A 540,439-nucleotide genomic window follows, 5' to 3' on the forward strand; every position below is an offset into this window, starting at 1 on the left:
CAAAAATTCCATACCACAGATTTTGCTAACTGTAGATGCCCAACTTACTCAGCAACTTAAAGTGGTGTATGTGCTCCTCTGTACATATCAAGTCTAATCTATTTGTATTGGCCTTAGGCTCACATGCTGTTTTTTGTTAAGATTAATAATTGTTGTTTTCTTAAGATAAATATTACTAAAGTGCCTTCTAAGGCAAACAGTTGAGCTGGGGAGCACTGAATTCCCTTGGTTTGCATTTTGCACTTCATTTCCAAGTTCTGGTCATAGAAATTAGTTCATTACAAAAATATTGTTTTGTGTGTGCTCTCCTAATGGCACTGTCTACAAAGATTATCTTCAAGATATTTTTGAAATCTAGTAAGTTACCATCCTGCACCTAAGGCTGGACAAAACTTTTCATAAGGATTTGCACAACTGGCAACATTTTGATTTACCACAGTAACTGAACCAAAGCATGATCTCTTTTCAAGTGGATCTTTCTTCACATCACCCTACTACAGAGCAGAAAGGAGCTGCTGAAAGCAACTGCTACATGTGTGTACAGCAAACAAGAAAAACACGCTTACACTTGGCAGCTTCAAGAGAAGGCTGCGTTTTTTTCTGCCAAACATACAAACTAATTTCTTAAATTAATGAATCTCCTTCTCGATTAGCAGGAAGAGGTCTGGGAACCACTCAGTTTATTCTCATTTTGTCAAACAGAGCACAGTGACACACACAAACACTAACTAATGGACTTGCTACAAGGTAGGAAGTCTTTAGGGCCTATTCCAATGAATGCCAAAGTACAGGTTTGCTTTGTTCACAGCCTTATTGTGGACTTTAGTACTCTGTTAGTCAATAAATAACATAACTTCAATAACCTCCTCTCGTTCATAATCTGTCTGAATTCAGAGGAGGGAAAGGAAGATGTGGGATAGGCCACTTTATACTGTAGGAGTTATTTAACAAAGGATGATCCAAAACCAGAATCACAGACTGCAGATGTCACTATCCAACAGCACCAAGTGCACTCAGTGGTTTCTACTGGGGGGTTAAAAACCCCCCCACACCCCCAAATCCACACATCAGAGGCCAGCTCTAAGTGGGCATTACAACAGACAAACCCCACTTTCATCAAAGACTCACACCAAAGACAATGGAGTTGATGCAAATCTTTCTGGCAGCTTCAGACCTCTGACCACCTCTCTTCAGCCCCACTCACAGCCAGCTAGCTCTGTACAACCCAGTGTGGTCACATCCTTCACACACCAAATCAAGCAGAGTATATTTCACTTTGCCCTTGCAGCAATCCCACTGAACACCAGCAGCATGTAACACTTTGCACAGATGTCTGGTCTTCACTTTCTTCTCTGCAGGCTGTATAGCTGCTTCTCCTATGCACCTCAAGTGCAGGCTTCCGTTGTTCCCTCAGGCTCCACTCCTTGCTCATTTTTAAAAAAATAAATAGAACACGAATTACATGTTCTCAGTTAAAGGCAGAGAAAACTTGCAGAAAATATGTTCCAGCACCTAAAAGCAGTAGGAAATCTGGAACAACAAGCTGGGGGGGTCGGGTAGGTGGGCATGTTGAAGGGGAAAAGAGGCAGGGAGGAACTTCTTTTAAGTTGTTTAATAGTAACTGGTCCTGCAAGGGTTGCTGTGAAAAGACACCCTAACATGGGATTCAACACAAAAAGTGGTACTGCAAGTTTCTGCCTAATGGCCTTTGGCAAACACCACCTGGAGGGGACGGCAGCCACGGCTTTTGCAGCACTTTCAATCTCTCCCAGGAACATTAACATGTAAAGCTCCTTCACCTTCCCACCTGATTTCCCTCTTAATTTCTGAGGCAACCCAGAGCTCTCTGGCAACCAGTGAGATGTCAGAAGATTGTTCAGGAGCCATTCCTTACTTAAATAGAAACAAGTGAGGTTGTGACAAACAACAAAGAAGTGCAGGGCCAGATCAGAACCAGGTATATATATTTAAAAAAACCCAATCAAACCAAACAATAATCTCAAGCTCCATGCTGTATTTCTGTCTCAAATGGATATGAAAACCTCACTCAGCTAATGCTTTCAGGTCCTTAGATATAGGGAAACATTTATCTCATGCTAGTTTGATATCCAGCTTCAGGTGGATCAAACAGTGAGCTCTTTATCAAATGAAATCCAAAGGTCTGCAGGCTGACTTCAAGCAGCTAGAGGCTTAGCAACACAATTCTTTAATAGCTCTTGTCATCAACAGAGCCCTATGCACTCGACTCAAAGAGTAAAATTTATTGTGGTCATGTTGCACCTGAGGAAGTTGTTCATGGAATGTAGCCTGAAATATCACCTCCCCATCCAGAACTCTATCCTTTTCATTTTCTCATCTCTTAAGTGAACACTTCAGGATTTTACTTTAATTCCTATTTTAAAATAAAATAATTTTTCTAGTGGGGATTTCAGCTACCACTGTTCTTTTGTTAGTCAATATGCCTGTACAGAAACCAAGATTCTCAAAATGCTGAAGCATCAGACCTGCTTGCTTTGATGTCTCCACTCAAAATTTCTACCAATGATGCACAGAGTCCCATGCAGTCTGCCAGACAGTAATGTACAGAAAAACAGGAAGGGAAGTCAGACCTTTGCCTAAGCATGTGTACAGATTTGTCACAGCCTGCAGTTTTACAGGTACATATCCAATGACTTTGCTGTGTATTTACGTGTGTTGAAGGCAAGTGGGCTCCACCCCCATAAAATGGGGGCAGATTAAACAATGAATAAAAGGTTTGGAAATTCCCTACAGATTTTGGAGTCTCTGTCCCAAGCAATAAAGTAGAAATCCAAATCTTCCTAGTGACTTGCAGCAAATACTGGGCTGAGATGTCTGACAAAGTGTCCATGTAATACTTAGCTCAGGGGTCATGGAGGGAGGACATCCCTTTGGAACAGGACTTGGCCTAAATGTCATATCCTAGAGACTGCTGCAGAGTTTTCAGTCATTCCTTGGTTTTGGTTGTTAAAAAAAATACTCTGACTGAAATTCTCTGGGCTTTAGACAGGAAGCCACACCTTAGGCAAGTGGTCAGAACAATAGATCCTTTGGACTGAGAAGGATCAAAATAGGATGCATTATAGGCACTTACCTTCCCAACAGGGGCATTTTATACAAGGCTACAACCCCACAGTGTTTCAAGTTGCAGGTACAAAGGCTTATCTTACACAAGCAGATATGACAGAAGTAGATCTGGCAAGGTATTTTGCTTATTCAATTAAAAAGTCCTCTCTTAATTGGTCTGCCATGTCAAATGTATCTCTATCCTGTTGTGGTCTCTATAAAACCAACCCTCAGTGCTCAGAAGCAGATGACCTAAACCAACCAACCCACCTACTGAAGAGTTCAGAGACAAGTTAGCACTTATTAATCTGTTCTTCACACACTGGTGTTGAGGTCATTACACTGCAGTAACTATGACACCATGCAATCTTGCCCATATTTAGGTAACTAGTACTTTTCACCAGTAGTCACTGACCTTCCCTCACAACCCTCTGTCCTTCCATTTGGACTAAACAGTTCTCCATATCTAATCTTACTAAGCCAAAAATTATTCTCCCCATCTCAAGTATTTTCCCCTGGATAAGGACAGAAAAAGCTCTTCTCGGCCACAAAACTTTGTCTACTTTCTTTTGAACAAAAAAGAAACAACTTAACTTTGAGCTAGATCCTAAAGATGGCATCAATTTCCTACCTCAAATTCAGAGCAGTCAGCAGTGAATCTTGCTCCGTTTCCACTTTTTAAGAAGTTGACCTCACACCTACTGTGAAACAAAACGTGATTCCAGAAATGTTCATCCTTAGGACTGGGAATAAGTTTAAGATCTACACACGAATTGTGGAGCCCAAGGCATTTGAAGCATACACAGCACCAGCAATTTGACCATCCTCATTATTTGCAATCATAACCAATGTTTTTGTGCCAGGAAATAACAGAAAATTCCTTTCTCCACAGCCCAAAACCACGACTGAAAAAAAAAGCAAAACAATGCATACTTTTTGGAGGGGTCATGTGTGTCTTTCCTTCCAAGTTAAGACTTACCAACTGTTCAGTCACAGAATCAGCCAGGTTGTATTTCTCAACTAGTTTTTTTTTTTTTATTTTCTAAAGTTGAGTTCAAGCTCTAGTTCTCTTATCCAAGTCAGGTTTTGCTTTGGCTTAGTATACCTGTGAAAGCTCAAGGCTCAGGTTATCATTTCAGAAGGAATGCCTGGGTCTCCTGTGGTGTCCAGTTAGCAAAGTCTAAACTCAAATCACAGGTGCCACTTGCTTCATCCCTAGAGGCTCAGGGCTGACCAAGGTTCCTGAACATTTCCATGAACATGAAGAGAAAGCATGAGGAAAGCAAGCATCAGATCTCATGCTCTTCCCAGTCTCTTATTTAAAAAAAACAAAAGTAAAAGTAATGGCAAACTCTGTTGCAATCATACAGCATATTACAAAATTTCTTACTAACTTCTAAGAGTAAAAGTGTTAAACGTAAACCAGAATTACTGCTGAAAGAGCAAGCAGCAAATTAAAAAGCAGCAAAAACTCCCACACACCTTTATCTGTCCTCTCTGGACGCAGCAGACAAGTTGTCCCCGCTTCTTTGCACGGTGCGTCGGAACCTTCATAACCGTGATCAAAAAAAAAAAAGAGGGGGAGTGAGGGAGAGAACTGCAAAGTCTGAAAGAGAAGGCTCCGCCCCTGCACTTTACATGTTAAGGGCTCTCAGCTCACTGATCACAAAGCAGCTCTTACAGTCCTTATTCAAACAGTTCAGCTCCAGGGTAACAAGTTCAAAGTGGGAGGAGGCAAAAGGAATCGGAGGGCGGTAACAATCCTGAACAGACATTTCGCTCCTTTTTCATCTGCAGAACCTGTTCTTCAGGTTGGGAACTGCAACATCTCCCTATTGCCGTGTTTGAAAGCTGCACTCCAAACTTCTTCTGTATTAACCGGTCTGCAGAGGTAAAACCATATTTAATAATGCGCAGACAAGCAACATGTGGGTGGAAAAGTTAATAATTATTGTGCACCGAATTTGTTTCACATTTTGGACTACTTTGTGCTCATGTCAGTAAAGCAGTTCATTCCCTTATCAGTTCTGTATTTAAAAAAAAAAGAAAAAAAAAGAAAAAAAAGAAAAAAAAAAAGAAAAAAAAAAGAAAAAAAAAAAAGAAAAAAAAAGAAAAAAGAAGGAAAAAAAGAAAAAAAAAAAGAAAAAAATAAAAAAAATAAAAAATAAAAAAAAAAAGAGAAGCATGCTAAGCAAATGAAGTCTGCACAGAAATGTCTTGTGAAGGCTTCAGTAAAAGACAGATAAATTTTAAGAGACAGAGAATTCTGCAGCTGCCAATCTGAATCAGAATACAAAGCAGAATAAACAGATTTTCCTTTCTGCTCACTGTATGACCACTAACATCAGTCTGGTCTTGCTGCATGTGATGAAGGAAACAATTAGCCATGTCAATCCTAGGGTGTGTAAAGGATCATATCTATCAAAAAAATAAATATTTTAGATACTTCATTTTTCTTTTTTTTAAGATATTGATACATACACTTAAAAACATAACCCAATGTTCCACGTGCAACGAGACCTGCTGCAGGAGGCAGAACTCTGAATTCAGAGTATTTTAAACTCATTTGCAGATACCATATCACCTCTTTGTTTCCCAATTTATCCAGTCTTTTAAGAAGAGATAATGGCATCAGTCTGTTATGTATTTTAGTGACAAAGAAAAAGCAGTATAGAAATACCATTACTGTTACACACACAAATCAGTGCAGCTTCTCATGTGAAACACAGCAGCTGCCTAAACATTCAAAATGCTGGAAACAAAGAAATGAAGAGTGTGTTCCATTACTAGAAGAATTATTGTAGTATAATTTGGGTTGTCTACGCAAAACAGGGAGATTATTTGACATGATGTCATCTCTCAGTTCCAACCAAAAAAAGATATTTTTAATTATTTGCTAGACTTTGACACCTTTTATTCCTTTTGAGAGAACATTTGTTTATTGCCATACTCAATAGAATTCCCAACATTCAACACACCACAAACCAACTTAGCTTCTAGAAGATAGCAAAAGCAATTTAATTTGTCAAGAATGGTCACATAGAGAGAGGTTAAACATGTTTTAATATTTGTGGGACCAAAGTGTTGGCAGCCTGGGACCTCAGGTGATGATAAGGAACAGCTGATGGGTGAATTCACAATACCAGTAAATAATTAATGAGCTGATCCCATAAAACACTGATGCAAAGAACAGACAAGACACATGAAAGGGAAGCAGTTACCATATAACATTGAAAACTGCTTACCATTAGGATTTCCAGCTCTTATTTAAGGTCTGCTTGGGTTTTCTACCACAAAAAGCATTAATTGACCTCATAACAAGTTACAAAAACTGGTGGACCATGAGAGTTTTGACTCATTCTTCTTACACCTTTTGTGTACACTTGCATATACTTGTTAAAAATAACTAATTAAAAAAACCCAAAAAACTCATATTTACTGCACAATAATTTACTCCACCAAAGAAACAAATTTTTAAGGAAAAAAAATATGACCTTCAGAAGCCTAAACTTATCTTCAGCTTTATTAATGCTTTCCAATCTCATAATTACGTGCTTACTAGCCCGTATGTCAGCTCTGCAGAAAAAAAAGTCTCTTGAGCTCTTTGGCTTCTTGGCCTATAAAGCAAGAAAACCATATTTATCCACAGCATTTCTGAACAACTGACCCAAAGATTGGTCAGTTTAGTTTTGTAATTTAAACAAACAAACAAATCTATAAATAAGAGTAGCACCGCCACGTTCCTTAACTCGGGATCCATCAGATCACCACGATACTTCAGGATTTAAGTGGGAAGTACGCATTAGGTGTGAAAACTTCACCTTCCATATCCCATCTCACACTGGGATATTTCCTTATCCGGGTGCTCCCCCTACTGTTACCCTCCATAAAACGTTTTAAGGGACAAAGCAGCCTTCCGAAGGGCTGGATGCCCTCAGCCCCTTGTGAGGGGAGGACACAGCACAAACTAAAGAAGCTCTTCCCACCCCGCAGCGCGGAGTCCCCGCCACAGGGCTGAGGGAGCCCAGACTGCCGCCTCCGCCGGGCCCACATCATTTACCTCAGCCAGACACGGCCCGGGGTTCTGACCCACCACTTCCTCCCGCCTCTCGGGGAGGAGGAGACGAGCCCGGGCTGGCGGCATGGCAGCTATAGGCTAGCAGAGCAGGGAGCGGTGGCCGCGCTGAGGCGATGTGAGGTGAGGGAACCGTTCCTGCCCTTCCCGCCCTGCCCCGCGACGCCAAATCCCTGCGCCTGAAGCGCGGTGCTCCGCCTGTCCCGCACCCGTCTGCCTCCGCCCGCCATGGCGCCGGTGGGAACGGCGCATCTGGTGCGCTGCGGACAGAAGGACGAATTGTACCGGAGCGGGCTGCGGAGCGGGGCCGGCACCGCGCTGCATGGGCTGGCGGGTAATCCCCCCTCCTTTCCTTCCTCCCTCTCTCGGCCTGCCGAGGGGCTGGGCCGCTGGGCTTGGCGTTGTGGGGGGCGGGATGGGGTTTGCGGAGTTCGCCGCGGGTCTCCCGCCGCTCCCCCGGCTCTGCTCTACCTCATGGCGCTCGGGTGGGCCGATCCATGGCTGGGGGGGGTGAATCCAGCGGTGGAAGGTCTGGGAGGGATGGCTGAATGTCATGTGAAGTCCCTGCAACCATCGTTGTCCCTCAGGTGCCAAGAGGTGGCTGGAATGGAGGAGAGAGGTTGAGCTGCTTTCAGATGTGGCCTACTTCACCCTGACCACTTTGTCAGGTAAAGTGCCTTAAAACTTCACTTCTAGCGTTTCTCCTAAGAGTGGAGAAATGAGGGGCCGGGCCTGGGGGCTGTTGTGTGTTGATGACCACCAGGAGCTGTGAGGCTGCATGAACACTTCAGTGTGGGGCTGCCTTCACCTAGTTCGTTCTATAAATGCCTTTATTAAACATGAAACCACTAACTTGTCAGAAATCTGAGTTCAAATGCAGCTGATGAACCCAGATACATGTTCCTTTAAAAGCAAAAGTTCTTTTAAAAAAAGGATGTGTGGCACTATGAAAAATTATCTCTGCTTTAGGCCTAAAACCACTGCAGACACCCATACAGCAGATGCTGATGTAATGTTAACCTCAATCAAGACAAAAAAACCCCAACTATTTCTGAATCCCTGACATCACCATCTCACCCTGTGTGTTTCTGTCACGTGTGTTATTTAGGTTACCAGACTCTGGGTGAAGAATATGTTAACATTGTTCAAGTTGACTCAACCAAGAAAAGGGTACCTTCATTTCTCCAACGAGCCATCTTCGTTTCTCTTCACACTGTCTTACCCTATTGCTTGGAAAAGGGATTGCTGCACCTGGAACACGAGCTGCAGACAGAACCTGATGAGTCCAGAACCTCACAGAGCAATCCAGCCCTGGGATTATCCAGTAGGACCTTAATACGGAACTGGATACGGAAACAAGTTGGAGACCTGACAGAACAGCAGAAGAAAACAGTCTTACAAATTGTCTATGTGCTTAAACAGTCCATACCTCTGCTTCACCGACTGCATTTGGCAGCATTCTACATCAGTGGCACTTTCTATCACCTGTCTAAAAGAATTGCAGGAATCACATATGTAAGTAGATGCATTTCTTGTTGGAAGATGGGTGTCTACAGCAGTAGTTTGGCCTCTTGAGATGCCACGTGTGTAAAAGTGATATAGAATTCAGCTGTAGTTGATAATAATATAGGCAATGCAGACTGGGTGGGAGGGAAATTTTAATATATATGGAAGAGCCACAAGCCCTTGTAGTCAAAAGGTTATGGCTGTTAAATGTAAAAGGTGTCTGAAGAGGTGTGGAAAAGAGGTATCTGACTATCTGCTCAGAGCTGCAAAACAAAACCTAACCAAACCCAGCAATTTGGAGGGACAGATAACTTAAAAACAACTGCTCTTGCACAAAGAGCAGCTAAGTGTAGCCTGAGATGTGTCGAGAACACATTAGTCCTCCAGAGAGACGGCAGGTTGATAAAGTCTTAGAAACATACCAATTTTTGGACAGAAAAGAGAATCTCAAGAGTTGATTGATATGGGGAGGGGAGGTGCATATATGAAAATAAAAGTGCAGTAACAAAACTTCTCTGTTTCTGTGAACTATGTAGCTGCATTTTGGAGGACTGCAAGGAGAAGATGAGAGTATTCGATCAAGTTACAAGTTTCTTGGAATAATTTCACTCTTCCATCTCCTTCTAACAATTGGTGTTCAGATGTACAGCTTCAAACAGAGGCAGAGAGCAAGGCAGGAATGGAAACTACACCGCAGCCTCACTCATCAGAAGTATGATGCTTTTTGCTTGTTAGGAAAGAGGTGGAAGCAATGGTGGGAAATGTCCTAGGTTTCATGGGCAGGGAGAACACTGGAGTGACACTTCAGTTAAAACTTGTAATTTTTGATGCATTTCTCGCTATTTTAAATGTCTTTGCTTTCATGTTTTTGAGACCTTCACAAAAAGATTTAATACTCTAAGATGGGGTTGGCTTTAGGGTTGTGTTATCAAGTATTTCTTACAGAAAGGTTTCATCAAAGGAAGTAATACCTAATAATTCTGTTAATTAGAAATTCAACCAAGGAAAAAATCACGGGTCGCCACTCCCGCTGCACTCTGTGTCTGGAAGATCGGAGACACGCGACAGCTACACCCTGTGGCCACCTCTTCTGCTGGGAATGCATCACAGCCTGGTGTAACACCAGAGTAAGTACAGGACAAACAGAGCTGGAAGGGGTAAACGTGATGAAATGTCTACTTGCCAACAGTTGTCATTCTGGCTGCTGAAATAATGCCCTTTTTCTCTCACTAAGGCACCCGAAATCCCCACACCAGAGTTTTCCAGGACCTCTGTATTTTATTAGAACAGAATGACTATGCATTACATAGATGAGGTAAATGAAGTAAGCAGTTTTCCCAACCACTGAAATGCAATTGGATTGGTCTGGAAGTCAGGCATGAAGATAATTCCTTCATCTACAGACCTAGGCTGTAATTCTGACAGCAAAGAAACAACAAAAGGGATAATGTTCTGAAGCCTTCTTCACCTGATTTCCAGTAAAAAAATAAGTTAAAAGCAAACTGAGCCAGCTCTTATGCATGGTACTCTAAACTTGAATTTTGCTCTGTAGTAATGAAATTGAAAAGAATTTTTCATTAAGGAACTTTATAGAGATAATGGAATAATTTGGTCCCTTCATTTTCTTAGAATGAAAACTGCTTGCCAGAAAGCCAGCAAGTGTTACTTACAAATAAAATCTTTGCCAGAGGCTAAGTCTTTGTTCTCAGATGCACTACTGCTGAGCTGTTTTAGAAATGAGTGGGGTTGTCTGCTTAGATTTTCCTGCATTAACAGCTGTGGTGGAAGAGAATCAAGCAAATATAATTTCAAATATAACTAAGATCCCAATCAGTTTAGCCCAAGTATCAATATCTGTATTCAAATACACTGAGGTTATACTATGCAACTTCTACAATAGAACTAAAATAGCATTTTAAGACACAAAGTAGAATGCAGCTTGCAATGAGCTACTGCCTTCCTACAGCATCAGGCAACATCAAGAGTCACTTCAGATTTGCAGGTAAAGACCCAGCCAGTGGTCAGCAGCTTGCCTGGCTGCTGTGGTAAGAACTGTCACCTAGCTTCAGGAATGGTAGGGTAATCCACTGGAATTACTCAGATGTGTTTCCCAAGGTTGAAAAAATAGATGTTTTTCTTATTGAAGATAGGAAGCTTACTTAATACTTTAAAAAACAAAAAAAAATTTGCCTAACACAAACCTTACTGCCCACCCTTCCAGTTTGTGTCATCAGCTTATCAGTAAAATGATAATTGCCCTAAAGGCTTGGTGACTGATTTACTACTGGCAGAAAAGTTCAAGGTCCACAGTACAGGATTTTTGTTTCAGATAGAGACTTCTGCCTGGTTTTCTTTAACACTGAGAACAGTTATTACCATTTTAGTTACAAGCACCTAGTCACCTCAAGTTGCTTTTTAAATTGGGTTAACTTAGAATGCTATAAATGGTTAAGCTTGCATCACAAAGTGGGCTGAAAAAAATTTTAATTATGGGTGCTGATTATTTTTTAGAAGTAGCTTAACAGTTACATTTGGATTTTTTTAACTTTTAAATACAGCAGCTCAGCATGTCTTTTCTTTTTGTAGACAGAATGTCCACTGTGCAGAGAGAAGTTCCATCCTCAGAAACTGATCTACCTACGTCACTATCAGCTGTAAAGGAAAAAGCTCCTGTTCCATGACCAGGGACTCAGCTCTCATACATGTTAAAAAGTTGTCATACAGTTTGAGTTGGTCCAAGAAAAAGACTTTATTATAAAACTGGTAACTGTCTGTGCAAGGTGGCACTTCATTTTTTACAGAATAAATCTATTTCTGCCTCTACCCTTCTGTTTCTTCTAACATGGTTCTTGACCATATGACATAAACATTTTTGTACTGTTCTCCCTGATTTGCCCATAGTCTCAGAAACTCCAGCAGACCTGAAGACAGCTTCTGAAGACAGGGCTTTCAGATACTTGGCAATAGTCTGCAAGCATCCATGAGGGCTACCTTTACAAGGCCCTTTCTGGATACTTTTGTTTCCACATTTTTTAATTTTGACATTACTGGCTTCCACACAGCCAGTAAAACAAACACATGCAAACAAACAAACAAAAAAACCCCAACAGTCAATGTGAACTAAAACTACTTGTCATTTTCCCAGCTTTACTGAAGGCTGAATTCCAGAGCTCCATAATGGCTTCATTTGACAAAATCATATGAAAGCTTCTACATATATTTTCCAGTCAGGTGTCTGTTGAAGTTGCCACTATTCTCAGAATCTTCAAAGAGCTAATACTTTCTTACTTCCTGCAAGTAAATGCTCCCTGAAGAGTTGAAAAAGGCATTGCATGAAAATAAAATGAGTAACCATTATTGAGAAGGAGCCATAAATACTGTTAGTTCAATGTATGTGTATAAAGAGAGAACAAGTAAGGGGAACACTGTCTTTTAATAAATTTTGGAATTAAAAAGTTACTTAATAAAACTTCAGTTGTATCACATGAAAAAGTTTACATGCAGGTCATTCATCTCTGATTTTTTTTTCCCCATAGAAAATGAAAAGCTGCATTAAAACCCACTCTGTTTTGTCTGCTATGGCCAGTTTGGGTATATTCAGAAGGGGCTGCACGAAGTCAGCTTAAATAATCAAGAAACCCTTAAGTATGAAAGAAACTCCAACTAATAACCATTAAAATATATATATATTTATCATTCCAGGTCCTCAAAGGAAATTGTGATAGAGTTTGAACAAAGTTTTGAGTCATCATGAAAGAGCCCAATTTTAGCAGCTGCTAGATGTAGTGGTGAAACTGGCATTAAAACCCAACACAAATGAGTTACTTCAGAAGCTAGCATAGTACTTGTTCCCTACTGCAAAACCCATAACTTATTAAATTTCTTATGACTATATTTGTTTGGCATAAGTCAGTAATACCATGCATTTAGGAAACTGGCTTAAGTTCTGCATCTCTTTAAGTCTACTGAATTTTTCTATGAAAAGAGCACATGGCCACAAAGCAGACAACAGCATCACGTGTGCCATCTTGCATTTTTCCTCCACGTATGTGCACAGCACTTCAGGGTGATTGTGAGCGGGAGAACTACGTAAAAATATCCAGCTCTTCAGCAATTAATCTCTCCAGTGCAATGGATCTTGAAAGAAATCCATGATCCCAAACCCACGGGATTAACCAAAGTTTCTGCAACATCTTACAAAAGGTAATAAACTCAATGCAATTTGGTTAGAATGCCAGTTTCTTCAAGAAACTGATATTTCAGATAAAAATAGCAAGATCCTCTCAAAATGAAAATTCAACTGCTTTGCCATCACTCTGTTAATCATATTTTTTATGAAGAAAAAAGGCATTGTTACAATGGCTCAAAATCGTTCCTTTAGTTCGAAGCAGAATTGGTCACCAGGTTGATTGCAGCTTCTAGCTAGCAAAGGTCTTCCCAGCATCTTCTTTCCCTTTGTATTTCCTCTTGCCATGTGTGAAGGGTATATATCTGTACTTTATCATGTGCTGGAAAGAGAAAAGATGCTTTTTTGAGGCAAGAAACTTGCATAAAATTTAGAAAAATGCTTCATAAGACATGCTCTAAATTACAAAGTCTCCTAGAAAAGACAGTTAGTTCTTCAGTATTGTAAAGGCAATGAACCAGCTAATCACAGACAAATTTACATCTAAATAGGGGTATGATTATAAATCTCAAACTTGGGTATACCCAACTTACACAGGACAGTGAAGATTACTGACTGGGGGAATCAAAGAAAACTGGAGAGAGCACAGAGGCATTAGTTCTTCACTCCCCTTTAATTTCAGTATACAACATTGAAAAATACTACCTACCCCAAATTCTCAATGTCTGGGGAAAAAATTGGCTTTCCTTTTAAAATGTCAAGAACCAACTTTGGGAAAATATTTAACTGATGGTCAAGTGTTTGCTGTCCCTCCAGTAAATGAAGTGTGTGCAATATATCTTACACCTCTGAAATGTTCAACTGGATGGGCAGTTTGGAACAAACCTGTCAATTCTGACATCACAAATGCTACTGTCTGTTCTTGGCAAGTTACCTTGATTTGCCTCTTCATAGTGATACAAAATAGCATAATGAAGTACATCACAAGGATTGGCCAAAAAACAGGAACGTTGAAAGCCTCGAAGAATGTACAGGCCATAGCAACCAGGATTCCTTTAGTGGCAGAGTGCCTTAAAAATAAGATTAACAATCCTTCAACTCCAGCTACCACTAGTTTGATGCAGATAACTATATTTCAGAAACAAAGCATGGGCAGATGGAGCTACTCACCAGAATTTAAACTCTGGGAGCCTTCTAATAAAAGGCCGAAATTCTTCATTTTGCCTTGTAGGTAAGGAAGGGCCATCATCTGAAAAAAAAATCCCAAGAAAACAGAAAAACCCCAAACTTGTAAACTCCTTTACAATAATTTTCCACGCTGTCCAGACTTCAGATTTTTTAAATTTTTTGCCTTCTAAAAATTATCGTAATTCCTGACATGAAGTTGCACAGATTTCTTTGCAAGTGTAAAAATACAATGTCATGCTAAAATTGCACATCTTTACACTGTTGTATGAGGCAAGAAGAGCTGGAAGTTGGTCTGAAAACAGTCATTACAAAATGAAGTGTTCATCATACCTGAATCTTCCATTAAAGAGGGGTCTACCTTTGGTGACAAGAAAGCTATGAAGAGATTTAGATGGTAGATTCCCAAGGCATATGTCACAATGTACCAACCCTGAAGGAGGGAGGGAAAAAAAAAAGCCAAGATGAATCTTCCTGAAAACCATATTCAGATACTGATTTTTCAGTGAGATCAAACAACCTGTGTTATAGTTTCCTTGAGAAGAACTTTCCTACATCCTCACATTAACACAAACCAAACCTATGCAATTCCAAAGTAACCTTCAGAAAAAACTCTTAACACAAATAAATAGAACAGTAATGATACCTCAATTATTTCAGCAGTAAACCCATTTTTTTTTACCTGCAGTAAATAAACTCTAATCATGTAGATAAAACTCAGACCCAAAGTTACAATCCATCGCACTGCAGTGTACGGAGTAGATTTGTCTAACCAGGACTGGTAGATCTAGGAAAAAATACAAAGTATACATGGGTTAAACACATTGCACAATGAGTAATAGATAGTAAACATTTGTGAAAGAATATTTTGGGAAGGAGAGTAACTTGAAACATTTGTATTCTTTCTAACAAACTAAATTAATCAAGCTTTGAAAAACTCTATAACTTTTACAAAGGCAAAGAAAAATTCCTAATGCTTGTAACATTAAATATGCACATTAAATATTTCTTCAAGCTATTATAATATTTGTTATCTATTTTTAAAAGAGTTTAAAAAAATATTTTGTGCAGATTTCAGTATTTGAAAAACTCATTCAAGAAGTCATGAGTTTAAGAAGCTGCATTGAGAGCTGCCTCTACTGGAGCCAGAAAAACCCAACAGAAAACCAACCTGTCCAAGTCTTGAGAAAAATCTATAGACCACAGAGGGCTTTCCATGAACAGACTCGCCAATACTGTCCCCTTCTGACATGGTTGCTGGGGAAATAAAATAGGATACAGAGGGAACATTTAAGACAAAAATCTAAGCTCAGTGAAGGTTCACAGTACATTAGCTGAACCAGCATTTACACATGACACTCTTTTGGTTTGCCCTGTTTGAAATAATTTATTTTTAATGAAGAACTCTTAAAGAGAGGATATTTATTCCAAAATAAATTCATTTTCAAGAGAAATTGTCAAGAAAGCAAAGAACAGGGCATTTTACAGAGGTAAGGCAGGATCCAAACAATTTTAGGGAGGGAAGAAAAAAGAAAAAAAGGCTATACAGAAATGCAGGAGTGAGCCTTGAGAGACATCTTCACCTTTTTAAGACAGGAGCTGAGTTATAACATCTAAGCATTGAAATATGAACTGCAGCACCACCCTCCTGACACCTCAGTTTCTAAAGGCAAAGAACAAAACCAAGTTAAATACAATTTTTTTTAAAAAAGATGCTTAGGATTTTAAAATGCTGACTAAGTGGGTAACACAGAGGTTTAGGCTCAGGACTCTGTACACCAGTGGCTACAGAGCCAACAAACCACCCACTGCCAGAACTACTCAGTGAGTTCATCTGGCTCTTGAACTCCAGCTTAACAGAGATAGAAAAGTTTTATGCATAAGCAAAACCTTGCAGAGGAAAGGCCAGAATTCTGTGCTCAGGTAAAAAAAAAATAACCACCAAGGGAATTATTTTTTAGCATCTGCTTCTGCTGCCAATTTAAGATCTTCATTTCTCTTTTCAGTTAAGCCCAATTAAGTTTTGCAGTTCACTCCCAGACACAAAACAAACAAAATAGAACAGATTCTAACCAGAAACACTTTTGCCACATCACCAAAAGCAATCCCTGACATTACTTCCTGGAGTCCTCATCTGTGGGTGGGACTACACAGCTCTGGGACACTGGGAGTACTTCCAGCCCTGTGTTAATATCTCCAGAGCCTCAGATGAAAATGAAGATACCTGAGACACTACTAAATAAGTACAATGTAAATTCCCTCAGATGCTGCAATACTGTGACCACTGCAAACAATAATTTGAGACCAAAGACAATCTGCAGAGGCACAGGACTTAAAGCTGTGTTTTTTGGAAAAATACATCCTATGGAATAATCACTAAGTAGAAATGAGTCCTAGATAGAAACTCTTCCAATATCTAGACTTTTTCATTACAGGCAGTAGGAAGAAATTATTTTTCTCCCCATTCACTGCATTCCTCCCCAGCTTTATCAGCTAAACACAATTTTGGGCTTTATTTTGTTTTGTTTTAATGTCCTGAAGTATAAAGCCATAACAAAAAGCTATTCAAATTACTGATCAGATAGCAATTCTTTGAAAATCACAAACATAAAAACTCTCTTATTCTCAAAATTAATACTAGAGAGAGCAAATATGGGCTATAAGTAGACCTAATGTTACAAGCTTGTAAGTGTAAACCTCTGCAGATCAAGTGAAGAATCATGTATGTAAGGAAAGTGATGGCTTTATGATGGAGGAGGCATTCTGCTTGGTAAAAAAAATTACATTATATGAGATTATGTATGTTTGTTCTTTATGCATACAGCTCTTCCACAACAGACCAAGAAATTCAACCTGCTAACACTGTCAGTGTTACTGGAAAGAAACCTCTCATGGGCTCAGTTTAAGCACACACTCAAGTCCACCACATGAATTTAATTCAGTATTTCTCATCACTTTAAAACATTTACTGTAACTTACACTACTAAGTAGCTACGCTACAGCAGCCTTTAAGACCACAAGTCAGATCTCCTTGGTTTAAGGGAGTAATTAAATCTGAACAGTAGCAATCCCTCTTTCATAATGTAACACAAGACTTCACTGTTCTGCATAAGTTATGATTATCCCTCAGCCATTTCAGCAAAGCCAATAATCAGGAAGATATAGGAAGATTAACACAACAAACAATTGAATAGCTTGCTACTAGCAGAACAAGGACTAAAGCTACTATTAAAACTAAACCTACATTAAAACATTTTTCTCTGCTGAAAAATACCAACCCAGGGGATGTGTGACTTTCAGCAATTATGCTTTTCACCACAACTGTTATAACACAGTTATAAATACCAGTGTGTCTTTGAGCTCTTCACAGTGACAGGACCTGGGACTGTAAATGTGTTTAACTTCGGGCACAGCATCACATACAGAGGTACAGAATTTTCAGACAACTCTCCCATCATAACAGATTCTTCTTAAATTTGAAATGCAAACTAAGCAAAACTAACTAGAAAAACCATATTACTGCTCACACACATTTCCTCATCTCATAAGGAAAGTCTTTTTGAAGAAAAATGCACTCGAAGTTTATTAATAACAGGGGGAACAGACATGCACAGCAGGAAAAAAAAAAAAGCATTTGTTGTGCAAATTGGGATTTCTTTTAAGCCTAAAAATGACAGTTGTAAAATTCTATCTGTGCCAACAGCATCCTGCCCTGTCAGACACCCCGGGCACCTCCATCCACCCAGACCCCCCTTCCCTCAGCACCGCCTAAGGCCGAAGGTTGCTGGAGAAAGCCACCCCCGGACACTTCTGCAGAATCCAAAGCTCAGGAAATCCGACACAGTTCTGACACAAAGAGCAGACGGAGAGGCCCTGGATGCGGGGCCCGCGGAGCGCCAGGGAACAGCACCGGGCCAGGGACCGCCTCGGACAGAACCACCCCGAGCCCCCGGCAGATCCCGGGGCGGGCCCAGCAGCGGGCAGGGGAAGGTGGGGCAGTGCCTGCCCGGCAGCTCGGCCCGCAGAGCTCCAAGGCCGCGCCGGTGGTCGCGGAGGCCGCGGAAGCCCCCGCGCTGGCGGAGCGGCCCCGGGGCTGAGGGCGCTCTCCCGGCCGGTGGCTGCCACCGCCCGCTCCCGCCCCGCCACCCCCGCTCCGGTCGGGCCCTGGGCACAGCCGCGGGGCTCCAGCTACTCACAGACGGCCAAGCCGGGTCCTTCCTTCCGCTCCCCCGCCCCCCTGCCTCCACAGAACCCAATATGGCGTCACCGGCGGGGGAGAAACCCGCTTCCGCTACCGGGGCAGCAGGGGCGGGAAAAAGGCTCGGGACTGGGGGAATGGACTTGGGAAGAAGGGAGGGAAGGCGGGAGAAGCCGTTGTGGCAGTGGCTGCGGGCAGGGAATCGCACCCTCAGCCCGGACCTGCGGCGGGGACGGAACCGGCGGGACCGGGCACTGGGGGCAGCGAACGGTACCTCCCAAGGCTGAGGATACGCGGGGCCGCCCCGCCACCCCCAGGGTGTGCTGGCCCCGCCCCTCGCTCCCGCTCAGCCAATCAGCGCCGCCACCAACCGGCGGAGGAAAAGGCGGGAGGGCGCTGAGGGGCAGTGCGAGCGCATGAGGTGCTGAAGGGCGGGGGTGGGTGTGGAGAGGGGGTCCTGGCTCCGGCATTGGGATTTTTTTCTCCTCCCACCTCCGGTCCTTGTGAGGGGTTGGCACCTTTCCTCACAGCAGAACCCGCCACGGTGCCCCCTCAGCCTTGGACTTTACTCTCAGGGCCGAGGCTGAAGTGACCGCCAAGTCCGGCCTTTTCGGTGAGGCGAAGCGATGCAGAGCCCGCGCACCTGTGTGGAGGCTGAAGTAAATACAAACGTTTCTCCTATCTTCTCGTTTCCTGTGCTAGCGGGCTGGTTTTACACACGGTGTAGTTGGTAACGGTTTGATTTCTGGTGGCTTCTGTGCGGTCTGGAATGCTTAAAATGACTTTCAGGTACCAAAGGGCCTGGGTCCAGTGTGAAGTGAATGTAAATAATAAGCAATATGTGCATCTGTGCATAAGTGTTAAATTCTAAAATAGGTATCCCTGACTGAAGTTGGTGCTTTTATATTGCTAGTTATTCAGTATTCACCCTCATCTTTCTTTAAATACTTCTAGTTGTTTTCTCTGGTAACACGGAGGCCTCAGGTGTGTCTTGTGGGAGGAAAGGGGACCAGCTGGGTGCACCTCTTTTCGGAATGTGTTGAAGAAAATAGCTACAAGTGCATTTTTTTCGTTATAACCTAAACACCGTTAAACAAAAATGGTGTTAATAAAGTAACTTCTGACATCTGCAGACACTGAAGCAAGGTATTTTATGTGCATATATGTATACATGTGTGTGTGCACCCACAGGTATGTACCACTAGGTGTCTCTCTAGCATCTGGTTTGAGACTGAATTAGTGAATTCTTAGGTTTACACTTGTTCGTTAGCTGGTCAGTCTCTGTAGGGTTGTGAGCATTTAGTACTATATTGAATTTTACACTGTATATGTGCTCAAACGTGATAAGATACTTTTGAGGTTTGTTTTTTATGGTCAGATATCTTGGTGAATATCAAAATTTGGTGTGAATGTTGAATTCATCTGTCTTTCCTCTTCAATTTTAACTGTAATAATGTCAGGGCTAGAATTTCAGATAAATTTTTTGCAAGTGATAGATTGTCAGTAAGTGGATGGTGCTAGTTAATAGCATATTGTATTCTGTGAACCTTCTGTGAACCATGTTGATTAAATGTCCAATAAACAAGCAGCAATTAGAACTATGTTAACAGAGGAGTACAATAGTGACAAACCACTCTAATTTATCTACTGCTTAACCATAAAACTGATTTGTTAAAAACATTGTCAAAAGTTGCTAAATAGAAACTACAACTGAATGCTAGGGAACATGTAACAAAACTGAACCTCTGCAAGCTGCTGATTTAGAAAAAAAATATAACCATGTCTGTGGTGGCTTGTCTGATTTTAGTCAATTTGTGTGTGAAAGCGTTTAAGAGTGAAAGAAAACAATGACAAGCAAAGTTTGCAGAGGTTAATGAAGAAAACCACTCATTTTCTTCATGAAAGTGTTTCCTTTCCATGATTTCTCATTTCTGGCGGCTGCTTAAGTCTCAGTAAGCAGATGCTGTGTTCCATTCTGTCCCTGTTGCTACTTCTTTGTGTGTTTTGGCTTTGTTTAGTTTGTCTTCTTTCCCAGAGGAAGGCCTGCTGTTTGATACACCTGTTAACCACACAAAACAGGTGGCAAGCCTTATGGGCTTCTTCACCTGCAGGCTCTGGTTCCCTACTCCCTCAGAATCCATTTGATTTACCTGTTTGGAAGAATCTGTTTCAGTTGTGATGCAAATGATTTAAAATAGGGGAATTTCATGTGCTCAGAATTGTACTGCATATTAATGGATAGTGTGAAATTTGAAGAGGTGGGCACGTTTGCATTCTGAATAAACAAAATTAATTGCAATAAGAGGTGTAATAGCTACTCTTGAAAAATGGAAGCTTCATTAATCAACTGGAAATTGCTTTCTGAAATAAAATGGTGGTAAGTACTCACAGCCAATTTATTACACCTTTTTCTGTGTTCTTAAACAGATGACTTTGAACATCTTGCCCTGTCACACAGTGTTGGGAGTAACTGGCAATAGAAGTGTTAATTCCTGAATAAAAATTGATGAATTTTATATCCATTAATTTTATTTTAAAATGTTGCATGGTAAGAGACTACCCCAAGTAAAGCTACATGGAAATTTCTGTAGTTTACATGTGAATTTCTGCAGGTAACTTATTGAAGTAGGCTGTGACAGAAATCAGTCAATATATTGTGAAATTATTACTGTTAATGCACTAAATATCCTTATTTATTACTCATAACATTTAATTGTGGTTTAAATAAATTCCATATAAACACCTTTAGATGTGAGAGAGAATCTACAATTACATTGTGGAATTACCAGAATAAGTTCCTTTTTATTAATCCTTAGGAGGATTTCTGGGGTTGATACTTAAGTAACTTTCCCTTCATCTCTGTTATTCTTTATTTCTGTTTTGGTCTCTATTAGTTGATTGCAATGTCTTTGTATCCACTGCACAATAAATACAGGAACTTACCAAAACTCCGGGTTTGTTTGTATAAAGCAGAATTTCCTGTTCGGGTCTAAAAATCAAGCCAAGCAGATGAAAACTGGCAGCAAAATGCAACCCATTGCTGGAAGCTTGTACCTTTCTTGTCTCCCTTCCCTGCTCCCCTTTGCTCGTGCATAGCTGGTAGCTCTTTTTCTGGAGGCCCCTGTGTCACTCTGGTTGTTCACGCCTTTGTTTCTCTGCATGAATGTGTGATGTATAGATAGTGCTTATGTGGACGTCAGCATTTTCAAAACTTACATGTGTTGCATTGCTAAGCAACTTTTAGCAACACTTATCTCTCGTCCTTATGCCATCTGGAGAAGAGGATTAGACAAGGAAATGTGCCAGAGAGAGACACAAAGGCAAATCTAAGAAAGTGGTGGCTTAATTACTTAGGAGAATGAGTGACATTAATAGTAGGCAATTGTAAGATTTGATTGAAAGCAAGAACAATGCCTTTACAGGTAGGGATAAAGAACTACTGAGCAAGGTTGCATATTTCATACCCCCTGTCCTTTTTCCTCCTCTGGAGGAAGCAGCACACGACTGAATCCTATTGCATGTTTATATTCAAGGATGCAAAATGAAGGCCATTATAGTTTCACTACATGATTTTGATACCATTCCAGTTACAGGGAGCTTTTTCTAAACCTTCCTGGTGATGTGTACATTCAGGGGTATAACTACCTGACTGCTCTTTTAAAGGTCACCTTCACTGGGCAGAGAACACTGGGGAAATGCCAGTGAATCTTGAAGCTTGCGTAGGTTAGAATTCCCAAGAGTGCTGCTGTCACTGGGGTAGCTGCTGAAGATGGCATCATTTACTTTAAAGTGATGGAGGGAATAGACCAAGTCATTTCAGGAGCATATTTCTGAAGAACTGCTTTGTCTTTGCTTTTATCTGCTAGCTTACATCTGTAATTGGTACAGATGTAGACAAAGTACTAAAACCTTAGCCCCTGTGTCCACCTGGAGTTTTAACTGGGCTCGTATTTTAGGTTTGCAGTAGTGCTTCATTTGGTACTTCTGCTGCTTTGGCATGGAAGCCAGATATCCAGCTTAACAGAACAGTGATTGATTTGGATTTTGAATAGTCTTATTCTCTAGTCTAGTCTTATTTATGTACTCTAACATTGGACTCTAATGTTGTCTGATAGCTGAACAGGGTTGAGTACCATATGACATCTGTTACTGAGTTGTTTGACTTCCCGTAAAGCCTTCTGACTGTACTTTCACCATTGCCTGATTATTTCCTTATATGTTTCAGCTTTAAGCTCTTCCAGTAATGCGGAGACAATTCAGACTAATTTTCAGTGCCAGCTCTGTGCTTCAAGATGGTGTTTTTACACATCTTGGAATAAGATGCACAGTATGATACACAATACTCTATTCTCTTCTCACCTCTGAAGCTGAAATCAGTGACCTTCCCTGCCCTGTCCGCAAATACTTGTGAAATGTCTGGCAAATTCTGCCCTCCCCTAGGACTGACCACAAAGATGAACTGGTTCACTTTGCTGTTGGTTTATGTTAGTGAAATTGGGGCTGGATAATACTGTATTGGGTAGGAAAGGGCACACTGAACTCTGGGTGCTCACTGTGATGTAATGAGTTGCACGGTTACGACTGCAGGCTTAACCTTGCTAGAAACTTTAATTGGCCCATACTTAAGCTTCTGTGGTATTTGGCTTTGCAGCCTTAGGAATCTTTAAACTTCTATGTAAAGGGTGTATCTACGTTCCAGATTTAAATAATAAAAGCTTTTTGGAATTGAGTTTGGTACACTATTTTACTTTTCACAATCTTTAAAAAGTAAAATAATGTGTGATTCTGTGTGCTACAAAGCAGTTATTCATGCTTGCCATGTAATTTAATGCCATGCAATATATGAACTGAAGGACCTCACATAATAGTATCCCACAGTAACAAACCTTAGGCAAGAAATGTTTGATTCTCCCCCTTTCCCCTTGAGAGGAGTGCCACATAATCCATGGTTGTTGTGTGGTCTCCTATTCAACTTTTCACACAAATGTTGGAAGGGCATTTATAAAAAGCCTTGAGGACCACCCACTTTGCTATTGAAAATTGGCTGAAATAATCCCTTCTTTATAATTTGGCTGTGGTGTTGTCGAAATTTAAAATCCGTGTGTATTTCTGTTTAAAGGGGCAGTGGAGAAATGACGTCTGCAACGAGAGGGGTGCTGGAGCTGATTGTTCTGGTGACATCTGTGATGGACTCTGCATCAATGGCTACCTTGCTGGTACGTACCCTCATTGTGCTCTCCAGTTATTAACAAGTCTTTGACATAATGCTTTGGTTGTGCCTCTTGTGATGAATATGATCTGACTGGAGTGTTCAGCATCCTCCCAGTACTCACTTCTCCTGGAGTGCCTCGGTCTCTGGAGCAAGGGGGTAGCTCTTTGACTGAGACCTTCCTGAAGGGAGGGAAATGTTCATTCAGTTGAAGTGCAGAAGTACAGTGAGGGATCATGTGTTCTTCAAATGGATTTTTATTCTTGTGACAATGGGGAGATTTTCTTGGTTTAACAGTGTGGATTTTTAACTTTAAAGTGTTTTGGAATTAAAAAGTTGGAAAGACAGCAAAAGAAACAAACTCTGTGCGTACTTGGTATGCATGTGTATAAGACAGTAATTCCAGTTAGTGTAAATTGTCTTTGGAAATATTAATGAATTGCTCAGCAGGTTATAATTTGTTAAGTTTAGAGTAGAAATTAATCCCATCATAATGCAAAGATATGGATTTAGTAGCTTAATAGAAAGGTTTTCTAATCCAGTTGACTTCTGTATGAGGGGACTGTGTACACAGAATACAGCCATTCCAGCTTGAGCACAGCTGGTCAAGAGATGCTTGTAATTAGATTTTTGTATTGTAGATTTTGCATATTATATATGCATGTACTCTTGGTGTGAAGCAGCAAAGCTTATGGAACTGAACTTGGAATAAAAGACTTGGCCTATCTTGAGAATATTTGCATGTCGATGTCTACTGTAGCATGTTAACACTGAAAATGAAATAATTAAAAAAAAAAAAAAGGAATGATACACTTAATTGGTTTATTGGTTCATTTCTCTGTTTAGTTTTAGACATACTTTAATACTAGGTCATATTTTCAGAACCTAGAAAAAAATGTTTATTTTTAGAAGCATTTCCTATAAAGGAATCAGTTTTTGTAGGTATTGTAAATCTCAAAGTGAAGTGCTGCTTTAATCCAGTCAGAGTTGGTAGCAATCAAAATTCATAGCTATGTTCAAACCCTATAAAATGTTGTGATGGTTTGTTTCATGATTAGTTAGCAGATGTTAACTTTAACAGGCCCTTTTTTCTGGCACTGTAAGCTGAACAATAAGGAATTGAATGGGTCTTGAAGAAATCTCTACACAATCATGGAAGTATTCTCTTCAGATTACTATAAGGATATATTTGAAGAGAGAAAATTTGTTCTGCTCCTGTTCATTGGGTACTTAGCAGACTTAATTTTCCCTTTTCTGAGCAATGTAATAATTTACATTCTGTATTGAGAGAGCTTGATATTCCTGTTTAGCACTAAAGCTTAATTGTTTTTCTAATCTTTTTAAAATGCATTTTTGTGGATGTCAAGGTTATTCACATGGCTTCAGTTGAAATGTCTAGGTAAGGATTTCAGGCAGAATGATAACTTGGCTTTTCTGAAGAAAATGCCCTCGGTAAAAGGAATGAACACAGATCTTCATTCCATCCTTCTGGAAAGACAAGTTCCCTCCAGTGTCATGAGTGCCCAAGCCAAGTACAGATGATGTCATTTGCTCTGTGTGACACCCTCCTCCACGAGGGTTGGAGACTCTGGGTGTCTTAGGCAGTGTTTTACCTGTTCTTCCTTTCTCTTAGAACTTTGCAACAAATACATCTGCCAAAGCTTTAAGGGATTTTTACCTATTGAAGTGAAACGTTTAGTTGTTGAGCTGCATTTGTATTTACCTCGAATGTATAATTGCTTCAATTTTACAGTAGTTATGTCAGGAGAGAGTCAAGATCATAATTATTTCCTTTTCTCCAGTTGCTTAAAAGAACAATAACGAGAGAATAAATTTTACATGTGTTTAATGCAAGATCCTGCTGTTCTGACACCATTCTTAAATAAGCAACAAAGATAAAGTAATGAGCAAAAATGCTACTCTTTGTGGACTTTTCCCTCTGAATAATATTTTAACTGAATTAACTTCCAGTGCTGTAGTAGGTTTATGTGGCTTTGATAAGGGTGGGGCTGCATGGGTGGCCTGTGTCAGAAGGGGCTGAGGCTGCCCTGTGCTGGCTGTAGCTGGCTCTGCAGTGGAGCTGCTGCTGGCCAAAGTTGTGCCCATCAGCAAAGCTGGTGGCACCTCTGTGAACACAGCTCAGAACTGGTAGAGAACACTGCACAGAAGTGAGGGGGGAAAAAGGCATGAGAAACAATCCTGTGGAGGTGGAAGTGGGAGAAAAATGAGAGGGGGGAGGAGGGTCACCATGAGTCAAAGCAGATATTTCTCCTGCAGCCTCTGGAAGCTTTGTAAGAAACCATGGTGGAGTAGGTGTTTCTGAGCAGCTGATGAAGAAGACCACAGCAGAACAGATGATCACACTGTAGCCTGTGGGGGACACCATGCCAGAGCAGGATATTTGTGAAGAAACAGCAGCCTTCAACAGAAAGTGAGCAGCACTTCAACAGACATTGGAAAGCACAAGGAGAAACCTGGATGAGTTGTACGTTCCCATTTGTCAACTCTATCTCCAGTTTGACAAAATCTAATTGGCTCGTTGGAAAGGTATTTTTCAATGTTCTACTTAATGTATATTTTCTCCTGTTTGCCCAGCTGTAAATTTAATATACTGAGTAACTAATGGCTGTCATGTTCAATTTATTCTTATATTTTGACTTAATTAGGTATTTAAAACCTATCAGCACAAACAAACAAAAATGTCAAAACTGTTTTCTTTTGCTGGATTTTAGTGTAAAAGCTCTCTTTTGACATAAGTTGCATCTGGAAATAGAACTGAAATCTCCTGTTTCTGCCATTAGCAGCTCTGGATTTGCTCTGGTTGGTTTACCAGTCCCTAAGGGAGAAAGAGACAGAATCTGGATCTGACACCCTATGTGGAGCAGGAGATGCTTTGAGCAGCCAGCATGGTGAGTAAAGATAAGGGATTAGTTGACTGCTCAGCTTTTCAGTTAACAGAAAAATTAAAGTAGTATTTTTGCAAAGCAGTAATACAAACAGGCATTTTGTGATTACAAATCACAAACAGGCAAAAGTGATTTTTTTTTTTAGCATAGAGTGCTGAATTTCTCATAATGAATAGAAACAAAACAATTTTGTGACACTGATTCTGTTTATATAAGAGAAATTTCTCCCTCCTAGGGTTTCTTTTCAGTGTCTTAATTCATTTACTAAAAATGAAATGGGGCCTAAAATTTGAATCTGGAGTCTAGGTTTTATATCCATCTCTAGTGTTGAGAAATATTGCTGGTACTTCACACATTTCTAGTAACAACTTTGACTGGCATATGAAACTGGGCCCATAAATGCAGCAGTTAGAGTATCTTAAATTTCCTAGTTTCAGGAAAAATCAGAAATACTCAGCCATAGAGGCTTTCACATTCATTCTAAAGCCATTTTGCATTGAAATAAAGAATTCAAGCACGCAATGCAAGCAGGAATTTTTAGCTTTTTCCTGGCATAATATTTTTCTGATTCTTGTCATGTCTGATTTGTGATTCTTGGTGAATGAACAGCCAGCAAGCCTTAACCTGTGAATTATTTTGATGCTGGAGTAGCCTAAACTGCCAATCCAAGCTGTGAGAAGTTCAGTCAAACCACTTTTTCTTCAGAAGAACTAAGATTTGGAAAGGTCATGAATTTGGTTCCATATATTTTATAGTGAGATTTGAAGTACTGGAACTGACAAATTCCTATTCTGTATCCATAACAGTTGATCCCCTAATTGCAATGAGGAGGTTGGAGAAAAAAACACAATAAAATCCCATGAGTCTGTCACTTTGAATTGAAGTTTCAAGTTCAAGGCTTCTGAGGAGGCATTTTGGTGACCACTTGGTAGCTGAGGCTGCAGCAGTAGCTGTCCTAGCTGTGGGTAACTTCATGAAATGCATGAAAAACAAGCTGATGCTTTTGCACTCCCTGTGCAAATCCAGTCTGTGACTCATGCAATTTAATCAATTAGAAACAAAATCTCTTATGACTCTGGATGGGGTGCCATATGTTGCAACAGAAAAAGAGCACTTTCAGAGGAGGCATTTCAGTGTTTTTAGGAAGATGTCATAGCAGAGAAAACATTAAAAAATGTGTTTTGCTTTAAATATTAGGGCTTCAAAACAAAAACCAGTGGTTCTTTCACACAGTTCACTGGGCTAAAGATACTTTTGGGGTTTCCAGGCATCCTTTTGTTTCAGGCAGTCAACCATAATTTCCTAGCCTTAGTGTCTCTACTTGGGTATCCATGTTTGTGTGCCATGTGCACAAGTACTTGTGCCCTGTAGGAGGATGGAACAATATATGTAGAAATGATTGCTTTTTCCCCATCTATTTGGAATATTCTTCCACCCTGTGAAAAAAGGGAACAACAAAGTGACTGTGCAACAGCCTCACAAATGCCATCCCTCTGTCTCCTGCTGTCCTGCCCTTATTTTGTTTGTCACACTGGTATGCTTAATTTGCAAGAAAATACTGGTTCATGGAGTTTGTCCTTTTCCAGTTGTTTTTTAACTCACCAAAATAAATGGTGAGCTTCTCTGGCCACTGCTTGACTGATTTCTGATTATTCTCATCTCTCATTTTGGAGAGAGAAATGTTGGCTAACTTTCAAAATACCTTGGGAATGACTTCTGATGGGTAAATTATGAGATTCTTGAGGCTTTCAAGCATCACTGCCTATAGCCTGTATATAATAATGCAGTGATGGAGAATCATCCTGGTTTTATCCAGTATTGATGAACTGCCAGTGAAAAAATTTCAAGAGATTTTGTTGTTCAGCAATAACATATATGTAGCTATATTGTTTAAATATGCTTGGTTTTCCATGTATCATATATCTAATGAGATCTGTGACCATGAAAGATATATTAGATGTAATTTGACTGGAAAGTCTCTTCAGTCAGTATTAAGTACCTTCAGTCAGTATTAAGTACAGCTTTTTGGGTTGTGGGTTTGTTTTTGTTTTTTTTTTTGTTCTTCCAACCATTGATGTGTTTTTACAGGATTTTTGTTTCAGTATTCTTTTCCAAGTCTCTCTTTAGAGACGATATTAATGACTGCTTCAAGTAGGATTAGATCAGGAAATGGACTTGGAGTAGCAGTGTTATCTTGCTTATTTCAGTTTGCTCTGCTAATGGAAGCAGTGCATGCATGTTGAAGAGTGTTCTCCTCTGTATTATTGATGTCGTTACAAGACATCACACTGTAATAAAGAAATTTCTAGGCACTGATATCACTGACCTAATGCTGCTAGTTGTCCAGATTGTTTTAATCCTTCTGTTTTACATTTGCTTCATATCATCACATTTCTGCTGCATCAGCTAAAATATTTTTCATATTTCTGGATTGAAGAACATTATTGTGCTGCATGTGTGGAACTGAGGGGTATTTACAGGATGAGGAACAAGCTCTCAATTGAAACCAGGGCTAGGAATGTATGGAGCTTTTGGATTAACTCAGACCTATTGCTGGTTCATTGGTTAGAAGATGGGAGGTGTAAAAAGTTCAAGTTTTGGCTCTTACTGGTTTTAGGTCACAAGTGCTCAGCCTTAACTGATTTACCATCTAACTCAAGCTTATAATTATTGATACTTTTTCTTCCTTCACCCAGTAACTCCACTGAGTTCCACTAAAAGTGGATTGTGATCCTTTTTTGAGGGCTCATTATGGATGAATGGTTTCCCTTATTCTTCCTTTGTGAAATTAGATTATTTAAATTTGACATTTCATGGGTTCTCCTGGGTGGGGCAAAGGGAAACAGCTGTAATTAGGTTTTTTCTCTATTTTTTAAATTTTGTTTTAGTTTTTGTTGCTGTCTGGCCTGTGTTTCAGCTAGGGGTTTCTGCTTCTTTTAGCCAACATATATTTATTGTAATTTTGATAATTTTATCTGGAAACTTGTGTTCTCATCACTGTTGTAATAGTCATATTTCAAAAGTAAGAAGCCAAGAAGCCTGACCTGTCCATACATGATCCAGAAAAAAAATACTAGGTGTAAAGAAATACAGTTGTGGAGCTTGTGTAAATCAGGGTCATAGAGGAAGAAATAATTTTTCATTAGCAACCATACATAAATCTAGTATCTAAAACTGTGTACCATGACTTTATTTTATTAACAGTTTCTCTTTTACTTTTCTCTGTGCCATTCTTAAGATTAATTAAAGTATGCATTAATATTAATTTTTTGAGATATGCTATAATATTGGGAAATCTTAGAGGGGAGTAGGAAGGGGACTGCTGTATGTACCAGAATGTGTTTAAACCTTGGTACCCTGGGTCCCCTTTCAGACCAGTGTTAGTACACTGATAGCCTTACAGAAATATATCTTCAAGAATTAATTATGAAAAGCATAAAATGGGGCAACAAAGCAGTGATTAACTTGTTTGCTGATTTTGCAATTAGAAATGTTGGACTAGTCCTAAACAGGCTGATTGATTTAGACTTGCACAGAGTGCTGGAGATGGTGCACTAATTGTGATAGGAGTCCAGGATGTGTCAGGAACATCCACAATAATTTAATGAGACAATCTGGATCTAGCAGTAGCACAAAGGTAAGGAATCTGTCTATAGCCAATGCTGTGCTCCCCAGGTAGTTATGTTATTCTGAGACCTGGTAATTACTTTTTTTTTTAAAGTAAATTTTGGGGTGATAAAAGGAATTAGGCTTTCATGTAAAAATTACTTTGGATTTATCTAGGTACTGAGTTCCTGTATGACCATTTATCTTAACGAAAACCACAAAGGACAACTTGGATAAAACTTTAGACTTAGTTTCTATTTCTACCTAGGATGCTTCTTGCTGATACCTATTATCAATCTATTATTTATTCTCATCAAATTCAGTGTTAGCATCTAGTACTTTTAATGAGCAGAATTTCTGTTTATCTGTTCTGCTGGTATTTTCAGTCTATATAAAACAAAGCTGTGGTCGCAAACACTATGCAACAGATTTATTTTATTCTTACTATTTACTTCCTCTGATAGTCACACAGAAGTAGAAGCCACTTCTGAAACTGTAGATGTTCTGATGTAATGATGACCTTTTGAGAAAACTGTTTGTTACTAGAGATCAAGCAAGTCCAAAAACTTTTAGTACATTTTATTTTGACCACTAAAATAATTCCCTCTTCAATTCATGCAATAAAATAATTTTGGATTTTGAATCTGACCATACAAAAGGATCATTGAGTGGTGTTCATTTTGGTGCTAAGCTTAAGAAAAGTAAATTTAAAAAAAATAACATACAACAGTTTCCTTTTTTTTTTTTTTTTTTTTTTTTTGCTTTTTTCTGAGGTTTGTTTTGTTTTAAACTTTCAGATTGGCTGTTTGGAATTTTGCTTAAAAGAAAAGCCAAGCTCACACATGGAAAATTGCCAGATACTCTAGACCCTATTTTGGTTAAATTACAGTAGCCACATTTTGGTAACAAAGCGCTTTGATTTTATATTCAAAAAGATTTTTATATTTAGTCTGTTAACCTTTTGTAATTCCCACCCACAGCTTTAAACTGTGGAACATTTTTATGCTAATTGTTGTCAGTAGGGTATCTGCCATGGCCCCTTCGTAATTTAAATCCATTGAATTGTAATGCAGGTGCTGATAATTGCAGAACTTTGATTGTCTGACTGGCTGCAGCATATATGTCTCAAACAATTCTTTTCAAATGGGATTTGAGAGCACTTAAAAAAAAATCCCTCGTTGGAAGATAACCTGACATCATATTTAAAATTTAAAAATGGGGTGAATTTTCCCACTTGTTTCTAAGACAGTTTTTCTAAGTTTCAACAGCCATTGGGGTGTTGTTTCTAAAGTGCCTGTTAGTCCCTTTGGGTGTTTATAGGAACTTTCTGAATAGTTTCCAATAGTTTTTGAAAACATGAGTGGTGTGACATCACAACCCAGTGACTGTGACATGGGAGTGGGAGGAAAACAGGGTGTGTGTTCAGCTCATCTGGGTGGTTTTGGACAGATTACTGCCTTCTAGTCTTGCTTTGCTCAGTATAAAACAATGACATTGCTTTTCATTTACACATCTTAAAACACTGCGTCTAATCTGAACTGCATTGTAGCCAACAAAAATCTGTCCTATAATATTAATGGGCATATATGTATGTGTTTTCTGTCCATAGGAAAATGATTTTATTTCACCAGTGTCTTCCTTAGATTCCTCTTAAGACCTACCTAGTGCAGAGTGAATGATTATCCAGTAGCACTTTGTTTGGAATACACAATATGCTAAAGTGCTGCCTGGGAAAATATTTTAAATACAGAGTAGTCATTACTTTTATTAAATGATTATAATTTTAGTGGATTTGATGAACCCTCCCTCTGAGTGAAGCCTTTGTTTCCACAGAATGCTTTAATATGGATGAGAGTCATTTTCATGAAAAAAATCTTTGGTTAATTGGTACTATCCAGAGAAAGAAGGTAAACGTAGGGTCAAAAATAGAAGCTTTTTGTACTCTTCATTGTAAGAGGTAGCTTTGTTTTGGTTTTCAGTTAAAACCACTTGAATTCAGCATTAATTTCCAAAGATCAAACTGAAATGGTATTTAAGGGTTTAAAGGCAGGGACCCATGGTAGTGAAAACCATGCTGGAAGCCAGAGGTGCAGGTTCCTGGCCAGGAGTGTGGCTTTCTCAGCAGAGATGCTTTCAGGTTCAGGATGTGCTGAGTTTGGCTCTCTTGTCACTTGCTGTAGAAGTTCTGCTGGGGAGCTGTAGCTCTGCAACTGGTGCAGTGTCAAATCATGGTAACAGTGATGAACTCCAGTGGGTTTGGGTTAAGGTACAGAAGGGAAGATTTACTGCTGTTTCTTGATGCCCTTTTGTCTGGGCCTACTTACAGAAGTTCTAGGGATCCAGATACTTTTTTTTGGTCTTTCAGCTTCACTCTGAAATATTGTATTTGGCTTATTTTGAACAGAAAATAATTGATACTGCAAATAAAATTAAATATCATGTGGAGATTGACCCAGAGTGTAATGTTTCTCTTGGTGAATATTCAGATTTAATTGGTTAAAAACTTCAGTGGTTAATAGCTGAGTAGAGCATCCTCTCTGCCTAGGAGTTACTGCTCCTACTGGAAGTCTGTCCATGTAATTCTCCTTCTAGAGAACTGTTGAGAATTTATTATATAAATATGCTTTAAAATTATTTAACTAGTCTTGTTTGAGCGTCTTTTGAACCAGAGCTGGGTTTTTGTTGTTCTAGTGGATAGGTTTATGATCTTCTCCATCTTGTATAACTAAGATAGTATGAACCTCTTGAGGTGAAATGTGCATTCTGACTCATGGTACTTTCTGATGCACATTATCTGTGTATGAAAACTTAAATGCAGTCATTAAGAAGATAATTTTGGGAGTAAACTCTTAGTGGAGCTACACACTTGGAATTCTTGATTACTCAGCCTCCTCGGTTCAGGATTTTGGGGGTTTGTTTATCTATACTGCAATTACACTGGTGCTAGTAACAGTTATCTTTTTCTTCTAGTTTTATGATGATTGAGTGTGCTGAATAAGGTCTTTATCCTGTGGCAAGGCCACTCGGGCTCACCAGCATAAACTAAGAATAGTATAGTACCCTTAGCTCTTAAATGCTTTGGGTTTTGTCAAATTAACCTAAAACCTTGCTCTGACACACTATTGGGGTTTTTTGCTAATTGAAGTTAGCTTTGTGAGATGCTAACAGAATGGAATTTTTTCACTTACCAGTTGATTTCAGTCTCTGTGCCTTCCTAGTTTCATGTTTTTAACTCAGCAGTGAAAGCCAACTGTTGGTTAAATCCCTTACCTGTGTTTTGCATTAGGGAAGTTTGGGGGTTGCTGTTGCAAACGTGCAATGTGTTTTCCTTATGGGAACTCTGGCAGCCTAGCTGTGTGTGGTTTATTTTTATTATAGGTAATTTGAACACCATTTTCTACAACTGGATGTATTTGTAAAGCAGCACTGAGATAAATTCACCTAGTAATTGTTTTACTTTGTGTGTGTTTCAAAATAAGGGTTTGACGTAATAGAATACCTGGTTTGGAATGTTAGCTTCCTCGATGGGATTTATGAGGAGAAAGAACAAAAGTATTTAAGCAGAGGTAACAAGGAAGGCCCAGAGTCCCACCAACTGTTACAAAACTACCTTTGCAGTTCACACCTGATGGAGCCCTTTGATGTCAGAAATGAGTGCTGGCACAGCCACTAGATAGATGTGCCAGGTATATGTTGTGTTCTGCTTGCATCATATTAGATTCATTAGGGGTTTTTTCAAAAAAATTCAGATAAACGAGGGTGATCTTACAATATTTATTATGCTACAAAGAGCTAGTAAGTATCTGCATGATGTTAATAAATGTTGCAACTGCAGGATTACTGCCTTGTCATCCCTACTGAGGATTGTTGCTGCTAATATTTTTATCTTCTTTCCCCAGCTGCACCCCCACCCCCAGCTCCTGGCTTGATGTCCTACACAAGTGATTAGTAGGCTGTAATTGGATCGGCTGTAAAAAGATAATTAATTGATATTTCACTCCCAGAGAGGTCAAGCTGCCCTGTCTCAAATGGTTATTATGAAAGTAGTCAGCCTGCTGGCACTTACCCTCCAAGGTGGCACATGATCCTTGTCTTGTTGATAGGAATAATTGTTGTGATAGAATTTAACATGAGGAGGATATGTAAGGAGTGATTCTCTGATCTGGGTGCTTTAGTTCTACTTTGAAAGAAAGCGTGAAACTGGAATTCATAATAAACCTTCTCTGCACTGGTAAGGAAGAAAAGTTGAATGGGGTCCCTTTCTTTTTCTAACTTATCTTGTGACTATAGTGCCCTGCTGAAACCATCTTTGCAGTGTTAAACATTTCCTTTGAAACTCTGTGGCACAAGAGCTGTCAATTAATGATGATAATTTTTTAAAAAAGTTAAATTTAGTGGCATGGGACCTTTTTAAATCTGTAAGGGCATTAAGATCCTGGAGGTATTCTGCAAGCAGTGTGGTTCTTGTTCATGGCCCAGAGAATAAATACTGCTACTACAGCAAATGCTAATGGAGAGAGAGATGTTATTTAATGCCCTTGCAGAGGCAAAGACTTAACTTTTATCTTGCCATATAATGATAAAGTTATGGCACTGTGGAGATAACTGCAGCATTTCCAACTAGAAATTTCTTACTGTAAGGTATTCTGGGTAGCATAAAATAATAGTCAGAGTATTATCTTTCTGTCACACTTCACAGAATTTGGGACAAGCACTTTTCTTTTCACAGCTGAGTTGTACATTCTGGCTTTAATCTTTTTTATGATTTGGCTCTTGTATCTGTAGGGGATGGTAATAGTTTAGTGACCAAGACCTATTTTTGTGTACAGAAATAAATGGTAGGAAATCACAAGAGAGGCTTAGTCCATGTAAATGAAAACCCACTACGTTCGAGTGCTGATGATTGTGCATTTGTTTTTAACTTATGAATGCAAAGGAAAACACTAGCACATCATAAATTACACCATTTTTGGCACCTTCCTTAAGCATTACAGAATTTTTTTCCCTGTAGAAAGGAGGCAAAAAGCCAAGTGGCAGGATATCTGCTGAGAAAGCTGAGTAGATGACAGTCTCGCAGGAGAAAATGGAAGTCAGCAGGTATGTGTGAGTCTGTATTCCTGCTGCTCAGCTGGAGAGTGCTGGCTGCCACAGCCACTTATCTCTGCAACACCCCACTGCTAATTGGGGTCAGGCTCCTGGACAACTGGCACTGCCTCTTTCTTAGATGACCACTAGAACACAGTTCTGGTTTTCCCATTTTATGCCAATGTGTCTTCTCCTTCCATATAACTCAGGCTCCTGCTTGCAGGAGCAATGTTTCTCAGTCCTTCAGTTTGGGAAGTGTTTGGTGGTTTTGGGTGTTTGGAGGGTTTTTTTTAAGTGCTTTTCTTGTTTTATAAGAGCTTTTTTCCTCTCTTTCAAATGAAGCAGTTGTGGGAGGTTTCATTATTGTCTAGTTTTTCAGGTTAGTTTTGTAGTCTACTCTGATTTCTGTGTCAGATTATTCTGATTATTCTGAGTAGTTACACATAACCTTGCTAGTTTAAAGCTTGTGTGTTTAAATGAACCTCTATAATTGCATTGCATATGATGCAGATAGTTAAAAATAATATAAATGCAATGGGAAGGGAAACTTCTCTACTTAATATATTAGTCAAGGTTTGTAAGGGTGATTTGACCAACTTGGACAGCATAAAAATTATAGTTTATTTCAGCACAGAAAATCTCTGCTCTCTGAAAAAAAACCCCAACAAAACCCCTAGTTTGAGTTTACTGAACACAATGGTATTAGGTGAAGAAAGTGGTGTATTATGACCATTTGTGCTGTTCATTTAGCAGAAACAAACTCCAGCTGCAGATTTCCAGTGCATGATTGGCATGCTTTCTGTGCTTTTACTGTTTTAAAATATCAATAGAGAACTTTTCTGGACAGCATTATTTCCAAAAAACAAGAAGTAATTGGCTTCTTTTGTGATTCTGCTTAGATGTGAATTAAAATATTTTTAGCTTTTAGAAGACTTTGTTCAGTTGTTTTCTGAGAGCATGCGTGTGCATATAGACCTCCTGGTCCTACTTTTTATATTTAGTTTTCTCTGATATTTTTGCTAGGTCACTAACTGGAAAAATAAATTGTCCTTCCAAGCACAGTGAATAACCCTTCCTTTTTGGAAGTGCCCTCTGAGAACATGGTAAATAAAAGGTCTGGTTTCTCATAACCATTTAATCAATACCCAACTCTGGAAGCAAAACTGAATCTTTTCCATGATCCAGCCACAGATGTGCTTGCACTAAAGCTGCAGTATGAGATGACAGTAAATGAAATTGCAGCTACAGCAGCAAGTATTAGGGGGAAATGAAAATTCCTGACTCAGAGGAGCAGGGCAATGGCAGAAAGACTCCTCATTATAGATCTTTTCATATGGAGAAGAATGAGTGGTAAATGAGGTTTCTGTGACACAAAGAGAATGGAAATACAGTTGGACGTTCATGCAGAAATTGTGCTCACTGTACAAAACAAACAGGAGAATGGGGATGTCTCATCTGCATTTCTTGACTGACAAAATGAGTGTAGAGAGATCCTCTGAGGATGGGAGGCAGTTGCAATATTAAGAGAAAGGTGGTGTTTAACTGGCCAATTCTTTGCGTTGTGATGAAAGTGAGTTACTAGCCAGCTTATTGGTAACTGCTCCAGTGTTTGCTGCAGCATATTTCCTGTACAATAGGTGGCAGGCTGTATAAAATACCAATTTCCCATCTTTTTCACTAGTTCAGCCAATAGCGAAGCTTAAAATAATTCCAATGGGAGTTGCTGACATCAGCAGACAGTTATTCCTGTGTCTAGTCAGGGCTGGTCCCAGTGATCTGCAGTAGCTTCTCTGCAGCAGACCAGCTATTTTGTCATCTTCAAGCAGTATGAGAAACCACACGTATGTCAAAATAGACAGGACACTGTGCACTGGCTGCTGGCAGAAATCAGAGGTACCCAACTACTGAAAGCACTCTTGGCAATGCTTCATTTACCACATGCAGCCACTGTCTCCCTCAGTTTTGCACTGTGACCAGGGAGTTTATGGTGAGTTTTTTGTTTTGTTGTGCCTAAATGGCACAGCTTAGCAGCACTCCAGCCTCTTGGTGTGAAGCTCTTTTGCTTTGTCCTGTTAAGTGGCCTGAAGGGTTGCAAATTCCCAGGTTTCTGAATCTACAACAGCCAGAGGTGCCTGTGCATAAGAGGCCATCTCTCTTGTTTGTTGGTCTTTGGACATAAGATATTTTAATATGTTTCTTAAAATACTTGAAGAAATAAAGAAAGAGGCAGAAGACTGTCTTTCTGTCAAGCTTAGCTGGACTTTTGCATTATAATATAAAGGTTATGTACCTGTGTGCAGTGAAGGGGATCTGCTTTTTCATGTAATTGAGAGGTACTTGAAATGCTTGGCTTTCTCATATTTTGTACAATCAAAGATCAGGAATAGCCTGTTAAAGTCCATAGAAAAAAAACAATTCTGAAGTTTCAGACTGACCACTTGCAGCTGTCTCATCCACTGATCTGCACCAATGTCTAGTGAGTGATTCCTCCAAACCTCCAGCAAGTTTTACATTGAGTCATTAATTAGCTTCACCTAGAAGTCACTCTCTGCCTACAGCGGCAGCCACTGCATTATCTGATGTGTTTCAAACAATAGAAATGATTGAAACAGGAACTCCTACATTTCTGTGAAGATTAAGAATGGCACACCACCCTGTAATTTAGATAGTTGTGCAAGTTTTCATTTGCATTAGCAGAATCGTGCAGATTGTGTTGAATTATTCCATAAAAGTACCTCCAGGTTTTGAAAAAATTACTATGCTGTAGATATGTTATTTGTTTTGGAGTGTTCTGGTCTGGTAGTGAAGGATTTTTTTAGTTGTTTAAACTATGTGTCTTCAAATAAAGATAAAACTGAGATGTATTAATTCTCCAAAAACCCATAGAGTGGCACATTTGAGTCTTTATGTTGGTTTTAAGCCTTGGGAGCCACCTTAAAACTCTGAATTACATCTATAGAAAAGCTGAATTTGGTTTTAAATCTATCAGTCAATTCCACTTCCTCTGAATTTCTTTCACATGTGGCACTGACAGTTACTGCAAGCAGAGATTTGTTGTCACAGATTTTTGTTTTCTTCAGTTATGTGGTAAGCAGGGCCACGTTTCACTACATTTTGTGTTATAATTAATTCAAACTAATTGAAGTTTGTATTCACTTAAAATCTGGATGAAGCTGGCTTATACAGCCTTACATATATTTTTCTGTGATTTGTGACTTTGTGACTTTGGTTTAGACAGGCATGACTAAAGATTCTTTCAACTGTTTTGTCTTTTTAGCTTCTTCACCCATATCCTAAGCACTGGTTTTGATCAGTTGGGTACACTTTAAAGCAACAGGTTGTATGTTCACAGAAGGATTTCCGTTTTCAGTGTCACCACAGAGAACTTTTCTGTGGGGCTTGTTGGTCAGAATGCTTCTGTTTACAAGTTAATATCATTATTTTAGAAGAACTGGAATTTATTTGGCAATTTTGCAGCTGTGAGTCATGGCACTGCTGCATGTCTGATTTCAGGATTTTGAAGAAAAGTGCTGTTTATAGAATTGAACATTACTTGATAATAGTGTCAGGGCTGTGCCAACTTTTTTCCTCTGTTAAGATGTAATTAATTTTATAAAAGCTTTTCTGTCAACCAGGGGGGTGCAAATTGTTGCAGCTCTTGAGGTAGCAGACTTACTATGGCTGCAAATAAGATTTCCTTGAAATTTCAGGACAGCAATTAGCAAACAAAATATTTTCTGTGTTAGAGTTTATACTTTTGGACTTCAACCTTCTATAATGTTCTATCAAAAAGTGGAGGTTTGTCTGTGTGACTTACATGCAAGTGGAAAGTTTGTTCATCTAATCTGAAGACACACTTTTTTAATTCCATTACTCATTTGAATACATTGTTTTAAATAGATTGGTCTCAGCTGTTGGGGCATAAGCAGCTTGTTATTTTTCCATAGCAAAGGTCACCATGCATCAGGGTAGTCAGGTGGCTAACAAGTAAAACTTAAAATAATCTTTCAGTTCTATGCTGCCATCTTCCTTTACTTGAAAAGGATTCCTTTAATTGCCTGCTCGTTTTGTTCATGCAGGAAAAATTCCTTGCATATCACAGAATTTTGGAGTCTGACAGAGATCCCTGTCAGTTCCTGCAGAATATTGAGTAGCTGAGGGAGCTGGGGTTGATTTAATGCATGAGGAATGGGACTTCACCCAGCAACATGTGAAAGTTGTATGTGAGTTTTGGGTTTGGCTGGTGTGAAGATGGAAGGGGAAATGTCAGATTCCTTTGTTATGTATTTTGAGCACTACAAATTACCTGGTTTCTGATTGGAAAAAAGCAGCCACACAGAGAAGCCAGCCAAGCACCAAGCCCTAATCCAATCAGCCTGATGTATGCAGCAAGTTTACAGAATGACCTTGTGCATAATTACTCATTTGATGGCTGTTAGTAAATGGCACAAATGGAATCTGACATACATTATAACACATTAATGATTGCCTTCCTCCCTCCATCCTCTTCTGCACAGAAAAATGATTTTAATTAAGACTTCCGTGATTAGTCATTTAATCAGTCATTAGGCCAATACAGATGGAGTCAATTAATTTTTTTTACACTTGAATAGAGCCTTGATGCTACTGCAAACCATTCAATCTATTTTTTAATGTTGTATTATGGGCAACTGCCTGGATGTCTGTCTGGTAAGTGAACATCACTCCTCCAAAAACTGGGCAGCACTTACAGCACATCAGCATTACAGCAGCTATAGGTATGCCCTGTCAGATGCTATCCAAATTTTATTGAATCTGTTTGGTTTTAAATGCAAACTGATAATGTTCTTGCTATGGAGTATTCTTTATTTTTTAGACACTAGTGTTCAGCATCTCCTGATGTATTTTGTTATTACAAATAATACAGTGTTTCAGTGCTAGGTTTCATGCAAACATTTCCAATATATATTTATGAATATAAGAGTCTGTTTCATTTGGTGTGGAAAGACTGTCCACTTGTTGGATGTTTCCATTGGTCTGCATTTGTTGATTATATTGCCCTGTTCAAAACAAACAAACAAAACAAAAGCCACAAAACAACCCAAAACCAAACTCACAAAGCTACAGGTTTTCTTCTTGAGATAATGCATTCCTTTACATCATGTTACATCCATATTTTCACTTATCCAGAAAGCAAGATGTATTCGTGGTCAAAATTTTCAAAACCAGCTGTTTCCTTATGTCCAGTGTCACTGTATGCCAGGTTGCAAGGAAGGGAAGGAGCAGAATATTTCCCCTGGAACAGCTGAACAAAGTACAAACAAGATACAAGGCTGCTCCATCAGATAATAACCTGGTATGGTTGATGCAGGAGACACCTGCAAATGGGAAAGTGTTTGTGGAGTAAGTACAAAGAGATCTGGTGCATTTTGTTTGCATGTTGTATGTGACTGAATTATTGCTGTTGAGCAGATAATTAGATCCTAAAGTTGAGACTAGCCTGTGACATGAGAGGAGATTGTAAAAAGGATGATTTATGAGTTCCTATTGGGAGAAATGGCTTGATAAAAAAGGGCAATCAAATACTGAGGCTCTGTGACCTGCTGGAGGAGAAGGAAGCAATGGCACTGGGCTGCCAGCAGAAGGAGTGAGACAGGTAAAGAGGAGATCTGCCTGCATGGAGTGGTACACGAATTAGTTTGTTAATTCACTGCCACCCAAACCTCTTGAGTCCATTTCCGATATAAAATCAAAACAAGGCAATTGAAGTCTGTGGGAGTTAATGGGGTTAAGAGTGGGTGCCAGCAGCCAGCCTTGGCAGCTGGTGGTGTTTCCCTTCCCTTTTGCTGTGGTGTCTCCATGCTGGGAGAGGAGAGGAAAGGGCTCTGTCCAGCCCTGGCATGAGGGGCAGATCCTCACCCTGTCAGTCCTTCATTTTAATGTTTTCTTTGTGGGCTGTTGCAGAGGCAAAAGGGAAAGGAATAGATTGATCTGTGTCTTTCTTAAAGCTTCTAAAGGTTGAAAAATGAGTCCTGTCTTGTCTAGCCCAGGAATAATAAATAAAAGCAGGTGTGAGGTGTTGGAATTGAAAACAGCTGGATATGACTGATATGATCTGACTTCTCTAGAGCTTCAGTCTTTAATCCCTGTGGCTCAGTGTGAATATTTCCCTCCTGATGCAATGCAGAAATAATAAATAGAACACAGCATATGGAAGGGTTCCTAGACTGAGAAGCAAGGAGGGAACAACCCACAGTAAACTTTCATTATTCTCACTTCTCCTTCACTTGAACTGTATGCCTCTCAGCAGCCCGCAATGCATTCTGCTGATCCTCATTGTCCATTTCTTGGTGTTTGCAGCAAGGTGTGCCATGCTAAGATGGACAAATCAGAAGCCTTTGGAACTTTGCATCTGGAATTTACTTTAGTTCAGAGCTACTGTTTTGAATACATATGATGATCCTCTCCCCATTTTTGATGCAGCTTGTGCACATAAATGCTCCTTCCCATTTCAAGTAAACACTGAATCATCACTACATGGCAATGAAATTCTTTTCTATACTGTTAGAGTTGTCTGATACTCAGTTAAAGTCTTATTCTGTGTCTCGAATCTTGTCAAATCTTGTAGTCTGCCAGAGGATGGGTTTGTCCACTGGAAAAGCTCTGCCATGTCACTGTGAGAGTTCCATACAAGGAATTGGTAGACAGAGCTAACATGGTAATTGAGATGACATCAAATAATCTGTCTGAGACAGCAGGGTACAAAAATAGGCACAGTGCAATCCTATCCTACCCTACCCAATAATGTTGTTTTTTTTTAATTTAACCTGGGTTTAAATTGCTTTATATGTTGGAATGAACACTTTGTGTGGATTTGAAGCAGTATGCAAAAGAAACAAAGGAATCCCCATGTAAGTAAATGATACGTGGGTTCTTTCATGTTTATTCTATTCCAAGAGTAATGATAAGATTCATCAGGGTCACACTTGGAAGCTGTCTTGCAAAGTAGATAATTTAGAAAAACATTTTGGCACCCTGCTGCTTTGTCATATATTTCAAGCATGTTGTGCCAAAAGAAAATTGTAGAAACTGCTGTTATAGAGTACAAAATCACTGGATTTATAATAGGGAGCCAGTGGTGAGAATTCATTATACATTCACACCTGCAGATAAAGAGCATCTAAAATTGGAAGTTTTATTCCACTCATCTTTGATCCTGATATTATTAGGTGATATTAGCATCATCCTACACTAGGCTTGGGATTGGAGCAGATATGAAATCCATCCATTACTTTTTTTATTCTTTGTGTGGAGAGGGACATGAAGCAGAAGTCACCCTCTCCCCTGAGCTTCAGTCCCATGGCAGAGTCCACCAAGAAGCAAAGCACTCCCTTTGGAGAGCTGTCCCAGGCACCAGTCAGAAGGAGTGCCCAGTCCAGGTGGGATTTACCTGCATCCTTTCCCATCTCTAGTGCTCATTTCTACAACTTTGATTAACTATGGAGACTTTTAAATCAAACCAGATGGCAGGTTCCCATGATATATTTGATCCCTGGCTGCTGCAGTTCTAACAAAGAGAGAAAATGATACTCAGTTTCTAATTAAAGAAGTAATTTTCCTTTGCAAATAGACTTTTAATCTCAGCTCCAGTGTTAAGGATCAATGGGTTGTCACATGGATGTCTTTTTAGTAAGTGCCAGTTGAGATGACATTAAAGTGATAGACTGTTCACTGTAATCAATGCAATTCAGAATTGCTTTATGTCTTAAATGAACTTGGTTCCTTTCTGTGATTCTCCTACAGTTAACATTGTCTGAGCAATGAAGTACAAGGTTACATCTTACTTTAAAGTAAGAAGTGATGATATGGAATCAATTTTTTTTTTACACAGGTGCAGGTTTTGCAGCTTGACTGCTGTTCCTATGCATTGCAAAGGATCTCGCCATAGAATTCCTGCTGCAAAAAAGCAATAAGAGCAAAACCATAAGTTCAAATTAGAATAAAGTCATGCAAAGCTACCCTTTTCTTCTTCCCCTGCACTACCCCTTTTCCATACAAAGAATAGGCTCACTAATATTTTTATTTGCTTGGTTGTTTTAGGTTATGCCATGAATATTGACACTCCTGAACCCCACCACTACTCCACTCAAAGGCAGGTAGCACTGATGTGTAAGCATGTCTGTGTGGTCCAGCTTAAACAGCTCCTTGTGTCTGTGTTGTGCAGTGTCTGCATGCTCAGTGCCCAAAAGGCTTATCCCTGGTGGTTTGAAAGGTTTTGGTCTCCCATAAGCACATCTTCCCTGGCTTCTGACAAGGTAAAAGCAGCCCTGCTGGTGGTGCAGTTGGTGGTGGTAGAGGGAGACAAACATTCCACCAGAGCAGAGGCTAATTTTGAGCTAAAGGAATCTTTCCACAGCATTATTCTTCCAGGCTAATCAGTGTCTTTAAAATCTATTTATGCAGAACACTTCACAACTCTTTTCTTGTTCTGGATTTATTTTTTCAAAACCCTAGAGTTTCTGTAAAAACTCTCAGGATCCTTGTAAACCCTTTTATTTCTCTTAAAGTTGGCAGACTGACAGTCTTTAGTTATGCTTAGTGCTAAATTATTTATCTTCCCTTTCCTTCCTAGTCCTGACTTCTGAATCTTTAACTTGACTCTTGGGATGTATCATCTTTTTCTCTTTAAAGTGAAGCCATTTTTATCTTTTGTCTTTAGTGTTTTACCATTAAAAAAGTGCATGTAAAGCTTGAAAGTATATGTAACAGGCACTGCCTGAGTTTTTGTAATTGTAGTTCTAAGTATTATAGGGTAACTAGGTCATATAAGATAGTTTATCTTTAGTCATATATGATTATTCACCACCTGCATTCAGTAGTGGGTCTCAAATTGATTTCTGTTTTTTTAAATACCATTCCTATTCCATCCCTTGTTAGAGAACAGTCTTGAGGATTCTCCTCTAGGATCAAAATCTTTTAAATTGCCAAGAGGTTTTCAACAATGGCCTTGAAATGATGGTAAAAGAAAAAAAGCACATAATTTGCTTTAACTCCAGCTTCCCATGAAGTCCAATGTCATTATGTCAGTCTGTTTTTCATGGGACATAAGCACACAATTAAATATCTTCCTAATAATAATGTTATGTGCTTTAAATTAGGTATGTCTTAATAACTTAAGTAGGAAAGAAGTGAATAAGCTGTAGAAGAGACTCTTTTTAGTTGCTCATCATTAATGACAAGTTTATTTTTGCAAAATACAAGTGTAACCATTTAAATGCTAGATTTTTTCAGTGTGCTGTAAGCTTTCTGATATACAAGGAGTTTCATGTGCTAAAGTATCAATATTTATGCTATAAAATGTGAATAATATGTATACCTTTAAAATAAGGAACTTTGTAGTCTGCAGTGTTGTGACCCTGACTAGGTTACTACATACTTCCTTATTTATCATTTTCTAGCTACAGTGTTTTTACCTCACAAATATGTTTACCCCTTGATGTCACAACTTTAAAAGATGTAATATTTAGCTTAAAGAAGGCAGCATGTTTTCAGGATACTGAATGCTTTTGGAAATCCAGCCTGTAGGATGTGAATCTGTATTGTTTTGAAAGGGGCTGAGTATTTCTCAGCAAAGCCAACAGTGCAGGGGGAAGTGTCTTCAACTGTCTTATGAGTTAATAATAAAAAGCTCTCATCAACCTGTAAGCAAGCATCATTATTGGGAGTAAAAATGTATTTATTCTCATCTCTAGATGATGCCTGACATCCAAAGAATGCAAGCTACAAAAGGAGCACAGCACCTCATAAAGAATTCTGAAACATTAAAAGGTAAAGATCTCTTTTTCCCTGTCTGTATTATCATGTACATCAACTGCAGAAGCTGGGTTATAGTATAATTTCAGGACTCAATATATTTATCATAAAGTTGTATCAATTCTTAAATCACTTCTAGGATTTGTAAAGAAAGCCCATCAGATTTTCCTAGAACTTTTTCTTTCAAAACATTTATCTTTGGTGTCTTGATTGAGTGTCTACTCTGTCATCTACCTGACAATTTTGGGTGCTACTTTTAATTAGGAGTCAGTTGTTTCTGGTACTCTCTAAAACCATGATTATAAACAAGACTGTGAGAGCCTTTGCCCTCTGATTGTACAACACCAAAAAGCAAAGTCACATCTGGAAAGGAAGCTTTCACTGAAGTTTACTTGGCAATTAAATACATGGCCACTAAATACTGGCAATTAAGTACTGTTCAAATGGCCATTCATGACACTGACTATAATACTTCTGTTTCATTTTTACTCACATTAGTATTAAACAGTAACTTTCTGTTCTATTTTTGAAGTTGGTGACCTCTGAAGGATTTGGAACTCTGAAAGTTTCATTGGTGGAAAAATATCTGATATCATATTCTGGAAAGCCTATGGCTCATTAACTTATGTCTATTAATGGCTGCAAAATTCATAAACCTTTACATAATGATTTTCTTTAACTGTAGTACTATTAATTTTTATGGTAATTTTACTGTTATTTATGATCTTCAAAGAGTCTGTTGGAAAAAGATAATCACAGAGGGCTTCCAGTCTGTGGTTCTCTGTGCTGTACAGTAATTGTTGTAGGCTCTATTAAAGATGAAGGAGGTTACAAGCTTTGACTTTATAAGGTGAAAGTAATTCTTTGAAGGGAAAGTTATATTATTAATAGTGATTGGAATTGATTACTCAGAGAGCTATAGTAATTCATTTATGGATTCCATTCAGTTATACTTCTTTAAAGGGTTTTAAACTTTTCTCTCTCATCAGAGAGATCCTAATTTCTTTTTTTTCTGTCTGCTTACCAGTTACAGGAGCTTTTCTTAAAAAACCCACCACAAACACAAATAAGCAAACAGAAAAAAACCCAAACCCACTTTAATTAGAAACAGTTCCAACAAAAAGGTAAATTACTGTGTTATCTTTAAAAAGGACTGCAGAAAAAAACAATCTCCATTTCTGTTACTCTCTCTGGGTACAGAAGATATGGTAGATCATCATCTCTACTGTACATGGTGAACAGATATTTAAAGACCATTGTCTGGATAATGTAATACACCAGAAACAGAGCAGCTAGCACATATTTTCTGCTAGGTGCATAGTGAATGCCCTATGTTTTGATCCTTTTTATATGTACAGGGTAAAGCAAAGACATGCATCATACAGGCAGGAGAGGTTGAGTTTTGGATGTTAGATTGATTTACTTTATCCTACAGATTCATGGGTTCCTGTGAGAAATACCTGCAGATCACAGAGCCATTTTCCTTAGAGTCCTCAGCTGAACTTTCTCTCTTTGCTGCTTTGCTCATTATTACAAGTCTTGTAGTGGTTTGCTGGCCTGTTTGTCTTAGTCCTCTGAAGTCACAGCAGATTTTCCTGGGAGCTGAATATATTTTGGTACTCATCCAAGTCCACATATATGAATGGTCCCATAGGGTTAGGGTTAGGTTGCCTCTATGAAGAAAATAAGAAGTCAAATGTTTAACAGAAAAAAGCAATAAATAATGTTCCATATTGATCAAAGATTGGGAATCAAATTGTTCCAGAAGCATGGTGTGACGCTGGTTGGTGCTTTTCTGTAAGGCAATGCTTTTTGTCCCAGTGGTAGTGCAGGGGTGCCCTGGTTGCCATGGTACATGTGTTGTTATGAATGCTGTAAATAGTCCCATCCTTGGCCAAAAGCATAAGTGAAGATCCCACTCTGGTCATGTTTATTGTGGGGTTTGATCATGATCACAGAGGCTTGTATGATGATTTACATGGTAAGTGAGATGGGCATAAAGACAACCATCCTTGTGTTTCTGCAGTGGAAGTATCTGCCTCGTGTAGTCATTTGCTCATAAATCATAAGTACTTCTCAACTTCTAATTTTAAATGACTGTGAATTAGGTTTTGGTATTGTCTTTTCAAAGACCGAGTCTCTCAGACTGTATCCCTGGCCTGAGAGGAACAGACTGCTGGGCAGAGATGATGTTTGTCCCTAGATCTGCTGCAGATGTGCTTCTCTTGACTCATGCTCTGTCTCTGAGAAGCAAAAGCTGTAGAAAAAGGTAAAATACCTCCTGCACCAAGATGGAAAAGCTCATGTTTTCAGTGTTTTGAACATTTTGAGGTCTGTGGGTGAAGAATGCAAAGCATTGCTATGGCACTTGTTGACACTGTGTGTTTGGACTGTCATGTTTTAACTACGTGGACTTAGCTCAGAAATCCTGGAAGCACAGGAACCGACTGCAGTATGAATGCACACATCTGGTCACAGAAAGTGCCTTAATTGTTTATGGATTTTTGATTGCAGGGGTGCTCAGCAGTGTTCCATGCTGCGTGCTCTGGGGTCATGCTGGAGTGACAGCTCTGGACACTGTTTCACCTGATGTTTCAAGAGCAGAAGCAGAATAAACTTGTTTCCACCTTGGAAGGTTCCCTTTGGTTTTGCTGCTGAGGTGGCTGCCCAGAGCGCTCCCCAGTGCCAGGATGGGATAAACACCTCCCAACTAGCAGCTGGGCTGAGTTTTCCAGCTCATTGTAAGCAATGCACTGAACATCCAGCAGAAGGCAATGAGTTCCATTTGCTGCTGAATCTTCTTGCTTAACTACCAGCAATACTTTCTCACAGTTCCAGTTCTTCAGCTGGTAGGATCCAACCCATCCTGCTGCCTCTTTTAACTCAGTGCCTGTTGGTGGCAGTCCCCTGCCTAACACAGGTGGAAGGACTGCACAGGAATTACAGTTTTAGCAGCCTGATCATCTCAAGCCAACACCCTTCTGCCACAATTATTCCTCTGGCCCCTGTTCCCCTTTTTCTGTCACACAGAGGGGGTGTCCCATAGAACAGACTGTGGCCAAAAGCTTTCTGCTTTGGAATGAGATTTATTTCCCTCTTTTAATATTAAGCTAGGGAATGAGGAGAAGAATTGGGAAATGTTACAACTGTGATCCTGGTATTCTGAGAAGTGTAATGAAAGCTTCATCCATAACACTTCCAATATTGCCATTCTTAATATATTCTGAGGGAGTGCTGAATGCAGATAGAGAAGGTTTCCTGGGCACACAGCAGTAGAAATGCTGTGTCTGGTTTTCATTCTTTGCAGACAGGACGAGCAGTTGCTAAAGCAGTTGCTCTAAAAAAATGAGTTAACAGTCAACCTATCTGGAATATATTTTTCAAAAGTTTGGAGTGTTTCCACTAGTATGTAAGTACCAAGAAATATATCATAAAAGCCAGTTGGCCTCACAAACATTGAATCTAATACCAGTTAATTGTATCAAGTTGCAGTTGTTCTAATGTTTTCTATGTAAAGGGTCAGAGTTCCAGCAAACATGTTTCTGGAGTTGTTGGCAGCTAAAAGAGAGAGGCTGCTTTATTGCTCTTTCATAACTGTTCTGATTTCCAAGGCCAAGAAAGCACCATTGGAGTTTTTATTATTTTTAATTTTAAAAATACTGTAGAAAATATATTACATCAGACACCTGCAGGAGCAGAAAAGTTCTGAAATTTTGGAATCTAATTTTGCTTTGAGAAGAGATGTTTTACATGCTAAAGAAAGCACATAATTTCAAACCCTTTATTTATGGCTTTGTGGCAGTGATGAACATTACTTAATAAGCTGTCCTTCTGCTCAGTATCATCTGGTCACATTGTCACTGAACTTTAAAACCAAGACCAATCTTCACTTTCATTGCGTCTTTGTTCTCATTTATGGCTTTTAAGAAGTATTATTAACCCAAATTTGATGTGTGCCCTCAATTCCTGATGCACATGTGATGTTTCCCCCTGCAGTTTTTGATCTGTTCCATGGGCAGAGTCAATAACTTTTAAGAGAAACTGCAGATGTCAACTCCTCTGGTCTCGGATCAAGATGGAACTGTGTAATAACAGAAATCAGAGATGGAAAAAACCTATTAGGTCATCTTGTCCATCTCCTCTGCCAGTTCAGAATGACTCCTGCAGGATGTTCTCCAGTGAGCTGCTCAGCCTGGTTCTGGGCAGTGATTCTGAAAGGACTGCAAAGCCTTTCCTGTGATTCTCAAGAATTATCTTTCAGTAATTATCTTTTCAGTCTTGTATGACAGGGCCAGACTGTAGCCATGTTACTTCTGTAATGCAACTATTAGTAATAAAATAGCATTTTTCTTCAATAAATTTTTTTTTCCTAGAACCAACCCTACATCTTCTGGTTTTGATGACTGTCTGAGGAAGTAAATGACAGCTAAGAATTTCTGCATCTTCTACAAACAGCTCCTGTTTACTGGCAATTTGATTGTTTCTAGGAATAGTTCTTGGCCTGTGGTTCTTTCACAAGCAGCCTTGAGTGACCCAGAACTGCCTTTGAATTATTTGCCAGCTCTGCACTGAAATCCACAAGGCCCTGTGCTCAGCTGGGAGCTGGTAACATCTAGCAGAGCTTGGTTCCAGTGTAGCAATTGCGTATTAGTACCAAGCAGACTGTGTGTGAAGCCTCCAGTGCAGCAGATTTCAGTAAGGCACAGAGGAGCTGTGTTCTGTGACTTGGAGGAAACAGGCCTATGAATTCTCCTGTTTCAATCTGCAGCCATATGTTAATTTTCACATGTTCTGTGAGCAGGGCAGAAATGTCTTCTGCAGAGAGTATGCTAATTTCCTTCCTAGGGATCTTTCTGCATCACTTCTGTGAATGTAGGGCTCATCTGTTAGAATTTTTTCAGACAGAAAAAAAAAATATAGCTTATGCTTTTGAATGCAATGGACATAAACGGAAATATTTTTCCTTGCTAAGTAGAATTTCCTGTACTTTTACCATGAGTGTCATTGAGCAGCGCAAGTTTGCCCAGAGAGAGAGCATGCTTATGAATTCTCTTTCCTTTGAGATACTGAAAATAGAACTGGACAAGGCCCTGAGCAGCCTCCCCTGTTTGCTCTTGCTTTGAGTGGGGAGGTCTTTTCCACCCAGAATGTTCCTGTGATTTTGGGAGTATCAGAAATGCCTCAAACTTGGAAAAATAGGGATTTTCCTCTTGGAAAGGGATTGAATAATCTAGATTTAAGACAGCTATCTTCAGTGTTCATCAGTCATCCTGAAAACAATTCTGGCTAAGTCCTAGATTAAAATTAGAGGTGTAGAATAGGATGATACCCTCATTTCAGTGTTTTTACCCATCATGACACCTAGACCCTGCCACTCCTGATCTTGATTTCCTGGTGTCCTCCACCCCCACCCAGGGGGGACAAGGCAGTCACTGTGGTTCCTGCTTAGGATGGGGTCACCTCACATGCCTTCTCTTTCCCACTTTTCCCCTTGTCTTTTAGTTAACCTCTGGGACTTTTTTTTCTCTGATCAACATAATTCCCTTACCTGGAGCAGAGTGGTTTTGTGTCTGGGGAATTCCTACAGTTTGCCATCAGCCAGAAAAAAGTTGGAGAGGTCTTGACTTCACTTCTCCCTCCTTTTGTCTAATAACATGAAGACCTGTGTCTGAAATCTGTGTAATGCTTAGTCTTACTCCACTGAAAAATCTAAAATTTCTTAAAAGAGAATATTGTAAGTTTAAGGTTTTATTGGAAACCTCTGTTTATCTTGGGACTCTAAAAGCTGTTACACCTCCAGTGCCTGGGACACAGTAATAGTGTTCAGAGTCTGTAGCAACTCGGATCTGGAAACATGAAGCATGTTGTAAACTCCACTTACAAGTCACAACTCCTCTAGGAAAGTGTGGAAGAGGTACACAGGGATCATCCCCCTCTGAAGGGGAAGGTAAATACCTTTTAACTTCAAACAAGTGTTTAAAATGAAGTGAAGGTCTGTGGGCTTTGGAATTTCCATGGGAATGTAGCAAAGGGAATATGTTTGTTACTTTTGGAATTGAATACTGAGCTGGAAGCCCAGCCTTTTCATGCTGTCATTTCTTTATTAACACCAGGTGGTAATGAGTTTTTTTCTTCTTTCTTGCACCCAGAAGGAAGCCTTTCCTAGCCTAGGATCCTCTGGGTGTGACATTCCACAACAAGAACCAGCAGCCTGGACTGAGTAATAGCGAGACCTCTGCAGACTAAACACACTTTTGCTGCCTTCTCTGCTTGAGAGAAAGCAGAGTTCCATCAGTTGTGGTTACTCTGTTGTTATTTACAGAGTACAACATACTTGCCCTAATTATTTTAAAATGTGGTGTTCACAGCTTTGGCAATCTGCAAAAAGCAAGGTGCATGCAGTCAGCTTGGAAACACTTAAATACCAGGAGGGAATTGTCCCACCTAGGATTCTGCTCCAAACAAAACAAGGCTGGGCCCTCAAGCTGCACTCCTTATCACCAGTGTGCTATTGACACAGTGAGCACTGGAGTCCAAGTGAAGGAGGATGATGTAGCTTTTGTAAACATGAGCTGCACCATGGTACGGCCAAGGCTGCAGAGGGAGGCAGCAGCAGAGTGGTGCTGGAGTTCAGAGATTATTTCCACTGTTAGGAACTCCAGCGTGGGGGTGCCAAATCATACAAGGAGGTTGGGAACATCAGTAAGACATTCCATTTTGGTGACTTTATGTAAACCATCTCTTGTCTTTGTGCTGTCTGTGGATAACACTGGCCGTGGTAGCAGTGGGAGTACTGGTACACTTGTTATTGTTTCTGAGAGGCCCTGTTATCTTCAGCAGAGTCTTGATTCTGTTAGGACTTTGACACTCTCTCTAAATCTTACAAGTGACTTAATAAATACCTGCACACTTGCAAAAGGAATTCAAATTCCTCTTGCTTCAGTGATCTATTTCCTAAGCGTGAAATGATCTTCACATTTCTTTCCAAGTGCTTTTTAGACTGTTCCTCCTTGGCTTTCCTTCATTGTGAAAAGCTGGTTTTGGTTTCTTGGCCTGATTTTTCACTCACATAGTTAATCTTCCTCTGGCTTCTGATAAGCTGCCAAGTGTTTAAAATCTGCTATGGTATTCCCTTGTAAAAGAGGCTGAATTTACCAGAGTTCATTGTAAGCTATTTTTCAATTTTTGGTGTTCATTTTACTGTAAGATCATTTTAGCAACCAAATGAACAAACGGAGCCCCCATTTTCCAGGTTACTTGTTGTCAGGAATTGGAATTGTTGTTGCACCTCTAATGAATTCCATCTTTTCCTCTTGCACAAGCATTGCTCTCCTCTTTCCTCATGACTTTGTCCATACTCAGAAGGACTCCTGTCTCTGGGCTGTTGCAGAGCTCTCCAGGTGCTGTGAGGCAGGCTGCTTGCTTGGTGCAGCTCATTCTTAGATGTGTGATCATTATGTGGATCATACTGCTGCACTGCAGACGGCCACACTTTACCCACTGTACATGAATTAGTACCTTGCCTTTGCTGTAGTAAACGTGGCTCCAAAACTCAAATTTATAGATCTATAGTGACAGGACCCATTTATCATCATCTGGCCTGACTTTCCACAAAGCACAGGCCAGAGATTTATACTTAGGTTCAGAACCAATTAAGAAGATATTTCATGAATAGGAATCTGGGCAAGAGGGGTAGATCCTTTCAGCAGATTTCATTGCAAAGCTGCTCATTTGTCACTGGTCCTTTTTCAATAGGAGGTGGAAAATACTGATGTTGGGATAATGGATTTTTGTGTCTTTGTGAATGATGGAACTTTCCTGCTGCATATTCCTTAGTCTGCTAGGGAAATGCAGAGTTCTGTGAGAGGACTGATGCCTATGATGTTTTCTGCCATGGTCTAAAAGGTTTGGAACTGGTCTTTCTTATCCTATACCTGAATATTCCTATGATCCTCCCATTTCATGTTCCAGTTCTTTGTGAAAAGCTTTCTTACTGTGGTCACACACATGGTCCTACACTTACAGGAGAAGATTCTGTTGCTGATGATTTTTATTGCATTCTACCTGGGTTTCTGCACAGGGGAATTTGCTTGGGCTGTGCCAGCTTATGCAGCCTCCTGTGGTGGTGAGCAGTCCAGCCAGCAGCAGCACCCAGCCATGGGTAATTTGCCTGGACAGCCACTTGGCAGTGTCCTGGTGTACCCTGCTCTGTACCCACAGAGCCTCTCAGGGCTGGCAGCACAAAGTTACAATCACACTTGTGAAACACCTTTTTCACAATGATTTGCTTTGCTAGTTCCTACCGAGCAGCTGCTTATTCTGTAGGCAGCTTCATTAGAATAATTATACCATTTGGGGAATATTCAGTGTTTTGTCAAACCTCTGGAGTACTTTTTTTTTTTTTTTTTTTTGAAGTGGCAAGCATTTGCATACATTTTTAGTGTGTTATTTTTAACTTAAATTGCTTCATGTGTGAAATATGATACTTTTTAGGAAGAAATATTTTTGAAGTCTTTTAGCAACACAGAAGGTTTTACATCCTTCCTTCCATGTTTTTGTAATGCAACATATTTGACTTTTTACCTCCCAACAGGCCAGTGCTGCTCTGCTAATCCCAACTCCTTGAAGTATTTTCTGAGCACAAAAACTGAGAAAGTATCTTCCCTGTCCTCAGCACTGTCCTTGTGCTGTACATGCTCAGATATGGAGAGTGGGCAGCTTACTTGCTCAGTGCTTGCTGATATCTTTATCTTTCTGTCCTGTCTCTATCATCTTTAAAATATCCCCACACGTAACTGTGGTGACATCCTCTGCTTCCCAGCAGCATCATCCTCACCAACTATTGTTTCTGAAGTTTGAAAATATCCCAGATTGATGTTTGTTATTGAGCCCTGCAAATATTGTTCAGCTCAATTTATTGCAAAAGAAAAGCAGGAATTTCATTTGGGAGTTTGGGTTTCACACACATACAAAAGCCTGGGGTTTAAGGTTTGGGTTTGGAGGTTTTTTGCCTTTCGTGGCACGTTTCCTTTCCTCTTTACTTAGAATATTAGCTTTGTTGGAAAGTTAAAGTTTTAAAGTCTCTTTTTTAACTGCATGAGACCCAGGCACCAGTAAACAGTTACAGTTCTGGTTTAAAATGTCTTTTTCTTCTGGGCTGAGAGAATGAAAGAAAAATTAGTGGTATTCTCAGAATTCACACTGCCAAAGGCAGCTGCTAGGGAATTTTGAACTTTTCCTCTTTGGTTCTGAAATGTATGGTCATCTAGTGCCTAAGGTTTCTGTTTACCTATTGTCAGGTAGCTTTTTGAAAAGGCTTAGAGCAAAAGTTGTGTGTAGGTAGAAAAAGCATGTTGTTGATTTCTTTACATAAATGTACTCAATCCCTGACCTTTTTTATTGCCAATAATCTGCATTGCTAAAGGGAAAAATAGAACCCATGGAACGTTTCCTCCTTTTTTTATGATTTAAGAACAGCTTTATCAAATAGCCATTCCTCAAAATAAAAAACATCTGGTCTGCAGAAGTGCCCTGTCAGCAGACAGCAGCAATTACACCAAGGCCAAACAATATCTTAATTAGTTACAAGGCAGCCCTACTGACAAAGAGGGAGCCATTCAAAACTAAATAAATGCAGCTACATCCATCCTTTTATTTAATAGCCCCCCTCCTTTTTTTTTCCCGTGGAACCAACAGGAAATAATAACCTGTATTATCATTTTTGCTTTTAATTTATGCTGCCATAACACATGCAGTGAGCCCCAGCTATTTGAATGAATTCAAAGGGGTGGGATGACAAACAAAAGTATTTGCTTTGTGCAAAAAATCCTCATGGTTTTTAATACTGAACTTAGCAAATCCCTGTTGTCTTTGGTTAAACAGAACCCTTGAGATGGTTTCACAGAACGTGCTGGTGGGAGAGCCCAACAAAGAAATGGCTGGAACCCAGGGGCTCTGTCATTGCCTTCAGTCTCTGTACTGCAAAAATTAATCAGAAGTGATCTGTAGAAACCAGAGCTGCTTTCTAATTCTGCTGATCCCAGCATATATGGGATGTAATATAGTGACAGAAAGTTGTGTAGTCATGAGTTTATTATGATAATATTGCATGCTAGAGGCAGCCCAGTTCTCTAATAACAATGTGAAGCATCACTCCCTGCAATCCATACGTGTGCCTGCTTATGTTCCAAGTGTCACTGGGTGGGGCCATAAGGAAAACCAAGAGCAGCTGTGGTGGTGAAAGAGGGTGAGTAGAAGTCTGAGTTATTGTTAACATCTGTACCCTGCAATCAGCCCCCAGTTTGATCACTTACGTGAGCACAGCATACTGCTGAATAAACCCTCTCTGGGTAGCTTTGTGTTCCAAAACATGTCAGAAGGAAAGATTAGCAGGTTTGGAAAGGGATCTTTTCCTTGGGATGAAGATTTCATTTCCTTGCCTGGTACTCTTGGAAGTCTTTCAAAAAGCTGAGAGCAAAATAAATAAAAAAAAAGGTAAGATGGTGTGTTAAAAGCTGGCCTTTCCCTTCTTTAACTGGCACCACTCACACCCTGCAAGTCATGGAAACAACTCTGCCTCTAGTAGCAACAGCCTGAATAATTTCAGGAGATGAACAAATGAGAACAACTTGCATCAATGGCACTACAAGATAATTTATTTTTTTTTTACCAACTGAAAATCATGTTTTATTGGTTTGTCAGAAGGGATTTGAGCTCCCTGTGTGGCCTCTCTTTTGAACCTTGTTGCTTTCCAGTTCTTACAGATGAGGAAAACACCTTCAAGCTTCCTCACTCTCACTACTGCTTAAGAGCAGCAAGTACGTAACTGTTGTGGCCCAGTTCTATAGAATGAACTGTAGCCAAAGGAATAAAATGCCAAGTTAATTACTGTCTTACAGTCAAGTTGGGTTTCAAGGGCACTTGTAATGCTCCTCTCAGCCACAATACAGCCAGGCACAATGCAGGGAGATGTTTCCTTGTGAGTGCCCTCACTCCAGCCTGCTGCATTCCAGATGAGTGCCATGGTATGAAAAGGAGTGCTCTGCTTTGCTGCCACTGGAACTGGGGTGCTGCATGAACCCTGAGCCATGGGACAGGGAAGCTGAGCAGATTTTAGTGGAGCCTTTGGAGAGAGGCTGAAGGCTGCACTGAAGGGACTCCCAGGGCTGTGTACACAGCTCCTCTCATTCTGCTCTAGTGATGCAGCTGCACTTCTGCTAGCAGCAGCACAGGCAGGCTGGCTACCTAGTAATTAATAGATATAGGAATTTCAAGACCAGAAAAGAATGTTGTCATCATCTCAGATGCTCTGTTGTGTAATTTCTCTCTATTCATTCCTGCCTCAGATTCAGTGGAAGTGGGGGAAATGGAATACAGCATTGCATTAGCTCAGCTTCTGCTGTTTCTCCTTGTTTCCAGATATCTAATCCTCTACTTGAACACAATGAAAACTATTTATTTTTGTATAAGTCTTATAGAGCAACTGATAGTTGTTGGTTTTTTTCTTGTTATAGGTGATCAGTACTGTTCATTATTCTCCTGGTTTCCCTTTGTTGCTGTTCTAAATTCTCTACACGTTCTAACTCTAATTTATGGTTGTTGCTATCAGTTTCTCTTATTTAATCTACCTTTTTTTGTAGAATTAGCTGTCTGATCACTTTTGCATCCCTAGTGTTTTATAAATGGTTTTACTTGGCTTTAACTAAGTTAGCAATCTTTACTCTTGGTGGGACTGCATTTTTTCCCAATAACTAAGTGCTTGTGTGTGGTTTGCAAATGCTGTTCACAATTTTATTATCTCTAAGCTTTTCTGTCTCGTTTCTGTTGTATGGAAACAGCTTTAAAGCAGAGGTGTGTGTGTTATTGGTGTGGGGAGCTGTGAGGTCTGTGGCATGGGGAAGTAGGGGTAAGAATTCAGGTAGAGGCTGGTGAGGGATGAGCTGGTGTGATGGGCAGCAGTGGTGGGATCTGTGTGACACCTCTTCCTTGGGATCAGAGATGGGATTGAGCTTTGGAGCCTCAGAGCTGAGCTGGGGGCTTCAACTGGGGCTTGGCTGGTGTGGGTGGGTGGATGGGATGGATGCCCTGAGGACAGCATGGGAGAGGCAAAGAGGAGGAAAAGAACAGCAAGAGTTGAATAGCAATGAGGTGAAGAAGTAGCAGTGAGGCCTGAGCTGTCCCTGTGCTTGGAAACAGCTTGGTGTTTTTGAAAGAGAGAAAACAAGACTATAGGCTGGCCTATGGATGTGTATGTGTTCTTTCCATATGGTCTGCAGAGCAGTCTGAATATTCTGTTGACCAAGTTACTCTGGGCACCAGCCTGTCCCAGACTCAGTGCTGCTAAAAGCTTCTGCCTTTTACCCCAGATAATGTCAGTAACGGGACAAATGATGCCTGGAGTCTTTATAAAGCATGGGGTCTTCTTTTGGGATCAAAAAGGCACTGAAATTCAGTGCTCCTTCCTGTTCTAGTTTTTCTCTTTTTACATTCTCCTTCCACATACACTCATCCCTCCTCCACCCATCTGGATCACTAGTGAGCTGTCTGTCTGTCTGTGCATCCTGCTCATGGTCAGAGTCTCCTTTGCAGCACTGACCCCTCTGAAGGGGCTGTGGGTGTCTCACAAGGATTCCTTGAATCTGAACCTTGTGAGACAAGGAAGAGACAGTGAGCAGAAGCTTTCATGTGTCTCACAGCTGCCTTCCTATCAGAGTCAAGATCTGATTTCATTCCTGAAAGGTCCTATTGTTTCCAGTAAGGACTGTGAAATAATTCCTTGTTGAGTGATGGTGAATGGAAGGGCAGCTGGGAAAGCAGGGATGGTTCTCCCTGAACAACTCACAGCTGTGCAGTAGGATGGCAGATGTGAGGATTTGACACCCCCTCTCCCCCCAGGACAGAGTATGGGAAGCTGCTGGTGTCAGCCTGGAGGAGACCTGGCATGGCACATACCTTTCCAGATTGGATAACCTCCACTTTCTCAGAGGTGGTCAGGTGTGCTTTTATACAAGTTATTCCCAAAAGGAATGGATGTCAGACTGATCCAGGTTATTGACCAAAAAGAGAAGGTTTATGGGGACAGAATAATGCAAATGGTTGTGGCTGAGAATGTGTGCAGAATCCAGGGGGCTGATAAGCAGAAGGCTGTGAGCACCTGGGACTTGTTCTTCTTGACACTAAGAACCACATCAGCATCTTCAGCTCATCAAACGTTTCTTTCCTGGAATGGTGTGCTCAGGATATTTGAGAAATGGTCTAAAGTTAAAAACTCCAGCTGCTCTCCTAGGCAGAGGAATGCTCCAGAAATACAGCCAGTGGGTGGCCCAGATTCTGTCACTTGTGATACTGATGTTTTGAAGCAAGCAGGCTGTGGCTAGCACCTACTGCAGTGACTCATGGATCCTAGGTACAGAAAGACACCACAAATAGCAAGCAGCAGTCTCTAGACCTTGGGGGTTCAGGGAGAACTGGTAGGAGCAGCACAAGCTGTCATTTGGCTGGGAGTGGGAACAATGGCATTTTCTGAAAGCTGGTCTTAGTTTTATAGGGAGGGAGTTCCTGTTGGGGATTAATGCCATTTGCATGCTGCTTTACCCAGGCCATCAACACTCTGTGGTTATTTGAAGTCTATAAATAAACCAGGACAAAAGCAGCTACCTGCATGGAGTCTGTGAATGCTTTTAGGAAGGAGAGTGATTTTTCTTCTAGGTAGACAGGCCTAACAGCATTATTCTTTTCCCCATCCCTATCCCCAAAGCCCTTGAGTCAAATCACTCTCAGATTCCCTTCCATAGTTCCAAGAGGGTTCTTGAAATTGGGGATTTTAGATTTAGAGAGCCTGAGGTTACATCAGGGCCAGACTCAGCTGTTCCCTGGGACCCAACCTGGGACTGCTCCCAGCAGTTTGTCACCTCCCTTCCTGGGCCTGCACCAAGGGACATCGGGGCCCAGGATGCTGAGCAGCTCAGTGGTAGAACCTGGCAGGGGGAGGAGAGGTGTCCAGTTTCCACATGCACACACCAGGATACTTTTGTCTCCACATACAACCATCATTGGACTGATTGTGCCCAAATAAAACCAAGCAGATATCTGTAAAGGAACAGACACCAACCCAGACTGTGCAAACATGTGTCTGGTCCCAGGCTCACAGGCCTCATCCTCATCATCCTCATCTGCTTTCTGCTGAGCCACCAAGTAACCAGGTCTTAAGGTGACACTTAAACATGTGTGCTCATGTCAACAAATGTACTTCCACAGATAACTTAATGGGTGCCTTCCCATATTGCAGTAAAAATGCTCTTCAGCATGTTTGCGCATTCAAAATCTCACTGCTTGCAGGAGCACAAAAGCACAAGCAGAGCACACAGAGACAAAAGACAGGAATCCCTCAGCAGCTGTAGTGTTTCTGCTGGCAGGAGAAGGTCAGTCACTGAGCAGCCTGCCTCCAAACAGATGTGGGATTGTTTCTGGATTGTGGTTTAATTGTTGGATAGTGTTCCAGCACTGAGGGGATCGAAAATACTCCAGGTCTGCAGCTGCAGCAAATGCCAGCCTTAAAACAAGGCAGATTCTGAACTCCTTGCTCAGGGAGCCTTAGCCAAGCTGCATTAATAGGACTTTGAAGTCAGAAAATTAAGCTCTGCCATTTACAAAGTTCTGTTTTTTCAGGGCCTTCTGTAAGTTTATCTAAGACAAGCCAATTCCTCCTGGGCAACTGGGACAGTTTATTGACTTGCCCAGGCTTAGGGACTTTATTGCGTCTCTCTTCATTTTCCAGAAAAATCTTTCCTGAATTCTGTCCTGAACTCCAAGGCTCCTGGTGGGCAGTCAGAAGCAATTTATTAGTCAGTCTCTTAGTTACTAATCAGTTCTGATTTCAGGAGAGGACTTACTCAGGTTAATTGATCTTTGTCACCAAGAATGAATATTGCAAGGCTGCATCTCTGCCTCTCCACCCCCAGCAAGGAGCAGGTTCCATGATCTGGATGTGCCAAGGAAAACAGAGGTTGGGATTTCAGGGAGATGAAGGAGGTTACAGCATGCATGCTCTGCATTTAGCTGCATGGGAAGAAATAACCAGAAGAGAGCATGGACTTGTTCTCCTGAGGACTAGAAATTAGAGACATTGGGAAACTCAATTATAGGTACAGAAACATTCAGAGGATCCTCTAAAGAAAACTTTACTGAGGGTAATCAAAATAAAAATCAAAAGTGTGCATTTGACCAACCATTTTGGATCCATTTAAAAGGACAGTTGCATCACTGACTCTCTTGACTCATAATATTTCTTGGGAACAGTTTCTTTGAAGTAGACAGGAGAGTTTTGGACCTGTCATTATGGGGATTCTGGCATCCTTAGGAAGATCCTATGATTGCCTGCTGCAAGAAAAACAGATGGGATCTGTATCCAGTACGTCTTGCAAGCAGCTTGGGATTTGTTGGAATGTTGTATAAGATCTCTGTTACCCACAGTGCAAATGTAGAGCAGGTACCTGTGAGTTCCTTTGGGATGAGAGACACGAAATCCTTGCAGGTTTTTGTGACTATTGTAGGTATGAATGAGTCCTCTTTGTGGCCTTTTAATACAAATATTGTAGAAGTAAATATTTTTTTCTCCGTTCTTTCAAAATTAAGAGGGATGTTTCCTGCAAGACGGCCCAGGGAAAGTACAGGCACAAGCCCAGAACCCAGCTTCCCAGTTCCATCTGGCATTAAGCAGTATGTACAGAGGACAGATAGTAATTTATTCCCTTGGTTCTCTAAGCTAATCCTAGAATATACCTATAAAAAAAAAAAAAAACAACCTAAAAAGACAGCCAGGAAAAGAGCAAAGAGCTTCTGTGCAGGGTCTGTCTCATTCCCCAGAATCGACATGGACTGTGTTGGTGTCTGATGCAGTGCTGCCTTGACAACTCCAAACTGCAGATTTAATAGGTGTCAGGAGCAAGGAGTGGAGCAACAAACTCATTTAATGGCCCATTAGAGCTAAGGATGACATCATGGAAGTTGCTTGGTCAGCCCTAGGTTAGGTAAGCCTCAGCACAGCTGTCTCAACTACATTCTCCATTGCAGACTTCCTCAGGTCTGAATTTTGGGCCCTATGTGGTTTTTTTTCTCTGACATATTTCCATCTCCATTTCCCTCCTTCCCTTGGAAAAAAAAGAACAGCTATAATTCCAATATTTGTTCCAGTTTCTGTAAACCATCACTCCTGTTGAACTGACCCGTCCACATGGTGTTCCTTTCAGCTCACACGTCCAGCTCAGGAAAGTAAAGAGTCTGAAGTTTAAGCCCATTAAAATCTCTTGTGTTGAGTTTGGGGGCAGCTGGAGGCAGGGGTGGGGCTGCTGCCGAGCCCGGGGCTTTTCCTGCTGCCTTTCTGCCATCTTTTGTTGTGTCTTCTTCTCATCTGCCCTGATACTGTGGCTTTGCTGAAGCAGAACCCCGTTTCCTTGTCATACCTACGCAAACTATAAGCCATCTATACTATATATTGACATCAGACCACATCAGAGTCCCAGTGAGGATCTTTTGAGCCCCTCACCCCGGTGCTGTGACTGCAATCACAGCCACCCCGCTCCCCTCAGCACCCAAGGGGAAGCTGCTCCCTGAACCCAAAACCGCCTCCTTCCTATCGCCCATTCTCCTGCAGAACCCTGGAGCCTTCCTGCACCGCTCTGAGCGGGGTACCCGCCTGAAATGTCCTTTTTAAAATGTTATTTTATTTTATTCTAAAGCTGAGGTTTCATCCCCGCTGCCCTGGGCGCAGTTCGGGCTCCAGCAGCCGGCACCTCCCGGGCCGCAGGGGGCGCTGCGGGGAGGGAAAGGGCGGCTCCCGGGTGGGGCAGTGAGCTGCCCCGGTGCATGCTGGGACTTGTAGTCCCCGGGCGGGATGCGGTACCCGCAGCCATGGCTGCCGGAGGGGCCGCTCCCGGGAGGCAGGGCCGGGCTGTGTTTCTCTCTTCAGCGTCACCGCGGGACCTGTTGGGTATTTATCCCCTCCACCCAGTGCCTCCGGGCCGCCCTGGGATGGCTGTGGGGACCCTCAGGGCCTGGTCGGTGTCACCCTGGGGATTAGGCCTCGAGTGTCGCGGATTGATGACGCAGTCTCCCGCGCGGCATGCTGGGAAGTGTAGTCCATGGCGGGGCAGCCCCGGTGAGGGGAGCGGGGCCGGGGCCCTGCGGATACCCCCAGAGCTCCGGAGAGAGGCCCCGGCAGCAGCCCCGGGAGCGTTTCCCCAGGGCAGTTGTGGCTGGGATTGTTGGGGTTGGTCCTGTCGGGTCTGGGAGCTCCCAGCAGCACCAGGCTGGACAGAGCAGCTCTGAGGGGACCCCAGCTCCCTGCACACCATCCCCAGCTCTGCCCAGAGACACAGCTCAGCCTGAGACACCGCTGGGGCTGCTCAGAGCTGGACCTTGGATCTTGGGCACAGAGGGGGCTGGGAGCTGGGGAGGTGACCCTCGAAAGGGCTGTAGAAGTATCTCTGGAAAAGGCTCTCAAGCCAGTCTAGAAAATCGTGTAGAAGCATCTCTAGAAAAGACACCAGAAGTAGCTCTGGAAACTTCCCAGGAAAAGCCTTTAGAAAAGGTCATAGAAAATACTCTAGAAGCCTCTCTAGAGCTTGCTCTAGTATTAGCTCTAGAAAGGGCTCTAGAAAGGCCCCAGAAACAACTGTAGAGGCTTTCAGATCTCCAGACTCTCCCAGATCTTGACCACTGTTAAATTCCTGCTCTCTTCTTTTCCCACAGGTTTTAAATCAGGTTACTAGGTGTCTTTACCAGCATCCACTTGCCTCCTAACATCAGTTTCAGGATTTTCAGCAGAATGATGAAGGCTCCTTGCTTGTCTCTTTCCTCTCAAACTGGTTTCCAGGTTGTGCTAATTCTCTGCCTTTCTGAAACCCTACTGGAAGAACCCTACACTACCACTTAAAGCAGTCTCCTACACCTTACCAGTCCAGCAGGCACAATCTGTGTAATCTTCTACTTTAACAAAACCAACTATTTTAAGAAAACCTGAAAGAATTTGCAGTACAGTTTCCCTAATCCAGTTCTGTTCCCCTCTTGTACTGCAGAGCCTGTGATCCTAATGTTGGTTAAGTGTTGGCTTTTGTGTAGTTAAGCAAGTTCAACTGAGCAATAATTCTTGAAAAACCCACATCTTTCCTTGTCCAGAGCAAACCCAAGGGCTCTAAAAACCAAGCACAAAAAAGACCAAAGTGAGACAGGCCCAAGCTAAGGCAGGACAGCTATAATCCAGGTGTAACCTCTGTTCTTCCAACTGCCTCCCTTGGAGCATGCATGAAGAACAACAATGAAAAAAATGCAAACAGCAGGTGAGAATCCTGCTCTTTGCCTTTTTATGTGGCTGGCTGTTTTGTTAAGCCAGTCCTTGAAAGGAAAAATAGGAACCACATTCTTTCCCTACTACCCTACAGGTAGTTTTCCAGGAGCAAATAAATTTTTTTAACAATTCCTTCTAATCCTAGGCTTGCTTTATGCTCTCAGCTGTGATTCCCCACATATCCAAGGGGCTTCCCCCCCTTCCCACTCTCTCCTCCCCTCCAGTACCTATCTCAGCCATGCAGCAATGGGAGTGTCCCCCACCTCCTGACAAGCAGTGCTCTGCTCACACGAGGAGCACTGATGTGATCTGCTGCTGATGCCAAGGTCTCCTCCAGAAGGGAGGTGATGTGCCTGTGCTGGCTGCAAGAGAGTCCAGGGAGGGGCAGAGCTGAATAATTTATTCTTTTGCTTCACAGCCCTAGCCCAGGCCCTTTTCATTCTTTCCTGTCTGTTTTTCTCCCTCCTGTGGCAGCATTCAGCCATCTCCTCCCAGTGTGTGGAAGGGAGGACAACTGGGCTGGTTTCTAGGAGGACACAGCATTCTTCCCAAAGTGGGTTAAACAAACTGCAGCTTAAGCAGATCAACTTCATGTTCCTGGGCTGATGGGAATGCTGCTTACAACAAATGCTGCCTTAAGGGAAGGGATAAAATCAGAGCTGATCTCCTGGGTGTTTTTTGGAAAACAGTGTCAGCACACACAGTTCTTTGCTCCTTTACATATTTCCTTCACTTAATTTGAGATGGGCTTGAGGAAAGCTAGGAATGCACGGGAGTTTGGATAACTGGGAAGGGAACAGGTAGGAACTGAACTTGGAACAGAGCAGCAATTAATCCAGGGATTTCTTCTCTCTCTGTACTGATCACAGCCACCAGGAATGGGTGCTGTGTGCAGTTCCTACTGGTTGTGTCTCCTGCCAATATCTCTATTCCTCCTGTAATGTAGGGGCTGACCCTGCTTCTACTGATGTGAAGATCTTCCTTGGTATTTTAGTGTCCATGAGCTGAGGATTTCATCTCAGCCTCATGAAGAAATAGGTACAGATTGTGCTGGGATTCACTTTTTCTCCAACTCTTTCTGCCGTTCCTGCCAGAACACCCAGTACCCCTCTCACCCATGATGGTTCAGACTTGTTTTAAAGCCACTGAAGTAAAACACAGTCTTTAGGAGAGACTGGTAAGGCATTTTTTAAAAATAAACATGAAACATTCTCACTGATCTAAGATATAATTAACGGTGTTTGCATTGATACAAACATTCTGTCAGATTGAAATGAATATAAATGGTTGTTCAAAAATAAAGGATACTTTTTTTTAAGGAGCATAGTCTGCTCTAATGGGATCTAATAACTCTTAATAGTCCTCCATAAAAGTAATAGTGTACTTAAATCTCCACTTGGCAACCATCTGGGGCAGAAAAAAGTGGATTTTAGAAATGGGAACAGCTCAGGGCTGTGTGTTCCCAGCCAGGCAGGACAAGCTGAAACAATACCAGGAATGCAGATAATGAAGCACACATGTCCTCCCAGCCCAGCAGCCAACTGCTCCCTCCTTTACGCAGCTGAGAGGGGAAAGCAGTGCCCTGGCCCAGCACCTGAGGGGAAGGGGGAGCCCAGCAGAGCTGAGGGAGCCCTCCTGTCCCTGATGTTCCCAGAGCTCAGCCTCCCTTCTGCTCTCTTTTCTCCTTCCCCTCTCTCTTCCTTCCTGATCCCCACGTTTTCAAACCCAGGGACTCTGGGAAAGCAGATTAAAGGCAGCCCTGGAGGTTTATATAAATGAAATGAGGCACATGGCAAGGTGCCTGGCATGGAACATAGGGCCTGATTCATAAAACAGTCCAAAAACATCTATGTAAAGTTACAAAAGAGGGGGGGAGTGTCTCTTGGCCGGGGCTTGTGGCAGTTTGTCAGCCTTGAGGGCAAATGTCCCATGTCACACAGCTGGGAACAGGCTAAGTGCCAGTGCACTGAGGGGCAGTGGGTGTGAGGTGTCCAGAGAGAAGGAACCTGCACCAGTGGGATCTTCAGCACCTCAAGGAACTCCCCAGGGTCATCTGTGTGGGCAGTGCCACTGCAGGGCTCAGAGCATCCCACTGGGTACACTGGGCACACTGGGGTGTGTTGCACCAGTGTGAAAGTTGGAGCTTGGCCCTAAGAGTGACTCTGTTTCTGTTTGCTGCCACACTGCACAATGCCTTTGTTAACCCTGGATATAGAGGGGAGAGAGAAAAGCATAAAAACTGAGGAAAAAAAAGGCATTTCTTTTCAGGATGTACTCAGCTGAAAAGCAGCACATTTTTCAGTTTGAGTTTTAAAGTTGTCTTTCATTTGTCTAAAGCGGAAGAGTGGCAACTTGTAGTCATGTACTTGGGAAAATGAATTCCATTTGAATTCATCACCAGTAGTGATTTTTTAAAATTTTTTTCTCATAATGGGAGTAAGAAATCCCCCTGGACTGACTAATAGCAGATCCCATTAACTGCAAAGGCCAAAGGGGAAATTGGGAAGTGACTGATTTGGCCATGAAATGAGGTGAACTAATTTGCAGAGGAATGAGTATTCCTGAGCATCTGGTGGCTGGGCTGTGCAGGATACCATGGATAAGCTGCACACAGCAAGGACTCTTTGGCTTCCTTGATGGTAGAGAGCGGTGGCCCCACAACTCTCTTGATTTGGGGCTTGCAGAAATTCTAATGGTTTTTATTTTTTTAAACTAAGCTCTTTTTTTCCCCACCTCATTGTGTTCATAGCTCTCTTCAAAGCAGCAGTGAAGAAAGCCTCTTCAGACACACAGATGTTTCCCCTGCCTGTGTGATCCACACGGAGCAGATATTATTCCATCCATGTTATCTCAGAGATTAGTGGTGGACAAGTTTCAAAAGGTTTGATATTTGTAAATAATTGATTTGGAAGAACTCCCACAACAGTGAAATTTCTTTGGATCTTACCAAAACTCTCTGTACATGGTGGCTTCAGCCAAAGATGACTGAAACAGCCCAGGGAGCCCTCACCCCCTGCCAGAGCAGAGGGTTTCAAGTAAATCAAGCACATAAAGAAAAGGAAATCACTTACATGAGTTCTATGGAGGAAAAATGTTTCAGAGAATTATGTTCTTTAGGAACATGTACTTATTTTCCAGAATCAATTTGGTTCTGATTTAGTGACTAAAAAATTGCAATTTAGTCGTCTTTTAAACGTTGACATTTTATTACTACTGGATTTTTCAGGTGAGTTACTATACTAAAAAGTCAGAAAAAATCTCTCTTCTGCTGAGAAGTTACAAGGAGACTCAGTAGAAATGTTGGTGCTTTTCTTGTTAAACAGCCTTGTTTGGAAAATTAAGATTGTGTTTTTTAACCAGTCATTTTAAATTCAGTATGTGCAACACAGCTGCTGAAGACCCTTTCCTGCCAACAGGGAATGAGATGTATTTTAAAGTAAGAAAACCATATAGAAAGTGAAGTCCAATAATAATTCACCCTCATGGGGATCATTCCTTGCAGAACTTCAAAGCAGAGGTCTGGACTTGACCAAGGGAACCAAATTATAACAGCAGAAGCTCTCCCAGAGGAGTCTTGTAGAGATGTCCCCTGATTAACCAAAGCTGGGGACACAGAGCCTGCTAATGGGTTACACTGAAATGCTCTTCCTACGTGGTTTTGTTTTTGGAAAAGCAATGGAGTGGAATTATGAGATGTGTAGTCTTGTTTGCTGGAATCAGCTGCCTGCTTTTTATGAGAGAAGGGCTGAAGCACATGAGAAATAACAGGCTTCATTCTGGGAGTGGTAATTGCAATTTCTCATTTGTTGCTATTCTCCTGCTAAATCAGCTTGCATACATAAAATCATAACATCCACAATTTTAAAGTTGTTACTGTTAACTTTTTGTTTTGTGGAGGTAGCTATATGGCAAAAGATAGAATTCTGAGCTAGCTGTTCAAAGAGAGAGACAAGGTCTTTAAGGAGAGCTGTCTTTTGTGGGTATCAAGGATTACAGTCAGATGCAGCAGCCAAGTGATTTGGTACAAGAGGTCAGAGAACTGATTTGGAGCATGTCTAAAATGTGAGAAAAGAGAGGCAGGACATGTCCCTGAAGTGATGGAATGCTGGAATAAACCCTTTGAGGCCAAGGAAGGTGCAGAAAGTGGAGAAGGGGTAAGTGAAGACACAGGATGTTTCATGCCAACCAATCATTCATGAATACATCCATTTGCCTCTTCTTTCCACTAAAATGGACTTGGTCTTCCATGGTCAGAGAGGACTGTAATGCTCTTGCTTGCTTCCTTGCTCAAATCCTTTTTTGCCTCCAGTCTCCATTGCTCTCCTGCTGTGTCATCTCTACAGTCCTGGACTGTGCTGCTGAAGAGCACTTCTGGTCTTGGAGTGCTCCAAGGTATTTTTTCCTGGTCCCATTCCCAGTTGTATTTGTAAGCTGCACTCTGGAGCCCTGACACAGAGGGCTGCTGATGTGTGGTGCTTTCTCCTTTTCCCCCATGCAAATCCTCTCTTTTCCTACAGCTATGAATCAGATTCTCCAGTTCACTGACCCAGCTTCATCCATCTCTTTCTAGGCAGCGAGTTGGATGAAAAAGTGGATCTTTCACTGTCAGGAAACTTGATTACCAGTGGACCAAGAGCAAGAATGAGGTACATAATTGAAAATGCATTTCCAAAGACTGAATGTATTAGGAAGATGAGTCTGGTTTTTTCAGCTGCTGTCAGGAAGGAAAGCACTGTGTAGGAGGACAGACAACGTCTCTGAAAACTGTTCAGCCTATTTACGGACCCTGTCAAAGTCAGATTCATGATTTTATATCAAAATGATACACAGTTAATATTTTTCATTATCCCTGCAGTTTGGTTAGAAATAATAATGATATCAAGCTCTGGGTTTGCATGTCCTGGGGCCTTCAAAGGGAATAGTTGTATCTCAGTGCCATGAGAGCTTCTTGGATTTAATAAAACCTTGTTATAATTTTGCAGTGCATTTAAACTACTAAATTTCACGAAAAATCAAGCCTCTGACCCCACTAATCAAGAAAGAGCTTTTCAATGGCTTGAGTCCTGCAAGGTTAGTGATCCAGGACTCCCACTGAGTGCTCAGATGCTAGGGCAGGAGCTGCTCCTCCTGATGGCCTCACTCCTGCTCTTGGCAGCAGCACTGCTCAGGAAATTGAACAAACCAGAGACATAACATAGACATTGCAAAGGGAACTGTTTACATTCCTGTACAGAAAGCTGCAGCAGAAACTGTCAGGACCACTGCAGGAAACACTGCAGAGCTCCTGCCCTGCCCTCTGTGCCTGCCCATCCCAGCAGGCATCATGTGCTGCTCTGTGATGCTTGGGTGCTCTCAGTTCAAGCACCCTAAGTGCTGCCTTTGCACTGGTAAAGCCTGGGTATGTTCTGGGCTTCTGAAGTCAGATTTTGGCGTTTAGTTTGGTATCTCCTAGAGGTGGATCCATCTACACCGGAAAGAATGTTCCTAAGAGAAAAGCTAATTGAGGCTGATTGTCACCATGTGATTTAACATGCTGGGCTTTTCATCTGTAGGAGAAGATAGATGTTATCAGCAGTGTGCATCTCAGAAGTCTGGTGGGGCTGTGTCTTGGAAAAAAGTGTAGGTTGTTATGTTTGTTATTTTATATTCTATCTGAAATGGGGAGGAGCAGATACTGCATCTGGTTGTTAGAGGACAGTCCATCAGCTGCTGCTACAGGTAGCTGTTATAGAAAGGATCATTTACAACTGCTTTGTTATTTCTGTGTTTGCACTGTTAGCTTCTACCTGGCTATTGAAGATAGGGAAGAAAGAGCAAAGAGGTTACACTGAAATTGAGAAGTAATTCTGTCCTGGCTGCAGATGCCTGAACATCATCCATGAGAGGAGTAAAAATTTTAAAGCACTGAAAATTAGTAGCATGTAACTTACAGACTGCACCAAGTCTGTAACCTTGTTGTACTTGCATAAAGTAATTTCAATTTGATTGCCTATTGAATAAGTCTGATTATTCTTTAAGAGTCACTTTGGAATGGAGCCTGAAGGTACAATATAAAATAATTGAATTGAGTATAAAGTTCCAGCTGGTAACCTTGTCAGTAATTTGAACAAAGATCTTCTCTCTGTAATTTAGAGAGCTGTAGATGTGAATGTGAAGTGGATTCCTCTAAATACTTAGGAAATTTACCCCCTCCTTTTTCCTCCTACCAGTGTAACTTCTGTTCCTACCAACAGGCTCATTTAATCGAATTAACATACCAGTTGACAGCAGCACACTGGAATTAGAACTGGATGGTAGGCACAGATTTATTTCATGCTATATCACAGTATGAACTTGAGGAATGATTTCCAGGAGTCTAATTATCACATTATACTGCACTGTAACTACAGTAAGTAGAGCAACATAATTCTTTTTTATCTTTTCTAAGCTATTTGTTCCAATATTTGAGCCACTTAGTGACACTAACTTTTAAAAAGAGGAATCCTAGAGCTGTAGCCAAATGTTCTTTAAGAAGTGACAAAAAATACTGCCATTTTTGTCCTGGAGTATAAAACCTAGACCCTCAGCACTTCCAGAGTGACTTGAATGTGTTCATAATTTGAGTTTTAATATGACTGACCCTGGGCCAGATTCTGTGCTTGCATTCATGAAGCATACATGGCAGTGGGCTGACTGTGAGACAGTTCAAGCCTGCCTGGCCTGGAAATTTAATTCAGCAGCTCTCCACCAGTTGATAATTCCAGCCTGTCAGAGTTGTCCTCACAATACCCTCACACTTTACAGGTGGTGTATTAAACCTGGACAAATTGGCCTGCAATGATTTAGGCAGGAGTTCAAAAGCTCTTCTGCTTATTAGGGCAGTTTGTTTATTTCAAAGTGAAACTAAAGATGAAATCACCTGGATGCTAACTGTTATCCTGTCTTTTCTCAAAATTTTACTTGGTGTATAAATGAGTGAGAAATTTCTCTTGCAATTTCGAGCAGCTGCCTTTAAAAATTCTAAATTTTTAATAACTGCAATAGTTATCTCATGGAGAAAACAAAATACTGAGGAATTGAAATGTAATGTTATTTGGAGTATGAAAATAATTTACAATTTGTTTTGTGTTGCTTAAAATCTGAGTTCATCTAGAAATAAGCTTCCCAGTCTTTTTTCAAAATCTAGGATGTACTTTTTTTTCATTGCAGAGGCAGCTTCCTTAGACAAATCCAAACATGGAAATCAACTTGCTGGGAGCATCAGGATAACTGGTATGTTACTATGGCATTTTGGATGCCTTCTTATTTACCAAGCTTTTTAGGCCTGTGTTGCTAAGATGCAAGGCTGGTGCACAAAACAACAGAGTGTCCAAATCTTCAGATAACAAGGTCAAAGCACAAAGTTAGTAGGATGTAATTTTCCAAAATGGAATGTGTTCTAACTAGAAAGGTTTGACTTTTTAAAAACTATTTGAATTTAATGCTTTCTGATCAAAATAGGAGACTGGTTGTTACCAGAACTGAATTCATGACTACGCTGTAGCTGGTAAATTTGCCAACTTGAACCATGGTACAAAGGCACACATGTGTGTGTCTGTGTGTGTGTGTGTGTGTGTGTGTGTATGTGTGTGTATATGTGTATAGTGTGTCTCTCTGCACACACCTTGGCCACCTGCCCTCAGCATAGCTGGTGAAACCAACACCTTGAGCTCCCATCTCTGCACAGCAATGTCTCATTTCATGAAATGCTTCGTGGAAATGGTGCCAACCATTCCATGATGCTGTTATACCTCCCTCCTCTTTTGATAGCTCCCTTCATATGGCCCAGCTGGTATTCCTTGGAGCTTTGCCTTTGGGAAGCTGCCATATATTCTTTGCAAATATGCCACAGCTATTCACTTTTCCTTCTACAAATGACTCGCATTAGCTTCTATTGTTGCTGCATGTCAGTGAGAGTACAGTTCCTTCAGCTCACTAGCTGCTATGATTTTGCTCCAGCTATTTTCCATTAAGATGCATTTTCTTGCAAATGTTATGAAAATATCTATATTTTTTGTTTACTTAGAGTTTGTAAAGCTTTCCTCATAGATAAATATCTCCCACAGGATTGACTAGAGAATGTGAGAGGTTGTTGTTGTTTTCCATCTGCAGTGCATTTTCCCCACTTAAATGCCTGTCCTCTCTTTATGAATACATGTAGGAAGTAACTGCTAGAGGAAAAAAAGGGGTGTCTAGTGATAGATCCATGTGTCTGCAGAGCAAAGGGTGGTTTGGAGAATATCTGTGGATAGTGCATTGTGGAGAAGCTCTCTGTATATGAGCAATTAGAGTGGGTAAAGATATGTGTGTATCCATCCATCAATTCTGATCTCCACTGGTCTGGTTCTTATCCCAGTTAACATCCATGCCCTGTATACAGTCAAATGGGTCTCAGGTTGCCTACTTTGTGCTTTTTTTTTTAATGCTGCTGTCCAACTTCAGGTATCAGTGGAGAGGGACTTGGAAATCTCCAGAAAGTCAGAGGTGTCATTTCAGCAGTATGAGAGGACAGGCAGTCTCAGAGGAGCTTGTTCAGTCTGACACAGTGTCTATACATTGGATTGTAACATGAATTATTTAACTCCTTTAGGTGTGCAAAACTGGCAGTCTTGAAAAACAAAATTGCCTTAGAAGAGTGATAAGTTTCCTTTTAATCAAAGTCCACAGATACATTTATAAACTCTTATTTCTCAGAGGATTTAGAGTTCTGTCTGTTAGCAAACAGACAGAAGAAAGTGCAGCCCAGCCATTTCACAGTGTGAAAAAGAGGGTAGCTTGGATCTGGGTTTACAGAAGGATAACAGGTCCTTTTTGCCAAGCTTGTTGTCCTTTCCTTGTGACTGATGATCACTTTATGAGTGTTAACAACTTGAAGAGGTTGGGCAGTAAATAATGAAGACTAGAACTGATAGCTCAACAGCTGGGATGCAATTCAGTGGAAGATCTGTTCAGATTGCCTCCATCAAGCACTACTGAGAATTAGGGATATTTAAAGAAAAAAGAAATAGTTAAAAGTAGTTTTTAAAGGTAAGAATATTTTCCCAAATAGGACTTTCTTTTTCCTTTAACACTTTCCATAAATTACATTTTAATTATGCAGAATTTTGCTGCTTTCTTTTTGCTAGTAAACACAATTAAATAAAAATACCATATTTTTTGGCATGCTCTTTTTCTTTCCATTTTGCCCTAGACTTCTCTGAAGGAATTTTACTTGTGTATGGATTGCAGCACTTGTCCTGCAGCATTCATGCTGTATTTTTAAAACTCTATTCCAGGTTCTACAAGGTTTAGAATATGGACCATGGTACCAAAAGCAGGAGACAGCTACCAACCAGCAGTGTAATGGAGTTACACAGCTTCAGCACCATAATCAGGTAATGACCTGAACTTCCTTTCCTGCACAGCAAAGTCCAAGAAGACTTAGCATTAATCTCATCCCTAGTAAGAACACACACACTAGGAATTTTTTCCTTGAAAATTTGATTAGGAGTAAACCAGCCAGTTCTACTGAAGGTAAAAATTCCTTCTGAGACAGTTGTAGAGATGAGTTACACTCAGTGAGGACTCTCAGGATTTCTTTCTAGCTGCAGGAAAGAGATGACAACTACATTTAAGCTCCAGTTTGGTTTCTGCTCTGCTGGTTGACCACTGCCCTCAGAAGATGTTATAGCCCACACTGGTCACTGGCAAAGCCCTGAGCAGAGAGCCCAAGCAGTGTGCTTTGGGCATGGAAATTTCACTGCAGTTTTGGCTGCAGGGATTACTTGGGTTGAGTCATCTAACTTGGTGTTACCACAGCAGAATGTGTATTTGAAAGATGTGTGCAAAAATTATAAGAGCAAATATTTTATACAAATAGCATGGTTTCAATTCCTGTCTTGAATATTTGCTCATGACACTGGTCAGGTGAGAGGCCCTATTCTTCCAACTAAACCATGGAGATAAAGCAGACCTACTGGTAATGTAGCAAAAAAAGATACATTCTCTGCTTAGATTAAGCAGGCACAAATTGGAAGGGAGGGAGATGGAACGATTTTTCACATAACCATAATTGTGTGCTAATTATATCATGAAATGAAAGCAATTGCCCAATTATAAGACAATGTATCACTCTATCACAGGCAGTGCTTTGAAGGTTTATGTACTTTAAATTACTGTGACATTCCCAAGGCTCTTCTGTTTACACATTTGTCTCAGCATCTTCTAGTAACAGCAGTGCTATGACTGGAGCCATTAATGAATATATTCTCTGGGTCTTTGTGGAAGATGCAGAGTGCTGTTCAGAATGAATTTATGCTTGTTTGTGAAGTAGCTTGAGTTTCTTACTGCACTGCTAATGAGCACTCTGGGCTTGATAACTGAGGGTAGATGAGGTAGATTTTCTCCTCTACTCTTATTGCCAATTCTTTTCTCTTGGTGCACCCTCTGTATTACTGAACCTTTCTTCCTCTCTGAAGTTCCTCTCCTTCCCCATGACAGTAGATTCTCCAGTCATGACTTTGTTGTTTTCTTGATACCCAGAATGAGTGAGGTAAATCTTGACCAGTAAATCTATTTTCTTTTGTTTTACCATCAGTGGAAGAATACCTTGTACATTGACCAGTACTGCTATTTTATTTCTGGTTACCAATGGGTATTCATCATTGCAGGCAAGTAAAATTGCATTATAGGCAAGTCCATAGTGGCATTAATCCAGTTAAGCTGAGTACCAACCACAGAGAACACTGCAGGACAGATCCTTCAGTGTGGTCTGTAGAAACCTGACAAGAACCCTGAGTGTGTGCTCAGATATCTTTCCTGTGCACAAACTTAAATCATTGCATCTTCTCAACTTTTGCTGCTTATCCTTGCAAGATTAAACCTGATATAAAAATATCTGTAAAACTACATGAGTCAAGCTTAAATTTGCCATTAACCATTTGTTCATGGAACAGTCCCCAGAGCTCTGGGATTTAGAGACTTTTATCCTTATGCACTCCTGTCTGTAGCAGCAGCATAGGAAGAATCTCTGAAGCAGATAGATAAGAGGTTTCTCTGCATACTATTGGTCAAAACCAAATTGTCACCCCCTCATATAAATCAATAGGATGTGGATCTTGGCATACTGGGAAGCACTTAATAAACAGGCTGCCTCATTCTGTACCAGCTTCAGATCACAAATAGATTGGAGGTGCAGCCCCAAGCACAGCACACTGCAATATGCCTTGCTGTCAAAGTCAAAACTAGGGAGTGTTGACTTATTCAGTAGTTTCACACAAGGACAGGCTTGACAGGTGGCACCAGAATGTGAGGTCTGTTTCAGATTCTTCCATTAATTTTTTGCAAACTTTGGTGGCTTTTGAAAGGAACCATATTGACAACACTCTTCTATTTATCTTTAAAAGATAAATGGGAAGGGGTAGTTCAAGCTTACCTGTTTGCTGATTTTCTTGACTGCAAATCATGAGTTTTTCTTCACAACGTTTTGTGGGAGAGAGATTGCAGTTGTACAGTTCAGGAGAAAATGAGTACAGAGCCTTTTTTCTTTCTTTTGTGAAATAAGTTTTATAGATCTTGGTGCAGTATTAAATTAATGACTGCTTGGATCACAGAAATCACCATTCAAAGTGCTGGCAATTGGCACCTCAACGTATATTACCAGCAGAGGCCAAGGACCAGATAGTTTCAGAGATGGAATGACCATCTGCTTCTTCTTGGTGGTTCCTCATGGTTGACTGAGCAATGTCAGGAACGCTTGTCTGCTTTACCTTTTTTGGGGACAAGTCAAGGAGTTCTCTACTACCCATCTGGTACCTGATCCTGGCATTATATTCTTTATTATTTTAAAGATAATTTGTCTTCCTTCCCATGGCAGAGCACTTTGAGCCTTTTCCCACTGACCTGTTTTTAAGTGGCACCTTAAGAAGGTGCAGGTCACCTGCCTGCCTTGCAGCCCCTGTGTTTGGCTCCCCCAGGTGATGCTGGTGGCTGGGAGGCTGGGCAGCCTCTGTGTCTGGCATCTCTAAGTACCCAAGAACTCAGTATCTTCCTTTCCTGCACTGCTCTGATATTAATGCTTTGGCACATTAAAAATGCCAACAGATGCCATCAAGTGTAAAGAGACAGGTGGTGTCAGTGCGTCAGAGGAGGGACTTCCTCCAGAAAGATGGCACTTGCTGAGTTATGTGGGCTGTCCCTGCAAATCCCTGCCCATGTGACATCCATCTCCTTGTGAGACAGTCCTAATGTCCTTATGAGCTGGCACCGTGCCTCTCACAGCCCAGGAATAGAAACTCATTGTAGGTGCTCCATAAAAACCTGAATTTACAGGGTGGGTTTGTAAGGGATGTTTCATGCTACATCTGTGTATGCCAGAATGGTAGAAGTGTCTGAGCTTGGTGACAGTTTGGTCTTTGTCACTGCTGGATGTGTTTGGTGAGGTGGCTGCATCTTCAGCTGACCATCTGTAAAGTGTTGTGGCCAGATTTCATAAAGCCCTTGGGTTTGGTATTGTGCAGCTGGAGGGACACTGATTCCTGTCAGAGAGATCAAATAAGAACTAAACAGAAGACTTTATGCATACAAATTTACTGGTCTCCCATAATCTTTTTGACTCTTGCCTTCATGCCAGAGGTTTTCTGTATTTTCTATTTCCTCTTCTATATTTTGTGTTGTATTTCCAGTCATTTAATGACTAGAAGAGCTATAAGCCCAGTCCATTTTTTTTTTTTTTGGCATTAAAATCCTTCAACAGATAATAGGCTTAGTTCTCTAATATGAGCAGACAGCTTAATGAAATCTCTAATCCCCAGACAATGAAAAAAATGTTTTGTCTGTTTTATTGTTTTATGTCACTTCTGCCCTTTTATATAACTCACCATCATATCATCATTCTCATATGGTAGCTCAGAGTTGTGGAATCCAGGGTGGAACAGATTTGTAGTGCAAATGTAGTTGACTAGAATTCCAGTCTATACCTGGAAGTTATTCCTATATGTCTGTATCCTGTCATCTAGAGACCTCTTCCAGGGTCCAGACTGTATTATTGCAACACAGAAACATCATCCTTGCTTCTGAAGAGCACAGCCTAAAATGTATGAACTACTGAAACTGAGAGGGAGAAGGCCAAAATCAAATAGCTTTGCTTTTACACAGATATTCACCTTGCTAAAAATACTTTAATGTGCCACCAAGCTCACCAGTCTATCAAGTTGTGATTAATTAGTTGGCAAGTTGTATCAAGGGTGTCAGTTCCCTGACCTGCAGTCAGCCAGCTCTGCCAGGTGAGTGTTTGCATGGCCCATGGTGCTGCTGACTGAAATGCATCTTGTAGGGGGCTCCTGACTGGGATTGCAGATAAATGAGCTCCTAGGACAGCAAAGGGCTGTAGGCTGCACTTCTCCCTTTGGTACTTCTATGAGAGAGCTGACCTGCCAGACATTTACACACCAGTGAGCTGGTGTCTAAACACAAGGAATTATTTACTCCCCACCATAACTGAGGGCTCCCATGTGGGTCTGCATGTTCTGTCTGGAAGCCAATCTGCTCACCAGCTTTTGCTAACCCCACTTTGTCCTTTCTGCGTGCGAGGGGCAGACTCTCTGCTCAGTTTTTACATTCTTTACAACTACTGAATGCTTGAAGCTAAAGGAGGGGGTTAGGGAAATATAATTAAAGGCAGAACTTGGCTGCTCTAGCTTTTCAGGGAGATAAAGGGCACTCCTCCTCTCCAGAAGGTCTCTGTTCCTTTCCCAGTGATGCTGTAATCTGTTGCTAAGGCAGTGGCTGTGGCACAGCACACAGTGTTCTCTTTCTCATTGTGTTTATGAGCAGGTGGAGCAGAAATTGCTTGGTTTCTACACAAATAGCTATAGAAAAACTGTACCAAAGGAAATGGGGGGGTGGGTGGAGAAGATCCACAACACGATTAGCATGAAAATAAAAGATTGTGAGAGCATGCCATATTTGAATAGTAAATATATAAAATAAAGTTGATTGCTGAGCACCTTCTCAGTGCGAGGCAGTCCAGTTCCTAGAGGATCAGACTAAAAACATCAGGAAGTCGTAATTTTATTCTTAGCTCTTCTAGTACCCTGCTGAGTGGTTTTAGCCAAGGTATTTTCTGATTCTGTGCTTCAGTTTTTCCATCCTTGTGGAGGGTCTCTGATCCTTTGCAAAGGTGTATGAAAGCTGGTGCAGAAAAATGCTGCTTGGCATCTGGATTTTACTATCAGAAGAAGCAGGACCTCAGTGAGGTGCTAGGGAGGGCTGCTGCTAAAGAGCAGCTCAGAAGAATGCTAGGTAAAGCCAAAGAATGAAAGTGTGCACCAAAAAACAGTGACTAGGTGGGGAGGCTGTTTGTATTCCTGTTCTGTATAATTTTACAAGGCCAAAGAAGTGGAACCCAAAGACTCTCCAGCCCATTGCCATCCCCGTCCTGTGCCTGCAGCCTCCTCACCTCCCATGAGTGCAGAGCCCCTCAGAGGGCTGGCCCTAGCACAGCACACTTTGCCGTGTACCAGACACATTGCGCTGCAGAGGAAAACAAAGGCAGATGAAGTGAGAAGTGGGAGGCATGAATCATTTAAAAAGAAACAGCACACACAGAGCCCACTGTGCAGAGAATGACAGTGTCACCGTCGGGAGCGCTGCCAGCCGGGGCGGGGGCAGAGGGCTGGCACGTGCCTCTGAGCTTGGGGCTCCTTTCATTAGCTGGAAATTAGGACTCCTGTAACAGATGCAATTAGTTCCTATCCCACCCTTCCCAGATGCTGATGGTGCAGAGGTGCACCTGCACACACACACACTCACACACACTCACACACACACGCTCATAGCACCCTGGGCCAGGCACCCCACACTGGAGCACCCAGAGAATGCTCCAGGAGCGGAGAGAACCCTCCCTTGTTAATCTTCTACAGCCACTTTGCTAGTTGCCTGGAGGCCTGATGCTTACTTCACTCTCATGAGTTTTACCCTGCTGTGGCTTTCATGATTTGCACCATTGCAGCTGTCATTGTGAAACGGGGATAAAATAAACTGTTCAACACTGAGCAGGGACAGGAGGAATCCAGCACTGGGTTAGTTAGGAACAGTCTGGGCCATCACAGGGAGGAAGTGCAGTGTTTTGTATAGGGTTTTAGAAACCACAGGCATAAAGCATAAAGTGAATATTCTCCATACATGCATCATATAAGTAGACTGGAAAGCTTTCGTTGTTTCATGAATGGAAAGAGTGAAAAGGCAAATTGGTAAAAGATCATTTAAAAGAACCTGAGAGGAGTCATCCCAGAGGGCCTTTATCTCTCAAAGTCTAGGGGAAATCTGAGGCTCAAATCTTTCATTCCCAGTAAATAAAACATGCCTCTAGACTTGATTTTAATCCCACTTTAAAACAATGTTCTGTATTTCACCAGCAATGACAATGAGTTTCAGAAAAAAACATGCTGATTTTTGCATCGTTTCTATAGTTAAAATAAAATTACTCTCCAAATTCATAGGTTAAATGTTGGGGTTTATTTGAAGTGAAAGAAAGGAAGATGGTTTGATTACTAAAGTGATCCAATTTCCTTGACATACTGTAGAAGCAAATAGAAAAAAAAATGAAGTCACTTAACGCAAAAAAAAAACCAAACCCAAAACCCACAAAAAAACCCTAACTGCCAAGACAACATTTTTAACACTTACACCAGACAAACTGTTGGATTTCAAATTGGCAAACAGTCTGTTATGACAGTCCTTTGATGGAGCAATTCATAGAAAGAAAACTATCAGGAAAACTCCACTCTAAGCAAGCAGAGCTTCTAATCGAGAAGATGATGCCACTCAAATCTAGATCAAAAAAGAGTCACAGCAATAAAAGACTTGATTCCACAATGGAGTTTATGTGGGCAGAGCCAATTGCAGGGTAGAATCCTAAAGGCAACTGTGATGATGCAGAACAGCTCTGAACTCTGCTGGGGGTGCAACCACTTCCACATCTCCCCCAGCTCCTAGCTGATGTCTCAGAGCACTGGGCAGCCTCCAGTTCTCATAACCATGGTGGGGACACAGCCATTTTAAGGAATTTTTGTTATCTACCACAATGATCCATTCTGCATTCTAAAATCCAGAGGACTTCCTTGGGTAGCCTTGACTAGATGTTTAGTTTAAAGCAGAAATAAGCATCCAACAGAACTGCTGAAGGCTTCTGTGGCTTCTTGGTGCTGCTTCTGTGTTTTCTGCTTTCCCTTTGCTTAAAATACCTACAGGTATTTCAGGACTTGGACTTTTTTTTTTTTTTAAGTTCAGTATTGCCAATCTTATACTAATAAAGGCATAAGCCTGCACTTCAGAATCATGAGTGGCATAATTATGACTTTAAAAATAGAACACTTTTTCATAAAGGCTGAGGTATTCAGATGACATTCAAGCAGCTGCGTCTTCAAGAGAAATAGCACATATTATGGTATTGCTAATAAAATTGCAAGTACTGGCAACACAGTACTTCATGTAATCACAATCTTCATAATTTGTATTCACCACTTGAATCACTTTGAACTGACACATCACATCACATCCAAGTGCATCCAACATGCCAAGTCAGCTTTGTGACCTGGTGGCCACTTGGTGCCTGGGACACCAGGCTTCAGCTGAGATCTGGCTTTTCTTTTTGTCACAGACTTCTGGTGTTACCTTGAGAAAAATCAAAATTCAGCTTCAGCTGTAGAACACAAGGGAACTGGGAGACATGCCTTGATTGTTCAGCCTCGTCACCCACTGGGCCACCTGCCCAAATTGCCCCAAATGATGCAGGTTAAGGTCCTGTACTTCACAGCCCCAGCTTTAAAACAGGAATAACAGAACACAGAAATGTTCAGCAAACCAAAGGCTGAAGCACTTTGAGATCTAATCAGAAGTGCTACAGAGTGGTGTTAATTACAGTTAATTTGTTCTTGGGCTGTACATAATTTTTAGTGTGAGGTTCTCTGATACAATGGTAGTGAGGAATAACCAGGCATCTTCATACAGTTTCTGTGACTGTCAATATGAAATTATTTTTGCCCTGGATTCCCAGCAAAGTATGCATAAAATTAACTATCACAGCACAGAATACCCAACTGGACATACTGGAACAAAAGCTTTAACTAATACTTAGAAATGTGGTATTTTTGTAATGAGTGACAGGAGCTCTTGTTTGTGTTCCATTCTCACAAACTCTCCTTTTTCATTCAAGTGGCTTGATTCACAGGAACGTGCACTGTTTGGGTAATCAAACAAGTTGTTTAAGAAAAAAGAACTTCCCATATTCCTCTCAGGCTCTGCTTTTCTCTTTAAAGTTTTTTGTTGATGAACTGCAGCAAGACTGCTTAAACTTTAAATCACTTAAATGGCTATGTTACACCTACAGCTGAATGAATAATTCAGTTCCTAGTCACTGTCTGAATTTGATAGGAAGAAAAGGGGAGGGTCCCCAAGGGTCTGAATGTGTGAGCAGGGGGGGAAGGGGAAGGCTAATTAATTACACATTTACTGTGGGGAATACTTAAAAAAAAATCTATTTAAGTACTGGTTTTTTGTTACATATTGCTGATCACAGTTGAGAGCACAATACCAAGGCAACCATATTCTTGAAAACTTAACTCTTTGAGGGCTGCTAACAAGAGATTGAAATGAAGAAAAAAGCCCTATCCCAAACACCAAGGCCATGTTTCATTAGATAAATGCTTCACAAAAGAATGATTCATCACCTGCTGATGTCAGATTCATTATTGGTGCAATTGCAATGTGGATTTCTTTTCTTCTCCATGTTATTTTCAGAGATTTTCTTTCTGAAAGCAGTGCTGAGCTGGCTGCATCTCCTGGAGTGCTAAGGCAACATGGTAGTATTACCATTGACACCAGGGATGCAAATTATTTTTCTCTTGGCACAAGAAAGATTTTTGCTGCCAAGAGAACTATCTCTAGATTAAGCTTTTTTAAAATACTGTAAACTATTTTGGTATCAGCAAATTGCTGTTGGTGGTATGTGATCTCTGACTATTTTTAATGCCCCTGTGAACGAACTGGAACATGCTTTCCAGTGGACATGTATGGTCATTTTCTGAAGGAATCAAAGCCCCTTTTATAGCAAGACCATTTCCATTCCCTGCACAACAAAGAAGAACTGCAGTTGGAATAGATTTTTTCAAATAGCTCTGGAATTATCTCTCTCTAACAAAAACTACCAACTCAGAGGCAAGTTTTAATGACTGCTTTTGTTTTATATTCCCATGTGAGTTTATTATTTTTTGTCACTTTCTTCTCTAAAAAATGAACACATTTTGATCCTCCATTGCTCTGCATCTTCTGTAAAGCCACGTGCTTTCTGAAAGCCTGCTTCATTTCATTCAGAGTTGGTCATGCCATGGTTTGTGTTTGAGAAGATGGTGGTTGTTGAACGTTTGTGCATTTTGAGGCATTCCTATATCCAGCAGGCAAAACCAGTTGGAAATTTCCTACCCCAGATCTGCTTCTTTCCCACCACCAGCTGCCACCAGTGTCTCCACAGAGACCTCAGTGCAAGCACCTGCTGTACATCATCCAGAGTGGAGAACCACATCTGTCAACTGAGCTACAGGGCAGGGGTCTTTCTTATTTCTCACATATAATCTTTGCTCATTTCAATAACCATCTAAAAACTTGGAGAAGTTGGCTGTTTGCTTCAGGCTGAGGTCGACGAAATTTGGACTCTTGCTGATACTGTCACAAACTCTGGTCTTGGTGGATAATCACCCTTCTGGCTGTGTGAACTTAAACAAGAGCAGCATTTTCAGTGGTGTCAGCTGAGGTTTTAGGAGATGCTGTGACTTAAAAGTCTGGAAGAATGTTCAGAGTCATGTAGATCTGGATGAAAATACCACTGGCAGGAGAGACGTGCAATCACCTCCTCTTTCATATAACTAGTACTTGAATATGTTCTTTCTCCCAGCTCCTACTGTCCACACCTATTATTCCAGAAGTTCTGGAAACGACTGTGCTGTGCTATGGTGCAGCTTCCACAATGAGGTCACCTGCAGCCTGGAAGTACAGCTGGTTCCCTTCCCTTCATTTTCAATTCATGGGCTTGTTGTGGGTGTTGTTGTTTTTTTTTATCTGCTGTTTATTCTGCAAGCCCCTTTCGGGCACATCGATGCCTCCAACAAGCTTTGTATGCCAGGGAATTATGGGTCCAGAGATTCTGCAAATCTGAATCCCAGCCAAAGCTTTTGAAAGCTGCTTCTTTTGAATGCCATTCACTTGGCTCACATCCCTCCTTTCCTCTCTGTCTCTCTCTTGCTCTCTTCCTCTCTTTTCCTTCTCTTCCCTCCTCTTTCTCTCCTTCTCTTACTCCTGTTTTTCACCCTTCTCCTTTCCCTCTTAGTCCTGCCCTCCTTCCCCATTTTCCTCCAGCTCCCTCTTCTCTCTTCCTCCCCTTTCTCCTTCCCTTTTCCCTTTTTTTGCCCCCTCTTTCTCACCCTGAAGTCCCCTCAGTAATGATGGGTAACTGTAGTGCATGGTGACCAGTCTGGCTGGGAGAAGTGAAACGGCACTTTTCAGGTCACAGAAGAGGATCTGGAAGCCTTTCTGCTTACTGGTGGAGACCATTCCTTGCAGGGTGTCAGTACTGGTGTTAGTATGATTCCATGTGCTCTGTGAGTTCCCTCCTGAGCACCCCCAGTGTATCAGACAGCTTGAGAAGGTGTTCTGCCATCCAGCTCCTCCATCACAGCCCCAGGAAGGCAATCCCCTTGCTCCATCAAGAGGGGTAACATCCTCTCCCTTCCATTTCTCTTTGCCTCACTGTCTATTTTATTTTTAAATATTAAAGCGCTCTGGGTTTCCCCAGTAAATCAGTGTGTGTGTGTGTGTGTGTGTGTGTGAAGTGCTGGTTACTTGTAGCTGGAGGCTGTTTTCCCCTCTGATGGACTGCAAGCATTTTTTCTAAAACTGTCTCTTCCTTCCATGGCTCCTCCTGTCCCCTCCTCCCCCGCCCAAGCCTCAGCAAGCTCAGCTGCACATAATGACATCCAATCTGTTCAGGAAAAGAAAAAAAAAAACAGGAGGGGGAGAATATTTCCCTTTGATTTATACAGAAGCTGAGTTGGCAGAGAACTCAGCTCAGGGGTGGGTGGAAGGGGAACCAAAAAGCAAATTTGTGATGCATGGGCATACTCTCCCCTGGGGTGGTGCCAGTCGGCACAGCAGCCAAAGCCAACAGAGAAGCTTTGCAGGTTTTCTGTGTGTGCCCAAGGCATCCTCCTTCCCAGCGTATTACTATCGCCATGCAAACACACACCCACAGTCTGGGGTTAATTTAATTTTAAAATGACATTAGAGATAACACAGGCCAGCTCATTAGCAGGAGGCAAAACACAGATATCCCTGTGTCAGGCCAGGCTCAGGAAGAGGGAGAGGTCAGCACCCGAGTGCTTTCCTCATTCCAGCAGGCAGCCTTTGAGCCAGGCTCAGCTCTCAAATGAGAAGGACATGGCTAGGTTTGGAGTGAAAGGATAAGGAAAAAAAGGGAAAGAGAATCTTGTGCTGCAGTTCAGGCACTGGAGTGGGATCTTCTGGGAAAAAGCATCGTGTCAGGTCAAGGAAATCATGTTGATGTCTATCATATCATAGAGGATGTTCCCTAGCATTTTATATCCACATTTGTCATTCATATAAGACAACGTACAAAAGGAAATCAAAACAAGCCTTAGTTTTATGTTTGATTGCTTTGGGAGTGATGATGCATGGAAAGGACAGCAAGAGGTAGAGGCAGGATATGTGGGCTGGTTCCATCAAGTCCTAATCAAGTATGCAGCAGCTCCTATCTCCATTTTGAGCTACCACACAGTTCTTCTGAATCACTTCAGCTCTGGTTTGTTACAGCCTCATTACCCCATTTTAAATCTGCTTTAAACTCACCCATACAGTACTTTATAAATGCACACAGATATCTGTGCACCTTTTCATTACAATACTGGATGCATCTCCTGGCTAGAACAGAAAAAACTTAATGAATGCAGAAATAATTTGCCATGCATAACTCTGTAGTGAAACTGATACTGGCTTGTCGTGCAGTTAAGTTTTGCAGCAAGGCAGAATGTGTGGTACAGAGAACAGAGAGTGCTGCATTCCATCTGTGGCTAAGAATGGGTGTCTGTTCTGTGGGGCAATGTCCATCAGTTCTGACTGACCGAGTACATTCCAGCAAAAATGGCATTTCAGCCTAGTCCAGGGGCTGTGGGGAGTGATAAACACTAGGAAGTGAACTTATGTTGACAGCAGAATCCAGATTGCCATAGAAATTAACACTGCGTGTCTGTTGTTATTAGAAATTTAACCAAATGACCTGACAGTAATTAATGGGTAGCTAAACTGAGCTCTGTCCCCCTTAGGAGAACCATCCCTGGAACCTAGCTATTCCCACTCAGCCTGTCCTGCATCCTGTGCCCAGGAGAGAGCATTTCCACTCCTTGCACTGCATCCCTCAAGTGATGTGAGAACATGGTGGGACATGACTTTGTGTCTGCCCAGAGAGAGTCTCCAGGGAGGGAGCAGGAATACATACGTTCCAGGGAACAATATGTGTTGCAAGGTCATTTGTGACCAACTGCAGAGAGGTAATGCCAGCACAGTCCCACTGGCTGGGCTTTTCCTTGGCTCAGACCCACCTGCAGACACAAAGCCAAGCAAAAGGCAGGGCTGTCAGCTTGCAGCAGGCTCAGCTGTCCACAGACACTGTTGAGTTTCCAGGTTAAAAGGCTTTGTGCTGAACTGATCAGCAGTGGCTGCTCTGGCACAGGATCAGAGTTCCTCTTGCATACATAATCCTAACGTTTGTGTTCTCAGGGCCTCTGCTCCAAAGCACTCAGAAGATTCCCCTGCATTTCAACAATTTAATTGATAACCTCTAGAAAGACAGGGGAGCATTTGTGTTCTCTGCATAGGCCACCAAGACATCCAAAGGTGACACGGGTTACCTAGGACATAAAAGAGAACTGAGTATGAATAGAAAGCTGACTTCTGGTCATAGAAAACCCTGGTCCTATCCCTTCTACTCTCACAATTCTTCCCCTGAATAATATTTCAGTCTCCAGCTACTCCCTTCGGTTGCAGGGTGAGAACAAATGAAGTTTCCAGTTTTCTGCATAGGTTTGTGTTTGTGTGTGTGCATCTAGAAATAAACAGACCAATATTCTGGTAACTGAATTGCTATCCTCCTCTTCCCTGCCTCAGGAGCATCTTGTTCCCATCTCCCTCCAGCAGAACAGTGAGCCAGAATGAAATGCCTGATTCCTAGTAAGTCCTGTCAGCACAGCAGCTGGGGAGAAGCATATCTGAGGGAAATGCACAAGTGCACTGGCATTTATTTATTTCCTGGAGATATTTATATAGGACAGACCTCAGAGCACAAGTGCACTTGATGCTTCTGTCACCCAAGGAGGGGGAATGAGACTGTAACACAGGCTGTACTGTGCGTTTTTTTGCTCCCAGAGCCCCCATTAACTGCCCTGGATGGACCCCAGGGTTCTGAAGGCTCCTGTGATTGAATCATCATCTGAGTGCTGCCTGGGGGAGGCAAACAGCCAGGCAAGGTTGACACTGCAGAACCAGATTAACTGCAGTCACTGATTTGATTATTCTGCTAGTTCTCAGGTCCATAACTCTTGAGGACCACTTAGCCCATTAAACCCTAATTCTATAACTGAGAAAAGATTATTAAGCAGCTTACCACAAACCACTGCCCTTCCTCCTCTTCCTGCAGACTGCTCAGCCCTTGGAAGATGGCAAGCATGGGGGAAGCAGTCTGGTATTCTGCTAAAACAAAGCGGCCTTGGCTCTGTTCAAAACTGCCACTGGTTCATTTCATAGCTTTTAGGATGTCACTTAAGGGGCTTCAGCCTACCCCAGATGTGCTTTATGTGAGATAACTGGTGCTGGAGAGCCTCTGAGGTTTAGAAAAGTCTTATCAAGAAGTCCTTGTTTCCTCATGCCTTTAACAGTTTCCAATACAAAACCCAGTGCTGATAGATGCTCAGAATCTCATAATCACTCCGAATGCCTCTTGGAAATTGGTTTTATTGCAGAGAGCTCCTTACACCTTTTGTGGGGCTTTGGGGAAGTCTTAGCACCTTGGTGGATCTATTGCTCTCCCTGCAGAATGCACAGTAACCTCTCAGGAAACATTATTACTTATATTGTGCTTTTCTCCTCTAGGAAAACCCCCTGCAAACAGGTAGTGTTGCCATTTGTCAAAGGTGAAGTTCCTTCTTTCCTAAGGCAGATTCACCTGAACTTCTCTGGGAAGTTTACCTGAGCAAACAGTGAGAAAAGTCTAAGCCAGGTTTGAATTCTCCATGACTTGTAGTTTCTGGATTTTCCCAGCTCATTCCTCCCTAAGCCTTCCCCATGCTCCCATTTCCTGTAAACTTTTCTGAGTTTCTCTTTCCACTTAAACTTTCCATGTCCTAAAGAGTAAAGGTCCAGTGCTGAGCACTGGGTACAGGGCAGCAGCCTGGATCCCACTGTCTAATTGCAGCTCCTTTTCCTGGGCAGCCGCCTGACCCCTGCTCTCTTGGGGCTGAGGACAACTTCTACTGCCTGACATTTCTGCAGGAAACGAGCACCTATGTCTCTCATCTCATCTTATCTCATCTCATCTCATCTCATCTCATCTCATCTCATCTCATCTCATCTCATCTCATCTCATCTCATCTCATTCTTGTTTCACACAGAAACCAAGCCCAACCCTCCCCACGGCTGCTGTCAGACACTGGCTGCAGCTTTTTCCTGTGCACCTGGACCATGAACTCAGCATCTGTCTGCTGGGGGGGAAGAGGAAGAGGAAGGGTTGGGTTGGTGGTCATGCAAGAGGCTGGTTTGCTTCCCACCATGCTGCTTTCATCAAAGGGATGTGCTGAGTAATTAACAGCCCCTTTCCACACCCAGCAACACCAGACAGGGAAGATCTTTGTTCCTGTTTGGAGGGCGAGGGCTTCAGGAGAAATTAGGAAGCAGAGAGAGGAGAGCAATTTGGGCTGGTTCCAGCAGTGCACACTGCTTTATTAATAGGAGCTGCACATGTTGCTGAGCCATGGACCCAGGCTGTCTGCTCCCTGCTGCCAGGCAGTAACAGCACCACAGCACCAGGCAAGCTGATGCCTTTCCATGAGGATGCCATGGAAGGGAAAAAGGAGCAACAGTCACAAAGTTGTTCCAATCTGGAATTTCTTTACTACTAAGAACTGGTCCTGCAGGGCAGCTCTTTCCTAAAAGCTGTGCTGATTTCAGTGGCATTCTGGGCAGATGATTTGTCCCTGAGGTCCTTTGCACAGTTGTAGTTGAATCAGGTATTGTCTCTACCAGTGAAATACAGATGGTCTCTACTGACTTTGAAGCTCCAGAACCAAAAATATTAAGCAACTGTGAAAAATTCTCGTATGTGAAACTGGACCTCTCAGACTTTTTGCAGCAAGCACATTCTCTTTGGTGCTGATAGAGTCCAGTGCTGCTCACCAAAAACCTTATTTGATCATTTCTCAAGCAAGGAACACTCCCAGCCCATGTCAGATGCATGTCTCATCCTCACCACTGTAGTGCCTGACTGTCTCACAATCTATAATGTATGTACCTACTCCCTATCCTTGCTTAATAGGAGAAAATTGTTCCTTCAGCATTTTAGATAGGAATCTGACACTCTGGAAAGCTAAATCAGTTGGCAGAGCTCCTATGGAAGCTCTGTGTTGACAAAGGAGAGTGAACAGAGCTCTCCCAGCTGCTGCTGCAGTGTTGGAATCACTGCACTGGCCCTCACTGTGCCCTGCTGAGCAGCTCCCACACTTCAAAGCTGAGAACCAAATTTTACAAATATATTATGCTTTTTTAATTCTTCAGTTTGTCCACATAACATTCTCCATAAGTGACAATTTACAGCAAATATGGTACCTATCCATGTTGTTTATTATGTATGTTTCAGTTATATCTGCTTCTTTTTCACAAATAAGTTTCATTATAGCAGAGTTTTTTTCCCAATGGGCTTTATTCTGCTACCTTTAGGTAGGAATTCAGATAGCCAGTCAATTGTCTATACAAAACAAGCTCATGTTTCTTCATTTCTCTTTTTTCCCATTTGCTTTTTAAACAAAGTTATGATAGATGAGACTGCTACCAGTATCCCTGTGTAATTTAGGTTAATTCTGCACAATTTATGCATGCAGTCAAGTTCAAAGGAGGAAAAGCCTTCAGTAGCTCCCTTTATTTGGTAATGTTTCTATCTTACTGATTAGTAGAAAAATCAGGAGCATCCCAATGTTATTAAATTGCTCAGTATTCCTTCTGTTTAGGAGCTGCTGTTGTGGAAACAGCACTCCATATCCTACTTGTTTTTTCTTCACAGCTGATGTGCACCTAATTGTTTCTGTAATTGACTTAATCTGTATTCTGTTCCCATTAGATTATTCCCACCTACAAATATTCTTCATAGGTCTTCATCCATGAATGCTAAATGCCCTGCTGTAATACAAGCTGTCCCAGAGAGCCCACTGGAACTGGTACTTACATGAGTAAGGCTCAGAGCACTTACTCCCAAGCTGTTGAGTCTTTAGTCACTCAGTTACTGTCTGGTCCTACAGGGAGGCAGGATGACTTGAACAACAAAGCTCACTAGGAACATTTGATTCACCATTACAGATCCTTTTGCCCATGTCTGCCTATTTGATTTAAAAATATATACATGCCAAGGGGCTTGATGTGTCTCCTGTGCCCCATTTAGCATCTGCTGAGCATCCCAGAGCAGCCTGCAGTGTAACACAAGTCACTGGAGGATAGATTTGATAGAGGGAAAAAACAAAGCCATCGATACCCTCAGGCTCCGGAAGCCTTCAAACTGATTCTTGCTGACTACAGGCAACAAAGCAATTTGTGGCAACATGGTTGAAAGTTCCTTTTATTTCGAAGCTGCTAAACCCTCCCTGGCACTTCAAGTCACTTTTCATAAGGGAAAGCTAGTGAGCTTGCTGGATTCCCAAGATCTCAGCCCCAGGAAGCTCTTAATGGGAGTCAGAAGAGACATTAGGCACTGGGGAGGAATCAGGGAGACACAAACCAGAAATTAGGGTTTAACATGGGGCCACAAGGAGCTCAGGAAAGAAGAGGCATTTTTTTTCTTGTGTTATTCCTATTTCTGTGGCATTTCTGTTTTGGTCAGGCCTTAGTGCAGTGTTTGCTGGGGAAGTGGCCTGCTCTGTCCAATGAATGAGTGCTCTCTGCAGATGAAGCTGGGGTGTTTGGAAGAGGCTGTTTGCAAAGTGGTAGCCAGATTATTTTATTTTAAGGCTCTATTACAGCAAAAGGCAGGAAAACAGACAGGGGGAGAGTAGTGAGTGGTTCACTGGCACTGATTGTCTACCACAGCAGGTTCAGCACTTAAATTTGAGTGACTTCTCTCTCCAGATGGTTGGTGGGAGCTGACTACCCAGATCCTTGCATAGCATGCTCCATAATGAAAGCGTATGGCATCACTTGCTATCTTTTAAAAGCTTTTTTCTCCAGCCCAAGTATAGCTCACTGTATTATGGATCCTTCTTTGCCTGATGCAGGAAAAAGGGGTTTCTGTCCTACGCCTGACACGGACTCTGGGTTTGGAGTTCCTTTCTTCCAAGCCAGACTACCTCATGCTTTTACAACTCCATAATCCTACAATAATGTAATCGTAGTCTTCCTGTCCTTTTGGTGCTGCCACTTTCTTAATTTCCACTTTAATTGAGGCTTTTTTCTCTCTCGTGTCATAAAATTGTTCTGAAAAATGCAGAGGATTGACACAGAATGAAAAGACCTGTTTTCTTAACAACCAACTACACTGATTCTCAAAAAAATACCCAATAAGCAAAGTAGATATATTAATTAGAAGTACTCCCAAGAAAAACATGCCATAGACAAACTGATAGAATGCCCTTAATGTCACAGACTCTGCTGTCAGTTTGCATGCTTTTCTCTGACCTAAATATTCCATATAATGGGTGATTCACATAGAATCACTGATTCAAACCTTGTTTGTTTGGGTTTTTTTCTCAATGGTGTTAGGATTTTGCATGTAAATCATTAGAGGAACCTGGGGTAGATTGGCTTCTACTGACTCCTTTCCAGCCTAAAATAAGTCCAGGTTCCTAGACAGCCATCCTCATGCTCTGGGTAATTTCAGCTTGTGTGTCACACATGATGTATGTGACACTCTGGATTCCCCTTGTTTCCCCCCCTCTTTATTCTCCATCTGAGATGTGGCGTGAACTGGGAAATGCAGTCACTGAGAAGAATATACAGGAAACAGAAGCCATAAACAAAAGTGACTGGTTGGATCTCAGTGAGGTCTGGAGTACAGTTGTTGAAACAAACCCCTGGTGACCCAGAAAGATCTGAAGCTCCCCAGAATGCTTTCAAGATGGAAATGTGGGACAAAGATGGCATAGATAAGTTGGTGATGGTCTCATCTTTTCTTTTGTGGGCTCTATTCCAGATGCAGCTCTAAAATAACAGCAGCACATTGGATCCACAAAAGGGCAAGCCTGAGAGTCAGGAAACCTTTATCTGTTGTGAGACTCACATAGTGACTTTGGTGTTTTAACCCTGAAGAACTGACTTTTAAAACACCCCAATAGTTAGAGCTGGAGGCACATGTTCAGAACAATTCAGGTTCTATTTCAGGAACTGTAAACACACATGTTTACAATCTATTTGTGGGACATATAAAGAGAAGAAAATACCTGATGCTAATGTCTGGGATGTGGTACACAGGAGAGGTTGTTCTTCAGTGTTCAGTCTAGACACAAGAAGAGGCTTTTTACTGTGAAGGTGGCTGCACTCAGGAACAGGTTGCTCAGACAGGTTTTGGAGTTCCCATCCTTGGATATATTAAAAATCCAGCTGGATGTGGTGCAGAGTAAAATCCTCCAGCTGACCCTGCCTGAGCAGGGTGGCTGAATTAGATGTCCTCAACCTCAATGATTCTGTACTAAACTACATTCTTGTTTCTGTCATTATAAGGACTCATATGTGACTCAGAAGCCTTTCAGTTCTAAGAATTTGAGTCTTACCATTAATTTAAATGGGAGTGAGATCAGGTTCCAAGATGTAAGACTGGCAGAAAGCTCTTTATGTCACAAGGCTCCTGGGCACCTTTTATTGGAATAAACTCTGGGCTTTTTTTTCCCTTCAGATATTCTCCAGCCTTTGTAAAGGAAACTGCAGTAGCAAAAATCAGATTCTGCAGTAACACATTTTAAGTCCTGAAGCAAAATTCAGCAGTTTTAGAGGGACAGCATAAAAGAGATTGGGGTGGGAGAAGTGGAGTGGGAAGTATTTATAATCCCTTTAATATTTTAAAATTTAATTATTTCCAAATTGGGTTAGCAAGACTGACAAGAACACTGCATCTAAAGCATGGAGCCCAGAGGCAGCATTGGAAAATGAGAGGAGAAATTAATAATAAAAAAACCCCTATTGCTTCAAGGCAGCAGACTGGAACACTGACATTCCATTACTCCGTCTGTCTGCTGAATTCATTTAGCATCTGTGGCCTAAATAGGCTCCTTTTAAAGAGCCATGCTCCAGTTTTTATGTTGGAAGAAGGCAGGGGCTGTCAGAGGATTTTTCCTCACTGAAAGCTGTCTCAGAAAGCACATCAGATCCCACAGAACAGGGGAGAGTCACAGTAACCTCTGAGCACTTGCAGTTAAAATAACAGCTCAGGGTGTTTTGTTGTGATGCCTCACAGATCAGGTTTGTGCCCAGCACTGGGGCTGCTGCAGTTGGATTTCTGTGGGCAAAGCTGGAGCAATAACCCAGATCCTGCTGTTGTGTGTGGCAGTGAAGCACTGTAAAGGCATGACTCCATCCATCAGTGCAGTACAGCCAGTTCCACCATCTCTCTACTCGAGGTTTGAAAACTGCAGGTTATCCAAATGCTCTTCTTCTAAACACAGGGCAGGATTCCTTCCCACAAACTGCTCTCCCAGGCTGCCACCCCAGGCATCACCACGGCAATTGCTGCAACAGTTTCCTCCTGAGGAGGCTCCTTCTCACACAAGTCCATCCACCTCTGGTTGCCTTTTATAAGCCCCAAGATGAAAAGCCTGAGGCAGGCTGTCTGCAGGGCTACAGAGAACTTCCCTGCACATACTGCAGCCCAGAGAGATGCCTGGTGGCAGGCTGGAAGGGAGAGAACAGAATGATTCTCCACTTTATTTCCTAGAAACCTGCAAGTGTTTCACTTCGGGGTATTTTCTGAAACATCTGGATACCAGGAGGATAAAAGGTACCCATGTAACCTCCCAGTAAGATCAATTGCTTAAAGCTTTATGTGTGTTTCCAGTCTTCTTTGGCTTCCTTCCCAAGATTATAGAAACAAGTCTGTGAATTTCCTTAGAGTAGAATATAAAATATCCTGTATAGATCTATTTTTTCTGGTTCCATTTTATGCAAATAATATTTGATTACCTTTCCCCTAAGTTATCATTTTCACAGTCTTTGTGTAAAGTATGCAGAAAGGAAAACCATGGAGTTTATGGAAAGTCATATATAAGCTGTTAAAATTCTCCTTCTCCTTTCCCTGGTGTTTTTTTCCACCCCTGAATACCATGACTGTTACCTCCTTTGGTCATCTTCCACTTGGTTCTGCAGACACTGAAGTCAGAGCTGAGCTACCTTAAGAATGCAGTTGCTAAGTGTAAAGATTGCATTAATGCTTCTTGCTATCATCCACGGACAGCCTCTGCCTTGGCTGCTGCTAAAACCCTGTTCCCTGTAAACATTTTTGCTTTGTCCTGAACTAGTTGTCTACACTTCCAGGAGAGCTATTTCTTTTTTTAACAGAACTGAAAATAAATATCTGGCTTGCATCTTCCCAAACATGTGTGCTGCAGAGAAGTCTAACTAAGGAGAGACAGACACCAGGGAGTTGCTTTAAAAAAAAATTTATTAGTCCTTCTTTCTCCCATTAGCCAGCAGTCCAGCCAAATTTACCTTTGCTTTTACTTAAACATATTTATTTCTGTTCTTTCTGTACAGCAACAATCTGGCCAAAAAACAACAAAACTCCTGGGAGACTTGGTAAAAATGCACCTGTGCTACACAGACAAACATACTACAAAGTTGATGTTGCTCTCTCTTGGCTAAAAAAGTACCATTTCACTGTGGTTTATGTTCCTCACAGTTCTTAAGGGATTCATCTCCATCACAAAGGAAATGTCCTATAGTGTTGAAAGAGGACTTAATTTCAGTCATCATTATTTCATAGAATGAGAACTGCACAATAATAAATCACCAGAGAGTTTTCTGCAGTTTTCATGGAATTCTTTCTGCTTTGGGCTCGCAACTATTTCTTCCAACTCACAGCTTTTTTTTTTTTGTAAGCTTCCTTCTTTCTTTAACCTCGCATCTCCACCTTTCCTTTTTTCTCCATGTATAAGAATAACTCACAATTATTACCCAAGGTTGCTTGCACTTTTCTTACTTAGTTTGCTCATGTATCTCAATGGCAGTGCCTGCCTTGCCTATGGTAGCAACAAATAATCCTGTAATGATATCAAAACTAGCACAAGGCTTAATTTGGTGAGCATATGTTACTGTTAGAGATGTCATTATAAATGGTAATATTAGATTGGTGGTTGTGGTGATTTCACTGGCTTGTATTTAACTTGTATTTGAGAGGTTCCATCTCTTTTAAAACTTTCCTTTAGGGAGTAGCTCAGTTCATTTTCTGAAGAGAAACAATGCCCTCCCCCAGGTTTTTTCTTGACTGAAGTAATTGCTGTGACTCCTCAGGTCCCAGACAACCAACAGCTAATTAGTTCCAATTAAGTTCTCACAGGTGCTTATGAAATTACCATTTGGAAGCAGTAGTTTCTCCTCAAAGGTGAGCGGAGCAGTAGGGAAGGGAACACCAAAGATGAGAGCAAGAGAAGGAACAGCAAAAGATCAGTCCTGGTATGATGATTTTTTTTGTTTAAGTAGGGATGTTAATGGAATATCTGGTTTTACTTGTAGAGATGTGATTTCTTAGTGTTATATGGCTTCTCTTCCTGTTTAAAACCAAAAAAAAAAAGTGTGGTGTGGGGTATGTAAGCAAGAAGTAGAATAACCAATGTGTGTGAGCTGTGCTGCAGTGAACTCCCAGCACTTTAACTTTACCAAGAAGTAAGGCAGGTAGGATCAGTCCTAGCAGGTTACTAACCTCACCTAGCTCACATCCTAGTGACCCTGAAGTGCTGTATTTTCCTTGCAGAAACTTCATGTGTGCTGGGTACGGGGAGCCTGAGAACTCAGTAAAGCCCAGGACCTGACTTTTCTGATGTTATCAATAACTGGTGTAACTTTGGGGTGTTCAAAGCTGCTTCTCTTCCTTATCCCGTGGAGAGAACCATGTCTTCAACCAGCTTTAGCCTGTGGCTTTATGTGGGAGGCAGGAGAGAGTTACAGAGCCTGTATTAAGGAGAAAAGGATCTATAAACCTGATGTGTGACTGAAAGCACAGAAAACCCCTGCATGTTTAAATCCTTTTTCCTCTTGTTGTTACTTCTATTTGTCTTTAGTTATGGTGTTTCTTATGCTATCTTTCTCATTATGGTCTGGCATGTTGTTTATTTTTATTTGGTTGGGGTTTTTACACCAAAAATGCCCTGTTTCATATTTGCAGGTTGCACTGCATGCTGTTCTCTGTGCTTGCATCTAATTTTTGTAGGGCCTATTGCACTGAATTCAAAACACAGGCAGTAGTTTGAGTCAAAATAGTGCTTTTTATTGCAGACTGCAGCAAGTAAGTATGTAAAACACTAGGGATGTCAATCTCACCCCAAAATAGTGCCAGCATTGCCTCACCTGTTATAGCTGAGCAATCTGTGGGTCCTCTCCTCACAGGGGTTACACGAAGGCTGGCTGGTTTTCACTTACACAGCTGGGGAGAATAATTGCTTTAGTGGCAGTAATTACCAGGTGGGAACAGAACTTGTTTGGGCTACACAAATATATTTTATGCTGTATTGTGGGATTGGACACCTCTGGAAAGATCAGAAAGTTTTGTGGCTGTATATTTCCTGGATTCGAGCATTCTTCTCTCTTCCTGTCACCCATAAGCTCCATCAAACCTTCCATGGTAGCAGACACAAAAAGAAGGAAAATCAAGTATGTTTTCTGGATGTTGAAGTCAGGGCAAGCTCTGACAGCAGTTTGTCTCCCATTGTAATGGAAACCATGAGCCCAACCAATATTCAACAAGTAACTGATGAAATATCATCCAGCCATCATCATAAAAGCATGAAAAAACTTGTTTAAATGTATTTCCACTTGGTAAATATGTAGGACTGGATTAACCAAAAGGTATGAACATCTTTTAGAAAAGCTGAAAATTCTTTTTTAGAAAATCCTGCCTCTCTGGCAGGATTTTTGAGACAACTTGGGATGTCTTTCTGTGCACTGACTTTGGCTGCAGGGAGGTACCTGTGTGTGCTTTGAAAATCTATTATCTACAGGTTTTGAACCCAGGAATATAGATTTCTAGTGATATAACTTGGCCACTTCTCATCCTGACTGTGTGTAGATCTTTGGGCCTCAAATTTAACACATTTGTCAGACTGCAGAATTCTTCACTCTATTCATAAAATGGCACTGCCTGAATACAGAGTGCCACACTTTATGTGGGAGGAAGAAGACAGGAAAAATGTTGTGGCAGGTGGCTTAAAATAAATAAGAATAAAACCAGCTCTGTTTGAAACTGCTTGGAGCTTTGAAATGTTCAAAGCAGTCTCTGCAAACCTGGTTTACTTTGGAGAGCACTTGAGAAGGTCAGTTGCAATTATCATATGGTTTTGCAATTTTTTTGCATGAATATTATTACAAAGAACACTGTGTGTGCACATTTGCATCCTAGGAGATACATAAACTAACCTCTAAATACCACACCAAGACCCTAATTATAAATCCAGATACAGGGTACATAGCATGGACCTGCATATGTTAAATATAGTGCACCTGAGACTAGGATTTGGCCTTAAGATATGGTTTTACTTCACTTTTTCTCTGCCTGGATTATAATTTTAGCAATGTGAATAAGAAACTGTGCAGATGCTAACCAGATGCTAATAGCAAACTGTAGTTCAACATGTTTCCATGTAATAACTACAGTGTTACTATGGTGATAACAGATTCACTAGAGGTTTGATTTAATAAAGCAGGATTGCATGTTAGTATCTGTACAGTTGCCATAGTTTTAGCCAAACAATTGTGCTTCTGACTGAACTGATGGTGTTGCCACTGAGCTTGGTGTCCCTAGTAAATCTATTTTTCAGGAATAAATTTGCTATGTGAGCAGATTCTAGTATATTGTTCTAATTAGCTTCTCTCTAATGTAAAAAAAATTAGATTTGAATATGAACACAAAAGCTATTTTGCTTAGAGTTTTTTTCCTTGTCTCTCGTTTTTTTCCAAGATGTTGCATTGGCTTCAGCTCTGAAATTATTTGAGTAAACTGCCCAAGGCTTCCCAAGAAAGCTCATCAATTTAGAATAAGCAAAGACTCAGCTGGCTTTCAGATGAGATCACCTGTATCTGTAAGTGTCAGAAAAGGGTGTTCAGTTTTATTGCCACCAAGAGACCAAGTGACGGGGATTTGCATGCTGTTATTTTAAGCTAATAAACTGCAGTTGGATAGATACTGGGGCCAAGTTCTGCTGGAAGTTCTACGAGTTACCAGCTCAATAGATTGTTGTTGGTCTGAGCACACCCCAGGAGGCCTGCATACACTTTTGTTCTTGCACTTTGCTTCCAATCTTCCTTGCCTTGCATCCTGTCTGATCATCTCCAGATCTTCAGGGCAGCTGCCCACACCTTAAGGAGAGAAAGCAATTGAGTTTCCACTCGCAGAACAAGGCACTGGAAAGTTGGGTGCAAATGACTGAGTTTCTTCCCTGACCTGAGGTCAAGTTCTATTCCTTTTCTAACCAGGGGGAAGCTTGGTTGCTCCTCATGGTGCAGCTCCACTTCCATCAGTGTGGCTGCACGGGATGGAGGGCAACGTGTGGGTCAGAACTGGGAACTCGTCTCTTTTCTGTGAGACCAGAAGGGGCTTTTGGCTTCTTTTATGTCTTAATAATAGAAGTAATAAAAACAATAATTAATAACTATAACGACAGTGATAACCTAGCTGAACATGTGCAATTTGTATGGCCTCAGCATTATTCCCAGGCAGAGCCTCATTGATATTCAGCGCATTGCCGTGTCTGTCACTGCTCTGTGCACTTTGGGTCTGGAATCCTTGGGGAGCCACGCAGCTGTCAAATTGACTTCCATCATTTCTCTGGGAGCTGAGAGACAAATTATCCAGCCAGCCAGCAGACTAGATTTTGCAATCCAACCTGCAATCTCCAAGTGATAAAATGCTGCCTCCCAGTTTGGCCTGCGAGGAGGGGGGAGGCAGGTTGGGAGCATCCAAGCGGTGTGTTTTTCAGTGTCCTTTCTTTACTCTTTAAAAGCTGCCATCGGGTGGTTTTATTAATTTTTTTTTCAAGAGGTATTCATGGTCTAATGCTTTGGCAGGTGTCTGGGTGAGTCAGTGACATATGTCGGCTCAGAGCCCCGCTGGGACAGACTGCTACTCCTGGGCACTGGCAGCTCTGCTCCTGTGCCTGGGGAGCAGCTTCACCCTGGGCTTCAGGAGACAAAATTTATCCAATTTACCAAAATTTGCCCTCGCCGGGGCAGAGAGTTGGCAAGGCTCTCCCAGTTCCTCGCTTGAGAGGAAGTTTGGGGTTAGTTCTTGCAGTTCTTAACAACAGCCTCGGTCCCTCCGCACAGCCAGGGCTGTGAGCAGAGCTCCTTCCCGGTCGCACTGGGAATCCCGAGGCTCTCCCAGCGGGTTTTCCCGCATCCCGGCTTTTCCCACACCTGTTTGTCCTGGAAACGGGCGGGTGCTTAAGATGGAGGAGCGGCCTCCGCTGGTTTCGCCGTGGCCCGGGGGGATTTACTGAAGTAAAAACCGCGTGTTGCGCTCAGCCGCTGTGAAAAACTCCCCGGCTCCCTCCTGCCGGCAGCGGGGAGGTCCCACAGGATGCTCCGCGCTTCCCCTGCTAGGCTGCGGCGGCGGCGGCGGCATCGCCCGCGCTCCGGGGCCCGCTGCTCCTCACCCCCACCCCGGTACCGGGACTGCGGGCCGGGCACCGCCCGCCAGGAGGAACCGCCAAAGCTCTGAAAGGGACCGCGCTGCTGGCCGGGCACAAACCCGATGGCGGGGCCCGGGGTTCCCCCGCACCTCGCCCTTGGCGGGGCCGCTCCCGCCCCCCGCGTTCTGCCGCTCCCTGAGCGCGTGAGGGCCCAGAGGCTGAGGCAGCGCGAGCGCTGGCGGCCGCCATGGCAATGAGGGGAGAAGGGAGAAGGGAAGGGGGGAGCGGGAGGAGACCGGGCCGGAGGCTCGCTCCTCACCGGTCGCTGCTCCTCCGGGGCCGAGGTTGGGCACGGGGCCCGGTGTTCGCTGTGCTGGAGCGAGGCCTCTGCCCCCCTCCCCGGGACCAGGGAGGTGTTGGAGGAGCTGCCGCCTCCTGTCGGGAGCTGCGCCGCTGCCTCTTCTGCTGAGGCGTTGGTGTTGGTGCTGCTGAGGGGCGTGAAGGTGGAGGAGAGGCGGCAGTTTGGGAATTCTGCGTGGGGAGCTGTGCAGGAAGGCAGTGCGGTTCATAAGGCCTTTTCCCAGTCGCCCCCGGCGTTTGGTTGGGAGCAGAGAGACTGCAGGATCCCGAGGAAAGTCCGTGGTCCCTCACGCTGTCCCCACAGAAGTGCTGTACAGAGGAACGTGGCTCAGGATCCTGCTCTGACCCTTTTTGCAGTGTCACTTCTGTATGGAAGTTTTCGTCATGAGGAAATGAATTGCAGAGGTGAGGCTGTCTAGCAGTACACTACTAGAATCTACTCTTGCATAGTTCTAGAGGCAGGCAGTGGGTTTTAACATCAAGAGCAGGAGATAGATCAGCAGTTGACCAGCAACTTGGATTTTCCCCTAAAACAAAGGTTGCCCATGTACTTGAAGACCAGACCTATCCCTTACAGCATGATATACCTCTTCATTTATCCCCTTAACTAGGGATGAGGATGCTCAGCCCCTCAAATAAGCTGTCCAACATAACTCCCCTATGCCTTTCCCATTCTCTGAGATATTTCCTAGATGTTATAGTTCTAGAAAAACCCATCCCTCAATCTATAGGAACACGTTGCTGGGAGAAATAAGACATCTGGGTCTCTTAAGGTAGCAGACCTCCTGGGGACAAAATTAGATGCCATTGCACAAGCTGCCTTTATCAGTGGATTGTGCTTTTCTTAAGATCATGGCTGAGATAAAGATTTGACCTGGAATTAAAAAGTCTATGAGAAAAATGCCCTTCACAGAGCTGATTGGTTTGATTGGTCATTTCTGTAATGACTTCATCCTCTGCCTGTTTTCTTATGATCTAGGTTAAAAACAAAACTCAGCAATTTCTCTTCAGATGCTTTCAAGGTCTGTTTTCTGTTCCATTAAAGAGTTCCTAAAATGAGGTCTGTTTTTTTTAATTTTTTAATTTTTTTTAAAAGAATAAATAAATAAAATAAAAGAAGCACATCCACTGGCTGCATGCAAGCTCCCAGATTGAGGTCAGTTTGACATGTGAAGCCGTAAAGGATGAAGATCTGCCTTTATTTTTTTTTTTTCTGATCTCACTACTGTTACAATCAACAGTGTTGGGTTTTGTCATTGCATGGCTGTCTCTTGAAGATGCCCAGAGTTGGTGATAAAATACTTTGCATTTAAATCTGCCATAAATATGCTGGAAATCAATTTAACAATCCACAACATTTCTTTTTCTTTGGAACATTCTGAAGTCAGCACTGGTCTCATGTCTAAAATGCATTAACTTTGGGGTTTTTCACTTTCGTCTTTCCACCACCTCAGCTTTTAATTATGGCTGTCAAATAGAGTACAGCCCAGACAAGGCATTTAGCAACCTAATTCTACTGTCCTTTTCTTTTTCCATTTCCTATAGACATCCACAAATGCCTATACCAGTGGGCACCACTGACATTTCCAAATTGCAATCTGACAGTGTCAGGAAGGTTCATGAATTATTAAAATGTCTCAGCATCAGAGAGATTGGAAAATTGCATGTAATTTGACAAAACACACACAGAAAAAGAAAACCCCACCCAGGTATTCCCAAATCAAGAGGGCACCTTTAAAACTTTGCATTTGCTTAAAAGGTTTGAATAGTAGGAGAGATGCATGAGTCACCCTCTCTCTGTCTCTCTCTAGAACAGGAAAGCTAGCAGAGGGTGGAGGCATGTCAGCACTTAGTGTGGTACACTCTAAAATATCAGCTGAAATGACTAGGCTGAAGAAGTGGGAGGACTCATATTAGTCACACACTATTACACAGTTTAGAAGATGAAGGCAGAAGGAATTACTGGACAGGCATGTGCCACTTGGCCCAACCTTTTAAAACACATATCTTGAGTTCAGATCTCCTCCTCCTTTCTCCAGACTGCCTCTGCCTTGTGCTGTGAGCACGACGCATTATCTTGGCCACACAGAGAACAGCTGGCTGTCCTGAAGCTGAGATGTTAGGAAAATGGTTGAGTTTGCCATACAGGCAGTATCAGCTGTGTACAGCTATGATAATTTCTCCCAAGCCTTTTGTTCCTTGTCCCACTGGGCAAGCACAGGAGCTGTTGCAATCTTCCAGTCTGTGAACATCAGAAGGGAGGATGAAGGTCTGTGTGGGAGGCACCAAGATCATGGGGAGATCTTTGGTTTGAATTCCTGCCCTGCTGCACGCAGTTTTGTGTTAGCTGTCTGCACTGTGAAGTAATATACTCTCCATTTCTCCAGCCCTGTACCTTCCCCATTCTTGATATTTACATTATGCCCACCTTACAGACAAGCAGACTGCGTTTCTGCTGGTGACCACAATATGTAGGCCAGGAACTTAGATTAAGCACTGCATCAGGCTTTGTGATTGTAATGGATTTGGTTGAAGAAAAGGAGCAGTGTGTCCTTTGGATGTGTGAATTTCCCAGTTATAATGGAAAAAAGCTTTTTGAACACCAGAATATTTGTAGTGTTGATTATTTACTTCATTGTCTCTAGCAGAAGGATTCTGCAGCATTTCACAGACGTGAGCTTCCCTTTGTGTGCTCATCACGTTCTCCCAATGCATCTGAAACTATTATTTAAATCCACATGCAGAAATTAGGGTGATCTGTCACATTTTGCAAGAAACAGTTGGTACCTCAGCCACAAATTGAGCTCAGGGGCTATCTTTTCCAGTCTGCATAAGCTCCTTGTCCACATTATGTTTCTGCAAAAAACAAATAAGTACTAGAAGCCAAATAAGCCAAATAAGTACTAGAAGTGCAGATCACATGGCATAAGGTCTTGTCCTGGGTTGAGAGGGGGTACTTCTAAATTTAACTAGAAGGCTGTCTGTGTCCCGTATTCCCAAGCTTTCTGGTTTTGATAGTTTTTAAGTCTAGAACAAGTGCTTGGTGCAAGACAACTAATTGTGCTGAGTAGATCTGGAGGCTGCTGAGCCATAAACTGCCTTTGGTAGTCAGACAGAAAGGTGGCCCCTGTTTTGCTTGGGTGTTAGTGTAGTGTGGCCCTCTGATTACCAGTTCTATCCAAAGGTGGGAAGGAGTTTGGACTTGGATAAACTCATCAATAAATATGAACAGCAGCTTGCTGCTCAGACCCTCTGCTTATGTCTGTAGAGGTTTGCAGGGTGCAGCCTTTTTATGTAGCTGAATTTTTAACACAAGGTGTCTCATTAAATAGCCCAAGGTCTTGTTTCTGTTCTCTACTGCTTTATCTCTCTGTAGTACATCTGATAATCTTATATATCATGTTTAAGCAAGCCAAAAATAAAACCTGCAACAGACCTTCCTAGTTGTCTGTGACTGTCTTGAGAAGTATTTCCATCAGCCCTGTGAACCACTGTGCATTTGTTCTTACCCAGATTTCAGCCTGTTTGCCACGTGCAACTATTTCCTCAGTACTGTTTCTCCAGAAATATTTTAGATGTCAGATATTTGTCTTTAAAAGAAAACAAAAATGAAGTAATGATCAATTTTTCCAACTTTCTAACAAATTCTGAAATGAATTATTGGGATTGCACCATTTCTCTGCCCTGTTTGGATAGCTGAAAAGTGTCTTAGCATCTGTCAAGAATTCTCAAGAGAATAAAATACACTCTAAAGCTTATGAAACTTTGTATAAGTGATCTATACTAGCTGATGTTATTAAATCATGTCATTAGTTAGAACATCCCCTGTACTCTACCCTTTCCTCTGGCTAATGTGCTCTGTAGGATGGCCACAGGTTTTTGTAGGGTTTCTGTTGAAATCTTCTTCCCAGAATTGCTATTTTAAGGATAATGGGGGCAATAGAAAGCAAAGAAAAAAGACCCTCTTGCCTTTCATGGTGAAACTTGGCTTACTGAGTGCATTTGTTTGCTTTTCTGATTCATTTTCTTTTGATCAGAACCATCTGACCCTCATGTTTAAAGGAATGTTCTTTGCAGTTTTGAAGTCTGCCTATTATAACATCAGTTGTGCAACCTGCAGGGAAAGGAGCAGACAGATGCACACTCAGCTGATCCTTAACAAATCTGTCTCTCTTGGCATGCAGAATCCACACCTGGAGCATATCAGCACTGTCCTTTGTCCCTGGCTGGGGGGTAAAAATCTAGGTTGCAAAGTTACAGATTCTCTCATTTTGTCAGAATTTTCTTACATGAGCAGAATACAGTTCACAGTTTTCTTGTTCAAACCTTTCCTCTCTGTGTTTTGAATGGCAGTTTTCTTGCTCAGTTTGAAATACGTTTCCTCTACACAAAAAGCATTCCCAGCCTTTCTGCTACACATGCTGTTTTTAAAGGCAAAAGCAAAAATATTGGATGCTAAGGGAAGTGAAATGCAGAAGAAAAATGCATTACCAAGTCAGCCAGTCTACACCCATTTCATACACAGACCAAGAGCAGTGCTTCAGGAGTGAGATCATGCAGGCCTTGGGAGGAAACTGGGAGAGCTGAGATGGGAATTGCTGTGATATCTGGGTTCAGTATTTTACCTTTCCCAGTTCTCCACTGCCAGAGCAGAGCAGCAGAGAGTCTGTGTTGAGTGTATTAGAGAATGCCAGAGCAGAGCCTCGAGTAGTTGCTTTCATGGGGCCACGTTTCCTGTTCTTTGAGGCTGCAGTTTCATTTGTCAGTCAAGCTGGTCTGAGTTGGCTTTGCATCCAAATTATATCATTTTGCCCCTTTCCTTTTTCATGATTGTGCAGTTGGTAATCGAGACAAGGAGGCTGAAAACTAAAGCTTTTTGTTTCCCCTGCCATATCAGCTCCACAATCTGGCTAGCTGCTGTGTTCAAGCTAATTTGGTTCAAGAAAGGGAGCAAGAGCAGGAGATGACAGGTCCACAGCTTTTGACAGCAGAGCAGGTTACTGGCTTAATAGGCCATGGAACAATACCTCCACTGCTGACTCCTGGCTGCTACTGAAAGACTCTGTTGATGCCTGAAGTTCTATCAGCTTTCCAAGTAGTAAGTTCTTATGAAAGACAAGTGATGGGAGCTGCAGACAGAGGCAGAAGCACTGAATTCCTGCTTTGTGGCAAATGAGCTCTCCTCTTCTGTTGTTGTGAGAGCTCTTGATTTTGCCAAAGTGCCATTTTTCCTGTGGACCAGAAGAAATCCAAATACAGGTTCAGAGTAGATTTTGTCCCATGTGTTTTTGATAATTCAGCCATCACTTAGGTACCTAATTTGGGAGATGAGCTTATTTGGAAAATTTGTCCTAATGTTTGGTAGTGAACCATGAAAAAGTAACTTCTTATTTGTGAAGGGGCTACTGGACAGAATAATAGAATTGTCACAGATATTGCTTCTTCAGGTTTGAAATTCCTGGCTCTTAATTTAAAATTTAACCTCCTCCAAAAATTGCAGCAACCCTTCAGACATTTAATATTTAAATACACACCTGGTTTAATTTGTGTTTAATAATGTTCTCATTTAAGGAGTTACTTTTGACTTCGAGGAATCTGAGATTAGAAACTGCCTGTGATGCTGTTCATCCCTTTGGGTGGTTTGTCTCTGATTATGTGTGATTTTTAAGTCTCTCAAGTAAACAAATGATGTGTTGGAAGTGAGCCTGGTGGTGTGTTAACTTCTGCAGGCAATACCAGGGAGGGCTGTGCTAACTACACTGAGATTTTACTGCAGTCAGTGACCAGGTACTTCTCTGGAAATGCTTCCTAGCATCTTATTTCATTATCAGACATAAAATAGGTCACTTTGTGGCTTTGAATTCTGTAGTGAATCTGTTCAGGTGACCTCACAGCAGCATCCTACGAATTGGCATGGTGGGTTGGAGCAGCAACAATTTCTTCACAGCATGAACCTGCTGCTGCCCTTCCTGGTTTTCTTTGAAGTAGGTCAAGTCTTTGAAGTGCTCAGACTGTGGACCTCTCACTTATTTCACCATTCTGGCTTCCAGAATAGATAGATCACCTCCATGAGTCTGCCTGAGCACCAGCAGCTTAGGTGCAGAAAACACAGATAGTGTGTGCTTGGCCTGAGGGAGGGAGGCTCTTGATAGTGTTGTACTTCAGCTTGAAGAGGGTAATCTGCAAAGGGAAGCTCTTGACTGGTTTCCATTCACTGCTTTACCAATGATTCTCTGCATCCTGATTCTCTGACTTCTCTCTGGTTTTCTGGAAGTGTTGCTGCTGTATCACCTCTTTGAATAGATGGTGTACGTTGTGTAATCACATTTAAGGTTTCACTTAGGGCTGTCTCAACCTGTACAGCTTCAGGTGAAACCCTTGTTTCCAGGGGACTTGTCTCAGTGTTCAGAGAAGGCCTATGTGGAGCACAAAGGTGCCAGTGGAATTGTGTTGAGAGAGAAAACTTCCAAAAATGTTGCTACTGCATACTGTGTTAGAACTGCTTTATAGTCACTGTACTTGGTCCACCCTCTGCAACTGCAAATGCCTCTCTATGCTGCAGGGAACCTGGCAGCAACTGCTGTTGCCTTCTCTAAAACTGCTTTTGGACATTTCCTGAAAAGAGAAACACTTGTTAGCAGTATCTGCTTTGTTAGTTTGTAGTTACAAACCATGTGGGAATATGATCTGAAGAAAACTTTAGCCTTATTGTCATAAGCATGTTGCTTACTTTCACTCTCTGTGTATACTATAAGCAACCAAATCCTTTATTCTGTCTCTCACTCATGCTGTCAAAAGTAATTTTTATTTTAAGTTAATAAATGTTGGGTCCTTTGTTTTGTCTTGTGTATGCATGTGTGTGTGCACAAGGGTTGACCTCGAGTGTATGGTTTGGGAAAATACAAGACTTTTCAGCAAAAGCTCCTCAGATCCACTTCAGAATCTGAACCAGGACCTGTGTTAGTGGTGATGCTCTGTCTCTTGCTTGTGGCAGGCAGGTTCAGTCCTGAACCCTGACCACACCACCTATTTGTGCTTTTTGTCTGTATTCTCATGTAGCAATCATCATCTTCTATAACTATTTTCTACTGTTCTGGCATGTCTGAGTTCACACATAACAGTATTTGAAATCATTGAAATCACTGAAATCGTTTGGACCATGTGTCCAGAAGAAAACTAGCAGGAATAAAAAATCAATTTTTTAATTTTTTTTTTAAGTTGTGGTTGTTTTATTTTTTATTTGGGTTTTTTTCTTTTTCCTTGATGTTTCATGGGCTAAGACCTTTCTTTTTTTTTCCCTTGAGTTGCTACCATACAGCTTTTCTTATAGACCTCTTTGGAACTGTACTTTGATGTCTGGGCTATTTAAGCCAAAATTCTGTTCGTTTTTTCCTGGTGGCAGCTACTTCTCAGCAAGTACATTAATTAAAATTTGTGCCTGTCAAAGACTGTGCCTTCAGTTTTTTTGCCTTAGCAGAATGAATCTTTTCTTTAGCACAACCGGACTGCCACAGCACATCCACAGAGACAGACAGGATGGGTTTTGAGGTGTAAAGAACAAGTTGTCACCCTGGGAGCATCAATTTAAGCCTTGTCGTGTTTCTATGGGATTACATGGGCACCTGGTTTGTAATACTGCTTCTCACTGTTACACCATGTTAAATTGCACAGTGATACTTAACAGAATATCCATGTGTAATTAAGTCACAGGGCCCTACTGGAGTGTCTGCCACTGAGTTCTGGGCTTTTATTTCCTTCTCAAATAAGATTTTTTTTGTCACATCTTTGAGCTGGATAGCCAAGCTGATAAAAACCTGTACAAAATGTTACCACTGGTTTGTTTCATTTTTTTATTCATAGCAAGTAAAAGCAAAGTTTCCTGTTGAAACAGGTATAGTCAAGTTTCACCAGAGAACTGGATGAGAAACCTAAAGCAAACATGTGCCACTTCCTCACTGATATGGATGGGAATATGTCCCAAGATACTTGGCAGCTGGTCTCCTCCTTTATTAATGATATTGCACAATTAGCTCTCACATTAAGATTTGTCATTAAATGCATTTCTAAGGACAGTATATATAATTTTTCAAGTTTTACTAAGTGAAGAAATTAGGGTCTAGAGGAAGGAAGTGATTATTCACAGAGCCTGGAGAGGAAATTCAGTCCAGAATTCTGTATAATAGACCATGTAGACAATGTAACATGCCCTAAAATAACCATCACATTGCAGATATGCCTGGCTTGTTCTGCATGCCAAAGAAAAAAATAGCTGTTGCTCTTCTTTTTAACCAACTATCCCTCCTTTCTTTTATTTTTCCAGCTTATGTCTTCGAGCCAGGATGTGAGAACAGAGGTGACTACTGCCCAGCAAAATTTTGGTAAGTCAATTCATTTTCAGACTTGAATAAAAGGAGTATGATCAGTGATCCTGCTGTACTCAGATGCAGTAGAGCAGGAAGCTTACAGTTGTCCAGTCCAACATTACTGCCAAGGTGCTTGTGAGAACAGGTGAAATTGTGACTTGCAGCAGGAAGGCTTAGCCTGCTGCTGGGAAGGTGCAGAGGAGGAGGCAGTGCCAGGAGAATGGTGGTGTTGGAGCCCAGAGTGCAGAAACCCCTTTATTTGTTCAGCTTGTTGAAACTGCAGCTCCTTGGTAGTCAGTAGAACAGTAATAATGCTGCCACAACAGCATTATTTGTCTCTGTTGATGTCTCTGTGCAAAACATAAATCTTGAAACAGCTTGGCTCTGTGTAGCTGAATGAATTCAGCTTCCTCTGTCAGGCCCTTACACAACGTGAGGACCCTGAGCCAGATGCTGACAGGTCTTGTGCAGTTTCTGTCCTTTTTGTTTATCTACCATGAGTAAACTCAGTGCTTCTGGTCTTGTTCTTGTCAGGCTAATCCTGCCTGTGATGGGTGTTCTCTGAGGTCAAGGGGAGCTGCCTGTGCCTAGTGGCCTTCAAACCTTGGTCTGCTGAATTCAGGGAGGTCTTTGCTGTTCACTATTTTCAAATCAGGAGCTACAGCCTGATTTTTCTTTACTAACTACTGCTGTAGTTAAATTTGAGTAGGAAATCCCCATATTCATTCATTTGCTTAATCCATGGGTACTCAAGCAGGTAGCATCAGCCAGTAAGCATTAGCTGAAAAGACAACTTGGCTGCAAATCAAGATTGCCATGGTCAGTTAAAGTCAGAAAATGGCATGGCTGAAAGAGGGGGGAGAGGAGGAAGGCTTGTGGGGGTCTTGCAGCTGTTTTCACATCCTCTCTCAAATAGAATTTTTTTTTTCAATGAGTTGCAAGGATTTTATGCAGGAAAACTTGGAAGAAATCAGGTTGCTTAAATGCTGGGTTTTTTTTCCCAGGAGCTTCCATCAGTTACATTACTGCATGCTGCTTCATTCCTTTTTTTCCCTCTCTTTATGGAACTGCAAAGTGACAGTGGTTTAAATGGAAAGATTTGCAGCAAGCCATCAGTGACTGTGCATGGAGGACATAGCTCTTGGTTTAGTCTTGCTTGTGCTTCCATAAATCAGCATAGCTAAAATATCTGTGGTTGTCTGTAGGAGATTTATGCAGGTGGGAGATTAGAGTCAGTCTGTCATTTCTGTGGGGGAAATGAGAGATGGAAGGGGCTGGGGAATGCTGGCTTGCAGGAAGGAAGGATTTATAATAATGTCAGGGGATATTTAGGGGTTCCATAGAGACAATTAGCAAAAATTCTTTGTGTGTCTGCGTGTGTACACATCCTGCTGGTTTGGAACCAGGCTGCTGTTGCCCTGCATCATGTTTTAGTTAGTTTAATCAGAAAGAGACATTATATGGCAGCACTGTGTTGCTTAGCTGTGCCTTCAAACTTGGTTTTCTGCGGATTTTACCTCAGGCCCAATGTGTTCTGTGTCTGGGCTGTGCTGTACATCAGTTGACATCCCAACACTGTTGCTGTGGGACAGAAGTGTCCTGGGTAGTCCTGCAGACTGCATTCTGCTGCACATTCCAGCAGGCAGGTCTGCAGAGTCCTGTCCTGAACACTCCTTGAAATTTGAAGAAGGGGCAAGGACTCCAGAATCAACACACCAGTTGTACCAGGGCTTCACCAGGTGAAAAATTGTCCCCTAGGTCATTAAGCCACAGTGAAAATCTCTAGTGCTTGACTGAGGAGAAAATGCTTTGCCAGTGCTATTTAAAGGGGAAAAAAAAAAATCCATGAAATAAAGTATTAACAGCTTTGTTGAGGTAGCATTGCTGTGCTATGTCACTACCATGTATAATGTTAAACTTAAGTAAAAATAATTTCCAGGGCTGTGTGTAACATGAAGGACAGAGATTCGAGTCTTAAACCTTTTTTTTTCCTGTTTTCCATCTTTGCCAAGTCCTTATAAATCTTTGCAGTTGTAGAGACAGCCTAAAAAACTGCTAACATTTTCAACTACAGAGCATAACACTGAATAAGGATGGTTGAAAAATTTCTGTCAAAACTGTGTTTAATGGAAAATAGAGTTTTGATAAAATAGCATTTTCACCAAGAATAGCTGCTTTCCATGGGGAATGTTAGTTTTTCACTGCAATATTTTGACAGAAATTTTTAAATCTTGGGTTGAAATATGTACAGCTGTTCAAGTCCGTCTAGTGCCACTCATATTTCTTCACCTCTTCAAATCTGAGGTATTGTGCCAACTCTCTGGTTTTTAACATTGTGATACTCGGGAGATTTTGTCATGCCCACATCTAGATTCATGTCATAGGATTATTAGTTTCCTGTTAAAAAAGCTGAGTTTCCATGGTGTCTGAAGTTGGAGAAAAAAAACCTCTTGAAAACATGATCCGAGCACATTAGGAATCAGCAATCTAAGGATACAAATGAAAATTTTGTTTTCTCTCATTTTTAAGCCATTTAAAAATATTTCTATATAGAAAGTGTTTCAAGATATGATTAATTACTCCGAATATACTGATAGTGCTTTTTGCATAAGTTTCAAATGTATTATTTGTTAACCAAATTATGTAAGAAATGTTAAAAAAAAACCCCAAACCAAACAAATAACAAAAAGAACCACAGAACCAAAACCACCTTAATTTTCTACTGCCGAGTGAGTGATGATGATGTCTCCCGTACCAGGCTGTGGTAAAATGTATTGGAAGTGTGTGAAAACCTGTGTGGTGTTAATACCTCTGTGTAGTAAGTGTGTTTAGTAGCACAGATGTGCACACATCAGTCAGCAGCTGTAGGGTAACTGCAGGGTGCTGTGGCAGAACTGGCACACAGCCCCACTGCCAGGGAGCTGCTCACTGGGTACTCACTGTTTGGTGGAGTGTGAGTAGTGTGAGGAGCTGTAGTACCAGCTCCTCAGTGCTCTGTCTCTCTGTGTCAGCTAAATGAGATCAACACGAGGGCAGACAGCATCAGGCAAGAGATTCAGCCTGGTGTCCTGCCTCAGAGACCTGCTGGTGGTGTGCCCTGGGAACCACGTCTGGGCACACTCAGAAATTTGCCTCATGACGTCAGAGCACTCTCTGGTTTGTTTTACTTTTACAGTGATTCTCATGTTCTGTTTGCCTGGCTGAATGTCACCGGGTGTTACACTGCTTTCACAGAACTGTTTGTTACAACTCACAGCACCAGGAACTGGTTTCCCTCTGTCTTAAAATGACACCTGAGGGACTAAGAGGGTGAGAGAGGTGAACAGGAGGAAAATTCCAGCTTGGGAGACTTGTGTGCAGGAAGCATTTTTTTGTTTGTGCTTTCACTAGCAGAGACACTGTAACATTTCTCCTGAGGACTGGAATTGATTCCTGCTTTGAGATCCCCCCCCTTTTTTTTTTTTAATGCCAGAGTTAAGATCTCCTGTCAATAGTGTTTGAGGTGAATCTGCAGACTGTCTCAAGTCTCCTTATCATTGTTTATTCCAGGACAATAGTAGAGTAAGGGTGTAGAATAAAGGTCTAATGATCTTACAGCTTTCTGGCAAGTGGTAAGTGGTGCTTGTTCCAAACTGGACCCAGAATGCCTTTTAGGAAGTATTGTTAACTGTAATACTAATTCCTGCCATAATAAAGGCTTCAGGTTTTCTTTGTTCTGCATGGGTTTTCTGTTCAGAAGATAGTGTCCAAGTAGCAAAACTTTACTCAGCATCTGGAAGTCTTAGACTCTGTCCATCCTAGTAAAATCAGGGATGCCTGGGAATGTTCCCAGGAATGTTCCTCAAATGTGGAACATGATACTATACTACTGAAGTGCTGGAATGTTTCTTGGCAGAATTTTGGCCCATGCCAGCTCGTGTTTTTCTAAAGTGTTCCCAGGTATGGTTGGAAGTTGGAGCCCATTGCCCATCAGGAATGGGCAGTCACCCTGCTGCAGGGGCTTCATCTCAGGGAGAGATTTCTAACATAGGCATGAACTGTTCTGTCAGCTGCCCTTGGTGTCTGGGCACACATTTCATTTCATCATGGAAGTATCTGTTACATGAAGTTAAAATCTAGCTAACACTTCCCCCCCTCCCCCCCCCTTTTTTTTTTCATGTAATCTTTACTTGTTAAAGACTGTGATAGTGCTACTGAACATGTTTCAGGACGTTGTTAACAAGATGTTTATTATTCTGTGTTCAGTCATTGCCTTTGATCAAGCAGAAATACTTATGATGATTTAAACTTGTGTTCACAGGCAGAAACTTTATTACATATTCACACATACTGCTGCATAAACTTCTGAACAATATTAATTATTTTGTGATGTGCTGGATATAAAGAAAGATCAAAGATGAGCTTTTCCAGAGCTGTGCTCATATGTAGTAGGAAGTTTCCACCCCCAAAGTACTAGTTTCAAGAGAAATCTGCAAAAGAAGTGTCTTAGTTTCACTCTTCTGTTTATTTGAGTAACACAGGGTAGTGGCTAATGTAAAAATGCACACGTGAAAGAGATGTGGGCTCAACAGACTGCAGAGTTTTTCTGTATGTGTTCGTCAGAAACTGACACTTGCTGTGGCTCTTTATTTTGCAGTTGTTTAAATGTGTTGCCTTAATTATGAATAGCTAGATTTGTGGGGAGACATAATAATGCTTGCTCTTTGTGTTCTGAGGGGTTGGGGGCTAACTCCATGTTACTTTCTGGCAGAATCTTTAACCGCTAATGAAGAAGTGGCAGCAAATGAGCCTGAGTGGTTCTGTGCATTTAGAGTAACTGATGTGCCAGCAGTGAAAAGTGGAATGTGAAATTGAGCCATGGAAGAGCTAACCACTGCAATGATGGGAGCTGCATGCTTGCACGCTTCCCTACCCCAGCACCAGCAGCTTGGCAGCTCTGTTAAGACATCAAGCAGATGCCAGTTTATTGGTTTCCATGGTGACTGTTACTCTGATGTGCAAATTCTGTGACCTCAGTGATCACTCGAGGGCTAATATAAGTAAAATTGGTGAAGACTTATGTCCAACACTGTTGCTCAGAGATCTGCACACCCTGTTCTTGTGAGGTGGAAGGGAAGAAGCTTCAGCCCCTGCAGGGGGGCTCATCTGCTGTCTCACATTCAGTACCCCAGCCACAAACACCCTCTGGCCAGAGGGCAGTTGTCCTCAGTCTGAACTCACAGGGTACTTTGCTACTGAGTTGGTGACAAAATGACAGGCATTAGCAGTTTGAATATTTGGAGCCCATGATCACCACTGTGAGTCCTTCCAGTTGCTTCAGTGGGCTCTGCATCCAGCTACAGAACAATTTTAAAAGTCCAAACCTCCATAACAAAATCTCAGAGCTTGTAAAAGAATATTTCCCAGACTTATTTGAAACTAAGTTTTTGCATTGTTTGAGATGAAATGCTTATCAAGGTTTACAAGCCTTCCTGGTAAATTTTACCCATGTGTCAGGGGAATTCCCTGCAGGGGATGGTGGTAAATGTTGAGGAAAGAGCTATAATGTAATTGTGAAAGCATGAGAAACCATAGAGGGTTTTTCAAATGAATTTTCAGGTTTGTTCACAGCTTGGCTGAAGAGCAGCTGTGGGAAACTAACCTCCTGAGAACTGAAACCACCGAGTCTAGCTCAGAGTTGCAATTCTTCTGTAAAGCAGGGAAATTAAACATTTCGGTGCTGGGGAAATGAAACTGGACAGTGCTCTATTTCACTAGGTGAGAAAGCAGGACTTTTTGTATGGCTTGGACTTCATTACAGAGGAGTTTTCAAGATGCAGGAAGAAGAAAGAGTTATTTTAAGTTTCCTTCAGCGCTGACATTTGTGAGAAGGGACATACTTTAGTTTAAAATTTCAGAAACGGTATTCAGTAGCTTAATTTAGAGAGACACTGAGAATTATTTTTGATAGCATTAAGTCCCTGTAGCTGCCATTGAGTCAGATGGAGAGAGACTGGAGCTGTTTGTTATAAAATCTAAATAAGATGTTTCAGTGGAGCATTCCTTGGGAAAGTAGCATTGTAGAGCTGAGCCAGCCACTCCTGAACTGCACTTCAGTTTCCCCAGTCTCTCCTAAAATATCATTGGCACTATCATGTTAAGGATTACAATATGCTTTCTAGCTGTTTTCTTTGTGTGGGGGGCAATATGAAATACTGAGTGTGCTTCCCCTGTGATCCTTCCCTTTATAACCTAAATTTACACATTCATTCCAATGACTCAAAGAATTAATGTGGAACGGACATTTTTTTTTAAAAAAGGATATTACAAATTTGATTGCGCTTTCAAATCAGTCCCATTAGGATCCAGATTTTCAGACTCCAAAGTGCTTTACTGTCCAATATGATTTAAATTGGAATGTGACACCTCCACATCTCCTGAAGGTCTCTGACTGTATCTTTTAGTTGCCACACTGAAAAAAGAGGTTAGGTGGTTGGTTTTTTTTAAGCCTGACTGTCGTTGGCTGTAACCTCATCTTCTAGTGTCCACCCTGCAAGACCTCTCCAGCTTTTATCTCTAAAGCACCAAGTTCTTTGAATGAAATTTCATTTGTTCTCAGCTAGATAAGCAGTCTCCTTGCAATACCCACTTGCTGCCTTGCCTTCATTGAGGCATCCAGCCTGTGTGGGTAAGTCTTTATCAGATTACTGCTTATCAGACTGCACAAATGCAGCCTGGACACTCTTGTATCTCCAGGGTTACATTAAGGAGCAGTCTGCCCTGTGGCTTAACACTCTCCATGCAGGGAAGTCTTTAAGCAGATGCTTAAGCAAGTGAGTAGTTCCATTTAGTGGTAATACAGTTACTCTTCTGTTTAAGAATATGCTTAAACATTTCCTCGGGTTAGATCTTGAGGATGGCTGATTTATCATAAGGGCAGAAATGATGTCATTGTCACGATGGAAAGAGGTTGTGATGTTGCAGAGATAAATGTGACAAGTGTGCACCTACAGCAGGTGGCGATATGGAGAGGGGAAGTGTCAGTTTCCCTGTTTGTGCACAGGGAGTTCTGAAGCACAAAAAATGTTGGCAGAGGAAAACGTGCTGAAGAAAGTGCTGTTGTGAAGATGCACTGTAGTGTAAACTCTAACTAAATCAGATTTAATGCAAGATGACCACTTTATAATGGGTAATCAAAATATGGCACAGGTGGACATGTTTTAAATGCACATTGAGGGGAAAAAAATGCACAGAAAAAAACAGTCAGTGGGCAGGCTGTTTCCACAACAAGTAGTGCTGATGCATTTGCTGTTTTTTCTAGTTCTGTATTCTAAAGGTGTAATCCCTTATATCCATACAAATGAGTGTTTAACAGCTTATTGCTTTGATCACCCCAAAAGTAGGTAATGAAAAATCAGGACTGAGAAATTTGGTATTTTCTTGAAGAAGGAACACCCTGGTTCCTTCAGTAAGGAGTTCTATTGGTTGTAGTTTTGTGAATCCAGCCTGTGGGAGGTGTGAGCCTGTCACAGCTTCTTGTTGGAATCTTGTCTGTTTCTGACCTCAGGTGTGTGGTTAATCTTTGACCTGCAGAGATCCTTGGACCACTCTGCAGTGTGACAGCCAAGATAACAGCCATTACACAGGGAAAGGAATTATGCTGAGCTTCAATTCATATGCATTTTGTAAATTATTAATAGCTGTCTTAGCAAATAATTGGTAACCCCTGGCATGTGTAGTGCCCTGACCTGTAAAATGTTTATAACATCTGTGAAGAGTTTATTGCCTCCATATAAGCTGCTTATGAGTGGAAGCTGAGTACAGCGTGTTACTGGGCACAGGAGTGGGGGGTTTGGTCTCTGGGATGAAGATCCAGGGATTGTCATGCCATGGCAGGGATGTCAGACACTTCATGGTGCTGTCAGCAAGGCAGAAAACCATCTCCCTTTTTAGTTGTGCTTTTTAGTGTACATGGGCTGGGGTTTGTCAGAGCCCCTTGGTTTCTAAGGTCTCTAAGGGGTTTATCTGAGAACCCAGATGAGAAGGTGTGATGGCTGCCAGCTGGGAGGAGAGGGGAGTTGCTGCCTGGAAGGCACTGCCTGCTTCTTGGATGTGTTGAATTCCCATTGCTGGGTCCTGAGGTGTTGGAAGAGTTTGTTCCTTCTTTTCTCAAGGCATGTCTTTCTCCAGCCATTTCATCTGACATAACTCTGTATGACACAAACCTTTTGGGGCTGGGGTGAACCTCATACTCAATTTGATTCTCCAAATTCTACCCAAAGGTAAGTAATTGACAATATACAAAAATGTAAGTATTAAAATCACAAATATCTTTCAATACAATTGTGATAAACATGTTTTCCTCTATTTTCTCTTTCAACTGCCATTTAATGATGCTTTGGTGTCTGGCTTGTATAACCCATGTTTCCTGGCTTTGGAGTGGCTTCTGGTGTGAAGTTCAGCAGCTGTACCTTTTTTCCTGTGTTCTCTCTCACTGCTGCAGCATGTGAAATTGCAGCTTTCTGTATGACAGACAGTTTCTAACATGACTACGTTAGCCAGCGAACACTGCAATATTAAATAGAAATCTGTACCATGATTATCTGGGACTAGAAGAGCCTCTGTCACCCCCTGCTCCACCTCCCAAAACCCAAAGCTCTAAAGGAGCTCTGAGGGTACTGTAGTAAAATCTGAATTAACCCAAGTGTCCTGGCACTTGTGGTTTTTTTTTTCCTGGGCTCAACTGAATTGTAGGAGAGAGTGTACAAATCCTTAGGTTCTCAAGTATTTCCAGAGTTCCTTGGTACAAAGCATTGCTGGGTTTAGCTGGGTTTGTTCTGTGTGTTGTCCCCTTTGGGCCGCTTTCTCTGTCTTTCAGCTTCTGGGAGCTCACATGGATGTTTTGTGCTGCATCATGTGCGTAGTAGAATCTATGAGAAGCAGAGAGCTGCCAAAATGCTTTAGTTTCTCTTTTTCCTGGTTGTTCTACATCCAATAAATACCTGGATTGTTGTGCTGCTGAGTCTTTGGAGAATGGAGACAAGAAAGGAGGAGGGAAGGGTTATGAGCAGTTCTGTGCCTTTTTGGGTTTTTTGGGTGCAGTTTCTACTTGAAGAGGCAGAATGTCAAAAGGTGTCTGGTAAGTGGGTGTCTCAGTCTGTGTAAGCTGCTGGGAAAGTGTGCATCATTCTCAGGAAGTATGGAAACAGATGCAGCTTTGGAAGCTTCTGTTTCCTGAATAAATGCTTTGGACATCTACTCCACTTGGGCAGCTGTGGCTGCACTGATCTGAAAATAGAAGTAAAGCATGGTTTGCTGTAATAGACAATATCTTTTATTCAATGAATTGGTAACAGTACAAAAATAGATTCTGTTTCAGGCAGGTAAGATTTGGATTTGAATACTTCTTCAGCTATTGCTCCAAGATGATGAATGTGCAGAGGGAATCTTCTATTGTAGGCTTCTGAGAGTTGGGTACATTTTGTGGCATTCTCTTTGTTAAGCTTCTTTAAAGCCACTATGGTAAAGAAGAGAACTTGTCTTGGTAGGGTTTCATAAAAGTGTTGAAGATATAAAACCCAGAAACTTACCATAAAACATTGTCAATGCTGTTTGAAATGAGATTAGTGGAAATGAATGTGTATAAAATCTCAATCTGATTTTTCTTTTGGGGAAGAAACCATTAGTACCTAGCAGTAATAGATCAGGAGAGTTTGCTGTCAGAATTGTATTTTTACTGGTAGTGAAGAGGTGTTACATGCTTTAATGGTGATCTACATCTCGCTGCCCCAAGATCACCAGAAGACACCCAGAAGTGTGAGCTGCAAGGCTTAACAACAGAGCAATTCTGCAAGATTTTGAGAGAAGGATTCACTTTCTGGCTTTTAACTTCTGAGACACTTCAGACAGCTGGTTTTCAGAAAATCTGAATGACTGAAGCTCTTATGATTAAGTTGTATAGCCAAAATTAGCACCTGTCTTTAAATAATTATTTTTTGAAATAAAACTTGAGCTGGCATTCTGCCCAAAATCCTGCTAGAAGTCTGCAGAATCCAAAACAGAACTCAAGACTCTTGCTTGAGCTCCCCAAACTGTTTCAAGGTTTAGATGAAAAACAGAGAGGAAAGCAATGCCTGTGTGGATGAGGTGTAACACACAGCGGGCTGAGCTAAGTGGGGATTTCCACCATCAGTAAAACTCCTGCTTCTTGGAGGTGTAATTCAGAGTTTTTCATTATCTGATCTCTGGGCCAGCTCATTCTTCTTCCATGTAGCTGCCCATCTATCATGTCTGACAGAGAAATTGCTATGACAAAATGCTAAAAGCTCTTGCTCTGGGCTATTTTTAATCTACTGTAGGTGAAAGATCAGAACACGTTTTTTGAAGATTTATGTGTCATAGCCTTGTGCTGTGCTGGAGAGGATAAATGGGAGTTGACAAACTACAGGACACAAGATTTAAACCATTGACCTCTGCCATTAAGAGTCATCACAACTGTATGTTACCACATTTATGTTCAGGAGTTAAAGGCTTTGCTCTGAGGGAATCTCATTAATGCTTAGCAGAGGTACAGACACAGCTCTTACTCAATCTTGAGGCTTTATTGTGGTGATCAGTAGTTAAATCTCTTCTCGGGCCATTGTGGATTTTAGTGCAGAATATTTGTAAGCAATCATTAAGCCTGCATGTTGTTTGTGCAGAATAAAAGGGTGTAGCTGCTTAATGCCAGTTCAGCTTCAGCAGAGTCATCATTCTCTACTGATCCCTTAATAGTCCAATCTTTCAAACTACTTCCCGGCTCTAGGATCTCTGTAACTGTGTCCATTGCTGAAACAAAAGCCCTGATAAAGCAGAAACTTTGGGATGTATGAAACTCTGTTTCCAAGTGAAGTGTGTTCTGCTCAACTAAGCCCCGAATTTCTACAGTGCATCAGAATTCAGGAGAATAACAGGGGGAGGATGGATGGATGCAGCTGCTCCTCTGCCTTTAGGACAGATGCCACCACAAACATTATTCAGCCTTTTTGGAAAACAGGGAGGAGAGGAATGAAGAAGAGAGGATGAAGCTGATGGAGTGGAAAGTGAGCTGAAAAGTCATGGCTAAAGGGAAGGACTGAGCTTACTGCAAGTTGAGGCTCTGCTCTTGGCAGTCCCCAGGCTGGCCCCTGTCCCATGTAGATCAGTGTTTCACTGGTTTTATTGAGGTCTGGAGTTTTTTCAGGCATGTGCAGCTGATGAGCTGACCCTCCAGGTTCAGCTGGAGGCTCTGTGCAATACTGAGTACTCTTCATCATGCACTGCATGCTTCCTGAATTATACATCATTATGAGGGGCACATAACCAATTAGTACATGGATTTGTTCTGCATGTGCAAATCTTTTCTTGGGCTAAGGAAATGTCATACAGAGACTTGGCTGAAGAAAAGATGAAAACAGTTTAATCTTAAATTGTAATTGTCATCCTCTGGCTAATGATAAGCAATATTATGGCCTGCATATCAGCTGTAATTAAGCAGTAAGACAACAAGGTGTATGTTACAGGGAGATAACACAGTGCTTAAGAGGCAGTGACCTGCAAAGAACATTATCTCCCAGCTGCACAGGCCTTACAGTCAGTTTGTACATGTCTGGTAGCAAATCCAGTGCTTCCTCTCCCCCTGCCTTCATCCTGCTTCTCAAGGTGCAAAAATGGGAAAGGATTTCATATTGTCTGATAGGATCTTTACAAAAGACTTCCACTTGATATTAGTCAACTTCTGCAGGTGTAACAAGAGGCTGTGACCCTTCCTTGTGCCATTGGTCTCCATGAAGAGGGAGGAGACAGATGAGCTCCCAGGTCCCTTCCAACCCTGAGGATTCCATGATTCTGTGATAAGAAGCTCCCAGAAGAGGGCCAAGGACAAGGACAAGTCTCTCTGTCACCTGACCTGGTGGTGGAGCAGGGTGGAGGTGTGGTTCTGATCGGAGGCAGACTCTGTCAATGTTCAGTTGTGGAACAGTCAGATGGGAGTATTGAGGCTTATTCCTTGTGTTACCCCTGAGCAAATGGTGCAGGGCACAAAACTTTGTTGCTGATGATCAACAAAATTTGCAGCTTGAGCTTCATAAACGTGGATCCACGTTGGTATTGGACAGCCACGTGTAACTGTACAAAATTAATATAAAATACAGTAGATCAAATAGCTTAATTTTGTTCCTATGTAAGCATCTGTCTTATTTATGGATGTTCCAACCCTGAGCCATACCAGTTGTATTCCAGGTATCAAGTTAGAATGTCACTGTGAGCTTTGTAAACAAACTACTGATGATTTAGTCTGGCAGAGTGAGAAAATCAGCAGTAAGCTGAGGTGAGAAGTATCTTATCCAGTGTCTTGTAGCTCATAATTGCCAGAATATCAATTTTTTTTCTTTCCCACTTTTTTGCTACTGATTTAAATGGGTGGATACTTAATTTAGCCAAATGCAAGATTTCAGCAGCATGGAAGGAGAATCCTTTTGTAGCCTGAGCTGTGTTATTTGTTGTCAGAAGCAGAGGTAAGGTTTGAATGGCACTTAGCCCACCTGGAGCCTGACTTCAGTGGGATGTCCTAGATATTACTGTAATAAAAATATAAATAAATACAGTTAGTATAGCAAGAGAGAAAGCAGAGGTAACAGAAACAGCTGTCTCTTCCTCAGAGTCTTTCTTCTGGGTGAGGCTGTTTCTGATTACAGCTGCAGCACTGGAAATGGCTGCTGGATGTCTGGTGATAATCCATTCAAAGCAATTACAAGGCATCCCTCACCAGCAGGGCCTGAGCCACAGGCTTCTTATCTGGGAAAATTGATGGAAGAGCAGGGGGGAGTGAGGGAAGAAATCAATGCTTTTCACCAGTGTTATCAGCCAAATTGAATTAAGCAGCATGGGATCCCTGCTTTACACACAGAGAGCTTCAAGAGTCTGTTTGGGGTGAGGTGGGTTCATGGGCAGGGCAGGGGTGGGAGCAGCTGTGGTGTCCTGGGCATCCCCCACCCCCAGGGGGACTCAGGGGTCCACAGGGGGCTCAGGATTTCCCAACGTGCAGACCCTCATAGCACCAGTCCCAGTTGTGAGCCTGGTGGTCTTCATGTGTCATTCCAGGTTCTTTTTCCTTAGTTTTGGTGTAGTGGAAAGGCTCATTGCTCACCACATCCCTGTTGGTACATGCCAGGAGACAGGGAAAGAGAAAAGTGGTTGTTTTTTACATGTAGAGAAAACTGTGGTGACATGAGCAGAGATGATCAACACTGAGGTTATAATGAGGATGGCTTCAGCTTATTGTCTTCAGGCTGTTCACAGAAATGAGCAGAAAATTTCCAGAGTTCCAGAAAAAAAAAGTTCCAGAAAATTCTGGAACAAATCTCATTTGAAGCAGTAAAACCTCATTTTCCTTTGTTCTGGTTAGGTTTCTTCTCCTCTTGAAGGATTTTTTCTCTTACAGTTACAGGAGATAGAAGAGTTGGCACTTGGGTATCTGGTAGAGGGGTCAGAGGAGTGGGACAGCTGGGCCAGAATAGCTCTGGGCAAGTCCTTAACAGCATGAAATTCTCAGGGTCTAAGGAGCTCTCTCAGCTTGAAACAAAGAGAAAAGTGAACCCAAAAGGGTGAGCCAGGAAACCAACCAGTGCTATGCAGAACAATGCAGCTGAATCAGTTCAGCACAGAGATCTCTGGGAGCTTTTTTCCCTCCCAAATAAAAGTGTGTGGGAATTTGCATTGCAGTCAGGTAGACTTGAAGTGCACACAAGCCAGCTAATAAAAATTCCACTGGAGTGTACGTCACACAGCTGTGTTTTATTATATTTGTGCTCTCTTCCTACTGACAGTGCCTTTAAAACTGGATTACTCACATATCATCATTAACTCTGAAACTCCTGGGTTTTTACTGCTTCCCTGGTTCCTATCACCTTCTGCAAGTTCTATCCCTTCCTTGCAGATGTGTGTTTAGTTTATTTCCAGCAAATAAACATGGTAGCACAGTAGAAGTGTGGTGTGGATACCATGGGCAGTATCAAGGGCTCTCATCTTTTCCACCAGCAATGCCTCAGCTTTCCCTTTGTTCCCTCTGGGTGAGGATGGGGAATGGAAACGACTGAGGTGCAGCTGAGCTCTTGATTAACCCAACTTTTGGTATTTTGTAGCTGTTTCAGGTGTGCTCCACACAAGCATTGTAATTTACTGGGTATTTCCCTAGTTCAGAAGCAGCTCTCTGTGTTTCTTTATTTGTTTGGCTTTTATTTGGTTTTTTTTTCCCCTGGTTGCTGAGGAACACAAACTGTTGAATAAGACACATAGACTTTTTACTTCAGGCCTCAGGAAATTTGACTTCTTACCTCTGATCTCCAGCAGCTACTTTGATCTTAGGTCAGTTCACCTCACTTTGCTATTGATTCCCCCCCATTCTTCGTTGTCCCTGTTTAAATTAAAACTCTTTGGGGTGGGGTCTGTCATTCCCTCAGATTTATGAACTCAGATTTGTGGAGAACTGAGCACAGGGAGGGCTGGAGCCTGGTTCCCATGTGGACAGGAACAGTTTCCCCATCCTTCTGATTGAAGGAATTCACTCATGGAAGCTGAACTTGCACAGAAGGCAGCAAGAATGGTTTAAGTAACTTTTGAGGCTCCAAAACTTACAAAATCACAGCCTGTGGATTTTTATCTCTGTGCTCATTTGTGGGGAGAGAATAAGGAGCCAACAGACACGTGATTTTTCGGGGGTGTGCTGGAAGGAAACAGCAATGGGTTTGTGTCAGGGGGCCTGAGCAGGGAGCAGAACAAATTGACTTTCTGCAGAGCAGCTCAGCCTGGTTCTGCCCAGATCATCCAGGTGGCAGAAACAGGAAATAACCCAACCCCTGAGAAAGCAAGGGGCTGTAGTGACTCAGAAATATGAAGGTAGAGATTTTTTTTTTTGAAGCTGTTCGATCATTCTCTGGCTTTTCCACTCTTTTACAAGGGCATGGTAAGAAATGTACCAGAGCTGTGGAAATTCTGCAGCCTTTTCTCAGAAAACCATGAGAGAATTACTTTAACATGTTTCCACCTTCTGCTCTTTACATTTTCCCTCTCTTGTTTCTTTTTTTTTTTTTTTTTTTTTTTTTTTTTTTTTTTTTAGGTTTTTTCTTTGACCTATTACAAACTTTTGTATGTTCACCATTCTCACTGTTCAAAAGAAACTTTACTTTGTTGTTAGACCTTCCCCACAAAGCAGAATGCATCATTTCCACCTGAATTCCTTTCTCCTTACAATATTGTTGTGTGTAGACCCAAAAACATTCAAGTGATGCCTTGGAGAAGCTGCTGCCCAGGAACAACACGAAGAGGGGAAAGGGTTTGGGGTTGGTTTGGGTTTTCTTTTGCTGGGCCAGAACAGAGAGAACCCAGCAGGAAATCTGAGCTTCCCCCCCAGAGGATTTCATGCAGCTTCCACCTGCAGACCACAGGGCTTGTGCCCAGCCCCACTCTCTGGGCAGGTTTGAGTTGTTCAGCTGAAGGTGCAGAAACCTTTTCTGCCCTCTCAGACATTTTTTCAGACACTTGAGCAGCCTCTGAGGTTTGCCTGCCCAGCTGCCAGCACAGAGCATCCAAAACCACACCAGGACCGTGGGGGTTTTCTGGACAAACAATTTTATTTTAGGTAATGCGTCTATACACTGTACATTCAGTCACTGTGGTATATAAGCATAGCTATTTTCATACATAATCTCATAAAGTCCTTTATTTTACAATATTATCTGCTTCGAGGGGGAGGGGATGTGGAAAAGGGGGTGGAAAAGGACTATCAAGGTACACAGCGAAATAGATAAATATGCCAAGCTTTTTTCTTATTTTTTTTTTAAATCGGGCATTTATAAACAAGAAAGCATACATTACTTACATAAAAATAGTTCTAGAATAGTAGAGTAAGTCATAATATTGTCATTAGCAGCAGCATAGGAGAGACCAGGATAACAAAAATGTGCTGAAATGCTATTGGCTATTATAAATGTAAAGATTTGTTTTTCTTCAATTGAAAAAATGTCATTTCTGTGAGTTCTTTTGATTTAAAAACAAAAACAAAACAACCAAACCAACAAAAAATTTCTCTCTAAAACACATGGACTGATGAAAGGGCAGAATGGGAAGAAAATCAACCTTTTGGTAATAAAATACTTTACAGTGAAAATAAGGACAAATAAAATGCAAATGATGGAGAAAAGATTAACCCACATTGAAAACTTGCAAAAAGATTTTGTTTTGTTTTTTCCTAACAGACAGCAAAGGTTCTTCTTAGTTAAAAACACAACTCATAAAACAAGACAACTACCAGGTAAGAAAGAGTCTTGAAAAAGTAAACACCATATACACTTATAATACAACAGTGTAAAATGAAAAAAAGTATTTACAGGTTGGATTTACTTTTTTTTTTTTTTTTTTTTTTTTTTTTTTTTTTTTTTTTTACATTGGCTAGTTCTGTTTGAAAAGCAGAATATTCTGTATACTAGTTAGCTGCTCCATAGATATGAATGTTATTGCTGTTGGTTTTTTTTTTTTCCCTTTGTTAAGTCTTCGTTCAGTAATAGAAAAAATGAGTAATTAAACTGAATATACAAGTAATATATTTTAAGTAGAGGGAGAGTCAACAGCCTGTATGAAACACCTCTTCTCCCTTTTAACTTCTCCAAGGAAACTAAAGAGCAGATGAAATGGGCAGAGGGGACTTGCCAGTTCCTACACCCCTGGGTTGGAGTGCAATGGAAGGAGCAGGGACTCAGCAGGAAGCAGTTTCTCCCCCAGGGGGGTCCCAGGTGTTTCGTGGACGTTGCAGACACAGAAGTTACACACACAACTCCCCCACCTCAAGCACCTTCACTAAATAGCTGGGATTTTTCTTAAAAAGTCCCACTGTTTGACAGACTTTTCCTAGAATTAGTGTCTCTGCGGCCATCTCCTGACAATTTCAAAATAAGTTACGTGCACGAGAATTCTGAATTAGGAATAAATTCTGTATTTTGCAGAAATAATTAAGATTTTTGTTGTTAAAATGTATTTAGGGAGGGCAGAATCATTAACAATGCACTCCTGCTGATTAACTGCTGGGGTGGAACATTTGTTCCCAGTCTTCTTGCACCTTAATTGTATTGATTTTAAACCTTAATCTACTGAAATGTTTTTACTAGGACATTCTTATTACTAAAGATCAAACACTCCTGAGTCACCCTCAAAATTGGTGCAGTTCATTTGTCACACAGGACAGGATGAAATTCCCACCTGCCTGGCAGGAGCAGCAGTGGCTGCACAATAATTGTAACTTCATTTTGGACACTTTCTGGCAAATCTTACCCATTTCCATGGAGCCCTGGGGCTTGATAAAGACTTTTTGCTATTTTTAAGACTGATCACTGTTTTTTGGTTTGTTTTTTTTTCCTTTGAGGAAAAGGAAAAATCAGATTTCAGTAATTCTGGGGAATAAAAGCATCACTTGAGCTTCACGGGCACACAGGGAGGGAAAACTGAGGGAAAAGCAGAGCTGGAGATGCTGCCGTTGTTGGCTGAGCCATCAGGGGAGAGACACAACCAAAATGAGGGGAAAAAAAACCCCAAACAAACTTGTCAAAGTTAAGGCTGCACAAAGCTGCCAGTGGGGTGGGGATCAGTTGCTCTCTGTGTAATTCCTGAGCGTGAAGCACAGCACAGAAATGCACAATGATCAACTACAGCTAAAATCCTTTAGTTTCCCTTGAAGAAATAAGTGAGTAATACAGATCTGGAAATCATAAGGCTGAGAACATTTTTCTGCATAACAAAACAAACCCTTTACATAAGACAGTAATAATGCCCATTAATGAATATACGTATGGCAGAGATTTTAATTCCATGCATATGATTTAATAATTGCAGAAAAAAAAAAAACATACAAAGAAGCAGAAAAAACAAAACCACATTAAAAAAAAAAACAGGGAGAAAAAAAACAAAACTAAAAAAAACAAAACCTGCTTAAGCATAATCAAAATTCCTTTTGCATTGCACTTTAGAAGAGGAGATCTGCACCTAGAGTGGGTCTCCAGCATCCCAACCCCCTGGGGTGACCCTGCCTGAAGGGACAGTTTCATCTCATCCACTCAGCAGAGCTGCTCTTGCTCCCAACTGGTTTACACCCCTGTCCCACTAATTCTACTCCTTTCATATTTCTTCTTTTTTTTTTTTTTTTTTTTTTTTTTTTTTTTTTTTTTTGTACCTAAAACTTACACATGAACTTCTTTGTTAATGCTCACAGTTATTATAATGGTTATTATAATAGTTTCAAGCAAACAGCTCTTGTTTAAAAAAAAAAAAAAATCTCAAATGAAGTGGAAGTAAATAGAATAATTTTAGGGTTGGAAGCCGCTTTCTGTCTACTGGGAAATAATTTTGAAGGTTACATAGTTTGCATTAATATCCAAAAGCAAACAAAGATTACTGGAAATACATTTCTTTGTTTAGAATAACTCGTGTGTATGATGATGCATAGGGTTTTCTCTTTTTTAAAATTTTTAAAACTTTTATTCCTTAAGGTAAAAAAAATGTCAGCATTGCCTATAGAAGATGCTGAGAGGAAAGATGAGCTGGAAGGCACATCTGCAGCCCCAGGTCAGGTTTTCACTTCATGCTGCTAAGCTCAAGGAAGAGGTGAATGTTTATGGGTGAAAAGAACTTTTCTCTTGTTCACTAAAGCACCAACTTTATTTCTGAAGCACTTCGGGAGCTTCTCTACTGCTCCCCAGCTCTGGGTAGATACAAAACAGGTTTAAAACTCATTGCTCTGGTGAATTCCTGTTTGGTGGCATTCTGTGACTGCTGAATCCTCACTCTGCATGAAGGTAAAAATGGTGATGCAAGGAGCCAACACGGTGGAGAAGCAGATGGGTGACTGTCACATCTGTTGGGCAGGACTCTAGAATGCTCCAACTGTTAACTTTAGAAATATGGCCTGAAATGCAGAGCATGGTTCTGACAAAGCACAGGGTGGTTTGGTTTGTTTTTTTTAAACTCAACAACAATAACAACACCAACAATAAGACCAAGTGATGGCATGCTGCATTTTTATTCCGGGGCTGCGGCTTGGATCCCAAAATTAATTTCTTAAAAAAACAAAAAAGTTTTGTTTTGTTTTATAAAGATGTAGGCTTATTCACAGCAGCAAAAATACTCATCTTGTCTGCAGTATCCATTACCGTGACGTTGCACTCTCCTTGGGCAGGGGAATCCTGGCTGAGAGGTGACAAGCAGGGAAATACTGGACTCATGGTACGATGGCACAAGGAGGATGAGGCTGCCAGAGAGCTGGAGGAAAGGTTTCAGACTGACTTCAGCAGACCAATGTCTTCTGCTTCATTTCTGGGCAAACTTAACAGATCATCCATTTCCTTCCTTTATTTCCTTCTTTCTTTTCCTAAAGCTGAAGTGCTCTTGGATGAAGTGAGTCTTTTGAACACATCAATTAATGAAGATGTCCTTAGAAAAAGATGGGATGATTTGCAAACCCTGGCAGCTGTAAGGCTGGTTTGTCACCCTAAAGCATCCACCTTCTCCTCCCCACACACTCCCACCCCACCCCTTTCTGATCCTGCATCTTCCTTTCTTCTTGTGTTCAGGACAGGAAATGAAGATAATTCTTTCTAAGGAGAAATCAACTGTGAAAAGCACTCTGAAATTCTCATACAACCACGTGATGGGATTAGAACTGTGATGGCTTCCTAGTTGGCTGGAAAACTGCTAATGAAATGGCATCATCACCAGAGGGCTTCTGCATGAAGAATCCCAAAGCCTGTAACAAGTCATTAAAAATTGTGCATCGAAGGATTTTTTTGTTTTGCTTTTAAAGGTTCATTATAAAAATCTTGTTAATTTTTTAATACCAAGTCTGTGTAATGAATTATCTTAAATAGCTTATAAGAAAAGTTTGTTTTTTTAATTCCAAAATGTTCCATCAGGCAGGAGGGCAACATAAAAACACTGCCATGCTTGCCTTTTGCTCGGATTTTAGTTGGACGATGCTGCTTGCTTGGAGTTTGCCAGTAGAAAATTTGCTGCGGACTTAAAAGTATTTTGTTTATAAACACTTTGTGTTTCAGAGGCACAGTGAGATGTTGTGCTATACGGGTTGGAAAAAAATAAAAGAGGCGTAAATCAGTGCTTCTGTTCTACATTTGCCTCCCAGCTGATGAGAATCCATCCTGATAGCTCTGTGTGCCCAGATCCCACTGTCACACATGCACTTACACACCTACCCCACACGTCCTCCCTTACTGTGCAGCTCTCACTCCCTGTGCCAGGTGAGGGCTGGGTTAGTTCTCCATGCTGCTCGTTGTGTTCTCACTGCTGCCTTGACTGCTGGATTTAGGCCACAGCTGTTCCTGAAGTTCCTTGACTACTTTTTCCAAGTGTTCCCGAGCCTCCCTTTCATGCATCAGGTCAGCTCGGAGCTGCTCCCTGTCAGCCTCTGCGTGCTGAAGCTTCACCTGCAGGTCCTCAATCTAGAGAAAAGCAGATTGAGAAACATAATAAATTATTTCAGCATTTCTGTTGGACCTTTGTAGACTTGGACACAACGAGCACTTGAGCCCGAAGGAAGAGGAGAGATGACATCAGGTACTTCCAGACCTAAGAGGACCAAAGGTGGGGAAGGAATTCCATTTTTCCACACACGAGTTCATGGCACAAACTCTTTAGAGTCCTTAAACTTTTCTGGTGGCTCAAGTTCCAGCCAGGAGGATGGAAACCAGAGGGGCTCAGAGTGGAACTGGAACTGGAACACAGCTCTGGTGACTGAACTTCACTGTGTTAATGCTTCAGGCAGACAAAGTGAGCACACTACAAGCTACCTGTGCACAGGTCACACTGATTGTCACTGATTGTCACAATCCTTATTTCTGGGAGTGACCAGAAACATACCCAGGTGTCCATGGCCACACCTCAGCCACAGATCAGTGCCCAGCAAAAGCCTTTTTGACACAACAGAGAAGATGAGCACCTCATAAATAAGAAGCCAGATTTCAGAGAGCAGGAATGGGACTGGCCAGGTCCAAATGTGCAGTAACTTTGCACAGAAATGGACCCAAATCAGTACCTGTCCTAAAGAGCCTCAGCAGAGCTGCCCTGCTGAGCACCAGCAGCCTTGTTCCAGCTTAGAGCCAGAGGCACAGATGGCCACAGCCTCCCCAATGGCCTCCCCACTCAATCTGCCTTTTTCTGACTTACTGACAACAAAGGCAGCAAAAAACCCCCAATATTCAAGGGGTGGAAACATCAGGAAAAATAAACCAAAACTGCATCAGGTTAAAAATTATAGACCACAATCAGATGAGATCAGGAGTTATCAAGAATTCCTGTGTTTTGGGTTCAATGAAGGGTTCCAATCCATCCCATCTGTATATGGATCATAGAAAAATGGAATGAAAAGGAAAGGGAAAGGGAAAGGGAAAGGGAAAGGGAAAGGGAAAGGGAAAGGGAAAAGGAAGGAGGAACGGGAAAGGCAAAGGCAAAGGGAAAAGGAAAAGGAAAAGGAAAAGGAAAAGGAAAAGGAAAAGGAAAAGGAAAAGGAAAAGGAAAAGGAAAAGGAAAAGGAAAAGGAAAAGGAAAAGGAAAAGGAAAAGGAAAAGGAAAAGGAAAAGGAAAAGGAAAAGGAAAAGGAAAAGGAAAGCATTGCTTTCTGGTAGGTTTAAAGCAGCTCAGATTTTAAGCTTACACAGACATTCATTGTCTTATTTCCTCCCATGCCTCAAAAAGAGTGACAAACACAACCCAAGTGAGAAGCTCCTTGTGTGCACTCCAAATTAACCATAAGAGGATGTATAAAGCTTTAAGATTTCATACAGGACTTAGGTCATATTGATGTCTTTCTTGTAAAATTCAGATTTTGAAGTTACTTAAGTATTTTTCAATGAAGTGCCAAGCAGCTCCTGCAGATCTGAGCCATCAGCTGCCTGGGGTATTTTGCCCAAGCACAGCACTAAATGCTGCACATGTGCCATTTGTGACCTTAGAATGTACAAACCTGCAGAACATTCAGGGACCTGAATACTTTTTGAGGTGACTTTACCCCCTCCTATTAGGAAACCCCTTTTACTCCCTGACAAGGAGGGGATGTGTCAGGAGATGCTGTCAAAGCCATTCACAGCTCTTCCAGAGCACTGGAGGACACCCCTGCAGCTGGCCCAGCTCTGCCTGGAGCCTGTGGGGTCCTTTCAGCTGCACTTGCTGCTGCATTGCTTTATTTTTTCTTTTTCTTTTGCTTCAGGGGCAGGCAGCCCCCGGGGCCCCAGGCAGCAGCTGTTTAGTCTGGACACCTCTTATCAAGGAGCCCTCCCCTCCTGGGGTGCTGGGGAGGAAGCCCACACCCCTGCACCACTGCCCCTGAGCATGGGGCCTCAGCAGCAGGGACTGATGAGTGCTGCTGCTTTTGCTTTTCCTTCTTCCCTGGATTTAGGCAACAGTGCCCCATTTTTTTCCAGAGATCTGTCAACTCATGCTTGCTGACCCTCAGCTTCTCTCTGCCTGTCTCAGCCAAGCCTTTAGCTTGGGGCTGGACAGGGCTGAGCTGGGAGGGGAATTTTGGGAAGAGGAGGTGAGAGCAGGACCCCAGGGGAGGCAGCCAGGGGTGGGAAGGAGCTGAGCCATGAGGAGGGGGCTGTTTGGGAGCCCCTGGCTCTAGAGAGGGGATGAGGGGTTAAGAGTGGGTGTGGGACTGTGCCCTTTGATAGGAAATGCATTACTGGGCAGCTGGGATTGCTTCACTGGGGGAAGGGGAAGGCAATGGACTCCTCTCTGGGGCTGTTCCCCACAGGATTCCAGGAGGTGGTGGCTCTGCTCCCAGCTCAGCCTCTGCAGGGTCACTGAGCATGGGATGGGCTGGCACTCCACAACACAGACACAACAAGGTGATTTCAGGAGGTGCAGCCCCAGCTCTTGGTTCACTTGGCTTTGGGTGGTTTAAATAAACTTCAGAATCTTCTGTTAGCAGAGAATCTGATGCTGAGAGGGCGGGGAGGGATTTTTAGGTCAAAAGCTTAAAGCATACATGTTGCTTGTAACAACATGTTCCTGCATTCCTAGAACTCTCACTGAGATCAAACTGGGAGCCTTTTCTTAGACCTGACAGTTTGCTCTTCTTATGCTTTACAGCTGTAAACATCACTCCCTCCCAGCACTGCAGTTTGCTTTGTGATGGGCCTTGGTTTCTTCCCGAGTTAAAAATAAGTCCCTGTAGGTCTAGGCTGATCTGCAGGGGAAGATACTGGTAGAGAAAGTGGCTCTGCCTAATATCTGCAGTACTGAAATGGATCCCTACCCACTGGCACTACCAACAGAGCATGAGCAGAACTGAAATAGAATCACAGAATCATAGAATGGGTTGGGTTGGGTTGGGTTGGGTTGGGTTGGGTTGGGTTGGGTTGGGTTGGAAGGGACTTTACAGCTCATTCAGTTCCAACCCCCTTGGATGGGCTGGGACACCTCCCACCAGCCCAGGGTGTTCAAGGTCCCATCCAACCTGGACTGAGACACTTCCAGGCAGGGGGGAGCCACAACTTCCTTGGGCAACCTGTTTCAGTGTCTCACCACCCTCACAGTAAAGAATTTCTTCCTGATGCCCAACCTAAAAGTTTGGAACAATTTCCCCTCATCCTCTCACTACACACCCATGCAGTGCCCCATGCTTGTCTTAGTTTTCAGTTAACAGTGTTTTTAACTGAGCAATGTGCACATCTCAGGGGCTGACACTGCCTGTAAGTGGGGCAAAGGGAGGACAGGCAGGAGCTGTGTGGTGTCCTGGCATGAGAGACACCCTGAGCACCCCCATCCCAGCAGAGCTGCAGCCCCTCAGGTGTGTGTCTCACCTGTGCTGAGTACTTGGCCCGGAGCCTTCCTGCCTCACAGCCCTTGTCACACACCCTGCCCTGCCGGGCCTGCTCCAGCTCCCGCTTCAGCCGCACCCGCGACTCGTTTGCTTCCTTCATCTTCTTCTCGTTCTCCGCCCGCAGCCGCTCGATCTCTTTCCTCAGGTTGCGCTTTGCCTCCGTTGCTTCTCTCAGTTTCTCTTTCTTTGCCACTCTCAGGAACTCCAGCTCCTGGAACACAAAAGCAGTCACCCTGTGAGGGCTGAGGGGATCCAGAGGGAATCCCCAACCTTCTCTCGCTGCTGACCCCCATGTCCAAACCTCCCTCTGAACTCTGTATGAGATTTTTCCCCTTTAAATCTCCACGAGATGCTGTGCTCAAGATCCCCTGAATTCTTGGATAATAAGGACCTGTATTCTGCAGCCACATTTTGCTTTGTCAGGCAAAATAGCTGTGACCATCTGTGACTGAATAAAGATGAACTGCAGTTGGAGAGAGCTCCTCACAATGTGCTCTGCATCTAAGTTTCAAATCTAAGTTTTAAAAAAAAAAATCTAAGTTTCAAACCACCCAACTGTACCTCCTGCCTTGAACCACCCCACGGTTGGGAAATGCCATTTGTGAATGCACTCTGCAGACAGCAAAGCTGAATAGGAAGTTGACTTCTTGCAGAAGAAATCAGGAAGCAATTCCATTTTTTTATTAAGACCCCCCCCCAACCCACCTGAGGAAAGTCTAAGAGAAACCAAATTGTGCAGCTTGGAACTTGGGGCAGTTTTGTTCTGCTGCAGGTAACTGAAGTGTGGCCCCAAGTCTCTTGGCAAGCAGCCAGTGGATTGATCCCTCACAACATCTGGAAAAGTCCAGGCTAAAACCTGAGGCTAAATGGAAACCATGCCTTGCTCTGGGAACTGCCACGCCCACTGCCCAGGTTCCCAACAGGAGCTGCTGCTTTGAGATCCCAGATCAGCAGAGAGCTGTTAATTGAGGTGATAATGAAAAGGAGCCTAAAGGTACAAAGGAAAAAACCTCACATGTTTTTTAAAAGCTTTTGTTAACAGACATGTTCATCATAAGCACAAAGCCCTGGCTCCCTAAAGGTCTGTCTCCTAAATGGTTAAATTAGAAACTAAAGTTATTTTTTTTCCCCCCAGAAGCAGCATTTCCTCTGTCAGAGTCAGCCCCTCAGAGCACTGTGTCTCTGTTCAGTGACACTGCACTGGGGTCATGGGAAGTCCTCTCTCTGACAACCTCACCTCCCAGCCAGGACACTGCAGCTCAGCCTGGCCCTGGCCCTGCAGAGAGGACCTAGCCCGGGCTGAGGGCTTGGAAACCACAACTGCCCCAAGGAGGTGATGCCCAAGTCCCCACCTTCCCTCTCACCCTGACACACCCAACACTCCATTCTACTTCACAACCACGCCATGGGATTCCCACCTCTAGTACACACTGTGTGTTTAGTTGAGGTATTAAAAAAAATAGCCCTAAATATGTATTTACTTTTATATACACAAAATAAAACATGTATTTACTGAGGCACAAGGGGGTGAAGTGACTTGCTCCAGGAGACACTGAACAAGCAGCTCAGCTGAACAGATCTCTCAGCCTCCCTGGTTATGCTCATGTCTACACACTTGATACAATCTCTCACCTCCTGCCTGCTCATACAACTCTTAAATCTTCTCCTGGTAGTTTGGGTTTTTTTCCTAGATGGAACAACCTAGAAATGTTCCAGCTGGTTCCCCAGCTGTACCTCATGGATGACATCTCTAGCTTGTTACAGCTCCACACACAGAGGACACAGACTCCTCTGCCTTGGCTCCTGCCTCCAGTTTTATCTCTTACTTTTGCCCCAGCTCAAAGAAAAACATCTCCACCACTCTGCTCAGATTTGCTAATGGCCAGTACCATCTCTGCTCTTTTTTTTGGCTGATCACCCTTGCTCTGCTATGACCAATGCACCCAGGATTTCAGAAATAAGAAGCTGCTTCACTGAATGAAGTACGAAACCCTCAGCAGAAGATGGCCCATGGAAAGCTTGGCCAGGATCAGTGTTTCAGCTCTTCACCAGAGCTCTCAGTGTCCCAGGAACACCCTCCCCTCAGCAGGATTGTTACCAATCTTTTAAAATTACAAATAAAGCCTCTGTAAGGACAGAAATTATTCTGGATCAGTACAATGAAAACACAATAAACTGTGCTGGACTACAAGATTTTCTCAGGAATGAAAAGCTGTTGATTTTGGTAACCATGGATTTACACCCTAAGGCAAAGACAGGTGGCAAGCTTAAAATGTAGGAATGGTTCTTGGAGACTTGGGTTTCCTGGCTGAATTTACAAACAGTACCCCAGGAAAGGCTGTTGCTATTTGGCAAAACCCAAGACAGATCTTCCTGAGGTGAGACCACCAGGTGGTTCCAGCTGGGAGAGGAGATGCAGGGGGCAGATGCAGGAGGTGACTTTGCAGCCTTACCTGATGCAGACTGCGCTTGGCTTGCAAGGCAGCGTTCAGCTTCTCCTCCTGCTTCACTCTCATTTTCACAACTTCGTGGAGGAATTTCTCTTTGGCTTCTTTTGTATCCAGGCCACTGTCCAGGGCCTGCCTGAGGTGCTCCAGCTCAGCTTCCAAGCCACTGCTGTGAGAGTCAGAGTGTGCTGCAACCTCATATGAACTGCTGACTGTGACTGGGGCCTGCATCCCGGGAGAGCTCATGTCCTTGGCAGAGCTGGATGAAGTAAAGGATGGGGAGGAGAGGGAGGACAAGGAGGAGGTGACTGAAAAAGAAAAATGTTGAAAATTAATTTAAAAAAAAGTCTCAAATGAATAGAACTCAAAATACACTGAGGAGATAATAGTCAGTAAAACAGTCCTGTTTTGTTAGTATTCGATGACAAAAATGGAAGAAAAAAAATACTCAGTGTATACTTTGATACTGGAAATGTGATGAAAATGCAAAACTGACTGAGTGAAGAGACCACCTTCCACTGCCTCTGAGTTGTGAGCCTCCAATTTTTGTAGGAGCAGTGTTTTCTCCATGGGAGTAAGGCAGGTGTGGATTTCTGAGGGAAAACTAACACAAATAAACCAAAATAAGGGCAGACATAACTGTCACTTACATTCTTCCCTGGTTTCTACTTCAATTTCAGCTTCTGATTCCTTATCCTCCTCAGGGGCAGTGGCTGTGGTTGCAACAGTGGCTGCTGGCTCTGGGACAGCTGTGTTCTCTGCAGCAATTTTCCTTTTCCGTGGCTGCACAGTAGTGCTGAGGGGCTCACTGCTTCGGGACACCACGGTGGCACAGGGGGGGTTGCTGACAATTTTCTGTTGGGCTGGAGGTGCAAGTGCCACGTTGGGGGCCACAGCATTCTCAAAGCTCTTGTAGGAGTAAAAACTGCAGAGAGGGAGGTAAAAGGAAGGAGAAAATACTCATCATCTTGTCTTGAAAATGTGTTTCCATGTGTTACATGGAAAGTGCAGGACACACACTGGGAAGCTCCACTGGTTTTCACCAGCTAAGAATCTGCCTATATATTTGCTCAGTGCTTTGCACTTCTTTGAGCACAGAGATTTGTACAGCTCAACTCCACCTGGCTCAGGAGGGATCCTACTCAAAGAGCCACTCCAGAAGCACCAAAGAGATGGGATCTGCCCAAGTCTAAAAACCACAATGATGTTTCCCCATGATGCATTATTGTTTTACCTACTGTAATACCATAACACAAAACACTTAGAATTCTGCAAAAAACACAGCAAAGATTGTCTTTGCAGCTTCAATTCAGCCTCTGCAATCTGATACATCTTCAGTCATAAACATCAACTTCTCCTCAACCTGTTGAAGGATTTTTTCCGAGATTTAAATTTCTCACAGGGATGCCAAGGCCACACTCTTACAGCAAGATCTGTTTAAAAAGAGGGATATGCTGGTAGGCTTCCTTTTCCCTTTTCTTTTCCTTTTCTTATTCCTTTCCCTTTCCCTTTCCCTTTTTATTTCTCTCTTCCATTTTCCTTTTTTTCCTATTTAATCAATCCCCACAGCTTCTAAGAAAGCTGTTCATAAGGGCAGCAAAATTTCTTCTCCACAACACTCCCTAAAAACACCTGACCACTTTAGTCAAACTTTCCACAAAGCTGTTACACTGAGGCAGAAATCTGGCACAAGGGTTCTTCAGACCAACGAGTTCAGGTCTGGTGAAGGAATCCATCATTTCCCTGACATTCTGCAACACCAGTGTTCCCACCACGTGTGCTCTGCCATCACCCCCAGGCCCATGGAAAGGGAAGGGGGGGCCCCATGCTGTCCCCCCAGGGTGCTGTGACCCAGGAGGCAGCTGTGCTGGCGACAGGCTGCCCGGCCACTGTCCCCAAGCTGCTGCAGTCCCCAAGTGGCAGTTGCCTGGAAACTGCCAGCTGGTCCCTGACCACCTGCCCCAGGACAGTAACTCAATCACCAGGGCAGCCTGAGAACTCCTGGTGTCTGCAGCCCACACTGATCCCCAGTTCTCAGAAGCAGTGTTCATGTCAGCCTGTGATGGGACATCTCACCCAAGAAAACCTCGGGGAAGGCACAGTCCTGCAGGGCTCAGCTTCCTTGCTGCAGATGCTGAATCAAGACCGAAGGACAGAACACCAAGCAACCCCGTGCCCCCAGCCCTGCCCCCGGGGTGTCCCGTCCCGTCCCTACCTGTCTCGGATGAGGGCAGGGAGATGGGAGGAGAGCTCCTTCTCGTTGGCAGACACCGCCGGGGACCATGGCCGGAAGGCGGAGAGACGCTGCCGGGGGTGGACGCAGCCGATGCTCTGGGAGGAGGGCAAGGAAAGAGAAATCAACACAACCTTCCCGGCTGTAAATCACCAGGCTGTGTTGGAGAGGCCTTCCGGGACTCAGCCCTGAAGCTATTCTCCCCCTGGCCAGCTCCTACCTAACGAGTAGGCTCCCCTGGCAGAGGGAAGGGCTCTCCTCTAGGACCTCACTCGGTTTTCAGTCCAGAAAGACTGCAAAAAGCTCCTGAGTCCTTCAGGACTCTTGTACCTCAAAGGCACGGGGGAATTCATTGTCATGATCAAGGTCAGTGAGCACTGCGGGATGGCAAAGAAACTGGGAGGACTGAATAGCTCAGTGTTTACTAGGAAAAGGGTAGAAATGTTATTAAGTTAGAAAGCCTGGGCAAGTTCTTTCTCTCATGGTTTCAGCAGAGGGATACTACATGCTAATTTGATCTCTTCTGATAACAAAATTCAGCAGTCACCTTGTTAGATGAACTGGATAAGGACCGTAACCAGCTGGACTGTTTTTCCTTCTCAGAAGAAGCTGGAGCTTGGGAAGCAGAGTCATCTATTTTCGGCTTCTTGGAAGCAGGAGGATCTGAAGGGACCTGAAACAACAACAAGCAGGAAAAATCAAAGATAGTATCAATCATTTTGCAATCAGCTTAGAAGCACGTTATAAGGCAAAAGCAATTTTTTTATTTAGAAGAAAGGAACACTGAGATTTTCCCTGACTTTTTAAACCTAAGAAGAAACAAAGGAGTGAGAACAAGGGACAGACACAAACTATGACATAATGCAGCTTCATTCCTTCACTCAAAACACTGATAAAGTGTATATGGTGCAGGAGTGATAGGCAGTAACATAAGTGAGACATTCACCCCACACTGCAGAGAACTATCTGCCTTTTATTATTTTTGTATGCAGAAAGGTAAGGTTTAATGTGGGTGCTGAACTGGAAAGATTATTTTAAAGGAGAACAGAACAGACTTTGTTATTCTGTTTGCAGTGGTTGTTATGAGGATGACTTCACTACCCCACAGCTGCAGTGGATTCTGGGGGTGCTGCCAAGAGCTGCTTTGCCTTTTCCACAAGTGGCTCAGCTTGGCCCATAAATCATCCTCAAGCATAAGAAAGCCCTTTGGCAAGCAAAACCCCTTTCCTTCAACACTGTGAAGGAATAAAATTCCTATAGTCCCAGTGTGGCTTGCAAAAATCTTGGTAACTACTGGTTTAACTGGTGCAGGGGAGATCCCAGCTGGAAGCCCTGCCAGCACAAACACCTCTGTGAGCAGGGAGGGAGAAGGTTCTGGACCTTAGGCTGCATCACCACCAGAAATAATTAGAGAAACAGACCACCTCACCTTCTAGTCCTTTTTCTTTTTGCAATTCCAAACCTTCCCATTGCCCCATTAAGGCTGGTTCATATCTGCATTCATTTTTTGTCACCCTTACACCTTGCTGTGATTTTTGTGGCCAAATAAGTATTTCTCCAGGTGTGTCTGTCAAACACAGGCATGGCAACATTTGGAGAGCCTGAAATGCTTCAAAACCAGGTCTATGTGCAATGGCAGAAAGCACCTTCCTAGCCAGTGTCTTGTGTCCTGAAAATCTGCCCCTTTTGAGGCATCTGAAGTTGGGAACTCAGAGACTGTTTCTCCAAATGATTGTTCACTCCTGAAAACTGGGATCTAAGTGACTTTACTTGAAGAGGACCTGAAAGCAGCTTGGCTAAAATGCACTTCTCCAGGCTCCCAGCTGACCTCCAGGCAAACCTATCAGCTCTGGAACCAGAGCAGTGACATCCCTTCTGCACACCTTCATCAGGAGGAAATTCCCAGCTGGTGTCCATGCCCATCCCAGTGCTGGGATGGAAGCAGGGCAGAAGGATGGAACTACTGCCTGGGGAGGTCCTGCAGTTCCTCTGGCAGCACTCACCACCACTGCCTCTGCAGCCCAGGGTGCTCAGCAACAGCACCAAACCAAGTCTGGAGGTTTTAGTGAAACATTCCCTGGCACTCTGGAGCTCGGGGCAGCTTTCCATCTGTAGCAGATGAAGAAGAATGACAAGGGTGTGTATATGTGTAACCCCAAGTACAAAATTAGCCCCTGCCAGTGCCAAATGCCAGCTCCAGTGGATTTGCAGAAGATTCTTTGGGCACAGCTTGAAGTTTCTCTGGGGCTGGCCCTGGCAGCAGCTATGGCACAGTCCCTCCCACCTAACCCACCTAAGCAAAGGCATTTCTAACTGCTTTCTGTAGCAAGCACAGGACAATGCACTGGAAAAGATTTGGTTTTGCTTTCAGAGATGCTGCCTGTGCAGAATTAGTGACAGCATTAGAAAGGTATTTGGCAAGTGACTCCTGATCCCAACCCTCTCCACTGGGGATGGTGAGCTGTGTGGAGAGGGGAACTCAGGGTGGAGGGTGGGGAGGAAGGGGGGCTTGGAATGGAAAAGGCAACAGGTGGCAAGAGTCAGCATGGAAACCCCTTCCCTCCCTGAGCATCCGTGCTCTGCTCTCTGCAGAACATTCTGTGCAGGCAGGGCTGGGGACCTAGCACCCTCTGCCACCCACCCAGAGTGGGGTCAGCACCACGGGGCACACCAAAAACCAGTGGGTTTGGGTAAAGAAGAGCAAGTGCCAGCTTTTAGAAAGGTTCCCAGGGAGACAGCTCAATAAAAGAAAAGAATGTAAAGAAATGTCTCCACCTTTCTCCACTGTCCCCCTTCTTTCCCCTTTAAACCAAAGCTGACACCACTGCTCAGGAGGGCTCTGAGCACAACCAGCTCTGGGGGACCTGGGAAGGGATGCAGGAAATGCTGCCAGGACCCAGGAGCTGCTGCTAGGAAAACAAACCAGCAAACAAGGGGTGTGCATGGGGGAACCACAGCTCTGCCCTCCCTACTGATGGGAATGGGGTGATAAAAGGAGGAGAGAAAAGCAGGTGCTAAATGGGGGGTGTGGATTCTTCTGACTGCAGGTCAGCACTGGGCTCCTCAGGGTTATTCCCCAGAAGCAGTGCTGGCTGCAGGGCTAAAGCCCCCGGGGGGGGGAGGCTCTGGGCAGCCTCCTGGCACTCAGAGAGACAGAAGTAAATCTGCTCCCCACTCCAGGAAGGTTCTTAGGGAACAAGACAAGATACTGAAGAGAAAATCTTCTCATGACTCACCCATTACATCCCACTCTAGGACAGATTCCAGGCAACAACATACCCCACTATGACACTTCCAACCCAGCCCCAGCAGCCAGCAGCCCTTGGGATTGGCTCAAACCTGAATGATTGGATTTCATTTTATCTCTTTGCCAACTAACAAAACATACAAACTTGCAAAAGAAATGCTGAAAACCTGATAAAACTCCTTTGCCATGTTCGTAAATGACTTACACAAAACTTGAACCCAAACCCTAGAGGACCAAAATAAATATTTCCTTATTTCCTATTCAGTTTGTTTGTTTGTTTTCATTGCAGGCAACTTAATAATTTGTTGTCAAATGGGCTTTGGGCTGGGCAAAGGGATTTGTTAATCCACATCTCCAACCCACAGATGTAAGAAACCTCTTGATACCAAGCAGGTCCTGGAAAGGTACATGAAACAGTCACTTAAGCTTTTGGACCATTTTTTTCTGAAGCAATTGATTTTTTGAAGGAAAACAGATACAGAAAAATTGATAATGTTACTGAAAAAAAAAAGAAAAAATCAAAAAGCACATTCCAAAGAGAACTTTGGGCAAGTGAACTTTCACGTCAGCCATTTTAAGGCAAACTGAAATTCAGCAGCCCAATCAGCCAGGGCCACATTTGACATGTCTGATCAAATTTCCTACTTCAATTAAATTTTACAGTAATAAGCCATGAGATGAGGAAAAAGAATTTATGCCCCTCTACTCCTCAAAGACAAACCCTCCCGAGAGCTCAGCAAGATAAGCAGAACCAGCAGTACCAGCCCAGCATCACACCTGAATGTTACTTTTCCTTGCAACATAATATGGAAAAATCAGCTCAGAAAAATCTCTGAAATTGTAAGATTTGGGAGTGCTCACTGATGGGATTAAAACTCCTGCTCTTCTGCTCTCCAGTGTGCAGTGCCAGCCTGGGGCTGCAGTGGCTTCACTGTGTTGGGGGCTATGAGCCCTGGAAGCCTGGAAGCCCAAGGGGTGCAGGGACAGAGGTTAGGCAGACACTGGGATGGGTTTGGGGAATCTGTGCCTTGGCTCAGGCTGCTCCTTTTAACAAGAGACTGGAAAAGCAGCAGGGCTCATGGCACTGTGGTATCTTCAGAAATGAAAGATTTAATGTCCCCCACAACTATCCCAGCACACAGGAATCTTTATGTCAGTCTCTTCAAATGAACTGGGGAAATACTGGGAGGCTTAAGAATTCACTTTCATATTCCTGTGTCAGGTGTCAATCAGACAGGTCTAGCAGCCAGCAAAGCATCTACAGGCAAGAGCAGGCAAAATAACAAAACCTGCTATAAATCTCTGGAGAGCAAGGCAGCACCCTGCTGAAGCTGGGAGCTCCTGCACAGAGCTGAGTTCAGTTACCCATGAGCCAGGGTGGAGCTTCCTGTCCCAGCTGATTCTCTGGCTGGGTGTGAAAATTCAGCAGCTTTCTCATTAGGGGCAGAAACCACAAGCCCAGACGCCGGTCTGATACCACCAGGGAGCAACCCCAGAGAGAGAGGGCTTAGGTTCAAGATGTGTCAGACACCAGAAGATAAAAATACACTGAGAGAGCTGAAAGCTGATAGCCACTGTGCTTCACCACCCATCAAATGCCTGTGTTGGTGTGCAGAGCTAAAGCTGCACCATGAGCTCCACTGGTCTGTACTGGGGAGCAGGCTCTGCCCCCCACCTCCCTCAGCCTTGGATTAGAAATGAGCTGGTGGTTATTTTGCTACAGTGCTCCTGTTAAAAGTTACCATCTGAACACCTCAGCTCTACTCCAAGGGAATCTGGAGTTCAGGCAAACAGCTAAACCAGAACTGTCCTCAGGGGGTGGTGAAGGCACAGGAGGTTGTTGGCCATGAGCACATCTGCAGAGATGGCCATGGAGAGTCAGAGATCAGCCCAACCCCTGTTGAGGGTCACCAGCTAGGAAGGGTGATTTTGTAGAGGACACAGGTAAGAGTTCAGTCAACAATCCTTGTCACCCTCCTGAGGTGCTCCTCAGTGTCAGAATCCAGGCAGGACAAGTGGCATTTTCAAAAGCTCACAAACTCTATCAGAGCAAAACCACACTGAAAGCTAGGCGGACTCGTGCTACTGAGGTGCTCTTTTTAAACTCCAGGTTTTGCCAAGTTTATTTCACCAACACAAGCTTGCTCTCAAGAATAAACTTATCCAATAGCCAAAAAACTCCTATACACAGTAAGATGGATTAAAACTACCTCTCCAGGAAAGTGCACTGCATTCAGTTCTGGCATCTGCAAGTGAAGCGTGTGAGAATGCTGCTGGGGCTTCTTATTTGTCTTGGCAACTGAGCTGTTAACCATTCCTGGGCAAAAGCTTCTAATGCTTTATCAAAACTTCCTTGAAGAGAAGACACTACAAAAAGTGAAATGTTGGAAGCAAAAGAGTGTAGAGCTGCTTACTCATTACCTGTACAACTCTCCAATAAAGCATGAGAAGCTCTGAAATCATCTTCCTACAGGACTGATAGAAAGCAGACCCAAGCAGCTACTCCACAGGCAATGCCTGGCAGCTCGTGTGACCATGGATCAGTTACCTAAACTCAGCTGACCTGGGGCTATAAAATGGGTGCTATTACTTACCCATTTGTAAAGGGCTCTATGAGGTTTATCTTCTGCTTTTACCTGGAAGAAAAGGATGCAAAGTCTTATTTCAAGCAGAATGAAGTCCTGGCACAGTGTGGTAACTCCTCCTTCTTGTACCTCTCAGAGCCCTAGGGGTGGTTCAGGATCCTGCTGGTGCTGCCCAGCAGCATTTCATAAGTGGCATTTCAGAGGAAATGTCCCTGGCCCAGCAATGAGTATTCAGAGCTACTGCTGGAGGTTACTGAGATCACAAATCCTGAACTTGGGAACTGAACTCAGAATTCTCCACATGGAGCTTTTCTGAGCCAGAGGCCTGAGTCTGCCCCAGAACAGGCTGAACCACATGAGAGTGGATGTGCTCTGTCCTTCTCTGGTTGCCTTCTATCAGATTCTAGTTAAAAATCAAACTGAAAAAATAAGTACAAAATGAGAAGTATCTTCAATATGGGAAAAAGGGCCCTTTGTCTGAAGCCTTTAAGCCCTCAGAAGCTCACCAGCCCATGGATAGGAGACTTGCTTCCTAAAGCCTCTTTGTGACATGGTCCAGAAATGATTAATAAGGAATTAGAGGTCTTTATAGGGACTGCACTTTCATGTGGATTAAAAAAAATAAATATATTCAGCTAGAGATTGAAAGCTATGAAGGGTTGTCTCAATAATAAAAAAAGCTAAAAATAATGCTGTTCTGTGGAGCTGTAAGAAGATTTACTGCTTGTCTACTGTATATACTTAAAAGAGAAAAAAAAAAAACCTACCACACTGCAGTGGCAGTTCTAGGGAGTGTATGTAGCATTTGTTTTCTTTTTCTTTTTTTTTACAATTTTGGTTTCATTGGGCAGGAGTCCAGACTTTCCATCTTCCCATTTTTCACTGCTCTGGTGGGAGCATAAGTACTTGTTTTACCCTGTCATTTTGGGATGTGTGATTATGGGAAGTATTTGCTTTCTATTCTTGCCTTCACAGCACACATGCTGGCTGCCAGTGTGTCCCCCAGGTCTGACCTGTGGGGAATCTTCACAAACCAGAGCTGAGAGTGCTTGGGAGAGTGGCTGCTGTGCACAAGCATAAAAAGGAGCTGTGAAAAAAAAACCAACAAATGCCTCAGTGGAACTAACCTGCTCTCCTTCCCTACTGATCAGCCCACAAGGGCCTGGTCTCCTCCCCACAGCGGATCTTCTGCTGTGCAGAGGTCTGGTTGGACTAAGACCAATGTCCACACAGCTTTCCAGACAGATTCAAGTGATGCTCCATGAAGACGTGATGTCTCAGGCACATGGCAGTACAGAAAGCTCAGCTTAAAAAAGTGGGAACTGAAGTTTTTCTCACAGCCATTCAAAAATCTTTAATTTCTACTGAATCACATTGAAAACTTATGAAGAGAAGAAGTGAAGAGGGACTGGACTATTTTACTTCAGACACTATCTCTGTTTAAGCAAATTGCTACAGAGCACCCTTTGATGAATTCATTTTGTAAGGCAAATTTAAATTATTTTCTAGAACACTCTACACAGCCCCTGGCATGAAGTCATCATCCCTTTTCAAAGCTTCGTGGCTGGCATAAAAGAAAGGAAAAAAAGTTTTATTTCCTGTCTCAACATTTCTTTCCTTTTATTCAGGGCAGATGACATCTGATGACTGCACTTGTCCTAAGGAGTGAGCCTCAACCAACTCAACTTGGTGTGTAATTTCTGATCTCACCAATTCTTTTATATTAGTGCCTGTAAATCTATCATATAAAATTATTCTTTGATACAGATCTGATCCTATAGATCCTTAAAACTCTCCAAATCTTTTACAAACATTGACTTTTTAGTAGTCATCCTTCTAGACTCAAGATTCTATAAATCTTTAGTAGTCACTCAACAAAATCAGCATTTCCTCTTCACTGTGATTCTGCTTCTCTGGTTCTTCTAGCTGAAATCCTCTGCTATGGGCAAGCAGACAAAGCCCAAATCATCACAGTGCTACACAGATGGGAAAACTGAAATAAGGCACCCAGAGCCAGAAGCAAAGCAAGAGCCATGTATGAATGTGGCTGTCAGCTACTTCAGTGTCACTGTTAAAGCCTTGAAGTAAGGTACCCTCTGACTTCTTACATTTATTAAAAAAAAAACAAAAAAACCACACCTAAAAAGATAGCTGAGTATTTGTTACCCTGTGTACTTGGGTTCTGGCTCTTGGCTGATGCAATTGGAAGCCTCTTTTCCACTGGCAAAGAAGCTGTTTTGCCCTGCCAGTGGAAACTAATAGCTACAGAGCTACAGCTTGAAAAGAATCCCCTGCCCTGTGGTTTAAAACAAACCAAAAAAAGTTCAGCTCACTCTTCCCACTGGCTGAGCAGAGCCAGGGATGGAGAGTGGTCTAAAGGAGGCCAGGGGGGCTGAGGAGCAGGAACTGCTCCTTTTCCTGGGGGGGGTTTGCTGGCAGCAGCTGCTTGGGAAGGGGACAGGGAGGGTGAGGGGAGCAAAGGGAGCAGACACAGGAGCTGGCACAGGAGCTGGCACACACACACCTGGATGTCCCTGGGGAACAGGGAACAGCTCTGGCACTTGGAAGGAGCTGAGGGCTCAGCTTCTGTGGTAGCTGGAGCTGAGGACAGTGATGCCATCAGGTTCACCAAGGAGAATCAGAGTTTCCTCTCTGAACAGAGCTGCCTTGCCCAGTCTCTGCTGACCTGGTTCTGGGGTCATGGTTCTGCTGATTAAAAAGCTGCTTGCAGACAAAGTTTTCTCCTCTTATTTTCTTCAAAATGAAACCAGACTCTTTTGCTGCAGTTGCACTTAAGTTCCAGCTTCAAACTCTCTCCAAGGCATCAGTTCCTGTTCTGTGTGGAGCCATGGATCTCATTAGAGTTCCAGATGACACACAAAGGACAGGTATTTCCCTGTGCTACCCACCAGTATCAGCTCTCACCAGCCATGCTGTTCTTCCCCAGGTACCCACAGCTGCAGCAGGAACCTCAGCAAGCAGACAGCTCATGAAGCCCAGAAAGGGGAGAGGAGGCTCTAAACTGGTGGAACTTTAGGTGTCCTTTTGTCAGTGTCCTGCAGTACCTGAGCAGGCTCCAAACTCTCCTAACTGGGGTTCTCCTCTTGTGCCTGCAGAGCTCCCCAGGGCACAGAATCTGCCCCTGATCCAACATGGTGATGCAACTAAAAAGCCACCAGCACCCTGTCTTTTCTTTAATTACAAGGACAGGGATCTGTTACCAGAGATCTTTTTACTCTTGAGAACTTCTTCCCCTGGGCTTCACCTGATTTGCACCTCTCACTGTGCCAACTTTCCCAAGCCCAAGCCTCACTCCCAGGCTCCAGGACAGCTGAGCTGAGACATTGATTTAGCATTGCAGTTACTAAGTCCCATCCTGCTTGAGTCTTCCCAGCACAGCTATGACAACACACTTGGTATCTCCAAGACATTTAATTAAGCAGTGAAAGTATCCTGGCCATACACTGATGGGGGATTAATAGCTGCAGATCCTATTAAGGGTAAAAGCCAGTGCAGCAGAAAACCCCTGGTGCTAGGGAATACACTGGTGCAAGGCCTCATTTCTCTCTCCCATTCCTGGGGAATCTACCACCCTTTAGTCTTCTTATCAGAAGATGACCACATGTTTGACTGAAGAAGAAGAGCAGTAACCATAGAGTTAAGGATATTTTGGGTGCCAACAGCTTTAAGTAAGATACTGAGCAAATTTAATATCATTAGAACTGGTATTTTCTTCCTAACTTTTTCAGTCAAGGCAGGCCATTTCTGTAAGAACACAGTTTTTGAGGAGTGACTTCTCACCATCCATATATAGAAGACATGAAAAACCTAAATTCTTTGCTTACAAAATGTTTTGAAAGCTACAGACAGGCAGATGCTTCCTTAAGCACCCGACAACTAACGTGCTCTACAATTCTAAGAAAGCCACAAGAAGCTCATCTACTTTAAGTAACAGTTATTACTTCTGAAACCTCCCCAGAGCTCCCAGGATAAAGGCAGACAACCAATTACAGTCTCAGACTTCCAAAGCTTCTTTTGCTCCCTTTAGAAATAAGCATCACATGCTCTCTCCAGCAGATGCTGAGTTAAGGGGGGTGGGAGGAGGGAGGAGGGGGAATGCAGGAGAGCAGAAGGCCCATTAGTTTACTTTTTCCTGCAATCCCACGCAGCAAACCAGTCCTCCTCTACCAGAAAGGGTTGGCCTTGGAAGAACCTTGCGTGTTCAGGCAAGTGACTGGTCCAAATAGAACTTATTTTAGCCATTTGCCATTTGCAGGAGTGATACACTTAGGAAAGGACTTTGGTTCCTCAGAAGGGTGAGGAACTGAGAAATGAGAAACATTTGCAACAGTTACAAAAAAGTTAAAATAATTGAGCCACATATTACCCCTAGGCTGGGACCATCAACATGGAGCTCTTACAAATTGTCTTCTTCACTGTACAGAATGCTGATAAAAAGCCCACCTAATTTGTCTTTTTTTCAACAGAAACTCACCTTTTGACTACAGGTAAGAGATCTAAGAGGGCATGCCCAGAAAAACACACGTGAATGTGAGAGGTACACAACAGACATCAAATACCATCAACTAACTAAGGCAGCAACAGGTGAAGTTGGAGGGGAAAATGGAAGGGGAGTGGGATGGACAGGAGGGGCAAGTCTGGGGGACACAAAGACTTGCCCCTCCTGTATAACCTGTATATAAAATCCTGTATACAGATTTTAAGCCTTTAGGGACCTGGCTGAGCAGTGTCCAACACTATTAATAGGAGAGGAGCTTAGGGAGGTTTGGCTATATACAGCCCATACCTCCCAACATCACCCCTGCTGCCACACAGACTCCCAGGGGTGTCAGAATGGGAACAGCACCCAGAAGGGCCAAGCCAAGCCCCACAACCTGACTGGACTCAGCTGAGGAAGCCCCTGGAGGTATTTGCTGGCCCAAATTCATCCTTCAGACATGACAAAGCACTCAAACTTCTGTTTACATCTATTCCAAGTTAATAGGCTTAAAACACAGCTTTAACTGTTGGTACTTCCATGAAGGGCAGAACTGAGGCCTGTTCAGTGTTTGGATAATGAGCTGTGTTTGCCATGCCCAAATAATAACCATGAACACCCACTGGGCATGCCAGGCACTGCTTTTTTGCTCTTACTTCTCACTCTCCTGTTACAATGCCAGTCCTATTCCACACCCCCATTCTGTGTGCAACGTGCCTGACCCCTATAAAGACGGTCAAATAAATATCTGGTGATCTCACAAGTATGAAAATAGGCTTGTTTGAAAGAAAAAGTATATCTTCAGGGGGTTTGGCAGTAACTTTCAATTATTTTTAATTGCCTGGAAAATTAAAGTAAGAAAATAGTGTGGTATAAATGTTAGGGCACATTATTAAGCTGTTTTCATAATATCTGAGCCATAAGCTTAATGGACAAAAAGTATTTTTTAAGCCATGGTCATCTGTTCAATATGAATGGACTGTCTGTTCCCATACTTCCTCTAGGGGTAACTGAACTGCAATATTCCATGATAGAAACCAGATTCAGTTTGACCTGGTAGGCAATGAGAACTCCACAGAACCTGCAAAATTTGGGCTTAATTACAACCCACCACGGAGCCTGGACTGCAGCCTGAGACCAGAAAAACAACGAAAGGAGTTGAGAGAAAGTTTGGAACTATAAGCACCAACTTCCCTTCCCCCACTCCTCTTCTTTTAGACTATGGGGTTGATTTTTTTCTTCTTATTGTCAACACAACTGACTCACAAAAGGCAAAGTAAGCCAGAATTCCAAGGTAACAGTCTAAGATTACCTTTCTTCTGGTGGCACTGTGCTGTCACACCACTGACACTGCATCAAACCCATCACAGGATCAACACGGAACTGAAATCCAGCCCTGCTATTGCCATGACTTCAAAGTCTCTTATTTTTTTTATTTTCTCTGAACCAGTTGTGAGTTGAACTTTTCTAATGAAGCCTCTGATGGAAACACACAAGTACTGTATGATAAAAACCATCATGAGCAGCTTGGCCAAAAGGAAGTAAAGCCTCCCCCAAGCAGAGGTTTGTGGCCTTCCAGATGCTGGCCAGAGGAGAATTGTGCTGTATTTTTGCCAAAGTTGTGGTGCAAATTAGCAATAAATGCCTGACCCAAAAGTCTTGGGTCAAGGAAAAGACTGAATCAGGCTCTCACTGCATGAGAGCAAACCCTATGACATCAGTGGGGCAGCAGGAGGATCAGAGCTGTGTGCAGGTAACTGCTCATCACAGACAGCTCCACAGGGTCTGTACTTCAGGGCTGGGTTCAGACATCTTGTATGCAGCAAACTGAACAAAAAATCAGGGAAAGAGGTGGTGTGTAACCACCCAGAACAGGAAATGTTAGAAATTCTGCAGGCAACCCCCTCTGCAGCCACCTAAGCCTTTATTAAAGTGTATAGAATAATTCTGTGGGAGAGAAGTTTAGAATTTCAACTTCTGCTGCTGGAGTGGAAGGAGGGAACTGCAAGAAATCAGGGAAATAATGCCAGGCTCAGCTGCTCAGGGCAGCAGCTGTCCTAAAATCCTCATTGGAGGGAACAAGCCAGGAGGTCATGGAAGTCATGATTACTTGGTATGAAGAGGGGAAACAATAGGATGGGGCCCTCAGTCTTCTTGCCTTTCTTATGTCTTTTGTTAGCTGGTGCCTTCCCAGAATAGCTGCCTGGCTGTAAACTGGGAAGATCTGGGTTCCTAGCATAAAGGTACAGCCTAACTGGTCTGGAGTAGCAGAGCTGATGTGAGAGTGTAACCAAGGACTTCACTGCAACACGAAGCTGCCTCAGAATCCAGGGGAAGCCCCAGGCACTGACCTGTCGTGTAGAGTGGTTGGAGCCAGACTCACACATCCTGACTCCTATTTCATGTGAGTTTGGAGAGAACTAAGTCTTAATTTTCACTCTAAATGAAACTGTTGGAGTTCTGCTGACAAAAAAAAAAAAAAAAAAAAAAAAAAGCAACTTTAATTTAGGATTAGCAGTCTCTGGTAGACATCCCTTGTCTGGAGCAGTCAGAACAAACACAGACCCTGCTGAAAGCAACACTGCAAGTAGCATTAGGGTGAATCTGAGATCAGAGAAAAAATATTTCTTCTTACAAATAGGTGTATTTTTCACACCCCTTCCATGCAGCTTTAACACTGATCCCCAGATGAAGGATTTTTATTGGGTGCCATCAGAACTGTTTAGTGGGATACTTCTTGTACTGTAATATTGGTAACAAAAGGAAGATGTATGGATTTGAATAATGCCTTGACAGGAGACTGAGTGTAATAAGAAGGCAGAAAGATTAAAAGATTAGGAATTCATTTGATCCCCAACTTCCAGGAAAAGCTGGGTAACTCCTCCCCTTTCTCCATCCTACACACCTGATTCCTGACACTGTAGTGAGGCTGAAAGCACAAGAATCAAACCCAACAAAAGCCAACAAAATCCAGAAGCTTTCATTTTATGTTTGGGACAGGTTTAATCTGTTTGTGCAGGAGATGAACCCACAGCCCAGTCGGGTGATTTTCATTTTGGATATCCCCCATCAGCAGACCTGAAATACCCTGTTGTGAAGCAGTGCTGTGTGATTTACATCACCATCACACACACCGTTTGTGAAAGCTAAGGCTTTTATTTTTTTTCTTCTAATGGTATTTGGCTTGGCTTGGTTTTCTGAACTGCTGTTGCTCTCAGGTTCAACAGGAGACATGTTTCTCTAAGCTGATTTCTCTGTGGCTGAGGATTTAATCAGATCAAAGTAGCGATTAAAACGTGGACTATAACCACAATCCTTAAAGGGATAGCTGCAACATTAAGCCCTCCCCCCTCCCCTTTAAAATCAGAAGTGAAGCAGTATCTATCTCTGGCAAAGATACACTTTTAAAATATCTTGAGAATTTGCTACCTTCTGGGTCACCTTTCCTCTAGCTCGGGTGCAAAGCTATTGGTAAGTACCAAGAAAGCAGGATATGCAAACCAACTAAGGGCTGCACTTAATGTGAATACATTAACACCATCAAGACATCCCTGAAGGTGGATTTTCTGACACTCACTTTACTCCAACACATGCACTGTAAATTTCCAGCACAGTTACCTCAGACCCTGTCAGTGCTCTTGACATTCTTTCCTACAGCTTTCTGCTTGCTACTTTGGAGGTCTGTGGTTCTTTTCATCCACCCCAAGACAGCACGATAGCATGTTCAGAGTGGTGAGAAAAAGGAGTATAAAAAATGTAAATGGAGCAGCATTTCCACAGCTCTACACAGAGAGAACCAACCAGGAAGGCCAGAACCACTTTTTTAGTGACAAATAATTTCAGACATTAAGCCTGATTTTACAGCAGCTTCACAGATGACCTGTATGGAGAGCCAACATATCCTGTGCCACCAAACCCATCAGCCCTGCTCCCACCTTCACAGCACACACCAGAAATGGGCCAGGTGTCTGCAGCAGGCAGTGGCAGAGCTGAGGATGAAGGCTGCTGGATGCTGGCTCCTCAGCACCTTCCCTACCCATGGGAAATCACTGGCAGGTTGGACAGGGCTTATTTTCAAAGATGTGGAACACGAACAGCTTCTCCTGGACTTCCTGGAAGCTCTGCAGCAGGAGTACCAAGGGGAATTTTCAGTTAGTGAAGAAGTGCCTGTTCCACTGGAAGTCAATGTTTACTTGGTTTATTTTTTATTTACTTGGCACTTTAGTCCTCTGCTCACTTCCATCACTGTAACACCTTTGAGATACCAATTCCTTGGTATGTGGGATAGCATCTTCTTCCAAGTTATTCTTGACACTCCACTCCTACTCCACTTCTAGTCATTTAACCATTTTAAAGCTGATTTGGGTCATGACTAACAGGATTAGATACCCAAATCATGTGCTGTTTGCAGCAGTCATTGTAGAGCCAAGAGGACTGGTGTGGAATGCAAGTTGGGGCAGCTTTCAGGTGGGTGGGAAAGCATTCATGTTCATGTGTTCTTTCTTCCTCTTTTTAATTATACTGAATAGTAAAGCTGGACAAATACCCCACAAAAAAACCAACTCAAACCAACTCTCAACTTCACTCTTTTCTGGTCAATTTCTTTACTTCGCATGTTATCCTAAAAGCAAAATCCCTAGGCAAGGGGTGATGAAATGGTCTTCAAGCACTGCTAGGAGTGAGTAGGGGCACTGAATGAATAAATGCCAATAGCCTCATTGGAAAGTTCACTGAATAAAAGCAGGTAAACCTTTTTTAACTCTGGGGTCACAGAGCTTGGGGTCACAGACCTAGGTTTTGTGCAAAATTCACTGGTTCCAGCCACTTTCATCTCATCCTAGCTAATGGGAAGAGCACGTGCCCTTCTCGTGGGTAGTTCCAATAACCATTTCTTGTTTTCACAGAAAAAAATACTCTCACTAAACTACATCAGTGTAAACAGTATCAGGATTTCTAAAGGGGTCTGAGATTTTCAAATAAAGGCACTACAGAAACGAGACTAATGTTTTCATAGAAAACAAAACCCAAGGAATCTAATTTTCCTAATTCTTTAATAGGGTTAAGCACCACTAATTCCAACTGGGAAACAATTCAAGATGGAACTCTGAGTTTTGTCTTCTACATGTTGAGCATTCAGTTTTTAAACTCCTTCCTACAACTTCCCAAGAGTTGCAGAAAACTACTGCAGGAAATAGTTGTGGAAATTCCCAGCAACTCCAAACGTCTCAGTTTATCATTCTGAATAAGAGCATGCAATTTAATTAAAGAGATCTCAGTTCAGAACATGGACAGCACTTCCCTCTGGAAGACTGATCCCTGTTTAAAGGACAATGTTGAAGTATTTTTAGTCCCAGCCGTTCATTCCAGCTGACCAAGATTTGTTCACATTTTAGACAACACTTCCATGTCTCTTGCATAAGTCCAAGTTATTTTTGTGGTATCTTCTCCTCCATTTGAAACAATGAGGCTAAGGAATTATTTTAATGAATGGCTGCCTTTTCATGACTACATTTTTCAGTAGGACAAAATCAATTTTCTGGTTCAGAACCACAGACAGCCTGAAGTACAGAGAGAGCCTTGGGGGGAGGAAGCAGACAGTGAAAGGCTGTTCCTCCATCCTACCTGTAAATGTCTGCAACTGCACCCAAAATGCAGAATGGGAATAAACTCAGTTCCCCTCATGCAAAGGTGGTTTAGGCATCATATAAAAGTCACAGAGCTGGGAAGGTTTTTACCACCCAGCTGCATGCCTGAAGCCTTTTATCTGCTGGAGCTGAGATGTCAGCCAGGCTGATGGGTTTCTCTGCAGCATCCAGAGGAGGTGACAATCCTGCAGGAATCCCCAGCAGCCCCAGTCAGAGCACCTTTGCTCACACAGACCTGGAAGGACCCTGTGCAACTGAAGGATGCATCCTCATTCCCTTGTTTTCTTTTTCCCCAGGAAGGATTCTGACTAATTTGTCTCCAGGAGAGAAAGAGGACACCAATACATTCTGTAAAGTCAAAGTGCTCCTCATGTAGTGCTGAGCTTGCAGTTTTTCTCTGTCCTCTGCTTCCACTTTCTCTTATGTCAGATCACATTAAAGTAACAATCAATTTTTCTGTCTGGCTCTTTCCTGCTCAGAGCAAGCACCCCCCTCTTCTATCCCCTCCACCCCCCCGGATCTTTCAGCTGCTGGGGAAACCTGGCTCCCAGCCTGGGCTTCATCAATAAGCCAGCTACGTGGCTGCTGGAATAACCTGGCAGCAGTTTGTCTTCTTTCTTCTTATTATTGGCTTATATTCAAGCCTCATGCCTAGTAAGTATGATTACTACAAAGATTAAAATTTGCAGAGGTGCAAAATAAAAATAGCAGGCACACAGGCTGGGCAAGAACATTGGCTGTCTTACCAAGCACACGTTTCACCTGAGTGACTGAACAAAATTAACCCCTTCTTAGGATTCCAGCACCAGGCTGGATTTGGAAAAAAAAAAAGTATTTCCCGTGGTCAAATGGGCCCCATTCAGAAATGTCAGCTGAGTATTCCAGCCCAAGTGCACCTTCAGCTGCAGAGTTTTCTCTCTCTCAGTTTTCACACACACCTCTCTGGTTAAGGAATGCCCAGGCAGGATGCTCCCACTGCACTTTGTACTTCACCACAGGTATGCCAGGTTCTTAGGCATAAATATTCTAGCAGTGTTTAAACATCCACCTCTCTGAGCCTCTGTCTTGACTTGAATCTTGTGGGAACTGGTAAATTCCACTCTAAATTGATGAGAAATTCCAACAAGAAAGTTCTAAAGCTACAGTGAGTTTGAATTCTGAGTAATAATAAGAACAATACAAAGGATCACCTGGAATTATGCACGTATTCCTGTTGGGGCTGTGTGAAACCCAGAAGCACAGTAGGTACAGTCAAGGTGACCATGACAGTCAGAACAAACTTGAAAAAAAATCCCAATTGAATAAACTAAAGGAGCACAGGTAAAATTGTTGCACACAGAATACAGAATAATCCCTGGAATCCAGAGATAACCACAACTCTGTAAGGAAATCACCATGCCCAATGCACCTCAGTTCCCCCTGGAAAGGACTCTGGTGCTGCTTTGTGCTCTTTGCCTGTGCAGATCAACACAAATTCACAGAACCAAGCCACCTTCCCAAAGATTTTGTGAACTGAGGAGCCCAGTGCTGACAGCCCTGAGCCTTCACACAGCTCCAACTCAGCCTGCTGGGCTGCCCACTACCAGAATAGATTTTAGACCAGAGGGAAGGCACGAAACCCCCTGCTCTACCACCTAAAAGCCACTCCATCCATCAAACAAAGCTCCAGCAGTGCAAGTGCCACACAAAATTCCCTGGGCTGCTCTTCCCAGATCAGAGGAGGAAATCCAGATCCAGAACCCATTTGGCCCAGGGCTCTCTCCTGAGCCTGCTCAGAGCATTCAGCAGAGAAGGAAAGCCAGCATCCCCAAGCTTTGCTGATGGACCAAAGCTGATTATTTTAGCTGCTGCCAGAAGCTCACAGGATTTTAGGGGACGAGTGTAGCAGTTCAGGTGTCTGTGGAAATCAAGATAAACCACCAAGTCTCCTGGGAGGATGGACTGAGAGGAGGAGGGAATTATTGTGGTTTAGAAAAGGGAAGGGGTTGGTGAAGAGCAATGCTATAAAAGCACCATGACGACAGAGCAGGGTGATGGAAAGGTCAGTCCCTTTCAATAATGCTCTTTTTTTCTTGTCCAAATGAAACACTTGGCCACGTCCATCGCCAGAGTTCAGTTGGAGGTAAAGGACCAGACAGGGGAGCCATAAACTGTCTAGAGATGCCATGGGGTCCTGCCAGGGCTGGGACCTGCCTGCCCAGACCTTTCCTCCATTCTTCTACCCATGCAATTTCCACAGCAAAAGACTCCAAAATTGCAGCAAACAGAAACAAATTTGGATTGTAACTCCTATTTACCTCAAGCAAACACCTTCTGATGCCTACAGCACATCAAGAAGGATTTCAGGAGTGAAAAAGAGGTATTTTCAGTAATGAAATAGTGATTAATCCTGATAGGCATGCAGCCCTTAGAATTACTTTTCAGCTGCTAGTGGTAGGTGGTCAAATTATACCTTTCCATCACATTTCCCACTATGCTGCACATCTTGGTACATTTTCTCATGAAACACTGTGAGGATTCAGAACAATTAAACCTAACCACTGAGTAATTCCCACTCCTTTTTTCCCCCCCTAAAATGAAATAATTCTTTCCAGTGCTTTAGAAAAGTGAAGGTAAGCTCTAGAGCAGCTCAGTATTAATGTACAAAAATGGTGTGCTGGAACAAGAGATGTAATACAGAGATTTCTTGTTCACAGCAGCAGGTGCTGTGCCCAGCTGAATGGTCATTTAAAGTTTTCATCTAGGCATGACAGGGTGGGAAACCTTCAGGGAAGAATAAGTATTATTGTACAGTGAATATTTTTTATATTGTACAAAAAAGGACATTTCCTGCCTCTCACAACCTTTCTTAAGACTGGGAGTTTTTTCTGTTTGTTATTTATTCACAGACAACTGATGACCCTGGTGGCATTAAGGATCAACAACACAAAAATACTTAACTTCTCCATCAGGAATTGGAGTAAGCATTAAATTGAAACTTGGAGATATTGTGCTTTTTCTGCTTGGGAAATTTATTTACTAGGATAGAAAAAAGAAGGAATGTTTTAGAAGAACACTAAGTTTCTATGGCTATGTTTAAAGTTTCTTAGTTTACAACCTGTTCTTGGGCTATTCTGAGTTTTGCCATGAAAAAGGATGTGAAATGGCTGACACTTCTGTCTTCATTTTCCCTACACTACCAGAGTGCATCTTCATGTGCATTTCTCACAACAGGATTTTATAATCCAGTCTACAACCTCTGCAGAAGGAGAACAAGGCCCTAAAAGTATTTAAAGAACAGCAGTAAAATGGAATGTTTGGATGTGCTGAGCAGAAAAAAAAAGATAAGCAGGAAAAGATAAAAGTCAGGCAAGAGCAGAAGAGTGCAGGCAGGAACTGTAACAATATTTTGCTGCCTTCCCCAGGGTCTCACAGCCTGACTCAGGAGGTCGTAACCACGCCTGGGAGATAGGAAGAGTCATTATCACCAGAGGGGGAAACTGAGGCAGAGGAATGGGAATGTACTTGTCCAAGGCCACATACCAAACCAGTACCAGAAGAAACAGAACTGTATCTTCCAAGCCACAGCCTTGGACTTCCATCTGCAGTTACCCTCTGGCTGCCAAACTGCTAGTGGTGAGTATGCTGAAGATATCCTTCCAGTAGCATCCACTCTGTTATGGCTTCATGAAGAGATCACCAGAATGGAAAAGAATTTTAGCTGTTAAATTACATAAGTGTGTAGTCACCACCTAGCAATGGAGAAAAAAGGGCTGGATATTTTCAGTTACAACTCGATTTTCTAAGCAGATGGCCAGAGAACTGACGTCACTCACATTCCAAATTACAGAGCTGCTTCAAAGCTGCTCCAGCATTAAGGATGCAACCAGGCCTGCATTCCAAGTCATTTTCCAAACCCCATCCTACAGAGATACCAAGGGGGGGTTGCTGTCATTTCTGATACACTTTGGAATATTTGCTTCTCATGGGACATACCTGTCCCAAACTCCCTCTGAGATTCCACATCTCTTGTTCCTGCAGTGAGCTCCCAGGTCAAGCTTGAGCATTTAGCAGAAGCTTCAGCACAGAGTTTAACAGGGTCCTCAGAAATCTTCCACTTGGGAACTTTTCTAACTTTCACTGAAAACTTCATAGAATGAACTAACACTGCTCATATTGAAACCACCTGGCCACCCACTTCACTGCAGAAAAAACCCCAGGACACGCAGAGGAATCCAGGCAGTCAACAAGACAATGGGAGAAAGGAAATCTACCTGGTCTGAAGTTTTCAATTTCAGCTTTAACACAGCATCAATTGAAATATTTCAGGCTGCTGTACTTTTTGCTGCTTTTTCCTCTCTCTCTCTCCTTTTTTTCTTTTTGAATTTAAGAGCAAAAAAGTCAGTAAGGAGCCAGCAGGAGCTTTGCAGCACAGGGAATGTTGGATCAGAGTCAAATGTAAGAACCCTCTCCATCCCAGCTAAGTAAAATGTCTGAACAAGTTCCAAAAAACCATCAATCATTGGCTGGACATTTTCCCACCTTCACTGAAATGAAATACATAAGGGGCCTGCAAAAGATTTTTAAACCAAGCCATTTCAGAATTCTGGGAGACCAGCAGAGAAAAACAGAAGGTCTGAAATCACAATACATTATATTTTATCCTACAGCACCTTAAGAATCAGAAAAGTACCACTGTGTATTTGGAAGCCCTGACACCTGGTATTCTGTGCCTGAGGACAGCTGGCCACATTTTGATGGAATGCTGATAACTGAGAGGCTGCAGAGCCCATACAGCCGTGCCCCATCCAACTGGGACAGGACTCATGGTTCTGTCTCAAGAAGCCATTCAGCAGAGCATGAGGACAACCACTTGGTAGGACACAACACAAGTTTAAATCTCTGCTATGAACAGGGCTTAAAACCAGAGCAGAGTCAGGCTCTGGATGGGATTACCATTATCTTTCTGTTCACTGCAGTATCATTTTAAGACCACTCCTCAGGATTTCTGTAATTAACAGATATTTGCAAAGTGTTTCTGAGATCCACAGACAGAACTGCAAAGCACTATCACTATTTGCACACACAGAAAGAAAGAGCAACAGGAAAGAGCTCTTTCCACTGGCTGTTCTCCTTAAAGACTGAGAGGAGAGTCAGTAATCAGCTGCAAAATTCACAGTTTTGAAGGTGGTAGAGGAGAAGAAGTAACAAGAAGAAAGTCAGTTCTAGTACTTCTAGCTAGAGGTGTATTTCTTTAAATCACCCTCCTGTGCAGAATGAGCCCAGCATTAGTTGTGTCTGGAAGCTGGCACATGAAAGCTTGCCAAGTTTCCATACAAAATAAAACCTTTTATTTGTTCAAATTTCTTCCTCTCTCTCCCTCCTCCCCATGCAAAAGATTGATGGTTTGGCACAGAATGATGAATTATACATTAGTTTAATTATGATGAAATACACTAAGGAGGGATCAAAATTTGGGGGGGGTGGGAAGAAGGAAAGAAGGAAGAGAACATTGGGTAAAGTAAGGGAAGGGAACTAGAGGAACTTTTGGAAAGCTGAGAGGGGGTAGGACGTGCTACTGCTCACAGCTTTAGAAGAAAAGCCAAATAAAACAGAATAGGGTATGAAAGATTTCAAGGATGTACAATACTAGCCCTAAGTTAGACATCCAAAGCTTCCAAAGCCTTGCTCACCCTGCAGGTTACTGAACACTTAGCAGGGAGAAATCCCATCCAGTCGATTGGGAGCATGTGCATGTCCTAGGAAAAGAGCTGTGGCAACTTCATCACCCAACCACAATCTGCAAATTTAAGTTCTATGCAGAGGGAGACAAAAATCCCAATTACAGCTTTCCATTCTTTCCTTTTCCACAGTAACTGCTTGCTGAAAAAGGTCACTGAAACAAAAGACATGTGCCTCAACTAGAAAAGTTTTGACCTATCCATGCAAGAAGAGATTCAGAACTCCTCAGTAATGCCACTGAGTGCTCTTCTCACCAGGGCTACCTTGGGACAGAACTGCCACTACACTGATTACCCAGGGCAGGGGAGGGTGCAAGGGGGACACTGCCTTCTTCCTCCCACAAGTGCCTCATACAAACATTCCCCTTCACAGATCTGCACAGCTGCCAGGTTTTAACCATTTCATTTTCCAAAATGTCACAGGTCAGAGAGATCACATACAATTAGAAAAACTTCTCCAGAAGGCAATATGAATCTGTGATACTCCAATACAGTGCTGGCTTGTCTACTTCACCTTCAAAAAAAACCAAAAGAATAAAAAAATACAGTAGTAAAGAGGCAATCTCATTTTTACAAGTCTTCTTCAAAATGCTTTAATGCTTTTCTTCAAATGGAGTTTTACCTAAAAACCAGATCAATTGATGTAATAGCTCAGGTAGTGAGGACTGCTAATAGCAGCTGTCAGCTCACCAGATCTGCACCTGACAATGATGGAGGGGGGGCTGTCTCACTGAAGCATTAGTAAAGCATTGCTAACACCACCCTTCTTGCACAGAAACACATCCACACTTCCAGTATCCATTACTCCCCTCCTCTGGTGCATGGCTTGGAATATTCAGCTGTAATAAAGCTTCCTGACTGCCCTGGTCAGGAACAGGTCAGGTCTCATTATGGGTTGCTCTTTCTGCTCACCCCAAGTCCCAGCAGTAAATCCACAGTGCTCCCATCATCAGATCTCACTGCAACCACCAGAACCATCAATCACTGCCATGGCTTGGTGCCATGTCACCAAGAAATTTCATCTAAGTACTTGTCAGAAATAAAACACAAACCAAGGTAATGCATTGACACTGAAAATAACTTGGAAAACATGTCAGCAACTGCCTGGCTTGGTGGTGGAAAGCACACGGAGCATCCACACACTCCTGCCATCTGACCAAGCCCCACAGCTGACCCTGGAAACACTCAGGAAGTAACAAACCAGCCCACTAACTTTATAAATTTCAAATTTAACTTAAGAAACAGCCTGGATCAGGTGGTATGCAGTCTTTCTAAGTATTCTTCTTGCTAATAAGGAAAACTATCACTTTTAGAGAGTGAAGTCACAGTGTCCAGGGAAGAATTCCAGGACTTGTACAGTACAGACACCAGCAACTCCACAGCAAAAGCACAACCCTTAATTATAAACACCAGATGCCCCACCTCTGAATTTACTAGTTGTGGTTTTGACTTTTAATCAGTAAAAACCAGCTACTAGCTGCAAACCTTGTGTATTGTAGATTAAGACACTTCTATAAACTCAAGAACTCCCCAAGGAGCATCCTGGGATTAAATAATAGTCTTATAGTCATTAAAGGCTCTTTGCTTCTACATGCATTGGGCTTTCTTGCACTAACTGGTATTTTATTACACATCAGTTGTCCTGGACAATTGATTACCTATCCTGATCAAGGGAGGTGAAGAGGGGTTGTTTGAGTAGAGCTATCCACAGGCTTTGTTAAAAAGGGAATAATTACCCTATTGCTTTTTTAGTTTTTCTTCACTCTCCCTTCCTCAGTTACAAGAAAAGTCTGTTTTCATCAGGGACCCCAGGCACAAGCCCAACTTCACCAAGGGGTACCAGACTGAATTCTCCATGAATCCCTCCCCACACCAAGTTGGTTTCTTTGTCAGCCGTGGGAGAGATCATAAATGTTTACTTACCAGTAGGTTAGTTATGAAATAAAAACCCTAAAACTAGTAATGCAAGTTTCATTTTTTGTGAAAAACAAACCACAGTAAACCCCACCTCTCTTCTTGTCAGCCCATACAAACTCACCTTGAGAAACAACAGCAAATGCACATGAAAAGCGCTCCCTGAAACCAAAGAGGCATGAAGTCAAGGCTAACAAAAAATCCAGGGGTTACTTGTACTGGATGGTTGGCTATGCAGCTTTTGCAAGTGCTGCTCCAGTGAAGATATACAGAGATTCTCAAGGCTAAAATGATTTCCCACATGTACTACGGGTAAAGCATTCAAGAACACAAAAGTCAAATATTTACCTCTGTTGTCCGTAAACACAACTTCTCTGTATTTGTGTTGTATGCAGAATGTATGCATTAGCCTGAAAACAAACTACTGGGGAAAGTAAATTCAGAGCCAGCAAGACACTCTGTGAATCTTGTTTGTGGAGAGTTAATATGGTATAAACTCAACAAACAACAAGAAAAGTCATCCTGTGACTTCCAGAAACAACTTCACTGTGTTCCCAGGCATGCTGTGCCCCCATCCACTCTGAATGCTGAGGCCCACGTTTTACTGCTCAGCAAAATGCCCAAATTCCTCCATTATTTGCACCACATTTTATTTGTTCAATTGCAAAGATGATCACAGCTTGGCAAAGCATGCTCGGCTCATTATTTTGCCAAATTTGGCTGTTACTTAAGAAAATTGGACCCAGAAGACACAGCAATGTAGGAGCTGCCTACTTGCAGCTCACTCTCCAGAAAAGGGCAATTATTCTGAGCAGAATCCCAGCTCCCAAGGCTGCTGCTCTGCACGGGTGGCAGCAGATGAGTGAAGCCAAGTGCCACGTGGCACAGCCAGGAGCAGGACACAAGTGCCTGAAACCCAAGCTTGGTATCTTCAAGGTTTTCACAAACACCCAACCCATTCCTCTCTAAGTCATGTGCGGTCTGTGGAGCTGAGTCAAGTCCTTGAAAGAGTGAATATTCCAGACACAGAGACAAAATAAACAGCCTTACAACCCAAACAGCCAGCACAATTAGACTAAATTGTTGATCATTCCAACAGCCTGAAAAGAATAGATGATGAAGAAACATCTGTATAAATTAAAAGGATACTTAAAGCCAGAGGAGCCTTACTTGAGATGGCAGGAACACTGTAAACACTGGGAGCAGTGTTCCTATAGTTTGTGCTAACATCCAGGCAGCTGTAAGCATTTAGATTTTGTCAATATAGTTTACCCTTGCTATTCAGACTTACAGTAGGGTAGCAAGTGCTTTCAGTGTTAATCTTTTTGAGAAGCAAATGTTTTTGCCCAAATTCAGTGTGAACAGCTGGAATGATGGCATGCACAGATAACATGGGAAGTAAAAGAGGACAAAGTGGGTTTAATTTTTTTAGCTGCAGTGCTTTGGAGCTCAGCTTTAAAACAAACAACAGCGAAAAATCCAAACTCCTGAGAACTCTGGTTCTCCCATCCCTTCTTTCCCAAACATGGACCAAAAGTGGTCCAAAGGAGGCAATTCGGCTAGTGAAGGGACTCGAGCACAGATCCTATGAGGAGAGGCTGAGGGAGCTGGGGGTGTTCAGGCTGGAGGAGGCCCAGTGGAGACCTCATCACTCTCTACAACTGCCTGAAAGGAGGTTGGAGCCAGGGGGGGGTTGGGCTCTTTTCCCAGGCAACGCTCAGCAAGACAAGAGGGCAGGGTCTCAAGTTGTGCCAGGGGAGGTTTAGGTTGGAGATTAGAAAGAATTTCTTTCTGGAGAGGGTGATCAGCCATTGGAATGGGCTGCCCAGGGAAGTAGTGGATTCTCCGTGTCTGGAGATATTTCAAAAGAGCCTGGATGTGGCACTTGGTGCCATGGTCTGGGAACCACAGGGTTCAAGGGTTGGACTTGATAATCTCTGAGGTCCCTTCCAACCCAGTTGATTCTATGATTCTATGGACAACTTCATTTCACAAAGTATCTATTACAGAAAATGTTTGGGACATCATCTTCCAGCCTGTGGAAGAATCTTTGCAGGGCTGGAGGTGCATGCTGGCAGGGACATCCCACCTCTGCCTTCAATGTGTTCACTGCACGGGCTCCTCCTGCTTCACTTTACCCAGGAAATCTCTCATGTTCCTCCATTTAAAGCACTTCTTTGCTCCCATTGCTAAAATGATTTCAGGTGAAGTGGAAGGCTCTGCGGGGTGAAGGGAGTTGGTGAGGTGTGTATGTATATATGTATACATGGATATTTAGTTCAGTAAGGAAAAAATCAGGTGGCACAAGAGCAGTCTTGACTGTGCTGCACCTGCTCATCACCTCTGTCCTCCTCTCAACAGCCTCATTCATTTGCTTCATTTTCTGCCAATTTAGATTTCAAGCAGTAAGGAAGTAAATGGCTCTCCATGCATTCAGAGAGCACAAGGCACAGGAGGTCAGGATCCTGGTTTCCAGCCTCTGCTACAGAATGAATAATAATGAATCTGGTCTTGGTGTGACTGTGAAATGAAGCTTAGAATGACAACCTAAGATCAGAACAGGACATACTACTGTGCACAGAAACAAATGCCAACAAGTGAATGCCAAGACCACGTCAGTGGAGCCATTCCAGACTTACAGAACTGTCACAGAGAATAAAATCTGAAACTTGGGGGGAAAAATTCCGACCATTCACTTGCACAGATTATCCCCCCTTAGCCACAAATACTCTTATGTGGGAGAGGATTCAACATAAATTCAATTCTTTTAATTGTCTATCCAACGTCACAGTTTGACATAAACCTGGAGTAATTCCAAATTGTAGTCAGGAAAAAAGAGGAAAAAAATAATTAAAAAGACTAGCTGAAACTCTTAAAAGTAACAAAGCAACACAATAGGAAGACATTTCTTCTCAGGTCTTCACAGAATGAAGTTTGATTGGGTTGAGAAACTGCTTAAACTTAAAGCTAAGATTCTGGATGGGTTTTTTCATTTCTGAGATCAAAACTGTCTATTTAACAAGGTCTCTTTGTTAATTATATATGCATATGTAGTTTACAGACTGAGTCAAGAGAGACATTTTGTGCCATTTTTTATAACAGTTCAGAAAAGACTTAAACACCTATTTAGCACTCAATCTATGAGTCAACACTTCAGCAACTGACTCTCTAAACTGCTGCTTTTTTCCTATAGCAACCACCATAATCATTTAAATAAAAACACTCTTCAAAAAAAGGGGGAATGTGATTAAATCTTTGCCAGCTCAGTTTCTTCTAGGATCAAATTAAAAGTAAAAAATCATAGTTATTAGAGGGTCATGCAGACATGCAAGGAGGGAAAGGAGAAGACAGAAGGCTGGGAAAGGACAAAACCTCTCTCCATTTCTGTGCTCTATAATCTCTCCTCCTCTCATCCCAGTGGTGGCTCAGAATGCTGATGCATGTGTCTTTTGAAAGTTAACATTTAACAGAGATTTCAGGTCTCCCAAATTCCAAGAAATAAAAATAAACTCTTGCCCTGCTTTAGCTGCCAGCTGAGGCCGTGTTTACTGCAGGGAGTGCTAGGAACCAGGGAGATGTGAGTGTCAAAGTATTCCAGCAGACTTGTGGCCTCTGCCCCCCTACCACATACACCAGTTCCAAGCAAGCAGCTTTTCCCACTTTTCCTGCTCATGCATGCCTCCTTATCAAACTATTTCAGCTCCATATTATTAGTGGAGTTACTACAAATAATCATATTTACTGTGGTGATATCCAAAGGTGAACTGACCAGGCTCCCTGCTGTGCCTGGAGCTCAGTCCCAGCACAGCCCCCCTGGATCATGACCTGCAGGGAGGGATGGCCCAGGATACTCCACCTTCACCTGGGCTGCTGAAATTCAGGGGATTACAGAGTGAAATGTTTCACCCTCCAGCCCATGCTGCAAGGAAGATATTTGAAACTGACTTTCCTGTAGTCAGTATCTGAACTGTCAAAATAAGAGGGTAAATGTGGTCAGGTTTCCTAAGTGTTCTAGGCTTTGTTCTAAAAACAATAACTGTTTGGAGAAAATCCTCATTTCCTAGGTTCTTTTCAATGCTGAACTTTGGTCTGCAGCTAAAACGTTCTTGAAGTTGACACCGCTCAAAAATGGCAGGACATCCAACAGAAACAGCCAGATTCCAAATAAATATGTGTGAACACTTTAAAACAACAAATCCCATGTGAGCTGATCTTTTTCTTACCACAAAAGAACTTTCCATTGTTGGCCAGACAGCTGATGATCCACTGTGTATGTCTGTACATTGTCCTGTACTTTCACCTGCCCTATACCAACCTACAGAAGGAAATCTTCGTTTGAAAAGAAAATTATCTCTATTTAGTAAAAAATAAAAGATACATTGGACTGCCTGAAGCAAGCATACATTTACCTTGAGACTGTCTTTAAAGTGCAACATTCTAATGGTTTTCTTGCTTTTTTAAAGCAACCTTTTCTCCATAAATACAATATAAAAAAGAAAGCAGCTTTTGTGAATATTTCTGAGGATCTTATCTACCCATAAAGGCAATCTTATTGAGCCCCAAGGTGCAAATAATTATACTCACAGAATACAGAATTTGTTCCTCGATTTGTCTTCATTTCTAACATAAAATGTGGAAGAATGTGACACACTTTTATCAGCACATGGAAGTTTACACAAGCCAGAACTAATGATTGCTTTCAAAGGCAAAAGATACTCAAGTTCTTTGACACAGCATTTCTGACAGAGATACCTCTAGGTCTTTAAAAAAGAGAGAAATTCCTTACGTTGAGGAACAACTGTACTGATGGGGATTTTTACTTCAGCTATATAAGCTTGTATACTTCCTTTGACTATTTCTGAAGTCAATAAAACCAAAACTCAGGGGAAAAAAGCCACAGAAATTCTGCCTGGTTTCTACACGAAACCATAAATTGCTCCCAGCTTCCCTGAAACCCAGCTCTAGGTCTGGTCAGAAAACAAGTTACCAAATCTCAGCAGCCTCAGTCCAAGTTTTTATCATTATAATGACATCTGAAGCCCCTAGATTTTGCTTCTTGTTTGAGGGCTGGAACACTGCAGACACCACCAGCTCTTGCTTAGGACTGCCTGGGAACCAAGTTTGGGGTCTCACCTCTGGTTACACAGCAGCCCAAAGCTACAAAAGGGAGGATCACACCCTGGGACACTGCGGGGTTCCCACTGAGAGCAGAAAACATGCAAAGGCTTCACAGGGACAGATTGGTACCAGGAATGGAGCTGTTCTGTGTTAGGAGGATTAGAGATGCACACAGTTTCAGAAACCACCCAAACACACAACTGGGAACTGACATATTTAAAAGCTGACATGTCTCCAGGGGATGGAGGCCAGAGTACTAATCTGAGGGCAGATAATTTCTCTTTGATTTGTTTTGATTCCTTCTGCATCCTGATCAGGCCTTGCCACTTCCAGGAAGCTACAAGAACTCCCTGGAGTCAAGATCTGAGAGACATCTTCTGTACCAGGCAGATGGAGAGCAAGATGATAAAACCCATTCACTTCCATTAACAGAAAAGATGCAGGAGCTTTTATCTGATGCCAGAGGTTGCTACTGAAATGCCTGAAACATACCTACTGAAATGGAAGTGCAGATGGAAAGAGAGGGGCAGCAGACTGAAACTGCTCCTAAAAAGGTGGAGCACAGAGCTTGCTGAGAGTGACTTCAAAATCTAAGCAAAGCAAAGGGAGAGCTTGGAGCCACTCACATGGAACACTCACTCCATTAATCTCTAACTCTGCAGATCATCCAGAGGCTTTGACAGAAATACAACCTAAGGCACCTCTGTGATCCACCACGGGTGAACCCTAATCTGTTTCCGACACCACTGGACATACCAGCTGGGTTCAGCTATCAGCTACACTGGCTCCAGGGTCAGAAAGCAGCCCTGCCCAAAGCCTCTGCTAAAGCTCCATCTATTTTCAGTTTGACTTTGCAAGCCTGGGAAGACCAAACTCACCACGTACAATTCAATAATGGGGGGAGAGGGGTGAAATCAAGATTTCCCCTTTAGAGCACACAAGGATCACATTTCTTCTCCACCCCATACTCCCCCCCCTTCCATCTTCTCCTTTTTTAATACCCTTCCAGGTCTGGCAACTCCTATGTTTTTCTTTCCTCCATAGAAACCGACATAACAGCAACTTTGAGCCAGCCTCCAGCTCCACAAACACAGCCTGGCCCAAGGCAGCCTCAAGAGAAACACGAAGACATGGAAAGAAATGTCCAGGATCCCCCCAGGCTGCCAAGCACATCTGATCCTGCAAGGTATTGTTCTGAGGCACTGGGGACAAAGGCAACAGTCCCACATCCCCAGCACTGGGAGGCCCCGACAGGAGAGCAACAGAACCTCCTGCCCTCCACCCCACAGATCCAATTGTACAGCACCAAATAGTGGTTGCTAAGGTCTTGCTTTTTCTCTGCCTCCTTTTCTTGCTGGAGCGGGTAGCAGAAGCTGGGACAATTCCAAAGGGAGAGGGATTGGATCCCATGTGGACTGTACCAGGCTCAGAGGGTAAACCAGGCTCTCCCATGTAAAAAACCTTATTGTTCATTCAGTTACACTCACACACAGCTCCTGACGTGCTTGCTCTTGCAAAGGAACACGAGTTTCAAACATTTCTTTGGGGTGTTTTAGTCCCAGGAAGCAATGCAGGAGGTCTGGCTGCTGCCTGGCACTGCCCTTGTTCTGGGAGATGCTTACACAGCTCCCAAAGTTCTATCTGGACTCCAACCCCACTGTGGGCCAACCCAAACATGGTAAATACTTATTGCTTATAGTAAATATTATCTTTTCCTTTCTCGCTTTCCCTTAGAGTATGGAGGCAAACTTAATGAGAGGTTTTATGTGCATTGTACTCCCTGACACAAGCACAGTGCCTTCTGTTGGAACTTTGACTGTCTCATCCATCTGAAGAACAATTCTGCAATTAAAATTAAAGGGATCCTTTCATCACCTTTCACAAACTCATACAGTTTTGCTATAATCTTCTTCTAGCTTCACCAGTGTTCACGTGCCAATAAAAATAACAGCTCACTCCAAAATCAAGACAATATGGAAGAAAACTGAAAACAAAGTAAAATGAAGTCTTTTGGGCTCTCTGCTGCTCCATTTTGGCTCTCCAGAGCTCCCTTGGCCCATGGGGGATTTCACAGCCTGGGTCACATCCTTCTAATGTAGCTCTTAGTGAGTCAGTGGTTGCAGCTAACAAATAATAATAGGAGGGGACAGAGAAGATTTCACATCTTAAAAACAAGATGGTGTGAGCAGAAACCAAGGCTGCCCAGAAGGACAGATGGAGTGGTCCCCTGTCTTGGGACTGGAGGACAACACTGTGAGCATCAAGGCTCTGTAGTTCTTTTTCCACCCTAGAGCACAGCTCCTTGAACCCATCCAGCATGTTCTCATGCACATACAAAACAGGAATAATAATATTATGGAACAGTACCTATCACAGATAATTACGGGCAAATTCAAACATGACAGAAAAAATAATGTGCCCAGAATTGCACTAAAGCAGCAGCAGTTTGTCAGGATAATTAACAATATTGCAGCATACATCACTCACCTGCAACTTTGCAGAGATCAAAATGCATACAAATAAACCAGACATTTCTAACTGACTTCCTGCAGCTGGAAAAATGGGCATAAGAGGACACAATGAATTGCTGCAAAAAAGCCAGTGCAACTCATAACAAAACTCAATTCTAAAATTCTGTTCTGCACCCTAACCTACCATTCAGAATCAAACCAGCTAAGTGTCAAAAGCCACATGTAACTATCAGGCAGTTCTTTACCTAAGCAAAAAGGATCCATATTTGCAGGAGCAGGAGACTGTTTCCAGTGTTAAAATGAAGTTCTGAGCAGGGAGACTGTGGGAAAATACCTTGCTAGATACTGATCTGCTCCATTACTGTACAGCATTTTATTCAAAAAAGCCTTCATACAACAGATTGAGGCAAGAGAGTAGAACAACAAAGAAGAAATAAAAGGAAGAAATTATTTACAACAGTTTAGGGCTTTCTAGGTTTTTTTTTGCTTGCCTTTCAACACAAGAAATCTCAAACCTTTGAAGAAAAAGATTTCCAAACACTTAAACTCCCAGCCTTGCAGTATTACATTTATTCTTCTGCTCCCACTCTGCAGGAAACACTACCCCCCCCTTGTGCTCTCACTAGCCCCTTGTGCTCTCACTAGCCCCTCTTGTGCTCTCACTAGCCTCTCTGGTGCACTTAGAGCAGGAAGGGCCACCAGAACATGCTCCAGAAGGCGTGTGAGTGGAAAGCTAAAGGAATTCAGTTTTTGGAAAGGAGAAGAAAAAGGGCAGAGACCACTGACAGCCAAAGCCATGACCCTGAGGGCTGTGGAAACAGCATGTGCAGGACAAGTTTGGTGACTCCTCCTTTTGTGGGGTCCCTCAGGGCAAAATGGTGATTCCACTCTGGAAAGAAGTTCCAACACTCCCTCCTCACTCCTCTCTTCAAGGATAGAGAGCCAGAAGGCTGTAGAGCACCACCAGAGAAGCTGGCATTACACTAGGCCCCATCTGCTCTCCCATGCTGTCAGAGAAAGAATAGGGGGATATGGTAAGTGCAGCAACAGCAGATTTGGGGAAAAAAAGCCCAGGGACAAGCAGCTGGGTTCTGTGGGATGCTCCACCCCACACCTGTACCTCAGCCAGCCCAGCAACACACAAGGAAAACACCTCCAGTGTTTCTGATGGAGAAGATGCTTCTGCAGGTGAGTGATTCAACTTGGCCCTTGTGTCAGGGCCAATGGTGTAAAGGAGAGAGATGCAGACTCACAGCAATGCAGAGAATTTAAAAACTGGACTTCCCATTCCCCCCAAGCACTTGCTCAGGACATTCTGCTACCTTTGAGTGCTCCATTGAACTTGAGGAAATGCAGAGAGAAGAAGAATCAAACAACTCTTGTGTTTCAGTTAAGTCATATTGGAGATTCCCAACAGTGAACTGCCATGTGACTTCCAGAAAGTCATCTTTGATTTGCCCAAGTTCAAGAGAGGTTGGGATCAATCCAGCTGAGCTGAACTCCAGCTCTCACTCTGCAGCTTCAGTGGGTTTTCTCAGCATCACCAGACACATCTCCTGCATCTCTATCCTCCTGCTCCCCCACCTTTCCTCCTGCCTGCTGCAGTTCCTCTGTGACCCTCACATGGTCATGCACTTGGTTTGAGTCCAGAATGCAACTAACTGCACTAGCAATAAACAGCTTTTCTCAGAATTTTATTCCCAATCCTCCTTCCCCATCCTATGTATTTTTTCTGAGGCTTTGGTTCCAAACACCCAGACAGAATTATTGCAACCCATCTTTTTACACACTGTGCAGACTGTCTCCTCAGCATGATGCATTTTTAATGGGTTTTCTAAATGCAGACAACCAGGCTGCTAATAACAGGCTGCTCCCCCTCCCCTTGCTTCCCTCCTGCTTTCTAAATTTTTTTTTTCACAAGGTAAAGCTTCTGTAGAGCTTTGACATTTCACTGCACCTTACTCAAAGTAACATAATTTAGGTGGCAAACAGTTCCACAATACACAGCAGTTGAACTCTTAGGACTGTAACATTCACCAATGGAAAGATTCTAGATCTTGCTTGCCACTTCTCTAAGGTGCACCACAAGTTATGCTCTGACAAGCCACAAAAAAGAATAAGATTTGAACACGAAGTGAACAAAACATCTCAAGATGCTGGGCACTGAACCAGAGAGGGAGAGAAATTCCAAATTTAGCATGCCACAGGCAAAGCCTACCTCCTGCAATAGCTGGACAATCTGGGGAGAACTCCTTCTTGGACTGAGATGAAAAAAGAAATCATGCTATCTGGCTAGAGCACCTTTTATGTCCTGTCCTATCTACATCTCTCCCTTCTCTTTACTTTGCAGCTCACCCCTCTGCTTCCTTGGCACCTCTTAACTCACCAGGCTGCCCCTGTGCCCATCAGTCCCCAGCTACTTGGAACAGGGCTGATCCTGCACTGACGTGTTGCCTCAGTGTCTGCCCCAGGTGTGGCAGGCAAGTTACCAAACAACAGCCAGGAGGAGGATGGAGGGCAGTGAGCAGGAGGTCCTGGCACTGCACCTGGGTGGGTGGATGGAGAGATAAAGAGATGGAGATGCAGGCAGACACTCCTTGCTGTGAAAGATAAAGGCATCACCCTTCAGAAGCCTTCCTAAACCCATTGCATTTGCAACCTTTTAAAAGTAAAGCTACAATTTAGCTTTGCTTTTGCTGAAAAAAATATGCATATAAATAAAACCCAGGAGCACTGATGTCACTAACTTCTTTTCCCCCTGCTTTTCCAAAAACGGAACTTTAAAAATGGGCCAAAATTCAGGAGAAAAGGCTCTACTGTCTCCAGAGCTAAAATGTACCAGTTTGACTTGGCAGCTGAACAACTTTCCACTGATTTGATGCTTTCCCCCTCCTCGAATTCTCTCATCCAAATGCAGCTGGAAATGTCGTTAGAGAATAGAAGAGGCATTTCCTGTGCGGTTCCCCCTTCCCCCACCACATTCTTGGCACAAAAGGCAAGGGAAAAGCTAGAGAGACAGAGTGTGCATGAGAGGGAGAGAAGAGAGGCAGTGTGCAGGGATTGCTGGCAACTCACCAGAAAACGTACAACAGGAATTGCATGCCTCAAAAGAGGCAATTTACCCCCTTTCTCTGAGGCTCTGAAACCAAGTTGATGAAGCACTTGGTTCAGTGTGGAGTAGTGGTCAGAGGCTGGAGCAAGGTACTGCCTCCTGGAAAGGACACTTCCCAGATACTGTAGAGTCCCTAGAAGAGAGATCAAGGGTACTTCCCACAGACAGCCACACACAGCTTAGTTATTTACACCTTAAATCCAGCTGCATTTTACATCCTTCAGTGCTCCAAAAGTATTAACAAATAATACAGGGGGGGGGAGGAGGGGAGAAAAAAGCTTGGTTTGGTGCTATGGTTTTGGAACCACATTTGATTGACTTCTTAAATATAATTGGTTTGGCATTTGAAAACCTGACCAAAGATCACAGACTTTGAGAGAGGCAACAAGCAAGGCTTTTTATATGATAAGTTTCCAGCATCCTGTTTTTCAGAACACGTGCATTCAGCACTTTGTGAAAATTAAATCCCTCTAAGGTATCCCAAGCTGAGCACTGAAAGGGGCTGGCACTCCTAAAACCAGTCTGGAGAACCCCAAACGTTTTGTGACATTGGCTGCTGCCCAGTCCCTCTGCACTGCTGTGTGCTGCAGAAAGCAGGCATTGTCCCAGCTCCAGAATCCATGATGCCACTCCCAAGCTGCTTGTAACATGCAGTGTTCTTTGTGAAAATGATCCTACAGCAAGAGCTGTAAGCTGGGCTATTGCAAGCTGACTTCCTCTGGTTTCACTTAGTCACTCCTCCAGAATGGATCAAAGCTCCACAAAGGTTGAGTCAATTTAAACATTCAGCTTGCTTCTTGAGCTGTGAATTAAATGCATTCTTTGGTGGCTGTGTAGGGATGGGTGACTCAGTCTGTATAAACATTAACTGACTCTAAAGCTAATGGAAAAAAGAAATATGTAAAGGAGAAAGCACAGAATCATATGTAACTTCTCATTTCAGCTGGCAGCAAAACCAGATGAGGTTGTGCATGGACTCTACCATTTAGTATGTTTCTTTTCTAGGTAACAACCTACACCCCTACCTTGAAGATTCTTTAGGTCTCAGTCCAAAATTCACATCAGTGCAGGGGAAGGGAACATATAAAGGGTGTGGCTTAATTACTTCCTTCTTTGTTCTGCAATCAAGTAACAGTACCAGGCTATCTATACCCTTGCTTCCTCCTTGGCAGAGGGGAAGAATTCTCAGTTCACTGACAAGATCTTGCTCTCCCTAAAAGCTCTCAATTAATCCCATTCTTATGCTATGAACGTTGCAAAACTTTTTACATATCTCAAACAAGAGCACAGTGCTAGAAGCATGTGCATATCCCAAAGAGTTTACCTTCCAAAGCAGAGGAAAAGAAAGACCCCTTTATATAGATCTGGATAAACACCATTTAGATCACGCTTAGAGAGGATTTGAGGCAAAGGAATTAAATTTACAAATCCTTAGTCCCAGCTTCCACTGGAGTGACTGCAAGACTCTTCACTGTGCTCTGGGGATCAGCAGCAAGAGACAGAGCATCCAAGCACTGTGCCTGGGCCACCTGCACCACTCCTTCCACTGCCTGCCTCTGCCTCTTCAGAATCAGAGATGGAGCTGGGCTGGCCCTTAAATATGAAAGAAGGCAAAGAAACAGACACTATATGGACTTGCTAAATTGGTCCCCACGCCTCTGTGAACACCTCAGCACTCCTGGGAGGGCACCAGCTTTTTCTGACCTGTCAAAGCTGCACCACTCTGAGCCCAATGAGAATGCGGGTGGCAGGGGGCATCAGGAGCTGATGAGTGCTCTTTGACTTCAAGATGATCTAGAGGGTCAGCTCCTGCACTTCTATTCTGCTGCTGCATTTTCCTGTCATCTCTCTGCTCCATTAGAGTGGGGGAGAGGTGGTCCTCAGGAAATCAGCTATGCTTGGAAACAGCTGCTGATGTTCCCATTTGTGTGCTTGGAAGCTGGTGACGGATGCTGCAGCGCCTTCTAAGTGGCATTAAAACCTCTTCAGAGCAGCACAAAGGAGCCTCCAAATAAACAAAAAGGCCTGGTAAGGATAGATTTTATCCAAACGGTTCCTGTAATGGTGCAAGTTGTGCTTCAGCCCAACCCGGGGTGTAACAATGTGCTGAGTTTGTGTCTGCACACTTCAAGGACAGTCTATAGCCAGAAACAGCAAGAGGCAGCAGCCCCGAGGATGGTCCCAAGCCCTAAGGGACCAAACAAGGCAGCTTACCTGGGCATGGCTTGGGGATCCCACTTGGGGATCTCCACTTCTCCACAAACATCACAGCTGAGCCCCCACATCCCATCATCTTCTGAGTACTTACACTGTTTTAAACTAAACTGAAAGCTGAGAGGTGAGAGGCAAAAGCTACGAGCTACACAAGAGAGAGATCAACAAGGGGCATCTTGGCCTCCTCCTTTCTCCACTAATTCCAGTGTCCCAAACACTGGCAGCTGGGCACTGGCCCTGAAGAACTGCACATATTCCTGCCTGTCAGTAGTCCAAACTATGGGAAAGCTGAGTAGGATCTGAGCTTTGAGGCCTGAGCCTCAGAAACGCTTCCTGCATTTGTCTGACACCTCACATAGGCACACATTAAAGAAAATTCAAAACCTCCCAGAGTATAAGGTAAAAGACAATTTCATATCTCACTCTATAAATCAAAGTAGCCACAAGAGCCTTATACACAGGAAAGGAATGTTCTGGAACCAAAGTAAAACCAATTCATTCTCATTAAACTGAGGTGGTTTTTTCATCTCCCCCTTCCACAGACTCTCCCAACTGCTCCAGCACAGCTTAATTTCTAAAAGCACGAGGGGCAGGCCAGCAACAGGAACAGTACTTGCTATTTTTCTACAAAAGGAAGTGAAAATGTAGCAACATAGGAATAAGTTGAAAGTAATGCTGCAAATCAGCAAGAGCCACTCCACACTCTCTGGGTGTCTCTGGTGGCCCCAGCATGCAATATTGCCAGGCAAACACTTTGCAGTCTCACTCAAGCCAAGAGCAGGTAAGCAACTTTTTATTTTCCTCTGGTTGTCCTTCTCCTCCCTTTTCCTGCATGTTGAGAGGGAAAAAGTGTCCACCCATGAGCCACCAACCAGGTGCTGAAATGAAATCCAAGCTCCATTGCACAGCAGAAGGAAAATATTATGATAGGAAAAGGCTTCTCTGAGCTAACTGAGGAGCATCTCCTAACGTGTGTCAGTGAAACTCTGGACTTCAGGAACTCACAGCAGCTTAGAGCTGCATATTTGCAGTGGCAGAACGGATGGAGAACGCCTCAGAGAGCTGGTACGGGACACCCAGGCATTGCAGGCCTCACTCACATCTGCTTGTTCACTTTACAGCAAGATACTGATGTGGACCTTGACTTCACCAAGAATTAATCTGAGCCACAGCAGCCATGCCTGTAACTCAGAGCCCTCCTGCTCAGAGAAAGTCCTTGCTCCAAGTGTCCCAAGCTTTCAGCTCCAGGTTGCTGTCCAGTGTACATGAGTAAGAGAGAGAGAAATGATCTGGAAGGACAGAACAGCTGCAACAGGCTGCTCCACACACACTGCATCATCAGTAAGGGGCTTTTCCCTGTACATCCATTTAGTGAATTACCTTGAGCTGTTCCCCTCTCTGCCTCAGTTTTCTCAGAGGGATGGGGATAATAGTGTCCTGACTTTATAGAACACTGATCTGTGTGATCTATAAGGCTTTAGACTTAATTTTTGAACTAGCTTCCTGAGTCTGACATTCCACAATCTATAAAGTCACTTTTGAGTAATGAAGCCCATGGGTACTGTTCATAACTTAGCCCAAAGTGAGTGTGGTGTTACACACAAGTGCTCAGCTCACAGACAGATCCACACAGGTTCACTGCATTACCACCGCCTTTTTTGTTCCAGTCTTACTAGAGTTCACCACGGCTACCAGTATGGTCAGATTAAGTGAAGAAACCATGGTTAAACATTTGTGGTCTTACTAAGTTAGTGAAAAAAGGTGGCTAAACTCAGTAGAGAGGTGGGTGAACATGGACGAAGAAGAAACAAGTTAGGTATCAGCTTCTCAAAACTTCTTTACACAAGAACCCATGCTCGCTTTGTTCTGGGAAAAATGAGGCAAAACACCCTCCCTTTTACTGGCAAATCTCAGTACTGATAACCAGATGTGTGGGAAATCACCAGGCCATGACATCCACATGCAAACAAACACTTCAGTTCAGTTGGAATGTTTATCCCTGGTGCCTGAATGTTACTGCCAACTGTACTTGGATACTCCCTGCTGTTATCACCATCATTTTGTGCTTCAAAACCAGGATGGAAATTTCTGAACCACCAGTCCAGCATCAAATGGCAATGGCTCCATCTTCCCATATGAACTGCCAGGCATTTTACACCCAGTTACTGAGATTACTGCGCCCAGGTGGACAAAAAAGCTGCAGTGTGTCTGCACACCAAGCGACAGGCTGGGGTACTTGGGGCAGCCCCAGCCCCTGGTGACTGACAGGAGGACTGACATGAACCAGGCTGGCTGCTCTCCCAGCTGCTCTTTCGAAGTCCCTTTTGTTTCCCCACAACACTTTGCATACTCCCTGTCTGTCTCTGCTTCCTCCTGCTCACCCTGCGGTCGGTGTGGGGAGCCAAGGGACCAGGGCCAATTAAATGTGGGAGCAGGTGGCAGCCAGGTGGGATTATGGGAAGGAGATGTGAAATTTCCTCTGTTCTCAAGGATCTGCTCTCTCTGCACTGAGATCATACTTACAAAACAGGTGCTGCTGCACCATATGTCTCAGAGAAAGACACACTGAACACATTCTACTTGCAGCAGAATAATCTCTTTTTCTTTATTTTTGATCCCTCAGGTACTAAAGCCCTCTGGGAAGACTCTGGGATGCTTATGAAAAAGGTGCCAGGAGCATAATCTGTATTGATGAATCTTACTGTTGAATTTACATGTCCTGACTTTCAGTCCATTGCTCCCTTGCTGTATAAAAGATAAAAAGAACTTGGACACTGTTGAAGCATCGAATCAACACATTGCAGAGACACATGCAGATCTCTGGAGTTTGACTGCTTCTGTCCTACCCTTTAGTGAATCAGTGGAGAAGTGGTCCAAAAAACCTTTCAGACATAATGATGTTACACTTTGTTAGGAAGCCATTAACCAATTATTGGGGTTGTCAGAAAGGCCTAATAGAAACACTTAAGTCATCTGCCTACTGTCCTCTCTTTCACCCTTATTCTTGGCCCTTCCTTTGGAGATGAGTATCTTGCACAAACAAAATTACCTTTGATTGCAACAGCTGAACTTCTGAGAGCAGTAAAAAGAAGCTTGCTGACTACAGGGAATGGACTGCCACAGACATAAACACAGGAAAGCAGGCCAGAAAAACAAGGTTTAATTAAAGCCACTTCTAAATAATCAATTTTCACTTTTTTATCACCAAGTTCCAATATACGTTTGAAGGGTGGGAAAGCACTGACAAGCTACATGAACTGATTCAGTGACTGAGTGCAAGGTGGCAACATGAGAAAAGCCTGATCCTGCAAAGTGCTGAACACCTCCAAATCCAAGAGACTGCACAGTGCAGCTAGAGCAAGAGGCTCTGTCCAGCCGCCCAGACAGAGCAGCAAGAATACTTCCTGATTACTTGCAGAACTGAAGGTGAAAACACAGGAGTGGTGAGACTGCTAGAGCACCACTTCCAGAGGCCCCAGAAAGGGTTCAGAAGATGGCTATGGTGACACCATACCCATCCCTCTGAGAAAAGCTTGTAATTTTATTTAATATTGCTAAAAGAAGGTGGAGGAGTCAAAGCAGCTTGTTTAATGTCACACTGCTGGTCAGAGCTAAATTCTGTGTGGCTCCTGTGTCTCTAGCCCAGCCTGCACCAGGCTGTCCTAGAAGAATCTGTAATTCTTAAAGAGAATTTAACATCCCAACCTTTTACATCAAATGTTCTAACCTTAATTGATGTAATCTGAGAGAAGAATTCGGGGTTATTTTTAGCCAGAGGTTGCTGCTGCTTTTTATGTATATATACTCAGTAGACAGCCATTACCAGTATCATTTTACATTGTGCTCCTGCACAACTGGATGTGTGAACATTTTTAATGCCTTCAAATACACACACACTAACCCTCCCTGTATTTTATGTACCATTTTTTACATAAATGGCAAAGATTATTTGTGCTTACAGTGCATCATCCTTCAACGACGCTAAACAACTTCCCTTAAATCAATCTTAAATCAATCTCACAATTTTTCATACCATCAGGAGAGAGAAATGAATCTACAGCACTGTAAACAAGAGCAAGGAAACAGAATTTGCAATTCACAGGCTCAGGGGTTTTTTTTTGTTTTTTTTTTGTTTTGTTTTGTGTGGGGGGGGAGGTGGCAAAGGACAAGGGATGCGACGTGGTTTCTAAGCCTCAGGGACCAGCATGCCCCCTTCCCAGCTCCTTGCTGCCACCCCCAGTTCTCTTTATTTTTTTTTTTCCAAGTGCACAGCGCCTGTAAAAATTCCTGCGCGCTATTTGCAGGCAAGGTCACTGCGAAAGGGCATGGCTGGGAGCCAGGGTGTTTTTCAGCGGAGCTGCAGGGAGGGGAGGCTCAGGAACTCAATTATAAGTTTCTCCAGTCTAGCCAGGAGGCTGGGAGCCCAGACTGCGGCTGTTCCGTCCTGCGCCCGCCCGCCCTGCCCTGTCTGCCCGCCCCGCCAGCACTGACGCATCCCGCAGGCACGCTGGAAGCCGCAGCAGGGAGGCCCGGCAAAGAAGAGGCTCTTTTCCCTCGACGGCCTGATAAATCCATCTCTGTGCTTTGCCAGCATGACACACCGGCAGCATTTAATAGGTATGGGTGCTGCGGGCACCCCGGCGCCCCTCTCTCTACCTGTCCGGGCGCTGGAAGCCGGGCAGCCCTTGGAAATTTGGAACGCTGGCAGCCGAGAGCAGCCCTGGGCAGGTCCTCAGGCAGAAGCCGCTGCTGTGTCGCTCAGAGACAAGCGGGGTCATCCCTAGCCAACACATCGGTCATTCCCTGAAGCTGCGTTTGTCCGGAGGCAGAGGAGCGGGCACACGGGCTCAGCCTTTGAAACGCTGCCGAATGTCACCCAAGGGGAACCTTTGCCCTGAAATTGTCACACAGTTTCCCTGGCTGGGACTATGTCCAAGGCAAATCCATTCAGCAGCACCGCATGACTTCCTCTGATGCCTCCGGGACAGGCAACCCCCCCACCAGTGGTGTGGAGAAGATTTGGCAGGGCAGCAGCTTTCTGCTCGCTGTGCTCTGTGTGTGCCAGCACAGGGGTGGGTGTGCTGCACCCCAAACCTTTCCTTCAGCTTCTTCCAGATGTCTGACCTGAATTCTCAGCCTGCAAACAAGCAGCAAAGGCTGCTGGAGCTGGCACTGAACACTGTCCCCATAGTGGGTGGGAACACAACCTTAGAAGTGTTTGGATCCCATCAGTGCCATGCCTGCTACTTTTCAAAACACTGTGGGCATTTACTTGCCATGCAAAGGTTACCCACACTCAATATCCTACAGATCCCTGTTGGTTTTCCAGTTACACATAAATTGCAATTGGGAAATGAAACAGCATCTTTCACCATCACACACAGACCCTACACAGCCATTCACATTCTCCTCTGCTTGCTAAATTATGATGAGTTAAAAACTTCAAAACAACAAGGTTAGTGGACCAGCAGGACCTCCTCTCTTGCCTGAAAAGAGGGTAGCAATGCCATAATTGCCCAACAAATCCCCTGCTAACAGACACACACACCAGTCCAGAAAAGCCAGAAGCCAGGATTTGCTCTGCCATTCAAGGTTGTGGTTTTTTTTCTGTGAACAGATTCCAGTCTCTCTGAGGCTCATGTTGCTCCCCTGAAGCCAAAGCATAGCAGTGTATCTGAAATTAGAATCCATTTTCTGAAGTTTTTAAGGTCATGTCACCTTAGATTTTTTGATAAGGGCTGAGTAGTGCTTGCCTGAGAATAACTCCAGCCCGTCCTCAGAGGTGTTGTTGCATGCCAACTGGAGGAAGTGATTAAAAATTAATGCAAGTGAGGAGATAGAGAAACCTGAAAGGGTGTGCCTGTAAAATACACTTTCAATCTGTCTCGTCAGCAAAAGAGAAAAGAAATCAGATTCTTACAATACCAGACTCTTGGGAAGTGGTTGGGGCATGAACTCGGTGTTCTTTTTTCAGATTCATCTCCAGCAGTTCAGAACAAGACTCTCCACATTACCACAAAGATGGTTTATTTCTTACTTTCCGGGTGGAGATGCTGGAAGGAGGGGGAAGAGAGCGTGGGGGTGTGGAGGTACAGCTGTGGGTGGCAATTACACTGCTCAGATGTCTAATCTCACTAAATCTAAAAAATATGGAAGTGAGCTGTCCTTGTACTAGTCACTTCTGGCTTTTTATTATTACTGTTGTTGTTGTTAAGATACACTATTAAAAACCCCTTGAAATCATGCAGAATCTGATTCTCAAGGCTTCTCTGTGTTTGAGCTGCTAGGCCACAGAAAGCAGAATACATGCAGAGCAAGAAAAGGAAAGACAAACTTAAGAGCTTTTCAGGAAGCTGAAGTCAAGCGTGATTTTGTTGTTTTACACCGCTTTCATGCAAAAAGCTACGTTTCAGATCCTTAGTTTGGTGCTACTGAGGATGTGATGTGCCAGCAAAAGAGCAGAACCCTCAGTTGTCCCTAACAGAAATGTCCATCCTCAGTTTTCCCCTGAGCAAGCAATGCTGTTTGGATGTTTCATGTTGGGGTTTCAGTAGCTTCATTAACAGATATAGGTTCTTCTTTTGTCTCTAGGAAACAGCAGAATTCAATCTTACTCTCCTAAACAGACTGAACAATTTTTCTGGGAAAAAAGTTAATTTCTGGTCTGGAAAGAAAGGAAGCAGGAGAAGGTATGCAGTTCATCGGATTAGCAGCAACATTCACAATTAGGCTTCAGGAGGCTTCACAGAAAGCTCAGGCTGCTATTCTTTCCCAGTCTCCTCACTTTTTCCACCCAACACTAAAAATCCCAGTCATTTCATTAACAAGTTCAAACTGCTTCTGTTCCTCTTGACCTGTGACCTTTGCCATTTTCAAGCCCTCCTGACTCCTCCATGCACCATCATCAACCCCTGGGACTTCCATTTTTTACTGCTCCCTCTGCATTACTGGCAGTATAATGAAAGATGGCAATGAAGCATAAAATAAGGATGATACTAAATGTATGCCCTTTATCTTAAAATATTTATATTATGACAGAGCTTGTACATTGTCAAGCATGCTTGCTATGGCTGCCATCACTGACTGAAAGGCCTGGGAAGAAGGGGAGCACTGGGCTCCTGGGTCAAGACCTTATTTCTGAGCAGAGCTGCATCCCAGTGCTGCTGTTATTGGAATAAATAAATAACCGGAGTCTGCAGTATCACCAGACCACCTTCTACAGCCACGCAGGGACAAAATCTTAAAGTCTTTCCCACATCTGCCATTGACCACTGTGAGAGTATGACCACTACCAGAACAACCCAACCCAACCCAACCCAAGCCAGCAGCAAACGTCATTTGGAGGGGGGGAAACAATCAACTGAGAAATGGTGCCCCTCATTGTTTGTTCTCCCGAGCACAGAGCACACTCTACTTTCCTTAATTATTCCTGATGTTCATTGTAGGTTGCATCATTTTGGAACACCGACGGTATCATTTTTAAAACTCTGGTTGCCATGGCAGCACAGAATGTGGCTCTTAAATGTACTCTGCTTGAACATTCCTCTGACGAGAGGCTGCTTTTCTTTTTTTCTTTTAAGAAAAGAAAAAAAAAAAAGTATCTCCACTGAGAAACATGATATAATGACAAAAAAACCCTAGAGAACCAGCATAGGAAGAAAATGGTGGCTTAAAAAATATAAGGGGGGGGGGGCAGAAACTGGGATGAAAAATACAGCTAAGAGAACACTTTTCTTTTCAAGGCAGAATCTAAGCAGTGGATTTTGGATTGCCTCAGGAAGGCTGTAAATTCAGGCAAACCAAGCCACTTCCTTAGTGACAGCATTTATAGCACTGTATTCAGCCATTGTTATCCAGAACTTTAAACCTCGAGCAGCCTTTCAAAGAAGAGGTGGCAGGTGGTAAGGGACAGGTTTCTATGCCACCAAACAGACACTCAGCTGCTGCCCCTTCCTTACCCTCCCTGTCTGCAGGAGGTCCAAAGGGCAAGGATGGAAGAGGGCAGAGCCAGGCAGCCCCTGGGACCCCCAGCCCCAAACACTGCCTCATTTGTAAAGAGCAGGAGCAGTGGACTCCTGACATCCCCACCAAGTCTGGCACCAGAAAGAAGCAGTCCTACTAAGAATGATCTCTTACCAGTAAATTTTCCATCTGCCTATAAGAAGTTCTGCCATCACTGCCCCATACACTTTAAATGGACTGTATAATTTAGAGTATTTTTTCTGGTCTTGTCTCCACTTGGAAGTCTACTAGTTCATTAGGAATTTTTAAAGCAAGAGCCTTAGCTCAAAGCAGCAGAGTGCTGAGCAGTCCCTATTGGAGGAGCAATGGAAGAACAGCTAGGTTTTCACCTGGCAGGACTGTGTCCTTCAACATCAGTGGCAGGGCCTGAGCCTTAGTTTAAAGAACACAATCCTGTCAGGGATGCTCTGAGCTTTCTCATTAAAAACATGGGTTGTGCCTCTTTTTATGGGAGCTGCTGCACTGCCTGCTTTCCATGAGCCCTAACAAGAAAAAAAAAAAAAAAAGCTAGTGAGACTTGCTTTTTGAAGTACTTCTTCCTTCTGGCTTTCACCAGCAGCAAGAGTGAAAATTTACATTAAAATCAATTTCTCCAAATGTTCAGTGCAGTCTGGTTTTGGCACAAGCACTCAAGCCATTTTATCCTTCCCTAACAAGCAGCCTATCAAAAAAGATAACCCTCTAAGTGCTTCATATAAGTCTATAAGCAGCATTATCTCCATTTTTGCAGATAGGTTAACACAGGCAGGGATTTTGAGTCCATCACTCAGCAGCAAACAGAAATAGAACCCAACTATTCTGACCTTCACACCCATGGCCAGTTTAAGATCACAATATACTCTGACCATAAGAAAATAAATTGTGTCCTAGGTCAGAAAATCAGCTGGAAGGATGTAAAAAGCAAAGATACTTAGTAAATGTGAATTAGGATGACATAATAAATCCTGAGATGTTGCTCCAGGTGGAATGAGGAAAGAGCAGTTTGTTCTGCCCACAGAACCAGGCTAATATGTAGAGACCAACTGATGATTTGACATGTCCTCATTTCTCAGGGCAGAAGTGAAGTTCAACTAAGTCAGGTTCTAAACTCAAGATAAAGAAATCTAACTTTTCAACAGCTGCCCAGTCATTGCTGTCTTAAAAATCAATTTATGCTCAGTCAGTTGCTTTCTTAGGTTACCCATCCAAATTCATAAGTAACTTTTGGAAAAGTTGCTGTCTTTGACAAGCTGTTGCTGGGTACAGTAAAATGCATTCCCCAGTCACAGGAAGTACAAACATTAAGGTGTGGGGGGGTTGTTTGTTTGTTTGTTTTTTAAAGGTACCTGATTCTCCTCATACAAACTTTAAGCAGCATCCATCTGCAACACTGCAAGTGCTGAGATTTACAGGAATATAAATGGGCAGAGGGGAGTGGAGATGGTGCCAAACAACCAAAACCCAACTGCCCTGCAAAAGGACTCAGTGTCATGAAACCCAATTGACTGCGCAACCTCAGAAGAACACTTCCTCTATTAATTTTTGGTTTTTTACACTGCTGCTTTATATGCTTCAAAACTCAAGAATAACACAGTACACCTTCTTGGCCCTTTCCTCAGGTGAAATATCCCTACTTTCTTTATTTGAACAAGTGGAAAGGGAGGAGCAGTGTCCTGACTCAGACAGCTGATGCTGCTTTTATTGGGGGAGATTAAGGTATAAAGTGGATTGTGCCCCGAGTTCAGAGTTCAGCCTTATCTACTGAATCCTTCCCCTCTTTACACATTCCAAGGGTTCTTACAACTTCAAGTCACTCAGGCCTGTAATATTAACCCCTAAACAAGCTTTCACAGAACTGTCAGAAGGAAAAGCAGGTTTGGAAATTTTTTTGACAAGGTATTTTTAAATGCACCAGTTTGCAGAAAGGGAACAATTTTCACTTCCTTCAAAACAATCCATATGTCCCTTTTTGTGTCTCTGCTATCTGATGCAAACCATTCTGCTTTCAAGTTGTATACAAATAAGGCCCAGGCAGTTGTCACTGGATACACCAAAAAAAGCAAATAATCTTGTGAGTAGCTGCACAGCCAACAGGGACACCTCCCCGTGACCCTTCCTTTTTCAGATTTCCTCTGGAAGTGCAGCTGGGAATCATCCATTCCACATTCAAACAGTGACAGGCAGATTTGGTGTGATCTGAATGTTGCAGTATCATTATTTCCCAGAACACAATGCCTGGGTGCTCACAATGGCATTGATGCAGTTGGGAAATTGCTCTAGCCTGATAACCAAGCAAATGGAAACTGGGGAGTATATCTGGTTGGTTTTATGACACATACACCACTGTGCATGGGGGAGTTAAGGGTTCCTTCCTTCACGCAACTTCTGCATCCAATTACTTTTCTTTGGGCTTACATACTTGAACCTCTCAGGAGTGGGAACATCTATTCTGTCTTCAGCACCTCCAATTTCTACGGTAATACAGATAAATTATGACTAAAATGTATCCAGTGACTGAATAACGTTTTGTGGAACACTGTGACACCTCTACAAACCTGCACAAGTGCTCATTGCTTCCCAGAAATGGAAGCATACAGAAAACAAAGCTTTACCTGGCAGTGGTAAACCCCAGAAAAGCCCACAGTACAAGCCCTGTGGCCTGAAGTCAACCAACTGGAAGCCATGATCCTTCAGAAAAAGGGTTACCATGAAAACCCAAAATACCACAACACTAATGTTGTATGGCCTGTGACAGCACCTGTCTCCCTCAGATGCTGCTCTGCAAAAAGCATCTCAGCAAAGCCTCTTATTTCAATGCACCTGCAAAGCACAACTTCACTGCAAAAGAAAGACAACATTTCTGATCCTGATCAAGGCAAGTGGAGCTGCCCTACAAGTATGAGAACAAAAATTCAAAGGGGAACTGCAGTATAATTCCTCTGCTTTTCCTATCAAGATCCTTATCTTAAACATTACTTTGTTCTTCTGCCTATTCATAGCCTTATTTTTTTCACAGCTTGGTGAGCAAATGTTTCTTTTGGGGCCTCTTTTTTTTTGAATTTTTAATGATAAAACACTATTCCAAAACATCAGCCTGTTCTTCAAGTAGCATATCAGGTTTAAAAACCTATTTCAACATCCAGGCTATTTTCCACCACGTATGGAGTTAGGCAAAAAGACCACATCTCCTTTCCTCATTTTTCAGGGGGTTTCTTAGAAGGTGATGTCTTCTAACAAGAAGGAATACTACACAGCTCTGGTGTTCCAGTGCTTTCATTCTGGTTGTTTGCTTATTTTAAATAAACTGGGAGGAGCAGAACTACACTACTCCTGTTACAAACCCTAAGTCCCAAAACCACAAGGAATCCCCTGTGAAACAACAGCAGACATGCTCCACCTTTCGAAGGTCACAGTAAGGACAAAACATGTCTTCTAGTCAGAAAGGAAGCCACTTATCTGGGAAAAATCTTCCAAAGCTAACAACAGGATTTAAATACAAGGCACAAATTGCGCATTATTTACCCATCCCAGCACCCAGCACAGACAGAGCAACAAAAGGATGGGGGTGGAGGGTGATCCTTGCTCCCTTCTCCCCCAGCTTGTTGAGTTTACATCAGAATTTAGGTGTAATTCACATTTCTCAGAGTTAAGTTGTACATTTTCATGCAGGGGAAAAACAAAATGCTAAGGGCCCTTGAAAGGGTTTATGAATGTCCTGGGCATCAGTAAGCACTGGTACAGCATGGAGTCCTTCACTGGGTAAAGGCAGGATTCTTGTTAGAAAAGAGGCAAAAAATGGTGCATAGCTCTTTTTCTCCTATTTTCAAGCCCACTATTTCTCCTACACTGAGGTTGTTACTCCAGGCAGCTCTGAAGGCTTGCAATTGCTTTGTGCTTTGAAGTTTCTGTCTTAAAAACAAGATAAACACTCAGTTTCTCCCAAAGTATGAGAAAGGTTTTAAACATTGATAGCCAATGTTATTTCTAAAACTTTCAAATGAGCTTGTAAGAAGCAAAAAGAATGACTGCTTCTCCTAAAAAAACCATCCATGAGTCATAAAAAAAAAAAAAAAGAGATAACACCCCTGACCTGCCTGATGCCCTGGCCAGGACTGATGATGGTCATGAAATGGGACTCCTGAGAACTAAACGGAAGGTAATAAACACAGAGACACACAAAAGAGCTCTGACCTTTTGAGCTTTTTGGATCTATACCACAGTGCTAGCCATGACTGTTCTGTGGGGAAAAGATGCTTGGCAGATGCAGTGGCTCCAGCTCCTTATTCCTTGCACTTGCAAGCCTTTTAAGAGATTCCTGGGCCTGAACACCCCCCCCCAGCTCTGGACAGCTTGGCTACAAACTACAGTTATCTTAATCAATTACAAGAGATTGAAATGCCAAGCTGGATGCCAAGGTAATCAAAGAGGCAGACTGACACTAAAATGAACAGCCTGCAAACCAGTGAATTAACAAGAGGGGAAAATTCAGGCTCAAACTGAGCATCCCCTAAACTACCTAAATAGGATGCTAGTGGATTATTTTAGCTGTATTCTGTGATGGATCACCTGCATCCCTCTGCTGCCCTGTGCTCTCATCCTGTCAGTAACAACCAGGCCAGCAGAGTTTGTAAGCAAGCAGATGGTCCCTAATGGTCCCTGCAGCAATCAAGGAGGAAGGTTTCTTCCTGACCACTTTCACACTCACTCCCAAGTGACAGGCACTAAATCCTGACATAAATCACTCAACGCCTGCCTCATCTACCCACCTGCATGGCAGCTTCTAAATGCAAAATGTGGATGTGTCAGTCTGTTTCCTACAGAACCACCCTCCTAGCCTCCCATTTTACAAGAACTTGTGTGTCCTGTGCTTTCTGCTGTGCTTTAATAAACATTCAGACCAGCCTTTCATGCTCAGCAGTTGATTGATAGCAATTAGTTGGCACTGACAAGGATATTGCTTGATGTGACAGACCAACAAAACGCACCAATTTGTGCCAAGAAAATGTGTTCAAAAAAAGGTAGTACATCCAGAGCTCCAACAGGGCTCCTACAATAATAAAAAATTAGAATTTGAATATAATAAATTCAGCATAAATGAAGAGAAAGTGGCATCTCCCTGAATGAGGATTTAGTAAGCTGTACAAACTACTGCTACAGGATAAGAGTAATTGAAAAATCATCACTGCAATAACAGCATCAGGGCAAAATTCAGTTTGATGCTAACAAGACAACTTCATGATAATTTGATTTTATCTCTGCACCTAGCATCACTTTCAGCTAGGCCAAGAATTTAAGTGATTTTTATATGCCAATAGTGTTGTTAAATAGCCAGCAGAAAAAGACACAGTTCAATTGTCATGCATGTCAGGAGTCTGGCACACATTCAGTTGGAGATTTAAACTTCCTCTTTAAAGCAGAGCAATTAAACTGGGCATGAGGAGAGGAACACCAACATTTCCACACTGAAAAGCTACACTAGTTTCAAACTAAACTGGTATCCACTGCAATGGACTCATTTTGTGTTGGATATACTTAATTTTAAGATGTTTCTAACTGGCAAATCTAAACAAAAAGACCATTCTTACAGGTCTGCTTGCACACATACCAAGTACAGCTGCACTGACTTAGCCACAGCAGTTTCAATTCACCCCTTAGGTGAAGTGTTACACGGAGTTTCCATGTGGACACAACCTTGTGGATCCCAGATGTGTAAAATCCTAGGATCTGATTCTGCAAACTGCTCACCACTTATGTACAACCAGAGCTACAGTGTCAGCTGGGAAGCTGAACAACACTACTTTCTCCTCCTAGGTTAAAAAAATTAAAAAAAAAACAAACAACCCTTTCTTTCAGGTAGGCTTCACAGTACTTTTTGTTATCACAAGCTGTTATGCTAAGCAGCACATAATTTATTTTCTTTTCCTTGCTTGCACTTCTTATACCCCATATAAGCATTAAAATTAATAAGCTGAAATATTTCAACCACCACGTTAAAACATATTGCAGAACAGCTTTTGTAAGTACAATAAGCAAGGGCCAGTAAATGCTGCTTTTTGAAGAAAGTACAGGTTAAAAGATAATTTTTCTTTTATAAAGTGATGGTGCCAGAAATTCTGTTACCAACAGGTTTCTCTGACACATCCAGGAAAATGGGGAAGAAACAAAAGGAAATGTTCTCCATATTTCAAATGCAACTTGGAATTGATTGCCACAATCAATGATATAGTGGATGCCAGAAGCTTGTAAAAGCTCCAAAAGCAGAGGAATTTGTGGAAGGAAAATAACTGTACCCAGTGCTAGGTCTAGCTTAGCACTCTTAGGAACAGACTACACTAAACCATCCTTCCATCTGCTCTACCAAGCCAGTCCTGAGGTCAGCACTGAAAGGAGAATACAGCAGTTTTGCCATGGCTTCTGTCTTGTGTTTCCAGATTTAGAGCAGGACTGGGACTTGCTGAGCTGCAGCATCTTCCCCTCAGGCACAACCCAGCAGCAGGAGGGGAAGGACAGAGTACTCAGAGTGCTGCCTTCCAGACCCTGTAAATGCCATTCTCCAGTGTTGTTCAACCACAGATAAGTTTTGCCAAGCAACCAGCATGCAAGTCATGAGCCTCTAGATGTGCAGGGCCATCCTGCATGCCCTGGGCTTCTCCCCTCTGCACCCCTGCTGAGTGAACAGGCAGCACCTCAAGATCAACCTGATTTCCAGGCTAGCACTGTGAGCTGAAACTGAAGGAAAACCATCAAGGATTGTCACATCTACTAAAAAAACCAAAAAAACCATACCAAAACCAAACAACCAAAAATTCAATTTCTCCTAAACAGTCTGGACAGGAACAGTCTGAGCTTTCTTTCATCTCTATGCAAATGAAGGGGACTGCACTGGAAGATGAACTACCTGTAGCCCCTCTGCACATCAGCCTTTGTTCGTCTACATAATAGCATTTTAACTCACACCAAAACAAGATAATTTATGCCAGAGCAGGATATAAAATCGCACACATTCTGTAACAGCTCCCAGAGCTCCCAGTGGCCACGCTGAGTAAGAGAAGAAAGGACTCTGTCTGAAGGCACGCAGCCTTGCAGCACAGGAAAAAACCACTTGGCCAACAAAGTGTGTTGTGACTGGGCGTCTGGTAGGGTTGTGTGGTTTTCCTGGAGACAGTTGTGACTGACACAACACTCAGAAATCAGCCTCCTTCTTCCCCTTCCTGTCTTATGACCTTTAGTGCCACTTGTTAAGGTTTACTGTATGTAAGAGCTTATGAAGCATGCCTTTAGCTGGAAATGCAAATAATCCTTCAGAGAGTTAAGGATTCTTGAAAAATGCTGTGGAAGTTTTTCTAATCTAGTGAGAGCACCAACTCTGCTAACTCTTGCAGAATGGCAATACAAGAAGTAGTATTTATGTCTAACTTTCTACTACTCAGCACCTCCCCAGTATGTCTGGATGAACATGTGCAGTGTGCAAGAAGTTTCACAGGTATTAACCCAAACTGCACTGAGGCAAACTTCTGGATTTATAGTCACACTTGCAGCCTCAGGTTCTGGGAAGCACTGCAAGTCAGGTCAGATCACTATTCTAATGTGAAGCATCTTTAAAGCACATGGTAAATCTTAATCATTTTAAGTCCCTAAGAGAATTATCCTAAGCAACTTCTAAAATTATGTCCTGAGAGTTGGGATTTCAAAGTAAGCATTTCTAATCTTCCATGCATCATTAGAAACCCTCCAGCCCTCAAAACTAACTCCTGCCATGCTCCCCTTGGCTACTATACATTTTGGTTTAATTCCCCACTTTTAGACTAGAAGTCCACCAGGAGTACTAGGTTAGTCCAAGCAGTGATATTTTAATTTCCATGTCATTCAGATCTGCTGCAGTATTCAGGCAAAATGGGGGCTCTAAATCCAGCTTCTTTAGCCATCCTCTGTGACTCCTATAGGCAAGGCTGCCACGATGGCAGCAACAGCTGGATATTCCAAAAAGAAAAATGCTTGCGGAGACAAAAACTGGACTAGCATTCCCCCATCACCTAGCACGCTGGGTACTTGCAGCCCCTAGAACTTTTAACAATGGGAGTGAAGCTTGTGCAGATGTTCATGGTATTCTGAGCTCCTCAGCAGGACACTGCACTGAGCATAAACTGAGCATTTTAATAAAAATTGCTTGGCAACAGGGGTTTTGTATAATACAAACATTTCTACATAAAAACCCAAGGTAGCTTTCTCCATGTGATTACAGGCGGGGCAGCAGTAATGCAGACCAGATGTGCATTCTGCATTCCAGCAGATTTGTTAATCTGGAGGTTCTGTGTTGTGCAGGGGGGGAAGAGGTTTACAGAATGATTCACATTAACTATGTATGGCTTTCAAAATGGAAATTAATCGAGTTCTCCTATTTAGAAGCTGCTCATAAACCACCTTAAAAGTATTCCACATTCACAATTTTACCTCCCTCGTGTTTCAGACTTTTTCCTGGTTTTCCAGCACTCCTCTTGGAATTTTTCTGCTGTGCTTATAATCCCTCCAGCCTCCTGCCTGCCCACTGGTCCTGCCCTGGGTGTAGCTGCATGCAGCCATGCAGTTACTCATGCTCCTCATTTTCATTATGAGGAGAGTCAGGCCAAACTGTTATGGCATCTGTGTAATGCACAGAGCCTGTTAGATGTTCTCCTGTCACATCTGGTCAACTGGAATTTTCCCCCTTGAAGTGAGGGTGGCTACATCTCTGGCTGAGTGGGCAAGTGAGAGGAGAAAGAGCCACGTACCACATGCAAGTCAGCAGAAGAGAAAACCTTATACAGTTACTCCAACTTTTGCTTTCCTGTGGTATAATTCAAAGCATCAGATCTGCTGAATCATTGATCTGTTTTCCCCTTTAATTACATCTGCTTCTGTGATGGCCTTGCACAGAACTGCTCTACTGACAACGTATCAGCTCTTGGAAGCAATGTGCTACTATGAAGAGCAGTCCCTGAAATCCTCATCTTGTTCTCCTGCAAGGCCTGGTGTACAGCAGCATAACAATCTTCTATAAGCTACTAATTGTGCTCAAGGCAAAAAAAAAAAAAAAAAAAAAAAAAAAAAGAAGAGAAGAAACCGAAAGAAGCCTGAAGTTGCCAGTGGATTGTTTGGGAGACTGCCTGGCCGCTTCATCTATCTAACTGCAGCATTTTACAAAGTTCAAGCTGTGTTTAATTTCTCCGTTCCCCAAGTGCTCCAGCAACAGAGCCTGCGTGTCCCAGCCTCCTCCCACAGCCCAGGCAGCGACATGCGGGAGAAAGAAAGCGAGGGGAAGGAGGGGCTAGCGAGGACAAGCCATTTTACAGTCTCTCGGCATTCCAGTCCCCTGCCTAATTCCCATCTTTGGAAGAAAAAAAGAAGGGGGAGAGGACAGCCTGAACTTTTGACCTGTAGTGCAGACACCCAACCAGAACAGAGAGGAGTCATAAAGGTGTCTGTGCAGGGCCATGATCCCAGGACAATCGTCTGCAGCTTGTTTCCTCACCATCCTCCTCAAAAAAATGTTGATTACTTGTTTTATGATTGCCAGATGGTGGACTCTACTGAGAACCTTCTTCCATCCAGTGACTGCCTGACCTCACATAAAACTGGAAGGGGCTGAGCCTTTTTCAACTCATCCAACAACGGCAGGATTCAGAGCCCTTCAAAAGCCTTAAAGAAGCTGATCCCATTTGTACCAATGTGTTTTCAATTCCCTGCAAGGAATTCTCACCCAGATTCCCAATCAGCAGCAGATCAGCTATTCACAGAACATTTACGTTACACCAGAAGTATATACTGTGTTTAAGAGGCAAACACAAGATGAGCTTTTTGCCCTGAGAAGCAGATTTAAACTTTGATACTGCCATGTGAACAAGGGCTAGAGACACTCTGTCTCAAGGAGCATTTTGCAACAATTTTTCTTGATGCACTCCTAAGATCATTTTCATCTCTCCCAAGTAGACACCACAGAAACTGGAACACTTCCCACCAAAACCCAAAAGCTCTCCTGGACCCAGGAGACAGCAGATCCACCTAGGACTCCACTTTTAACAAATCTGGTTATTGATACATCCCAACCACATTCCTCTGGACATTTCCTTGCCTGAACAGTGTCATATGTTGCTTCTACTTCAAGGGCTGTTGTAAATCAGCACAGCTTCTTTCAATTAATGCAGCTGCATAAAGCTTTTTTCCTAACAAAGCAGGGACACCAAAGGTTCCTCCTGGGGGGAGAGACAGGGTTACAGAACTAAAGAAACTACTGTCACCAGCTGAACTGCACTGAAGTGGGTGGGTACACGACAACCTTATTAGAAACACCATGGGGGTGACACCAGCAAATATGTTTTGTTTAAGATCCACTTATACCAGGCTAGGACTTAGATATACCCACTTCTTGTCATAGCTCAGCTGATGATGAGGTATGGCAATTCAAATGCCAGTGACTGTTTGTTTATAACTTGACTTTTCCAGTACTCAAGCAGAATTAGCTTTTCACTGGAGACAACAACATTGATAAAACCAAGTACAGATTAACTCAGTGAAAGAAAGTTCCTTAAGACTACTAAATACAAAGCCATAACTTCCAGTCCAGGAAGCCCTTAAGCCACACGTGACCAGAGTACAAATGGGGGAAGGTGTTCCTGCCCAGCCCAGTCTCTTTCCTTCAGCATTTACTGGTGTCCACTAGCTGAGACAGGACACCGGGTTACAGGGATGCACAGAATGGTCATTCTAAAGAGACCACAGTTACTAAGATGGGTTTTTTCCCTTCTAACACCAGCCCACAAGCAGTTCACACTCACAGCTAAGTCACTTGGCCTTTTCTATTATTTCATTCCCCTCTTCTTCCATTCCTTCCTCTGCCATTTTAACTGATAAAACCCCAAAGTTCACCTCACTGTCCTAGGATTCCCCTCAGATGTGGTATCCTCCCCACCACCAGTGATAAATAAAATTTACAGGGATGCTGACTGCATCATCCTCTAATCTCCCCCCTCAACATACCAACAAGCCATAAAGTTTAGTGTGACCCCCTTTCTGTTGTTGTTTACAATACAGCCCTGCTTCAGCTTCTGTCTTGAATAGCTATCGAGAAGGTCAGTTGGACCTAATTGCTCTAGGTGCCTCCTAATGACCACAAATAGCACCTTTTTAATGAGCAGAGAAGGGGAAGAAAGAAAATGAAAAAGAAAAGAATTCAGCCTTTCAAAACCAGAGAAAGCCTGGACTCCAGGCTTCCCTAAATTACGCGCATCTTTAACTTCTCATGAACTTTACTGGGAAATGCACAGACAGGAGCTCAGAAGGGATCTGAATTTTTACCACACAGATTTCATTAGGGGATTGATTCTCCTCTTACACACTTCACTTGGATTTTCTTGCTCCCTCTTCTCCCTTCAGTGTCCTCTTTCCTCAGTGTGACACAGCAGATGTTTCTAACACAGAAGCAGATTCACTGATGCTGGCAAGAAGCCACCCATGCAGAATGAGCACCTATGGGTGGCTTAGGGAGAAGTGGAACAGATTTGTTCAGATTCAATCATCACTTCAGTTTTATTTTTCTTCTATGGATTCATCCTGGTCCAATACAATTTTCTATGTGAGAACTATAGGAAAGGAACACGAATTCAAGGCTAACTATAAAGCAAGATTTGTAAAGTTTCAGTTTATTCACAGTCAATTCTTGCTACAATTAAACATTTTGGGATAGTCTCCTTGTGATACTTTAATAGGCCTCGATTTTCACAGTGCAGGGCAGGCATCTTCTAAAAATCAACCTCCAAGGAAGTATCCCGAGGCTGAAAACCCCAAAACTGAAAGGGGCAGGGGACAGAACACACAACAGGGGACAGAGGATAGCTTCATTATCTAGAGTAGCACTGACCAGAACAATCCCAAAAGTTCTGGTAGTGTCTAGGGGAGGGAACTGAATCCCAGGGCAGCTACCAAGTCTTCACTGGGTTAATGTGAGGCTGCAAAGGCTCAGTGGAAGCTGGCAGGTCAACCTCCCCTCTGACGACACTGTTTCCTCTGGGCACTGCCTGCAGTTTGCTGCTCAGAACAAGGGCAGGGTAGTCATGACTCCCAGCTTTTATTCTCAGGTCTGGAGGTACAATGGGGAGGTCAGAACACCACACTGGGGGTGAAGGCTCGCTGGGCCTAGGCTGCATGCCAGGAGGAAGGGCTTATCAAAAGTCATCAGAACACAGCAGAGCTCGGACTCTAGGGTTCTAATTGCAGGTCCACCAGAAAACTCCTTGTGTGGCCACAGACAGGCCATCATCAGGCTGTTCTCTATCTCAGTTTACTCCTTGAAGGAGCAGATAAAATAAAACTCTTTGTCACAGAGTGGCACAATGGCTGTTTAACATATGTAAATGATTCTAATAGTCTCAGGCAAACTAAGCAGGAAAGGCAAAGCACTGCTGGTGGTAATGCTGTAACTGCAGTCCTGACAGCCTGTGATGTCACTGGGGCAGCAGAGCTGAATGCTGAGCACACAGAAGTTTCTTTAAATGCAAAAGCAGAGCACTGTGAAAGGATTGTATTCCTAATCATGCCTCCTGTCACAGCCCTGGCTTCCATTTGCCTCTAAATCCCAGGGCAGCAGCACCGTGTGTGAAAGTGCATGCCCACCTGGCCTCTCCTTTTGAAAAAAAAGAATCCAACAAACCCTTCCAGACAGCATTAGAGATGAGAGGAGACGTGAGCAGAGCGTAACAGCCACCTGAAGTGACCCTCTTCTGCTTCAGAGACAGCTGCATGAGCTCCAGGCAGGAGTGGGGACAGACAGGAACGTGGCACGACAGGCTGAGAGGCTCCCCTGCCAACAGGTTCCTCTGAGCTGATGGCAGGCAGGTCCTTCTGCAGTGCACCCTGATGTCCTGGGCATGCCCTGGGAAAGCAGCACTAATTACCCACTGCCACCACTCATGTAGGAAGGGACACACTTCATAGAGAAGTCAAATACAGCCTCTTCTGAATATTAGACTTGCAAAGTTGTACCGTGACAATATCAAGACCACTGAGTGTTCAGACCCATCCCTCACTCATCCCCAGACAGAAAAAAAACCCTAATAAAATACCTACAAAATAATATGATGTATACCGTACAAAATAAAATACCTAAAAAAATACCTACATCATGTTTATTCCTGCTTCTCTGGCTCAGCTCCTTTGCCCAAGTCCAGTGTTTAAGAAATGTTATCTGAGGGATGGAGATGCAGGCTGAAGTTCTGTGGCTGAGCAAGCACATGCTCCTGACACAGGGAGTAAAAGAGCTACCTGGAAAAATCGTATGCCAGGATCAAAATAAACTCGGGGGGGGGGGGGGGGGGGAAGTAACCCCTTTTGAATCCATCTGTGTGAGCAGAAGTGAACAGGCTGGACTAAGACTTACCACGAGTTTTGGTTTATTCATTTTGTTTTCCGAGTACCTCCACAGTCTTAATGGGAAGTGGCAAAGGGCATTCTGAAGATCTTAAACACTCTTTATCCTGTAGTGACCCAAAATAGCATCTTGTGATGTACTTGTGAAATTCTAAAGAAGCCGCACAAAAGCCCAGAAGCCACAGGCAGTGGAAAATGGAGCACAGCAATGCAAGTGATGATCACACAGACCACAGGAACACACAGGAGAGGAGAAAAGAGAGACATTAATTCTCTAAATGAGTAGTGAATGGGAGCCTGGGAGCTGTACATTTGGGAGAACTTTAAAAGGGACTTCTAAAGAAGGGGCAGAGGCTTTCCCAGCACTGACCCACCACCAGTAAATCACTGAGTTTGCTGGCTTTTTTCTACTGCTAATGTCACCCTGAGAGCCTCAACAGTTTCCATCAGTATCTGACTTTAATTGCAAGCTGCTCCCAGAAGATAGCAGGGCACAGACGAAAGAGTGCTAGACACTTTTAAAGGCTATAGCCAGAGACCTGTGCTGTTGGCAATTTAATTAAGAGTTCTGCAGCCAACACATGACTGCAGCCAACTCTGATACTGCAAGTCTTCAGTCCCTTGGAGAATGACCTATGAGTACTCCAAAAGACAGAACACATCTCTTGCTTATTGACTGCTCCCAGACAGGGTCACTGAGTGGAACACTACTGAGCTTCCTCTCCTCATCTGCCTTACATTAAAAATTTTTCCCTTTTTTACACAAAAGAAGTGTTCTCGCCAGAGATGTTCCTCAAAGGACTGAAAGCAACACTGTACTGCTGCCCATCCAGGCATTAACATCTATGATGTTAACTTAATATTCAGTGTTATTCAGCCAGGCCCTGAAACGTGGTTTAGAGCACCACGGCACTTCCAGAGATGATTCTAGAGGTTTTTGCTATGACTGTTCACAGGAATGGACCACAAAATTATTTCTCAATCTTTTCAAGGACATTTCACTAGAACCTGCTGTCCTCTCCTCTTAGAGAGGAAAGAGCAAAATATGCCAATGAAAGAGGCAGAGGACAGATTCTTTCTTGCTAAATCTTTTTTTTTTTTTTTTTTTTTTTTTTTTGTGAAAGCAGAACTGGCTCTAAGTCTGCATTCAGGATGTTCTGCTTTTGCTGCGATTAAATGGGAAACCAATAGAAGAAGAGAGACAATATGACCAGCCTCTGTGCATCCACAGATGAGCCATCTACCAAGGTCCTTTGAATATCCTTAGATGAAACTGCATTTCACTACCATCTTCTTCAAACAGATGATGCCCTACCCCATCAAAGCCATCTAAAAGAACAAACAATCCTGTAAAAAGAGGCTGAGAACCCTGATGGACCTCTCTGTGTGCTCAGCTATCCATATGTGCATCCATTCTCATCAGCAGGAATCAAAGGTGTCAGAAAGGACAAGTTTGGGCTATCACTGCTGACCAGCTGCACGTTGCAGCTAGAAACTATTCCAAAGTTTTGAAAAAACTTAACTGTATCTTTCAATATTGGCAATTTTGGAAGGTATGCATTTGGTACCTTCTGAAAAGCAGGCCAGTAGCAGACATGTCCAGATGTACACCCAGACTCACTACAGTCTCCTGACAATCAGAGGCAATGAGCAAATTATGCTCTAGTTATGTCAGTGTGCATCCAAAATCAGTGGAGTTATGCAGGCTTTTCACTGAGAGCAGTCTCTGCCCTATTTACTGTATCAACCACACACAAAGCACAACTGACATCCTGCTGGCAGCCAGCTGAATGAGAACATGCCTATCATAGCTAGCATTTAACACTATAGATACATGCAAATATGGATTTCAGAGTTACTATTGTTTTTTTTTCCCCTCTGAAGAGCAGAGATCCCCCCCCCCCCCCCCCCCTCAACAGCCCTCTCCACCTCATTTCCATCTGGCTGACACTGCATTAATGCTAAACCTCCAGCTGGATCCCACAGTATTGTCTTGAACATTTTGTTCCAGAAGGGCTGAACTCTAGGAGACTCTGGGCTGGCAACACAAATCACAAGGTTTTATGTACATACAAGAGCAGCCTCTCAATAACAGACTGTGCCCCTGGTACCACGGCGGCCAGGCTGGAAATAGGGCTGGTTGATGGAAGGAGGCCAGTTGTTGTGCTACAGGGTTTTTTGTTTTGGTTTTCAGACACTGCCTCTTTTCACAGAAAGCAGACAAACAGGGGAGACTCTCTCTCTCTTTCCCTAATGAGAGGGGATTTACTCCGGAACTCTCCCAGCCTTCCCAGACTGCGGTTTGAGGGTGGGAACCACCCTCACACAGTGTTACACTAACACAGTATTTTTAAACAGGATTCATTGAAATAGGTAGTGAACTGAAAGATCCCACAGCACTCAAGTCACAGTTCCATATATTTGCATTTTTTCCTCTCCTCCAGTGAGATATTTGACAGCCAGAAGCCAAACCACTGGCCAGCTTGGGAAGGCTTAACCTCCCCATCTCCATCCTGGGGCAGACACGTTCCAGTAAAGCTCAGCTGGATCAGGCTCCCAGGGGAGCTACCAGAAAACACTTGGAACAGGCAGCACCTTGCATTGCTAAGGGCAGGCAGGTTCCTCAGGACTACTTGGGGCAGAAAGCAGGATGCCTTGCAGTAAGAGTTAAACAGGACTGGGCTGTTCTAATACCTTACCCTCATCGAACATGGTAAGAGGCCTCCCATGCTGGAAACTCCTATGACCCAGTTAAAAAAGACAGTGACCCAATTCTGTTACGACAGGAATGAAACCCTTCTAATTTTCTAGAACAAGAGCCATTTCAACAAAACCATTCCATTAGAATAGAGAGAGTAATTGCCCATCTTCAAATTCCTCTCTTGATTTCAAAGGTAAGAATTACAACCTCAAACAGAACGAGACCATTCCAGCAGCCAGCTGCACTGCTACAAGAGGTGCTTTCAAGGCACCATTACTGCTAGTAAGAAACGTGTAAGCCACTTCTCATTTACACCAAACTGCCTTTGTCATTTGAGTAGAGAGGTAATGCAAAAGTGCCACTAAGTGCCTGTAAGTGTATTGGAAAGTATCTTTTGTACTTCTCAAAAAGATACTTTTGATGAAAGCTGTCTGACAAGACCTTTGCATAGGAGAATCAGGTGCCAAGTGACATACATACCTCACTGCCAGTACCAGTATGACAATGTGAAAAGTCAGCCACAAACATCAAGAGGAAGTGCTAATCAGTGCACTTGTGTTTAGAAGAAGGAAACAAAGTATTTGCTTTCCGTGGAACTTTTTTTTTTTTTTTTTTTTGCTATTGTGGAAAGTTCTGATTTACACAAATCCCCAGCCTGAAGCCTACTGATGCTGCAATTTTAAAATTAGATGCATTAAGACTGTTCAAAGCTTCCTTTACAATACAAAGCAGAGAAGGAGCTGGGGAGGGGTAGGCAGGAGGACAAAGGAGGCTGGGAATGTTACAGGGCATTCATCTGAAGACTGGACCCTAGCTGATCATATGAAGCATTTCTAAGTCTACAGCTTCTCTGATTAAGTTAAAAACCAAAAGTGTGACTGTAACCAAACTGAACAACCCCCCCCAGCAGCCTTTATCAGAAGTCTGGACTAAAAAACCTTGAGCACACAGAACTCCAGAAAGTCCCAGCCTTAAAAACAGTTGCAAGAATGAGTGCCAGAAAAGGGACAAGGAGACAGGTAGCCCTCAGTGTTTTCAGCCAGCATCCAAATCCACTCAGGTGTTTTTTCTGGGAAAAGTGAGCACCAAATGGTTTACTAGTACAATTAAACCAAATTATTTTATCACAGAACTCCCCTAAAATATGTGAAAATCCACTGTATCTCTTGAACCACTTAGCTTATTAGGACTTGTAGAAGAGACAGGGCTATTACACTCTAGAAATTTGTTAACTACCTAATAAGAACAAGAGTGTGATGCTTAAGCCATTCCTCACATCACAAGTTGAGTTTTTAATTCATTACACTCACAGTGCATATGATGAGGTTTTGGAAATGAGTGTTAGCACTCTGGCCAAAAAGCACAAAGCAGAAGACGTCAGAATGGGCGGAAGCAGAGTTGTTTATTCAGATCAGATCTTTTGACAGGTTTTTTATCTGACCTAAACTTGCCTTGCCAACACAGGAGACTTAAATCTAAGATTGCTGGCTCTGAGCAGGGACAGATGTTATCTGATAGCTGTCATTATACAATTGACTCATATAACCTGAGAAGACCTACAACCTACAGGGCTGGAACATTCATTATAAAGCACCTGGTACTCACATACGTCTTTCAACAGCTCCAACCCAAACATCAACTCCTATGACAACTCAACTGAAAAAGACTTTTTCTTTTTAAATAGAACAGGAGAAACAGAATGAAATACTGGCAGAGAGCAAGAGTAACACCCATAAAACATTTTAAAAATTTCACTAATTCTTCACGAGGCATCTGGGAACACATCCATCCATTAAACAGCCAGGGTCTGCCTGTGTGGGCACCAGCACCACTACAGGTCAGTGCAGTTGTTCAAGTTGTGTCTGCATGGAGTCACTCTGAGCCCCATTTCCACCCTCACCACACTCTAGGTTGCAAGAAGAGCACATGAGGAGAGTTTATGGCCATGTTTTTCAGTTTCTGCCAAAGAAAATTCTCCCTCAACAACACAGGTCTGCTACAGGCTCCTTTACAACCTTCCTGCCCTTTTCCAGTCTGAAAAATGAAACGAGATGAGGATCACACCCTTCTTTTCTTTACAAACTGGAAAGCCTCCCAGCTCTGGCCATGCTTTCAGAGCAGCACAGCTGCACTGCAGCGTTGATTCACAGAGGAAGTTTTCCTTGACATCACCAGAGTGCCACCCTGGAGACTCTGCTTGTGCAACATGCTCATGGCTCTCTGTGCTGTTGATTCCCCTGTCAAAGCTCAGTTGTCAGGATTCAAAAACAAAACCACAGCACCATGTTTCATCATTATTTCTACCCTGCTCCCTCAGCAGGATCTCACTAAAATGTCTACAGAAAAATAATACATACTTAGTTTGACAAGAGCCTTCCTAGGCCCCATCCTCAAAATGTAGACAAAAGGACTGCATACTCAGAATATTTTTTTTCTTTTAACACTTTTAACTAGAAAATGAGAAATTGGACTTGCCCCTTTCTCTTCTGAAGATATCAACAGCTTCTGAGGACAACAGTCCTTGTCTCTTCCACTAACTAAATTCAGAGCAACCACAAACCTGCATGAGTTGTGTGTGAAGGCCAAGGTGAGGTAATGTCTTAGCACTTTTCATACATATTCATAAAGAAACAACAATTTTCAGCAATAACACAACCCTGTATATATGTAAAACGCTTCCAAAAAATCCTCTTAATATCCCTGTTGGGCAGGGAGGGAAATAATGTTAGTCCTGTTTCACAGAGAAGTGAAGAAACTTGCTCAAGGTCACCCAGTTAAATGGTGTCAAGAGCTGGGACCATAAAGAAAGTTCTCTGGCCTCAATCTCCTGCCCTTCCCACTGGAGCAGCATTACCTCCCTGCACCTCTGGTAATAACAAGGGGAGGACAGGTCCTTCCCTGCCACCCAGGAACAAGTTATACCTAGCAAAAACCAAGTAATTTCAGAGGAAGAATGAATGAACTCCTATGTAGTTAATTCCAAGAGCTGATCCAGTCCAGGCATGTCCAAGAACAGAAAGAAATTCTTTCCCAGACACAGAAAGATGAAGGAAAAAAAGAAGAGGAAGAAAGACAGAAGTCAAGTGCTACGCAGGGAGTAAAGCTTCATAATCTCTGAACAGGAGATAAAACAGATTGATTGCCCCAAGAACCAAGCTGCCTGAACAGGGACAAAGTTTTTAAAGTACATAAATTTCTTGCTAACCTGACTTACCCTGCAAGGCTTCCAAGGTGTGCTTGTGGCTTTAAAAATTTTCTTGTTGCTGCTTTGAAGGCAAGAACAGACATGATCTCCAAAGCATCCACTGATATGCAGTTTGGGGTAGGGGGAAGGAGGAGGAGGTGAATGCTGTAGCTAGCTGAGAACTGTCAGATTGTGTTTGCCATCAAGGAATGCCATTTCCCAATGCCCGAGTTTAACTCTGGAATGAGCTGCACGCTGCTGCTGACCCCTCTGCTGACATTCTAGAGACTCCCTTATCTCATCAGTCCCTGAGCAGCCCATCCTCACTCCTCCACATTCATGTTCCCAAACTGTCAATCTCTCTGCAATGACTCACAAGGTTCTGAACCCACCACTCGCCTCTAGGAGCCTGACTATTTTTTCATACGTGTCCTTCTGGTTTAGATTGAGAGGCATCTTGTTCTTCTGAAACATTAAAAACAAAATGGGGAAGAGTCCCTGAAAGCAGTATGTTGGTATGTCCTCAGCACAACAGTGTATTGCAAAGAAAAACACAAGAACCTAATTCTGTCCTCCAGTTAAGAGTGCTGTAAATCAGAAATAGTTCTACCAAAAGTCCATCAAACCACAATCATTGTAACCATCACCATGAGCAAAAGCAAAGTGGGGCCTGTTTGGGGCCAGATTTCTGGAGTGACCATGGACTGGAAATAGATTGCAAGGATGTATTCAAGTTTAGGTCAGCTTTAGAGATTCTCTCTGTACTTCCCTTACAACCCACTAGAATTTTCTTTACCTACATTATAATCCCCATCATTAGAGATGACAGTTGAGTTGTTCATGCATTTACTAGATTAGATATTCAGAAGTGGTGCAACCACCACCTGTGCATTACTAACACAGTTCTGAGAAAGGTGGAGTGGCTTGAGATGGATGCCAACCAAAATTCCAACACTGGCTTCATTTGTCATGATGCATCATCCATCATGGATGGCTTCTGTTCTTTACCTTCTGTCACCTCACAGTATGGATTATCCCACAGTAAACCCAAGGCTCACTTAGGATGGCAGTTTTAGAAGTGGCAGAGTTCAGCATTTGGCTACAGAACTGTTTCAATGCCTTCTCATCCAATCCCACTGCACAGAGCAAAGCAAACGAATGGAATAAAGTATGGTATACCTCAAGCTGCTGAGTAACTGGACCAAAATGGAAAGGGTTAAAAAAAAAAATCCCAAACCCTAAATGCTTATTTTTCAGAGTGCATAAAACCAAACCCAAACATGCACATCCATACATTATTGGATTTGCTGGTTTAATCAGCAAGTACCAGTGACTCAATTAGCCTCTTAGCAGTGCCTAAATGCCACTAATTCAGCCCGCTGGCTGCTGCAGCATACATACACAAGCTTGTCCCTTCAGATTTAGTGGTAACAGCACTGCTATTCTTCTCCTGACAGCACCAGGGGCCCAGACAGTCTCCTTCTCTCTCTCTTTCTTCCTCTATTCTGCCAACCACACAGAAAGAAAAGACCCCAGGGCTGACTGCGTGTCAGCGTTGAGTAGGAGGAAAAAGGAAGAGGGAGACACTATTTCTATTCATTTTACAGCTTCATCCATCAAAAGCTTTTCTAAAAAAAAAAATGAAAAATGCATTCCCATAAGCTCATGGTTTAGAGCAGCAGCCTAATAAGGTGTTAAAGGAAAAATACTGACCTAATCTTTAGCAGTCACATCTACTATGCACAAGTTTACCAGATTACAGAAGGCTGGGCTGAAGAAGTACTACATTTCCTTCCCCCCACTGCCAGTCTGTTTGTTCTTAGGATAAAGGATGAAGCACCAGCATGTAAATGATACTTTTAACTGAGACTTTCATACCTTTGGCACTCTCAGATAACTACATCACCCCAGTGAACAAACCAACCAACCCTGACCTGCTTTTCTGTACACTCAACAGCACATGTGTTCAGGTAATTTTTGTGACTCTACCTTATATAATGACTAATTTTCAGTCAGATTGATTCCCTGGTGAGCTGTTGCAGACTGTGCAGCCATAAAAGCACTAGTGACAGTCAAAGAAGGTGACAGGAACAGTAGGCTGGTGTTAGGGCAGAAGCCAAAAGGAGTTTTGGCAGCAACAAGGTATATGTCAAATTAAAGTGACCAGGCAACTACAGCTTCAAAAGTATTGACTCAGTATGAACAAAATGTGCTGTCAAAACACAACATGTCAGAACTGAGCACATCAGATCTGTTTTACTTCATGACTATACATAGAATTACAGGTCAGGAGAAACACAGGAGATCCCAGAGGAGGAAAAAACCTTTGCTAATTAACTTACAATGTGGAAAGTAGAGTATTCTTACCCAGAAAACAGAGCAAAAGACATGTGAGTTTTTCTCTTTCTTCCTTACAATCCTTGGCAGTCATTAAAAAATGGTCAAAGGTGCATTCATTCTAGGTTTGGGAGTCATGACATTTGCAAAGAGGCAATATTGCTTTAAATCCCTTCCAGCAGCTTCCCAGCTGACAATCACTTGGCATCCTAAGGCTAGGTAGGAATTTGGCAACCACACAGGATTTCTACAACAATATTTGCAATATAAAATGAAACAAACAAGCTAAGAAGAATACCCCTTTCAAGCACCAGACAGTAAACAGGCCTTGCACTCCCACTCCCCTTTCTCCATTAATATTCAACAGTTTAAAATAAAGATGTACCAAAAAGCCACCAGGGAATCCAGGGAATTCATTAAGTCTTCAGTATTTCAGATCACCAGCCTCTGATTTTCAGTCAGCTGAAACTGGAAAGTCATTACTTCAGCTGCAGCCCAGGTCAGAGGAAAAAGTAATCTCACACTCACAAACCTGCCAGATTCCAGGTTCAGAATGAATGCAGGGTGGGTTTTGAATTATAAGGGGCTGAGGAAAATGCAGGATCTCAATTAAGAAAAAGCCAAACAACCCGTCCCCAGCAAACAAGCGAATGGCACTCAGTAGCATACATCAGAAGCCACCAGACCCACACAATATGGAAACTGTAAAGAGCATGGCAAACAATAAGTGACCAAGTTTCCCGTTGTATGCATACTTGGATTTCCTACCTCGTTTTGAGAGGATAAATGCATATATTTTACATATCCTTCACACTTACCACCCAAACCCAATCCCAAATACCCAGCTAGCACCTCAATACAAACAGCTAGTGCTGAGCCTTTTCCTGAAGCACAGCCCAAACTGCAGCACTCCCCCTGCACAACAACCCTCATGGTCTTTCCTGAACAAAGCCAGAGGAAACTGTTGCCACTTCGGGAAACTCCATGGGAAGACCGTGCAAAGGCAATATCCTGCTTGGTGAATCCTAGGAGCCAAGCACAGCTTCTAAAAACGGTCACAGATTTGCCCAGAAACCCTCTCCGTGTTGGTGTATCCACTGACTAGATCCCTGCTCCTTTCACTGCCTCTCTGATAAATCCCTTTATGCACTCCTAAAGCCAGCTGGTCCCAGAGCACCCATCCAGCAGAAACTCCTCTTGCTACTCTTGCAACCTCAGCTGTACAAAAACAGTGGAACAAGACAAGCAGATCTTTGTAGTGTTCTGTTTTGTTGTTTCTTTTTGGTTTGGGGGCTGGGGCTCTGTTTGCTTTGCTTTGTTTTGTAATAACCAGAGTCCAACCACCCAGGGTGTAGGTGAATTTCCATGTGAGGATACTTCCTTTTTTGAAAGTGCCACAGAAATTAAAAATTGCAACCCAATAGTCAGTAAAAGCTGCATTTCCATAAATACTGGAGTGAGCAGGCCAGGCAGAAGTTCCACCCAAAGGAAGAGAGAGCAGAGTCAGATAAAATGAAACCAAAGACTGTTCAAAAACGTTGAGTAGGTGATGTTCCTGCAGCTTATGGACATTTTGTCTTCCCTTGTCAGAAAAGCTGGCTTGCTAATTTATGGGCAGAGTGGGAAAAGCAGAGGGATACAGACAGACACAGAATACTTAAACCAGGACTCAGAATGGAGACAAAGCTCCCCTTTCACCTCCCGCTGCTATTTACCATCTGGGATCCTGAAAAGGGGGTGATGGGGAGTTTTGTGATGGCTTTGGCAAGGGGCAGGACATTTAGGATTTTCTATGTGTAAAGAGGTCATGTGTCAGCGCCTTCACAGCACATGGGAACACCATCGAAAAGGAGGTTCAACAAAAGGGTTGCCCTGGCTGAACTGGAGAGAAATTCTATTTAAAAATATCCCAGGCACCCATGAAGGATCTTAATAAGATTAATAATAATAAAATGGAAGAAAGTGCCTCCACAACCTAGTTTGGAAGGACACCGAAAAAATGAAGCAATGAACACATTCATTTGTTGCTATTATTGTAATAGCTTTTTTAGAACTGGTATGAGATTTAAAAGTAAAATGAAAATTGAATCACAGCATTTACACTTCTGTTTGGAAACCAAACAGAATAGTTTACCCCATGCGCTTTTAACTTTTGCTTTCTTGATCCCTTTACATCACGATTAGGAATCAAAACCTCACCAGGATTATGTTATATAAAATGTTCTGCAGCTCTGTGGAAAGGGAGAGATACTTTATATTACAGTATTCTTTGACATTTCCACTAATAGTTGGGGTTGAAGTCACGGAGATACAGCAAGGACTGAAGATCCAAAGTATAAGTACAGTATCTTTTTTATTCCTTTCTAACATAGCTTTGTTTCACAGAATCAACTTAAAAAAAGCAGTTGCATTAAATGAGGATTTCTGGGTTCAAAATGTTTCTTTTATTTTCACAAAAATTAATTATTAATATGGTAAAATTCCCATCATATGGTGCTACAGTAAATCTCCAACAGGATCCTTTAATCAAAGGACCTGAGGGAAACATGAGCATCCTAACCTTTTGCCCAGACTGGATGTCTGCTGACTAAAGTAATTCCAACAGCACTGCTACTGCAGACTAATCTGTGCATTAAATTATTTACAATCTAATCTCTACAAGAAGCACAGATGCAAGAATTAGTCACCAGAACTAATTCAGTAGTTTCTTATCCACGTGTTTGAAACTCCTGGTTGGTAGAAATCCTGTTTTCAAGTAAAAAAGCTTTAAACTAAAGATGTGACTCCTCTACCATCAACCACAGTGTAGTTAGAGGCAGTTTGTGTGTTGTGGAAGGAATATGAGCAACATTTCTAACTGTACTGATGGAATATCAAAAAATTAAGTCAGATCCTAAGGAATCTTTTAACACAGTCACTGGATAGTACCTGTAAAGCTGTGGGCCAGCAGGCTGCCAGTGAAAATGTTGTTCTTGTTACTCCCCAGCCTTGGAGCCCGATCCAAAACTGGAACCAAAAGGCAGCAGAAGGAATCACAATCAGCATCCTGCTGGGAGGCACACACAGATGGACACTTCCAGCCCACCAAAGGCTCTTCCACCTACCAGGGCTCATGATGGCTCAGTCCTACAGCCTGGAGTCAGGCTGCAAGAAAAACCCTTCTACCTTTCCTCCTCTAAAACCACGGGTGAGGCCATCAGCACCACTTGGACTCCTGAGTGTTCATTTAGGCAAAGCCTGCTCAGCATCCTGCCACCCAACAGGCTCCTTCCCTGACTTTTCGAGTACTCCTATTGTGTCATCTTCAAACTGCAGGAATTAGCAGTGGTTGACCATAATGAGAACGGGGTCCTTTAACAAACCACAGGCTCACTGACTGCACACTATAGGTGCTACCAGGAGCAATCTTTTTTTCTGCTTAATAATGGCAGATTTGCATATGTAATGTCAGCATACAGCCTATGCTTGAATGACAACAGATGATAAACTTTGCTTTGCAATTCACATCTGGCTCTGATTTATCTGCTGTCCTAGGGATAAATGCTATTTGTTGATGAAAATGGGTATGGAAACAGGAGAACTGCACCCAGTGATAATAAAAATTGCAATGTGCCAGGAATCAGTGCCTGGACCATCTGCTGAGCAAGAGGAAGGGAGGGTCACATACTCCTATCTGTCCTGGGATACATTCAAATATGATTTGGGGTTATTAAGGGAGGAATCTATAGAAATTAATCTCATTTCCTCTGTCTCCTAGGTTTTTGCCTACCATTCCCAGATATTCTCACATGGGGGACAGGGAGCAGAGGGAATTAAAGAGAGAAAGGGAGGAAGAGAAGAACCATCTGTCTAGAGTCCAAATGTTTTAAATCAGATGATCCTGCGCCAGGGTATGAAGAGATCCATTTGAACTCCAAGTATTTTTCTTACAATTTCCTAATCTAAAAACACATTGGGCCTTTTGAACAAACTATTTTCTCAAAAAGAGTCCTTTTGCTTTGGATATCAGTTCAAGAACACAAAGCAATTGTCACTTCAGAACTAAGAAGTAACAAAACATGAAGCCCCAGCCATCAATTACCTGTCCCACAGTCTGGCTGCATGTATGTCACAAGTGGTGATACAGTAATGGTGACACCACAACACACCGGGGTACATTTTCCCACTCTTACTGTTTTAAGAACCCAAACACAAGGCCACAAGACAGCACCATCCTGATACATAATTCAAAATGGCAGGGGCAGCCTGCTGAACATCACAGAATTGATGTTCACTTTTACCTCCTTACCCAAAAGATGTGAAATAAAAACCAAAGCAGAACAAGCAAACCACACCACGTTTTGCACCATCACAGAAGTATTCTTGCTTGTATTAATACTGAGTTACTTTCACCACTGCAGCCCCACTGACACAGCAACATCCTGACGTTCTGCAGTGGTGTCAAAAAGCAACCTGTCCAGACAGAAGGTGAAACAAAAGCAACTATTTAATAAAATGTATGACAACCATGTTAGGCAGTTACACAGATACTGCTGTATTGGTGTCATCTAGCTACAAGAAAACCAAATAAAAGCCTTGGCATTTTTCACTCCAAAGTCTAAATCTAACTGTTTCTACATTTATTTATTTTTTATGTATTGTTCTACTTTGAGACAATGAACATAGTTTTGCTTCATTTCTACAGCTATGAGAAGAGGTTTATAAACAGAGGGGGACACAGAGAAGCAGTCCAAAGGTCAAATGCACTGGGCAATACTTGGTGTTTGAAAATGTTAAAAAAAAAAAAAAAAAATCAAATCACAGTTTTGATAGTTCTTGGGAAAAAAAACTTAGCAAATTTGCAACAAAACTGTTAAGTAATTAAGGCAAGATACTTCACACATGAACTTAAACTGCTAATTAAATCCCCCCTGCTTAATTGACTAGATTTGCATATCATTCAGTGAGGAATGGGAAGGGCTTGGGCATTACACAAGTGCTTCCTTGTGCAGGAGGCAGCTCAGTAAAACAAGTCCTGGGTAATAAGAAAACGCAGGAACAGTTTCTGAATGAAATAAAAAGTTTAACTGAGATTTTCAGCATCTTTTTGTTAAAAACATTAGACAATAACTGATTCCAGTCTGTTACTATTCCAATAGAAATATTCAAAACAGCAGTGGTTTATACTGGTTTATACTCTTTAACCTATGACCATGACTGTCTGCTCACATGTAGAGTTCTCAGTGACCCTCAAAATGTGTTTAAATCCAAGGGAATGCATTTCTGCTTGAAAAACCCTGAAGTCTGCTAGAAAACGAGTCTGTCAAAAGCCCTGCTCCAAGGATGTCAGATTGGGATTTTTGTTGTTGAAGTGATAAGAAGTATTGTTACTCTCCAGACTTCAAGTGCTACAGAAACTTTCCCATCTGATTGCTGATGAACCAATCACTGAAGCAAAAAAGGAAAAATTTTTAACACTGGACTCCTATTTGTTGCACAGATTTTACTGGTCCCAGCTGAAGCAACATTATGTAAAGATGGGAAAAGCTGCTTTTTTCTTTTGTTCAGTCACATGCTAGGCCAAGCAGGAGAAACTTACACACAGCTAATACTGACATGAGCAACTGAAAGATCAGGGCCATTTTTACATTAAAATCTCAGGAAGAAGACGGAAGATTGTAACAACACCTCACGCTCAGCTCAAGACTGTTGTGGAAGTTGGTATCACATCAGCTGATAGCACATTCCATTCACAGATATTGGTAAAGAGATTTTTTTTTTTAATCTCAGTTTGTATCTTAAAAAAAAAATAAAATCCATCCTTATCCAATTTTTCAAGGTTCTTTAAGTCTTTGAAACATTAATATTCTTCCTAACAAAGCCAGCAGCTGCTCTGCCAGTCTGTGATATGGATGGTTTTGTTAAAAGGTTTTCGTGTGTTGGGGTTTTTGGTTTTTTTTTCAGTTCAGTGTGCTTTGCATATGAAACAGGACATTTCCCCACCCTCCACCCCCATTCCCTCCTAATCCAGAAGGGACCTTACTTCCTCCCTCTCAAACAAGCAGCTCATTCAGCAAAAGGGAAATCCCAAGATGCACTCGGGCAAGAAGCCTACAGAGGAGCTTGGAAAAAAAACCCAAAACAAAACAAACCAATAAACAAGAACATCCCCCACCCCCCCAAAAAAGTTACCATGTGTCCAAACCAGCAGGAAGATGAGCAACTGAGCTGGTAATTCTGAGCTTACTTCTGCTAACTGCTGCTGCAGGACACGGATCTGCCATGCCAGTCGTTTAAGTTTTTCCAAGGCTCTAAAGTAATACAGACTGCAGCCCTCCCCTGCCAAAACTGAGATTACAGAAATCCCATTTGGAAAATCTTTTACCTGATTACTGAGGCAGATTTAGTGGGGTGAATTTGGAGCATCTTAATTGTTACTTTGCAATTATAATCTAAAGAAAAATTCTGTTTTTAAAATGAAAATAAAAATCAAGCAACCTTGCCTTAGTTAAATTTTTTTGAGACAGGAGACCCAGTGCCCACTTTGTGACATCCAAACTGTCTACAGCAATTAATTTGGATGACACAGGGGATTATGATTTTTTTAATGAGGGAGTAAAAAAGTTCAAAAGGGAGGGGGGGTCTCTAATTAATACAAGAGATCTTTTATTCAAGAAAAAAAGTCACACTAAAAAAAAAATACAGCAACTTCAACGTAAGGGTTTTCACATCTGCCAAGATAAGACCTTGCTGCTCATTAAGGATGTTCATGAGTGAACATCCCTCTTAGAAACAAATATAGGAAGCTTCATTAGTGTGAGTCTCCTGAAATAATATCAAGTTATGCTAAGAGACAACTGCATCAATGAATTATTCCAGCTAACAATGGCAAATTTTTAGAAACTTCAATTATAAATTGGAATGTAAACTTTTAAGAGTGAAATTTAAATGTAGAAATAGACTTCTGAAAAGATAACCTCCAGTGCAACATCATTGATTACTCTAAAATTTTCATTTGAAAAATCTCATCAGAACCTGGCCCTTGAATTATAACTCCCAAGGAAAAACTCAGGAATTACAACTCAGGAGGCTGCATTCAGAAGCTATGACTATGACAAGTCATTTCATTTCCACTCTAAGATGCATTTTGGGAAACTTGGACCAAATCCATCGACTTCACTGGAGTCAAACCACAGAGCAAAACGTTGCCTCAACAACCTCCTCTGAGTTAAAGCAAGTTATGACTCCACTTCAGGGTCTTTTTCAAAGAAACTCCAACTTCTTTCATTTACTTGAATCAGTTCCTGGCATGGCTTGCATGACAGCACAGCTACACTGATGTCAAGTGGATTATTCTGACTGCAAACCAAGAGAAATAAACTGAATAAAGACCCTCAAGGTCTGGACCAGAGAGTGATTTAAATTCTCTCTTTTATATAATGGTAAAAGTTAAAACTTTGTGTATGCACCTGTAGGTACATAAATCCAACTCTGCCCACTAAGGCAATGGAACACACACCACAGGTGCTCAGATAATTCTCAGGAATGACACCAGGGAAAGATTTTCTTGCTGTGAACTTCCCCACCACTTCTGTCAGCACAGCTTCTCCTGATAAACCTTTACAAACGGCATCAGAACCAAGCCAAACAAAGAGACCACTGCCATTCTCTCCTGGTAATTTCTGTTTCATTGGCTCTCGGTGCTTTTTATTTAAGACTGAACTGTCCTGAAGCTGCTGTCAGAAAAAAAAACAACAAACCGAGCCCTGAGTTTTGCAGCACAGAACGGAAACTACAGGTGGGGCAAGAATCTCTGGGCTGCTGCAGTGAGCTGGCAGGAAGGTGCAGCCCCAGCTCAGGCTCCAGCTCTCCCGGGGCAGTGCTGCTCGGGGCTCCTCACCGAGGGAAGATGTGCAACATTTTTCATCCTGAGCACTGAACTGCTACCCGCAAAATAAAATAAAGCAAAGCGTGACGAGCTGTACAAATGCAAATGGCCCAAATGCCAAGACTAACACTTCTAAAACTTAATTCAACTCTTTCATTTCTTAGCTGCAGGCCGTTGACTGCCACTCCTTTTTTCCACCCAAACAAAAGACGAAAGGGATGACTCAAAGCAACTTGAATTTCAAGCTAGAGCCACAAAGCACTGAATGCCTGATCTTTAATATTAAATAGATGTGCATCTGATATTCTGTCAAACCCATCGCAGATAGGTTGTTAAAAAAATTACAAAAAATATAAAATTTACTTGAAAGACAAGAAGCTAAGTTAAACATTGCTGTAAATAATGATGCAAATAATATGATGAAGACAAGCAAACAGTGGTTATAGCATTGCCAACTCCCTCTACCCCTTCTTCCTTACAAATCACTGATTTGTCCTTTATTCTTTGTATTCACACAATTTTCTGTAATGAAATTAAAATTGTATAACTATTTTTTACCTTCCTAATTTAGTATTATTACACACAGTTCTTCCTCTGGTGCCACCAGCACTAAGAATGATCAATGAATCCATTACAAAAGAAGATTTTCACATAGATATGTTTCTAGAAATGAACTTTTAAGAAAAGGAACTCCTAATCTGCTGTGGTGCCAAGGCCTTGGGGCAGTGGTTCTGCATACCCATGAGCAGCATCATGGAGCCTTCACACCATTTCACCACTCTCCTGCTGAGTATGGCCCAAAGATTATTTGGCTTTAGGAGTTCTGCAAACACCTACACTGCTGGGGCAAGAAAGTAAAAAGGGCAAAACCCAAACAAAAGTAAATCTTTGGCTCTAGGAGTGCAAGGACTCCTTGTCTGGCATGGCTCCTGGTGAATGGATGGGAACAAAGAACATCAATAAGAGACCCAGTTCTGCAGTCTGTGTTCTTCTGCATCCCATCCACCTCCCAGCAGCTCTACACGCTGCTAAATACATTGATTTCAGAGGAACATTTCTAAATCATAGCAGCATGGGTGAGGTAATTCACACCCACTGAATAAACTGAAACTGCTAGTGGGGAGTTAAGAATGGCAAATTCTTCTTTTTTTTTTTTTTTTTTTTTTTTTTTCCCCTGAATGACACTCCATTATCTTTCAAGTCAAGTAAATTTTTCAACTGTGGAATGACAGCACTTCAGAAACACATGCTCAACATGTAATTTCATGTGAAATTCTCAGTAACAAAAGTGTTAATCATAAATCCACTATATCAACAAAGGTTAATGAAATCAGACCACACTCTGGCCTTAATTTTGTCTCTTTTCCACCTTTCTAGCCCATTACTCTGTACAAAAGCTGTAAAACTTACTTAACTGCAATAAATGTTTGAGTTTTTAAAAAAATACTTGTCAAAAAGAACAGTACGTAGAGAAATTTAATACTTTTAAAAATTATTTCAAGTAATTCACTGATTCTAACAGGTACTACTACTCTCTGTTTTAGTAAGCAACAGAAGAATCCCATTTTTAATACTCAGTGGAACCAATTTTGTTGGCCAGCTCCTGAAAAGAGTACCTACAAGCATTCCAGATGCTGCCCAAGATGCACAGCACCCCAGTATTACATAATAGTAGCAAGAAAATCACTGTCATGATCCCACTTTTACCATCAGAACTGCATGGACAGAACCCTGCAATGTGTGCAGCCTCCCCACTGACACTGGTAAGGGCTGTGTGTGCAGGGCAGCTCCAGGTTTTGGGCTCCAAGATACTCTCATACAAACAGCCTCATGCAGAAGTTCACATTCAAGCAAGACGTTGCTTTATCCTCTTCAAGTTCAATGAACACACTTGACTGCAGCAGCTTCTTGTGTGTCAAGTGACACAACACAGCTTAATTTTGCCCAAAAAGCAGTTTTAATTAAAAGGTCAAAATTACTAAGAGCAACATTACAGAAATTAAAATTGTAGACTCTCTTTCTTCCCTGAGAGAACTGGGAGCCTTGCCATCATGACCTTCTCTTAATGGTAGGAAAGGCAACAACTTTGTATAAAAAGAGAAAATCTAAACAGGTGGTATTCAATTTTGACAGTACCACTGGCACACAACACTAATGCAAATAGGAATTAAAATTTCTGCAGACCTCTCCCCAGAGGAGTGTCCTGGCTGGTTCTACCTGGGCCTGACCAATTGGAGCCTTTAACACAGGTAGAATCAGAAGTGGAGAGGTAGGGTTCCACATAAAAATGCAGGATGTGACAGTGAAAAGATATGAAATGGTTTTTCTTCTGACCCTAACAGATGTTGTCCAATTAAGGATGCAAATAAATCACCCTCTGCATTACAAGTCAGAAACCACATACATAAAAGCATTCTAAATACATTCCAGTTTAAACTTGCATAATTCTCCCACTGGAGAAATCATCTTAAACTTATGTAAGCCTTAGAAAGAGATGCTCTTACATACAATTCTGTGCCACTGAGAAGCAAGGAAAAAACATCTCTAGAAAAGGAGTGCACCCACACACAATTATCTGGGTGTGGAGGGAACAGAGGGGAAAAGCTGTGACAGGGACACACAGCCCAGGGTCTGCTGTTTCCACAGAGACCAAGCTGCAGCCGAGCTCAAGGGGCTGCTCCCCTTTCAGCAGCCAGAACTGTCTGTTATACTTAACCCAGACTTCCTAACACTTGATATCCTGTCTGCTATTTCAATGCCCTTACTCAATGTTTCAGACAGACATTACACAAACTGGCTGGTGAAAAGGGTTGAGAAACCAAGAAGCAATCCAAGTCAATGACCTTATTCTATAAAATGATACCATTGACTGCACAGAGGAAGAAGAACAAAGCACAGGGGTACATGGCTTCTGAATGTATCACTGAAATCTTCTGTAGGAAAAGACAAGCTAAGTTGCATCTTATTTTGTTAATGTAGCTACTATCTTTTCATTAAGCAATTACTTTGTTTCCAGTGCAACCGATTCTCATTCCAAAAGAGAAACAGTTTAACTTAAAGAAACACAAACCAACAGAAAACCAAACATAAAAGTTACCTTTGCACAAGCTTTGTAGAAAATGTAACTGTACATAAATCAATAAACAGCAAAGCCAGAGACCCAGTTATTGATTAGCTCCTTTACTGTTTATCTCTGGCATACAGAATGATGCTGCAGTTTTTACATACACACAGAACCTCTGTCCTCAGATATGTTCCCCCCAACTTAAATTAGACTGTAAAAATAAGCAGAAGCTGCTTAACATGGGTAGGGGTGGCAGGACCTGTCTCATTTACGAGAACACATGATTATGCAGCTTATCAGGTTGTTTTAATATGCATACACTGCTTGGAGAAGCCCAATTTTATGTGATAGCAACCAAACCACAGATGGAGCCAATGATAAGAGCTCTGCACATGGGAATTCCCAATTGGCTTCCAGAAGAGCTCTGTCCATGCAGCACTGACAGGCTCAGAGCTTGGCTGTGTGCATCAGTGTTTTGTTCCCTCATCCAACCAAAAGTCAAAGCAGAATGATTACCACAGTGCAGAGGGGAGTGCCCAATCTTTCTCAGCCCAGTAACAACAAAACACTCAAAGAACTGTACCTGCACCTGATCCAGTTTTGAGACCAAGCTTATGGTACTTGAATTTGCATCAGGAAAAAAGGCAGCCCCTTACCCCAGCTTTAGACATATTTCCTCAACAGGAAAACAAAACCAAACAAAACATAGTAATTAACAAATCCCAAATACAGCAACAAAAAATCCCACCCTGTTAGATACCTACTGCAGCCTGAAAACCTGATTTTACATTTGGCAACCAGCAGACAAAATCCTTTCAGTCTGAAGCCAGCTCCCAGTTGCAGAAACTATTGCCCCATTCAGTGAGATCCCTGAGGACTGGAACACCAAACATCAATGAAACCAAAAACCTCATTAATGAGCAAAATGAAAATCCTGCAGTAGCAGAACTGCAGGTTCTGGTCTCAGCTTCAGCACAGTCCTCCAAATGCCAGGGAAGGCCACAGACTTTGTGAAGCTCCTTTGTCTCCCCAGCAGCATATTCTGGTTCAGGATCTGTCCCTCTATTCTGCAAGAACTGCCAGTCAACACACCGGAAGGAGTCCGAGACATATACAAGTCTTCTGTGGTTTGTGGGTGAACTGGTTCCAATTACTACACCAGCTGATTGCTTGAGTGAGAACTGCAGAACCAGCCCCAGAGCCTCAGACCTTCAAATTAACCTCCTATGTTCCAGAAGATATGGGAACAGGTGACTTTAGTAATAATCTGACTTCAAGTCTCTACACTAACAGTGAAATGTAAGACAAACACAACTAAGAAGGTATAAATAAGGAACGTAAGGGATCACATCTTTTCAGAGCCAGCTTCCTTCTCTGTAATTATTTTCCACCAACATATCCTGACTACTAGAGCCTGAGAGAGTGGAATAGCATTTTAAAAAGCAGTGCAGGTTTATTAATTTCTATTACCCTGATCACAAAACGTGCAACAAAATTAGGTATTATCTAATAAAGTGTATGATTAACAAACATACTATAATTGACAAGTTTAAAGCAAAACACTCTTTATTACTACATTTAAAAGTAATGTTTCCTGTACCTGAAGATCAATTTGATTTAAGTACTCTATGGCCACTCAGCTAAAATGGATTAGCCTAGTAATTGACAGTGTTGTATCGACAGACTCTCTACAGTTCAGTCTAAGTTCCTTTTGTCTAAGCTCTAATTTCTTTCCAAGAACCCCTTGTTTGATTTAGCGTAACTGTTCCATGACACCTCCCTCTACGTAAGAGTCACCGTGTCAAGTTCAAAGTTCACTTTTAAAAAACAAAACAAACAAACGTGAGAATTAAAAAAAAAAATGAAAATCTGGGTCTAAGTACTGTGCACATTGAGACACAACTCTTGAGTGTGATGGCAAAGCAGTCTGGCCAGCTAAGCCAGCAATATGAGTTCCAATCATCAGTTATCACCAGGAACAGCCAGCCCACTCCTTACTGCAGCCAGTGCCACTCAAACCCCTTAACCCTGGCAAAATAACTTTGCTAACAGATGAAAACAACACGAGTTTTCACTAAGAATGGACAGCCCAATCTCTCTGCAGACCCAAATCTCGCTTGGGCTCAACAGCCTCAATGTAGCCCCAAAGCTCTCCCTGTTCCAGCAGTGCTGAGACTCAAGGAAGTTGCAGATAAGGCTGGAGTGGCTGCCAGAATCTGAGCCACTGCTTTGTCAAGACATGTTCTGAGCAGCCTCACACTGACGCCTCCAGATGCTTTTACAACACTGATCTAAAGGCACCTCTCAGCAAGTGAAAACACACCCTCAGTGGTCAGTCAGCTCAGGCTGGTGATAACCACCTTCAGATCCTGGTGGAGACCCAGGTGTGAGGCTCTCAACACATCCAAAAATCCAACTGTGTTTACAGGCAGCTTCAAAGACTGCTACTGTTTGGGCAGAACATACACCCAAGCCCGAAACCACAGAAATGGAGAGGCAAGTGAGGCAGCCCAGACAATGATGGGAGAGGCAGATGTTTAAATACTTTAAGCAGTAATTTTCAAAAGAAGAGATTGCATGTAATTCCCTCCCTAATTCAAGAGGACTGAATTCAGGAACTTGGGTACTATTCTGGGGCAACAGACACCCAGAGTTGACTCAACACCATTAGATCATTTTTTGAAGCATGCTCTTTGTCTAGCACACATGCACGTACCTGCTTCTTTGTTCTTGATCTACAACATCTGTAAAACTGTTTGCACGCTTGGGAAAAAAATGCTGATGTCTGCTGAAGCAGTGACATCTCCTCAGGTACACAGGACTTTGTTTCAGCTTGGTAGCGTTTTTGATGTTCAACTTTTAAGCTGCAAAAGGATTCTGAACTAAAGTCCTGTCCCAAGATTTCGACATTTTTCTTTTAGGGACTTCAAAAGTTTTGCTGGAGAATCTCTAGTAGCATTCTTGAATATCAGGTAAGAGAACAAATTACTTCATTGCTCCATAGAAAAAAAAAATAATTGAACCCTCAGCTCTTGAGCAAAATTTTCCAGGAGTATTTATTAAGTCAGTTTGTACCAAAAAAGAAAAAATCCTGAGCACCACTGCCTGGGAATTATATCAGAATCTCTCTGCTATACCTACCATAGGATATATACTATTAACAAATAAAGAAGATTACCACTGCAAGGAGGCAGGGCTTTAGGATACAGAAAGAGGAAGATTCACGCTCTAGCTTTATCACTGCAGCATTTCAGGTGGCATAAAGCTCAGCACAGCACCTAAAAGCCCACGGCAACCCTACAGCTCAGTCAGTACTGCACAATTTCACTTTCAGCAATTTTTGTTCTTTGATTTGGCTGAACACTTGACCTGGCTACACCTTTCTCCAGCTGAGAGTGCTGCATGTTGTGGCAGCACTGAAATGGTAGGCATTGTGAAATAAAAGTGGGAGGCCTCCTGTGCTCATTTGTGTGTCAGTACCCAGAATGCTGCTTCTACCTTCCAGCTACTTCATAGAAGTGCTGCTGGGACTTGAACCGTGGGAACACTGCAGTGCTGGTGTGTGTGGGTGTGTTCACACGTGTGCATGGAAAGCTCTCCTATTCTCTTAGTGTCTGATCACATTCAGGTTTGCTACAGATGTCTAGCACACAGGTAGGAAATATGAAAGCACTGTCAAATGTTGCTTGGTTCGATACTGAAAAAAGAAAAAATGGATTGAAAAGATCCGGAGTGAAACCCACCCTCCTTTACTGGAAATAGCAACCAACAAAGCCTTCAGGGCTGTTTTTGAACTAATTCAATCACAGTGGAAGCATATTGATGTTCAGAAAGCAGAGAGCTGCCTGTCACACAGAAGTGAAAAGCTAGGATAAGAGACACACCATATCTATACCAGTGAGTGAACACTCAGCTGCACCAGCTTTGGCAAAAAGGCTTTGGCACTGCCAATGGATTTCTAGGACCCTGTTTTGCAACCTGTAAGGTTATTCACATTATTAATTTCTAGAAATATGCCAGAATGGAATGGTTGTGCTCCATGACAGTAATGGTGGATGAACAAAACAGGACACCTACTCAAGCAAAAGCCATGTTGGTGCATGGAGTCTCTGAAAGATCAGAGAGAAAATGAAGCAGAAAAAAAGCCTGGACGAGCATGTGAGAAGGGAAAAACCCAGAGAAGGATACAAAGGTCAATGCAGAGGTTATCATATGGCTCAAGAAATGAAAGCTCTTTGGGAAGTGTCAGGAAGGTGAAGAAGTGTATAGGAAGTCCCTCAATCATCCAAGGATGAACACAGAGGATATAAAAATAAATTTTAGAAGAGGGCAAAGAAAGTGGCTGAGACCTCTGTGATTCCTGCTCCAGCAGGGGCTCCATCTGTCACAACTGCCTCACATTTTTGGTCAGAATTCTTTGCTGCCTTCATCCAGATCCTTCTCCTGCAAGTGGCAAGACCAGGCAACACACATCTTGTTCAACCAACGAGGCTGACAATGCATCTGCATGCATGTATCCACCTCTCCGTACAGATGGAGAGATAGGCACAAGGGATAGTGGATGCATACAGAAGTGTATGTTGGGAATGAAGTATCCAGGGAAGGCTGTGCCTTGTAGCAATGCTTTAAAACCACATGAAGGGGAAAAGAAAAACAAAAAACAAAAAAACACTAGCTGGGGAAAGAGGGCAGTTTTGTCAGTGTGCTGATTCTGCAGTGGGGGCTTGTGCCAACCCAGCTCCTCCATTTAAATCAGATCCTTAAAAGGCAGAGCTGTGCTGCCAGAAATCTACATACCTCATCACATAAACCTCATGATGACACACAAAAAGGTCAGAGAACTCACTGCTTCTAAAACAGCCAGCAAAATGGTCATATGCACCCTTTGCTATCAACATGCTAACAGAGCCCCAGGGAAAACAACAGGCAAAGCAGGGTGTACATACACATGCATAAATAAATAAATTGGGAAACTGACAAAAAGCCCACTCTTGAAAGCAGAAGACCAAGTATCTGACACAGCAAACTAGGGCACACAACACACACAAATACCTCTGTATAAAACAGAACAAAGACATGCAGAGATCTACATCAAAAAGGAAGACCACCACAAAGACACATATGCTTCATCCTTTCATCCAGACAGACAGACAGACAGAGAACCCAACAGACACACAAAACCCACAAAGACTGACAGTAATTAACACAAACATGCAGACATGGGACCATCCTTTTCTTTCCTTACTAGGCACCTAAACTTTACTCCAATGTTACTTGCCCCTGGCCACAGCGTACCAATCTCAGAACCTGATTAAATCTCTCCGTAATTATCCGCACACACTGCTACAACACAAATGACCTTAGCATATGATATCCGTTGGCTAAGCCCAATGGAAAAAGACCTCAGAAAAAGGAAGCACACAGAACTCTGCCAGCAGTGTCAGGGTCTTCTCAGGACTGCACCACATCAATAGGAGAGCCCTGAAGAAAGCTCAGAAACTTAAGTCCAGCTCTGCACAGGATGCATGATAACGTGTCCTTTTTTTTTCACTGCCCCATCATCTGAGCACACACCACTCTGATCTGTCCTATCAAACTCCTTGCCACCTCCCAAATGAACTTTTCCAGGAGACTTAATGTTTTATGATGACAGAACTTTGTCAATTTTTTCTACAAATAGATGGCCACAATTTCCTTATATAGCTGTTATTGTCCACTATTTATGTATCTTGAATTCACTCTGCCAAGGAGTGCTGCACTGCATGCAGATTTGGAGGGTGAGGGGAGAGTGCTTGCCATGTTCTGAACTAGGTCCTAATTAAGAGTCAATAAAAAGTCAGGCAAAGCCAAAAATCAGTGGTCTGATCTTGTTCTCCACCTGCAGCCTCACCTGGGGTCAATCACACAATTGAACAGAATGCCCTAAAAAGCCTTGGAAGCAAAGCAAAGCAAAGCAAAGCTCCACTAACATTCATTTTCATTAAACCCTAGAAACAACCAAGCTAGGGACACGATGCCTTTCCTGGAGATTTCTTAATTTTGCTTTCCAAGTAAAGTATGCCCTAGGAAATTCATTTCCCAACGCGAAAAATGCCCCGGCTTTCAGAGCCCTGCTCTCCTCTTGCAGACATTAATATACATCTACCCCACGGTTCCACCTTAGCACATGACTGACAGAGAATAGACAAGCCATTAAAAACACATCCACCTCCAACCACGGAGATAATGTGGCTCATTACAGCCCAGCTTTGTCACAGCGGTCCTGACACTCCAGCGGGAGGAAAAGGAGGGGTGAGGAGAAGGGCTGAAACCGGGGCTAAGCACAAGACCTGGAGAGAAACTGGAACTTGAACAAGGGAGACTATTCCTAACTCAAAAAACATGGGAGGCCAATCAAATGGCTGAACGAGGCCTCTCAGGGCAGCTGTAGCAATTACTGCATTGTTTGCACAGGGTATTTTAAAAAACCTGGGTTTTTTCAGGCTTTTTTGTTGCATTTTTTTAAAAATCAAATCTCTAAGTCAGAGTGTGCCTGCCCCTTTCAAGAGGTATTTGGAAAGTTAATACAGAATTTTAGTGAGTACTGCTTGAAGCGTTGCTGCTCTTTCTGAGGCGTCTGTATTTGCCCTTCTACTCCAGGCACATAAAACCAGAGAAAAGTTGGGAAATCTCTGACAAACCAGGCAAACCTGCAGCGTAAAACTCAGCAGGCGAGAGTTTGTCTTCACCTCCCAGAGGGGAGGGGAAGGAGCAGAAGGAGAATTGCTCTTCCCACAGCCAGTGGCACCGCTGCCAGCGAGCCAGACATCCCGGGGGCTGGGAGCAAGTCCTCAAGGCCCTGTGGCACGATTGCCCATTGCTCAGAACTGGTGCCAGATGCCAAGGCAGCCTCCCACCCACACACCAGGGGCTCTGGGATCTAGAGGCAGCTCAGACCGAAAAAAAACAAAACAAAAAAAACCCCAAACAAAAGATACCTAAAAAACAAACAAAAAAGTGCCTCAGCTCTGTGCAGCATATCGAAAGAAGCTGCTGCAGCTGGCCCTGGACAGAGGCATTCACTGGATGTCTACCGACCCCAGTCCACACACGCCTGTCTAGAGGGGAGATTCAGACTCCACAGGGATACTCTAAAAGCAGGGACTTCTTCATTCACGTTCCACGCACTAAATCTGAACACCAGTAACCTGCAGCACTAGCAGCATTTTTCCTTTGCAGCCACATTTAATTCCAACACAAGCCTTTAGACAGCCCCCCCACCTCCACCCCATTATGCAGTCAATCAAAACCTGTAGATTTGCATCTGCAGCCACCAGTAACAGTTTTTTTCTGACTTATTCCTTGTCTTGACCCCTAACAGAAGCTCTTCAGACCTGAAATCACATACTTCCTGCAGAAGCCTAGGGTAGTAATGTGAAAGATTTCGAAGATCAGGTTCTATGTACAAACAGACACATATACAATTGCAACAAACTCCAACTGCTGTGTTCATAACCCAGCCGGGGAAGGAAAGGTGCCATCTCAAACACTGCCCGTCTACATTCACACACACGTGGTAAGAATTAAGAACACGGTTAGACTGCTAAATGACTCAAAGGAAAAGCAGCTGGTAACAAATTAGGTGTATCAATGGCTGCTACTGGAATTATAGAAAATTCTTTTTCTCCCACCTCCCCCCACCCCCTTTAAAATTGAAGGCATCACTTACCCTGGGGGCTTTCCTCTTGTATTTGTTGTTATAGTCAAATTTTTCTTTCATTTCATCTAAAAGCTGGCCCAGCCTAGCCTTCTCCTCTTTCCCAGTGTAATCCTGGCTAAGGAGGATATAGGATCTCCAGTTTGCAGAGTCAAAGCCCCAGTGGCAAGTCCTGTTTTCCAGAGATTTGTGAGAGTGGACCACAAATTTGTGAGGTGGGTACATAAGTCTGCAGTCCAAGCACTGAATGCAGGCTGCGCTGGGGTTGCTGTAAAGCTCTGGCACCAAGAGTCCCTTACACTTCCCAAAGCACTCATGATACACCTTGAAGCTCTTCTCTGTAAGCTCCAGCTCAATTGTGCTAGAGAATTCCTTCTTGCAGTGGGGAGGGTAGGTGCCACCATAAAGCAAGGCGTTACAAAGCCTCTCAGCATCAGTTTTAGTGATGAGCCCGCAGGAAGGAGCAGAGAAGGGCAGGATGCCCATGACTTTGAGGATTTCCAGCTGGTCAGCAGTGCATCTGGAGCAGTAAATATGCAGCTCATCACACACCGAATTAATCTGCTGCAGGGAGAAGTCCCTGAGCACCGAGTTCAGGATCTGGGGCAAGCAAAGCCGCTTTTCTCCACCCACCACGAAGCAGGAGATGGTTTCTCCTTCCAGGATGGTCTCGCACCTCTCTGTGGATCTGTCCGAGGGCATGAAGAAGGGACCAGGCATTACCGGAGGAGGCTGGATAGGGGGAAGATGCAGTACAGGTTCTGTTGGGTCTTTGCCATTGTCTTTCTTGTACATCTCCTGTGCCCATCGTGCTGAGAAAGCAGCAGGGCCACCCAGGGAGCTCATAGAGCTCAGATGAAACTGTTCCAAGGTCTTCTGCAGTCCTGGATGAGGCTGGAAGCTGCTTCTACTTACAGTCTCCATTTTTTAGTTTCTATTCCCAAAACAAACAACAACAAAAAAATCCCCAGTTATCTTCCACTCTGGTATAAATCCACTTAATGGATTTTTTTTAAAAGAAAAAACTAGGAGCAAAATAGAACAACCCACCCTTGTTTCTTTCGCCTTCCCACTCAGGTTCAACAATCCACTAACGAATAGGAAATAAATCCTTTTGTATGCGTGTCTCTCTCTCTCTTCTTTCTTTTCTCTTTCTTCGTTACAATTTCAAACCCTCCAAGTCTCCAAGCTGCCCCGATGGAGCAGAGAGTCACGGCAAAAAGAGGTCTTCATCCGAACACTTACCCCCTCAGCCAACCCCGCAGGCAAACCAATCCCGCCTCCCACACCTCCACCGTACACACTCACTCGCACACTCACGCACACGCCACCCACAGAAACACAAAAAGTCTGTGCCACGCTCCCAGCACCAGCGGCTCAAATATGTGCTGGCGGCTGCGGCTTCTCTGCAGCGATCACCCTTCTGTCCATATCCACCGAAAAGGAGGCGCGGGGGAGGGAAGTAAAAAGCAGGAGGAGGCAGAAAGCTTGGTCTGTGGAAGGGAACCACGCAGAAGAAAAGGAAAAGGCCCAAATCTCTGGCACTTCCAGCACGGCGCGGGGGCTTCGGACGGGCAATAGACGGGCTCCCTTCCCCCGGGCGGCCCCTAAGCTTGATCTGGGAGGACTCCTCGTCTCTCGGTTGGCTTTGCTTCCCTTATTTCTCTCGGTCTTCTCGGCGTGCCGTGGGGAGCCGCAGTACCAGAGCGCACATCCTCCCAGCTCCTCTTTCCAGCAGAGACTAAGAGTGCCTGAGAGCTGAGCTAATGCAGGCTGGCTCAGCCTCCCTCACTCCTCCTCCTCCTCCTCCCCCCCTCTGTTTGTTGGTGTCTGCCTCAGTCATTGAATCCCGGCCAAGAATGTGACCAACTCCCCAGGCCGGGCTCTTCCAGGAACCGCGGCCGCCTCCCCCCTCCGCTCCTGCACGGGCGGGTAAACTGCTGGGTTCACAGACCGCCGCGCCGCCGAGGAGGGGCGGTAGGGCGAGGGCTTTTTCCTCCGGCCGCTTTCTCTCTCGGCAGCGCGGAAAAAGGCAGCGAGCGGCACCGCTTCTCTGCCTCCGCACCCGAGGCAACTGCGGGCGCCCCGCAAAAAACCCTCTGCCCGTAGCCAAACCTGCTCGCAACGCCTAAGTTTAACTTCGAGCACACGCCCCTCTCTCTGAGCCCAAATCGCAGGCGTACAAAGACAATTTCTGGCGGAAAACAGCGCGGCCCGATCACACATCCTCCGATGCGCGGCGCGGCATCCGCACACCGGATTTACCCAGCGCCCCTCTCGCGACACACATGTCACACCCCCCGGCTCACACGCGACGCCTGTGCGCGCTTCAGACGAGGAAGAGGCGTCGGGCACGGCTGCAACACAGGCGTGCGGGAGGTAGGTGAGCCCTCACTGAAGGAGTCAAGCAAGAAAAGGAAAAAAAAAACAAACGCAAAGCCCAACCACCCACACTTGTCGCAATCGCGGGCAAGTCGGTGCCTCTATCGCAACAGGAGGCGCCGGGGATGCCCGCGGGCGGCAGCGCAGAGGCGGAGAGGAGCGCCCCCTGGCGGGCGAGGAGCGGCACCGGCGGCTGGGACGGAGCCGGGACGGATTCGGGGAAGGGACAGAACCGAGGCTGGGCCGGGATCATAGCCAAAAATGTGGCTTCTCCCTTGGCTACAGAAAGTGAGCACGGGGTGTCTGCTCTGCCGGAGTTTGCCCTTACGGTATAAAAGCAGAAAAGCCAAGCTGATCGGGAGAGAAGTGGGACAGAGACCGATACTGAACAGGAAACCAAGGGATGGGGACTTGGCGCTGGGAGCACGACCCGCTCACCTCCTCTGCATTTCTGTATTCCAGAATCCATGCAGACCAAAGGGTGAGGCCTCACAGAGTTCCAAAAGAGCTCTGATCTTGCAACTAAATCATCATTTCTCCAGAGAGGAGCCCACTCGCACATGTCCAACTTGGACATTGGGCCGGAAAGTATTAAAAGGGAGGGCAAAAAAGGCAAGAACCAAAAATTGTTGGTCCCAGCCATCATTTGTATCAGCCTGTGCTGAGGAAAAATGCTTGGAGCATCTCCACCAAACAGCTTTACTCTAGAAAGCCACCCGTGGCAAGAAGTGACCTGTATGCTTCTGGTTAAGACAATGCGCAACACATGGATTTACTGATCCACACCTGGAATTTTTAGATATTACCAGACTATTGAGATCTGAGGAGATCTGAGACCTAAAAACCTAGGCCATACAGGCCATGTTCAGTCCTGATGCTGAAGAGGTTACCAGAGAAAGCAGGGCTAGGAATATTCCTCACTGAGTAACACATGTATCTGAAAGGTTTAAAAGAATAATTTTCACTAATGTACAGACACTTGATAATGTGAAGGACATCTGTGACGTTCCATCATTACTGTTAGAAAAAAGAAAAAAAGTCCTGCCCACCATTCAGCCTTGCCTCCAAAAAGCTGTGACTGCAGCCAGGTCTATCCGGGACGTGGCCGTGGATCCAACTGACATCAAAGGGGCAAAGAGCAGCAGAATAACTCCCTGGGTGGATTTAGTCCAGTTTTGGTCAGTTTTAAAAACTCATTACAATATAAATGGCCAGATATGCTCAAACTTCATGTATGGAGCTCCTGATTCCTTCAAAGAATGAAATGAATGCTTGTATGAAGTCTGACGAGCAACTGGGAAGCTGTTTAGCTCTGGAAGCTGTTGGTTTGGGGTTGGTTTTTTGCACTCTCTCTCCTTTATGTCTTAGAAAGAAAGGAGAAGAGCAACTGCAGTTCATTTTCAGAGGTGCCATTTTCCCCTCCAAATGGTTCTTTAATGCAAGTAAATCACTGGATCATACAACAGATTGTTTATGGGTGGAATTCATAAACTGAATTCCTGCAGCAGAGGGGACTACCAAAAAGACAGGAAGGATGGTCTTGTGGTTAAAACAGAAAACTCAGGACATCTGGGGTCTATTCCCAGATCTCCCACAGAGTTCCTGTTGCCTCAGGCAAGTTGTTTAGTCTCTCTGTGCCTCAGTTTCTGTATCTGTGAAATCCAGATGGTGACCAATTAGAGTGGCAGCTTCTTAACCTAAATTCATGACGGGACAGAAACTAATTTTCAGTTTCTGCAGTAACAATGCAGTAAAACTTCCATTTCTTTCTACCCCACAGACTTTTCAGAATGAAACAGCAGTAGGGCTTGAGAAGGGGGAGAGGGGAGAGCTGTCATTTGGGATTAAGGTGGCACCAGTTCTGAAGTGAATGCTGTGCATCCTAAAATCATATTAATCTCTTCCCCAGTAACTCTTTGTCGTGCTCCAGTTCCAAAGCCCTCTAGCTGGAGAAAAGAGAGGGGAAAAATACCTCAGAGGAAGGGCCCTAACACCACAGTGTTTTTCTCACTCTCTCCCTCTTCTCCTCCCCCTCTCCATTGGCTTCAAGGCCAACAGCTCCTGGAACACAAACACTCTTGTAAACTTCTGAACCACACAGCCCTATGGTGGGTGGGTGTTTGCTCCCTGCCTGCCAATTCCAAATCCACCCACAGATTCCAAAGGCCCAGAACAAAAAGCAGACTCCATTTTCCATATTTAACAGGCAATTCGTTTCCCTCCCTCTCCCCTTCATTTGCAGAACTCGGTGCCTCTCCCAAGTTCTGTGTCCCACCTTCTCCATGTTCCCCAAGTGGAGGGTATCATGTTTGTGCAGATGTGTTTCTGGGCATGTGAAAACTCTATTCTAAACTAATCCATCCCAGTGTCCCTCTGGTTCTGGACGCCTGCTTAGTCAGGAAGAACTGGGGATTATCAAGGATGGTGCTGCACATTGCAGCTATTTGACAAAATGTTTGGGAAGAGCCTGTTGTGAAGATTGTGAAGAAGGAAGTGAAAAATAATAGTGTGGGTGCCAATGTGACACATCAAAATTCCTACTGTAGCTCACGTTAGACAGTGGGTCTCTTTTATAGCAGCAAACATCTAATTTCTCTGTGTTTGTATCCCACATTTTCCCTTCTAATTGTGATATTCCAGTTCTGAAGTAAAACAATTTCTGCACAAGCAGGATTTATCCTTCCCTCCTTTCCTTCAGAGACCACCTGCTAAACATGATCATTTTCACCTTTACAGTGAAACTGGGGAATACCAGACTATCCAGATTCTGCAAAATAAGGTTGCAGGCTCTGTTGAAAGAGACATAGCTGACAAATCAGGTGGTTTTTTCAATCAAATATTTCAATTTTTCATCAACACACAGATTCCACGTGCAGAAAATAATGTAAATTCCACAACTGTGTACTAAGTTCTTATCTCTTTGTCTGAAACAAAGTTTGAAATGTTTCTTATTAGAGATCACATTTTTTAGATATTTTTCTTAGATATGTACTGGGAAAAAAAGAGCATTTTAAAACATGTAGGAGTCACTAGGAAAACAAGTTTCATGAATCAGTCATATTTAAGATGAATCAAACACAAATTTTCACTGTCCAAGAAGGTCAGCAATGAACTCATCTCAACAAGAATGTTCTCTTTTTTTAATTATAGGAAAAATCAACTATTTACACACCACCTTTCAGGCCAAAGAGCTCAGTGAGGTGGCTGGGACTTCTATGGTATTTACCACCTATCAAATCCTATCTACCATTTTCAGGGTGAGCTTTGGGATGCTTCACAGCCTTGAAAATCTACCCCCTGTACTATGCTTCATACAGACTGGTTTCAGGTTTGATACACATTCTAATAGCTCATTTATAAGTTCATTTTAGGGTTTTACTGTGCTCCAAGTAGTGGCAAGATTTATTCTGGGAGTAGTAAAAACAAAATTGGTAATCATGAGAATGTAAGTGGGGAGGTGATATATGGGCAGATGTAAAACTTTCTGAAATTGCTGAGTTACACGAGTTGGCAGTTGGTGAAAATTTCTTCAGATAACCTTGGATAGCAGGGTAAGTGGGAGTTCATTCCAGCAGGGAATTCCACCCGCAAAAAAGCAGATGGGAAGCAGAGCTGGAACTGACTCTGGGTTCTTCTGGCATTCCCAGGGCATTCTCTGTGAATCTCACTGCCATGGCAGCTAGATCTGCAGGTTTGGTTCAGCTAACTGGTCTGATTTCACCACCTTCATAGCAGTTTCTGCCACCACTATAGAAGAGGATGCCATGGATTCATCATGATTTTCTTAACACCATTCACAATCCCTGGCTCCTGTCCAGCTCTGCTCCATAGCCTATCTCCTTCTGTATCTTTTACTTCTTTTCAAAGCAGAGAACCTCTTGATCAATACACATCTCATATTCCTCTCTGTTCCTGATCCTCAGAGGATAATCATCTGGGATAAGCTTGCCTTTAAGCTCAGGTTACAGCAACCGATGCTCTTTTCTCCACAAGTCCCTAGAGCTGGCCAGGATAGCAGCTCTCCTGCTAACACAGTTCTGCAGGCTGTCTAGAACAAAAGCTATTTGACTCAAGGTGAACTTAAGAACTGGCTTGAATTGTCACAGAGCTTGACTGTAGGACGTACATCCATGATTTATATATGGAATGAACATATGACCTGCTTAAAATACGACTTGCTCTTACACCTTAAATTCACATTTAAACTGCAAGAAATCATCAGGTATCCTAAGAACGACAGGAGGTGAGGAGCTGTTAAAAGCACATGAAAGAGCTCTCCATCTTTTAGAATTTTTTCATCCCAAGTTGCCTGGTATGTTGCTCAGGGCTGCCCCTCCCACCCACACACTCTGTACCTACATGCCCCAGTGGACGTTGCCAAATACCTCATTTAAAAAAAAAAAAAAAAAAAAAGAAAAGAAAAAAGAACAAAAAGACATGCTTGCTACCTCCAATAAAAAAAATTAATCTACTGGAGAAGTCAGAGTAGGGAATACAAGCTGGAATGCTTAGGATGCCCGGAGAAGCTTACAGAATAGTCCTGTTAGGTGACTCTGGGCTGCACAGACTTTTTGTCATTTATATTAACACAGAATCTTTCCTTCATTGCTCAGCATACCCAGCAATAAGCAACCAAGGAGCAGAACACACATCCAACAGAGAAGGGGATAAGAATACCAAGCCAAAGCCTTGTCCCTGTAGAATGAGCAACTGAACTGTTGCTATCCCCCCTCAGCATTTCCTCCTAGCATGGTTCTTACACAGGCTGCCACCAAACAGTTGCCATCACCCTTCCAGGGAAGAAAACTCAACCCATTTAAGTTAAACCTAAGACTTAAGCAGAGTATCTCCCCTGGCTCCCAGCCACCTCGTGTATCCCAAAGCAATCCCTATCAAAGGAAACAAGTGTGCCAACCTTGCACTACAGGAATTACTGATTAGCAAAACCTGAGCTTTGAGCTTCACCAAAACAAAGTGGGTTAACTCCCCTCCCTTGCCCTCCCACACACACTCTATCATGCAGAGAAGCTGTGGGAATACTGATTTGATCTGCTGCAGCTGCTGTGGTGAGTAAAAGGGCAACAGAGCTGGGCTCTTCAACTAGCACAGCATGTATCAACTTGCATGAGGGTAAGATTAACACTGCCTCATTTCCATTCCACCTGAAACCCATGTGCAACTTTAAGGCCAAACATTCCCTTCCTCAATAGCCTCTCAGGCTCCAGGAAATTCACATACCTTTTCTCTAATCTTTTCCATCTCTGAGATAATTTCTCATCATCATGGTATCCATATTTTGCAAAGAATATTGATATGCTGAAGTGCACCTTTGCTAGAAAGACTTTGTAAGACCTTGCTATCTGCTACCTGGGTTATCACTAAGGCTTCTGATTCTTGTCTCTTTTCTCATGTTCCTTGGTACATCCTTTACAACAGTTTAGGATCCAAAATCATGGTGGGGAATGAGCCCCATGGTCTGTTTGAAATCTATCATATCTAACCCTTGTTGTAAAGTGATCCTCTGCTGGTCTGACATATGAACCTGCAATTTATTTTAAAGGCCCGTGTCTCCTATAAATAACACACAGAGCACTAGGCACTCTATGGAGATAAGTGCTTGCATCATTATTTCAGTAATTCAGAACATGCTGTCCTAAAAATCTGGAATTTCTACTCCTCTCACACATTCTTATGGGTTGATCTCATATTTATTTTATTTATGGGCTTTCTGAATGAACCTGTGATTAAAACATATGCATGCCTCATTAGCATAATGAGATTTTTCTTACAAGCACGTAATGACACAGAAACAAATTCACAGTCATTTTACAGATGTGGAACTGAGAAACAGGGAAGAAATACAACTGGCTTAAGACCCCTCTGCAGATCTTGAACAGAACCCAAATCTTTTACTAAGTTAAAATCAACTGCTTTAACCTAATAACTTGTTTTTACAACAAAACTCCTCTGATTGTTTTTTCAGCTATTCCCAAATTATTATTTTTTGTGTGTGTGTGAGAAGAGGCTCTAAAAGAAAGGTCTGGGGGGGTTGGGGTTTGTTTGGTTTTTTGTCTATAAGGCCTCTTTCATGCTCCTATGGGCAAGACAGGCTGTTATTTGAATCAAAGACTTCAAACATCTTCAGTTTGGTAGAATCAGGTAATGAAATTCCTCCTCAAGATTGGTATTCACTGAAGTGTCTATGACTTAACACTGCCCCCTTCTCTTTTTTCAGGAAGACACTTAACATTTTCATTTCTAGACCACTTAAACTGTCAGGCTAGTTTTTATGTAAAGCATTTTCCTTTCAAGTTCTTCAAACTTTAATCAGCTATGGCAGAAAAGGAGTGGAAAAGCTAGCAACAAGAGGCAGCAGGTTCTCAGTCTCACAACCCCCATGTCACAGCTGAAGGACATTTCAGCAGCCCACCCTCTCCATGTTTCTGCAGGATTTGCACGGGTACTGCTCAAAGGATCTTACACCACAGACCTCTAGTGAGCTTCTCTTTTGTTTCCAGCAGCCCTACACTTTCAGTACTCCCTGTGCACCACACTTACACAGATCAGACCCACTGCACTTGTCTGATGTAGCCATCTGACAAAAAAATGGGCTCCAGAATAATTACAGTTTAAGATTATTTTAAGCAAGCAATGAACTCATCTTCACAGCCTCTACACCACTCTTAGGTATAGCATTTGTATTGAAAGCCAACCAAGCAGTGACTGTGAGAAGAAGGATTGCAGGAAAGGCTGGCTTTGCTTACATTCCCCTTTTTCTACTAGATCCTTTCCTGCCAGCGGCAGGCCTGAGAATGGTACCCTCTCCCCCTTCTTCCCAGCATCCATCACATAATCCAATGCCCATCTTGAAGCAATGATGATGTTGGTGCTGTGCATAGTGCAGCACTACCACTAGGACCCAAGATCCAGCAGCTAACATGCCAGCTGGCACCTTTCCCTCCCCCCTCTGCTTTCTTTCCCTGTGCAGGAGAAACCATTCATTGCCTTCTGGGGCTAGCACTGGACCCACACTGTTCTTAGTAATGAATGCAACCTGTTCTAACGAATGTGAAGCTTGTTTGTGAGTGTGGAGCTGCACTCAATTGCCTGACATTTCACATTTCTCACCATAAATCTGGTTAACACTTTATTTTAATTATGGGGACATTTTCTAACTTTTATTGTTTCTGGCAAACACAAGCAAAATGAGCTCATTCATTATATAAGCTATGTGAGCTATTTCTTCAGGGGAAATTGTGTTCTATATTATCCTTGCCATCCAACAAGATGCCATTCACCTCTCTTCTTGATGTCATTAAGTATCACACAGACTGAGAACAGCTAACTAATATTTTCCTGAATGAGAGAGACCTTGGAATATGATATATCCGTCCACCTACCACCCACCCATCCATCTTTCTGCATTTCTAACACACTCATTAAAGTAAGTAACTACAGGGCTGTACATCTCAGGCCCTTTCACATCTCCACTCCAAAAGAGCCGTAGATACCACCTTGAGATGACAGCAAGGACATTCCAGACTGCAAATTCCAGACTCTGATTTGTTTTCTCCAATGTAATTTTGATCTAGGTGTATTACAAAGACCAATACAACAAACATCAGGCTGAAAAAAACGAAGAGCACTGCACTCCTCAGGAAGATGCTGTACATGGAGGACTAGGCATCAGAGACTGCAGTCAGGACACTGGAGAAAACCAAATGATTTTTACAAATGCCATGAAGCCTCAGTGTTAAAATCCCTTTCTATTCCTCCCACATCGAAGTTCTATAACTTCACTATGAGGAACGGGAGAGCTTGAACTCCTCTAGCTCTCCAAGGTCAAATTAGTAGACCTGCAGAAAATCACACTCGGCATGTTCAGGCCTTATTTGTCCCACAGCAATAAGGGCCAGATTTCAAATGGAAACCAAACAAAGATTAAGTTTAGTCTTTCTATCTCCATAATGATAATTTAGGGACAAGATGCAGTAGCTGCCTCTGCAGGCAGTATAACCTCTCACTTGTAAAACCAGGCCACAACTTTTCAATTAGTGAATTCAGACAGGACTGGAGAAATCATAACTCAGGCCACCCCTTCTGACCATTGCTTAAGCTTTAGAAATTGACTCCTGCTCCAGGGCTGTGGGGCAATGTTTCTCCCCTGGCCTGGGCAATACATCCCCTCCTCAGACTGTACCTTCGTTGTTCATACCACTGAGCCTGAGATGATGGAATTGGCCCCTTGCCCAGGTGGAAGAAAAAAAACCAAAAAAGCAGTTACTGTAATGGAACAGCTTTCTGACTTTTCTGAATACAGTAAGTGAAAATCCCATGCAGACAGTGAAGAGCATGTTTAATGACTCACGCTCCACATTTTCACCGGGGAAAAATTTCAGACCTTCACTCAGTGAAAAGATGGAAATTTTTATAAAACTTCCATTGTCATATGTTACCATCTGTTCAGAAAATAACAAAACCAAAATCTAGGTAAATGGATTCTTTCTTCCTTCCTTTCTTTCTTTTCTCTCTGTCTCTTTCTTTCCTTCTTTTTCTCATAGCAAGAGCTTTCTGTTTTACAGAGAAGATGTGAATCTCTGTGGGGAGGATGTGAGCATACACAGTTCAATACCAAAAAGAAAGACTTCAACCTCACTGCATGCTGGGTTTGGGCAACTTGAAGTACTGAATTTAAACTCTTCTATACATTTTGGCCATTTTCTCATACAGTGACCAGTAGCTTTTTATCCATTAGGCAGTGTCTATAAACATTAACATGTGCACAGCACCCCAAACCCCCTCTAATTTGAGTGGTCTGCAAAGTCTTCTCATGAGACAACTTTACTGAAAATTTGTTCTCTCTCTTGGGAACCAAGCCACTGAGGATGTGGATGAAACATGCACTAAAAATGAATTTCAAGTTTTGGTTGAAAAAAAAAAAAAAAGAAATTGGATTTGATCAGTTTTGTGCCTTTCTCCTTCATTCTTTCTAATGCTTCATAAGAACACATAACTTATTCTGCCTGTTTTTAAGCACATATATTTCTCTCTTTTAAGAGAGTTGAATTCTTGGAACTCATACCATTTTCATTTAGCTATTTTTACCCGCCCTGCTCCTTCCTGTATCCATGGAGTTTCATCAAAACATTGAATTCCAGTCTCTAATGACATAACCTTCCCCTTTCCTTCCTGTTCTCATGTCACCTCTCATTTTCTCACCAGCTCCATAGTCTTCTCTGATTTTTAGACTTTTCCTACTCTAAGCTTCTTATTTTCTTTCTGTACTTTGCAACAGCACTGGCCTCTACAGGGAAGGGAATACTAAGAAGTCACAAACTTCTACATAAACAAGCAAACAAAAAAAAGCACATCAACTGCATCAATTAAGAAGAACACCTTCTCTTCTTCCCTACTGTAGGGAAAGATCTGATTTCAAAGACAATTTCTTACAGTGGAATGATTTTAGTATAAATACTCTGTGAGAGTCTTATCTGGTATTTTGGTATAATCAGCTTCAGGAGTAGAAGGATTTGTTTAGAGAAAATGAGACAAAGGGAATGTGCCAAACATCTAACAGCTTCACTGACTGTATTTAACAATTAAATGGCAAATAAAGGTGCTTTTCAATGTATGTCTTAAGTTACTTCACGGATTAGCACTACCAAAATATGCATCATAGTCTGTTCCTATGAGATCCTTCCACATGAATTCCACACATGTACAGATGTACATGTCTGCAAAATAAGAGAAGTTCTGTGGTGTGAGTTTAAAGGTAGGAACAGCAATTTGGCATAAACATTCCTCTACTTAGGGAAAAAAAAAACTGAACTGCAAGTGGAATTCATTTGCTGATTTGCAGGAACAATGAAGTCAAGCAAAAAGCTTAGCAAGCCATATTAAAAAGTATACTCACAAGTACTTTTGCAGGAGACAGAGGTGTTTATGAACCAAAAAAAGAGGTGTAGAAGTTACAATTGCTCCAGGGCAAATTTTAACTGGTTTCCCTTCCTTATTAGATTTCTTATTCATACAAAAATTGCTAGCTGACTTCACAGTCGTTGCCACCACATGGGATTTTAGGTGCTTCTAACCATCTGTATATATTTTTTCCATTTGCCTAACAAATTCTGCATTTTCAATCAATTTGTCTTAATTTTATCTCTTTGTCTATATAATTAAAGTTACCTGGAACATCAAGACAAGGCTTTATCTCATCAGGAGTATGGGTAGCATGTTTACTCAGAAGCAAAGAATACAAGCTGTAAGCTATCACAAACTCCATTGCCATTCTCAGATGGCAACACTAAATGGAGTTCTTGATGCTATAAATCATGTTTGATCCTGACACTTTTTCCTAATCTGGGTCCAGAAAGTTCAGAGCCTTAAAAGGTGTCACTGAAGTTTCCAGTCAGGTTTGCTCCCAAAACACAACATACTCTGGTTCACTCTGGCAGTGAGTTAATCAGTTTGAGCTCTTCACTGACAATCTGCCAGGACTTGAAAGCCTATTTAAAAAACCTGAATCCTGCACTGTGTCAGGTGCCCAAATTTTTCATCAAATGCAATGGCTGAGCCATTGAATAGGATTCAAGGATTAGAACATTAACTTGTACAGAGTTACACCTACCCATAACTTCCCTATGGGAATGCATTGCAGGAAGATTACAAGACTAAGTCAGCAATTTCTCAGCCCTCCAGACTTATATTGTGGTGCCCAGTTAAGTCTTTTATCAACAGAAAACAGTTGGAAAGCTTTATACAAAAATTTATGATCATGCAAGATTCAGAATATTTGCACGATAAGCTGAGAAATTAGGTTTGAAGTCTTTCCTGTGTTTAAGCCTAAAAAGAAAAGCTTAGTAAGATACAGAAGTGCCAAGTTTAGTCTTCTTACACACAGAAAATTAACAGCCTGTTTGGATCAAGGCAAATTATTCTGTGCTGGCCTACAAAGGCTCCATGGGGAACACATCTAGCTTCAAGTCAGCATGCAGACCAGAGATATATGATACAGATTTATACTGCCTTTCACTTTTTGTTCATACTTAAAAGAGGTCAGTACCCACACTGGAGTTGTGTATGTTCAGGCTTCACTCACAATTTATCCATATGTAATCTGTTTCAAGGTGGGCAATGAGCTGGCTTTGTTTGCATTGGTCTCAGCCACCTGAACAGCTGTACAGATTTTTTTATATATATATAGATTTTGCTACTACACAGTTTAAAAAAATAGGAATACGCACTGTTTGTGCCATTTCAAAATCCTATTTGAAAGCACTTCATGTGCATTACAAACATTTCCCTATGCCTCCATGTTTCCCATCCTTCCCAGTGCTGTGTACTGCAGTACACTGGAATTGCTTCCAAAGGCATCTGAAGTGCCTGTGAATCTGTCTAAACAAATACATGGGCAGATAATCTAAACCAGAGCATTCCCATCTGCTGAATCTCTCCAAAGCTGACATCTGGTAATGACCATCACCTCCTAAAGTGCAGGCTGCACCTCCAACTGAAGACAGTGCCAAGCATATCCTAATTTTCATTTACAATATGTAGGTTAGAAAGACTCAGTGACAACTGCAGAGCAGAAGTTAGCAGCCAGTTAGAGTCACTATCAGCATTCCAGGAGGGGGCAGGGAAGGGAATAAACCCAAATTAGCTGTGGTTTACGAGCAAGGGGGGTTGTATCTGAAAAAACTGACATGATCCCAAAGGGATAAACAGTGCAAGAGACAAATCAGTAACTGAGCCAATCATGAAATGCAGGTCCTGAAAATATTTCACAGCTTAATGGAAGGGGAACTAAGGAGCAACTGTACTGACTGGTCAGAGGTCAGGTAACTCCAAGGGATTGCTAAACAGAACACAAATAAGCCAATGAAAGATAGTTCACAAAAAGTTATGATTAGTATTTGTGTTGTCAGTGGCTGAGAAGTGGAGGTTGTGAGGTTGATGCTCTACAGCAAGTCAAGTGTCACGTGCTTCATCTGGTAAAGTTAAACTTTGTGCTCAGTAAACACATGCTAATTGTCTTCACAAACATTTGGATTTTGAAGATGATGCTTTACAGACATTTGATTTGGTTTAACAAGTCATGCTATCTGAAATGCATAATGACTTGCCTCAGATATTCTCCATGATGGACTCTGTTACTGCTCCCAGGAATCACTCACTAGAAAACTCAAGTACAGAGAGAAATCCAGAAGGTCAATAGAATCACTAAGACTCTGAAATCTTTCTTCACAAAGCAAAAGAACCTTGAAAGCAGCATACACTCAAGCACATTGGGAAAAAAATTTCAATATACTTTTCTCAACAAAATCCACTTTTCTCAAAGTGGATTTTACATTTGGAATCCACTATGCATATTGGCCGTTTCCTGTTGACACAAGAATTCAGAGGGGGAAACATCTGTAGATGTTGCTGTAACTTAAAGCCCATCACTACACAGCCTGGAAAGACAGAACCCTTTCTCATCTGCTTTAACCCAAGCACCTCTGGTGCCAACCTGCTTGACATGGTTTAGCTAAAAGTGGAGGACTAGGTCTGAGCTGCCACAGGCATCTACAGCATTCCACAAAATCTGTAAAGAAGTACTGAAAACAGGGAAAGTAGCAATTTACTGAAAAAACAATGAAGTGAGTTTGAAGAATGAAAGGCAAAGTAGAATATTTCCACTTCCAAGTGCTGAGGTTATTCAGCAGCTCAGTAAAGAAGCACCTGGTAGAATATAATGTAGAACCTCCAAGGACATCACCAAGCCCTCCATCAGGGTTCCAGAGCACTTACAAAGGTGACATTGTAATGACAAACTGAGGCAAAAGAAAGAAATGAAGCGATTCTCTGAGGAAACAGAGCAGGTCTGGATAGAAGCAGAGAGTTCCTGTGCCTGATCAAGCCCACGCATGTGATGGAAACTCATCAGAATCAAGGATTATTATGCAAGAAAGAGGATACACGAGTGGTGAGACACTTTCATCCAGCAGCTCGCTTAAGCTGCAACTCAGAACAGGAAGTTTCACAGTCAGGCTTTCAATTCCCACACCAAGTTAAATCAATCTAAATCAAATACATTTTAAAGAAAAATACCTTGAATGGAAAAACCAGTCTCTTTATGCCACCCACTACCAGAGAAGTTATTGTTCTTGCCTCAAAAGTATTTCTGATTTTAAAGCTACGTGAATTTAGAAATCCAGAGATTGGATTATTTTCTCTCTGTTTGAATTTCTACACAGGAAAACTGAGTAATTTGTACAGTCAGACAGGAAAAAAAAAAGAAAAAAAAAAAAAAAGAGGGAGAAAAGAAAAAGAAAAATGGCAGGGAGGAGGGTGACCACCACTGGAATAAAATAAATAAATCCGGGTAAAATAACACAGTAAGAAATCCCACAGAAACAAGCATTTTATAAGTCTTAAATGAAGTCTTACATTCCATTTCTTTCCTATATTCCATTTCTTTCCCTCTCTCAAAAGCTTTTTTTTTTTTTTTTTGATCTACAATAATTTTGGGACCAAACTTTTGTGTCTTGACATCAAATGTTGTTGGTGATATTCTCAGCACAGGAATTACTGGAATGTATCACATATCATGTCCACTGTCCTTTTCCTGACATTGCCCATGACAAGCTGCTTCACAGAAAAGTTAGAAACACTTCAAGAGGCACCAGTCCAAAAAAGTAAGTCCCTCCTTCACTCTCAAGATTTAAAAGCATTCTCTTGTTTCCCCCTGATGTTGCTATATTTTTTTTAAAGATCTTTACTGTCACACATTTGGGTGTTCTTGCTATCCATACAAACGTCCCATCATTTCTGAATCCTTCCACACTCTCATCTGTGTATCTAGCAGTACAGTTAAAAAAAAAAAAAAAAAAAAAATATATATATATATAAATATATGCATATATATAATGTATTTGTGCTTCATGGCACAGGTTATAAGCTCAAGTCTGTGCTTCCACACAGAAAGAGAGCTGAATCAGCCAGGGTCTGCTTCTCCATTCTCTTTCTCTTTTTTTCTGTGCATTTAGTAGCACTGAAGGATATCAGACATGACAGCCCTGGAGAATGAAGTCCTTTGTCTACACAAAAGGTCTAGTTCTGTCAGCAAGAGGGTGGGACTTCACTTTTACACTATTTCAGCAGTGTGTTTCAATCAACAATGCTTTGAGAAACTTCCAAGAACCACCAGCTAAAGTCAAAGGAATAAAGGATATTAAGACTAGTCGAGGGGCTCTCTGAGAACTACCAAGGAAACCAATTAGGACCAATTGCATTTGTCATTTAGGCTGGAAGACATCTGAGACCATGTAACTTGTTTATTTATGGGTCACTTAAAAAATAACCCCACAGAAAACAACTATTAAGTTGCTACTAGCACATACTGGATTTGAAACAGCCACAAAAACTTCTCATTTCATTAGCAAGGCAGTCCATTAGCACAGTACATCAGCCCTCAGCAAACACAAGCTTACAAAAGCTGGGGTAGGAAAAGGGTTACTGACATACATGTTAAAACGTCAACAAAATATGCTGTGCGCTCTGTTCCCTAGAGTGATTTTCTTATTATTTTTCCACTAGCAGCAACTCCACAAGTACACAGGAGTCAGAAAAAGAAATGTAATGGAAGCAGTTGTGAAACTGTCCCATCTACTTTTACCATCCACATGGAAAAACACACAAAAATAATAACAGGCATACACTGGGGGGGCAAAAAGCCCTAGATTAAGTCCTTAAACTTCTTTGTTTCATAGCTTTTAAGGAGAGAGAATGCATTCTGAATGGGTAAGTTCTCCAGATGCACTGTCTCTTTAAAGCCGGAATGTGACTTTTTTTCATCCACAAGAAAAAGTGCAGTTTCCCAGGTTCTTACTGGAAAGTTTTCTTGGGAAAATATTCATTTCCAAAGCGTTGTTTTTACACTTTTAGTTCACTGACTGTATGACTTTTCTAATGCTTTAATACTGTTTTCTCTCCATGAATGTTTGTAATAACTTAATCCATCCTATTTCCTACAGTATCTCCTTTTAAGGATAATTATATCAATATGCTCCTGACATTTTGTAATCCAAGTAATTTCTTTTTTCTAGATTCTGTTCTCAGTCGGGTGATTCAAAACAAGACTTAGTTGTACATTCCTGGCCCTCACAATTTTCTGAAAATCTGCTCCACAATAAAACCCAATAAATAAACCCAACCCCACTGGAAACCTGAATAATTCTGCATAGCATTTTGTTATGGTCTCACAGCTTTCTTTTCCAATAAAAAAGTCCAAATTAGCTATAAGCTGCTGCACTTTCCAAGACAAAAACCTCATTTATATATTTTGTGTACACCTGCCCTGAAAAAGCTTTCTTTGGTTTTGTGTTCTTTTTTCTTAAAAAATGCTGCAATGGGATGCATTCTGTGACAGGCTAAAAATATATACTGAAAATTAAATACTATTATTTAAGGCATTCAATGAAGAGCCTAACCATACCCATTTACACCAGCACACTATCCAAGAACCCAAGCAGAGTGAGCAGGCTTAGAGAAGTCTTTTTCAAAAGCTACATGCAGTCTTCTGCAGAGGAGCTCAGTTCTTCCCCAAACCTCTGTGCTATTTTGCCACAGTCAAGCCTCAAAACTTTTCACAGGTTATTGGAGCTTGGGAATTAACATGCTTTGTGGTTCCACAGACTGGGTTCAGAATTACTAGTTTATCACTTGAGAATTTTGCTCTTCCTGTCTACAGTAAGGCAAAGATCAGGGCTCCTCTGCTGCCTTTTATGATGTTCCATTTATAACTTAAGCTAACAAACTAGCTTTACTATGTCTGTTGCACCTGATCCTTATTTAGAACATTCTGACTGTACATTTCTGTAAATTATTAAATTTAATGACCTTGATATCTAATAGTATCAAACAAGACCTGGTCTTCATTGTGCAAAGTACAACACTGCCAGTAAGCACTGCTTCCTCTGATGAGCTTGCTAAGCACAGGAGTGACGCAAAGATGAACAGACTGACGTGGAGCTGGTCAGAAGGCCAGCTTCAAGGCTAGTGACAAAAGCAGGCTTCTCAAAGCAAAGATGAGACTCCATTCATTGTACTTTTCTGCCTCCACACCAGTGTAAAACACAGCTTTGCAGGCTAACCAGAAACATCTGGCTTTAATGCAATGTTAGCTTTTATTGCTCCTTAGACCACAGACACGTTCTACGACAGCTGAAGAGCATTTCAGTAGGCCCAACATCCACTGTCCTCTCAAAGGTCCTTCACTTAATCCTGAGGGAGGGAAATGGTAAAGTGGCTTCTTAGCTGTTTTTAAAGGAAACCAGAAGATCTTTGATAAGATGCTATCTTCTTTCCTTCCTCTTACTATATTCACTGTACAAAACAGGGGAATTTTAGCTTTGTGTTCCCTGTCCTATACAGCAACCAAAGGCTCTAAAGTGGACTTCTCCAGCACGCAAGATCAGGCTATTACCCATTAAGTCTCTTGTTCTTTGTAACATTAAAGATACTTCTATAACACATCCAATATGTATCTGGTGAAAATTGTTACCAGAATGTTTCAACCTCAAGTTCTCTCGCTCTGTAAATAAGTTACAGAAAGAAGCCAACTGACAGCACTTGACAACATGAAGCACAGTGCCAGAATACAAACCAATAAAGTTCTTTCTTCTTGAATGTGACAAAATACTTATTTCAAGCATACTGAGATAATAAAGTGGTGATTAACAAGCAGAATGTTCTTCAATGAAACGTATGTGTGTAGTCTTGTGCTAAAAGAGAAGATGCTGAAGGTATGCAGTCACAAGGATGAGAACAGCTCCACATAAATGTATTCAGCATTAGCTTTACAAAAACTCACATTAACACCAGCAACAGAGTATCTTTGGCTCCTTGGAGGCTTCACACAGTGTCACAGACAAATTACTTTGAACTCTTTAAATGTAAATATGTGTGTACGCTTTATTTCTCAGCCAGATAGCTTGTAGCTGTCTCAGACATATCTAGGCTGCCTGTATTCCTGTCTGAGTGTTTTCTTATCCTGGTACAAGTGGGTATACTGAGTCTTGAGGGACTGCTAGTGAGTGGATTACTTTAGCAGTAGATAGAAATGTGAAGCTCTGTTCGTAGATAGCCTAATCGCACATTAACACCGTGTTCTGCAGAAATTAATACAGACAAAGCTGAAAATAATACCCACAGAGTCTAAAAATAAGCACCAAAATTTCCCCTCCTCTTTTCTTTCTGATTTTTGTTTCCTCTCAGGTGATGACACCATTCTCCTTTCCGGCTCTTCTGAAATCACATTATGAGCTCTGGGTCACAGACTGTTCTAGGGAACCTTTTTATTTTTTTTAAATGTTTTTATGAAATCCCTGACATAATGTGTCTGCATCCTGGTCAAAGACCTACCTCAGTGAGCACAGTAGAACTCCTCATGCCTAGAGGACTGCAGAAGAAACCCATGATGGTGATTCTCTGTGTGGAGGGCACACTGCACACCATAGGAATAATGTCATGCTGCCAGATGCATGCTCCATTACATTCTTCTAGTCCTGAAGGAAAAACACTTTAAATTCAGTCATATATAATACTCCTGTTAATATGAGACAGGAGACTGGCAGCGTGCCACTAATGGAGCCAAGCAATGGAAAAACATAGTACAGTCAGTCTCACAATCTGAAGCAGACAGACCTATTGTAAGCTGTCTCCATCCTTGGGGCTGGATGCTCCGGGCTGATTTATGAGCACAATATTTACAACTAACACACATGAAATACATTATGAGCAGAAATAAATCTCCTAACATGCACAGAGAACAGCTAAGATAAAAGAATGCATATGGTAAACTAGGTGAATGTTTGTCATTAAAAGTGTGGTACTAAAGCCAGAGCACGTCTTTGGGGCAGAGGAGACTGTATCCTTGCACTTGTGTTTATCAGTGCTCTGGAAGACACAAGATATTAGGCAAACACTTCCAGAAAAATGTCCCCTCTTTTTATTTTTTCTAGTGAATTCAAAGCCGATGAAAGACACTGTGTTGAAAGCCCTTGGGAGTAAAACACTGCTTGAAAGAAGGATTAGTCTTGGGCTGATGCACAGAGCCAGAGTTCGGTTCCCAGGTCCTGCACTATCTCAGACAATGTCCTCCATTTCTGTGCACCTTGTGTTTCTCCTCATAAAGAGGTATAAGTATGAAAGATGATAAGAAAGAGCTACTTTAGGGCCAAAAGGGACCATTGTAATTAAGTATTCTGACTTACTGCATCACTCTACAGGCAGTAGAATTTCCCTGAATTAATTCCTAAATTAATCATCACTGAACACAAACTCTTCAGAAGAACAACCATCCCTTACTAAATAATGTGACTAGCAAATGGGGATGTAAATAAACCAAACTTAGCCTGTGTCTGATACAACTAAAGATTGCAACTAAAATGCACCCTTCTCAGTGAAAAGATTTATAATTGCTTCCACATATTTGATTATACCTTCAGATTTACTAGATTTACTTCCTAAAACACTAGCTAGCCCTTACAAAATACAGCAAAATCAACCAACCCTACTATCTACATTTGATGAAGTAATAAATACTCATCTATTAAACTCTATTTTAAGTTGATTTTATACACCATTCTAATTATGGGTAACATCAGACTACCTTACCTAGTATTGGTAACCACTGTTTCAGGGTTTCATGCCCATAAAAAAGACAGGTGAACTTCTGAAATTACTACAGCTATTATTTAGGGGTGGGTGCATTTTGAATTGTTGTTCTGGGTTGTTGTCTCATGGGTTTTTCTAGGGGTTTTCTTTAAGCTTGTTGATTTCAACTGAAGGAAGGATACAAAGCAAGCAGGAGGAACTTGAGCTGCTATAGGCTATAATACTGTGAAGCACACTAAATAAAAAAAAATCACCAGGAAAGTAAGGAAGAAATATGAAAACCTCAATCCATATTTGATACTAAATAAAGAGCTGAAATTCTTTCAAAGTACAGGGAGATTACCCAATTCCCTCAGCAGAATTCTAGGCTGGGCCACAGAACCCACAGCTTCATGCCATCCAACTTAATCTTTGTTTGAGATCTGAAACATTCTCTTCAACAATTTTCAGTCACATTGCAAAATTGTGAGAGGAGGATGAAAGGCAGATTCTCCCCACCTCTCGTACACTAACCCCAGGGCCTAGAAACATCAGGACTTGATTTATCCAAACACACACCGGGCCAGACAAATGATGAGTGATACCAGGACCTGACAAGAAGACAATCTGATACACAGTTTCCCAACACAGTCATTGGATAACTTCAGACCCTTGAGCACATTGTGCTCAAATTAGACAGCTAACCAAAAAGCATCCCCTCCCTGGCCAAACTCACAGCAAAGCCAGCAGAGTCAGTCAAAATGCTTCCTCACTGGGGAAAAGCACACACATTACCAAGTGAACAGCAGCTTCACAGCTTCTAACAGGCAACATCTTCAAGAAGCAAAGGCAACTAACCCTTGCAGATTTACTACCAACATAAAGGCCTATAAGACCTTCATTCTTTGTCAGCTGAACTCCTCTCCACTGCATCCCTCTTCCAACAAATCTACTACCTCAGCCTGTACTAGGCTAAGCCTGCTGGCTTCCAAATGGCTTCTTAAACCCATAGCAAATCAAGAGTAGAGTATTTGTTTCTAAAGCTCCACAGGACTAGGCAGAGCAATTATATTCCCAACCAGTCTCACACCTGTCACTCATTCTTACTGAAGGAAAAATGTATTTTAATATCTGGAAATTCCTAGCAGATAAACCTCTTTGTCCAAGGTAGGATATCATGGATTACAGCTGCTAGCTCCCTTGTTTCTTGGCTGCAAGGGAAAAAAGTTTTCTTTCCTTGAAACAAGAGTGGATGTAACTGTTTGGGTTAGTCCCTTCTTTTGTCATTCTTTTTTTATTGGTACCATCTCTCAATAATTGAGCCTGATTTGAGGAAGAACTAGAGCAGAATCTTATGAAAATTTCTCCCTTTATCTCCCCATTTCAGTGCCCCAAACAAAGCACTGTCAGAACGAGACTATTTCATATGTGCTGCCCAGCCTGCTTCATTCATAAACTCTTTGAAATTTATATGATGCTTATAAAAGTCCTATTTTGATGATGTCAGAGTTTCCAAATAAAATCTTAGCACAAATGACAGTCGTAACATTAAGCAAAACGTTTGTCTTTAGGTGGTAGGAGTTTCAGCACTGGTGTTGTTACTTTTGAGGGGGAATTGTGCAGGCTTCTTGCTAACTGGTTTAAGATGCCTAAAGGAAGCCAAATTGCTCTCATCTCCAGCCACTGCTGCTGACTGTATGTACCCTTTCTCTGCATCTCCTGTGATCCACTGACCAAGAGGAAAAGAGTCTTCCTTTTGGTGCCCAAATAGGGTATGGGAAGGGAAAAAAAAAACCCAGCCAAATCCACAAAAGAATAAAAAGCCCCAAATCCCTTGCAGCATCTTCACATGTAATAGTAACAGCCTCCTGGTGCCATCATCAGCCATGGCATTTCATTCACACAGAACACTTGTGGGCACATCACATATGCTTTTCCATTCAATGTATTTTTAAATGTTTCCCAGGCAACTGCATCAATACAATACGCCTCCTTGGCAACCCAGTACCCACAAATGCCTTGCCAGTCTCCCTAATCCTCTTTTTAGGTCTTTCCATCTTGGCATATAAATGTCACCAGGCTTGGGTTTTTTTGTACACAGCCACAGGTACTGACCTGTCCTTATGCTTGAAATGGGCAGGCTGAGTAGGAAAAGATGAGTTATGCACTGGACTCTGCACACTAACAAACCCAGGCTCTGGTAAGCTACCAGAGAAATGACTTCTCATTGAAAAGACGTCAGCTACAACTGAAAATAGGGAGAGCCTACAAACTGTCTCCACTCAGCCCACCTTCTCTGGAAACAGCAATGAGCCTGCACTTCCCAAACTGAAACTGCATGTCACCTTTATTCTCCTAACTGTTTAGAAGTCTTACACAGCTTTCATAATTCTGTGGCTTGAATTGTAACACACCATGTTGATGGCAATAGTCATACTTTCCCCTTTCACTACAGACAGTGATCAGCACTATCCTGAGTGAGCCAATATGACTGAGCTGCTCTTTCCAGTGCTACATTTGCTGCCACTAGGCTGTAAAGAAGATAACACTGTAAAATTCATTTACTGCAGAAGCTTCCACTGATGCTCTGCTATCCATACTTCAGTCTCCTGTGGTATCTTTGGGAACATTTTCCTTTATGACATTTAGCAGACCCTTAAGTGAAGTCACAGATTATTTGACAAGGACAAAAAATTACCAACATATACTCCTAAAACAAACACTGATAAAATAATTAAAACATAAAAATCTTTCCATTATCTATCAAGGCACAATTTATTCCAAACATTTTTATCTGATACAGGAGCTTTCTCTACGCACTACAGAGCCAAAGGTATTTCCTAAGGACTTCAAACTATCTGCAAGCGTCAGTCACTATAAAAAAAAAAAAGTTTTATTGAAACCTGCATATGCTTTAGCCTCAAAATGGTACATTAAAGAAAAATAATAGCTTATGCCTACCATTACATCAGGCTCTGAGAGAAACCTAGCAGAAACTATGGCATCTCTTTTTCATTGATTACTCCATAACAACAGCTGAAAATTATAATTTTTCCAGGCTATAAAATGCCTAGCACTCCAAATTCTACACCGGCAGCAAAAATCTCCTCCCTGTCTGTGAGTTGTTCTATCTGTAATAGAGACCCTGCATTGCCAGGCTTTCTAATTCTTCCCAAATGCAGCAGCTCTCATTCAGCACTGCAGCTGTTGGGTAGGAAATCAGAAATAGCAAAAGGCGGATTAGCTGATAATGTACCAGTTCTTCCCCAGCAAATGCTGGCACCTGCGTTTTACACTCTCCTCTTTCCCTCAGCCCAGGAAAAGATCACTTGGTTTGTTTGGCAGGCAATTTATAGGCTTTAGAGATTGTGGAACTGCAAAAGGATTAGAATTTGTTATAATAGCCCCTTCTTCCTGAGAGCAAAAGTTAAAACTGAGGCCCACTTAACAGCAAGAATTGGGGACCATGTGAGTAAAGATTAAGCATGTGCAGCTTGATGAGTCTCTACAGGGAATGGATAACTGCACGTGCTGGCACTCCATTTACAAGGAAATCCCTGAAGATAATCTGTAGAAGCATTCTAGCTTCCAAAAGCTCAAATCTGTTGACCGCTGGCTCAAATCCAGTCAAGGCTGATGATGATAAAGACCACTCTTTGCATTTCAATGAGAACTTTTTCCTAAGATCACAAAATATTCTAATTGTTAAGTTATGCAAGTCCCAAAGTCAAGTAAGAAGTAATAGGATTTCCACGTCAGTGAAGGCAACAGTAGACAAGCCAGAGCAGGCCCTATTCTACACTGCAAGTGATCTATTCTATGCTGCAGGTACTTTACTAATTCTGGAAAGATGCAGATGAAAAATACCAAGTACACAGAATGGACTGAGATTATTTGAATGCTCATTTCAAATCTCCAGGTAGTGACAGAAGCAGATAGAGCAAGAAGAAAATCAGTCGCTGTCATGCCTGCCCTCACAGGTTATAACAGGCATGCACTGAACACCTAACAGTGAAAAAACAAAATAATCCTACAGCATCTAGTTTTCAGGTATATCCATAAGATACAGACACTTACCAGTTATAACTGCTACAGAGCAAAGTTTTTTCCTCTTTTTACAATCAGCAGCCGAAGTAATAATTTCCACCGTTCTTTTTATTATATTCTTTTATTTGTGGCTACTACTGCACAGAAACCATGTTTTAATGGTTGCCCATAACAAAGCTTTTGCAAAGGCTTTAATGCATGGCTCACAGTGCTAATGGTACCACACAGCAACACCTTCAGCAGGAGAACCAGACCAGGCTTCTGATTGCTCTATAAGGAGAAGTCACATCTAACAAAATAGCTGTTGGCACAATGCATGATTTTTGAGCAGAGGACTGTTGTGTCCAAGAAGTCATAAGACACATAAAACACTAACCCAAACATCACAGAAACAGAAGAAGAAACTCTGTTACATAAGCAATCATTAACATAGATGCACCTGTAAATACCTACAGAGGCCTACAGACATGAGCTCAATCTGAGAGCTTCCCCTGCCTTTCAGATTTTTTTAAGTAAGATTTTTATATTGTTTGCTGCCGCCAAGTGGTGATAACTCTCAGCAGTTATTAAGGCTGGCAAACAACCCACACAATGAAATACTTTTTAGGTTGTCTTCTTCAATTAGCATCAGCAGTTATGAAATCAAATTTCTGCCCTTCCTCTATGATCTCATTTTCAACCACCTATATGACAAATCCCCTCTCTTTCAATCTGCATGTCTGCTTTATTTATATACACTTCCTTTTGCCATTCTTTCTTCTGTGTCTGCTGCCACCACCATCTTTCTTTCCACAGCAGGCCTAAAATCTAGGTTATTCAGGCCTAAAATCTAGATTATTCACCCCTTGCCTCTGTTCAGCTTACCTTGCTCTGTCTGGAACTTTTCAGAGAATGCCTTTCCTGCCAAAGCCAGAAAGGAGGACCTGTTTCTTGGAACCTCATTTTATCTCACTGGGAAGCAGCTTCTACATGGCAACAAAAATGAAGGGTAGAACACTAACTGTCCTGGTGTTTCTTGGGTACTGCAGTAGCTGTAACAAATAATATGGGAGTATGTCAGTCTAAATGACAGTGATTGGCTTTTACATACTTATTTCTTTCTTCCTGAATTTCAGTCTCATTGAAGACTGCCTATCACCAGCAGAAATGCAAGCACTCTTATATGACTACTGTTTTCTGCTATTTTTAAAAAATTATTATTTTTCACCTTGGCTATCTATAGGAGAAACTTAGTGTTCACATTAGCAATCAAAGTCTTTATACTTCTAAGCTTTTTATCCTACCCAAAAATGGATTAATCTTTATCCAATTAGTAAACTGGTTTTATGAAAAAGCATGTGCTTTACCAGTTCTCCCTCATAAACATTACCAAACAGAATTTTTATTTCCTTGTACAATTACTCTTGCTTTAATTCTGAAAAATTTAATTGGCAAACTTACTTTCTGATCCTTTTATCTAGTGAAGATTTACAAAGACTGGGTTTCTCTGTTATGCCTCTTTTCTGAAAAGGCTGCAGCCTGACTACACTAGCTATTCATTTAAAAAAATCACAAGTTCCTGGAAGACAAATTAGATCAAATGCGCTCCCAAGCTACTTCGCTACTTCGATTAACAAACTTTGGTTTCAGCCTCACACCACAGTGATCAGATCCTGGGTATCAAAAATCCAGCTGCAGGACGGCCGAGCAGGGCCGCCCGCCCGCCATTATCCTGCAGCCCAGAACATTCCTCAGCAACTCAACACAAACGGGACACAGCGCTTTGCCACCGCTCCAGAGCCAAGCCCCAAACACACCAAAATGCTATAAAGTCACCAAGTGTAAGGTGTAAAAAGGATGGGTTTAGAGGCAGACGAGGACTTCGTGGTTTGCGGTTACCACCGACCTCGGCGCAGCGCTGACTGAAGCGGAGGAGCTAAAAAAGGGCGGGCTTCTCCTCAGGAAAAGGGCGGGCTTCTCCTCAGGAAAAGGGCGGGCTTCTCCTCAGAGAAAGAGAGCTTCTCCTCAGGAAAAGGGCGGGCTTCTCCTCAGAGAAAGAGAGCTTCTCCTCAGAAAAAGGGCGGGCTTCTCCTCAGAAAAAGGGCGGGCTTCTCCTCAGAGAAAGAGAGCTTCTCCTCAGAAAAAGGGCGGGCTTCTCCTCAGAGAAAGAGAGCTTCTCCTCAGAAAAAGGGCAGGCTTCTCCTCAGAGAAAGAGATAGCTTCTCCTCAGCCGAAGGGCTAGTTTCCTCCCCCCCCCAAAAAAAGGGAGGGTTTCTCCTCAGAGAAAGAGATAGCTTCCCCTCAGCAAAAAGGGAGAGCTTCTCCTCACAGAAAGGGCAGGCTTCTCCTCAGAGGGGCTCTGAGGGCGGAGAGAGGGCTGCCGTCGCCGCGCCCGGCCCGCCCAGACGCCGTGCCCTGAGAGCGGGGCTGTCCGGAGGAGAAGAGGAAGAAGAGGAGAAAGGCCCGCCCGTCAGCTCCTCCCGCCGGCGGGGCGAGAGGGAGCTCTGAGGCGGTGCTAGCGCGGGGCTGCTGCCGGAGGTTGTGCTGGGCAGGTCCGGAGCCTCGGCCATGTCTGAGGAAGGAGCCGCCAAGCTGCGCCTCAAGGCCAAGAAAGCGCCGGCAGCCTGGAGCCGGGAGCACAGCCCGGGCCGGGAGTCCCCCAGGCCGCCCCAGTGAGTCCGGGCCGGGTGGGGAAATGGCTCCCTCGGAGGGAATGGGGGCAGCCCCGCCTCAGGCTCCCCGGGGGCCTCAGGGAAGGGCCCCGAGCCGGGAGGGTGCAGCTGCGCCTCAGGTGTGGGGTGGTCGCTGCTCTATATCGATGGTGAAGTTTTGTGCCCATAAAACACTGCCTGTCCTGCCTTTAATGAGTAAAATAATTGAAATGTTAATGTATGAAAAAATTAAGTTTTTTTCAGAATAAGGCTCACATGAGACCAGAAATAATTCCTTTTTTTCCAGCCCTTGGGTGAGGGAGGGTGGAAGAAAGAGACAGTGAGTGGTTCGGTTCTGGTCCAGGCTGTGGGGATGAGCAACCACACTGCTCTGTCCCTTCCAAAAACAGGCTCCAAAGGCTGGTGGCTCCGATATTTGAGGGCTTCTAAGACTTGTCTCGTTTCTTCTCAGTGCAGCATCATTCCTGGACAGTGGACCCAAGAAAACACATCAGTGAGAAGTGGGAATGCTGGAAATGGCATTCTGACATCAACATCCTGCCCTAGAATTTGCTGTTACACATCATTACTAATATAAAAACATTCCAATTCTTATAGTTAAGGCTTCCTAATGTTTCTTACAATCGATTTGATCAGCTTGTTAAGAAAGGTAATCAGTAACTTCAAAAGGCAGCATGGGAATGGCCAAGTATGCGTGGAAACCATGCAATTGCCATCCTCAGTGCAAACACTTCAGTGATTTTTGTGTTCAGCAGGTGTCAAGTTCAGTATTTGAGAAGAAAAAAAACTGCCTGTACTTGAGTGCTTCACTTGGCACAGTAGTAATACCTACACAGTAATAAATACCTACATCTCATTTCTTGCAAGCAGCAAAAACAGCTTTTAGACATTTTAAAAAAAAAAACAGTGAATTTTTTTGATAGCTGTACAAGTTCTGTAAGCCATGGTAAACTAAAAATTAATTTATGGGCTGAATAATGTCCAGGCTAGATGGAGGTCCCCTTGATGAACAAATACCATTATAAACAGCTACATCTTCTTACCTCCACAGGCTGTCTTGCCTCTCTTTTAAACTAAAAAGATCTGCATTTATATACTTGTCTCTATTGACTAATACTTTTTATGTACCTGTGGTTTGATGTGGTTGTCAGATGTTATTCTTGGTTTGGCACATACAGTGCTACTTGATCAAAAGAAAATAGGTAAGAGTTTTCTGTTGTACAAATGGAAAATTTAGATGCAGTTTCAAATCATAAAATCCCTACCTTGTGCTTAACTATTCACAAAAGGAAACAACCCTTGAATTGGGCTGGAAGGCTGAGCCACTCTCAGCTACTAGAATTTTGAAACCTTTGCTTTGATAAATCACAGTTAAGGATAGCTACATTTTTTGAAAGTGTCTCAGGAGGGGTAAATCAAAAAGTGGCAAACAGAGCAATGCTGAATATTTTTTCCCTCTTTTCCACCCTCAAACTATTGGACTGTCTCTGTCTTTACAGGCCACTGACTGGCAGATGTTCCTGGTTTGAAAAAGAAGACTTAAATGAGTGTGAAAAACCGTGGACTTTGTTACTGAAAAACATCAGTCAAGATTTACAGTGCACAAGCTGGCAAACAGTGCTCAGTTTCCCAGAGTTCCCTAGAAAGGTAGCGTGCTGCATCCTGCACTCTGGGGACTCCTTACAAGAAGACAGCCTCAATTCTGGTAACGGGGGAATCCAGCTGAAATGGCTTTTAAACAGATGTTGGTTTTCAGGTCTTTATTCTCTACCTGTAGTGGTGTGGGGTAGCACTGTGTGCCACAGGGTAGGAGAACAGCTACTGGGGGCTCTTTTGGCAGTATGGCAAATTCTTTACAACATTTTGACCTCTGGAAGTACACTGACTGCTCATAAGCACAGCCTCTCCCTAAAAGGGTGAAAACTGTAACAGGTTAATGGCACAGAAACAGCCAGTGCATTGCTCTGGTAGGGTTAGGCAACATCATAACAGAAAAAAAAAAAAAAGCCAAAAAACCAAAAAAGTCCTGAAGTATAATTCAGTTTCCTGAGCAGCAGCAGCTTGTTGTTTTCATCCTTAGTCTCAATGGAACATATTAAGAGTACCTATGGTATCAGTTTGGGATTTATAAGGAAGACAAGTATTGCACAGACTCCAGGAAGTTCTTGACTGCTGTCCAAGTGCTGGAGGTGATGTAAATAAAAAGTTCCTCAGTGTAGTTCACCCTTCTCAGTCTTTATAATATGTTCAGCCTTAGTTTTACATATTGATTGATTTGCATTGTTTGAAGACATTGTGTCTGTGTGTGTGCGTCACAGAGTTCTGAGGAAGAGAGCCCACAGAAACAAGAAGTCTTTACAGTTGGAATAGAAGACTTTCCATGGGTACCATTCCCATCTTTTTGCAAAGAAAAAAGTCTGAAGCCAAAGGATCACCTGACACAGAGCCCCAACAACTGTCTGCACAGAGAACAGAGCCAAGCAGATGAACTGCAGAGTTTGCCTTCTTCAGCTGAGCAAACAAACTGTGTAGATGTTAGAGATCAGATAAGAACTATAGTTGGGGAAGACAGAAAATGCATCTCAAAACTAGATGCAAGTCCTAAATCATGTAAACTCCCTCCACAGAGAAGTTCTACACACCCCTTGGCATTGTCACAAAGCTCTGCTATATCCTTTAGCTTTCAACAGCACTGCAGAGGGAGCATACAGAACAGCAAGGAAAACAGAGAAGAAAATTATAGGAAAGAGCCTCAAACAGAAACACATGAAGGGAACATTTTGTGTGGTGAAGCCAGATGCATACCTGGGGAAGAGGCACCTCCTCTGGTGAGTGCATCTGGAACTGAGAGCTGCAAAGAGAAGATGGAAAATCAGAGTGAAGGATCTTCAACTCTTGACAGTTGTCCCATGTGTCTGATGCAGTTTAGTGGCACGTAAGTCTTTTTAATAACTTCACAGTATACAAACCCCTTAGTGGTTCTGGTTGTTTATATACCAAATAATGAAACAAAACGAGTGTAAAGTAACTGTCAGAATTACTTCTAATTCAGCTTAGGAGTTTATGATTAGTAGATTATACTGCTTCAAGAAGAAAAGCTCTGATAAACCTTGCTAACATATGCAGAATTAGAATTTTTAAATACAAATTTCACCAAAAAAAATCTGGTATAATCTAAAACTTACTGCAGTGCAGCATTCTGGATAGTTAAAAGCTAAATTTGAACATTTTCTTCTAGTAAATGTCATTAACAAACACTCTAGCAGCAGGTCAAGGCAGCTGCAAGAGTGTGGCAGATTCTGCAGCACATCTGAGCCCAGGAATAACTTACCCACCCATTGAGCTACTGGAGCATTTCTGTGATTGCTTAGAAAATGAGAGTGAAGAATAGTGTAAATAAAAGGGTTTGACTTTGTTTCTCACTGAACAAATTCTGTGTTTGCAGAGCGTCACAAATGGATATTGATGGCCACCTTGCCAAGTGTTTGTCTGAGAGTGCTGATGATGTCATGTGGTAAATCCAGGAGAATGAAGAGCAAAGGAACAAGACCCAGGATGAGCTTTTCTCACAGGAAAAGGTGTGTCAAGGAAGCACATTCTTGTCTCAGACTTACTTGAGGATCACAAATAGAAGAAGGCTGAGTGCCCTCTGCCAGTGTGGGGTCTCCATTTTCAGTCCTTTTACATACATGTAAAATCATTCCAATGTTGAAAATGGTGCTAGAGCAGGTCCCAGAGATGCCCAGGAAATGGGTCTTGGTCCTTCCAAAATAAAAATACTGCTGTAAATCCCTGTAGAACCTGTTTTGTCTGCACCACAGTTCTGAATCTTCAGATGCAGATGAAAGCAGCTGCACAAGAAGATTCGTTTAATCTGATCCAGTTTACTAATATCTTTCTCTGAACAGGTAATCTATGAAAATAAGCTTTATTATGAAGTCAGTCAAGCTTAGCATTTTTAACTATTATAGTGTCTAATAACTTACATGATTGTACAGCTGATTCTGTGATTATAATAAAACCCAGAGCAAATAAAGGTGGTGGTGGGGAGGTGTTGTTATTTTCATCTCTAAGAAGGAACACAACTAAATCCATAACCTGTACTTAGAAACCCACAAAGTCAGCATTCACTGATTAACATGACTAATCCCAACTCACTTCTTCCTGCCAGTTTCACAACACTGAAATACAAAACAAGATTTAGTCTGGCAAAAAGCTGTTTTCTATCAGTTCCCTACCTCTCCCCCGCTTAGGAATCATCAATGTCTGAGAATAAAGAACACCTGAGAGTTTGTTTTGGCCAGAAGCTTCTGGGAACACCTCTGAGAACTCCTCTCTTATTTGGTAACTTCTTAGCAGCAGCAGGTAAACATCTGGTAAGCTTGAGCAAAGCAACCTTTTCCATGAACCAAGCAAATGACTCTCAGTGCTGGCTGAGTAGGAACAAATTAGCTAAAGTAGAGCAGGTTGTTCATTTCCCTCAGGTACAGCTAATTGTTTACTGACCAGGGTCTCCTGTTCTGCAGGACAACCCTCTGCAGCCACAGCCTCACAAACCCCAGTCCTTGTCCAAGGGCTGCAGCCAGGATTGTGCTGCTGGGACACAGTGATCACCACGCTGGGCACAATGGGAAGAGGAGAGAAACTCCACCTGCAGTTCCTGAAGGGTTTCCAGCCCTAAGAAACCTCTGCCCTGGACCCTAAAAACACACAGTTCACATGCAGCTCAGTAACCATAGAATGTAGGATCAAAATACAGGAGGAATCCTATAGATTTAATTTAAAATGGGGTCTCCAAAAAGTGCAGTTGGACGTGGCTAAGTTGACTGATAAATAATAACAGTCTATTAACTTTTTCATTAAAGTCTTTAATAGATGTGCAAGAATATAAATGATCTTAGCTGTTATGGATTAGTATACCATCTTCTGCACAATTAAAACTGGTCAGCAAAGATCCCAACTAATTAATTATACAAAACTACAAGAACATATTTACTGTTTTACAATCATTAAATTAGCTAGAATTTTCATTTACTATTTCAAATAAGACAACTATATATCATTACCAGATCCATTTGTAATATATTAGGATTTTTTTTCCAAACCACACATTTAATTACATCCTTCATTATCTTTTATTTATAAAACAAGTACTTTATATAAAAAAATTTCCCCTTCATCATGAACAGAACATTATTCAAACACTTGCACATGAGCAACCAAACTTGTATCCAGCAAACTATTTGGCAACACAGCAACATTGTAAATTCCTGTAAATTCTTAAATAAAATCAAGTACTCTTTACAATGTTTGTTTAGCAAATGTGTCTCTGTTCTTCCTTCCCTCCCTCCCAAAATGTTCTGAAACCTAGAAAAAAGGTTTAAGAAAACCCAACCCACGTGTCTAATATTTCCATTTAAGGTCCTTTGCCCTGGCATGTCCAAGGACAGCTGAGTCCGTTGAGTTCCCATTCATGAGCTGCCTGCACTCACTCAGATAACTACTGATCAGTTTTATTACCAGGGGAGTTGAAAACACTGAAAGAAAAACTATTCAGGATAAATTGTTGTCAGGAAAAAGGGAGTAATTAAAAAAAAGCCGGATTACATTTAAAATGTAAATGCTTCCTTTAGTAGGTAATAAAGTATCTAAACTCCAGGCATTTGAGGCAAGTACTTACTGGTTAAATTACTTAGTGCTGATTAAAACACATTTTGCTTAACATGAAAAGCTACAGCCCAACAGAGAGAAACCCACAACTTAGATCTGAATGGGGTTCATACAACTCAACAACCACAGGTCTGCCTAAAGGCAGCTAATGAGGGGATACGAAATGTAGATTGGTAACAATTAATTCAAAGTTTTAAACAATGTTTTGGCAGTCTCGTCCTAGCACCTCATGACTTGGATGTGAATCCCAAAGATGTCATGTTCAGCACCTAATGCAATGCTGTACCCTGAGAAAACCATATGGTAATGTGGAGAGAGTGAAAGGGGTGCAATTTATCCTGCATTTTACACCAAATTAGGCGAGATGGCATGGCACAGGGTTTCTCATGGTTTTTTTTTCCCCCAGTCTGTACAACCCACACAACCCCAACTCCAGCAGGAGCAGAGCTGCCCCTGCTGCTGCTGCTCGGGAGGCAGCTGAAGGCTGACTGATCCTCAAAGGCAGCACCCACCTTTCTGATGGAGCACAACCCTTCCCTACCTCCCCCCCAGCTCCTTCCACTAGAAGGGATTTGATAGTTCCCTTGTGTTAGTCAGTCTCTTAGGTATTTTTTTCCATTAAAAAAATGTACTACTTTGATGCAAATCATTTTACCAAAACATCCCATCCTCTTACATAGAATGATTAGTTATTAATACACATTGAGTAATTGTAAGCAGACTGTTTACCACAGGTAGGAGGTGTGCTTTATCAGGAAAATGTATTTTATATTATGGTTATTCTAGATTTACTATTTAAACTTTAAGGCTATGCTTTAATACACTTTTGCTCTATTTCTGAATAATTGTATTGTTGATAAAAATACTTTTCAAAAATCTAATATACAACACATCTTTGTAGCTGTAGGCACTGGTTAAGTATCTTCAGAAATTCTTTGTGTGCAAATTTAGTTCTCTTCAATCTACACATTTTGGTGAATTTGGAGTTTAAAACAACAGATTTTGAAATTGATAATGTAAATTCTAATTTGGAATTTATATTGCTGAATCACTCTGCATTTTAATTTCTAGAAAGATAAAAAGGTTTATCAGGCTGCAGCTGTGAACTGTATATTCCATATGTAAATGGTTACTTAGTATTAACAAGCAGAACTTACCAGGTTTAAGAACGTTCCAAATATGCAATAATTCTTCAATGAAGTTTGTCCATTTAGGCACTTAAATCTTGTACCCAAATTTATGATTTGATTGCTAATAAAACACAACTCCTTTTAAATATATCTGAGACGTTTAGACAGGTACCACTTGTGAAAAAAGGCATCAAAAATAAGCTTCAACACCACCGTAATATATTTTATTCTTCAGGATGTTACACTGTAATATTCTTCAGTTGGTAGCTCATTGCATCAAATGTTTGTAGAAAGTCTGTAGATGGAGGTTTTTGGAATCTCCTTGTCCAGGGATGCAATGAACATTTCAATCCTTCATCAAACAGGCACAAAATGCAAATTCCTTCATTAATGAAGCCAGTTCTGTCAGTGCCCAGACCTTAAGAATCACTAAGTGGCAGAAGACACCCACCAAAATCATCATTTCTTGTCTTTGATTTTTCAGCAGCAATTTTTAAAAAAAATCATTGGTCTCCATCCAAACTCTTACAGTCCCCAGCCTCGCATGCATATACTGTGGTTAAGGATAAATTCAAAGGTCATTCACATTGTCCATGATGAAGAAGTGACTCCTTCATACTGTCTCCTCTGTTGACAGCAGCAAGGGATTGATGTACTCAAACCCTTCAAACTCTGACTGATCTATTCGCTTTATTATATCTCTGAAAAACAAAGAAAAAGCATGGATTTAGGTTTATCAGGTGCAAGTGCTGATTTTGTTGCTCTGCTTTTTCTTCTAACAAAACACCTCGTGGAAATGTATGTATGTGAAGCTGCCCAGCAGCAACAAATGGGAAAAAATAAGTCAAATTTCTTTGTCAAGCAGAATGTGAAATACACACAGAGCTGAGACCCAAGGAGCTGAGCTTCTCCTGGGTACAGAAGTGCAAGCTGCTTGGTCAGGAATCGGGTTGCCATCTCTTCTTTCAGAGCCAAGCACACACTCAACAGCAAATCAATACCCTTTATGACCTGTTAGAAAACCAGACACTCTGCTGATAAAAAAGTACAATAATTTATGCAAGAAATGTAGGATACAAGAATTCGAAATTTACTTTAACTTGACTACATTCCTATGCTAAGCACAAAGTCTCTGCCTAGCAATTTTCAAGTAAATTAAAAATTAATTTCTTAATATGCAGCTGTGTTCAGAGCACAACATACTCATCATCTGGGGTTAGCTGCACGGGCTCGCTGGTGAACTGCGTGTCGAAGTTATCCAAACCGTAATCGTCCGTGATCTGAGGCTGAAATGGAGGGGTTGTCTGCTTCTTTTCCAGCTAAGGAAAGATATCAAGGCAGAGGGAAGATTTAAAAAATATTTACAAAGTCCCCCAAGAAAATAAAGATACATTGGTTCTGGAGGACACACACAGAAAAGTCACTGCAGTTGAGTTTAATGTTGGAAGATATAAACCAGAAATACAACATGGCATTGCTTTTTAGGTGAATGGATTTTGACACTAAGTGGTATATGCTCAACTTGTTTATCCTACTGCTAAATACAAAAAGTTTAAAAGTTATCAGAAATTAATAAAATTTTAAAACCACAAAGCTCTTGACTTATTTATTAGGGAAAAGCATTGTTGCTTGACACATCTGGCAAAACAGTATTTAAACTGAGAACATCCTCCAGAAGCTTCCCACTCCAGCCAAGATGCTTTCCCAGATTGCAACTAATTTTTCTTTTATAAGCTCCTCTAAAGCTGCCTCTTAGATTACATCAAATGAACATAACCAGATGTATTCATTAGAGCCAACTCCAGCAACAGAAGAGCAGACAACATTTATGTTCTGATCAATCACTGGCCACATGGATGAGGAGTTGTTTAAATCAAGTCATGGTAACCAACAGCAGCTAAAGCAGCCCAGAGGTTTATTCTGCAATTACAACTGCACCAGGAATACATTTCCATGCAGGGTTTCCTGCTACAGGAACTGGAAACCTGTATGTATCTTCCTGACCAGAGATCGTCAATAAAACATGGGAATTTTAATTTATTTTACTCAAATAATGAGTAAATGATCATTATTCTGATCTGCTATGGCCTAGGCAGTATCTCCAGGTTGGGTTAGCCTGGCTGGCCACTGGAGGTCACCATTCCTCTAGAGAAATATCAGACAGAAAATGAATTTGCAGCTTTTAACTTGAGAAAATGACTGAATTCATTGGCATCTCTCTAGAAAAAAAGCCTTACTGCCTCTGTACACAGCTAACAGCAGCCATGGTTTTATAGGTCTTTTTGCAGCATATAATGGATAAATACCATGAAAACAGGGACTAGGATAAAAATAGACTGCAAGTACTGAAACAAAAAGGGTTGTCTTGGCACCTCCCTGCATGCTGTTGAGCCATCCTGTGTGCAGAGTCAATCTGAAATGTTCTTAGCTGTGCCACACACCACTGAAATCACTAACACTAGGAAAACAAAGTGTTTATGGTCTGTGCTCACTTTACCATTATTTACTTTTCCATTTAAGTCAAGCTTCACACAGAGAAAAAAATTTAGTCAGCATTAGACTATTGTTCCCTTGTGCTTCAACTTGAAAAGATTTGAGAAAGCTTTTAAAGTCAAAATCATTTCCACTCATCACCTGTATTTCAAAGAAAATTCTAGTAATTAAAAAGCTTTCCAGTATTTTTTTTTTCATTTTCTCCTGAATATATTTCCCACTTTCATTAGACACTTAGCTTAAAATCTAACATTGCAGATCCTACTGGATCTACACTATCTTAATCAGATCAGAAAACTGCACAACCATCTAAATATTTCTATTTTAAAACAGATAAAGCTTCCAGGAAAAAAAAAAGGCTTTGAAAAAAAAAAATCAAAATTAAAATCTGCATAAATGTTGACTAAGAAAAAGCAATTGCAATTGGGAGTTTCTTCCACAAATAAAACAAATCCAACAGTCTCCTCTCTCTCTTTCCCTCCCCCCCCCTCAAAAAACTGCAAAACCAAACAGAAACCCTGCAGGCCATGACATTTATTTTCTACCACAAGCTCCAGGAAGCTACATTACAGCACCACTAGGCAGCCAAGGTAATGAAAAATGACACTTGGACTTTAGGGGAGGATAACACAGGGGATGTCTGACAAAATTAAAGACAGCCTTCATTATAGGAATAATTTTGTAAACACCAGGTAGTTTCCAACATGAGCTCCTTCTGTAGTGAAGATCTTCTCTGAAGAGTGCTGACAAGGAAGGTCTGAGCAGCAGGCTTCAAAGGGAAGATGGAATCATGGAGTTTGCTCTCCTCCCTTCCACCTCTTTCATGTTATTACAGGCACTGCTGCCCGCCTCTTTCCACACTTCCTGCAGACTTCCTAGGACTATGAAAATATTACATGCATATTTTCTCACTGTTCAACTGGGTATTAAAAAAGTACTGCTGATAAGGCAGTGTTCCTGACTGGTTTATTGCTCAAGTGTCAATAAACAGAACATGGTTTCTGTGATGGTTTTTGTGATGAAGACAGCAGGCACAATTACCAAGTAACAGAAGCTTTCAGAAAAGCTACAATTTCAATAAAATTCTATGTCTGCAAAAATCAATGAAATGCATGTCATCTACTCCATGAAAACACAACCTTCCCTGTTTTCAAGCCACATGCTTAGAAAATGACCTGATCTTCCCCACACCTACACATCACTAAACCCTGTTACCTACCTGAATGATCCTGCTCAACTTCAAATTCTATAATTTGTAAATTCAGTAATTTTTTTTTTAATTTACCACAAGCAGACTACAAGTAACTTCACCCATCTGAAGCACCTCCTCTGCTGTGGTTGTATCTGCACTGGTCTGATGACACTTTACTCAGCCTGTTGGCTGTGTTAACCAACTGCAAGCCCTCCTGTCAAGGCAGAAAGGTTCCCAAAGAACAGGAGACAGAACCGGAGCAGAAATCCAACAGGCTGCCTTTCCTAGCCCACACTTCCTTTCTCTCAATGGAGCTTGAAATGCTTACAAAGAACACTCAATGGAATGACCACCCACAGCAGTAAGGCACCACATTTCTGTTTTTAATGGGGTTGTTACATGTACAAACACAAACTCCAAGAATCTATTCCTCTGGAACACATATAAACAGAAATAAGGATTTTTACCAGATCCCAGTCTATGCTGCGGAAAAACGTGTGAGACTTGATATCAGAAAATCCTGTCTGTGGCTGACAGCCAAGCCTCTCTTTGGGATCCTGTGGAAAACACAGAAATTCCTATTACATCCTCCAAACCAGTCACAGTCCATGTTTGTCAAAAGCTCCCATACCTGACTGAAGCTTTCCCTGTTACTACACAAACTGCTGCTAAGGCAGACACACTACAGCTACCAAGTTCCTTTTTTCCTGTTTTCTTTGGATGAAGTTTGAAATTTCACTCTTAAATGTTACAACTTCTTAAAAAATATCTAGACTTATTTACTATCCTTCCTTTCTCCACGAAACAATTATAACAGTTCTACTGATTTCAATCAGCCCAATTAAATGGGTAGCAAGTATTACAGAAAAGAGTTGATTAACAAGCTTATAGTTGTTTTTTTTCTACTAGGAAAAGGGGTTTTAATCTGTGCTGTGGAACTGCCTCAGTAAATTAGCAACTCAGATGTGGGGTTTTTAAACTTACAGGATACCAAGGTTTTATAGATTTTAGTAGTAAGCAGATTAACTTCTTAACTGTATTGCTTTCAACAGGAAGCTCTGACTTCCCCATCTTAGATGCTAAAAATAAGAGAATGTCATTTACCTTGTTTAAAAATCCTTTTAACACATGGGAAGCCTTGACAGAAAGAAACCTTGGAATCCGGATTGGCTTCTCAAGAATAACTGTTACAGATTTAAAAACAGCAATATTGGGTTTTGGTTGATGACACTGACCATGATTTCAGTACAAACACTGTATTATATAAATAAGTTACCATTTGGAATTATTTAAAACAGTTCAAACAAAAGAATTCAAGGCACTGTTACACAGACATTTCAGAATTTCCTATAAGAAATGTTAGCTTCATTATCTTGTCTATTGCTTGTGGTATAAGGAGGGAATAAAACTTTTTTGTCTCCTCAGTATTTGGAAAAGTATGATTTTTAAACAGCAGCTGACTGACCACTAGGCTTGGCACCACAACCACAGCAGACTGGGACACAACTGCAGTAACTATTTCAGAGAATGGTTCTGCACATTAAAGAGTTGGCAACTTTGCAATTCCCAAAACTAATTATTAGAGTTTCCATGGAAATAAATACAGGAAGTATTACTGCTTTTGTTTACAGAAGTTCATACATCACTATTACTGAAAGGTAAGACTGTTAAAAAACATTTATATAAAATCCATCAGAAGTTAAAAAAAATAACTGAAATTTAACAGGAGCAAAAAACCACAGGATTTGTTTCTGTCAGGAAAGACCCTCCTATCTTCTCATGCAGCCCTAAACAATTTATTCTTGGCTTTCTAACAAAGATACCATTCCCTACAATTTCTGTCACTGATGAGATGTGAACACTAAAAAAACATTTTCTTGTCTGTAGAAGGTTCTCATTGCATTTTAACAAAATAAATTCTCAGGATAAAGAACTGGAAATATTATGTCCCTGGATCTACTAGGGGGAAACAATGGAAAAGGAAAATTTAACTTTCCTACTGAAACTGCTGGTTTTCATTATTTCTTCTCAAATAAATTAAAAATAAAATTACTATACCTTGGAAGAGGTAATCTTCAGTGTTCATGTCTGGATTGTCAGTAATAATATCAAATGGAGACCTTCCTGCCATCATTTCAAACATCAACACCCCGAGAGCCCACCAGTCCACACTGAACCCTGTCAATGTTTGCAAAGCAGATTTTCAGCCACCTGGAATTTCAGTGTTAAATCTCACAGAAGTGAAGATTAATGGCCTGGGCCTACAAAGTACAGAAATCACTTGCTTTTATGAAGCCACAGACATCTGGACTCACACTATCAGAGGGTGAATTTCTGAATCAAAGGCAATCTGTACAGGAATTGGTAGGTGTCTGCCAGACAAATGCTTCAATAAAAATTCGGTATATTTAAGCTGAAATTTTTCAGATATTTTTAAAAAGTTAAATATTTAGCATCTTAGAGCTGACTTACTTAACTATTGATCAGATTAGTTCAAGAATAACAACATGATAACAACATGGGTTAAAAAGCCTGTGGTACTGTTGACTCCTGCACAAGCAATAGCTTTTTGTTAGGGCATTCTATAACCTTGCCTGGAGGCCAACAGCAGCTGGGAAGTTCTTCCTGGTTTTGCTGAAGTATCATTCAATAGTTATTTCTCAGGGGAAGCATGATTTAAAGTTGAAATGAGTGATAGCAAGGGAAAAATAAATCTACAATTTCAGAAAAATATGAAACTGTTCAATATGCAATTTTCTCAATATATAATGGTACAAAAATGGGGAAATTGAAAAAAAGCTTGTATCTGAAAGTACCTATAAGCAGAATTTGGTTTTGTGACTTATTAGAGCTACAAATTGTTTATACACAGCTTACCATATTCTTCTCCTCTGAGGATCTCTGGTGCAATATAATTTGGTGTCCCACAGAAAGTGCTTGTAGTGTCACCAGGGCCCAAACCTTCCTACATGCATAAATCATGTCATAAATTAAAAGCTGACCTCCTTTTCTGGGAATTTCCTTTAATTAGACTTAAAAAGCCAAGATACTTAGGCAGTCTAAAGACCTTCTTTTCAAAAAAGGCAACGCTAGAGGAAAATAAATAGTGCTCAAAGCTGGCTTATGGCTTTACAACTTATCTTCAGCACATTAATTGGTTAAAACACATTTGTAACAACATCTTGCTTGTTGTTCATAGATTGATTTTTTTAAATTTCAGATCAAAACCAGTTTGGAAGTAATTTTTTAAATAGATGTTGGGAAAAAACCTTCCATTTTTAGGAATGAAGGACTCAAGCTTGTACATAACTGCTGAATTCCAAGGGAAGCCCCACAACCTGTGCACTTGGATTGTGCAGACACCCCCTAGTCCAACATCCCTGGGGACTGGAGCAGTGTCTGTTCTGGGGAGGAACAGAGACAGATTTCCCTGATTATGGTTCTGTTCTTCAGTCATGTTTCAGAGTAGAATTCCTATTCCACTAGAATTCTAGAATTCCTAATCTACTCAAGTCCTATTCTACTTCTGGTGTTAAGATAAGAATAACTTGGCTCAGTTTTCTCTCAGTGTCACTGGATGCAGTACTTGACTTAAAAGCATAACAAAAAAAGAGATTACTACTGAGAGACAGTGACATAAGAGGTAAGAAAACTCCTACCTTGCACATGCCATAATCTGTTAATTTAATGTGACCCTCTGCATCTAAAAGAACATTGTCTAGTTTTAGATCTCTGTAGATGATGCCTCTTTCATGTAGAAAGTTCAGAGCAATACAAATTTCAGCAGCATAAAACCTGAAATTAGAAAGGAAAAAAAATATTAGCATTAATATTAGACTGTGCCAAAGCTAGTGCAATTAAAACTTGTTCGGAGAGCATCACTTCAGTCAGCTTTTCTCCATCATACCAAAAGTTACTTATTCATAAATACACTAGTATCATATACTGTAAAATAATTCTTTAAATACGGGAAATTATTTATTTCCTTCTACAATTTATTTATTCTTTATCCAACAGATTTTTTTCTGAAAATTCCCAGCCTGACAGATGATCTAAGAGTTACTATGTAAAGCCATGAAAAGGAGGTTTTTCATCTTCTACCAACGTGACATTAATTCAAAGTAAAGCCAAAATAAGTACAATAATTACATCTTCTATCAACAGAGCACAGAAGCATTACCTAAAGATGAAGCAAAAAAGTAAAGTCAATAGGAATATCTGTTACTACAGATGCTTTCTCCTTAAAAAAAGAATACATACCCTTCAGAAATAAAATTGATATTTCTGTCTAGGGCAGTACAGTCTAAACTTAAAAATCAGCCTTTCATTCTTTGCTTTTTTATTGGTTTATGCAATTGGAAGGTATTTCATACAGCATTAAACAGGCCCCCCTCACTCTAACTGCATCAGCAGAATACCTTGCATGTTCTTCAGGAAGTTTCCTTTGCCGTTGCATATGGAACATGAGATCTCCCCCATTTACATATTCTATGACAAGAAACAATCTGAAAGTATATAACACAATTAATAGATTCCAAGGAAACTCTTGAAAAGCAAAAATATTCTTACCCTACCAATTTTACCCATTTTCACTTCCAGTCTTGAACTGCACTTTTAGATTTCTTATAGTTAACAAACTATTTAAGTCTTCTGCATGGACAAAGCCTGAAACTTATTTTTATTTCAGATACAGTTTTGCCACTAAAAGGTCACTATCTTTTAAAAATTTTTTGATCATTACCAACAACTAGTAAGTCTGTTTTGTGGGATTATGTAAACATAAAACTATGAAGCTTGCTGGTTGTGCTGAGTCAATCCTTGAAAAGCTCAAACAGATTATTGCAAGCAAAATGACACAAGAATCAAGAGGGATGCAACTCAAGTTTCCTTTCAAAACGTTTTATATGGATAGCATATGATGCAATAACCAGTTCCCAGTTTAAGTTATATGATCTAGCATATTACTAAGATTCAGATATCAGAATATTTCTATTAAACCCTATGATCATCACTGAACTCTTCCTGAACACTGTTACAAAACAACCTGTCATTCCTAGAAGAAAAGACTTTCCATTTTATTTGAATAGACAGACCAAGACTGGAATAGTTGAGGCTGGAAGGACACAAATGTCCATTATTTTTCCAAGATGAAAACTAAATTTGGTGAGCTAGCAGGACAGCAAATGAAATTCCACCTTCCCCTGACTTTGCCAGGACCTTCATGTGAAGAACAAGGGAGCCCCAGACCCACTGCTCCTCTCTACAGAGGATGTTCCCTACATGGAAAATCAGGGCACAGAAAGCTGCAGCATCAAGGCTTCTTAGTTCTCCTGTAGTGTCAGTTTGTTTAAAGAAATCTTCTCAAAACAACAAAAAGTCAGTAAGTGACAGAAATACAGGTGGAATCAGCCATATAAAAAGATTTCTGTTAAGAGTCCACAGGAAAGGTTTCATCCTTGGGAAAATATGATCCAGGCAATTCTGCCAAGGTCAGGGAGAGCTACAGGACAGAAACCTGCTGAGAGAGCTTCTGATGAAGGCTGCAGCTGCCCCAGGAGGCAGCAGCTCTTTATACACCTATTTTTCCCACATATTGAAAACTTCTTCCCATGTATTTGCACACTGGAAAACATTCCATTAGGAAAACACATGCTCCAGTTGCTCAGACCATTTAATTGCTAAGATGATTTTGTTTTCTTTCCTTTGAGAAGGATTCTTAATTTGTAACACTTAAGTGTGAAAAACTTGAAAGGTAAGGTAGAAAAAATTCATTAACACAACCCATCTTGCAAGTTTTTCAGTGTCCCAGAAGAATATAGGCACCAAATTAAAATTAAATAAACAAAATAGATAACAATGTCATGAGTATTTTATTACACAATTCCTGCTTTTTTTTTTTTGCTACTAACTTCCCTCTCCTATTTAGAAGCTTCCAATGCCTTATCAGGATTCAGAACCTGTGATGGAAAGCTGCCCATGTCAACTCATGTTCAAGCACTGATGTCTGTGAATCCTGGCAGTCCTTGCTGGTTTTAGAAGGATTTACTCAAACACCAACAGCTCTGCAGGATGGAGGTTTCAGACTGCTGCCATCCTTGGCAGACACTTATCTGGCAATTCTGGGCAAGCCCACAGCACATATTTTAATAAGATTATAAAGCAACCATCATGAGTATCTGAAACATTCTAAACAGCTGCATTTAGCATCAATTAGCATCTTTTTAAAGTACATTCTTATTTTAACTTAAAGTTATATTTAAAAGAAAGAATATGCTCCTTTGGAACTTCTCCTACAAGTACATTTTTACACACTGTTCATAGTACATTTTTACATGAACTGTTACAACATGTTTTCCACACTGTAACAACCAAGTGATTATTATTATTAAGGATAGATGAGTAGGTATCACAGGAACACTTAAAACTGCACTCCATGCTTCATGCCAATCAAGCTGGAAAGGACTTTTACATCTCCTGATTGTGATACATCTGGCACTACTCATTACAAAACTAAATAACAGTAAATAGGTGTCTGTGAAAAGAAAAAAACTGACAAACCACACAACTCCCACACAACCAAATTCCCCAGTGTCCTCTCTAAGCATGGGCATAAAAGTTTTCCTTGATTTTCTTCATATTCCAATTGCAAAATAAGCAGCAAATAATCCAGTTTGGATTTTGCACACAAGGACAAAAAGCCTAATATGTCAAGGTAGCCAAGAGTCTATTTAGCACTTGTTCAAAGGAACTCATATTCCATCAAATGTAGTAAAGGGTTCGTAAATCTCATATAGTGAAAAATACTTAATACATGTGCAAGTTATTATTAAAATCTTATTACTGACCAGCTCAACACTATTTTGAACAACAAAGCACTTTAGTTCTGCCCTCTGAGAACTGCTTCAGCCCCCAGCAGAATCAAGCAGTATGAAGCACCTTTTACAAAGCTCTGTTTTACTCTGCCACCATCCTCCTGGAGACACAGAGCCCATGCTCGGGAGGACAGAACAGTTCCTCCTCCTCCTCCTTGTTCCTCTTCTCCCTTCCTGGGAGCTGGAAAACCTGGCTGTGATCTCCACAACACACTGGCTAAGCTGCCCTGCCAGAACTGGTTGTGTTGCAGTGGTGAATCCCTGGCAGCACTCATGCTTCTTCCAAAAATTGCTATGTGCTGTTCCATTGCTTCAGGAGAGGCAGTTAGTACAAAGATCAAGACTTAAAACCAAATAATTTCAGAACTTTCTTACCGACTCGTTGTTTGAAAGCATGAGTGTAAACCAACCAGGAATGGGTTACTGGATGCCTGCTCAAACACATGTTTCTCTGTCTGCACCCAGTCAATATCCTGAAATAGAGTAATTGAACAATCAGAACTGCTCCTGGATGACCACTCTGGCTATTCCCAGAAAATAAACTGTCAATATCTATGCTCCCTTACATCATTGTCACACATGTTCTTCAGAAAACCCCCTAAAATCTGGAGGAAGTTATAGAACATATTAATTATATATTCAGTAGCTTAACCATTTAGAAAGGACCACACAAAATTTAAGCCAGTTGTAAGTGTCACACATCTGTGACATTTGATACACTGCACGTGCTGCTTCACAGAAATAAATTCTGTTATCTTAGATCAGTGGTCCTAAGGCTGCTGAAGCAACTCATGCCACTAACACAGGCAATGCATACCTCCAGCTTTTAAAAACTTCCAAACTGAACTTAATTTTTTCATTTAGAACTCAAAATTAATTCAATGAAAATACCAAAACCTGGTTAGTCTGTCTAAGCTTTAAAAGTATCCCAGCCTAATTCTAATACTTCAGTAAAGAAGTATTTCACCAGAAGTATTCCAGAAGACTGTGTCACCTGCACATAAGCTCTGCAATCATGAATTTAAGAACAGTTTCAGCTCCTATTCTGAAATCAGAGAAGACTTTGCATCTACATTCATTGTTATGGAAAATATATTTGTATTCTTTCAGAATAAAGTGCCCAAAATTCCACCCTATTTATGTCATCACTTACAGCCTAGTACATCCAGGCAGGAATATTTATGTGCACTCTACTAAAATTATTAATAATTATTATTTTAATAAGGGACATTTCTCTCAGATTTCACCTTAGTGCTTCATGCAGACAGAAATGTTCTGTAAATGTTCTGCTTGCTTAGTTGAATGGGTTTTGTCAAAGCATACTCAGTCCTTACAACGTGTAATGGAATGCAATTAACATGGACTTTTACCTCATCATCATGGACCAATTCTTTTTTCACTACTTTCATGGCATAAATTTGATCATTCTTTTTTAACCGAACTAGAAGAACTTTGGCATAACTTCCACGTCCAATAACTCTGATTAAATCAAAGTCCTGTAGTCCAAGCCCCTGAGAAATCTTAATTCCATCCATTCCATCAATGACTGGCTTGATATCCTGTATAAAAAGAAACAGATGCTAGAAACAGAAGACATTTTCTTAACAAGTCAAGAAGTCTTTAACCACTGGCCAGAATTTGCTTGCCATTGTCACTGCACAATGACCTGAATGGCTGATTAGCACCCATCTGTTTAGAAATGGCTGGGTGCTGTTGGGTTGGTTTCACTGAAAGTTACATCCAATGAACCATCTAAATATTCCCTATTGACAAACAGAAGGTAATGCCTTGAGAAATGTTCCACTATGAAGAGTGCTATTTTTAAATTCCTTACATCAGAAAGATAAATTTCATCTTGATTGATTGGTAGAATTAGATGGGAACACACACAACTGAAAATCAAGCAGGTGAACCAGACAAATGCAGGATGTACTTTGACATTTCATGTTTTACCAACAGGTAACAATGCTCTGCCATACCTTCTGTGGGCTATTTTTATCTGACCTCCTACTACTGTACTTGTAGCCAGATCAGCATTCTGCTGAACTAGGGAATTTATATAAAGAATCTTGATCTAGGATTGCCTGCTATTAGAAGAGATTCCTCTGAGCTTAAAGATTCTAGTCAACAAAGCTCCCAGAATGCCACTTCCACTCTGTAGGATACCTTAAATTATTCCAGTAAAGCTCAAAAGCAAGGTGGGAAAGTCACAGCAGCATTTCATTAAGAGCAGTTGATCAAACAGCACCCATCAGAACTTAAACACTATCTACCTGAGCACTAGTGACAGCAAAAGTCAGAAAACTCTAGATAGCAATTAAATCCTCTGGTGTGTTTTATAAGTTTATAACCTTTCATTCCTGAATCTGAGATGAAATCTAAAGACATGTGACTGAAAAAAAGAGGCAGTCACTTACCCAGGAGCAGGAACTGCTCAAGTGTAAAATAACAGTAGTGACAAGTATTGTGGTGGAGGTAGAGGGGAAAAAAGGTGCAGGCTTGTTAAAAGTGGGATATTAAACCAACTGCCTGTGTTCTGCAGAGTGCATCCTATTTATTAAGAATGCCAGAAGCATTTCCAAAAGAAATCCTTTAGAATTAAAGCACATTGGGATTTTTCAAACTGCTTTAAGGGAAGAACATTCTTGGTATGCAGAGATTGAGTCAGACTGTCTACAAAAGAGCTGGAAAACAGAGTTTAAGTGTATGCTATTCTGCTTGCATTTCCACAGGAGCTGTCTATAAATTACTAGGTAGTATTCATATGGAACATCTCAAAGAGCTGGACAGTTAATGTATTACCAGACTGAACCAACTTGCAGAATGACAGCCTGTAGAGGCAGCCTGAGGGTGCTAAAGGGTACACATCCATTAGGGAGAGCAGACAATGTCAAAGCTCCCCTTTGTTGCAAGGACCAATGAAGTCAAACCCTCTGCTAGAACACTTTTGTTCCAATATAAATAGAGGGGGGGAGAAAAAAAAAAAAAACAAATCACATCATGATTGGGATAAGAGCTGAACACAGAAGACATGTGAAAAATCCAACAAAAATGCTTTCAAAAAAGACCAACTTTCAGAAAGAAACCCTAGAGATTTTTTTGAAAGGTGTCAGGAAAAATAGGACAAATAACTAGCTTTGTATACAAAGTTGTATGATTGCAAGTATGTAAATGTTTTCCAAATATTTTTGCAACTCACATACCTCAGAGTCATCTTTAAGGTTGTCATGTTTCCGGGTGGAAGGAATGTAGGAAACTGGAAAAGAAATCAAATAAGGAGTGTGGTTATTAATGAAAGCCTTCATTGGAAATATTTTTAAAAATTGACAAATGGAAAGATGATTTAGTAGCCTAGGTTCAACAGTCTGCTTTAAATACTATGGGACATTTGATCTCGTTTTTCTACTTTATTTTTGTAATCCTGACTGCAGACCCTAAGGGTGCTGCAGAAACAACCAACTCTGAAACAGTAAGAATTTCATCAATGTGAGCTCATAATATCTGAAAAAAGCCAGAGTTACCTTGGAGAATGGGTGTGATAAATGGGCCCTTAAAACAAAGAAGGTTAAACCACCAAAAATATTAACTTAGGGACTCCACTCCAAATTGCACAAAATTAAGAGAAACTCAGAGCTGAAGGGAACAGGTCTATTAGCAGCACAGGTTGGATCTGAAGCACAGGTTCTGTTTGAAAAGCAAATCTTTTGTTGCCAATTGTTCCATGCTTAACATCCTGGAGTGGCTTCAGAGCACATGAATTTAGGATGAAACCAAACCAGATGACATACTTCAGAAGCACATTTACTGTAATTGAGTCCCTGAGGAGCATTTAGTTCATGGGACCAAACTACAGCTAATCCAAAATAAACTTTTAAAAAGCCCAAACAGGTGGTGTGGAAACTGGACCTCTAAAAGGGGGAAACATGTGAATTCCAACTTTAGAAAGTACTCACTTCCATCAGTTTCTTCTGAAGGGAGGTCAACTTCATCATTTTTATCATCTAACTGAGGTTCCTGGGAAGGCATGACCGAATCCTTGCAAAACACAAAAGTTAAATAGAAAGAAGTGTTGGTTTATGAAGCCCCTTTTAAGTGAGTCAGTCTTGCCATATAACTACAATGAGATATATTTGTACCTTCCAGACAGAAATCTGGATTTTGCAGAAGTATTTCCAAATGCTTACAGTTTGCAATGCATTCTAGAACCAGCCTACCAAAATCCTGTGTCCTATGTCAACAGCATTCTGCAACTACAAGAGATGTTTAGCTGTCTGCAATAAAAGAAATTCTTCTTTTACTTTTTAGTTCGAACTTTAATTCTATTTCAGACTTCTGAGTCTGTTTCCAGAGGAACTGAAACAAAGTTAACAGTTCAGCATGATGTTATACCCTCAATTTAGAGCACTGCTATATTCCTTTCCTCTTTTAAAAACAGGAATTGTTACTCATTATGCAAGCATGCTGCATAAATTGGTAGAGATCACAATACCAAGTAGTTTTATAGTACATTCACAACTCATAATGAGGCATGTAGGACTATGCCAGTAGGTACAGCAATCTGCACCAATAAACTGGCAAAAAATCCAGTAATGTCAAGGGTAAGTCATGTGCAACACCAACAGTGAAAAATACTGGTGGGTGTTTTGAGTTAGAGACAGCATGCTGCAAGACCCGGTGAGAAACTGGGTTTCTGTGCTGAGTATGGGGAAGGACTAAAAATTCAGATAAATTCAGATACACAGATTAACACAAAGTCTTGGAAAGACCCTAGAGTTGCCACTGGGATATGAGGGAAATGGAGAGGATGAGAACAGTAATGGAAAAGCTGAGATGGCAGCAAGCCCTTCTGCAAGCAGCAGTGCAAACCCCACACAGGTAAAATACAGTATTTCTACTGGAGAAGTCAAACTCAAGCCTCCTCACACTTAAATCATACTACACGTTTTCTTCTCACTTTGTCTCTACTGCTCACAATCCAGAAATTTGTTCTCAACACACAGCTCAAAAACTGAAAACCAAGCACCACCAAGTATTGTAAATCTGCAGCCACACACAGCACTTCAGCACTCAGGACACACAGCTACAGACAGCAAGATGGGGCACAACACAACAGCTTTATCCAGAACACAAACAACTTACCATATGCCTTTTGCAGGTCAGTGGAACAAGAATATGACAACGTTTATGGACCAACAATTTGCAGTTGATACACTTGTAGCCTTGCCTTCCGAGACCCCATATCCTTTCACTGCACTGGCCACAGTATGCTCTCTAAAAAACAAAGTAAAATTATCAATTCATTTATCAGCTCCTTTTTGTAGGTGAGAGGAGTTATCTAGGAGCAAGAACCCACTCTAGTCCCCTCCTAATAGATACTAAATAAAAATTCTTTTGGAATATCCAGGGTTTCATGAAAAACTAAAGGTCACATTTCAAACTTAGAATTCAGCTAAATGCAGTTCTTTTAAGTGAGTGTTAAGAAAACAAGTATCCCAAGCATATGGAACACATTACAGCCTAGTGTGGGCAAGTCATTCTGAAACAGTAACTGTATTTTGAATTTCAAGTCCTGACAAAGATTATCCCAACAGAAGTGACAGGGATTTGTACACAATTATGGAATAAAAAGCATCCAAACAGAGTGCTTTGGGGAACACTGGGCACAAATGTTACAGAAGACGAGGTATGAAGAGTGTTCTATGTCTGCACCCACTTATTTTAAAAGTGGTAGATCATCAGTAGAAACTTTGCATAGTTAAAACTCTCCAGGCTGATATCAAGCCTTTACTGGTTGCACTATTTCATATTGAAAATACATGGTATGTTCTATACATTAAAAAAAAAAAAAGGCATCTGAAGAAATTAAATCAAAACGAGGACAAATTAAGAAGCCAGACATCCTACTGCTGACTTTCACAGGCCAGAGCTTTAAATAGTTTTTCCAGTGTATGAGTGTTGTGGTCACTTTATCCACTTTACCCAAAGTGCCAAATAGCAACTTGAGATTTTTAGAGGCCAACAAGTCACCCCCTTGCAGCTACCCCTGCACAGCACCCAGGGTGCCAGCACCAAAAGTGAATCATGATTCCCCATCTGCAAATTTTCTCCACCCAGCTGAGCCCCTGTCTCTCCTGCTGCACTCAGGTCCTGCACTCATCCCCCAGCTGAGGCTGCAACTGTCCCAAAGCCACAGAACAGAGCAAGTCTGTTCCACCCAGCAAACCAAGGCAGAGTGCAGTTATTCAGATCCTCAGACTGATGAATCACACACCGTGTCCTGCCCAAAAACATTACACAACCATAAATCCTTGCTAACAGTATTAGAAAAAATAAAAAAAAAATTGGTATTTTCTATTTATATTTCTGTACTGCCCTGCTCATATTCTAACAGTTGCAGAAAACTCTAGAAAATAAAACTTAACTGCATCCTTTTCATCTGTACAGTAAGTCCTCCTTGCTCAGGAGAAACCCAAGCTGCATCACCCCAGGGAAAAAAACCCAAACCCCAAAACTCTGCCTAACAACAGAGGAGCCTGGGACATCTATAGCAACTTTTCAGAACTCCCAGTCCAGCCTTCAGTGATCTTATATAGGTTTAGCATCAATAAAACATTTTAGGCCCTGGAAATGACATAGAAGAAAATGATCTCATTTATTTCAGTCAGATGCATGGAAGCAAGGAAAGAAAAAAAGGACATCAGGACAGCTCCCAAATTACCAAGTTTTAAAAGGTTATTTTTGGAAAGGAATGCATTAATAAGGTAAAATTTGCCTTGAAAATTCAGTCAACATTAAAATTCTCATTCAGTAATACATATATATTTCCATAATTCATTATCTATAAGTTTTCATGTCGTATTTTACAGCTCCTGTCAACTTTATTATTACTAACTTCAGCTGAATATGGTGTTCCTGTGTCATATGATTTCATCTGTCAGACACTTATAACAGTCTTGTTTAGGATTGTTGACAAATGGGCATTATTTTTATATTCATTATTTTGATGTTCACTATTTGCCTAACTTCAGTTAAACCATCATCACCTATAACATCATGGATGATTAATGTGGCAAGTAAGCATTCCAAATGGTTCTAAGAAAGTTTTACTTAGGTAGCAAATAAACACAAGTAAGTTTATATTTCATGTTACAAATCAAAAAAAAGGCTGGTACACCACATTACACAAGCACATGTTATAATTCAGATATACAACTCATTTTTCACATGTCCAGTGATACAATTCTGAGTTTTAAGGGGCTCTTTCTTCTTTCAATCCAGTTTTGGGGTGAGGAATACTAAAATATTGGTAATTTCATTTAAATAACGCTCCTGATGAATCAAAAAGTTAAGTTACCTCCCTGTACTCAGTTTTGTATGGAATTTCTCAAAGTGGACATTTGTTTATATGCTGCAATACCTTGGCATAATGAGATAAGTGAAGGAGGAGTCTCAGCCTTAAAGCTACATTCACTTCCGTGGATTAAGTCAGATACTTAACCCAGCTGTATGGTAGCTCAAACCAGATATTTTTTTTCCTTCATTAGATTATGCAATATGTCAGATTCAAAACAGGTAAAGCTAACATCAAGGGCTCTAATCAGTGCAAGTGACAAAAAGTACTAAGGTAAAAGTTTATGCTAACAAATAATCAAAATCACATCAGGACTGGAGAGGAGAAAAGCTGCTCCAAGCAAGCACCACTTGAAATAGTCTCAAACCCAGATTTTAGATATTTTAAAAATAGATCATTTCCATTAATCATATATTAGTAACTCCACCCCAGATTCAAAGATTTCCAAGTTTTTCTGATTGCTGTGACCTGAATAACACTGCACAGACCGAGAAGTCACATGAATAAGCATCTTGCTTTTCATTTCTTTTCAACATTCAAATACAGAAAAAGCACAGACTGAGAAAACAATTACCACAGAACATTACCAAAACCCAACATTTTATGCAACAGTACTCACTCTGTTAAAACGTTTGGCTTGAAACAAATGCCCATTCACTCGGTACAGCTTCCTCCATCTTCTGGCTCCACGTCGGTAGATTGATTCTAAGAAAGAAATTAAGAAGGTGTAAAGCAGCAGCATGGCAGCACAGAAACACCAAACACACTATGCTAAGCAAGTTGTGACTTCAAACAACCTTGCTTTGCTAAATATCAACGCACAGCTAAAATCCCTGCTGATTTTTTTTTTTTAAGGCAGCCGTAACTGACAGCTCCCGCAGGATGTGCTTTCACCACTGCCTCTCCCTTTCCTCTGTCCCTGTCTCTTTTTCCTCACATGATCATAATCCTGTTACAGTTCCTTGGCACTTGCTGTTGGAGCTCAGGTGAGAGGGATGGATCCTTTAAAGCAACAGCTTCCCCTGGTAAAGTGACCACACTGATCTCACCACAGCCCTTCAGACCTGAACATACAAAGGAAGTTCAGTGCTCATCATGCTTTACAAGAGCAATACTAAAGATGTAACAAGTCTGGAGAGTTGCATTATTTTGATCTCATTTTTAGCTTGCTAGTAAACATTGCATTAGGAACTTGATATTACCTGAAGTATTTTTCTGCTGAAGTTCACAAGTATATTTTAAACACTAAGTCTCACACATCTCCTGTAAGCACTTTAAGGAAAAGTATTTCAGTGTTTTTATGGGTGTTATATTAGCCTCCCTTACTTGAAAAATGAAAGTCTAGAAGAATTCTTTGATATTATTTTAAAGTTATCTTTAGTAACATGGTAAGTTTTAACTTCTGCCTTTTTTAAAAAAATCTTTATGCTGCTTATAATGCAACTTAAAACAGCTGGCAGCTTCTATAAAATACATTGCATCTCCTCTGAACAGAAAGTTAAGCACAGCAGTTTCATAGGGAATGGAGAACTAAGCAGCACAGGAAGTAAAAATAAAAATCTGAGAAGACTTTCATCCTGTCTTGGGGAGGGCTGCATTTGGAATTTAGGTATGCTGGTTCTGCCAGCCAAACCCCCTGGTTCCATAAAAAGCATTTGTATTTGGTCAGTATGAAGGAAGCCTTGGTTCCTCCCTCTCACCTCAGCAGGCTCTATCATACCGCTTTATTTTTATTTTGCTCCTTTAGAAAAGCTGCAACTTCTCCATAAGAACCTCAGTCAGGAAGTTGAACAGGGGAAGGGGCCTGGGTTGGGGTTTTTTGTTTATAAACTGAGTCTCCAATGCTGTTAGCTGTTTGAGCTGTGTGAAACACTCTGTAACAACCAATGTTCTATTAATCTATGGAATGTTAACCAAAAACTCAGACAATGCAGCTCAGAACATTCAGTACAAAAACTTCTCAAAGAAGCTGAAAGACTGCATGCCAGAGCAGTGCCAGAGATAGACTTATTAGAATCAAGGTGCATCACTTTGTATGCTTATATGACCCAAAGAGATCCCCAAAATCTGTCAAATCTAAACTTGAAACCTTGCCTTTCCCATCTGCAAAGAAAATATGCATGAGAACCTAGCATAGCTATAGCAATGGCTTTGCCTAAAAATATGGTCAAACACAAACATCAATGAAAAACTGTTCCACCATTTGTAGGATTAATTTTTACCATGAGGAAAAAAACTTCAAGAATTTTTTCCCAAAATTGCTAATTGATTCATTAGACAAAGCACCATATGGAGGCAACCTAATACATCTGTGCTCTGAGCAGCAGCTTATCACTGACATGAGGAATATTCAGTGACTGGTAAGTTAACAAGCAGCTTGTGCTGATGAAGTCTGTAAATAAAGGAGCAAGTCCCTTTCCTTATTAATGATAAATATTAAATCAAAATCAGGTTTTTATATCATACACTCGTGAGGCAATAAAAGCAGAATATAGCATAGCTTTAAATAAGCAAACTTCCCCAAAAATTCACTTAAGCATAATGGCAAATCATAAAAAGGAGTTTGGGCTTTTAATATAATTAATATTTTGCAGAATTATTAGCTTCAAAAATCCTAACTGAAGCTATAGTAGATCAAAGAAACCCTCATGAACAATAAACAAATCTTGACAAGCAAGCATATACCTTGAAACCAGAAACAAACATTGTCAGTGGGGTGTGATGTGTGAACAAAGCTTTGCTCTTGGGATACAACTCACCCCTACACTTGTATGGAAAAAGGATACTTCTGAACCTGAAACTATTTCCATACGTGTTTCCAGAACACTTCACAATAAAACAAGTAAGAGTTTGCTTGATAACCAAGAACTAAAACAAGTTTAAAGAGTCCCGATTGATCCCATCCACCTAGAAGAAGGAATACCAGCACAGAAGCATGAGGATTTCATGACTGTGTTGAACAAAAAGGATACTTTTTCATTTATTTTACAGTGTACCTCAGCTAATTCACTAAGGACCTCAAGTTAGCTGCTTGGAGGCCAAAGGAGAGATCATACCCCAAATTAAATGAAATCTTTCCTTTCTGATGGATATTAAAGACAAACCTTTGCTTAAAAACTAAACAGAAAAAGGAATTGTTTTGAATATTCATTTTGTATGTGAACAAGTTTAGAGGAAAATTCAAAATGGTGTGTTAGGCTGCTAACAAGGTTAATAATTTTTTATTGAGGAACACAAATATATTCTCTAATCACAATGAATATAGTGAAGTTTATCTACTCCACGATTGGAAAATTGGAGGGAAAAGGGGCTATTTTTCAAGTTAAGATTGTAAAGGAAATAAAAATATTCAAACTGAATGCCTGAAACAAAATTAACCAGCTGTCTCAATGTAAAAAGCAGTGTGGAACAACAAACTGTTGCTGACGTGCAATTCTTCCCTCTGTTGTCAAGCTGTGCAACTACATCACTAACAGTAATGCATAATGAACTTTGTAAATATAATTAGTGTTTTTCTTAAAAGGACATACCCCCAAGATTGGGGTTTTTTCACCTTTAAAAAAAAAGTGTTGTAGAAAAAAACTTGACAAAAAATTAAATATACAGAAGATTCAATGCTGATTTAATTAGATGAGCCACATGCCTATTGTTCAGTGTTGATTCCACATGAACTCACCTACAGAAGATCCTCCCCCAATTCAGTGAACACCTCCTCAGAACTTACTAGAAAGGATGCAAACCTTGCCTTTGAAAATTTCACTTGGTAAAGTAAGGAGAAACAGAAGGCACCATTGCTTTAAGTGTGTTTTACACCAACGAATGGCAGGAAGATGGTCACAAAAAAATTATTTCCTCTGCATTTGTATTAATGCAATTCTGAAGTCTACTTTTGTATGACCAAACTGCAACAAAAACCTTGACTATACGAACTACAGAGATGATTTTCTGTCCTGCAAATCAATTCTTAGAAATTAATACTTGTTTACAGGCCAATTACATTGTCTGTCAGCTGGACAGTGTGAGAATGCCCAGTTTTTGTTTTGCTCTTTTAATGTTTTGCTGGGCAGACAAGTGACCATTCCTTCAAAACCTACTCATGAATCAGAAGTAGGAAATTGATGTTGTTATTTCAGATAGACTCTGAATTAAGAGAAAATGATAAAAATAACTACATCCAAAGATAGATTTTGGGGAAAATTCTAAAGAACTTTGTTGTATGTTGTTTCACACATCTGCTACTTAGTATGTCCCAAATAGTTTAATTCAAATAATAAAACTGCTTTCTGAAGCTTTTAACAGGCATACACTGTATGGGATGTTAACTGGCCCTTCTTTTTATTATGAATAAGCTGCTATGTACAATTATCATTCCTCTTCAGAAGTTAGAAAAGAAAGGCAGTATCCTTCACAGGATATGGGTATCAACTGCTTTCACCTCTTCAGTTACTAAAATAGTCAGAAGGTAGCATTTTAATTTTTATTGGATCTAATTTAAAACTGATTAGCAATTGGGGAACTGTATCCCCATCCTGCTTTTCTTTTTCAAGACACTAAAATTAACTACAAAGTCAGATCAACCTCTATAAAAAAAATCCAAAAAACAAGCAAAATTAAGGCAGCAATAATGACAAAGGAAGTGTACTACATACAGCATCAGCAGAATAAAAAAGGAAATGAACTCTTAAAACAGTAATACTTACCCAGTATTTATTGCAGTAGAGCTAGAATACTGTTTGAATACCCTATTCCCCCCTTACTTAGAATGGGGTCAACTGACTCCCAGCTCAGGATTCCAGGTGGAAAGCCTGTCCTACACACACAGTTTTCTCATGCATGATCTCTTGGTTGCTGGTACCCACATCCTCCTGTTCACATGGCTCCATGCCACTTCAAGGTGCTAAGTTACATTTACAACAAGAACTCCAGCCAGTAAAACACAGCTAACACCTCCTGGTGAAAAAGGTCTCTGCTGCACTCTGCTCTCTGCCCCCTTAGATCTACCACACCTGTGATGCCTTCTGCTCTGTCTTGGTCTCCAAATCAAAAAAGCTCATTGTGAGCAGCAATTAGAAAATCTGGATTTCCCTGTTAAGAATACTGCATTCCAAACATGTGAAGAATTAAGCAGCAAAGGGATCTATAAAATATTTTTTAAAATACAGGTTTTCACATTCAAACAGAGAACCCCTACCACCTTATATTCACAGAAATACAAGAAAAAGGTTTGGACTATACAGAAGTTGTTCCTAAAAGTTCTCTTGTGATCAACAGGATTGCAATCAGAAAGCTGCTGTGGATGTACCTCACAGAGACCCAGTGTGGAAGATGATGCACCCCCCAGAACAACAACATAGGAACTTTAGCTATCAAACAAACATGAGACATACAAGGATTTGACTCAAGATCTTTTGAACAAAATAAAATAATCATTTGGTAGTATATATAAAAAAAACATCAACATTTAATAGCAGAAATTACAGAATAATTTTTTCAAAATTGTAATGGAAATATAATCCTCCCACAGTCCTGGCAATGAGAGAACTTGGCATGTTTCTGGGAACTGAAGAAAACTAAAAAACAATTTGAGTAAGCTCACAATAAGCTCTAACAATAACTACGCTTGTAATTGTTGTGGATTGCCTTGACATCAAGTCCAAGAACTGTTATGTCCCCTGGCTGCAGCAGCCACCTGTGTGGCTCAGAGAGTGAGGTGATGTATAGGGACACTTCCAACCTGATCACCACATCCACCAACTGGTTCCCCTCCAAAGGCTGCTGTGCATGTCAGAGCTGAATAGCTGGATACACCTGGGATGTTACCCAGATGGATAAACCTGCTAGTAGGATAAGAGCAGGATTCTCCCAGTCACCTGGTGGAAAAACTGGAGCAAGTCTGGGTGATCCACTTACTTCCAGGATAATTCTAGAACACCAACCGAGAGGTCAACAAAGTCTGAAATCTTTTTACTCCTAAGACTAAATAATTATTGACTCATCACCAAGAAATACCAGCCACCAACAGCACAAAGTTTGTTCACATACTACCATGCATTCAAAGCAAAAATGTTTGTCAATTAAATGACAACAAATTTGGTATCCATTCATCAAGACAGTTGTTTGCTGAAAACTGTTGATTTGTTTTAAATATACGTTGATAATTGAGCTCTATAGAGAGTCTCTAAAAGTGGTAACATTTCAAGCATACACTGATGAATTTTCATTTCCATTCTCTTTGGAAAGAGGGTAATTATTTTGGAGCTAATGGCCAAAGCATGATAGCATTACAAGACTAAACAGAAGATAGCATTATTTTACTAGCTGTATTTAAAAAGCTTGCTTCTCATGAAAAGTATGGAGTTTTTGTCTTTCAGATTGTTACCATTTGTATTAAATCAGTATTATTTCTAAAGGTGTTTTCCAGTGCATATGGAATAACTTGGTTTGCTCTCTGATGAAGGCATCAACACCTATATTTGATTATATCACCACTGAAAATCCAAAACTTATGAAAAAAAAAAACACACCAGCTATTCAAAATGGATTTCACATATTTCAAGCTCAGAATGCTTTGACAAGGTGGCCTTCATGATGCCCTTGAAACCATTATTTGGTCTCAGTTAGGGCACATTTTCTAAGTTGTTTTCCTTCACAGCATGAGTCCATTACTCCAGTTTATGATACACTCAAACTTCCACTTCTCTTCCCAATGTTTACATTATTCCAGTATTAGCAGTGTAACAAACTCAGTTTAGCCATTACTTTGTGAAGATGTACTTTACCTTCCCAAGAAATCAAACTGTGGAGTGTATTTCTCTGATTTTATCAGTCATTGGCCAATATCAGATTGTGGAGGTCTGTGACACCTCAGCCTGTTGGAGGGCACTGTTACCTTGCACCAGAACTCTCCAGATCTATCACTTCTCAGTCCCACATTTCAGCTTGCAGCAACATGAAGTATCACTGAACTTATTCAGTGACAGTACCTAAAATAAACTCTGACTACTTTCAGCAGTTATTCTGGACTAAATGACTGTTCACTGATTTTAATAGAATTATTGTTTCCCAAGAAAGTGGATTTCCATCCCAGAGCTTCTCATTTTGTGGGGAAAAAACCTGCACATGATACAGCCTCATGTACCTGCCCTTCCATCTGGGTCTGTTAATGCAAAGCCATAGTGCTCACACTTGCTCACATACTCACATTTTAAAGCAAGCATGTTTAAATCTTTCAAATTAACAGTGGTAAGTTTTTCACCTTTTAGAAGAGGACTTTAAACTCACCTCACAGAGGAAAGGCAGATAATTACACCAGATCTAAAGTTTACACACTGCTTTCCACCTAAAACCCTTCTGATTTCTACTGTGCTCTCCATCATCTGAGTATGAGATCTCCTGTGTAAAATCATTTTATGATAGCTATTCCTTCTAGCAAGTTTAAAGTAACATTGAGATAGCTTGTAGTGCTGCTGTTCAAAACAATGATTGCACCTTGAAATGAATCAGATCCAATCCTGGATGGAAGGTTTCAGGCTCTACAATATCAATTTTATCACTGCCTGCCTGGGGCTTTCCTTTCTTTACAAGCCTTGCAGGTAAGAATAGTTTTTATCAGAGATGAGAATCTAAAAAACAGGGAGAGTCCTGTGCCACACTCAGGGCACCTGTACCTACTTTACTGAAAAACACAGCTTTAGAGAGCTAAAGTATTGGAAGCAGCATTTAACAGCATCACTATTATCAGAATGTGATACTACTGCAGTAGGAAAGAGGACCATAGCAAAGCCTTCAGAAGGAGCTATGAAAAGGCAAAACTTGAAGTATTTCCCTAGCTAAGAATTCAGGCACAATCACTTACAGATGCAGAAGAATTAGTCACAGAAGTTCAGAATCACAAATGAGGTGCTTTCTAGTCAATATTGAAAATCTCAGCTTTTCAGTTTTTCACTATTCAAGTCACTACCTTCCCCCTGTGGTTTAAGGACAGAACTGCACACTCTGTTCAACACTTAACTCTTGCAGTGACAAGGGTGATCAGGACTCTGAAAACCACCCTCTCAGCATGCCTGAAATGAGCTGCTCTGTTACTTCAGGAGATTCAGTGGCCAGGAAGCTGCTGTCACTACCTTGTCATACAAGGCTTCACTTCTGAACTTTCCATTTCAAATTAGCACCTCCTGAAATCTCTCACAAAATACCTGGTTTCTCATGCAGCACCTCAAAAATCCAAGCAAAATGTTGAGGCCCTGCAGGCCTCTGCTGCTATTTATGTGGCTCAGTTAAACATTCAAAGCCATAACTTGCATAGAGCAACTAATTTAAAAAAGTATTACACAGAACTCAAGTATAATAATATATCATTAACCTTGACCATATCATTTAAGAGGTTACACACTAAATAGCTCTTCCAAGCTACTGAAACAGAACTAGCTGAGGTTTAACAGGCTCAGACATCCACCAATTCCAACAAATAACACAAAAAGCTTCACCAGCTTCTTGCCAATTTAGTCACGCCAAAGGCCTTTTACCAACTTAAAAGAAGAATACAGATTGGAAGTATGAGAGATAACACAGGGGGATGCAGCTAGACAACACAGTCAGGAGAAGTCTTCTAAAACCAGGTTAGATCTTCCCTGCATGATTATACTCCCTTCAGAGCAATACCTAGGAGAGAGGGGTGGGTGTGGGTGATGGAATAAATAAAAAAAATAAAACCACTGGTTGTTATGACATATTAAAAAGTAGCTCAGATACACCTCCTTCCACTGTATTTTTAGTTTAGTTTACAAACATCTGGTAAGGCAACAGTATTTTAAAGTAAGGGACAAAAATCAAGCCCCACAATCAGATTTGTGCTTTATAATTTCACACCACAATTATCAAAAGGGAGGCCTACTTCTTTGTTCTTTATTGGTGTTTCACAGCTCAGAAAAATCTTGACATTATTGTAGAATTAAAACCATTAAATTATTATAAGCAAAACAGACATTTAACTACAATTCTGTTATCAGTAACTTTCTCATCATCTGCATGTATATTTTTCAAATATGCCATGTTTGAAGAAATGTGGCTCACAGTTAGGACAGATGAAGAGATTTCAGGTATTCTTGAGAAACTATGACACAGCTAATTCCTAAGCAATAATGTATCTCACATTACAAACAGTACAATTTTTCCCTCTGTCTGTTCAATTACTGGAGACCAGGGAGAGGGTTACTAGCAGTTTCAAAATTGCCTAATTATCCAGTGCAATCCAATCTATGTCTTTAGAATAGTCTCTATGGTGGCAATAGTTCCTTTCTTCATTGGGGGATGAAATTGGTTCACGTGCTCTGAATAACCTAATCACTGCTGCCAATACAGTAACAAATGAAGGGAAAAAACCTGCCTTATGAGCTAGAAAAATATCTACAGGCCACACTACTACAGCAAGAAGCCTTTTAGAGCTGTTTTTGTAGTACCAAATAGAACATAAAGCACACCCAAATATCTATACCTAAAATGTATCAGCTCACAACAATAATCAGGTTAGTAAGATACCTTTACTCAGCCCCAAGATAAAATTGTCAAGAAAGATGGCTTGGGGAAAAATTAGTCCAAACACTTATTGCTAAAATACTGAGCAGATAAACAAAGAGCATAAGAGACATCCACAACACAGTGTAATCATTACCAAAAAAATAAGGCAGCAAAAGCAGCCAGAAATATTAAATATTAGTATGCCATGCTAATGCCATAAGTACTTACACACTACAAATATATTTTGGGAAATTATTTTCTTCTATTTTATGAAGCAAACAGTAAAACAAGCCTCATATTTGTTAGCATTTGCTGCCCAAATCCAAGACAAATTTTAACATTAAATATACATCTTTGCTTGTTCAGATATAAAAATGCAAAGCCTATTAGCACAGTTCATTCTGACAATACCAGAAACTAAGTAAGCCTTAATTCAAGACAAGTATTTCACAATTTAAAAACCCAAAGACAATTCAGACACAATCCAACAAAAAGGCCTTAGAAAAATGATGCTTCTAAACAGTTAATCTTGCCATCAGCAATTACAATAAACAGGCCTTAAACACATACCGTCAGGGGTTTTTGGATACATTTCTTTCATTAATCTCCCTTATTAGCAGCAGCAGCAGCATCACCACTCACTCTTCTGTTCTTTCCCTCCTAAAATACATTCCCCAAGAGTCCTTTCAACACAATTTTATCAGCATTTCTGAGAGGTCTCTCAGCCACATCCCTGCCCACAGAGGCAGCAGGAATCTCTGCATTTGTAACAATCTATGGCTGCAAAGGAGGGTGGCAGGCACAGCAACTGTATCATAACCAAAATGCTGAGTTCTATTATCTACTGCACCACACATACACACACACTGCATCAACGGCCTCAATTCCCAGCAGCAAGCACAACGATGAGACACAATCTACAGAAAAAAAGCATGCATTACTCACTGGCTTTTATGCTTTAGCTTCTTCAGCTTGTAATTCTTTACGCTTTACAAGGTAGTAGGTATGAAATGCAACATTTTCCCTTTATTCCACTGCTGCTGCTCTGTGAATACCATTAGATACCAAGGACAATAGGCAGGATCAGCTCGAACATTAAGAGCAAATATTTAATGGAAGACTGGTTGCCCCCGTCTCTCCCTTTCACATCTCTGCTCATGTAGCCAGGCACGGGTGGTACTGGCTCCCTTGAGAGGCTGTAGCCAGCAGCTGAGGCACAAACTAAAACATGGCATGGATGGCAAGGAGCTGATGTCACAAAAACAAGTATTTCTCTGATAAAAGCAGCAATTCCACTAGGGAGGTCCTACAGATCGATAAGAACCGTTCAGCCGAGCAGGCTTTGTTATCCAGTGCACTGCAGCAGCCAGAGTGAGAAACCAGATAAGAGCTGCCAGGGTAAATAAGCAGAGACTGTAATAACTAAGTTATCAAGCTGCCAGGCAGGCACCACACGTGGTACCAGTGCACCCAGAGGCTTGCAAGCACAGGAGAGAAATGCACACCTAAACGGCTCAGAAACAGCCCCGTCCAGTACCAAACCCAGGAGAATCAGCTGAGCTATGAAAAACAGAAAAATAATGCTTTCTAATACAAAAGACTGGTCTAAAAGTCTGCCATCTTTCTCAAGAAAGACTGAGACAAAGTAGCTCCAGACCAAGAGATGCAAGCAAGGCCTCAGAGGTCACACTCAGAGGCTGGGAGGAGATGCAGGAGGTTACAGAAATCCCTCCCAGCTCATCAGGGATCAGCACTGCCACTCCAGCCTGCAGGAGGGGTCACCTGTCCTGCTGAGGGTAAAAAGTGCTGCAAATAAACAGTTAACAGCTAACCGTTTATTTGCTTCTGGAAATTAACCAAAGTTAAACTCATAAGCTCATCTGCACTGCAGGCATGGAACTCTACAGAAGTGCATACATAATATTCCAGGCTTTTAAAAGGATTTCTATGAATATACCCACAGTAAAAAAGCCACGTAATATAGAACACTAATTTGAAATCTATTGAGTATTTTCTGAACAATATTTTAGTCCTTTTGAAATCAACAGTCCTTTAAATAAAGTATATCTCTACCATCAAAAACATTTCTATGCAGTCTAAGTGAAATGTAGATGTTTGTTGTGTGCCTTTGCTAACAAGCAGTACCACTGAATCCACGTGCTTATGCTGAAGTAGCAGGATACAAATTAACTGCTCTGTTCAAAACAATTTTAAGATAATTACAAATAGGCCACACCAACAGATTTCCGTGCAGGCCCCATGGATGCAAAGAGACAATATGCGTTTAATTCACTAAATTAGGAGAAACCTAACCACAAATCACTTTCTGAGCACAGCCTACTAAACAGGATTTTTAAGCACCCCAAGTATTAATCAACATGACCCGTAAAACCATGTAGGGAGAAATACCCTAAAGACAGAATAACCAGGTCAGCTGAGCCACACTAATCTATGAGTTTCTGCAGTTCATCTCATGGCACAAGATAACTAAAACATCTAACAAATTAGTATGAAACTTCTGTACTAAAATAGACTTTTAATGAGATCACTAAATTGCAGTGAACTTCATTATACCATGTAATGTGCACAGATACCCCTTTAAGCAACAGCCTTTTCTCTCCTCCAGTTAGTTTACTTTTCCTCACAGTATTTCACATTAGTTTGTGTTGTGTTTTCAGAAACAAGAGCAAACAATTCTATTTGGGGTTGTTTTTTGGAAAATAGATAGGTGATATTCAAATACACATCTAAAATACAAATGTCTTTTCCTCCTGGTATATCAAGCCCAGGAAACCAGTAACAATCCTTAGAAACTTAAAACCAGCACCACAATGTCAATTTATACAATTTCTCTGATAAAATATAAAACATTTAATGCTCTATTAAGAAACAAGGCATACACAGATGTACATAGCAGTAGCTTATTAAAATTTTGATCTATGTCTTTTCCATGTCACTAAAAAACTAAGGTAAAATTTTATAACAATTTGGTACTCACTATCTTCTCCTGGACAAGGCATGCCAGGTTTTTCTGGAATACTTGGGAAAACTGAAAAAAAAATAAAAAAGATTAAAGTGAAAAGAGTCTCAGTAGTATTTTTCCATGATTCTTGGATACATTCACACAAATACAGTTTTTGGTAACCTTTAAATAATGTGTGAGAAATGATGAATCAAAATTTGGGTCCATGCTGGCAAGATCTTACACTTATCTACAGTATTCACAAATCTGTGCAGCTTAGAACCTGAAGCCCCCTCAAAACCTATTTTGAGCTCTTGGCCCAAGGAACACTTCCTTCTTACACCAAACTACGGGGCATCAGCTGCATAAAGAACATTATTAAACAGGCAAGGGACTTGTTCCCATCTCTCACTGAAGTAGCTGTGAGGATTATCAACATGCGCATGGAGGTCTCTGGGCTGTGTAATACTTGCCATGAATAATCAGCCCCTCATCTCTGTTCTGACAATACAAACGAAAAGCTTCTTCCAGCTCCATCTGAGATGAGATGGTACATGGGTCACCTAAAAAAACCATAATACATCAAGTTATGACTGAAGAATTAAGTGAAGAAATTCAATTTGTCAGGAAGAAATGTATCAGCTTCCAGAACTGCTTTTCATTCAATCATGTGATATCAAGCTGTCATCTTGATCAAAATCAAACTATTTAAATACCATTTGTTTTCCTCCTATTTTTACTAAAGCTGACAGAAATATTGGTTTGCAAGGGGACATAAAAAACCCACAAATAAATAGATATGCTCAAAGGTTTTTAACACATGGCAGAAAAAAAGCAAGATCACCTCCTACTAACCTGAAAATTGACCTTTAAATGAAAATTAATTTACTCTTTTCACAAAGACCTACACAAGAAAACCTCTGGTAGGCAGAAACACTGTTTTTAAAGCCCACAATAGACTCTAGATCAGTGGCCTCAACTTTGTGACAGCACATCCCATCATCATTAAATTCCTTTTAAGCTCAAGCCCCCAGTATGTGTATTTATAACCATATTTTTAACCATAATCAAAACATGCACAAAGACAGAACTTTTTAAAGGTTAATATTTTAAAGTATTTTTATTAATGGTACCAAATCTTACCTCTCAAAATAATTAAAATTATTTTTAGCAAGAACTATGTGACTGAACTGACTTCGTGACTTGAAAATTTTGGTTTCACATTTTATGACACAGTGATTCAAAATTAAATTTTCTAGTCATGATGGCTTCATACTATCATTATCTATTATCCAAAAAACAACCTGCACTGGGGATGAGATTCATCATGAAAAAGCAGATGCCAATATATATATTTCACATGCTATTTGTGATAATTCTGTGTTATTTTTGACAGATTTGTCAGATCTGATCATTGTTTATCCCCTGTAACATGGCTGAAACAGCTCATCCAGGTGTAGGAGAAATGTCAGCTCCACCATTTCCCTGCTGTCTGCTTGTGCTCACATTATTAGCATTACCTTGTAAGGGTTATTTTAGTTAAAACTAGGTAATTAATCCATAAATCCACTTAACCAGGTGCATGTAAACTGCACTACATCACAACACTGAAAACAAGCAAAGGAGTGAAGGTGTCACTCACAACCTCTGGGGAACACCCACTCTCCCCTCCACACACCTCTGAAGCATACAAGGATGGAAGGGCAAGAAAATGAAGTTTGGCAAAGTCTTCACTTCTGTGGGAAGGAATTCAAGCTCAGGACAATGTTGAAAATGCTGCAAACTCTCTGCAAGATGTATGTAAAAGCATGCTTTTCACTCCAGAGTATAGCTACCCCAAGGCTAACAGGAGTCACCTGGCTGCACTACAGCTAGGAGACCACCAAGAACATGGACCCCCCTCTAATGGGGTTTAGAATTAAAAAAAAACAAAATAAAAAACCCCAAAACCCATCTAAACTTCTTAATGTTACGGTCTGGGGTAGCATTAAAATTTATTTTGCTTTGGATCTGTGAGACAAAATCCAACCATAGAAGGGTCGGGTGCAAGCATAAGCTTTTATTTGACAATTGACACAAGCAAAATGATAGAGCCAGGCAAAAGAGGGGAAGAGGAAAAGAAGATACAAGAGAGAAAGAGAAATGGGAGAGAAAAAGGGATAAGAAAATGGGAAGAAAGAATGAGAGAGAGCTCATTTCTCCAAGCTGCCTGCTCACAGGACAGGGTGATGTACCCTGGTGCACAGAAACAACAGCACCTCAGTGCCCCTTCTTAGCACCACAGTGAACACCAAGCTCACAAAAGCCCAAGGAGTGTTTTAGTTCAATACCTTCATCATCAATCCACTTGAGGGTAATGGGCTGTTCCTGTTGTAAATTGCACATCTTGTGGACTTCATCACAAAGTTCATCATAGCTCATGGATGCATCCAGGTTTGTTATCAGGATGTCCCTGCATGAGATGGAATCAGAAACTTCTCTCAGAAAACACCTGCATTAGCCTGGACATTCTCACAATTCCATCTGTGGACTCTAACCTGCAGGCCAATGCTTATGGAATCAGCCTTCTCATAGAAATGTTCCCACCAATGTAAAGTAGTTGCCAGAAGCCAAAAGAATTACATCTCAGTGTTTAACTTCTTTAAAACATTTCAGTAGGGAGGAATTAACTATGTTAATGATCCTTCGTGCATGTTTACTTGGGCAAGTCAAGTTCCCTTGGTACAGCTGTCAGCTTTTCAGGTGTTGTCAAGAACCATAATTTTGTAAGAATTTATCCAGTTACTTCTTCAAATCAGGAGACAAATCAGTTCTCAATTACTGCAAAATACTTTTAAAAAGCAAGTTTTCCTCCTTTCCATCACACTTAAAAGCAAACTCTGATTAGGTGAATTCTCAAAAGATATCATCACAAGAGTAATCAGGAAAAAAAAAAATCTTAACTCACATTCTGCATTCTTGTTTTCTACCTTTAGTGTTCTGAGAAGCCAACATTGAAGTCTGCTAGTGTAAAGCATACAGTACACTCAGGCACTTGTGAGAATAACTTGATAAAACTGAAGCCCACACAATGCTGTCAAAGCAGGGCAAAGACTTAAAAAAAGATTAAAAGATAAGGCAAAGCAGCAATAGAGGACTGGACTTTCTTCTGTTTTTTAAGTATTTATCAAATTACAGACTCAAGGATATCAACTGACAAAACAAGTGCAGGAAGACAGAGCTACTTAAACTCATCTCAGTGCTTCCAAAACATTTTGGAGATAATGAGGAAACAGTTCTGTAGTTAATGGCTACTTGCATATGCAATTTTTTCTTTCTCCTCTCAGTTTCATAGAGTAAGAATACCAGAAGCTTCCCAACAATGAGGTAGTTTTCCTACCTTCACACTCTGTGTGACAAGTCATTTTTGAAAACATGCTATATTACATTCTTTGCCTACTTACATCTTCCCAGCAGAAGCTGGAAGGTACTACACAGAACTAAAAACCTTTAAATTTTAAGACCTCTATTTTAAATTATATGCACTAATAACTTTGCATTTTGCCTTTGCTGAGAAAAATCACAGCAAGCAAAGCTCTGAAACAATCATTTTAAAGTGCACTAAGCTCCAGGATCTGATTAAAAGCACTGCTGCCTTTTCAAGTGTACCTTTGATCTAAGCTGGTAAAATTCTCAAAGAACAGCAACTTAATTCTTCATGACAACAATGGAAAAAGAAACACACTCTAACTGCCAACTCCTAAAGCACATTGCTGTAGAGTACTGAGATCTGTCAGGTGAGGTCGAGTTTAAGAACATCCCCCTGTCAAAAAAAGTCCTATTTTAGGCACTTAAGAAAATAAGACACCAAACCAGTTTTCAAAGAAGTGTTTGAGGTCTGGTGCACCAAGAGAAGGTTGCTAACAAGAGCAGCTCATTACTTAATGAACTGCCACATCAAATAACTCGTGAAATCACGTAGCTAGAGACCTGGGGTAGCTCTGGACAACCATGGCTTTCACAAATATCTAAATGTCCTAAAGCTGAAATTACACACCAAGACAATACTCTCTCATGCAACTACAAACGCTAACTAAAGCTGACAAATATTAATCAGTCTTAAATTGTTAAAATTATTATAACAGATGGCACTGACATTCTACATGAAAATTAATAAACTTCACATTTGAGAACACAAATTAATGGTCATGGTAAGTAGCATGAATTGCAGGTGCAAATATTCAGATTTATTCAAATTATTATCTCAATGATATATTCTTTGAGATGTCCTGTGTCTAATTGTGATGTTTGTATAGTCATATTAGGCAATCAGACTGATGAAAATTATTCACTGTTTAACACTGCAGAATACCAGAGGACACTTATGTTGTGAGGGATTGAAACTGGTCACTACAAAGTAATGTGGGGAGTTGGTGACCTGGAAGTTACCCTAGGCAATTACAGCACAAGATTCATTAACATTTATAGATTAAAAGTGTCCCTGTTTAGAACCAAGGTAGCATAAAGCAAACAATACTGCATCATTGATCTAATTTTAATGAAGTGATTTCAAGTAGCCAGGAATAAACCAAATAAACTAAGTCCCTGCAATAACAAAATGAGAATTACACAGGTTTACCACCTTTTGCAATCCACTTGTGCAGTTATTTATACTATGCTATGTTAGGAACTCTGTCACACCCAGAAACATGAATACCTGAGATAGGGGGAGTCCACAGTGATAGACTCAACACCCACATGTTTCAGAACTTCCTCATGCTTAGACTTCTAACTGGGATTTCAAACTGATATATTGTACTATTATATTTCATTTTTAGCAGCTACCTGAATGAGCTTGCCCTTAATTCTGAAGCTGAAAGCAATATTAAAAGACTTCAGAACTCATGGAAATTGCTTCATATAGTGTTGCAGGAGAAACTACAGTAGCAGTTTGGATTTTTTAAAACACCAGCAACCAAAAATTAAAGAGTAAACTACAAAAAGAGCTTACTTCTAGCACTGATTCCCAACAGAACAACAAAGAATGTTTATTTTTAAAAATCACTTAGTTTTCAAGCAACTTGCACAGGTTCATTTACTAACAACTTGCTATCTAAGCAAAATTCCCTCATTTCTCCTATTTACCTGTCTGTGACCCCAAACAGTGGTAATAAACAGAAACCAATAACCCATCAGCCCAGAATAACTGTATCCTGGTCTTGCACATTTTCATCCCTTTCAAGAAAAGAATAAACTATCAAGTCTTTTTCACCACCAGCATGCTGCAGGAGTCTGGATGATATCCCAGAAGCTACCTACCTCCTCTGACATTAATTATAACTCCACCAACGCCCTGGTTAATCTATCACCAGGTCAGAGTATGAACTCCAGCTCAACATGCTTCAAAACTAAGACAGGACACAGTATACAGGAGAGAACATGCTGACTTACCCACTATAGTGTGTTTTTACTCTGATGAAGTCTTTGTTCAAATCAATTTTTGAGCCCATTCTGCTAGGCATGGTCTGTATTTTGCAGTCTAAATTAAATTACAAATATATAGAAATAAGATCATTCACAACAGATAGCTCATTGAGTTCTGAGGCGAACAGCTTTAGATGTGAAATAAGTGTTGCTCCTCCAGATGATTTTCAATCCAGCTGCACAGAAAGAAAACCAGAATATAGATGAGTATGCACACACTCTACTAAACAAACAAGTTGTGTCAAATTTTATAAATGCAAATAGCTTTATATAGAACAACACGAAATCAAAGGGAAAACACACAAGATCATTGACCTGCACAGAAATTAAATGAGATCTGTTCAAAACACTCTTGTACAATTTAGTTTTACAGCAGCCTCCCCAGCATTTTAGCTTTTTAATGAAACATCCAACAGCTCCCTCTTGGCCAAAAATATTCCAACGAAATCTTTACTTATTTATCAACACAGCTTCTCTCCCTATTCTTCCAAAGAGTATTTTAACCCAGAATAGTTTTTATTCACATGGAAGGCTGCTACCCATGAGTGTGGGGCACCAGAGCACCCTCGGGGAGCCCCTCACCCGGGCCACAGGTACCGGGCAGACACCCCGGGACCTTTTCCCTCTAACCCACGACCCTTTCTCTCCTGAGGGGTTCTGAGGAACGCGCAGCCCCTCAGGGACCGACCCCACGGACCCTCTCTGTCCCTCCGGAGCCGCGGAGCACAAGGGGAGGGACCGGGAGGTGACAATGCCAACGGGACCGGGTCCCCATGCCCGGACAGCGGGGTCACCCCAGCCTCCCCCCCCCGGGACTGACCCCTACCTGCTTCGCCGAGGGACCTCCCAGACGAGGCCCCCCCCGGTCCCGCTTCCCGCCGAGCGCAGGAGACGCCTCAGAGCTGAGGGGAACGCTCCCTGCCCGGGCCCCGCGTCCCGGCGGTGCTGGGCTGCACCCCCACGGCCTCAAGTTGCTCAAAGTCCAGGGAGAAAGTTTACGGTCGGACTCGGAGTCCCTGCCGGCGGCTCCCCGGAGAAGAACGGCGGCGGGAAAAGCGTCGCGGGGCTACAGGAACCGCCGGTTTCCCCTCAGCCCCGGACCCACCGCCCCCTCTCACCGCCCCGCTGCCCACAGCGCTATTGGCAACGGCGCCACCGCGCCGAACATGGCGGACTAAGAAGGTTAGCGCCGGCAGCCAATAGAACAGCTCCCACGCTACCTGTCAGCCAATAGCAAGCTCCGACTCACCTGGAGCCAATCCCCAAAAGGATCCCGCCCACCCACGACCAATCACAGGCCGGAAACCGTTACCTGGGGAGTAGAAGCGTCTCAACCAATCAAAAAAGAGGGAGGACGAGGTAGGAGAACACCTGCAGCCAATCAGAGGAGGAAGCGGCAAGCGCGCTGCTCCCCTCAGGGAGGCGGCTGAGATGACAGGTGCGGAGGGCAGGGACGGGGATAGGGACAGGGGGACACACGGACAGGGGGACACCGGGACACCCTCTCCCCGCCCTGCCGAGGCCGCTGCCGGCCCCGATCCGGGTCCCCGCCGGGGGTCTCGGTGCTTTCCCTTCCCCGCGCAGCGCCGTGTCCGGAGGAGGCCCCAGGCCTGAGGGGAGCGGGAGGCGGGTGCGGCCGTTACCGCGCTGAGGGGACCGGCAGCTGCCGCCTCCCCGAGCCCTCTGGAGAGGCAGCGAGATGTCCCCACGGCCCAGGCCTCCGGTTCCCGCAGGTGGCCTCGGTAGGTGAGGTGGCAGCGGCGGGCGCGGAGCCGCCTCAGGGCCGGGCCGGGGCGGTGCTGAAGAGAGGGGCGGAGCGGAGCCCTGGAGAGGCAACGGGGAGGCGTGAGAGAGAAAGGGGGTGTCTGCCCCTGGGGGGTTCACAGGCTCTCCCGCCATAAAAAGCTCCCCCCTCAAAGAAGGCAGAAATAAAAGCTCACCCTGAAAAATAAATTCCCTGACAGTGACCCCCCCGGCCCCATGGGCTGGATGTCTGTCAGAACTGCTGCCTCGGAAAACTCGGCTCCACAGGAGTTTCCCCTGAGTGTAAATACAGCGTCAAACCTTAACAAGTTTCCTTCAAAACTGTTAAAGCGGGAAAACCGCGGCCAAGATAATAAAGAAGAAATAACAAAGATAAAGAAAATTAGACTGCTGAATGGCCAGACCAGAGGGGAAAGAGAAAAACAATGAAACGTGTTGTAGCAGTGCTCTTGAATTAACCAGAATTCCACAAAAGCAAGTCTATGAAATGGTTAATGCCATCAGCTTTATAAAGTTGTGGGGATTTTCTAGCCATAGTTTGATCTTCTGATTTCAAACTGTGATTCAAAGCCGGATCCTATGAAGAGGAGATGGGGACTTTGCCTGTGCTTCAGATGAGGGTGTGGGATAGTTAACTCAGAGAGTCCCCTAGTGGAAATGCTATTTATACTGGCCAGACAGCTATTTTCCCTCTATCTTAACATGATTTTCCAAGCAAACAAGCTACCCAGGCAAAAGCTGTGCCTTGGAGCTTTTATTTTCTATTTGCTTTTCTGTTTCTACTTTTGTATCTATCTGCCACTGGGGAACAGTAACCCACCAAACCTGAAAAATAAACCAAACCAACGTGTCACAACTGCTGGTTTTTTACTACCTGGAGCTGAGCAGTCATAACCTGTATTTTGAAAATGGATGACAGTATCAGTCCTTAGTCTTCTGCTGTTAAGTTGTGCACACCTACATCAAGTTCCTTTTAGACACCACTTATCAATTCCACAGTATCTTTACAGGTGTGGATGTGTTGGTGAGTTAGCATCAGTGAAGCCCTGAGCCTTCTTTTGGTGTTTCTACAGTCTTCCAAAATACAAGTAAGCAATAGTTAACACTAGTTTAAGTAGCAGTAAACTACCAAAATTTATTCCCATTAGGGTAGATGTTTTCTCTGACACCAAGGAAATGTACCAAATGGTTTCATTTACCAGTCTTTAATCTGAATTCTTAGTGTATCCACTCTTAATTTTATCTGGGTGGGAAATAACAATATGGCTTCAAAATGGGCCCTTAAATCTTCATGTGTTCCAGATTTTCTCTGCTTAAAATGGAGAACATTATGTAAGATACATCTACAAACATAATTCTTCCAGGGCAAGGTAGACTTTGATCTCCCTGTCACATCAATTAGGTGACTTCAGCTCTTTGAGTTGTTGGATTGGCAGATAAAAGTAGTGCAGTTCTTCAGAACTGTGAGGGTTTATGTGGTTCTTTGCTGTTAATTTTTTTTAGCACAACTTAGTGAGGACAAAAGATTAGGAAGATTTTCAGTGCTTAATGAAAATCTCAATAATATTTTCAGGTCTTGTGGAGGTATTTTGTAGTTGATCACTTAGTAGAAAAGCTCTTATTTTAGAAGTCTTACTTTGAGTTGGTTTGTGTTTTCTTGCATTACAAGGCTGGTGTGAACATCCAGAGTATTTGTTTCCCAACTGAATGTCTCCTTCAGCACTTCCTTGTACTATTACTGTCAGTAACTGAAGCCTGTTTGAGTGTGTACCTCTGCACATTTCCAGCAGATGGCAAGATATTCCCAGCAAATGAGAAACAGAATTGTATGGACAATACTTAAAAGAGATTTCTCTTTATTTTAATGCTACAGGCTGCTAAGAATTGTTCTTTAAAAATTAATTTAAAGGGAAAAAATGATTTGGGGTTAATGATGGAATTAATCTAAAGCACTGCTTCAGGCATCAGATACTTGTATTAATGCCTATTAATCTCACTTCAATGCAAGGTTGTTCTAGCTGTATTTTCCTTTTTTAAGATTCTAAAAAGCATTTGCTACTTAGTGGGTTTGGAAACCCTTGGACTACACAGTACAACTGCTTCTATGCCTGTTACAAGAATGTAGTAAGTTTCCTGATCTCCCTTTTTAGTTGGTGTCTTGAAAGAAACAGGCTGTGGTTGCAAAGGAAAACTATGCTATGGGGTCAGGCATTCCTTGCTGTCTTGGACCATTATTCAAGAGAACAATTTCTACTGCATGTTTAAAAAAATGAAGCATCTAAATACCTCCCTGAATCCACAAAATAAAAAACCAAAATAATTTATCCCAGGCTTCACATGAATAAAGTAGTGCCTTTTAACCTTTTTAGTTAAAGGAATAATATTCTAAAATCTCTCAGAGTACTTCATTTACATGCACCACTCAAAGGAAACAACTAATTGTCAAAAACCATTTTAAACACTACAGCCAGGAAGAAATGAGAGTATTTCTGGATGGAAAAGTTACTTAGTTTGGTGGATACTTTAAAACTAATTTGATATCACAGATGAAGTACTTGTATATTTTGGCACAAATATCTACAAACCCAGCAGAAAAATGGAGGAATGTACAGGGTTTTTTTACCTTGTTTTTAGGCTAGAGGGACCATTTTCTCAAGCTGGATGGCAGCATATCCCAAAGAAACAGATTTTATCTTGACATCTGTACTTATCCTGCCTCAAATCTGTAAGTAATGCATGGTTTTGGAAGCTACCTAGTGCATCTGAAACTGATTGTATATATTGAATTTTATTCTATTTTAATTCTTGTGCTTACTGTTTCCACTGTGTGTTTTTCTCTGGTCTACTGCTAGATGCATTTGTCTAATGGAAAAGCATTTGAACTTATCCAAATAGCTTCAGCCTCCTTTTGCAAATAATCTCAACCATTCTTTTTTCACATTTTGTTGTACAGATCTCTTTGAGTGCCTGTGCTTTATGTTAACCTATTGTTATTCTGCCAGCAACAGCTGCTGCAGGAAGAAAGAAAAAAAGGAGTTTCCTAATGCTTACCCATTCATAATATGTCATGCCACTTGCACAAGTTGGTATTGTGAAGATGAGTAAAGATCCAAAAACTGTGAGCCTGTGAATCCAGGCTATAAATGGTGGGAGAGAGATGTGAAGATGGTGCTGGGTGTTTTGACTGCATAAAATGGTTCACTGAAGGAATCATTATAAAAAGCAGTTCTGAAATATAATTGTTTTTTAAAACTGGGGAGTTCTGTCTCAGTAGAAGGAGCAGGCAGGTATGCTGATATGATTTGCATTAGTGACTAAGATCTTCAGCTGTATTAGGACCTGTCAGCCTTCTGAGGGATAGAGTAGGGATTGGAATGATGATTTCAGAGTGAACTGAGCAGCAGAGAAATGGAGAAACAGTTACTACCTTCAGCTAGGTGTGACAGGTGAGTAGCCAGTTGTGTGTCACTCTAGAATGAAAATGTGTGGCCACAGAGCATCTTCTTTAGCAGATAAACCAGCAGCATGTGCAGACATACAGAGGGCTTGCTCTCTTTTGCCAAGCAAGAGACAAGCTATTGTTTCATTTGAAATCAATGACAGAGAAAACATTATAACCACGGGAAAGGATTTGGGCCAAATGCCACTGAGTTTGGGTAAAATTATAAAGCAAAGCATTAACATAGCTTAACATAAAAATGGAGAAAAGCATATATCCTACATAACATCAGAAATCACCATGGTAATTCTCTGCAGATTTTCTTGCTAGATTGACTATTAGTGTTTCTCTAGCCCATGTTAAAATAGACAAAATGAATAATGTTTCATGACTATTTTAAGTCAACACCTCCCTTGCTTGTCTGTCTTACATAAAACAGAAACATCCAGAAGCTAACTCACTTTTGTTGACACCACATTAGCCAGGAGAATGAAGAATTCAATGGGTATTCCAAGCTACATATGTTTAAGAGAAAAAAAAAAAAAAAAAAAAAAAAGAAAAAAAAAAAAAATCAAATTTCTGTGCTTCTGTATTTGGTTTTTCAGAATACTTTAAAAATTTGTCTCTCTAGAAACATTTTCCTTTTGTATATGTTCACCAGCACAGATCTACTGTAAGCAGTGGGGGCTTCTTGTTGCATAACCTGGTCCTAATCCTTTAGAAAGCAGCCATCTTCTGAAAGACAAAAATTAAAAGAACTATGGAAGAAAGTGGATGCTTCTGCCCTGAAGAGGTGCAATTGGCATCTCAGAGGATGGGAGAAAGTGGTGACAAAACTAAGCAGAAAAACCCTTGACCCTGAGGATCAAGTTTTCACTTTGGTTCCTACAGAACCCTCTGTCCATTGCTTTCCACAGTAACCTGTATTTATCCAGGCTGTCTTTACCTCACTTGAGAACACACAGAACAATGCCTGTAACTTCTGAGCCTTGTGGCTGCAGGAAATCATGCACACAGACAGCAGCTCCATGGCAGACTTGATACCAAAAGGTAGAGATGGGGCTCTAGGCTAGAGGGATCTTTAGTGGAATGACTCCTATGCACTGATTGGTTCTAAATCTATTGATCTAGAGTGAATCTACAGGTTTTGTATACCTCAGAAATGAGGAATATTTGGATTTCTTTTTTTTTTCTTCTTTTTTTTTTTTTTTTTTTTTTTTTGACCAATCTTTTTGCAGAACAGTGAGCACCTGATTAGTTCTGTTGGTGCTATATTTTCTGACAGCCTGGGCTGGACTGTCTTCTCAGATTTATTTTTCCTGTGCAGGACTTAGCAAAAGGAATAGCCATGACATAAAACTGGTACAAGGAGAGAATAAATCCCTAATGCATTATGTAACAATGGGCTTAGATCTGCAAATTCATTATATTTAAGACACAAGCTATGAGGGCAGAAAGACACAGTGCCTTTCTCATTTCAGCTATCAAGTCTGTCCAAACAGATATGTTCATTGCCAAATTTTTAATCAATTCTCATTAAGAAGTATTATCTGTATATGTTTGTAACTTATATTGCACACAGTTATAACATCAAACAAGCTCTCAACCAGGGCAAGTGTTTTAAGCTGCTGTTATAAAGAGGGCACGTGGGAGTTGCTTCAGATTTTTTAAAAATGAAAATAATTTCAGTAACTTTCAATAAGCTTCTTGTTGTCTCTTCTGCCTCACAGACAAAGATGCAGGGGTGCTGTTTCCCTGCTAATGTGAAAGGCTCTCAGAAGTTAATGGCTCTGAGTATTTAAAATCAGAGCAATCGTTTTAAGTGTTCTGCTGTACCAACAGCAGAAGCCTCATTGAGTTAAATTGGTTTCACTACATTATCTGTTGGATTAGCAAAGCAGTGAAGAACTGATGTGAGAGCTTTTACTCTAACCTGGACAAATTCTTTCACTTTTTACACAGAAATAGGACAGAGATTTCAGTATATTAACCTGTTAATGGTGATGTCACTGCCAGCATTACTTACAAACAAATCATGCAGCATCTTGCCCTTCTTCATCTTGTGCTTTCTAATTCTTTCCAACCTTTTGAGGCAGCAGCAGCTATTTTTTAGCATAAATACAGTAGTCAGCCTAAGTGCCGCAGAGAAAGCACTCATGAAACCAGAGCAGCACTTTCTCTTCTGTTGTCAAGGCCAAAGCAGAGTTTTACAAGCCCTTGGGTACTGAATAGGGAGGTTTTCATTACAGGATGAAATCTCTGAGGTTATTCTGATTTTCCTTCTAGTGCCTTTTATCTTCCAGTTCAATAGTTCGAGTGCCTATTTTGCCCGTATATAGAAGCTCCAAATGCTGCACATCTACATTTTATTAACACTTCACTTTTAGAATGATTACATTAACACATATCCCACTCTTTTTCTCACAGACATGCCAGTCCATAGAGCAGTATTCTAACTTGCTGGAGGCAACACAAATGTGTGCAGGTACAGCACAGAAAAAGTGCCTTCTGATCCATCACATACTTTTTTTTTTCCTTCTCCTTGACAAAAGTACAACGTATCCAAAGTCAGCATTATTCTGGCACCAAATGCAGTTTATTTCTCTCTATTAAGAGCATCATGAAATTAGAGTTGAAAAGGGCATGTTCTTTAGATAATAATACTTCCAAAGTATTAAAGTCTGATGATTGTTAAGCATGCTGACTTTAAAGAGAAAAAAAGTAAAGCATACCCAAAAGTACAGAATATCCAGAATTATGCAAAACTCCAATCATCACACCCCACTCCTATACTGAAGTTTCTTATTAAAAGAGTTTGAGTGACATCTGACTTTTCTATTTTTGGCTCTGGAAACAGATTTTAGAAAATCCCACTCCTGATGGTGGAGGTGTTTTGTCTTGTGCTACTCATGCAAGTGCAGTTCCAACTGCTGAGACACCTTTTCTCCCTCTGAGTCCCCTTGCTCCTGGAATGGACACAATTGCCATATGTATGTTCACAGGGCACACTGCTGACTGCCTGCAATGTTCTGAGATATTTTTTTCCCTTTTATTTATGCTTCTCTCTACAACACTGTGATAGTCTGCCATGCTGGCTTTGGGGTTTTTTGAAGAAAAAAGATTGCTGCCACCTTTTACTTTGATCAGTCACAACTGAGCTGTACACCTTGGAGATCTGTAGTCAAACTACAGAAAAATTAATGGAATAAATCTTCTGAAGGAGTCAGCAGGGCATGCAGCCTGTGACTGCCTCCCAGATGGAGAAGCCACTGATTTTGTCCAATAACCCCATGTGATTATAGAGTTGGCTTCAGTGTAAGGTGTTACATCAGGTGCACATTTACAAATTATTACAGCTGAAGTAATTAGGTTAGACACCCCCTTTATAATATCTGCAGCCAAAAAAATTGTGTATTTCTATAATGTAGCATTTCATCAACATTAGGAACAAACACCAAGAAAATTAAAATAGAAAGGGGAGAACCAAAAAAGAGAATCCTGATTACCTGCATGTATTGAAGGAGTTGCAGAATTTCATTAACTTTCTGGTTAAGGTGAAAGTTGAGTGATATTTTGCTTTAATTCAGCATATGAGAGTCCCAGAAACCATGGTAAATACCACCACAGAAATACTAATTGGACACACTTACCTAGTTGGAGGATAAGAGTTTCTGTGTCTCCTGAAGTGTTTTTATTCTGTAAAACTCAAAAATACAGGAAAGGAAACAGTATCATTATATCCATTTTGCAGATGATGCTATGAAATGACTAAAGATTCCCCAACCAGTAAGTGGTAAGATCTTGGAACAGAATTTGGGTGTCTCAGGCCAGGGCTACACTGGTGAGAACTTTGTGGAACAATTCTAGCTTGGTGTCAGATTGTGCTCTCCAGTACACTCTTGGCAGATAGATTTTCCATTAGAGCAGAAGCTAAAGATTGAGGTGAACCTAAGCCTGATTTATGATGGGAGCCTATTTTGTATTACAGCCCAGTTCAGGATCATTATTTTTTCTTCAGCACATCCTCTTAAATCAGCGATATTGAACAACTCTTAAGTGATAAATCTGTGTTAAAATGCTCTGTCTTTCAGTGCTGCTCATGTGAAATCAAACTGTATGTCACAGATAAGTAAGACAGGAGGAATGTGCAGACACTCCACTGTGATCAAATGCTTGTTTCATCCTTATTGCAATTGCAACTATAAATCATCAGCCACTGCATTCAAGATCCACATCTTCAAAGCCCAGCACAACTCTTTTCTTATCTACATCTTTCAGCTTGTTTCATCTCCCACCTCCACATGCTCCCGTCCATGTTAGCTTTCAGCCCTTTGCTTTGCTTCCTTCTTTCCCTCCCTCTGTCATTTCATATTTTCTTTTGTGTCACTTTCTATATTTGAGGCAAGCTCTCCCTTTCAAGGCAACAAAATCCTCCAAAAATCTCTTCCTTTTGATATGTGCTATGTTGGTTTCCACACAAACTATTTCAATTGTTTTAATCCATACCCCAATGTATTTACTATGGAAGTTTTTGGAGATTAATTATGAAACTTGTGCTTGTTGTGAATACTGCATTGATTTGCTGACTGCAATGGAATTACCTACAGAACGAAGCATTATTTTGCAGGAGTTAGGTGAGAGGATCTAGACCTGAATTAAGGAGTGATACCCAAATAATGAAACTGCAGAGATTTATCATATTAGGTCAGCTTCTGAATAAGCTTGGTAAAAATATCCAAAGCAACTGAATAACTTAAAGAAATTTATGGCTTTTTCTTACTTCACTCAGCTATTTAGGGACAGACATGAAAAGGATATTTTCAGAGGCACACATGTTAGAATGTCACTGAAAATTAACAGAATGAATTCTGAAGTCCCTCCTGAAAATGAAAAGAGTTCCTTTGTTATCAAACATCTTAAAATATTTTCCCAATACAACATAGAAAGACTGAGCTTTGCCTGGGTTTCTAAATCCCTTTTGTCTACTTGGGCCTATTAAGCTAATAAACATTCCTGTGTTTAAACTTTCAGTAGCTTAGATCTGAAATGTAATACAGTCATTTTTAACAATTCAGTAGAATTTTATGTAGTATATTTTATTTCATTTCATGCTGTCACTAAGAGCATCAAAATGTTTTCAATTTATTCAAGACAAATAATAATTTAAGAAAAAGCCTCCACTCCCTTCCCCTCTATTCCCCACTTGATTAATGAGATTTTTATGATTAAAAACTCCAGCTTTACCACTGCTGTTAAACTTAGACCACCCCACAGACAGACAGATACAGGAAATCACTCCTGTGTGGAAGTGAGGAATTAGCTCTTCCTCTACAAAAATGGAAATGATCTTAGTGTGAAAAGCCAGATCTTCATTACTGGTCAACCCTTAAGGTGGAAGAAAACCATGGTAATTTAAGATTCAAACTTTTGCTACAAATATGTACAAATGAAAAATTGTCTCACGGTAATAGAAGGAAATAAGGATTGTTTGGCAGAGTACAGTTACTGCTGTGCCACCTCAGATCAGGGAGGAATTGCTGCTTGGAGGAGTAATTTATCCAAGGACTTTCTTGACTTCAGAAATGTCTTGAGCTCACTGGAAAATATTTTGAGAGGAGACGGATCAGTATACTTTCAGCAAGGGCTTTTTAGTCTGTAGGTATTGTTCAATTTGTAGCTCTCCATGTGGATTTTCTTCAGTTTTTTCTTCTTTTTTTACATTGTGTATGCAACCCAGTATATAACATTGACTGCTGCAAAGGCTGCAGGGAACACAGCTCTGGCATATATATCAATGGTGTCAGCATCAATGGGCTTAAAGAGGGACTTGAGACCACTCTTTTTATCCACTTTCAGTAGGTGCTGCTGTTTTGTCTCTCCAGTTTCTATTTCTATTGTGCCATAGGCCCCAGGCAGGGTTCTGGGAATCCGGTGCCTCCTGTTGGAAATGGCCAGTTCCTGGTTGACACCAGCTATGGAAAGGGAAAACAGAACAATGGCATTCTTCACACTGACCTGCAAAGGAAAGAGAACTCAGAATAGCAATCAGTAGGTAGATGAAGAAGGCAGCAAAGCTGTCTGGAGTTCCTGGGAGAAGTTTAATCTATGGGCCCCTTTGTTCAGTTTTACTGGGCTTCACCTTGACATAGCTTAGGCCCATGTGAGTTGTGTCTGTATTTGTGCACCTCAGGTGTAAATACATGTAAGCTCCAGGGGACAACATTCAAGACCACAGACCTAGTTTTTGTTTTGGTGACAGCATTTTATTATGCTGTAGCAGAGCTAAAAGAGTCTAGCTACTAAGAAGCAACTACTCAAGAATATCTTGTGAGTCATAATGACTTTGCCCTCACCCAACAAGAGCAACTGAAGACTACCATAACTGAGGACTGGACAAATGTCAAATATTCTCAGAAATGTAAGACACAAAAATCTGTCTCCATACGTACTTCACCTCTCTTCTTACTCGTTATCTCTTATTCTCAATTTCCTTTCTTAAATCCAGCAACTAACCACGTAAGAATATGTTTTCTTTAGTGTTAACAATGCTGCAAGGGGAAATCAGCAGTAGCATTTGGCTGCTTCTCACATTAACATGACAAATGAATTAACCAGGAAATATTTTTTCCCAAAGAGGAGAATTTGCTTTCCTAGTAGAAAAAGGTCATAATGCAGGGTGATTACTTGTGTGAAGTGACTCACAGTATGCTCACTGACCTCTCCACTCCTTCTTCTCGCCTTCAGCTTTTGCTTGTTCTTTTGCTTTTTCATGTAGTCAGCATTGAAATGTGCAAATGCATATTCCACCAGTGCAGCAAAGACAAACACATAGCAAATCCAGAAGTAAACATCCAGTGCCTTGATGGCAGATGCTCGTGGGAGTGAGGAACGGGCACTGACCATCAGGGTAGTCATAGTAAGAACAGTAGTTATACCTGCAGTGGAGGGTGAGAGAAGTTACTTTACGTAATATACACGATAATAAGTGCATTTACTGATCTGAAGCTGAGGAATATTTTCTCAGTTGAAGCCCTTTAACAGCATGGTTCTGATTTTCAAACCATGAGAGCTTGTAGAAGACTGTGCATGGGGATGCAGTTTGAACATGTTCTCCATGGGTTTGGTCTAGAGAAGGAAAAAACAACATCAGAAGACTTAACCCTCAAAAAACTTTTGCATTTGGACTTGCAGCCCTCACTCAGAAAAACAGATCCACAAGCTCAAGGACCATTTTTGTCACTCTCTCAGTTCTTTCATAGATCTGCCTCACATTTCCTATTGCTTTTAACCATCTTTAGATGGTTATTTTCTGTTCTATATGGAAGCAGCTGCTCTGATAGCATAACAGAAATTAAAATATGAAGAAAATCTTATAAAGGACCTTCTCTTTTGCAAGTGTAAACATAGGATTCACAAATGCACCTTCATGTAGAATGGGGATTATCAGAGAGCATAATCACATCTTCAGCACCCAGCCTTCCCTGTTAGTTCCCCAGCCTGTCTGCCTTACCCAGTGACACTCTGGCAGGCACAGCTGACTGACTGATCCAGAAGGAGACCCACGACATGGCCACCAGGAGGATAGAGGGAACATAAGATTGAATGATGTAAACTCCTCGGTTCCGACGGAGGTGGAAGTGGAGACTGAGCCTGGGAAACTGACCTGCTGGAAAAAAGGGGCAGGCAAAGGAAGATTATGACTGTGTGGATTGCAGCTAAACTGACATTCAAAACACTCTTTCTTCTCATGACACAGAACTACATTCTTCAGCATTTTTTGGTGCTTTTTTGAATGTTGTTAAATTAGTCTTCAAACCCCCTGCCTGAGGTACTGCAGTTCTCATTAGCACTTTAACTACGAATAGGTCAAAAGATTTGTCTCAGGTCATATCAGTACCAGATCTGGAAATAAAATCATGAGTCTTCTCGAATAACAGTATTGCTTCAAAATGTGAACTGTCTTATCATCTGCTGTAGAAAGTCCTCCAGATACTAAATTTAGATTTTTTAAAAGGGCAAGTTAATTTCAAACTCAAAAAAAGAGCTTAGAGGAGATGTGCAGCATAAATGAGAATTTGAATACATGAAAGAGGATGAAAAATCAGCAGGAAAGAAATTACTCCAATCTTTCACAAACATTGCAATAAACCCAGAGATACTCATACACACCACTGATTTCTACTGGCTAGAACTCCAATGGTCTGACGGTACAACATACACCTCAGAACATCAGGGCTAATGGAAATTTTTCTTTATCTGAAGTCATAAATTAGGTCAAGAAATTGTGAGCTGTACCTCAAGTGTTTTTTTTAATAGAGTGCTGTCTGGCTACTCCATGCAGTATTTTGTCAAATGACATCACATGCTGCAGTGGCTACCTGAAGGCTCAGCTAAGCTAAAGAAAACTCTTATCAGAAACCTGACACATTTTTAAATTAGTCACTTAAGAAGAAGGATTTTCTATTATAGATACAGGAGGTTTCCCTGTGCAGGAAAAAGTCAAATACTGTCCCTGAAATGAAGACAGATCCTGTTACCAGATTTGAAGTTCATCATTTCTGTTGTGAACTGGTAATTGGTAATGGTGAACTGAGCAAGCTGCAGCTTATCCAGCCCATGGATCTCATCTTGGTTTTCTGACCAGTGGTAGACAATGTCCTCAGAAGAGTAGCCATCTGCCAAGAGAAAGCTGAATAAACACAAAGTTTGAGGAAGAAATTAAGAACTTAAAGGACTCATCATGGAAGTCTTCAGCCACACTGATTTTCCTGAGTTCCATTGCAAACATGCTGTGACTCAGTCTGGATAATTCCATGTCCTGGCAGCATCAGTGTCACACTAGGGTAGCTTTTCTACAGGAAGAATAATCCAAGTTGATTCATGCTGACTAGCAATATGTGGCATGGAACAATATACTTCAGTGTCATGACAAATATTCAAATTATCATTCAAAAAGCTCTTAGCATACTCACTCAAAGTAGAGTAACTGTTACTGTAGCACTCAAACTAGCCTACTCTCTGTGCTTCGATCTTAGAGCCACAGACATTTCTGTTTGTAGAAGAAAATAACTACCAAAACTGATCCATCTCTGCCTTCCTACTGAAGGCAAATCAGCCTGTAATTCTGTACTGGAAGTCTGCCTCCAAGGTCACACACAGATTTGATGAGGTAGGTACTCTGCACCAGTCAGGCAGTGCTGAGGAAACAGGTTTCATTTGTCAGGGATTCCCCCAGTGTCCCCAAAAAGTCTGGGTCCTGTTGGATCTGTATCTGCCCTTGCAATCCCTCCTTGCAGTGCTCTTACAAATGGACACTGCATGGAAGTGAAGCACACAGGCAACATGTTCAGATGAATCCCCACTCTTGGAAACAACTGTTAGGGCCTCCCTCAGCCTTAAAGGAGTTTAATCAGAAAATAATGCCTACACAAACTGCCTACGCAGTGTTTTGCTGTCAGTTCTCCTCCTAGCAGCCTTTGAACTTCCTCAATATTTCCAACAGAAATGACAGAAAGGTAAAAGTTTCAGAGATGCCAGGTTCTTAAAAGTTTGTAAGAAATAGGGCGTAGAGAAAAGGAAATCAAAGTGGTGCATCCAGTTAGAGATCAGCAGTTTAACTCAGCCTCGTGTCCATGCCTGTGGTTTGGCAAAGGTGGCAGCTGGAAGATAACTGCTGGGGAGAGGTGCAGAGCACCAGAGACATGAGAGAAAGGAGGGATATTAATGGAATTTATGCAGATCCATAGGAAACTGATCTTTCCTAGTTTTACTGTTAGTAGACACTGTGCTACTAAACCATTCATCTGTTTCAAGAGGCTTTATTTCTCTGTGTTTGTTTCACTGAAACCAGAATCCTCAAATTCAATTTAAAAATTCAAACACCACCAAAAATATATGCAGAGCTTGCTGGGCAAGAGAACTGATGGCTTGTTCACTGTCTGCTGCCTCTGCATTTGGTGATTACATAAGTAAAACTGTAGATTGCTGTTTTTGACAGGATAAAATGGTATCGTGGTTAATTGCCTAGAAAACAAAGTCAGTGCTAGAGAAAAAAAAACACAAAAAATTTGCATCAATAGGCCAGCAAATCTGCTCAGACATGGCTCTTCAGAAACCTCTGGAGCCCTCAGGACCTCTCAGCTCCTTGATATAATAACCACAAAAGGCTGGGTTCATTGCCCTTGATTGCTTGGCCTCTGCTTGTGTCAGTGGTGAGTTTCTTTCAAAAGAATTAATGAAAATTACATACAGATCATAGATGAAGTACAGGGTGGACAAAATATAAATTCATTCATCACCCTCCTTTGTGAATACACTTGAATTTAGGGTAATCCATGCAGTATTCTGATAGATTCTGTGACACAGGAATGCCTTGGCAAACCAGACAGCCCTGTAAGGGTTAGTCACAGTGGCATTCATTCAAACCAGGGAACTCTTTTTTCCAATTTCTCATAAAGAAAAAATAGCACATTGAAATTTGCCTCTGGGGTTCTCTACTTATCCTTATTGGATTTGCTGCAAACCTCAGTACTGCCAGTGACTGTCACAACTGCACTAGGTTTTACATGAGACACAAAGTTCCAGACATTTGTCAGCAGAACTGTCAGTTGTTCACCTTCACTAAATTAAATCCTAGAGTTCTGAATTGGATCACAGCTGAACTGGTACTCGAAAGTCCATAGTTTAGTGCCCCAAACGAATGAAGGGATTTATGTTTGTATCCCTTACTTTTAAATCCTAAGGTATCCCCTACATTACTGACTGAAACAAAATCATTCCAGCAAACTCCAGCAGGCTCAGTACCACACAGTACCCAAATACAGATGATAGGAAAGACTGTACTCAGCCCTTACAGCTCTCCAAATCCAACATGCATTCTTGCTCATCCATGGGATACTTGGAAAGGTCCATGTCACAGGCCACTGTTGAGGTAATCCTGTTCCAAGCAATGTGAACACCCGTTAGTTGCATTCAGATAGAGCCTTCTCATCTTTTAATTTGAAGACCAAATGGAAAACTTTGAAACTTTAATACTGCTACAGGAAACTGTTTCCCATGTCCTTATGGCTATTGTCTTTACTAAGTCTGTGGGGAACCCAAAGGTAGGGGAAATTGGAGAAAGGTCAAATGACTTGTCAAATGTCAGAGGATGCTTCAGAAACTGCTGATGATAAAAAGGACACTTCTGAGCCATATCTCCTCCCTGCCACTGCCCCCAAGATCTTTTCCAATAGCTTAGGGGTGACTTTGGACTTTTTGTTTCAAAGGTGCACACTCATCAATTTTTACAACATTAACTTTAAACATAGTTACTGAACTGTAACAACAACACTCTTCCAAAGTGAGGAAATACTACTTTCTCTGAAAGATGGGGAAGTTGAGCCTAGATCAGGTTCATAGCTCCCCCAGAAAATGGTCAGAGAACAGAATCTTTGCTCTGCATTCAGCATCTCCTTGCCTGGTGACCAAATAGTTAGGAGATCCTTACTTCCTACTCAGGACATTCTGAAAGTGATCAGAGATTATGGGGTGGAAAACATTTAGTGTTACCCAGGGTACCTTCCTGGCAGTGTAACCCTGGTAAAGCCAAGGGACCTATGACAGGAGTAACCACTGCTTTCTTCTGGTTTAAATTAATAATAATTTTAGGAAATCATCCTATGAAAACTAAGTGGTTTATTTACAGACTGCTCAAAAAGTTAATGGAGGAAAGAGAACACTTGCAGGCTTCCTTACTTACCTGATGCTGTATAAAATGACTCCATCTGGCTGGAGCCTGATAAGTTTGTTTTCCACAGTCACATCATGGAACCAGGCAGACTTGGCATTCACTATGAAAGTGTCTGGCAACCAGAGCTTGTCCACAAAGCGACTGTCTAAGCCCAGAGTTTCATTGGTGTGGTTGTAAGACAGGCGGTCATCTCGCCAGCTCTGGTGCAAAAACACTGTCATGGTGTATTCCTGTGAGAAGAGAAATCCTGATGAAACATGGATACTGAACAAACACAGTGAGAGTGCCTAGAAATGTATTGTTTCCTGTTTAACTGGCAACATACCATGTTCACCTCTGAGATGTGGTCAATGCTGGCTACTTCGATTGCAAGAGCAACATTAACAGGAGGACCTGAGGAAAAAAGTTTGAATGGAGGATGATGTACATCAACATAATACCCACAAAAACACAGGTGACCTAAAACTGGTAATTCTTTCATGCAGAGTGAACTCATACAAGTGTTTTCCATGATAAGATACTCTTTCCAAGTAAAATCTACCTTAAAAGAGTTAAATCTTTTACACATTGCATCCTCAGTTTCCAAGAGAACACCACTTCAGTGACAAAGGACAGGAGATACAATCACACCTAATGACAATTATGGAATCCTTTCTGGAAACCACACCATCTAGTTCCAGACAGCATGGCTTCAAGTGAATGCAGAAATTATTACCATTTAATGTAATCCAAAATTCCTTCAACTTAGAAATCAGTGATTTGAGAATTGTATCAACAAGAAGGCTGTGCTGCTAACTGCTTTGTAGAGTCTGTTTTCAAGATCAAGCAAATTGTTGACTGACATTATTTCCAGTATCTAAATAATAGACAACCAGGACCTTTTACTTGCGTAGAGGATGAAATTCACATAGACATTAAAGAGTAGGAGGACTATAATAAAAAAAGGGTCATTACTCTCAGAGTCTCACCTCCAATCCCAGGCCTGAAATTTCTTGCATAGCCTTTCATTAAATCATCCAGGTTGGGTAACCAGGAGATTTCAATGTTGGAACCTATGTAATCTCCGATGTCATTCATAGCTCTAGGTAAAGAGAATATGTAGCTGTTAAAACCTGGCCATGTTTACAAACACAAAAGTAACAGAAAATGAAGGAGATTGGTTTCTTTTACACCAGAGGTCACCTACAAGATAATCAACTATACTGGTAATTTAGTAAAAAAATACTGTATATAAATAGGAAAACAATTTCAGATATTTCTGTTTAAATCGAAACCTATTTCAGGCAAGACTATGGTCTCTTTCTGAAGTAGAAGCACATACTTTTAAAAGTTTATTCCTTACAAAAAAAGTTGGGAAAATATTTAGAAAAGTAAAGAAAGCCTGAGGTAAATCAGGACACTTTGTGTACTGCAGAAGATGCACCTGTGGATGCTGAAATGAAGCTATGTGGATAATAGGACACAGCAGCTGTGACAGCTCCTGGTACCACTGTGGAACAGCTGAGATCAAGGCAACTGGTATATTGTCAACTGTGATGGGAAAACAGTAAAAATTACACAGCTGAAATCTGGATTTAACATCTTGCATACTGTGAAAAGTGCCACAGGGCCTCAGGAATATGAAAAGCAATGCTAAGAGGTGTGCAACCCCCTGAACACTGCAGAGGTACAGTCACCTAACAAGTGAACAGCTGAAAGCATAGCACCACCAAAAAGGGGCCTCCCCCCTCCCCTGGCAATCCCTATAAACAAAGGAAAGCTTTTATTGTCTTCATTAACTGTTTAAACTGAGCTGGAAGACTTCGTTTGGAGCAGATCTGTGCCTGCTCACACAATTGCCCTTGTCAGCACTGTGATGACATGACAGGAACAGATAAGTGAAGGACTGTGACAAACATCTGCCACAACTATTTGCAAAGAGAAGATTCGCCAGTGGCTTGAGAGTGCCTGTGTCTGAATGCAAGCACTGAACCAGAGCTGTCTGAGCACTGGTTTAGCACCTTCCACCCAACAATAAACGTGGCATTTGAGAGATACTTCACTGGTAACAAAGAGCAACTCCCTGAGCACTGATGAAAGGCTGCAGAGGAATAAACCATCAACAATATGTCTTGGTATTTATGTAACTTCCTTCCAATGTTGCTGTGGCATTGACCCACATAAAGCACGTTTGTTCTCTCCAGAATGAGCCAGGCTGGGCATTCAGCTCAGCACATGCCAGTGTAGCACCAAAGTATCCTACAGTACCCAACTCTTCTTCTCACAAGGGACTGAAAGAAAAATCTTTGATTGCCCCACCCACGGGAGTCAATTATGTAATGAAGGAGTTCTGGGATTTCAATGTATAGACGTAAGTTCTGAGCAGCAGGGACACTGGAAACATTAACAGAGCTTAAGTGACCTTAAAGCATAAGGATGCTGCTCCAACCTGAAACTTCATTAGTTCACAGAAACATGCTAAAATTGAGGTCATCTATTAAACTGTATTTGTACTATTTCCTTGCCAGGAGCACACTGCTGTACATTCATCTCAAATGACTGTTTCTCAGGTTCCTGTATCTCTTCTGAGTAAGGATCTTGGAAGACTCAGAGCCATATTTTCAGCTACATAAATTGGAATAACATAACTGATTTAGATGAGGGCTTTGAAGATTTAAAACAGATGTTGCCAGAATTTCTGCCTTCTTTATTGGGTCTCATCAACTATATAAATATTTCTTTCTATCAGACTATTGTTTCTTGCATGCTGGTCTTTCAATCATCCAACTGTCAGTATTTACTTAAATGAAATGATGGTTTCCTAATACTTGGCAAGATCCAGATTCTAAGGTCTGGCTTTTTCTGCAATACCATCAAACACTGCAGCTCAGAAATGCTTTAATTTGTTTTTTTTACATGCATTACCCTATTTCTGGAAATGCTAAGGCTATCCATTAATACAGGAAAGAAATATATTTTTAATTAAGTCCTCAGCAGATTAGAGAATATGAGACTATGTTGAAAGTATTTTGTTTAAAAATGTACTTATTTGTCACTCATAAGTGTCAGCCACAGATATCTGATGGTGTTCCTAATCAGCAAAATGTCTGAGCTCCTCCTTCTATAGGTAAAGAATGAGACTTCAAACCTTTTCATAATTACAGGCATTTAGAATACTCTTGAATTAATACACTTGCCTAAAATCTCTTCACTTTTCCAGTAATAGATGGTGCTTTTCAACTCCTGTTGCTAGAACAGCAGCTGAGTTCTAGAAAGTGTTTTGAAAACAATACAGTGACTGCACATGAGGGACCTGTGCTATGTGCCTGCTCTGCCAGGATGGGACAGTGCCCATGCACTTCCACAGACACAACAGTACAAAAGGACTTGGTACAAGCCATTGTAGAATTGGAACACCAGGTGTATTTGTGAGTACTCAACCTGAGAAAAACAATGAAAACAGATTCTGCTGCTCCCTGCATTTACAGTATGCAGCAGTCATCCCATGTCAGTATTCTGTTTTAATGGCATCAAGGAGAGCCAGAGAGATAAAAAGAAATTAAAATTATGAGAGCTGGGTTAAAAACTGGGGGCTATAGCTTGCCATGTGTTTTAAGCAGATTACAATCTAGAGGGAGTTTTACTTAAATATCCATGACACAATTAAAATGAATCTTGTTTCTATTATTAATAAAGCCTTAGGGTCAGATCATCAGTTGAACAAATGTGTTAGTGGAGCTATATGCACTTAATACCAGTGGGAGTTATTGAAGTATTACAGATGGAATAATTTTATGGCTAGATTTACTTGGTTGATGTTTACAGTGCTGGTTCATTTTTTAATTTCTTTGAAATGGGCAACAAAATCATCCATACTCAGTTACTCACACACTAGCATGGTGCTCACAGAATGCCTCCTAGATACTCACAGAGAATATATGAATCAAAATAACCTACAGATATCACAGAGTCACCAAAAGCTTTTGCTAACATTAGCCTTTTTCATGCAGATGCTTAAGGGAGTGGAGCATCTCTCATGTGAGGAGAGGCTGAGGGAGCTGGGACTGCTCAGCCTGGAGGAGAGAAGGCTCAAGGGGGATCTAATTAATGCACATGAATCTGTGCAGGGAGGGTATAAAGCACAGAATAATATAATCCTAGAATTGGCTGGGTTGGAAGGGACCTCAGAGATCACCAAGTCCAACCCTTGATCCACTCCCCCCGTGGTTCCCAGCCCATGGCACTCAGTGCCACATCCAGGCTCTTTTTAAATATCTCCAGGCACGGAGAATCCACTACTTCCCTGGGCAGCCCATTCCAATGCCTGATCACCCTCTCCAGAAAGAAATTCTTTCTCATCTCCAACCTAAACCTCCCCTGGCACAACTTGAGACCCTGCCCTCTTGTCTTGCTGAGAGTTGCCTGGGAAAAGAGCCCAACCCCCCCCTGGCTCCAACCTCCTTTCAGGGAGTTGTAGAGAGTGATGAGGTCTCCCCTGAGCCTCCTCTTCTACAGCCTCAACACCCCCAGCTCCCTCAGCCCTTCCTCACAGGAATTCTGCTGGATCCCTTCACAGCCTCCTTGCTCTTCTCTGGACCTGCTCCAGCATCTCAATCTCCTTCCTGAGCTGAGGGGCCCAGAACTGGACACAGGACTCAAGCTGTGGCCTCACCAGGGCTGAGCACAGGGGCAAGCAGGCAGAGCCTGGCTTGCTCCAGAGAGGCAGTGACAGGGCTGGGAGTGAGGGGCACACAGGTTCTGCTCGAGCATCAGGAAAACCCTTTTCACTGTGGAGTGGCTGAGCTCTGGGACAGGCTGTGCTCTCCCTCCTTGGTGATATTTAAATTCCCTGAATGTGGCTCTGGGCAACCAACTCTGGGTGGCCCTGCTCCAGCAGGGGGTGGACCAAATGACCTCCAGAGCTCCTTTCCAACCTCTACTCTCAACTTTACCTTGAAACTATCCAGTGATCACTTTAAGCAGCCATATTCTTCAGATTACATTTTGGCAGACTGCCAGGGAGGTTGATGGAGCAAGGGAAAGAACACAGACAGGAGAACCACTGTGTCAGGGGCTGCACACCTGGGTGTGTGATTCAGCATGGTGTAAATGTGTCCAGGTTCTGCTTGTGTCTGTCTAACTTGTGCTCGTTAGGTCTAAAGGCTCTCCAGGTCCTTCAGCTTAGCAGAAATCTCCCATTTCCCTCTTTTTTTGTCCCATAAGAATACTGAGGGAGGGAAGAAATAACAAACTAAAGAATATTATTCTACCTATAATACCTCTATTTTTTAGGGTTTTTTTTAATGGGATGAAGACAAAAGTGTGAATATTTGCAGTCCTCAGTGAAAAGCAGACCTTTATTTTCATGGCTTTTAGAGGCCAGTTTGTAGTTACTCCTTTGAGCCATTCCTCCAGGCTGCTGTACATCATATCCACTCCTTCAGAGTTCCAGGAAGGGCAATAGTAGAGTGTCATTCATCCTTGATAAGCAGCTGGGATTATACATGGCCTAAAATATTATTGTACCTTGAAAAGGGAGGCCAGAATAGAGAAGATGCTTTGGAAGGGATTAACTTTTCATAGTGTAAGCAGTAAAGATGAAAAGAAAGGAAACTACTATTAGTTGATTCAGCAACTTTGCTTTCTGACGTAAGCTGCTGTAAAGCTTGTTTTAGTAAGAAAAGGACTTTGTAAAATTAAGCTACTGATTTGTAAAATTCAGGGGGCATAACAGCTCATCAACAAGCTTATCTTTCCTGTGCACCAGGCCCAAGTGGCAACACAGTCATGTGTAGCAAGTGATGCACTAGCCTGACTGAAAGGGAGGACTGGGATGGTGTACATTTCATTTTCTTTGAAATAATCTTTTGAGGACAAATGTCCCAGATGTCATTGCCACTCAAGAAAACCTTTTCTTGGGAAAAAGGCAAAGAATACCCTGCAAGGTCAGTGAGCAATCTGTCAAAGGGCAGGATTATCCAGAGTAGTACATGTGTCCTTCCCATCTGCCATTCCTGACTCTTCAGTGAAGCACACTGTAAATATGTTTTCTATTTTGAAATGTAATTGAAAAATCATTAGGCTTAATTCATGGCAACCTTTTGAATATAAAAGCCCTTGTTTCCTCCTCTCTGCGAGTTTCAAGCTGTAGAAAATGGATCACATATTCATGTGTTAAAGCAGCTGTTTCCATGAACAGAACTAAAAGACTGAAGGAGACTCAACAGGAAAACAATTCTATGCAAATGTATAGAAGTCATTTTACACAGTAGACTCTCCCATATAAAAGATATACCTATTTTTAATTAGAGAATTAAAATCTTTCAGTAAACAATTGCCAAGTACAGACACACAGTCCCAAACTCTATCAGTAGCACTCTTTCCCCACACAAATATTTCATTAAGTGTATTTCAGCAGATGAATCTCATCCACTCTGACACATTTATTAGTGCAGCCTCTGCAGCACAGCAAACAGAAAATAGTAGAAGCTCCAATCTTTGCCCCAAAGAGCTCTCCATCATATAAACACCAAGTCTTTTGCCACTGATCACGGCCTCAAGCAGACCAAATAAAACTATACTACTTTTTAAAAGTGTTTAATGGGAAACAACACTGGGTAACAAGGATGTGGTGATTTAGGTTGAATTTGGCTCCCTCAAATAGCACTGAGAATTTGTTTCAAATGCAGCTCTCTAAAGCACTCCTATAGGATATTCAAAAATGCTCTGAGGAAGCAGGCTACATGTATTGCCACCCCCCTCCTCTGCCAGACCTTAACTTTGTCATCAGAGGTAGCTTTGCCTTTGGGCTATCTTCCATCATGCCACTGACTTCAGGACTCCCTAAATGTTCTTCCTTTTCTGAGCTGTTTTTTACACCTGTCGACACACAGCCCATAGACCTCACCAGCAGAGAACCTGGTGTTGGGTGGTCTCTGCCAGCAGCACCAGGGATCACTATTTCCTATTTAGTTTAGAAAAGCAAACCAGAGCTAAAAAACGTAGCTTTTGGCAGTTTTGCCCATGATTATAAAACCACAGAATTAATAAAACGGTGCTCTTCATAAAAGCATCTCCTACCAAAAATAAGTCAGATTGCAGAGCTCCAAGGCAGCCAATGATGTGCTCCTTGGGCCCCTACAAGGGGTATTACTCTATAGGTTGCCTGTCTGCAAGAAATTTTACTGGTGCAATGATAAATTTTTGTCTTAGTTCTGTTCAGCTCAGCAGAAGTCACAGGGAAGCAAGGTTACTTTTTACAAGACTGAACAGTGTCCTGCCATAGCCATGCTAAATCCTGGATATTTGGAGGACTGTGGTGCTAAACAAAACAGCTTTCTGGGACCACTGAATGTTTTACACTTTGGCAGATTTGGAAAACTACTACACAGTGAACAGCTGGAATTTCACAAGGCAGATTTTGCCTTGGCCTACATGACTATATTTATTTCTAACAAAAAGCTCATCACTACTGTGTAACTGGAAGAAAAAAGTCAAATAACTTGGTAATTAATCCAGACACAAAATAATTTATCCAACAAATTTCAGCTTGCAGATATCCTAGCAGCTGGTGTGCCTAGAAAAAGACCTTGAAGACAGAGGCTGAGAAGGCTGAATCTTCCTCAAAATTCTTCCTTTTTTGTTTTTTGTAATTTTATACCCAAACACCACTTTTGAACCAAAGTAGATAATGCTAGCCCAAGTGCAGATAGAGGCTCATGAAAATGATGGGCAAGATCTCAGTGCCCTTAGGTCAAGCAGTATTTCTCTGCCTTCACTGTAACACTGGATTGCTCCAGAGCATGAGGGTGTCAGGTTCTGACCCTGGGTACCAGATTCAAGGTCACGAGATAAATCATCATTTCAGTCCTGAATCAGGGCAGTTGACTTGACACTTCCTCTACCACAGGATCCTTTTCCTTACCAGTAAAAATACCAGATCTCACTAATTAATTCAAAAAACTGTAACAGCAATGCTGCCTTACTACAATTATCCCATTTCTTCATACACTCCTCTGGAGCTATTAATAATATCTATAAAGTAGCAGTAGGAAGACCCCTTCAGAAGCACAGCCATCCCTGCTCTGGGTGATGCAGGCATGTTTTTACATGCAGCAAGTTCTTTTTTACTCCCCCTTCTATTTTCATTGCATAATCATGGCAAGCTTTCTCCACATCCAGCCTCCAGATCTGTAGAGCATATATAGAGACCATAGCTGGTTGCCTAGCTAACACCTTCAGGAGCAGAGACAGGGAATTGCAAACATGTATCTTTACAATTTATTGTTTTTAGAAGTGGTTGGTGTTCTCCAAATTTATTTTTCGTTTCTTTTTTTTTTTTTTCCCTAAGTTCTCTGCCAGTCTCTTCCTCTCATCTCAAGTTCAGGAGGCTTGATGAACCCATTAGAAAGGACTGTCTGGATTTTGGGGTTTTTAATTGTGCCTATGGAGGCCCTAAGCAAAGCTGTTCAGTTGGTACCCCACTGGTTGGGCTGGGTTTATGGGGGAGTTTCATGCCCAAGCAGGACCCCACAGAGCTGGGTTAGGGGATGAGGCTGCACAGGGATGTGCAGAGCCAGCACAAAATGTGATTGCCCCCAGTTCAGAGCAAATGCCCTCAGGAAAGAGCTTCCACGGGCCTCTTGTTACAAACTGATCAACCCAAGGTAAAAAAAAAAAAAAAAAAAAAAAAAAAAAAAAATGGAGAGCAGACTGAGGAAACTCTTCATAAAGACCCTTTTCTACTGCTCTAGCATTGCAGCCCTCAAGTGGAGGACATCCCTGAGAAAAGTGGGAGCAAGGAGCACAACAGGGACAAGCTAGAGCCAGAGCCAGCATTTCCACCCCAGCCACCCCACCAGCTCTGCTGCCTGAGACCAGGCTAAGAACAAAGGAATTGTCTTACCTGATACACCTGTGCTGCTGGGTGCACAGTAGAACCAAGGCAGGCAAAACCCAGGTGAGAAATTCCATTTTACTCCCATTTATTAGACGGTGGCAAACAAAACCCAGGTTCCCTGGCTCTCGGGGCAGCTCCACAGCTCCAGGAGAGTTTCCATCCTTGCTTGCCGTGATAAGTTGAGGCTGAGTTTCAAGTAAGGTCTTGTTGCTCAGCAGCAGCAGCCCCCACAATCTCGGCAGTGCCCGGGAACCCGGAGCCGGGGGGGTCTCTCCGCCGCTCACCCCCGCCCGGCTCCGCTGCCCGGCTTTGGCATCACCTCCCCGGCTGCCTTCAGAGCCGCCCGGTTCTTTCTCCGGCCGCTCCTCCCGGGTGCGAAGCTGGCTGCCGAAAATAACCTCCGAAATGATAGATAAATCCCACCGAGGGCAGGGGGGGAGCAAACTAAAAGTGCTGCGGGGATGCTAGACATGTCCTGCGGGAAATGCAGCCATGGAGCGTGGGCTGTCCGGAGCCAGGAGGAGTGGGCTGGGGAGAGGGAGAAGGGCAAGAGATGGGCAGGAGAGTAGCAGGAGCCGGGTGTGTGCCGGGAGCTGCCCCCGCCTTCCTTTGCAAATCCCGCTGTACGGCTCCGGGGCGACCGCAGCTGCAGCCCGGCTTCCAGCAGCTTTCCAAGGAGAGAGGGGATATAAATAGGGGGGGAGGGAGGGCTGTAGTGAGGGGAGAACTGCCACCTCCTCGCTTTCTAAAAGCTGTCCCAGGCGGGCGGTACGAACCCGCGAGAGGCAGAGCCAAGGTGTTACAAACTTCTGCCTCCTCGCTCAGGTTCCCGAGGGGCATCGCTCAAGTCAGCCGCTTCGAGTGACTTCAGCGAGCCCGGAGCTGTGCAACCGCCCTTGCAATGCTCCATCCCGAGCTGCTGGCATCGTTAGGTGCACGGTTCCATCTTTTGTGTCTTCCGAACTCCCGGGACCTCAGCCTGCTCCCGAGGAAGGGGCTCAGCGCAGCAGGGCAGGGGGAGCCTGGCCACAAGCCTTTGAGGGAGTTTGGTTTCAGTTCTACTTGCAGGTCAAACTCGATTTTCTCCTCCATATTCGCTCTTTTCTTCTCTCCTCCTCCGCCTCCTCTCCTTTTTGGTGCTGTTCAATCCAAAATGACAATTTTAAAACCAACCCACAAAGGAAACACTGTGAAGGAGCAAAAAAGAATGTGCAGATACCTTAATCAAATGAAAGGATGCACCTGGGGTAAAGTGTTCCTCGTTTTGTATGCTTAATTTTGTATTATTATTTAATGACAATGGTTCAAATGACAACTGAGGGGTGGTGGGTGAGGGGATTAACAGCCCCATGGGATCCAGGAGGAGAATTATCTGCACACTGTGCACAGACAAACACAATACCTACCCAAACATACATACACACACATACAGGATGATGTGCCACAGACATGTCAGAATGGTGTGATAATTTATTTTCTTTCTGATTTTTCCCCTCCTTTGCATATTTCAGTGGTCATGCCTGCAGCTAATGCATGCTAAGGAGGGAGAGACCTAAATTTAAACCCAAATAGTTGGATTGTTGCATGAAAAATGTTTTTTTTTGGAGAAGGGAAACAAAAAAATTTCAAATGGAATTCAGAGGATGACATACAGAATAGAATTATTTCATCTCACTCGATAACAGAACAGATTTACACCTTTCAGGACATTTTCAGTTGCTGCTTTTTCGTATTTTCCCTACTCTTAAGGATGGTGTTCTGATGAGCTGTATGCCTGCTCTGAGAATTCCTTGGTATTGTTTTTCTCTGGCTTGACAGCTGTCATCTAACTTACCAGTAAAAAAATAACAACCAGTTTTCTCTGTCTGCAGCATAGATCTGTAAAACCAGCAGAAATCAGCTGAGGCCATTTGCACACTCAGTGTGTGTGTGTGCATTTTACACATGTGTAACACACATGTAAGTGTGTGTGTTGGTGTAAGTACATCATGGCAACACACACTGGGAAGACATAAGCATTGTTACAGATTTGATCATTCAAACAAGTAAAAGTACAATGGCAATCCTTTAAAAGAATCATTACCAGGAGAATTGTATTTTACAACAACTACATTTTCACCACTACTTTGATCCCATGAGGAAAGTGCTTTGCTTTGCTGGGTTTAACAAGACCTCATGTTACTTTCACAGGACTGATTTAGCTATCACTTTGTGTCTCTTTCTCAGAAACAGAGATGTTTTAAGATCCATGAAATAAATGTGTAACTTCTCTCAAAAACAGATAACCTTTTACACAAATGGGCTTTAATTATAGCCTCTATATCATATAGAAGAAGGACAAATGGTAGGTCAGTCAGCCTTGCTTTTACTGCACACAAATACATATTTAAGCAAAGTAGGCTGTTACATATATGTACACCCCCACTCAAAATTGGTAATTCCTATTAGCCAAAAGGAGAGGATGAAATAATAATGATCTACAATATGTTTAATTTCCTGCAATTCTCTCAGAATATCCCAAGCTCTTTACAGTCAGTGACAGATTAAAATTGCTCAAGAGGCAGATTAAAAAACAATTAAAATTGCTATTAAAACATCAAAACAAAACAAAATAAATAAGCTCCCAGATCTTTCTGATCCAATCCTCTTAAAACAATTAAAGCTTTACTTTAGCTACTGGCAGGGAACTGTCAAATATTCTTAAAAAGATGGCCCATGATACAAAATTTTTCTTAAGCCTTATTATCACTCAATTAAATGACTACCTCTCTTCAATCTGCAGGGCTGGAGGCACCAGTTTTTATGAAAATACCCACCCTGTGATCTGACCTTGCACACAGAGATCAGGGATCCATCCATGCTCCAACATGACTGGGCTGTCAGGCAAGAGTGGTGCAGTTTGGGACAAACTTTATCTTTGCTGTTATACACATAAACCCACAGAGAACATATCAAAAGGACATTATTTCAATTTATTTTGCAGTTGCACTGAATCACCTGCATGACTCTGAATAGATCATTTTCTAAAGAGGACAGGTGGTTTTACTGCCAGCAAAATAAGGATGTCATGTTGTCACATGTAATTTTTAGAGGCAAAAAATGTACCACATGGATAATTAGTTTCATTCCCCCACAATTCTACATAAACAGCTCATGAAAGACTGTTGTGGCAACGTTGCCAAATGTCTCTAGATATATAAATTACACACATATGTCTATTTTTATAAATGAGATTTGGGAATAACAGTCGCAACCACATGGTGGGACTTCAGAGGTTGTGCTGTGCTTGCACTGTCTGCACATCCCTGGGGCCCCAGCTGAAAAGTGTCTGCATTTAATAAAAATCAGTATGACCACAATGTTAATTTTCCTTTCACCTAAAGAGCTGGATGAGCAATGTAGTTTATATCAGATTTCAAGTGTTCTGTAGAAGACCTGATTCCTCCCTCAGTCTACATAGGTTTTTTTTAATGAGCACGAAAGGCAGCATGGCCAGACTCTTGGACCTCTTTTTCTCTTCCCAGATTTGGGATGAGATTCCTCACTTTGTCCCTGAGCCAGGGCTGCTCCAGGCCTGGAGATGACTCTTACTCTCAGTGGTGCACTCTCAGCTGATGCCATCCCTGCTCATTCCCTTGGAGTTCTCTGGGAGCAAATGCCCCCTCATTCTTTCTTACTACAGCTGTACGGATGAGTCCTTGTTAAGATGCTAATTGATGTTTTGCCACTATTTACAGTCAAAAAGTTGATCCCTATCACAGAATATGGGCACAGAAGTTGTTTTATGTAATCTGATGTGAACCACGCTGCAAAAATTAAGATTCCATTATTGGCATGTCTTCCTGCCTAAAAGCTAGAAAGCTCCATATATGAGCTGCTGTCACCTTGGAAACGTTCAGAAAAGAAATGCCAACTGCCTGGAGAAGCACAGTATGTAGCCATATAGCAAACCAACTGTCCAGTGCTGCTGAGGCTCAAACTGATCTGGAGGTGCTAGCAAAGTAGCCTCTAAATTTAACTTCACAGTAAGAAACAAGCAGGATTTTATATTATACTTTTATATATATAAGTTTTTATATACTTTTATAATATACTTTTATGTTATACTTTATATTACACTTGTGTTACCCAGATTCTTAGGGATGCATCACCAGTGGTCAGCACTTACAAAACCTAAAAAAGTAGCATCAGCCAATGCCTTTTTGTGAATCTGGAGCTTAAAGCTGGAATAGATTCAGACTATAAATTGATAGGCATAAGTTATGGATTGGGAGATACAAACTTCTCTGGGGAGACATAATTTAGCATCTTCAGAGGAACTGCAGGTACCTTCTGTCTTGTCACGTCTCTATGGGAGATAAAAATCTGGATTGCCTGACCCCAAGTCATGGCCAGTGGCCTGGAAATGGTGCAGGTGTAAGAGGCAGTGTGCCCTCTGAAATCCCCAGTGCTGGGAGGAAGGGGGCTGCTGTAAAACTCACAACAAAATGTCTGCTGCTTTTGTATTATTAAGTTGTGTTATTAAGTTGGATTAGCAGCCGGAACTTTGTTCTGGTTCAGAGTAAATACTAGAGCAAGGTGTCCTAGGAATGGCAGTTCAGTTTCTAGTCACCTCCAAATGCTGCAGCAGTGGTTAAATCATGTTTTACAGGGAAGTTACAAACCAGCTCTTCTTCTGGACTAAGTGCTGCTGAGGTTTAAGGGACACTTAGAGGCTACCCTCATGGTTTTTTCATTGCTAGAACTGCAGTTCCCTTTCTTCCTTCTTGTAGTTACAAAAATCATCCAAACAGTTGTGAACTCTGCATAAATACCTCACATAAAAATACCACAAGAAACTAAAAATCAGTGATTTTGCCAGGTGTTATCACACGTGTTTTCTTGGGGGACAGAAATGTGCTCGGATCTTTCACATTCAAATATAGGAATGCAAGAACTGGCAGGTTTAGAGTTAACCACAGTGAGATCTATTCTAGATCTGCAGAGAGAGCTATACAGTTAATCACTGCATATTTTTAGCCTACATCTTGTAGCTTTAATCCTGCAAATGTCTGTATGTAATTTGTTTTATGTAATACGAATAGATGGCATAAAATCAAGGTTCCACAGTCTACAGAGCTAAGAATGTCCATGTATTTCTCAAGAATGAGAACCTAGAGCCTAAGTGTAGGACAATTAACTGGTCCCTGTGAGTAAGATATACTCTATACTGGGGGTACCAGTGGAAATAAATACTTAGATGAGCAGCACGTGCTTATATGCGTGGTATCAAAATACCAGAACTTACTTCCCAAGGCAACTATAAAAAATTACAGAAATATTTCTTACAATTGAGGAGTTAAATAAATCTGAGAATCCCATCCATCTCTGTGTACAGATCAGAGTCTATTTCAGTACAGAGCTCTGCTTACAGAATGATGTCTCAATATTTTAATAACTGAACCACTCTGAATCTTTGAATAGCTGAATTTCTCTGGCATGTCATTTAGGCCTGGTGCCAAGAATAAGAGGACAAGAATCTGCTTTTCTGTGCATGTAACTGCACCATTCCTTGACTTTGTCAAGGTAATACATGGAATAGAAATAGAAATAGAAAGGAAACACAGTTAATTAACAATCAAGAGCTAAAATCTGGTAACTGAAGGCATGGGAGCAAACAGCAGGTTCAGAAGAACAGAACATTCCAACTGAGACACATTTTATCAATACTGACTTGTAGCTTTACTATGCAAATTCCTGAAATATCATCTAAATACGTTTTCATGTAGTGATTCTGTGCATAATGTAACAATTGTTGAAGTGTTAGAAGGAGCCTCAAAAGCTGCAGTAGCTGCTGAAGCTGGAGGAGGCATTCAGAATGTGACATTGTATATGGGCAGCAGGATCAGTACACATGATTTTTGCTGTAATAACCTTTAATTAGTAACTAATGGTGCCATCCTATTGTCAGAACAGTACAGGCTGATTTCTGACAAGACATTTAAGGCAGCTTTGCTCTGGACTGAAGCTCAGAAATCTTCAGTATTCTGAACCTCATCCAACCTCACATCCGCACCACTTCTGCGTTGCAGAATTCTGAGTGAATTCACTTAAAAGAAGGTTTTTTGATCACAGTTCCACCAACTTGCTTAAAGTTTATCAATCTACGGAACATAAAGAACAAGCTCGAATTTTTATGACATTTTTTGCGTTCACTCAACCCAAAAGCCAAGCTGGATGCCCGAGATGTGCTGAGCAGGTTCCAGGGGTAGAACCGGTGTTTCTAATGGACCGACCCTCCCTGGATATGTCCCCTCTCTGTCAGCCACCCCCTGTCAGTCCCAGGGCCCGTCCCCCGGCAGTACCACCCGTGCCCGGGGGTGTCAGCCCGCAGAGCGCTGCCCTCCTCCTGCGGCAGCCGCGGGATTGGTCCCGCACCGCCCCGCAGCCATCGGGACGTGGTTGACTCCGTTGCCGTGGGAGCGGATCCGGCGGGCGGTGATGCGGGGGCTGCCCGGGCAGGAGGCAGCGGAGCCTCAGCCCTGCTCCCCCCTTCCCTCGGTGTGGGCTCCTCAGGTGTGGGCTCCGAGGGGCGGCCCTGGGGCGGCCGTTCCCACAGAGGCTCCGTGCGGGGGTGGCTCGGTGCCGTGCGGGGGTGCCGGTGGCATCGCAGGGACACGTCGTGAGGCCACTGTGGAGCTGGTGCGAGGTTCTGGCGCGGCTGGGGTGCCCGGCGGTGTCTGTAGCGGGAGGAGCCCAGGAAGGCAGTGAGGCTTTGGCTCCCCGGTTGTGGTTGCCATGGAGGAGGTGCCGGGCCTTTGCCCTGCTGCGGGCCGGGGCTGGGTTAGCCACAGATCCGGGGTGTCCCGGGCTGAGCTGCACTTCGTGGCGGTGCAGTGCTCCGGCAGAAAGTGTTTGGGATGCTACGGGAGGGCTGGCAGCGTGACCGGGGTTTGTGTTACTTTCCAGAGCCACCAAGATCTCAAACCAACCGAAGCCCAGTGTGGGAGTTCTGCCTTAGTTTTAAGGTGGTTCCAATAACTTAGTTTATTCCCTACTACAAATTCCATGGAATATTTTATCTGCTCCTTAACTAGAGAAAATAGATACTCTTTTAGTTTAGGCTTTTGAGTTCTGCAAGAGGATTTACATAAATGCACTCAAAGCTACGACTTTCATTAAAATCAATTATAGGTACAAATATCTATATGAGATCTTGGTTAAATGCTCAGCCACGTGGAAATAACTCATTCTGTTTGGCATTATAGAATTTACTGAATTCTAACAAATTGTATCAACACTTGAGATCTTGTATTTCTCTCATGTTGAGTTTGTTCAAGGTGTCCCTAATTATTCTGGGTAAAGAGGTTGCCTAAGTGGATAAGACACATTCAGAAGGTTTGTTTTATTATTGAACTGATAGTTATTTTTAAAAAATGTCAGTGTCCTTCTCTATGAGAAATTTATTGAAGCTAATACTTAAATTGTGTGACTATCTCAAAGCTTAATTTCACTTGCCTTAGGTATTTACTGAATGCTATTAGTTCATCTCAAGACACAGTCACCATCAGTGGAAGTTCTTGAAGAATATGTACAAAAAACATGTGCTTTTTTCTCTCTTAGCCTGGTTGTTTTGAAAGAAATACCAGCATGGAAGACAGTGAGACCAGTTACTTTGGTGAAGAAGAGGAAAACTCTTTTCTACCATTTCTGGAGGAGGAGGAAGAAGAAGACAAAGCTGATTCATTTCCTGATTTAAAAGAACACTGGGAAGGTGAAAATAATGAATTACAAAAAACTAACATTGATGAGTCTTTTAATTCAGGATGTGGGAACAGGCCAGTTCTAGGGTAGAATGACCCCAAATAAATGCAGTGATTCCTGTGGTGTTCTCTAGCATTACACTACACACCTCCAACTACTCCAGATCCAGCCCCTTGCAACTGCTGCAGAACATTCTTTATCAGGCATTTTGATTCAGAGTTCCTTAAAGTAAAAGTCTAATATTTGGCTGTATGGACTTGATTCAGTTGCTCATATATTGGCACCTATCACCACTGGGAGTGCTCCAGGCTCTCTCATCTGGCTCCAGAATGGTTTAGTCTTCCAGAGTCAGCCCTGTGAAGATGGATACCCCACGTTTTGACTGAACAGCAAGTATACAGAGCTTTGCATTTTAAAGTTCAAATCCTTATTAAACATTTGGTTTGTTATCTGTCAGAATGCAAGCTTGAAGAAGAGTTGGCTGGTGGTGGCACGATGGGAAATGAGGAGACTTCTGAAGGAGCTGGAGACAAATCTGATTCAAGCACGTAAATAACTTGTTTTGTTACTAGCAGGAACTGTATAGTGTTTATCTTTTTAAGATAAGGTTTGGCTAGTTCAACAAACTTCAGGTAAGCTTACAGTTTACCATTATTTTGATTGTAAATCCTCTGTTTTGAATCGAAGGGAAAGCTTGGAACATAATTTGAGTGACATTAATAACACTCAGGCTATGAAGAGTCCAGAGAGAACTCGCATATCAGCCTTACAGAGGAACATAAAAGAGCTCAGCAACACAGCCAAAGAAAAGGAACTTGCACTCAAAAAAGTCAGGTTAGTGCTACAGTGAACACAATTTCAGGCTCCCAAAATAAAGTTTACCATGGGAAAGAGCAAAGAGCCTATAAACTGTGAGTAACCTGAATAATCTGTCTGTTTCTTGCAGAGAGCAGCAGAGTGCCTGTCGGCTGCGGATCGAGACGCTGGCAAAGCAGCTGGAGTGTGCAGACACTGAAATAGAGAAAGAGGAGGAGGCTGGCAATGTGTACGTAGAGAGGATGTCTGCTTACCAAAGATTCCACAAAGGCATCCACTGTGTTTATCTGTGCAATTAATGAGATCAGCTTGCCTGTTCTAAAACATAACAATACCAGGTTATAAAATCAGCCTAGTCTGTGCTGTCAATTGTGTTTATCAGAGTCTCAATCACTTCTGTTCCATTTGATGAACAAACACCCATGTACTGTGGCACTTTCAGACGTCATGGTTTTGCTTCTGGTAATAGCTCCAAACAGGACTGATAGAGATGCCTTTTTCTTTCCTGTTTGTTTTACTTTGCAAAATGCATGACTCCCTTTCAGGAGTAGTCCTGCACCCAGGAGCTGTTCTGAAACGTTTTTCTATAAAGTGGGAGGCAATTTACTGTACTCTTCACATTTGGTTTAAATAGAAAGGAGTGGGTGGGTTGTGTACCAGGAACCAGTGCATTGTGAACAAACTGCAGCTGCATGTTATGACCTGTGTTAATCTTCAAGTTAGTAAGTATGCTGATGGGGGATAGAATGATGAAGGAAGGTAACTGCCAACATGGAATAGCTGCTTAAACAAAAATGGTGAGGTGAATGCTAATGAGACTCCTGTGATGGGTGCTGGGCCTGGGTTCAGCTGCTGGTCAGTGCTTTTGAAATAAAAACACTCTGTAAATTTCCACCAGTGTGTCATAGTTTAAATGGACACCTTGAAGTCTAAACAAGAAACTGCATAAGTTAGTAGAATTCCAAGAAGTAAATTGCAGCCTCGAAGCTATTTTTATTTTTTGCTGCTGATCTTGCTGGGATTTTTCTTTAACCTTTATTGGTTCCAATGTCTTTCTGACTGTTCCTTTTCCATGTGAACAGCCCAGCCGTGTCCCGCCTTCGGGCCATGCGCAGGCGGCTCTGTGCTGAACTGGAGATGGAGAAGGATTTTGAGCTGAAAATTGCTTTGACACTAAAGGAAAGCATGTAAGTGAAGGGATGAGGAAACTGTGAGGGGAAACAGTCTTTATTATGATTTTCGTGTGCTGTTTAATGGCTTCAAAAGTTAATCACTGCATCAGAGAGCCTTACCTACTCAAGAGCCTTAAGAAAGTGAAAGAATCTCAGCATTTCACTGAAAACAGCTCACACTTTGTTTTAAAGGCTTGAGAAGTGGCACATAGAAACTAAGCAGGGAAAATATGAACTACTCCACGAAGAAATGAACAAATCTGAGGAGGAGCTAGAGAGGCAATACCAAGAACAAGCCAAAGTGAGGATCTGGAAGGAAAAAATAGCAGCTCTGCAAGTGGAAGAAAAACAGCGCTCCAGAGGAAAGTAAGCACCTATATGTCAGACTCTGCTTCCTTTCTCTGTATTATTTTTAGCCAGTTCACTATTTCAGGTGTTGAAGATCAGCCAATTCAAATGCCAGTGCTATTGTGTTTCTTATCTGGGCATTGCTTCAGGAATATCTTATGAGGAAATAGAATTAAAATAAGAATTGCCCACAGTCTTGCAGCTATGCAGGTGAATATTTCTAATCTATGAAAATAAACTTACTAAAGACAAAAGCTGTGAACACATTTTGTCTAAGGAAACTTAAGTTTGTTAGATCAGAATAACTGTGTCTGCATTGTTGTTGGCCAGCAGGACCTGCTGAACTTGTGATCAAGTTCATTGAGATTTCTTGGAGAGAAAGAGGACACCAGTTTATCGATTTGTCTGGAGGTTTTGTGAAAGCCAGAGACTGTACAGGGAGGAGAGAGAATGACTGGTGTCCTCATTTCATGTATTAATAAACTCTCCACCCCATCCTTACATGTCATTGTGGTGGTTTCAAGGTTTCTGTAGCCCTGCTGCAGCTGTTGGTTTGCCTGTGTTTTGCAGAAAAGAAGAGGAAGCCGATAAAGAATATGAAAAAAGGCATAAAAAAATGCGTGAAGATGCCAAAAGGAACCATGAAAAAGCAATCTGCTTCCTGAGAAAAAGCATGGCAAGGTTACTGTGTGTTCCTTTGCTGTCATTTTACATTCTTTGGTGTACAATACTTTATCCTTTAGGCTTTGAAAAATCATCATTTTTCTGCTAGGTGTGTCTTCTGTTACACTTGAAAATCTTCTGCCCCAGTGCCAGTGCTGTGAAGGAATCAAATCTTAGTGGCAGGAAAGGACTTAGAGGAAAATCCGCTTACTGTCTTGGTATGGTCTTCAGAGCCCCTGCAGCTGAAGGGACTGTCTTTGATGAGTTTCAGAGGGGCCTGACTAATTGTAGTCCCTGTAGTCCCTGACTAATTGTAGGCATTAATGATGATTTGGAACATTTTCTATGTGTATGTCATTAACCAGAGCACTTTGAAGTGGTGTAACCAAGTTCCATGTTTGAAACATGCAGTCTGAAATGTGGTTAAAAAGCTTTCATGCTGTCTGGTAAAATTGGTTGCTGGGCTGTTTCCTTGTGCTCCTTCTCTGGTTGATGGTGAATTAAGTAGGTTTATGTTTATACAATTACTGCGGTGTTCAGTGATTTTGTTACTAAAGAGACTGTGAACATTTGTTACTTACTTTTACTTCTATATTAGGACTTAATTGAAAAAGCGATCAAAACAATTGCAGTGTTTCTGTGTTGATGTAAGTCTCATTAGATGGCGTGTGCAAACTGATAATCATTAAGAAAAGCAAACAACCGATCAGGTTACTTTTTTTTCTCTGTGTAATATATCAATATATAAGATTTTTTTTCCTAGTTTACCATTAAATTATCTGTAACACTCTCAGACTTACTCCATGCCCACATACTTCTAGTTTTAGTCTCTAGGGTTTATTTTGTAGTGTGGGCACGAGTGGTTTGCTGATACAAAATTCACTATGCAATTGTTTAAATATTGGTTATATGAGCAACACCTGAATTCTTACTTTGTTTTAGAAACTAGATAAATGTCATCATGTGGAACACATACTTCATATTCAAAATAAAATAAAAAATGTTGTTGAGCAAACCAGTTGAAAGCCTATTGGAACTTGTAACTTGCTCAGTGCTGTGTACTGAAGAGAATTCCAACTGCTCCACTCTACCCACACCCAGGATGGTAGAAAACACAGAGGTGTGCAGGGAGAATGCTGACACTGACAATTATTTCTTGTCAGGGTAAACATTCTAATACTAAAAACTCTCCAGGATATGAGCCTGAAAGATTTCTACTTTGTTTTGTAGGATTAATGAAAAAAATGCAAAGGAAGAAGCGAAAAGTCGGGAGAATATGGAGAGAAGGATGCAAGCTGTGCTCTCCCTGAAAACCAGCATCACTTCCAACAGGGTACTGCTGCTGTGGGCAAGGGAGACACTGCCCTGCTAGGCCACCAGGTTCTAATGAAAGTCACTGCAGTTTCACTGCAGATTTGTGGGGTGGAGGGAGTGCAGAGGAGGGCAAGGAAGCTGGTGAAGGGCCTGGAGAATAAATCTTACACAGAATGATTGAGGGAGCTGGGACTGTTTAGTGTGAGGAAGAGGAGGCTGAAGGGAGACCTCATCACGCTCTGTAACTCCCTGAAAGGACATGGTAGAGGTTGGTGCTGGTCTCTTCTCACAGGTAGTTATTATAGAACAAGAGGGAATGGCTTCCAGCTGCAACAGGGTAGGTTTAGACTGGACATTAGGAAAAACATTGTCACAGAAAGAGTGGTCAGACACTGGAATAGGCTGCCCAGGGAGGTGGTGGAGTTACCATCCCTGAGTGTGTTTGAGGGTCGTTTAGATGGGGTGCTGGGGGAAATGGTTTAGGGGAGAACTTTGCAGAGTAGGGATGATGATGGACTTGATGATCCCAAGGGTCTTTTCCAGCCTGAAAGATTCTATGATTTCTAGTCTGAAAACCCAGCCAGAAGTATTTCCAGTTATTTGGATCCCAGTGCAGAAATACTTCATATGGAGAAAACAAATGGAAGAAAACCAGCTACTTAATTATTTAAATAATGCAAATTAAGAATTTCTGAGCTATGCTACTTTGCTGTTCTACTTATGTTCTGTAGAAGCTGAAGGAATAATCTTTACTTAACACTGAGTTGATTAGAACTGTATCCTTTCACATTGCTTCATTGAGTAGCACTTCAAGGGCAGGCTAGAAGGGCAAAGAAGTGGCCCTGACCTAGTTGGAGCTCTCTGCATCTCAGCACACCATGATTACTGTGTATATTAAACCCGGGAAGTTCTAGTTCAGAGAAGTCTACCACAAGTTTATCCTTAGATAAGGGGAGCAACACTAGACTGTCTGTTTTATATTCTTTAATGTGTGGATCAAAGATGTAACTTATTTGTATGGCTTCATAGGAAAAACTCCAAACTCTCCAGGCTTGGAAGAAAGCAATGGCCCTTGAAGCAAGGAAGCAGGAGGCGAAAAGGAGAGAAGCTATCCTGGCAGAAGGAGGCAATGTTGCCAAGGAAATTTTTCTCCGTGAACGCCAGCTAAAGCATGAAAAAGAGAAGCAGTAAGTGTTCATATCAACCTCTGAGCTGCTTACTGATGCTCATGGAGGAATATGTTGGAGCTCTTAATGGGACCCTGAAAGCTGAACATCCATGATGCTGACTCAGGGCAGGGAACTCACTCTTTTACTCTGTGTGGGATATTTGTGTAGTCTGTTGTAATTGACTTGAACTTCTAGTTTGGATGTTATTCAGAGAACTGAAGTTAGAAGCCCATGTTCTATGAATAGTACAAAGATAAAACTACTGCTGGGGGGAAGTTCAGTGATCCTAAGCTGTATGCCTTCAGTAACTCTGCTTTCTCTGGGGACTCTTCCTATAAAAAGTCTGTGGAAGATTGTGCTGCAGTAGGGTCAGAAGTGGACTCTCCTTTGTGCTTTTTTTGATTGAAATTACTCCTCTGCTTTTGTAGTAAAGTTGATGGGAATGTGTCTGCATCTCATCTATTCCAGTGCAAAGTTTAATTATTATTTTTAACTACTGATGAAGATGAATTTGAGCTTAGACACCAAAGAGAGCGTGCTGGGGTATGTGTTTCTGCATGCTGGCTCTGCTACAAAGGCAAGAACTTGTAGCAAATATTAGAGATTTAATCAGTAAAGGTTAAGTAAGTCATACATTTTGATTAAATAAAGCTTCAGCCTTGATAGCTGCATAACACCACTTCTGCCATCCCTAAATATGTTCTAAAAATCATGTTAATAAAATTACCACATCAGTTTGTAGAGATCTGCTGGAAATAGCTCACTCTGTTCAAGTTTAATCCTTTTCACATTCCTTGCTTTCTCTTTTTCACTGTTTCCCTTTGCAGGCCAAGGGAGATCACAGTCTGTTAGCCCTAATGCTAGCTGTGTCATGTTTCTCACAGCAGTTCCTTTCTAATTTCAGCTGCAATCCTGCTAATCTGCTGAAGAACTGCTTAGTTATTTCCTCCAGGGCTCTCTGCCTTTCTCCTTTTCTGTGAAGGGATATTCTCAGTTTTCTTTGAGTGTATTTCAGCCTGAATATGTATTTCTGAATTATCTGCAAAAGAAAATAACTCTAATCGTGAAAATCACTGTCATTAATTTTTATGTCCCCTATAAAGAGATTTATAAAGACAAGAGCTGGTCACAGGAAAAGGATTTATACTTAAGGCAGAAAGACCTGAGAGTCAGGAGTCCTGTGTCCTGTAACTATGATTAATTTCTTTGTACCATGATTTTCCAAAAACATATAAACACAATGCCATTTATCTGCTGCAGTGGGGCATCAGGAGCCTGAATTCAGACACTAAAGTGCTTCAGTAGGCAGGAGCCTGGATGTAAATGAGGTGATATTTTCTTTGCTCCTATTTAGACTCAGTAATTATTTATATGGATAGTTGAAGAGGTGCAAGTATTAAAAGCCATCATTAGTGTGGGTAATATTTGTTGCAGAAAATTGGGTATTAAAGTGCTGGTATTAAAACTGAGATTAAATTATCTGCTGTCACTTTGGTCACGCTACCCAGTGTGTCATTGAATATGCAGCTGTACAGAGCTTTGAATTCCTCTCTCTTATGTCCTTACCTGTAACTGCTCTTCCTCCCTTGATTAAATCCCCTGGGTTTCAGGTAGGTGTTTCTCTATAAATACCTAACTAGGTTAGAAAAATTATCTAAAAACTCTTTGTTTTGAGTAGCAATGGCTGATATGCTCTGTCAACTCCTCAACTTCTAAAACAGAAGAGTGAGTATATTTAGTCTGCCAAAATGTATAAATAGCCTCTGAGTCACCTGTGCCTTGACACAAATTACCACTGCACCCAATTTGAAGACCTTCCATTTAGCTTAAAGCCTCATAGGAAATGGACTGTAGTTAATATTGTTCATAGGCAACCAGGATGGGCTTAATGTTTCTTATAACATTTGATTACAGAGCTTTTAGAGAACACCAAAAATTAAGAAAAATTGAGATTGTATCTCGAATTTTACAAGAAAAAGCTTCCATTCACAAGCAGAAAAGAAGCCAGTCCTGTGCTAAGGAAGTTAAGGGTGGTGGCAAACCTGAGAGTTCTTTACTGTGGAGAATGAGAACATGGCAATATATTGAGAAGACCTGCACAGCTTCAGCTGCAGCAAGGCCACAGGTAAACAAAGACCTAAGAATTTACTGGCTTTAGATTGATCTCTGTCAAAGGTGCAGGGCACTGAAATTCCTTGCCTGTGAATAGGACAGGCTGCACCCAAAGAGAGACAGTACAGAACAAGTGGGGAATAATTTCCCAGCCTCCTCTAGTGTACAGTTAATATCATATTGATGCTTTTAACATAAGATTTTGTTGGTGTTCAGTGTCTAAGAAAGGACTGACTTAGGTTGTCATCTGTGACAGAAGAGATCTCCTCAGAAGCTGCTAACTGTTGAAGTAACTGTCTTCTGTGATTATATCTTCAAGATTCAGGTTCCTTCACAAAAGTCATGGTGCCCTCCATCAGCTTCTTCCTCATCTGGTGAGAGAAGTGCATCTGTAGGAGAGACTTCTGAAAAAATACCCCATGAAGTGTTCTGTAAAAGTGGTGAAGATGAGGAAGAGAGGGACAAAATCCTCGTAGAACCAGAACTGCCAGAACTTTCAAGTCAGGAATATGGCTTGCAAAAGGTAAATGTTGTGCTATCTCTTATTAGAAATAGAAAATAAATCAAAATGCACATGAGATACTCTTGTGATTAGAAAAGGTTCATTTTCTTCTCTAGTAGTTGAAGTGCTGGATTTTATCACCCCAGAGCTATTCAAGGACAGTAGAATGGTTTTTGTTGCAGGCTTCACAAAGTCATCTCACAGTGGGAGAACTTGGTCACATTCCAGAAGGCTGGGAAAGGGATAACATAAATCAGTACTTTTAAATGTGAATATTATGACCTCAAAAGTGAGGAAAGTGCTGGTTTTGGAACCTTGCTTAAAAACAATCATTATTTTGCAGTTAACATGCAGACTTTATTACCTAGATGTAGAGATACAGATGTGAGAACATCATCAGAGTAATTGCTGTTTCAGACACTCTTCTTGTAGTGTTTGTTCTCTTAAAGAGAAAACAATATTTCAAGTTTAGTTCAGAGATACCTGACAACACACATCACATCATATTTACTCACTGGAGTTTAAAAGAAACTAAACATGACTTTCTGAGTTGAGTTGGCAACACAGATTGCTTTGTGTGGCAACAACTCTTTTCATACCATACCAGGCAAAGCAAAGCAAATCTCCCAGCACAGTAATAGTGCTCTGCACTCTAAAGAGAAAGAAATAATGCAGTCATGGAGTGGAATTGTGTAGTTAAGATCCTGAATGTTATTCCAAGGTATACTTCTATCTTCTGCTTTTTTGGGATGTAGAAGATCTTTAGGAGCAGACCAAGCAAAAAGAAATTATGTCAGTACATATTCCTTTACTTGCATGAAAAAAGCACTGCTCCCTAACTAGAATGTTCCTGTGAAGTTTCCTGATTTTCCTCTGAATGAGTCTTTGTTTAAGTAGTTGATGGGGAAGAAGTCAAAGTGCAGAAGAGCCAACACTGCTTTTAAACCTACAGTGTGGGCTGGTGAGAAGCTGCAGAACAGACAGCTCAGAATAAATTAAATTCCTTGTATAGAAGTGGGGAGGGTGAGTTTGATCTGGAGAGGAAGCAGCCAAAGGCTGTCCAGACACCAAGGGATTCCCTGTGCAAACTTCCTACTTTCAGGAATGGGGTCTGTGATCACACTTATTTACAGTCATGCTGGGGTTTGCTGATGTTCCTTATCAGATATCTGAAGAAGTGGATGCAAAGCAGCTGGCTACGAAGGTAGTGGGAAAAGAAAGGTCTGAGAAAAAACAAGAGGAATTCCAGACTGGAATTCACAAGCAAAGAGTGTCTGGTCGTGAGATGAAGGGATGTGCTTTCTACAGCAAACCCAGCTGCATTCACTTCAAGGTTAGTGGCCATTCTGCATGGGATGTGTAAAGGTGATGTATGTACTTACTCTATCTATAGACCAATGTCTTGGTCAAAATTCTGTTGCACTGGGAAGAAATTAAGAAAAAAAAATAGAATTTTTTAATTGGCCTTTAGTCAAACCAGAAAGAGTACTTGCCTTCTTCCCTAGCAATCTCTTAGGAAAGTTATAGTCAGATTAAATAAACCATGTAGTTTTACTACTTAGGTGTAAATTATAAAATACTTTCTTAGGGGAATTTAAATACTATGAGAAATGTCAGAAGATGATGAAGCACCTTAATAAAACTGTGTTCCATGTTTTTTAAAAGGCAGTGTAACTTTTACTTACATATTGTTTGTATTTCCATTATTACTCTACAGTTATGTCCTTAAGGAGGTCAGGACTAGAATCCAGTTTGGAAGTGCCTATCACACTGCACAGGTCATGTCCAGTTCTTCAGCTTGGTGCCTTAGGTGTGCACAAACCCCAGATATGAAGCCTGAGCTTTACAGGCTGTTTTGAGAGGGTTTTTCTAGGGCAAGACAATGCTTTAGGGGTTTGCACAACACTTTGCACAAAGGGCTGGGATCTCAGCAGGGATTGTGGGCACAGCTATGGGGAAAGGAGTTGGTTTTGCCACTGCATGTGTAAATGCTGCTTCATGTAATTCCCACCACCTGATATGTTTGGTGTTCCAAGGATTTTGATGTTGGTCAGATCTACAAAAAGAAGATTGTTTTGATAAATGCATCCTACAGTGTTAATTACTGCAGACTAGTGGGAACCAGTGAGTGGCTCAAGGACTTCATCAGTATCCAGTGAGTAAAATTAACACTAGAGTAGTTCCTTGTTTTACCTTTGTACCACAGCAGATGTAACCAAATTCTGTAGCAAATTAAATAGATTTCACTAAAGACATCTAAATTATTATATTTCATTTATGTGGTGAGGAACTGAACTATGTCTCAGAGTTGAGGAGGAAGAGGCTTAATGAGATGGGCTTAGGACAACTGTCCCACACCAGCAGCTGCACCGGCCTCTGGGGTGTCACAATTGCAGCAGTGTTCTGCAGCTTCTCATTAATCTGTCACTCCTTCTGACTTTCCAAAGCATTACATCTACGTTGGGGGGAGTGGGGAATTTAAATCTGCTATTGTTACCAAAATAGGAGCTGTGTGTTTCACACATAGGTTTAATTTGGAATTTTATGTTAATTATCTCCATAGTTTTGATCCACCTGGCAAAATAGCTGCTGGAATGTCCTGTGAAGTAGTGGTTATGTTTAAGCCAAAGGTAAATGCACCCGAGTGCTAAATTACACAATGCTGAGAATCCTTCTATAATCCACTATCTGATAAAAAACATTATTAATTTGATGTCTTAACTGTTAGCAAGGGAGCAAACTACATTTCTATGAGGTACTTGGACAGCCGTGTGTGTGTGTGCGTGTGTGTGTGTTCAAGATCCTTTAAAGTGTAACCAAGCATATTCTAAGGACATGTTTTAGAAAAATGCCTCATTAAGTATTCTTGGTGTGGTCTTGAAACTTGCTCCTTACAGTAAGAGTTACAGTATTGCCCAGGGGAAGTTAGCCAGGCAGTTACCAAAGGCTGAGTGGAAATGTTGAATCTGGAGAGAGACATTTTAATGTTACTCAAAGAATAAGTGAAAATTCCTCAGACTATATAAGCTAAAGCTTTGCAAAGTACTTGCATTGGTTTTGTTTGGTTTTGGTTTTTTTTAGGTAAATGAAACTCTGGAAGGAGAAGTCCTGTTTATGGAACAGACAGGTTCTTTTTCTGTTCCACTGAAGTGTTCAGCCAAGAAATGCATTGTAAGTGACTTTCCCAAGTATGTTCACAGTCAATTTAACAGTAGTAGAAAAAATGAGATAGCATAAATATTATTGAAAATACTTTGCAAGAGGTGGCTGGAGAGGAGCTGTAATTGTGCTTGTAATTTTTGGAGCTTCCATCCCAGACCTGCAGTCATTTTTTATCTTCATGCAGACTGCTACAATGGACAGAATTCAATGTTTTTTCCATTTTCATATAATGGACTGAGCTTGAAGTGGTTCATTTTATCAAGGCACTGTTTTAATGAGCTGGCTTCTACAAAAAGGCAGAAGGATGTGAACAGTTTATATTGTTATTTGATACTGTCTTAGAAATTAACTTCAAACTTCTATTCTTGAAGAGGTGGATGCTCATTGAACTGATGTAGCAATCTAGCACAGTAGTAATTAATGGTTTATCTCCTCACAGCTGGCACTAGATAAAGAGCTCATTGACTTTGGCAGCCATGTGGTGGGAGAGGCAATTTCACAGACCATCAAGCTGACAAACAGTGGAGCTTTGGGAGCAAGATTCAAAGTTCAGATGTCAGCAGGTGACAGTACTACATGCAGAGCAACAGCAAAATCTTCTGAAGGAATGGTAGGTTCAAAAGCATTTCCCCAAACTGATGGAAACATTCTGCTTTGCAAAGAACAGCTCAGGTTGTATGGGACTTTGGAAGATCTGGTCCAACCTTTAGTAGTTTATGTTTGGCTTGATATATCTTACAATCTGTTGGACCCCTAGATATCACAAGAGAAATTTAAAACCAGTACTTGGGGGTGAAGGAAGAAAGAAAGTGTAATTTTGTCTCCAGTGGAAAGTCCTGGGAGGCAATGAGGCAGAGACTGTTGAAGAACTGTACCAAAATTCAGATGCTTGGTGCAGATCTGACAGAACTTGTGGTGTTAGACCTGGTATCAATTGCTCCCCACAGTGTGCTTCAGCTGGCACTGAGGGATCCTAACAGCTGTACTCCTCCACCTAGCAGACAGTTTTAAGTGTAAAACCCTTAGAAAGCATGCACAGCATTGTTGTTGCATATTGGCACTGTGGGGCAGATTTGAGAAGACTAAAGAGCTTAAGTCTGGAGATGTACTTGCTGCCTTTCTAAATAAATTGTGCACTTTATTCTTTAATTGGGGAAATTTGCAGATTAAAAAAAATAAAAAAGCCCACATCAACCACCCACCCACCTTTCTCCATTTATAATGTGGAACACTTGCAAGAAAGCACAAGTCTGATTTGCAGCTGCCTGATAAAATTGGAGCTAGTGCAAGCTCTATTAGCAATCACAGCAGAAAATGTTTTTTCTGTGTTTTCTCATAGATTACTCAACATTTCAGTGAGTCTGTCCCTGAAAAGAAAGCCAGCAATAGTCCTGTGACATCTGTAGAAGAGAATGAACACATATATCCTGACCATGGTGCAGGACTGACCTCCTGTGCAGCCCAGGTGGAGCAGCAGAGGATGGAGCCACAGCTCAGCAATGGTTCCACAGGTGAGATGTCTGTCAGGAACCTGGCAGCTCCATTTCTGAGCATTATCCATTTGTAGAGCTTCCTGCAGTGAACTGTGCAATCCCATGTGCAAAGTTACTCAGTAAGTTAAGCAGTTCCTCATTCTAGTAGTAGTGTTATGTTTCTTTGTATGCTGCCTTACAAAAAAAAAAAAGACTAAAGTAATCTGACACCATTATATCAAAAGCAGCAGAGAATCTTATTTCTCACCAGGGATCAACAGTTCAGTCAGAACCCAACTGCTTACAGAAATGGCAGCATTGTTACATTGGTGTCTCAGCAACTGAATACCCATGTCTCAGAATAGAAATGCACATGACAGGTTTCTTTTTATAGTCTGTAATTCTAGGAACAAGGAAGCAGAAAGATGAACCTCCTCAGACATTTTCTATCCCATCCCTAATATCTACTATGTGTTTAATAAAACCCAGTTTTGTAGAATAAATACTTTCTTAATTTCTTTACCTATATTCTTTAATATCTCTTCTACATATTGATCATTCCACTGCATGAAACTAGATGTTTCAAGAATAGGTTGTGGGTTGCTGATGCACTCATCAAGTGTTCTGTGGGGTTTTGTTTGTGTTGTTTTTCTTTCCCCCAGAACAACTTGGCCAAGATGAATTGAATTCCAGATCAGACCAAACTGCAGATAATGCAGATAATTTAGTGCAACTTTCTCCTGAAGAAACACCAGTTGAAATTATGCTTGGAAAGGTAATGAAGATCCTGAGGTACAGGGAAGGATTTCACTAAGCCTTTGTCAGTCTAGCTACAAAGTGACTGTAATAGTGTTTGTAGAGCTTTAGTATAAACTGCTTCTTCATTTCAAAACAATTGATAACAAACTACAGCAATAAAGTCAGATTTTCATTAAAAATGTATTTCTTGTTTAGGTTACTGAAGGTGAAATTGGACCCTTCAGCTCAGTCAAACTTGAGGTTTTATTTGTCCCAGCTGTCCCTGGGGATGTGCAGGCAGAGTTTGTGATCACATTTGACAACTCCAGCTGCAAACCAGTGAGTGATATTGTGCAAGACTTGCCCCAAAACACTGCAGCCTTACTCAGCTGTAGGTTATAGCAAAAATTCCTGCTCTGTCTGGATCAGTAAGAATTTGAGACTAACAATAACGATGATACTCTTGATTTTTGTATTGACAGCTGTGCTTTAGTGCCACTGGGGTCTCAGCTGATGTGCCAGTCTGGGTGTCCAACCCCAACATTGATTTAAAGATCTGTATGTATGACCGGCTGTACCAGGACTGCGTTGTCATTCACAGCAGGTCAGCTGCCCTTGCCTTACCAGCTGCCTTCCCTAGCCAAACAATGAGACTGTAAGTCACCAGGTGATGTCTCCAGGTCCCGTCTGACTGTCTTTAGGTGCTGGGTGTCTCCCCTCTACCTAGTGCAGTCACAACTGAATGTTCATTTGAAGAGTTTGCATTTGGATAGGCTGGGGGCGGCTCCGTGCCAGGGTGGGGGAGAGCTTGGGTCTGTAGGAAGCATCCATTCTAAACCTCTTACCAGAATTACAGACTGCAGAGATGCTTCACAGTTGGAAAGAAATGAGTAAAGCTGTTATCTCAGAAATTCAGCTTACAGATATGACAGGCACAGGTTGTTATGTAAGTGATTTTACTTGGTCTAGATAACCCAGGGATAAAACGTCTAAGTATAGGAGCAGAATAACTCTCCTAATGAAAACTTAACATTTCAAGGGGATCCCAAAGAGAGAAGCTGTCAAATTGCTTAGAGCAAAACTTCTTAGCTTAGGGAAAAATCCTCCTGATCCTTTGCCAAGTTTCACAAAATTAAGAGCACTTAATATGTAGCATTCTGTCCTTAGAGCCTTGACAAATCAAGCCTTTGATTTATCACCCAGTTACCCATAGTTAGGAAAAATTGTCTTTGTTATACCTTGAATTTCAGCCCAAATGACTGTATTTCATGTGCAGCAATATTCTTACAAATCTCTGCTCCAGTCCCTAAGAAGTTACAGAAAAGAAAAGCACAAACACCTTAATCTTGTAGCAAGAGATTCCTTTAGATTTCTGGGGCAAAATCTGGCCCAGACCTGAGGGAGATGATAAAATAGCCACCAAACATCAACAGAAGAAAAACAGGAAGAACTTGTTGGTGTCTCACTGCTACAATCTGTAACGTTGTAGTCTGCAGCATTAGTAGAAGATTAGGTTTTCAAGTTAAATACATGGCTCTGGTACTTAAGTGCCCCAGCAAGCTGTGTAGAATTGCAAAATGTTTGGTTTGTTTTCAGTTCGGGTTTTGTTTTGTTTGGGTTTTTTTTCTGGTCACATAAGAAACAGTAACCAGGAAGCATAAATAAGCAGCATAAAGGGTCAAAGTATCTTATCAGAATCCTGTCAAACATAAATCACTTTGAAATGTAATTTCTTTGGCAGGTTATAATCTGCACTGATTCAATGAAGTAGTATATACTTCTCTTTTATTGTCAACAGTCAGAAATCATTCCAGGCTCCCAGTACCACATGCTATAGCTGTTGATTTAGAGCAAACCATCTGGACTGACAGCTTGTTAACCAGTCCAAGAGAAGGAAAATGACAAGTTGCAATATTTGTAAATTGCTTGGCAATTTTGCACATAGCCATAAAATTCCAAAGCCCAGTAAGGTTTGTGGCTATCACTGTGTTATAACAAGGCAAAAATTTAGTAAGGAGGGAGTTCCTAGTGGCCAAAATGCCATCCTTAGAATCACAAGTTTTAGCGGGGACCTGGCAGTAGCAGCTCAGCCACACTTAAGACTTCCAGCCCGCTGGAATCTCTACTGTTAGAGAAGTTACAAGACATCTGTGAATTCACATCGATTTAAAAGAAGTCACCATGGTTTTGGGGGAGGAAAACCCAAAAGCAGCAGTGCTCTCAGTGCATAAGACAGCCCCCTACACACTCTCCCTTAGTTTGAGGGGTTTTTCCCTCATTTACAGCTTTAATTTTTGGCAGTGTGGGTTTTGAGATGATTATGATGATAATGAGGATGAACAGAACTCACAGACTGGGCTCTTGTTGATGTTTTAGGTGTTCTGTGCTCTTTCAGGTTCATTCTTTCAATCCCCCTGCAGGCTGGGACTGGAAGTGCTTGTTAGCCTCTCCAGCAGTACTGGGCTATCCTTGGCCCCTTCTGTGAGTCCCTGGCCTTCATTTTTCTGTCTCTCAGATGGAAGAAGAAGTTTTCATTTGTTGCATCCCACCCACCACCAGTTGTTACATGACCTAGATCCAGCATAACAAGACAGCTTTTCCTTGCCTGTCTTGAGTGGGCTCTGTGCTGCAGCCAGGCCCAATTAGGTGTCTCAAACATTACATGAGTCATTCCTATTGATTCAGACAGAAGGAATGTATGTTAGGAGCAAATAATTAGCTGGTATTTCATGGTAATTTGGCTTTGACTTTCCTATGACCTGACTTACCACTGTGCTGCACTTTGGTAATTATATTCCAATCAGCTGTGTACATTGCTGGAAATACAGCTGGGTTTACTTACAGTGCTTCCAAAATCTTGTTTTCTATACTTATCTTAAAAGAGAATACAACTGTGTGATTTTGCTGTAGCAGTTTTACATGCCCATCATTTCCAAAGGAAGCTTTAAATAGTTATAATTGTAGCACAGAGCAGAGAAGCAAGGTCGGGGGGCAGGGAGTACCAAACCCCAGGGGCAGACATTGCTGAGATAAATGATGGAGCCTCAGAGCCACCTCAGCCCTTCTGATCTGTTTGCAGAGCAAAAACCATGCTACGTTTGAAGTTTGAAGTATGCAAAGAACTGAGTAAGCACATGGAGCTGCTTCCCAAAACAGCTTTCATTCAAGCTCAGTCATCCTTCAGTGCACAACTGAGGTTTCTGCCAAGGTAACCAAACAATATTCATCTTTTCAGCATTTAGGACAATATCTGTCTGTGGCTGTCAGTGGAAAACCTGAGCAGGTCCAAGTTTTTTCTCCCTCCACACTGTAGCAGGCTGGACTTCACACTGCTGGTGCCAGATGCTCGAGGAGGAAATTAACTTGGATCAGATACCTGTGAGGAAATGCTTTTCCTGTGGTGAGAGCAGCAGTGTGAAAATCTTAGCAGTTGCATTCCTGGTAGGCTGCTCACATTTCTGTGGGGAAGTTATTCTTATACAAGAGAGAGGTTTCTGGGCAGGTGGTTATTTCATGGATCACTGACTCAATAAGTTCTGGCCAAGAACTCCTGTTCTTGCTAATGAAGGTAAGAATTGTTGGGCTTCCTGTTTATATCTCTCCTACCCATGTACATTTTTCTCCAAAACAGGGGTGTATTGATCTTGAATTTCACGTGGCATATTACATAAAATCTTCTAAGATGCTAACAGTCTTATCTTAAGTTTCTTTTCTTTATTTCATGATATATCTACACATACAAACACAGCACGGCTACAGGAAACAAAGAACTGCAGTTCAAAAAGAAGCTAGTTAAAAAAGCACTGTTAATTTCATTTGCCTTACTGTTGCCATTCTAAAGAATTCAGCAGAACATCTCTTTGCATATAAAAATTAAATTATATAGATCCTAAATCTGGTGTGTAGCCAAATACTCTGACAGCTTCTGCACTGACTGCTGCTGCAAACCTGCTCCTTTTTTCCATCTGCTACCTGTACCCACTGACATCAGTCTGTTTGGGTTTTCACTGATGTGGGTCCAGCATCTCTGGATTCTAAATTGAGACTCTGTTTACTGATTTTGAAATTTTTACCAGGTTAATATCCAAAGCACTGAAAGTATTTACAGTTCTTCCAACATCTCCAGTCCTATCAGATTCCAGCAACAGTAATCATTATGACATCAATCCAGATGCTGTAAAGCACTCAAACACTTACTGAGGGACAGAAGCACAGCTTGGATTTAGGGCATTAATCTTTCTTTGAAAAACAGAAGCTTCAGAGAAAAGATTTGATGAGATTAAGGCATTTCTGACACCCAAAATAAGTATCTGTCTGTTTCAGTGTACAGATCAGTTTTACAAGACCTCACACACACAGGGAGTGTGTGTATGACAGAGAAAACCAGCTTGCTACAAGCTGATATGAAGTACTGAGCTAGTGACACCTTTCTGTGAATGCCTCCTCGTGGATTATAAGGTGGTTTTTCTCAGCAGACAAATTAGTTATGTTAAATGTAACACAAAAGTAACAAGAAAGACAGAAGTGACTGAAGGTTTGGGAACCTCTCCCTGTATTCTGAGCACCCTGAAATGCTTGGTCAGACACTCCAGCTCTCACAACTTTCTGGGTGTTCAGAGCAGACATTTTCTGTTTATTTGAAGGCAAATTCTCTAATCTGCTGCCTTTCAGAATTCCCAGATACCACAGTTTTTAGTTTTTTGTCATTTGGACCTAGTCATGCAGATCTTACTTTTATGCTTCTCTATGACTGCTTTTAAGCATGGCCATTTTTAGAGAACTATCTGAAGGATTTTGGTGTCTTTTCCTCCAGGGCCTGATAGCTAATTTAGAGTCCAGCACTCTGTCTGTACACTTAAAATTATTTTTTTTTCCACTCTGAATTATTTTGTAGTAAATGAACTTCTGCTCTTCTAATGTTCCTGTGACACAGTGAAAGCTGAGACTTAATTCCTGCCTTATATTCAGCTCCAGTTCCTATCTTTAAACAATTTAGCAATACCTTTGAAGATCAACTTCTGAAGTCCCACTTCAGACAGGCAAATAACAGCCAGCAAGATTTCAGATCACCATGGTGACTGAGTGGGTGCTATTTATTCATTGACTATTCTTTAACAATACATTAAAAAATTGGATGTAATTCCAGTAGTAGTAGTAGGAAGGTTGTCACTGTGGAGACCTGAGAACAGGAAGCAATTCACTCTGGTGCTGTAAGACACCATAAATAGACCAGCAGAGCTAAAAATGCCAGAGCTTTTTTGTTGTCCTGGCCTGAAGCTCCAAAATTCAGATTATGGTAGCAAGTTGCTTCAGCTACAGAAAACTCACAGATTTCTTATAAATTACTAATCTGGTAAATATTCAGACACAATTGGTCTCCAAGTGTAGGTTCACTTTATTTATGTCTCTCTGCTCAGTGATACAATGCTAGAAAATGGTAAAAATATTTTTTATTAAACTGATTGTACTTTTTGATTTTTAGGAACTCTCTTCCTGAAGATGCAGGGAGCTATTTTAACAGAGAGACAAGAGTTCTGGAAGTTCCAGCCACAATACTGATTGTGGATAAGGTTAGTGATTTTTACTGTGCTGTTATCAGGCTTGGCAAGGTTTGGCAATTATTTTAGTGAAAGGACACTTAAAGGTGCCTAATCTTAGATTAGGTCTTTACTAGCTGAAGTCCAATGGTAATAGCAAAAGATGCTTGAAGAGATAATACAGATTTGATAGTTCCTTCCTGTAAGCATGTTTACAAAATAGAGTTAAATCCTTTCTACTTAAATACTTTCTGCTCATCTATTCCCTGGCAATTCACTTAAATCCTGTCCTTGCAATGCTACAGGTGTTTTACAAGGCTACAGGTTTTTGCATTTGTTTCAGGCCAAAAAAGTTAATTTTACTGTCCATGCAATTGTCACTTCTTCTGATTTGGAAATCAGTCCAGCACAAATCAATTTTGGATACTGCACCATTTATGAAGGTGTGAAGGCAAGTGTCACCCTAACCAACAGATCCATCTTGCCACAGGAGTTTGGATTTGTGAGACTGCCAGAGGTATGTAGCTGTCCCACACACTTCTCTTCTTGTATCAAACTGTGTGTAAATGTTATTATAAAATGTATTAGTGTGAGTGTATATGAACCATGGCTGCTTCTTGTGAAGCCATAAAGGAAACACTCCTGCCTGCAGCACTGTGTAACACACAGAGCAGTTCTGGTAATGGTTTGTGTGAATTTCATCATACTACACCCTAAGCATTTTCCAAGCACTATAAACATCTTTGAGGAAATCTTATTAGTCTCACCTACATAGCATTAATAGGATAAAGGTAGCCTAATAAGATACCTGGTTTTTACACCAAGAGATCTACTTTTCTTTCAGACTTACAGGATCCTTATGCTACTAAATAAACCAGGCTGAGGGATATTGCAGAGCTGGCATCCAAAAGCCAAACCACTCTGTCTGTAGAGCAGGACTGGGAATCCTCCCCTGAGCCCTGCCTGGGTGTCTGCTGACTGACTGCATTAATGTGGAAGCTAAACTAAACACAGGAGATGCTGGCTTCATGTGGGCTGCATCTACCTTTTTTTTTGTTTGGTTGGTTGGTTTCGTTTGTTTTTCCCAAAAGTTTGCTGTTCAAGCTTCATAACAGCATGATGATCACAGTGTGAGATGGTTTGGGATATTGGAACCTGACATTTTATTACACATTCTCCTCCTTTTCTCTGCTGTTTTGGAGATTAAAATATGGAGTTAACTAAAATAAATTGGAATTTTCTTATCTTCCCAGTAATGTCTTATTTTAATTTATTTAATAATTTGACAAATAGTAATTTCTTGGTTTAATAACAATAATTTCTTATCCTGCCATTCTGAAGTTTGTTGAAATTCAGCCCAATGATGGATTTGGAATTCTTCTTCCCCTTGAAAGCCTAACATTGGATGTAATCTTTAAAGCTATCAAGGCAAAAGAGTACAGCTTTGAACTAACCTGCAAGTCAGAGATTAATAGGTATGTTAAGAAACTGATTGAGTGGGTAATCTTAGAAATCTAAATCACACTGAATTTCTACTGTTAAGGTAGTTCAGAAATTAAATCCTAGCCTACTCTGAAGAGGTAAGGCAGGTGAGGTAGGATAAAAATGTGAGTCAGGCAGGAATCCTTGTGTTCACAAGAGTGGCTCAGAGCCTGTTTCATCCTTCATTCACATCTGTCTTTGCTGCCTCATCCTAACCCTGAAACTCACCACGTAGCCAAGATGCAAGTTTGCTGAATGTTGTCTGAACCTGCAATGTTCTGCCTGCTTTTTCAGCAGATTTACTGACAGCTTTTTAAAATTATTTTGTTAACTCTTCTTACAGTGAGCTAATGCTACTAAAATGATGATGGTGTGAGGTTGGATATGACTGGAGGTATTTCCAGAAGCTCACAAAGGAAGAATTCAAGTAGGGACTCAAGCCAATTGTGGATTAAAAATAGATAGTAGTATTGTTCATCTTTAGGCAAAATTCCCATCGCAAGCTTGAAATTCTGCTTAAATAGGGACTACAGGATTAGTTCCCTATTTTCCAGGCTGATTAAGACACTATTTTATGCTGAGACAATTTATCATGTGTTTATTTTTAGACAATTCAAGCTGTCATGCAAAGCAATTGGAGTCCACCCACCTCTTGAGCTGTCTCATTCCTTAGTTCAGTTTGCTGCAACAGCTCTAAGTGGTGTGTCTACAGCAACACTGTATGTGATTAATTCCCATGTGAGTGTCAACCCCTTTACTCATCCTGTCCCAAGAATTGGCAACGAGGAAGTTGCCCCTGTTGGACCCACTTCATTTGAATTCCAAGTGCCAGAAGATTGTCCAGTGACAATTGTACCTTCTGTTGGAACTGTGCTGCCTGGGGAGGTAAATTCCCTTTCCACATCAAGTGTTCTGCCAAATCTTTCCATCATCTACATCCCCACAAATGCTGCTGCCTGCAAATGAAGCTGAAAACATACAAAATGTTTTGGCTATTCTAATACAAATATTATTTAAAATAGTGCTTTAAATCAGACATGAGGTGTTAACTTGCCAGTCTGGGTAATGCTTTATGGGAGGGTTTTTGCTCGAGTGTTCTTACCCCAGTGTTATTATTATGATTTGTTTGAAGAATATTTAAATATCACAAATATGGGTCACATAAAACCAGCACACTATAACACTGTGGACTTCCAAAAAAGCTGTGAGCACCCTTATCCTTAAGATCACCTTATTCACCTGGAAAATATTTGTATTTTATTTGTTAATCTTTTGCTGTTGTGTCTATGCCCCTATTGAGGTTTGTAGGTGTACTGCATGCACGAGGGCTGGATTTTTAATTTTTCCTGTCCTTCTTGTGTGCTCTCACTCTCCCAGAAAAGCTGGATTCAAGTGTCCTTCAGACCAGTGTTGCCAGATCAGCTAATCAGAGAAGAGGCAGCTCAGATGCTTTGCAGAGCAGCTGCGACAGAGGCAGAAGTACAAGTAAGGAATGCTAAGAACCAGCACATGCTCTTGGGCTGTTCCTTACAGATATTTATTTCTCTGGATGGTATTTTTATCATAAAATTATTTGCATATTAATGAAGCCCAAACTCATGCTCCCTGTAAGACCTGCCTGTAAAGGACAAGACAGTGACTGTACTGTTGCACTTAATGAATGTGTAGTCTGTTCACTGAGCAATAATTTAATTTCATGCTAACAATTTCAAAAGCATTCCCAGAGGATTTTCTTGCAAATTCTGACTGCAAGTACTCTTAAAAAACAAAGAAGGTTTCTACACCTCCTGCAGATTTACAGCATGTGTGGACTTTATGTGCAATGCTGGGGGTCAGTTCATTTGTGTGAACACCTATCATTTCTTTAATCATGGCACACAGAGGTAAAATTCCCATGGGAGATGGAGTCATTTAGTCAACTGCTCTCATTTTTCAAGTGGGTAAAATATGTCCATTTCAACCTAATTTTACAGTACTAGAAGTGTATTGTTATGTAATAATTCCTGTGTTTATGGCTTGTTACCATAATCCTATTGCTGCTCCCTTGTTTCAGGCACTCTGTCACCTCTCAGGTCCTGTACTGTTGGGTCAGGGACTGTGTATTTCTAATCTGATGTGCTGACTGGATTACCAGTGATCACCCTCAGTGTTATCATGTCTCTTTGTGTTTGCAGAAAATGGAGAAAAATGGGAAGAGAGAGGGAAATAAATTGCAGGTCTCCATGACCAGACAGCAGCCTCCCAGACAGCTGGAAAGCAACAGGGGCACCAAATCTAGAAAGCCTTCCCTAGATAGTTCTGAACAACCCAAATCCGAAGAGCTAAAACCTGAGTAAGTCAGCAAAAGCATCTTGTACTACATAGACAAGATCATAAGTAGCTTAACAAATCTACTACAACCTATAGGTAGACAAGAAAGCAAAATGTAGAGAAGAAATAGCTTTAGCTATGTTGCAAAGGCTGCTTCCAAAATTAGTGCTGCTTTTAAGCCACACAGCTGTAGCCTCTCATGTAAGGCAAAGAATCCCTTTATGCATCAGAGGGATTGAAGACTTCAAAGAATATTTCAGAAAGCATGAGCTGTGGCTGTGTGGGTAAATTTGGCTGAACCAGCAAGGATGTTATTTTAAAGGGCAACTAGAAAGATGAACTTGGTTATTAAAATAAACCCCTATTAATATACCTTTTCTGAACAGGTCTAACAGAGCTGAATACATTCACCCCAGATGGAAACCATCTGATGCCCAGATCCATGGGGCTGGGTTAATTTTTTTTTTTTTTTTTTTTTTTTGAGGTCTTACATAGTCTATTCATTGCTCAGGGTCATCTTCAGTCCTAGAAATGTAAGGATGGTCTAAAATGTGTGTTTGAAATAGTCATTACACAATACATATCCCTCAGTGAGAATTAACATTAGTAGCATGTGCTGTCTAGAAATGTGGATACATAGATGCACAATCTGATGCTTCAGGTCCCCTGTTTGGTAGAGAAGTCAACTTTTTAGAACCACTTTTCCGTTTAATCTGTGGAATTTAGAAGTTTTTGGAAGTAAATACACACTTAAAGCATTTGTCTGTACTGGATGTTGGATATTTCTGACTAAAACCCCATGTTCATTGCAAGCCATAAATTAGAATTTTTAAATACTTTCAGTACAGTTCATAAAAATAAAATTGATATTTGGAAAGTCCTATTATGAAGTATTGCTTGGCATATTGCATGACAGAAATGTGATCGTGTCTATTTCCATATCATTGACATGATGATGGAATCATAGAATCACTGTCAAGTTCAGCTTTGAAGGTATGACTAAGAAACAGGAAAAGCAAACAGCTCGGTAGATAGGTTTACTTTTTTTCTTGCTAAGATGATTCTTTTTCCTGGATTTTCTAGTTCTGATGCTTATCTGGCAGCCCAGGCTTTCCTGATGAGGAATTTCCGTGGGAGGTTTGAAAAATACCTCATCCCATGCCTTGTTGCAAGTGGACATACTGATGAAAAGAAAGGCTCTGAAGGCCTAAGCTGCAGGTATTTACCATGAGATGTGTGTGATTCCTGAGAGCTCAGAAATCTGGGGGGCAAATAGTGGACATAGTGATTTTTTTCATTTTGGGGAGAAAATTTGTTTTCTGATCTTAATTACTTCATAGGTCAGTGGTAGGAAGTCATGCCTACAACCTACTAGCTGGATAAAAATTAAATGCATGAATATCAAAGCAGCTTAAAGAATAATTGTATGAAGAATTTAAGCCAGCTGTAGTTAATGTTTCTGCTTAGGCATACACAAAGAAGTCAGCCACCAAAAATTCTGCTTTGTTTTGTAATAGCAATTTAAAGATATCCTGTGACACAAACAATTAAGAACAGCTTTCTGGCAATGGTTTTTATTTCTGTATGATCCAAGAGCAAATATCTTCTTCCTATCTCTCTAGCCCTTACAACACCTTGTACTTGGAGTTGCACTGTCCAGCTGTAGCACCATCTGTTGTGGTCACTTCAGATAATGGAAAAAACACAGTCAGTTTTGGGGATGTTGCTATAGGTATGAAATTTGAATTCAAGTTTTAATTTTTTTCTGACATTCATTTCTTCTGATATAGTTTTGTATTTTCTTTTACATTGTTCAGTTGATTTTTCAAAGATGAGTACAGAAATTACCCCTATAGTAGGCACTTAGGAAGAAAACTAGGAGCCAGCTGAGGCATGTGAAGAGCAGACTTAATCCAGAAACCTGGAATCAGGAGCTCTGAGTGACTGTCCAAATCTGAGTGTGTTTTATGTATCAGCCACAGAAATGGAATGAATGTTTGGCCCAGGTAGAAACTCATCTAAACTGGAGGCATGTTGCTGCATAAGTGAGCATCATCACTTTTTGTAATGTTTTCATTCCTGCCAGGCCACAGAGTGACCAAGCACATCACAATACAGAATATCTGTCCAGAGAAGCTGGAAGTATCCTTCTTTGGAACCTGAAAGGTCATCTGCCACTCAGCTTCTCTTTAATTTGAGTCTTTATCTGTAGGATCTGTTTGACACTAAAGCAAGGAGGAGGTAGCAGGTTTCAGACCTTCCAGAGAGAGGCTGTAGGTGATGTGAAGAATATATTGGATGAGCTCAGGTCACCCATTGGAAAGCAGATTCCACTCCAGCCTTTTAACTGGAAACACTGCTGCAAAGAGCCAAACTTGAGAAGCACTTAACCACATTCTAAGGAGTGTCAGGTAATGATGACAAAGCCAGTTTCAATTCAGTATAAAGTATGTGTGAAACAGAACCAACAATTCAGTTTTTGCAAAGTGCTTCTCTAAAGTTTTGAATATGTTGTAAAAAGAATCTACTGCACTGGCTCATCTGGGATAAGTCATGTGGGATAATACAGGAGAAGGCATGTCAGGGATCTTAGGGTGTTAGTGAGCCATTCCAGGCAAAATCTGAACATCAGTCCATGTAGAGATCTTATTAACTGTAAAAGGATCTTGCAGCTATTGGGATTCTGTGGAAAAAGAAATAATTGGATTAGTTCTTTTCTCTCGGTTATTCACCTCTGAGAAAGTTCGTAGATGGTTGGTTTATACATCTTTGATCTGAACAATGATAAGAGTCTGTTCTTACATTTTCCCCCCATTGTTGTTTATAAACTTCTTTCCTTAAACTGCACTGTACTAGCTAAAATTCTCAGTTCTGAACCCCAATGGTCCCTTCCTGTTGCTCAGACCAGTTCGAATGCTTGAGCCAGGTGAAGCAAAAACATTCATCATCTGCTTTACTCCAGATGGGAATAAATGGGTGAGTAAGAGAGACACCAATTATATGGGAAAAAGAGGAGAGGTGGTGAGCTGTAATGGGCTGTGTAACACAGACATATTACTGACCAGAATGAGGTTGGATATTAATAAAAACTTTTTGCCTGTGCATAGCCCCTCCCAGCATTTGGGTCTTTGTGCACTAAATCCAGAAGTTTGGCAGTAAGGGCCCATGTTACCCTTCAGCACAGGAGCTAACACAGACATCCTCTTGGCAGTTTTTTGAAACACTGGACATCTGGACAGCAAAAACCAACCTGACTCTGAGTGTCACTGGGCAGGGGATGCCAGCATCCATGGTGTGCTCTGTGGGAGAAGTCCTTGACATGGGATATGTCATAGCCAGAGAGAAAGGGACATCCATATTCCAGGTAAAACCCTCTGTGCTGAACCAGAAAACATATCAACAACTTCTGTGAGGAGGAGGAGGAGGGAGTCGTGTAGTTTCTAGTCTGGCAGAATGTAAGGCTGAGTGGGAAACTGCAGACAAAAGAAGAGAGCTTTCAAAGCATGTCTGGCAGAGTGTGATTTGATGCTGAGACAGTTTTGGGCCAAAGGTAACAAAGCTGTGTAGTGAGGATCTTGTTTGCTACTTCTGTCCTGCCTGCAGCATATACAAACAAAAAGAGATCCAGTTCATTCTGTAAAAGAGAAATGTCCTGTGTGATGTTTTCCATAGATTTAGCTAGGATGCAGAGGGGTGTGAAGTCAGAAATGGCTTTGCTTTTACCAGCATTAGAAACATTTCCCCTCTTTCTGTGTTCCTCCATTACTGTTATCACACTTGAGGCAGCAAAATAAATTCAGACAGTTCACAAAATATGGATCCTACAGGCTTGGCAACCTGTTTTCCTAATGGGAATGCTGTTGTGTGATTAATGCCATCAGATACAGAACACGTGCATGGTGACCCTGAAATTCTCTCTAGAACTGGATTTATTTTCATCAAGGGATGAAGATCAGCAGAGAATCCCATCCTTTATCAGCTCTGCTTTGCAAGGAATTGAGCTTGTTGGTAAACTTTTTTTTCTCTTCCTTGTCCTTTTGTTCAAGACTCCTGGAGTATAAAGCAGCAACTTTGTCCTGTTAGATCCACACAACTGTGAAAACCTGGAGCATCACATCGCTGAAATTAAAAGCAATTTTCTTTCCTTAGTAGGAGCCATATTAATTCTTTCTGTGTGGGTAGCTGTAAATTTATGGAACCTGAGCAAATATCCACAAGTAAGGAGATGGTAGTGTTTGAATCTAAATAAGCACACTCAAGCAATTGACTATTAAAGATTACATTTAGGGATGTCCATCTCTGTAGAGACACATTAGGATATAGGAAGGGTTTGGTGATGCTCTAGAGATGAATACATTAAACGGGTAAATGGATTTATCTGGTATTTCTAACACCCTTTTCTGCTCCAAAACCATGTATCAGGTCTTATTTATTTGCTGTTCCAACAGAAATTAAATTGCTGTAAAATATATGAAGTAGTAAAACAAAGCTATCCTCCTTTCTTATTTATATCCTCATTTGTATTTACCAGGAACACAGCACTATAATGACTTAAGTGCATTCAGCATCTTCCCATCAGAAGGAGAAATTGTTGCTGGGGAGACTCAGGAATGTGTTGTTACTTTCAGTCCTGATCGTGAAAGTCTGTACTATTCTGCCTGTGTCAGGGTTGTGCTCTTTGGCAAGGTAAGACAATCAAGATACCTGAATTATAAAACCTAAGTCCAAATATGAGCTATAGTGATTTATATTTTTTTTTAATCAATACGGGTCTTCGTAAGAGTTTCAAATAATTATATCTAGTGGACAGCATTTGCAGGCAGAAACATTCTCTTTATTAGATTAACTGATGTAGGTAGGACATGGACAGTTTGAGCCCCTCTGACCTTTTTTCAGATTTTAAATATTCAGTTGTTAATTCATACCAAGACTTGGGATTCAGTCCTGTCTTCTGCCCAGCTGCCTGCAGTGTGTGTGTGAGCAGTGCTGGGAGGCAGTGTGCTGCTGAGCACAGCTCCAAGTGTGTGTTCTCTGCAAGGAGCATTCCCTGGCAGTGGAGAGCAGAGCTACACCTGCACCCAGCGAGCTGCCAGGTGCACTGTGCACCAGGAAGCTGCTTCTGCAGTCACTCAGCATGAGGAAGGAGGTTTCCATCTGCAGAGCAGCAGCTGAGCTCAGATGGAGCCCAAGTCAGGAGGTACAGGCTGGCAGCACAGCAGGTGGCTTTGTGCAGCCTTCCAAAAGAGACTGACCAAAAAATTAATGAAGAGTGCCAACTAATGACCATCAGCAGGCACTGCAAGGAGAGCAGGAACGCACTGAGCACAGGTGAAAACTCTTTCTCTCCCTGCAAGTTGTGGATCTCCAGATTATCTTTGGAATAGTGGCCAAGAATGCAAGATGGAATAAGCTGGAGACTGGTCCTAGTCCACAAAATCTAGCCAAATTTGGCAGAGAGAAGTTTTACCTCTTTCAGTGGCTTTAGTACAGTTTGTCAGTGCCCTCCTGAGGCACTTCACCCAAGAATAAAAGGTTGTTTAAAACAGAGTAGACAAGACAAGGGGAGGGTGAAGGATTCTAGCATCAGAGTACAAGGCTCTTATCATTTATAGAGGCAGATGATGTAATAATTTCTGTGCAACTGGTGCTGTTGTGTCAGTATTCCTGTAACATCAGTACTTGGGCTGTAACCTGCATTTGGGGCATTCTGTTCTTCTCTAGGAAGTGGTCCATGTGTTCCACCTGAAGGGTGCAGCAATAGATCACCCCATGTTTGTGGAAGGGGGGATTCCCCTGGATGTGCCCATCCAGTCCTTGGCTGAGGCATTACCTGTGTCACTGCAGGAAGCAGGAAAAGGTAATGTGCTACCACCTGCACTTTGCTACAAAACAGTGAGCAAGAAGTGATAAATATTTAAAAATTACTGTCTGCAGTTCCAAATTGTGCAGAACTTACTTTGGCTTAATTTTTCACTAACTCTGTGTGAAGGATCTCCTTTTCTGTGCCAGCTCATGAACATGCCATAACATGGCTTTGTTTTGAACCACCCTGCTGTAATTTATGGTTGTTCCAAACTGGTAATTGCTCTGCTCTGACTGTCTCAAAGTTTACTTCATCCATATTTGTTTAGAGCTACAAGGACCACCAGTGAAGTCCATTCTCCTTGCTCTGGAATACATGGTTGGAAATAATTCTCCAGTGCCAGCAGTGACAGAGCTGAAAGTTGGAGCTATACAGTCAGCTCAGTTTCCATCTAAGAAGGTAAAGAAAATTGAAAGTACAGGTTTTTTTGTCAGATGCTGTAAGGAATACTGAGGTGTACAAATGGCTACTAGCTCTTTCTGTCAAGAATTCAGCCTCTAAAAAATAGGTCTTTGGTTCTGATAACTTTACCCTATGAAAGTATCAGTTTGAAACAGTAAGATCCTTTTTCAGAGGGTAATATTAGGAACTAGTATTATCATATTAAGCCAGCAACAAAATTATTTAGCAGTTTCCTGAAATACAGAAGTTAGAGCACAGAGCTGAGTTACAGGCCTGATCCTGTTGTTTCAGGATGCAACGTTGCAATGTTTTGTGCCAGCCTGACACAAGGCACAAGATGGAGACTTGCAGTTTGAAAGGGCAGAGGCAGTGTGTCCATCCCCAGGCTGGCAGTGCAGCCCCTGAGGAGCAGTCACGGTGTCTGCAGGAGCAGCAGGGCTGTAACCAGGGCGTCTTGGGGTTTCCCTCCCAGCCGGTGAAGTTCACTCTGGACGGACTCCCTCTCCTGCGGAAGAAAGGATTCTCGGTTGAGCCCGGGAAGGGATCCTTGAAGCCCGGGGAAGTCAAACGCATCGGTGTTTCTTGGGTGCCACCTGCTGACTGTCCCGTAAGTCACAGTCACTGCTTCCACGCGGGTGCGTGGCAGCTGTTCCAGCGCCTTGCAGGAGCAAGACAAAAGCTGATCTTGAAGATGTCAGCAGCACAGGCTGCTTTGACACTTCAGGATGACAGAACACATGTCGTTACCAAAGGGAGTACAGGCTGGTATAAACACTGATAGGAGAATAAAAGCCAGGAAGAATATGTGTGATTTGGAGGCTTGCTGCCACCAGGGACTTCCACTTGTCTGTGTGATGAAAAGAACAAGCATTAGTCACTTGATTTGTACAGAACTCTGAATTGCTAACTTCTTACAGGTCGCTGCATTATCTAGCACAAAAAAAAAGGCCAAAATGCTGCTGCTGTTAAAAGACACAGCTCTGGTCACACTGAAGTGAGCTTTTTAATGTCCCCTCTGCAAGAAAACCTGCAGTCCTGCTGACACAGAACTAAGTTTAGATGGGTCATTCTTCTACAGTGCTCACATTCCTTTTGGCTGAGGGCTGCCTTTCCTTTGCTATATCCCTGGAAGTCAGAGGGGCCCTTTTGATTTTCTACTGTAAGAGCTGCTTTGTGAACCCTGTTTCCGTCTGCTTCTGCCTCTGGGTATTGCAGAGCCCAGGTATGAGGTCCCACATCTCTGCAGGGCTGTGACTGCCCTTCCTGATTCATCTTGGGCATTTGTGAAGACTGAAAGAATTTACTCCCCTGCTTTTTTGTTGTGAGCTGTGTGTGGGATGGCAGAATGAGTTGCTTGTTCCAAAAGTAAAAGATTGCTGCTATCATGTGCAGAAAGAAGGCAGCAGAGTTCCTGGCATGATTGTATCAGGGTGACATCGTGCCTCTTGGTAACCACTGGTGGTTACACAAGGTTGAACACCAACTCGTGGCCAACAGGGTGCATGTCTTTCCTAATCCTTGCTGCAGTGTAATCTGTTGCTGCTGTGCCCAGTTGTCATGGTTGTAACGTGGTGATGATGTCTGTAGCACTCTGGAGTGCTTAGTCACTGCTACTTTACTTACTGCAGTATGAGACTGCCTGGAAACATAAAAGAGCCAGTGCAGGGGGAAAAGAGAGGTGATGTGTAGCTGTAGCTGGTACAGCTTACAACTCAGATGTAAAGTTCATAGTTTAGAACTTGATCAACTCGTCTCTTTTATGTACAAAAAAGCATTTGTCTGGTTTTATGTGTGGATTTTTTGTAGGTTGATGAACCTCTGCTTGTGACAGCCCTCCTGACCCTACAAGGTGTTGTTAAGGAATCTTATCAAATCCTCTTCATGGCAAAAGTTGTGTCTGCACATGATCCCACTGAGTGAGAGACCCAATGGAAGGGAAGATGGAGGCTGAGACATGGAAAGACTTTGAGATTGTTGCAAATATCTGAGAGTAGCAGGGAAGTGGGGAGGAAGGAGACCTGTACTATTTCTGCTTTTTTCCCCAGGTAATTCTATGTAGGCTCTGGTTCTGCTAAGTTCATTTTCAAGCTGGCTCTAATAATAATCTTGTGGTAGAAGAAAGAAATGAGGCATCAGTGTCTTCCAAAGGTGGACATTCCCACAGGAATATCTTTTTACACCTACATAGGTGAGTTTCAAACAATGTATCTTTTTCCAGTTTCAGATGTATTTTGAAAATCCTTGGGGGTTCCCCTCTTAAGACTGGAATAAAGCTTCTTATCAGTCTCCTTCAGGTTGTGTGTGCAGCCATTTTTACAATGCACTGTGAAATCTTCCTGATGACACATGGTGAAGGAGGAAATAGTGACCATGCTGTTCAGTGAATCACAGGATATGGTTAGGCACTTGCCATTGGTTGTGGCTATCCAGGAACTTTGGTTTTTTACATTTGTTTTCCTCTGAATTCCAATGAAGAACAGATTTCTGCCTTTTCCTGGGAAAGCAGGAGTGCTTCTGTCAGGAAGCAGTAGTTTGTTCAGGGAAGAGCAACAGAGGAACTACACTATGGAGGAGAATGAAAGGACCAGGAACTTAGCAGACATGTAGAAACATGGATAATGTTCTAAATCTTGTATCACAGTCTTTCTTGCATCACAGTCATCTGTAGCAAAACCCCCTCAGCACCCTCCAAAGGCAAATTGCCATTAAACCCTGTGTAGCTATTAAAATTGTTTATTTGGATTACGCAGTAAGAGAAATAGGAGTGGATATTTGAAAATATCCCTAAGGTGAAATGTGTTGAGTTAGCTGCACTGCAGGAAAAAGGCAGTAAAGTGATTGCCACAAGAAATATTTTATTCTCTTTCCCCCTTTTATCAAGGAAGTTTGTGTAATTGATAGAGAGAGGTTCCTTGTTTTCCCAAAGCCTCTGTTTGATCCATTCAGAGCTGTTCTCATTTAATAGTGGATCAAGTGGCTGCGAAGTCACTTAACTCTTCAGCCTAAAGCACTACAGATGCCGAAGCAATAAACAGAGGGGATGGGAGGAGACAGGAGCTGGAGGGGGTGGCAGTGCTGGCCAGAGACAGCTCTGCCTTCACCACAGAGCTGCTGAGTATTCCTGCGGGCACAGCTGGGGCACTTGGGTTGAAGCTGAGGACAAAGAAGTTGGTGTGCGGATTCTCTTCCAGCCCTTGAAGCCCTAAAAGGGAGATTAAATATCGCTACATAAAATGAAACTGTTGCAGACAACACTGCACAGTTGAGAGTTTACCTAAGGTAAGGAAAAGCAAGGAAGGGACACAGTCTCAAAGACCCGTAAGAATTTTGGGGCAGCTCTGGATGCAGCCAGTCAGTACCCAGTAAGCAGTGTTGAATCAGTGCATTCAGAAAGCACAGCTGGTTACAGACAGCAGCTGTCATTGACTGGCTGGAGGTAAGCAAAGCAGCTAACCCACTTCTAACTGCATCCTTTGGACCTGATCTTGAAAACTCCTATGAATAATTTCACAGACTTGAAGTGAGCATAAGGTTCTGGGTTTCACTGGTCAAAGTTTCCATGCTTAAAGCTAACTGTGTTTTCCTTCTCTCCAGAGGGGAGTGCTGAACCATGATAATAAGAATAGGTTACTATTTCTGGAGTACTGAAAATAAAGAAAACTCTGCTTGCAATACACCAGCTGACATTCTGTAAAGCACTTATGAAAATCTGCACGTTTTTAATTCTCTTTCATGAGAGGGGGAAAAAAACCAAAAACCTGTTACTTTATGTCAGGCTTCAAAAGAAATCATATTTGATTTCTTGGGGGCATAATGGCTGATTCTGGCAAGGTTGGGGTTTACTCACTGATTAGACTGGTTTTGTTCTTTAGCACATGTTGTTCAATGTGCCCAGCTCTTGCATGAAGCAATACTTGAGCAATGAGAGACAAGCTGATGTAAAAGGAAAAAACAAATTGCCTGCTGTGGGAAAGCAGATCCATTGTAAAGCTTGACACAGGCAAGCAGGCTGTGCTGCTTCATTTCCAATGCAACTGTAACTTAAAAGTAAAAGCACAGTTACTTTTGCTGCAAAATGTAGCCCTAGGATGTTTCACCATCATTCAAGTGAGAATCAGCACATTCCACTGGGGAGTGGAAAAAAGTGGGAGCCTTTCCAGAAACAAACAACTAATCCTCTGATACATTTACTGCCGTTCTTGGGCTTGATTTAGCATTTAAATGAAGTTTACCAATCTACAGGAGAGTGGATTAAATAGTTTTCCCTTACTAGACATCTGACAGAGCTTGTTTCCTTGGCTAAGATGACTAAAGGGGAAAAGTCAGCACCCTGTGGCATCTGTTTGCTGTTTCATTGCTGGGACTCCTCACTTGCCTAAAACTCCTTCCTTATATATGTGGATGTTGAGCAAGCAAGCCCAGGATTCAATAACAGATCTGACTTCTATAAGAGAATGAACAAAAATAATTCCATTTAGATTCATATAGATTTTGCTATATTTTTAACTGGTACTGAGCCTCTTCAGAATCTTCAATGCAAATTTGTAATTATCTGAGATACACACTGCCAGGCTACTGAAAATGTAAGAGTGCTGTGTGGATGCTCCTATCTAAACAATTGTTATGTTTACGGTGTATGGGAATAGCTTCTTGATCTTTTTCCAGTACAGGAAAGAGAATATTGACTGACATGACTGACTACTGGGAACAGTTCTCCTGCTAATTTTGGAATACCAAGCTGGACTAGAAACAGGGGGTTTGTAGGTAATTCCTTTAGGACAGGGCTGAGCATGCTGCTGCATTTACTTGCATGGCTTAATGCCAAGTTCACAACTACCAGAAACTCAATACATCAGCTCCAGACTTTATGCAAGTTAATTCTTAAGGAAGCAAAAAAATCCTGTTCAGTACTGTGCTTCCAAAGCAGGCCATCAACAGTTGGTATTACAATTGGTATTAAACCCTGTGATCTGATGTTTATGTTTCCATGTTTTAGGACTCCAGTAGGGATGGAGACCTTACTGTGAGGACAATACAGAAAATGTAACCTCAGAAATGTATTGAGGTTTCCCAGAAGCTCAAGTATTCTGCTCCTCTAACCACACTTCTGGACATTATGCTGTCAGACTGGTTTGCAGCTGTGAGCACTCTTGGGTCACTGGGGCACAAGCTCTTGTGCTTTCAGAGTAGGATCCAAATGTTTCTTGGCTCTGATGCAGTTCTGGTTTATTCAGAAAGTGATTCACATCTGTGTATGATCGTTAGAATCCTTATCCACTGATTTCTAGGACAGGAAGGATGTGAATAAATACTCATGTCATACACACATCTCATTAATCCATCTTATGCTTATCTAGTGACCTCAGGGATTGCTCCACAATGACTTTTCCTAAATGAGCAATGGCCCCATGACCCTGAGCAGTCCTGGAGGACAATACCTGTCAGAAATGCCTCCTGTCATTACTGAGCCTTCAAACAATGGTTTTGACCCTTATGGTGTGAAAGTAGTGAATCTCATCTGGAGAATGGTCTGTCCACCCTGGTGTGTCCAACCTGCTGTGTCCACTGGTGCTCCCAACAGCATGATTGTCCAGGTGCACTGGAGCCTCTCTCTGCTGCTTTGCCATGTAACTCATCTCTGCTACAGTAGAGCTCTGAAGGTGTCCAACTTTAAGTTGCTGTCTACTTTGAAGCAGAAATAATCTTTGCCTATTTAAATGGTTGATACAGTTGAACTAGGTCTTGACAGTAAGACTTCTGTAACTTGTAGCAAGTCCTAACTGCTAAAGAGGTTCGGGAAGCTTTTTAACACTATGGGCTAAAAAAAAACCTCTTAAAATAACTCAACTTCACCCTGAAGAGAACTGCAGGAAAGCTGTTACTTAGAGATTGGTCAAACTGCTATAATGATCAGTTTAATCACAGCACAGAAACATTTTTCCATGAAGGTCCTGCTGAAGAGCATCAGCACTAGGGGCTGAGGGTGATGACATGCAAAATAACCATAAAACATCATGCTGATATTCTACCTGAATTTACATTTGAAATGTTGGACCTAGTTAAATTATTTCGGAGCAAAACGATCTTCAGAGAGGAGTCGACACCTTTTGTTCATGCCCCAGGTGTTTTCACAAGACTATTTTTAACAAGGGAAATTATCTTCTTTTCCAAACCTTTGCTTCATTCTGATGTTTTTCATACCTAGTTCCCTTTCTCCTCCCACACCTCTCCGCCGCTGCAGAGGCACCAGCTGCGTGTCCCGCTGCGAACACACCTTCTCGGTTATCTTAACAACAGCACGGAGGAGCGGTACCGATCCGCTCTAGGAGCTGAGCGCCGGCTTCTTTCCACGCTGACTCCCGCTGTGCCTCCTCCCTGTCCCCATGGCCCCCGGGAAGCCTTGGGGGCGAGGGGCAGAGGGGCTGCCGGGCAGGGCTCTGCCGGGCTCTGCCCCCCCCGGCCCCTCCGATGGCAGCGGGAGGGCCGAAGGGGTCTGTGGGGCCGTGCCCGGCGCTCGCCCCCGCCGGGACGCGCTGGGCGATGCCTGCGCTGGGTCACGGCACCCGCGTGATAACCGGGGGTTATTTATTGAGCTGCCCCCGGCGGAGGCGGCCCCAGGCTCGGGGTGCGGCCTCGGGTTCCCCTCGGCTCGGCCGCTCCGTCCCGACCGCTCGTCCTTGAGGAGGCTCCGGCTGCTGCGGTCGCCCCGCTCCGGCGGGATCGGCGGAACCGGCGGCGGATGCTGCAGAGGAGGGAGGTGGTGCTGCTCCTCCGGCCCCCCCCGGGCTGGTTCCTGACCTGCCCCTTCCCTTGGCAGTGCTCTGCGCTTCTGGGAAAACTGCAACAGCTCTGGTCAGTGAGTAATCACCAATTTTCAAATCTCTGTTACCAAACCTGCACCCACCGTGATTGAGTGACGTTATCGGAGCAGAACCATGACTTTCTGGCGGCCATCCCTTCCTGACACTTTTTTCTATCCCCAAGATCATTACCAGTGACCAATTTGCCTTGGCTGGCCGTGCTTTGTAGACTAAGGTGAATGACCCTCTCTTTCAAAACGACTCTGAAGTGGCACCTTCTGAAAAAAGATTCTCTTCTAGGGCCAAAAGGATTGTTCAGCAACGTGAAATCCATTGCAGGGTGTAGTGGTACCTGCACTCCTGAAAGCTAGTAGAAGCTCTTCTCTTTTTTTTTTTTTTTTATTTTTATTTATTTATTTATTTATTTTATGCTGTAAGTAAATTTAAAAAAAAAAAGAAAACAAAAAACAACCAAATCCCAAACTTTTCTTGTTGTACCAGAGCTATGAAGAGTAATTTTAAAATAAGTGGGAGAAGCAGGCAGTTATCTTAAGCTGCAACTCCAGAGAGGTACACGGTATTAGTACCTCATTTTGGTTAGCTTTAAATAATTGATTCCTTTTTTGAGAATCCTGTGTGTGCAGTTCTTGCTCCTAAGCAGCAGTTAAGTAACACTTTTGTGGTACTTTGTAGCCTCAGAAGCCAACTTTTACAGTGGGATCATTTGCATGTTGTCAGCCAGAGTAATTTCACCAGGAGAACAGTCCTCTGAAACTAAATTTAAAGGGGTTTTGCTCCACATTCTTATTGTTTTCCCCTTTTCACCTCAGAAATTGCGTGACATTAATTCCCTGTCATATATTCTCTGCTTGACTGTAGATACTTAAATCAGTGAATCATCTGCCTTCCTTCACAGATGCCCTCAGAACATGTCTAATTGGACAAGTCTGTGGTACGTCTGGTGAGTTTATTATTAATCTTACTAGCCCAGAATAATTGGAAAGTTATTATGAGCAGTAATTGTAGTAAGGTAATGGAAATGCTCTTCTGAGACAGGCCAGAGGAAAGGGTTTCTCCTTGGCTTTATGAAACTTCCAGTGGAATATATTACAGCTGAGAGCAGGGGGAGATAAGGTGTCAGGCAGGGTACAGCATTCGTCTGGGGATGTGTCATCTTTCCTTTCCCAGCACACTCTGCTCTGACTGCAGGGCTTGTTTGTTTTTCCTAAATGGACAACTCAGCTGCCACTATGCTCAGCAGCACAGCACTGGAGGAACGTCTCACTGCCAAGCTCCAGCCAGGCAGTGTGTTCTTACAGTTTTCAGCTGCCTCGAAGTGTTTTTCTAACACGAGAATTGGCAAGAAAACGCAAGAAATGTTTTGAACTTTGAGGCCCTCATATCCAACCTTTATCTTGAGTGTTGTCCGTGTGTATCTGACTGTCATACCAACAGAAATATGTTCTTGTTAAAATGAAGCAAACAGGTATTAAAGAAATGCTTGTTTTGGAATCAAGATTCTTATGGGCAAGTTAAAAAAAAAAATAAAAATTGAATGCTACTGAGGCCATTTCTGTACATATTTGGAGTGGAATATAATCCTAACTAGAAGTTCAGGAGCATGATCTGTCAGTAATTCCTGTCGAGATACTTCACCCTTGCTCTTGGACCTACTTTTCAGGGGTTTCAAGCATTTTATCATTACCTCATCTTCTCAGGATGTCTTATTGCTCACAAGAATCTCATGAGAAGAGTGGATTCATTTGAGAAATTGAGGGGTAGGAAAGTTGTTTCACCTGAGAGCAAAACCTGCAACAATAGCACATTGACCTAGGTACACTTCTTAAATAATAAGTTTCATTAAACAGTATCTAGAGATAGAATTATGATTTCAAGAAATACAGCAAAATATTATTTCTGTGCTTATTTATAAATACAAATCCTAGATTTTTGAATGGTTGTACTTGTATTTCCCTCTGAGTTGTTGAAAGTGTTGAAAGTGGAGCCATTCACACTGCATAAAACCTGAAAATACAACCCAAGACCATTAACCTGATGACATCTGTGAGCCAGAGGGGACTGTACCAATGGTGATCAGGACTTTAACTTTCTCCCTCCTGCCCTAAGGTTAATCTTGCTGACTGTGTTCCTGCTCCTGCTCTGTGGGATTGCAGCAAGCTGCATCAAAATCTGCTGCTGGAAGAAGAGGCCTCCAGTGGAGACCTTCCCCAGGCACCCTTATGATATTGCTGTTGACAGTGACAGCACTGCCCACAGCACAGTGACCTGTAAGTATGCTCTGGGAAGCAGCTCTTCAACTGAATGAAACAGCCTCTGTTCCAACATACCTGTGTCAGGTATATCACAGTAATTACTGGGTGGAGATCTGCAGAGACATTTTCTCTTCCATTTTCTTTTAAAGAATGTACAGATTCCATCAAGGGTAATTCTATATTGATAGCTTTTTAGTATGTAGTGCCTATATCCTGACAGCACAAAAATAAGTCCATAATTTCTTGGAGAAAAGCAGGATTAACTCTTTACACGTCAGCATTCAATGCAGGTGTTTAACTCTCTCCTTTAATATCTTTTCTTCACAGCATACAGCTCATGGCAGTACCCTCTAAGTGTCATTCCTTCAATATTTGTGGATATGGACAAGAACACTGTGTCCCTTCCAGCTTACAGTCTCTATGCAGTGGAATTGCCACCTTCTTATGATGAAGCTGTCCAAATGGGCAGACCACCTAATGAAGTAGCACAGATAAACCAGAAACACAATGACATCCCTGGACAGGTGACAGCTGGTGGGATGAATCCCACCCAGAATTCCCCTGATACAATCAACAGAGATCCAGCAACACAAGCAAGCTCGGAAAAATCAGAAGATGCAACACAAGAACAGCCACAGCTCTGACTCATTTCAGATGGGGAGTAAAGGAAGGGAAGGAGTGTAAGAGTTAAAGAAAACATGATGAGTTTGGGTTGTAGGCAGATTTGGATGGAGAAGTGTTTCCTCTCATGCCCTTGCAATGATCTGTCAATTAGAAGCAAAGTTTTCTGTGACTCTTAAAATCTCCTGGTGAAGCTCCTCAAAGGATATGAAACACAGAAAAAGGGCAGCAGTTTAAAAATGTCCATAGAATGGAAGAAAAGTGCTTGTTCATCTTCTGATTAAAATATATATTCCTTGTGTCCAGCATATGAAAATGAAAAAGGTCAGGGGAATGTTGTCATCTTGGGAACACACACACAGAGTCACAACAGTACAAATGGCAAGTTGTTGTTCTGGAGCAGAAGCTTTCTAAGCTGGATTTGAAAGAGGAGTCCTAGCAAGTCCCACTGAGCAGCCTCTGTAGTTTCTCTTCTTTTGAGAGCATCAACTGCCCAGCAAATTGCTGCTTGATGGCACATGTTCCTTAAACTGAAGGAAGATGGCAAACAAGGACAGGAAAGTGTGCATGTTTTCCAACTAGAGACAGGGAATGAGACAGATGAGAAAAGAGATTTGTTTTTTTCATGGTTTGGTCATGTGACCTGAAGGGATTGGTTTTGAGGTGGTTTTTTTTTTTTTTTTTTTTTTAAACTTCTTTTCAAGATGAGCTATCTTGTGGGTGGGATCCTTTTGCTACTTATTTTTGCCTGTTACTGTACAAATTAGTCTCAAAGAGACACTTGCACACATGGTTAAGTATTACTAATGAGTTCTAATATTCATCAATATATCATCAAAGATGCCTTTATATTTCGTTATCTGCTCAGGTGTCAGGGTCTCAGCCAGAACAGAAAGCAAAAAATAAAAGGTTCCTGGCATCTTTGATGATGAGCTCAGTACTGTGCAGGATGAAACAAAGCATGCTCTAGCTGTGCCATCCAGAAGTTATAAATACAAACACCATAGCACAGGCTGGGCAATGGTCCAAAGAAATCACTCTTTAGGGATGACTCCTCATGAAGTACTGATAGCAGGGGTAACTGCTATGCAGCATTTTAAATCCAGGAGCTTGGATTGATTACAGTGGTCTCAGTCCAGACAAAAATATGAGGTATGAGAAGCCTTTTAAAAATGACAGCTCTTTCCCTTTCTTGGACCTCCCATATTCCAAATGGTATGAATTTTGTCCACTCCTGAGTAGTGATTTTCTTTGAATCCACTTCAGCAAGGTGCTAATTTGGCTACCTTTAAGAACATGAGCAATCTACAGGATGGTTCTTGCTGTGGGATTATCTACAGGATAAAAGCAGGAATAAAAGCATGAGCACTAGGTGCTATAAATGACTGCAACATCAGATGTGGAGTGTTAGGTCAGAGTGAGTGCTGACTGACCTTCTACCAACCAGAATATGACTTCATTTTTCCTGCAATGACTTTGGTAGCTGTGAAAAGGGGCCACCTTCTGCAAATATTTAAGTGTCTGTTACAAATAAACAGTAGAAGTAGTGGGCACAAAACCTTGCTCAGCTGCTAGAAGACTACACTCTGAAAACCTTAACACAAGAACTACCTATGAAATGAGCACTGCTGATATAAAATGAAGATCCCTCTGCCAGCCAACAGGACTGCATCTGGAATCTCTGCTGCACATTTGTGGTGTGTGAGCTGTTCATGAGTCCAGCCCCTAGAGAAGTGTTGGTTCTATATTTAACTTGCATGTAACCTACCATGAGGGTTGCAGGGAAAGATTCGTTTAACAAAGCTGCTTCTGCCCTGTCTCTTCTCTGTCATTTTTAATTATACTTCTGTTTTACTCTCTCCTCTGCCTTCTTTTTCTGTGTCAAGAGTTGGATGTCTCTAGCTGGAAGAGCAATACATGCTCAGCTCTGGGTGTCTCCAAGTCACAAATACAGCAGATGTATTTTTATTTATTGAGCTTTTCCACCAGGCTAGTACTCAGAAACAAATCCTGTGCCTTTCCAAATTAGTATCTGTTGGAGGGGAAGGGATGAGTGCTCACTCACTAGCAGAAATAGGAATATAAAATCAGGCAAATGAAAATTTAGTGGCCGACACAAGAGGGCAGTCCTTCACTTTTCGGTGTGTTGCATTATCTCACCGCTGGGCACAGCTTTGCAAGATCAATACAAAAGGTGCCTTGCTCCTGTCTTGCCAGCCCAGCCTGGCTAGAACTTCCCTGCAGTAATCTGTCTCTCCTGTCCTTCATTGCAGACTTCCACAAATCATTATTCCAGATGAAAAGTAACTGGGCTTGCCTCTTCTTTACAAAAGTACAGAGTAGGTAAAAAGGGAGTAAGTGACACTGCAGGAGCTGAGTTTCCCTGTGTATGTAGGCAGTAAGTGTCATTTGACACATCATACTGAATAAAACACTTAGTTTTTCCTCTGTCTTCCTATGCTGAAGGGCATAATCTGGTGTTTTCTCCCTGACACCTAAGGAAAGTTCCCATGTCTTGCCCAGGCTCTTGCCTTAGAACATGGCTCATCAATTGAAACATTAACTACTTGCCAAAATAAAGTAACCAGCCTGCAGGAACACAGAATTTTGCACATCAAAACCAGCTCAGTCTGCTCCTCACAATGTTTTCAAGTGATGTCTCAGCCCTTTATCAAAATCATGACTCCTTACAAAAAGCTGCTAATCAAAGATGCCCTGGCCCTCTGATTGGGAGGAGGCAGATTACTCCCACAACTGTTCATTATTTACATCTCTACTTAACAGGTTTCTTTGGCTTGATAGCATTGCAGAAGTCATATCCCTCCAGACAGAGAGATCACATGTAGGGAATTTACAAAATCTGTTTAAATTCCTGCAGCAAACAAAGAGCTTTCTTCCCATCTTGAGAATAGCTTATATTTGTGTAGAAAGTTCTGTTCATCAGTCCCTGTTGAATGTGGAGACACAGTGAGGGAAAAATGACCCCTAAATTAACTCATGTCAGAAAAGACAATTAAAAGGGAGGTCTCCTTAATCTTGATCTACACGAGCAACAGATTGGAAACACCGCTCCCATGTGCCTTGCATAACACTAAATACCAGGAAGGAGAATGGAAGAGAGTGCCCATGAGCACTTGGGCCTTTTCTGTTTAATTAGGCAAGCCAGAGGAAAACAGACTTTCTTGTTGTTAATGTCTATAAAAATGGGCTTAGTAGCCAGCTTCCACCTAGTGTGCAATTTTACACTGTGTGTAGGAAGAGGGCACCATGATATCCTGACACTACTGCATGGTAAGCTAAAATGAACTTCTTTGTTTTGCTTAAGTTCACTCCTACCTGATTATATCCCCACAAGCCTTGTAACATCTCTAAGGGAAAAGCCTCTCTCTGCAATTACCCAAAGTGCATTTTTAATTGTAATTTGAGTTGGGCACTGTTCAGCTTGTAATTTTTCTTCTCCTGTTGGTCCAAAATGATTGTTTTGCTAGTTTTCTTCTGCTGTTATTTGCTGGCTGTGTGAGAGAGCCTATGCTGGGGAGGTGTACTGCTGGAGAGGCTGGTGCTGACATCAGTGTCTGCAGCTCACAGCCTGTCTCTCTCCTCTCACACACACGCAAGCATCGTGAGCACTGTGCTCAGGAAAAAAAACACAGGCTTGGAAGTAAATTGCCTCAATAATTCATGTGCTTTATAGCCCAGAGAAAATTATACCTCGGCTCTGTCGTGAAATTCAGGTTGCAAATCCCTTTATAGCCAAGCTCATTAACAATGTAAGTGGTACCTCTAGAATGGCTTTTATAATCGGTGCATTATAATCTTTGCAGAGTATTAAGTGGTAAACCTGCAGCATCCAGAGTGAGGCATCAATAGGGTTTGGTGCTGTAAGAGTCAGAGAAAAAGCATTTCTTTTTCTGCTTTGCAGTTGCCTTTGTCTGCCTTGTTGCCCCCAAGTAGGTTAGAAGAAGGTTGGGTTTGTTTGGTTTTTAACTGCATTTCAGCCTGATCAGATGCAGTTTTTGAGGGAAAAGCATCAATGCTGTTGCCAGTACTGATGAGCAGGATGCTCAGACACATGAGCAAAACCTGCTCACTCATGGAACAAAAGAGCTCTCATAAAATCACTTTCCAGATTCTTGCTCTTGGCTGTCTCCTGGCTCTGATTCTAATCATCTTTACCTACAGAAACTACTTTTGCTAAGGGAGACATTTACTAATTTTGCTACAGATAGCAGAGGTTCTTTGCCCACAATGAAAATGCAAACTGTGAGAGAAGCGTTTGAATCACATTCAGAGCAGACGATGAAAACAAAGCATCACAGGGGAATTGTGCTCTATAAAAATAGAGAAGACAATAAATTTTTTATGAAATATGGCATCCCAAGGTTCAAACCAATGCACAAAAAAGCTGAGGTGCAAAACCACATCACTAGGAAAACATTTTGTTCTGGTCAGTCGGAATTTAGAATATACAATGCTAGAGCTCTTTCTATCCTACCAAAGGGAAAAAAATGGTTCTGTAGGAAATACTGCATCCTTCAAATAGCAGTTTACATCTTTTTAGAGTAACAAAGCTCATTTTGGGCACTTGGAGAAAGGAGAAAATCAATTTCTATTTCAAAGCTAGAAATGCCTGAATCTGCATTAAAATGCTTAATTTCTGCTCACTACTTTTTCACCTTACTTCCCCCAGTAGTTCAAAAAGGCAACAAAAAATAAGAGCCTGATGCCGAGCTCTGTGTGCATTGTTTTTTCTCCTCCCATCATCTCAGTTAATGGCACAATCCACTTCCTTCCCCCAAGTGAGGAAGTGTGGTCCTGAGGTGGGAGTATTGACTTGGGAAACCCGTCTCAGCTGCCTGCTGTGCCACAGGCTTCCCATCTCAGCCTGGGACTGTCACTTGGTCCCTGCTGGCCTCTGTTCCTGGTCTGTGAAACAGGGACTGGGGCACTACCTTATCTTGCAGAGAATTTTGAGGATGACTCCACTGAGCGTGGGCTGCCCTGTTATAATGAAATACAGAGACGTTGTCAGAGCATGATGAACTTTGTGTGGGACATGAAGCTGGGGGAAAGAACCTCCCTGCTCCCTCCCCCTCTTAAGGGGGGAATCTAGAGGAGAAATCTGGGCAAAACAAACAGATTTCGGAACAGCCTTTGGGCTTCAGGTGCTGGATTCAGCCATCATTACAACACCCCTGGCTAGAGGACGAAGCAGAGGGGAGAGAAACTTAAAGGACAGACCCAGGATCAGTGCGAGACACCTGATGAGATGATGGTAGCAGCCTTGTGAATGCAGCTTGTCTTGCAAAACTGCTGACCCGATCAAATGACCTGAGTGATACCACCTCAGAGGTGAACATGACAAAGAACGCTGCTGCTTTGCCAGTTCTTCCACACGGTGGCATCAGTCAGCCAAAGTGGCCTGCGAGAATGGCACTTTTCAGACAAGTTGCTAGAAGGCAACAGAGAGGAAGTCAATTAAATTTGTGGGAAGATCATTTAGAGGAAAAAACGTTACACGCTTTCCTTCCTTACTTTGAAATTGCAGATATAGATTAGACCCTTTTCATCGTGATGGAAGGTCCTCTAAACCTGCTGTAAAATAATGAAGTTTAACTAATTTGGATTGTATGAAAAGTAACAATGTGTATCTCTTGTTATTTCCACTGTAATAGTCAAGGAAAAAAATCTGTGTTAATGGCCAGGGCTATATTTCCATCAAGAAACATTCTGGAGTGTAACAGGCTCCACCTCTACCACAGGTACCCCGAGGGTCTATACATGTACCACTTTCAGTGTCTCTGCCTCTGTTTTCCAACAGCAAGCAGCTGTAGGAATGCAGAGGTTGGGAGGGAGCTTTGAACATCATCTGCTTCAACCCTCCTGCTCACTAGGAGGTCACCTAGAGCAGCTTGCTCAGGGCCCTGTCCACTCTGACTTTGAATCCTTGAAGGATGGAGATGCTAACGCCTCCCTGAGCAACTTTTTTTTAGTGTCTGACCAGTAAAAGCAGTTGTTATGAAATTCCACTCAGATATTCTTGTGTTTCAGCTTGTTTCCACTGCTTCTCACCCTGTCAGCTGGTGCCACTGAGACAAGTCTGCCTCTGTCTTCCTCATGCCTTATTTATACCTCATTTATTATGCCTCTGTATTCCTTATGCAGGTATTTATACACATTGCTACAAGCCTCCTGAACCATCTCATCTTGAGGCCAAAGAACACCAGCTTGTTTGTCCTCTGCTCAGATGTCAGAGGCTTCAAACACTTAATCATCAAATTATTTAATCTTGTCTTTTGTTCAATTTGTCTAAATCATTTGGGAATTTCACCTGAACTCCAGTGTGATATTAATGTATTATTTCTATTGAATGTGGACCTAGAATAAACAACTGCATGAAGCAGGCAGTGGGAATCCCCACGTGAGGCAGGTACCCAATCACTCTGCTCACCTCCTCACAGTGCTGGCAGGCTTTGTTGGTGCTACCTGTGCAAGGGTTCTTATTGCAGTCCCCAGGCTGACATTGCATCATCTCATGCAGGGAGAGAGCTCACACCCTGGTGTGGTGACACTGCTCAGCTCAGTGCTGCTGATTTGTGGCTCAACAGTAAGAAAACTGGCACGATGAAATCAGACAAAGAGCAGAGAGAAAGGGGATGCATCTGCATGAACTGTTTAATCAGAAATGGATAAGCTGCTTGGAAGCAGGAAAAATAAATGCGAGCTTCCTACTGCTTTGTGTGGGGCTTTTGGGTGGAAGATGCTATATAAATACCCCTCCTGTGGGAGATCTGGCTTTAGAAGTACAGGAAATTGCCTGGATTTAAAAAAGAACATAAGGAATAATGCTTTTCCAGGCCAGAAAAAGAAAGAAATATTTCTTTTCCTTTTTCTAGTTTCTCATTCTCACCAACAAGAAAACCATATTTCATCTGAGCATGCCCTTTCTCCCACAGGTTTCAATTGAAATCCTAAGTTATTGACAAAAAATATTTGCCCTCTTTATTTTTAGGTGAATTTTAGCTAGTGATGCTGCAAACCCATGGCACAGTGCTATGCTATAATAATAAAGAAAAATAAAAGTTTCTGATGGATTCCTACCTCTATTTCCTAACCTATCCCAGTATTGTAGGTAGAAAACTTATGTCCCAAAATCTCTACTCTTTAATCCCTGAATCAATGTGCAAGGTGCTGGATAACACACATCAACACAAACAACAGGGGAAAAAAAAGGTTAAGTGTAATTTGAGTGTCTATGGGATTACTTTGGTGACTTCTTCATCCATTTAGAATTACAAAGTGTTAAACTGCAAATGTGTGCATGTGGCTAATCAGTAGTTTTGTTACACACAGCCCTTCTTACATCTCACCTCCCCTGTTTCTCTGCTTAGACCTAGACTTTCAAAATGGCCACTTGGTGCCTGTTTCTTCTGCATCTCAGTTTGTGAAGACTCTTACCCGTGTACCCATGATTAACCCAGATGCCTGAACTGGGTACTTCACAAATCTGAAACAACTTTCAGAGAAATGAAACTAAAAAAAAAGAGGGAGTTTCTCATCAATCTGGAGATGGGGTGGGGGATGGAAGAGGCAACAACTAGGTCCAAAAATGAGTCAGATTGTTCTTCATGAATTTACAGAAAATCATGAATCCCTGATCACAGGTGTGGGTACAGAAGGGTCTGCCTTCAAATCCTGCATGTCTGCAGTTCTAATGAATACTTTCTTAATGTTGCTACTCTGTCGTGAATTCAGGGAAGGCTCCAGTGTAAAATCTGTGGCACAGGAAGTTCAGCTTCCTCTCCAGATTTCCTTCCTCCACCTCCTTATATGCAGAATGGCAGGGAACATGTTTAAGCCTTGCATGTGCTGAGAGAAAACCCAGGATTGTGGAGCAGTTTGTGATTCTACCCAACACCTTCAGCTGCAGTGTTCAAGGTGGGCAGCACAGCAGGCAGTGGTTCTTAATAACAGGACTTAATCCCCAAAATATCATGAACTGCTGAGATGTGCTTTGAAACTGCACACAAAGCTGCACCTAGTCCCTAAAGCAAATAGGATCAAAATGAGTGATATTCTTGACATTCAGTCCCATTCCCACAGTGTATTAAGCAAAACTCTTATTGATGACAGTGGGAAATTTAGCCATAATCTAAACCTGCCACAATTATAGAGTAAGAGAAACTATGGAAACTCAGGCCTGGATCAAGCCAATGCCTACACTGTCACTAATTATAATAGGCTCATTTCACTTCCTGTATTTTTATCTAGGCTTCAGTGTCTCTAAAAACAATTTGCTAGACTACAGGCTGAAGGCCAGTAAGTCTACTTGTTCATCTTGAGCCTCAAACTGAAAGACTGAGGGGAAAAAAAAACAAAACAAAAACTACATGATAACAATGCTCTGGAAGTATCTGTTAAGTATGCTAAGAAAATGACAATGTTTGAGGTGTGACAAAGTCCTCTGAGGGAGGTCTGTTGATTCCCTGTTGGTGCATATAAAACAAAGGAGCTAAATAATTAATTCAGAATCAGCCTCCACAGCTAAGCCAAGAATAAAACTCAAAAGATTATAGTGTTACTCTGGAAGTTCAAGCCCATCTTCCTGAAGTAGCCATAGTCCATTTCTTTAGTGCAACATGGGGTAACACTCAGCAAAACTGTTCTGCAGGCAGGATAAACTGTAAATGGATTTTTCTTTAAACAAGATAAGTAAGCAAACACTCTTGGGGAGAGCTGAAGAGTTCTAAAGAAAGTGGAAGCACAGATAAGAAGAAACTGAAGTCAGCTAAAGTATGACAACATTCATAAACAATAGTTAGCACTAAGGAGATGCTAGGATACAAGATTTGAAATGCACAGTATGGGAAGGTCTATATTGTACATAAAAGCAATGCCCACATCTTACTTTTAGTGCTGTCAGCAGGAGTTATTGCCCTAAGAAATACAAGCCAGCACCTAAAAAACAAAAGCACATTTTATGGATTTCAACCCAGGAATTTGTATTAAGCTGATTTGTGGATACTTGGGATAAGGTGGAATGAAATGGTTATGTTACTGCTTTATAAATTTTTTAATGAACGTATAAGAAAGTATCCATGTTCCTTTTTATTCAGTGCTGAGTAATTGAAGTTGCCCAGCTCATGGGAAGCAAGACTGGAGCATATGTTCACTTCTCTATTCATGATGGTATCTGCTCTTGTATTTTTTTCTTTTTTACAACCAGCTTAAGACAGGGGTAAAACTTCTGCATATCATACATGCATGTAACTTAAAATCTCCTCTGAGCTCCTGGAATAGCATTGCTTGGCCACTGAAAATCAGACTTTGCTAACTAGACAACTGTTTCTGTCAATTCCTTTGGGTAGTGCCTTGAGAGCTTTCTACTCTCTGTATGTTTTGTTCTGTTGCTTGGAAACATGTATTTTATAAGCACTTTTTTTTCCCTAACAGGTGCTCCCAAGAAAGGGTTTTGCAAAATCAGGATTTGGCTGACAAGTGGTTTGAGGTTTGGCATGTTTATGGTAGCAGAATCCCAGAGGTCACAAGAAAGTTCTCTTTTCAGAAATCAGAGCTTACCCTGTCCTCTAGTTCAAAGGACATGAATTGTTAGAGACCCAGCAAGTGCAGACCTTTGCTACAAATTATTTCATTACGAGCAGCAACTGAGCAGCAAGGCAGATAGGGGTCCTAAATACTTGCACTTTTATTCTGCTAGCTTGTTTTTTTGCATCTTAGTTCTGTGAAGAAGCTTCACCCCTTCTGCTCCTCCCATGATAATCACTATTTTGCTCAGTCCCAGTACACTTTCCCAAATAAATGTTTATTTTTGAGGTACAGGATTTAACCATAATTGATCCTATTTGTTTTCTTACCTATTGCAATTAATGACTACTGAATTTTCCAAGTGTGCCTTACCCCTTCCCGTATCACTAATTGGCTTTCTTTGGTTAAACACAGATCCTGCAAGAACAATGGTGCAGGTTCCCCCACTCCAAATCTTTTTGTTTAATTAGTGCAGTTTTTGTCTCCTGCATTCTGCAGCAACACTGAAGATTTCCTGCAACTGCAGCAATGAACTAGAGTAGGGCTCTTCAAAAGAACAGTAATGCTTTCAACAGCAATTCCAACACTTTCTTCACCAGGACACACACTTCTCTGCTTTGTGAAACTGCAGTGTCAAGGAAGGAAGAATGTTATGTAGGAAAATCTGACACACAGATAGGTAAGCAAATTCTTTCTGATATTTGGAGGTATTTCTTACAGGCAAACTTCACTGCAGGCTTGATGTGTCTGACATCATGGAAAGTTCAGTAGCTAAGCTGAATTCTCAGTGTGGATTCTAAACTCTAAGTATCTCCAGGGTACCAGTTGTTTTCTTCTTATTTCCCCAACAAGACAATAACCCCCTTGAGAAAAGTCCCTTTACATGGAGAAATATTAGGCTTTAAGCTCAAGCTGCTCAACCAGCAGTCATGCAGTTGAAATGTTACTTAAAAGGAAGACTTCCAGGTGTGCAGTCAGTTGTGTGCATGCATGTGTGTCCTTTTAGAGACATGTGTACTGCAGAATGTCAGCTCTAAGAAAACAAACTTCCAGTTAATTGCTTTTAAATATCATGTACACTTCTTCAGTTCCACCTCAGCTCTGAACAACCTATGCTCAGTACAGGATATGAGATTTTGAGAAAGATGTTCATGCTCTGTTTTATATCCTCCCCTGCTCCTAGCAATGCTTGCTGTGATTGCAGCCACTGCACAGCCAGCCATGTTTGTGCCATGTCCCTGGGGGATTTCATCCTGTTGGAAAAAATATCCATTGGCCCAGGTAGGGCAGGCTCTCTGCTGAGAGCATCAAAGGAATTAAACCCAAGCTAGGGCTTGCCAAGTTTAAAGGTACAGCAAAAAAAATGTGAACGAGTAACAGACACTTGAATATGAAGGAAAAAAACAGAACAAGATCTTGCACTATCACCAACACATGGACAAAAAGCTCTTATACAATTCTGATTGTAGGGAAAAAAAAAATCATAAAAAAAACCCCTTCTTCTTCAGTGGGTTTGTATAAACAGTGTACACACAGGCTTGCACCAACCTTAAGATACCCATATATGTTTTAAGGTTAGAATTTGCACACACAGAAAAAATCAGAGCAGAGCTTACTGCCAGGAGAGATCTTGTGTTATTTTCTTAACAATGATACACAGAAATGACAAAGTTACACATGTGTATCACACGTAAGGAGGGTGTCACAGAACACCAGGATGGCACCGAAGGCAAGGAATAGCAGGCGCAGGTTCAAGCAACCTTAACCTTTCATCTCCCTTCTTGCCATAAATTCTGGGTGGCAGCAGCTAAATAATTTCACATGGTTGTGCATCAGTTTCCTCTGTCTAAGACAAGAACAGTGATATTTTTTGGCTTTGGAAACTGCTTCAAGGTATGCTAAACATATCAGTCAGAATTAGTCTAAAATAACTCTTTTGTTCCACAGTAATAGGCGAACTGAAAGGAACTGTGAGAATGCAGAATGTAACTAAGGAGACTGAGTTACTCCTACTTTTTCCTTTGCCTGGCCTCACTGAGTATTTCTATTCAGTATGCTTTTTTTTTGTTTCCTTCTCTTTAATGAACAGTCTTGATAATCTGCTACCTGGGTCCTTCCTCAGAAAGTAGCAGCCATGATTTTCACTCAGGTGTTAGAGAACAGGCAAATAACAGCAAGTTAGAACCATTCTGAATGAGTTTTTTAAAAAAATAATCTTTAAAAACGAGTTTCTGATTCTCTCAATGGACTGAAGCATAGCTGAAATTGAAACACTTCACAGGTTTCATTTAGCTTTGCTTGAAAGACAGGAGAAACAAGGGTTCTGCATTGCTTTTGGGTCCAAATGGAGTGAAAACTTCAGACAAGACCAGGATTACACTTTTAATAGAATGCACACTGTAGAAATCAAAGTATACAAAGGCAGACAAGATACTCTGGAATAGAAATAGTGCTGGTAGGATTCTGGGATGTTAGGTGTTCCTTTAAGTTGTTATTTTTGGTATATCCATTAGAAGCATTCACCTGGGAAGTCACAAGTAGAGATGTGGGCAAACCAATTATTTATTACTTCTGTAGTATTTTTATACCATCTGGAGCTATGCAATTTTGAGAAGTTACTGGTTTTAACCTCTCCTTAGAAAGCATAACTTATATCTGTTTGGTGACTGTTGTTCTTTCAGGGTTGAGGAGCATCACGAGTTATCATAAGAATCATGCAGTATGTTTTCTCAGATAACAACATGTAAATTTTGATTATAACACTGCAGTAACAATGCTATTTGTATGCAAAAGGAATTACTTTCCAAGAAATTACAAAAACACTGACAAGACATTCAATAAAACATTAATATATTATATTTCTAAATAAGGTGCAATGGCAATTTCCTTTGCAAATAAACCCCACACATTAATACACTGGGGACAAAGTTAGATCCTTGCTGTTCTTGTTGAACACCTTCTCTCAGGACTATGCACCAAGCATTCAATCTTTTTGATTCTGAACAAGACTTCACAATCCTGCAGCCTTAGAAAAGCAGCATTTGCCTTTTTAACTATTACACTGATAAAGATCTGACACAGATGCCTCTAACAGTACTGCAGTCTGCATTATGGCATCATCAAATGGGTAAATTTCACTGTGTCTAAATAATGCAATAAGGCTTTGAGAGGCAATTTGCCTTACAAGTGGATTAGCAAAGGGAAAAACCAAACAAGCTAATTTTAAGGTGAAGTTTCCACAGTTCCACAGGACATCACACACCACAGTTACTTGTCATATGAGCCACTGAACTCAAAAATTCAACTGTTACCCTCCAGCTTTGTATTGCTAATTGCCTTCCTATTAAAGATACTGCCATGTGCATTCCAGGACTCCCAATCTCTGGAAGTACTCCCTCCCTCTTATGCAGTGCAAGACCTTTGCAGAGAAGGGAAGAAAAATGCATTTTTGTTTGTCAAGATTCACAACTCTGTTTTCCAGAAGCATTTTTTTTACCTGTTGATGGCAGTCACACACACGTAAGGGTGAAAGCAGAGCCTGGAGCCTGAGAGCTAGAAAACCACTTCTGATGTGCATGCAATCATCCAGAGCTGCCATATTAGTCAGGAGATGGTAACAGGATAAAATTACACATGGCATAATTGTTCCCCGCTTGGAAAAGTTTCACAGTAACTCTGAGACAGCCATTTTTCATTTTACAAACCAACTTCTTTGCATTCCACAAGAGGCTTGAAACAATGTGTTTTCCCAGCCTCACCACCCGTGTGCTACAGCCCTGATGTAACACTCGGGTTTGAACGGCAGAGCAGGCTGCAAAAACGGGTGTTCCAGGAGCATGCCAGGCATGACAGATCCTGGATGGTTCTGTCATCATGCTTGAAGCAGCTGAGAAATACAGAAACCAGGGAAACCGCCTAAAGATTAATCTGATTCAGTACACTCTCTATAAAGGGGTTAAAATCAAATGACTGAGAAAAAGGTGCAAGAAATTTTGCAACTGAGAACTGTGGAGCACCCTGCTTATAGGAGAGGTTTTCTTTAGATCTAAACCAAGCCTCGAGAGAAAAACTTCTATTTTTGCCTCAGCTGACCTAGTCCTACCATGTGGGAGCCTCAGGTTTGAGAAGCTTCACCATTTTATGAAGTCGTATGTTACATTTCCCATCCATTTCCAGTCTTTTAATTTGTGATAATGTTGCTCCCAGCACAAGGCTGTATGAAGGCATCAGAATTAAACACTATTGCACACACAGTAATGTGTGGTACTTCTGAGAGATTTAAAATGCAGTAAAACTGATTTGTCCAGTGACATTCACAAAACAAAATTAAAAAACCCCACCCACCCCACCTGAGACAACCTTCCACCCTGTAAACAACCACTTCCAATCTTCATAATCCCTCAGTATAACTATATATCAATTTTTTTCACTGAAGAATTAGATATAATTAAGTCACTGGATGAGAAACAGGAACTACTGCAACAGTTGTATTTTTACAAAGGAATAGGTGTGGTGGAAGCATTAGTGTACGTGTAGTTGTGCCCAGTGTGGATAAACTGGGTCAGTGAAGTTTCCTTACCTGAATTCTGTGGATTTAAAGAGGTGGCAGAGCACAGACCTGTGGACAGAAATTCCCTTTAGCTCTCATAAAACAGCAAGTGCATAGAAACCAGGATGCAAGAAAAAAAATGTATTCCCAGGGGAGGATAAAAGCTGAATGTTTATTTTATTAAAAAAGGAATAAAATAAAAAATTAGGAAGTACAATTGTCCCACTACTAAAGCCATGTAAGTGAATTATAAGGAAGAACAGTGTTTGTATGATAAGGCACGTGCCAGTATGTGATAAACCTGTGGTGCTTCTGAAACACTCCCATTAAATCAGTACTTTTAGATGAATTTCTGGCCCCAAGAACACTGACACACATCCCCAGACTGCACACATGTGGCTCCACAGATCTGAGTGGGGTAACTGCTGTCCACAAGGCACGTGCATGCAAATTTCTTTCAGGGGTGAAACAGAAATTATTTCCCCATGAAGATAATATGAGCAATTTGGGACTACTGTTCAAGAGTCCTTTATTCTAGTTTCAGTAAATTTCTTGTTTTGTTATTTGTAAATCTGAGGACAAGGAATTAAAGCTTTCACCCAGCACCCAGGTTATTTAAAAGCAAGCATTTGATTATTATAAAACAAAGGCTAAACCACACTAGAATCTATATAGTTTTTCATAACAGACAACCTGAATAATAGCCAACCCACTTTCCTGCAGTTTAATTGGCAAACCTCTTCTTTCTCCTACTAATTACAGAACCACACCTACCTTCCCAGAAAGCATGATGGCAAGTTACAGTTTATTTTAAATTCTGGAGAAGCAAGCAGCCACATTAGTGAGAGTGTGCAGGAAACTTACTGGTCTCTTTAACCTTGTTTGGGGTTTGTTTGTTTGTTGGTTTGTTTGGTTGTTTTTTCTTATTTTACTACATCTTCTTTCTGGATAGGTTTTTTTATTCAAAATTCATCATAATGCTGTGGAGTTTTTAATCTTTTTGTATACCTACTAGGGTAGTAAGGTAATATCACCTCTAAACAGAGAGAAAAAATAGCCAGATTTAGACCTCTTGGATAGACAAAGTGATGTAATACAGGATGTATACTTACTTTCCATTATAAAGTGATAATATTTTAGTACATGTGCTGCTACAAAATGATTCCATGCTGGTAACATCTATCCTGCCTGGCTTACACAAGGCCCAATCTGTAAAACAGAAATTGCATTATTTTATTTTTTAATATTCCCTTTTTTCTGTTTGTTAATTTCTGCAATGCCTTTCAGAACGAATATGGATGCTCATCCTGTGAGAATATGAAAAGAAGGCTCTGGAAACTTTTAGAAGTATCTTTATAAGCAACGTTAGAAAAGTAAATTGTAAACGTACTGAGCTGCCTCTCGTTGTTAAGTTGAGGGAAAAACGGTCACACAAAGGTATTTACTGCTTTCTAGCCCACATTTTAAGACCTCTGGGCCTCACCCCAGCCCTTACTTGTGTTCTGTAGTCCAGAGTTCTTACATTCTGCGGTAAAGGGGGCATCTGCTGCTCCTCCGGGCCCTGCTCTTCCTGAGCGATCTTCTACTTAAATAACGTCGTTTGTGGGGGGTCTGTTTTCGAGCCTGGTGGGTTTTTTGGTTTTTTTTTTTTCCTTTTGTTCACGCCAGGCGCCTTTTCCGGCCTGCAGGGGCAGCCTGGGCGCGGCGGGGCAGAAGCGAAACCCTCCCAAGGCCCGCCTGCCCGCGGCCTTTGTTCCCGCTCGGGGGAGCTGGGGAAGGTTGTGAGGGTGGGAGGTAAGGAGGGGAAAAATCGGGAGAACGGGGCCGAACCGAACCGCGATGGGAGGAAAGGAGGGAGGGAGGGAGGTGCCGGAGGGGAGGCTGCAGCCGAACCGAACCGAACCGCGATGGGAGGGAAGGAGGGAGGTGTCTGAGGGGAGGCTGCAGCCGCCCGGCCCCTTCCCGCCGCCCTCACTGACTGGAAGGGCGTTGCCCGCGCGCGCGGTAAGGCGGGAGGGGGCAGCGCGCGGGAGCCCCCCCTGAGGCGGCGGCTCCGTCCCCTTCCCCCCTCCCCCCCCCGGGGCTGCGAGGCCTCCGCCCGCTGCCGGCGGTGGGAGCGGAGCGGGAGCGGAGCGGGGCGGTGCCGGCGGCGGGGCGGGGAGGACGAGCCGAACCGAGCCGAGCCGGGGTTTCCCGGCCGGGCAGCACGGGCGGGGCGGAGGGAGGGAGGGAAGGAGGGGGGGAAGGTTAACCGCGCCCAGGCTCTCGCTTCCCCGATGGCAGCGGGGAGCTGAGCGGGCACCCGGCGTGTGAGGAGGAGTCGAGACCCAGCGACATAACCCCCCCTTCCCCCCCCCTTCTCCTCCCACCCTTCTCCGCTTCCCTCGCCGCTTCTCTCGCCTTCTGACTCCCCGGGACCAGCTGGGCAGAGCGCGGGCGGCTCCCCTCCTCCTCCGCCCCATCCTCCTCCTCCGCCCCCCCCTTTCCTCCTCCCCAGGCCGGCGGGACGCGGAGCAGGAGCCGCGGGCGACGGACGTACCGGCCCGGTTCATGAGAAGCGGCCGGCGGGGCAGGTAACCGGCTGAGGGGAGAGGAGGCGGCGGGATGGGGGCGGTGGGATTCGGGGTGTGTGTGGGGGGGGTTCCTCACAGAAGCTTCATCGCCTTCCCGCCATCGCCCGGCTCGCCGAGCCCCCCGGCCCCACCCTGAGGCCATCTTCCCCGCTCCCCCCCCTCATCCCCGGTTCCTTCTTCCTCTGCGCGGCTGCGCCCCATCCTCCGCTCCCCTCCCCCGCTCTTCCTCCTGCCTGCCGCACTTCTCCTTTCCCTTCGTCCTCCCCTTCCGCCGCTCCCTCAGTTCGCCTGGGCACCGGGGTGGGCCCCTTCCCCTCTGCCGGGGCCCCTTCTTCCTCCTCCTCCTCCTCGCCCACCCGTTCTTCACGGCCCCCCGCAAGGAGAGAAGGGCGGCTCAGGGTTTGTCCACCTCTTGGCATGGCGGGGTTGGAAATAGCCCCTTCCCCCGCGCTTCCCCACCTCCGCGGTCCTCCAGCTTCCCCTAAAAAAGAACTGTGTTTGTAGCTGGGGGGGGGAAAAAGAGAAAGAAAAAAAAAAAAAGAAAAAGGGAAAAAAAAATTAAAAAAAAGGTGGGGGTGGGTCTGATTCTCTCTTGGAAGCTTTCAGGAGAAAAGGGAGGAGACCTGGGATCTTGCGGGGTTCCATTTTTAATTATAATGAGGCTGTGGTGGGCTCCGTGAGGCGGCTTGGGGTGTTTTTCTTGTTGGCGTTAAGATACAAAAGGCGAGATTCTCCAGCGATCCATCCGGCAGAGGGAATATTTGGAGAGAGATTCAAGGGAGAGGGGAAAAAAAAAAAAAAAAAAAAAAAAGGCTATGGTGTGGCTGCCGTAATGGTGGAAAACTGATTTAAGAGGAGACGGGGGTGAGACGAACAGGGTAAGACTGCTTCCAGCAGCCCCCAGCCCAGCGAGGGGCTCCCCGGTGGGGTTCAGGCTGTGTCTGCCGGGGGAGGGAGAGGTAGAGGAGGTTTTGTTCTCTTCAAAATGGGAACCGAGGAACCGAGGATGGGTTCAGACCGCATATTTGTTGTTCCCCCATGTATTACGGTGCTGCATATTTTTGTGTGCCCGTAGCAGGAATAATGAAGATCATGGAGGGTGTTTGCTACGATAGAAAAACTGAGTGTGCTCCTCGGAAACGTAGTTAAAAATACCGTTTCAATTCCCAGCCTATTGCTGAAAATAATTCAATATTTATTTTTTTTATCCACCCAAGGGATATTTAAAAGGTGTAGGATTTTTAATTTTACAGCTTTGTAGCAAATGAAGAGGTGTAAAGTCTTGCATGTAAATATGAAAGAGACGTTTTATTTAAAAAAAAAAAAAAAAATCATTGTCCAGAAGAAAATGAGAATGATATAGAGGTTGTTGTAAGATGTCAATTTATCATTCATGAAGATGAACTGAAATTTTAACGGATGTGATATTTCATTATTCTCCATCAAAGTCATGGTCGGGGTTCATTATTTTAAATAAGGGATCCCTCCTAGGATACCGACTGCCACGTTATTATGTATTGTCTCCATAGCAGAAAATAGGAGGAAAGGACTGAACGTAAGGCTTAAGTGATTATTGAAACAGCTTTTGAGAATAGTTGGCTCAACTTGGAGAGGTGATTTCAGACCGAGAAGCTACAGATTTTGGTGCCGTGAATGATCTGCACCTAATCATGAGATTTATCCCATATTTTAAGCTGATCTGCTCAACGCCGAGGATGTGAATCAATACCTAATGCTGTCGATGTGCTTGTGAAATACATGTGTGAAAACGAAGAACCTTAAGATCCAAATTTCTTCAAAAGTAATAAATCTGAGTTTTGTTTTTTTTCCCTGGTGTGTTTTAGGAGGAGAGAAAGGGAAGGGGTGATAATAGTGCAGTTGTTTTGGTGGCTGCAATTAGGCAGGGTGTGTGTTTGATTTTTCTTTTTGCTGTGAATGAATGGATCTTTCTGTGCCTGGGCCCAGGAGCTGCAACAAGATGGCGTTTGCAGCAAGGCAGCTCTCATTTTTCAACTCCTCCTCACCACAGCTTCGCCAAACTCGATCTTATTTCGTAATTGTATTCTACATTTACCCTCTTGTTCTCCTCAATTTCTTCTGATTTTTTTGGGGGGTGGGGGCAGGAGGAGCCTTTGGAAGATAGTTGTGAGAAATCTGGGGGGGAGGTTTTTTTCCTGATTGATTTTTTTTTTCCTTGCTTTTTTTTTTTTTTTTTTTTTTTTCCTGAGAGCTCCTCCAGAGAGAAACTAGGTGGGAGGAGTAAATAGTTTTATTGAAATGTTCACATAGGCTCTTACTGGATAAAAGGGGTGACATGATTTTCTTTTTTACCTTGTGGTGCTCTCTTAATACCATCAAAATGTTCTTGGTCTTTATTAAGCCTGTTGCTGTGAAACAGTATTTTAAACCTGGAGCCCAGGTACACAAAGGCTGTTGCTGGTTCTCTTCTAGGCAGGTATCTGTCAGCCCCCCTGCATGCAGTTCTCGTTCTGTAACACAAAAAAGAGTCTCTTATTTTCTTCAGAATGCTAATAATTTGTGAAGGCTTCAAAAACTGCTTTGGAACTGGAATTACCTTAGGTAACTGTCCTGCTTATGGGAAAGAACCAGGAAGGTTTAGTGGGTATTAAAACAGTTCTGTGTCTGAAGTGCTGTGTTTTAAAACGACAGTACAGATCTCTAAAGATTTTTATGTGTGGCTTTTAGTATCCTTTAAGTAAAATGTAATTCCACTTTGTGACTCTTATGTTTTTTCACTAAACTGCTAAGCTTTGTTAGCCAAAATAAAATAGCTTGGTTGATATAAGATATAATGAACTCAGGCTTAAAATAATACACTACCAAGCAAGAAAAAGAAATGCTTGTTGTGTCTCTGGTATTCTAATGACCTCCAGACCTTTGGTAATATCAACCTTTTTAGCACTGTTTATCTATGACTTAATGTATAATCAGTTGTTTGTTAGGTTGCTGTAATAGCCCAGCTGTAGTCCATACTACAGCAAGCTAGGAACCAGAAGAGCTAATGTGTTTTTTAATTATTATTTATTATTATTATTATTATTATTATTATTATTATTATTATTATTATTATTATTATTATTTTAAAGCAAAAAATAAAACCTCTCTGAAATTAGCTGAATGCATTTTTCTCTGGTAGTGTGCCAGGAACAATTTAAAAATTAAGAATACTTGTTCAATAAAATGTTAAGCTTTGTTTAGTGGTACTTTTAGTGTGCTTTTAGCGTGCTTTAGTGGTTGGTTGGAGTTTTTTTTTCCTTTTTTTTTTTTTTTGTGTGTGTGTGTGTGTGTTGGGTTTTTTTTTTTTTTTTTTTTTTTTTATACTACTTAGGCTGACCTTTAAGTACGTGGTCGGAAAGCAGTTAGGGTGAAGTGGGCTTCTGCATTGGGTAAGTAAATTGCATTTATCCTTCTCTAGTCCTGTGCAGCACCATGAAACCTTCCACAACACATGAAGTTAGAATTCCACTGTAAATCCTAGCCAGACAGTTTTAAAATTTAGACTTAGTGACAGTTCCTCTTTGCATCAAACCAATAAACTTTTGTATAATTAGTAAGTGGGTAGAATTTTATGTAGCGTTATTCTAGGTATTATTCACAAATGAGAACTCTACAGCTATTAGAATTTTCAAACCTAGAACAATTGAACTAATGTGCTTGGAGTAAGAAAATCTTTCAATTAAAGGATCCTCTGACTATAGTAGCAATATGTAACTTTTGCTTTTGTAGGGGGCCTTTTCCCGAAATTCAGCCAGATGATGGTTGCTGAATGGAGTAATCATTTCCCTGTGCTTTGGAGGCTTCAGCTTGATAATGTGCACACCAACTATCACTGCTAATTCTTCAAGAGTTACTCTGTTATGATTTCCCAGTCAGTGTGAAACAAGATGCCAGTTCATATGAAAGTTGTGTTGCTTTTTTGGCTGTTATTGTAGTTAGGATTGGGAAGGAAGTGCTACATTTAGTTAGTTTTGGAGTTAATTGCAATAAAAAAACCCCACCAAGTTGCTTGCTCTCTGTGCAACCAGCAGTAGATTTCTCTTCTGTATGTCAGGCTTGGCTCATGTTTTAGTCAGTGAATTGGATTAAATTCTTACTGTCCGTGGATTTTGGCTCTCAGCATTAGTGGATTGGTAATTGATATTCTCAATTTTCATATCCAGTTTGAGCCATATGGCACACAGCATTGTTTCAAGACTTGCATTTAGTGCTGGTTTGTTATTAGCAAGTTGAGATGAGAAACAGTGAATTCAGCTGGGTGAATTATGCTTGGGTGAGGACTCTGCTCCTGCCACAATTTTGGGTGTATTTTTATAGACTTTTTCTGGTTATGTTGGAGGAAAGATGTATAACCTTGAAAGCAACTGGCTTGTGGTAATGCAATGTCTCGTAAGCATGTGATTGAAGATAAAGGGGATTTTTTTTTTAAAGGAGTCTCTTGATTGCTTGAAGTGCAGTCTGAAAATGAAAAGGATACGTGTTCCATTCAAAATGTTTTTTTTTCTCCCCACTGACAATGTTGGAATTAGTATTATCCAAGGTCGTGATAAAAAACAAAAATACCCCCAAGCTCCCCTGCGTTTCTGTGTAACACAGTATCTCAATTTATTATTTCTTCACAGGGTGTCGAGTGTGCTGGGGGTTTTGTGAGCATGGATTTGTTTTTCACCAAACAGAAATGTATGCAAAATCCATGGACACTTGAGCCAGCTGGTAGTTCAGCAGAACATTAAGTGGTTTTTAAAAGCTGTGAACTGTCTATGAACAGTACCTTAACTTTAGATGCCAAAATAATCCATGCAAATTACTGTAGAAGGCTTTCTAGTAGAAAAATATGGACATTCCAAAATAGATTTTGAAGCAGAATACTGAATTTTTATTACAACACTAGAAGAATTCTAAGTAGAGTGAAAGGAGAGGGTTAGCCTTTGGAAAAAAAAAAAAAAAAAAGCAAAACACTTAAAGTATTTTTGGCAACATAAATATAAGATGTTGTTGGCCTGATTTTTGGGTTTTCTTTTAGCAGCTGACCTTCTAAAATGTGTTCCTAACAAATAACACTATTTTAATTTGCATTAAATGCTTGTGCTCGTTGCATTTATTAGTGGCACAGAATGTGTTACCATTTGTTAGTCTCTTGAAATATAATGATATATTTCTGCTTTTCTGGGAGACTGCAGTTGGAACCCTGTGTGCATAGGGGGTATGGTTTGCCTTACCCAATATATTTATTTTTGGACATCCAGGAATCTTCATTCTTGAACCCAGCCTGGGACGTGACAGTTCATACATGCCACCTGGCAGCAGCTACGATTTGGGGCTGCTTGCTGTCTGTATCTTACACTCAGTGTTACTGCTGGTGCTGCAATTAGGTGCTTAAATGATAATTTGAATATTAAAAAAAACCAACCCAAACACCTACATTTTTTCATGGAATTTGTTGGGGATTTTGGCTTCAAATTCTGCCCAAGATTTTCAGTGCCGAGCGCTCAGTTTTTTGGTTTTCAAAATTCTAAAGTGGCAGAAAATAAGGATCCCATAGGAAGTGCTACACATTGATCTCATTACTGACATTTTAGTTCACTGGGGCAGGGATGAAGGAGTGACAGGGTGCAGGAATAAGTGCTGGAGGAAGCCTGAGTTTTAAAGCAAATGCTTCAGTTGTTTAGATGTTGCCAGGTTTAAGTCGTGTTGAAATCCAGTAGAAATCACTGTAGCAGGGTTAAAAGAGGAATGCTGCAGGAGCTGCAGATATTCAGAGCTGGCTTTGGGTTAAGGAATAGGTTACCCTGTGTTAGCTCTTCCATGGTAATTATCCAGGCCTGCACTTTTCAGATAAATGCAAGGTTATTCAAATAAGCAGAGCCCTTTTTCATGGGGGACCAACTTAATCCCAGTATCTTCCACTCAGTGCAGGCTGAAAGGGTGCATCTGGGTGGTTCCTGTGGGACTTCTGCAGGAGTCTGAGCTTGTCTTGGCTAATAGCAAGATCTCTTTTTTTCCTGACTTGAATATTCTGGTAGAATTGGTTTAAAATTATGATTTTTCCTAAAGATTTTTGTCTTAGGAATTGTAGAATACAAGGTATTCTTGTCATTTGCCACAGCCTTGTGAAGAGCTTGGTATTTCTCATTTGGTGGGACTTAAGGGTTAAAATTTGCTCTTCCTGTCCTGTCTTTCTTGTGGGATCCTAAGAATGGATAAGGGAAAATGAGGCTAAAGACCTGAAGAAGGTGAACTGAGGGAGCTTAAAGGACACAACATACAAGGTGGCTCCATAATTGAAGGTGGTAAAGATAGGCTAAATCTTGAAGTTATTTTCATAGATGGGATTTAGAACTTGATGAGGGGGGAAAAAATAGTAGCAAATAATAAAGTGAGGGGAAAAGAGGGATTAAAAATCTGTGCCATTTTAATATGAAATGTAGTTCATTTCTGAAAGGAGTTGCATGAGACTGCCTCGTTATAAGTGTGTATTTTTATTTAAGTATACAATTACATAGAATACTTTATTATATAGAGTTTATTTGATTAAGTTAAAATTTCAGCGTGTCAAATCACTGGAATTTCTAAAGGTTCTGTATGTAGAGAAATAATTTCTCTGTGTTGTAAGGATTAGTAGAATTGTAGATTGCTAAATATTCTTTTCTGTGTGTTTTTGCAGTGGTCTGAAACAGGAGGGTTTGCTGAAAATTTCTCTCCAGTTATGTTTATCATGTTTATCTCAGATGAGAATATTTATATGTCTTCTTGAAAACTGCAGGAATGCCTGCCAGCACTCCCAAAAAAGAAAATATTAATTATCTGTAATTAGATGGATTAGATAATTTTTTCTAGCTTTATGTAATGTGGTCCTATATTAAAAACTAAAAAAAGATTTTTGTCACTATTTTCAGCTTGCTCTTCTTTCCCTCCCTACCCCTCTTCACCTTCCAACAAGGAGGGAGGGGGGAAATAAAAGTAAAAATAAAATACTTCTCTGTGGAAACTCCTGCATGCTGTCTGTCAAAGTAGCTGTGAATATTTTACCAGTTCAGCTATCAGTGGTGATTTTGCTCATCCTTATTAAAGCATCAAACTGCATGGAGTAGGGGGAACTAAATAAGAAATTTTGCAAGGCTTTTTATCTGACTTTGTGGGCGTTTGCCTTTCTCCAAGCTGACATCAGTGACAGGGAGGCAGTGCCTTAGTCCTTTGCCTTGCTTTTTCTTGTTGCAGTGGGTTAATCCCAACAGCTGATGCCAATTATTTTCTTTCTTTGTAAGAATGAGTTTCAGCTGAACTCTTGCAGGTGACCTTTTAATTCTATACATCTTTATTTTCTTACTGCATTTTTTGCCTTCTTGCATAGGCCTTGGGCTAGACCTAGGAACCATCTGAGGAGTCTGTTCAGTACCATGTGCTCTGTGTTCATCCTGACATCTTGGGATTTATTAAAATCTGTCAATAAATAGAGGTTATCTTGGAAAACTTGACAAGCTGAGTGGGTTTTGCATTATTTCTTTGTGAAATGTCCAGACAGATTTCCAGCACTGCTCTGTCAGAAGAGTTTTTGGTTGTGTGCTTTGACATTGCAGCTGAAGTCTCTGTGCTCAGGGTTCCTGGTGGGGATGTTCCTGGGAGGACTGTGGCCACACGGGGTGAGTTTCACTCCTTGTGCTGAGGGTTGGTGAGCAGCCTGGTGAGCTCCAAAATGTTTTTGGAGATTGTGGTGTGCCTGTGCCTGTCCAGGTGCTGTGCCTTGCAAGCCACCACCTGAGGTGTCCAGTACTTGGTGGGAATGTGGGAATTTCTTCTGGAACTGGAGAAATTGAACTGCCCTGGTATGTTCTCCTTTAAAATCAGAGCTCCTTGTTTTCAGTCCAACCCTTCTGACTTCTGGAGGTTTTTACTGAAACAATTGAGAGCTAGGAGGGGATCAAAGCACCAAGGTGATATGAATGTGCCATTTATTGATGCAGAGATCTTAAAAGTTATTGCTTAGTTATGTTCAGTACTGAGGTTTATAAGATCAAGCAGAAATGTTCACTCCATAAACAGCATTGAGCAGAATTCCCCACATTTATTTCTTGCTTTGATATGTGCACAATACAAGTATTTTCTAATAATATCTTTGTAGTGAAAACTAGTGCAGTAAGTCTGGTTCTGCTCCATTTAAATCTGTTTAAATTGTTCAACTGATACATCCTAGTTGATGGCAAGTGGTTCAAGGTACATATCAAGCACAGCAATGCTTGAATCTCAAAATAAAATAGAAAAAGTAAAATTATGTTTCTGTATATAAAATACCATGACTTATAACTGTGTAATACAAAACTTGATGTGTGGTTTTCTTTCCAGTAAATAAAGTAATATCACTCAATAGACCAGGCCTATGCAGGCTTTAAGGTGCTGGGAAGAAATCTGTTCGTGGTCTTCTTGGATTTTTCCTGTTTAGTTCTCAAAGCTGCTTTGTTCATATCACCTAACAAACGTGTTTGGAGAGCAGTGCTGGAAATTTCTGTTTATCTAGAAAAACAAAGTAGATGTGATAGTCTGCTGAAACCTTTGGTACTTGTAATAAGATTATACAGCACTAATTAGAGAGCTCTCTTTGTTGGAACATATGCTTGATATTCCTGTTACATATTTTTTGTTAAAATACTGAAGATCTGCTGCTGTCTGTTTACCAAAGGTGTTGTCTGTACAAAGATCAAGAACAGTTTGCTTGGTGCTTGTGGCAAATTAATTGTGCTTCAGGTTACCGAGTCCTGGATTTCACTACAAGTTGTCAGATATTATCTGGCCAGTGTCTGAAAATTTACTGTAGAGGTTAATATAAATTACTTTGGTTAAAAAAACTGTAATGCTTGAGATTAAATAATATTGAACGGGAACAATTTAGAACATTTAAAATCTTGATGGAGTATTATGTGTTTGACAGGTGCTTGAGAAGTTGGGGAAGTATTTTTCATAGATGAGAGATAAGATGGGATGCCAAGCTGTATCACCTAGCTAGCAGTGACTGCCTCTTCACCTGGATACATACCATGCAGAATCCAAGACTGAAATAATTTGGTTTAGGTTTCTCAGTCTGATTTCTTCTGTGGTGATTTTTGAGGTTTTTTTTTCTTCCATATTCTTGCTGTTGTGAATTAAACTCAGAAGGGCTCGCTCTGGGGAAGCCAGTTATTGCTGCTCACTGTCACAAAAGGTGGCACAGCCATCTGCTCTTCAGCAGCTGCCTTGCCAGTTCACATCTTGGCACCTTAAAGAAACCAGATATTTTATTACCAAGCACTGTGCTGCAAAACTATGAGTTCAGCTTCTAGCTGATGAGCAGCCCAACTCTTCCAGAACGTGAAGCAACTTATAAAAGCAAGCTGAGGTGGAACTGGAGTTTGAAATAACAAGAACTGTGTTTTTTCCCCCATCAGAATCCTTAATATTCTGTATGAGGTGGACGTGGCCTGTCTTCAAAGCTCTCTCCCCTTCTGCTTTGAAAGGACCAAGCTGATATATTGACTACCACAGTCAGTGTGTTTTCTTTTGCAGTTTTGCACGGGATCAAGGAATTCAGTGCAGAACTTTAAAAGCTACAGATTCCAGCTAACCTTACTGGCTGCTGGCTTTGCTAAACACACTGCTTTTTTTACTTGACTTTGCATGTGTTTTTTTCCTTGAAACAGCTGGAACTGTCTTCTGATGTGTTAATTTTTGCCTCTCTTAGTTAATTCCCATCTTGGCTCCTTACCCTAGTAGCACTTGCTCTCTTATTATTAGATTTTCCTCTTTATTTTGATCACCTAACTAGATTTATACTATCTAGAGGAATACAACTTATGCCAGAAATTTTAAGTGGGTTAATGCAGTACTATGGAAAGAAGAACATCCAAGGTTAAAAGCAAGTATTTCCTGTTGTACCTTTGTGCTTTTGTTGTCATACCCTGAGCTGTACTTGAAGTTTACCTTCCCTATCAGCATTAAGCATTGTTGTATTGTCTGTTCCCAAACACCACTTGTCTCTCTAATGGCTCCAAGGTCTCCTCTGTTAATCAACTTTTCAGTCTGCCAGCCTTGCTTTTCTTGTTCTTGTTCTTCTCTACCTCAACTTATTTTGGATCAGCTGCACATGGCAAAATGCAGCAAGTGCTGGGAGAAACCAGTGGGCTAATAGGGAGTATAAATAATTGCTATCAAAAGGAGTGGAACTGCTTGCACATTGATTAAAGATGGGCTGTGCTGATTGCAGGGCTGGAGAACAAAGGATAGCTCAGTCTCTTAGAGAAGTCGTATTATAATTTCTACAGAGTGTTCTTTTATCTGCTATATGCACATAATACATTTTGTTGATTTTTAAGGTTCACTGAAATACTCTTATCTGCAGACTGGTCCTGGAAAGCAGCTGGGTATTTGTATGGCATAGCTTAGCTTCTTTCTAACAGTCCTTGCTTGTACTGTCTGAACACCTGAATTCTTATTTCAGTGAAATGTATTCATTTTATTAATTAGCTGAAGCTTGGGTAAGGTCTGCAACGCAGTTATAAAGATTTAATATTTTTCTTTTACGTGAGCTCTGAGGCTGTGAGCCCCTGCATGAGCTTCACAGTCTGTGTAGCAGAGGCTCAGAGAGAGCAGTTTGCTCCAGTGTCTCAATTACTTTATTTTTGGTGAGGATGGGGTGGTAATTATGGTCAGAAGGTTGTTATCAGGTCTTGTCCAGCTTGTGTCTAAGATGGGTACCTTTGTTGCTTCTATTGAATCTTTAAATTACTATTATTTTATGAAAGCTTGATACAGTAAAGTTCACTTTCTTAGAGTCATTCTAAGTCAGTAACATGGCTTCTTCTTTCTGCTCTGAAGTACTCTGTCAAGACTGGATCCTAACAGTGAAAGGTTTTGGGTGGAACCCTGGATCCATCGGGCTTGATAGAATAAAAATGGTCTTCTGGAAGCAGAGTCTGTTTTTCATTAGTGTTTTGAGGGCCTCGGTGCAGTGCTTTTCAGAAGCAGAAGTGCCCATGATGACCACCTTACATCTATAAACATCTCCTTTAGCTCAAGAATAAGGGTGTGTTGGTTTGGCTATTTCTTCTCATTTTAAATGGCTTGACTATTGAGGATGGAAAAAGTAGTATTGCTAAATATAGCATTCTGAAAGTTAGTTGTATTTTTTTAAAAGGTTGTAAATAGGAAGCAGCTGATTCTCCTTTGACTCAGTTGACTCTTTACTAGCTGGCATATGTAGAATGAAATGGATGATTCAGCTTCTATTGATAAAATACTTGAGCTGAAATTTTTGGAAATACCTAATACAATAATAGCTTCTATTAATATTGTGTGCTTATGTATGGATACGGTCTTACTGAATTTTTATTAGTATTTTTCATGTCTAATTTTGCTTTTTTTGTGGGTTTTTTTTTGTTTGTTTGTTTGGTTGGCTTTTTTTAATTGTAAATAAGTGATCACATAACCCATTTCCTCCTCTAATATAATAAATATTGTAGTGAAGATCTTGATGTACTTCTGGATGTCCCTGTAATGGTAATAATATCTGAAACAATACATGTTTTTTAAGAAGGTTGAGGAGATCACACCAATACATGTGTGTTCAGTACTGAAGCTTACAGTAGGCACCCTATTAAATTGAGGGCTGCAGACTTGTTTTGATACCTGAATAGATGTTTCTAGTTCTGATTTTTCAGCAAAAAGAAACAAGTGTGCATATTTAGGTGTGTAAAATGTTTTCACTTGTTCTGTCAGTGATTTGTCAGGCTGGGATGGTGTCTGGACTGCTCCTGCAGCAGTGTGCTGCCACTTCTACCTTCCAGGAGAAAATGTTCTGTGTACAGCTTGCATTCTGAACTGCCCTAAACCTGCCCCTTGATCGAGATAAGAGATTACAAGTTTACTTAACAGATAATATCCTGATACTATGGCAGCACTTTAGGTCCCCTGGGTAAGAAATAATGGATTTCTTGTTCTGTTTCTGGGTTGGGGTTTTTGCATTGTTTTGTTCATTTCCCAGCTGATAATGCTTCACCTGTACCTAGCTGCTGGGTACTATAGTTTTACCTTCTTGTTTTTCCTCTTTTGCCTCCCTAATACTTGTAAATCCAGCCAAAGCCATCACTGGCTAGTCTGATGAAATTGGTGCAGTTTATTGATAGATGTGTTGGTCTTCAGAAGGAGTAATTGCACAGAGATACTGCTCAACAAAGTAATCAAAACTAGAGCACAGGCTTTTGACATTCTTAATAACCAGAAGTTGAAAATGGATATTGAATAGCTATAGATTTTGTTCTTAAAGTAATTTAGCTTCTTATGCCCAGTTCTCATCTACACTTAAGTGTTACAGTGCTCTTAAATGTGAATTTCTTTCAGAGCAAGACAGAAAAGAAGATAAATGGTTAGGGAACCTTTTGACTTGGGTTGCTGAAGTTGAAACAGTTACTAATATTTGTCAACTCTCTCAAAGTTCTCCTAAGAGCACTCTTTTTAAAAAGTGTGATTCTAAACAGTTAGCTTCAGGCAACTGATAAACTTGTAATCATCAATTCTTTTATTTTTTTTTTAACATAAATTCTCTGCTGTACCCAAAAAAAACTAGGATTTTTTTTTTTTTATAATGCACATAGCATGTGGAAAGGATTACTGAAGTGACCTGTTAGAGTCCAGATTTCTATGCCTAAATATTGCATCAGTATGATTTTTTTTAAAATGTAGGTCATGGGATTAGCACCAGGAAATGTATTTTGGCAACATATTGATGCTGTCTCCTAGAAGACAGCTTGAATTTGTTCACTGTTGGTGGCAGAAGGAGACGGGCCACTTCACTACAGAGCTGTTTATTGCAAGCATGTGTCCCTGCCATGTTCTTAAGCATTGTTGTCTGCTGATTACTATTCTATTTTAAGAAGCTGGTAAGCTGTCCAAAAGGTTTATTTTCAAATACCTGTAAAATGTAGCCTTAGAGATCAGAGCTGCTAACAGATTTGTACTGTGAAGTCATGAGCAGGACTTTCACGTATTTTCCTCAAAATCTTGTGCGTGGGAAACAGCAATGGATTTCATTCACCAGAAAGAAATACTTTGCAGAGAGAGAGTAAACACAACAAAATTTGTTAGAGATTCTAATTTTTTAGAGTCTTGAGTTAGAGGTTTTTATGCCCCAAAATCTCTCAAGTAGTGACATTAGTGACCCTCTAGAAAGCTGCCTGGTTGGAATGGGACCTGCAGTTCAAGGACTGAGCTATAGGTACTGATGAGACCAGTGAAGTCAGTTCCTTTAGCTACGGGTGGTTTTAGCTTCTGTAATTATTATTTTGTATTTGCATGCTACACTGAAAATGGAAATCTGTTACCTCTCTAACCAGCTAATATAACTGTTGCACAATGAGCATGAACACTTATCGACCCGAAACTCATGTACTTTGCACTAATGTATGGAAAAAGTCTATTGAGCACAATGACTGCTTCAGCTGGAAACTTGGCAACTCTTCAACACGAGAAGCAGCCAATACCTCCCACAGAAATGGTCCAGCCATGCTAGCCTTTAACTACAGAAGTGTTTTCAGTGAGCTTTTGAAGGAATTGTACAATTTAGCCTTGTCCCCACGAGCAGAGTCTGTTTTGCAAACCGGTTAGTAAGGTATTGCTTGCTTTTCAGAGCTTATGTGCTGGGAAATTACAGACACAGCAGATGATTCCCAGAAAGAAGACCTTGAATAAATGAGAAGGGCTCGTATCCATTCACTTGGACATATTTAGATTTATGAATTTGTAATTATTATTTTTTTACTTCTGTAGGCTGTCCTTCAAGCTGTTCTTGTAGGAGGTGACAGCAAAGACTGGGCTTTCCAGAATAGAGATCTCCACTCAGCAAGAAAAATCTGAACTAGAATTAACTTGTGGAGGAGCACATACAAAACCAAAACATCCCTCAAGTTTCCAGCTGTCCCCTACAACTGTTTATGTTGATAGGACCAAGTCCGTTTTGGTTTGGTTTTGTTTTGTTTGTTTTTTTTGTATACAGAATAATTTCAAAGCATAGCTTTAGACTTTAGGCTTCTAATTTCTGTTGCCTGGTGGCATAATTGGAGCTTCACGTTGTTGGCAGTGATTTGGAAAGGTCGTGCAGTCTCTGGGACATATAAATTCTGGTCTGTGTAAACTAAGAAACAATTTTAATAAACTAACTTGTAATTCCTGGTTTCACAAACGTTATCCTGACCATGTAGTAGACAGGTTGTAGTGGTGGTAAGGGTTGGGTACCTGAACAGAAGTATCTGCATGCAAAATTAGTATCTGTTCCACATACAGACATCCTTGGGGGGTATAGGATGCACCCTTTTCAGATGGGTGCATGTTCTGAAGGCAGATACACCAGAGCAGCAAATACCTTAATTTGATGTTTTGTTTTACCTTAACAATAACACTGATGTCTGGCTCAAACAGGAAAATGCTTTCCCTACTCTTTTCTTCCTTTCTTCCCTGCTTTCCCCAAACTGGTAGAAAAAGTTGCAGTCTTGTCTGCAGAAGAGTCTTCTTCATGTGAAGACTTGTATTCTGGGGCATGCTGGAGTTGAGATGAATTTTATGGTTTATTAGTCACCTTGGTGTAAACACTTCAGTATCTTTAAAGGGAAAAAGTATATTAGGCTGAGAGCAGTTAATAAGTACCTGTAGTGAGTAACCCTTACCCAGAAATGATGATGTTTTTACCATCTGGAGTTATTCTGTTGTTTTTTAATCCAAACTGCTGTGATGCTTTACTTGGAGCAGAGCTGTGAAACGTGGGGGCAGGGGGTGCACTCACCATGTGTAGGGCTGGGGGATCTCCAGGTCCTTTGGTGGAATGGTTTAACTGCCTGAACCATGCTTCTTAAAGTTTTCTGTGGTACTTTTTGTTCTCTCCAGCTTTAGAACCCCCAGTTCTTGATGCTGAGAACACGGAGCTCTCAGCTAAGTGTGGTTATAAGGGCTGATGAAGGCAGAGGGTGGGTGAAGCTGGTCACAAGAACTCTCTGAGCCACTGCTGTGGTCTGATGGATGAGCTGGCTTGTCATTTTTATGTTGCTTTTACCAGACTACATTTTAGCTAAAAATGGAAGTTTGTGGCAATGCAGATCTTTTCTCCAAAGTAGCTTGGCTACTTTTGTCCTTAAATGAGCCCTGTCTTGAACGTGGAGCTGAAAACATGTGAGTTGCCAGGACTGCATTCTGCAGGCGTCCAAGGATGCTTCCAGCATACCTAACTGAAACCTTAACCTAGTTTTGCAAAATAAACTAAACTTGGTGGGAAAGTTTGCTGTTATGCTTCCTTACTCTTCTTGCAGGCTGGTTAAAGCAGCTTTTTTGTTTTGTTTTTGTTTTTCTTTTTTGCAGAAGGCATATGAAATCTGCAACACCTCTCCTGCATTAATGAGGGTGCAGCACAGGACAATAATGGTGTGTGTTTTGGCCTTTGCTATTGTGTATTCTGTGTGCTGTTAGTGTTCCAGCATAACTTTACTTGTTTACATTTCAGGTAATTCTTTCAGAATTTCATTAGATTTCATTATCTCTGCAGTGTGGGCAAATTTTTCTGTCAAGACTCCTGAAAGCTGAATATCCTTGATCTTTTCTCAGAAGATAAAATGGTCATGTTATGTGCTTGTGTCTTTTGGGGGGGGTGTAGTTTGGCCTCTTCAGTGTGAGTTTCTGTTTTCTGTCCCAAAGTGTGTTGTTCTGGCAGCAACAAACCCGCTTACACTGTGATGGTTTCATAATCACAGTATTAAACTGTTCCTCTCTAAATGAGCTTGGATGAGGATGACCCATATCCTAAGTAGCTTAACCTTCATACCAGACACTGAAGTGGTTTGTAAATTTCCCAGCTAATAGGGAACTCTGAAATCAGACAGACTCATTACATGCAAGCATTTCAGTTTAAAGTGTATGAAGCTGTAGAATGGCTTTCTGATTTAAGATTATTTTGCTTTAATACCTTCTTGCTTTGTGCTCAGAATAACTTCTGCTGTCCTGCTGCAGCCACTTTGAAGACGTGCACTCAGGTTTCCATGGCCCTTGCTGTTTGATAGAGACAGGTCCCAGGTGCTCAGAGTACAGAAGTGGTTGTCAGGGTTTCAAATCTTGGGGCAAGGTATAATTAGTGCTTTCTGGTGCCAGAGGGAAAAACTGTTCTGAATTTTCTGACAAGATTTTTTTTTTTTTCCCACCTTGATTACAAAGCCAGTTTGTATCCTAAATCATTACAGTCTTCCAGACTGCAAGCGTGTGAGTTACTTTGTGTCCATTTTTACTCTTTAATTTTTAAATATATTTAGTGATTAGAAGCCATAACTCTTCTAGAAGAGTGCTGTGCTCTCACTTGAGCTCACCAGTAGGAGGTTTATGTAACTTCTTTTGATAAAATAGATACCTTGATACTTAAACTGTGCTTGGAAAGCATCTGTACCTCAGGAACAGTACTGAGCAGAAATAATTTCAGTGCTTTCAAAATGCAGATTTGGAGGGGGGTGGAATTTGTAGTGCAGTGAAAATTACAGTCTTGTGTGAGTGAGGTGCTGGTTTGTTACAATCCTAAACTCTAATAGTATGGACTTCTCTGTTGCTAGGGGAGAACAATTAATAAGCTGAGGACTGCAAGAGCTATCTTGGAAAAAAGTAAACCTTAACACGAGCAAGTCTTTTGGTTGTCTGAGTATTATTTATGCAATGCCCCTTTCCTTCATTAACACAAGCAAGGTGTTAGAGTTAGCTAACAACAAATAGTCTGTGCTTTGGTAGTATTTCAATTTCTTGTAGAAATGAATTGTTAAGAAAATTTTATTTCTTCATAATTACACTAATTCTGCACCTTTTTTTTTTTCTTTCAGAATTTACATGTTTGACAGCAGAAGTTGGCTTTCTACTGTACTGAGAGAAAATGTAAGTGGAGAAATTAGGTAATTTTTTTTTTCCTAGTGCTTGAGAAACTCATGCTAATTTTAAAAAAGTGGTCAACTTCAGTTGTTCAGCTGTTAATCTGTGCAAGCTTTGTTTTCTACCTTAGCATGTGTATTCTTATGTCAACAGGAAGGATTTTAAAATGGTTAGGAAACCTACTAAATAATAGATGTTAGTGCCTGCCTTCTTTCAAAATGGAACTGGCAAAGCAGAGGGAGACCACAGATGGAACTGTTTCATCTCAGTGGGGCAGGGAACTGTAATAAATAAAATGATGAGAATAGTTATTCTTTCATGAATGAAAAATTACTTGCCCACCATCTTTGACAAAAGAAGGCCAAATTTCTTCTGAGCAAAGTGGCTCTTGTCAGAATGTTCTTTTCAGTGTGCCAGTATTATTTAAACAGAACCTGAAAGTTTCAGAGTTTACATTTGGTTTAATAGTAATTATTGCTAATATTTTTGGAACAGAGAAACCTTCATTACTTTCCAGACAGTAAGTTCAGATCTTTCTGCCCCTTGTGAAGCCTCTTGGTCTCTGATGATCATTACTGATTGAACTTGTGCTGTGTAGAGGGTATTCATCAGTTATATTTCTTACTTTCAATTTCTAAATCTTTACCTATTTTTCAAAAAGCAAAGGGCAAGCAGCCCTGACTCTTTCTCTAAACCTCTCTTCTGAGGTGTTCTCTGTTTGGTTACCTTGGTCAACCCTAGACACCTCCAGCATTTTTCTTTTTTTTGGGAGAGCTGAAACTGAACACTTCCCAGTGTAGACAAACCATTATTTTTACTCAGTGACATTATGATATTTTAAATATTTTCTGTCCCATTTTATTATAACCTTTTGTTTTAACCAGTGCTGAGTATTTAGCCAATATCTTTGAGCATCTTCTCCAGGTTTTGGGTTTTTTTCACTTCAAATAAAGTTTGTATCACAGAAGCTTGTGTGATACATTTCTTACGTTGAGTTTCTGTGTAACTTTTGTACCATTTGTAATATAAATTATCTAGATTTTTTTGTGTGTGTGATCACTGTATCTGGACATGTCTGTACGTATGGATCAGAAGGCACCCCTGAATTTTTATCTTCTATTGTACATCATGTAAGTGGCAGAGGGAACACAAGCATAAAAGTCAAATAGAATTCAATATATACTTCTGATTAAATAACAAAAAACCCCTCATCTTTCAAAGCCAATACGATGTCAGAACATTGGAACTGAGAGTGCATTGTGTATAATTCCTTTGTCATTGTGAACATGCACAAGCTGCTGTGCATGTTGCTAATAGGATTTATGGTATCTAATAGATTAGCACAGCTTCATTTAATCAGATGACCTGCTAGGAGGCTATCTGGTAGGCATAACATGAACTGATTATTAAGGCTGTAAAGTTTTGGCTCTGTTTTTGCAAATGAAGTGTTTTGCTTTTTTTCCCTGGCTGTTCCATACTCACTGGACTGATGCATATTAGCAGGAAATATATTGAGGGAACAAATATCAGGCAGTCTGTTGATGTGGCCAACATTCTGACGAAATTACTGTGCTTGGGTAGTACCCTAAAGCTATAAATTGAAGCTGTGTTACCAGACTGCATCAACAACAGCTCGGTGGTGTTGACCTGCTGGAAGCAGTAATGTGTAATAAAAATACCTTGTATCAAATGAAGTTTGGCCATCAAGGGATGGAAATTCTAAATATTTGACTTAATGACAGCTGTGATTTCAAAGCTCTGTTCCCTTCTTTTGTAGAAGTGACAGAACAGGCTGCTTAGCAGAGGATGGAAGGCCTCATCCTTTTAAATTCTTTTTTATAGAAATGGTGTGAGAAAACAAAGTAACAAAGTGTTAGTAAACATTTCCTCATTGTTACCGACTCGTTTTAGAAACATATTTAACCCAAGAATTCGTGTTTAGAGGAGTTGCATTCAGCTCTTCCCATTTCTCTTATAATGCAGGCAAGCACAGATAAATGTGATGGTGTTAATGATACTGCTTTCAGTAACTGGACTTAATTGGATTAACAGCTTGAGCTCTGGAAAGGACATTAAAGTTGTAACAATTAAATGAGTGAATTTGAGTGAATTGTTCTGTCAGTGTTTTCTGTGTAGTGAGCTGTATCTTTAAATTAGAGCTACTACACTGGGATCCTAAATATCTCTCCATTTGCAGGAAGCATTTGGACATTGAGTAGATTCTGTGATGCTTTCTGTTCAGTTCAAGGACTTGCTCAGCATAGAGCTGGCTGCCTGGACATAGATAACTTTCCTCCTACATGGTGATGGAGCTCTGTGGAGCTTCAAGGAAGACAAACCCAGAAGTTGTTACTTGAGATGAGTGATGTGATAAATCCTTTTCTTGACATAGGTGGATTGTGAAGTTTTATGGAAAGTGACAAACTAGGTGAAGTCAATACTTTATTTTTTTCCTATGTGAGAAACAGAGGGACAAAGTGACTTTTCTGTGGGTAACTTGTAAGAAGAGATTAGAGACTTGGGTCATTTGGAGTAGTGAAGAATAGTAAATGACTTTGCGAGTATGCTTATTGTTGTCCCTAGCAAGAGGGGAATTATCTACAAGGTATTCTTGTCAACAAGATTAAGGTCTTTAGGCTTAGAGCAGAGACACTTAAGCACTTCAGCCTGTGGAAAGGTCTTGAGTGAGTTCAAGAAAGTGAATGTGTTAGCCTTGGGCAGCCTGGCTTCAAGAACATAGCAACAGATTCAGGAGAAAGTGAGGTGAGCATGAGTTTGGCTGTTACCTATTTTTTCACAGCTATGCTGAAAATGGGAGTGTGGAACCTGAGTAGTAACTTTTTTCTAGGTCTTCTTGATTTAGAAATTTTGTAACTTCTTACAAAGAGAAGCATCATCCATATCAAGCTTCATCTGTCTTAGAAACTTTCTTTTAAAATGGGATCAAATGCCTTTAAAACATGCTGAGAAACAGAAATGTATTACTTCTGTTGTGCTGGTTTGTGATGAGCATGGGTCATATATTGGACAGTCTCTGTTTATTGCATTGTGTCTGTAATAAAAATAAGTCTGTATTTCCCATGTATTTAAAGTGAGAAAGTGTAAAACTGTTTGTTTTCCCATGCATTTTCCTGACCTTGCCTCTAGTTTTTGCTTTCAGAGGTTATTAAAAAAACCTGCTAGATACAAGTAAACTCTCCTGATTTACAATATAGCTGAAAAGTACACAAGGGGATGGAACTTTTTTTTTCCCTGTGGATCTCATACTTCTGCCATAAATTTAATTGCCTAATACTTAATGTAAAAGAAGTAGAGGAACAGCCAAGTTGGTTGGCTGTTTGTCCCATAAATTTTACAGTCTGCTTCAGATAACTCCTATATTTTAATGCTCTTGGCTTCATCAGGATTTTTGTTTCCTGTGTGTGAGTTCAGTCATGTTGGCAGGAATTGGAACTTCCTGTTGATGTTGAAACAACAAAGGCTACAAAGGGAATGTGGAAATCTGGTTTGAACAATTCCTATGGATGCTTCAGAACTGCTGCTCAGAGTCTGGAGTTGCCTGGAATGCATGGGGGGGGGGGGGGGGTAACTTCTCACCCTAAAACTGTAGCAGACTTCAAGACATTAACTTGGTATGTGGATGTATTACAGATGGAAAAGACATCAAGGGCTGTATGCAGTCAGCTGTTAATTATCATGCAGTGAATATTGAAGCATAGCAAGTGACTGAAGGTCCAGATCCACAGAAGCTGCTTTTACAACAGTGGTTGTGAAGCTCCTTGAAGTCCTTGCTGCCTGTGATAATGGAGATGGTATCTTGCACAGAGGTGTAAAGGTTTCTGTAGCATTGGCAAACCATTTTGAAGTTGTTCATTCAAAGGAAGCTTTCCTTAGAACATCAGAGAGTGATTTTCTTGATGTAGAGCTCACAAATAAAGCATTTGAGGAGCTCAGCTGCACAGTAGGTAAGGCAGGCCACATAGATGCATGTCTGACTAACTGTGTGGTAAAGCACATTTATAAATTGACTTTGAAGGTTGGGTTCTGCTAATTCTTGGGTTCAGTTAATTCTTACAGATGGTGAAGGAATTAGGGCTGTTCAGCCCCTGTGTAAGGCAGGACTGAGAGGCAACGTGCTGAGGCAGAATGCTGCCTTGAATGTGATGTGAAATGTTTTTATGTAACAGTTACACCCCTGGATCTTGTGCTGGGCCTCTCAGAGCATAATGGAGGTTTTATAGGTGTGAAGACAGCTGTGTGTCTGCCAGCTGAGCCATGATATCCCACCAAACAGGGAAAGGGGCTCGTGTCCCCTCAGCTCTGTTCCTGGCTGTGTCACTGGTGCTGCAGCAGACACGGGGCTGCTTCTGACACTGCCATTTGCAGCAGACCCTCAGCACATGCTATACTCAGCAATAAGGCACAAGCATGAAATGTGCTTTTATTGGCTTTACACTCAGTGTATGCAACTAATCCAGGATGAAACTACAGGGATCCATTGCAGGGAAGCAAACCCTCTCCGTCTGACTTTTTTCCCAGGACCAGTGTTCCTCTCCCTGGGCCTCTTCCTCTTCCATTAAGAAGTTTGGTTTCATTTAAATGGAAGAGAATTCTACTGCACAGTGCACAAATTCTGGCAGAAAGGAATTGTCACTATTTTAAGCTGTGTGTTACAGAAGGATGTATCTACTTTGACTGATATGAGATTATTCATCCTATTATATTTAAAATAATGCTGCATGTAAATCTTCAGTGTAGTTACCTGTAACTGCAGCTGAAATTCTGGTGTGCTAAATCTCAATCCAGTTGCTGAGTTGCTGTGACCTTGAGCAGATTATTTAAATTTTGGATTATAACTTCTTTCTCTGAAATAGGAATGATACCATCTCTTAAATTCTTTGTACTCTGCCTAGAGAGCCTGGTATTTCCTTAGTGGGAAATGGGCTTATATATTAACTTGGGGAATGGTGGGAATAGGACTGGATATCAAAAAGCTAAAAAAAAATCTGAAAATTTGCAGTTTATTCTTAAGATCAGTCTTTAAACTTATTAATTACTTAATGACAAGAGTAATGTTATTTCACCAACAGAGGAGCTGTAAGCAGTGATGACTGTATGCTAAAATCTGGAGACCTAACCACACAGTTTTATGTCTTAAATGTGGAGAAACAACAGAGCACTCCAAAGAAAAGAAGATGGTTATACGATCATAAAACACTCTTGATGGGTTTTGTCTTAACTGGATTTTGGACTAAGCTGAACAAGCAGTCTTAAAAGGGCTTAAAGATGACCCTGGAGCCAGAAGAGAGAAAGAAGAGACAGCTTCACAATAAAGTAAAAGGACTGTGATGTTTGGTGAATGGAGGTTTTCAGAGGGAAGCTAACTAAAATTCCTTTTCTAAAATATTTTGGGTTTCAGAGAAGAGTGTAACTTTGTATATGGATTACATTACAAAATCTGGCATTTGTTCCTTGAGGTCCTTGTTTTGGAATGTTTGCCACTGTGAAGAGAGCTCTGAGATAAATCTGGTTACGTGGGGTAGGAATATTTAGGGAATGTTAAATCCTTAATAACTCTTGAAACTTTTTTCAGTAATGATGCTTGCTCTGCTGCTTTGGTTTGCCTTCACAATATGTTCTCTGTTACTGTGACAAGATAAAAATATAAAAGTTATCCCCATCTTTCTCCTGGGGAAGAGCTTAAGGGGGAAAAACCCAAACCCCACATGCTTGCAGAGATAAAGAAGCTGATTAAATCTTAACAGAATAATAAGTAAAGCTGCTAGGCAAAGCATCTCTTGTATTTCATAATAAAGAGACAGTTCTGGATAATAAAATGTAAAAACACACTACCAGTGTTTTTAAATGAACTCTGGGTTCTTTATGTATCTTTTGAAAATGGAACCAATTGTTGTGCAGTAAAAGAGAAACCTCATCTGCATCTTTCTTCAGCGCCTTGTATTGGTATCAAGCTGCATAGGTTTTAAACCAAAAAGTTTAGGAACAGCTGAATTTTAGCCAGGGAATGCTGGTGAAAATGGCAACAATACCTTTCTAGAACACTGACTTTTAAAAATAAGTTATATGCTTAATGGAAAATATCTATATGCTTATTTTATTGGAAAACAATCCAATAGTTGAGCGTGTTCATCAATAGCTGTGTTCTATTGAGCCTCTGTCTTGCTGGCTGCAGAGGGATGGATGTGAGTAATTCAGTGCTCAGAAAACAGTCTTAGCAAGGGCAAAATGTCTGGCAGTGGTTTATTAAACTCCTCCCCTCACCTATCATTAAAAAAATAGTTTTATTCTGACAACATATTTAATGTTAAAATTCTTTAAAAGTGCTGTTTGGGATGGTTTGAAAAGACTTGTCTACTCTGCCAATTTCAAGCTCTGGCTTCTGCTAATTCTCACTGTTATCCCCTGTGTTTCAGATTTCTGGTTGTTTCAGAGGTGGCAGTGAAGCACACCTTTAGCACAGGAAAATGAGTGAGCTTGACCAGCTACGCCAGGAGGCTGAGCAACTGAAAAACCAAATCAGAGTATGTATTGTAACAGGGGATCTTGAAACCTGGGCACAGATGAGTGCTGATTTCTGCATCTTGAAGAGGTGGAGAGAACAGTGCATAAAGTTACATGTTTTCACAGTGCCAAAGTTCATGTAATGGGTATTTAGATAGGGCAATGCATGTAACTGCTTAAGGAAGTTACTTTTGGTCTTAAATATTGCTTAGAGAATAGTAGTTACACAAACAATGCACAGAATGGATTAGAGCAAAATAAATGTATACTGAAGTTTTTCTGAGCCAGGCCATAACCAGTGTTAAGCAACCTCCTCCTTAAAAGAAGGTCAGCTAAAAGGTTATTTAGGGCTGGTCCAATTAGATCTTGAAAAATCTCCAAGGAAGGAGACTTGTCTGGATAAGCAGTTTGATTGTTTGACCATCTTTGTTGTGAAAATCTTATCTTTCTCTCAAAAGTAGAAATTTTTGAAATTAGATGTTTAACACCAATGTGTTGTGACAGCAGACAGCACACTACACTCATGCTGCAGTCAGGATGGGTCCTTGCTGGGTGACAAGCAGGAAAGCTTTCTGAACTTTGTTTTGAGGGAGCTTGATCAAGATGACAAAACAGATACAAAAACGTACAGAAATTCTTCTGATTTCTTTAACTTCCTTCTGTTGCAGGATGCTAGGAAAGCATGTGCAGATGCCACCCTGGCTCAGGTAAGCATTTAACAGTTTAAAATTAATTAGAAAAACCTATTTTCTTTACCTTCTTACACCAAATTTTCTTTTTGTAAGCACAAGTGCCTCTCTTTTATTTTTCCCTCCTTTCTCAATGATTTTTATTTTGCTATTAGGTGCTTTTTGTCAGACATAAGAGCTTTTTTCATCGTTGTCCCATTTCTGAGAGCACTAGCCTTGAGCAGTAGTTTTTTTCAGAACTGACTCAGGGCACATCTCTACTGTTTGGTGGAAAATGGCAGAGGGGAGCCCCAGTGTTCTGCTACGGACATGGTTGTAGTTCAGTTGCATCACCTTTATAATCAGAACCATAACCTGCTGGGGTTAACCTATTTATTAATTTCTACATGATGCTGAACTGCTCCTGAGCATCATGCTCTGCTGTTTGATCTTATTGGCTTGGTTTCAGCCATCATTAACTTGGGGAAAGGGAAATCTACTCTGCAGTGTGTCTCATGGAGATGTGGTGGGTTTTTTCAGAGACCTGGTAGGAATTTAGGCTGAAACAGATTATTATGGCATTGGAAGGCCTTTTTTTTTTTTTAGTTTGTACAGAAGTGTTTGATGTCAGCTTTCATTCAGGGTATGACACCATTCCTATTTCAGATCACAGCCAACATTGACCCAGTGGGGAGAATCCAGATGCGCACCAGGAGAACGCTCCGGGGACACCTGGCGAAGATTTATGCAATGCACTGGGGGACTGATTCCAGGTGGGTGCCAGGGAGAGGAAATGTGAACACTTGGCTTGGCTGTTATTTCACAGGCCTGTGATTTCCCTGTTCCTACCACTAAGAACCAGTAACTCCAGAAGAATTAATTCCAGACAACCAAGAAAGTTCTGGAACCCTTAGTCTCACTTTTTTTTGTTACCTCTTCTCCTAATGTTCATTTTTTTCTTGTCCAAATCTTAAATTTGGCACCAAAATACCAGTCTTCACCTCTTAAATGTAGTTGTGGTACCACTTAAATTCCAAGAACCTATGGAGATAGAGTACATTTATTTATCAGTTGTACTTAATGAAGACATATGCATCATTAAGATGAAAAATAGTTAATGATGTGTTACCCTTGTAGTTTCTGAATATCCTACTACTTAAAAATCAGAATAGAACTGGTAGTTTGAGTTAAACCTCAGTGTTTTGCATCTCATTTTTCTGTGTTTCTGGTAGACACTTATTTCTCATAGATATGCAGAACTCATTGCCTCAGGCACCTCTTTTGCATATAGCTTACTTAGAAGATGGGAATTCAGTTTTTTGTTTGGCCAAAGTGTTTCAAGATAGCTCAAAAATATAACCTAGAGAAAAAAAAAGAAGTCTGGAGACTGGAGTACTTTGATTGCTCTGTGTTGTTCAGCTTTGAAATCATCATCACAAGATGCACAAAATAAATTTGAATACCATATTGGAGTGTTTTATTAGATTTCCAGACCAGAGGATTATGAAACCTGTGTCTGGAACACAGGCACTGATTCCATGCGAGTTTTCTCTCTGTGTTCAAGATTGAGATGTTAGTTACATGACTACAGTTCTTCTTGAAATCAGAATGTGTGAAGATGTAGGTGTTTTATCTCACGTTTCCATAATATTTAGCATTGAAATTGGCTCTGCTTGCCTCCTGTTTCCTCTCTAGGCTTCTAGTTAGTGCCTCCCAGGATGGCAAACTTATCATTTGGGACAGCTATACTACAAACAAGGTAAGAGTAACTGATAAAATATTCTCCTAATGATAAAATAAAATGGCTCAAGGTGAATATTCTGATGAGTTCCATGGTAGAAAACTTCTCCAAATGATCTGGTTGTGGTTTTAGTGCAGGATATTGTTTTTTAACTCCTGATTGCTGCAGGATCACCAATTACTGTAGCAGCAGAAAAACAGGCTGTTATCTTTACTGTTTTCCCAGTAAATGCAGAAAGACAGTTAATATTGCATGAAAACTCACAACATATATAAAGATATAATCCCTTCCTTAGAGATGTGATGAACAAATCTGAAGAATGAATGCAACAGTTTAGCAAGACAGAACAGATTTAGCTTCAATAATCGTGAAAAACCTGGTGGCAAGTTATTGACTCAGTTGTTTTGCAGAAGAAATAAGATGAATCTCTCCATTTCAGGTGCATGCTATTCCCCTGCGTTCTTCTTGGGTCATGACTTGTGCATATGCTCCCTCTGGAAATTATGTGGCTTGTGGTGGTCTTGATAACATCTGTTCCATTTATAACTTGAAAACTCGTGAAGGGAATGTACGTGTCAGCCGTGAGCTGGCTGGTCACACAGGTGAGTCCCTGCTCAGAATGATCTGAATTGCCCAAGAATATCATGAAATTGTGAAAAAAACATAAAATAACCTTTTAAGTATAATTTCCCAATTAAAAACACATCCTTCACTGTGCACCTTTATTTCTCTGGGGGAATGTAGCTGTGTACTACTCGTTTTAAATGGCTTTTCCCCCCTCTTTTTAAAAGCTGTTTTTGAAGATGATCCTCTGTGAAAAAGAATTGTAATGAAGATGTGTTTTAATTTCTCAGAAGGCAGACAGCTGCCTCCTGATGGTGCCATTCTTTAGTTGCAGAGGTTTGAGTTCTCAGTGCTCCCTCTTCTGTTGCTCCTTCTCTCTCCCCAAAATACAGGAGCTTCATTCTTGCCACAGTTCTTGTTTCTAAGGTGAACTGTTCTGTGCCTGGTGAGAGGGGTAGGCTTGTAGGCTTTATTCCAGAAGCTTAATGATCTTTACTTTTATTAACTCTGTAACTGGGAACTGTGAAGAGCCAAACTACACTTTGTCCAAAACAGTGGGCATACATATAAAAATTGCCTGTCTTTTGGCATATACAGTAGTCCTTGCTGCATCCTCAGAAAAGGAAGCAAATAATCAAGCCAGTATGCAATGTGCAGAGAGATCTCTGGTCTTATGCACCAACTTTTTGTTCTGTTTTCAGGATATTTGTCATGCTGTCGTTTCTTGGATGATAATCAAATCGTCACCAGCTCTGGCGACACCACTTGGTAAGCAGTAAAATTTTGACATAATTGTTAATAATGACTTTTCACAGCTATACTCCATTATTGAAGGGAAAATTATTCTTTCTAAACCTGATAGTCACACAGAAAGCTAAATGTGATTAATTACTGTTCACATATCACATCTTTACTAGTAGAGACTTGGACTTTAAGGTTTGTTAGCTTTGGCTGTTCAGTTATACTTCTGTTCTGAAGAGCCTGACCTAGTTCCATGTGTTAAGGTGGCATGGAAACACTTTTTTACTATAGCTTTCCAACAGAAGTGACTAATGATTTGTCTGTAAAAGGACACATTTGGATTTTTCCAATGCAGAATTTAAGTTTATGTTGTTACTCATAAGAGCTCCTAGAAAATATTCTACAGTGACAGGAATTTTATTGAGGAGAATATAGGTGTATGCTTTAATAAATACTGGCTTCTCAATGGGAAAAAACCCTACAAGCTCAATCATAAGTTTCTCTTACCTTTTAGCAGTGATAGAGAGCCTGGATCCTCTAGTGGAGCACAAATGTGTTGATTTTTCTTTTAATTATTCTTTCAAGTGCCCTCTGGGACATAGAAACTGGTCAGCAGACAACTACATTTACTGGGCACACTGGAGATGTGATGAGTTTGTCTCTTGCTCCTGATGCCCGGTGTTTTGTTTCTGGTGCCTGTGATGCCTCTGCCAAGCTGTGGGATGTCAGGGAAGGAATGTGTCGGCAAACCTTCACTGGCCACGAGTCGGACATCAACGCCATCTGTGTATGTATCAGCTTCAGCAGGGGACTTGGGATCCCATTAATTTTTTAAAAATAATGTTTATACTTCTCTGGTCTCAGCTCTTAAGCACGTACTGCATGATATAGTATTCTGGCATATTTAATTAATAATTCCTGTTGCTGGGGAGAGCAGTTTGTACAACCTCAGATTCACTGTGGTAAATGGAAGCAGTTCTTTGGCTCACTGTCATTTTGCAGCTGAGGGAAGGTGTGTATTTTGCTGCTTTCTTTTTCCACTTGGTCTGTACAAAAGGGTGTGCTCAATGAGGCAGAGGAAGCAAGTCTGAAGTCATATCTCTTTTTCCTTTTCCCTCCTGCAAGTTCTTCCCAAATGGCAACGCGTTTGCCACAGGCTCGGATGATGCTACGTGCAGGCTTTTTGATCTGCGGGCTGATCAGGAACTTATGGTTTATTCACATGATAACATCATCTGTGGCATCACCTCTGTAGCATTTTCCAAGAGTGGACGTCTCCTCCTAGCTGGTTATGATGACTTCAACTGCAATGTCTGGGACACACTGAAAGCTGACAGAGCAGGTGAGCAGCTTTGGACTCAAACGCTAAGAGCTCAGCATGGCAGAGTGTGAATGTTTGAGTTGCCATGTGCTTAGTCCTGTTAGCCATCCCTGTTCCAACTCTGGTGATCTGTTTTAGGGTGACCAGTGATGAAAATAGCTTAATGATAAACTGGAATACTCCTAAAGGATAGAAGGGAACAGTGGCTGCTTGAGAACAGGAAGATTGCTATTAAAAAATAAGAGGTTTTGTGGGTGGAGGGCTATTTTTTTTTTCAGACTTTTTATGGCATTGTTTATGTACAAACTGTTCAAAGCAATTCAACACTAATGTTGGTATTTATATAAAAGAATTTTTTTCTGATATTTGTAGCAGTAGCTGTAGAGGCAACCAGCGAAACAACAGACACTGTGTTGATTATCTTTTTGATGAAAGGAATATGAAATTTATGGTCCAGAGATTAACACCTGCCAAGCAAATATTCTTCCACATGCAGTTGAAAGGATTAGTTGCAAGTACATTATTTGCTGCCAAATTGACTCATTGCTTTGAGAGGAGGATATACTGCAGGTAGAAAAAAAATATAACCATACATATAGTCCTGGACTGTGCTAAAATAGTTTCCATTGGGTTTATTAATTTCTGTGTCTCCAGACTTTGTTTTACTCCTCAGATTTTCTTTGTTGTTTCTTACAAAGTTCATGTTAATTTTATCAGTGCTGAGAAGCTGAAATGCAGTGTTACTGCTTTTATAGTATATCAGAAATGTTACTCCTTCAAACATCAAGAACCCTTGTGTATAAATAGTCATTTTTACATCGGATTAATAGTTTAAAATATTAATTTTTAAACATTTTAGTTTGTGTAAGAACTAAAACTGACTTCATTCATGTTCTGTATCAGAGAGTGGAGGGGAAAAGCCCAAAGTGTGAGCAGTCCTGTGAGCAGCTTAATTGATGTAGAAAGATTATTTTTAAGTTTGTCAAGAATATCTTAGGTCAGTGCTGTGGACTGGAAAGAGCTTGAACATAATTAGATTTTCTTTTTACATCCTTGAAACTGTTGAACTAACAGGGCTAGAGGAAAATCTTGGCTACTTTAATTTTTCTGTTTAGTGTCTCAATTCTTTTTTTAACGGTACTGTAATTGAATTTTAGCAGATCTCTGTATTGACAAATAGATTGAATGTAGGAGTTTAAATCTTGTAAGTGCTTGTAAATGTAGTGAGATAAAATTAGATGAAAAATGCTTAAATGTTTTTAACATGATTCAGCTTAATTTTACACATCAAAAACTGTAAAATCTAACTGATCTTTATCACTATGGGAAAGAAATACAATGAGCTATGTAATGCATGGTTATATGGTGTTGCTGTGACAGAGTCAATAGAACTTTTGGGCAGTGATTTCACAACTCACAAGAAACCAGTCAGGGTCATAATGTGGGGAATATGGAAATAAAATTTTGGAGTAATGTGAATTTTTACCCCCTGCATATGAGCCTGGTTATGTTTATATAAATATATTTATAGGCTTGTGCTTATAAAGCCAAAAGCATTTAAGAATTCCAGGCACATTTGTTAAGGATTTTTGGGTGACTAAATATGTGTGCCTCAGTGTTACTAAAACTGAAACATGAAATTATCAAAGTTTTGTAATGTATTTGCTACCTGTGCTTATTTGTAGGTGTCCTTGCTGGTCATGATAACCGTGTCAGTTGCTTAGGGGTGACTGATGATGGAATGGCAGTGGCAACAGGATCATGGGACAGCTTCCTCAAGATCTGGAACTGAAGTGGGTAGGTATCCAGTTAATTAAGGCTGTCCATGTTTGATATTCTGAATGCTTTTTTCCAGGTCCAAGCAGTGCTGTTTTACTGATTCTGCAAACTTGTAGTTCAGCTTAGGAAAGTCACTGAGAAATAAAAAAAAATATTTTTTTTTTTAGTAGGCTGTTTGTTTGATGCATGCAGTGACATTTTGATGATGAGCTATTTTTGTCATATTTTATTTCCCTGGTAGGGATGTATGTGTGGTCTGTGTTGTTAAATGGTGTTCCTGAGAACAGTGAGGTAATGGCTGAAGGCAGCACTTGGTAGCGAGAGGGAAGTCTGAAACTTAAAGACTGCAGCTTATCAAAGTGCAACTCTTAATTAATCTTTCTGTGTGTCAGAAGAGCGTCGGACTCCATGACTGGAAGAAATTTCCAACGGTTGAAAATGACAAATGATAGCATATCCAATCCAACCATACTAACTTGGAACCCCATCCTCCCCAGCGTCAAAGGGCAAGATCTTTTCCGTCTCCTGTTGCTGAAATGAAGAGCACAATTACCTTTCCAAGAAGAATTTCTGTGTTGTAAGCAAAATGAAATTGTGCATTCCTTTTGGGACCATTTTTCTTTCTTTTTCTTTTTTTTTTGTTTTTGGTTGTCTTGAGGATTTTAAAATGAAACACTATCATAAAAGCATGACCAGAAAATAAACCTGAGCATAATTGTGAAACAGCTTTCACTGTAGTTTCCAAGTTGAAGTTAAGGACTTTATCTCACACACTTGCAAATTTTAAAGTCATGTTTGTAGCAGGATTTTTTTCAAGTTTCCTTTTTAAATACATTTCTTTATGTATTTAATTGAGCAAAACAAGGGAGTCCTAGCCCAGAGTATCTGGGGGTTGTTAACGCTGTAAATTTAGTCCCTAATTTTTTTTATTTTATTTTCTAGTATCACGGATAATTGTTGCACAAAACTTGGCATATATAGGATAATGTTAAGCAGTAAGGTAACCAAGCACATGCTGTAAAAGGTAATGAATGCTTGTTTAAAGAACCCTTTCACCTTTTATGGATAACAAACGCAATCCTTGGTCCCTCCTGCCCCCCCTTTTTTCACCACACTGATTTTTTTAATCTGTTTTGGTTTTGTCCACTTGAAAGGGCAGTTTATATATCCTAACACTATCCTATAAGTCTCAACAACCAGGAATCTCTGTTTTCAAAAGAGACCTGTCCTACACTTGGGTATTGAGTCAATTCTTTGTGTATGAAATGATGTACAAATCAATGTTTTGAAAATAATGATCTTGAACTTTCTAAGTTAAACAAAAAAAAAACCTTTTTTGATTGTTTGCCATATTGGGTGGGTTTACTCTTAGAATCGCATGCTGTAGAAATGCTAAAAAGTGCATATTGGACTAAGTCCTTAGATGTTTTTTCTTTGAAGAAATAACCTGTTTAAAAACTGTAACCATTGTCGCTCTGTATTCATTTATTGTTGCTACTCTGTGCATAAATCTATGAAGAACTCAAGTACAAAGCTATGCACGTTTTGGAGTAGCGTGATAAGTCACTTTTTTTTTCTTTTTTTTTTTTTTTTTTTTTTTTTTTTTTTTTTAAAAAAAGAAACAGCCTGTTCAAACAATCGCTGTCAAAGATTCTGGGGTGTGGGAGGAGGGAACCTAAGACCATCTTCTTTATAAATCAGTTCCTCACGGCCAGTTCCTCTTGTAGGATGAGTCCTTTGCATCTGATCAGAGTCATTTTTGTAACGAGCAGGTTTTCCTGGCTTTCTTTTCAAATAAAATGTTAAAAGCAGCAGTGTTTGGACAGCAGATTGTTCTGTTAAACTTTCCTATCTTCTCACTGTATCCAGAAATGCTCCTTCCTAGCAGCAGTAGTAGCTTTTCTCCATTTTGTTTTTTCTGCAACATTCTGTACAAAAATGTGCTGTAATTGTGCGTTAGGCCTGGATTTGGCATAAAAGATGAATTCCCTCTTACTCTCTCTCATGAAACTACTCTGTAGAGCTTTCTCCACGCCCTGTATCCCTCTTCACCTTTTGTATTTAATTTTAAAGTCAGTGTACTTCAAGAAAGCTGGATGCAAGATAGATACTATATTAAAATGTAATGTTATTTAAGATGTAATAAAGCAGTTTGACATGAGTTTTGACTGATCTGTTTTGCAGCTTTTTGTTTAACCCACAAAACAGCTTCTGGCAGGACTTTAATTATGGAATAAGTGTACATGAGCCAAGTGTCTGCTGCCCCAAAACCAACTGTTCAGTAATTTAAAGTGACTTGGATTTCTAATGGTTAATTTAGCAGAGTATGCAGTGTGTTAGAAAGTGTGTATTCATCTGGAGGGATCTGGGTTTTGGTTTAAGGCTAAAAACAGTCACAAGATGAACAAAAACCCTCATGATTTTTGTTGCTGGGAAGTACAGCCAGCAGTGTCTGAAGATGCAAGTGTAAATGTGCAATATATGCTGACAGTGAATGGCAAGTGTGTGGAGCTTCAGGCACTTGGTTCCTCCATTTGTACCTGGTTAGGAAGGACACTTCTTGGTTTGACTGCCAGACCTACTCCAGAGCTCCATCAAAGTGCTGGTAGGTCTCAGCTCAGACTCCACATGGAAGTTGCTAATAGGAGTCACAAGGCAGACATTACAGAAATACTTTGTGGGATATAGGAGTGTAGCACTTGAAGTAAGAAATCAGAGCAAAATGTTTAACTTCTTGTAAACTTTTGTGTCCTCTAATAGGAAGAGAATTGATTGGAACATCTTGAGATATTGCCATTTGAGGATCTGGCCAGTCAGTTCTTGTCATTGTTAGCTGTCCTTACTGTAGGTATTGAGAAGGGTAAGTAGTTGTCATTATAATGATCAGTAGGAACAAGGTCTCTACAAGGCAGAATTCTATCTAGGGGAAAGAAAAAAAAAAATTTTATACCTACAGAAAGCAAATTTTGGAAAGATGTGTTGAAAGGTTTAACAGCTTGGTATCCGTCCACTTGAGGGTTTTGTTTTGTATTTCTAGTGGGTAAAGTATGTTTTCGTTCTGACCTAAACAAAGGAGAATTTTCCCTCATTTTGCATCAACTAAGAGAAATGCCAGTGCCATGGCTTGGTTTCATACCAAACATGGAAATTGTCAGCCTCAATGGAGAAGTTTTAAAAGCTGTGAGTATGGAAAATATGATAGTGACATTACTTAACTAGCAGCCACTAACTGTGAGCTTTGGGTTTTTGGGCTGCAGAAAACTGGTAAGTAGGCTCAGGGCTGGAAATGCTTAAATTTGGGAACTCCAATTTAGTCTTTCCCAATTCAAATGGTATAGCTGTGTTTTTCCACTCGAGTGGTAGGGTTTTATTCCAATGGATGTTTCATATGCAACTTTGTCTGGTCTATAATAAAGTTGGCGCAGGCAGGATCTGTCTTACATTCCTTACTCTCTATCCATATGTTACATCACTGCTTCCCACCGGTGCTAAGAATGCCTTTGCTGGCAATAAAACACCTGCCAAGATACTAACTTGTGTGTCAAGAGACTAGGGTATAGTGTGAGCTATTTGAAATGCAAGCAGTTGCAAATGCCTCTTACTACAGAAAGGCTTTGATTAAAATTCTGACTTTTCTGGGGTGTGGTTCCAAAAGAGCAGCTTCCCCTCGCTGCTGGCGTCTTTCTAGAGCAAGGTTTCATAACACTGAACACCTGCAAAGTGTTTGTCTCTGCCTGGTCTCAGAGGCAGCACTTGCTGTTTCTTACTTGTGGCCTCCTGAGCATGCATTAGATGTGTGAAGAGCTGAGGAGGGTGGAGTAAAAGTGGTTATGAAGCATGTTATGTGACAAAGGTGGACAAGACTGATGGATCTGAAGTATCTGAATAATGAGTGGGAGTGGGAGAAGTTCCAGGAAGGAAGGGAAGGATGACAGATTTCTCCATCTCTGTACTTGGAATTAAGTCTTGACATTACAGTGTTTTCTGTGCCACTCGTGGCCTGCAATTTGTTAGTGAATTGAATGTATTTTGAAAGATCTAAGATGCAAGTGCTAGTAGAAGAAAAGATCTGAGTTGAGCATTCTGAATTGTGACCATTGAGGATATGTTCTAAATCAGCTGTGAAATATACTTTAAATTACTGATTGAATCATGCCCTATAAGAGTTAAATTACCTGATTTCTGGGAAGTGGCAGAGGAAATAAAGAATAATAAAATCTGTCACCCTTGTTCAGTTCTGTATAACTTGGTCTGAAACAAATTGGGATCCTGTGTGGTATTATGATTAATACTGTTTCTAGTGTAGGTGTAACCATGAATTCAGATTTATGGGGAAAGAATAAAAGAACTGACTAATGAACAAGTTCTAACAGTAGTTATTTTTGCATAGCAGTGCCCTGGTTTTCTTCTTGTAATCTTTCTAACCTCTGCTTCTGCTATAAACATCAGCTTACTCAATGGCTCCCAGTTTAATTGGTCACTTGCTATCCATATTACATTTCAGTATGGAGTAATTCCCAAAAGTATGTGAAAAGTTGGGTTTTTTCTGTTTTATAGATGTATGAGAAAGGGAGGCAGTAGAGCTGGAGAAATTTGGAAAGAATAAAGACTGAATTTATGATTGAGTTCCATAGAACAGGGATGCTTGGCCTGTTCCCTTGTCACCCCTGCTCTGAATGGCTGGAAATTCCCTGTGTGCTGAGGGGTGGCAGCAGACAACTTGTATCCTGAATGGCAGCTGCTTGCATCCTGTCAGATGTGTTTTTCTGGCAGTGTTTGCTGATTTAAATATTACTAATTTAGTCCAGTGTACCTGATGAGTTAAATTCTTGCTCAGTTTCCTTTTGGTATTTTCTTAAACATTACTGGATGCTGTGTTCTTCTTTTCTCACTGTTCTTGTGAAACCTGATGTGCCTGTAAATCACCATCTTTGGGCCTGCTCTATCAGCCCCTTGGACTGAGAAGATGAAGCTCTTGGTTGTGTCTGGATGTTGTTCCAGGCTTTACTGCCTGTGTTAGACCATCTCTGCAGGAAATGCTGTGCAGACAATCTGTGGCTCCTGTTTCCTGGCAGGACACAGCACAGGACTGGCAGGTTTCTGCCCTTTGGACCAGAGGGCCTCACCTTTGGGTCTGTGCTTCCCTGCCTGCTAGTTTGTAACCTGTGCATATTGAGAAGTGTTGAAATGCAGAGCAGGGGGAAGTTTCCTCGTGTTGTGCTCATGCTGTGGGTTACAGCAATTCAGTGGAAGCAGGAAAGTTTGACCTCATACTTCCCATGGTGATCCCTGAACTCTTGTCAAAAACTGACCCACTGTGGGCTCCCAGATCAGGAGCTGGTGTTCAGAGCCCTCCAATTATCTGGGCCTGTTGTGTTCAGTAAAAAAAGGCAAAATTGAATCATTCTGAAACTGTCTACTCAGCTTTTTCTTCAATTGTCAATGCTAAAAGGTCTCCAAGGAGTATTTCACAAGTGAGTATGGGTCAGTAATACAGGCTGCATTTGTAATATTACCCAGTGTGTCACTTACATGGAGAAAAAAAGCCATAGAAATGTGAATAAAAGCTCAGTGAGCCTCATTGCTTAGAGAGCTGGCTGCTTGGAACTCACCCTTTAGAGACACAGGCCCTGCAAAATACTCATTCAAGTAATTCCAGCTTGCACCAAGTCAGTTTTGTCATAAAACAGAACAAAGAGGCTCTTCATTTCCTCTTAATTATTCATAAGCCATTTGCTCTTGATTTCAGTGGAGATGTGATGGACCCTGAGAGGTAAATCATCTGTTGAGCTGGAAATAGAAAAAGAAAAGTTTATTTGATGTAACAAATGTATTTTTTTTATGGCAAAATAGATAAGGAAGGGAAAAGCTTGCTAAAAAGGATGATCTGTTCAAGGTAATAAAATGCTGAGTTCTCATGAGAATAGTGTGTGAAGGTACAAACAGTGCAGCTCCATCTGGTGGTGAAAAACATAGTGAAGATGGGTGGTCAGTGGAAAGCGTTAATTACTTGGGAACCCAAGATGAATTTGGCTGCAGGGTGTTCCTAGTACACATAACCCCTCCTTTGGGCATCTTCAGAGCCCCTTGAAGATGTCCTGATTTTTTCCATAAAGACTTAGAAATAAACTTACATAGAGATTTTCTTTTCTGATTTTCAATGTAAAAGCTGCTGGTGACAGAGGTTAAACTCAGCCCTTGTTAACTAGAGCAGGGTCTCCCAGATGACTTTAAAGTCATCAACTCCAATTTAGAAAATAATGGATGGAGATTATGAAGAGCTTCAGTAATTTCCTGCCTTTCCCTCCCCCTGCAGTTTTTCTGAACTCCCTCTCAGCAGTTTCTGACACACCTTGTCACTGCTCTAATCTGAAGTACTTGCTTTTTTCAGCTTCCCTCCTCTGCTTTAAGCAGGAATTGGGCTCTGGAGTTTCTAATGAATAGATTTGGATTGACAAGGCTTGCATGCTAAGATCAGAGTGATGATGACCACTTCTATCTAACAGGGTAGTGAAGTACCTGCCTGCAGTGGAAATGAGTATTGCTATGGTATGTACTAATCTTGTGTCTAATAGAACAATCACAAATTCCAAAGTCTTGTTTGCAATAGCAAATATATTTTAAGATCTGCAGAGTTCTAATATTTAGGGTTTTTTCTCTTTTGCAAAATAAGGATTAATGTTGAGTGAAGAGCAAGTAGGCAGCAGCAGATCCTTTTCTATATTGGCTGGTACTTGACAGAGTGAGTCACTGCATATATTTATCTTAACTTTCCTTATATTCAGTGGTTTACCTTCTGTGATACTATAAACAAAACTGCAACAATGTCCTGTGGGAATAATCACACTGGTTCTCTGAAGGTAGTGCTTAATCCAGTGGCAAGAACAAGACCACTTGTGTGCAGACCTACCAAAGTTTTACAAACCCATGGTGTGAAATCAGAAATATTACTGAGCTGCATTTCTAACCCATTTGATGGTACTGTGGTCATTTACTTGATGTCTGTCTGCTGAACTAGAGTCTTAGCTGTCAGCCTGAGCTGTACTTTGTGGGTAACACAGGGAAACATGAATGTGTGTTGAATCTCCCTTAGCCTGCTAGGTGCATATATATACTAAAAAGTACAAGAAATGTTTCTAAGAGGCTTTAATCCCCAGAGAAATCAAAAATCTTAGCAATCATAAACAAGTCTAACATACTTATACAAACAGCTTGATTCTTGTGGCATTAATAGTTTTATGTCTGCATTTACCAATCAACTCAGCTGTGAACCTTTCTCTGTGACAGTATCTTCTGGCTGTGTTTAGAGACTTCATCCCCATCACCTCAATCTAGGCATACTCCACCTGCAACAAGAGGAGTGGGTTATGCTTTTTGTGCTTAGTCTGTTTTGTTGTAAATGTGATTTATAGTTTGAGAATATAAATCACAAATACATTCACTCACATACTTCATCAAGTGGAGAAATAAAAACCTCTTCAGATGGTATTTTTCACCTCACTGTATGTTCTTCAGAAGGGCTTGTGAAGACAAATTTCATTCAACCTTCTGGCAGTAGAAAAATGAAAATGCCAACTTGATGGAATTTGCTGGAGCTGAAAGCCATCCACCTCTTTGTGTCAGGGAGAATTCAGCCCTATAATGAGTTGTATTTCTCTTCTGGTTTATGCATTGCACAATTCCTTTCACACTGGTTTCTTCTTCCTGAAAGTAACCAGAAATAGGTGGAGAGAGGAGTCATAAGGTGAGACACTGAGCCCCACTTAGGAGCACCAGTTCCACCTTCCCTGCAGCCCCTCCAAGTTCTCTTGTAGAGCCCAGGAGCTGTTCAGCAGCTGCTGTTCTTTCCTAGCTGGGGATATGTGCACTTGAATGAACAATAAGTATTCAAGAGTGACAGCTCTGGGAGTGATGGACACCAGTTTGCACTAATGAGAGATCTGGGAGCTTTTCCAAGGATGACTGCATTGCTTAATTGAACAATTCTATATTTCATCTGCTACTCACATCAGCTGGGTGCTTAACCCTCCACATTCTGCAGAGCTTGTCAAACCTTGTCCCCAGTGCATGCTGCCAAGTAAGGTGAAAGAATTACCCAGGCTGTGAACTATCACTGAATTATAAAAGCAGACCAAAGAGCTATGAAGAGGCAGTGTGAAGGAAACTGAGATGCAGTGGCCAGGCTGGTGTCAGTGGCAGTTCTAAAAGCTGATGTTGGAACTGAAAAATGACTCTGAGCAGTTCTATCTTCTTCCTCCCATGGCTTATTTCAATCAAGTGATAGCATCAGACATGGTGGCAGGAAATGGAGCAATTACAGATAGACTTCAAGGAACAGCTTATCTGAATTGAAGGTTAAACTTTCATAAGCAAAAAGATCATTTGTGTTCTTTGAAGCTTGTCACAGTTCTGTACACAAAGAGTAACTTAACCAGAAGTACCAGATGGGAGCCAGGCAGGACCTGACCTCACCTCTGGTCCTGGTAAAAGTTCCTCACTAAGCTGCAGACCTTAAATTAACAAGTCAAGGTTCTCCACTGGAAACATAAATTAAAACTCTTGGGCCTGTTCTGTGCTGTGTTAGCTGTATCCTCCTCGCCCTTAGATTCCAAATTACTCTGGTGTTGCTTTGGACTGCAACCAGAATCATCAATTAAAATTTTTGGTTCACACTGAGTGCAAAATGTGCAGTTAAGATTAGCAGTATGACTGCTAAGTATTCAAAACCTTTCTGTCCTCATGCTGGCTCTGAATAGTTTAACTTAATTATATACTATTTCTAATGCTTTATTCTTGGGTTTTTTACATTTTGAATGACAAGCAGCCGTGCTAGCAATAGCAGTTCAGCTTTCTTTTGCAGCTCTATTGCAGTAGCATGACGTCTGCAAAGAAGCCTCTTTGGCTGAAACATTTTCAACATTAAAAAAAGAAAAAAAAAATCAAGTAAAAAATCCCTTGCCAAACCTGCATTGTACCCCTTTGAACTGTTTTGTCAACTTGATAATGGAATGCCTACAGATGTCTTCTACAGCTGAAAAGGCAAAATCCTCCCAGTGGATTTCATCCCACTCCTGCCAGGAGGGAGTTTCCTCCATGTTGCAGACAGGGAGGCTGCAGCCTGGAGGTGTTTGTGCTTCACCCTTGTCCTGTAATGGCTGAGCTGGAGCTCTGCCTGGCTCCCTGACCTGCAGCTCCCTGGTCAGCAAGGAGAGGATTCCTTTACCTTTGTTTTTCCTGCCTGACATCCACTTGTTGGGGCTGCTGAGTCCTGGTGGTTGCCATCATTTCCCACCACCCAGGATCACTCTGGTGAGCAGGGAAAGGTGATGGCAACAGCATCTGGGTGACACTCGTATTGTTGGAGGAAACATCAATTGTATTACACTGGGGTGTCAGCCAGACAAGGCAAAAATATTCTGGTAAAGTTTATTCTGGTAGGGAGAGGTAATCTTTTTGAGTTGTGTTTGGCCAAGTTCTTCCCAGAACATCCTCTGCAATTATATCAAGGGGATTTATGGCCCTATTCCTCTTACTCAGATCCACAGCCCTGTTTCTCTTGGTATTGTTTGAGAGGCCTTAATGCTTTGCAGCATGGAAATTCAGCTCTGTGGAGGAAGACCAGACCAGAAAACAATTGTCTGGACTCTTTGAAAAATGATGTAACTGGGCAGCTGCATCACATCTGAAAGTTACTTTGCCACCTCTTTTCCATGTCACAAAGCCAGCAACTTACTTTATTGGTCCAGAGGTATTTGGGATCCACTGATGAAACAGTCTGCCAGCAATTCTAATTCACATCCTACCCTTTTCCAAATGGCTGCCTGCACCATGTGCATTCAGAACCAATTCATAGCTGTGCCATCCATTATTTAGGAGCTCTGTTTGCATGAGTGGATAGGTGCAGACTCTTCAGCTGCTGGGAACTGAAGATTATGATGTCTGTGAACATTAAACACTGCTTTTCCTGGGCTTCTCTGACATTTGGGGTCTGACTTCTGGCCCTGTAGTCATAACTGTATCATTAATTCTCAGGTTAATTATACCTAAGTAGCTTGATTTGTGGTCACTTCTGTTGAAATTTTAAGTTTTTGTTTCAGTGTGATGTGTGGTAGAATGTGTATGAATTTGATGATGTACTTTATGAAAGGCCCTAAAATTCATCAGGAGATTTTTAGCTATGAATTTTGATTCCTGATACTTTGTAGGCAGAACCCAGTACACTTAAATCTTGATCCCACCTGCAGCTTCACACTGCTGAGGTCACTGCTAAAGTAGGGAGTATTTATGCTTGCTGTCTTGAAGGTGAAGGTCAGTGGAGGGTATCTCTTAATTTTATGAACATGTATTAAAATAGAACTAAAACTTAAAATCTTAATCACAGAGAAAAGATTATGCTCTTGTGATTTAATATAACGTAATTGACCGTGTCAGGGGAATGTGTTTAAAAATGGAGAAAATAGCAGTTTGGATATGACTAACAGGAGTCTCTCAATTCTGCAATCTGTTTGGTGAGAGAAGGTATTTCCACAGACAGAATTACAGAATTATTGAGGCTGGAAAAGACCTCTGAGATCATCAAGTCCAGACACCCATATGCTGTCACACACGGAATAGAGTGGAGCACAATCTTGCAAATTAATGTAACTGAGGTATTTGCCTCCATATGGTCTTTTGCAAAGTATCTTCCCATGATGAGCATGGAAACCACACTAAGTCTGCTGTCTCTGGGGTGCTGTACCATGACACAAAATTTGACTTGGCATTCAATCTAATGTGTCTGCGGGTTTGAAAGTACCAGGCTGCAGCTTCTGCTGCCATCTGGTGTTGGTGCCCAGTTTAGTCTGGGAACTTGTCTGGCAGTCAGCTGTAATCCTTTGCAAGAGGATGGGTCTTTCTGCATGCCAAGGGGTAACAGATTTATGGGAAAGATTTTTATTCCAGAAGGGGAGTGTCAGCAGTTACACACAGGTTGCTACTGACTGTGATGTGTGGAGTAGATCAAAATGCATTGCAGGAGGCCACTTTGATGAAAGGTGGTATGCAAACACACAGGCCAGGAGATTTTTTTCTAATACATGACATAGAGCAGGAAATGGGCCCCACTGCATCTTTCCAGAGACTCCAGTGGCTTGGAGATATACAGCTCCTGTTGTTAGGGAACACTGTTACAGGGAATACTCCTGTAAAACCAACTATTTTCTTGTAAAACCAACAGTGTGAACTGTTGTTGCATCTCCCCCTCTCTCTTAGATGCTGGGGTAGAACATGCTATTTGCCTGAATCTTCTACTTTATCAACATTTAGTATGATGAGGAGGTGCCACTTGTGTGCTCTCAATCTTTACAGCCAGTGTGTAAAGGACAAGCAAAGCCAACCTTCTGTGTGTCCCAGCAAGGACTGACCTAAAAATTACATGCAACTGTGTGGGAAAGACACAAAAATTGAGTTCCATCTGTCTGATGCCCACTGTCCTGCACAGAGGATGGGTAAGGGGCATTGCTGGGCTTAGTTAAAGCCTTCACCTTTGGGGTTTGAGCCCAGGAAACCTTTTGAGTTTAATTAAAAAGTTCGGTTAAGCACCTCGCAGCTTCCAATAAACGCTAGAGGGCAATGCTGGGGTTTTTACAGCAGCTGCTTCCTGGTTTCTGGGATCGAGGTCTCTGCGCAGGTTTCGGAGCAGGGTGTGTGTAGTGGTGCGATAGCAGCGACTGCTGCTGAGAAACTGTCCAGAAACAACAGATGACAACCGGCTGGAAGTAGAAATAATAAAATGCAAAAATGCAAACAGGGGAAGACGATGATAAAGGAACGGTGCTTCAGACAAGGATCACAGAATTAAAACAGATCCCCAGCTGAATGTGAGTCAGCAATGTCATGGCACTGCAGTAAAGGCTGACATCATACCAGGCTGTGCAAATGGAATTATCCCTGAGAGCCCTGTAAACTGATTTTTGCTTTTCTGAGGCAGTGGTAGTTTCCCAGACTGCATAATGGTTGCAGTTTCAGGGGGGAATGAGGAAAGACACAGGTCTGGGAGATGGCACTGTGCATGGATGTTATTTTGGATGTGTTTTGTTTTGTTTTTAAATAGCTGCCTGACCACTGAATTGTCTGTGAATGAAGAGGAAAGGTAAATTGGTGTCTAAATATGGCCAGCTAGTAATCATACCAAAAGTCATACACAAACAGACCAGTCCTTCTTTCCTGTACTTTTTCTAGTGGAAATGTCTTAGGGAAAGGGTATTTTCACTGGGTGCACAGCTACTCTAAGCTCTCTGAGGTAGTAGGACCAGTAATTGTACCCAGCCCTATTGTAAATGCAGGTGCAGCTCTCCTGAGTGTGTCATCTTTTATCTGAAACATTACCTTGCCCTTTTCTATGAAGAAAAGGATCATTTAACTATAAAGCAGGCTGTTCTTTTAATATGGGTATTTGGAAGGTATATTTCCTTTTGTGTAAAGGAAAAGGATATCTTCATCACCTTTCTGTGGCTTTCCAGAACTAGAACAAAGGCTTGGAATGGGAAGGTTTTCAAATGCATCTGTGATCAGAGCATCTGCAAAATACAAGGGAGTTGAATACATGAAAAGGAGAATGTTAATAATGCTGGGTTATAGGGAATTCTAATGCAAATGAAGCAGTAGTTGGCAGGGATAAGTCTCCTTTCATTTCTGTTTTTGACAGTTAAAAGAATGTGATGTAAGGCTTATATTCAGAATTAATCCTGTCTTACATTGAAGCTTTTGGATTCCAGGCTGGTCTCCTCTGCATTTGTGTTATACTGATCACATCAACTCTTTTTATATGTTTCTGTTTTCAGATCTATATTTAAGTTTTTCAATTAAAAAAAAAACAATGGTAATACCAAGTCACTGGTTAGAATTCTTTCTTGTGCTATTGATAACTCATAGGACAGCACAAAGCTCATAGGAACAAGAAACTCAACTACGAGTAAAATAATAGAGGAAGAGTAATTTTTTCAGATCAAGGAATGGCTGGTTTTGGGTTTTTTTATGTTTTTAACAGTGTTTAGTACAAGATTATCCTCTGTAACTGTCTGATAAGCCAACCACAAAAAAGGAGTGCTTAACTAGAAGGGCTTTAGATCCATGTAGTAAGAAGACATGAATAACTTTACTTATTGTGGACAGTGAAGTTTTTGGACTTAAATCTGTAGTGTCTCAGGGCTGCTACTGACTTCCAGAGCAGAAATTTCAGTGTTAGCTCACAAGGGGTTAACAGACATCAGCTGCCTCACAGTAATGAATGTACATGTCTGCAAAGCATCCTGTGATTACCTGGTACTTACTGCAGGCAGCTAGTTTGATAAGATTTTGATGTGGTAACCTGGACATAAGAATGCCTTCCACCTATTGTCTCTTTGTAACAAGAATATAATGTTTCATACCTGTACAGCACTTGAGCAAGAAGAGCCTGAAGCAATAATTCTTTTACTAATTAACCCTTGCCAATGACAAGAACTGGGTTTGTCCACTTTACTTTTCATTTTCACTTGCTGAACGTGTGCCTCTTGCTATTGCACAGCAGATGTCAATGTGACTGGTAACACCAACCACCAAGGAACCATCTCACTCTGTCTCATTGCTGCTGCTCATCAGACTGTTTCCAAAGTTGGGGCAGTTATGAAAGCTTGTGACCCAACTTCCTCCATTATTAGAGTAAGGTGTTTATCTTGCCTTTTGATGTGGGTGGCTCCTGGCACATAAAGGACCCAGAACAACAACCTCCCCCTGCTATCAGGAGCCAACTAGTAGCTGAAGTTGAAACTTCAGTATCTTTTAGCTGTCTGTTATAGTCATGGGGTGTGTTCCCATGGTGGCCTGGGTGATAGAAATATTTCAAGGAATCTGGCTTGAGAGAGAGCTAAAATTCCATAAGCCTGGATTCTGACACCTCCCCTATGTTCCTGTCAAAAATGTTGGAAACACGAATGGCTTGGGAGCAGGCAGTAACTGCAATTGCCCAGACCTCCCCAAGCAAAAATTTAGCCTGGTAAAGGTTTAAGGGGTGTTGGACTTAAGAGGGATCCTGCAGAAAATGGAATTAATTGCTCTGGACTGCACATCTAGCTAGCAATTTAGCTTGAAATTCAGTGCTGGAGCAGTGTCCTTGCCTATCAAACCCCTCTTTCTCTCTTCTCCAGGGAAACTGAAGCAACTAGAAACCTAAACTTTTCAGTTAATCCAGATGCTTTCCTTAAAAGAGTCAAGGTCTCCTATGAATCAAGGTCTTTCCTAAAAAGTGTCACCATGTTTTCTGTGCATAGTTAAATGGTGTAATAAATAGATCTGGGTTTTAATTCTTATTTGTGTTAGGCTATCAACTGGAAATCCATTAAATAGGGACTGCGTGCTTCTCAGGCACATGCAAAGAGGCATTTCCTGTATCAGTGAGATTACAGTCTTAACAAGATTAATAAAGAGGGAAGTAATTGTTTTTATCTGTTTTGAAGGCAGGAAAACAGACTCCATTAGTCACACAGGGAGAGTCAGGAACACCTCCCAGAACATCCCAAGCCATTCTTCACAGCTCTCTCTTCTCTCTACCCTGCTGCTAGACAGGAGGTAAGTCCTGGGTGCCTGTTTTGGCACTACTCTGCACATTTAGATTCCTCCAAAATCTCTCCACTCCCTGTTATCTAAGTTTTCTTTCCTGGCTGCCAACATCTCTCAATCCTATCCTGACATTATCAAAGATGATCTGTATTGTCAAGTGGATTGAGTGTGGGGCTACCTGCCAGCATTCCCCATGGCTTATCTCAGCTGTGCCACAGATTGGTTAACCCTTGTGCAAGTCAATTAATCTGGTTCAGTCCTTAAAATTAGGATAATGACATTTATGTAAGGACTGGAGGTGTTTGTAATCAGCCTGAATAATGAGTGCAATGCTGTGGCTTATGTATATATTCTCTGTCTTTCTGTCAGTGGCTTTGTAATATGTGACCATTGAGAGCTAATTTGTCACACTCCTGTGCCTCCATTTGCACCAGAATATAGTTTGTGGTGCATTTTTTATTTCTTGTGATTCCTCAGAAATTCTGAGTCATCAGAGGCTGTTGGAAAAGAAGTTGGAGAGGTAAGAACGATGTTCTTGGACCCTGTTATGTGTTAATAGAGACTGTTTAATTGTTTCCTGTTTGGTGGAAATACCTTCTGCTGAAGGTAAGTTTGGGTTGTAGATGGAGACTCAGCAGAGCCTCTCTATATCAGGCTCTGGTCTTTCATGCAATCAGTCAAACAAGCAGTGGCACTACTGTTAACTTACCTTTTTTGTCAATCTAAAGCTAGACAAATTCTATTTCACAGAACCAAGAGCCTTGGGGGAAAAAAAAAAAAAGCAGTATGTTTCTCAGTGTTACTGCCAAGGTTATATTTTTCTCCAGTGTTTTCTCTGGGAGAAAGGAAGCACAGCCTGGGTTAGAGTGCTGAGTGGCACTGTTCTGATCATGGTGTCAGGGGAGGTGCTCAAAAGTGACATAAGACTCTTCTTGTATTTCTCATGGCACTTCAGTCTGTACAGGAGGGAAGAGGAGTTCCCAGTCTGTTTATATTCACCCAGGTAAAAGAGCTTCCAAGGTCGCTGCTGAACCTGGGCAGCTCAGAGCTGCTGTTGTAACTGTAACTCATTTATAAATAGGAGAGGCTCAGCTGATTAGCAGTCTTATCTCCACCAATTAACGAGGATAAGTATTCACCACATTGCAGAGTTCATGCATCTTGCAAAATGTTGAGCAACTGCATGAAGTTATTGTGTATGGGGAAAAAACCTGCCACTTCAAAATTATTTAACTGCCAGTATAGAATCTTGTGGGAAATCATTCTAGTGGTGATATTATCTCTTTCATCTTAATTGATTTGGAAAAAATCCATCCCAAGAGCCATGTCAAGGGAAAATTTACTCCTTGGTTACTTTTTGTAGTCAGTAATGGGGTATGGATAGGTGTGGTCAGCAAAGGCACCGTGTCTGAGCATGGTCCCTTCTCCCTTTGCAGTATGAAATACCTCTTTCAGCATCTGGAAGATGTCTGGGTCTCCAAAATATAATTAACTTCAAAATATGGGTATTGTTTCCTCAATTCCTTGCAGGCTGGGCTCTTAGCATTGTCTGGTAAGAAAACCAAAGAGAAATTGTGACTCAAAATACTGCATTTTTTAGGAGGTGGTGTAACATTGCTTATGGTATTTCCCCATTTTTAGCAACCGCTTCCCCTTTTTTAAGTTTGTCTCATCCTTTATTGACTGTCACTTCTCTGCAGCTCCCCAGGTTCCTGAAAACAGACATCTCTGCATAAAGGAAGAAGAAAAAAAAATCCCAAATTGCCACACTCTGAAATGGTGTAACTTGTTTTCACGTTGTAGATTTATCCTAATATACGCTCCAGTGAGCTACAGGCATGAGTCTATGATCTCTTTAAAGTAATATTGGTTGAAAATGCAGTTTAGAAATTAGAAAACCTGTGTTTTCTTGTTGGCATTAGTCTAGGGTTCTGACCTTCTTTTGAAGGTTGTGACAGAGATGCTGATGATTTCAGGAGCACACACTGAAACAGAATGCCTTTTAGATTTGTTTCACTATTGCTTCAAATTTGTTTTCAGGGCAAGGACAGCATGGTAAATGTGGGTTGTTTGGTTTGGTTTTTTTGCATTTCAGGAGCTTGTTTGTAGATGAAATTAAGAGTGATTCTGACATAGTAAGGCAGGATGTGTTCTCAAGCAGGAATTTTATATCACAGGGAGTATTTGACTGATGATCTAAACAAAGATTAAGGTAGAAGTAATGACAGTACTTGCAAGGGAGATGAGTGTGTGCAAACAACTACAGCTATAGTGAAGAGATTAAAAGGGCAGAAAGCAGATGATGCCAATTTAATGTACAAACCTGTGCTTTAGATGAGGTGAGGTGACATCACACACCTGGCACTTTATAAAAGGTGCTCACTGTAAGTGCTGTGCTGGGCAGCAGCCACCTCAGAGCCTCATGCACAGAGCAGACAGAATCACAGAAAGTCAGGGCTGGAAGGGACCTGGAAAGACCGAGTTCAACCCCCTGCCCGAGCAGGGTCACCTCCAGCAGGCACAGAGAACACATCCAGGTGGGGTTTGGATCTCTCCAGAGAAGGAAACTCCACCTCCCCCTGGCAGGAAAACATTTTTTTCCTCGAGTTTTTATGGAGCCTCCAATGCTCGGCTGTCACTCTGCAGGCCGTTCGGTGTGAGCAGGGCTAACAAAGCTTCCCCTCACTCGGTCACCCCTTCCAGGACACATTTTACCTCAGAAGTTGAAGGCTCGTGTCCCTTCATTAACGTCCCACCCATTGTTTTTTTTTTAACTTTTTTTTTCCGCCGGGCTGCCATTCTTACACACAAATAGCTTCTAACTGAAATAACACGCACCAAAAGGCAATAAACCCACGATAAAGCCCCGCTCTCGCCGGCTCTCACCCGCACATCCCGCACTCTCCTTCTCCCGCTTCCCTGCGGGCTCCGCGCCTGCGCGGGGCTCCTCCCGCCCTTCTGCGCAGGGGCGCGGCGCATGCGCGGCCGGGGCGGCTGAGGAGGCGGGGAGGGGACGATGGAGGCGCGCAGGGTCCGGCGGCCCCGCTCACCGCCCGCCCTCAGCCGCCACCACCGCCACCACCGCCACCAGCTCCACCGCCAGCTCCACCGCCAGCAGCGGGGCCGACGTGCCGTTCTCTGAAGGGGAAAGGGGCGGGACGCTGCGCCGGGAGGGGAAGCAGCTTGGGGCGCGGTGAGTCAGGGGCGCTGGCAGGGCGGTTGCACTGAGGGGAACCCCCGGAGAAGCTCGGCCCGTCCAGGCGGCCTCCAGACAGCCGGGGGGTGACGGGGCCGGGGCTGCCTCCCTGTCCGGAGCTGCCTTTTTCCCGTCTCTTCAGCTTCTCGTCCTCTGGAACCTTTTCTAAAGGCCGGGCTGGTGGCACCTGCGGGCTGCCGGGGGCTTCTCGGTGACCCCCGGCGGGCGGGAGCGCTGAGGTGAGGGGAGCGCTGAGGTAACCCTGAGGTAATCCTGAGGTAACCCTGAGGTAACACCCAAGTAAACCGAAACGGGAGAGTAAGGAAAAGCTCTTGGATAAGGCTTCGCGATCCATGGGTCACCGTCCCATCCAGGGGCTGGTTTGAACACCCGCGGTGCTGAGCGAGGGGCTGAGGATGCCCCTGCCCGCCCGGTGTTTGTTGGTGTTTCGAAGCGGCTGACAAAGGGAATTGTTTTCCCTGCCGGTCTGACACGTGATAGTCATGCTGTGTGGGTTTTAGTAGAAACAGCGCTCGAGTATATAATCAAAAGACATGCGACTAAATAAACTTCAGCTGCTGCCAGACCGCTAAATTTCAATACGGAATGCTTTTGATTTTTGAGGGTTTTTTTTCGCTGTTTTTATTATCTCCAGGCACGCGAGATTGTTAAGTTCTAAAGTGATCCAAAAGTTCTGTCTCCCCAGTACGGTCGTTTCTTGTTTTGGAGGAGAGGAGTTTAGTGCCTCGGGGATGCAGCCCAGATGTGTGTAACCTCTGCTGGAGTTCTTCCTTCAGCACAGAACAATAATAAAAAGACTTCTCCACAGAATAAAGTGATTAAGCAAACGATTCTGTAGCAAGGGAGAAAGTATTATATCCAGGTTTTTGTACGTAACACTGTCCTTAAGCATCCTAGTACAAGGCTGATAATAAGGTACAAAGTGAGGAGTTTTGTGTGGCAGATGCAATTTTTAAGACAGTAGTAGAAATGCTGCAAACCTTCATGGCACTGTAACAGAGTGTATTTGGTCAGGATAGACCTTGCAGTAATCCTCTAATCGTGATTTAGGGTAATATATTCGACAGGAAGCTTGTTACAAAATAACAGCTTAAAAGCATGCTCACTAAGAATTAAAAAACTTAACTCCCTTCGTCATTTGCAGCCTTATGGGCCTTGTGAAGTAGCTCCTTGGTTCTGGGAGAATTCACATATAATGACAGAGAAGTTAAAAGTGAGAAAGTACATTAAAAGGTTGGGTACTATGAGAGGTGACTCAACTGGATATTTTCTCTCCATCACAGAGATTTAATATTAACACTTCCTCAGTTGTCCTTCGTTCTCTATGCTGAGCAAGACTGAAATATACTTTTTTAACCTTTGTTTTTATAATTTTGGACAAAGACCAGAGCAGCCTTTTCACTAGTTTGTTGACATGTGCTTAAAGTTTTTGGATCCAATCCTGGAATCTGTTCAGTGATAGTTTTGTCTTTATGTCAGTCTGCTTATTTAATAGAGGTCTTGTGAAGGAATGTTAATTAAACAGTATGTGGTGTAAGCTGTAGTTAAAACATCCTGAACTGGAAAATATTACATGGGAGGAATATCAAGTTCTTAGGTCGTATTTAGTAGGTCTGTACACTGTCTTACTTCCAGTTTTGTGCTAATCTTATTTTCTTCACTGGCAGCATGTGTCCTCTACCAGTTCCAGTGTATTGTTTTCTTCTGAATTATTCTTGGGAAACTGTATAATAACACTGATGTATAATTATCTGCAGCATTTTTATTGGCTAATGCTACAGAATGGAAATCATTCACATGTACTAAGCATTACCTTTGACTTGCTATGGTTGTTTTGGTTAATGTTTGTTTGCACAATCAGACTAATTATCTGCATAAATCTGCAAACTGGCACTAAATTTATATTGAGCTTAAAGTTGTCTAAAAATGGAGAGAAAATTTTAAAGTTTTTAATTTTTTTTAATTTTTTTTTTTTTTTACTTGTAAAACGTTAAATTGACCAATTCCCTAGTCAATGGGTAACCAACAGCTAAACACTGATATCTTTACAAGTGCAGTATCTTTTAAATTAGTAATGGATGGCAGTAATTGTACCTCTTTGTAGTGGTGTTCTCTTAGGGTGAGTCTGAGCTATAGAGAGAGCAAAAGGACTTTCTAATTGGGTTAAGTGGTGGCTCTGTCTCATTAAGTAATGAGCCAGTGCTCATTCTAAAATTACAACTTCATTTTAGTGATGCTTTTGTAAAGTTGGGATGTTGTGAAATATACTTGTAAAATTACAGTGCTCCATATCCAGCTGTTATTACTCTGTGAGTCTTTTCCAGAGCCCTGGTCCATTTTGATGGTTACAGTGATGTAATTTATGGGAACCAGCAGGAAGTCCATCTCAAGTGATCAAACTGTTTTGAAAATATCTGCAAGTTTTTAAGGCAGCCAACTTTTTCCATGTGTTGAAATCAACTGGCTTGAGGAGTGTATTATTCCTCTAGACTGCGTTATCCTGGATACTATTTTTTTATATTTTAGTTTTATTCATACACTGAAAATTGCTTTCTATTTATGTTCTGATAAGGCAGTTTCTCCTTTGTTCAAATAATGAGAACCTAGGGGATTTCTAGCACTTTGGAAGAAGAAAGGTTGGGGTTTTATTTCTTCTGCAAAGTTGCAAGTTGCTGTCTAGCCAGCTGTTTATCTTTTGTTTGTTCTTATTATTTTTGGAAGTGAAATACTTCACATTTGTCCTTATTTCGTCTTGTTTGGTTTGGACCATCTGCCCAGTTTGTTAAAAATTACTTCAGAACTTTGGTATCATCCTCCAACTTGTTTTTGTCTCTTCTCAGCTTCATATCAATCTCATTTTTTTGTGAAGGACTGAAGTTTATTATGGCTTTCTATGTGGCTTGGTTGTTCTGGGTTTTTTTTGCTTACTTTGACAGGTGTTTTTTCTGTTATAGCTTAGTGTATTCTAGTTTTATTTGTTCATGCGATGTATCACCTAATAGGAGGCTTTATAGTTTTTTCTGAGTCTTATTCCTTCACAAATATTTAAAGCTTTTATTCCTCTTAAGTATCTAAAATAAATTTATCTTGTATATTATGGGCGAATCTGTACTGATCTTGAAACAACTTTGTATTTAGCCTCTTGTAAATCTGGGAATATACATCTGTTAATTCTGGTCAGTTTTTCTTCCAGTCCCTTCTGATTACTTTCAATGATTTCTCAGTTGCCCAGATCTTCTGTAGAAGTGCTTATCAAAGTGTGAAAACTCAGTGTTTAATACTTTTGTTAGCTTGGCTAATACAGGGAAATTTTTTTCTTTCTTTTTTCTCTTCCCTATCCCCTTTTCTCCTGGTGTTTTTCCACAGGAATTGAATTTCTCTCTCACTAAGGCTCCTTCACTTCCAGTATGGAGGTGAATCGAGAGAAGCTGTGTCCCAGCAAGGCTGATGTGAGCTCAGAGTCTGCTTTTCATTGCTCAACGTGTCATGATGATGAGGAGTGGAGCAGTTCCAGCCGGGGACGGGCAAAATCACGAAGTTTGTCTGCTTCACCAGCCCTGGGGAGCACCAAAGAGTTCAGGTATGTCTCCTGCTTTTTCCTATTGCTTCTACCTTTAGGAGAAAGGGAAAAAGGTAATACAAAATTGTTATCTAAATTTTAATTTTTGCTCCTCTTTTTATATAACCATAGTCTTGCAGCTGCGACAAGTGATGATGAACAGAAATAAAAATAGTGTTTTGTGGTTATAAATAGAGAAGGAGATGACTAGTGAACCATCCTCTTGTGGTCCATGCTGTGAAAAGAACTTGACTTTCTGAAGTAGCCTTGTAGGTGGTCATCTCCAGCACAATATGATGATATTTATCATCTTTCAGCCTAGCTTCAGAAGTTTTAAGTACCTTCCAGAAATAAAATACAAATGCATCTGTACTGAGCTATGTTAATTCATAGCTTGGGAGTAGCTCAGGTCACAAGGCTGGAAGAGTTTTGTGTATTAAAAACCTGAATGAGTTTTCAGGCTATATGACAATGTGAGGCAGCACAGAGTGAGTTTGTGCTTGCAGATTGTTTCCCAGCAGTGAGGAACGCCCATTTTTTTCTTTGAGCCAAATTTTTAATCTAGTTGCAAGGCTCTTGTCATGTGGACAGCTCGGATAGAACTTTTGGTTGTGTGATCTTTGGACCCATTGTAAATATTGAATAGTGTGCTGTGGTAGCAGTGTGTCTTGAGCTTAGGGGAAGCATTGCAGAATTTTACCTTACAGTGTGGCCCTCTCTGAAAGCACGGACAGAGTCATGGAGGAGTTTCTGAACAGCTGAAATTCTCGTCCAGAGTTACTGCTTTGCTGGTAGGAATGCTCTTGGAAGGCAGAGCACATATGGGTGAGGCTGAAGATGGCAGGGGGAAGCTTTGTGGTGGAGGGAGGCTTAATAAAAGCCTTTATCTGAAGAGGATAAAAGGTTAGGAAAATACTTGCTTTGCATACATAGTTCAGACAGTGTACTTGAATGCTTTTGGAACATGGGCTGTGCTCTGGCCATGCTGCTCTGACCATGTTGTGTGTCATGGTCAATATGTAAGGCTTTTTTTTTTTTTTTATAAAGTGTGCTGTAAAACTGGTGTTTTTTCCCTTCTCTGCTTAAACTTCTAAGAATGTGGGCTTCACTCAACTTGTGTAAAAGAAAATGTGGTCTAAATGTTGGGGTATTATCATCTAGCTAAATAACTACTTTTTAAAAGTAGAAGTAATCTTTGTATGCCCTGCTTATTGTGGGTTTGAATTAAGATTATTGTTATGAGATTATTTTTCATTAAGATGCTCTGCATTCATTCACTTTAGTGCAAAATTGTCATTTGCAGCATGTCAGAGCTTTCTATGTAATAATCAGATTGAAGTGGTTGCCTGTCCACTTCAACTTGCAAGTATCTGCCTAAAAGATGTTTAATTTCCAGTGCATTACTGCTTATTCTTAGACAGTCTTACTCAAAAAATTACTTTAAGTTCTGTTTGCTCCAACATTTTGCCTTCTGTCGATTGAATAGTGCATAGATTGAGTATTAATAAAGCCAAGTAAAATCTCAACCAAAATGTATATCCGTTGTTTGTTAATGCTTGTAGACAAAACCTTATTGCATGTCATGAAGGTGGATGTGGACATTTAATACTGCTTGTAGGAACAGAGTTTAGCCAGTTACTGGGAGTGGCATAGAATAAAAACAACCTGAGTTGGAAGAAGACAAAATAGACAAGTTATTTGGCAGAAGCTTGAGTGGAGCAAGAAGTGGGAGGTTCTGTTGCCAGGGTGCTATTCAACTGTCCTTAATTTCAAGTGTAGTTGTTCACAGGCTGATAGAAACTTACCATTCCCTTACATATATGAGTACACACATTAATCCCTGATCATGTCAGTCGTTGCTCATTCTTCTCTTTTGATGTAAATAAAGTAAACTTTGTAAGCCACTTGGTAATAATTTTGTCTGACTGGATGAGTCATGCTTGCAGTTACAAATAGAAAAAAAAATATTTGGAGAACAAATATTGCTTCTTTGTGTTAGATGTAGGAAATTAAAGACTAATTTTCATTATTGGAATTCAAAATCTTACGTACTCCTATTTTATTAGACATGGAACAAATAAGATGTTGCTTTTATTCCTTAATTACATCGTTTTAACCTGTCATTGATTTTGTTTTTTATTAGATTTCTGTGGGTTTTGGTTTTTTTAGTACTAAGAGTGAGTCACTGGGCTGGTCTGAGCTCCTTTACAATATACACAATGGGAGGCAATGCAGTAAAGATTTGTTACTGCCAGGCAATAGGTTAGGTACCAGTTCCTGTGTTAATTGTCTTAGGCACAGGAAAGCCATGTTTCCCTCTTGTTTTTAATGGAATAATTCTAATAGCATTTACGTAATGTGCCAGCAGTTACATGACTTGAGAAAGTTTTGCTCCCATTTGCTGAAGGAGGTGGGAGGGAAGTAAGACAGAACAGTTCTGACTTGCTCTGGATAATCTCATCCTACAGCTAGGAGTAATCCTGTATGCTCAGTGGGGTTTAAGTTTGAGGATAATGACATTTCAGAGCTCCTGGTTATTTGAAGACAAAGGCCATACTAGCTCTTATTAGATATATATAGAAAATTAATGTCTTTTTTCTACCTATTCAAAATTAAGGCCTGGCACTGCAGATATGTATCTCCATATACCTTAGCACTAAGATTTGTGTGTTAAGTGCAAAGATTTAAACAACACAAAAAAAGGTTTAAATGATCAGGACAGCATTACTGTGACCTGGCCATGGCAAAAAAAGTTTTAAATTTGAAATAGATATGGAAAAGTGTTGTGGTTATTGTGTCTGCAGCAGTGAAGCTGATGGATCTTAGGAAGTGGTGCAGACTGATAATTTTCACACCTGAATGATACACAACCCACAGACAATTTAGGGTTTTAGTTGCTGAGAAATGCCCTGAATACAACATACTCAAGCTTAATTTTTTTTTGTTTGCTTAGTTGTTTGCTTATTGTCAACAGAAATCAATGCATGGCAAAATATTATGGAATAGAAAGTGCTTCTACTGTATAAACAAAAACCCTGGCTTATGTGTTGTATTTTAATTAATTGATTAGGCACTCTTGCTAAGATAAGGTGGTGAGACTGTGGAGTTGCATCACAAAAGCTGAACAGTGCTGCTCTTTTGCTCAGCTACTGCAATGAGAAATACTTTGAGTTTCTTCGAACGTTGCCACAAGTCTCTCATTTGATAGTTTTTTGGTGTTACGCAATATCTTCCCCCAAAACTTGTGTTCTTCTGCTACTCAAATACCTGGTTTGGGTACTTGAAGTGTTAAATACTGGTCTGTGCTATCATACTGATTATTATTTAGGATTAAAGCAAGCTGAGGAGTTGCAAAATGTATCCTTTATTTAAATTTCTTCTTACTCAACCCAAACCATTCTGTGATTCTGTGAAATGAATACAGGAAGAACACATGCTTGGTATCAGTATTAAAGAACTGACTGCTCAGTCTGTGGAGAGGTTAAACTCTGAGCCTTCAGTTTAATTTGCTTCCAGGGAGTAGATACAGGAGTTAAGTTTTAGATTTGAAATTTGAGAGCTCATACATTTAAAATTATTTTGGTGCATCAACCACAAATGTAGGCCTAGGAAATGTACTTTGCCCTGTATTGCCTAGTGCACCTTTTTCAAATAAGTGATTTTGGTGGTGGTGGAGCTAATTATACCCAGTTTGTCATCACATTTCTTTTACTTATTGATTACTTGTATATATTTTTAGGAGAACACGCTCCTTGCATGGACCATGCCCAGTGACCACGTTTGGACCAAAGGCCTGTATGCTGCAAAATCCTAAAACGATTATGTAAGTACTTATCAAATGAGTGGTATTATGCTTATTGTGTCTGGAAAAAACATTTGCTTTTCCAGTGTTCACCCCGGCTGTGATATGGAGAAGCTATTGGAAGTGGTTTGTTTATTCCCGCAACTTGAAATATGTAAAGAGCAGTGTTTCTGAGTGATAGAGGAACAAAACTTTTTATGGACAACACGAGGAGGAGTAATTGTTCTGTTTGTTGTGAAATCTGCTCCCTCTCCTGATACTATGTACTTGAGCTACAATTTGATTTCTGTATTTGATCTGTGGCACTTCCAGCGTATGCATATCATTTGCTTTTAGCCTCTGATAAAGTGAAATGTGCAAATAAAGATTGGTTTCTGCTCAGCAAGCATACATACTTTTTAATTTTGCAGGTTGGGTGGTGTGAAAGTGTTGCTGTTTACACCATATAGAATACACTTAATGAATGGTGTCTCAAGTTGGTCAAACGAAGAATGTCAGGGTAACCAAGTTAGTGCTCCCTATTTTTGTCTTTTTTAGAGGTTCTCTCCTGTTGTTCTTTCAGTAAGAATAAGATATTTAAGTATTTATTTGCCTAAATCTCTACCTAATAGTATTCCTCCTCAAAGCAGCTTGGTGGCACTCTTAACTTTTCCTACAGAGGTGTGACAGAAGCCTTGCTGCTTACAGTAACTCTTGGCTTCCTCATTCTTTTTGTTTCCAAGTCGGTGGCTTGCAGTTCACCTCAACCCAGCTCCTGCTGGTTTTTTTTATCCTACCTGACTGCCGAGGATGCTCCTCCCCGCGGGCTGGGCCAGCCGGGTGCAATATAAAGATGGTGTCAAGATCAGATGAGTTCAGAGGCTGCAGGCTATGCTGAGCACACAGCAGTCCCCTGCCAACAGGCTGCTTGTGCAGTGCTCAGGGGAGCTGGGGAGAAAAGGCTGCTCTCAGGAGGAGCCTGGAGAGGAAGGAAAGGAGTGTTTGAAGACCAGATTGTAAATTATTATTATTATTATTATTATTATTACTATCCTTAAGTTTTTTGTTGTGGCTTCTAAAAGCCCTTCAGTTTGAGTTTTTCTTCTCTACAGACAGTAATACTGTTAAACTCTCTTCACTGGAGAGAATTGTTTTAACAGAAGATTTTAGTTTTTCTGTACAGGCACAAGTTAGTGAAGGTTTTGGTTCAAATGCTAGTGAAAAACCTGCTTTCTGAGATTTAGGTAAGGTGACCAGGTGAATTGAATGACTAGTCAGTGAAAAAAGGATGGGGTGCTTGTGTTATTGGGGAGAGAGCAGGTCAAGCACCTGTTTTTTAATTCTTTCTTGAGATGGGATTTTTCTTGGAGAACCTTGCCTCTGAAGATCTGTAATAACCATTTTATACAGAATGTTTCTGTAAAGCCTCACAACTTCTGGTGGGGACTGGTAGAATTATTTAACTGGGGGAAAAATTATTAGAGAAAAATGTTTTCTTTTGAGTTAGCAGTTTATTAATAGGTGACAAAATCCTCAGCCTTTTCTTATTTTGGAGCTGTTGCATTTGCCTGAGTCCTGGGAAGAAACATGAAGATCTTAAAGCATGTTATGAATAACCTTTCATTTAGTAGAACTCCATGGGATGGGTGAGTACAGTTGAAATAGGCAGACAGTCTTCCATTTGAATGAAGTCTGTGTTAATTCTAGGTTTATGAAGTGAAAAGCTGTGCTGCAGTCCTTACTTCTTTGCCAGGTTTAGGAGATAGCCTCAGTCATCTTGAAAGAGTTTTGGAGATGGTTTTTCAGTGTGGACTTTTTTGCATTTTAGCAAAATGTGTTGAGATTTGAGGACTTTAATTTTGTGAAATAAACTCTAGCTTCCTTAGTCACCATTCTTATTGCAAATAGCTTATAGAACTTCAGCATCAGTTGCTTTGTGACTTTCAGCAGCAAAAAACACATTAATGCCACTTTTTCTGGTTTTAATTTATTCTATATAATTTATTTTCAGATCTTCAGCTTTTAGTCAAGTCAGAGGAAGCCTTCCACTACATCCTTAATCTATAGTTTCTGCTGTAGTTCTGGGTAGAATATAGAATACATTTTGGAAGGTAAACCAAACAGGTTATTCCACCTTTAACATTATCATGGGTGTTATTTTAACCCTTGAAATGCTAAATCCAAATCTCTTAGTGAATTGTTCAGCATTCTGCTAAGCTGCTTTGCTTTATGGATTATATCTGCACCATATGGAAAAGGATCAGATGCTTATAATATGTGTAATTATATAGCTTGGCAGTAGATGTAAAAGAAGGAAATCACAGCTAGGTATTCCTAAATCAACTAAATGTTTTACAAGACAACAGGAGGGTGCTGTTGCTGAACCCTGTTGAAAGATCCAAAAATATTTCTGTGTATATATATTCAGTTTGGGAGGTTCTCATGTCTTAGAATACTGTCCTGGCAACAGGCAGGCAGAGGTTTGTTTTTATGTAAAGTAGTAGTGGTGCTTCTTTAGGCAGATAAGCTTGTCTTGGGATCAAGACTAAAATAAAATAAATACAGAGATTAAAGCTTTAAAGAAATTCTGCACCAAAGTTTCATGTGCCTGGAACAGAGGTGTACAGGCATCTGTTCCTCTTTAAGCTTTTTATTTATGAGGCTTCGTTAAGGGATGCATGAGAGTTGCTAGTGCAGACCTCCCAGAATGCAGTTTATGTACTTCAGGGGTTTTTTCATAGTTTTTAAGGCTTATATTGAGTGTTTAGAACAGGTGGCCGTGTGAATCTTCATTATTTACCCTTCTATTTAGTGTTGTTTAGTATTAGTAGAAAAACTAGAATTTGTATCTGCATCTCTAGGCTTCAAACTGTAGTGAGAAAATTGACTGTACTGTTACTGGTTATAAAAATGCTGAAGGAAACAGTGGTAAAAAGAACATTTGGGTTAGAACTGTTGCAGTTTTAAAAAAAACTTGTATTAATTTAAGCTGTTTGACTTACAGTACTGGATGAGAAAAGAATTTATGCTGTAGCTTTTTATGATTCTTTAATTGCATGTTTCTCCTTATTTTGAGTCAGCTCAAGAGGAGAGAGCAGTAAATCAGACTTAGGGACATGTTCTTAACAGACAAGAATGCTTTCAAAGTAAAAGTGTTTTATTTTCTCTCTCTAGGCACATTCAGGATCCAGCAAGCCAGCGGTTGACATGGAACAAACCACCCAAGAGTGTCCTTGTTATTAAAAAGATCCGTGATGCCAGTCTGCTGCAGCCTTTTAAAGAGCTTTGTGTGTATCTTACTGAGGTAAGGAAATGTAAATTCCACTTTTTACCACAATTAAAGATTTCACAGCTGTTTTCAGTTACTGGTCCTGTTGAATGTGCAGAATTATATGATGCAAACAAATCGTTCTACCCTTTGCAACTGGAAGTGGAAAAACTTGTTTCAGAGCCTAAGATTGGTACTTAAGTACCTTAAGTACTGAGCTCAAAAAAAAAGGTAAAAACTTGCCTTCGTAAAAATCCTAATTCTTTCAGCTTTGAACAAATACAGCAATGTTACTGTAATATAATCTGTACTCCACAGTTTAGTTTATTAGATGGTCAGCGCATGCTGCAAAATACTTATTAGAATTAGACCACACATTAAAAATAAACTCCCCAACCAACAGATGCAGACCACTTCTGTAAAATACTAATTACATGTTTTAAACTAATGCAAACTATGGGGAGAGTCAAATATTTTGTCATTTTAAGAAGTTGTTAACGAGCTTATCTTACCTCTTTCCAGGAGAACAATATGATAGTGTATGTAGAAAAAAAAGTATTGGAAGACCCTGCTATAGCTAATGATGAAAATTTTGGACCAGTGAAGAAGAAATTTTGCACCTTCAGAGAAGGTATGTTAATGGTTTCTTGAAAATTTAAATATATTCCTTATTTGTCTTGGTGTTTCCTTAGTCCCTGCTAAACTATTGCATCTTTTGCAACAGAGCTCTTGTTACATTTTAGTTGTTTCCTTTATATTTGTGAGTGAAAATCAGCATTGCTGTATTTAATTTCTGTTAGGAAATTAAGATTTTGATAAAACTGTTTCTGATGATTCAGAACTTGTATTTCAATGTTGCTTCTAGATTATGATGATATCTCCAATCAGATAGACTTCATCATATGCCTGGGAGGAGATGGGACCTTACTTTATGCATCTTCACTTTTCCAGGTTCGTCTCTGTCAGAAATAGACTTAAGAACCTCTTTTCTTTTTGAAGTATTTGAAGGTTGTTTTGTGGTTTGTTTCTTTGTTGTGTTATTGAGTTCAGTTTTGTTCCTTTGCTGTTCATTCCTTTTTGTTTTGCTGTTTTTTTTAATCAAGCCTGTTTTACCCTATACCTTCTGAAACAATGTGTGTAATGTTTTGGTTTTGTTATGCACAGTTGAAGTTAATTCTAAGTCAAAATATTTACAGGCACTTAGTTGAAGTGTGAATTGCTTTTATTCAGTAGCTTTTAAATTCTTTTCTTTATTGATAGGGTAGTGTACCTCCAGTTATGGCTTTTCATCTGGGATCCCTTGGATTTCTTACTCCATTTAATTTTGAGAATTTTCAGTCCCAAGTCACTCAGGTTATAGAAGGTAAATTTAAGGGGACAAGGTGTGGTGTTTCTGTTTGTTACATTTTTCTGCAGCTTTTTCCAAGACTAGTACCTTTTCTTAACCAACTCATTTAGGTTGTCCCATTAAGACTGAGTCACAAGAAATGTCTACTTAACTAACAAAAGTATCACATTGCAGTGACCTGTTCAGTGCTGCTTTCTGTAAAGGAAAAAGGCAGAGACTTAACTTTGTCCTGTCTGGAGTAAACAAGTAAAGGATGATGAAGTTAAATGGCAGCTAAACATATAAATAGAGTGTAACTCTGAAGTTTTGGGTAGTCTGCTCCTCTAAGCAGTGCAGTGCTTAAATATTGACAAGTTGGGCAAATATTTGAGGAAAGAAATACTTTCTTTCTCCAATATGAGGTATCCAAAGTGGATTCCTGAACAGATGCACAAAATTCTCATGTTGCTCTTAATACATTGGCTTTTAATGTGTGTTTCTAATGCACTGATTTTTTTTTAAGCTTAGCTTTTGTTTTAGTGCAGATCACATGAGCCTAACAGTGCTTTCCAAGACTGATCATGCCCAAGTAGAACACACTAGGTTTAAATCTTACTTCAGCTTTGCTTGCTGCTACTAAAAGTTAGTTTTGAGTACTAACCAAATGTGGGCAATTACCTTGTAAAAGAAACTAGGAATGCTGAAAGCACAGGCACTAGAGGGATGGCATGTCACACAGTTTGCTAGTCAGGACAGGGGGTTATTGATTATCCCATCATAGCATTTTTGTGTACTTTCTCCTATGCTTCACTTCTAGGTAATGCAGCACTTGTGCTACGAAGCAGACTGAAAGTGAAAGTAGTAAAAGAGCACAGAGAGAAAATGACTGTACAGAATGGGATAGAAGAAAATGGAGTAGTGTCTGCAAATATTGAGAAAGAAGTGGGCAAGCAAATTATGCAATATCAGGTCAGAGGGCAAAATAAGCAAAAGAACTATTATGCTGTTTGGAAATTGCTCGTACTTGTTTTATTATAACTTTCCCCTTTTCATCAGTTTATTTACATTAGCCCAATAGTTTGGGACTGGTCCATATTTCACAATATGTGTACTAAATAATAAGGAAGTGGTGTGCATCATTACTTCCTGCATTCATAACTGCTAATATTGTACTTTGCTGTAGTAATATTTTTCCTTCTATTTTGAAGACAAAGTAGTAGTTTTAAAATGGGATATCCTAAAGATTTTTACAAGTGAAAAGAAGAACCCTGCACATTGTTAGTAGGAAGCATCTGGAAATAATTCTTAACAGCTAAAAACTTCAGCTGGCATTTGATAAGGCAGTGTAGAGGGAAGCTAAATCCATTTTTCAGAATTTTTCAGAGATCTGGCAAGCATGTCTGAGTTTGTCATTTGTTACATTGCCAAATCAGTGATAGCTGTAATATTGATGTCACTGCAGGTCCTAAATGAAGTTGTAGTGGATCGTGGTCCTTCTTCTTACCTTTCCAATGTAGATGTCTTTCTAGATGGACACCTGATAACAACAGTGCAAGGAGATGGTGAGTCTGCTTCTTGAGCACATTTCTGATCAGTTCATATGTAGACTGGTGCAGTTTTACTGGAGGATTTTCTCACATGGAGACAAAATCTCAAAGTTTGGTTTGCTGGTGACAGGAAATGTTAGTGTGCAGACCAGGTGTGTTTATTCAGTGGTCACTTAAGTGTTCCACAGCAAAGCATTAAAGTGGTGTAAGCTTTGCTTGTGGGCTTGTGAAGGCAGATGTGAGTTTCTTTGGGTATGGTGTGTTTAGGGCTGAAGGCAAGAAATTTGCTTGGATACTGAAATTGGCTGAAGGCCAAAGATCTCGACTCTTGAAATAAAGAAGTTAATCTTTAAATCTTTACCCTTAAAAAAAGTGAGTGTCACTGTTACAAAGTTGTGCAACCTGAGATCTGGGAGTTTGTGCAACTTACATGAAGCCATAGAACAGATGTGCAGTGCCAGGATTAGGAGAGCTCCTGACTTTTTTGCATACTATGCTGCAATTATCCTGGGAAATCCAAGTTGATACATTCTCTGCTTCATTTTCCTATTGGTGCTGTTTCTTAGTTTTCTCCCCAAATGCCACACTGATTGTAATGCAAGTGAAATTTCTGCTTCTTTCACAGGAGTCATTGTCTCCACGCCGACTGGTAGCACTGCTTATGCAGCTGCAGCAGGAGCTTCTATGATTCATCCAAATGTTCCTGCAATAATGATCACCCCAATCTGCCCTCACTCATTGTCTTTCAGACCTATTGTTGTCCCTGCTGGAGTGGAACTCAAGGTTAGTTTTCTTTGTTATTTCTCTTTCTCAGTTACAAACTTTTGTAATGACCGTGTGAACTGGACCGAAACGGAGAGGGTAAGAAGTGCTGTGTGTATCTCCTGCATACTTTCATTTGTAGGAGGATCAGATCAAGCCTGGCTGAAGAATGCAAATAATGTACCCACTACCAGAATGCTTTACACTGCTTCCTGCTGGATTGTGCTTGTGTGTAACAGATGATGAATTTTGGTGCAGCTGTAAAGTTGCAAAGAGTTGGCTCTATACTCAGGGAGGATGGAGGAGGTGTTTGTTCCTTGCTCTTGAAAAGTAGGTTTTGGACCTGAAATTTAGTTCTTTTCTCTTTTTTCAGATTATGCTCTCCCCAGATGCCAGGAATACAGCATGGGTTTCCTTTGATGGAAGGAAGAGGCAGGAAATATGCCATGGAGACAGGTCAGTCCTGTTTTTCATTGTAGCATCTTTCTATAATTATAGAAAATACTGATTCATGCACTCTTCTCATTCTCTAACATCTGTCCAAAGGGCAGCTGGCAGTGAAGAAACAAGTTTTTATAAACCCTTACACCTCTTCCAGCACAAATTGCAAGTTTTTAATTTGAAGTTTTTTAGATCTTCCAATGTAAGCAAGCAAAATGTTAAGACAAAAGCATGTAACCATTGCCTTCTGGCAAGGAGCATGGACATGTCTTTAGAAAATTCTATAAATTTAACTTAAATCTTAGGAGCCTGATGAGCTGTAAACCAATAGGACTTGCATGTAAGCAGTGGCTCTGAATAATTCCCCATGATTTAAACTTTATTAACTTAGTGAGTAGTTGTGGTCACTTGCTATTTCCTTGAGTGAGCACAATGCAGCTTGCCAAGTTTCCTCAGTTTTTCTGTGCAAAATGTGGTAGCTTATCCTAAGAGAAGGCAATTTCAGGCAGGTGTGTGGTATGTGACAGGTAGGCTTGCTGTGCAGGATGACTTTTTTTTGTTCCCTTGGTCCATACAAATTGCCAGGAAAAATCTATAGCTCCATCTTGAACTGTTTGCATTTGCTCTGAGGTTGGAAGTTGTATAGAATAGATCAGGAGACTGGTAAGAATTCAAACGTGAGGTTTGGCTCTTTATTAGGTGCAGGACTTTGTGGTGCTGTTGCTTTCAGTCAGGACACCATGGAGTGGGTTCAGCATTCTCCCTGTGTCAAGGGATGCTCTCCCCTGTGCATCTGCTGGGGCTGATGCCTGGCTTTGGTTATGTTTAGCTGAGTTTGGTTATTGCTTGGTTATGGAAACTTGCTGCTTCACCACATGGTGAATAGGAAGGTGAATAGGAGGTTGATTTTTTTTGTTGTTCTGTTTTTGCCCTTGACTGACTGGGGTGTTCCTGTGTTGTTGCAGTATTAGCATCACTACCTCTTGCTATCCCCTCCCTTCCATCTGTTTCCGAGATCCTGTGAGCGACTGGTTTGAAAGCTTGGCTGAGTGTTTACACTGGAATGTTCGGAAGAAGCAAAATAACTTTGCTGTTGAAGAAGAAGAATTTTGAGTGTCTACATCAAACAAGACTCGTGGGAATGGGAAATGGCAGTATCCCTTCTATGTTTTGGGGTTTTTTAGGGTTTTTTGGCTAACAAGTGTGGTCACCATCTCAGACGTATATAGTGACGATAGCTTATAGCTCTCTGATCTGCTGATGGCTGGAAATTATTGTGCTATTTCCTGTCCACCAAGACTAGGAATGGAAGAAATTAGGCTCTGATTGTTGTAATCCAATGTGAATTTCCTTTCAATGAGCAATCTGAAAGTGGATTATTTCTGATTGGTATTGAAAACTGCATCTGATGTAACTTGTAACTTACCAGTAACATGGCAGGCTGAATGTAGATACATAACAGAAAAGTGGCATTGAAATAGCCTGTTTAATTTGGTATGTTTGTAATTCCATTTAAAACTGCTATGCATATAAAAGCTCTGAGAAATTTTTCTTTAAAAAAAAAAAAAAACAACCCAAACCTTTGTTAGCTTAAATGTCTTGCCCAGAACAGCTCCCCCATCAAGAAAGCACTTAAATTACTTTCTCCTTACTTGTGAATGTGACTGACTGTGAAAAAACACCAATGAAGAATGTTTTCTATTAATAGATGGAACTATTAAAAAACCCTATATATTTTTTTCTATACATACACATATCTTATGCCCATTTGAACAGTGCTTGACCCTTGGCTGTCATCACTGTAAATATCCACAAATAGCATGGATGAGCATTAGTGTGGGCTTAGTTGGTTATTACCGTGATCTCCACTTCAGAGGCTGAGCTAGTTGGTAGCTCTGCAGTTCCTGTTGGTGAGAAAAATCATGTTGGTTTTTCTTTTTTCTTTTTTTTTTTTTTTTTTTTTGTTGTTTGATTCTCTGGAATAAATGGTAGCTTTAGGGACTATAAAGTTAAAAAAAAAATAATGTTTTTTTTCAAGTGTTTGAGAAGAATCTGGATTTCAGTTCCTGGAATATTGTCTAGTTCCACTGTTGTCTTGGAGAAAAAGAAAATCCTTCCCTAGGCCCTGGGTGCCCTCTACTTCCATAGACACCTTCCAGCTCTTGGTGCTGAGTGATGCAGAAAGGGATACTGCTCTGTGGGCTGCTAAAGGAGAGGACACATTCCCAGTAGAGTAGCAATGGTGCCTTCAGCACACTCAAAATATTCAAAGTCTCTTATTTACTTTTTTAAGATACTTTCAAATATTTCTAACTTCTCTGTGTACATATTTTATTGTATGGGCTTTTATGAAAGAAAAACAAAAAACAAGAAAAAAAATGGTTGGGAAAAAAAGGGTTTGTACTGTACTTTAACTGAGAAATATCAAACCCAAGTATAATGTTTACATTTATGTTCTCTGTGGTGCAGTCTCATGATCATACTATCCAAACTTTAGCATTTTCAGAGTCTTGCTACATTGGTCATTGAAGGAATGGACATTACCTGTTGAATTTAAGCCTTCAGCATAATATTGTGGAGGAATTAATTTACTAATTAAGGTGGGATTTCCTTGAAAGTGGAGTGAGAAGCTCTGTTGAACTTTTCATGACTGTCTTACATTGTTTATGTGGTCCAAAGTAGTAATGAGAGATGTATTGATTTCCAAACTTTGCCTGTCCTGCTGTTCTCTGATGGTTTCAATAATGTCTCTTCCATGTTGGATGCTGCCCTAGTCTGTCTGACTTTATTAAATCCAGGTGAGACTTTTCCATAAAAGACACACAAACTCTGGGTTAATTACACCAACCACGATGAAAATTTGTTAATATAAATTAACACTCAGTTTGTAAATTTTGTAACATAGAGTGTTTGGTCTAAGTAGACAAATTCTGTGGTATCTTGGAGACTATCCAGATAGCTTTTGGGATTTATCTTTCACTTGAATCTGCAGTAATTGTTTGATCACTGTTTTGAAGCTGCTTACGGGTTTCTTAGAGGGAGTATTCAGTTATCTAATAACTGTTTACTGTTTGAACTATAGAAGTGTCAGACTTTTTGCTTTGAAATTGTTTTATTTAAACATGCAATAATTGAGAAAAGGAACAGGGTATAGTGGGTATATAAATGTATTGTTAAGTGAAAACCAAGCAGAATAGTAGGGGCACTAGGAAGTGGGAATCATTCTGCGGAGGTGAGGCGAAATGATTCATGAGCCTTATCTAGTATTTTTTTAAAGATAAAACTATATTCAGCACTTTTTATTTATGCTTTTTATAATAGAAAATCTATTATTAACTATATTGCTGAACTTTAATTTTCAGAGTGCATAGGTCATGAAATCTGTAATCAAAACTTACTGAACTCTTTTCTTAGGTCTAGCTTAGGGGTTGTCTTTACATTTATCATGTACTGCAATTGAATTCCTGGCTTTGAGGCTGCTGCAGTTTTGCTTGTACAGCTGTTCCCCTTATTTGGATCACTGGTCAGCCACCTAGAGAGCCACACTTACTGGCTATAGGAAGGAAAGTCACATGGTGAGTTTAGTCTTTGCTTTCCCTTCCAAAAGCTGCAGTGACTATAATTGTACTACCTGCTTTATAGCAAAACATAACTCAAATTGTGTTAATACATTACAAATTTATCTTTACTGTACAAAGTCCCTTTTCAAGGCCTTTAATCCACAAAGCAGCACTTCAGGAGCAGGCTAGTGAGGCTGATACAGCACTCAAGCTTTGCAGAGTTAACTGCTTGTGGTGTGGGAACTCCTGTTCAGACCACAGCTGAACCAGAAGCAAGCTGTAATGTGGACCTGGTTATATTGACAATAAAAGCTCATTTTGCTGGTGTAGCTTACTCAAAGGAACTTGGTTAAACTGTACTAGTAAAATAGGGTTTTGCTGATGAAGAGTAGTGTTTCTAATATAAGGGTTTGTAAATGTCACTGTACCTACAAATCCTTCCAGTCTACAAAGGGCCAAAATGGAAGATTGGAATTTTTTTTTTAAATTTATTCTCCAAGTAGACTTCAAGAAGTTATTACCAACTGATGTAATATGGAATAAAGCAGTGTTCTGAATTTTTAAAAGAGGAAACATCCCGTTACATATTGTTAATGCTTTGAAAATTTGTTTTAAATACTGTTGAAAACAAATATTTTTCAATTTCAATAAAATCTTTTTGTAAAGTTGGATTTGTAAAGCAGCATTTTGACTCTTGAGAATGTAAAATCAGGTTACACAACCACTTGCTTGGAAGGCCATCCAAGTTTTTGACCAAGTACAGGTCTCCTGCAAGCCTTGAAGTCTTCTCTTACTGGCCCTGCTCCAGGTAAGACCTGCTGCATGTTTGGTTGTTTTAGAAAAGTATTGAATATGCTTAATTGTGTTCCATTTCAGATTGTGTTCCTCCATTTCAGCAACAATTCAGTCCCATTTTGACTTGTGGGATGAAGTCACTGCTGTCAGCTGATACACCAGTGCTTTCTCTTGATGCTGTCAGCTGTGCAGTCTGACCAAAGACATTTAACCTCTCCATGCTTCCAGTCTGCTAGCTATGACATTTGTTTCAAGAGTAGAAGATTCAGATGAGAAATTAAGGGTTTTTTTAATAGAATTTTTGATATCTTTGTCAATTTCCCTAATAGGCTGCAATAAAATATTATATTTTGTGTTTGCAGTGTTATGGATACCTGCAAGCTAAAGATGTATCTGAAGAGGAATGAGACAACAGTGTTCACAGCAGATGTGAATTGCAGGTCCAGACTCTGCCATACTCAGTTTGTAAAGAGGCCTGAATCCTGCTGATAGGAGAAATAAGTACCCATGCACAAACTGCATTTATATTTTATTAAAAAATAGACAGCCAGTAGTTAAAGGTTCCAATCAATAAAATACCAAACTTTGAAATTACAGTATTAAAGGCTTATTTTAAGTCACCTTTGATTTTGAAATGGCACATTGGTTAGTTAGACTATGGGAAGGCATGAGATGACATTATGTAGTTTTCAAAAAAAAAAAAAAAAGACATTTCAGTGTTCTGAAGTCCAAGGAGTCATTCTGCTGGAGTGAAGCCATCACAAAGCCATTGTGGAGAGTTGCCCTCAAGGCAATTTTGGGCTGGAACTCTTCAGTAACAGGTCTGAGTTGAGACATGATGGCAGGGCAGTGTGCTTCCAGACTCAGGAGTAAAGATGGGTGTGTTATTTTCATTATGTTTGTGTATATCCAGAAAAAAAAAGCATTTATGTTAACAATAGTCTCTACTCACATGCATGTTGTGAACCTCCTGTGGTTATAAAGCAACATCAGGAAAATAAGGAGTGAAAGATGCATTGTCCTGTCAGCAAAACTCATTGAATTGAGAGGATTACTGTTAATTTCCCAGTGCACTTTTCTTTTTAAACTGTTACCAGCTGCACTGCTCTAGCACAATACAGACCAAGAAATGTATAGACATTTTTCTGAGCAACTTCCCCTCCTCTGAAACTGACCCATTATCTTACATCCTGAATGTGAGTCCTTGATCAGAGCTTCCCCAGCTCTGATTCTACCCTAAGAGCTGCAGCCACAGCACCAGGGGGATGCTCAGGAGTCGATCCTTCCATAGGAAGAAAACACTGTGGGAAAAAAGGGAGCTCAGTCAACACCAGTGCCCAGCTGCACTTATGCCCTTCATGTACAATGAGGTTAAGATCAGTGGCTCTCTAGATCCCTTTATGCTGTCTCTCTTGGTGATAATAAGGCGATTTTACAGAATGATAAAATTACATCTGTCTTTATAGAGATTTTCCACACAGATCTGTTTTGCTGGATAGCAACAATTCTTGCATATCCTGAAGGAAGCTTCCTTCAGGGAGAGGCCACGTTCTGCCCAAGCTTGTGAGCTTTGTCAGACCAGTAAATTCTGAGCTGGTAGTAGAGACTGATCTCGTTAGGGATCTGCCTTTTATTGTGACTGTCCCTGTTTCCTGGCTCTCCACTTCACTGTGACTGTGATGCAATAGTTAAATTAACCTTTTCAAGTACTTACTTCTTTCTCTCAGCCCCTGCCCAAAGCTGCGGTAGACATGAATCAGGGCCCAAAACAAAACAGATTTTATTGCAACAGAAATGCAAGAGCCAATAATAAAAGCAGCTTCCAGAGTGTAAGAGTTCCCTTTGCCCCACTCCTTTATCACCTGCAGGAAAATGGAGACATAAAACAATCAACACCCAGTGCCACAAAACCCTGGAGCCACAAAATGCAAACAACCACTCTGTTTCTTAAATGAGTCACTGAATAGTAACTGGGAGGGGGGAAAAATCTGTTCACTTTTAAACTTACTTTCCTTTCCTGATGCCATGATGCCCTGGCTGCACACTGACTCTAGCTAGCTGGAGATAAGGAAACACAACTTCATCTGGTCAGATGCTCTGGCACCACTTGAGACTTCTGAAGGAGGGGAGGCATTTTTGAGGAGTTGTGTATCTTGTACTGGGAGATTTTGTTGTATCTTTCCCTAATCATTCTGGACTCTTTGTGAGCTGCAGAGACTTCCAGGACCTCTCCCTGGTTTGGGTCCAAGGATCCAGTAAGGAGGAGGCCTCCAGCCTTCCTCCCCAGTATCAAGCAAGTGAGTTTGCTGAATTACCGTGTAAAGCAGGTAGATGAGGTAAACTACTTCAGGTACATTCTGGCTCATAAAAATCCACACCAGAGGTTTCAGTTCTTTTAAAATCTGTAAAATAAGATAAAAGATATACAGCTTTATAGCAAGTTGCCAATACTCTATAAAGGCTTTACATACATAGTTTATTTTATAAGTGTTGGTATAGCTGAGTTCTCAGTTGTAACCCTGCTCTCTCCTTGCCTTCTCTACCTATTCTTTTTTTTTTTTAGCAGGAAATATGGTCTCTGTTTTATACCAAGCTGGGCCAGGAGTGGTGTTGGTGAAATCAGAACTGGTTGTTTCATGGGCACATCCTGACAGCTGAGTGTGATTTAAATCATCTCTCCATCCTCTCCACCTCTGCCTCCTGATGCTTACAGTACAATTCTCCTTACGTGGAGAAGCAGCTGAATCTTCTGAGTTGCATCGAAACTGATGTACTTTTTTCTTTGGGTATGCTTGTATTTTTCTCTAACAAATTAATGTTTTGATAGCTAACACACTGAAGGTGCCCTGAGATATTTTTTTCTTCACCTTTGTTTCTACTAGAGAGATTTAAAGTTGCTGAGAACTGAAGTGTAGGAAGAGCAAGAGGATTTAACTGTCAGAAAGAAATTGTTTCTCAATTACCCAGCAGGGAGCAACTTCCAGCAGCCCTGAACTGGAGGGGCAGGTCTGAGCACAAGAGAAGAAAACAGCTGAGTCACGGTGCAAAAGCAGTCACTGCACCAGTGCTGTGGTGAGGTTTGGTGCATCCCATCAACCACAGATTCAGTAGTAGGAGAAGTCAATAATGTACCCAGACTAGGTAAAAAGCAGCCTTCAAGAAGTTCTAATGTAGAGAGTTGTGAGCAAAGGGGAAGAATATGTGTTTGTCCCTGGAATGTTAACTAGTTGAGCTATTAAGAAACACGTTTGCTGTTGATGAAAGCATAAGGAATAATGTGTGTTAAGACATGAGACCATCTGAAGATGGATGAAGAACCTCTTTCTTGTCTTAAGACACAATGCCTCCTATTGTGCCTAAAGGCAACTGAAGGAGAAGCAAAGAATTCACAAGCTGTGAATGGCAGCTGGTCAGGTCAAATTTGTTTCTGATGGTGGGGGAAAAGGAGCTTTAGGCTTTTAATTCTGTCAGGGAAAACAGACATGGTTCTAATGGCTTCCTTCTTTCTACAGTACAATTTAACTGAAAGCCAGTGCCTCACAAAGCTATTTAAGGAGCTCCTAGGGGAAAACCAAGCTAAACTCCCTATCTGCATTCCTAAGTGTCACACACACCAGTCCTGTCTCCTTTTTCCCATGCTGGATAGTGATTAGTGGCCACAACACTTTAAAGTCCAGGAGGAAGGTGATTCTGTGCAACTGTTCACCTAAAGTTACTGAAGTATTTTAAAACCACAGTGCTAGCTCAGTTTTTAGCAAGGAAAGCAACCAAAACACTTGGAAAGTTGTATTTCAGCTGTCAGGAATTTGTTTGAATGGCTAAAGCAAACACCCAAGGAGCTTAAAAACCAATAAACCCAAAACCCCCTAAACTCCTTCCTGGTAATAAAAGACTTGTGTATCTGATGCACTTTGGCCCTGATTCCGCAATCATTCTTGAACACAGAGCTCTCAAGATTTCAGAGGAAGTTCACTCTGATGTGAAAAACTACATTGCAAGTTTGTGAATCCTCGTGATAAACTGAGAACTGTCTCTTGCCTTAAAGAGGCTGCCCCAGTAAAGGACCACTCATCTTTTTGGTGTGGTTTCCTAAGGATATAAGGCCTATGCAGTTTTATTGTGTGTGTATATATCCATTTTCATATTAATTTGTTGCCAGTTTCACCTAACCTTGTCAGAGGTAGAAATACTGAAGGTATTGTGATCCTGTAAGTTTCATTAAAGCAGCTGATCAAGGACTGAGTAAAAAAAAGTCCCTCAGAAAGGAATGATAGTGTGACATTGTTTCATCCCTCTGTTCCTGTGATAATTCCTCAGGGTGAGAACTTGTTGTCTCAGAAGCTGCCTGTTGTTGCTAGTGTCACTGTGAGCTTAACACTTACTGCAATGATGCTGATGGTCACCTTCAGGCAGGCCCAAAGAACCCCTGTAGCAGAGATGATGTTGTGTAGAAGGGTGATCTCATGTAGGCTTATCAGCAGAACACACAAGCAGAGCTGAAAGAGAAGAGGCAAAGATTTGGTAAAGTTATTAGTTTGAGACCATGCACCTGCCAAAAAATATTTGACATAAACTCCCAGCAACAGTAAGGTGGGCACAGCTCTAAAGGCTAAAATTTTTGCTCAAAACCTGTCAGACAGTACAAAACAGGACACAAGGACAGACATCCTTCCCTGCATGCCAAATCAGCAACAACAAAGAACAGGGAAGGCAGAAACGTGTGCTCCAGATAAAGATTAAGGGCAATATAGTAGTAAAGTAATAATGAAGGGTGTGTACAGAACTACAAACTCTTTCCAAGTGGATCTTGAGTTCACTTATCTCTAGCTGCTGGTTGCTATCTCACCCTGATTGCTCTGCTAGAGCAGGCTCCCCTCTCCCATCTCAGCATCACTTTCCCAAATGTAGGAGGCAGCTGGGATGACTGAAAGCAAGAGACTGTAGGCTGAGATAGTCAGCCTACAATAATCCTTCTTATTGTAGGAGGCCATGTTGGGTTGGAGCTTCTGGATGCAGTTGTTTCTATGTACACACACACCCCAAAAATAAGACTCAGTTTTCCTTTTGGGCAGGACAATGAAAAAATAGATGTTGATCCATTTTTGTGGATTTTAACAAAGCTTCCCAGGAACAAACACCTGGGGAGATGAGCATTATAAAGCTATTTGTCTCTAAAAGGTGGAATATAAGGAGGGTTGCTCTAGGAAATTAATAGTTTAGCTCAGCTAGCCTGATTCTAAGATATTCTCAACAGGAGGGAAAAAAGGGAACCCAGGAGGAGAGAGTTCTGTACCTGTGCCTGAAGATCAAAGGTCAGCATGGAAAAGCAGAGGTTCAGCATGAAGTATTGTGACTGGAGGCTTTCTAGAGCACCCCCCACTCTAAAGGCCATCATGCTTTGACTCTGGATGAGGATGATGGCACAGATGACATCAAAGGAGCCAACCAAAAGGATCAGAATGAAGCGAGCCTGATGGGAGAGAGAAACAAAAAGATGTGACTGGCCAGGCCAAAACAAGGACAGTCTTCAACCTCACATCTAACTGGTGCTGAAAGAATAAAGAAGTAAGGAGAACCAGGCTACCAGCTGTGCTTAACTAAATTTCAGAAAACATTGGTTTTGTCTAGGTTATATCCACAGCTTTGTTGGTATTCACACTAAATATCTGCTGCTTTAAAGAAGGCTGAAGTAATATCCTTCATAATTGCATTGATATCACAATATTTATACTTGTATGCCGTGTTCAGGATCAGAAGTTTTACTTAGGAAGTAGGAGTTACAGTAATCCAAGCTTCTTTTTATAGTAGTAAAAATAAGTTGTTTACAGTACCTTTTATTCACCAGGCTTTACTTTGAAGTTCTTGTTCAATCCATGAGCTGTTAACTAGGATGACTTTACAGTAATTTACATCTCATTGATGTCTGTTCCTTATTGACCCTAACAACCCAGTCTGCTGTAGATAAGCAGGCAAATCTGCTTTGCTGCATCTTACTTGTTGGTTATCATCTCTTCCATCAAAGAATAATTTTTTGGATGGCTTCACAACAAGGAACCTGTCTTCCCCCATTTGTGATAAAGGTGTGACCACAAAAGGGAAGAACTTCTGAGAACTGACAGAAGTTTAACTACAGGTCTTAGTATCACATCGAATAAAACCCTCGTTACATTTCACTGCAGTGAAACACAAACAAGGTAATCTGGAATGGCAGCACTTTCCCTGTGTCTTTGTTTCCTTGAAGCAGATTGTAGTAAGTCTTTTAAAAACACATTTATGGGCTAATGGCTACATCCTTGCTTATAGACTTGAGATGCTAGTTCTGTTTGTGTGCTGTATTTATGTCATTTCAGGCCAGCTATTTTATAGGTAGAAATCTGAAGCAGAACAGGTGAAATGAAGGATATCTTCTGTGATAATCCAGTGTGAGTAAAACTACTCTATGTTTATGTTACTTTCAGATACTGCCATAAGGAAATCCATGAAATAGCTCAGAAAAACAGATTTGCAATTGTGGGGGTGCACATTTTGTTACTCAGTGGTAGGAATAATTCAGCCTGATTGTTCTCTGCCATCACAGATGTCTTGCCTTTCTAAAATGTTCAAATCCAAGCGGTGCAGAAAAGCAAAGTTAATCAAAGGCAGGAGACTAACCAGGAGTTTGGGCTTCTGCTCAGCAGAGAGAACTGTGAAGTTGACAATGGAACGGAACATCACAAGCAAGATGGAGAGGACAAAGACAATGAGCTCCTGGCGGTTCTCCTGCAGGATTCCTCTGGTCACATAGTACACACAGAACACTGGAAGGAGAAGGAAAGGTCAGTTACCAGGTGAACACACGTGGTGCAGTTTTTCAACATGCTTGATCAGATGGCAAAATGGAGCAATCAAGAACTTAGGCTCCTCAGTCAAGAGTGCCTCTTTGTTCTTATGAAGAAGCCTGAATTAGACACTTAAAATAAGAAATCTGCCTTGTGGTCAGCATACAAGAAATGATTTCTTAAGATTTTTAAATTACTTGTGAAGTAACACTTTGAAGATTGCAACATATTAGCTGTCCAAATTAACTGGCAGCTGTGGCATGATGCTCCATTAATGCAATATTGAACATTATGTTGAATAAATAGTATGTTTGAATTAAATGAAGCAACTTGATTTTTATTAAAGAACTGAAAGTACATAATCTTCCCACAGAGGGTAATTCAAGTGACCAGCAAGGAGTTCACTACTTGTACACATACCTCTACAGTATTGTTTGTGTGGTTCTGGCCACCACAACTGCCTTGTGTGTTCAACTGAACTTAGACTGGATTCCTAAGTTTCTTTTTTGTTGTGGAAATTCTGAAAGACCCCACCCTGCAAACTATAGCCCAGAAAATAAGTGGTTTGGGGAAAGATCAGAGTTATGTTTTTATAAAATACATCCAAACCCACCACTCAGCACCACAGCTGTCACTGCTGAACTCTACACAAGGATTTTGGCAAAGCTTTCCTGTCATGACAAGAATTGGTGCTTTGTTCTTGCATAGGATGCTCCTGCAAACACTAGTTAATTCTTACCATAGATAAAGTAACAACAGATTTCTTTTTCCAGAGGGTTACTTCCTGGATCCTGCACATCAAATAATCTAGTTTTCCTAGGGACATGGGACAAAGGGTTGTAGAAGTTTTCAAGGTAACGCAACGACTGCAGTTCCCCTAAGCAAACCTTCTAGAGAATGAACTTCCTTTTTCACTTTTATTAACAGTGGCTGAGAAAACTGAAAATTACTGGCAAGTTACAAAGTGAATCATGTGACTTTTTTTGCATGCTTATGACCTCAGGAAGACCTGGAAAGATTTAAGACAATATTTCCTTGTTTTGCAAATTCAGAAGTCTGTACAAATAATTTGAAAGCAAACTGCTCTGAGCATTAAACGATGGTATATGTGCATTTCTGAAATAAAGGACATCCTATTGTTTTTGGTAAGTGAAAATTTTTCAACAAACTAAATCCCCAACCCTCTTTAAGGTGTGTTAAAAACACAGTATTTCTGATTCAAGCCAGAGGTTTGTGAGAGGCTTGCCTTTCTTCCTCTGTGTTGCAGCACAGAATAGCAATTAGCATCAACAGAAGGGAGGAGGGGGAAAATAGATTAGCAAGCATGCTTTCAACTTCCCCATTTATAGCATCATGTGATTCATTTGATTTATTATGAAGGTTCTTCATTTTTCTCTGAAGCACAAAACAGTGGTTGCTAACAAAAACAGTGTGACAGACTGGAGGCACCACTGCTCTGTTCTAACATTGCAGTTTCTGTTGGTATGCTGAGTCCTGTGTGAAAGGCTGCTAATCAAACCAGAGTTTTGGAATAAAAGTATTGCTTGTATGTGTCTAATTATAGAATCTGGAACAAATCTATTGTCATTGTTCCCTCTGGGTGAAAGAATAAGAGCTGAAAAACAATGCTTATGATTAGTGTGTCCTTCTTGTACACAAGGTGTTCCACCCACAAAATCTGTTCTCTTCCACACTGTTTTGGTGTAGAGCCAACAGCCAAGACCTGCTGAAGGACTTCCTAAAATACAGTTGTATTTATTTGCACGTCATGTTTCATATCTACTTAATGCAAATGGACCCTGGAACTTGACATAAGAGAGATGATTTAACATTTTCTTGTTTCTGATCAATCTGTACATGTGGTTTCTTGCAATGTAGGAAGGTGCCTTGAGACCAATTGCAACCTGAGTGCAAGCATGGCTCGTGTCAGGAGACGTAGGTTCTGTGAGAAGCCCTGGAGTGTGGACACCTCTGAATCCCCCAGCAGATTATAGCACAGACATGAAATTGGGAAAGGGTAAGCTCTGTCTGGCATAGCTGATCAGTCTCTGTATCTCACATAAACAGAGAGCTGTCTGAAAGCAAAATCACTGCCACATCTGCCTAAAGAAACACCAGTCAGAAAGCAAGTTATAGAAAATCTTCTGAAACGTATTTTTTATATCTATTACTGACCCTTTCCCTACGACTGAGATGAGCAACATATGGCAAAAGCATCCAGCTTGTTAGTGCTGAACTAGATGATGCTTTCTGTAACACATCAGGCCAATGGAGTGAAGTAAGAAACTCAAGCTGCTCTTCAGTTACTTCCTTGGGAAAAATGTTTTAAAATACGAACAGTAGGTTTCTTACCAACTCCAATTAACTGAATGAGAGAAATGGTGAAATCTTCCTCAGTCTGTTGGACGAGTGTCTCTATGGTTAGCCCTATGACACTCAGCAGTGACAAAATGGTGACACAGAAGTAGATCTTCACAGGAAACGATAGCTCTGAGCAGGGCTTTATCTGTAAAGGAAGAAAATCCTTAAACATATCATGCAGCATCAACTGGTTGTGATGCCTAAGAAAGGCAGAAAAAGCAATTTGGCTGAGAGACACAAGCACAGGGTTTTCCTTGGGGGAAAAAAAAAACAAGCAAAAAGAGGAAGGGAAACGTTTTACAGTGGAACGGTAGAGCTGTTGAGGGCGAATTCTATTTTGTAGTTCATGTTTTTACTTTGCTGTGCTGGTGGCGGTGAGGGGAAGGTTACCAGCTTCATCGCTGGGGCTGGGGAGTCACCTGGAGGCAGGGCTGTGCTCTGCTCTGCTGTCCATGCCTGGGTGTCAGTGACACGACTCCCGGTTTCTGCCCGTGCGCCTGTTTTGTTGGTTTGGGTTTGTTTTTTTTTTTTTTTCTTAATTACACACTCGCTATTTTAAAAAAACCTCCGGTTTTATTTAAAGAAAACCAAGGACGTGAAGGCAGGGAGGGCTGGAGCGGGGGGGAAGCGGCCGGTCCCGGCGGGTGTGTACTCACGGGACCGCAGGGCGTGGGGATGAGCTGCCGGTGCCGGGGGGTGAGGTTGGGCAGCGGGGGGGCTGCGGCGCGGCTGGAGGGGAGAGACGGGGGCTGTGAGGCGATACCGGCGGCACCTTCCCGCCATACCGGCGGGACCCTACCACCGCGGGACGGGGGGCGGCAGCGGGTCCCGTCCCGCCCCGCCCGGGGAAGAAGGCGGGGGGAGAGCAACCACCACCGCCGCCACCCCCCCTCCCCAGCCCCGCGTTGGTTGCGCCCGCCCTGCCGGTGGCGCGAGGCGCTGCGGGGTTGCCGCCGTTACCTGAGCTCCTCGCCGCCCTCCATGGCCGCTTCGCCGCCGCTCCCCTCCGGTAACGGGACCGACATAGCGGCAATGCCTGCCTTTCCGGGGCAGGCCGGGACGTCACTTCCCCGTCCCGGGCGGGAAGGGGCGGCGGGAGGGGGAGGATGAGTCGTGGTCCCGCTGCCCGTCCCCTCGCGTTTGCGGCCTGCGCCTCCCTCAGCGCCCCGGGAGCCCTCAGGTGCCCTCAGGTGCCCTCAGGTGCTGGCCGTGATGCGGAGACCGGCTCTCGGGAGGGAAATCGGTGGCCGGGGCTCTGCGGTTGCTGAGGCAGCGGAGGATCCAGATCCCGCTGTCCGGGAGCCCTGAGGGAGCGGGGCCGGGCTGCGGCGTGCCCCGAGTGGGCTGCGGGCTCGGCCGCCTCCTGCTCCGCCTCCTCTCTGAGCAGCTTTGAGCCCCGGCATCGGGGGAAAAAGGAGGCGGTGCAGCGCTTTCTCTTCAAGGTCTGCCTGGTAGCTGGTCCTGAAGGAGGGGAGGGAAGGTTTCAGGGCTGGGTGACTAGAAATAGAGCCGAAGCACAGGGCGGTACCGAGCGATTGCTGTCTTTCAGCATCTCTGCGTGGAAGATGTTAATAGCTTTATGATTTTATTTACAGTTCTGCTCATAAACAACTTGTGTGCTCTCATTGACATTCAGTGAAACAGTGTATTTACAGCTTGCTGAATTCTGTGCCTTAGTTGTGGGGGAAGCGATGTTTGGGTGGCCTGCGGAGTAAGAGTAGACAAAGAGATGTGCACAACAAACCTCTGTGTTTGCATTTAGCCTTCATGTCTCTAACGCTTGCAGCCTTTTTAAGCTTTTATTCTTTTTATATGCGAGGTGTAAACGTGGCTTTATAGAGTTCTTTGTGGGAAAGAAAGCATATGTCTTTATATAGGTGCTAATAAAGGGTGAGAAATACCGAAGTGGTGGCTTTTTGCCTTTGCTGTTAGTTAGCAGTCATTCCAGAGTCTGGGCATTTCCAGTTTAGATGGATGCAGTAAGGAGCTGTCAGTGTCATACATGTGGTGGTGATTGCTGGGATCTGCTTAGCTGGTTAAGGAATAACTGGAGTTCCTGACCAGTTTTCAAGTGAGCTGCATCAGAGTGACCCTCATATTAATCTGTTGGAGAGATGATTGCCAGTTATTGTATTTCAATCATAAAAAATATTTAATATACTCTAGGGAAGAATCATGAAGAACTCTGTGCATAACCAGGGTTGCAATAGAGAGTTAAAAACTTCAGAATCTGAAGTGCTGTCTGTTAATCATGCCTTGGTATAGTGCTTAATGAAAAACATCTTTCCTCTTCCACATGACTCCTTTTCCTCTTCAAATAATTTTATTCTTCAATTTTTAAGAAAAGACTGGTTATATTGAACTCTGACTATACAGCTGACTTTTTTTTTGTCAGTTTTTTTAAATGGGTTAAAACTACTGTTTGTCATGAAAAGAAGTTTTAAGTGAATACTGTTGTGAGGGTCTTTGATAAGTCAGTGATAATTTCACCAAAACAATGTAATATTCAAGGGTTTTATGCCTTGTTTTTTGCTTATTTTGATCTCTTTTAAGTCGTGTTAAAAACTGGTGGATGGATGTTGTTGTTAACTTGTTTTTGTGTTTTATTTGATTGCTAAACTTGGTGTTTCCTCTGAGACCTGTAGAGAACAGGAGGTGCTATTCCTTGTTTCAGAAGCTGTGAGCTGGTGCTGAGTGACAATGCTGGTTGAGCTGAGACACCATTTCCACAGCAGCACAGTCCATATAGCCACCCGGGCTGCCTGGCAGCACCCCAGCCCTCATTCCCAGGAAGGCCACTTGCACACAGCAGAAAATAGTTTAAGCAATTTAGTAATTGAACCAAGCATGATGACTCTGTTGAAAACTGCAGGGAGAGTAATAGATTTTATTGTTTAAACTGGATGCTTCAGTGCACAAGCAAATAATGTCTTCATTTATTTTCTTTAGAAGTCTTCTGAGAAAAGGTTTTGCTCTGCTCCTGTCTTAAATTTGAAATCTGTTTCTGCTTAAATTTTGACCAGCTCTGGGTAGAAAGGGAAAAGGAGGTTGACTGCAGGTAGTTTTATTATTATGATGTCCTAAAGCTTAAGAAATTTGGGGGTTGTTGAGTTGTCAATTAGCTGTTACTTGTAAGTCAGAATTTGAGTCTCTCAAAGCTTATACCTCATTTTTTCCCACCTTTAATACAACATTTTTATTGCTAGCATCTTCACAAGTTGGAGGAGATCCAAGGAAGACTGTAAAATGCACTGCATGCTGTTTGCTCTTTTGAGCTGGAAGATTGAATGTTTGTGTGTAATCCCAGAGGAACAGTCTACCAACCACTGCCACGTTTTCATCTGTTGATAAACACATCAGCTGCTGGTTGGTCTTAAGGGAAGAAGGCTGAATTAGTTCCAGATGGAGAACCTTTCAGCTCATTTAAGACTTTCCAGTTGATTTAAGTCAGAAGGTCAGTAGTTGAGGGGAGTGGTTTTGTTCTTATTTTCTGTTCTGCTTCCTGCCAGGTGGGAACCAGTGAAATCAAATGATACAACAGTGCTGCTGAGGGTGGAAGTTCCATTGTGCTTATTTACTTTTATTTTTGAGTGGGGTAAACAAAAAATCTCTTGAAGTTGTGATAAAGGACCCTTTTGAATGTACAGAAGTATTTTTTAAAGACTTGAGAAAGGAGGAAGAGTCAAGAATCCATTTTTCTAAACAAAAATTCTCTTAATTCTTCTTGATTATTCTGTGTGCTACCATTGTTTGATGCTCTGTAATATCATGATCTCAGCTTTTCCCAGGTGTCTGTTGATTAACTTTGTAAGAATTACTTTTTAACTGTATGAGTTCCCCCATCTTGCTTATCCAGCAAATGTGCTCTGGATAAGAGTATTTCAAATGCAGTTTCCCCTAGTGTTTGTTCCTTGAGGACCAAAAGAGGTCCTGTACATCATTTCATTATTTTATTCTCAATAAATCCAGTCAATCCAGTGGTGTGTTCCATACAGATAAGCTGCTCAGGTAATTTCTGTCCTAATGCAGACTTGGAACCTGTTAGCATCATGATGCTAACATTAGGTGGCCTAGGAAGGATAAAGGTCACAGGGTGTTACTGTTATTCTCTGTACTCTTCTGCTGTAACCTGCCATGTTTCAAGTAATTTGTAGAAGGAAACAGCTCTAGTTGCTTATGACTTACTGCCTTTTTCTGTCAGATATTTAAAAAAAAATATTTTAAAGAATTATTTCCAGTATGAAGATTGAATTGCAAGCTGTAACAGTACTGCATGGCAAAATAAGTCATGTTGCATTATTTGCAAGTAATTAAACAGAGAACAAGTCTGTTTGGAACACTCTTGAACGTATTTTCCTCTTTTGTTGACTTTGTTCTCATATTTATTATTTAACTCTGACAACAATTTTTTCTGGAATTTAAAGTCCTTTGTTATTGGTTGCTCACTTTGACTCAGGCTGATAACAGGTTAATTGGTTCTAAGGGTACAGGCTCCTGCCTGGATTTTCTGGGTTGTGAAGAGTTTTCAGTTGAGTGGTTAGAGGAAGACCTTAGGCTGAGATCAAAGGAACTGTAGAATCTTGAAGAAGAGTTAATTATATCTGAAAAGGCTGTGTTGGTATGCTTTAGAGGAGGAAGGGCTTTGAAATGCATGAAGTCTTGTGTGCCTGCTATTTTAGAATTAAAAAGTCTCCCTTAGATAACTTCTTAGTGCTTAATCTTGGTAACACATTAGGATTGATAAATCCAGCCTGAGATACAAGCTACAAAAGATTTTATCTTCTATAAACTGTAGGTGAAACATGATATCTCTGCCACTTTAGAGTGTTAAAATGTCATTTCATTCAGAGCTACATGCCTTTCTTTCTGTCTTCTTTTTTTTTTTTTTCATTCCCAGGCAGAGAAAATGGAATGGACCACGTGAAGAAACATGTGGAGTTTATTTTTTCAAGACATCATTTGAGGACCAAGTACACTTTTTCAGGCCACGGGAGATGAAAGACTGATGCCATGATATTTTGGTTTCTTTGAAGTGCTGTTCTGTGCTAAGTCAATGTTGTTTTGTGTTACGGACAGATAAAACATTCTGATTGTCAGCATGTCAACTGTGGCAAGTGCTCAGACACCAGAGGAATCTAATCCTCCCTCCCTGGAAGAAAAGCCAAAGGGAAAATCACTATTTCATTTGGGTTCACTCTTTGCTAACAGGACTGAAAAATTTGTCATTGCTCGGAGTGACAGTGTGCCAGAGGAGAATGTGCTGAAAATAACTATCACAGAGACAACAGTCATTGAGTCAGACCTGGGCATCTGGAATTCTCATGCTCTCATCTACCTCACTTTGTGGTTTTTCTTCAGCTTTTGCACTCTTTTTCTTAACAAATACATTCTTTCATTACTGGAAGGAGAGCCCAGCATGCTAGGTAACCTACCTTTCTGTAATATTTAATTCCAGCAAGATGTTTGACAATACCAGATCCTGCTGTATGAAGCTGAGGGACAACATGATACAGACCCTAGTTAGGAGCTGTGGGATTGGGTCTTTGGGCTGAGAACTGATGAATTGTCATCTTGGCCTGTAACAGGGCTTCTGACACTGTCCTTCCCTTCACTCATGGAAAGAGGGTGTGAAAATTTGCTCACAAAGGAGCTGAAGGATGGTGTTTGAGAACTGAGAGCTGCAAAAAAAAAGTAATTGTTTCTCATCTTTCTTTAGGTGCTGTTCAAATGCTTTCAACCACTTTCATTGGCTGTATAAAAATGTTTGTTCCATGCTGCTTGTATCAGCACAAAACACGCATCTCTTACCCACCCAATTTCATCATGATAATGCTGTTTGTTGGACTAATGAGGTAAATGGTTAACTATTTCCTAGAGACCTACCTGAACAAAAGCTGTGTTTTCATGGCCCTCTCCCTTTTCATTCTTTGTTGCAAAGTGTTTGGAGGATTCACCTTCCCCCCACACCAAAAAAAAAATCACAAGAAACTTTTGGGTTTAGTTCCTATTGGTAAATGCTATATTTCTTTTTGCAGATGTCAGGTTTTTGGCTAGCTTGGTTTCCCATCACATTCAGCCTCTTTCAGAATACATTTCCTTTCCATTTACTTTCTTCCTGTTTTCTTTTGAGGCTGATATTTGTTTAGTTATTAGTATTCACTGTGATGATGCTTTTGTTCCCTCACTTTTTTCCAGCATAGCCTGTGGTCTAGCATAGAACAGAATGGATCCTTTGGTTTCCTTTACAGAGCAGTTTTATTGTAACAACTGTGCTGCTCTATTTAATTTTTGTTTAAAGTATGCTAAATATGTATCTTACCTAATTTACCCTAAAGATAGATAGCTGCAAATGATAACATTTCCTTAGTCAGTTACTGTTTATCAACAGAATTTTATTAACTTTTTCAACTGAGCCTATAGAAAACTGCAGCTTAAACCCCTGTCATTTGAAGCTTGGTTAGGTTCCTATAAAAAATAAACTTTGCTTTCTTCTGGAACTCCATAGAAATCACCCAATTGCCCTCATTTCTGCTAAACAAATAATTATGTTTAAGCCAAAATGGAAAGAAATAGATTTGACAGATTGCACCTGGCAGGTGTTGAGAAGCAAAGGTGTGCAGGTGATGGGTACTGCAGCTACACCTGTCTGTGTTGTTAGTTACTGCAGCTCAGATTCATAAACCTAGGGAATTTTTTTTATGCTAGGTGTCTAGGAGTAGCTCTTAGGGCATTGTTTTATTTTCTTCATAATTTCATGTGTTCTCCACAGGTTTGCAACAGTAGTCTTGGGTCTTGTCAGCTTGAAAAATGTAGCAGTTTCTTTTGCAGAAACTGTTAAAAGCTCTGCACCTATTTTTACTGTTATCATGTCTCGGATGATATTAGGGGAATACACTGGTAAGTACTTCACTGCTGAAAAGTGGTTTTTCTTTTTCTGTTTTGCTCTTTTTAATAATATTTTCCACTTGCAAAGGCCTGCTATTTGTTTGAAGAGATTTTTCTTGTTACCAGTTGTTAGTCATAGCAGTAATGCAGAAGCCATGTATAGATGGCTTTGTGATGTGAATGTCCAAAGGCTGAAATAAGGCAGAGAGAGGAGTAATTCAATCAGAGTCAACAGGGAGAGGATAATTTTCTTCTGTTGTTTGGTGAAAAAGATGAAACAAAGACAGTCATCAGTCCATTCTCTTTCTGCAAGGGAAATACTTTTTACCAGTGGGTGTATGTCCAGATTGTGTTCCAGAACACCCTGGTATTTTCTCTGATCTCACTTTAGAACTCCTGTACTCAGAATCCAGTCACATAAACTGCCCTTTCAGCTGAAAAAGTGAAGTTGGAATTTAAACTTTCAAAACCTATAGTAGCTGGTACATGTAGGTAGAAGTACAGTAAACTCTAATTTTTTCCTTTCATTTTCAGGATTGCTGGTTAATCTCTCTCTAATCCCTGTTATGGGTGGACTGGCTCTTTGTACAGCTACTGAAATCAGTTTCAACATCCTGGGCTTCTCAGCAGCTTTATCTACAAACATCATGGACTGGTGAGGCATCATGGTAGTTGCATGTGTGGAATAAAGGGATTTAAGTTAGTGGCAGATTGAAGAAAATTGTTGCTTGTAGTTGTTTCCATACTCTGCATTGAAATGTTGCTATTTTACATTTCTTTTGAACAGGAGATAGAGTTTCTCAATCCTGTCTGGGGGGTTAAAAAATTGTACAGTTCTGTTAGACCAAACTCCTTGCTGTGGCTGCATGATGTGTAGCAAAACATCTGCTCATCTAAGGGAAACAGCTTTCTTGTGGATTGATTGATAAGATACAGATTCATGGTGGTCTCTTTCTTTCCAGTCTGCAAAATGTCTTTTCCAAAAAGCTGCTCAGTGGAGATAAGTACAGATTTTCGTAAGTATTGAAAATTTCAGCTTTGGTTAAAGATGGAATTTGGGCTGCAAAAGGAAACCACAGACTTGTGATTATATTGCACTAAAATTTGGGGTTTTTTCCTCTGAAAGCTGATTACAGACAGCTTTAACATACATCACTTTATGTTGAAAGAAATCTCCCCTATAGCTGTATGTAGGCTGTCTGTATTTTACCACAACCTAAAATGCTCATTTTGGTCTTGAAAATGGTGTCACTTCAGTCCATCCCAGCCAACACAAAAATCAAAGTGCTATGTTTGCAAGAGATTGCTGAGTTTGTTGTTCCCACAGCTTGGCAGATGGCTTTTATTACTTCTTGATATTTATAAATACAATAGTAATGCAACTTTCTGCATATCTAAGAAAGAGAAAACTTTTAATCATTTTAATAATAGTTTTTTTTTTCTCCCTTGTAGAGCCCCAGAGCTTCAGTTCTACACAAGTGCTGCTGCAGTGGTTATGCTTATTCCAGCTTGGATATTTTTCATGGTAATTTGAATTCACTAACCAGGATTTATGTTTCCTTTTTGACTCAGGAGCAGACTGTGCAGCTAAGGTTCACCTTAATTTTCTCTTTTCATTCTTGCCATTTTTTCAAAAATCTCCCTGAAGGATGTTCCTGTGATTGGGAGAAGTGGGAAGAGCTTCAGCTACAACCAAGATGTTGTTATACTTCTCTTAATAGATGGAGTCTTGTTCCACCTACAAAGTGTTACAGCCTATGCCTTGATGGGAAAAATTTCTCCTGTGACTTTCAGGTAAAACTATTTTCACATCAAGAACACTATTTTGTTTTTCTTTTTTCTTGTTCAGTATTTCTGCTCGAGAACTATTGAGAAAAAGTGTTGTGCAAAGAAATAAATAAAGTAAAGGCATAAATATATCAAATTAAGAAGAAAAGTTCTCCCATCCAAATGACCAGAACTGATGGGCCATGCTGTGGAGCTGCTGGAGCAGTGCTCACAGCTGCTAGCAGGGTGTTGTGTTGGGGTTTTACAGCCACTCATTAAAGCTGCTTAATGAGGCTGAACAGATTCACCCAGGCCCTCAGGCCAGCTTTTAAGCTGCCGTTTGCTCCAGTGTTTAGGCAATAACTGTACATAGAATACAAGCAATCTGTGTTCCTTTTTTATGAAGAACTGTGCTGCATACTGAAAAGTAATGAAAACAAACACCTGAGAGGGACTATTTGTACAAGCTCAAAAATTAAGATGAGTGTAGAGGTGGGAGTACTGATACACAGGCAGTTTGGTATTGGCTTCAGGAGGGAAAGCAGAACCTGAGCTGCTTAAAAAGCAAGGGAAACAGATGCTGTGACAGTGAAGTGTGGCTGCATGGGGGATGTAAGGAATCCTCCTTCAGCCTCCATTGTTTGTGTTCCTTTCCAGTGTTGCTAGCACTGTGAAGCATGCACTGTCCATCTGGCTAAGTATTATTGTGTTTGGTAACAAGATCACCAGCCTCTCAGCCATTGGGACTGTCCTGGTGACAATTGGAGTCCTGCTGTACAACAAGGCAAAGCAGCATCAGCAAGAGGCAATGCAGAGCCTGGCAGCTGCAGCCCCACAGCCTGCACAGAGCACAGCTGAAGACACTGAGCCACTCATTTCCAAGGAATTGGAGCCATATGATTAACATGGCAGTTGATTTTCCAGCCTCATGTCACTCAAAGGAACTCCTCCTGGATGTGGTGGTTTCAGCACTTGAGGATTATTTGGTTCCTTTTGAGTTCATGACAGATCAAGGCTGGGACTTGAAGCAGAGAAAACAACAGGAAGAATCCAGTAAGCCTTGATTTCCTGAGAAATTGATATTCCAGAGGACTTAGCAATTTATACTGTGGTAAATGTGGGCTTTATTGTCTTTCCTTGACTGCAAAGAACATCCAGGCCTGAGAAAAACTTCAGTGTCTTGTGCAAAATGATTCCTTCCTCCCACCCCACCAGAATAATGTGACAGCACAGCCCCATCTCTGCACTCTGCTTGCAGGGCAATGGAGTTGGTGCATAGCCCAAATTCCTAGTGGTTTGCCACTGCCTGAATCCTCCATCCCCTGTGTCTGGTGTAGAGCTGGAAGAAGGCAGCCCCTCCTCCTCCAACAAATGACTTATTTTGCTGTTTGTTTAGTTGAAGGGAACTATGGAAACGAGTCCCTGCCCCAGAGCAGCCATGAGCAGCCATGTCTGACAGCAAAGCTAGGAAGGAAAAGTGATTTTTCTACTAAAATTTAACATGGGAATATTACATCCTGGCTGTGCACTGACAGCATTGAAAGGCAAGTATTCACACATACAGATGTTGTACAAATGAAATGTGGGGTTAAGTATTTGCTGAGAGGTAAAAAACACTGAAAAACTTTGGTGATAAAGGAAGCAGGAGCTCCATATTTCTGTAAGAAACCATTTTAATATTTTAATTCCTTGCATTTTATTTTTTGTTTCTGTTATGAAAAAATAAATCTTTTTTTATTATTATTATTATTTTTTCTAAGAGTGCAACAGAATGCTGCCTTTTAGAAACTCAGGGTTCTTGTTCTGACCAACGTGCAAAGTATTTCTGTCATTTCTGGTTATGTAAAGGATCCCAGAGGGATCTGTGACAGAGATGGAAGGGAGGTCATTAAAGGGAGGAATATTAACCATAAACTGAGGCTTTTCTTGGTGTCTACTGCTTTTAAGAAGTTTTTAAGGGAAATTCTGTTCTGTGGTATATCAAAGATTAGATGTGAAGTGTTAGTAATTAGTTTTGAGAAGAAAAGCACGTGTAGATATGTCAGCATTCAAGTGGACTCTCTGGTAACAAAATTAACAGTTAAAATGAGCTGGTTTTTACTAATTGCTTCTGTTCTGAGTTGCCACTGAATCTGGAAAATGAGATTCTGGCACCAGAAGGTTGGATAGAGTGCTCAGTGGGGCAAAAATAATAATTTCTGTTGGGAAGTTACCAGTGGAGTTCCTGCAGACTGTAAGCTCTGGTGTTGGTGTCCAGGGAGGTGTTCTGGTAGCCTGGGGAGCTGCTCTGTGCAGAGCAAACCTGTGTTCAAGAGAGGCCCTTGGAAAAGCTGGTTTTTTGTGTCAGTTGTGTTGGTTTTGGCTGGTGCTGATGTCAGGTCACATCCCTGCACCTGATGGCTGCCCGTGTTCCCTGTGGGTGTGAGCAGGAGGAAATGTCAGGTTTATTCACCACTGTGCAAGGGATGTTTATGGTTTTGTGTTCCCTTGTACTCCTGCCACTTTTGTATAAAGTGATCTGGGGGTGGAGCTCTTTTTCTGTTTGTTTTTTTCTCTGTAGTTCTGCTTTCCAAACCCACAGTGTCCTTGGCAGGCAGCAAACTCCAGTTTGCATCAGTTCTGTCCTTGCTGGAGGACAGGAATCCAAGTGTCTGTCAGCCTGCCAGGCTCTGTTCCCATCCCAGCCCCTTCACCAGGGATCTCAGATACATTTGTGCAGCCAGATGGTTTTTCTGTTGCTGGAGGAAACCTCGAGTGGCCCCAGAGCTCAGGATGTCTGACACCTGGCTCAGCCCCACCTCGTGTGTGCCAGCACCAGGGTCCTGTTTTCCTGGGGTTGTTCCCCCAGTGCTGACCCCGTGCTCTGCCCTCTCCTTGCCCTCTGCCCCTCTCTGCTCTTTATTGAACAAACCAACCCTCTGCTCTGAGACCCTTCCTTCCCTCTCACACACAACACTTCTTTGCTGCTGTTCCTCTTGGGCAAACCAGAACCGTTTTGTCCCGGGTTAGGAATTCCCTGTGGTGTTCATTTTCTTCTGGAAAGTTCCCTCTTGCCACATTCTGGGGTTTTTCAGCCCGTTTCTCACAGCCACACCCAGAGGAGCTCTGCGGGCTCTTTGGGGTTCGCTATGGGGACAGGAGCTCCCCCTGGGTGTGACTCCCAGGAGGGGCAGGAGCCCTCACTGGAGCCTGCCGGGATCCCGTGCTTGCAATGTTGACGTGAGTGTAAAATGACGTCACACAGCGGCGGAGGGATGATGATTGCGTCACCTGTGGTGTGTGATGACGTCACAACCCGGTGCGGTGCTTCACCTCGGCGCCGGGCTCAGCTCCCAATTAATGTTCCTCATTAGCAGTGCGGTTGCGGGGATCTTTTACTCTTTATTTTATTCTTTATTTTATTCTTTATTTTTCGGGCCCCGATGTTGTTTTCTCCCCGCCCCTCCTGACGTCATCAGCGGCGGCCGGAAGTGTCGCCTGTGTCTCGCGCTGCTCTCTCAGTCTCCGGTAGCGGCGGCGGTGAGTGGGCCCGAACCGGGCCCGAACCCGGCCCGCCCGTTCCGCCCGTTGGCTGCGGAGGAACCGCGGGGCTTGGGGTGTGGGTGAACGGGGAGGGGAGGGCCCGGGGGAAGGCGGTGTCTGAGGGGAGAGCGGGTGCGGAACTGCGGGCTGGGGGCAGCGAGGCTGAGGGGGGTCTGGAGGCCGCGGTGGTGCCCAGGCAGCGGCGGGTGTCGGTACCGCTCCGGTACCGGTGTGTCTCGGCGTCTTCCTCAGCGGTGACACCCCAGAGCCTGCTCACAGGCCCTGTGTGCTCGGTGTGGTTTTGGGTGTAAATCGTGCCTTTCTGGGTCAGCACGAGTCGGGTCCGACCGGACTTTCCGTGCGGGTGGTGAGTCTGTGGTTGGTGTGCCAGGAACGTCAGGGTAACAAACACAGCTCTGCTGGACCCGCTGGAGGTTTCATTAACATCGTGTTCTTTTTCAGAAGTTGGTTGTTGTTTTTTTTTAAACAAATGGGTGATGAAAAGGATTCTTGGAAAGTGAAAACTTTAGATGAAATTCTTCAAGAAAAAAAACGCAGGAAGGAGCAAGAAGAGAAGGCAGAGATAAAACGTATGAAAAATGTAAGTTGCTCCTGCTTCAGGAGTCAGTCTGCTTCACTGGGGTGCCCAGCTGGGGATGAGCCAGGAATGGACACTTGAATGCTGGTTTATGTTTTGTGACATCAAACTCAATTGCATTTTGTTTTTGCCCTGCTGCCCCAGTCAGATGACAGGGATTCCAAACGGGATTCCCTGGAGGAGGGGGAGCTGAGGGACCATCGCATGGAAATAACCATCAGGAACTCCCCATACAGGAGGGAAGACTCCATGGAAGACAGGTGAGGAGCAGCAAGGCATGGTGTTACCTCCTCAGAGTTACTGCCAGGAACCTGATAAAAGAGTTTAAAAACATTTGAAGGGGTAAATAGCCACTTCCCTGGCATGCAGGTCTCTGGCTTTGCCTCCTGTTCACAGACCATGCCAGGGGGTGTTCATTGAGGTGCTGAGTAGGGCTCAACAATTATTGTCATCCAGCTGGGGTACTGCCTGGTAATATTTCCTATTCCTTTCCTTTCCTTTTCCCCCTTTCCTTTTCCCCCTTTCCTTTTCCCCCTTTCTTTTCCCCCCTTCCTTTTCCCCCCTTCCTTTTCCCCCCTTCCCTTTCCCCCCTTCCTTTTCCCCCCTTCCTTTTCCCCCTTTCCTTTTCCCCCCTTCCTTTTCCCCCTTTCCTTTCCTTTTCCCCCTTTCCTTTTCCCCCTTTCCTTTTCCCCCTTTCCTTTTCCCCCTTTCCTTTTCCCCCTTTCCTTTTCCCCCTTTCCTTTCCTGTTTAAGGTGCAGAGTTCCTTTCATCCCCAGTTTGCCTGTGTACCAACATCACCCAGCTGTTGATGGCTGCTCTGTGACACCCTGTCAGTGCCTCAGGGCAGGGCTGCTGCTCTAATGAGCTTAATTATGAATTAATAAAATGGGAGGAAATGCTTTCATTCCCAGCTGCAGAAAAGAGGAAATAACAGACAGTCTGCTCCTGAGCTTATTGATTTGTCTTGTGTTTTAGAGGAGAAGAAGATGATTCTTTGGCTATAAAACCACCACAGCAAATGTCACGGAAGGAGAAAACCCATCACAGGAAAGATGAGAAGAGGAAAGAGAAGCGCAGGCACCGCAGCCATTCAGCTGAAGGTTGGTGCTGCACCTCTGGGAGCTCCCCAGGGGCAGCGTGGAGGGCAAGGAACAGGAGATACAAACTAAAAAATGTCCTTGCTAGAGCCATTCTTGTTGTAGTCCTGTCGCTCACTTTCTGTTCTGAACACAAGCACTTCTGCAGGACCTTAAATCCTTCAGTTTTCCAACAGCCTGTCAGATCAGGAGTGTTTTCATTAAGAATATAACAGAGAACATGAAAAGTAGTGAGTTTCACCCTTTCCAGCTTTGCTTTTTTTATCTCAAGCAGTAGCACTGCAACCCTGATTTCTGTTCTTTAGGGAAACATGCCAGAGTGAAGGAGAAGGAACGGGAACACGAGCGCAGGAAGAGGCACAGGGAGGAGCAGGACAAAGCCCGGAGAGAGTGGGAGAGGCAGAAACGGAGAGAAATGGCAAGGGAGCATTCCAGGAGGGAGAGGTACATCCATCCCTGGGACAAACCAGCAGAGAGTGGACACCTTCCTCCTCTCTGTCTGTCTCTAACCTCTCATTGGTCTGAAATGACAAAAAGAAATTCAGAGCAAAAGGTTTTCAAGGTCTGCTGCCAGCACCACATTCCTGGGAATGTGTTGTGTGATGAAAAGGTGTTCTCTGATTGCCTTCGTAAGTGACTTCTTGGCAACAGATATTTCTAGGTGAAATTATTGCTAGTTTTACTATAATGGAAGAAAAATGTCAAGCCAGTTTTGTCTGGTATCATGGGATTTGTTCACTGAACTTGTTTCCTTCCTGTTCAAACCCTGACAAGGACGCAGAAGCTCCTGTGTTTGGGGCACGGGGTCCTTGTCTGTGAGGCAGCTCAAAGTTATGTCTGTTTCTGACTGATGTGCAGACAGCTTTCCTTCCTGAGCTGCCTCTGTCAGGACCTAACCAAAACCAATGATTTTCTAGAGACCGTCTGGAGCAGCTGGAGCGGGAACGAGAGAGGAAAATCCGAGAGCAGCAGAAGGAACAAAGGGAGCAAAAAGAGCGGGAAAGGCGCGCGGAGGAGCGGCGCAAGGAGCGGGAGGCCAGGAGAGATGGTAACTGTCCTCTGGAAATGCTGCTCTGGGCTCTCTCTCTGGTCACATTTCTATGAAATGGAGGTATAGAAAGAATTCCTTACCTAGATCAGGGCCAGAAATTTTAAAGACTTTGATTAAGGGTGTCTTGAGTGTGGTGGTGGTGGGAAGGAAAGAAATCTGTTTAATTACAAGAGGGGAAATAAAACAAAATATCACAGCATCATGACGAGTCAGCACGTGTCTTTGCCTCTCTCCATCAGTCTGTTCACCTACAGAAACCAGGTGTATGTAATTGCTGTTGTCTCTGTGGGTGTGTCTGTAGCTGTCAGCATCCCAGTCACCTCTGAACTCTTTGGCTGAGTCTAACTCAGTTTTATAGAGTTGGAAGTCTCAAAGTGTTTTGAGGACTTGGGGAAATAAATTGCAGTTGAGGTAATTTTTGGTTAAAAGATCTCTCTTCGTCCCAATTTTGAGGGGCAAAAATCAGAGGTTGTTCAAGAGTAGCAGAAGCAGCCAGATTTATGGCTGTTTTTAGTTTGGTTCATCCCAAAAAGCTCCTTTTTGCATTTGGTATTTACACCGATATTGCTCAATCTATTCAGCTTTTCATTTTTGTTATTTTTATTCTTCTAAATGTTCTCTCAGCTCCTTCTAACCCTTAGCTGTTTTTATTCTTGTATATATTTCCCTGCTCTGTCCATTTCTTGGGGTGTTACTGTGTGGTGTGTTGGGCATTTTGCTCCTGTTTCCTCAGCATGGCAGCTCCTCTCTCCAAGCAGTACAGACTGGTGTTCATTGAGGCAAACCCTGCTCCTTTAATGCTCTCAGCTGTAGATAGGTTCCACTTCCACACCTCCCCACTACCCTGCAGCTGGGAAGAAGAAATGAAAAGCCTGCAGAGCAGGTGGTTGTGGCAGGCAGGATTCTGCTCATCAGGGAGATGTAACAATTTCTTTGGTTTTGTTTTCACTAGTTTCTGCACACCATAGAACAGTGAGGGAAGAATATGGAGACAAAGTAAAAATGAGACCCTGGAGTCGCAGCCCATTACGACAGCAGAGAGAGAAACTTGAGCAAGGAGAGAGCAGGAAACCAGGTAGCATTTCCCACCTTACACTCTCTTTGCCTTGGGGCCAGGAGGAGCTGTTCTGGGATAGCATTTATGCTTGGTACTCTCTTGAAAGTATTGGCCATGACAGCTGTGGTGGCCTAGCTCTGGAATACTCATGAACATATCACTTGTGCTGTTTGCTGAAGCAGTGCTGGGTTTGCAGGTAATTGTGCAAGTCACAAATTCAACAAATCCTTCCTTTTTAGTAGAAGGAGTAGTCATTTGAAAAGAGTCCAAGTGAGTTACTTCATTCCATGATGATAGAAGCAGCTGACTGAATTTTTAAAATTTTGTAGTTTAATTCTCTTGTGGTTGAAAAAGGAATTATTAACACTAACTCCATCTGGATCTGTTGTGAGGAAATGAGCTACTGTAACATCTGCCTCACAGGGATCAGTATAGCGTGAGCATCACTGGTACTGCAATCTCACAGGAGAAAGTACTTAAGGCAGAATTCTGTCTAGATGGTGAAATTTGTTTTTTGAGGCAGAAAATGGTCCTTCCTGTGCCCAGAAAGTAGAATTGTGCATGGAGAACTTGCACAATTAACAAAGAAGTGTCTTTGGTTAAAGAAGCAAAGTGTTGTGTCTGCCTTGTTAGTGTGTGCAGCTGTAAAATAACTGTGACTGATTCCAGTAAGCTGATGGCAGAGTGGAAACAGCTGAAACTCCAGGTGGGGGGAGGCAGGAGATCCTTGAAAGTTCCTGCCTAATTCTGTAGATGATTTGCACCTGCTGTTTCCTGGGGGTGCAGCAGAACAGTGTGCACTGGTAGTGAGTGCTGTGTGTGCACACATTAGTGAGCCTGTGTTGTGATCCTTGTGACCATGTTACTTTTTTTTTTTTTTTTTTGATTGTTTTTGTTATTACATCTTGGAGGAGCTTTAGGCATTTATCATGTTTTAAAAAGAGGTCACTATTCCACAAACTTTGCTGTCAATCCTGTGCCACTGCAATTTAGAAAAGCTGTTTGTCTTTTGAGCAGAATGTGATATTTAATTTTTTTTTAGTGTTGTGTGCTTCCAGTAAGAGTGCTCAGTACCAAGTGAACAGTCAGAGGAAGGAAAGCAGTTCTCTGTGTATTCAGTCTAGGAAGTTGAAGTGTTTTTACCCTGTTTTTAACTTTTGTGGTCTCAGCAGTAAAAGAAGAGAAGCCAGAAGAGAGAGATCCTCTTTCAGACTTGCAAGATGTCAGTGACAGTGAGAGAAAAACCAGCTCAGCTGAGTCTTCTTCAGGTGATTACATGCAATGTAGTAGATGTAATTTCTGGCAACAGTTGTTAGTGTGTGCCTGCTTAATTATATATTTGATTATTCCTGAACAGAATCTGGGTCAGGCTCAGAAGAAGAGGAGGAAGAGTCAAGCAGTGAAGGTTCTGAGGAAGAGGGAGAAGAAGAGGAAGAGGAGGAGGAGACAGGAAGCAATTCTGAGGAAGTGTCTGAGCAGTCAGCTGGTAAGTAACATAACATAAAGCAGGTCCTAGAATGGCCTGTTAGGAGTTTTTTTGTATTCTGTATGTTTTTTTCTGAACACTTTTATTGTCTCCTAATCTGAGATAGACTGAGACCTTGCAGCTCAGGATAACTAAAAACAAAAAAACCAAGTAGAAGTCTCAGTCTGTCCTTTTATATAGAAAGAATGCCAATTCCTTTTCTAAGAATTAGAAAATGGAAAGCCATTTTTGTCTTCTTAAATGGTCTAAGGCAATCAGTTTAAGTAATTTGATAGTTTGAATTATTTTCAGTTGCACATTTCAGATTTTTTTTCATGCCAGTACAAATACATGAAGATAATAAAAAATAATTCTGTAAAAAAGATCTGCCTAGAGCTGTTCATGTCAGTAATTAGTGAGGAAAAGGCACAAAGCTGTGCTCCAGTGGCTGGGAATTTTTGCTTTAAAATCAATTACAGTTCATAAGTAAATATCCATAAATTTCCTGACCTAATTTATTCACTTCCCCCATCCCTGAATTCCCAGAAGTTGGTAAGGATTGTATTGCATGTTGGAAGCTGCGGGTGCTGTTCTGAGCTGAGGGAAGGACAGGACAGGACAGGTAGTGGTGAAGGAGGCCTGGCCAGTTAGAAAAGCATTTCAGTAGCCATCAGAAAGAAATAACAGAGCTGGTGAGGGGGTTGTGTTGAACATGATTTGATTTGTGTTTTGCAGAAGAGGTGAGCGAGGAAGAAATGAGTGAAGAGGAGGAACAGGAGAATGGAAACCACATCCCAGTTGGTATAATGCAAATACTGAATATCTAAAGCAGTGTTTGGATCTTTCCACCCTTCTGAATCTATTTCAACAAATATGTGAAAAGATTTTAAATTTCCTACTTGTTGCAGTTTTGGCACTGTGTTAAAGCTTTGAATGTTTCACTTTTGGGGGCTGTTTTCATGTCGGAATCGGAAATTCTGTGAAATCTGTTCCCTGGTCTCTGTTTAAAGGAAATGAAATCTTGCCTAATGAGCTAATGCTCCTCCTTTTTCATTTTGGGTCTCTTGACCTCTCTTCTCATCCTGAATTTGCAATTAGAACAGGATCCACTGGGTCAGTTTTCTCTCTCAGATTCTGTTAGTGTGAAGATAGATACCTATTTCTGACATGCTGTGTTTAGCTCTGCAGATTGTATGTACTTGACTGTAAAACGTTTCTTGAAAGCATCATCTCTGCAAAGAGGAGAAATTTGGGCTTCTGTCTAAAGCTGAAATGATTTGAGCCAAGGAGCTCCCTCTTTCCACCACTGATTCTGACTTTTAAAGTTCCAGAGTCAAGGTTTGACCGGGATTCAGCAGGAAGTGAAGTGGAAGAGGAGGAGGTGGGGGAGGGCACCCCTCACTCCAATGCCATGACAGAAGGGGATTACATTCCTGACTCCCCAGTCTCCTCACCCATTGAACTGAAACAGGAGCTCCCCAAGTATCTTCCTGCTCTTCAGGTAAGGATCACTTCAGGGGTGCTTGGGGCTGTCACAGGCTTTGTTAATACCAGAAACACATTTGTGTGTGAGGGGATGGGCAGAACAAAGCATCACAAAGTACACATTGATATGTGAAATACTGCTGTGCCTCTGTGACAAGGGAAAAATGTGCATAGAGCAAAAATGATGATGTAGGTAAAAATATAATAATATGTTTGATACTCTGGTATCTTGCTGTTTCTGTCTGACAGTAGATACTGGTGAGAAGAGTTCTGTTAACATGAATAGGAACTGACAGGTGTTTCCTCTTGGAGCCAACAGCAAAATGTAGAAATACAAAGAGAAAGCAAATTTTTATTAATTGAACAATGTGAAAGGGATCACATTTTGAGTTGCCACCTTTGCTATTGGGGCAGAAATTTCAGTTTATTCTGTCCCAAAGTGAATGAGTTAATGAATTCATTTACTTAATCTACTAAATCACACTCTGTCCAGTATTACTTTAGAGATCCAAATAAAAACAAGCCCCAAAGATACCTTTCTTACACCACACAGCCATATTATTGAATTTTAACTATTCCTCTCAAATTGCTGAAGTTTACTTTGTATCTACTTAAAAAAAAACCCAGGCACAACCCTTCCCAGGTGCTGGAGGAGTAAATATTGTCCCTGTGTCTGGTTTTTCAGGGTTGTCGCAGTGTGGAGGAGTTTCAGTGTTTGAACAGGATTGAAGAAGGAACATATGGTGTTGTGTACAGAGCAAAAGACAAGAAGACTGGTTAGTATCAGTGCTCCTCAGCTGTTCTCTGGGTGGTATGCAGGGCTGCAGTTTTATGTAAATTAGGGCTCTACATTTTTCATTGATGAGCAAATCATGTCTAAAAATTGGGTTTTTTATCAAGAATAAATTATGCTGTTTAGTAAGATGTGGACTTTGGCATAAGGGCTTCACTTGCAGCTCTTTGAGGTCAGAAGTGATCTCTCTGTTGAGCAGGATGGTGCAGAACAATTAACAGTTCAGTGGCTGGCTCAAGGGCAGTTTTTTGGGCTTGATCTGTAGTTACCAGGTTGGAAGTTCCCAAGATTTGATGTAAATGTTCCACCAGGCGTCACTGTGAGCACAGCTGCTGAGCTGAGAATCCCCAGCAGCAGCAGCTGTTGTGCAGTCAGTGCACAATGCAGGATTTGCAGGATTTTCCTGGAAAAAGTTAATGCACAGCGAGATAGGACTGGTTCATTTGGCTCTCACCTGGGATTCTTTAGTGTCTTTTATTTCTTTAAACTTGGCAATCTTGTGGTGGTTGGGTGTTTTTTGGTTTTGTTTTGCTAATGTGAGGCTGACTCAGCTTCTTGGTTCAAAATAACATCTTGAATAATGGTTTTATTTCAAATAACACAGTGACATAACTAATTATTGGCTACAGGGTGGGAAATCTACAGTTAATATTTCTGTTTCCTTTGCAGATGAAATTGTGGCTCTGAAACGACTGAAAATGGAAAAGGAAAAGGAAGGCTTTCCCATTACTTCTCTGAGAGAAATAAACACTATTCTGAAAGCACAACACCTCAATATTGTCACTGTCAGAGTAAGGCCACAGTCTCCTGTTTTGTTCTTCACATATTGTGTCCTGGATTTTAAAATCCCTCATTAAAATGTTAGCATGGAGCTTGTTCTGTAACTGTTGTGTGCTGCCCAGACAAATAGCAGTGCTTGTCTCTACATAGTCTGATGTTTTGCAAAAGTGAGCTGTTTTGTTTAATTTCCGTCGTTTGTTTTTGTGTTTTAGGAAATTGTTGTAGGCAGTAATATGGATAAAATCTATATTGTCATGAACTATGTAGAACATGATCTCAAGAGCCTGATGGAAACCATGAAGCAGCCGTTTCTCCCAGGTACTGTTTTGGGTTTTTCCCCAAACTGGAAAACTAATAAACAGACCTCAGTGGCTTTGTGTGATGTGTTTTGCCTTGGAAGGTAGGGCTTTTTCCTCTTAAATTTCTTTTTTATCATTTCAGGTGAAGTGAAAACCTTGATGATCCAGTTACTGCGAGGAGTCAAGCACCTTCATGACAACTGGATACTTCACAGAGACCTGAAAACTTCCAACCTGCTTCTCAGCCACTCAGGCATCTTAAAAGTAAGAACTGCATGAAATATCCCACACTTCCCAAAAAGCTGCAGAATTCTGCTGCACTGCAGTACAGCTGTGTCAAGAGCAGGGCAGAGTGTTTTACATTAGTCTTGGACTCATGTAAGCTGCAAAGAGTGAGAGGTTGTGAGGCTTAATAGAGGATGTAAAACTGGAGCAGTGCTTGGACAGTTTCTGGTGGAGATGGAGCTTCCCTTGGCAAAGTGCTGGGAGTGTTGTGACCAGTTGTTCTGCACACAGGTTGGAGATTTTGGGTTAGCCAGAGAATATGGATCCCCCCTGAAGCCATACACCCCTGTGGTTGTCACCCTCTGGTACAGAGCTCCAGAGCTGTTGCTGGGAGCTAAGGTGAGTTCCTCCTTGCTCTGGGACTCTTTGGGATAGTTTTATTTTAGAATACTAGAATAACATCCTTTACATTGACCTAGAGGTAGAGATTACAGATCTTCAGTGTTACTGAAGTAAGGGCTGAGGGTGGAAGTTGGGGTGCTTTGCTAGTTGGGGTGCTGTCTGAAAAAGGTGACTGAAAAAGGCAGCAGTGCAGAGACTTTCATGTTTCATCCTGCAGTATTTGTCTGTCTGGGTGTTACAATTCACACTCATCTTAAATAAATAAAGAGTTGAGACTCATGCCTTGGGGACTGGGATGATTGTGTGTGTTCTGTTCAGGCTGAATCTTCAAAAAAAACCCAACCAAACAAACCCCCAAACTAAAGCAACAATAAACAATAAACAATTGAGTGAAAGGTGTATTCTGTTCCTTCTCTCCAGGAATATTCAACAGCAATAGACATGTGGTCAGTGGGCTGCATCTTTGGGGAGCTCCTGACACAGAAACCCCTGTTCCCGGGCAAGTCAGAAATTGACCAGATCAACAAAGTTTTTAAGGTAATGTTTTTAACAACTTTGGATTCTAACTGACTGGTTTTAGAGGCAGATACATCACAGTAACAAGAAATTAAAAGTGCTTGATGGTCATTGTCAGGGATTCAGCCTTAACAAAGGGCTTGGTACTCTGATTCTTGTTTTGCAGTGCTTGCAGAGATCATGATTTGTGTGTTGTTTTCTCTAGATACTCCCCAACTCCTAAGCAGAAGGGTTGCCCTCTTAAGAATGATTTTATTAAGGAGATATTTTAATTTACAGGATCTGGGTACTCCTAGTGAGAAGATCTGGCCTGGTTACAACGAGCTGCCAGCAGTGAAGAAGATGACATTCACAGAGTATCCCTACAACAACCTCCGCAAGAGATTTGGGGCACTCCTGTCTGACCAGGGCTTTGACCTGATGAACAAGTAAGTGCTGCAGCTGCTCAGGTGTCCTTGGTCAGCAGGGTGGAAAGGGGCCTGTGCTGAAGCACAGTTCCAGCAGTGTTCCAGCACCTTGAACCTCCTCAAGCTGTGCTGATGCCTCTGGAGGCTGTGATGCTCCTCACACAGCCTCATTCCAGCCTCCTGTGCTCTTAGCTGTTAATCCTCAGCCCAGGATTGTTCTTGCACACTTGACAGCCCAGAGGATCAGAACAATGCTGTGTGGTGGTTTTACCTCACTGATGTCAGGGGTAATGATGTGGGGAGTCAGCTGTCCTGCAGCCTGCTGATGGAGCTTGGGAAAACAAATTACAATTGCATATCAAAAGAATCAGGAAAGTAACAATCTTGGGGGGTATTTTCCTACATTTTCAAACTTAATGAGCTCTGTCACATCTGATATTTTGGCAGTCTTTTTGATTAACTGCACTGCTGCATTCTGGTTGAATTCCAATTCATTCTTCTTTAAAAGGTTGGCAGTGGCTTGAGAGAGATGCTTGTTCCTCTCCCTCCCCAAGTATTCCCTTTAAATTTCATGACATAAAGTAGTGGAAATGATTGAGTTTCAGATGTTCCATAGAACATGTCTCTATTAAAAAACCTAATTTTTTAAAAAGAAGAGGATTTTCAGTCTTTCCAATTTTAAAGAATTATGCTGCTAAATGGATGTTTAATGAGTTCTGAATAATTTATTGGAAGTTAATGGTTCAGAAGGAGGCACAACTTGTCATAACAAAGCTGGATCTCACATCAGTGTGGTCTGCTTAATTGCTTTGGTTATGACAGGGCTCTGATGTCCTCATTATTTTGGGTAAGAATGACAACAGTGTCAGATTCATGTGGGTCTGGAACTTGCACAAACACTGAAGTCAGTGGAACTCATGACATCTACAAACCTTGGACATACAAGTGTTTACATACTCAGGGCCAAACACTGGTAGGATGATCAGTGCAGTAAAATATGCTTCTGTATTGTTTAAAATAATCAGCCACAAGCTGTACAGGTCACAGGATATTACAGTGTTTTTGTGGTGTGCTGATACAATCTCAGCTGCCTTTTCCAGTAAACGGATCCCTACAAAAGCCACTTTTGATCCCCGGTTCCAGTTGAAGTTCCATTAATTACAGGTTTGTGTAGGAAGTGTGCTCTACACCCAGCTAGCCATGCTGCACACATTAACAGAACAGTCAGAACATTCCAAATGCCATTTCTGAGGAATTTATAATTTTCAGGCTCAGTTTTTTTCGTTGTCTCTCTTCTTCCCCACCTCATTTTCTTCCCAAACCCTTTTCAGCTTTTTGACCTACTACCCAGCCAGGAGAATCACTGCTGAAGATGGTTTGAAGCACGAGTATTTCCGTGAGACTCCCCTTCCCATTGACCCCTCCATGTTTCCCACCTGGCCAGCAAAAAGTGAACAGCAAAGGGTAAAACGTGGCACCAGCCCCCGGCCCCCCGAGGGAGGCCTGGGGTACAGTCAGCTGGTGAGTACAGAGTCCCCACAGCTGCTTCTCCAAGGGCAGGTCCAGCTCCTCTTGTACTCACAGAATCCTCATTTCTGCACAGAAACCTGGTTTTATCACACTTTGGTGTTGTCACACTTGCAGCTAAGCTTGCAAAAGCTGCAGGTGGATTTTTTTTAGAAAAATGTAAAGCCTGGTAAGTTACAGATACCTTGTGGATAAAACACTCTCCTTTTCCCAATATCTGGAGAATTAGAATGAAGGTCAGCTTTACTTTTTTTGATCTGTGGAGACTGCTGCCTGTTGTGAAAGAACACACCTGCCTGGACGAGCTGCCTTTTCACGTGGTACAGTCCCAGGTGCCTAAACCATACCAACTTACTGTATTTCTGTGCCTCAGCACAGCACCAAAGGGCTCTGTGCAGTTCCTGTGCCCAGTGTAACACATAAAGAAGCCTAAAAGTGTGTCTAGCCTTGATTTTTAGGGTAGAAAAATTGGGAAGGAGGGTATGGGAAGTGTGTTTCATGAGAAAAAGTGTAATTTCTATTTACCTATACAGCATGCTAACACATTTATTTTTTTCTTTCGTGTGTAGTCAAAAGTAATTGTACAAACCAGGAGTACACTGGAGAAGCCTTTAGAAATGATAAGCTATGAACCAGCAGTGTTTAAAGATCATAAATAACACTGCACTGACCTTAGCTATGATGCCACTAAGCCAAACACTGGTTTCTCATTGCCTAAAGATACTTTGCAATATTTTGCTGCTGTTTAGACTTTTGTGTTGGAGGTAAATCCAGCTGCACAGAGAGAAGACTTGTGTTTGTTTTTCACAGGGGGATGATGATCTGAAAGACACAGGTTTCCATCTGACCACCACAAACCAGGGGGCATCTGCTGCAGGACCTGGTTTCAGCCTCAAGTTCTAAACTCATCATGAAAGGAGGAAATTAAAAGAACTGGTCATGGGAGTGGATTTTTTGAGAGCCCCGGTTCTGTTCTTCACTTCAGGGAGACCTTATGGTTTTCACAGGGAAAAAGGCAAATGTCATCCCAGATCTGAAGGCTCTTGGCTGGGTGGGGAGTGAAACTGCAGCATTCCGGGGCAGGACTGGAATTACCCTGACAAGCCAAGGAGCACTGCAGAATTTGACACAGGAAAACTTGAAGTACAATCCTGGAACAGTTTCTGGTTTATTTTTTAGTGTTGTTTTTTTGTTGTTGGCTTCATTTTGTTTGGGTTTTTTTTCCCTTGTAAATTTGTAGAATTAAAATACATTTTTAATTGTTTAACAGTGTGAAGGATTTCATTTCTTCACATGCAGCATGCTTGGATGTTGATGGCTGTAAGTCTTCTAGGATAGAATTTATTCCCCCTGTTTGCCCTCAAATTTCTGCTGACAGTATTACAGCATATGGGCAAACATTTTTATTTTAAGTAAATTGTATGTGTCTGAATATAATTCAGGGAAAAAAAAGTCCTGAAATTCTTTTGAGGTTTCTTTCCCTTTGCTGCTTTGGAGAGAGAGCTGGGCTGGGTTGGGCTTGATGCTCTCAGTATTTTTGTGTGCAGTTTGTCTTCTATACATGCATTTACAATGGTGCAAAAGAAGTATTGTTTTATATCTTTAAAAGATTTAATATGGAGACTTGAAACTTTATTTTCTATAGAAAGTTCTTTTAAATATGTGCATTTTCTATTAAAGAAAAAAAAAAGCTTAGCTTTACTGCTTGTATAATCCATATTCCAGTCCTTTCTCTTAGGATGCAAGACCAGAGGACTCAATGTTGGAATGTTACAGCCTTCTGATCTCTCATTCCTAATGCCATCAGTCCTTGGGAACAGAAAGACTTGGAAAATACTGGGGTATTCATGCAGTCAGAACCAGGCACCAGTCCAGTAAAAGGTTTAATTTAAATTATAAACATTCCATCTATTTCAGTGCATTTTAAGAGCTTTTTCTGGAAAAGGCCTTGGAACTGGAATGTATGAACAGTGTGGTGAAATGTGAAGACAATGGGGTGGGGGGTGGTTTGATTGTTTCATTTTTTCTGTAAAGCATTGCAAAATTATTTTCTCTTTCAGCCTGATTGATTGCCTGGCACTGGAAGAGAACCAGTTCTAACCCTACCCTGCTCCCTGCAGCATGTGTGCACTTAGCAAGCTGCCTCAGAGCTGAGATGAAAAACCTCTTGTAAAGCAGGTTGGGTTTTATTGCTGCACCCCAGAAGAGCTCAGGACAGGAGCTGTTGTGCCATGGCCTGTGCTCAGCTCTGAAGGATTAGGACTGGGCTGAGCATCCTGCACTCTGAATTATTTCCTCTCTGGCTTCCTTGGTGGTGTTGCTGTGGGCAGCACTGGAAGAGCCACGTTCCTGACAGAAAGGATTATTCAGCTCAGCTGGGATAAAGAAAAATTAACATTGGATTGCAATGGAAATCTAATATGGTTATGAGAGGTATGTGTAACTCCAGAAGTTGTTTTTGTAGAAGGGAAATACCAGCTCTCCTGGAGTAATGCAGCATTGCTGGTTACTGCAGTTCAGCTCCTCTTTGTCTCAGTTATCTGATTTTCATAGAATGTTAATTAATTTTCATAGAGTGCTTGCCTGTTATGATCCTGAGCTCAGTTGTCCATGCAAAGACAAGTGTTTAGGTATTGTACTTTCAGCTAACTGGTAAAACTAAATCCTAAATCTTATTTAATCATACAAAATAAATCAGTGAGAAGTGAAAGGGCAGAGCAGAACTGAGCTGGGAGCTGTGCTTGCCCAGCAGAGAGCTCTTGGCTCTGGAACTGGAGCAGCAGCCACTGCTCAGTGGACAGAGCTGCAGCTCTGACACTGCTGTGCCAAGGAAGAGAGGAAAAAAAATGTTGAGGTCTGTTTCAGCAGGACAGTATTGTAGCATCCAAGTAGTTTAAAATCAGGTCTGTTTGAACAGCTGATGCCAGTGTGCAAAATTTGCAGAAACAGCTCATTTAAAACAAAATGGGTGTTCCTAGGCATAAGTATGTGGTGTGATCACAGGATTGCTGTAGTGCAGGTAGTTACTTTGCTGTTGGCTGACTATTTTTTTTTTATAAATTCAAAGTGTAATGTCAGAGGAAGGGAGTTTTGTTGCTTACCTGAGGATCAGGGAGCTGTTTTCAATCCTCACAGCAGCAGGTGGGAGCTGTGGCATGTCATGTGCCTGTGCAGGGCAAGAGCTTGGTTTGGTTTTTTTTCTTGACCTCTTTACAGAAAACTGAGTGTTTTGTTTCCTGATGATCCTGTTGGGTGAGCAGTGAGCCTTGAAATCACAGAGAGAAAGCAGCTCTGTCACTGCAGTGCTGTGCTGTGCCATCTGTCCCTGGCACACAGGGCAAACACCAGCACAGGGGCTGCTGCCTTTGGCTGCTGGTTTCTTTTTCCAGCAGCCTTCAGGTCACCATCCTAAAGCTATTTTCCCCTTGGATCTAGCACATGTACCTCATGACTGGGGTGACAGGAAGGAAAATGTTGGAAATTACAATGATGGAAATGACCTCATCCCTGCCAAAGGAGTCAAGTCTACAGGACAAGTTATGAGGAGCTGCTGATGGAGGTAAAGAGGCTCTTGGGAACAAAAACCACAGGAAAGCAGCTGGGGGGGAAAAAGCTGCTCTGTGGGTACTTGAACAGGGGGAGATGTGGAATGGAATAATTAGAACAGGTTTGTTGTGACCTTACAGATGAGGTCTTGATACTTCCAGTGCTGTGCACCACGACCTTAAATAGTGAGAGTAGAACCCAGCGTCAAGCTGGGCACTTCCTCCCACCATACCTCTGCCTCCCCTGCAAGAGCTCAGCCAGCAAGCTGTTATCCCCTTGCTGGATGAAGAGTTAGGTTCTTGTTCAGCAGTGGTGATCCACACCATTCAGCTGCAAAATCTCATTTCTTTTCTTAAAAAAACCCAACATTTTTAATTCTCTGTACAACACATACGTGATGAATTCTTTATCACTAAAACTAATTGGGAAGTTTTGCTTTCCAGTAACCAAGTCTGAGTCTCTTTAGCCCAAGGCATGGAAGCAGCTGATGCAGCAGTTCAGTTGCACTACTGGAGGTTAAAGATAAAATGCCAAAGAATCATTTTGAACCTGAAACAGAACCAGCAGGGATCAAAGTGTTGATGCCAGGGCCCTCATTAGTGCTTCAGTCTGATTCTCCAGGAATAAGTAGTCAAGATTCTCTCTTTTTTCTTCACTATACAAGTGTAAGTTCCTTCATTAATTGCATTTGCAATGATGCTCATGTGATCTTCATTTAAGGATAAGTAACCAGGATATGAGTATTCCAGAAGCTCCTTATCTTTATACCAGCTGTCATTAAAAGAAAAAAAAAAAATAGAAATTAAACTCCATCTGTCCAGTCCAGGGCAGGATGTGCAGAAGATTTGCTGAGTGAGTGCACAGCACAGATGGGACTTCAGACAAGGTTCAGTTTTAGTCCCTATTTCAGGTAGCCAGTGGCAGTGCTAACTGGGAATTGTCCTGAGTAATTCAGGCACATGAATCTTCCTGGAACTTGGGAATTTGGGTCCTCAGTCTGAACCAATTCATGGACTTCTCTCTCTCTGGGTTAGATCTACCCAGAAATAACACATACATTAGTAAGAGCTAACAAACACCAGCTGAAAGGGTACATGCAAGACTTTTTTTTGCAGAACATGGGCCAGAGAATTGGATTTGATAATAATTATTATTATCTTTGTGCTATACACATGGATTGGATTACTTTTCAATTCAGCTTGCTGATAGCTCTGCTCTCAGAACAAATCCTCTGCCAGGCTATGAACTGTTTTTTACCTCCAGCCACCCCTCCCTTCTGCTCTGGGTGCCACCTCAGTATCCTGCTCCAGAAGAAAAACTGCATTCTTATTTACCTTGTTTTGTCATTATTCCTCATCCTTTTGGGTATGGAAGCTGCAAAGTCTCTGAAAGGACTGGAATAAACGATAGAGCACTTACTAGACTTTGCCTTTTTTATGAATTATCTTCTGCCCACAGCGGAAGGTGACGTTCCTGCCTTCAGAAACTGTCTTGGTCTTTGTCCTTGGTGGGGGCAGAGTAGGGGGCACAGTTGGAAATGGGAATTCTGTCCACCAGAGAGAAAATGGCAAAGCTTAGCATCTCATTACCAAACTTCAGTCCTTCCACACCACCTTCAGAGAATTAGATTACCAGCTCAGGAACCTGACAAGTGCTGATTTAAAAATGGTTCCTACAGAGCAGTGTCTGGATAGAGATGTGAGGAAAGGAAAGTTTTGTGGCAGAGACAGATACAAAAAACAACTTCCCCATTTTCTAAACATGGAATGAAGATTTCCAATATGTGTGGAATGTATTAAGATTTCAAATCTATGTGTAACTGAGATCCTGCTATCCCTGTAGTCATCACTGCTTAACTTTTACCCCCTCTTTCTGCCACCCCCCAAAAAAATCCCAGAAGACAAGTCAGCTACCATAGCAGAAGTCACAGGTGGAGGGACAGTGCTTCTGCATCAGCTTCCTGCGCTTCTCACAGAAACCCTTCTGTGCCCAGGAGGGGCACATCAACAGTCTGTCTTTACAGCCTGAAACAGAAGGAGACACAGGGCAGCAGAGAGCCTGGGATGGGGGAGTGTTCCTCCTGAGAAGCAAACCTCCCGAGACCTCACTCCTGGTTCAGTGGCAGAGCTGGGACTGACACCTGAGGCAGATGTTCTGCCCAGAGAGGGGGCTGGAGCCCCACTCCTCCCTTACCATAGAGCCTGTGGATCCCCCAGACCTCATCCTGGGAGATGGTTTTCTTCCCAGTCAGGGTGGCATTGATGTGCATGAGGGCACTGGGGTTCAGGGAGTGCATCAGTCCCAGCGCGTGCCCAATTTCGTGAGCAGCCACGTGTACCAGGTCTGTGAGCCACACACCTGGAAGAGACACAGGAACAGCTGGCATTGCCACCAGTACATTCACTAATCCTGGTGTAACACAAGGACTAACAATCTGAATCCTACAGGCAGTAATGATGTGTTCCCTGAAGCCCAACCTTACCTTTTTTCCAGCTGAACCGGGTGTTGCCCAAGATCCAGTACTCGTGGTCATCAAAATGGATTTCCCCATTGGGTGGGAAGAAGGCGTGGGCAAGCTCCCCTGTTGTGCCATCAAAGCAGTGATGGATGAGAGACTCCAGGCAGTCTGTGTGATTGATGGAGTAGAAGCCTGTGGTTAAAAACAAACAAACAAAAAAAAGCAGCAGATTTTGTCTATCAGAGCCCATCCAGGACACAAACATCTGTAAACTTGTGGTTTACTGAAAAAAAAATAAAATGTGTGGTATGCCACATGGTTTGCAACCCACAGAGCCACAAAAAGAGAAACAAATGCCAAGGGTCTGTCAGGAAGGATGGATGTGTGATACAGACTGTGCTCAGCCCCAGGGTGACCCTGGATTTAAGAGCTGGTTCCAGGGGACACGAGTCTCTTCAGCAAGAAACACTGAACCCTTTTGCAACAGCACATGGAAAGATTTATTTTTTTGAGAGAGAAGTTGGACAGTGAGGTGATAACCCCCAGATGCAATTGTTCCCTTTCAAACACAAACAGCCCTGGAGTCAGAGCTGCTCCCTCTCTTTTTGCTATCACCAGAGGAGCATCCCAGTGTTCCCTGACCCCCTGGGACTGGGACACCCCCAGCTGCCACGTGGCAGGGCAGGCACCTCCTGTGAAGCACCAGAGCAAAGAGCACGTTGTGAAAGCTGCTTCTGTCTGGGAGCTCAGGAAATGGATCCTGACACACATCCCAGGAGGGATTTACATTGAGGTTGGGGAGGGAGCAGGAAACACCTCAGCACTAACACCTCTGCAGGCCTGAGAAACTCAGGAGGTTGCTACAGCCCAGGGATGGGCAGAAGGGAGAGAGGATGGAGAAAAGCAGGTGCCTCAACAGCACCAACACAAGGGAGACTGAAACCATCACCTGCTCTTGGCTCTGTGTGACCTTGGATATGTCATGTCACCTTTTGTTTCCCCAGCTATAGAACATGGATAATCCTGTCCCTGTGGCAGATTGGAGACTTAAATTCTTGTCAGATACCCAGAGCTCCTGGGCTGCAAGATTCACAGATAATTATGAATTTCATGCCTCCTTACAGCAACTAAAGCAGCTTCTCCACCTGCCTACAGGCAAACGATTCCCCAGTCCTTGTCCAAAGGGCCCTGCTGAGCCACACAGCACACGGGGACCATCTCCTGGCTCCTGAATCTCTACAGATCCCTGGTGGAGGTAAGAGGCACAGCGGAGTCCCCTCAGCCCATTGCCCCCATGGTGTTACCTATTTTCAAGTCACTCTCCAGGTGGCGTGGCACTTCTCTGAAGCTGAAGGGTGACACTTCACTCCACATTCTGAAGGCAGCTGCCAGGCCCCTGCGGGTGTCCCTGGCACTGATGAGGTTTCTTGGGAAGGAGAGGATTCTGCAGGAAGACACAACAGCCTCAGGAAAAGGATCTGCCCTTCTCAGACTTCAGCTGAAGGCTCTCAAGGCTACTCTCAAGTCCTTCTGTTAACCCCAATAGGTTCAAAACAGGAGTAGCTTGAACTGGATTTAATACTGAATATCCAGAATATTTAATAAACATTAAAAATATTTAATAAGTATATCAGTCCCCACAGGGACTCAAACAGTACTGAATTCTTTACCATCACATGCTCTGGACTGCAGTTTTTGTCCCTTCTCAAGCACAACATTTTAGAGAAGGTTCTCTCAAAAAACTGTTTTTTTATCCTAACATCCTTACTTGTATGTCAAGTTGAAGTGGTCCCATCTCAGGTGCCCTGGGGTGATGGTGTATCGTTTCCTCCGGGCTGGAGGCTGAGGTGGGAAAGCTGGATGGTGCAAAGCAGAGGCACTGGCTCCATCTTCCTTAAAAAGACAAAACAAGAGGTTGAAAGAGATGGGTTAGACTACAGGACTGAACAGAAAAGAAAACAGAAAAGAAAAAAGTACCAGGTCTGGGGCTGGAGAGCACAACTGTCCAGGAGACAGGAGCAGAGTATCAGCCCATCAGTGCTGAGCAACACCCAGAGAGAAGAAAGGGGCTGCTCTGGGAGGAGGCACAGCTCAGAGCAGACATGGAGCAGAGGATCAGGGCTGTGGGATCCCTTCAGCTGCTGCACAATTCCAGACCAGGGAAATGCAGCTCTCAGAGTGCAGATGGAGCAGAAACGAGGGCTCAGCAGGCTGCTGGACACAGCCAGGGCCACAGCTCTTCCTGGAAAGTTTTCTTTTCCTTTTCACTTTGCTATTGCTCTTCAGCCTCATCAGAGGAGAAAATGAAATTCTGGACAAATGAGGAAAACAGGCAAGGCTTTGTGCAGAGAGCTCTTTCTAAAGCAGCACTGTGGAGCTGAAACACCCCGCAAACCATGAAGTGCATTTAAAGCCATCACACAGCAAAAACCATCAGATTTTGTGACAGGCCTGACTCAAACTGTAAAGCCTTTTAATCCTCAATAGTGGAAGTAAAAGAATGGGGCCCAACACAGTTCTCTGGAAGTCTGCAGGGCTGACACTGATTCCACTGTGGGTTATGGTCTCCAAGGCTCAGAAAGCTCCTCAAGCAGAGGGGCTTTGGCTCTCTCAACAACTGCCACAGACACAACAGGTAAAAGGCAGACATTGGTCCTGCTGGACATTACTGACCCTGAGCAGTCAGACCTCCATTCAACTCAAAGTAAATGAAGGTAAATAATTCCCCTCTCTCACTCCTAGTCATCCCTTTCATAAAGAGTAACATAACTCTGAGACTTAGTATCAAATAAGGAAAAAAAAAAAAGGGTTTTTTTAATAAAATAACAAGCTAAATTTGAGCTAAAAGCCAAACTTAAAGTCAGCTTCTGTGAGTCCCAGTCTGCTCCTGAATGTCTTGCTTAATGGGCAGAAAGAGAATTAATATCAGCTAAATATTTTCTGTAGGTCCAGCATTAATTCCCAGTTCAGATCTCATACCCCATGAGCCCAGCCCTCTGGAGTTCCTAGGAAATCAGAATACATGGATGCCACATCATCCTGGGCTAAGAGAGCAGAGCTACTCAGGAGCTCTGAGGGCAGACAACCCAAATCTTTTCTGCACTCAGTGTTTGGCTGTCAGCAAGCAGCATACACATCTCTAATCATCTGATTCTACTTAGATGCATAAGGGGTCCTGTTAGGACCCTCTGCCAAAAAGGACTGAGACACCACAGACAGATCTTGTTGCCTTACAAGCTATTTACACATTGTTTAGGTTGCCTCCTGAATTTATCCATCTTCTATAAATACCCGTGCACATGTATTTGATGTTCCCAATCCCTTTTCATGCATTTAAATAAGAGATCCTTGCCCCTACCTGACTTCTCTTCACTGCAGCTCCAGCTGGATCCCCTGCAATGGTCAGCAAAGCCCCCACAGGGAACAGGCATAAAAACCCCACAACTGTTCTCCAGCCACTGCTCTTCTTCTGGTCAGCTGTGGGGAAGCTCTTCCTTCTGTCTGCAGAGAGCTGCTCCATTGGATCCATGTTGTGCTTTAGTTTGTTTCAGAGGGAGAGGGGAGGCACTAAGATATCCTCCCCACAGAATGCATTGGCAGTCCCTCTGCTCACAGTTGCACTTGGAGCCGTCGCAAAGAGCTTTGCAGTTACCAAAGTGGTGCAGAGTCACCAAGTTTCAAAAAGCCCTAAAAAAAAATTAAAAAGAAAAAAAAGGAAAAAAAAGAAAAAGTAGACTTTACATTAAGCCTCTTTCCAATGTGTCAAAGGTTCTCTCAGCCTCTGCCAAGCAGCATCATGTTACTGCAGCTGAAAGTTGGGCTGGCAGAGGAAAAGCAGCAAAGTGAAACAAGCTGGGATGGACATGAACTCTTTTCTTTAACTGACTGGAGAATCAACAGGGGACAAATCTGCAGTTGTCAGCTTTATGTAATGAAAAAAAATTGGGGGAGGGGGCAGAAGAAGGGAATCCAGAAGCCAGCATCACTCCCTTGGAATGTTTTGTAGGGGATGCTGAAGGCTGAGGAGCTGCCATTTGTCTGCAGAGTGAGGAATGAGATGCTGGGAGAGAGCAGGCAGGGAGTTTACAAACTCAGATTAAAGTCAACATCAACTCCCACAAAACTCTGCAGATGACCTGCAGATTTCTTTGGGGTAAGGGGTTAGCATGCTGAGAAACACCAGTATTCAGCATCACACTCCCATTTGTTTTCATTTGTTTTTTTTCCCTTAATTCATAATCAAACTTGGCTTTTTAAAGTTTCATGCATGTATTTTCAGCCTAAAGCTGCCTGGGAGCTTTTAAACAACTCAGAGCAAATATGACCAATGTGTCTCTGTACAATTTCATGGCAATTTTCTCTTGATTTTCACCAAGCTCCCCCCTAGAGAAAAAACCACATTTTCTGCAGAAAGCAAAGTGCAGTTGTTGAGATACCTGAAGGACAAAATAAGGAGTAACCTTGAGGGAAGTTAGAGAGAATCACAAAGGAAAGGTGGAACTAGGAGGAAGAAAAAGAGCAAAAAACCAAGAAGGTAAAGGGCTGGAACTCCTGTGGACTAAAGCTGTCAAGTGCAGCTGTTTGAGATGTTGGATCATCTCAGCTCTCAGCCACAACTTTCTAGGGATAGTTACACCTCTTCCCAGTAGCACAGTTGGCAGAATGAAACAGGGCTGTGCATGAGCACTCTGAGCTTTGCAGAGGTGTGGTTTCACCTGCAGACCACAGCAGGCTGTGAGAAACTGGTAACTCACTCCTACTCCTAACAGTGTCCCAAGTCCCCTGAACAAGTGTCTGTCAGTCTGACAGAACACATCTGCAGAAAAGCCTGAGAAGGGAGCCTTGAAGTTAAAAACCTGCCTTGGAATGAGGCTCAAGAACTTCAGCCAAAATCTCTTCTCAGTAAAGCTCAAAAGAAAATGACTGCAAACAGAGTGCTGGAGGAGTTTCAGTCACGGATCTGAGGAGCAGCACCGAGTGCATTCGCCTTTCATACGGCTGCAGAGAGTCAGCAGGCTCTGAAAAAGATTTTCTGCATTTCTGAGTGACCTGCCCCAGTTTTGATTCTGCTCTGGCAGGGGGGGTTGGACTCGATGATCTTCAGAGGTCCCTTCCAAGCCCTGAGATCCTGGGCTTCTGCACTCCTCTATGTGCCCCCTCCTCCTGCAGGAGTATCTGAGCACTGACCTCATGGTTTCCAAAGAGCTGGCAATGAGAGTCAGATGAGGAAATCTCTTCTGCTCAGGCATTCAGAACTTACAGATGCAACTTGTGGAGCTAAGGGAGACCCATGAACTCCAGGCTGTGCACAGGAAAAATGCCTCTGATCAAGTCACCACACAGCTGGATTCATGGGTGCAGGGGCTCTGGCCAGAATCCTCAGTGCTGCTGCTGCTGCAAAAAAGCATCATTTCAGGTTTATACAGAGTTTAACACTGTGGAGGTGAGATTTCAAGTGCAGCTCTCTCCTGTAGACATTAGAGGGATTACTGGGACCACACTGCACCATCTGTTGACAGTTCATGGCTGTTCCCAACCCAGGGTTAGGAATATCATGGCTTTCCCAAGAGATAATCGTGCTTAAAGGGCTCTCAGATGCAGCCACCAGTGGCCTCAAACTTACAGCACTTATCAGAAATTAAGCCTCTTTCAGATGCTTCAGACAAGTCCTCAAGCTCCCTTCTGGGAGCCAGAGTTGCTCTGTGCCAAGGCAAGAAATTAATCAGAGCTCTGAAGCCTTTTCCAATAGCTGAAACCATTCTCCACTCTCTCAGGAGCCCCTGAAAGGATGGCTTTGACACCAGCACAGAGAACTGCTCCTGGGACTTCAGAGCTCTGCTGGATTTGAGAGGTCTCAGGTTCTCAAGTGCGGATATTTGGTTTGGACTCCAGAACAGAACTGTCATCCTGGCTATATTTGAACAGAAAAAAAATTCCTGGCTTTGGTTTCTGCACAGTGTCTAAAGCAGCAGAGCACATTACAGTCTGAGGGAACCCATCTGGTGTCATGGGGAGCAGGAGAGGGAGGCAGGGAACACAACTGACTTTGCTTTTTGTCTTCATGCTGCCAGCAGCAGTGACCAGGACCTGGGTGTCATCTGCAGGGAGCTGAGGTTTGCAAAGCAAACAGGCAGAGGTGCATTCCCTGAGATCTCTCTGCATGCAGTAGATGTCATATGGAGAAGCAGGCACTGAACAGCTGTCAGAAGGGAATGAATGTTGCATAAACCAACAAAAAACCAGAGACCAGAGAACATCAAGGCTGGGATCATTTGCACAACACAGCACACTGCCCTGGGTAAATGGCCTCAGTCTTCCTTTGCTCTTTTCAGTCTTAATTGCTGAAATGTTTAAAGTGGAGCTGCCCATATAATGCACAACATATGGATATATTCCCAAGGGCATGTTTTAGCTCAAAAATAAATACTTTCCCACTTCATGGCTTATTCTTAGCATTTCTCTCCTCCCCCTTTATTCAGCATTGCTAGTATTAAATGCTACTTTCAGCATGATTTCCAAATGCTTCCCTCTGCTACATTTGCCACGTTTAAGAGGAACATCAGCCCTGGTGCAGCAGCCAGGATGCACACTGAAGACCCCAAGATGATGCAAGAAGAATCTATTACAACACATCTATGCTCATGATAAGAGGTACTGCACAGAGAACAACCATCAGCCCCAGATCTGCAGCTGCCAGCTCTCCAAAACTGACCTCACCTCTGGGGAAACCTCCTCTTTATTCATGGCTGAAGTGGGTGTTATTCAGCACTGGAACAAACTGCCCTCCTTAGTCACCTGGGGATTCCACATGAAGGTGGGAAGGCAGGGAAAGAAGGACCTCACATCTGATTGTGTCTGATGGCTCAAGGCATAAGCATTTCATCTCCAGGGCTCCTGTCCAAAAGAGGCTGCAGGCAGGGGAGGGGGAGAGCAGGCAGCTGACTGTGATTTACCACATATTGGCTCCTTGGTGGCCCATGTGAAAAGAATTAGCAAATCCTCATATAGCACTTATTTTAAAAAGCACTTACACATTTATCCCTTCCTCTCACAACTTGGGGGAAAAAAAAAACCAAAACACAACCCAACATTCTTGCACAGTTCCTTTGGGAACAGCAGTGAAAACTTGGGACTTTTTTTAGTGGGTCATGGACTAAAAAGGATTTTATCTGCTGTAGCAGGGAGCAACATTCCCCAGAGAAGGAAAGATGAAGAATGTTCATTCGTCCTCAACCATTCTCCCACTTTCTATCATGCAGCCCCTCGTGATCAGCATCTGCTGATGTTCCTAGAAAAATCCATGGTCTGCTGAATAGCAAATGAGCTGAAAACAAGGGCTTGCTCCAGCTGGCAAAGAAAATGGAATATTTTGCTTAACTGTCAGTTTGGAGCTGCAGCTCACACAAGTGCCTGCACTGGACTGACCTTGTGTTACCCAAGAGGCATGGTCCTGACCCTAGTCAGAAGCTCAGCAGCCCAGTCATGGCCACGTAACAAGTAGAATTAAATGAGGGGGAAATTTATACCAGAAAGACTCAGCAAGATCTTTTCCTTTCCAAACCACTACTGTTCAATGCTATGCTCCTGTTGATAACAGAAGCCCCAATGAAAACAAGCTCCCCAACTCATTTGGGGAAGAACTGTCTCATTTGTGGGAGACCAAGTGGTAATAAATATCAAGCAGAAAATCAGTCACTGATGAACTAATAACAATATTTGTCTTTCCTCTCTAAAGGAGCATTTGCCTGCTGCTGATGTCCCCTTCAGTCCCTACAACCAGCAGGAATACTGACTGGTAGCAAAACCAGCAAGGGGAAGAACATTTCCCCCCCCCCTCATCCTGTTTCACCCAACATGGCACTCATCAGCTCTCTGATCCTGGCCCTCCAAGGAAGAGAAGTCTTCCCAGGAAAGGTAAGAACCTGTCTCACTTGTCCAAAGCCTCAGCCTCCCATGGAGCTGAGCCTGTCTCAGGGGGTAAAGTTGGCCAAAATCATACCTGGTACACAAGAGCATTTCTGGCTTTCTGTGATTTTCTGTTTCTTGGGCTCCACTGACCTGGTGCTTCTTCTCTGTTGTGGTGCAGCAATTCCCTTCTTACTAGGAAAATTAAATCACCTTTTTGCTAATGAACAAAGATAGTGGAGGAACACAATGTTTTTTTGTTTAAAATATTGCTATCAATAGGTAACAAGCAGCAGGCTTGGGTGTCAGTGTGTCATCAGGACACACACCACACACACACACAGCACCCCAGCCCTACAGGTTGCCACTTCTAGTGACTTTACAGGATGGGCTCAGTGCATTATATTTCTTCAGGCAGACAAGTAGGAAAACACAATACAGGTGGATCCATATTTCAGCTACTGTTTGTACATTCACTTTAATGCTCAGGAAAATAGATACTTTATTTTATTCAGTTTTGCTGCAAAACAAAGAAACAAAAATGAAATCCATTTTTCTCATGTCTTCATTATTACTATTTATTTTCTTTACACTCTGATTGGAGTATTTAACACCTGCCTTTGGCATTATGGATAGAAAGCTCAGGAGTCTCTGAACAAACAGTTGTGCCCCCCCCAAAAAAATATGGAAGAAGAGTGTCACTTAGAGGTTAGAAATATTTGTTGTAACAACATATTTTCTCCAATCAGTGTTCACTACTTAATCTCTAAGGCACACACTCTGTCTTTAGGATCTCATTACATCCAGGTTTGCCTCTGTCAGTCCAAGTTGAGCCCAAAAGCAGTAGTGGAGAGCAGGCTATGGTAGGACATCACCTCCCTACCACTGCCAGGCAGCTGGGAGAACTGACACCACCACTGATCTCCTCTGGGATCTGCTCAGGTGAGGTGCAAGCTCAGGCTGTGCTGTTGCTTGCCAGGGTGCAAGGTCTGTCCTCCTTCTGCAGCTCCTTCTAGAGCAGTGCCAGGCTGTGGACCTGATGCTCTGGGGCACTAGGCATGACACTGTCACCAGAGCTGAATGTCCTTGGAAATACCTGAATGTGGAAGTCTGTTCACCTCTGGTCTGAAAGTCTCTTCTTTCCACTCTTCCAGCAGACAGGTCAATGTTCTTCAGGTCTTTCTGATGGATCAGCAGCAAAGAGGAGGGGGCTGCTGGCCTTCACACTCTGCTCCTTGGCTGATGACACTGCAAGCAGAGGGGACTCCTTCCCCCTCCACCCAAGTCACATCAGGTATTTGCTGCCCTCTCTCTCAGGATGGCTTTGCAGACAGCCAAACACATCAGCCTGACCAGCACTCCTCAGCTAAAAACGCAAACGAAAAGGAAGTAAAGGAGGGAGGTGGGAACGGGGCAGGGAAGCAAGCACATCCTTAGACAAAGATCTGAATCCTCTCCCGGATAGCCTGCCTGCAGATGGGGCAGACAGTGAGGGCTGTGCTGCAGTCTGGGCAGGAGCCATGTCCACACTGGAAGACCAGTTTGATCTGGTCATCGATGCAGATGGGGCAGGTGATGCGCTCCTCCATCTGCCGGTAGCGGCTCTGCAGCTCCTCCATCAGCTTCCTCTGCTCCGTGGACTCAGAGCTGGGGCTGCACTCCACCTCAGTGCTGTCTGCAGGGGGGAGAGCAGGGAGTTAGTCACTGCTGGGCTCTGCCTCACACACTGCCTCTTTACTTAGAGTCTGCCCCTCCGTTAGTTCAGACTGACCTCTCTTCACTGAGCCTTATCCAGGGGTTCCTCAAATTAAAAGCCTGAGATGATGCTTTTTACAGACTGGGCAGTGTTGCTTTCCTCCACAGAGCTGCTCAGCTGCCTTTGAGTTAGTTTGAAAGGTTTTTAAGGAAACAAAATGCTAAGATGTCCTGTCTTGGTGTTCTGGAATATGCTGCTGCTACCTTCAAGTGAAAACTTTGATAGCTGCTGATGTTCTGCCATACTGGTCCAGGAATCCTTACAGTGCTACCAGTACCATGTTCTCTCAACCTCCTGTTCACATTTGAGATTCAAATTTCTGGTTAAGTCTCTTGGGACACACATGGCAAAGCAAGAAGAAACCATTTGATATCACTCAGGTTGCCTTTTGTATACGTGAAGCTGCACAGAGTCATTTGGTCAACTCTGAAAAGAAAGCAGCCCAACACCTGGACAAGTGCCAGCCTAGGTCAGACTCCTCCTGGTTTCAGCTTATTACAGCCACTGTCCATCTTCTGCTCCTCAACCTCTGAATAGGTACCTTTACACTTCAGTGTGGATGTCCCTTCCCCCTAGCAATCAGGAATTAGTTGCACTTCAGTGGTGCAAGAAGTGATTTCAAGTCCATAGAGGTGAAGCAAGTTTAGGGAGGGGAACTTCTGCCTCCTGCCAGGTAAACTTGCTGATTTCTGATTATGGAGTTCCCAGAGGATTTCTGTCTGCCAGCTGTGTGTGCCCAATGCCAGGTGACAGATTCTTGGTTCCCCTATGCTCTTGTGCAGGCACCAAGACACAAGACAACAGCCTGACTCCAACCAAGGAGTCCACATTTACAGCAGGACATGCAATTCATTTTGTGTGCATTTGCTCTGGTCTCAGCTAGAAAAAACATCAACTCTCACAACTGCTCTGGAAAAACCTCCAATGGGCAATTCCAAGGCAAGTGGAAACCTACTGCCAGCTTGCTGACAGGCATAACATTGCCCATTCTGGACACCAAGTAAGGAGGACAGAAGATGATCTGTATGAAACTGGGCTAGAGAGCTTTATCAAAACAATCCAGGTCAGTGATTCCTGGAGAGCTGGCTCATGCCAGCCCTGGGAGGCACTGCACTTTCAGCCAAGGGAGAAGCAAAGCTTCCACAAGACACAATTTTTCCTGTCTCACCAATTTTCAGTGTGAAATTGCTGCCAATGAAAACAGACTGAGGAGGACCTGAGATTTGCTTTCAGTACACAAAATAAGCCGGGGACAGGATAAGTTCCCTCAAGTGTCCTCAAAGCTTGGCCCATGAGAGAATCTACCTTCTCCTCTGTAAAAGTGGTCAAGCAACAGGCAACCCCCCCCACAAAGAAACCACCAGCACCAATGACAAAACAATACACTCCCTTATTATGCTTATTTCACAAAATTTCTGTGATGCTGCCCAAACTACCACTATGCAGGACCCTACCCCACAGCACTTAGCAGCAGGAACAGCAAACGTACCTTGTTTCAGTTTTTTGGTTATTGTCACTTGACATTTGATGCACTTCTTCATTCTCCTGGAGCATTCTGCCATGAATGATACAAGAAAAGATTACAATTAAGTGCACTGATCCCCAGAATCAGGGCAAAAACCAACAGACTCAAGAACATCAGCTTTGAACAACCTGGCACCTCCCTGGATGATTAAAAAATTGCTTCTGCATAGAAATGGGGTAACCATCTTCTTCTTGAGCCCAGTCTCTCTGGGTTTAGGCTGTCCTGTGCCAGCAGCAAAGACACCACATTTAAACCCTCCGTGCTCTGTATCACTGGAACTGCTGCACTGTGGATCCACACAGCCCTTTGCTGTGAGGGGAAGGGATGCAGCTCTGGCACACAGACCTTACCAAATTCCCTCTGGTCAGCCTGTGCCCTGTGAGATAAACTTGCTGACATGGTTGAGCAGGCAGCAATGAAAACAACTGAAATGCAAACCAGTAACAAAGGCCAGGCAAGAGGGAAATCCTTCCCAGGAGGCTTCTGACAGATAAAGCACTGCCAGCTAGAACTGAAACATCTGGCTTTCCTTCTGAATTATCCAGGGTATCTCTAAACACAAGCAAAGCTGCCTGGGGTCCCAGTAAGCAGGTGGTGAGAACATTCTGTGCTTTTCATAGATAGATTTGGACATCTTCTCTAAGATGGTGGTGCTGAAATCATGCTGAGGCTGTTTCAGGTCACAAAAAGCACAATAGCTTTGTGTTTAAACAGCTCTTGATGCATGAGAGCTAGGGAAGCTATGGGATGGAAGACAAAAGAAAAATCTTAAGGAAAAAAAGAAAAGGAGGGGAAGAACCCCAGAATGGCCTTACCTTCACATACAATTCTGTGCTGGCATGGGAAGAAATGTATGAGCAGGGCCAGCTCTGAGCAGACCAGGCACTCTGTGGGCACTGCCAGGCTGGGGACACTCAGGTTGGTCATTGTGTTGGGGGTGGTGTGCACACGGCGAAGGCTGCAGGTGATGGCTGAGTTCTCTGAGGAAACCTGCTGTTCCCTGCAACCAGAACCAGGAGATAAACCTTCAGCAACATGCTCCAGCTCCTCCTGCAACAGCCAGACAGCATCACCTTGATCCCTGGCAAACACTCCACATGGAGACCATGCAGCTCAGGGAGCACCAGCTGGTGAGCCCCCACTGCCCTTGTGGGAACACCTCAGCTTCCAGGAGTTGGGATTCTGAATGGGTCCCTCTAACAAAAGAGGGAAAGAGCAGTGACGACTAACATTTACACAAGCTGAAACTGCTCTTTTGGAGGATAAAAGCAAGGTATTGACAGTACAATCTTCTGCTGGGAGCAGCCAGCTATTTAAAACGTGCAGCCCCAGGAATCCTTCATATTTGCATGTTCCTGAGAAGTGCCTGGGGTGAGTGTCTGAGTTTGCCTTTGGCATAACAGAGCCTCAGATTCAGGCCTGGCATAATAAGCCAGCTCACCACTGTTATGAGAATTGTCAGCCTGAGAAAAATGTTTGGTTTTCTGCTTAAAGAATACCAATAGCTTAATTCAACACATACTCCCCTGACACAACTCCTGCAGAAGATGTTTAAAGGAACAGATTTCACCTGTTATTTACAGTAAACCAGGAGCATGGCCAACGAGAGTGGCTGCTGCATGGTTCCTCCTCCAGCAGTAACACGACTGCAGGGCTGTGCCCTCAGATCAAACAGAACTCTGCTTTCATGTTTTCAAAGTCAAAATCCAAACAAGTGTTTCTCAGAACCTCTGATGAAACCATCTTTGACTTGCTTCTCTCCCTTTGGCATTCTCTCAGCTATTTCTCTTATCAGCTGAAAAACAAGAATTTATCTAGCTCTGAAATAAATTCTGTGGATTCTGGTGCCCATTCTTTTGTTGCACTCACCTCTCTGTTTAGACTTTAAATGCCTGTGACTGCAGAATCCAATGAAAGTAAAACAGAACCCAAAATTACTCGGCAAGAGAGAAGTTACTCTTGGCTTCAGTGGCCAGGCTTCTCAGACTGCCTCAGGGCTCTCTAAGCAGCTGAGTTTGCACAGAGCAGCATTAATCTGTTTTTCTCAACTCTTTCAGATGACAGAATCCACCCTTAAACAACGGCTCCAGAAACACAGCAACCAGCTCCAGCTGAAACAGGAGGTGCTCAGACTGATACCCACAGTGCCTGAAAGATGCTTCATCCCTCCTGGAACACCAGCTGCAGGCAGTGGCACCACAGTGCATTTTGCAAGAAAGCAGCCAATTTCCAGGGGCCATGGTTTACCTGAATTTCTGTGAGAAGTCTTTGACGATCTGGAGAATCCTTCCATCTGTAATGAGATCTACAGGAGCCTTTCCCCGATGATTTGCATAATTAATATCTGCTCCTTCTTGTGCTAAGTAACATGCAATGGCAGTTCCAACATTCAGCTCTACATTCCCAAGAAAGCCAAAAGACTGCAGCTAAAAAATGTTAAGAAACACCCTCATTAGAAAAAAGTTTCTGTTCTATGGCTTTGATCTGTACCAAGTACTAAACAAATCTTAATCCTTACACCTACAATTTGAATGGGCAATTTATCATTCTTTTTTTTTTAAAAAAAAAAAACAAAAAGCCTTCAGCACATAACTAGCAGATTCAAATCTTGCATTCCAGGTACAAGACTGGTCCTAACTGGTGCTAATCATTACTAATGTTAGCAACAGGCACTCACTTCTTCAGGTACTGAGAAGGAAGTACAATGAAGACACCACAGGATGTACCAGTTGTATCTCAGACTTTCAGGAAAGACTTTTTACATCCATGATTAACAGAGCAACCTGGGGAAGCCCAGTTCAGGCTTGATAGCTTCACAGCCCTTATCCCTCAGCCTGATATGTCTCACCTCTCACATTCTGCTCTACATCTGCAGATAACTGGGGAGTTTGTGGTTAGCTATCCTCATATTTTCCATGCCATACGGCAGAAACGAATTGCTGTGGTTCTGGGGCATGAATTAAACCCAAGACTCTTGGCTCTGCAACTGGATTCATGACCTTTCCCATGTCAAGAAAGAAGCACACAATGCTAGTAAAAATACCAGGGGAGACAGCATGAATTGTCGTCTGACTATGTGAAGTTTCATGCTATAAATTCAAGCATGGCCTCAGAGGATCTATTCTTGCTTTCCCACAGAGAAGGAGATTTGTTTCCATGCTCTCCATCTGGACTGCCTTTACACAATTTCCCTGCCTTCCTTCACCCCCTTGGATTTCACTCTCTTCTGTCATGCCAACATCAAGAATTTTCCTGCCCTGGGTGCTAGAATTTCTCCTACTCCCAGCTCACCTTGGAAAGGAGGGACAGCCCCATCTCCCCTTCCCGCTTCTCCATCATGACAGACATCAGCTGCTGCCTTTCCAAGGCGATGTGCATGGCTGTGTCCCCATCTTCATCTTCAGCATTGACATCACTGCCCTCACTGACCAGCAGCTGCACCATGCCCACATGTCCCTGGATGACAGCCAGGTGCAGCGGTGTCTGGTTCCGGTTGTTCTTCAGGTTGACATCACAGCGACCCTTGAAGAGAAGGATGGCACCAGGGTGAGTTGTTGCTGCTGAGCTTGGATGAAGAAGAGTGCTGTGGTGCTTGCTGAGGCCCCAGGTGTCAAGTTTGTACTCTTCAGGACAGCAGTACAGACATCTCCAAGAGATCCATGGTCTCTTGGATCTCTGCACGTAAGCCATGTGGCCAGCACAACACAAAGATGAAGGACTGGAGAATCAGAACCCAAGTGCCCAGACAACACACAGATAACACTGTCCTGGTGAGGAGCTGGATATGACAACTCATCACCTCCCTGACACAAACAAATCCAGGCATACTCCAAGCAAACAGTCATGGACACTGATTCCTTGCTGTCTGCTGCACTTTGATTTCCCCTCTTCAGAGCAAAGAGGAAAACCTGCTCAGATCTGAACCACTGCACCTCTGCCAAACCTGCAGGGGGAAGGCAGCAAGGGTTAGAGACAGAGCCTCTAGAGACATGGCTGTGGGAATGCAGTGACTGTGCCAGAAACAAAGCAAGCACAGCACTGCATAGTGCTCACAGGCAGGGCTCCTCTGCTGCATTCATTTGTAAATCCACTGAAGCCTTGCTGGAGTGTTTGCAGCCACTTGTAAAGATGGAGAGATTTAGGAAACAAACCACTAAGAAGAAACAAAACCCAGGAGTGCTGGTATCTTCCTTTTCTACAGCCTGTGTCAAAGGAAAATATCCCCAAGTAATGCTCCGTTCTTCAAAAGTCTCCAAAAAACGCCAGCTCTTCAAAAAGACTGAGAACTTCCTGTGAGTCCCAGGTATGAACTCGGTTGTGCTTAGGAAATGTGGGAGTTTGGGGAGTGGGACAGATGGGAGGTTCTGTTGGTGGTATGGTTTTGTTTCTTACCTCTTTGATGAGAATTTCTGCCACTTCTTTGTGATTATTGAGAGCAGCAAGGTGCAGGGCAGTGAAGCCATCTTCCTTTTTGGAGTCAACCAGCTGCCGAGCTCTTGCCAGAATCTTCTTTATGGCTCTAGTGTTGGAGGTGAACAGAGATGCAAGAGTTACTTTATCAGGAAGGGACAGGCCTGTCTCTTCTGCTCAGTAGTTCTGAATATTCATGTTTTAGTAGGCAGGAGCTGGCACCTGTGATGCTCACAGACTGAATTACAAGACTAAAACAAAAGCTCTCAGTTATCATTTAATAAAGCAGGGTAAACTCACACTGCTAGGGAAATAATGAGCAGATTTATCCTTGGAAGGATTCCAGAGGCTCTCAGTTAGACAGAGTCTTTTCAAGTACTGTTTACTACAGACCTTCTTCTGTCCTTCCATCTGGGAACCCAAACATCTAAGGACACTATCTGGAAGCAGACAGATTTCCCAGCCAAGCTGGATAGAACAGGGAAAGCAGGCAGCAGTTTTCTGTGAATGCATGGAGGAGGGAAGGAGGGCAACAGCTACACCCAGCCATCTCTATACCCAAGGAATGTGTAACCAACCATTTCCTTCCTAGCTATCTAGAACTACATCTGCTACCATCTTCCTGTTAAAGCAGCAAGCACGAGTTAACATGTGGTAAAAACAGTAAAAATAAGAAAAAGGTCACTTACAGCTTGTTGCCTTTTAGAGCAGAAAAGTGGAGCAGATTGAAGCCTTGACAATTCTGGACAGTGAAGTCAATGTTGGGTACTTCAGTGAGAATCTCAATAAGGACTTTGTAATCTGCAGTGATAGCATAATGCAGTGGGGTGTCTCCCTGGGAATCCTGCACAGGGATCAGGAAGCAGGACACAGGTTAATTACCTCAGAGTGCCAAATGAAACAGCTCAGCCTAGAGAAATGCACCTCCCAGCAGTGCATTTTAAGAGAATGAGCTTCAAATTCTAAGCAGCATCAAATGGTGTAAGACAGAAAAGCAGCTCCTCATGTTAAAAAGAAGCAAACAAACAAAAAAAATCCCAACCCCTAAACACACATGCCCTCGAATCTCACAAAACCCCAAACTTACTGGGAGGTTGACATCACAGTTGAGCTCACAGAGGGCCCGCACCACCTCTGTGAATCCTTGGCTGACAGCAACAAACAGTGCTGTGCACTTTGCATTGTTCAACAGGTCTGCACTGGCTCCTTTACCAATAAGCACACGGGCAACCTCAGCTTGGTTTCTGATTTAAAAGCAAAGAGTAAGAGGGATTAGGTTCAGTTCTGTGCAGACAGTAAATTCCTCCTCTTGCAAAGCAACAGAATTTCTTTGGTACTGTATGCTCTTGACTCATCCCACCTCCTCTTAGTATTGAAAAAAACCAAAAAACCAAACACAACACCAAAACCTTCCTAATTTGTACTCCAGAATCTGCTCTCTCTTTGCTTTAAATCAACAGGAATCTCCGACTCTTAATGATGAATTCTTCCCTGGTAACTAACAGCACAGCTCAACCTTTCATCTTATTCAGCAGAACCCATGTACTTACAGAAACCACCCAACCACACTGATAGGTTTTGTACCAGGGACATCAAGAAGCACAATTCCCTACCCAAAGGCTGCATAGTGCAGTGCTGTGTCCCCCTCCTCATCCCTCAGGTTGACATTGGCATGGGCCTGCAGCAAGATCTTCACAACATCCAGATGCCCCTGGTAGGAGGCAATCTGCAGAGCAGTTCTGCCCTGGTTCTTGGCATCCACCTATGGGAAGAGCAGAGACACAGCAAAGAAACCTTGATTAGCAAAAACCTTGCCTTGTGTCCAGGCCCTGGCTCTGTTCTAAAGCAGGCTCAGAACTGCTGATCAGGATCTGTGCCCCCCTGGCTTCACTTTCTGTACATCAACTACAAGGCTGACCTTGTCCCAGAGTATTTCTGAAGGGGAAGGGGACAGTATATTTAGTCAGGAAGGAGAAGTGAGTGAACAGAGCTGGAAGCCAGGGCTCTAATTGCAGCTCTGATGCCAAATCCCTCTATGCCTGCGAGCAGAGTGCTTCTTGACACCTCTGCCAACAATTCCCTTCCCAAAAGGAGAATTCATGAGGACATCAAATTAGCTTTGCACAAGGCTTTGAAGATGCCAGGTGCCCATTGTTCTATGTTACTCCAGGTACTTCACTGGACACAATGGCTGCAGGGTGTATCACAGTGCTGAAGTGCTGCAATGAGATTTTCTTTTTTGACAATTAAGGGGACTGAAGAACAAAGAGAGGCTGCATGAAACACAAAGGGAAAAAAACAAAAAAGAAGCTACTGAAATCAGTGGGAGGCTGAGGAGAAGAGATGAAGGAACTCACAAAACCTCAGCATACTGGCAAGGAGAAGAGTTTGGTTTTTTTCACTCCAGTTGCTTCTGCAAGAGAAGCAAGATTCCCCTTGATTCACTCAAAATGAGGGATGAATCATTTAAGCATGGAGGCATTAGAGGCCACTGTTATTCCTTCATTTACACAAGAGAGACAATACTGCTGAGCTGGACAGGCCTTGGCAAGAAGTTCCAACTTGCACTACTAAATAAGCCTCAAAAATCCAGCCTCCTCTTGCAGTATATAACACTCCAAGAGAAATAACTGATTTATTAATATAACTATTAGAACAGAAATATAATTTAGAATAGAAACAGAAATCTAATTAATATAACTCATAACCTAATGGATTCCTGACTCTTGGCCCTTTCTTATCTGGGATAAATTTGAGAATTGCAGGTATTCTTCATTTCCTCCAATCTCCAGAGACCCCATTAAACAAAACTAATGTTTTGTTACCAGTGGTTTCCAAGGACACTTCAGTCTCTGCTTCTCCTTTTCTAACTTGTCTATAAGCCTTGTACCCCTCACTGAAGGAGGCTGAGCCTCCAACACAGGCAGTTTGGGAGAGCAGTGACCTGAGTAGATGTGATCCTAACAGTTTGGCATTCTGCAAGCACAGAAATTGTTCAGCAACAAGTCAAGCCCACTTCCCTGCTCCAGTCAGACACAAGATAAGACACTGCACAGACATGCACAGCATTAAGATCTGGGCAGCTTTTCTCCTTCCTGATTCCAACAAAACTATTTTGCAAGGTCATCTAAGGACAGACACATTTAGCCAGACACAACCCATGGCTCTCTTTTCAGAGGCTTAGATACTTGACCATCGTGCTACTGTTTTCATATAGAGAAATACCTCTTCCCCTAATTCTGCAGGTGCAGTATCCACACAGGAGATCTGGGAAAAGCCAGCTTTGGAAATGTGCTGTAAGGACTTACCTCTAGTTCAGATTAATGCCACAAACTGGAGCCATAAAAATATGCACATTTAACATACATACTTAACCCAAAATTGCAGCATAATCATTTTCAGCTGTTAGAAGCTCATATTAGGCCTGACAAATCTATTATTTTCTCCAATTTGACTACCATTTTATGACAGTATTTGAAAGAAAAGCAGCGTAAAGTAACCATTCAGGATGTCTTCAAAACCTGCCTTGTCTGGGTACTTCTGCAGGAGCTCCCGAACTTTAGCTGCATTGTTGAGTGCTGCAGCAATGACCAGGCAGCCTGCATGCTCTGATTCTGCCTTCTGGGACAGCAGCTTCTCCAGTACAGTAATCAAAGTACCTGGTAGGAATGAGAAACAGACACAGGTTATAAGGGCCAGGGAGGAAATGTGTGCATGCATCCAGCTGGCACAGCACAACTGGACAACCACAGCAAGGGCCTGCTGTACCTCTGATACAGAGCTCACACAAAGAGCTTCCCACATCTGGGGCTCAGACAGATCTTTTGCTTTACAAGCCTGATGTTCTGAGAACCCAGAAAGACATAAAACCACTCTGCAGGAGACCAACAAAGAAAAATCATTACAAAAAAGCAAATAAACTGAATAGGAATGCATAGTTTTTGAAAGGATGCTGTAAGGAAAAAACACAGGTCCTTTCAGCTGAGCCCTCTAATTACAGACTTCTGAGTGCCTCAGAGGACAGAGGTGTTACAGTTCTTTGTTACAGCAAAGTTAATAACCTGGGGCTCATATGCAAATTGTCCCTGCAGTCCAACTTGAGCAAACACATCTACACAGCAAAACAAGGCAGCTCTGTCCTCCATCCCACATGATCTGGTATCTGAAGGAACTAAGTATGGTGAGGATACAAAAAATGTTATGAGCAGATGTGCAAAACAGACAAAATCACCCCTCTACACATCATGTGATCCCAAATTCAGTTTTGGGGTGGACCAGGCAAAATAATAATTGATTCAACAACACTTCCACACAAGTGGAATGCAGCAGGATGGAAGAGGAAATTGAGACATGTCAAGGCAAAAGCAAATGCTGAACCTAGGGCAGAGCTATGGTTAGCATTCCTCAGTCCTCAATTCTGTGTTTTCCTGTTAAGGACAGCTTTGATTCCCTGCTAAAACTCAGCTTGCTTTTGGAGCTCCCTCTGGGGAAGAGCAGGCAGCTGGAGTGTAACACTGTCCAAAGAGTGTTGCTGCAGCTATTTCACAACCCCTGAGAGACCAGACACTTCTGCTCAGGCTCTCTTACTTTTTGATTCCTTTGCATTCTCTGTTGTCATGAGGTTTGCTTCCTCCTCTCTCTGGTAGGACGTCAGGCACGCTGGGTTAAAGGTCCAGGACTGCCCTCCCACTGACACCCTCAGATCTCCATCCCCATAGACCTTGATCACCTTCCCAATGTGCCCCAGGGTCTGCAAGGAAAAGAAAGAAATCATTTTATAAAAGGCAATGTGCAGGATGCTTTGCATCTCAGAGCCAGTGCAATGCTTTTAAGAGGTGGCACTCCTGCTCTGTGGAAAGAAGCACTGACCAGTGACACACTCACAGACAGGTCCCACTTTGCAAGGACACCAGAGGGTTCTCAGCAGTTTCTCTATCACTGGTCTTACATCAGGAGGGTTTCCCAGACACAGTGCAAATGTCTGGAGGGGAAGGTGGTGAAACAACAAAATATGGTCTGAAGAACCCTGAGAGAACTGATAAAATGGGGACTAGGAAAGGTTTGCTCTGTGCATTTCACTGCTCCTGCAGGACAGCTGTGTTCTGTGTTTTAGCCATACTGGTCTCATCAGACCATTTTTCCACTCAGACACTTTCCTGCCTCCTTCCAGAGGATTAGGGATGGCACAGGAGGGGCTGTTCACTTTGAACAGTCAAACCTCTTGTCTGACTTACTGGTAGCCAGATCCTTTCTCCAACTCCCCACCTACCCACTTGGCTTTGGGTGCTGCAAGAGGGCCACAGGGCCAGCAGCCAATAGCAGCAGGAAACACTGATTTGGCAAGGCCTCAGCAGTCCCAGGAAGCTCTGTGCCACTCACTGACCAGCAGGAACCCTGGAGGGCAATGCAAGCCCAGTCACTACTGCTTGGGAAAACTCAGGAAGTTACTGGAGTGTCCTGGAGCTGGTGCACACTCACAGGAGCCATCTCATCTGTCCACTCCCCATGACCAGGTTGGAACCTCTTCACTGTGTCCATATCATCTATCACCCGGACAACATCACCAACCCAAAAGGTGTTGAGCTACAAGAAAAAGAAAGTCATAAGCCTTTTGGGGATGAAGCTGCAAAAACACCAAGCCAAACCAGCCAAATCATCCCCTCCACCCCACTCCCCCCCTCAGACAGCCCAACCTAACAAGGCCACTGACTCAAAACCCATGGCATTACAAACATAAGCACGACTACCAAGAAGTCTGTAAGCACTGCACTGAAAAATAAACACAGCCCAAGGGCTGGGGTGTTTCTGTTTTAAGCCAAGTGCACATTTAAAAAAGGAAACAACTTGGGACAGAGTATTTGTCTTTTCTTTCTTCTCCAAAGCATTTGTAATTATTACCAGAATAAAGTACCCATGGAACCTTCCTAGACCCATCTCCTCACTCTACCTGACTTGGAACAGGAAACTTCAATTCACTTGAATAAGAAAGTTCAATCTGTTTGTTATTAAAAACAGAAAAGATAAACCAGAGCTTATCTGGACTGGTAATTTGCCAGATGCTCACTCTGCTCACTGAGCTAAGAAGGGAGCACTGTCAAAACACACTTTTCAAGGCAGACTAATTCTGTGCAAAACAGTCTGACACTGCATTTTCCACTGGAGCTGGAGATTTTAGCATTGTGACCTTGTTCAGCTCGTTCAGAATTTTATAGTCTTCCAGCAGCCCCTTCTTTACCTATTAGGCCTGTTTCTAATCATCCACATTTCAAGCCCTCAAGCCCCTGGGGAAAGCCAGAGCTATGAGCTTTAGAAATGCAGACACAAAATTAGAAGAGCTGGATTAAAGACTCAGGTCATGCAGAAGAATCAGAGAGAGGCAAGATGAGGAAAGATGCAAAAAGGAGAATAACAGGAAGACACAAGAAGCAAACAAAATCAAATGGAAATTATGTGGAAGAAGGTTCATCACAGATGAAGGATGGCTGCAGGAGGATGAGCTACTGTAGGTCTGCTGTTAGCACTCTTATCAAAGCAGCTGAAATTGAGGATTTACCTGAAGAGCTCACACTTTTGAAATGCAAAGGTTCATAAAACCCAAGAGCCCGGCTCCCACTGTCTGCAACCACCTGCCTGAGCTCTGCTGCCTTGCAGGAAATCCTTGCTTGAGACACCCTGTGTCCTCTCTCACACAGCTGGCTATGTTGACAGCTTTGCCCTGCAGCATCTCTCCTTCTGGCCAAGCTCCCCTGCCAGCACCTACCTTAGTCAGAGCTCCAGGATGGAAAGTCCAGCGGGTCTCACTGTTGAACTGGACCCTCACGTCCCCTCTGTCTGTGATTCTGTGCACAGTCCCTGTCTGGCCAATGAACTTTTGATAGGGGAAGAGAAAAAAAAAAAAAAAGGAGAAACCCCCTAAATAAATCACATTGCTTAATAGTGGGGGAAGGAGGTGTCTAATGCATAGGTGACTAAAGTACTCAACGTGTCCAATTCACAGACTAACAGTGCTCCCAAACCTACTCTAACTGAGGTGCATTGTTGTTTGGGAAGAGGAGGGAAAGGCTGCTTAGGGAGAACCTCTAAAGGAGCAGCATGTTGGAGGAGAAGGGGGTTAACAACTCCCTGGAGACTTCATTCCATGATAGCCCCTGAGATGCTATGGACAGTAACAGCTGTCATTTCTACCTTTTCTTCTATCTGAGGTTTCTTTAGACAACAGACTGATAGCTGTTCCAACTAAAGACAACAGGCTAAGCTCCAAGAAAATCATACAGGCAGAGAAATTTTAGCCCTGGCCAGGGGCAGAGCCCACTGTTGACAAAACACAACTTCTATTAGCAGTAATGCACAGGACAAAAGAAGCCAAACAGGGAATGGATCCAGAGCTCCAAGGAAAAGATCCATGGCTCATTTAAAACCAAACAAAACAACCATTAGTTGTTTGCCCTGTCTCCCAAGACTTTTGATCAACTCTTCTGACCCATTGTAAACTCTTAGAAATTATGCAGGGCTCCACAAGGCAACTCCCATGCAACACAGATTTATCTGAGCCTAAAAATAAATCTGACTCCAGTGTCCTATTGGTAAAGAATTTGTATTTGAGACTCAGTAAACACAACACAAATATAGAAAGTAACATGTTATACAAAGATGTTCTGGCAATTCCCTAGCCAGTGCCTACTTATGTGAACTGAGACAGTGACTGATAATTACTGAGGGAAGAGGAGAGGGCAGAAGCATACCTCAGCCATTTTAGGATTCCAGCCACCATGGCCCTCCTGCATCTCCCTCAAGATGTCAATGTCCAGCAGGCACTTCACCTTGTCCCCATGCTGGAATGGATGCCTGTCTGTGCTTTCTTTCCTCTGCAGCTCAGCTGGTTTTCCTGAAGAGAGGAACAACACAACCCACATACATGCATGATGCAGTAAAAGGCTTTGTGTCTCATTTGGTTTAACTGGGGCAGAATGGTGTAAATCTCTTGTTTTGCTGGGGAGTGTCCCCTACATACCCCATGGGGCAGCCCTACATGGAGAGATCAAGAGGATTCAGCTCTAACTGGGTACAGATCTGGGTTAAACACCAGGCAGTTCTACCAAGACACAATTTGGTCCCTTCCCAGAGAAGGGAATGCCTTTGAATGATGCCTCTTATCTCAGACACCAGGAGCTGTTCTTAGCAGCTTGGTCACCCACAACTGCAGCTCAGCAGACACACCCACACAGTATCCAAAATAAGTGCTCTTCCACAGGCAGCCACATAGCTTGCTGTGGGCAGTGCTTCACCCCCCTGGCCTTCCCATGGAGCCTTGGAAATAAGCTCCCCAGCCAGCCCTCCCCTTCCCTGATCCTCTTGCCAAGCTGCTCAGGAAAAGAAAAGAACAAGAAGGGCCTGATTCTGCTGCTGCAAACTCAAGAACAGACCTCTCTGTTTTCCTTCAGGGGAGCAAAAGATGGGGCCTGCACCTCATTAAAAATAAAAAAAAAATTACACCTTAATAAAAAAAATCTTCTAAGTCCAAAAATAACATGCAGTTTCCTTGGTTTCTTTAGAGCTAAGAGGAAGGGTGGATTGCAGCAAGTTGCCAGTACAGACATCACTTTTTTTCATGACTTTGTCATCTCCCTGCTGGGAGAAATCTTCCTTTTGTCACATTCACCTTCAGGACACCCTTTGGTCCACCTGAACAAAATATTTTCACTCCAAAAGCACAGTGAAAACCAGCTGGACCACTTCTTGCCTAAAGAATGAAAATCTCTGGATTAACAAAACCAAGACTGGGTTGAATCCTCTGCTGATTTTTCTGTCTTCCAAGTGAAATGGATTCAGTGTCAGGAAACAGCAGCAGTGTCAGGAAACAGAATTTCTCAAGAGAAGATTTGTCTCTACACACCTAATTTTGGGAGATGCTCTTTGTAGTAAAAGCCACCAGGTGCCTCCACAGTACATTTCAGGTCCACCTTTCCCTTGTGTCCAACTCTGTAGACATTTGTGGTGCCATCAGCCCAGGTGACACTGGCCACGCTGCGTCCTGTCTCCACATCCCAGCCACGAATATCAACCACACGTCCAGTTTTACCTTCACCACCTGAGGGAAAGAGGGAAAAACCATCCAGCTTGCATTTTCACTGAGAGGAATAGATACATAGAAACTAACCTGACCTTGGGATGTTTACTGATGCTTTAATGGCATTTTAATTTTAACTAAGCAAAACAAAAAAAGATTTTTTTCATTGCTCCAACTATTTACCACAGAGGAGTAGGGAGCCAAAAGTCAGCACACAAGAGATCTTGGTCACCTTTTTAATTAAGGAAATTAACCCATAAGACAAACTCAGTTTGACCAACTAGGACAGAATCTCTATGTTAAGCTCAGTGAGGGCCAGCCAGCCAATTATTCTGGAATACAAATAGAGAAAAGCTGATTTCTGTGGCAGCAGCCATTCCTCTCCTGGTGTGCAGAAACACTGCCCTAGAGAGGTGACACGGTGTCACGGCACCACACTGTGGCAAGATAAAAACACAGCAGCATTTTAAAATCCAACCAAGATCTTGAATCTCTCCTCAACACCGACGAGGTGGAAAAACATCAATTACAGTTTGTTCTGCTACTTCTCTTCATCTGCCAGGGCCCACCTTGACCTCAGCAGAGAAAAAAACCTCCAACACTGTCAAATTTTGCACTCAGTGCTGATTTCTGCAAAGGACTTCAAGCAGTAAGAGCACTGAATAGACAGAGGCCATTCAATCAGATTTCCCAACCAGCTGCTATTGCCCTTTCCAGCCACACAAGACCACATGATCAATATATAAATTTACCATGACCCTATTGCAGAGTTTACAAGGTTATTTATTACCACTATTTACGTGTTACCTCCTTAAATGGAAATGGAGTTATGTGTTAGAGTAAATGGCTGTGGATGGGGGCAGTTCCACCACAAACCAGTCAGTACTCACTAGAGACCACCTGAGGGGCTGGCCTAAGGTTCCTCCTCACCTGCCTGGCACATAAAAGTGATTTCAGGTCACAATCAGAGTAAGCAACACAAGTCTCAGACATGTAAATGTTGACCTGATCTCCAAAGGATGGATAAGCTGGACTGAGCATAAGCTTCTTTTGCTCTCAGACTCTGGAAGCATCTATGCCCTCCACTCAACACAGAGCTGCAATAAATGGTGGAGGCCACACTGGAAACCTTTGGTCTTATAACTTCATTATTAAGGGACAAAAGAAGCTGGAAACATTACAGTCTATACAAGGCTCTGGATAAGAAGTGGACAAAAAAGTTTCCTTTACCCTATAGTGTTAACACAGAAAATGGTATCACTGAATTAAACACAGTCACTGTACCCCAAGAGCAGCTCTAAAAAAGGCATTTTTGTCCCTTTCCATTTTAAGCCTGAAGTTATAATCCATTCAGAAAGCAGAAACCATTCTCCAGCAACCACAGCAAAGAGTTAATGCTCCATGTCAAACACTCCTTATAGAGTATTTCTCTTCACTCCTCTTGGAAGTGTGCAAATAAGGGTATTCCAAAGAACTCCAAAGGAAAAAGGAGCACTGTACACAGAGAAACCTTATTCCCACTGTGAATGGAAGATCAGTCTTTAATTTCTTGTTATATGGTGTACATTTATAGTTCTGTACAAGATCTGAATTTTCTCATCTATGACATAGGAGCAGCAAAAGTTCCTTCCTCTGGTCTGAATTACTGCATGCAGTCTACCTCAGACATGTTTTTAAACAAATACATGAAAACAAATATTTAATACTCTAAAGAACAGCAAACTGCATCATCAGAACAGCTCCCCTAGAAGCTACTGCTCAGCACATGCATTTTCAAGCAGTAATCTGGCAAAAAGAACAAACAGACAAACAAAAATTCAATGGTGTTTTACAGAACTTCTCAAAAGCAGCTTACCATCCTGGTTACCCCACTCCCAGTCAGGGCCACGGACTACTTTAGCCCCCTGGAAAGTTCCTTTTAATGTGATGCGAGTCAGATTCTGTCGAGGACTCACGAGGACTCTGGAAGAACAAAATAAGGTAAAACAAATTCATCTGTTGATGTTCACATTGTATAAAGCTCTGCTCCACCAGAAGGCTGTCATATCAGGACCAATATGGATTTAGCAACTTCACCCCATTGCCTACACAGAGCATGGGGAGCCCTCCTACAAATATCATCAAGCAGAGCAGGAGAGCCTCTTAATTTTCATTACTAACTGAGCCACTTATAACCCACCTGCTTCCCCCAGAGAACACCCAGGTCAGTTCATACAAGTCTCACACAGTAAAAGTGTATCTTTAAATAAAGCCTTGGGGAGGGGGTGGAGGAAGAGTAAGCAATACCTACGTGATAGTAAACAGGGGGTCTGATGTCCTGTTAAAGCAGCTTCCAATTCCCATAATGTTCCAGCAGCCTCCTTTCTGCTGTTTTTGTGTGTGCTGTTCCCTAGCAGAAAGCTTTCTCATAAGCCACCAAAGTCCTTACAGACCTGTTTGTTTTCCTCAGCCAGGGTACAACCCACTTTTCTAGGTGACTGCCAAGGTGTCACAACCCATACCAGTGATTGTGCACCTCCTCCTGACCTGCTCTTAGCAACTTCCAGCCCAGACAGAGCAAACCCAAGTTCAGCAGCTGTTCAGCAGGGGAAGGGGAGGGGAAGGCTCCCTGTGGGTAGGGCTGACCTCAGAACACTGTGCTTATTTTGCATCTAATACCTAGGGAGAGAAGGTGGAGACTCAGAAGGATAAAAAGCTTATGCTTGAACTTACTGTTTACTTATCCATCAGAAGCCTGACTCTTTCACCTTTCTTGTTAACAGCTCTCCCACCTGTGCTTTACTATCTGATGTGTTTATGAAGAGGGAGAGATTATTTACATGTTCTTATCATTGTTCAGTGTTCATTATCCAGGCTGCAGCTCATCAGGAGGAAGACAAGGACTGTTGTTTGAATGCTTGAGATTTTCTCTATTTTAAACCCCACCAAGGCTGGCAGTTGTTACGATAAAGAAAATAATGAGACAGGGTTAGGAAAAGGCTCAGCTAGGAAAAAGCTCAGCTGAAAAGAAACTCTGATCAGCATTCATTTTATTGCACTATGTCATGCACTATAGACTGGCTTCAAAAACCAGCATGGATTTGTGTGCTGCATCTGAAACAGCTTGGCTGCCACATGCTCTTTTCACCAGATCTTGTGGAATGTTTTTCCAACTATTTATCAGAGATGTCTATGTCAAGCCCTGAGACAAAGCAATAATTTTTTTTTTCTCTCCTCCCAGCTCTGCTCTCCCAAGGGAAGGGTTTTCAATGCTGGGATTCTCAGCAAGTCAAATAAAGCACCAAGCTAAACTTAAGCAAGATGTCTAAACAGCAAAATAACCACTATTCATTGTATTCCCAGCAAAATTTCCCTTTCCTGTTATCAGGTAACAGCAGTCATCTCCCATCCCACCAGCTCTGGAATCAACATGTCACTTCTAGTGAAAGCTGTGACTAGAGACCAGGAAAACAAAGCTGACCAGTCCAGAAAGCTGAGTATCTTAAAAAAAAACCCCAGACATCTAAGAAACTCCACCTCCCATTCCACTTCAGTGCATCCTAACTGCCTTTTTTCCCTGGCCTCACAAAAATTTTGACCTTCTTTTGAACTACACTGCTGACCAGCAACACCAAGGAACGATGCAAGAACCAGATGTCCCGAGCCAATGCATCTTGGGTTTTAATCTAATTCAACATGTTTTGCTCCAAATACTGGATAACAACCAAAGGTATTAGTGTGTTGCCAAAATACCCTAGGGATAAATTTAATCACTGCATTATTGCCTTTAATAACAATTTTAATTATGACAGCCAAAGTCTGCAGCCATTTCTGCCCTACAAATTCCAATTATATTAAATTACCACAGAGTCCAGCAATCACTTGGGAGCATGGGCTGTGCAGAATGAAGCTGTGGCTCTCTTCTGCATGCTGGGAACCAGCCCCCTGTGAATATATATTCTGGAAAGCAGAAGGGGTGGTCACCCTGCAAGGTATCAGGGCATAAATAATGTGTTAATCTCTTCAGAAAGGCAGAGCTGTGAACTAGAAGCTCAGCTCCTGCTGGGTACAAATCAGCACTCCTTCCAGCATGTATACAGACCTATAGTGGCTACCCTCAAGAAAAGCCAACAGAAAGGTCCTTACAGAAACTACAGGAAAAACTGACCTCAATACTGCAAGAAATTCTAGATTCTCTTACCCTCCCCAGCAAAGGTTTTACTGAAACACTTCCAGGAAAGGATAAAGGAAGGAAATTCTGACAGATGGCAGGCGGATGCTGATTGCTCAAGCATGAACCAGCCTAAGACAAGGACACTTGTAAGGGATCAGGATCACAGAAACCTATTTCAGGAACTGCCTTCACCAAGAATTTCCATTGCCAATCCTCTCCTTCCTCACCAGGGCACAGCTCTGCACCACACCAGCTCTTCAGCTGCTTTTAACTCAGACCACTGAGGTTTTTTTGCTGGCCACCAGAGCTAGCTGGGGTCAGGCTCAGTTTTGGAAAGCCACAGTGGGCAAAGACTGCAGATCAAGGCTACTGAGTGTGAACTGCAATGCATGTGTGCACCTGAGACCCAAAGCTCTACTGCAGAGATCAGGTTATCTCAGCCATGTTCTCAGAAATGCCTAAAGACAGCCTTCAGTGGCAGAGTGTTGTACTGGGAATAACACAGAAGTACTGGTGAGCAAACCAAAGGAAATGTCTCCTTATCATCCCTTAAACAGGAATATTAGTTCAAAAACACAGGCTGAGGATGCTTTAGTGAATTACCATGTAATTACAGAAAAAGATAGAGATAAAACACATCACTGAAATTTAACCCCTAGCCCAAAAGTCAAATGGAATATTCCAAATAAAAAAAGGGAAGCCCTAGTGGGGGGACATGTCCTAATGTTTTGCAATGTACATGCTTTTTAAAGGAGGCAAGTCAGATATTTTATCTGATAGATGATGGTGTTTTTTAAAAAAACTTAATTAATAAAATTGTATTAATCACATTAATATATCCATTAACACTTAATGAGCATTTATTTTAAAGTTAGGAAACAAACACCATCACACAAGTCAGGTCTGATGCAAAATGTTACTCACCAAAATTTCTCAGTCTAGCAGCTTAATCTGACACTGCATAAATAACACATGCTGAAGAGATTACCACAGTAAATAAACCTGCATCCCCTTTATTGCCTAGTAATCAAACACCCAGCAATTGTCACTCAGCTGCTCTATTAGCTCAGACTCACAATACAAGCAGCACAGATGGAAAGCTGGATTATTAAAGCTGCCTTGAATGGGTCTGCATTGCACATGCATACCTAAATGACAGCATGCACTTGTTCCTGTAATGTATCTGATTTAGGAATCCAACTGTTCACTAGACTAGACAGAGCTGGGTTTGGAATTATGGCTGAAAATAACTGCAAACTCTGTTCTGACTACAGTGTTAAATACAGCGTGAGAAAATATTTGTATTTCTTACACTTGGTTGCACAGGGCATTCCCTGTGTAGTTTGCTGGCTCCTCCAACTCCATTGTTCTCAAGAATAGGACTTAGGAAAAAGTGGTAAGATTGGGATTTAGTGGTGGGTGAAGTCTAGAAAATAGCCTGGGTAAAATGCACCACGTTCTTGACTGGAAATCAACTTGGCATCATCTCCAAGAAGGTGATGCATGCAAAATGGCACTTTGGCACTTGAATATGAGAATACTAATATTTTCTATGAGAGGAAGATTACCTCAGGCTTGATTATTTGCAGAACTCACCAGAGCTTGTCTCAGTATTTCAGCCCTTAGATAAACTCGAGGAGCTTTGTTTTGCTAACCTACTCACAGACATGGATTTATCTTCCTGTTTTCTTAGTGTTTATCTAGCAAACAGATACACAGCTGAGAAAAAGTTCTTCAGCAAAAATGAGCTGTCCCTCTAAGGGGGACAGCTCAGGATGAGAGCCTCTCCCAAAGCAGACATAGAATTCAAACCAAACAAGCCCATTTAAAAAGTACCAACAATAGGGAAGAGATCACTTCAAATGGCAAAACAAAATCACCACTGCTTCCTGCCACCAGAGGCTCAAACTCAGGTCACTGAGACCTGAAATAGCCTTCAGAAAAAAGGTGTCATCAAAGCCTCTTTAGAAAACTGATTGTGAACCCTCTGCAGTCACTGTCTGGGCTTAAGACCTTCTTAATCCCAGGATTAGTGAGCTGATACAAACAGATATGTGTTGGCCTTGCCCAGTTTGAGCTGCACAGGTGCCACGTGGTGGGCCTGGAAGCAGCAGTGCAGGTGGTGGCCTTTTGCTGCACCAAGACACCACACTTGTCACCTCTGGAACTGTCCCAGTAGAGGCCTCAGCTTCCTCTGCCAGAGGATCAGTGATGGCAGCAGTTGGAAGATGGATGCATGGAGATGCTCTGCACAACAGACTAAAAATGGAGACCAGGGAGGGGCTGGAAACTCCCAGCTCTTGATCTTCAGTTCAAGAGACAGTTGATCTGACAGCTCCATCCCATGGTTCTACATTTGATTGCACTGATGTAAGCTCATAAATACATAAATAGCTCCCTCTTCATTATGCAAAACCAAGATAATGAGATGCTGTCAAAGTTGCTGAGCTGTCTCTACATCTTCTCCCTTACAAGCTTTCTGACTAATTACCACTCCAGTGGGCTTTGCTTGGGTCTTGAAAGCAACACATGACTGTCCTTGAGGCTCATGGTATAGAGCCAAAAAACAGTCATTCCCTGCCAGAGAAAGGTGAGACTTGATCTCTAGAAGAGACTCATCCTGTGTTTCTCAGCCATTCAAACAACAGTGGGTATCAACAAAACCTGAAGAAAACCCAAATCCACACAGCAGTTTTCATGTCTTTTTAAAGAGAGCTTTTTACTATTATTCTTTGGTCCTTGGGAAACTGCCAAAGGCTTTGTCTATTTTACTAAGCAGAAAAATTTAGATCAGGGACCTAAGCAATAGCTCTAGTGAGTCATTTGTACTCTGAAAGGATGCTGCATTGCCTGAGGCAATGTGTAGTCACAGCTCAGACCTCAGTTATTCCAAAGAAATCCTCTCTCTTGCATTGTTCAAAGGTGAGCAACCTCCAGATGCCCCTTGTTTCACTGTTTTATTTCTTTTTTTCATCCAGAACATTCAATTCTCAATGCAGAACAATCTAGTGGACACTAGACCAGCAAATGACAATTTCATCTGCATTAAAGCAAAGGTATTCCTACTTCTTCCTGCTCCTGCACTGCAAGACATTTCCAAGTAAAATTCTTCCAGTTTGCCAGCTCCCTGCATGAAAGCTCTTGGATAAAACTCATATGCATTGCAGTTAAGAGTACAGTGTAGTACAGTGCTCTGCCATCTGACTCAGTCAAATGACTGAATCAAAGAGCATTTCTGACTGTTTTCTCCCAAAGCAAAGTGACTTCTAAGAATTACAGTATGTACCTTTCATTCATCTTTAAAATGGCAGCTTCCACAACTGGAAGCTTCTTCATTGAGCATTTCTAATTTGTCTCCATCCCTCAGCACAGCTACATTCCATGCCTGCCACACATATTATCCAATTACAACTACTGCTGCTTTTTCCTTTGCCCTTTATTGAGGCTCCCAGAAACCACTGCCACATCTGACAGGCTCATGCTGTGCCCCTGATGTCACTCACACACTCACACACACACACTCACACACCTCCTTTTTCTTTTAATTTTTATTAGTTTCTTCGTGTTAGGAAGATCATGGCTTCTACTAACACACAGTAGTGTAAATCAGAACACTGGTACTTAAACAAAAAGCAAGGCATTATAGATGCTGACCTATGTCAGGACTTTTTATCAACTCAGAAAAAAAAAGTTCATTTAATCACATCCTTAACCACTGAATGAACTTAGAGGCAAATATAATCCAACATCAAGTGCTGCTCTAGTGGACATACAGCTGAGAAGAAACCAGCAATTTGGGAGTGCAAGAATCCCATCAGCCTCCCTGTGAGGAGTTATCTGAGAACAGCAAAGTACGTCTAGGAAATTATTTAATTAGAGGGGAAGAAAAGGAAAACCAGAGCAGACCCATGTTCCAAATTTGCATCTGAATTTAATTTTTCAGAAAATTCTGTCCATTTCCTTTGCTGTCTTTTTTCAAGCAGCTCTATGTAAGCACCAGGTCCCATCTGACACTGTTCTATAGAAGAGGGGTCCACAATCTGCATGCAACCTGTCAGCAAAAAAATTTTAATCCCCAATATAGGTACACTTCTTTCTTTATAAATTACACTGACACATACTGGTGAAGGTCTGTTATTCCTGTATCTCAGTGGGTCATACTGCACACCCCCATGCTGGGGGCCACTGTTATGGAACAGTGAGGCATAAATCCCACAGATAACTGGACCTCCCCTGCAGCACCACTTACGGTTGGGAGTGCGCGGTCTCGTAGCGCTCGAAGGCGTGAGACAGATCGTGCTTGTTGTTCATGTAACACTGTGTGCACAAGTCGTAGTCAAAACACATCTTGCATTTCCACCTCATCCCCCGTATCCCGTGCTTCTTGCAAAAGTCACAGATGATGTTAGGGTGACGGACACCTGGGAGAACAAAAGCAGAGTAATGCAAGAGCTGACTGTGCTCTCTGGGGGGGCAAAGAAAAAACTCGTGCTGTGTGGGCAGTGAAGATGATGCAGTGATACAACAGGAATGTGCAGAATGAAATATCACATGCATATTACAAATATTTTTTCATGGTTTAAAGGACTCTCACCCTAGAAGCCATGCCAGGGTGTAGCTCTGCTTACCTATTTGTGCGTTGTCGTACAGGAGGAGGTCGTAAGCCCCTTGGAAGCCGGTGCGGTAGTTGGTTCTGTTGCCCTGGTCCCACTGCACCACCACAGTCTTATCAGGAGTGGTTGGGCTGCCTGTCCGACCAATCTCAACCACAGTCCCAACATTCCCTTCACCATTGTCCTGGCTGCCCCACTTCCAGTCCACTCCACGAACCACCCGCATCCCAACCTGCATGCTGGCATAGGGGTCCAGGTCCATTGATCTGCGAGGCAACCCCTAAAATCCTTCCAGGGAAGGGGTCTTGGAGACAGGCAGGACCATCAGCAACACATTCAGCATGGTCAGCAGCATCTTCAGCACACCTAATAAGGCAAAATACAATTAAGTGATGCCACTCAACACATGACAATTTCCTCAGAATGCCCTGGATACACAAGAGGCCTGACCTGCTGGGTAGATAAATCTGGACTTGATTTAAAACAGAGATCCTCACAACTTTAGCACAGATGGGGAGGATACAGAAACCAGCCAGACTTGCAAGGCACAGAAACATCTGCATAGCATCCAAAAGAATTATTCCAGAGCACTGAGAACAAGGGAAGAAAACTGGGAAAGAAATCTTCACAAAACATCAGTATCAGCCCTTGACTTCAAATTCAGGAATATGTGCATCAGCTACCAGAGACACAATGGACACAGAACCAAAAAAACATGGTAAATAGAATTGAAAAATGAGCAGAAAAACACCAGCAGCATGATTTTAGCAATAAAAAGTCCATACATCCTATTTTTCAGGAAGACTCTTCAATACCTCTTAGCACATACTACTGCACTGTTTAGTTTCACTTGCCCAGAAAGTTAGTTTTGGTTTTGATTTTGGGATCCAGGAAGTTTTAAAGATTCACATGATAGAAATGTTTGACTGGTTTCCAAAAGTAAAAGCAAGGTTTTTTTTTAAAAGTGCCAACACCAGAGAAATGTCAATCTTTTGCTGCTTCTTCAATGATAGCTACAGCAGACACACAGAAGGGTTATTGCTAACCTGCAATAAGCACTGCAGATTTTGTGCTGGGATGAGTCAAAGCTTGGGATTACCTTTCCAGCTGTTGCCATGACAGCTGGAAAATGGGGTGAACACCACACAGATGCAGCACATCCACAATTTTGAATTAAATCCCATGAATTGTAAAAGCCACAACAAGAGGTTTTCAATATTTAGGGCCGGTAGCATCCTTTTATCTTTGGGCATCCATGGGTCTCCCTCTTCCTCTCAAACTATCCATAACATCCAAATCAAAATTTGAAAAAAAACAAACCAAAACAAAAACCCCAAAGCCAACAGAACACCAAGGGCCAAACAGCAGAGATTCTAAAAGCAGAGCAAAGCTTAACAAACAGCCATGACACAGAGCCAGTTGACACCAGGCTGACAAACCTGGTTTAGCTGACAAGCTAATAGGATGTGTGGTTGGACATGGCAACAGGAGCAGCTTTGTGCCATCCATCTGACATGCTCTTCACACTACCTCCTACCAGTAAAGTAACTGAAACCACTGAGGCCTAAAAATAAACTCTTCCTCCAGCTAAACATACCCTTTTAAATGTATGGAGGAGTAGTTTGATGCAAAATCAAGCTTCTAGCAGGCAGCAAGAGCCTGATTTCTCTTCTGCTTTAGCATCTCTCTAGCTTTAGACTTTTGCTGCTATGCATTGCTGTGACATCCAAACACCTGCCACATGAGAGCAACATCAAAAACAAATGTCCTTGTGAACTTCATGTCATCTTGTCTTCTAATCACTGCTGAAAGATGCCTTGGGTGACACTTCCTTTGTGGAGGTGGATGCAACATCACTGAGTTTAAGGTGCACTGGTGTTAGTCTTTTTGAAAGCAGAAATTATCAAAAAGAAAGAGTATTCTTTATAGAAAGCATTGCAGAGCCTAATGAGGTTTGTGTGATCCCCTTCTACTCCAGATGAAAGGTGAATAAGAGACAAATTATTGCTTTAACTGAGAGGCAGAACTGCTTTCTTAAAAGGCTTCTGCCAATGAGTCAGGACAAATTCACTGCAGAGGAAACAAATGGAAACATCCAACAAATACAAAGGTAACAAGAGAAGCACAGCTGAAAGCTATGTGACTTTTCCTTAAAAACAACAGCCACCCCTTCTGGTTCATCTGAGGGAACTGGGAGAAGGTGAGGAGAGGTAGTAACAGTGGGAAATGCAAATGTATGCTGAGAGAGGGAAACTGCAAACACCACAGGATTTTCCAGATGTGGACACAGTACCACTCCCCAGCCTCAAGATTTTTATGCTATTTCAGTGGATTATTTCCCTCTCTGAAGGAATGAATGGAACATCACAGCTTCAGAGTTCCTGGCATTTGAAGGAAGGCAATGCCAGTTTCAAATACTATTCATCATAAAAGAATACTCCAGGCTGTGCCACAAACCCATGAAATTTAAGCCACTGCAGTAATAAAGGAGGATGATCCCTTGCTACCTGCAAACAGCAGTGCAGGCAGACACGTTGTGCATCGTGACACTCAAGAGAGCAATCAGAGTACCAGCCTCAGGTCAGAACTGCCTTAGTCCTACAAGAGTGTGACCTACACACAGACAAAACCAGACTTTCTCTGTGCACCTTCTCTTTCCCACTGCTCTTCTGACAGTGGATGCAACAGAAATCCCTCCCTCAAACTGCCAGTGAAAAACAAATGCTACGAGAAGGCACTTTGTAGAAAGAACCCTGGAGAAACCACTACACTGTTTTGTCAACTCACAGATGCAACACAATATACCAACACCAGGCACCTTGTTACACCACAGACAGCAATCTCAGTTAATATCACAGCTACTGAGTTGCAAGGACAATAATCTAATCAGTAGCCCAAAATAAGCTGGATCCAGGTGGCAACAGACATCAAGCTTCCCTGGGTTCTGCAGGTCTCCAACAGCTCCCAGAGGAGCTGCACATGCACCCACCCCACAGCTCAGGGAAGCTGCTGTTCAGCTGCACATTTGTGATGCTTCATGGAGATGTCTGTGCTGCAATGACCTTCATGCAATCCCTGGCTCTCTGAGCTGAAGGCTGTCTCCTTAATGTACTACTCCATTTTCCACACAAGAAAGCACCAAATGCATTCTGCATCCCCACCTGATCTGCAGGGGTGGATGCATAACAAGAGTAAAGAACCCTTCAGAATCCTTACGGGATGAATTACAATGCTTACACAGGCTGAACCTTGACAGAGATCAGCATTATTTACTTCCTAAGTGGACGTATTTCACTCACTGAAGCAAATACTCCTCCCTTGATGCTGTCTGGGTCATAATTATTCAGTGAAGGATAGGTACACATGCCAAAATTGATTCACAGAGAAAACATCAGTTTCCCATGGGAGTTTAAAGTAACTCTGAACAAATAATCCATTATAATACACAGGCATATTTCTGAATCCTGACTTAACATTCTGATCTCATCTGCTGTGACATAAGAAAGAAGAGCCCAGGTGTAATCTGAGAGTCCATTCTTAGGAAATCCCTGTAATACTTAACTGGAAGAAAGGGAAAATACTTTAGAGCCTTCACTCCACAACATTTCAGTTGCAATAATTGCTGCAGCTTTCTGCTAATATTCAAACTGTGCTGTTGGTAGAAGGTGCTCTAGAGGCAACACACCATCCATGTAAGAGGCAAAGGTTGCTGCTGCACTGGGTACACAGTAAACAGAACCAAAGTGGTGTAAGCAACATCCGTCCATGTAACTTGGTTATCAAGTTATTTGAACAGTATGGCAAATAGAGGAAGATGCAGGTGATTTTGTTTCTTTGTGTGTGTGTGTGTGTGTGTGTGCATGTGTAAAGCAGCTTTTTTATTTTCCTTTACTCATATTTTGCAGTTTGAGTTGACTTCTCAGGTGAATTACTTCACCTCAGAGAGCTTTGCCTAGCCTAAGGAAGCTTAAGTGCTATGGCAAACACAAATCACACACTTTTCCAAACATGCTGCACAAGCTTGAGAATCTCAGACTATGATATCCCTCTAGTTGCTGGACATCCTTTGTGAACACACATGGAGGTGGCTGCATCACAACTTTTATTAACGGAGTCTTTTCCACCACAGCTCAGCCAGCCCGAAATGCCCAGCTTTCCTAACTTCCCAAGCACAGGAAAAAAAAATAATCATAATCTATGTTAAGCCTTTTGGAAAATAACATCATCCCCCACCTCTCGGTGTTCTCATTCTTTTTGACCCTTCCTTCTCCTCAAGCACAGCCTGTTGTTATTGTGGATATGACACCTCTGACAACTGGAGATCTGCAGCATCCACACCACCCGGGACCTGACTCTGCCTCTCACCCTCTGGCTCCTGGGTGTTTTCCAGAGGAATACGAACTATTCTCGGGCTACCAACCCCTCCAAGCCGACACCACCCGCTCTTTTGGAGCCAGCCCAGGTGCGCTGGATCCGGGGGAAGCCCCGCTCCCAGGCCGGAGGTTTGCTGGGCCCCAGCCAAGCCGCAGCCCCGGGCCTCCCGCAGCTCCCTCAGCCCCGGGCAGCTCCCTCAGCCCCGGGCAGCTCCCTCAGCCCCGTGCGGCCCCTCGCCCCGCGGTACCTGCAGGCGGGACGCTGCCTTCCCTCCAGCCCGCTGCCCGGGAGGGTTCCTACCCTCTTTTCTCGGGCCGACCCGAGGTTTGTCTCCCCGGCTCTCCGCGGGGCGGTCGCAGCCGGGACGTGCGGGGCGGCTCCCGGGCGGGGCCAGCAGCTGCCGGGCCCGGCCTCGATTCAGGAGGCCCTGGGATAGACCCGACCCGTCCTAGGCGGGACTTTGAGGGCGCTCCGAGGACCGAGACCTCCCCCGGGGAAGCTGCAGCCCCCACGCCCCTCAGCCCCTGGCCGTGAGGGAAGAGGCGGGAGGAGGAACCACCCGCGCGCGGGAAAGCCTCCCTCTCCTCATCACCTCAGCCCGGCCCCATTCCCCCGTCCGGAGCGGAGCTGACAGATGGGGTTTCTTCCCAGAGCTCAGGTAATCACCCAGGACTAAAACCGGGCCCCTCAGCACTTGCATCGGGGTCGACAGCGAGCGAGAGTTTCCTCCAACAGCCCCCGGGAGGCTCCGGCTCTGCTCCCCCCCCAGGCGGGGACAGACCCCCGGGAGAACGGCTGCAGGGACCATCACTGGTTTTGTACTTTAAAAGCCATGAATCCTGCCCAGACAGCTACAGCACCGGGACTACGAAACAGGGAAAAGGGAACAGAGCTCCTGACTGCCAGATGAGCGCCAAATCTTCACCCCGGGCAGCCCTCACAGCAGCCAAGGTTCCCTCCATAAATCCCCATCCGGGGACAGAAAATGCCCAACATTGTGAAGAGGAGAAAACGCCTGACAAAAACAGGCAGATCAACGATTATTGAAACTCCAGATTCGTTTTTTCAACAAATACTGTGTTCAAGCTGCCCCATGACACTACTACAGAGCTTTGCAGCTATTCTTCCACCCAACCATAGTATGAAATGCTGTAAGTAACAGAATTAAGCTTTGGCATCCTCAGCACAACTCTGACATGGGTAAAGAGGCTTATTTTAATTACAAGAGGATCTGAAGAGTCTCAGCCTGCCTTCTGAGACTCCCTCCCTCATAGAAATAGTGAATAAGCAGCACAGGAAGATCTACACTCAGGGTTGAGATTATTAAATTAACTTGTAGCAGGCTGGGAGTTAGCTTCCTTCTCTGCTACCTCTATAGCCTTTCACTCTCAGAAAGAGCGAAAGAAATAAGAGCAGCACAGAAAATCAGTGTTGGTAGGGGAAGAAGAATAAAGAGCAGTACAGAAAATTAATGTTGATTAGATTCTTCCACCGAAAAGCAAGAGAAAGCCCTGAGAGGATCAGGAAAACAGTGTAGCTAACAGAAGCATAACAACCAATAGTTTCAAGTGGCAGTAACCAGATGACATGAATGCCAACATTTACAGGAGATGGAGAGTGACCAATTTTGGATCAAGTGCTGATTAGAGACATGCTCATGAGGATTTAACAAGCAGAACAAAGGTATGCCAGAAACACTCCAGCTCCAAATTTTACTAGCAAATGGGTTGAATTGTGCTTTGGTATTTGATCCCCAGCTCATCTCTCTTGGGAAGAGGTGAACACACCAAGCAGAGCCAGTGCCCTGAGCATAAAGACACTATTCACTTGACATCAGCAAAGCAGCCACAAGCCAATGAGCTCCGACAAGACAAACGTCACTTGCTTTATCCTACCCTGATCCCAAGGCAGGCTGGACAAACCTCATAAAATGTTTACAGACATCAGCAAAGACAGGCTGGAACAGAGCACGTCACCAACACTGCCTGCAACAGCTGAAATCCCCATTTCATCACTGCAGCACAAGCAAGTGATCAGAACAACCTCACTCATTCTGCAGGAGACAGCTCAACAAGACCACTGGTGGTGGTCCTGCCAGCCTCCTGACTGATTGCAGGGGGGTTCTACACAAGAGCAAAGGTTTGCAGTCAAAATCAGGGGTCAAAAGCATCTGTTTCTAACTAAAACATACAGCAGAGAGGTGCCTGACTCAGTCAGGAGCAGTTTCTTCAGCCATGCTGTATTAATAAGCTGCCAAAATGGTTCTTACTCACTCCAAGTATCTTATTTTAAGCCCTCACCATGCACACATAAACCACATTCTAACTGCTTGCTTCCAAGGGAACTTCAGGGACATAGTACCATTAAAAAAAAGTCATATTAAACAATGAGATTGATCAACTACCACTACTGTGAAACTTCAAGATCTGCTTTTGTAGATCCTCACACAGGGAACATAAAGAGATCCTAACAAGGTAGGTGTAATGTCTAAATTATGGCAGCTCATAATTGGGCTAAGAACTGCTGGGGTGATGCAGCTGGGTTTTAGCAGTACTGCTTTCTACACTGTTCCTGTGGGCATTCACCTCACAGAAATGTGGCTTAACAGGGTTTTTCCCCTTTACCAACAGAAGCAGGATTTTATGTGAAACCAGCACAAGTTGAAAAGCTAACTGCCTGGCTGATGTTTATCTACACAATAAAGTACTGCTCCCTACCCCAGCTTTCCAACCTGCAAGCCAGAAATACTTCTATTCTTTAATAATAGACAACAACTAGGATCAAATACCTCTGACCAAGGCTCAAAGCTGATAAGTTAATTACTATTTCATGCCAATAAGCTCAAATTCAGACTTACCCTTCACTTTTCTTTCTTTTCAGCAAAGAGTAAGACAGACTCTAGGGCAGCAGAGACAAGCATGTGCTCTAACAGGATGCAGTGTAACTTCTTCTGAAGATACACACAATTCCCACAAATATATTCACTATTAAATGAAAGCAGACCAGAAAAAGCACCAGAACACAGTAAGTAATCCTTTTTTATTTACCATCTTGTAAGGAGCACTTTACAGCTTTTGTCTCCTCCTGGCCCCCAGGTGAGGGGGGAGCCCTCACTGCCCCCAGCTGCACTGCAGTACCCACAGAGCTGAGCACAGAACACAAGATACAAGCTCTTAGTTCCCAGCACCATCTCAGCCTCTCTGACAAACTTAACCACTAAAAATTAGTCTAAACCCACTAAACTTCCCCCCTTAGCCCACCAAAACTGCAGATTTGGCTGAAGTGGATAATTCAGTATTTCAGTGCAAAGCCACAAGACTTCCAGTGATGTTTTGCTTTACTTTTCCCTGTGCAGTCAGGATTTCTGTTTAGTCTACATTTTGCAAAATGGCATCACTGGCACAGAGGAGGAGAAAAGTGCAGATGATGTTTCTGTGGGTTAAAGATCAATAGCATACAAATGAAGCCATTCTTACCAACAAGCTACTCTCAGCTGATATAAATTAGAAATGGGGCATCTGCCTCTGTAGCAACCAATAAATCCATCAGGGAAAAGGAGTGAAACCATTTCCATGCCCCGTACCTCACCTGCTCTCAAAGTATATTTAACTCTATTACATAAACAGAATAAAGCAGGTGATTAATATGCCTTTCCTCGGGGATTAATATCTTGTAATTTCAGCCTCCCTGTGTAAGAGCAAGCACACATCTTGGAATACTAGGACATCAGTGAGGAAATGCTAAAAATAACTGCCCAGCCGCTGCCATTGAGTGCATTTTATCTCCACAGTCAACACTTGTCCTTTACAAATGCCAGCCCATTGATCTGTTTTGTCTAAACAGGATTTTACATTCCATTTACACAGATTGTGTTCTAGCACTAATTGGTTATGGTGAGAAGGGAACGTTTCCTTCCTTTCCAGGTTGTAGGAGCCACACTTGCAGTGATTATTGTGCTGGTTTGTTCTCTTTTTTGCCACCTTTTAATGAATGCAGACAAAAGCAGCACCAGCAAATTTGTTAATATTCCATAACAGAAATCTTTTACATTTTCAGGTTCATTCTGTGTGAGCAGGGCAATGCCTAGCATATTCAATGGACACAGAAGCCAACTGTGCCAGCTTTTGTGAGAAACACAGCCAAAGGTAGGCTCTGCTAAGTCTTCTTGTAGCTTGTAGTTTTCTAGAGCTGTCAAATCAGAACTGAGGTGGCCTTGAATTTTGTTCTCACTTTACTCAACACTGATCTACATAGCTTAAATCCAAACTGGTTTTGTCACCAAGGTCCATGGACCAAACGTCACTGCTGTCAGTGAAAAAATGTATCAAACAGAAAGTGACAGGATCAGCCACACAACCCACCAGGAGCAAAGATACAGCTCAGTATTTTTAAAGAATCAGCTCAGTGCTAACTAATGGAATAGACCCATGAAACAAACTGGATTGCACAGTAGGTCAATATTTGCTTTAAACCACACAAATGCAAATACAACCTTCAAAAAACACCACCAGTAAGCCAAAAATAAGCAGCTATCACAGGCTTCCAGCTTGTGGTATACCACCATGTACAGCTTAGCAAAGGGATATCCCATACGACATCATTCTCAGCAATAAAAGCTGGGGAAACAGCAAGGCAGGATGGTGTGTGTCTTCCCAAAGAACCACTATGCCTGATCAAGTCTTGCTGTCTCAATTTTACCCTTCTCTTCCCTGTCCCACTGGGGTGGAAGTGAGCAGGCAGCTGTGTGGTTAAAACTCCACACAAAGAAAAGTGAAACAACTTCTGCGAGGTCAAAATTCAGATTTACAAGTCAGCATCAGACAGACCCTATAAAAGAAACAGTTTTCTCCACCAGCTTCTACTGAATGCAAAAACCTCAGAAAAAATGGGTGAGATCAGTGCCCATCTGCCCACTGGAGAATTCAGAGTGATTATGAGTGAAAGTTCACACTGAGCATCTAGTGGATGTGTCTTATTACATCCCATGAGATAATTGCTCATGAGCCCGATGAAATCTCCTTCTGGCTTTTGATGAACTGTGTTCTCTCCAGGAGGGAGAAAAACAGCTCCAGCCATTTGCTTTAATTGGACCCGACAGTTTGCAGATTGCTGCCTCAAGCTTTGAAATTCAAGCCTCAGTATCTGGGGCTGATGAGAATCCACTTTTTCCTCAATAGAAGAGTTTCAGTTACCATGAGAATGTGGGTTAAATCACTTAAAAGTTTATACTCCTCCAATCTATTTTAAAAATTGCACTGTCTGTCCAGAAGGGCTGTATGTTCCCCCACAAATAATTCAAAATCAGAAGACTAACATTATTGCAGAAGTAAAAAAATCAAGAGGAATTAATACTGAAGCCCTGCTGGTAGACATGTGGTTGAGTAACAGGTTGGTGAAAACCCAGTGCTGTGGTTCTGTGCCGTGGCTGTTCATAGGTATTTAGAGGCTGCCAGGCTTGGAAGTGGTGACACCACAGGACTGCTCGAGTCAGGAACACAACTTTCTCAAAATTTTCAAAATGAAAAGTAGCTACTTTAGACTCTTGCATAGAGCAGGCTGGAGCATAAAACCTGCTGAATCCCTGGTAAGCCTTGATAGCTCATCCTACCAACTTTCAGATTCCCCTTCAGGCTTTCAGAAGGGTCAACATTGCACTTCTGTCAGTTTTCAGCCTGAAACTTGCCCTTTCTGTGCTCTGAAAGCAGATCAAAAGGTTTAAGTCTAATCTATCCTGACATGCCTTTGGCTGGAGAGACATCAGCTGCGTAGGAGCAGAATGAATTGAGTGGTTAGCTGTTGCTTTCCTCCCTGGTGCTTAGCAAAGGGTCAGGACATAGCCAGTTCACTTACAAGTTTGTACATTCTATATACATAGATGTTATATTCCAGCTCTGGATAGCTTGAATGTTTTAAAGAACTCAAGAACACTTACAGATGGGAAATGGACCCACAGTTATATATGGGATTGGTGGCAGAGCCAGGAACAAAGCTCACATATCCTTCCTTCCTCCAAGTTCTGTTCCCTGCATCCTGGCCCATACCAGTCACAGAAGGGGGGAAAACCAGGATCAATCCATGATCCAGCATGCATCCCTTGAGGTCACATCAAGGACTGTGAATTGAAGGCTCAGATCAAGCCATGACAGTCCAGCTAGCACACCTGTACCCTCACTGATGCCATTTTCCACACATGGCCAGCCTAAATGCTAGAACTGTTCCACATTATGGGAGATTTCAAACACCACTGCTGCTCTCATTACAGAGAAAAGCAGAAACATTTAAATTCAGCAAGTCTCCCAAGACACAAGACACTTCACTTTCTCACTTTTTGCTTAAGGAGAGAAAAGAATCCCATTACCTCTCTCCAATCAGAGCTTCTAGTGAGAGTGTACTGAAAGCTGCAATGGTTTCCCTCTGAGCACACAGCACCCACAAATGCCCTTGATAACCCACGAATCGGAATTCTTGAAAAAAGAAAACAAGTAGGATTCCAACACTCTGCTCACAGGACTTTGCATTCTATTCCTGGATCCCAGCAACTCAAAAATGAAAGGGCATCAGTACTGTCCAAGTGGTACAGTCACATTCAGCATGACCCTGAATTCTGCCAGAGCCCAGGAGCAGTTCTGTATCAAAGATGATGAGCAAGACAAACAGATTTGATGGGAACAGGCAGGCAGGGGCAACATGACCTAGGAGAGCTTAATTATCAAGTTGGATAAAGACAACTTCAGCAAAGTACAGGCAGCCCAGACCTGTCTCTGCAAGCAACCAGTACCAATGCTACAGGAATGCAGGGCAAGAGCTGGGCTTTTTTAAGAGGTAATTGCCACAGAACAACCCATGGTAGTCATGTAGCCACACACTTGTTGATCAGGGTAGCTTAGAAAGCCATGAACATAGCCCTTTCCAAGTAAAAATGGAAGGAGACAACTGCAACCACCATGCCTGAAGTACTTCTACAGCTATTGCAACTTCAGAGACATTTGTCAAAGTTGTAGTAGCAAAGACTGCACACATGGATTCCCAACTCCTCCAAACAACCCTAGCAGTGGATCAGCAGCCATTGCAGACCAAAGCAGGAAAAGAACAGATTTTTAAAATGCTAATTTGGCACCAGAATTTCAGTCACAGGGCTCCAAGCAAGGACTTTAGGTAAATGTCAAAACATATGAATGTACACAGCAATATCATAATAAGCAGAGAATTAAGCCAGCCCAAATATCATACAATTATGAAGATTCTTCTCATGTCAGTGACTCATAGAGGTACATTGTGCAAAGAGAAAGGGCAGGGAAACATATTTATCTTTTTGAAGCCTAAAAAAAAGACAATGATTCAAGAAAACAGTACAAGTGGCAGCCCTGCTAAATGACAACTAGGTAACTGTTCATTGCATATGCAGCAGGCATGCTTAATTGTTCTACATCAGCTCCTGTCCTTCCACCAGAGGAACAGCCAAGATTAGCATGGAAAACAGGCATAAAGTACTGAAGAGACAGCAGTGATAGAGCTGGGGTTACAGCGTAAGTCAACAGGCACACAATCCACTGCCCTGTTAGGTGGCTGCCTGAAGGAAGAGCTCACTGAGGGGAACCATGGTCTGCCCAGTAGCTGCTCCAGATGCCTGTAACTCAAAGCAGAAAGCAAAGCTTGGAGCAGGACAAGAACTTCTCTAGCTCTGCCAAGCTTATTGAAGATTTATCTTTCTGATTTCTATCATCAACATGATACACAACATCATTCCAACCATAATAGTGTGGGTTATTTACAGGAACCATGTCCCTCGACAATGCACTGATCTGTATCCTGAAACCAGGGATGAAAAATTCAACAGGTCATCAAGTATGGATAAACAACTGCATTGTCCTTCATAGCAATTGGTTTTAGGAAACCAAGGAGATGTTAAACAGAGGAGAAATAAGACCACTATCCCACTTGAGCCAAATAAACTCCTTCTATAGCAACTGAGAAATGCAGAGGATGTAATGAGGCTCTTAGCCAAAACCAGAGGAGGTTGAATAGTAAAGCCAAGCTCAAGTGACCTCCATGAAGGTGAGCCAGAGCTCACTTGTTCTTAAGCGAGGCAGAAATTAGAACTTGTTACATTCAGAAAGTAAATTCTGGAGCTGAGTGTCTGCAGGGAAATCTGAACAAACACATGTAGTGCTTCCAATGCAACTGTACCATTTTCTCTAGGTTTAAGTTTGGCCCTTGTTTTCATGATGCTTTCTCAGTTGAGGAAGACTGCAAATATCACAGAAACACAGGAGAAAAAAAAAAAAAAAAAAAAGAGAAAAAGAAGAAAGACATTTGTGCTTCAATTCTGAGTTACATCCAGCAAACTGCACACCCTCCAGGACTTCCAGCAGGAATCACTGCCAATGTTTCAGTGCTCAGCTTCTCCCTGAACAAGTACAGCCTTACCTGTAGTACCTGTTTGAGAACAGGATGTGTGTTTACACCCTCCAGGGCAGCCAGGAGAAAAGGAATAAAAATGCAGCACACACAAGCAGAAGTGGCTAAACGAGGCAGAAGGAAAACCGGCCACTTTGAGCAGACCGATTCACAGCTTAGCCCAAGGAAGAAAAGAAGGGGAAAAAACCCCAAAATAACCAAAACAGGCACGTACCTGGCAGAGAACAAAATTCAGACAACCCTCTAGAAAGCGACTGTCCTTAGCCAAGGGCTGTGGTCGCTTCCTTCCCTCACGCATTCTGGGTTCTGAGCAGCAAACCGACTCCAGCGGCCTGAGGAGAGAGGAGAAAACCGGGGAGCTCAGGTGGGCACCACAACCCCCGCATCCAGGGCTCCTCTCCCACCCCACACCCGCAATCCCGGCAGCACAGGACGGCTCCAGGCAGGCTCCAGCCCGGCCGCAGCCCCCCCGTCCCCGTTCCCGGTACAGGCACCTCCCCACAACGCTGCTCCCGGCCTCCCCCTCCCGCCCCCGGGGCTCCGCCGGCAGCCGCCCCCCTCAGAGCGCTGATCGGCAGCCGACACCCACGGACCCCTCCGTCCCGGCGCCCGCCACGACCCCCGGGGGGGGCCACGGTCCCGCCCAGGCCCCGAGGTGACCGCGCACGGTTCTGAGGCGGCTCCGCTCTGAGGCGGCTCCGCGCTGAGGTGGCCGCGCACCGCGCTGAGGCGGCTCCGCTGCCCCGGCCCCCCCGGATCCCGCTCCCTCCCAGGCGCCCGCCCTTACCCCCGGGGAAGCGGCCGAGAAGCCAAGCTGGGGCCGCCCGGCGGATGCTGCAGCGGTTCTGCTCGACCCCGCTCCCCCGGGGCCGCCCCGCCCAAGCGCCTCGCAGCCCGGTGACAGCCGCCGGGGCATGCTGGGAGCCGTAGTTCGCTGCCCGCCCCCCCTGCCCGCGGGGCCACACCGACTGCAAGTCCCGGGAGAGACCCAGAGCTCCCCGAGCCTCGGCCCGGCCCGCGGTGCGGTGCGGTGCGATGCGATGCGGTGCGGTGCGGTGCGGCCGGGGGCTCCGGGGCAGGGCTCCAGCCGGTGCCTCAGAAGTGCCCGAGGCGGGACGGGGCGGTGAGGGCCCGAGCTGCCTCTGCTGCACATCCTGGGTGGTTCTGCTTCGCCTTTGTGGCGTGGAAGATGGTAAATATTTGGGATGGTTTCCTGATTTCTCTGCGCAGGATAAAAGGTCATTGGAAACACCCATGAAAGGATGCAGGATGCGTGCCAGGACGTTCTCATTTTGTTGTTTTTTTTTTGTTTTTTTTTTAATCCTTTGAGTGTTCTTGGGGTGAGTTTAGGATCACTTAGTCCACTGTAAGGGAGATTTGAGGGTTCAGAGTAACTCCTTGCAAGACACCATGCCTTGAAGCCTCCACCATCTGTCTGCCCTCCAGCCTTCTCCACAGCATGTCTTTTTTTCCAAGTGCACATCCCAAGGGTCAGTGGGATCCTTGGTGGCACTCAGAACACATTAACATAAAAGCACAAAGTGTTGCTGCTTTTATAATGACTTCTATAAGGCAAACGTTTGTACCATCTCTCTGCTGATGGTACCAATGACAGTGCCTGTGTGGGGTAGGACACCTTCTCCTGCCATTACCCCTGCTGAGGCCAGAGACACCTTGTAGATACTTTACACTTCCCTGGCCTGTTCCTGGCTCAGTGGCACATCAAACATGGCTAGGTTGAAGCTAACAGATTGGAATTTTGGTTTATGTTTTGTATTTGCCAGTGTAGACCAGCACAGGAGAACAAGGGTAAAGGAATTGCCTGCCTTGATCTGAAAAACAGCACTGACAGGAGGAGAGTCCAAACCCAGAGGCACTGCAGAGAGATCAGACCACAGACCCTGCACCCACCGCAGGAATATGGTAGCAGAGTCAGAAAAAAACACTCGGGCCATTGCTTTTCCCACTAACCCTTCAGGAACACTGCCCAGTGCCCTGAAATGATGGTGAGGATGGGTGCAGGAGTGAACGGGAGCTGCCTTGGCTCCGAGCAGAGCTGCAGTGCGCTTTGCCCTGTGGCCAGGAGATGGAGAATGAGCACTGCTGAGGATTTGGGAGTGTGGGAGTGCACTGCTGCTCCCTCCCTCAGCTTGCTTTCTACCAGGCAGGTTTATATGTTAGTATAAACATGGAAATGCATTAGAGGCAGATGAGTACAGCCAACATCAATTGTCTGAAAAGATCCCTTTGCATTTAGCATAGCTTCTTTTGTGCTCACTTGATAAATATCAAGATAGCAGGCTTTACTCTTGCCAGTGCTTGTTCTAAATACATGAACTTGCATGCCCAGACTCTTAAGTTATGTCTGGGTTTTTTTTTTCTCAGCTAATCCTTCTTTTTAAAAGAAAACAAAATTGGAAAACTTAGACTGCCTGTGAAGTCACCTCCTCAGACAAACATGGAGCATCAGCAGCTTAGTCCATGGCCAAGGTAAAATCTTCATAGCGATTATTTTGATTAAATTTTGTCTTCATTTTTTTTACATAAATACTTTGGAGAAGTGGTATTTTGGTTGTGCTTAACACCAAAGATACTGCAAATGTCAAACCTCTCTGGTGTGTCAGAAAGTGTGAGCTCCAGTAAGCCTTTTCTAGTTGGGCAGTATTTGTGATGCTTAAGACAGGGATTTGTCTGTGGAAAGACTGGTTCTGAGAACTCCCTCCTGCAAAGCAAAACCTGGAAATGGCAGTTTTCCTGGCTCACACATTGCAAGTGTGCACTGATGTTACAATTACACCTTGTGGCACTGCCTTCAGAGGCAATGACCTGGATAGAACAGAAATGATTCGTGTGCCTTCCACTTTTCAGAGAAAGCTGAACAGTATTTCTAGCTCAGCTGAGTGTCAGAACAAGCCAGAAAGTGACCTACATCCAGTACCCAGCTTTGGGAGTTAACTTTGAGGAAGTTCAGTCCCAAATCTAGGTCCCTCCTCTGAAACAAATGGAATCACAGCCTAATAGAATCTAAGTCCAAGGGGAATTCACCTGTTTCTTTCCAACAATTTCGAACTCCAAAAAAGAACAACTATCCTGATTTTTCAGTCCACACTTCTTACTGGAAAGAAATATGACTCCAAGTTAATGCAAACCTTAGGATTTGAATCCTTCAGATTTTAAAAACCGAGCTGTTTCCTGATGTCTCAAGCCATTGGCCTTTTGGGACCTGGTCTGCTAAAGCAAGCCAGGAGCTGTGGCAAAGCTACTATGGCAATTATACAGCAGATGTATATGTTAAAGGGCCTGTGTCTGTCTGGGGACACCATCTGTATCCAATAAACATAAAAGAAAATAAGGTCACTGATAAACCCTAGGCAAAGCTCGGGTCCAGTGGGACCTGCAGTGGTGTAAATCTGAAAACTTTTGCATCCAGTGGAGTTTTTCCTCTGAGCCATCCTATGTCTGTTTGCACAGCCTACTGAGTCACTTAGCTGACAATCCTTTGACATCTTGCTTTTTGCAGCCCAGGCAGTGTGATAAGAAGGACTAGAGACAGCTTGGATCTTCCTACATCAATATGAAATCTCCGGGGGAACTTTGAAACACTTACTAACAAAATTTCTGCAAAGCATATGCTGGATGGCACCTGCCATCAATAAGACAAATGGCAATTAAATGTAATGGTGCCATGTATTCAGCCTGGGGGTGATGTGATACTGCTGCCAGGGGTGTCCAGAGAAGCACTGTTCTCTGCTTCTGAATTTCATCCAGCTCCTTAATAAGCTATCTCTGTCCCAATTCCACCTGTGGAATGAGATGAGGGGCATCCCTTACTGTTTTAGAGGAAGGTAGTAAGTTTTACCCAGCTGACCTCCATCCCTTCCTTGTAATGAAACATAGTGAAATAATGGATTCAAACTAGAATCTTGTTACTAATTACTGCTCATTTGAGGGCTTTCAATCCACTGTGGCTTCCTGAGAGGAGAGATCCCACTATTGCTTGCCTGCTTCCTTGCTTTTTAATTTTTTCATTGCTTCATTTCTAGGTCTGAGATCTCTTAGATTCATGAATCTGCCTCCTGAGAGAGTGCTCTTGTGGGCCTACAGAAATTCCTGGTGTGAAGGTACTGGGCTCCCCCTGGACTGCACACTCTGGCTCTTCTGGACATGGGTATCTGAGAATCCAACTATGCTGGCGTGTGCTCAGTGCTAGAGCATGGACCAGCAGCCTTGATATTCCTTCCCTCCTTAATATGGCTTATTTCTTGTGCTAGATGGATACAGCATATGGAATTCTGTAAAGGAAGTCTGTCCATGCTGCTATAATTAGCTAGCAATGGTGACAGCAGGCTTCCTTGCTTCTCTATTATTTTAAAATTCTCAGCTCTGTGTTATAGGATGAATTTCTACCACATCAGAATGCTGATGCTTGGAAAGCCTGTGAGAGCAGCATCCTGCTGCATTAATGTAGCCTTTAAAATCCCAAAGTGATCCCAAGTTTGACTGCAGTGAAATCAGTGGGATTACATCAGTGATTAACCTGGTCCTAGCAGGAGAGTAGACAAAGAAACTAATCCTCTGTTTTTCTGCTGCTGCAATTATTTAAGCAACTTATTCACATACCTGAGGTCAGTTTCTGTGTGGCTGTAAGTGAATGTTTGGCATTGCACCTCCCTGCACTGTGGGGGAATGAAGTCCTTATGTCTCTCTGGCTGCACTCAGTATACTGTACACACAATCTTCTTATGAAACAGTTCTCTTGCTGTAAATGCTGCCAGGCCCTTTCTTAAAACTGTGTTAATTTTTGAAAGTAAACATGTGCAAAGCAGCCCCACCCTTCCAGCCCTTGACTTGCACCTCTGTGTTTAGAGTTTTTTACAAACATTGGCTCATGCAGCAGCAGAAAACTCAGGGTGTGAAAGCCCAGTGTAGGCTCAGGGAGATCCATCAGAAGGGACATGACATCTTTGCTGTTGGTCCAGTGGTGTTTTGTAATGCTGAACATTTGCCACTTCCCTCTTTCCCCTACCTGAGGAGTCCTTTCTCCATTCCTGACTGTCCTCATGGGACAGCTGGTGCCCAGGGAAGGCTTTTTGGTGGGTTCCTGTTCACTGGCAGGTGTCACTCTTCCCTATCCAGCTGCCACATAGGATGGCAGCAAATTGCAACTTGGCCTGGGAGCTCCTGCAGAGAACTTTGTGCTGAGCTGGAGGGCAGGAGGATGTGCCAGTGGTAGCTGAAGAGCAGGAAAATTAAGAAGGAGCCGGGGAAGAGGGGAGTGACTGGCAGAGTTTCAGAGATAAAAAGCTTGAGTATCAGCATAGTTATCCTGGGCTGTGTTCCTCCGGGTGTTTGACAGTGCTCAGCAGAACTTGAGTCTGACAGGCAGTGTACAAACCATCAGCAGTCCTGCATCATCTGGAGAAGAGGGGCTTGAATTAGGTTGCCCTAAAGGGGCTTTTTTTTTCCTCTCCAACTCTTGTAAATAGGGCCAGGAGAGTCACTTTCCATGAGGCTTGTTATTTAGTCTTATGTAAGAAACAGAGTTTATGTGACTGTAATTGCTCCTTGAGGTTGAGTTTGCAGGCAGTGTTGGCTAGAACATGCATTTTTTTGTGCAAGAGCTGAGGGCCTGCATGCCAAATGGGCTGTTTGTGTGTACAGCCACAGGATCTACAAGAGTAACAGGCAATTCTGCAGATTTTATCTCCAAATATGGCCTGTGGTATGTGTGCAGGGAGGAAAATGAGCAATACTGCTTTAAGTCTTCTGGGATGGTCAGACATGTAGTGCTGGAAACACAGGCAGGTAACAGGTTTTTGTATTTAGAGGTCTTTCTGTAATTAGCTTAGTGTCAACTTGATCATTGGCCATGGAGAGAATTTTTGACAGGTTAATATAGAACAGGAGCTGATTTCCATTTTTATAGCTCTGTGTTGCTCTCCCTATTGAATTCTCACTATTAAACATATCCATTCCATGCCAGCTGGAGATATACACCTGGAAGGAGGCTGCTGAAGACAACCCTCTCAGAAGGATTCCCAGTTAGTCAGTTTGAGTATCACAGGTTGGAAAGGACCTCTGAGATCATCACGTCCAACCCTGGAGTAGTAGATGAGATCCTCTTGTCACTGTTCCACAAACAGATGTGGACCTCAGAATCAACAAAGCATCTCTCTGGCAAAAACATGCAGACTGTTCCCATTTTTGCACAGGAAACTGAATGAAATTTGAAGAAAAGCCAAATGCACAATCCAGGCAAGTCTATTACATTTAAAATCAGCAATGATTAAGCAATTTAGAAAATCTTACCCTAAATGTGTGTCCTATCTGCTGATGGCCACAGTTAAGAGATCATGATGAGGCAGAGATGACTTAAACTCTTGGCTTATCAGGGTATTTAAAAGCAGATTGAAATCTGGCTGACATTCAGCATGCAGGGATACCAGCTTAAGTTGCTTATAAGTGATCTTTCCAGCTTGATGCTCAACATGGATCATGGACATCTGGATAGCATAAAACCAAACCTAAAATAAAACAAAAAAGCCCTGTGACCAAGCGGTGAGGCTGAGTGATCCCAAGAGAATGCTTGTGCAGGCATGAAACTTTCCCTGGAAAAACAGTGGAGTGATGCCATGAAGCAGACAGAATTCATGTCTCTGTGTCATCCCAAGATGCTGCATGATGCAGGGAAAATTCTTGAGGACCAACTAGAAGACTACACACAACAGATCTGCTGCTGGATGCTGTGTTACCTCTGTGCTGCTGGCTTCTCCTGCCACCGTCAGAGCTGGCATCCCCACGCCCTTCAGCTCTTGAGAAGAGGCTTCAGGCTAGCTGGACCTTCAGCTGAGTCCCAAAAGCACCAAGCTGTGGAGGTTTGGGTCAGACACAGCAGCCCTGGGACAGTTTAGGAATCCAAGGTGTCCTTGTCTTTGAAAGGGGAGGCTGAGTCTGGAACCCCACTGAGAAAGGCAATAACAAGAAATTTAGCAGAATTCAAACAAACAAAAAAAACCCCATTTGCTAGTTTGCTATTGTTTTCTTGGCAAACTGCATTTTTATTACCTTTGGGAGCTGGAATGTTCCCTGGCTCTAATAAAAACGTCTGTACCTTGGGCAGGCAGTAAAGGCTCTGCACATATTTAAAGGGCACCAGCTTCCTTCTAAACACCTTTGTGTGAGCTGCAGGCACTGAGAGCAACCAGGCAATGGAGTCACAGGGCTCTAATTGTCCTGTGAAGCATTTTTTATGGAAAATATACCCCTTCTTGGTTTGTTTTGCCCCTTTGAAACCAAGTCTCGTGGTTCTTGATTAGAAAGGCACCCAAATGACAGGCTGGTTCAGAACAGCTTCTTATCAAAGAATGGTATCCTCTGCAGGGAGATTACCAGTCCAAAGTGTGAAAGATGAAGTGGAGTTAAAAAGCAAATACCCTTTCTTTTTCCAGAGGAATTAAGATGCAATACTTCACATTGTGGAGCTTTTTTTTCCTGATAAGTGCTTGGAAAATAGATTGATTTTTGAAAGAATAATGAGTTTCTTTCATAATGCTTTGACTCTGGCAGCTGATGTTTTAAGGAAAGTAACATCCAAAAATATCCAGACATAACTACTCCCTGCTGGAATTTGGATGGGTGCTTCTCAATAGGAAGAGCTGAATCTGGGTTGTCCTTGAGGTGTCTTAAAAGCAGTTGTTGAGAGGTAGCTGCTATTGTCACATATGGTTGGTCTTGCCTCTGTGTCACTGATTTGAGGTCTCAGCTGCAGAGGGGACAGGTTCCTCCAAGCCTGGGTCCTGTACAGAAGTCAAAATCATCAGGGTGGTGTTCAACAAAGTGGGTGCAAAATTATCTGAGCTACCTGAATGCATTTTGGAGCATCCTAGAACCTTGTACCTCAAAAAGTCAGGATTTATGCTCACTTGTGAGAGTATCAAGAATCCTTGAGGTGTCATATGCTTAATTTTAGGCATGGCACAGCAGTGAGATGACTCACAGGACACATGTAGGCTTGGGGAAGATAACTGGGAGAGCTGAGCCAACATGCTGTTTTAAGGCAAAAAAAATCATTTCAACAAAATGGTCCCATCGGTTCCCCGGGGGCAGCCTCTAATGGATACTAATTAGAAGCTGTCAGTTCTTGTTTTGGAAAGGGAAGAATGGTTGAGCTTTCCTACCCCTTAACCTTGGAGAGACTGAGATGAGAGCTGCCCCTAGGAATTGTTTAATTTAGGGCACTTCCACTCCTGCAAGAAATTAATTGGGGATTTCTGTACGTGGCAGGGCAGGCACCTCCAGGAGGTCTGTGTCATGCAGACAATGCTGTGGATTCATGCACATACCTGCACAGGTGCCCATCTGAGAAAACTTTATTTTTTACATCTTTGTTCCTGTCACTGTTCATACACTGGGCTCCTGCCTCAA

At 42.0% G+C, this 540,439-nt stretch overlaps 15 protein-coding genes and 1 long non-coding RNA gene across 62 annotated transcripts; 8 read left to right on the forward strand and 8 right to left on the reverse strand.

The window, feature by feature from the left end:
* Positions 1-7,352: 7,352 nt before the first annotated feature.
* On the forward strand, positions 7,353-11,487 carry PEX10 (peroxisomal biogenesis factor 10). Its single transcript, XM_008503594.2, has 6 exons — positions 7,353-7,493; positions 7,747-7,827; positions 8,268-8,674; positions 9,202-9,377; positions 9,657-9,792; positions 11,252-11,487. Exons 1-6 carry the CDS (start codon positions 7,388-7,390, stop codon positions 11,321-11,323), a joined length of 978 nt encoding a protein of 325 aa, XP_008501816.1. The 5' UTR covers positions 7,353-7,387; the 3' UTR covers positions 11,324-11,487.
* RER1 (retention in endoplasmic reticulum sorting receptor 1) lies at positions 11,396-18,482 on the reverse strand. Of its 6 annotated transcripts, none has more exons than XM_030463896.1 (8): positions 18,396-18,482; positions 15,560-15,639; positions 15,148-15,233; positions 14,659-14,763; positions 14,310-14,409; positions 13,962-14,040; positions 13,726-13,861; positions 12,080-13,173 (listed from the first exon to the last, which is right to left on the reverse strand). In XM_030463896.1, exons 3-8 carry the CDS (start codon positions 15,226-15,228, stop codon positions 13,084-13,086), a joined length of 591 nt encoding a protein of 196 aa, XP_030319756.1. In that variant the 5' UTR covers positions 15,229-15,233; positions 15,560-15,639; positions 18,396-18,482; the 3' UTR covers positions 12,080-13,083. The 6 variants fall into 6 exon arrangements, with proteins under 6 accessions (XP_030319754.1, XP_030319756.1, XP_030319757.1 ...); XM_030463897.1 differs by having other exon boundaries at positions 18,383-18,431; XM_030463895.1 differs by lacking the exon at positions 18,396-18,482 and adding an exon at positions 18,173-18,317.
* Positions 18,483-123,368: 104,886 nt separating this feature from the next.
* On the reverse strand, positions 123,369-222,103 carry SKI (SKI proto-oncogene). The gene is made up of 8 exons (XM_008503598.2): positions 221,348-222,103; positions 220,310-221,231; positions 136,073-136,198; positions 135,508-135,623; positions 133,943-134,217; positions 133,299-133,600; positions 130,826-131,056; positions 123,369-127,465 (listed from the first exon to the last, which is right to left on the reverse strand). Exons 2-8 carry the CDS (start codon positions 221,219-221,221, stop codon positions 127,277-127,279), a joined length of 2,151 nt encoding a protein of 716 aa, XP_008501820.1. The 5' UTR covers positions 221,222-221,231; positions 221,348-222,103; the 3' UTR covers positions 123,369-127,276.
* Positions 222,104-247,812: 25,709 nt separating this feature from the next.
* Positions 247,813-252,256, forward strand: FAAP20 (FA core complex associated protein 20). Of its 2 annotated transcripts, none has more exons than XR_003988469.1 (4): positions 247,813-248,013; positions 249,513-249,718; positions 250,332-250,948; positions 251,459-252,256. XR_003988469.1 is itself a non-coding variant. In XM_030463681.1 (4 exons), exons 1-4 carry the CDS (start codon positions 247,910-247,912, stop codon positions 251,529-251,531), a joined length of 942 nt encoding a protein of 313 aa, XP_030319541.1. In that variant the 5' UTR covers positions 247,813-247,909; the 3' UTR covers positions 251,532-252,256. The 2 variants fall into 2 exon arrangements, 1 of the variants encoding a protein (XP_030319541.1); XM_030463681.1 differs by having other exon boundaries at positions 249,513-249,660.
* Positions 252,257-252,860: 604 nt separating this feature from the next.
* On the reverse strand, positions 252,861-291,801 carry PRKCZ (protein kinase C zeta). The gene is made up of 19 exons (XM_030463679.1): positions 291,489-291,801; positions 290,630-290,838; positions 287,530-287,651; positions 285,673-285,762; positions 285,236-285,286; positions 273,341-273,426; positions 270,510-270,641; positions 269,324-269,405; positions 268,574-268,626; positions 266,741-266,929; positions 265,746-265,843; positions 262,917-263,003; positions 262,158-262,293; positions 261,376-261,463; positions 260,557-260,676; positions 259,603-259,682; positions 258,966-259,055; positions 256,017-256,132; positions 252,861-255,514 (listed from the first exon to the last, which is right to left on the reverse strand). The coding sequence occupies exons 2-19, from the start codon at positions 290,698-290,700 to the stop codon at positions 255,427-255,429; spliced, it is 1,779 nt and encodes a 592-aa protein (XP_030319539.1). The 5' UTR covers positions 290,701-290,838; positions 291,489-291,801; the 3' UTR covers positions 252,861-255,426.
* A 9,597-nt stretch (positions 291,802-301,398) lies between these two features.
* On the reverse strand, positions 301,399-379,084 carry GABRD (gamma-aminobutyric acid type A receptor delta subunit). 3 transcript variants are annotated; one of them, XM_030463586.1, is made up of 11 exons: positions 378,591-379,084; positions 378,181-378,277; positions 377,099-377,137; positions 308,565-308,677; positions 307,922-307,989; positions 307,606-307,826; positions 306,719-306,801; positions 304,403-304,540; positions 303,376-303,531; positions 302,583-302,800; positions 301,399-301,880 (listed from the first exon to the last, which is right to left on the reverse strand). In XM_030463586.1, exons 2-11 carry the CDS (start codon positions 378,234-378,236, stop codon positions 301,581-301,583), a joined length of 1,392 nt encoding a protein of 463 aa, XP_030319446.1. In that variant the 5' UTR covers positions 378,237-378,277; positions 378,591-379,084; the 3' UTR covers positions 301,399-301,580. The 3 variants fall into 3 exon arrangements, with proteins under 3 accessions (XP_030319446.1, XP_008501823.1, XP_030319447.1); XM_008503601.2 differs by lacking the exons at positions 377,099-377,137; positions 378,181-378,277; positions 378,591-379,084 and adding an exon at positions 316,481-316,548 and having other exon boundaries at positions 301,581-301,880; XM_030463587.1 differs by lacking the exons at positions 377,099-377,137; positions 378,181-378,277; positions 378,591-379,084 and adding an exon at positions 315,585-315,676 and having other exon boundaries at positions 301,581-301,880.
* CFAP74 (cilia and flagella associated protein 74) lies at positions 324,104-355,557 on the forward strand. The gene is made up of 39 exons (XM_030463585.1): positions 324,104-324,227; positions 324,675-324,765; positions 324,905-325,051; positions 325,164-325,262; positions 326,116-326,220; positions 326,398-326,571; positions 327,124-327,234; positions 328,447-328,549; positions 329,560-329,717; positions 331,614-331,824; positions 332,152-332,334; positions 333,479-333,646; positions 334,350-334,468; positions 334,877-334,943; positions 335,395-335,484; positions 335,915-336,085; positions 336,333-336,335; positions 336,815-336,986; positions 337,610-337,722; positions 337,902-338,024; positions 338,168-338,289; positions 340,765-340,893; positions 343,168-343,255; positions 343,566-343,739; positions 344,564-344,697; positions 345,313-345,589; positions 346,082-346,189; positions 346,879-347,036; positions 348,098-348,232; positions 348,637-348,746; positions 349,101-349,156; positions 349,871-349,990; positions 350,226-350,378; positions 350,896-351,022; positions 351,546-351,700; positions 352,736-352,871; positions 353,146-353,276; positions 353,752-353,886; positions 355,086-355,557. Exons 1-39 carry the CDS (start codon positions 324,104-324,106, stop codon positions 355,197-355,199), a joined length of 5,094 nt encoding a protein of 1,697 aa, XP_030319445.1. The 3' UTR covers positions 355,200-355,557.
* TMEM52 (transmembrane protein 52) lies at positions 359,835-364,832 on the forward strand. 8 transcript variants are annotated; one of them, XM_030463603.1, is made up of 4 exons: positions 359,835-360,135; positions 360,996-361,031; positions 362,207-362,367; positions 362,680-364,832. In XM_030463603.1, the coding sequence occupies exons 2-4, from the start codon at positions 361,009-361,011 to the stop codon at positions 362,994-362,996; spliced, it is 501 nt and encodes a 166-aa protein (XP_030319463.1). In that variant the 5' UTR covers positions 359,835-360,135; positions 360,996-361,008; the 3' UTR covers positions 362,997-364,832. The 8 variants fall into 8 exon arrangements, with proteins under 8 accessions (XP_030319463.1, XP_030319462.1, XP_030319460.1 ...); XM_030463602.1 differs by having other exon boundaries at positions 359,835-360,131; positions 360,959-361,031; XM_030463600.1 differs by having other exon boundaries at positions 359,837-360,135; positions 360,959-361,040.
* GNB1 (G protein subunit beta 1) lies at positions 378,777-412,062 on the forward strand. Of its 7 annotated transcripts, XM_030463589.1 has the most exons (14): positions 378,777-378,862; positions 379,490-379,641; positions 395,026-395,088; positions 396,519-396,570; positions 402,999-403,106; positions 403,755-403,793; positions 404,421-404,527; positions 405,450-405,513; positions 405,935-406,097; positions 406,761-406,827; positions 407,386-407,587; positions 407,926-408,142; positions 409,807-409,918; positions 410,293-412,062. In XM_030463589.1, the coding sequence occupies exons 5-13, from the start codon at positions 403,050-403,052 to the stop codon at positions 409,911-409,913; spliced, it is 1,023 nt and encodes a 340-aa protein (XP_030319449.1). In that variant the 5' UTR covers positions 378,777-378,862; positions 379,490-379,641; positions 395,026-395,088; positions 396,519-396,570; positions 402,999-403,049; the 3' UTR covers positions 409,914-409,918; positions 410,293-412,062. The 7 variants fall into 7 exon arrangements, with proteins under 7 accessions (XP_030319449.1, XP_030319450.1, XP_030319451.1 ...); XM_030463590.1 differs by lacking the exon at positions 378,777-378,862 and having other exon boundaries at positions 379,289-379,641; positions 410,296-412,062; XM_030463592.1 differs by lacking the exons at positions 378,777-378,862; positions 379,490-379,641 and adding an exon at positions 379,686-380,040.
* A 5,306-nt stretch (positions 412,063-417,368) lies between these two features.
* On the reverse strand, positions 417,369-427,482 carry LOC115599494. Of its 2 annotated transcripts, XR_003988467.1 has the most exons (4): positions 427,364-427,482; positions 425,924-426,026; positions 421,481-421,650; positions 417,369-417,604 (listed from the first exon to the last, which is right to left on the reverse strand). It is a non-coding gene; the product is annotated as an uncharacterized LOC115599494 (long non-coding RNA). The 2 variants fall into 2 exon arrangements; XR_003988466.1 differs by lacking the exon at positions 417,369-417,604 and having other exon boundaries at positions 420,868-421,650; positions 427,364-427,474.
* Positions 424,443-446,610, forward strand: NADK (NAD kinase). 8 transcript variants are annotated; one of them, XM_030463580.1, is made up of 12 exons: positions 424,443-424,486; positions 431,061-431,274; positions 434,993-435,076; positions 438,209-438,338; positions 438,825-438,933; positions 439,168-439,253; positions 439,563-439,665; positions 440,447-440,598; positions 441,092-441,191; positions 441,802-441,959; positions 442,312-442,394; positions 443,345-443,667. In XM_030463580.1, exons 2-12 carry the CDS (start codon positions 431,102-431,104, stop codon positions 443,490-443,492), a joined length of 1,326 nt encoding a protein of 441 aa, XP_030319440.1. In that variant the 5' UTR covers positions 424,443-424,486; positions 431,061-431,101; the 3' UTR covers positions 443,493-443,667. The 8 variants fall into 8 exon arrangements, with proteins under 8 accessions (XP_030319440.1, XP_030319438.1, XP_030319442.1 ...); XM_030463578.1 differs by lacking the exon at positions 424,443-424,486 and adding an exon at positions 427,471-427,670 and having other exon boundaries at positions 443,345-445,364; XM_030463582.1 differs by lacking the exon at positions 424,443-424,486 and adding an exon at positions 427,512-427,670 and having other exon boundaries at positions 431,101-431,274.
* A 636-nt stretch (positions 446,611-447,246) lies between these two features.
* LOC103537412 lies at positions 447,247-456,975 on the reverse strand. Of its 4 annotated transcripts, none has more exons than XM_030463695.1 (9): positions 456,874-456,975; positions 456,570-456,642; positions 455,905-456,058; positions 453,386-453,531; positions 452,028-452,204; positions 451,117-451,230; positions 449,050-449,136; positions 448,449-448,596; positions 447,247-448,035 (listed from the first exon to the last, which is right to left on the reverse strand). In XM_030463695.1, the coding sequence occupies exons 1-9, from the start codon at positions 456,936-456,938 to the stop codon at positions 448,004-448,006; spliced, it is 996 nt and encodes a 331-aa protein (XP_030319555.1). In that variant the 5' UTR covers positions 456,939-456,975; the 3' UTR covers positions 447,247-448,003. The 4 variants fall into 4 exon arrangements, 3 of the variants coding, with proteins under 3 accessions (XP_030319555.1, XP_030319558.1, XP_030319557.1); XR_003988470.1 differs by lacking the exon at positions 447,247-448,035 and adding an exon at positions 448,743-448,967 and having other exon boundaries at positions 448,522-448,596; XM_030463698.1 differs by lacking the exon at positions 452,028-452,204.
* LOC103537336 (solute carrier family 35 member E2A) lies at positions 455,528-465,974 on the forward strand. 4 transcript variants are annotated; one of them, XM_030463694.1, is made up of 10 exons: positions 455,528-455,569; positions 459,120-459,367; positions 460,811-461,336; positions 461,630-461,765; positions 462,683-462,810; positions 463,333-463,453; positions 463,761-463,814; positions 464,251-464,323; positions 464,447-464,592; positions 465,223-465,469. In XM_030463694.1, exons 3-10 carry the CDS (start codon positions 461,012-461,014, stop codon positions 465,467-465,469), a joined length of 1,230 nt encoding a protein of 409 aa, XP_030319554.1. In that variant the 5' UTR covers positions 455,528-455,569; positions 459,120-459,367; positions 460,811-461,011. The 4 variants fall into 4 exon arrangements, with proteins under 4 accessions (XP_030319554.1, XP_030319553.1, XP_030319552.1 ...); XM_030463693.1 differs by lacking the exon at positions 455,528-455,569 and adding an exon at positions 456,804-456,922; XM_030463692.1 differs by lacking the exon at positions 455,528-455,569 and adding an exon at positions 457,016-457,103.
* A 2,056-nt stretch (positions 465,975-468,030) lies between these two features.
* On the forward strand, positions 468,031-480,952 carry LOC103537337 (cyclin-dependent kinase 11B). 8 transcript variants are annotated; one of them, XM_030463566.1, is made up of 20 exons: positions 468,031-468,084; positions 468,550-468,688; positions 468,830-468,945; positions 469,662-469,786; positions 470,089-470,227; positions 470,701-470,831; positions 471,787-471,909; positions 473,061-473,159; positions 473,249-473,377; positions 474,092-474,157; positions 474,682-474,857; positions 475,527-475,617; positions 476,304-476,425; positions 476,627-476,732; positions 476,856-476,977; positions 477,230-477,337; positions 477,761-477,877; positions 478,136-478,284; positions 479,595-479,784; positions 480,601-480,952. In XM_030463566.1, exons 2-20 carry the CDS (start codon positions 468,578-468,580, stop codon positions 480,691-480,693), a joined length of 2,313 nt encoding a protein of 770 aa, XP_030319426.1. In that variant the 5' UTR covers positions 468,031-468,084; positions 468,550-468,577; the 3' UTR covers positions 480,694-480,952. The 8 variants fall into 8 exon arrangements, with proteins under 8 accessions (XP_030319426.1, XP_030319430.1, XP_030319429.1 ...); XM_030463570.1 differs by having other exon boundaries at positions 474,688-474,857; XM_030463569.1 differs by having other exon boundaries at positions 473,064-473,159.
* A 2,391-nt stretch (positions 480,953-483,343) lies between these two features.
* On the reverse strand, positions 483,344-489,411 carry MMP23B (matrix metallopeptidase 23B). 2 transcript variants are annotated; one of them, XM_008503609.2, is made up of 8 exons: positions 489,153-489,411; positions 487,563-487,687; positions 487,099-487,238; positions 485,819-485,986; positions 485,530-485,694; positions 485,250-485,360; positions 484,756-484,882; positions 483,344-484,107 (listed from the first exon to the last, which is right to left on the reverse strand). In XM_008503609.2, the coding sequence occupies exons 1-8, from the start codon at positions 489,321-489,323 to the stop codon at positions 483,933-483,935; spliced, it is 1,182 nt and encodes a 393-aa protein (XP_008501831.1). In that variant the 5' UTR covers positions 489,324-489,411; the 3' UTR covers positions 483,344-483,932. The 2 variants fall into 2 exon arrangements, with proteins under 2 accessions (XP_008501831.1, XP_030319435.1); XM_030463575.1 differs by lacking the exon at positions 483,344-484,107 and adding an exon at positions 484,160-484,372 and having other exon boundaries at positions 489,153-489,410.
* Positions 489,412-494,280: 4,869 nt separating this feature from the next.
* On the reverse strand, positions 494,281-532,901 carry MIB2 (mindbomb E3 ubiquitin protein ligase 2). Of its 4 annotated transcripts, XM_030463506.1 has the most exons (20): positions 532,803-532,901; positions 532,230-532,347; positions 519,239-519,589; positions 518,860-519,031; positions 512,313-512,419; positions 510,284-510,478; positions 509,133-509,275; positions 508,151-508,258; positions 506,869-506,973; positions 505,978-506,140; positions 504,916-505,049; positions 503,004-503,152; positions 502,478-502,634; positions 502,080-502,234; positions 501,373-501,499; positions 500,272-500,502; positions 499,228-499,406; positions 497,796-497,980; positions 496,945-497,010; positions 494,281-495,374 (listed from the first exon to the last, which is right to left on the reverse strand). In XM_030463506.1, exons 3-20 carry the CDS (start codon positions 519,483-519,485, stop codon positions 495,133-495,135), a joined length of 2,865 nt encoding a protein of 954 aa, XP_030319366.1. In that variant the 5' UTR covers positions 519,486-519,589; positions 532,230-532,347; positions 532,803-532,901; the 3' UTR covers positions 494,281-495,132. The 4 variants fall into 4 exon arrangements, with proteins under 4 accessions (XP_030319366.1, XP_030319369.1, XP_030319367.1 ...); XM_030463509.1 differs by lacking the exon at positions 506,869-506,973 and having other exon boundaries at positions 532,803-532,886; XM_030463507.1 differs by lacking the exons at positions 532,230-532,347; positions 532,803-532,901 and adding an exon at positions 523,845-523,966.
* Positions 532,902-540,439: the final 7,538 nt, after the last annotated feature.

Source organism: Calypte anna, chromosome 21, assembly GCF_003957555.1.
Source record: "Calypte anna isolate BGI_N300 chromosome 21, bCalAnn1_v1.p, whole genome shotgun sequence".
NCBI classification, from domain to species: domain Eukaryota; kingdom Metazoa; phylum Chordata; class Aves; order Apodiformes; family Trochilidae; genus Calypte; species Calypte anna.

Coding starts and splice junctions, on each gene's coding strand:
- PEX10 (XM_008503594.2), top strand. CDS start 7,388: ATGGCGCCGGTGGGAACGGCGCATCTGGTGCGCTGCGGACAGAAGGAC. Junction 7,494..7,746: donor CGCGCTGCATGGGCTGGCGG/GTAATCCCCCCT, acceptor GTTGTCCCTCAG/GTGCCAAGAGGTGGCTGGAA. Junction 9,793..11,251: donor CAGCCTGGTGTAACACCAGA/GTAAGTACAGGA, acceptor TTCTTTTTGTAG/ACAGAATGTCCACTGTGCAG.
- RER1 (XM_030463894.1), bottom strand. CDS start 15,228: ATGTCAGAAGGGGACAGTATTGGCGAGTCTGTTCATGGAAAGCCCTCT. Junction 13,862..13,961: donor CTCCCAGAGTTTAAATTCTG/GTGAGTAGCTCC, acceptor CTTATTTTTAAG/GCACTCTGCCACTAAAGGAA. Junction 13,174..13,725: donor CTATGAAGAGGCAAATCAAG/GTAACTTGCCAA, acceptor TTCTCTTTCCAG/CACATGATAAAGTACAGATA.
- SKI (XM_008503598.2), bottom strand. CDS start 221,221: ATGGAGACTGTAAGTAGAAGCAGCTTCCAGCCTCATCCAGGACTGCAG. Junction 136,199..220,309: donor ACAAGAGGAAAGCCCCCAGG/GTAAGTGATGCC, acceptor TTGTTGTTTCAG/GTCCCTTCAGATCCTCCTGC. Junction 135,624..136,072: donor TATCCAGTTCATCTAACAAG/GTGACTGCTGAA, acceptor CCCTCCTCCCAG/AGCATCGGCTGCGTCCACCC.
- FAAP20 (XM_030463681.1), top strand. CDS start 247,910: ATGTCTGAGGAAGGAGCCGCCAAGCTGCGCCTCAAGGCCAAGAAAGCG. Junction 248,014..249,512: donor GAGTCCCCCAGGCCGCCCCA/GTGAGTCCGGGC, acceptor CTGTCTTTACAG/GCCACTGACTGGCAGATGTT. Junction 249,661..250,331: donor TCCCAGAGTTCCCTAGAAAG/GTAGCGTGCTGC, acceptor TGTGCGTCACAG/AGTTCTGAGGAAGAGAGCCC.
- PRKCZ (XM_030463679.1), bottom strand. CDS start 290,700: ATGCCTAGCAGAATGGGCTCAAAAATTGATTTGAACAAAGACTTCATC. Junction 270,642..273,340: donor AAGCCAAACGTTTTAACAGA/GTGAGTACTGTT, acceptor TTTGTTTTTTAG/AGAGCATACTGTGGCCAGTG. Junction 262,294..262,916: donor CTTCCTGAAGAACATGCAAG/GTATTCTGCTGA, acceptor TTCTAATTTCAG/GTTTTATGCTGCTGAAATTT.
- CFAP74 (XM_030463585.1), top strand. CDS start 324,104: ATGGAAGACAGTGAGACCAGTTACTTTGGTGAAGAAGAGGAAAACTCT. Junction 333,647..334,349: donor CCAGCTGCATTCACTTCAAG/GTTAGTGGCCAT, acceptor TGGTGTTCCAAG/GATTTTGATGTTGGTCAGAT. Junction 340,894..343,167: donor CAACTGAGGTTTCTGCCAAG/GTAACCAAACAA, acceptor TTTGATTTTTAG/GAACTCTCTTCCTGAAGATG.
- TMEM52 (XM_030463595.1), top strand. CDS start 360,019: ATGCTGCAGAGGAGGGAGGTGGTGCTGCTCCTCCGGCCCCCCCCGGGC. Junction 360,132..362,206: donor GGAAAACTGCAACAGCTCTG/GTCAGTGAGTAA, acceptor TCCTGCCCTAAG/GTTAATCTTGCTGACTGTGT. Junction 362,368..362,679: donor TGCCCACAGCACAGTGACCT/GTAAGTATGCTC, acceptor TTTTCTTCACAG/CATACAGCTCATGGCAGTAC.
- GABRD (XM_030463586.1), bottom strand. CDS start 378,236: ATGGAATCATTTTGTAGCAGCACATGTACTAAAATATTATCACTTTAT. Junction 307,827..307,921: donor ACATCTCAGAGGTGAACATG/GTATGTTGCCAG, acceptor CTCTTCTCACAG/GAATACACCATGACAGTGTT. Junction 303,532..304,402: donor AATGATGAACTTCAAATCTG/GTAACAGGATCT, acceptor CCTTTTTTCCAG/CAGGTCAGTTTCCCAGGCTC.
- GNB1 (XM_030463589.1), top strand. CDS start 403,050: ATGAGTGAGCTTGACCAGCTACGCCAGGAGGCTGAGCAACTGAAAAAC. Junction 403,794..404,420: donor CAGATGCCACCCTGGCTCAG/GTAAGCATTTAA, acceptor TTCCTATTTCAG/ATCACAGCCAACATTGACCC. Junction 404,528..405,449: donor CACTGGGGGACTGATTCCAG/GTGGGTGCCAGG, acceptor TTTCCTCTCTAG/GCTTCTAGTTAGTGCCTCCC.
- NADK (XM_030463580.1), top strand. CDS start 431,102: ATGGAGGTGAATCGAGAGAAGCTGTGTCCCAGCAAGGCTGATGTGAGC. Junction 435,077..438,208: donor CAAAATCCTAAAACGATTAT/GTAAGTACTTAT, acceptor TTCTCTCTCTAG/GCACATTCAGGATCCAGCAA. Junction 440,599..441,091: donor AGCAAATTATGCAATATCAG/GTCAGAGGGCAA, acceptor ATGTCACTGCAG/GTCCTAAATGAAGTTGTAGT.
- LOC103537412 (XM_030463695.1), bottom strand. CDS start 456,938: ATGTCGGTCCCGTTACCGGAGGGGAGCGGCGGCGAAGCGGCCATGGAG. Junction 456,643..456,873: donor GAGGGCGGCGAGGAGCTCAG/GTAACGGCGGCA, acceptor TCTCCCCTCCAG/CCGCGCCGCAGCCCCCCCGC. Junction 452,205..453,385: donor AGCAGAAGCCCAAACTCCTG/GTTAGTCTCCTG, acceptor CTCTCCCATCAG/GCTCGCTTCATTCTGATCCT.
- LOC103537336 (XM_030463694.1), top strand. CDS start 461,012: ATGTCAACTGTGGCAAGTGCTCAGACACCAGAGGAATCTAATCCTCCC. Junction 461,337..461,629: donor AGGAGAGCCCAGCATGCTAG/GTAACCTACCTT, acceptor ATCTTTCTTTAG/GTGCTGTTCAAATGCTTTCA. Junction 464,324..464,446: donor CAGCTTGGATATTTTTCATG/GTAATTTGAATT, acceptor ATCTCCCTGAAG/GATGTTCCTGTGATTGGGAG.
- LOC103537337 (XM_030463566.1), top strand. CDS start 468,578: ATGGGTGATGAAAAGGATTCTTGGAAAGTGAAAACTTTAGATGAAATT. Junction 468,946..469,661: donor GAAGACTCCATGGAAGACAG/GTGAGGAGCAGC, acceptor CTTGTGTTTTAG/AGGAGAAGAAGATGATTCTT. Junction 473,378..474,091: donor AGTGTCTGAGCAGTCAGCTG/GTAAGTAACATA, acceptor TGTGTTTTGCAG/AAGAGGTGAGCGAGGAAGAA.
- MMP23B (XM_008503609.2), bottom strand. CDS start 489,323: ATGGATCCAATGGAGCAGCTCTCTGCAGACAGAAGGAAGAGCTTCCCC. Junction 487,688..489,152: donor CTGCAGTGAAGAGAAGTCAG/GTAGGGGCAAGG, acceptor TGTCTTTTTAAG/GAAGATGGAGCCAGTGCCTC. Junction 485,695..485,818: donor CCGGTTCAGCTGGAAAAAAG/GTAAGGTTGGGC, acceptor TGTCTCTTCCAG/GTGTGTGGCTCACAGACCTG.
- MIB2 (XM_030463506.1), bottom strand. CDS start 519,485: ATGGACCTGGACCCCTATGCCAGCATGCAGGTTGGGATGCGGGTGGTT. Junction 502,635..503,003: donor CTGCACTATGCAGCCTTTGG/GTAGGGAATTGT, acceptor CTTTTAAATCAG/AAACCAAGCTGAGGTTGCCC. Junction 497,981..499,227: donor GACTTCTCACAGAAATTCAG/GTAAACCATGGC, acceptor TTCTGGTTGCAG/GGAACAGCAGGTTTCCTCAG.